The sequence below is a fragment of the Capra hircus genome, chromosome 14, assembly GCF_001704415.2.
Source record: "Capra hircus breed San Clemente chromosome 14, ASM170441v1, whole genome shotgun sequence".
NCBI lineage: Eukaryota > Metazoa > Chordata > Mammalia > Artiodactyla > Bovidae > Capra > Capra hircus.
In genome coordinates this window covers 49289949-49824399 of record NC_030821.1, presented here as the reverse complement: position 1 = coordinate 49824399, position 534451 = coordinate 49289949, and the positions used below count along the sequence as shown (strand labels likewise).

At 38.5% G+C, this 534451-nt stretch overlaps 1 protein-coding gene across 1 annotated transcript; it reads left to right on the top strand.

The window, feature by feature from the left end:
- C14H8orf34 (chromosome 14 C8orf34 homolog) lies at positions 99673-437778 on the top strand. The gene is made up of 14 exons (XM_005689042.3): positions 99673-100213; positions 163679-163826; positions 175677-175808; positions 190198-190326; positions 200660-200688; positions 219738-219910; positions 226078-226244; positions 311127-311262; positions 349784-349869; positions 358504-358580; positions 406980-407027; positions 416557-416650; positions 433278-433337; positions 436994-437778. The coding sequence occupies exons 1-14, from the start codon at positions 99887-99889 to the stop codon at positions 436999-437001; spliced, it is 1614 nt and encodes a 537-aa protein (XP_005689099.2). The 5' UTR covers positions 99673-99886; the 3' UTR covers positions 437002-437778.

Genomic DNA, 534451 nt, shown 5'->3' with positions numbered 1-534451 from the left:
GCAGGAAAGCTTCAAGGAAAGAGACTGTGTGTTCCTTGAATTAATGAGCCAGTCTGTCAAGGTTTATTCAATACCTGTTATGGATAAGCCCCTATCATGGTTACTGAGGGTGTTATAGATGCATATAATTCCCAGACTCTACAGTTAAATAACTTGGTAATATAAAGGATTATCACAGTGCACAAACTAAAATGGTAATTACCAACAAAAGGCAGTACACACTAATGAGAGATAGGACGATGAGAAATATGTACTATAGAAATATAAGGAATTTAGATTCAACCCAACATGTCTTTATTGGGCATCTAGAAATTTCTTAACAGGTTCCGAGCTAAGCTGGATAATTAGTCCTTAGAAACATATATGGCGATTGCTCATGTGGAGTTCACAACTCTAGAAGGGGAAGGCTAACCAGAAAACACAAAAACGATGAAAGTTGGCTAGGTCAGTGTTCAGAATGTGCAAGATTAAGCAACAGAAGAAGTGGACGCAACCTTGTAACAAGAACAGCTTGTACTGAGATGCAAATGTGCCAGATATTTTGGTGAGATGATGAGTAAATTAGTTTGGATAGAGGGTCAAGATTTGTGAATATGATAACTAATAATGCTGAACATTTTACCTGAGCTTTTGGCTGTTAATATAATGATTTGGGGGCCTTCCTGGTAGCTCAGATGGTAATGAATCTGCCTGCGATGCAAGGGACCTGGGTTCGATCCCTGGGTTGGGAAGATCCCCTGGAGAAGGAAAAGGCTACCCACTCCAGTATTTTGGCCTGGAGAATTCTGTGTCGCAAAGAGTCAGACATGACAGAGCAACTTTCACAAATAATGATTTGTATGAATTGTCTGCTTAGATGCCTGCACATTTTAATTGAGCTTGTTGCTTTTTATTATTAAATTATAAATTTATTTATATACCAAAAAAAAGAATATTTATGGATGTGATTAGAGAGAGATATAGATTGAAAAGAAGGTTGGATCTGGATGGTATAGGTGTCTCAGTGCCAGGCTAAGAAGTCTGGACATTTTACAGGGAAGAAAATTGAGACATCTAGTTAATAGCAATAATAAAAAATTACAAAATTCCAGTGAGAAGTTTGAAAAATTTGTATGCTGTTGACTATATAGACCACCTCAGAAAAGTGGAAGGAAATAATCATTGGAGGAAGCAAAAATCAATAACTACATTTTACCTTTTGGAGATTGCTGGTATACTGAGATCGCAAATTTAATACAGTAATAAGAAAAACTGACATGAACAAATAGAGGTTATTTGTTTTAGAGCAGCAGTCCAGACACTGGTGTTCCAGAGTCACTATTAGGTCGCTATTAGACACACATACAAAACGTATTTTGTGGTCAAAATTGATTTTAAGAAACACAGACTCAAACAGATTTTCTTTATCATAGGACTTCTCTGACCTTTTAATATGCTTATAAAAATCACAACTTTGGAAGAAAGAGGTGATGTGTTTCACAACTTACTAGAAGAGAGGACATGTTTCATAAAAGATTTGCTAATATTTTCTTGGAATACAAATATTCAGTGGAGCACAAAGTGGGAAAACTGTTCTAAAAACTTCATGATAACATAAAGGGGAAAAAAGGTGAACAAGAAATGGGGCAGCCATTTATTACGTTTGGTGGAGGGGGGTAGGTGGTAGGAAAGCTTTAAGGCTTAAAGGAAGAACTAATGACAATTTTTTTATATCTATTTTTGTTTTATTTCTTACTGAAATATAGTTAACTTGCAATGTTGGATCAATTTCTGGTGCAAAGACATTTACATAAATGAACAATAACAGTGGATTAGAATTAAAATCAGGCTGTGATATTGTCACCATTCATCCATGTTCATAACATTAGGGGCTTGGAAGAGCATATTCTATTCAAATGCAGACGTATCCTTTCTGATCATTTCAGCTTATAATGTGATGAGATGTTAGAATAGAGGATATTTTAGTGACTCAAATATTGATGGCACCAGTTTGCCATGTTTTCTGGACTAAATTTGTAATTCTGCATGGCCATGTCCAGGGTGCTTAAGTTAGATGACGTGAAGGTTAAAGACTAATTTTCTTTTCACAAAAAGTATTTTAAAATTTAGGTACATAAATCAAGGTAAATTGGAAGTGGTCAAATAGGAGACAGCAAGAGTGAACATCGACATTTTAGGAATCAGTGAACTAAAATGGACTGCAATGGGTGAATTTAATTCAGATGACCATTGTATCTAGTACTGTGGGCAAGAATCCCTTAGAAGAAATGGAGTAGCCCCCACAGTCAACACAAGATTCTGAAATGCAATGCTTGGATGCAGTCTCAAAAATGACAGAATGATTTCAGTTCAATTCCTAGGCAAACCATTCAATATCAGAGTAATCCAAGTCTATGCCCCATATACTAATACTGAAGAAGCTGAAGTTGAATGGTTCTATGAAGACCTACAAGAACTAAACCTTCTAGAACTAAAACCCAAAAAAGATATCCTTTTCGTCATAGGGGACTGGAATGCAAAAGTAGGAAGTCAAGAGATACCTGGAGTAACAGGCAAATTTGGCCTTGGAGTAAAAACAAAGCAGGTAAAAGGCTAACAGAATGCACTGTCATAGCAAACACCCTCTTCCAGCAGCACAAGAGAAGACTTTACACATGGACATCACCAGATGGTCAATACTGAGATCAGACTGATTATATTCTTTGCAGCCAAAGATGGAGAAGCGCTATACAGTCAGCAAAAATAAGACTGGGAGCTGACTGTGGCTCAGATAATGAACTCCTTACTGCCAAATTCAGACTTAAATTGAAGAAAGTAGGGAAAACCACTAGACCATTCAGGTATGACCTAAATCAAATCCCTTACTATTATACAGTGGAAGTGACAAACAGATTCAAAGGATTAGATCTGATAGACAGAGTGCCTGAAGAACTGTGGACGGAGGTTCATGACATTGTACAGGAGGCAGTGATTAAGACCATCCCCAAGAAAAAGAAATGCAAAAAGGCAAAATGGTTGTCTGAGGAGGCCTTACAAATTGCTGAGAAAAGAAGAGAAAGGAGAAAAGAAGAAAAGGAAAGATTTGAATGCAGCATTCCAAAGAATAGCAAGGAGAGATAAGAAGGCCTTCCTCAGTGATCAATGCAAAGAAATAGAAGAAAACAGTAGAATGGGAAAGATTAGGCATCACTTCAAGAAAATTAGAGACACCAAGGGAACATTTCATGCAAAGATGAGCACAATAAAGGACAGAAATGGTATGGACTTAACAGAAGCAGAAGATGTTAAGAATACACAGAAGACTATACCAAAAGCAGCTTCATGACCCAGATAACCATGATAGTGTGATCACTCACCTAGAGCCGGACATCCTGAAATGTGAAGTCAAGTGTGCCTTAGGAAGCATCACTACGAACAAAGCTAATGGAGGTGATGGAATTCCGGTTGAGCTATTTCAAATCCTAAAAGATGATGTTGTGAAAGTGCTACACACGATATGTCAGCAAATTTGGAAAACTCAGCAGTGGCCACAGGACTGGAAAAGGTCAGTTTTCATTCAGTCTTGACTAAGCAACTGAACTGACTTATTTTAAAATGTTAAGTGTGGGGTTTTCTAGACTGACATTGGTCTGCTATTTGAACATGATCTGAAGTGTTCCTGTTCAGTTGCTGAGTCACATCTGACTCTTTGTGACTTGTGACCCCATGAACTGCAGCACGTTAGGGTTCCTTGTCCTTCACTATCTCCCAGAGTTTGCTCAAATTCATGCTCACTGAATTGATGATGCCATCCAGCCATCTCATCCTCTGTCATCCCCTTCTCCCCCTGCCCTTAATCTTTCCCAGCATCAGGGTCTTTTCCAAAGAGTCTTCAGATCAGATGGCCAAAGTAACGGAGCTTCAGCATCAGCATCAGTCCTTCCAGTAAATATTCAATGTTGATTTCCTTTGCAGTAATACAAATATCTCTCAGATTTTTTGAAACTGTGTCTTGAAAATATGACTCCTTAGGTCATCTCCGATATTCCTTGGGATCAGGAATTTTTCACTGTTAATTCAAGTGCACACACAAGAAAAAATTCAGTATAAGACTGTCCAGAAATTCAGCAAGTCACAGAGTTCCTTGACTCTCTGCCCTTGACTCACTATCTTGCTTTTACATGGGAGAGACCTGTGAACTCCTTGTCAGAAAAGTGATGAGATATATTATTCCAGGGCTGTGTGCTGAGAGAAAAAGGCAGTGATCACCACATGATATAGTAGAGTATGCTGTTTAGGGCACGTTAGTGCAGAAGGATGAAGACAAGTGAGGATCTAAATGATGGTGCAAGAATGACTAAGGACATACAGGGACAGCTTGCCAGGAAATATTAGGTCTGTTAGAAACCTCTGCCACTCAAACTGCTCTCATGTTGACTCACAGTTAAAAATGTTTATCTCAGAGGTTAGAGGTTAGGATGTTACCCAGTTTTAGCAATGAGGGATCTGGAAGTTACTGGAGAAAATAGACTCAATGATGGTATGAAAAGTCTTATTTACAGTCTTAGAAAAACATATTTCAGTTTTCTCAACTATTGGTTGGAAGGATAAGCTTTCTTCCTACTTTTTTTTAATAAAAGAGTATTTTATTGAATTTGTTACAATATTGCTTCTGTTTTATGCTTTGGTGTTTCGGCTGCTAGGCCTGTGGGATCTTAGCTCCCCAACCAGGGATTGAACCTACACCCCCTGCACTGGAAGTCAAAGTCTTAACCACTGGACCACTAGGGGAGTCATCCCACTTTTTTCTAACTGAGGTGAAATTTACATAACATGAACTCAACCATTATAAAGTGTGAAATTCACTGGCTCTTAGTCCATCTGCCATGTTGTGTGTGCAAACATCACCTCTCTAGTTCCAAAGCATCCAACCACCCAAACAGGCTTTTATTAAGTTAAACTTTTGAGATAGGGCTTCCCAGGTGGCACTAGTGGTAAAGAACTCACCTGCCAATGCACAAGAGATGTGAGTTTGATCCCTAGGTCAGGAAGATCCCCTGGAGAAGGGCATGACAACCCACTCCAGTATTCTTGCCTAGAGAATCCCATGGAGAGATGAGCCTGGCCAGCTGTAGCTGATAGGATCACAAAGAGTCAGACATGACTGAAGCCACTTAGCATGCACACAAACTTTTGAGATAATTGTCTATTGATATTTTTGATAAAGTTTCAAAAGCAATTCAATGGAGAAAGGATAGTGTTTTCACCAAATGGTTCTAAGGCATTTGGACACCAATAGGTATAAAAATGATCTTTGAACTCAGTGTTATGCCTAATATGAAAATTAATTCAAAATGGATCATAGACATAAGTGTAAAACAGGCAATGACAAAACTTTTGGGAAAAAATATAAAACCTTTGAGATCTAGCGCTAGACAGAGTTCTTAAATTTGAGACAAGAAAGCATGATCTATAAAAAGAAAAATTGATAATTAAACCTTATCAAAATTTAAAACTTCTTCTATTTTAAAGCCTATGTGAAGACAGTAAAAAGACAAGTTGCAGACTGGGAGGAAATAGTTGCAAACTACATATTTGACAAATTACTAGTGTCTAAGAATATGTAAAGAACTCTGAAAAAAGCCAGTTGCAAAAGATTTCATACTGTATGATTCCATTTATATAGCTTTCTTGAAATGGCAAAATTAGAGAAATAGAGAACAGATTAGAATGAAGGAAGTATGTTGTGTGGCTATACAAGGGTGACAAGAATGATGCTTGTGGTGATGAGAAGGTCTCTATTTTGACAGTATTAATATTGACATTCTGGTTATGAAGCTCTACTATATTTATGCAAGACCACGACTTTTCAGGGAAACTGGGTAAAAGGCATACTAGCTCTTTCTGCATTATTTCTTACAACTGCATGTGAATTTACAACAATATTCATAAAAATTTCAATTGAAAATATACAATGAGTTTTAAACAGTTCTCACAATGGTAGTTTTAAAGGTAGTTGTATTGGTAAGGAACATATATTCCTGAAAATGAAATCACATTTTGAGATGTGGCTAAGAACATTATGCTTTCCTTCTCTATCTTTCCTCCTCCTAGAATTCATTCATTCAGTCATTCATTCAGTTTTTCATTCATTTATTCACTCATTGAGAAAGTCAACTGCACACACTGAGCACCCACTATCTGAAAACTTGGTATCGGAATTGAGTATCATGCCGCCCTCAGGGCCCCTTGAGAAGCTCATATTTTAGAGGTATGGTGAGCCTGTGTACTGAGCACATTACAGTACTCTTGATTCAAGGGCCGCTCCAGCAGTTAATAGCTGTGTGACCCTGGGCAAGTTACTTATTTGACTCTCAAAATTCTCTGAGCTGTAAAACTATAATAATAGTGCCCCTTACTTCACAGAACTGTAGCATGTATTGAATGAGATACTGTAGGTAAAAATTTAGCACTACACCTGGTACCTAGAAACACTCTATAGTGTTCGTTAGATAACAGAATATTAAATGTTACTATAAAATACAGCAAAGTTAGGGAGAAAGATCTACTCTCCAAATATTCAGACAGATGGCTTATTTGGGAAATAGGAAGATAGAATTGGAGGGGATAACTGTCATTTGAAAGCATGGTACGCCAAGTAAAGGAGTTCCCAGTTTATCTTGTGGGTGGTGGTGAACCTTTGGAAGTGTTGAAGCAGGGCAGCAAATGATCAAAATTGCTACATTCATAGCAGTGCAGTTAGAAGGCTGTTTTAATAAACAAAATTGAGTTTCTCAGAGTGGAATTCTCAGACCAAGTTTGTCAGAATTTCCTGAAGGATTATGATTTCAAATTGTGGTGCTAGAGAAGACTCTTGAGAGTCCCTTGGACAGCAAGATTAAACCAGTCAATCCTAAAGGAAATCAACCCTGCATATTCATCAGAAGGACTGAGGCTGAAGATGAAACTCCAATACTTTGGCCACCTGATTCAAAGAGCTGACTCATTGGAAAAGATCCTGATGCTGGGAAAGATTGAGGGCGGGAAGAGAACAGAGTGTCAGAGAATGAGATGTTTGAATGGCATCACCAACTCAATGGACATGAGCCTGAGAAAACTCCAGGAGACAGTGAAAGACAGGAAAGCCTGGCATGCTGCAATTTATGGGGTCACAAAGATTTGGACATTGCTTAGTGACTGAACAACCACAAAGCTTAGGGATTTCATTTTAGTAAGCTTTTCAGGCAATTCTCTTTGCACATTGGGGTTTGAGAATCACTGGTTTAAAGGAAAGTGATGGAATTCATAACAAAAGAGTATCACAGAGAGTAGAGAAGAAAAGATGTTTTGAGAAATATGTAGGAGGTATATATTAGCAACATGTGTTAATTCATAGTATGTGGGAAAGTAAATTAAAAGAAGGAATCAAGGACACCTCTAAAGGTTTTAACTTGGACAGTTGGCCCCCATAATAAGGGAAGGCAGGATGAGTTGCAGATTTGAAAGAAAATAAAATATAGTTGGCCCTCCAACTATATATCCACAGGTTTCAAATTCACAGATTCAATCAACTAGGGATCCAAATTACTCTTTAAAAATTCGAATAAGTTTTGAAAAGTGAAACTTGAATTTGCTGCATGTCAGCACCCCCTTTAACACATTTACATTACATTTACAACTATTTACATAACATTTGCATTTTATTAGGTATTATAAGTAGCCTAGAGATGATTTAAAGTATACAGAAGGATGTGTATAAATTATATGCAAATACCATGCTATTTTATTTGAGAGACTTGAGCATCCTGGATTTTGGTATGCGTAAGTCTTGGACCCAATCTCCCATCAATACTGAAGAACAATGGTATATGCATTTTGCAGCATGTTGAATTTGAGGACTTTCAGATGGAGATAGCTAGTTGTCCAAATAAAGCAATCTGTCTAGATTTTAAGTAAGAGATGAGGATTGGGAAATCTAGGATATATATGGGAAAAATAAGGCCACCCACAAGAACCCATGGAGTTAGAAGCTGAGGATAAAATTCTGGGACACTAAAATTTAAGCAAAAGAAAAGATGCTGTGAGTGCAATCCCAAGGAAATATTTTAAGTGACTGAGAGAAGATTCAAGAAATAGGCTGGTTTCCACATAACGTTGATCAGAGTTCCCTGTGCTATACAGTAGGTCCTCCTTCGTTATCCATTTTAAATATAGCAATGTATACATGTTGATCTCAAACTCTGCTTGATGTTATGTGGCAGCCTGGATGAGAGTGGAGTTTGGGGAAGAATGGATGCATGTATCTTAGTATGGCTGAGTTGTTCTGCTGTGCATCTGAAACTATCACAATATTGTTAATTGGCTATACTCAAATATAAAATGAAAAGTTTAACAAAAACAGAAATAGAGTGGTCATGGAGGTCAGAAACGTAGAGGGGATTACCAAATTCATAGTCGTAAGTAGATTAGGAAGACAAAAAGAACAATTAAAATCCTTAATTTTTAAAAAATTTTCTTTGTTTCTATATGCTTTTTGTAATACCAAAAAACATTTTTTCAAAAAGAATTATGACCGTTAATCTCACCAAAGTACCTATTACCAGCACTTTTGTGAATATATTATATAGATTATACAATACCGATATCCGTATTAGCCCAATTCTCTCAGTGTGAGTCAATTCAGTTCAGTGGCTCACTCGTGTCCAACTATTTTTGACTCTATGGAGCGCAGCACCCCAGTCTTCCCCGTCCATCAACAACTACTGGAGTTTACTCAAACTCATGTCCATTGAGTCAGTGATGCCATTTGAACCAACTCATGCTCTGTCGTCCCCTTCTCCACCTGCCCTAAATCTTTCCCAGCATCAGGGTCTTTACCAATAAGTCAGTTTTTCACATCATGTGGCCAAAGTATTGGAGTTTCATCTTCAACGTCAGTCCTTCCAATGAATATTCAGGACTGATTTCCTTTGGGATGAACTGATTGGATCTCCTTGCAGTCCAAGGGACTCTCAAGAGTCTTCAACACCACAGTTCAAAAGCATCAATTCTTCAGCACTCAGCTTTCTTTATAGTCCAACTCTCACATCCATACATGACTACTGGAAAAACCATCTAGCTTTGACTAGATGGACCTTTGTCAGCAAAGTAATGTCTCTGCTTTTTAATATGCTATCTAGGTTGGTCATAGCTTTCCTTCCAAGAAGTAAGTATCTTTTAATTTCATGGCTGCAATCATTATCCGCAGTGATTTTGGAGCTCCCAAAAATAAAGTCTTTTCAGTGTTTCCATTGTTCCCCCATAAATTTGCCATAAAGTGATGGGACCAGATGCCATGATCTTAGTTTTCTGACTTTTTCACTCTCCTCTTTCACTTTCATCAAGAGGCTCTTTAGTTCTTCTTCACGTTCTGGCAGAAGGGTGGTGTCATCTGCATATCTGAGGTCATTGATATTTCTCCCATCAACCTTGATTCCAGCTTGTGCTTCTTCCAGCCCAGCGTTTCTCATGATGTACTCTGCATACAAGTTAAATAAGCAGGGTGACAATATACAGCCTTGACGTACTCCTTTTCCTATTTGGAAACAGTCTGTTGTTCCATGTCCAGTTCTAACTGTTGCTTCCTGACCTGCATATAGGTTTCTCAAGAGGCAGGTCAAGTGATCTGGTATTCCCATCTCTTTCAGAATTTTCCACAGTTTATTGTGATCCATACAGTCAAAGGCTTTGGCATAGTCAACAAAGCAGAAATAGATGTTTTTCTGGAACTCTCTTGCTTTTTCCATGATCCAGTGAATGTTGGCAATTTGATCTCTGAGAGGTTCCTCTGCCTTTTCTAAAACCAGCTTGAACATCTGGTAGTTCACGGTTCACAAACTGCTGAAGCCTGACTTGGAGAATTTTAATCATCACTTTACTAGCAAGTGAGATGAGTGCAGTTGTGTGGTAGTTTGACCATTCTTTGGCATTGCCTTTCTTTGGGATTGAAATGAAAACTGACTTTTTCCAGTCCTGTGGCCACTACTGAGTCTTCCAAATCTGCTGGCATATTGAGTGCAGCACTTTCACAGCATCATCTTTCAGGATTTGAAATAGCTCAACTGGAATTCCATCACCTCCACTAACTTTGTTCATAGTGATGCTTCCTAAGGCCCACTTGACTTCACATTTCAGGATGTCTGGCTCTAGGTGAGTGATCACACCATTGTGATTATCTGGGTCATGAAGATCTTTTTTGTATAGTTTTTCTGTGTATTCTTGCCACCTCTTCTTAGTATCTTCTGCTTCTTTTAGGTCCATACCATTTCTATCCTTTATTGTGCCCATCTTTGCATGAAATGTTCCCTTGTTATCTCTAATTTTCTTGAAGAGATCTCTAGTCTTTCCCATTCTATTGTTTTCCTCTATTTCTTTGCATGGATCATTGAGGAAGGCTTTCTTATCTCTCCTTGCTATTCTTTGGAACTCTGCACTCAAATGGGTACATCTTTCCTTTTCTCCTTTGCCTTTCACTTCTCTTCTTTTCTCAGATATTTGTAAGGCCTCCTCAGACAACCATTTTGCCTTTTTGCATTTCTTTCCTTTGGGGATGGTCTTGATCACTGCCTCCAATGTCATGAACCTCCATCCATAGTTTCTCAGGCACTCTATCAGATCTAATCCCTTGAATCTATTTCTCACTTTGATTTAGGTCATACCTGAATGGTCTAGTGGTTTTCCCTACTTTCTTCAATTTAAGTCTGAATTTGGCAGTAAGGTTTTCATGACCTGAGCCGCAGTCAGCTCCCATTCTTGCTTTTGCTGACTCTGTTGAGCTTCTCCATCTTTGGCTGCAAAGTATATAATCAATCTGACTTCAGTATTGACCATCTGGTGATGTCCATGTGTAGTCTTCTCTTGTGTTATTGGAAGAGGGTGTTTGCTATGACAAGTGCGTTATCTTGGCAAAACTCTGTTAGCCTTTTACCAGCTTTGTTTTGTACTCTAAGGCCAAATTTTCCTGTTACTCCAGGTATCTCTTGACTTCCTCCTTTAAGTAATAGAAACCAAAGTTTGAGTGACTAAAGCAAAACATCAGAAGGATACAACGAAGCTGTTAAATGTTGTAGGCTAATCTCTAGGGAAGTTCCAGCCCTGGGATTAAAATGATGTCATCAGAAATTTCTCTTTGTTTCTTGACTTTGCTTTCCTTTGTTTCTGCTCCTTTCTCAGGTCAACTTTCCCTTGTGCTATGCTTCGTCACTCAGTTGTGTCTGACTCTCTGTGACCCTATAGAACGTAGCCCCGCCAGGCTCCTCTGTCCATGTAATTCTCCAGGCAAGAATACTGGAGTGGGTTGCTATTCCTTTACCCAAGGGAATCTTCCCAACCCAGGGATAGAACCCAGGTCTCCCACATTGCAGGCAGATTCTTTATTGTCTGAGCCACCAAGGAAGCCCCAGCTCTCCTTTAGTGATAAGAAATTGGCCACCAGCAACACTACGCTTATATTTCACACAGCTTACCACCTGCAGTTGAAGAGAACTCCCCAAAAGTTTCTGCAAAATACCTGCATTGTTTTTGATGGTGTAGGCTGAGTCATATGACTTCCCTTAAACCCGTCACTAGAGCCAAGCACATCGCTGCACTCTCACTGGCAAGACCAGAATCACACTGTCTATCTCAAAGAATAATGAAGGCTGTCAGGAGATTCCCTAAAGAATATTAGGGTGATGTTACCACAAGCAGAAATGGATGACCACAAACGGCTATGGGGATAGTACTAGAGTGGTCATGTGCCAGTCTTACTGTTGTTCATACACTACATTGTGTCTGACTCTTTGCGACACCACAGACTGCAGCACACCAGTCTCCTCTGTCCTCCTTTATCTCCCAAACTTTGCTCAAATTCATGTCCTTGTGTCAGTGATGCTCTCTAACCATCTCATCCTCTGGAGACCCGTTCTTCTTTTGCCCTCAGTCTTTCCCAGCTTTATAGTCTTTTTCCAGTGAGTCAGCTCTTTGCATCAGGTGGCCAAAGTATTGGAGCTTCAGCTTTGGCATCAGTCCTGCCAATGAATATTCAGGGTGATTTCCTTTAGGAATGACTGTGCCAATCTTGATTATATGCTTTATCTTGCAGTGACAGATCTATCCGTGTGTTTCCTCTGCTGTGAATTTCCTGATCTTTTAAAACTAGGACAGGAAAGTAGTTATCTTTACAAGAGATACTTGATCTAGAAGTCAGATTACGATAGGTTATATATTGAGCAGAAAAGGAAAACAAGGCAGCTATAGATCATTTTTCTTATCAAGTTTGTAGAAAGGGAAGGAGCTATAGTTTGACAAGGAAGGCGTATAAAGATTTTGGGTTTTGTTTTTGTTTTAGATTGTAGGCAGAGTATCAGTGAAGATTTATTTTTCTATTAAGAATGAAAATGCTAGATTTTTTTCATGTAGCTTTTCATGATAAGGAAATATAACTATCCATGTATTGGATTTGTTTTATTTGGCTTTGTTCTCTGGGTTCTGTTATTTAACTGTAAGTCTCTAATGTGATGTTAACCTTGGGAGAGACCATGTTTTGTGGAAAAATGGGTTTAGGAGTCCCAGTGCATATTTTGTAAGTTAGTGATCTAGACAGAGCTTCATATTTTATATCAGATCTCATCCAAGAATTGAAAAGTTATCAGTATGACTATCTAAAGAATTTAGTTGCATTCTGAAACACTAATATTTAAATTGCACACATTATTGTCCATAGAATGAAAGCATTCTTTAAAAAGTAAGCCAAATGATAATCTTTGGCACACAGTTTTGAATTTAGATCTAAACAATGGATGGAGTGTGATTCTGAACTTATTCCCTGACCATTCTTTCCTTACTTTGGGGATAAAATTGTCAGAAGTAAAAAAGCTAGATTGTTCCCAGGAGAGTGTTCACTGGATAAATTAATAATAAATATTTCTGGTCTTGAACTAGAACTTTAAAACTGAAATCCAGAAAGAAATATGTCTTGTGGCACTCTGAGTAAAAGATGATGAAGCGCCATCATACAATGTTTTCACATCTGACATTATAAATCATGAAGACATGTAAGAGGCATTGCCTTTAGCTTTGCTCGTTTCTGGGGTACATTTCAAGCATCTTTTGGAGTGATGTCCGAAAGTAAAGTCCACTGTCACTTTATTCCTCAACCAGAAGAGAAAAGGAAAAGGACTGTGATTAAGTTTCATTTTTCCTAGGACTGTTTCATCAAAGTCTATGACATTAGCTAAACAAAGTTCTCAGATGCCTGAGCCCTGGACGACAGACTGCAAGTGATGCCAAACTCATCTTTAGAGAATAGGCAGAGTGAAAAGTTATCTGAAATACCTTATATTAATATTCATATTGGCATTAGTTAAGGGAATGGCTGAGAAAAATCAGTTGTTTAGAAAACTTTAAAAGTGATTGCAACTTCTGCCAGTGCTGATGGCAGTAATCTCATTTGAAAAGTTAAAGGTGAATCACATCTCCATTTCCAATACAGAGACAGTAGAAAATGACATCCCAGAAAGGAGCAGTATGATATCAGTAAGGTGATGTATTTTCTACAAACAAGGCAGTGCTAATTCTATGACTGGCATAAAGAATGGGAGGCAGGAAGTGGGGGGTTGGGAGTGAGGCACAAGAAGGAGGAGATACATGTGTAGTTATGACTGATTCTTGATATTGTTCAACAGAAACCAGCACAACATTGTAAAGCAATTATCCTCCAATTGAAAAAAAAAAAAAAGCAATGTTTCTGATCTTAGCAGAGTGATGGGGGTTAGGGGATTGTATTGACCATGTCTTTCATTTTCTGCATTTTGATTTTTTTGTTGTTATTTTGGTGTTTTTTGTTTTTGTTTTGTTTTTTTTTTTAAATTTTTGGCCATGCTGGGTCTTCATTGTGGCATCAGGGCTTTCTGTAGTTGGAGCAAGTGGGCTTAGTTGCCCCACGGCCTGTGGGATCTTAGTGCCCCAATCAGGTATTGAACCTGTGTCCTCTGCATTGGACACCTAACCACTGGACCACCAGGGAAGTCCCCATTCTGATGTTTTGACAGCTGGAGCTTTACTGACCCTGGAGGGTCTGCTCCTCCCAGGATGACTCAACTCTTTGAGACAGTAAACAACTCACTAGCTCCAGTGGTTTACAAATGCAAAGCAACCCAGGCAGAGCCTATATTCCCACCATCTTATTTATCAGACTCCCCAACTTGAGCCACTCTCCCCTGCTCTAATCACTGCAGGGTCAGGAACCAGACCCTAGGGACACCCCTTACTCCAGAGCCTGCTGAGGTTAGCCCAAGCCTACTTTCCCTTCCTCACATGTTTCTTCTCAGAGAAACCACAGTAAAGGCTCTTATTCCCATGTTCCCTCCTCTTTCTTCTGCGTCCTGACCAACCCTGGTACCTCCCTCTATGGCACAAACGTCCCTCCTCTTGAGAACTGTAACAAACTATCTTTTCAAAAGCAGTCCTCTCCTGATCTGTTGGCCTCATCATCCCTGAATAATAATAAAACCTACTTTTAGGCTTCCCAGGTGGTTCAGTGGTAAAGAAACCGTCTGCCAATGTAGGAGATGCAGGAAATTCAGGCTCAATCCTTGGGTCGGGAAGATCCCCTGGAGGAGGAAATAGCAGCCCACTCCAGTATTCTTGCCTGAAAAACCCCACCAACAGAAGAGCCTGGTGTGCTACAGTCTATAGGGTCCCATAAGAGCTGGACACGACTGAGCGACTGAGCATGTATCTTTAAACAGGGATGGGGGTATGGGAGGTGACAGGAGTTAATGTCTTAGAATATGTGGAGAACAGACAGTAGAGCTCTATTGGATGGTTACATTGTCCCCAGTACCATTTGTGACAATCCTGGTGGAGTCTCTTACTTTTAATGGCTTGAAGGCATCTCCTTGGGGGACCCCAAAACTCACCAGCATCATGTACTGTACTTTTGTGCTGGTAGGCAGTTACTTTCAGTTAATTTGTTGGTTACTTTGTTAATGACATGTTCACAGCTTTGGGCATAGAACCGGATGACTTTTTTTTCTAAGAGAACCAAGGGCCATTTGTTTATTTAAATCATGTAGTGGGTTAATCTATATGTGGGAAATAGGAGTCCAGTGGTAGTTCCTAAGTCTACCTCACCATCAGAATCATTCACAAAACTGTAAGACAAACATGTACCTTTTCCTAGGCTTCCCACCCAGCTTCACTAAATAATTCTGGTGATACCCATCAGATGTGAAAACTCTAAGAGAGTATAGCTTAATCCAACGCTTTTTAAACTTTCATGTGTGTATACATCCCCTGGAAATCTTGTTAAAACACAGTTTCTGATTCAGTGGGTCTGAGTCAGGACTGAAATTGCATTTCTAGTGAGCACACATTTTGAGTAGCAAGGACCAGTGCTCAATGTACCCGGGGATCTTGTTTAAAAATAAAGATTCCTAGAACTTCCCTGGGAGGTCCGGAGGTTAACACTCCATGCTTACGATGCAAGGGGCGTGGATTCAATACTTGGTCATGGGAACTAAGATCTCACATGTCAAGCAGTGTGCTCCACCCCCGAAAAGGAAATACAAAGATTCCTGGGAAGTTGCCTGGAGATTCTGATTCAAGAGTGTGGGCTGCACCTAGGAATCATCTCTGATAATTTTATCATCCGATTATTGTATCATCTAGGATATAACCTGCTGAACAGAAAGTATCCGAGTGTCATGTAATAGAGATGACAGCCATAATAGAAAGACTTTATTTTTAATGGTATGTGTTAGCCCCTCTGTGTGCCAGCACTGTTCCAGGCTTTGAGGCTAGCATGATCAGTTAAAACAGGAATTCTTGCTTCCCATGTGGGGGATGGCAAACAAAAGAGCAAACTTCCCAGTAGCTACAATAATTCCACGGAGTGGTAAGGGCTTTGAACATTATGAAGCACTATGGTAAGGAGACCGCATCCTAGAGAATTGCTGCTGGCCACGAGAACAGCAAAAACAACAGTGACTGTGATGAAAAGGACGGTTAGCATCTGGGAAGCAGATAATACAAGTCAAGCAGTGCTGACGCATTTTCTATGTGTGATTCTGTTGTTTTCCTGTATCCAACGTAGGACAGACCGACTGTTGTCTTCATTTAACACCTGATGCAACTGAGGCTTACAGATATTTACTAACTGATCTTTCAAATTTTTTTCAATTGTGATAAAATATCCATAATATTAAATTTACCACCTCAACTACTTTTTATAGGTTTTCCTAAAGTTTATTACTCTGTTGTTGTTTGGGTTATTGCTCTCCATGGTTATTTATTTGCTTGTTTTTAACTGGAGTATAATTACTTTACAATGTTGTGTTAGTTTCTGCTGTACAACATGAATCAGCTATATGTACACATCTCAACTGTTTTTAAGTATAGAGTTCACAGACATTGTTGTGTGACCCATCTTTGTAATTCTTTTTCACCTTGTAAAACTGGAATTCTGTGTCCCTTCAACACTAACTCCCCTGTGCCCCCTCCCCTAGTCCTGGCAACCATCATTCTGTGGTCTGTCTCTATCAATTTACTATTCCAGGTACTTCATACAAGTGGAATCATACAGTATTTATCTTTGTGTAACTGGCTTATTTCACTTAGTACAATGTCCTCAAGCTGCAGCATGTGATGGAATTTCTTTTGTTTTTAAGGCTGAATAATATTCCTCTGTATGTATATGTGGCTGAACTACGACAACTCCCTTTTGCCAGCTCCATCTTGGACCCATAGCCCGTCCCCGCTTCCCTTTCAGCATGATTGAACATTCTCAGGTGGAGCTAGTGGTAAAGAACCCGCCTGCCAATGCAGGAAACATTAGAGATGCAGGTTCAATCCCTGGGTCAGAAACATCCCCTGAGGTAGGAAATGGTAACCCACTCCGTTCTTGCCTGGAGAATCCCATGGACAGAGGAACCTGGTGGGCTATAGTTCATGGGGTCACAAAGAGTCGGACATGACTGAGTGTCTAAGCAGGCAAAATTCATAGGTTGAAACATAATCCTCAGTGTGATGGTATTTGAAGATGGGGTCTTTGGGGGCTAATTAGATCACAAGGATGGAGCCTTCATGAATGGGATTATTGCCCTTATAAAGAGGCCCCAGAGGGCTCCTTCACCTCTTCTTGTGAGAACACAGCAAGAGGCTGGCCCTTGAGGAACCAGGAACTGGGCTTTCACCAGACATCGAATCTGTTGATTCCTTTATCTTGGACATCTCAGCCTCTAGAACTGTGAGAAATAAGTTTCTGTTGTTTGCAAGCTACCCAGTCTTGTAAGCATTTTGTGGTATTTTGTTATACCACCCAGAATGGACCAAGACACAGGTTTGCTTGGTTAGAAAGACACAGAGCAAAAGCCTTGCCCATCACTACAACAGTTGCCATATTGCCCCTATTTGTTGGTTCGCTCAGAAAATAGTCTATTTTCTCCAAGTTACTCCAGGAAATAGTCTTCATGCAGGCAGTGTGGAGTAGTGGGAAAAAAAAAAAAAAACGTAAATACACACGTGCATGCGTGCTAAGTCCCTTCAGTCCTGTCCAATTCTGTGCAACCCTATGGACTGTAGCCTGCTAGGCTCTTCTGTCCATGAGATTCTCCAGGCAAGAATACTGGAGTGAGTAGTGATGCGCTCCTCCAGAGGATCTTCCTGACTCAGGAATCAAACCCACATCTCCTACGTATCCTGCATTGGCAGGTGGTTCTTTACCACTAGCGCCACCTGGGAAACCCATGTATATATATACACACATACAACAAAAACTGTGTACAGACACTAGCTAATCAGTTACCTTGGCCAACTCAATCTCTTTAATTCAGTATGGATGTATAAATTAAATAAAAAGATGGAAAGTGCTGAAAATAACTCCTAGCACATAGTAGTATTTAAGACATGCTACTTTCCTCTGATAGATCCCTTTTCATTTTTCCATGGCAATTTCATTTCCCCGTCAACTTCTGGGAAAGTAACCCTTCTCCTTACTTATTTGTGTATCAGGAGTGTTTTTTAGGAAATCCAGATTTTAAGTCTTCATAATCAAACTTTCATCTGAAAGCAGCTAGTTACTAGCTTTCTGATTATGAGAAATGTCCAGACTGTCAACCATTCCCATCTTAGAACTTTGTTAATTCATCAGTAATAGATTTTTTCTCTATTCTCTCCACTGTATATTAGCAGAACAGGTAGCAGCAAAAGGAGGTTTCCACCAAACTAAAAATATTTATGGCTATTCATGCTGTTCCCAATCCAAAGGGCCATCCATCTCTCTGGATGCAGCAGATGGAGCAATCACTGCTGACTGATTTGAGGAGAAAGTCTGCTGAGTTGTTCCTGAACTTGGCTGGAACTTGAAAGGTGAATATGATTTTGCGAGATGGAGTTAATAAGGAAGAACATACCAGGTTTATGCTAAAATCTCTGGAAAGTATAAATAGCAAGGCTCCAGTAGGGCCATGCAGCATTGACTATCGTTGCTATGGTTTTTTTGCAAAGGGCTCTGAATCAATCTTTGCCAATAATGGCACATTGACAACAAAACATGTTAACAGGCTAAACCAAATAAAGAGCCAGCAGTGAGTGGGGTGGGAAATGGAAACTAGAAAAGTGCTGTGAGGGTCATGGAGAAAATATACTGCAGCAGAAATGCCTTTTCAACCTTTCCTAAATGCTTCTACCATAAAAGTTATAGCTCAGTTTAGAAAATGATTTCAGTTCTAGAGTGTAGTTTACAACTCATAAAAACTTCTCTTTGGAGATTAATATCACTGTGATGTCATCAGCTTGAAAGAGCTTTTTTTTAAAAAAAAATCTGGAATCAGAGTGAATATATTCAAATTGTATGAAAAGGAGAAATGCTTTACAAAGAATGTAATCATTCATACAAATGGATATCACAGTGAGCATTTCTGATACATGAATACCCTAATTTCTTGGAAAAATATACACTGAGCTTAAGTAATTCTTTCCAGAAAGTTGGACACCTTTTTTTAAAACTGTAAATATCCCTACTGTGATCATTTGTATTTAATAATATGTCCATCTGTCCATCAGATGAATTAGACCTCTCAGTTGATAATGATGAAGTTGGTCTTTGACCTTAAGAAGGAGGTATGGGCAGGGGCATAAACACAGGAGACTGACTTCTGGGCTCTGCTCCTCCACTGAGGAGTCACCTTGGGGAAGGCCCTATATACCTTTGGCACCACGTTTTCTTGTATGTTGATTTGGAGTGTTGGGTCAAATCAAATTTAAGGTCCCTTCCAGTTCTAAAAGTATAAAAAAGGAAGTGATGAAATGTTCAGGAGTCCCAAATGGGAAGATAAGATGAGGAAATGCTTCCTAGAGAAGGTGAAGTTGGAAATGGATATTGAAGGATTCAGAATGGAAATCAGGCATGTTAGGTTTGCATTCCTGGGATGCAATCCAATCTACTGTGTCTATAGGTATGAAAGTTAGGGAATGGGGAGCCTTAGAGGCAATAGCAAGGGCTCTCGTCTGTCTAGGACAGGAAGAAAATGTAAAGAACACGTTTGGACATGCAGATCAGGACCACATGGTTTATTTATTCAGCAATATTTATTAAGAACTTACTATGTGCCAGACATAGTAAGATATGATTGAAGGCTAAAGGAGAAAAGAGTGGCAGAGGATGAGATGGTTAGATAGCATCACTGACTCAATGAACATGAATTTGAGCAAACCTCGGGAGATAGTGAAAGACAGGGAAGCCTGGCAGGCTACAGTCCATGGGGTCACAAAGAGTTGGACGCATCTTAGAGACAGAACAGCAGCAACAACAACAGATGAGCCAGACAATATCCCAAGCATAAGATTCAACAGTGAGCAAGATGGGCAGGATTTCTTTAGGGAAATTAATGATCTGGGGAAGAGAGAGACTTACTTGCTATGTCAGGAAAGCTTACAGCAAGAACATCTTCAAGTCTGGAGCTGGACAGTCTTTAAAGATGTTACGCTTAAGCCAAAACCTAACCCACTCCAGTTTTCTTGCCTGGAGAATCCCATGGACAGAGGAACCTGGTGGGCAACAGTCCACGGGGTCCCAAAGAATCAGACACATCTGAATGACACACACTTTCACTTTGTCACTAAAGGTTGAATTGATATTAGCCATGCACTCTTTGGAAGAGTGTCCCAAACAGTGAAATACCTGCCTTTCCTGACCCTTTATGACTGAATCCTGTTAACCAAATTACAGGATTATTCACAGGATACATGTGTCCAATAGCCAATAAAAAAGTCACTGGCACTCCAAGCAATTGAGGTTGGCAAGCAAAAGAAGTGTACTTACCTTTCCTGGTCTAGGAGATACTATGCCAGTTATAGCATAGCACTTCCTCATTAAAAAAAATAATTTATTTATTCATATGGATGCACTGAGTCTTAGTTGTAGCACACAGGATCTTTGATCTTTGTTGTGGCATGTGAAATCTTTCCTCACTTTTAAATGCAAAAAACATACATACAGTTGAAAAAAACTCACAAATAGTATTTTTGAAAGTCAAGAAATAGAATGTCAAAGCAAATTGTTCATTCAAGCTTACCCATATTTTAATAAAAACTAGGTATAAGTAATTTTAAAAACTATTCTGTGAGCCTTGTGTATGGTAAAAGATTCAAGCCCTTTGACAAAATGTTCAAGGAATGTGGGTCATTGTATTGTAATTGGGGATAAAAAAGGAAATAAGTCAATTCCAGTAGCAGGGCGTTTGTAAGTGAGAGATGCAGTGATCAACCTAAAAATCCCAGGGGAGGAGGAAGAAGGAACTGTTGGGAAGGAAAGGTGGAGAGCAGGAAGGATACAGCCATCTGCTTCCTAGACAATGTTGTTGGGGGAGGAGAGATGCAATGAGGCAGAGACTTTGAAAATAAGCTGAATACATTTAAGATCTTGTGTGAGTATGGGACAGAGGGGTTGGGGGAGTAAGGTGGGCACAGTGGAAATAAATGGGCAGGGGTTCAGAAAAACAGAGGTGGGTTTGGGAAGCTAAGACCTGGGATGAGAATACAGAAATGGAAAGGGGACTGAAAAGGCTTGGATTTGACAATGATGAACAGTGGCAGATATAAGGATTTTGATGTTAAGCAACTGATTTTATTAGGTCTTGGATGTAAACCTGTATCCCTGTAGATGCAGGGAGGAGCACTTAGAGGCCAGATGACTATCTCTGTCCTGTGGCTGACTTAATTGTCCTAAAAGGTGAGCTGCCTTTTGTGGAAATGTAAGCATAGCCAGATAGGAGCTGTGGTGATCTGCCCAGAGTTTTTCTATGGACACAAACAGATTTGTAGAAAAGGGAGCAGCATCTTACTTAAAGGTTACACAAGATCAGGGGCTTCCCAGGTGGCTCTGTTGGTAAATAGAAACTGCCAATGGTAAATAGAACCTCCTGCCAGTGCAGGAGACTCAAGAGACACGGGTTCGATCTCTTGGTTGGGAAGATCCTGTGGAGGAGAGCATGGCAACCCACTCTGGTATTCTTGCCTGGAGAATCCCATGGACAGAGGAGCCTGGAAGGCTGCAGTCCATGAGGTTGCAGAGTCAGACACAACTGAAGCGACTTAGCACGCAAACATGCAGATAAGGTCAGTCTTGACATTAACTTGATTGGTTGGCATTAACAGGTTTACCTGGGTTGGAATTCAGGGTGGCTTGAAGTGAAAGCGAAAGTTGCTCAGTTGTGTCTGACTTTTTGTGACTCCATGGACTGTACAGGCCATGGAATTCTCCAGGCCAGAATACTGGAGTGGGTAGCCTTTCCCTTCTCCAGGGGATCTTCCTGACCCAGGAATCAAACTGGAGTCTGCTGCATTGCAGGTGGATTCTTTACCAACTGAGCTATCAGGGAAAGGGGGATTGGGGAGTATGAAAAGAGAAGATAAATCTACATCAGCTTCATGCTCACACAGCCCACTAGAACTCCTTCTGGCCACAGAAAGCCATGTACACTGGAGCTAGACCCTGTCACTTTTGCAAGAATTCCTCAAACATTTCCAAATCTAGCTCCCTGTGATTCCATAGCTGGATGTGATTAAGTCAGCAGGACGAGGAGGGCATGAGCCGCACAGTCATCAGTGTGAGCACATTGAGAACTGAAGCCACTTAGGTGCAAGTCCTTAATTTTTTATTTTTTTAAATTGTTGTTTTGGAGTATAGCTGCTTTACCGTGTTGCTAGCTAGAATCTGCTGGACAGCAAAATGAATCAGCTATATGTATACACATGTCCCCTCATTTTTGGATTTCCTTCCTATTTAGGTCACCACAGAGCACGGAATACAGTTCTCTGTGCTATACAGCAGGTTCACGTTGGTTATCTATTTTATACATAGTATCAATAATGTATTGGAGAAGGCAATGGCACCCCACTCCAGTACTCTTGCCTGGAATCAATAATGTATAGATGTCAAACCCAATCTCAGTTCATCCCACCATCCTCCCTTCCCCTCTCAGCATCCATGTGCTTGTTCTCCACATCTGTGTCTCTATTTCTGTTTTGAACACAAGATCACCTATACCATTTTTCTAGATTCCACATATATGTGCTAACATACAAATTTGTTTTTCTCCTTCTGACTTACTTCACTCTATATGACAGTCTCTAGGTCCATCAACGTCCCTACAAATGAGCCAATTTGGTTCCTTTTTAATGACTGCATAGTATTCCACTGTATAAATGTACCACATCTTCTTTAAAGATGAGCTACTGGACAGTATATGAAGGTCGGTGATAGGTTACAGTACTGACTAAAAGGGAATAAGTTCATTTCCTCCTCTGGAAGATGAAGCCCAAGGTGGACAAATTTTACCCCCTATCTGCTTTGAACAGCAGCCTGAAGAGGTTGGGGGTAAACAGCCAGAGATGTGAGCACTGTCCCGAACTGCATGAAGACACACATGTTAGGTTTTCAACATGTAAGTCAACAGGGTGGTCAAAATTTGTCTCCTGGAAGCATCCTTTGGACCTTAGGGTAGATTTCCACTCAGCACAAAATTGTTCCGAACACTGCAAACCAAAATGCGTTCCAGCTGAATTCAAGAAGAGAAGAGAGGAGGAAACCTTGAAAAACCTAAATCAAAATTGACCTTTAAGACCTCTTAAAAGGTGACTGTGTTATATAAAGGCTAAATAACAAAGATGCAAATAGGAACCACATGTTACTCTCTAGAGGACAATGGCTTCGTGACATTAATAATACACATATCAGACTGGGAACATAGGTCAAGTTTTCTTTGTGGGAAGTGATTATATTTTTTGGCTTTCATAATGCAAGAAGATGGGTTTGTAATTCTATTTCTCAATGGCAGCTTCTCTTTCTGACTCAGTTATTTAAGGCAATCTATTCAGGTACCAGTATTATTCATCCATATTTTAAGTAAAAGGTAGATGAAAAAAATGTGATTGTAAAGCTCCAATATTTGATTCAGAATAAGGTTAACTTTCCCTTTTGAGGGTACATCTGTAGCTTTTCATGTCAATTCAAATTCAGATTAGAGCTGTGTGAAGCATATTTTTTTTCAAACAAGAATTAAAGTATGTCGAGTACTTTATGTTCTCGTTTTTAAAGTGGGACTTGAAAGAGAACGAGCTCAAGGAAAGCCACTCAAGGCAGGTGGCATCATTTCCCTGTGCTCCTCTGTCTTGTAAGTTAGCTGACATCCAGTGCCCCAGCTCCCACCCCCTCACCACCTTTTGTGTGGAGCTCACAAAAACAAACCAGAAGATTTCAGTGAAATGAAATTTAGTGAATGGAATGAGGATCTGGCTCAAGAAGGGTCCTCAGCGACCAAATAGAATGGATAGCTACCTTCAAAATTTCAATTTTATCCAAAGGAAAAAAAAAACAAGGTAGACAAACATTGGACCTATTTAAAACATTTTCATGGAAATTATATATATATATATACATACATACATACACATGAATATACTTTAACTCATATGGAAACTGGTTGTATATTTAGTTCATATTCTTTTTTTCTCTTAATCATTGTAAACTAATCCTTCCTGCTACAATCAAATCCCATTTCCTCTGCTTTGGAAATTAATGAAAAGAATTAATGAAAAAATAAGGTGTTTTTTTTTTCAATTTGCCAATGTTTTCTTCCCAGGTTGTGCATCTTTTAGTTATCTGTTTTTTAATAACATGAATGAAAACCCAAGTGGGAAACTTAGCAAACATGGAATTTTATTGACGTCTATTCCATGGAATTATTCATTGGAGGTGTAAACCTTAGTTCATCTCTGATGGATTATTCAGTCTCCATTTTTATAATGTCAGTTAACTGAGGAACTTGGAAAAGGAAATGGCAACCCACTCCAGTACTCTTGCCTGGAAAATCCCATGGGTGGAGGAGCCTGGTGGGCTGCAGTCCCTGGGGTCGCTAACATTGGACACAACTGAGTGACTTCACTTTCACTTTTCACTTTCATGCATTGGAGAAGGAAATGGCAGCCCACTCCAGTGTTCTTGCCTGGAGAATCCCAGGACGGGGGAGCCTGGTGGGCTTCCGTCTATGGGGTCGCACAGAGTCGGACACGACTGAAGCAACTTAGCAGCAGCAGCAGCAACTGAGGAACTTAATAATGAAAATCAACTCCGCTTCCTATCAGCATTCAGCAAGGTTGATAGGGTAAGGTTCATGGAAGCTAGCATTTGGATTACACAAACTCAAATGTTGTTGATTCTTAACTGCCATTTTGATACCAGACATAAAATGTTATATATTATCCTTTTTCCTACTGCCTTTTACAGTAGTATATTTTGAAGTTTGGGGGGATCTCAGGCTGTGTTTTTCAGTCCCCCAAAGCTAAGAGATGTACTAGGATTGATGTGCTTTTTGGAGACAGTTCTTTTCTAAAGTATGGTTTTTATCCAAGAGTTATTTCCTCTGTGAAGCTATAATCATGAAATACTTTTTCCAATAAAAATCCTTTAGTAATATATCAGAAGCTTTTGCAACAGTTTATTACTACAGAAAGAGGTCATTTAAATCCAATAAAGCAGTATCCCCATTTAACCTTCTTTATGAAGAGGTGAGCTTAGCTATTATAAAACATCTTTCCAAGTTTGGGTTTCAAAATAATTATGCAGACAAAGATTTGACATTGGATAAGAACATGGGTTTTGCATTCAGAAGGTTTGAATCTTTGCTCTTATTTACTTAACTGTCTAATCTTGGGAAAATTAACTCCTACCTTCCCTCAATGAGAAATGGAGGAATATTGAGCCAGTAACAGTGCTAGTGAGAAATAAATGTCATAATGTAAATAAAACACCCAGTCTAACAGCACAGCAAGCATTCAACAGATGGTGACTGTTTGTATCAATTGAGCTATTTTAGTTTGCAATTATATTAGAAAATTGAGTTCTTTTATATCAGTTGAGTTATTATATTTTGCAGTTGCAACTTTTCCTTTTTCCTTTAGTTTCATTCTTAAAACTAAGTTTAGCAATGACAGTAGGATAGGAAAGGTTATCATTTGAATTTATGAAAAATTCAAAGGAATGGATATTTACAAAATTATTTTATTATACATTATGTGAATTATAAATAATTATATATTATACATACATATACATAAAATAGTATCAAATTAATAAAATTATATATTTTATTATATATTTATATATGTAAAAAATTTTTTTAATCACAGCAAAGTACTAGTGTTTCATTACTTTCCAAGTGATTTCTCATAAGTTAGTTAAAACTTCCTCCAATGCATAATACATGTTACATTTAAGATTTTTTTTGGACATAAAATGATTAAAATGAAGTAATAATTACCTGTGATGAAGTTGATACAAACTGCAGACGGATGTTCAATGCCATTAATGAAGTTTTGTAGAACAGTTGAAATTATTTGCATTTACAGGATGTTTATACTTATGGTAACCATGTGGATTCAAGAGGTCAGGCCACAGACTTCAGCTCCTATAAAGGCAGAACACCTGTGTAGCTCCTCGGATACCAATCTTTCTTGCTGAGATATGTGGAAGCTCTACTAGGGAATGCTAGGAGTGAAACCAGGGAGAGAAGAATCTGTAAGCAAACTCAAATGGTGAAGCACAAGCCAAAAGGCAAGATAAGGTCTTGTGAGAGTTAGAAACTCCGCACCAGGAATGTGGCAAACACTGGACCAAGGTCAGTTTGAATCTGGCAAGTTGTACTTAATGACGAGTAGGCTGAAAAGCATCTTGCTTTTTTATTTTTCATTTTCTTCTTTATGAAACACTTTACTGGACACTAATGTATGTTTGGTAGGTTCTCTGGTTTGCTTTACATACAGACACTAAAAAGTATGAATTTTATCCTATGACAGTTGGAATGCACACACAAATTAAGCACTGAGCAGGAAAATTTTGAATGAGAATTTCAGAAACATTCATCTGGCAGTAAGGCATCAGCTTAATTTAAGGTTAAGCTTTAACAGTTAAAACCATTAATTTCTAGAAAAAATAGGCAAAATATGTCTTGGGGAAATAAACACAGTAATGGAAAAGAAGAGAATATAAGGAAGTTTATCTCAGAAGTGGAATTGGCGTAGACTGGCAGCTGGCTAGGTATGAGGGATCTCTACTTAATTTTTTTCCCCTTAATTCTTAAAGACATAGTCAATAATTGTGGGATATACTGCAAGAAAGGACTTCCCGGGTGGCGCTAGTAGTAAAGAGCCTGCCTGCCAGTGCAGGAGACTTCAGAGGCACAGGTTTGATCCCTGGGTTGGGAAGATCCCCTGGAGGAGGGCATGGCACCCCACTCGAGTATTCTTGCCTGGAGAATCCCATGGACAGAGGAGCCTGGTGGGCTACAGCCCGTGGGGTTGCAAAGAGTCAGATGTGACTTAGCATGCATGCACAGGCATCACAAGAAATCTTTTGTCTTTTACATATTTTAACAAATGCTCTCCTTCCTCTTTTGAGTCTAGAGCCAAGATTCTAAATTTTATGATACACTAGGGAGTGTGGTGAGTACTACCCCAGGCACACCTATTAAATGACATGACTGTAGAAATCTAGAAAGAATAATCAACAAAATACACAATTTAATATTTGCTTAGCAAAGTGTATATAGTATTTCCTTTGTTTTTCCTTCCCTTGCCACCACATTTTGGGTTTTGTGATTTGCTGTAATATTATTTGGGGTATCTGCAGATTAGAAATCGTTTTCTGTTCAGCTTTTTCTACATGCCTATTTACTGTTCATATGATAATGAACTTTGATCCCCACAACGGAGACCCTCAGCGATGCAGTTTCTAACTGATTTCAGCAGGAGTACTTCAATACAGTAAGTCCCCTGCATACGAACAAAGTTCTGTTCCAAGAGCACGTTCATAAGTCTAACAAAGTTAGTTTAGGTACCCAACTAATACAGTAAGTTATATGGTACTGTACTGTAATAGGTTTATAATACTTTTCACATGAGTAATACATAAAACACAAACACAAAAAATAGAGAAAAAACATTTTTAATCTTACAGTAAAAGTACAGTAGTATCAGCTACATCAAGGCTACTTTTATGCTTGCTTCCTGACATCCTGGGCTTGAGATAAAGACACTGTACTACTGTACTCTATAAGTACTGTACAGTAAAGAGCACAAAGGCACAATCACGTGGAGAGGATGCACGAAGGTGACAGTGTACGCCAGACACATGAACTAGCTTATGTGATTGGACGTTTGCATCTTTGAAAGTTTAAAACTTGAAGGTTCATTTGTAGGGGACTTTAAGATACCAAGTGAAGTCTTTGCAATTTTCTGAGGTTGTGAGCAGAAGAGAATCTCAGTTGTACTTTCTCATCATTGCTGTCTTTCCCTCCCCTTTCTCCATGGCTTTTGTGCTGAGGGACAGAGTCATTTCTATTCCCTTTTTATAGATTCTGCCCTGTTTAAACCCTTAAAGACTTCTCTGCCTATAAGCTCCATTCCTTCTCTTTTTAACTGATATAATCTTTTCTCACACTTAGATGGAACCGTTTCACACTTCATTTATAATAGTTTGTGAAACCCCATTTGCCTTTGGACTTGAAGTGCTGACTGAAATCAATGAAAAACACTTCCTGCTTCATAAGAATGTGGGATCTAAGCTCCAACTTCCACAGAAGAATTGGTCTGGGGAGCTGGCTATCCCCCATAAAGGCAGAGATGTGGGAGACCAGAGGCAGCTGCCTGCAGTCCTGTTGACACTTCCATGGATGGTTATGTTGCTGGCAGATGGTGCCTTGATAGATATTCACTGTGGTGTTGAAAATGCTCTGGGCACTGAACCACTGGCAAGTTTCCATTCCCCTTGTTTCTGAAGCGACAAGAAAATATTTTCTGTGTCTCAGAACAATGCTACAGTTTCCCTGAGACTTGTTTGAGAGTGCAATTCTGGCCAATTTAGATTCCCACTCTTACCAAGTGTAACTACTTGATTCAAGAGACCACTCTATCCTTCTATCTATCTTCTATCTATATAATCTTTCTCCATTTATTTATTTGGGGAAGCCATTCCTTGTCCAATTTTCATTAGAACTTTTGAAACATTTTATGTTTCCTGTCCAAATGGAAAAAACTAGAACCAATAAATAAATACACAAATAAAGACTTCCTCAGTAGTCATCGGTTTGGATTGAACTGTGATTCATCTTCAGTTCAATGCAGTTCAGTTCAGTCGCTCAGTCGTGTCCGACTCTTTGTGACCCCATGAATCGCAGCACGCCAGGCCTCCCTGTCATCGCCAACTCCCGGAGTTCACTCAGACTCACGTCCATCGAGTCAGTGATGCCATCCAGCCATCTCATTCTCTGTCATCCCCTTCTCCTCCTGCCCCCAATCCCTCCCAGCATCAGAGTCTTTTCCAATGAGTCAGCTCTTCGCATGAGGTGGCCAGAGTATGGAGTTTCAGCTTTAGCATCATTCCTTCCAAAGAAATCCCAGGGCTGATCGCCTTCAGAATGGACTGGTTGGATCTCCTTGCAGTCCAAGGGACTCTCAAGAGTCTTCTCCAACACCACAGTTCAAAAGCATCAATTCTTCAGCACAGTCCAACTCTCACATCCATACATGACCACTGGAAAAACTACAGCCTTGACTAGACGGACCTTAGTTGGCAAACTAATGTCTCTGCTTTTCAACATGCTATCTAGGTTGGTCATAACTTTTCTTCCAAGGAGTAAGCGTCTTTTAATTTCATCTTGGACACCCAAATCTTCTCAAACAAGTCTCATCAAATTCTACTCTAGCAGAAACTAACTGCTGCTGCTGCTACTGCTGTTGCTAAGTCGCTTCAGTCTTATCCAACTCTGTGTGACCCCATAGGCGGCAGCCCACCAGGCTCCCCCGTCCCTGGGATTCTCCAGGCAAGAGCACTGGAGTGGGTTGCCATTTCCTTCTCCAATGTATGAAAGTGAAAGTGAAGTTGCTCAGTCGTGTCCGACTCTTAGCGACCCCATAAATGGCAGCCTGCCAGGCTCCTCTGCCCATGGGATTTTCCAGGCAAGAGTACTGGAGTGGGGTGCCATTGCCTTCTCCGAGAAACTAGCTGGCGAAGCCTAAACAGGCAAGCTACAGCTTAAAAATAGGCTTCACGTGGTTTCCTTTGTTCCTCCCCAAGGAGAGTGGTTTGAAGAAGGAGGGGTTGAGTGACAGAGCTTGTCATTTTCATTAAAAAAAAAAAACAACAACTTTGTGGATATTATTTTACATAACATTTCTATTTTTGAGGATTCTTTGAAACATTTTTGGCAGTAGTGCAGCTGGGCATTTTTGGTTTGTAGCTTTCAGAAGCCTCAGAGCAGAGGGATAAGAGGACTCGCAGACATGGTTCAGCCCCATTCTCTGCAACTGGGATAGTTTTATTGTTTGTTATTTGGGGATGTGAGGGCCAAGCTTTCCACAGATTTCCAGGAACTGTCTTCCCTCTCATTCTCATGTACAATATTCTGTTCCTGCACCTGTGTTCTGTTATTGAGTCCTACACAGGTCACCTATGTAAATTTTGCATCATGTTCTAGTTATCTGTTTATATAGAAAAGCCGAACTGCTGACTCACACAGTGTGGAATTTATAAATGAGCAAATTCTCCATCCTTAACTACAGTATGTAAGATAATGTTAGCAAAAAGAAATATTTTTCATGTTTCAAGACTAATAATAATTGGGGACTCTCCATTCAAATTTGACTATAGAAAGATGTTGTGTAATTCATTATCAAGATATATTTGGGAATGAAAAATTTCCTTCTATCCTAAGTTCTTCTGGCTGGTCTAAGAATTAAAAGTTTAATAACATATCTACATGAGAAAAAAAAAACCAAGACAATTAACTTGCTAAAATGATCTAAGCTGTCACCTGAAATACCATCTTCAGCTAATGACAAAAGGGTAGTGGTTTGGGACTTCAAATGGGAGGGAGGCAACTGACTTGGAGATGAAAAAAGCAAATGTTTGGTAAATGAATGTTTGGGGACCATGCAGTGTCAGTAAGACAGAAAAGGAACTCTAATCTCTAGGTCCTGCTGAGGTTCCTCCACCATACCTGGCCCATATTCTTTGTAGATATCTCTGGAACAGGCCCTTTATCTAAATTCTTTTAAGCAGTTGCATGCATGCTAAGTCGCTTCAGTCATGTCTGACTCTTTGTGACCCTGTGGACTGTAGCCCGCCAGGCTCCTCTGTCCATGGGATTTCCCAGGCAAGAACACTGGACTGCGTTGCCACTTCCTTCTCCAGGGGATCTTCCCAACCATGGGATGGAACCCATCTCTCTTATATGTCCTGCACTGGCAGGTATGTTCTTTCCCACTGCTGCCACCTGGGAAGCCCTTTCAGCAGTTAAAGGGGAGGAAACAAGAAAATCTTCCTGAGTCTTCTGTTGCTTAAAAATAATCAGCTTACATTAATCTTCATTCAAGAAACACATTTTGGGGTGGCAAATTTTGCTCCCCTACAACTTCAAGGGCATTTCTGTCCATTTTTTTCATATTTATTATTTAGGTGGCTCAGACGGTAAAGCGTCTGTCTGTAATGCAGGAGACCCGGGTTCGATTCCTGGGTCAGGAAGATCCTCTGGAGAAGGAAATGGCAATCCACTCCAGTACTATTGCCTGGAAAATCCCATGGACAGAGGAGCCTGGTAGGCTACAGTCCATGAGGTCGCAAAGAGTTGGACACAACTGAGCGACTTCACTTACTTAGTCTTAGTTGCTGCATGTGGGATCTAGTTCCCTGCTGCTAAGTCACTTTAGTCTTGTCCGACTCTGTGCAACCCCATAGGTGGCAGCCAACCAGGCTCCTCCGTCCCTGGGATTCTCCAGGCAAGAACACCAGAGTGGGTTGCCATTTCCCTTTCCAGTGCATGAAAGTGAAAAGTCAAAGTGAAGTCTCTCAGTCGTGTCCGACTCTTAGCGACCCCATTGGCTGCAGCCCACCAGGCTCCTCTGTCCATGGGATTTTCCAGGCAAAAGTACTGGAGTGGGGTGCCATTGCCTTCTCTGTCTAGTTCCCTACCAGGGATCAAACCCAAGGCTCCCTACATTGGCAGCATGGTGTCTTAGCCACTAGACCACCAGGAAAGTCCCCTGTTCATTTTGTAAAGAACAGCACACAATGGGAATTGATGTCTGACCCACAGTACAGAATGGAGACTTATCAACTGACCTGCCTCTTGAGAAACCTGTATGCAGGTCAGGAAGCAACAGTTAGAACTGGACATGGAACAACAGACTGGTTCCAAATAAGAAAAGGAGTACATCAAGGCTGTATGTTGTCACCCTGCTTATTTAACTTATTTGCAGAGTACATCATGAGAAACGCTGGGCTGGAAGAAGCACAAGCTGGAATCAAGTTTGGCGGGAGACATATCCATAACCTCAGATATGCAGATGACACCACCCTTATGGCAGAAAGTGAAGAGGAACTAAAAAGCCTCTTGATGAAAGTGAAAGAGGAAGGTGAAAAAATTGGCTTAAAGCTCAACATTCAGAAAACTAAGATCACTTCATGGGAAATAGATGGGGAAACAGTGGAAACAGTGTCACACTTAATTTTTGGGGACTCCAAAATCACTGCAGATGGTGATTGCAGCCGTGAAATGAAAAGACGCTTACTCCTTGGAAGGAAAGTTATGACCAACCTAGATAGCCTATTCAAAAGCTGAGACATTACTTTGCCAACAAAGGTCCGTCTAGTCAAGGCTATGGTTTTTCCAGTAGTCATGTATGGATGTGAGAGTTGGACTGTGAAGAAAGCGAGTGCCGAAGAATTGATGCTTTTGAACTGTGGTGTTGGAGAAGACTCTTGAGAGTCCCTTGGACTGCAAGGAGATCCAACCAGTCCATCCTAAAGGAGATCAGTCCTGGGTGTTCATTGGAAGGACTGATGCTGAGGCTGAAGCTCCATAGTTTGGCCACTTCATGCGAAGAGTTGACTCATTGGAAAAGACTCTGATGCTGGGAGAGATTGGGAGCAGGAGGAGAAGGGGACAACAGAGGATGAGATAGCTGGATGGCATCACCAACTCGATGGACGTGAGTCTGAGTGAACTCTGGGCGTTGGTGATGGACAAGGAGGCCTGGCGTGCTGCAATTCATGGGGTCGCAAAGATTCGGACACAACTGAGCAACTGAACTGAACTGAACTGAACTGAAAGGATCTGTACTGTAAACGGTGGTAATTTTACCTGATGAATACTAAAGACCTGAATCCAAATATCAATGCTTATATTTTGTAGCTTTGTAAATGTGGGTGAGTTTTTGAGTTTTTATTCTCCTGCCTTTAAAAGGAACCAGCAATAGTAACCAGCACATAAGATTAATATAGGGATCAAATGGAGATTTATATAAAGTGTTTGAAAACAAAGTTTTACACAAATACTTGTTAGAGTGGTTGAACAGGCATGGGTCTCTAACATCAGGCTTCACAAAAAGTATCTGGTTCTTCCATTTTCTGTGATATGCAAACAAAAATTGATCTTGCAGGAGACTACATTCCCCACTCCCCAAGATTTTTTTCTTTACTCAGAAAAATAAAGGACTCAGAAATACTTAGGAAGGGAATGTCAAATTTTATTTAAAATAGTTGGTAATGCTGTAATTCTATGGTTTGTGTGTTGTACCTGTAGTTCCCTTTTAAGTTTCACATCCAGTTAGGCATTTAGAAAACTGGAATCCTTGTTTGTTTGTCTGTTTTGGGTGTTTTGCTCTTTTAAATTGTTGAAAATCTGATTAACTGGTTCACAAAATGATTTTCTTTAAAAATAAGTGACTAATTACATTAGGCATAGAGTTCAAACACTGAATTCCAGTTTTAAATAACTGATAAAACTATTACCAAATTTAAAACCAGAAGAAATCATAACTAAAAATTTTTCTTTAGGCATTCTTTGCTAAAAACCAGCTTTGATCAGTATATATATATGTGTGTGTGTGTGTGTGTGTGTGTGTGTGTGTGTGTGTGCACATGTTAATATGAATTTAAGTATCATTGTTACACTGACACAGTATCCTTTATTCTAAAGTTGTCACCAAAAGAAATGCAATTTGGTTTTTCAGATAAAAATATTATCCAATGGAACTTAAATATTTTGACATTGTGTTTTATCATGAAATTGGTGTAGAGGGTATTCGCTTTGTTGGTTAAGCCTATTACTCACCGTCAGCCAGGTTGATTATGGTAACTTGCTGTCGTTTTCAGTGAGAAGGTGAAGAGCAACTACAGACTGCTGTCACTGAGTTTATAAAATGCTCTGAGTTGAGAATTATATTACAAAGAGCACCGTGACCTACAGGGAAGGTTGGGGCACAGGGGAGTAATGGCACTGAAACAAAATGAAGCCCCAACCTGAGATCCTAAGAGGGGGGTCCCATTCTATCATGGCAGAGTGGCTCCCCTCTTCCCAAGATTACCCCTACCATCTTGATCCCTCCCATCCACAGCCTGTCTCCATTATTCACAAGCTCTCTAGATAGGACACTGTGAAGCATCCTCTTTTTTGGAAATTACATTGTCAGTAATCTTGCCATGTATATGCCTTCACCTTATGCCTAAGAGAAAACTTCCAAATCAATCTACAAGGTCCTGAAAAACAACTTCAGGGGGATACAATACAGACAGAATCAGAAACGAGTGTTCTTAGTTCAGGACCGAGAAGTGGCCACAGTATGAATGGAAACAGCAACTCGACAGACTGCAGCAGACCAGGCTTCCCTGTCCTTCAGTATCTCTCGGAGTTTGTTCAAACTTGTCCATTGAGTCGGTGATGCCATTCAACCGTCTCATCCTTTGTCACCTGCTTCTCTTCCTGCCTTCAATCTTTCCCAGCTATCAGGGTCTTTTCCAATGAGTCGTCTCTTTGCATCAGGTGGCCAAAGTATTGGAGCTTCAGCATCAGTCCTTCCAATGAATATCCAGGGTTTATGTCCTTTAGGAATCCTAAAGGAAAGAGCTCTATAGATAGGCACAAATCAGAAAGATAGTCACTGGGTAAAAATGGCCACAATCAGAAGACAGTCTTATGTACAAATAGTGCTTTATCTGTCCATTTGACTTTGCTGTCAATAACCATTTTCAAACACAAAAGAAGCAACAGTCTTAAATGCACTGGAGTGAAGGAGTGTTTGTTTATATTTTTTATGGCTAAGAGCTTAGGTCAAGGTCAACTTTTGGTATTTAATCCAAGTTAAACTGTTGGTGGGTCAAGATATTCAGTCAGTGACACACAGAAAATATCTGACATACAGATACTATGTAATATGTCCTCTTGTGAAAGTCACTCAGTTGTGTCTGACTCTGTTAACCCCAGTGACTATATTCCAGTCCATCGAATTCTCCAGGCCAGAATACTGGAGTGGGTAGCCAGTTCCCTTCTCCAGGGGGTCTTCCCAACCCAGGGATTGAACCCAGGTTTCCCTCATTGCTGGCAGATTCTTTACCAGCTGAGCCACCAGGGAAGCCCTCTTAGTTATTCCCTCATGTAAAACACATGTGAAACTCAAAGAAGGGGCTTCTCTAATTGAATAGAATAATGGAAAGCTTTTAGAAAACATAATATTATTCCCTCCAACCAATACAAAAATCCATGTGACTGTAATAATTTAACTAATAAGTACAATGTGGATAAATTCTAGCAGCTTTTACGTACAAGCTATGAAATTTTTAATGTCTTTAACTGAAAGGTCTTAAGATACAGCTGGGACTGAAATGTTTTCTGACATACAATTCAATTATCTTTTATTGTTTATAAAATAAATGATGGGAAACTAAATGTAAACCCAGAAAATGTTTCTATCTCTCTGAAAGCATAAATTCTTTATTTTTAAGCAACCACACAATCTTTTTATGATTTTAATGATGTGACTGTTATAAAACAAGTTGAATAAGCTGCTCATTCTTTTGTGTTTTGGTTTTTTTTTTGTGAATCAGTTTCATCAAGGACAGTTGTTGCAGTGTATGAAGCTGTGATCAGAAATATTTCTCACTGAAATTGTAAAATGTCTGAACAGCATAGTGTTTGGGAGAATTGTTTTCTATATTATTTAGAAGTCTGAGTTTCCACCCTTGGATATTTAGCAAAATTATTTTCATTATGTCAGGGAGAAATTTCCTTTTCATGTTTTTGTGGCTTTCAATCAATAATAAAATTGATACAAGACAGATTAATAGGAGAAAAAGAAATTTAATTCAGATGTAACTAAGTGAAAGTCAGTCATTTCCAACTTTGCAGCCCCATGGACTGTACCCTGCCAGGCTCCTCTGTTCATGATATTCTCCAGGCAAGAATACTGGAGTGGGTAGCCATTCCCTTCACCAGGGGATCTTCCAAACCCAGGGATTGAACCCAGGTCTCCTGCATTACAGGCACATTATTTACCATCAAGCCACCAATTCATGTGTAAGGAGGTCTCATAGAAATGGATCCTAAGAAGTGGCCAGAGCAGGCAGCTTTTATACTTTTTAGACAAACAATAAATTTCAGAGGAATTGACAGGACAAAGAAACGTGGGTTGGCATCATTAATTACTAAGGTATTTAAGTAAACTTTGGACATGGGTAGTAAATAAAGAAAGAAGTAAGAAGGTTTCGTTGTTGTTTTTTTTTTTTGTACAGGCTTCTGGGCCCTAAATCCCCTATCTGGTGATAAGGATGTCTTTCTACCTTCCAGTTCCCAGAGGGTATCTTTCACATGGGAGATTTATTTCCTGCTTTCAAGGACATAGAGAGGAAGGTCAAAATATCCCTTTTATATTGGCTGTTTCTTAACTAACTTTAATTCAAATATGCCATTGATGCATATTTGGGGCAGCCTGCCCTGGACTCTGACATAGGTTTACTATTAGACTTGGGTTCTGAAAATTTATGAGCAGCAAAATTGACCTTCAAGGTTAAGTGGAAATCTCTTTTTTTTCCTAGCAAACTCTATCTCTCATTCCTCTTAGCTGTCTTTCTAGAACATTACCATTTTCTCAGGTTCTCTTTCTTACCCATTGCTTGTGTCAGTACTGTGGAGTATACTCTTAACCCATCTGGGTCTTTGTATTTAAAGTGTATATGTACATAGTTGGATCTTGTTTGTTTTTTAACCAATATAGTAATTTTTGGTTTTGAGTGTTTAATCTGTTTAGACTTAAATTGATAACTGATAAATTGATAACGGATACAATTTAAGTTTACAGTTAAATTGATACCTGATACAATTGATAACTGATACAGTTCTATCTTCTTGCTATTTGTTTTCTACAAGCCCCGTCTATTCTTTATTTGATGTTATTTCTTCTTTCCTAACTTACTTTGGATTACTCAAATATTTTTTACTGTCACATGTTTTTTCCTTCTCTTTTAATTTCTAATTCTAACTTTTTGTGCTTTTAGTAGTTGAATATACATTTCCAAGGGTTTCCTCAGTCGCTCAGCAGTAAAGAATCCACCTGCAATGTGGGAGACATGGGTTCAATTCCTGGACTGAGAAGATCCCCTGGAGTAGGAAATGGTAACCCACTTTAGTATTCTTACCTGGAAAATTTCATGGACAGAGAAGTCTGTCAAGCTGCAGTCCATGGGATCACAAAGAGTCAGACAGGACTGAGCACACGTGCAGTATACATTTCCAAATGCATCCTTAACATATTACATGTAAGTAAATACCTGCACTAGTTTCTGAATGATGCAAGAAACTTACACGAGTTTATCTCCATTGACTTCTTCCCACCAAACTGGAACATCTTTCAGTGTGAAAAAGTTATGCTAGTAACAATTATGTTGCCCTAATTTGCATGAACTAGGAATATGTTGGGGCAGTTCAGGACATGGGGAGACTCCATGGACCCTGAACAATCAAATGGAGTTGCTTATGTGAAAGGATCTAAAGTGGAACCTTTAGAGGTTGTTAAGGAAGCAGAACTTACATTATACCTGGAGGCAATGTAAACATCTGACTAGGCCAACCAATCAGCCCACCTGGAACTCATTTTCTTCACACTCTGGAAACTGTAGTTTAGCAACGAATCAGCTGCCCACAGCTAACTACCTGCCAGTACTAATGGTAATTCTGTAAAACAACCTTTGTAAATTCTCTGGAATGTCTTTGTTGTCTTTATAAGCCTCTGCCATTTTTACTTCCCTTGGAGCATGTTTGAGTTGCTTGCTACTCGAATCTGTGCTTCCTGAATTGTAGTTCCTAAGACCCCGGATAAACCCTTTTCTCATTTACAGTCCTGTGATCAGGCCACCCAAGATGGATGGCTGTACTCTTGCCCTCTGTCTATTCTCTGCTCACCCAGTACCTGCTTCATTTGCATCCTACTCACATGACTGACCTTCCCACATACTTGCCCCCAGAACCAGACTACTGATTATTCTAGTCTTTAGAACATCTCCACCAGAATAGCTTATCAAAACTGCAGTGAGGGACAGGGCCTCTCTACTGGTTTCCCTGGTAACTGACGAGGCACCTTGATGTCACTTCCTTTTCTAACAGCTCCCTCTCTCCCTGAGAGCATAGACAGCTACCATGTTTGGCCTAGCATCTACTTGAGTCTCCCGCCTTGACTGAGGTTCTAGTTTATTTTCTAGTTCCTGGCTTCTGTTCTTGGGGATTATTTCCTGTTTTGTCTTGGTGAGTAATTACTCCTGGCATAGTGGGAAGTTTGTGTTAAGGTAAGTCTACAGCAGCCTCCTTCTAGCACTCTGGCTGGTTTTATCTACCACAACTATGTTCCTTCACCCTGCAAGGATTTATCTCACTGGACTATGGTTCCCTGGGATGATTTACAGTTAAAATGGCTGAAATTAGTCTACCCTGGACAGTCAATTCCTTAATTAGTCTACCTGGGCAGTCAATTAGGAAAAGAATGTAAGACAAAGCAGTACAAATGGGAAAATTACTTCAGTTGGCATTTTGAGGCCTCAACGTGAGTTAGCAATTCCCAAATTGCTTCCCTCCAGGACACTAACTCCAAATTATCTAAGGCTAATTCTGAGTTGTCTCAGGGACTGACTAAATTCAAAGAAACTACTAAATGTTCCCCTAATATTCCTCTCTCTCTACTTTCTTCTCCTGATGGTGTTCACCTGCTGGGCTTCTTTCAGCCCCTCCCCCTCTCTACACAGCTCTTTTTATATCAATTTCCTTTATATAGTGCTGAGATCCCGCCTTCACAAAAGACCAACTATCATGCCTCCTGCTGTAATGCCAGTCCCCTTTGAAAACCAGGTGTAAAAGGTAATTGAACAGGGTGAATCAACTATGTTATCTCTTACAGATCTTTGAAAAGCTGGAAATGCAGCTTTAGAGACCATCAAATCCCACCCATTCCTTTTCATTGATCCCCAGACATCCCCCATTTCTTTTAAAAGACATGTGACCTCATGGGGACCTCTTATGCATGCCATCTCCAATTCCTAAGACTGAAAAATAAGGAAAAGAGACCATTTTAAACACAGACTGCAAAAAGAACTCTTTCCCAAACAGCTTCCTTAAAATTGCTTGTCAAGGGCAAATAAACATCTTAAAAGCCTTCTCTACATCTGAGTGAGTAGACTTATTCTAACAGGTTTTTATTATTATTATTATAAAGTAGTAGCTTGTGTATTTTACCTGATTCATGACTAAAATTTTAAAGTGAAAATATTTCTGTCTGTGTCTATCTGTGTATATGTATGAATGTCTATATATGTTCATTATAAATGTGGTGTTTTTCTACCTTCAGATGGTATTGTCAAAATTAATTTTAAAGGAAGTTTATTTAATTGGCTTAAATAATAAGCACTTATATAAAATTTCACAAAGTATCCCAGATATTTTTCAAGTTCCCAAGATCAAGGATTAATCCTTAGAAAGCTAGTTTAAGTTCGATTTAATTAATATGGGCAAGTCTTTAGAATTGTTAACGTTATAATACTTTCACTGTACCAAAGATAACTACAAAGTTTTTCAGCAAGAAAAATAACTTTGTAAGTCGAAATTTTCATAAGTAAGTTAAATGTAAATGAGAAGAATTTTTAGATGAACTTTTAAGAATAATTATGCTTTCTATTAGGTTGACTTAAAAATAGTTTCCCCTCATCTTTCTGGTAACTTGAGACTTCAGAGTTTTGCTAGGTTAAGTTAAATGATGGGAGTTCAAAGAATGTCTAGATTATTTCCAAATAAGATAGAATACTGAACCATTCATTGTTAAACAAGTCTAAGTTCACCTACTTTTGTCTTATTACAGAAAAACTAAAGATGTTTGGGTCTCTCAGAAACTTTGAGAAAACAATACTGATATAACAAACAGTTCGCAATTGCTTCTTAGTTTTCAGTAAGAACTAATAACATTTCTAAGGGTTCAGAATTCTACTTAATAAATTGTTGACTAAAAAAATGCACAGCATGAAAGATTTTTTTTTTCTTTTTAATTTTTCTTTTATTGAAAGATAATCGCTTTACAGAATTTTGTTGTTTTCTGTCAAACCTCAACATAGGTTCATGTTGAGGAATCAGCCATAGGTATACATATATCCCCTGCCTTTATTGAACTTCCATCCCATCTCCCTCCCCATTCCCCTCCTCTAGGTTGATACAGAGCCCCTGTTTGGATTTCCTGAGCCATACAGCAGATTCCTGTTGGCTATCTATTTTACATATGGTAATGTAAGTTTCCATGTTACTCTTTCCATACAACTCACCCTTTCCTCCCCTCTCCCCACATCCATAAGTCTATTCTCTATGTCTGTTTCTCCACTGCTGCCCTGTAAATAAGGTCTTCAGTACCATTCTTCTAGATTTTGTATATACGTGTTAGAATACAATATTTATCTTTCTCTTTCTGACTCATTTCACTCTGTATAATAGGTTCTAGGTTCATCCACCTCATCAGAACTGACTCAAATGTGTTCCTTTTTATAGCTGAGTGATATTCCACTGTGTATATGTACCACAGCTTCTTTATCCATTTATCTGTCAATGGATATCTAAGTTGCTTCCAAGTTCTAGCTATTGTAAATTGTGCTGCAGTGAACAATGGAATACGTGTGTCTTTTTCAATTTTGATTTCCTCAGGGTATATGCTTAGGAGTGGGATTGCTGGGTTATATGGTTGTTTTATTCCTAGTTTTTTAAGGAATCTCCATACCGTCTTCCATAGTGGCTGTATCAATTTATATTCCCACCAACAGTGCAAAAGCATTCCCTTTTCTCCACACCCTCTCCAGCATTTATTGTTTGTAGACATTTTGATGATGGCCATTCTGAACAGTGTGAGGTGATATCTCATGTAACTTTAATTTGCATTTCTCTAATAATGAGCGATGTTGAGCATCTTTTCATGTATTTATTAGCCATCTGCATGTCTTTGGAGAAATGTCTGTTTAGATCTGTTTCCCACTTTTTTTATTGGGCTGTTTGTTTTTCTGGCATTGAGTTGTATGAGCTGCTTGTATATTTTGGAAATTAATCCTTTGTCAATTGTTTCATTTGCTATTATTTTCTCCCATTCTGAGGGTTGTTTTTTCACATTGATTATAGTTTCCTTTGCTGTGCAAAAGCTTTTAAGTTTAATCAGGTCCCAATTGTTTACTTTTGTTTTTACTTCTGTAACTTTAGGAGTTGAGTCATAGAGGATCTTGCTTTAATTTATGTCATTGAGTGTTCTGCCTGTTTTCCTATAAGAATTCTATAGTTTCTGGTCTTACATTTAGGTCTTTAATCCATTTTGAGTTTATCTTTGTGTATGATGTTAGGAAGTGTTCTAATTTCATTCTTTTACATGTAGCTGTCCAGTTTTCCCAGCACCATTTATTGAAGAAGCTTTCTTTGCCCCATTGCATATTCTTGCCTCCTTTGTCAAAAATAAGGTACCCGTAGGTGCATGGGTTTACCTGTGGGCTTTCTATCTTGTTTCATTGTATATTGTATATTTGTATACAATGTATATTTTGTATATAATGTATATTTGTATACAATGTATACATTTTATATTTCTGTATTTGCACCATTTACCATACTGTCTTTATGATTGTAGCTTTGTAGTGTAACTGAAGTCAGGAAGGTTGATTCCTCCATTCTTCTTTCTCAAGACTGCTTTGGCTATTCAGGGTCTTTTATGTTTCCATATGAATTATGAAATTTTTTGTTTTAGTTCTATGAAAAATGCCATTGGTAATTTGATAGGGATCACATTGAATCTGTAGACTGCTTTTGGTAGTATAGTCATTTTCACAATATTGATTCTTTCTACCCAGGAACATGGAATATCTCTCCGTCTGTTTGTCGTCTTTGATTTCTTTCATTAGTGTCTTATAATTTTCTGTGTACAGTTCTTTTGTCTCCTTAGGTAGGTTTATCCCTAGATATTTAATTCTTTTTATTGCAATGGTGAATGGGATTGATTCCTCAATTTCTGTTTTTGATTTTTCATTGTTAGTATATAGAAATGCAAGTGATTTCTGTGCATTGATTTTGTATGCTGCAACTTTGCTAAATTCACTGATTAGCTCTAGTAATTTTCTTATACTATCTTTAGGGTTTTCTATGTATAGTATCCTGTCATCTGCAAACAGTGAGAGCTTTAGTTCTTCTTTTCCAATCTGGATTCCTTTTCTTTCTTTTTCTTCTCTGATTGCTCTAGCTAGGACACCATTGTCTTCTTCCTGATCTTAGGGGGAATGCTTTCAGTTTTTCACCATTGAGAATAATGTTTACTTTTGGCTTATCATATATGGCCTCTTACCGTATTGAGGTAGGTCCCTTCTATTCCCATTTTTTGAGGAGTTTTAATCCTAAATGGGTGCTGAATTTTGTCAAAGGCTTTTTCTGCATCTATTGAGACTATCATATGGTTTTTATCTTTCAGTTTTTTTTAATGGTGTATCACATTGGTTGATTATATCTATTGAAGAATCCTTGCATTCCAAGAATAAACCCAACTTAGTCATGGTGTATGAGCTTTTTAATGTGTTGCTGAATTCTGTTTGCTAAAATTTTGTTGAAAATTTTTGCATGTATGTTCATCAGTGATATTGCCTGTAGTTTTCTTTTTTGTGTGTTGTTTGGTTTTGGTGTCAGGGTGATGGTGGCCTCATAGAATGAATTTGAAAGGGTTCCTTCCTCTGCAGTTTTTTGAAAGCAGTTTAGAAGGATAGGCATTAGCTCTTTGCTAAATGTTTGATAGAATTCTCCTGTGAAGCCATCTGGTCCTGGGTTTTTGTTTTTAGGGGAGATTTTTTATCATGCTTCAATTTCAGTGCTTGTAATTGGTTTGTTCATAATTTCTGTTTCTTCCTGGTTCTGTTTCAGAAGATTGAGCTCTTCTAGGAATCTGTCCATTTCTTCCAGGTTATCCATTTTATTGCCATAAAGTTGTTCATAGTAGTCTCTTATAATCCTTTATATTTCTGCATTGTCTGCTATAACCTCTCCTTTTTCATTTCTAATTTTGTTGATTTGATTTCTCTTTTTTTCTTGATGAATCTGACTAAATTTTGTCAATTTTGTTTATCTTCTCAAAGAACCAGCTTTTAGTTTTATTAATCTTAACAATCTTTCATTTATTTTTCATTTATTTCTGCTTAGATCTTTATGATTTCTTTCCTTCTACTAATTTTGGTTTTGTTGTTGTTGTTATTCTTCTTTTTCCAATTGTTTTAGGTGTAAAGTTAGGTTGTCTATTGGATTTTTTTTCTTGTTTCTTGAGGTAGGATTGAATTGCTATAAACTTCCCTCTTAGAACTGCTTTTGCTGCATCCCATAGGTTTTGAGTTGTCATGTTTTCATTGTCATTTGTTTCTAGAAATTTTTTTATTTCCCTTTTGATTTCTTCAGTAACCTGTTGGTTATTTAAAAATGTGTTGTTTAATCTCCATGTGTTTTTGTTTCTTACAGTTTTTATCTTGTAATTGATATCTAGTCTCATAGCATTGTGTTTGAAGAAGATGCTTGATACAATTTCAATTTTCTTAAATTTACTGAGCTTTCATTTGTGACCCAAGGTGTGGACTATCCTGGAGAATGCTCCATGTGCACTCGAGAAGAAGGTGTATTCTTCTGCATTTGGATGAAATGTCCTGAAGATATCAGTGAGATCCATCTCATCTAATGTATCATTTAAGACTTGTGTTCCCTTAAAAATCTTCTGTTTTGATGATCTGTCCATTGGTGTAAGTGGGACGTTAAAGTCTCCTACTATTATTGTGTTACTGTCAGTTTCTTTTTATGTCTGTTAGTGTTTGTCTTATGTATTGAGATGCTCCTATGTTGGGTGCATAGATGTTTACAATTGTTATGTCTTCCTCTTAGATTGATCCCTTGATCATTATGTAGTGTCCTTTCTTATTTCTTGCAGTCTTCTTTATTTTAAGGTCTATTTTTTCTGATATGAGGATTGCTACTCCAGCTTTCTTTCGCTTCCCATTTGCACGGAATATATTTTTCCATCCTCTCACTTTCAGTCTATATGTGTCTTGAGGTCTGAAGTGGGTTTCTTGTAGACAGTATATATATATGGGTCTTGTTTTTGTATCTATTCAGCCAGTCTGTGTTTTTTGGTTGGAGCATTTAATCCATTTACATTTAAAGTAATTATTGAGATATATATATATATGTTCCTGTTGCCATTTTCTTAATTGTATGGGGTTGATTTTGGGAATCTTTTTTTGTTGTTGTTGTATTTCTTGACTTTATAAGTCTGTTTAACACTTGTTGTAAAGCTGGTTTGGTGGTATTGAATTCTCTTAACTTTTGCTTGTCTGAAAAGCCTTTTAGTTCTCCATCAATTTTGAATGAGATCCTTGCCAGGTACAGTAATCTTGGTTGTAGATTTTTCCCTTTCAGTACTTTAAATATAGCCTGCCATTCCCTTCTGGCCTGCAGAGTTTCTGCTGAAAGTTCAGCTGTTAAGCGTATGGAGTTTCCCTTGTATGTTACTTGTTGCTTCTCCCTTGCTGCTTTTAATATTCTTTCTTTGTGTTTAGTCTTTGTTAGTTTGATTAATATGGGTGTTCCTCCTTGTCTTTATCCTGTATGGGACTCTCTGTGCCTCTTGGACTTGATTGACTATTTCCTTTTCCATGTTGGGGAAATTTTTAACTATAATCGCTTCAAAAAATTTCTCATACCCTTTCCTTTTCTCTTCTTCTGGGACCCCTATAATTCAGGTGTTGGTGCATTTTATATTGTCCCAGAGGTCTCTGAGATTGTCCTCAGCTCTTTTCATTCTTTTTACTTTATTCTGCTCTTCAGGAGTTATTTTCACCATTTTATCTTCCAGCTCACTCATTTGTTCTTCTGCTTCAGGTATTCTGCTGTTGATTCCTTCTAGAGTATTTTTAATTTCAGTAATTGTGTTGTTTGTCTCTGTATGTTTATTCTTTAATTCCTCTAGGTGTTTTTTATTTGATTCTTACATTTTCTCCATTTTGTTTTCAAGGTTTTTGATCATCTTTACTATCATTATTCTGAATTCTTTTTCTTGTAGTTTGCCTATTTCCTCTTCATTTGTTTGGACGTCTGTGTTTCTAGTTTGTTCCTTCATTTGTGTAGTATTTCTCTGCATTTTCATTATTATTTTTTAACTTATTGTGTTTGAGGTCTCCTTTCCCCAGACTTCAAGGTTGAATTCTTTCTTCTTTTTGGTTTCTGCCCTCCTAAGGTTTGTCCAGTGGTTTGTGTAAGTTTCATATAGCATGACATTTGTGCTGAGTTTTTGTTTGTTTGATTTTTCTCTGATGGGCAAGGCTGAGTGAGGTGGTAATCCTGTCTGCTGATTATTTGGTTTGTATTTTTGCTTTGTTTCTTGTTTAGATGAGGTGTCCTGCACAGGGTGCTACTGGTGGTTGGGTGATGCCGGGGCTTGTATTCAAGTGGTTTCCTTTGGGTGAGTTCTCACTATCTGATACTCCCTAGGGTTAGTTCTCTGGTGGTCTAGGGTCTTGAAGTCAGGGCTCCCACTCCAAAGGCTCAGGGCTTGATCTCCTGGGAAGAAGGGACCTAGGAGGGATAGAGCTAGGAGGCTGTGGCTGAGCAGTGAGTTTTTATTCAGGTTCTAAGGGCAGTGCTATGTGTGAGGCCCTGGGATGAACAAAGGCCTCATAGAGCTGAGGACTGGGCAATAGTCCGTGAGAAGATCACAGTCCAAAATTAAGCATCTATTGCTCCTCTCAGCATCCCAGAAGTCTCTCTTCACTAGTTTCCCAGCTTGGATGTGGGGTTACCAGGATTTGAACTGCTGTCTCTTCTAACTCCAGCTCTTAGGCTCTGACAATGACTAGAAGAGCATAAAGTGGGGATTACCAAGGCTTCTGTTGTGGTTCTCACTCTATCGCCTTGAGAGGTTGGACCAGTACTCAACATCTCCAGCCTCTAGTTTCTTTGGATCTTTTCTTTTTTTCCTTTTCCTTTGCACTTCATCTAGTTTCACTTGCTTATAGGATGTGGCATGCAGTGACCTTCTACCCTATGCTCAGACCATGTTACAGATGTCAAGGGCCAGTCTGGACCACGCAGTTAGGGCATGTGCCAAAGCTGTGAGTTAAGTTTTATTTGGGGCAAAATCAAGAGTGCAGACTGGGAGACAGCACCTCAGATAGCTCTGAGAAACTGCTCCAAAGAAGCAGGGGGATGGTCAGTATACATGAGATTTTGGTGAAGAGGGGATACATGCAGTCAAGCACATATTTTTCCAGGTTTCTGCTATTCTTGTGAAGCTTTTGCTAGCCATGAGAAACAAATGTCACCATGAAGGATTTTAGTGCTTTTCTATATACGAAGAGATTTAAGAATTGGGCTCATAAAAATCAGCTCCTGAAAATATCTAACTATCTGAAGAGAAGACCTATCTTGCCAGTTCCTGCCCCCACCAGCACAGAGTACTTCATTTCTGCTTTCCACCCTGAACCCCTTTCAAGGTGTGTTGAAGGTCAGCCACTGCAACAGCACATGATTTGATCCTTGTAGATGGAAAGTGCCAATTTGTAGTTGACTGTATGTACTTAAATCTACTAAAATTAATAAGGAAACAATTTCATATACAAGGAGATTTTATTAAATGGTTTAAGGAGTGGCAGGCACATTTTGTTAAGAAAGCGATTTTGTCCTGAAACAGTAAAAGTTGAAGTGTTAGACTCTCAGTCAACTCTTTGTGACCCCTGCTGATTATTTCTAAATGGCATATTAAATAAACTGTACTGCCTTATTCTCATCATCTGTAAAACAGAGATTAAAATGTGATTCAATGCAGACAAACTCATATAGATGTTATGAGGGTTTTTAAAAATGCTTAGGACACAAGACACTGCCTGGCATATAGTACTTACTTAACAAAAGGTAGCACTATTTTTCCCCATAATTTTTTCATAAACACATCCTTGCCTTAGCTCACATTCATGCTTTGTATTTCTGATAATCTTCTGATGTTCAAGACTGGAATGTACAGTCCCATCAGCCTGGAGTACTGGCCCTCAGTCTGTTGCTGCTACTGATCTTTCTTAATGCACTTCAGACCTGTTACCCTTCTGCTGACAAAGCTTTATAGCTTGGCCACTACCCGAGACTGAAGTCCAAACTTAGCATGGCAAAGTATTTCCCTGAGTCCTCCCCTGCCACTCCCTCTATACAGCCCACATACTACCAAACTCAACTCTTGCTTCTCTCTGTTCAGTAAATCACTTTTTGGGGCCTTTGCTCCCCAACTCATCTTTATTGTGCAAGTCTCCCCTGCCTTTCACAACTAAGTTAAGTTTCCCATTTCTCTACTCCAGTATAACCTCGTATATGTAGGCGGCTCTGAAAACAAGAAAAATGAGTGTTTGAGAGTTAACCTAATTACTGAGGTCAACATGCCAAAGACACTTTTAGAGGTAATGTTTCGCCAACCAGAATCATAAAGAACTACAGCAGCGGTTCTCATCCCCAGAGGAGCATATAAAAGAACTTGTTGGATTTTTTTTGTCATAACACTGATTGAACTGTACAGTCACTTCTGCTATAATGCTTCTTTTGAAACCATAAATTCCGAGAAATATATTAGGAAATAATTTTAGCATAAGGTGAACTTAACATTTGCTTTTTTCTAAAATTTCATCAGAGTGAAAATTATGATAATGCAAGTAACTGCATCAAGATGAACCAGATGCATGGAAATACACAACACACACACACACTCAAACATCCTCTAGTACCTCAATTTACCATGTATGTTATTCTACACAAGTTATGTTTTGTTGTCCTTTTGCATTTGTGAATATTTCAACAGAAGGACTGATGTTGAAGCTGAAATGCCAATACTTTGGCCACCTGATGCAAAGAACTGACTCACTGAAAAAGACCCTGATGCTGGGCAAGATTGGAGACAGGAGGAGAAGGGTACAACAGAGGATGAGATGGTTGCACGGTATCACCGACTCAATGGACATGAGTTTGAGTAAACCCCGGGAGTTGGTGATGGACAGGGAGGCCTGGTATGCTGCAGTCCATGGGGGTCACAGAGAGTTGTACATGACTGAGCAACTGAACTGAACTGAACTGATACAACACAAATCAAACACTTTTTCAGCATCACAAATCTTTTTAAGCATCCTGGCTCAAAACTCCAAGGTGGCTCAGATGGTAAAGAATCTGCCTGCAAGGCAGGAGACCTGGGTTTGATTCTCCAAGAAAAGAATGACAGCCCACTCCAGTATTCTCACCTAGAGAAACCCATGGACAGAGGGGGTGGGCTACAGTCTATAGCGGCTCAGAGTCAGACACGACTGAGCAACTAACACTTTCACTTTCTTTTCAAAACTCCAAGTAGTACTTACAAAAAAAGGAAACACTTGAAGGTCCTCGTGGAAATTGTCAACTATCCTCTTGGTGCTAGTAGTGTCAGGTTTAGTGGTTTCCAGTAACACTATGATTTCCAGCATCTTCAGTTGCCAGGCGAAGCTATGGATGCAGATGAGAAAGTTGGAAAAGAATTTTAAGCAATAATTCCTAACTTAATTGAAGAAGAAGGTTATACATTGGATCAAAATTTCAATTTTGATGAAATAAACATGTTATAAACATGTGCCCTGAAGGGTCTGAATCTCAAATGTAAAAACATACTCTGGGATTAAAAGCTGAACGAGATCTCCAGAAGGTTAATGAGCCATATCTCTCTGCGTCTGATGCTACAGATCAGAAAACCTGCCTCCTAGTACCTCAGAATCACTTTCAAGTTTCATCCCTTCCCATTCCCACTTCCCCGGATAAACTCCAGGTCTTTTGCAAGATAAAGTGCCATATTTATTCAGATTTTATACACTTATTATCACTGGATATATAGAAAATTTGGCTTCCCTTGTGGCTCAGCTGGTAAATAATCCACCTGCAATGTGGGAGACCTGGGTTTGATCCCTGGGTTGGGAAGATACCCTGGAGAAGGGAAAGGCTACCCACTCCAGTATTCTGCCCTGGAGAATTCCATGGACTGTATAGTCCATGGGGTCTCAAAGAGTTGGACATGACTGAGCAAATTTCACTCATATAGAAAATTGTACTACCCTTTCTTATTATGTTTCTCTCTTGTTTTAAACATGTTGATGACAAAATTTAGCCCATTTTCCCCATAATAAGCTCTGTGGCTCTTAATTCATATTTTTAAAGGAGTGTGTATATCATGTTACAGCAGAGCTGACTGTACCATTGATATCTGGTGTGTGGATGCTAGGAAGGGTAGATGATGCCTCACGTGGGAAAACCCCCAAATTCTTGTGTTGGACATTAGTTCCTATGTCCCTAGTGGCATAAGCATGCATTTAAAAAACTATATATAATTACTGGAGTTGAGAGCCCAGTTCAATTTCACAGATAGACTGAAAAGGTTTTTGTGCTAAATGGCTCTAGTTGTGTCTGACTCTTTGTGACTCCATGGACTGTAGCCCACAAGTCTCCTCCATCTATTGGATTCTCCAGGCAAGAATACTGGAGTGGGTTGCCATTTCCTTCTCCAAAAGGTTTTCGAGTAGCTTATTGTTAAATATGTACTAAATTTTCAAGAAATGGCATTACCTCGTAAATTAAGAAGGAATTTTTTTTCCCCAAGATTTTTTTATCATCTGGGGACAGTGGTCTCTTGGTGGCAATGCCAGTTAGGATTGTTTAGTTGCCAAAAAAGAATACACACACAAATGTGATAAAGAAAAATCCCCGCTATCATCTGTCATTTCCTGTAAGTGTCATTTTTATAGGGATTCCACCTACTTCTGCAAAGACCTAATTACTTCATTATAACTTCTACTGTAGTCATTCTATGAAAATACATATTATAAATGAAATTTATAATATGTTAGAAATACATTTTGTAAATGAAATTCCTTTAATAGATTAAAGAGTATCATGTTATAGTAACTGCTTTTATTTTCTGTATTCTAGTGTTTTGAAATCTGCAGTCTTGCCAGTCCTTTTAGGACTGCCCTCCTCTTATTGTTGTTGATAATGTTTTGAATTCCCATTATATTTGCATAGCTATAGTCTGCTCTATTCAGTGGCAGATTCTTGAAGTGGGATTTTACTTTCTTTAGACTTAAATAAACATAATGTTGACAGAGAGATAAGCACAATGAAGGTGCTGAATGAGAAATTTATATAAAGCTATAAGGTTATCAATCATTAACATTTTTCATTGTTTGGGAAGCAGAATAAAGTACTGAATATGAACTTGAACTCCAAGCTTAGTTGGTTCTGAGATCAAGATCCCTGCTTTGCTGCTTGTAGGCTGTATGTTCTTGATGATGTTCTTTAATCCTTAGTTCAGTTCAGTTCAGTCACTCAGTCATGTCCGACTCTTTGTGACCCTATGGACTGTAGCACTCCAGGCCTCTCTGTCCATCACCAACTCCCGGAGTTTATTCAAACTCATGTCCATTGAGTTGGTGATGCCATCCAATCATCTCATCCTCTGTCGTCCCCTTCTCCTCCCACCTTCAACTGAATTAATTAAGGATTAAATACTAATCTGTATTAGTAAACTGAGAATAAACATAGTATTTACATTAGAAGGTCCATAATTATTTATACATAGTAAGTATTAATGAAAGACATGGTTCCCTAAGCCCTTGGTAAATTTAATTTCCATTACTATTATTATTTCTGTTTTGATTATTGTTTTTAATCTTTTTATTCCCATCTAATAAGCTGAATTAGAATTAATAAGCTGAATTGCTTGTGCCTGTCATGAAAGTTGTTTGATTCCCTTAACTTTGGTGTATGTATAATGCAGAAAGTAAGACTCTAATCTTTAAATCTTGAATTTAGCATGTCAGATATTTAAGAATAATTCCAGACTGTTTTACCTCTACCAGACTCTCTCAGTTCCCATCTTTGGGAAAAAAATGGCTTCTCTTCACATGAGAATGCGTTAATGGAAGAAATTTTGTCTACATCATCTTGATAGTTTTGACTGAAAGGGTTAACCATATGGATAATGAAGGACAATATCATGTTATGATTTTATATTATCCTAAATTGAAAAACATCAAGTACGACTTTCAGAGAAAAATTAATGAATGGAAGAGTCAAATGATTCTTGCAAAGGTAAATCATGTAGCTAACATTACTTATAAGTGCTTTCCTCCAGATTCTAGCCCTTTGGTTTTTTCGCTTATTTTCTCCTTTTGGTTCTGAGGTCTTAAACCACAGGAACAAATAAACTCCTTAAATTTCCAATGATAGGATTACTTATAATTTAGAGACCAGTGTAATAAGCAGGACGAAGCCTTACTAAAACTAACAAAAATTTACCCACCGAGAACATGACTCTGGAACTTGTAGTTTCATGTATTCACTGAAAGAACACCCATTAAACTCACTAATTTTGATTTCTTCCACTGTCCTCAATTTCAGTGCCAACTTCCCTCTATTATGTGCATTAAAGTTGAATGTAGGCTCCATAAAAAGTTTATAGAGTTTAATGCTAACATTTCATGGTGATGATGCAAATCAATTCCAAAAAAAAAATCATTATGTTGGGAACACAATAGTCAGCACAAGCACAATCCAGTAATTTGCAAGCAATGTTGGCTAGTTTCCAGAGAGGAGCACTGAGAGAGACTGGTGGGAATCTTCACAGCTAAGTAATCATTGGTCTTTCCAGTTATTGATTTTCAAATACTGCAATATATTGCAGAAGTATCCCCAGGTAAAGTAGAGGTGAAAAGGGCCTCAAAACAAGGAGAAAGATAGACTAGTCACCTCTATAACATTCAATAAAACATTTGTTCAATGAGAAGAATCATGGCCACGTGACTTTGAAAAAACCCACCACATTGTTAAGGCTTTTGGTGATTTTCTCATATCTGGGACGTTTGTGATTAAACCAACTAATCTAGTTATATGTTTCTTTTTCAACAGTCTTTTATTGCTTGTTTGTTTTTATTCTTAAGCAATCATGTGTGTATGATCTATTCTTTAATAAGAGGTAATAGATTAAATGGAACCATTTATGATGATTGCTTCTTTGACAAATGTAATTTAACCTTTTTGGTTCTTTGAGATTCCATTGCATTCAGTTACTTTAAAAATATTTTCACGTGTAACTATATATGTGACTTTATAATGCATTTCATTTGGAAAATGAGGCATCACCTAAAATAATACCTTCTTTTAAAATTTCCAGAATAGTACATGATATATGTTTAAGCATGCATTCATTTCAACTCAGTTCCAGAACCTTGCTACACACTCAGCCCTATACTAGGTGCTACAGGGAATACAGAAGAATTCCATTGTAGATGGTGTATGTTTACTATGCAATCAGAGCATGAACAGTTATGTTAGTTGCTAGTGAACAAAATCATGCACCATGGGACTAGATGTTAATTTTTAAAAATCGAATTTGGGATATTAATAAATGATAGATCAGCTATTCTTGCTTAAGGAATAAGAATGAACAGAATAAGCAAATTTTAAAAGACAAATGAACTGGGATACTATGAGGAAACTACATGAAACAAGAAATAATCAAGAATCCAATCTTCAACCTGAGTCTTCAGAAGAGGGCTCGTTAATGCTTCAGTAACAATTTATAAGATAGCTTTTTAAAAAATGATGTAACAAATAGTAGTGTCAAGAAAGTTGCTGAAAAGCAATGGCATCTGAAAATATTTGCTTAGCTAATATTTGACTGTAGCCATGAAATTAAAAGATGCTTACTCCTTGGAAGAAAAGTTATGACCAACCTAGATAGTATATTCAAAAGCAGAGACATTACTTTGCCAACTAAGGTCCGTCTAGTCAAGGCTATGGTTTTTCCTGTGGTCATGTATGGATGTAAGAGTTGGACTGTGAAGAAGGCTGAGCACTGAAGAATTGATGCTTTTGAAGTGTGGTGTTGGAGAAGACTCTTGAGAGTCCCTTGGACTGCAAGGAGATCCAACCAGTCCATTCTGAAGGAGATCAGCCCTGGGATTTCTTTGGAAGGACTGATGCTAAAGCTGAAGCTCCAGTACTTTGGCCACCTCATGCGAAGAGTTGACTCATTGGAAAAGACTCTGATACTGGGAGGGATTGGGGGCAGGAGGAGAAGGGGACGACAGAGGATGAGATGGCTGGATGGCATCACTGACTTGATGGACATGAGTCTGAGTGAACTCCAGGAGTTGGTGATGGATAGGGAGGCCTGGCGTGCTGCAATTCATGGGGTCACAAAGAGTCGAACATGACTGAGTGACTGAACTGAACTGAATATTTATTTTTAGAAAACTGAAAGGATTGAATTTGTAAATCTAAGAAAAAATGGGGATATTTAATCTTTATGTTAACCCCTAAAGATGAGTTTTGATTCATTTACAAGGAGCTAGTACAGGACTTGGAGAAGGCAATGGCAACCCACTCTAGTACTCTTGCCTGGAAAATCCCATGGATGGAGGAGCCTGGTAGGCTGCAGTCCATGGGGTCGCTAAGAGTCGGAAACGACTGAACGACTTCACTTTCACTTTTCACTTTCATGCATTGGAGAAGGAAATGGCAACCCACTCCAGTGTTCTTGCCTGGAGAATCCTGGGGATGGCGGAGCCTGGTGGGGTGCTGTCTATGGGGTCGCACAGAGTCGGGCATGACTGGAGCGACTTAGCAGCAGCAGCAGCAGTACAGAACTGGCCTGTCAGGGAGGTCCATAAGACCCTGGGTTTCTACAGATGTGCATGAAGTGGTGGTCTTGACGGGGGTGGGGGGTGGGGGAAGGGGAGTCAGTCATCTTCTGGGGCACCTGGCAGCAGACAGCAGGATTAATTTCTGGAAAGATCTAAGTAGAAAAAGTAGAAAGACCTTATTTCCCAGAAGACTAGAGTACCTCCCGAGCACCACAATATAGATTCATGTGCTCAGAGAACAGAAATTTAAGAGGAAAGTTGAGAATCAAATAGACATGTGTTCCAATCTAGACATGTGATTTGGAGATGTTACTATACCTATCTATAGTTATCTAGGCAGTCAAATATAGAAAAATACAATTCGTATTTTGTGTGATACTTTTGAGAATTTAATACAGGGCTTTGCATGCTGTGTGCTCAGTTGCTCAGTCGTGTCTGACTCTTTGTGGCCCCCTTGGCTTTAGCCCAACAGGCTCCTCTGTCCCTGGGATTTCCCAGGCAAGATTAATGGAGTGGGTTGCCATTTCCTCCTCCAGGGAATTTTCTGATCCAAGGATTGAACCCAGGTCTCCTGTATCTTCTGCATTGACAGGTGGATTCTTTACCACTGAGCCACCTGTGAAGCCCACAATACAGTGCTTGGCATATGATAGATGTTCCCCACTCCCCACACACACACCAAATGCAGTTTGTATACTAAAGGTGGCCTGCTATTGCACTGCTGCTGCTGCTGCTGCTGCTGCTAAGTCGCTTCAGTCGTGTCCAACTCTGTGCGACCCCATAGACGGCAGCCCACCAGGCTCCCCTGTCCCTGGGATTCTCCAGGCAAGAACACTGGAGTGGGTTGCCATTTCCTTCTCCAGTGCATGAAAGTGAAAAGTGAAAGTGAAGGCACTCAGTCGTGTCCGACTCCTCGCAACCCCATGGACTGCAGCCTACCAGGCTCCTCTGCCCATGGGATTTCCAGGCAAGAGTACTGGAATGGGTTGCCGTTGCCTTCTCTGATTGCACTGATAGAACTAAGCAAAACATCAAAGACAACTGTTAGGACAAAGGTAAATGTGGCAGGGGAGTGTTAAGGGCTCTAAAGAGGAAGAAGAAAGGGGAAGACCTGGTGAGCATAGCAGGTGACCACAGGAGCCACTAGGTTCTGGGTGAAAGAGATATAAGGGTTTCATGACTGCCTTCAAATCATTAAGAATTGTATTTGGATGAATATGTCTGCCTTTATTCCTCTCCTGGGGAGAGGAAATTGGCTTCTCAAAGGAATATGCAACTTAAATATAGAGGAAATGCTGGGAGAGCATTTCCTTTCTTCTTCATGGTCGAGCACTGTGGTGGAAGGCCAGCACATTGTCTTATTTTTATGGGGCTTCTTTCCTGACACAGCCAGCTCATTTTTGTAAAATGAACGTGGCCATGTTCATGGCTATTGAGTGTAAACTTGGGCTTCTTTACACAAGAAATGCAATCTGCTAAAGATGATGTGACTGAAATGAAGAGAAACTTTGGCATTTATGGAAGAAAGATCATCTGAGATTCAAAATCTGTGTTTCCATCTCATAGTAATGGTACTACTGAATCTTTTTTTTTTTTAATCAAATTTTAAATTGTTTGCTTTCATGAGTACATGCATTCTTGCCAGGCAAAACTACTTTAATTTGGTGAACTCAGGCCTGGAATGTATTTTGCTTCTAAATTTATTACTCTTCTCAGATTTATTGAGTTCAAGAGGTTGTAAAGGGGATGCCTCTTAGAAGGTGAAGATGTTATTTACTTGGACCAACTTCAAATGCTTTTGGAAGGAGCTGGGTGTCAATAAATAAAAGTATAGTTACACTGACTTCAATTTGATAGAAATTTGATTCTGATACTTCAACCTGCATTTTCCAGCTCATTACCTCACTCCTCAGCTGTAATTCTACAGAAATTTTCCATTAAGGGCAGAGCATGTTAATTTTATCTTTGGACTAATATATAAACTTTACTAAAGTATTTCAACATTCAAAAAACTAAGATCATAGCATGCAGATCCATCACTTCATGGAAAATAGTTGGAGAAACAATGGAAACAGTAACAGGCTTTCTTTTCTTGGGCTCTAAAATCATTGCAGATGACAGCTGCAGCCATGAAATTAAAAGACACTTGCCCCTTGGAAGAAAAGCTATGACAAACCTAGACAGCATATTAAAAAGCAGAGACATTATTTTGCCAACAAAGGTCCATTTAGTCAAAGCTATGGTTTTTCCAGTAGTCATATATGGATGTGAGAGTTGGACTATAAAAAAAGCTGAGCGCCAAAGAATTGATGGTTTTAACTGTAGTGTTGGAGAATACTCTTGAGAGTCCCTTGGACAGGAAGGAGATCAAACCAGTCCATCCTAAAGGAAATCAGTCCTGAATATTCACTGGAGGAACTGATGCTGAAGCTGAAACTCCAATACTTTGGCCACCTGATGTGAAGAACTGACTCACTGGAAAAGACCCTGATGCTGGGAAAGATTGAAGGCAGGAGAAGGGGATGACAGAGAATGAAATGGGTGGATGGCATTACCAACTGGATGGACATGAGTTTGAGCAATCTCCAGGAGTTTGTGATAGACAAGGAAGCCTGGCATGCTGTAGTCCATGGGGTCGCAAAGAGTCGGACATGACTGAGCACCTGAACTGAAAGTATTTCAAGGTTTTAAAAATTGTTACTGCTCTTTAGAATGTCAGATGTAAAAACACATGAAGTCAATTCAAATATGAAATAACTCAGATTGTTACTGCTAGTAATCATATTCTTTTTAGTGAGATAATTCAAGTTTTATTTCTCCCCAAATATGAGATCTCAACTGGCTAAAGCAACCAGGGGTAAAATCAAATCCAGTCATCTGGCTCAGGAGGAAATTTAGATATTTCTTAGTAACTATTTTACCTGAAATTCATACAAAATTACATTCAAATAGCTACTAATACTGTGAAAAGTTCACTGCCATCTATTAGAATGCATAGCACCCAAAGAAGATTCACTATCATGCATTTTCATTAAATTAGCACCTTTGACCCAAAGGTTCCAGTACAAGAATTAACAAGAATAAAAACATTTTTTGCATCAAACCAAAAAGTCCATGACATACATACCAGATCAATCTACATCCCTTCATGCATACTTGTAACATTGTTTCCTTTTCATTACAAAACTTTTTTAAAATTTTTTTGAAGATTGTTCACATACATTAATATTTAAAGGTTTCTGGTTAATAAAATTCTATTTATTCAAACTGGCAGGAACCTTAAATCTTTTTTAAAAATGTCTTTGCTTTATTGAGAAAAGGAGCATTGAAAAAAAGTTTTTAAAAAGGAACATTGATATCAAAAAAGGGTCACCACAAATCCAAATCAAGTCTCATATCTATAAAGTTATTCATGATGACTAATGTGATTACTGATGAGCCAGGCACAGTATAAGATCTGAAAGTCTTTTGAATCATCAAGAAATGATTAAATTATTGAGACACAGAGGATATACTATGAAATCAGAAGACCTGTTTAAGACTACTGACTGAACCACAAATTCTGTGTGCACTTTCCCTAGTCTCCACCTGTATTAAAATTTTACCCCCAAAATGGCACATTTTCATCACCAGAATATTGACCTGGAATTTATCCCCCTCTCAGTTTCACTTGTTCTCATTTATGGTGTGCTTCCCTTGTGGCTCAGCTTGTAAAGAGTCCGCCTGCAGTGCAGGGGACCTGGGTTTGAACCCTGGGTTGGGAAGATCCCCTGGAGAAGGGAAAGGCTACCCACTCCAGTATTCTGGCCTGGAGAATTCCATGGACAGTATAGTCCATGGGGTCGCAAAGAGTCGGACACGACTGAGCAACTTTCACTTCACTACATTTAGTTGTATACAATTTTACCACATGTGTAGGTTCATACACTGATTACCACAGTCAAGATAAAGAACGGTTCCACTGCTATGAGGAACTCTTCGTTGCCCTTTTATTAACAAACCTACCGTCCTCGGCCCCTCCCCCATCACTAAGCTCTTCTTCAAGCTCAAGTTTTGTCATTTCTTAAATGTTATACAAAATGGAGTCATACAGCTTGCAACATTTTTTCACTTAGCATAATTCCCTAGAGATTCACTCCAGTGACTTCTTGCATCAATATTTCATTCTCCTTTATTTCTGAGTAGTATTCCATGGAATGGACAGAATAGCACTTGCTAAACCGTTCATCTGCTGAAGAACATCTGGATTCATTTCACTTTTGCATTGTTATGAATAAAGCTGCTATGAACGTGTCCAGATTTTTATGCAAACATGTTTCATTCCTCTTGGATAAATACTCAGGAGTGCAGTTGCCACACCACATGGTAATTGCTAAACTTTTTCCAGAGTGACTGTACTACTTTGCATTCTAACTTGCAGTCTGTGAGTGATCCAGTTCTTCCACATTATTACCAGCATTTGATATTATCACTATTTTTAAATTGTATCCATTCTAACATCTATGTAATGATATCTTATTGTAGTTTTAGTTTGCGTTTCCTTGATGGCTAAAGATGTTCAACATCTTTTAATGTGGTTTTGTACCATATGCATATCTTTCTGGGGAAATTTGTCTCTTCATCTCGTTTGCCTCTTTCCCTATTTGAACTGTGTGTTTTTATTGTTGAGTTTTGGGAATACTTCCTAAACTCTTCACGTTAGTTCTGTGCTGTATATCTGGCTTACAAATAATTTCTTCCAGTCTGTAGTTTATCATTTCATCTACTTAACAGAGTCTTTTGCTGAGATGTTTTAAATTTAGAAAAAAGTCTAACTTGCTGTTTACCTTTTATCGATTGTGCTATTGGCATCATGCCTAACGCCTCTTTGTCTTGCTCTAGATCCTTAAGATTTTATCCTATATTTTTCCTAAGAATTTTATAATTTTATATCCTACATTTAAATTCACCCAGATAAACCAAATTTGAGTTAATTTTTGTATCAAGTGTAAGGAGTAAATCAGACTTCATTTTTTTTTTCTTGTGGGTGTCCAATTCCTGCAGCACTGTTTGTTGAGAACACAGTTCTTACTCCACTGAAATGCTTCTGCACTTTTATCAAAATTAAGTTACACATATTTGCATATTTTTATGTCACTGATTTATATATCCATTTCTCCAATACTGCACTGTCATGAATACTGCAGCTATAAGTAAGACTTTATATTGATGAGAGTAATTTTAATCACTTCATTCTTCTTTTTCAAGATTATCTTAGCTCTGGTAGAGTCTGTGAATTGCCATATAAATTTTAGAATAACTTGACGATGTCTACAATTATCCTGCTGGGATATTGATGGGGATTACATTAAATCTCCAGGCGATACTGAGGAGAATGGTCATCTTTACTCATTTAGCCTTCTAATTCATGAATATAACCTGAACATGGCAATTCTATTTATTTACATCTTCTTTTATTTATTTACATCTTCTTTTATTTACTTTATCAGGATTTTGTAATTTTCATTGTACACACCCCGCACATGTTTTAACTATACTCCCTAAGTATTTTGTTTCTGTTAGAATGATTATAAATGGCATTATCCTTTTGATTTCAGTTTCTGCATGTTTGTTTTTAGTGTTGTGTGTTGGTCTTTTATTCTGTGACATTACTGAATGTACTTATTAGTTTAAGAGTTTCTGTGTAAATTCCTTGGGATTTTCTATGTAGACAGTCATGTTATCTTTAAATAGAGATATTTTCATTTCTTCCCTTCTAGTTGGTTATGCTTTTTATTTCTTTTTCTTCCCTTACTGCACTGACTAGAACTTTTAGCACCATGTTGAATAGCAATGAGGGGAGGAAACATCCTTGTCTTGCTCTTGATCTTAGGGGGAAATCAATCCATCGTCACCAGTAAATCTAATGGGTATATTCAGCTGACATGTTCTTGAAGAAATCAAATTATCAAATTGTCTCCTGACTCATTTTCCCATCTGTAAAAATAGGGAGAATCATAGAAAATATGTCTCCGAAATCTGTTACCAAATAAGCTACTGATGATGTGAGAAATGTAAACTAGCAAATGAGGGAGTTAGTTTGGCAAAGACTCTCATGAGATTTTGAACAAGAGATTTCTTCAAGCTCACCAAATCAGTAAATACCTACTTAGAAGATCTTACCATGTAACTTTAGGCTTTAGACAACTCAGTCTTCTCCCTGTCAATTTCTTATTCTATAATTCAATCTTTTTTAAATGGATCTCCAAAGATTCTTCCAGTTTTCTTTAATTCTGTGTTTTGTGAGCTGTACGCTGACCATTGTGTCAGATACAAAGATTGAGACTGTTCTATACATGTTTGAAATGTAGTTACAGACATAAGATCTATACATGTAGAAATATAATTAAGACATATCATTAAAATCAAATTGTGGTCAAATATATGAATGAAAGCTTGCTAGCTTCATGAGAGTAAAAGTTGATTTTAATGCACCATTTATCCCTAGCCTCTAGAGCAGAGGCTCAGTGAATATTTGCTGAATTAATAATGGGGGCTTCCCTGATAGCTCAGTTGGTAAAGAATCCACCTGCAATGCAGGAGACCCCAGTTCAATTCCTGGGTTGGGAAGATCTGCTGGAGAAGGGATAGGCTACCCACTCCAGTATTCTTAGGCTTCCTTTGTGGCTCAGCTGGTAAAGAATCTGCCTGCAATTTGGGAGACCTGGGTTCAATCCCTGGTTTTGATCCCTGGGTTGGGAAGAGCCCCTGGAGAAGGGAAAGACTACCCACTCCAGTATTCTAACCTGGAGAACGCCATGGACCATATAGTCCATGGGGTCATAAAGAGTTGGACACAACTGAGTGACGTTCACTTTCAGTAGAAGAAGAATTATACAAGTTACAATTGACATGGTGCAATTTCCAGTGAACAAAAGTATAGCTAACTAATCAAGATGGATGTTGGCTGGTATGCTGCACCAGTGAACACTTGATATGATCCTTGGATGAAGATCCAGGAGAGGGAGAAATTGTTGGGTGGCTAAAAAGAGCTCCACTGGAGCTGGGCTTCAAAGATTTGTAGATTTCAAGTGAAGGAGGAGGGGGAGGGTTTTTAACTAGGGGAAACCGAGTAAAAGTGCCAAGGTGAGAAATTATGAAGAAAATAGAACAATATGGTTTTATTGGAGAAATAGGAAGAAAACTTTTTGAAAGTAGCTTAGAGTCTAGGAATTGGAGGGTCTGGTGCTTCAATTTTTTTTTCTCTTTTATTTAAATATACAATGTACTTTTCCTACTTCAAAACAGTAATGATAATAACAGTAAAACAAAAACTTCTGAATGTATTTTTAATCATCTTCCTTTTCATCGTTATTAGGATAATTAATTTAACCTATCTTTTAGAAGCTCAGTTTCTAAAACCAAATAAATCATTAACATTTTGTAAAAAAATTTAAAGTGAAATAATGGTTCGAAGAGGGCTTCCCAGGTGGCTGAGTGGTAAAGAACCCATCTGACAATGCAGGAGATGAGGGTTTCATCCCTGGCTGGGAAGATCCCCCAGAGGAGGAAATGGCTACCCACTTCAGTATTCTTGCCTGGGAAATCCCATGGACAGAGGAGCCTGGCAGGGCTACATTCTATGGGGTCACAGAAGAATTGGATATGACTTAGTGGCTAAACAACAACAGTGGTTCTAAACATAGAAATTATGTATTATAATAATACTTAAATGTTCTGTATAGTCAAATGAAGCTTATCACCAATCTTAAAAAACTTAAAAAACTAAAAACTAAAAAACTAAACAAAACATTGGCATATCTTGATGTTATTCTTAGAGCCTGTATCTTTGGTTAACTCCTTTCTATAGGAGGAAATGAAAACAACTAGTAGATTTTTTTATGTAGTATGAGTAATAAAGAGAGTGGGAGGGTTACTTTATATGTTTATAAATAAATCATGTTAAGATTCCTTCACATGTTTTACAGTCCTTCTTGACCCTGCTTTGATCTAGAACGCACTGAAGAGAAATGCAAGTGGGAGCCATTAATTTTGTTATGTAGAAGAAAGGGCTAATAAGTATTAAATCCACTGTTTGGCCTCTCTTCCCTTTTTATATTTTCCCTCTACTATTAACTGGGACACAGCGTGTCTTATATCAGAATCTGAAAAGGTGAGAGAGTTAATCACTGATTTTAATCAGAAAGAGAAAAACAAATGTTGTATATTAATACATATATGTGGAATCTAGAAAAAGGATACAGACGAACATATTTCCAATAGCAATAGAGACACAGACATAGAGGATAGACGTGTAACGGTGGAGGGTGAGACGAATTGGGAGATTAAGATTGATATATATACACTATCATCTGTAAGAAACAAAGAAAGAAAGTGTTAGTCACCTAGTTGTATCCAACTCTGCAACTCCTTGGGCTGTAGCCCCCCAGGCTCCTCTGTCCGTGAGATTCTGCAGGCAAGAGTACTGGAGTGGGTTGCCATTCCCTTCTCCAGGGGATCTTCCCAGCCCAGGGATTGAACCCAAGTCTCCCGCATTGTAGGCAGATTCTTTACCATCTGAGCCATCAGGAAGCATGTGTAAAATAGATATTAGTTGCTAGTGGTAACCTGCTATATCAGTTCAGTTCAGTTCAGTTGCTCAGTCGTGTCTGACTATTTGTGACCCCATGAATTGCAGCACGCCAGGCCTCCCTGTCCATCACCAACTCCCAGAGTTCACTCAGACTTACATCCATCAAGTCAGTGATGCCATTCAGCCATCTCATCCTCTGTCGTCCCCTTTTCCTCCTGCCCCCAATCCCTCCCAGTATCAGAGTCTTTTCCAATGAGTCAACTCTTCGCATGAGGTGGCCAAAGTACTGGAGTTTCAGCTTTAGCATCATTCCTTCCAAAGAAACCCCAGGGCTGATCTCCTTCAGAATGGACTGGTTGGATCTCCTTGCAGTCCAAGGTACTCTCCAACAGTCCAAGAGTCTTCTCCAGCACCACAGTTCAAAAGCATCAATTCTTTGGTGCTCAGCCTTCTTCACAGTCCAAATCTCACATCCATACGTGACTACTGGAAAAACCATAGCTTTGACTAGACGGACCTTAGCTGGCAAAGTAATGTCTCTGCTTTTCAATATGGTATCTAGATTGGTCATAACTTTCCTTCCAAGGAGTAAGCGTCTTTTAATTTCATGGCTGCAGTCACAAACTGCAGTGATTTTGGAGCCCCAAAAAATAAGGTCTGACACTGTTTCCACTGTTTCCCCATCTATTTCCCATGAAGTGATAGGACCGATGCCATGATCTTCATTTTCTGAATGTTGAGCTTTAAGCCAACGTTTTCACTCTCCTCTTTCACTTTCATCAAGAGGCTTTTTAGCTCCCCTTCACTTTCTGCCATAAGGGTGGTGTATAGCAACAGGGAACTCAGCTCCATGCTCTGTGATGACCTGGAGGGGAGGTCCATGAGAAAGGGGATATATGTATACATGTGACTGATTCACTTCGTTGTACAGCAGAAATGAACTCAGCACTGAAAAGCAACTATATCCAAATTTTTAAAAGCTGAATTAATACAGTGAATGAAAGTTTTAAAATCTGAAGGAGAAATTATTATAGAAACAGAAACAAACATACATTTTCTTATTTGATTTGAACCTGGAATCTCATTGTATACTTTATATATACTGACAAAGATTGCCTGTGATAATCGAGATACCAGAATGTTACTCTGGCTTAAGTAATATGCAGAAGGAGATCTCAAGACTGCACTATTGTGTTTTATTTTACCCAGTAGCAGAAATGTTTCTTTCTAGGAAAACAAGATTAAGGGTTATATCTAAATCTTGAAAATGCAAATATGGCATTCAGTGTTATATTATTGCAGCCTATATGGAACAACAGACTGGTTCCAAATAGGAAAAGGAGTGTGTCAAGGCTGTATATTGTCACCCTGCTTATTTAACTTATATGCAGAGTACATCATGAGAAACGCTGGGCTAGAGGAAGCACAAGCTGGACTCAATATTGCTTGGAGAAATATCAATAACCTCAGATGACATCACCCTTATGGCAGAAAGTGAAGCCTCTTGATAAAAGTGAAAGAGGAGAGTGAAAAAGTTGGCTTAAAGCTCAACATTCAGAAAACTAAGATCATGGCATCCAGTCCCATCACTTCATGGGAAATAGATGGGGAAACAGTGGAAACAGTATCAGACTTAATTTTGGGGAGCTCCAAAATCACTGCAGATGGTGATTGCAGCCATGGAATTAAAAGACGCTTACTCCTTGGAAGGAAAGTTATGACCAATCTAGATAGCATATTCAAAAGCAGAGACATTACTTTGCCAACAAAGGTCCATCTAGTCAAGGCAATGGTTTTTCCAGTGGTCATGTGTGAATGTGAGAGTTGGACTGTGAAGAAAGCTGAGCGCCAAAGAATTGATGCTTTTGAACTGTGGTACTGGAGAAGACTCTTGCGAGTACCTTGGACTGCAAGGAATCCAACCAGTCCATCCTAAAGGAGATCAGTCCTGGGTGTTCATTGGAAGGACTGATGCTGCGAAGAGCTGACTCACTGGAAAAGACCCTGATGCTGGGAGGGATTGGGGGCAGGAGGAGAAGGGGACAATGGAGGATGAGATGGCTGGATAGCATCACCGACTCGATGCACATGAGTTTGGGTGAACTCTGGGAGTTGGTGATGGACAGGGAGGCCTGGCGTGCTGCAATTCATGGGGTCGCAAAGAGTTGGACATGACTGAGTGACTGAACTGAACTGAAGTTCTTTTAAATTGGAAAGGTTTGAACCAATGTAATATAACGCATGCATCCTAGGAATTGGTTTTATACTTTTAAAATGTTAATTGATCTTCTCCTAACTATCCCAACTTTTCCCTTTGAAGGGCCTTTACAGTTATTGGACGAGCAGCACACAGAAGCATTTGACATCCCCACTTTCTTTAGTTTTAAAAGATGCTAATCTCAGTGGTAACCTTCATAGGCCAATTTGTTAGAAGGAAAATTGTTTTAATACCTGGGAAGTGGAATTTAATCAGTTCAGCACCAACATCATTGTGGTATTTGACTAGTTTCAATCATTTTCCCTTTTAAATCTTTTTATCTCCTATATTTTTCAAAGCCCTTCAGCATTCTATGATTTTTTCGTACCATCATTTCATTCTTTCATGTATCCTTATGTCTGTTACATGATAACTTATGCAGATCTTCATGTCATTGTTTTCTAACATGTTATATCATGTAAGAATTGATGCATCTATGTTGATCAGATAAGCATCTTGAGGGTGCATGGGATGAAGAGAGATGAGAGGAGGTAGATTCATGTTGGAACATGTAAAAAAAATAAAAAAAAAAAAAAAAAAAAAAAAAATAAAAGCATTTTTATTTAATAAATCCAAAATATTGTCATTTCAAAATGTAATTCACATACAAATGAATAATATATTTTATTGCCATAAAATAATAATAATAATATTGCTCTAAAATCTTCACACTTAACTTTTCAGGATTGGCATTTTTTTTTAACGTAGACCAATCTTCTCTGTTTCTCCAGTTAAGTCAAACCTTGTGATCCTCTTTCCTCATATATTTTTATTTGTCAGTGTATACCTTGAGCTGTTTTCACATTATTACCTTCATTTCTGTGAAGAAAGGAACAAAAAAGCTAGGGGCCATCAAGTTGTAAAAATGTTTGCTTTACCTAGCAGTTATACCACAGATAGACTGTACAGTTAAGTTGAGAAGAGTGAATTGATAACTTGTATTTGTTTTTAAAGTTAAGTTAATCCTAGATAAGAAAAAAAAAGGGTCTGGTGGTACTCTTGACTGGAAAATCCCATGGACAGAGGAGCCTGGAAGGCTGCAGTCCATGGGATCACTGAGTATCGGACACGACTGAGCGACTTCACTTTCACTTTTCACTTTCATGCATTGGAGAAGGAATTGGCAGCCCACTCCAGTGTTCTTGCCTGGAGAATCCCAGGGACCGGGGAGCCTGGTGGGCTGCCGTCTATGGGGTCGCACAGAGTCGGACACGACTGAAGTGACTTAGCATCAGGTGGCTCAGCTGGTAAAGAACCACCTCTCAATGAAGGAGATGCAAGAGAAGAGTTTGAGCCCTGGGTTGGGAAGATCCCCTGAAGAAGGGAATGGCAACCCATTCCAGAATTCTTGCCTGTAGAATCCCATGGACAGGGGGGCCTGGCAGACTGCTGTTCATGAGTTTGCAGAGATGCACATGACTGTGTGCATGCGCAAGCAAAGAAAACAAACAAAAAAATACGACAGTACAATTGTACCCACACCAATTGTTGAAAAAACTATCCTTTTTTCTATTGAATTGCCCTTGCACCATTGTCAAAGATCAATTGACTATTTTTTGTATGGCTATTTTGGGCTTCCCAGGTGGCACTAGTGGTAAAGTGGTTTGGATCCCTGGGTGGGTAAGATCCCCTGGAGGAGGACTTGACAACCCACTCCAGTATTCTTGCCTGGAGAATCCCATTGACAGAGGAGCTTGGCAGGCTATGGTTCATCAGACTGCAAAGAGTTGGACACAATTGAAGCTACTTAGCATGCACACATGCACTATTATTTTAATATTTAAATAAGCAAATTTGAATTAAAATCTAAGCCTAAATATTATCTGCAAACATGGTAATGATCCACATAGCACAATATTAACTCTAAGACTATGAACTGATCTGTATAGCTTATTGAATTATTTATCGCCATCTTAATTTTTTTTTCATAGATGTTCAGTTCAGTTTAGTTCAGTTGCTCAGTCGTGTCTGACTCTTTGCTATCTGGTAAACTGCACCACGCCAGACCTCCCTGTCCATCACCAACTCCAGGAGTCTACCATTGAGTCGGTGATGCCATCTAACCATCTCATCCTCTGTCATTCCCTTCTCCTCCTGCCCTCAATCTTTCCCAGCATTAGGGTCTTTTCAAATGAGTCAGCTCTTAAGGTCAGACTAATTTATTCCCTGAAGACAATGCTTCAGTTTAAGGAAATAACAGTCATTTATATTGGCATTTGGGGACCCTGGCTCCAAGCCAAAATTTTGCATGTGTTTTCAGGTCTAACCATAAGCATTTACCTAGCTGAGAGACCCCATGGAGGAAAACTGTGTTCCCTACACCAGACTGGGTGCAAAGCCAGTGCACACCAAGTAAAATGTTAGTTGCTCAGTTGTGTCCAACTCTTTGTGACCCCCATGGGCCTACCAGGCTCCTCTGTCCATGGAATTCTTCAGGCAAGAATTCTGGAGTGGGTTGCCATTTCCTCCTCCAGGAGATCTTCCCAACCCAGGAATTGAACCCAGGTCTCCTGCATTGCAGGCACACGCTTTACCATCTGAGCCACGACACAAGGTGGTGCACACCAAAGGGAGTTTCAGTTAAGGACGCCACCTCCATTCAACTCCACACCCTCCTGCCCTGCCTTCTGGTGGCCCATGCACTCACCATAGGTGCATTTGTTCAGCAAAGCAAAATTTTAACATGTTCTAGTTGCTTTGGTCACATTTCATCCTTTCTTCTTATTTCTTAAAGTCTCTAGATTCCATCTGGTAAAGGAAATATTCTCATGATTTTAGATTTCATTTTCTTCACCTTGGGGTGAGGAAATTTATAAGAATTCACAGGAAATTGGTGGCACACTTATAATCAGAGACACATTTCATTTGAGTGTAATAAAAATCACACTAGATTTGCTTAAAGTATAGATAGACTCCATTATAATTTCACTTTTATTTATTTTTAGGATTTCATGTCTAGTTCCTTATAGATATGAAGGATTGCATCTGTTTGAAATCCTCAAAAGAGTCTATAGAGTTTTAAGCTAAATTTACTTGGAGAATATTTTTTTCCTAATACTTCAATAGATTCACACAACAGCTGTTGATTCTCCTTCAAACAGTTTAGTACCATGAAGATCTGGAAAAAGTATTACTCAGGGCTCCTTCTATATACCAGGTCTGTAGTTTGTAACTTATAATTGAAACAAGCCTCCACAGATTATTTTATAAGTACTAATTCCATCTCTATCACTGTGTAAAATCTACTACTTAAAAAGCTAATATATATATTTATCCAGCTGACACCTGCCCACATGAATACCCAGTATTTCAAAATGGAAACACATTTGCAAATTCATTACAGAAACAATCTTCTTTCTCACATTAAATTCCGCAACAGAAATCATAGTGGGTAAAAGGGTAACAGACTCTATACTACCTATAATGCATGCATTCAAGCTTATTGAATGAGACTCTAAATTATAACTTGGAATTTTAAATACTTGGATATAAAATAGCTTCAGATAATACTTAAAATGTTTATGACACTTATATACACACACAATGTACACACATATATATATTCATTTTTTAGCTAAATGATAATTCCATAATAAAAGTATAAGGTCTCCCTTGGGTAACCTGAAAAGGAAAGTTGTTTAGCTGCATCAAATTCTTTGTGACTTCATGGACTGAATTCTCGAGGCCAGAATACTGGAGTGGTTAGCCGTTCCCCTCCTAGGGAATCTTCCCAACCCTAGGATCGAACCCAGGTCTCTTGCATTGAAGGTGGGTTCTTTACCAGCTGAGCCACAAGTGAAGCCCAAGAATACTGGAGTGGGTAACCTGTCCCTTGTCCAGCAGATCTTCCTGATCCAGGAATTGAACTGGGGTCTCCTGCATTACTGGCAAATTCTTTACAACCTGAGCTATCAAGAAAGCTGAGCACTGAAGAATTGATGCTTTTGAACTGTGGTGTTGGAGAAGACTCTTGAAATCCCTTAGACTGCAAGGAGATCAAACCAGTCCACCCTAAAGAAAATCAGTCTTGAATATTCATTGGAAGCACTGATGCTGAAGCTGAAACTCCAATACTTTGGCCACCTGATGTGAAGAACTGACTCATTGGTAAAGACCCTGATGCTGGGAAAGATTGAAGGCAGGAGGAAAAGGGGATGATAAAGGATGAGATGGTTGAAAGGCATCACTGACTTGATAGACACTAGTTTGAGCAAACTCCAGGAGCTGGTGATGAACAGGGAAGCTTGGCGTGTTGCATTCCATGGGGTTGCAAAGAGTCTGACCTGACTTACTGGACTGAAGTGAACTGAACTGAACTGGGGTAATCTGACTCTTATGACAAAGAGAGTATGGAATATGATTGGTGTGGATCTCTGTGGCTATTAATGGAGATGCTGTCAGTTGGTAAGATTGGTTTCAAAAAGTAATGTGAGTCCTTGCCTTTATGGAATTCACAAACCAGTAAGAAAGACATATGAACAAAGTTATTAGAAGAGAAAAAGTAAGTCTATCAATAGAGTTAAGTGCACTGTTTCAGTTAAATATAGAATGAATGAGTCAGAACAAGTCTGTCTGGAAAAGTCAGAGGCACTCACAGAAGAAATCACTATGCTGAATAATGAAGGAAAGTAGAAGCTCTGTAGCTAAATGTAGAAAGAAAGAAAGGGAATTTTAGGAAGAAAGTATATTCTGTGGAAAGTCACAAAACTGCAAAAGTATTTAAGCTCTGTTTGACAGAAGGTAAGGAGTTTGTTAGGGGCTTCCCAGATGGCGTTAGTGGTAAAGAACCCATCTGCCAATGGGGGAGACATAGAGACGTGGGTTCTATCCCTGGGTCAGGAAGATACCCTGGAGGAAGGCATGGAAACCCTCTCCAGTATTCTTGCCTGGAGAATCCCCTGGACAGAGGAGCCTGGTGAGGTACAGTCCATGGGGTCGCAAAGAGTCCAACACAACAGAAGCAACCTAGCATGCACGTATGCAAGGAGTTCGGTATAGTCATGACATAGAATTCATGGGAGAAAGAAGCCTTTCTTACAGACGATGAAGTAAAATTCCAATGAAAATAAAGGTAATGAGGATATCATACCATTCAGCAATTTAAAAGATTCACGATTTTGAGGAGTTTCTGCTTGTTTTGGGTGTTACTATTTGAACAGAAATATCTAATTTAGTCAATAGGGAAGTGTTCCTTGAGAAAAACCAAAGAGAGTATAAATAAAGTTTATGCAACATACCTGAAAAAGGAATTTAATTAATGATTTTTATCTATATGATTGACAACCATCTTAACTAATATATTTTCAGTATGAAATTGATTTCAGAGATTATCTGTCTATAACAGAGAAACTCCAAAGAGAACACCTGCACATCTGAGGGAGCTGCGTCAAAATAATGAGGAAATCTCGACAAGGTTGCCCTTAAGAGAGGATCCATTAATGTTCAGACCCTTTGAGGGGGGAAAAAAATGAAAAGAACCTCAATCATTTAACATTCTTGTAAAATTTTCAATATTTAATTATTAAAAAAAATAAAAACATTTAGAAAAGCTAAAAAAAAAGGTAAGAAAAATCTGCTGCTCAGTAAGCTACAGCCAGCAGGGCGGAGCTTTTAATCTGCCTGATATTGCATCAACCAAGGATGCACAACCAAGGATCAGCAGACATTCAGGAAAGGTCTTAACATGAAAGGTGCCCAAGCAAATAGGTAGGAGAAAATCTTCAGAGGAAACAGGATTCAGAGAGTAGTAGAAAACTTCAAAAATGAATTACTGAGAGTTCCACTTCCTGTGTGGTGTCCAAGTAATTTCCTAATTGACTGAACTTCCAGTAAATTAGAACCATAAACCCTGGATGAAATATGACAAACAACTATGTCAAAACACCTCAAGAAGAAAAGTAGATTCTAGAAGGGAGTTGACACTTGGAAGAAGACTCCCCTGTTCCCTCTTTTAAAATGGCTTTTAACCCCATGAACAGTATGAAAAGGCAAAATGATAGAATACTGAAAGAGGAAGTCCCCAGGTCGGTAAGTGCCCAATATGCTACTGGAGATCAGTGGAGAAATAACTCCAGAAAGAATGAAGGGATGGATGGAGCCAAAGCAAAAACAATATCCAGTTGTGGATGTGACTGGTGATAGAAGCAAGGTCTGATGCTGTAAAGAGCAATATTGCATAGGAACCTGGAATGTCAGGGCCATGAATCAAGGCAAATTCGAAGTGGTCAAATAGGAGATGGCAAGAGTGAATGTCGACATTCTAGAAATCAGAGAACTAAAATGGACTGGAATGGGTAAATTTAACTCAGATGACCATTATATCTACTATTTTGGACAGGAATCCCTTAGGAGAAATGGAGTAGCCATCATGGTCAACAAGAGTTTGAAATGCAGTACTTGGATGCCATCTCAAAAACAACAGAATGATCTCTGTTCATTTCCAAGGCAAACCATTCAATATCACAGTAATCCAAACCTATGCCCCAACAGTAACAATGAAGAAGCTGAAGCTGAATGGTTCTATGAAGACCTATAAGACCTTTTAGGACTAAATCCCAAAAAGATGTCCTTTTCATTATAGGGGACCGGAATACAAAAGTAGAAAGTCAAGAAACACCTGGAATAACAGGAAACTGTGGCCTTGGAGTACAGAATGAAGCAGGGCAAAGGCTAACAGAGTTTTGCCAAGAAAATGCACTGGTCATAGCAACACACCCTCTTCCAACAACACAGGAAAAGACTTTACACATGGACATCACCAGATGGTCAACACCGAAATCAGATTGATTATATTCTTTGCAGCCAAAGATGGAGAAGCTCTATACAGTCAGCAATAACAAGACCAGAAGCTGACGGTGGCTCAGATCATGAACTCCTTACTGCCAAATTCAGACTTAAATTGAAGAAAGTAGGGAAAACCGCTAGACCATTCAGGTATGACCTAAGTCAAATCCCTTATGATTATACAGTGGAAGTGAGAAATAGATTTAAGGGACTAGATCTGATAGACAGAGTGCCTGATGAACTATAGATGGAAGTTCATGACATTGTATAGGATACAGGGATAAAGACCATCCCCAAGAAAAAGAAATGCAAAAAAGCAAAATGGCTGTCTGAGGAGGCCTTACAAATAGCTGTGAAAGAAGAGAGGCAAAAAGCAAAGGAGAAAAGGAAAGATATAAGCATCTGAATGCAGAGTTCCAGAGAATAGCAAAGAGAGATAAGAAAGCCTTCTTCAGCGATCAATGCAAAGAAATAGAGGAAAACAATAGAATGGAAAAGACTAGAGATCTCTTCAAGAAATTAGAGATACCAAGGGAACACTTCATGCAAATTTGGGTTTGATACAGGACAGAAATGGTCTGGACCTAACAGAAGGAGAAGATATTAAGAAGAGATGGCAAGAATACACAGAAGAACTGTACAAAAAAGATCTTCATGACCCAGAATAATCACGATGTTGTGATCACTCACCTAGAGTCAGACATCCTGGAATGTGAAATCAAGTGGGCCTTAGGAAGCATCACTACAAACAAAGCTAGTGGAGGTGATGGCATTCCAGTTGAGCTATTTCAAATCCTAAAAGATGATGTTATGAAAGTGCTGCACTCAATATGCCAGCAAATTGGGAAAACTCAGCAGTGGCCACAGGACTGGAAAAGGTCAGTTTCATTCCAATCCCAAAGAAAGGCAATGCCAAAGAATGCTCAAACTACTGCACAATTGCACTCATCTCACACCCTAGTAAAATAATGCTCAAAATTCTCCACGCCAGGCGTCAGTAATACATGAACCGTGAACTTCCTGATGTTCAAGCTGGTTTTAGAAAAGGCAGAGGAACCAGAGATCAAATTACCAACATCAGCTGGATCATCAAAAAAGCAAGAGGGTTCCAGAAAAACATTTATTTCTGCTTTACTGACTATGCCAAAGCCTTTGACTGTGTGGATCACAATAAATTGTGGAAAATTCTGAAAGAGATGGGAATACCAGACCACCTGACCTGCCTCTTGAGAAACCTGTATGCAGATCAGGGAGCAACAGTTAGAACTGGACATGGAACAACAGACTGTTTCCAAATAGGAAAAGGAGTACATCTAGGCTGTATATTGTCACCCTGCTTATTTAATTTATATGTAGAGTACATCATGAGAAACACTGGGCTGGAGGAAGCACAAGCTGGAATCAAGATTGCCAGGAGAAATATCAATAACCTCAGATATGCAGATGACACCACCCTTATGGCAGAGAATGAAGAGGAACTAAAATGCCTCTTGATGAAAGTGAAAGAGGAGAGTGAAAAAGCTGGCTTAAAGCTCAACATTCAGAAAACGAAGATCATGGCATCTGGTCTCATCACTTCATGGCAAAATAGATGGGGAAACAGTGTCAGACTTTATTTTTGCGGGCTCCAAAATCACTGCAGATGGTGATTTCAGCCATGAAGTTAAAAGACGCTACTCCTTGGAAGGAAAGTTATGACCAACCTAGATAGCATATTTAAAAGCAGAGACATTACTTTGGCAACAAAAGTCAAGGCTATGGATTTTCCAGTGGTCATGTATGGATGTGAGAGTTGGACTGTGAAGAAAGCTGAGCACCGAAGAATTGATGCTTTTGAACTGTGTTGTTGGAGAAGACTCTTGAGAGTCGCTTGGACTGCAAGGAGATCAGTCCTGGGTGTTCATTGGAAGGACTGATGCTAAAGCTGAAACTCCAGAACTTTGACCACCTTATGTGAGGAGTTGACTCATTGGAAAAGACCCTGATGCTGGGAGGTATTGGGGGCAGGAGGAGAAGGGGACGACAGAGGATGAGATGGGTGGATGGCATGACCAACTCGATGGACATGAGTTTGAGTGAACTCCGGGAGTTGGTGATGGACAGGGAGGCCTGGCGTGCTGTGATTCATGGGGTTGCAAAGAGTTGGACACAACTGAGCAACTGAACTGAACTGAACTTAGGTTAACAGCAGCCTGAGGCTGATGCCACCCTGAGTGACTATTACCAAGCAAGGAAACATGTAGTCTTTCTGGCCAGAAGAAAGAAAGGACAGGGTCCAGAGCTATCAGAGACATTGGAGATTGAGGGGAAAATCCTAAAATGGTGAGAGCAAGAGCGTGTGATCTCCAAATGTTATGTTCATGCTTTGCAAAAGATACCTGGTTTATCCTTATGTATACATGTGAAATTCAATCCAAGAAGCAGAGTCCAATATGAGATCAACCAAGTAACTACCTACAAATCAAAATTTGACACTATTTGAAGGAATAAGACAGAACCTAGATTTTCAAAATCATAGAGTTCATAATATGATACAATATGAAATTCATCAGCAAAGAACAGGAAAATATGACCCAGTCTCAAAAGCAAATAGAGATTCAACCCATAAATGACCCAGATGTTGGTAATAGTATACAGGATTTTTAAATGAATTTTTATAACTGTGCTGAATAAAGAAAAGTGTACTCGAATGAAAAGATAAAATTCAATGAAAATTTTAGAATTTAAAGGGAAATGTTAGAAGTTTAAAGTTACTGAATAGATTTAGCCAAATAATATAGCAGAAGAAAAGATAAGTAATTTTGAAGATACAGCAGAAGAATTTGTCTAATATGAAGAAGTGGGAGGAAAAGAGAGGAGAAAAAGGATGGGCACCTTAGGGATCTGTAAGACATGAATGAAATGTCTAATAGGCATGTGTAACTGAGTCCCAGGAGAACAGACTGAGAGAAGAAAATGTCAAAAATGACTGTGACTTCTGCTTCTGGCTCATACAAATGGCCCAGCCTTTCCACTCCTAGTATTTACCCAAGAAAGATGAAAAGATTGTACATGAATTTTTAAAATTTATTTATGTTAATTGGAAAATAATTACAATATTGTGATTTTTTTTTTTTGCCATACATCAACATGAATCAGTCACAGGTATGCATAAGTCCCCCCCCTCCCATCCTAAACATGAATGTTACACCTTTGTTTGTAAGGGTCCCAAAGAGGAAACAATCTAAATGTTCATCAACAGGTGAATATATAAACATAATGCAGTACATCCATAAAGTAGAACACCATTCAGCACTGTAAAAGATTAGGCTATTAACATACACAATAACATGAATTTCAAAATAATTACCTTGACTGCAAGTGGCTAGACAAAAAGGTGGATACATTACAGAAATTCATTTGCATGAAATTCTAGGAAATGCAAGGCAACATATAGTGTTGGAAAGGAGATCAAAGAATTTGTGAATGAGATGAAAAATGGAAAACTACAAACAGAAGAAAACTTTCTAGGGTAATAAATATACTCATTATTTTGATTACGCGGTGTTTTCCTGAGTGTATATATATTAAAGTGTATATGTAAAGTATATGATTATTATAATAAATACATGCTGATAAGGGTATGCCAATTATACTTCACTAGGCTGCTTGAAAATAATAAGGGAACTCCAAATGTGAAAAAGTAAAATAAAACCAAACTTTGGTTCCTCACAGTAAAATTACTGAGTCCTGAAAATGAAGAGGAAAATCTTGAAAACATCTAGAGAAAAGTAACACATTCTAATAGATGAAGAAGGCCATGGAACAATGTATTTAGAGTTCTGATAGAATAGAAAAAAATTGAGAACCCAAATTTCTATATTCAGCAAAAATGACGAAGGCTAAATAAAGGCAACTTTAGATAAGGAAAAGAGAATTCATTGTCAACAGATATGCCCTTGGAGAAATGTTAATGGGAATTCTTCAGGCTGAAAGGAAATGATACCACATCAAAATTCAAACTTCAGGAAGGAGTTAAGTGCACTGAAAAGAAAGAGAGCCTTTTCATAAGACTAGAAGGATCAGTTCCTCGGAAGGACAATATTTATAAATCTTTTTCCCTCAGAACAGCTTCAAAATTCATAAAATAATAGTGATGGAATCAAAAGGAGCAATAAATGATTCTACAATCATAATTGAAGAATTTTTAACACTATTTTTCAGCAGTTGATAGAACTATATAATGAAAATCAGTGAAGACATAGATGGATATGAACAAGCTACCACCACCTTGACATAAATGTTATTTTTAGAACATTATTCTCAACATCTACAGAATACACATTCAAGAGCACATGATATGTTCACTGTGAAAGATCATACACCAGAATCTGCAACATGTCTTAATAAATTAAAAAAAATAAAAGCATACAAGATATGTTTTCTGAGTATAACGATTAAACTAGAAATCAAGAACAATACAACATCTGGGGAAAATCACGGAAAAAACAGAAAACTCCTCTACTGTCTTTAGCAAAGAAATCACCAGAGAAAATAGAAAATATTTTGAAACTGAACAATACTGCAGCAAAAATCATAAAGCTTTTGAAGAGAAATACAGGGTAGTATCATTGTGATTTGTGAGGAAGCAAAGTTCTAAAACTGGAATCAATAACCATAATAGAAAAAACGCATAAGTTAGACTTGTCAGAATCAAAAACTAACAAAAGGCAGCATTAATAAACTGAACAGGACTACCGCAGATCTGACAAAAATATATACTGCAAAACACATACCTGACAAGGGACTGGGATGCTGGGTATTTTAAAAACTCCTACAACTCCATGATAAAAGAGTAGCTCAACAAAATTGAACAAAGAATTGAACAGACACATTAACACACATGTGAAATGAGCACATAAAAATGCTCAACATCATTTTGTCAAATTACAACTACATGGATATACCACAATTCACATTAGAAGGAATAAAATTAGATTGTCAATACCAAATTTAGGTAAGTATGTGCACAGCTGGAAAACCTGTATTGTTGGTGGGAATGTAAAATACAGCAACTATTTTGACAAAAGATCCAGCACTTTTTTTTGTAAAACTACACATATACTAATCTATGATCCAGACCAAAAAATGTGTATACTATGCTATTTTATTTTTATGAGGTTCTAAAATAATAATCAGTAATGGAAAACAATTGAACAATGGTCTTCCTGAAATGAGGAAGGGACATAAAGGATCTTTCTGGGATGATAGTGATGTTGTCATAAAGGGCTTTGGATTAAACAAATATTTGCATATTTTAGAACTCAGCAGCACTTGTGCATTTGACGATATGTAAATTTTACATCAAGAGAGAAAAAAAACAAATATTGAACTCTAGGTCAAGAATACTCTAGGGCAAGAGCAGTACGTGAACCAAGAACTTCTAGATGTTCAAGCTGGATGTAGAAAAGGCATAGGAACCAGAGATCAAATTGTTAACATCCGCTGGACCAGAGAAAAAGGAAGAGAATTACAGAAAAAGACCTACTTCTGTTTCATTGAGTACACTAAAGCCTTTGACTGTGTGGATCACAATAAATTGTGGAATATTCTTCAAGCGATGGGAATACCAGTCCACCTTACATGCCTCCTGAGAAATCTGTATGCGGGTCAAGAAGCAAAAGTTAGAACCGGACAGACATGGAACAACAGACTGGTTCCAAATTGGGAAAAGAGAACGTCACAGCTGTATATTGTCACCCTGCTTAGTACATCATGTGAAATGCCACGCTGGATGAAGCACAAGCTGGAATCAAGGTTGACGGGAAAAATATCAATAACCTCAGATATGTCGAGGACACCACCCATATGGCAGAAAGCAAAGAGGAACTAAAGAGCCTCTTGATGAAAGTGAAAGAGGAGGGTGAAAAAGCTGGCTTAAAACTCAGCATTCAAAAAACTAAGATCATTGTATCCGGTCCCATCACTTCATGGTAAATAGATAGGGAAACAAAGGAAACAATGACAGACTTTATTTTCTTGGGGTCCCGAATCACTGCAGATGGTAAATGCAGCCATGAAATTAAAAGATGCTTGCTCCTTGGAAGAAAAGCCATGACAAACTTAGGGTATTTAAAAGCAGAGATATTACTTTGCCAACAAAAGTCCATATAGTTAAAGCTACGGTTTTTCCAGTAGTCATGTATGGATGTGAGAGTTGGGCCATAAAGCTGAGTACCAAAGAATTGATGCTTTTGAACTGTGGTGTTGGAGAAGACTCTTGAGATTCCCTTGGACTGCAAGGAGGTCCAACCAGTCCATCCTAAAGGAAATTAGTCCTGAATATTCATTGGAAGGACTGATGCTAAAGCTAAAACTCCAATACTTTGGCCACCTGATACAAAGACCTGACTCATCTGAAGAGACCCTGATGCTGGGAAAGACTGAGGGCAGGAGGAGAAGGGGACAACAGAGGACAAGATGGTTGGGTGGCATCACCAACTTGATGGATATGAGTTTGAGGAAGCCCTGGGAGATGGTGAAGGACAGGGAAGCCTGGCATGCTGCAGTCCATGGGGTCTCAGAGTCAGACATGACTGAGCAATTGAACAATAACAACAGGGCAAGAATGCTGAAGTACCTGGGGTACTTGAATTGTATACACTTGTTTGCAAATTACTGTAAAATGCATAAAAACATGATTTATCAAAGTAAGAATAAATATGTGAAAAAGCAAGGGTTAATGTTAATCCAAAAATCTCTGTGGTGGATATATTGGCGTTTTACTCTAAAACTCAGTTTTGCTATATATTTCACAAGTTTGATTAAATTTTTTTTCAAAATCTCAAGTGCTATAGTCAACATCTTTAGAGAAAAGAGAAAGCATAGCATTTGGGTACCCTGGACCTGCAGGAATGCCAGGGCCTGAGGAGCCTGTGCCGGTGGCTAAGACTATATTAGGGATCTTAGAAGCATTGCCAACATGTATGACATTCAAAAAGCCACTAACCAACTCCTGGATGTGAACTTTCATGAAAATCAGGGATCTATTCAAGCAACAGAAAGTGGTTTCAGAAGTGAGTGTGAGTCTCTCCTAGTCACTATTACAGCCAATAGCAAGGAGAGATAAGAAAGCCTTCCTCAGTGATCAGTGCAAACAAATAGAGGAAAACAATAGAATGGGGAAGACTAGAGATCTATTCAAGAAACTTAGAGATACAAATGGAAAATTTCATGCAATGATGGGCTCAATAAAGGAAAATATGGACCTAAAAGAAGCAGAAGATATTAAGAAGAGGTAGCAAGAATACACAGAAGAACTGTACAAAATAGATCTTCATGACCCAGATAATCACAATGGTGTGATCACTCATCTAGAGCCAGACATCCTGGAATGTGAAGTCAAGTGGGCCTTAGGAAGGAAGCATCACTACGAATAAAGCTAGTGGAGGTGATAGAATCCCAGCTGAGCTATTTCAAATCCTAAAAGATGATGTTATGAAAGTGCTGCACTCAATATGCCAGCAAATTTGAAAAACTCAGCAGTGGCCACAGGACTGGAAAAGATCAGTTTTCATTCCAATCCCCCAAAAAAGGAAATGCCAAAGAATGCTCAAACTACCAAACAATTGCACTCATCTCATACTCTGGTAAAGTAATGCTCAAAATTCTCCAAGCCACGCTTCAGCAATACCTGAACTGTGAACTTCCACATGGTCAACCTGGCTTTAGAAAAGGCAGAGGACCCAGAAATCAAATTGCCAACATCTGCTGGATCATGGAAAAAGCAAGAGAGTTCCAGAAAAACATCTATTTCTGCTTTATTGACTATGCCAAAGCCTTTGACTGTGTGGATCACAATAAACTGTGGAAAATTGTGAAAGAGGTGGGAATACCAGACCACCTGACCTGCCTCTTGAGAAACCTGTATGCAGGTCAGGAAGCAACAGTTAGAACTGGACATGGAACAACAGACTCTTTCCAAATAGGAAAAGGAGTACGTCAAGGCTGTATATTGTCACCCTGCTTATTTAACTAATATGTAGAGTACATCATGAGAAACACTGGGCTGAAGGAATCACAAGCTGGAATCAAGATTGCCGGGAGAAATATCAATAACCTCAGATATGCAGAGTACACCACCCTTATGGCAGAAAGTGAAGAAGAACTGAAGAGCCTTTAGATGAAAGTGGAAGAGGAGGCTGAAAAAGTTGGCATTAAGCTCAAGATCATGGCATCTGGTCCCATCACTTCATGGCAAATAGATGTGGAAACAGTAGAAATAGTGGCTGATTTAAATTTGTGGGCTCCAAAATCACTACAGATGGTGATCGCAGCCATGGAATTAAAAGATTCTTACTCCTTGGAAGGAAAGTTATGACCAACCTAGATAGCATATTCAAAAGCTGAGACTTTACTTTGCCAACCAAGATCTGTCTAGTCAAAGCTATGGTTTTTCCAGTGGTCATATATGGATGTGAGAGTTGGACTATAAAGAATGCTGAGCACCAATGAATTGACGCTTTTGAACTGTGGTGTTGGAGAAGACTCTTGAGAGTCCCTTGGACTGCAAGGAGGTCCAACCAGTCCATCCTAAAGGGGATTAGTCCTGGGTGTTCATTGGAAGGACTGATGTTGAAGCTGAAATTCCAATACTTTGGTCACCTCATGCGAAGAGCTGATTCATTGGAAAAGACCATGATGCTGGGAGGGATTGGGATTGGGGGCAGGAGGAGAAGGGGATGACAGAGGATGAGATGGTTGGATGGCATCACCGACTCAATGGACGTGAGTTTGAGTGAACTCTGGGAGTTAGTGATGGACAGGGAGGCCTGGCATGCTGCAGTTCATAGGGTTGCAAAGAGTCGGACATGACTGAGCGTCTGAACTGAACTGAAGTGTACTGACTGGGCAGTGTACTGAATGGGCAGATAAGGTGAGAGAGAAATTCAGGTCATCATGTGCCAGGAGCCAGCGTGAGGAATCCCACCCGTGACAAGGTCATGCAGCAGAGGCCTTGATGGGTAAGGCGAATCAGGCCTCAGGTTTTGCCCCTGGTATTTCCTGAGCATGTACCCCACAAAATAAGAATCTGCCTGCTTTTCCACTCTTCTGACATTATCTGGAAAAAGTTATCTCAGGGCTTTAGTCTTCTGCATTTGAAAGGGATATTTCAGTTCAAACCCCCTCTGATAACTCTCTAGCTTGCCTAACAGGTTTGCCTGGACCTCTTACAGCTTGTGAATTGCTTACAGCCCCCAACTGTGAGAGGCACAAAGCTTAAAGCATCTTAAAGACACAGAGCCTTTTGTAAAGAGCTAAAGATCATATTGGTGACGGATTTCACTGTTGACTCAATGATTGCTGCCAGGCCTCCATATTCTTTCTCTTTTAGGCACCTGGGAGGATGTTAATCAATGTAAACGGGATATGGTAAAAGATGTATAATAGTTTTGATGTTAGCAACACTAGACTTTTGAGTTAATTACTTTTCTTTTGTTATAAATCACTGTATTCCTTTCACTTGTTATAAATTGCTGTATCTTTGCTATGTAAGAATGTAACTTTATTTAGTGCTTTCTGAGAGTGGCACCAGACTTTGAGAAGAACAACACAAATAAGTCTTCTGTTTGACAAACCCTTATCAGAAAATGTTAATTGGCCCTTTTGGCCGGAAGATGATGTAAATTACCTAAGACAGGTATGCAGAGAGAAAAGCCTGGTTTTGATAAGAGTCTGGGCTGCTAACGCTGCATAACTTTGTATTACCCATTGATCTCTATGTACAATCTAAAAGGTATAAAAGGCCTTTCTAGACAATAGAGGCCGGGCAAGTCATTGGAAGGACTGGTTTCCCCCATGTCTCCTCTCTATTCTAATTTCATGCTGAATTCCCATCTGGGTCGTGGAGGCTCGCCATGTCTACTTACTTGCCCCGGCTTCTAAGATCCACTCGAGAGGGAGCCCAAGGTGGGGCACCCTCCGATATTCAAATGGACACCGGTGGCCTAACGTAGATGGTGCAAGCTCCTTGTCTGGAAATTTATTGGCTTTCCACGTAAACCAAGTTATTCAGCATCTTTTCTCCACTTAATTTTCCTACTACACTATTTCTTCCTAATCTAATCTTATATTTCTAATTAAATAAATGAATTTTCCTTGCCTATCCATCTCCCCTTCGAATCACCCTGGATCCACCGGGGCTGGACCCCAGCAATCATGCAAAATCAGCAAAGACCAGATAAGATGCATTTTGATATTTCAGTGGAAAGTCTGGCTCAGGTTCATTGTCTGAGATCAGTTTATAACTTGTGGTTGTTCAGGAGTTTAAAGATCCAGTTCAAATGTTTTAAAAAAATGAAATTCTAAAGCATTTGAAATATTGACTGGGAAATGCCTGCACTCAGAACTTTTGAAAGTAGGAAAAGTTGCCGCCTGTTTCAAGGGCAAAAAAAGTGAAAAAAGATAAATCAGAATTCAAGTAAAAGGAAGATCAATAATTGACAAGGAGACAAATAGTTATAGTTGAGAGAGATGTTAAAAAACAAGTAACAATGCCTTAGATTCATAGCTTAGACTAGTATGAAAACCCAGCCATCAAAGAGGAGATACCAGCAATAGTAGGTGATGATTTGGCACCTTGCCAATATGAGACTGCTGGAAGTTCAAAAGAAGAAATTGATTCTCAGTGGCTGAAATTTGGATTCCCATCCAACACGGTAGGAGGGAAATATAGCTTTTCCTCAATGCAACCACAAAAGAGTTTGTTCAAGATTATTTTAAGTTTGGGAAGGTCATGGGCACACTGCTATATTTAAAGTGGATAACCAACAAAATCCTATTGTATAGCACATTGAACTCTGCTTAGTGATATGTGCTAGCCTTGATGGGAGGGAGGTTTGGGGGGAGAACCTCTGTCATCCTCTGTCATCCCTTTCTCATCCCGCCCTCAATCTTTACCAGCATCAGGGGCTTTTTCAGTGAGTAGGCTGTTCGCATCAGGTGGCAAAAATAATTGGAGCTTCAGTATCAGTTCTTCCAGTGAATACTCAGTGTTGATTTCCTTTAGGATTGACTAGGGGAGAATGGATACATCTATATGTATGGCTGGTTCCCTTTACTGTTCACGTGAAACTATCACAACACTGTTAATTGGCTATACCCCAATACAAAATGTTTTTGGTTTTTAAAAATAAATTTTTTTAAAAGAAGAAAAAAAGATTATTTTAAGTGGAAGGCTGACATAATCGATTTTGCTGTGGAAGTTCTTTTGAATATTCATGATAATGAAATCACCATGAGTTTTGCATTGAGAGGAGTCTCCACCAAATATCACACATTTTGAATCTACAGCTCTCAGCTCTTCTCTTGCCAGTGGATGCTCAGGCTGTGTTCTCCATACCCTCCTGATATAATAGTTGATCCAATGTGTGGAAGAGGGGCAGAAACAAGAGAGAGGGCTAATGAATGATCTCAGTGTTATTATACTGTTCATAATAATAAACAGTAGTTCAATGGCTGTGATGAGAGCAGCATGTGAGTGAGTGAAAGTTGCTCAGTTGTGTCCGACTCTTTGTGACTCCACGGACTGTATAGTCCATGGAATTCTCCAGGCCAGAATACTGGAGTGAGTAGCCTTTCCCTTCTCCAGGGGATCTTCCCAACCCAGGGATGGAACCCAGGTCTCCATACATCTCATTTTGGGGATCAAGAGCCAAATTAAATAAGGCAGACTGAAAAAACAAAAATAGAAAGAAGAATGCAAACTACCCTGGGGCTTGCCCAATGATGCTGTTCAATGGGGTATTTGCAATCTTCCATTAACAACTGGCTCTGTTAATACATTGTAAAAATATGTCATTTTGAAAAAGGATGGGCTCCATTTGGAACCTTAATTCAGCTTGCCTAAACTACACAAATGAGTAGAAGGTACATCAGAAATAAATATATATAAGGCATTGATTGAAGCCAGGGAAGTAAAAAGTTATACAAGGAAATTTTTCCTTCATCGATGACTACATGGTTCATCTGTGATTATTACATGACAGTATTAATATCAAATTGAATTATTATTAACCAAAAATGACTAGGTGAATGGAGGAATGGGTACAGAAGAAGATGAAGTCCTCAAATCAAAAAGCAATAATATGCATTATAATTTAGGAATATAATAGTAAATATCTGAAGAAAGTGACTTGAACATCTTTTCTCTTGGAAATACAAGTTGGAGGTGAAGAAGAGATCAGAAGACAGCTTTTTAAACAATTTATTGTAAGTCATGTAAAGTTATTTGACTTTCTGATAAACAGATGAGAAAATAAAATTTAATTTGTAGTGATGTTATAGAATGCTATCACTCCAATGACTCTTTGCTGAGAAAATTCATCCCTGTAGCTCAAATTCTTATTATAAAATATAACAATCTTAATATTTCTCTCCCTGGGAACTGGCTATGGAAGCGTTCAACTTATTAACCAGAAATTTATGAGTATAAACTTTAGTGAGGCAATGAACATTTTCCAATGGATTTATGTATTTATTTTTTAGTGTATAGGAAAACTCAGTGATGTCTTCTAGAGCTCTCTGCACCCAAGAAATTTACCAAGAGTACTTGAAATATGAATAATACAAAAATAAGAGAAATTTTGGGGGAATATTGAATTTACCTAGAAGAAATGATTGTAAAACTTCCTTTATTGTGTTCTGTATAGAGCTAACAATATCTCATGGACATAAGCCATTACTGGATTGATTTCCATCAAACACAGCTTTGAGCAGGTCACCCAAGCTCAAAAACATCACTTCTGCCTTATCACCTACAAAATAAAGCCTGAATTTCTTACCTTGACATTTAATGTTTTCTGTGCTCTACCCATAAAACATATTTTCTAGGTAATTTACTGCTGTTCTCCTTTGTGTACCCTTCAGTAGAGTCAAAATGAGATTCCAATAGTTCTTCATATTTATTTATTGTCTCCATGTCTTTTTTTGGTTTGTTTTTTGTTTGCTGTTGACTGCTTAGCAACCTCTTACCTCATTTCTAAAATTTGATTTACTTTAAAATTATTTATATATTTAAATTTACATGGTTTAATTTAATGTAAATATATGTTTGCAAATATTTATCTTAAACATTCTTTTCTTAAGAATTAAAAATAATTTCTTCTACCTGAAAAATGAAGTCCTCGTTAACCTTAACATCTTTTTTTTTTCTAGCTATTATCTGATCTACATTCTATCTTTTACAGTTATGTTTCTTGAAAGGGCTTAAAGATGTATTTTAGGTTTAATTAGGTCTTTGACTACTTTGTTGCTGTTGTTTTGTCACTCAGTCATGTCTGAATCTCTTGCGACCCTCTGGACTGTAGCCCACCAGGCCGCTCTGTCCATGGGATTGCCTAGGCAAGAATATTGCAGTGGTTTGCCATTTCCTTCTACAAGGGATCTTTCTGACTCCAGGATCAAACCTGGGTCTCCTGAATGTCTCCTGTACTGCAGGTAGATTCTTTCATCACTGAGCAAATGGGGAAGCCCATCAAAGCAATGTCAGTAGAGTTCTGGAAAGTTACAAAGATCACTATAGATATATCTCATGGAGGTAAGTAAGAAATCAGAGGAAGCAAAGGGAGATCTTTGTAGGCTAGTTGTTAGCAAACTTTGTTTTTGAATTTATATATACTCCCTAATATACTAATATCTTATGAAAAAGAAGGAAATTCTGCTCTTTGCAACAACGTGAATGGACCTTAAGGGCATTATGCTAAGTGAAGTAAGCCAGGCACAGAAAGATAAATACCTCTTAAAGATAAATACTGCTTGATGTCACCTATATGTGGAATGTAAAAAAATAGTCAAGCTCATCGAAACAGAAGTATAAACAGTGGTTGCCAGAGTCAGGGGTGTGGGGCAATAGAAGTTGGTGAAAGATAAAGTCTGAGGATCTAATGTAAATTATGATAGTAGGCTTCGCTGGTACCTCAGTGGTAAAGAATCTTCCTGCCAATGCGGGAGATGCAGGTTCAGTCCCTGCGTTAGGAAGATCCTCTGGAGAAGGAAATGGCAACCCACTCAGTATTCTTGCCTGAGACTCTCATGGACAGAGGAACTTAGCTGGCTACAGTTCATGGGATCGCAAAGAGTTGGACATGACTGAGCACAGCAGAGTATGGTATGACTACTAAGTGTAATAAACATGCTGTGACTTGTGTATGGCCTGAAAAGCGTGGTCAGAGGATAAAGACCACACATGATGTAAGAGCAGAATAAAAGTATGTCATACAGACTTGGTCCTAATTTTCCATTCCTGTGCAGAGTCAGATCCTGAGACATTGTTTCTCATACCCTGAACATCTTCATACAGTAAAAGTGACTACTCTAGACAAAGAAAAAGCTTTTGGAAGTTTTTTGTTTTTGCTCAGAATGCCTCTTTAATCCTAAAAAAAGCTGAGGAGCCTATTTAATATCCTTGCTCCCAACCTGTATAACCACTTGGCTGGCCCACAATGGGCAACAATTATTTTGCTTGTATTCTGGAGCACAGAGAGGCTTCTAGGTAAAATCCGTTTATCATTAGTATCATTAAAGTTGAGAAGTAGTGCTATCATGCTGCCAACATTAGATTGTCCATGCTGGCAATTTTAGGGGAGATCATTTTTTAAAAATATCCAGAGGTAGTACGAAAATAAATGTCTAATATTTATTCCTCCATTTATCACACAATTACATAGCACATACTATACATCAGATACAGTTCCAAGTATTTTTATAAATAGTAAGTGATTGACTTTTTATACCAGTCATACAAGTCAGATCCTATGATTTACATCCTTGTTCTATAGATAAAGAAATTACAGTTCAGAAAGGTGAAATACATTGCCCAAAGTCACACAGCTAGTAAGAAACTAGTTGAGATTCAACCTCAGATAAGCTGCAGATTCCCATATGTGGCAGCATGGTGACTAATGACTACATGCGGGGAGAGTTTAATAGCTCATTGTAGTGGCTAATTTGATTGCACTTACTTCCTTTATGGTATCCAACATCTGGGGTGTGTTTAAAGATTGCTCAGGTGCTGAAAATGCTGTCAGGCATTTAAAGGTCTGGAAGTACAGATAACTTGAAAACCCTCCAGCTACAAACACCAAGGATTGTTCAATAAATTATAACTAACATCCTTATAAATGCATGGCTGAACTGCTAAGAAAGGGAAATTGCCTTGGGCCAGAAATGAAGAAGGAACTGAAAATCAGGACAGTGAACTGGCGAGCTGACACTGACTGCCTAGAGGTATTTATCACTCTTAATATAGGGGCTTGAATTTAATACCAATGTAGGGAGAGTTGGAACGGAGACCCACACCTTTTACAGGATTACCCCTGCAGTATGAGTGAGAATTCAGGGAAAGGGACTCTCAAAAGTTGTGGGAAGGACTATAAATTTATACAGCCACTTTGGAGAGTAATGTAACCATGTCCCATGAATTCAAATATGTGTATCCTTATGACCAAGCAATTTCTTTCCTAGGTTTATGCCCTGGAGAAATTTTAGGCTATGGAAAAAAATCAGACATGGACAAGAATTTTATTGTAACATTGTTTGCATCAGTAAAAACTTAGAATGGGAGAGTGGATAAATGAATTATGTTATATTCATACCATGGAATACACAGAGCAGTGAAAATCAATGTCCTGTAAACACGTATCATCAGGGATAATTCTCAATAGCTTCACTTTGGTGAAAAAGAAAGACAAGTTGCAGAGTATTGCAGCATTAAGACAAAGTGCTGAAAGGTAGAAAATCAGAATTTTAAAAATAGTAATTCTTTTTTTAAATATGTCATTTATTTGGCTGTGTTGGTCTTTGTTGCAGCATGTGAGATCTGTAGTTATGGCATGCAAACTCTTAGCTGTGGCTTGTGGGATCTAGTTCCCTGACCAGAGATAGAACCCAGGCCGCCTGAACTGGGAGCATGGAGTCTTAGCCACTAAACCACCAAGAAACTCCCTAAAAATTGTAATTCTTAACCTCCAGAAGGAAAGAAACCAAAAAGGACTTCTAATTATCTTTCTCCAATAGGAAAGCTCCATCAGCATTTCAGATGAGGTGGCAGCTACCCTCCAGACAGACTCTCAAAACAGGTCCTAGAGCCCAGTGAGAAAGAAATGGTTTTGCTGGATGTTTTCTGCTTAAATGAATATATGCATATTCTCATCTATTGATCAAAAAGCAAAGAAGCTCAATATAGCTGTAATTCTTCTTTCTCCCCACACTGCATCTTTGCCTCTCTCTGGCCTGGCCAAGTGTCTCCTCTTTCCTAAATCCACACAGATGCTTGTACTCTCAAACTTAATACAAAGTCATTTAATTCCCTTTGGTTTTTAAACCTGCAGTTTTAGCCCATCATGTGCTCACCAAATAAAGGATGGTTTTAAGGATCTGTTTATAACTGTGAGTGTGTGCTTTATAATCACCTTTTTTTTCCCATCACACACAATTAAACGAACAAAAACAAGAATCCAAGAAGACCCCAGGACATAATATAACAATTACTGTTAATTCTTTAAAAACATCTTTATTGAAAGAAATTCAATATTCAAATAAAACAATTCACCAATTTAAAGTGTATGACTGAACGTGTTTTAGAACATTCAACAGAGTGAGCAACCATCAGCACAATGAATTTTAGAACATTTTTATCATCCTTAAGAGAAATCCCATCAGCAGTCACTCATCATTCATCCACCCTGTTTCTGCTTGCGCCTTCCCCTCTCCAAGCTCTTTCCCCCATTACCTGCCACCTGCTTCCCACCAGCCCTAGGAGACCAATAACCTACTTTCTGTCCCTGTAGATTTGCTTAATCTGAATATTTCATATCTGTGGAAGCACACAATATGTGATGCTTTGTGACTGATTTCTTTCACAAGGTTCATCCATGCTGTAGCATGGATTAGTATTGCATTCCTTTGTATTAGCAAATCATAAGATAATATATGGACATATAAGATACGATATGAGCGTGTGTGTGCTCAGCCACTCAGTTGTGTCTGACTCTTGCAACCCCATGGTCTGTAGCCTGCCAGGCTGCTCCGTCCATGGGATCTCCCAGGCAAGAATACTGGAGTGGGTTGCCATTTCCTCCTTCAGAGGATCTTCCTGACCCAGGGATTGAGCCCAAATCTTCTGCGTCTCCTGCAGTGGCAGGCAGATTCTTTACCACTGAGCCACCAGGGAAGCCCATTGTATGCACATATCACATTTCATTTAATCTTTCATCTGGTAATGAACATTGAGTATTTGGATTATTTTCACTTTTTTTGCTTTCATGAATATTGCTGCTACAACATTCATGTATAAGTTCCTTTGATGTCATGTGTTGTCATACCTAAGTTTATACCTAGGAGTGGAATTGCTGGGTAATAGAACTTGATATTTAACCCTTTAAGGGCCTGCCAAACTATTTTTCAAATTGGCTGCACCATTTTACATACACAGCAGTAATGTGTGAGGGTTCCAAGTTTTACACAGCTTTGCCAACATTTCTTATTGTTTATCTTTGTAACTGTATCATGGCCATCCTTATCTTTTAAATGGTATCTCATTGTGGTTTTGATCTGCATTTTCTTAATGAATAAAGGCATTAGGCATGTCTTCATGTACTTATTGGCCATCTGTATATATTCTTGGGAGAAACGTCTGTGCAGCTCCTTTGTCCATTTTTAATTGGAATATTTGGTATTTTTATTACTGAATTGTAAGAGTTAATCATATATTCTAGGTATGTGTCATCAGATGTATGATTTAAAAATATTTTCTCCCATTCTTTGGGTTGTCTTAATTTTGCCGATCAAGGCTATGGTTTTTCCTGTGGTCATGTATGGATGTGAGAGTTGGACTGTGAAGAAGGCTGAGCGCCTAAGAATTGATGCTTTTGAAGTGTGGCGTTGGAGAAGACTCTTGAGAGTCCCTGGGACTGCAAGGAGATCCAACCAGTCCATTCTGAAGGAGATCAACCCTGGGATTTCTTTGGAAGGAATGATGCTAAAGCTGAAACTCCAGTACTTTGGCCACCTCATGCGAAGAGTTGACTCATTGGAAAAGACTCTGATGCTGGGAGGGATTGGGGGCAGGAGGAGAAGGGGATGACCGAGGATGAGATGGCTGGATGGCATCACTGACTCAATGGACGTGAGTCTGAGTGAACTCCGAGAGATGGTGATGGACAGGGAGGCCTGGCGTGCTGTGATTCATGGGGTTGCAAAGAGTGGACATGACTGAGCGACTGAACTGAACTGAACTGAACTTTCTTGATGGTAACCTTTGCATCAAAAAAGTGTTTATTTTTGATGACATACAATTTATCTGTGTGTGTGTGTGCTTTTGACAACATATCTAAGGAAGCTTTAATCCAGTATCCTCAAGACATATACCTTTGTTTTTTTCATAAAATTTTATAGTGTTAGATCTTAACTTTGAGATCCATTTTGAGTTAGGTTTTGAATGTAGTATGGTAGAAGTCCAACTTCATTCCTTTGCATGTGGATATTCAGTTACCTCAACACCATTTGATAGAAATATTGATGAAAATATTGATCAACACAATTTGATGAAAATTTTGAATTACTTTGACACTTCTGTCTAAAATCAAGTCAACATAAATGTGAGGCTTTATTTCTGGACTCTAGATTTGGTTCATTCATATGTATGTCTGTTCTTATGCCAGTACCACACTGTTTTGGCTATAACTTTTTACTAAGTTTTGAAATAAGGAAGTGTGAGTCTTCCCCTTCACTCTTTTTCAAGACCGTTTTGGTTATTCTGGATCTCTCACATTTCCATATGATTTTAAGATGAGCTTGCCAATTTTTTTAAGTAAGCCAGTTGGAGTTCTGATGGGAATTGTGTTGAATCTATAGATCAGATGGAGAGTATTGCCATCTTAACAATCTATGAATACAGGGTATTGTTCATTTTATTTAGATTTTCTTTTACTTGTTTTAACAATGTACTTCTAAGTACTGGCTAGTCTGAGGGAGTACCCTCTGTCCCCAGTCAGAAATGTTCTCAAGATGTTAAACATCAAAGACAAAAACTGTTTTATGTCAGTTACATGTGGAAGGTAAAAAATAATACAAATGAATGTAATGCAAAACAGAAACAAAGTCACATGTCTAGAGAACAGACTTGTAGTTACCAAAGGGGAGAGGAAGTGGAGAGGAACAAGTTAGGGCTATGGGATTAATAGATATAAACTACTATATATAAATAAATTAGCAATATACTGTATAGCACAGAGAATTTTACCCTTATCTTATAATAATTTATAATCCCATATAACCTGCAAAAATACTGAATCACTATGTTGTACACCTAAAACAAACATAATATTGTAAATCACCTATACTTCCAATAAAAAATAATGAAAAGATGTCAAACATCATAATATACAGAAAATTGTAAAATGTAAACAATACAAAGTCTAACTTTAGAGCCCATACTTCTAAACATTCTCCAATATTACCTCTTTTATTCTACAATTAGTGAGGAATTACCAAAAAATTATATTAAAACATTGCAAGAGGTATTACAAACACATACCTCTTCCTACTCTTGAAAAATATGAGATTGATCAGTTGCATTATAAGTGTATTCAATGGCATAATTGAATATTGTTCCAAAGAGAAGTAGCTATGAAAGTCAGAACATTACCAAAAAAAAAAAAAAAAAAAAAAGAGAGAGAAGCAATTGAAATGTTGGTAGGTAATCAAAGCAATTAGAACAGAAATTGTTCTTATGTAATGAAATGAAAGAACACATGCTTCCAAATAAGACAGACTTGAATTCGGATTTTGTTTTTCCCACCAACTAGTCGGGTATGTTACTACACTGCTCTGGGTTGTGGTTCTATCCTCTGTAAAATGCAGTGATAATAGTGGGTGAGGGATCTTCTGGCAGTCCGGTGGTTAGGATGCCACGCTTCCACTTCCAGGGGCATAGGTTGGATTCCTGGTCAGGAGCTAAGATCCAGCATGACTTGCCTGGCAGGGCAAACAGAAAAGAGTAATAGTGGCCACAAAACTGTAGCTGTGTGTACAGCTGACCGAAAATTCAATCTCAAGTTTGACACAAAAGCCAGGTTAACTACCTTTGAGAAAGTTACACTCTGAGGGAGATAGAAATGTCAGTGGACACTTAAGCTGTGGCAAGTGGCTAAAATACTGAACAAATACAGAGGCCATTTATTTTTGCTTAGAAGCAGATAAGACACATACTCAAAAAATTCAGTCTTGCATTTTTTCATTTCCTAAGGTGCTAGTCTGTGAGTGCCTAATTTTAGTTTTTCACTGGAGGGAGACTATTTTGAAATTAAATATTAGGAAATGTAAAAGGTTAACCATATTTCTTTGTTCTCAGCTTAAATTCCAAAATAGCCTTAGTGTCATTGCTTTTTTAAGGCAAGTTTTTACATAATGCCACTTTATTAAAGATAATGAAGTGAAAAGGAATAAATAAATGAGTTTTTTGGATAATATTTTTGGCAAAACAGATCATATGAGTCAGTATAAGCTGAGAGTAAGGAATGGCCATTCTAAAATAAATGAAATCTTGGGTTCAGTGTCAGAAATTTGATATTAAAATACGCCTAGGTATATGACTGTCAGGGGCAAGCCTTTACAGATAAAAGGATCTTAAAATACATGTTGGAAGACAGATGTTGCAGAAAACAATTGTCATCAATTCTAGTCAATTGGTTTTTACTGATCAACAATTCCGTACTTCTGTTTCAGGCTCAGGCTTCAAGATGAAAAACTCTCCTTTAAAAATGAAAAGAAGAAAAGTTAAAAGGCAAATTGAAGAACAGAGACTCAAGTAAAACACACAAAGGCAAGTTACTGCTGTCAACTTATTGGAATGCTATGTTTAAATACTTCATAAATATTTAGAAGAATTGTGTATTGAACAAAATCAATGAACTTTATTATGCATGAAAAGGAGGATTCAGACATAAATGACTGAGGACCTGATTATTAGATATGCAACATGGTTACCTGGGCTTCCTTTGTGATTTAGATGGTAAAGAATCTGCCTGCAATTAAGGAGACCTGGGTTCCATACCTGGATCGAGAATATCCCCTGGAGAAGGAAATGGCTATCCACTCCAGTATTCTTGCCTGGAGAATCCCATGGACAGAGGAGCCTGGCAGGCTACAGTCCATGGGGCTGCAAAGAGTTGGGCATTACGGAGTGACTAACACAGACACATACATGTGATTACCTAATAAATTATCAGCATTTAATTAATTCATTCTCTCCTTCCTCCGTTCTTCCATCTGTCCACCCATCCATGAATGCATTCATTTGTTCATTTAGCGTTCAGCTTTCTAATCCTCCCAGACAAAGTAAGTTTAGCTGCTATTCTTCATGACCTCATCAGAAACATTTCACAGTAGATATACAATAACTCAGTGTGAGTCTCTCACATATATGGAACTTAGCAAAAAAACTTAGACCTCACAAAAGAGACATCTCTGACTCTCGGGACTAAAACCACCAGAGGGCTGGAGGTGGGGTGGGTATTTTTCATAGGAAATGGACCAATATTTGCTTGGGAAGGAGAAAAGTTGCTGATGCTTTGGGTACCATGGCTTACAGAGTGTTTTTGCAGAGAGCTGCCATACTCTTTTAAATTTAAATTCCCCCTAGGCAATGGTGGGTCCACTAATTCTGCTAAAATGTACCTTTAGCCTTTAGTGCTGTGGTGGTTGTGATGTGCCACATTATGGCTGAAGATTAGTGGCATTTACAGGGATGTGTGCTTGAGAAATAGGTCCCGTGTTATTTATTCCTTGATAGCTAGATTGGAGCAATAGCACATCCAGTCCTAGGCAGAGTGCCTGGCTCCCCAGGGTGTACACCAAGTAGAACTGCTTTCCTTTCTAAGTCATCTTTTATTTGCTCAATCTGCTCTCATTCCTCCTCCATTTCAATAAATTCAGTATCATGGTACAGTATTCTGTAGCAGTTTTCATTGTTTAAGCTATGTTTCTTAACAAAGGCTCTCACTTACTACGATGAAAAAGCATTCGGAAATCATTTTGGAAATTATAAGCAAAAAGCACGTCAGGGTTAAAGTTTATTGAAAATGAGTATATCAAAGATATCTGCAGTTTGATATCTATAGATTTCCTTTCCATGATTCATGATGTAATACAAATATATAAAAAGTTATTGATACAAAGCATTTTAGATGGTGATTGCTTGTAAACATGCCACATATTAAAAGCTAAATGGGGAAATTAAAGAGATAGAAATGTTACCTGAGAATATTTAAATGTAGAAATTAAAGTGGTAGAGATGTTCCCTGAGAAGGCTGGATGGCAGGATTTCACAAGCTGCCAGTATCATTTGAGTTCTCAGTTTAGGAGGTCCAGTGAGTCAATATTATCAGTTCAATCAGTGTCAATGTGACTGATTAGTATTATGCGAATTCTCAAGAGACACATATAAGCCAGTTTGCCAAAGTTTTCATTTAGTATGGGACCAGAAATTACATGGATATCTGCCACCCTGGTTACCTCCTTCCTAATATAAACATAGCAGTGAGGTCAAAGCAGCCATCAAGATACCTGTGGTCCAAACAAATTCAGTACAAAGGAAATGACACAAGTGGTCAGAGGTTTGGGAGACAATATAGTGATGTTTAAGACACTACCTCAGTTCAGATATGGACTCTGCTACTAACTAGCTGGGACCCTGGACAAATTGCTTATCCTCTGTATGTCTCAGTTGCCTCATCTAAATAAAACGGGATAATAGTGGTAACTACTTCAGGATGTTGTTTTGAGGATGAAATGACCTAGTGCAGTGTAGAAAATGCTTATAACATTACCTGGTACATAAGCCATACTGTATATGTGCTCATCATTTGAATTCATTCTGAGAAGCATTTCAGGCAGAAATGAAGAAAACTAGCTAGCTCTCTATGACCATCCTCTCTTAATGACCCTCTCTTAATGTTTCATTTGTGCTGGGTCCTGTGGCTTTTTGTCCTGCTCGATAGGTGTGGATAATTACCAAAATGTTTCTCTTGGTTCTCCTTTTACCAGGCGTCATGTAGAAACCTTTCATCCCTTATAAGTAATTTCTTATGTAGAGTAATCCAATTGAGTAGATAATTTTATATTACACTCTATACTCACCTTTGTTGTTGTTTAGTTGCTAAGTTGTGTCTGATTCTTTGGATGGTAGCCCACCAGGCTTCTCTGTCCATGGGATTTCCCAGGCACGAATACTGGAGTGGGTATTCACCTTATAGCTCTCTTTATTTTTTTACAGCTCTCTTTTTGAATTTAGAAGTACTTTTCTTATTTTCTTTAGTTAAGAGACTTTCATATCCTGCCTTACGACTTTGATTTGCAAGACATTCTTTCTACTTAGGAATTCTTCAGATAAAACTGGTTTAATACAGCTTATGTGAATTTTGCAAGTCCATGTCTTAGGGATTTGATAATGCTAGTGGTGATAATGAAGATGACATGATGACAATAACAATATTAGCACTATCTTTTATTGAATCTTTGCTGTATATCTGGCTTCATATTAATGCTTCCTATATTAGTTCATGAAATACTAATCATAAACTCATGAACTAGGTACTGTTTATCTTCGGTTTATACATGAGGATGCTGTGAATAGAGAGGTTAAGTAACTTGTTCGACATCACACAGGTAATAAATGGCAAAACCTAGATTCTATCCTGAGCTAGAACTCCAAGGTCAGCGTTCTCAGTGATGATGCTGATAGATTCTCAAATAATGCTCCCCCCCTCACCCTCGCTTTCAGCTGCATTTAAACCACCAACTAAGAGCAAACAAGAAAACACTCTCTACATTTTTCTGAGGTGATATTAAAGAGAGAATCAAATTCAAGGGAGACCTAAATGATCCTTCACACATACTAACACAGATATGGGTCCTTAGGCTAATTAAAAACCTAGCATTATGTTGAAATCAGTCTTTATAACTGAAAGTATATGGAACTATGTGAAATGATAGTATTTTGATGCATTAGCATCAAAATATACCCATGCATCTTTGGAATTGTTCCCTGAAATGTGTATTTTGAAAGTTTCCATCTATGGCATATCCCATCATGTGGTTTAAGCCATAATTATCAGTCATTTTCTATACAAAGGATATTTGGAAAGTTCCTCATTCAGGACTATATTCATATCTCCAGGTCTCTGCTTTATCTCTTCCATTTCAGTCTCTGATGCTGTCTCTCCACTTAATTACTCAAAAATTAAAATCCTGCATGATACACTGAGGTCTTTGGAAAAATAGTTGTCTGAGTTTGTTTTAAAGTAGCAAGGTGAGCAAGATACAGGAAGGGGGCAAATATGCTTCAGGCCAGCCTAAATTCAATGTACTGGTATTGGTATAGAACTTCTCTGTCTTCTTATTTCAATATTTAATTAATTTCAGGGGATTACATTGTTTATAATTCCTAATTAGGCCTACTGGCCTTCACTATTGTTCTCTTGTCTCTAATCAGAAATCATTTGTTTCGGGAGCTATGCAGAGTGGAGTTAGACGAGGGCTTTTAGAACATTCCATAAATTGGATTCTGTATATTTGTAAATTATGCTGATAAGCACTTTTGTAGCACAATGAGGTCAAGACAGTCTCATCGAAAATGGCCTTTTCGTGCTGTACTCAAGCCAAAAAAAGGGAAAAGATCATAAAGGTACTATGTTATGTTTGCAAAAGAAATTCAATGCAGGACAGTGGTTACTTTTTGACAGTGGTTACTTTCAGCCAATCTTAAAGCGACTAAATGAAGTAAATTCTCAAAAGGTACAGAATTTAATTAAAGATATATTTATGAAAAACATATTGTACGAAAATATACAATGTTACATGCTATAAAGCACAGAGAAATATTAAGATACAGTTCATGATTTTAAAGAGTTTGTAATTTAAAAGAGAGACTAAAGATACGCAGCAATTAATTAAATAGAAGAAGACAGAATATAAATGCCCTTTGTCAGAGGCACAGTTTGGCCTAAAAGAACATAGCTGGATTGAATTTATCTACTAAAATTTAATTCATTCATTTAACTGCTATTTATTGAGTGCCTACTATGTGCCAGGTCTGGAGATATAGCCCTTGCTACCAAGGGATGCTGATTTTCGGAAATGAAATTCTTGACTAATTTTCAGGATACAGGGTAAAAAATGGAAGTAGCTTTAGCTTTGGAGTTTGAAAATACCGAATCAAAACCTGGCCCTATCAATTATTCATTGGGTGACTTAAGCAAATAATTTATAATCCTTTTAGCTTTATTGCAGAAATTAGAGGGTCATCTTTGATTCCCTCTTCTAATTTCATCCTAAATAAAGGTAATCAACAAATCAGTCTTTCACTGTTCCTTGAATGCTTTCTCTCCTCCCCATGTTTTTATCCCCAGTCCAAAGTCTCGCCCTCATGATTTGTTTGTGGATTCCATACCTTAAATTAGGTTTGGATTAGTTTTGTTTACAGATTCTAAATTAGTTTTGCTCTTCCCATATCATTTTTCTTCAATCTATCACGCATGTTGTAGCCAAAGCAATCTTTTTAAAACTTTTCCCCGAGTATAACAGTCCTCTCTTCAAAACTCTTCGCTCTTGTCTCATCACCCAGGAAATGCAAGTCTGTATTTCTTAGGAAGTAAGACCTTTAGTGAGCTGAACTCTGCTTACATTTTTAACCACACATGCCAATCTTCCTCCATATCCACCCTATGTTTCTCTAACCACCAGCATGCTTTATGCCTGTATACCTTTGCTCACGCTATTTTTTTTGTTTTTGTTTTTTTTTGGTTTGTTTTTGTTTTCTTGGCTGCACCACACATGGGATCTTAGTTCCCCAGGGATTGAACTGTTCCCCTGTCCCCTGCACTGGGAGTGTGGAGTCGCAACCAAAGCAATTTTTTTTTTTAATGCCAAAGTTTGAAATTTCATCCTCATTCTCACTTCACCAATCCTATCTAGAAAACTTTAAAATTTTATTGTTCCTTTGATCCTTTACTCAAATGCAATCTTCTTTACAGAGCATTCCTTGATGATATGGGCACAGGTAATTTTTTCATTCTTTAGTTACTCACACAGCATATTGTATGTATCTATGTTTTATGTGTTTTATGTATATAAATACATATTTTATGTATAATGCATATGTTGGCACAATACATTATAATGTCATTATCCTTGTATATACCAATTGTCTCAAAAAGACTGAATAACTGAGAAAAAGACGAGGCCCGTCACGTTTGAATTCTCACTTCTAATGTAACGTCTACCAAGACAGGTTGTGCAATGAATATTTATTTTAGTAATGAAGTTTGGGGAAAAGTGGAAAGAACCAAGTGCATTGTGGAAGAGATGGTATTTAAGGCCTTGAAAAACTTCTGAAATATTTAAAAAAATATTAAAAAAAATATAATTTGGGGATGTCTAGTGTTTTAATATATATATAGACACATAAATACTATATATATCTTCATCATCTTCCCTTTACTGCTTAAGTATTTTGCCAGAAAAACTGTCTTTTCCATTCAAGGCCCTGGATGGATGCAGTACTCTGAGCATGGTGAAGACTTATTAAGTAGGTTAATAGTCTGATTTAAAGAAGCATTTTCCACATGTCTCTTTAAAAAAGGTACCATTTTGATTCTCTGGTACTATGTGATATTTGAAAATGCCTGACTTTTTAGCTGAGTCATATTAGGTATACTATACAATACCTAATATCAAATAAAATGCTGATATTCACTCTATATATTTAATTTCTCCTGAACATGCTAAAAACTATGTAAGTAAGTAGGCCTTTGATTGTCAGTAGAATATATGTGATAACCCTGGGTACCTCACTGCTATTCAGTTTAGCTCTCCCTGGGCAGATAACCTGAGTCTGGCTGTGAAAGTATTAACTTGGGCATCTTTCCAATGCAAATCATGTCTATTTCAGGTTATCAATGATGGTTATGCTCTTAGGTATTCTGGCAGGTTTCTTATCTGAATTTTGAAATAGAATTAACAATACCTTCTGGGATATTCCATTCCTTACTAGTGCATGTTTCTACTTAAAGTACTACTTACATTCCTTTAAAATACAGATAAGGGACTTTCCTGGTGGTCTGGTGGTTAAGACTTCCCCTTCCAAAGCAGAGGGTGTGGGTTTGATCCCTGGTTGGGGAACTAAGACCACACATGCCTGGAATCCAAACAGCAAAAACATAAAACAGAAGCAATATTGTAACAGGTTCAATAAAGACTTTAAAAATGGTCCATATAGAAACAATCTTAAAAAATTAATTAATACAAAAAATTTAAAATGTACAGATGAAAAACCACTGACACCAAAAAAGATATTAATATCTTTATTCATATCATATGAATATCATATTCATATGAATATGAATATCTTTATTCAGAAACCCAGAACATAGTGGCTGGCAAAAGACAAGGAAATCTATACTCTTGCAGTCTACTTTAGGATAAATATTCCCTTCATTTTAAACCATGTTTTCTAAAATCTTATTATTTTGGTAGCACATCATGGTTAGGAGACAGAGAAGTCGGCTTTGGAGGCTTCATTGAGTTTTCTTTTTCCACAAGAAAGAGAACTTATGAAGGAACCTCTGCTGCCTGGAGATCTTCCCTTATAAACCCCTGCATAATAAAGTTATTGGCTAAATTCGAGGAGCTCAGCAAAGCAGCTCAGTATTCTTGCCTGAAAAGTCCCATGGACAGAGGAGCCTGGCCAACTACAGTCCAAAAGGTCGCAAAGAGTCAGACACCACTGAGCGACTGAGCACATAGGCACACACAGAGGAAGCGTCTAAAGGAAACATCGTTGAGTGCAATCCTGTAGTACTGGGGATGCAGCTATAGATATATAGCCATAATTATGTGTGTGTGGTAATCCACAAGAGGATTAGGAAGGCAAACCGGAAGGAGGGGCTAGCTTGCTTTCATCGCTCTCCTCCAGTCAAAACCTGAAGGTTTCCTCCCAACCTTTGGGTGTCTGTACTTTGGGAGTTTTCAGCGGGATTCTGAGCCCATCTACCCGCTCTAAGCTAAGCCAGACGGCCTGATGGACAGCTACCTCATGTTCGTGGTACACCCTCAGGCCCACGCTCCTTCTCACAACTCTGTCCACCTTGGACCCTGAGCTGGTGGAGGTGCGAGGAGAGGCTCAGTAGGAGCGGTGGGGACGACCCCTTTCCGAATGCCTTTGCAGCTGCCAAAGAGTAGCCAACAAGCGCCAGATTTACGTGCACTTTGAAAGAAGCATCTCCACCATTGGCTTTCCGAGCGGCGCTGTCGCTAGGGAGCGGCGGGCGGGCAGGGCAAGCCGAGACCCAGGAGCAGCCCGGCCGGGTGTTCCCTTCACTTGGGCGAGAGCGCCGCCGCGGGCGGGCGCGGACACGCACGCACACGCGCGCTCCCCGCGGGTTCGAGCCCCGCAGCCCCGGTCCGCCCGAGGGCGCCCCCGGGCGCGTGCTTTAAGCAGAGCCGCACCTCTCAGCTTGCCGCCCGCCCCCTGATTCCCGCCGCCGCCGCCCGGAGGAGAAAGGAAGCGGGAGCCTACGCTCCAGGTCCCCCGGCGCGGGCGCTGCGGAGAGCTGCGGGCTTGGGGAGGAGGAGGAGAACGCGGTGAATGAGTGCCCGCCTCGCTTCCGAGTTGTGTGAGTTGGCGGCGCCGCGCCCCAGCTTCCGGCTCTCGGAGCCCCACGCGCTCGCTGCTCCCGCAGCTGCAGCCCACGCCCGCGCCCGGAGCCCCAGCTCACCGCTCCGGGGGAGCCCAGGCTCCCGAGCTCCCGGCCCGGCCCCAGTCCAGCGGAAAGCAGGGGTGTCCCCCGGCAGAGGCGCACCGTCGCACCCTCTCCCGCTACCTCCGTGGCCCTTCGGTCTCTCCATGGCCTCGCATCAGCAGTCCCGGATCCAGGCTTACCTGGAGAAGAACAGGATCGGTCCGCTGTTTGAGGTGAGGCGCTGGGGTGCGGGCGGTCCCGTTTGTCTTAGGAAGAAGGGGTGCAGAACACCCCGGAGGGAAGTACGGGGAGAGAAGGGAGACACCGGAGGGGCGCCCCCGTGGCCCCGCTTCTCTGGCATTTGCTCTGCCCGGGCCAGGTGTCCTGGAACGCGGCCGCGCGGTCACCTTTTCGGTTACCTGGGCGCGGACAGGTGAACTCTGGGAGGGCCAGCCTGACCCAGGCAGGGATAGTTTGAGGTGTCTGACTGTCCTGTACCGCTCGCCACATGCACAGGGCCCCTGACAGGCTGAGACGGATGGATGCACACACTCAGTCTTACACACGCTCACTTTTTTCCTGGAATTCACACTGTCTTGCGCGTTGCTTTCTTTTTTTTCCTGTTCCAAATGTGGGCAGTAGTAGAACCCGAAAAAGGTGGAGGAGGTGCTTAGCAGTGGGATGCAATAAGGTTAACCGGGAGAAAACTGAATTGATAGGGAGTAGGTTTCAGCAGGTGCGGGCGTGTTGAATGAAATTGTCCAGCTGAGGCGCTGACATTGGTCTCTGGATGGAAAAAAAAAAAAAAAGCCCTTTGCATTGCAGCCCCTACCTGTGCTGGGGTGGGGGTAGGGGGAAGAAAAGGGGGCGGAGAAAGGTTTGGGAAAAGCACACGCATATTTATGGGAAGGAGACGTGGGACTCTGAGCTGTTTTTTTTCTCGCCATCAGAGGACTGATGACAAAATACTGTAGAGCGGGAGAACAGGAGAGAATGACTGAAAGCCAACAGGGGCAGAGCGTCCCGCCGGTGGCCAGGGCTCTGGGCAGCTGCAGAGACCGGCCGGGAGGGGGTCCCTACGGCCCCCGTGCTCTCTGGTTCAGCCGGCCAGTTGGACACCGACCTGCTGTGAGAGGATGTGGGGAGGGGGTCGAGATTCCCCACTCCCCACAATAAACCCCAAAACATCGTGGTCATTTTTGAATTTTACATGACCGCGGTGTTTTAAGACTGAAACGCGGCAAGAGGAAGAGCTAAGCGGAGGATGGAGCACCTTGGCTAGGGCAGATGAAAGGAGAATGACATCTGCAGGAAAAACGAGGGTGCAAATTAATGTCCCATCACAGAAAGGGAGCAGACAAGGGTGTGATCATAACCGGTTTCACATTACCAAGATTTTCAAGATCTCTTATTTTTCTGACCAACTTTTAAGTTAATGATGTACTGTCTTGAGATATGCAACCATTATTTCAACCCAAACTCATTGTTGTAGAGTATTCATAAAGTCCTACAGTATATATATTGATTCTTGTTTTTGCCAAAAGTGTGAACAAAGGAAGTCCACAAAAGCAGAGTATTAATAGAATATTAACAGAATTGCTGGAGCTACTTGAATTCCTTTCTTTGCCTTTAGTCTAAAGATTAGAGACTATATACAATTTTGTATATATATATTAAATTATGTATATACATATACTAAATATACCTACATATATTTAAAGGAGAAACATAATAACCCTCTGTGGCACAGTTGATTACATCAAAAGAAACATAAATATATTTGGAGTGTTCTCTAGAATATAAAGTATAGTTTTTAATAGATGCTGTTGGTGTTTGTTAACTTTTAAAATTCCCCAGATTCTCTCCAAGTGATAATAATAGAGTTTGAAATATAGGTAAATGTTCTACATAATTAGGAAATAGATCCAACTTGGTTTTTATTAAATGTTCACATTTTCAGGCACTGACTAGCTAATTCCACTGATAAATTGTAAGTGATGGTAAAGTTGTGTCATGAAGTGTTAGACCTCCTCACTAAAAAACAAACAAGGGCAGAATTATACACTTTGTATTTTATTGATTTGGGGGAGTAACATATTACATATATTACTCTATTAGCTTGGATTACAGTTTGAGTAGTTAATTTTTTAAGGTTGATGTGCACTCTAAGTGATTAAAGGGAGAAAATGGATAAGTTCTCTTCTATTTGAAGAAGAGTTCCTTTTTTTTTTTTTAATCATGAGAGAGCTTAGTTTTTGAGAGTAGAATTACATATACTTTACAAAATTGGAAAATCTCATACTAGAAAATTAGTGAAACTAGTGTAAAATGGACATATTGATCTATCATTCTTCTCAAAGCTCTCAGGACTTTAGTTAATGGTGCTCATAAAAACTGCTTCAGGAGATCAGAACAGGAGCTGAGGCATCTGAATGTAGTAGAAAGTAGACCAAAGGACTGTCACATATTTAATTCTTGGGCCACATTGTAAGAAACAATGATATAAGCTAAAATCTCCATTTACCAATCACAAATTGAAATTGTTAGGTGATGCCAGGTTTTATTATCTGTGCTTTGTTGTGATTTGTATGTGTGTGTGTGTGTTGAGACACTGGAGTTGGTGACATAGGCTTACTTTAGTTTTGAAAATATACAGAACCAGACAGTACCTTCCCTTTAAAGATCTTGTTAGGACTGTTTTAAGAAAACACATTGGAGTGAGACACTTTAAAGACAGCACATGAATGTTACTTAAAACAGTAGCAAGGGTAACATATACTGGTTGTGAGAACACTTGTATCTTTTTTTTAACCTGTACAGGTTATTTACTTAGTTAATTTCTTACTTAGTTTACTTATTTCTAACATTTTGTCACTGAAAATTATTGGTTGGGATGGTGCTCAGGGCAGTCATATATCTTGGATCAAGCATGGTCACACTCACAAAGTCACACTCTTGTGTGTGACTGACTCGCACAAGTGTGGGAAATCCTACACCATGTAAAATCACTTGTATGTGGAATCTAAAAAAGAAAAATGATACAAATGAACTTATTTACAAAACAGAAACAGATCCACAGATGTAGAAAACAAATGCATGGTTACCAAAGGGGGAGAGGGGGAGGGAGGGATTAATTAGGAGTTTGCAATCAGCAGATACACACCACTGTATATAAAAGAAATAACAAGCTATATGGCACAGAGAACTCTACTCAATATCTTGTAATGACCCATAATGGAAAAGAATTTGAAGAAGATTATATATTCATATATATATATATACACATAGTCATATGAATTACTTTGCTGTGTACCTGTGTACATTGTAATCAACTATACTTCAGTTTAAGAAAGCAGTGGTAACAAGGCCACCCCTGTAATAAAATCCATGCCAAGAGACATCATAATGAAATTTCTAGGGAAAAAAGGAGATTAAAATCTTAAAAGCAGCCAGAGAAATGCAACACTGTCCCTATAGAGGAAAAAACAATTAGAATGACACCAGATTTGTCATCATACCCATGGAGGTCAGGAGGCAATGGAACAGTATTTTTCAAGTGCTGAAAAAATATAAAAAGAATCTAGAATTCTATAGAGAAAACATCCTTCAGAAATAAAAGGGAAACCAAGAAAATGTCATCAGCAGTCCTTCTTGAAAAGTACGGCTAAAGGAATTTCTCTAAACAGAAAGGCAACGATAAAAGAAGAAGGAAGTTTACAACATCAGGAAAGAGAAAGAACATGGAGAGAGCAAAAATACAAATGAGTACAGATAATACAAAAATGAGTACAGGTAATACCTTTTCCTTCTCTCGAATTTACTAAATTTTGTATGATTAAAGTTCTAATTATGACAATGCCAGATGTGGTTCTAAATGTATATAGAAGAAATACTTAGAAAATTGTATTATTAATATAATCAGGGAAGAGAAAAGGGGTACAAAGGAGGTAAGGTTTCTGTTCTTTACTTGAGCTGGTAAAATGACAACACCTGTTGATTAATTCTGCATGTATAATATAATATGTAGTATGTACATGTGTACTCAGTTTCTTAGTTGTGTCTGACTCTTTGTGACCCCATGGACTATAGCCCACCAGACTCCTCTGTCCGTGGAGATTCTCCATGCAAGAATATGGGAGTGGGTTGCCAATTCCTCCTCCAGGGGATCTTCCCAACCCAGGAATTGAACCTTAGTCTCTTGCGTCTCCCATATTGACAGGCAGATTCTTTATGTAACACTGCACCACCTGGGAAGCCTCAGTTCAGTTCAGGTCAGTCACTCAGTTGTGTCTGACTCTTTGCAACCCCTTTAACTGCAGCACGCCAGGCCTCCTTGTCCATCACCAACTCCCAGAGCCTACCCAAACTCCGTTGAGTCGGTGATGCCATCCAACCATCTCATCCTCTGTCATCCCTTCTCCTCCTGCCCTCAATCTTTCCCAGCATCAGGGTCTTTTCAAATGAGTCAGCTCTTCGCATCAGGTGGCCAAAGTATTGGAGTTTCAGCTTCAAAATCAGTCCTTCCAATGAAAACCTAGGACTGATCTCCTTTAGGATGGACTGGTTGGATCTCCTTGCAGTCCAAGGGACTCTCAAGAGTCTTCTCCAACACCACAGTTTAAAGCATCAATTCTTTGGCACTCAGCTCTCTTCATAGTCCAACTCTCACATCCATACATGACTACTGGAAAAACCACAGCCTTGATTAGATGGAGCTTTGTTGCTTTGAATATACTGTCTAGGTTGGTCATAACTTTCCTTCCAAGGAGTAAGTGTCTTTTAATTCCATGGCTGCAGTCACCATCTGCAGTGATTTTGGAGCCCCCAAAAATAAAGTCAGCCACTGTTTCCACTGTTTCCCCATCTAATTGCCATGAAATGATGGGACCAGATGCCATGATCTTAGTTTTCTGAATGTTGAGCTTTAAGCCAGCTTTTTCACTCTCCTCTTTCACTTTCATCAAGAGGCTCTTAAGATCTTCACTTTGAGCCATAAGGGTGGTGTTCAACCTGCATATCTGAGGTTACTGGTATTTCTCCTGGCAATCTTGATTCCAGCCTGTGCTTTCTCCAGCCCAGCGTTTCTCATGATGTACTCTGCACAGAAGTTAAATAAGCAGGGTGACAATATACAGCCTTGACGTACTCCTTTTCCTATTTGGAAACAGTCTGTTGTTCCATGTCCAGTTCTAACTGTTGCCTCCTGACCTGCATACAGATTTCTCAAGAGGCAGGTCAGGTAGTCTAGTATTCCCATCTCTTACAGAATTTTCCACATTTTATTGTGATCCACACAGTCAAAGGCTTTGGCATAGTCAATAAAGCAGAAATAGATGTTTTTCTGGAACTCTCTTGCTTTTTCCATGATCCAGCAGATGTTGGCAATTTGATTTCTGGGTCCTCTGCCTTTTCTAAAGCCAGATTGAACATATGGAAGTTCATGGTTCACATATTGCTGAAGCCTGGCTTGGGGAATTTTGAACATTACTTTACCAGTGTGTGAGATGAGTGCAATTGTGCAGTAGTTTGAGCATTCTTTGGCATTGCGTTTCCTTGGGATTGGAATGAAAACTGACCTTTTCCAGTCCTGTGGCCACTGCTGAGTTTTCCAAATTTGCTGGCATATTGAGTGCAGCACTTTCACAGCATCATCTTTTAGGAGTTGAAATACTAGGGCAAGTAAAAAATCTATACAATAAGATGCCCTCAAAAAATATAGGTAAATAAAAAAGAAATTTTAAAAAATGTGAAAATAACTCACAGGAACAGGAAAATGGAGAAAAAGAAAGAACAAACAGAAAAAAAAAAAAAAACAGGGCAGGCTTTAGTCCTAATATGTCAATAATTAAATGCAAATGGTCTAAATATACCAGTTAAAAGATAGATTGTCAGAATGGATTAAAAACACGATCCAACTAAATGCTATCTCTAAGAAACTCATTTCAAATATAAAGATATAAGGAGGATACAAGTAAAAGGGTGGAAAAAATATGCAGACATCCAGAGAAAGCAGGCATGGCTATGTTAATGTCAGATAAAGTAGACTTTGGGGAATAGAAAATTACCAGAGACAGGAATTGTCATTGCATAATAATAGAAGGGTTAAGCCACCAAGAGAAAGAGCAATCCTGAGTGTGTATGTACTGAGCAGCAGAGTTACAAAATGTATGAAGCAGAAACTGATAGAACAAAAAAGAGAAATAAACAAATCTGTAATTATAGTTCAAGATTTCCAAACCCCTCTCTTGACAATTGAAAGAAAAACTTGACAGGAAATCAGAAACGCTACAGGAGAAAGCAGCAGCACATCAGACAACAGGATCTAGTTGACATTTTTAGACTGCCCTATGCAACATCAGCAGAAAACACATTCTTTTCAAGTTCCATGGAATACATAAAGAGACAGACCATTCCGTGAACCACAAAACAACCCTCAATTGAAGTCATACAAATGTTTTCTCCATCACAGTGGGATAAAACTAGAAGTTAGTAATAGACAGAAAAGAGGAAAATTTCCCCAACACTGGGAAGCTGTACATCACACCTCTACCTAATCTACTGGTCAAAGAAGAAATCACAAGGAAATAAAAATACATCAAACCATGAAATGGAAGATATGTTAAAATTTGTGAGATGCAGCTCAAGCAGGGTGGAGAGGGAATTTTGTAACACTAAAATGCATATGATAAAATAGTGGATGATGCGACTGACCTAAATAGGACTGCTCTTTCTATGCCATTCCTCTGTCCACTCCTCATAGTAGAGGACAGTCTATCCAATGAGAGAGAGGGCCCTTCTTCTGCAGTGAAGGATATGTGAACATCAGTAAGGTGATAACAGTAAGTATTTGTTCATATATCATGTCTTGTATCTAGAAGGAGATCTTAAGTTCTTGAAGGTGGGAAACAAGTGCCTCCTGCTTTATTGTGTATCTACTCTAGCGTCTAGTGGAGCCCATACTATAAATCAGCTGCTCAGCCGATGTTAAACAATATTTTGTTCAGTTTGTTTAATTGAATTAAACAAAACATTGAGTTGTGTATATTTTTCCTTTCTATGGAGAAAAAACATTGAAGATAGAACCAGCTAGCAAACACCATCTTGATGTATATTCCTTCAAGACCTAGAGCAAAATATCCCACATCCCATTAATTACCCTTATGTACAGTGAATAACATGTAATTATGTCCTTAATTACCTAATTCACTTTCAGCCATATTTTCTGCTTTTTAGTATCTGCTTCCTAGAGAGGGCCTGATAGATTAATTCACACCACTCTACAAGGCTTAGTGCATAACTCCGCCCTCTCTCAAGTGCATTTGTGTCTAACATGGAGGAAGATACGTGACAATGTTATGTTGTTGTTCAGTCTCTCAGTTGTATCTGACTCTTTGTGACCCCATGAATTGTAGCATGCCATGCTTTCCCTGTCCTTCACTATCTCCTGGAGTTCGCTCAAACTCATGTCCGTTGAGTCAGTGATGCTGCCTAACCATCTCATCCTGCGTTGCCCCCTTCTCTTGCCTTCAGTCTTTCGCAGCATCAGGGTCTTTCCCAATGAGTCAGCTCTTAGCATCAGGTGGCCAAAGTATTGGAGCTTTTGCTTCAGCATCAGTCCTTCGAATGAATTTTCAGGGTTGATTTCCTTTAGGATTGAGTAGTTTGATCTCCTTCCTGTCCAAGGGACTCTCTCAAGAGTTGTCTTCTCCAGTACCACAATTCAAAAGTATCAGTTCTTCGGCACTCAGCCTTCTTTACGGTCCAGCTCTCGCACCAGTACATGACTACTGGGAAAACCACAGCTTTGACTATATGGACCTTTGTCAGCAAAGAGATATCTCTGTTTTTAATATGCTGTATGGGTTTGTCATAACTTTTCTTCAAGGGAGCAAGTGTCCTTTAATTTTGTGGCTGCAGTCACTATCTACAGTGATTTTAGAGCCCAAGAAAATAAAATCTGTCACTGTTTCCACTTTTTCTTCCTGTATTTGCCGTGAAGTTATGCAACTGGATCCATGGTCTTGGTTTTTTGAATGCTGTTTTAAGCCAGCTTTTTCACTTTCCTCTCCCACCTTCATCAAGAGGCTCCTTAGTTCCTCTTTGCTTTCTGCCATTAGAGTGGTCACAACTGCATTTCTGAGGTTGTTGATAATTCTCATGGCAATCTTGTTTCTAGCTTGTGATTTATCTAGCCTGGCATTTTGCATGATGTACTCTGCATATAAGTTAAATAAGCAGGGTGACAATATACAGCAAGAATACTGGAGTGGTTTGCCATCCCATACTCCAGTGGATCATGTTTTGTCAGAACTCTCCACTATCACCCATCTGTCTTAAGTGGCCCTGCAAGACATGTCTCATAGCTTCATTGAGTTATGCAAGCCCCTTCACCACGACAGGGCTGTGATCCATGAAGGGGGTGCGTGGTAGGTATTCTACTAAATAGTTGTCAGTACATTTATGAATGAAGACAATCAGGACCAACCTGTCACATCTCAAAATTATGGTTTGTGTTTGAGTTATATTTTGTAGTAGGAATCTGAAAATGTTCTCAGCAGTTTATGGGAGATTTCACTGTCTTGAAAATTCATCACAAGTTTGTCTTTTCAACAGCTATTAAATTCTTCAGTGCATCATGTTTGGAACTTCATTTCCACTCATTTGGTACTTACTGGATGCTGTATTACATACTGAGAAGTATAAATTTATATAAAAGGTTTCCTGTCCTCAAAAACTCCTGTATATTTATTAATAGAAAAGACTGATACACTTGGGACACTCTGAACCATTCTGTTCTGATAATTTTGCAGAAGCACACCTTGATTTTCTTGGTGTTTGGTCCACTTCATGCTCATCAATATATTCCATCATTATACTATAAGAAGTAAAAAATTCATATTTAAAATTCATTTAGAGATTAGTTTTCACGAAATTAAGCCTTGAAATCAAGTACGTAAATCGAATAAGGTAAAGGGCAGATTTGTTAATAGAATAGCTTCTGTTATTATTTTTGTTCCTGAAAGTTCTTAGCAACAGAAAGACATCTAAACATGAATTAGTATTAGTATCAAATCATCTGATAGTTGGATAGTGCTCTATGTGAAATACATTGATAGTTTTAGGTTGTAAGTTGTTCCTTTAACATAAAAAGATCAGTTTCTTTTTGAATTGTAACCTGCAGCATACAGGAGTGTATTCCCTCACTGTTTGAACATATTGATCTAAATTCATAGTGATCAAGATGTATTGAATTGAGAATGCATTTGATTTGCCTATACATTGAAATGACTTTTCTATTTGTATGGAGTGAACTCCATTGTATAAGACATTGTAGGTGCATGTCTTTGGGACATTAATTCACTACTCTCGTACTCCTAAGAATTCTCTCCGTAGGATCTAGTGTTGTTTTGGTTATTTCACCTTTTCCCAATACATTTTTTATTTCCCAAATATAATAACCATGTTAACATTATATAAAATTATAATTTAAATAGCTACAATTAATTAAACAGAGTATTATTCTGACTGGAAATATTTCTGGAAACAAATATTTCTGGAAACATTCCCTAGTATCTTTCCTCTTAGTAATATAACAATGATATGAAAAACAACACTGTTAAAATACGCAGATGGAGATTTCTTCGGTGGTCCAGTGGCTAAGACTCCACACTTGCAATGCAAAAGGCCCGGGTTCTATCCCTGGGCAGGGAATTGAGTCCCATGTGCCACACCTGGGAGTTTACATGCTGCAACTAAAAAGTCCATATGCCACAGCTAAGACCCTGGACAGCCAGGTGAATAAATACTAAAATATAAGATGCATATGTATATATATATGTTGTTGTTCATCATATTTGTGAAGTCATATTTGCTTCTTTGTGATCCCATGGACTGCAGCGTGCCAGGCTTGCCTGTCCTTCACTGTCTCCCAGAGATTGCTCAAATTCATGTCCATTGAGTCAGTGATGCTATCTAACCATCTCATCGTCTGCTGCACAGGTGACAAATACTCTGCTTTTTGGAAGCTCACAGAAAGTCTTAGCTTTTGCAGAATTATTTTCATTCTAACCCTCACTTAACATAAAGTTAAGACTTTGAGGCCTGTGTACACTTGGCTACATCTCATTGCTACGGTCTAGAGATTGGTCAGGAATCCAAGAAAGAGATCAGAGTCACTCGGTTTGTGAATAGTTCAGTTTTGAGAAATAATATTTAGAGAAGAATTCCTGAAGTGCATTATGTTCTCAAGGTATTAAAAGTGTATTTTAGGATACATTTAGTTGATCAATGATTTGGATACCCAGTCTGCATAAAGTTGCCCCATGGAAGAATTACTTTTGCTGAGCTGAACTGTGGAGTGATTTCAGAAACTGCCACTGAGAGTCATTTTTCAAATTAGACTATGATAATGCATATTTTGTCTACTATGGGATGTATGGAGTGGCATGCTCATAACATTAGGCAGCATCTTTTGTAAGAACTACTGCATATTTTAATAATGTCAAAAATAGTATGTAAACATTCTGAATTGTGTACCTATAAGTATTTCCTCCCCCCCTTTTTTTTTGTCATAGGTTTCTGGAAAACTCACAGCCTGATGATAGTCGGAATGTAGGCCATCATCATGACGACTCATACACTCATTCCTTTTCCCATATTGTCTTCATTTGTTTTACTTTATCTTTTCCCTCCCACTTTATATTAATGCCATTTGATCATAATTTCTGCTTCTTTGGAGAGTGCCTTCAATTCTTTCTGAAATAAGGCTGAATACAAGTTTGATTTAAATCACAAAGTGACCCACCCATAATCTGAATAAATTAGGTGCATTACAGGATATATTTGAATGATGTTTCCTATTGATACACACTCTCACTGACTTTCTTTTTGGAAATACTTCTTTGGCTTCTTCCGGATTGTTTAGGGAGAATTTATTTGCAGGATGATGTCTCCTGGGATGAGTCTGTTGAGGAGCAGAGATGAAGCTTCCTAAAAGGCAAGATCTGAGACTCAGGGTCTTTGCTTGGTCTGTTTTCTCTGCTTGAAAGTTTTCCCCTCATCTCCTGTGCTGGCTTCTCTTCCATTCAGAAGTTTAAATATCTCATCAAAGAGGCTCTCACAGATAACTTTTTTTTTTTTTGGCCATACTGCTTGGCTGGTGGGATCTTAGTCCCTTGGCAATGGAAGTGCAGAGTCCTAGCCACTGGGCTACTAGGGATTTCCCACGGACCATTCAGTCTAACAGCTTCCCAGTTAGTCTCCATCATGCAACACTGTTTTATTTCCATACTCATCAATCTCTGGCATTTTTTCTTATTCATCTGTTCAATATTTGACTCTCCCTTATAAATATATCCTCCACGAGGAAAGGGACTTGGTCTCCCTTGTTCTGACTTATCCCAGTGATACACAGTAGCCCATTTCTTGCAGCTGGCTTTCATTCTTATTCCTCTTACCAAACATTTAAAAAAGAGTTAAATAAACCTCTCCCCAAGTAGGATATTTTAGAGCCATTAAAAATGTAAAAGAAATGAGTTCAAGATTACATTTGCAATATTTTTATAACTGTATTTGACATATAAAAAGAATGGAAATAATAATGGTTTATAGTTTTTATATAAGGTACCAAGTTGATAGGCACTTTTTGCTCCCACAAACCATCCAGTTTTTCAAGCTCTCTGAATTACTGCGCTGTTTCTTATTTCTTTAAGTATGAAGTTCTTTATTTAATATCCTTTCATCTTCTAGAGGCCCTTACTGAGGCCCATGTGAGTACTCTATTTGCATGTTGATGGTACTTTTCTTGCCAGTCAGATCCTTCATGGAGAGTTTTGGCATAGGTTGGGAGGAAAACACTAATAGAGTTGATGAAATTAGAAATGATGATGTTGAGAGGACAGGAGCAGGTAGAGTGAAAGTGAGGACCAGGTGAGTAGAAATGGTGCCAGGTGGGGAGGTGGAAAGGAGTGAGTCAAACATTTTCAGAAACAACCCTTGAATCATGCCATACTCACTCCCTTAGCTTCTCTTTTAAGCACTTTATTAACACAGAACTGTGGATTTTACCTGCTAACTGGCTTCACAAAACTCTTTATTTCATCCTGTGCACCAGATCCTTGTCAGAATACTCAGGAATCAATTGCCCTAAGCATGAAGAGGTTTTAAAACTGAGATAGCCTTAAGAAGGTGACCAAAAGCTTTGTAGAGGAAATACACTGCATTTCATTTGGACATGAAAGGCCAGACTGGTCTTCCCTGGTGGCTCAGATGGTAAAGAATCTGCCTGCAATGCAGGAGACCCGGGTCAGTTCCTGGATCAGGAAGACCCCCTGGAGAAGGGAATGGCAGCCCACTCCAGTATTCTTGCATGGGAAATCCCATGGACAGAAGAGCCTGGTATGCTACAGTCCACAGGGTCGCAAGCAGTTGGACATGACTGAGCGTCTGAAACTAACTTACTTATAAGGCCAGACTGAACTCTGCTGTCACATCAGTGGGTTGATACATGGCCCACCCTACAGATATTTTTGAGTGGGTACTGTTTGAAAGGCTTTTCTATGTAGAACATCTTTTAGGTGCCTTAAACTCGAAGTGACAAAAAAGGAGCCGGATCATCACAAGAAGCTCTGCTCTCCTTGCGTCTTTGTTTCAGTGGTGGTTTAAGAATTATTCCCAAGACCCAGGTATCTTTCTCTCCTCCCCTTCCTTCCACAAATATGTCCAGTGAATTATCAAATCCTTTCAGTTAGGTCTTGTGAAAAGACTCTCGTGTAAAACACTTTCCTTTCTCTTTGCATCATCACCAACATAATCCTGGCACCTGCACAAATCCATTGTATTGCCCTGTCCTGATCATTCTACATGTGGCTAACACTGACCATCCAAACAGTGCTATTTACCATGTATTTCTCTACTAAAAAATAAATGTATGGGCTCTCTGATGGTTCAGCAGTAAAGAATCTACAATAGAAGAGATGCAGGTTTGATCCATGAGTCAGGAAGGTATCCTGGAAAAGGAAATTGCAACCCACTCCAGTATTCTTGCCTGGAGAGTCCCATGGACAGAGAAGCCTGGTGGGCTGCAGTCCATGGGGGTCGCAAAGAGTCGGACGCAACTTAGTGACTAAACAGCAACAACAAAATACGCTGTTCTCCACTCACTATGGTCATGCCTCTTAAATAAGAGCATGCATGGATTATGACAGATGCCTATAACCATGAACAAAATGTAAGGTTCATGTGAATTTTCAAAGTATTCAAACTTTAGAGAATTTTCAGGCTTACATTGTGTCATGTTTGGTACTGCATCCAGATGATAAAATCACAGGGCTGGGCCTCTGAAGATGCAAAGATTTTGAAACACTGAATTATGGGATAAATTCCAAACCAGGTGGCATTCAAAGTCCTCCAACATCTACTTAATCATGGTTTTCATTGTCTCTTCAGTGGTAGCCAGGCTAGTTTGTCCAGTTGCCCCAATACATGTAATACCAAGTCTTTGCTTGACATTCTTTCTACATGGAATATTTTCCCTTTCTTCTATAATGTCATAGACTAGGTTCCTTGGGAAGCATACGCTGAAGTGGAGATTTGCAAGAGGAGGTTTAATTGTGGGATGCTTATGGGAGAAGCAGCTTGAAGGGAGTGAGGGGAGTGGGTTTGAGTAGAGGGGGAAGTAAGAGAAAAGTTGGGCTTTCTGGGTAGCTCAAATGGTAAAGAATCTGCCTGCAATGCAGGAGACCTGTGTTCAGTCCCTGGGTGGGAAGATCCCCTGGAGAAGGGCATGGCAACCCACTCCAGTATTCTTGCCTGGAAAATTCCATGGACAGAGGATCCTGGTGGGCTACAGTCCATTGGGTTGCAAAGGGCACACACAGAGGAAGAATATACTCCAAGGCAGTGACTACAGAGTCCTCAGCTGAGCACGTAGGGAGGATTACCTCAGGAGTCCTGGAACTGGAAGACACTTCAGGGTTGTTCCAATAAAAGCCTAAGGGTCAGCCCTTTGTATTCCAGTCATTAGAAGCAGGCTTCCAACCGAGAGAGAATGTGACCTTGGATGAGGCAGCTGCCTTCTGTGCAAGGACAGTTCTGGGCAACGCCTCAGGTGAGAGCCTTTCAGAGTCAACACTCCTGGCAGCTGGCAGAATGAGCTTTTGTTTTTGAATGAAGGATCTGGACACATACCCCAGTGTCTACTGCAGCAAGTCCCCTACATACGAATGAGCTCTGTTTTGCTTTAAGTCCAGCAAAGTTGGCCTAGGTACCCAACTAATGCAATTGAGTATATAGTACTTTACTGTAATACATTTATAATACTTTTAACACAAATGATACATAAAATAAACAAACACAAAAATAAAGCATTTTTAATCTTACAGTACATGCCAAGTTTTTCATTTGTGTCTGACTCTTTGAGACCCTGTGGACTGTAGCTTACCAGGCTCCTCTGTCCATGGGGATTTTCCAGAGAAGAATGCTGGAGTGGATTGCCATGCCAGACTCCAGGGGATCTTCCTGATCCAGAGGTCAAACCCATGTCTCTTAAGTCTCTTCCATTGGCTGGTGGGTTCTTTATCACTAGCACCACCTGGGAAGCTCCAATCTTACAGTACAGTACCTTGAAAAGTACAGTAGTACAGTATAACAGCTGGCACACAAGGCCTGGCATCTAGTAACCAGGCAAGAAGAGTTACTGACTGGAGAAGAGAGAGGAGGTGGAACTTGGTAGACCTGAAGGATCCAGCAGTAGGAGACGGAGGGCGGGCTGCAGTTTCACTCACACCTGACTTTGATGGAACACGTTTGCATCTTTGAAAGTTTGCGACTTGAAGGTCTGAGTGTAGGGAATTCACTGTACCTTCCCTTTTCAACATGTGCCGCTCACCAGGGTATAGTTAAGCTAAGCCTCTTTCATTAAATATGTTTGTACTCTCCTAAGTTCCCTAGATTTTCCATTTCTGTGGACTCCTTTTGCATTTGGGGGCCAAGCCACTCATTTTTGTGGTTAACCACGTTGTTACTTCACTACTTTCTGGGTTATGATTTGTCTTTCTAAACATATTGTTGGCTTTTTCCTCCATTTTTTTTTCCAGAGTATATAACTTGTAGTATAGGCATCATAGAAGTTAATTGAATGCTTGTTGAATGAATAAATGCGTAAAAGCTGCATAGTCTTCAGAAACAGAAAGTAGTCTTTATATACAAAGTAGGCAAAACCTTTCAACTCTTTCTAAGCTTCACAATGAAAAATATGCAAAGACCTCAAAGAAGGTTAAAAGAAGACCTATAGAGATAAAGGAATTAAAATCTGTGTAATCAGCTGTGTGAGTCAACTGATCCCCTCATTTATGTGTGTGACAGACTGATTTGGATTTTCTGTTGTTTATAAGGTTATCCTTGTAGGTACAAATATTGTAATTGGTGTAAAGTTAAAACATGTCTGTTTATATGACTCCATTCAATTTATGCGAGCACGAGGAAGATGAGGCAGAAATAAAGGGCATCATTTTTTGTTTGTTGAATTGATTGCCTTCTGTCTCTTCAAAGGGGCTTCCCTGGTGGCTCAGATGGTAAAGAATCCTCCTGCCAATGCAGGAGACTGGAGTTCTATCGCTGGGTTGGGACAATCCCCTAGAGAAGGGAATGGCTCCCCACCCCAGTATTCTTGCCTGGAGAATCCCATGGACAGAGAAGCCTGGCAGGCTACAGTCCACGGGGTCGCAAAGGGTCGGGCACGACTAAGTGACTAAGTACACTCCCAAAGGCTTTACATCTGAGTTTCTTAAATGGAGGGTGTTTTTTTCTTTTTTCTTTTTTTCTCACAATGTCTCATATCGACTAAATAATGAAGATTATTCATTAAAACCATAGCATATGTACTATGGTTTAATTCCCAACTTGAAGTTTTTTCTTCATTAACCCCGAGATTTTATCATTGAATATACAGTGGAGTCCACACTTGCTTTTCATTAATGTAGAACAAATGTATCAGTGAGCTACAGATAGATAAATTAATCATTCTTTATGCTGGACCAGTGAAGATGCTGGCAAAACTATATTGATTGGTTTGCTTTCTTCTGTATTTTAGTATATATTTGAAAGTGCAATTTGGGAAAACTGTTGAGCTTGGTGAAGTCCTGACACAAGAAGGTTTCAGGTCCAACCTGTTCTGTGAGAAAGAAGCAAAAGGAGGTGTTACCACTGCTAATTTTCTGAGATTGGACTAGAAAGTGGAATTCATTATGATGAAGAAAGGTTTTAATTTTTATTTTAAATGTGCATCTAGGAACATGCCGAATTCCCATGGACAAAGGAGCCTGGTAGACTGCAATCCATGGGATCGTGAAGAGTCAGACACGACTGAGCGACTTCACTTTCACTTTTCATTTTCACGCATTGTAGAAGGAAATGGCAACCCACTCCGTGTTCTTGCCTGGAGAATCCCAGAGATGGGGGAGCCTGGTGGGCTGCTGTCTATGGGGTCACACAGAGTCGGACACGACAGAAGTGACTTAGCAGTAGCCTGAAATTGTTTTGAATTTTCCTTTGTAGCCAACTGTATTGCTTGTGAAAATGATAATGTCATTTGTTTCTTTCTAGTCATTTTAAGTTTTCTCTTTTTCTCAGTCTTCATATGGTTGCTGTTATTAGTGAAAGAAAAGAAAAATGGCCATTTTTTTTCTTTTCAGTCTCAATAGTTTTGTTTTTTTTTTCCTTCTGTGTCTTATTCTCTTGACTAAGATCCCTAATACAGTGTTGAATAGAAGTGGTAATACTTTTTGTTTTTTGACTGTGTCCTGATTTAAGAAAAAAAAAAAGCTCTGGGAAAGACTAGAGATATCTTCAAGAAAACTTAGAGATACTAAGGGAACATTTCATGCAAAGATGGGCACAATAATGGACAGAAATGGTATGGCCCTAACAGAAGCAGAAAATATTAAGAAGAATACACAGAAGGACTATACAAAAAAGATCTTCATGATCCAGACAACCACATGATGGTGTGATCACCCACCTAGAGTCAGACATCCTGGAATGTGATGTCAAGTGGGCCTTAGGAAGCATCACTACGAAAAAGCTAGTAGAAGTGATGGAATTCCAGTTGAGCTATTTCAAATCCTAAAAGATGATACTGTGAAAGTGTTACACTCAAAATACCAGCAAATTTGGAAAACTCAGCAGTGGCCACAGGACTGGAAAAAGTCAGTTTTCATTCCAATCCCAAAGAAAGGGAAAGCCAAAGAATGCTCAACCTACCACACAATTGTACTCATCTCACACGCTAGCAAAGGAATGCTCAAAATTCTCCAAGCCACACTTTAACAGCACATGAACCCTGAATTTCCAGATGTTCAAGCTGGTTTTAGAAAAGGCAGAGGGACCAGAGATCAAATTGCCAACAACCACTTGATCTTTGAAAAAGCCAAGAGAGTTCCAGAGAAACACCTATTTTATTAGTTATGCCAAAGCCTTTGACTATGTGGATCACAACAAACTGTGGAAAATTCTTAAAGAGATGGGAATACCAGCCCACCTTACCTGCCTCCTGAGAAATCTGTATGCAGATCAAGAAGCAGGTTAGAACCAGACATGGAACAGAGGACTGGTTCCAAACTGGGAAAGGAGTACGTCAAGGCTGTATATTGTCACCCTGCCTATTTAACTTATATACAGAGTACATCATGCAAAATGCTGGGCTGGATGAAGCACAAGCTGGAATCAAGATTGCCAGAAATATCAATAACCTCAGATACACAGATGACACTACCCTATGGCAGAAAGCAAAGAATAACTGAAGAGCCTCTTGATGAAAGTGAAAGAGGAGAGTGAAAAAGTTAGTTAAAACTCAACATTAAAAAAAAAAAAAATCATGGCCTCTGGTCCCATCACTTCATGGCAAATAGATGGGGAAAAAAGTGGAAAATGGTGGGGAAAAAAGTGGAAACAGTGACAGACTTTATTTTCTTAGGCTCCAGAATCGCTGCAGATGGTGATGCAGCCATGAAATTAAAAGACACTTGCTCCTTGGAAGAAACGCTACAACCAACCTAGACAGCATATTAAAAAGCAGAGATTTCACTTTCCCAACAAAGGTCTGTCTAGTCAAAGCTATGGTTTTTCTAGTAGTCTTGTGTGGATGTGAGAGTTGGACTATAAAGAAAGCTGAGTGCTGAAGGACTGATGCTTTTGAACTGTGGTGTTGGAGGAGACTCTTGAGAGTCCCTTGGACAGGAAGGAGATCAAGCCAGTCAATCCTAAAAGAAATCAGTCCTGAATATTCATTGGAAGGACTGATGCTGAAGCTGAAACTCCAATACTTTGGTTTCCTGATGTGAAGAACTGACTCATTGGAAAAGACCCTGATGCTGGGAAAGATTGAAGGCAGGAGGAGAAGGGGATGACAGAGGATGAGATGGTTGGATGGCATCACCGACTTGATGGACGTAAGTCTGAGCAAGCTCCAGGAGTTGATGATGGGCAAGGAAGCCTGGCATGCTGTATTCCATGGGGTCACAAAGAGTCGGACATGACTGAACGACTGAACTGAACTGATTTAAGAAGAATGACCATTGCAACATTAGTAGATTTTTTTTTTTAACCTTTAATGATCTTAGGGAAGTTTTCCTTTTCTTAATAGATTGCTAGGATTTTTAGATTAAAACTTGAGTTTGGTTATATTTAAAAGTCTTTCTTTGTTTATATTGAGATTAGCATATGATTTTTCTTCTTTATTAATGGGGAGAATTGTATTACTAGATTTTATAATGTTAAGCCAACTTTGCATTTCTGGGAGAAAATGATTCTGATCAAAAGACATAATCTGTTTTTTGTGTTGCTGAATTTCAGTTGCTAATATGTTGCTTAACATTTTTTCCTTTCACTTTTAGAAGTTTTGAGCTCAATTTCTTTTCTTTGCTGTTATCTGAGAGATAATAGGATGCATGTTTATCTTAAAATTTGAAATTGAGCAGTATCATTACCTTCTTCCTGAATAATGCAAGAACATCCTGAATAATGCTTTGCCTCTGGCCACTACTTTCCTCACCTTGTATATTGTTGTTCATTATTTCAATTCTTCTTCTTTTTTAAAAATTTGCTTCAGATTCAAAAGATGTAGGTAACAAATACCTTAAGTTTTTGTACACATTCAAAGATGTTCTTTTACATACCTCTCCCTCGACATCTTTGAAACCAATATTTCAATTCTGTTCTGAGCCATGCTGTTATCCACTGTCCATAAATCAGTGGTGCCTGACTTCTGGCAATGGATCAGTTAAGCGGACAAGTAAATAGTATGAAAGTTTGGGAGTCCTTCTGCCTGCCTTTCTAGGATACTTCCGAGTGGACATATAATGCCTACTGATTTTATGCCACTGTATCATGCAGGACTAGGTCTAAATCAGTCTCAAGGATTTTTGCTTTGTTTAGTGAAGGGCTCTCCATGAAGACATATGTATAAATTGAGGGAAAGCAGGAATGTGGCCTGAGTGTGTGCTGGAAGAATCTGGGCCACCTGCACATGTAACTTTATGCCTTCTGGATTGCTGTTGTGCACATTCAGTCTTCTTGTCTGGGGACTTCCCTTGAGGGAGGTGCAGTGGTTAAGACTCTGCTTTTCAATGCAGGGAATGCAGGTTCAAATCCCTGGTTAGGAACCCAAGAATCCTATATACCTGTGTACAAAAAATCAGAACATAAACAACAGAAGCAATGCTGTGACAAATTCAATAAAGACTTAGAAGAAAATCCTGTGGTTTGACGAGTCAGAGAATACCCAGTTCATGATGGGCAGCTTAAATCTTATGGCCAATTCATGTCCCAGAGTCAGGTGTTCTTCCAGGATCCAGTAAAAAACCGGGAGGTATATCTCAAAAAGAAACTGGCTGCCTGGAGAAGCAGACAGGACTTTACTAAGAATGCCTAGGAATCTGCTGTGATTCTCCTGTGCAGGCTTGCCAGCCACTCAAAGCAGCATCTCACGAGGCATAGGCAAGTATTGTCGAGTCTACCAGAGTGTGAGGATTGGGTGCTGGAGCCGCTTGCACTGAAGCTGGAGCTGCAGGGTCTGATCTTGCTCCGGACTCCAGTCACAAGGGCATGTTGGGAGTTCCTTGCTGGTCCAGTGGTTAAAAAACATTTTGCTTTCCAATGCAAGGGATGCAGGTTCAGTCCCTAATCAGGGAGCTAAAATCGCACATGCCTGGCAGCCAAAAAACAAAAACATAAAACGGAAGCAATACTTGTAACAAATTCAATAAAGACTTTAAAAAGGGTCCACATCAAACATACCTTTAAAAAATGGAGGGGCATCTAATGGATTGCTCAGTGTACTGTGGTATACAATGCCTCCTTCCCAGGTGGCTCAGTGGTAAAGAATTTGCCTGCCAACGCAGGAGATGCAGGTTCGATCCCAGGGCTGAGATGATCCCCTGGAGAGGGAAATGGCAACCTGCTGTGGTATACTTGCCTGGGAAATCCTATGAACAGAGGAGTTTGGCAGGCTGTAGTCCATGGGGTCGCAAAGAATTGGAGACTACTGGGCTCACACGCACATACCAAAGTCCAAAGAGGGCATGACCGTCTGTCCTGTTAGCTGGCGCATCTTTGGAGAGAATATCCTGATGAAGGGTTCCTCAGAGACTTCCTGCTTTTGGTGTAACTTTAACAGGAAGCCAGCTGACAAAGGAAGTGAAATTTTCAGAGGCCCAGCTTCTATGTTATTGAACAGGATGTAGACATATGGATTTGTTAAGAAATAATAATTTCATAATTGGCATAAAGATATTGCCTCTTGGGTTGGTGTGGGGGGGTTTGATACTATGGAAGAAGGGAAAGAGAGGAGTTGAAACAACCCAGCACTCTGGATTCATAGGAATTCTCTTCAAAGAGTTTTTCTCCCTAGCTTGATCTCACGTTGGCCATTGTACTAACAGAAGTTGAATCAGTTTGACCCTTAACAAGTCCTAGACAGATGTAGGTATAGCTTCATATTGTATTAGTGTTCTCCAAATAAACAGAATACACACGTACATATGTGAGTGTCAAATCGCTTCAGTGGTGCCTGACTCTTTGTGACCCCATGGACTATAGCCTGCCAGGCTCCTCTGTCCATGGGATTTTCCAGGCAAGAGTACTGGAGTGGGGTGCCATGGTAGTGTTCTCCAAATAAACAGAATACACACATACATATGTGAGTGTTAAGTCGCTTCAGTGGTGCCTGACTCTGTGTGACCCCATGGACTGTAGCCCGCCAGGCTCCTCTGTCCACCGGATTCTCCAGGCAAGAGTACCAGAGTGGGTTGCCATTTCCTCCTCCAGAGGATTTTCCTCATATCTCTTATGGCTCCTGCATTGGCAGGTGAGTTCTTTACCACTAATGCCACCTGGGAAGCCTGTGTACATACATGCACACACAATTAGGATATTTATTAGAGGAATGGACTCACGTGACTATGGAGGCCACGAAGTCCCATGGTCTAGTATGCTGTGTGGAAGCTGGAGATGCAGGGCAGTCAAGGGTGTGAGTCATTCTGAGTCCAAAGACTTGAGGACCAGAGGAATGCCAGAATTCAAAGTTTGGTGAAGTTGGATGTCCCAGCTCTAGCAGAGAAACTTTTCCCTCATTCTGCCTTTTTTTTTCTGTTCAGACCTTCAAGGGGTTGGATGATGTCCATCCACCTTTTTACTCAGTCTACTAATTCAAGTACTGATCTCCTATGGAGACACCCTCACAGACACACTCTGAAACAATGTTATATACCAGCTATCTGGACACCCCTTAGCCCAGTCACGCTGACACATAAAAGTAGCCATCACAGTTTTCAGTAGGGCTTCCCAGGTTGTGCTGATGGTAAAGAACCAGCCTGCCAGTGCAGCAGATATAAAAGACTTGGGTTTGATTCCTGGGTCGGGAAGATCCCCTGGAGGAGGGCATGGCAACCCACTCCAGTATTCTTGCCTGGAGAATCCCATGGACAAAGGATCCTGGCAGGCTGTAGTCCATGGGGTCACAAAAGTCAGACACAACTGAAGCGACTTAGGACAGCACAGCAGAGCACAGTATTATAAGGTTTCCTTCTCATCCACTGTTCTCAGCTTTAATGTTTTAGCCAAAATTTCTGAGACAGATGGGACTGTCTGTTCTACATCCTATTACTCTGGTTAATTTAATAATGGATTTTATTTCCTTTTCTTAAGTCACAGGATATTTTATTTATAGTAGCACATGGGCAACATTTACAATGTATTTTCTCTATATATTTATTTTGCAGTAAATATATATTTTGGAGTTTATTATCTAATCAGTAATCTTGGTATATAGTTAAAATAAGTATGGCATTGTTATTATTAGCAAAGACATTGTTATTATTAGCAAATCCAAAATTATGTAATTCTTTCTTAAATAATGATTATACTTTAGATATAATTATACTTTTCAATGCTTATTTTAGAAATATATGTCTCTTCTGGTATGTTGTATATAAATTTATAGCAAATACTGAATAAGAACTCTTATTCCTTAATACTCAGCTTCTCTTCTCATGAAATCTAATTAAAAATAAAAGTTTTTCCCCATTTCTGACTCTGGCACAGTAGCTGTGAATCTATTTTATTATTCATATTAGACAGGATTTATTGTAGTTCGAAACTGACCAGATATAGATATTCTTTGAGCGTCCAGCTATTCACCAAACACAGATAAAAATATTTGAACTTCCTCGTAATTATTCGACTTGAGCTTTGAGATTGAGAGTGAAGCCTCAAGGACACCACGTAACTCCTAAAATATTAGCATATCTCTCTGTTCTTCAAAGAGCCCATATGTGAAACACACTAATTAAGTAAAGGTAGTTATCTTTATCATTCACTTAAAAAAAATGAATGATCTAGGATTAAATAATTTAAATAATTTTCCGAAGATCACATCTAAGCACTAAAACTGGAATTCTTCCTTAGGGGAAAAATACTTGGAATTTCATTAAAAATTGTTCCAATACCAATTCTCCTTTCACTAGGAGTGTGACATTGGGAAGTTACTTAACTCTCTTAACATCTATTGAATTAACCTGGCAAGGAATCTGGCTATAATGTGGGAGACCTGGGTTCTATCCCTGGATTAGGAGGATCCCTTGGAGAAAGGAACAGCTACCCACTCTAGTGTTCTGGTCTATAGAATTCCTTGGACTGTATAATCCATGGGTTTCAAAGAGTTGGACAGGACTAAGGGACTTTCAGTTCAGTCAGGGTAAATATTCTGTATCTTAATGGGTTGTTATAGAGATTAAAAAAGAATATATATTTTGACCTAGTGACTAGTGCAAAAGAAGACATCAATAAACAGTAGTTTTCTTTTTTCTCTTCATTTAGAAAAGCATGTTATAGAATCAACATCAGTAAGATCTTTGAGATGTTTTTCTGACTCTTTAGCAGAAGTTGTTCTGTGATGACTCATTTGTGTCCTCTTAATTGGACTTAATTTCATGTCCTCTAGGAGTGAGATTTTATTTATGTGAAGTAAGGTGACATAGGAGATTGAATTTTTGGCATAGACCTTGTCTCCATCACGTTCTAACTCAGTGGTTTCAGAATGTTTTGATTGTGCAACCCTGTTCATAAAATGGCTTCTTTATGCATCCATGATATTTATGTTCATGCATAAACTGCAGGCATGTACAATGGTATCAGTACATTTTATACATAATAAAACACATGTAAACTAGGACAGTTTCTAAAGTAATAAGTCAAAGTAGAAATTCTTATATTCTCTTTCCATTTCCTAATAGATGGTCATGTCCACCCTTTTAGGAAACTGCTGCTCCAACCGATAAGTGGGCATGTACAGCATTATTGTGATAGAAACTCATTATATAGTATGTTCATGTGTTTATTTCGTCTTCTGTTAGTTTTCTGGTGCCTTTCACAATTTGGTCAAGCCCCAGAAAAGAAATGGGATGACCCAAGATGAGGTGATCTTTTAGTCATGAAAAATGATTTATGAAGCATTTGCCCTAGAGTGGATCCCTGAGAATATTATTTTCTTTGGAAAAAAAAGCACACACTACTTAAAATACATGTTTTGCTGTATTGTAATCTAGGAATTGGGCTTCCCTGGTGGCTCAGTGGTAAAGAATCTGCCTGCCAAGCAGGAGACGTGGATTCAATCCGTGGGTCGGGCAGATCCCCTAAGGGAGGAAATGGTAGCCTGCTCCAATATTCTTGCCTGGAGAATTCCATGGACAGAGGAGCCTGGTGGGGTTCTACAGTCCATGAGACCTCAAAAGGGTTGGACACAACTTAGCGACTAAACAATAACAACAGTCTAGGAATTAGCATCTATTAGTGCCCACCACTGGGCTAGATTTTTACTGGTACAAGTGTGATTGTACTTGAAGACACTTCATATTTTAGATAATATGTGGATGCGTTTGGCCAGATTGCCAAGTAGTGAAGAGAGTGGGCTTTAAAAGTCAGACATGTCTAGTTTGAATCAAATTTTTTTAAGTTTATTTATTTGGCTGTACCAGGTCTTGGTTGCAGTACAGGATCATTTGTGGTGGTGTGATCAGAGACCTGATAGATTGGAATCATACTAATTTATTTCCTGGTTAATTCAGTTATTTGTTTAACAAATATTTGTTGAAATCCCTGTTTTCTGTGCTGGAGTGACAGTAGTCTTCAGAATAAATTCCTTCCTCTCTAACTCCCCCATGCCTTAATTTGTTGGCCAAGATGATATTTAATTTTCCTCTGTAACCATGGAGAGAGATCCTTTGAAGATGGAGTCCACGGTATGCACAGCAGAGTAGAAATGCCGAAATGACCAGGTCCTTGCATGGTCCTTGGTGATGTTGTTGAGCCTTCAGCCAACCAGTCTGAAGTCTGTCAAGGTCTTTCAAGCCAATGACTCCCCTTTATTCTTTCAACGAGTCAGGATTGGGTTTTCTGTCACAGGCAACTCCAGACATCTTAAACAATATGTATATATGATCGATAAGTTGGAGGATACATAATAGAGAGCTTGGGATGTCTGTATTTTGAGGAATATTGGAAGTTTAAAGTCTCAATCAACATATCAAGGCTGGCATTAAGAACATCCAGTTAAAATAGAAACCTGATGCTATACATTTGAAAAAGTGAAGAATTAGCTTTGAAATGAGGAGAGAAAATGAGACCACAGACATTTCTATAAATTCCCTGTATATTATGAAATGCCTTTTTAAAGTTGTTCCTTAGGATTTTCCAAGAAAGAAGACTTGCTGTGTGAACAAAATGATCTTAGATACATTTATGTTATTTATATTAATAAACCAAAACTTTTATATGAATCAGTTAATTAAATGGAATATTGTACTAATTTGGAAACAGCTTATAATTGATCATCATCCACAGAGGAAGAAGCCGATGGCCTAATCTAGCTGTTCATGGATATTAGAGAATCAGAGACTTTGCATCTCTCAAAAATTTCAGTGTTACTTTAACTGTCAGTCCCAAACCCAGTCCATTCCTAGGGGCTAGAATTCAAGTAGCTTCTGAACAAAACCCAGGAAGGAACTATTTCCTTTCCTACAAAAGAAGAATGTCTAATGTAGTTTTCACAATCCTACAGGCAAATTAACCAATCATGGAGTTTATCTCCATTCATCTATCTCTGCCTGCCCCCATTCATGGCAGCACTGATTTAGCATTTATTGATGCATCATTTAAACCATTGTGGCAACTCTAGCTTTTCATTTTCTGGCTTTGCTCCTCTCTTTCTATTGCTACAAATTCACCTCTTCTCTTTCCTTCCATCGCTTCCGTGGCTTGCACCTTCCCTTCATTTCTTCCTGAAGCGTTATCTGTTTCCTTCTACACATCACTGATTCCTGTTTAAACAGACACATCCTAAAAATCTAGATGAGATGAAGCCTTTCCAGCATAGGCCACTTTCTAGAAACAAAGAAAAGTCAAATTACTGTCTTAGATATGATGTGCCAGGCACCTTCTAACCCTCATGGGTGGATGTGTCTACACCTCTACCCTTTGTATGTTGTATATTAATTGGAGGCTTTATGGTTACATAAAATACCTTCAGAGTCAGATTCATAATATGGTCCAATATGTCTTTAAATTCACTTGACAAATTTTTTAAAAGTGGGAGCTGCATTTTCCTCTAGTGGGAACAAGATGTACTTGAAAGAGAAATGGAGTTCAGCTCAGAAAAACAAGTTTTAGAGAATGAAAGAAGCTTGAAGAGGAATCTAGTATTTAATTATGTTTAATTGTCACTGTGGAAATTTCTGTTTACATTATTGTCATTTAGAAAAAGATATTTCCAGAAGTGACATTTTGATTAGGATAATTTTCTGCCTCCAAGCTAGTGTGTTTTTATCTTTGTTTGGCTCTGTGGCTGTCAAGCTAGCAAAACTGTTGATAGATTTTTTAGATCGGATGAATGAGATCCCAGATGTCTTGCTTCTAACCTGGGCTGGTTGTATCCATTGCTATTTCATCGACATAAACCACACCCCCCCTCCCCCACTTTTCTGCTACACAAACTGAATTCAGTTGTATAATTTGATGGAGAGATATATTTAAGACATTGATGAGCTCAGCAAATATTGTGTGTATGCAGACAATTTGGAAAGAAACTCAGGATTGAAAGAGATCCATTCAAAGTAATCAATATTTACAACACATGTACTTGCTTCTGAAGATTTTAGGGGAAAAACTTTGACTCCTTTTTAAGTGTCAAGTGATGCCTTGAGGTTAAATTCCAACTGAGAGTCCCTGTTAATAAATTAGGTAATAAAGTGTAAGCAGAAAGATGACAGCTAGTGAGATTAGTTGTTCCAGGGAAAAGAAGGCTTTGAGGTGAGGGAATTACAATGAAGAATTCTAAAAGAAGTTCTCATAAACTAAAGCTTGAAGGATTTCAGTTACTTAGTACAAGAGTAGGTTAATGAAAGAGTTGTGTCCATTGTTGTTTAGTCGCTAAGTCATGTCTAACTCTTTGTGATCCCACAGACTGTAGCCCACCAGGCTCCTCCATCCATGGTATTCTCCAGGCAAGACTACTGGAGTAGGTTGCCATTTCCTTCTCCAGGGGATCTTCCCAACCCAGGGATCAAACCCAGGTCTCCCACGTTGCAGGTAGATGCTTTAACCTCTGAGCCACCAGGGATCCCATGGACTGTAGCCCACCAGGCTCCTCTGTCCATGGGAATTCTCCAGGCAAGAATACTGGAGTGGGTTGCCATTTCCTACTCCAGGGGATTTTCCTGACCCAGGGATCAAACCTGTGTTTCCTTGTCAAGCAGATTCTTTACCACTGAGCATCCTGGGAAGACCAATGAAAGAATACTTATGCATTTTTTTCTGAATAATAAGAAATGCAACAAAAAAGCTTGACTACTTTGTCTCATTATCCGAAGGAGGAAGATTAGGCTATTGATTTTTCTGAAGGGAAAATGATAAACTTTGTGAATCTGTAACTTATACTTTTAAAGTTTTCTAATTTAAAATTATTTTCAACTTTATTGAGGTATAATTGACATATATCATTATAACATTGTGTCAGCTTAAGGTATAAAAGTGTTGGTTTAGTGAAAGTTGTATATGTGTATGTATGTGTGTGTGAATCTGTATTCAAAAGCCCTGCTTTCAGAGAGGCTTTGTAGTTTAACTGACCACGCTCTGATTATCTACCAAATCAGTCATATGCAGTCAGTATGTATATGTTGCTTCATGCTTTTAATAGGCTGTTTTATCATGCATGTTTTGCATGTGAAGAATCTTAGTGCTGTAGAATTGACATAACTTTCTCAAAATATGCAAAGTATAAATTGGGGATATGACTGGGACCTGGCGTATGTCTGAGTCCAAAGCTTATACTTTAAAAAAAATTATTTATTTTTAATTGAATGATAGTTGCTTTACAATATTGTGTTGGTTTCTGCCATACATCAACATGAATCTGCCATAGGTGTACATATGACCCCTCCCTCTTGAACCTCCCTTCCACCTCCTGCACCACCCACAAAACTTATACTTTTAAAGTTTTCTAACTTAAAATTATTTTCAACTTTATTGAGGTATAATTGACATATATCATTATAACATTGTGTCAGCTTAAGGTATAAAAGTGTTGGTTTAGTGAAAGTTGTATATGTGTGTGTGTATGCACACACACACACATATAAGTTGAACAAGAACAACTTTCAAGTATATAATATAGTGTAATTGACTGTGATCATCATGCTGTACATTAGATCCAGATTTTGTTCACCATACATCAGATCCAGATCTTGCTTCATCTTATAACTGGAAGTTTATAACTCTGAACAACATCTCCCCAGTCCCCCACCCATCTTCTGGTAACCACCATTCTACTCTCTGTTTCTATGAGTTTGGCTTTTTCAGATTCCACGTATAAGTGATATCATACAGTATTTGTCTTTCTCTGGCTTATTTCACGTAGCATAATGCTTCCACAGTACATCCATGTTGTTGCAAATGGCAGGATTTCTTTCCTCATGGCTGAGTAATGTTCTGTTCTGTTGTGTGTGTGTGTGTGTGTGTGTGTGTGTGTGTGCGTGTGCATGTTTAGTGCATCTTCTTTATCCATTCATTCATTGACAGGTTGTTTCGATATTTTGGCTATTGTTAACGATGTTGCAGTGAACATGGGAGTACAGATAGTTCTTCAAGATCCCATTTTCTTTCTAAAAATACATAGCAAGAAGCAGGATCACTAGATCATTTGGTAGTTCTAGATCTAATTTTTTGAGGAATGTCCATACTATTTTCTCTACCAATTTACATTCCCACCAATAGTGTACAAGAGTTCTCTTTTCTTTACATCTTCACCATCACTTGTTATCTCTTGCCTCTTTGACGATCAAAGCTCATACTTTTATCTGCTAGTCTAGTTTGCTTTCTGTCTGCTTTGATTTTCCACACTGTCCAATCCTGCTTGTGGCTGTTTAGATTAAACTAAATTAAATAAAAAATCCAGTCCCCATTCTCACTGGCCACATGTTAAGAGCTCAGTAGTAACACGTGGCTGCTGAACTGAACACACAGACGTGGGTTATTGCCACCATTGCAGAACATGTAATTGGACAGCTTTGGCTCAACTTTAGAGATTCTCCTCTTCCCATTCTCCCTGGCTGTCCATCTGTTCCACACAGTGAGAAGCTATTTTCTCTGGGCTCCTATAACACCATCCTCTCCTAGTTTTCCTTCTGCCTCTTTAGACCGTTTCTTCTCTGTCTCCTTTGGGAACTCCTCCACTTCCACCTCCTGTTTAAATGTTAAGTATTCTCAGGGCTCAGTCCTAGAGATCGTCCACTTCTATGAATTCAAATTTCTGTTTGTTGACAATTTTTGAATTTTCTATTTTCACTTCATATCGTGTCTTCTGATATGTCTACATCCTTGCCACTTTTATTTATTTCCAGTTCCACCTTCCTGGGAAAGAGGGGGCTCATTAGACAAGAATTAAAAACTGAGAGGATGACTCTAGTAACTAGAAGAAGAGTATTATCTTCTCCTTTGGACTAGACATTGGGTCTGGATATCTATGAGACTGTTCAGTGCAGCAGAGGTTAAAGATGGCATTGGACCAAGAATCAGAAAAAAAAAAAAATTGCGAAAGACAGGCAAGATGTAACTGTCATCCTTGGTCTAGTGCACACTTGAAAGTAAAATGATCTGAGATCATTACCATGAATTTATGCTCTTACTTCATAGTCTTTAGTAAAAATGTTATTGAAGATGCTGACCCTGTATCAACAGTACTATATGGAGCCCATTAAGGAGAGAACCTTTTGACTAAATTTGGATAAGATTTAACCATGAAATTATGTCCTCCATCCCCCTATCCTTTCATCACCCGCTTCTTACCTATGTAATAGTGATCATGATGATTCATGAACTATTCCAAAGGTCTGTGTCATGCTTTTGTGGTTCAGACCTTTCCCCATCATGAAACTTTCCTTCCAGGGTTAAGATTAAAGTTTATAGTTTTATGTTACTAAAAATGCACATTCAAGCTGCCTACTGAGAGGAAATATGTTTGGGTCTGGTAGATTTCTTTAAGATTTTAGATCATATATATATATGTATATATATATATATATATATACACCTGCAAAGTGGGGTTTATGAAGAGGCTTCTGTATCATCACATTTAATTTTGTGCTTCAGGGTGTAGAGTGGGCAATGGAGAACCTTTAGGAAAGAGCTCCCTTACCTCTCCTTCTCTCTACCCCATTCCCTGAGCCTGTCCTGATTCTTTCTATGGCCACCAGTATCTCCGTAAATATTTGGCAACAGTGTGCCCAGGAGAATATTCTGGCAGTTGTGTGCACACGTGTTCAGTCACTTCAGTCATGTCCGATCATTTGCGACCTTATTGACTGTACCCCACGAGGCTCCTCTGTCTGTGGGGATTTTCCAGACCAGAATGCTGGAGTGGATTGCCATGCCAGACTCCAGGGGATCTTCCTGACTCAGGATTAGAACCTGGGTCTCTTGCATTGGCAGGTGAGTTATTTACCACTAGCGCCACCTGGAAAGCCCATTCTGGCAATTACTAGGTGCTGAAAGGATATTGAGTGAAAGCATCCAGGTTTGTATCATTGGGCTGTCTCAGTGAAGCTGAGTAGCTTTTTCAGTAGGGTGGGAGGACAATTTCTGTTTAACTAAAAGCAACATATAACACTTTGGGATACATATGGGTGTATTTCAAGTAGCCTGCCATTCAGATGTGTCTATTTATAGTGAAAGTGAAAGTATTAGTCATTCAGTCTTGTCGGACTCTTTGTGACCCCATATGGACTGTAGCCCGCCAGGCTACTGTGCCCATGGGATTCTCCCAGTGGGTGGAGTGGGTTGCCATTTACTTCTTCAGGGGATCTTCCAAACCCAGGGATCGAACCTGGGTCTCCTGCATTGCAGGCACGTTCTTTACCATCTGAGCCACCAGGGAAACACTGTTTATAAGGAGGTACTTAACCTCTCTGCCCTTTCTCAGCAGATAAAATAGGGAATGTTACCCTTTTTTATAATTTGAAGTAAAACTTGTTTTAGAAATTCAGCCTGTTCAAACTGTTTTCTGAAACTATTGATTTAAAATTTTGCTTGCATCTCAAGTCATTATCAATTTAGACTTCTTAACCCTTTTCTTTTAAGTTTTAATAGGTTCCTTAATTACAGAGGGAGCAAATATCATCAGCAAAAGCAGTGGATCAGAAGAACATGTATTCAATGACTTTTGCCAGTTTAGTATTCTACATACAAATGCATTGCTGTTAGCATTAATTCTAAGAGATTTGCTGAGTGGCCCCCAAATAATGTTTGGAGTGATTATGTAGTATATGGAACTGATCTCTTCTTCTAGCTCTAGGCTTTCATTGTCAGTATACCACTTTATTTGTTAAATGGAGGAAGACAATATTAATTGGTTAATATTAAACTTCTAAGATTTATGATTAAGTGTTGCATAATAAAAACATCGAGTACTTAGGAAGAATAATGATGCTCAATAGAAGCCAGTAGAGCTTACTGTGTACAATTTACCCTCTACTGTTGTTGGTCACTGTAAGATTAATAGGCTAAAATTGGTTGTTGAAATACAGAAAAATACATTGACAAGGAAATTAACTCAGTTATTATGTGTAGATATAACTTATTTCCACTCAGCCAAATGTATTGTTTTCTCTCTCTGCATACATTTTGGAAGATTGGAAATGTAGGTTCTAATAATATCATGATGGAACAAAGCTCATGGTGGGAGCAGATGGTGAGATTTTAGCAGATGACATGGAAAAAGTGGAATAATTCAACCTTTATTTCGTTGCTATATTTTCTGTCAAAAATGGTTGTCATTAAACACTACAAAATAGGATGTTCTTGACTGAGAGGAAGCTGAAGACCTAGAAATGAGAAAACATAATGCGCTATACTATTCATCAGTTAAAGGTCTCTTGGTCTGGAGCACTTACATCCTTGTGAATTTAAACAACTTGGATTGAGGTCATAGAATCATGGTGTTCCTTCTTTAATTAATAAGCTGACATCTAACCACAATTACTATGTGCCAGTCACTATTCTAAACACCGGGATATTGCTCAGTGGTAAAGAATTTGCCTGCCAATGCCGGAGACACAGGAGATGTGGGCTTGATTTCTGAGTCAGGAAGATCCCCTGGAGAAGGAAATGGCAACCCACTCCAGTATTCTTGCCTGAGAAATTTCATGGACAGAGGAGTCTAGAGGGCTACCGTCCATGGGGTTGCAAAAGATCGGACACGACTTAGTGACTGAGCATGCCTGCGTAACTTATTTGATTCTCACAATTCTATGTGGTGATTTTTTCAGCTCCATTTTAATGATAAGGATGTTTAAACAGAGAGAAGTGAACTTGCTTAACATCATAATCCATCAAGTAGAGGAGCTAGGATGCATACCCAGGTATTTTTATATCAATGTCCACCCATGCTCTAAATCCCCATCCCAGACCTATCAAGCTGGAACACAAAAGTGCTAAAATACGGGAGGGAGGAAAAAGACTTTTAATTTTCAAGATAGTAAATTAGGTATATTCAGAGGAAGACAAAATGATCTATATAGCAAAATTATAGAATTTATGATTAAATGTTGAATAATGAAAATGAGTGTACTTAGAGTGGCAAATATGCACCACTGAAGCCATTATGGGTTTATTGAAAACAAATCATTTCACACTAGCTTAGTCTTCCTTTCTGATATAAAATAACTAGACTCATTGATAAGATCCATTTACATTTAGGAGACATAGTTCATGTGAGTTTTTTTCCCCAGGTTATTAGAAAAGTCTTCCATATGCATATGATGGTTAAATATAAGGTGGAGAAATATGGACTGTGTGATGGTACAGTCACTGAGAGCTTGTTGCACTATCCTATCCAGGAGGATGTACTGATGACTGATGTGAGCCTGGAGGGTGATACTTGGTGACTTGCTGGTGATATTTTTACCAATGACTTAGATTACGAAAGAGCAAGCTATATTTTAAAAGTTTGTAGATGATACAATCAGAATTTTGAAAAACAGAGCCCGTACCTTAAAATGAACAATATAACCATTGGTAGGAATAAAGATGAAGTTGAACATTTAGTTGGAAATATTCTAAACACAGGGCTTCCCAAAAGGCTCAGTGGTAAAGAATCCTCCTGCCAGTGCAGGAGACACAGGAGATGTGGGTTCCATCTTTGGGTTGGGAAGATCTCCTGGAGGAGGAAATGGCAATCCACTCCAGTATCCTTGCCTGGGAAATCCCATGGAGAGAGGAGCCTGGCAGGCTGCATTCTATGTGTGCAAAGGGAGAAACACAACTGAGCATGCATGCGTATGCATTCCAAATGCAATGGTCACTACAACAATGGCTAGGGTAATGCGATATATTTGAAATATTTAGAAATATTAAATTTAAGAGAGAAGACTTGGAAATATGTCTTCAAATACAGGAAAGATTGTTATATGGAACATAATATTTTTATGTATATGTTCAGGAGACAAAACTGAAATCAATAGGTAAGAACAACATGACAACTTCCTGATGACACTAACTGTTTGGTTTATTTTTCCTTGTACAAGCTCCTCGATGTTTATGACACAAGAGATTGGTCTTAAGTAACTGTTAACTCTACTTGGATTTCTGTTATAATTTGAGAAGTGGTAAGGGATTCTCTGGACTTCCCTGGTGGCTCAACTAGTAAAGAATCTGCCTGCAGTGCTGGAGACCTGGGTTCAGTTCCTGAGTCAGGAAGATCCCTTGCAGAAGGGAGTGGCTACTCACTCCCGTCTTCTTGCCTGGAGACGTTCATGGACAGAGGAGACTGGCGGGCAACAGTCCATGGGGTTGCAAAGAAGCAGACACGGCTGAGCGACTGAGCAAGCATGCACGCACAAGGGAGTCCCTTCACCTTCCAAAACACCTTTTACCACTAGAACTTCCATAGACCTTTAAGCCTCCATCTTATTTATAGCATTAGTGCAAGGTTTCTCAGCCTGAGCAATGTTGACATTTTGGATCAGATAATTCTTTGTTGTGGGGGAATGTGTTGTAGGAAGTTTAGCAACTCTACCCACTAGATGCTAGTAATACTTACCCCAGTCATGACAACCAAAAATATCTCTTGACATTACCAAACATGCCCCAAAGGGCAAAATCACCACTGATTGATAACTACTGATGGAGGGAAAGGCATTAAAAGTCTTTTCAAAATGCGAATATTAGTAGAAGGTATATAAACCAATTCAGTCAAGAATACACAGTAAACCTAGGAATCAGAATTTATCAGGTACTTGGAAACTTATTTATCCAAGGGGTTATATATTAAAAATCTGAAAGTGAGACTGAATTAAGGAAATACAGTGATCTTTGATACATAGAAGAGATGATTTAACAATTTCTTTCCTTTTTTTATTTAAAGTCTTAGAGAACTTAATGTGGCTAGAGATATATTTACTTTTCACATAAGAAGAATATCTGGTTCAAGGACAGTTTCTTTAGATGGAAATTATTTTTGGCTTACATAATCCTAATGATGATCACTTTTCTTTGAATCTCTATTGTAAGGTGTTTATGTATTTGAGCATCTGAGTAAGCATTTTGGTGAGCTAGTTACTCTTGGACTTATCCCCATCATTATTAGTGAAAAGATGACTTCTCCATTACCCCAGATTTGAGCATCATTTCAAATTTGAGTGTGTTTTCCCTTTTCCTTTACTGTTGTATCTTTCCTTTTGTGTGATGTCGTTTGCCATGGAATGAAAGAGAAGGAGGAAGGATTCAAGGAGAATACACTTGATTGGAGATGAGGGTGGTGGGTTCTGACTCCTGGATCAGTTTCCTAAAGTATTAACATCTTGGGTTCTGTGTCTGTGTGTTGAGGATCCTGAACTGAGTTTCTTCTCTTTGGAAAAGATAAGTCTGAGGAGTAGCTCGATTTCACTGATTACATCTATGAAGTTTGTTGAACTAAAAGATAAAGGCTGTTTGTTACTTTCTAGATAAACCACAATGAGTCAAGAGGGAATAGCTAGCAATAAGATAATGTGTACAAAGCAAATGCTCGGTGTAAATTAGTACAAATAAGAAAAGATTATGAATGGAGGCTGTATCATGTAGAATTCTTTAAAAGTAGAACAAACTCTTTTCATCTCTGTCTTTTTTTTTCCTTCTTTGGCTATGGGAATTTTACCAAGTTTTAAAAATCCAGCTTGAGTATCTCCCTCAGGCCATGGACTTCGGAATCAGTGCATCTGAAACTGAATTAAACTCCACCACTTTTCAGCTCAGTTTTTTATCTTTAAGATAGAGATGCAGGTTACTCAGGAGTGTGGTTATAGTTCCTATCAGTCGGGGTGTTCCAGAGAAAACAGATCCAACAGAGATTTATTTTAAGAAATTGAGTCATACAATTGTAGAGGCTGGCAAGTCTGAAATCTGTAAGGGCAGGCTGGCAAGCTGGAAACTCAGGCAGGAGTTAATGTTGCAGTCAGGAGACAGATTTCTTCTTTAGGAAAGCTCAGGTTTTGTTCTTAAGGCTTTCAACTGATTAGATGAGTTTTGTGACACATAAAACTAACCATCACGCGATTGTCATGTTAATGATAGTTAATATGTGGTTACTGTTCGAGCTAACTGTTCACGTAGATTATTTCATTTAGTTTTGATAAAACCCACAGGAGGACCTATTATAATCTTAGGATAAAATGTGCCAGTGTCCCACAGCAACTTGTATAAACATGGGAGCCAGATCATGTGTGAGTCCACCAAAGTCCTGTCCCCCAAATCTAAATTGGCAAAGAGATTGTTTTTCTTTACCCTCTCAAAGCTAAAGGCTGAACTGGTGTGCTTCTGGCTGTGAAAGAGGCATGTTTAAAAGCGTGAGGTCAGCATGCTTAGAGAAGATGGTGAGGATCAGAGAAAAGTAACCATGAATGTTTCATTCCTCTTCTCCAACTTGACCTTGTTAACTAATTGCTGCTTTCCTTTCTTTAAGCAACTCTGAGTTGGGTTTCTGTTACTTGTTGTCTAAGAGTCCAGCCACCAGGCTTCCCTGGTGGCTCAGCGGCAATGAATCCGTCTGCCAATGCAGGAGATGCGAGTTCCATCCTTGGGTTGGGAAGAGCCCCTGGAGATGGAAATGGCAACCCACTCCAGTATTCTTGCCTGGGAAATCCCATGGGCAGAGGAGCCTGGACAATGATCCTGTCACATTGCTATCCAAGTGATGGGTAACAAAGAGCCATAAGATTTCAGGAGCTGAAATCACAAGTGTTGAATTCTCACTCATACTTAGTGTCTATCTTTAGTGAGTGCTAAGTTCTGGTCTCTACCATTTTCGCTTGAGAACCTCCACTTGCCATGACTGGCTGCCATGACAGGGCCAGGAATAGGGAAGCTCACGCACTAGCTGTTAACGCTTCTGCCCACTGTGACATAAATCACTTCTCATGGTTGAGTGTCCACAGCAGACCACACAGCCCACCAAGAACTGGGAAAGTGTAATCCTACCACATGTCTGCAAGGGAAAAACCAGAAAAAATGGAGGCTGTCACTGATAAATATCAAACAGTTCATATAATTTGTCCCTCATGTAAAACACATTGGTTTTATTGGTAAAGGGTAACTGATTTGAAGAGAATATAAATTCTGATTTCAAAATTGTTTATTTTTAAATTTTTGCCATAATTTTTGTTTCTTATCTAAATAAAATACTTTTCTTCTCTGAGGTTATGAAGATTTTTTTCTTATATTTTCTTCTACAATTTTGTTTCTGCCCATTTAAGTTTTAAATAAATCTAGAGTTTGTTTTTGCTTGGGGTTTGAATTAGGAATCCACTTTATATATATAGTGTGTGTGTATATATATATATATATAAAGAAAATTATCCCAATATCCTTTTTAAAATTGTTCCATTTTCCTCCTCTGATATATAAACCCATCACTAAAATATATTAAATTCCCACTTTACTTGGGTACATAGGGGATTTTGACTTTTTCTGCAATGTTCTACTTATTTTATAGCCAAAAAAAAAAAAAACAAACCCTGGAAACAAAAATAACTGATGTTACTTTCAAGTTTTGAGGACAGATATGTTTGAGACAGATATGCTGGATTAATCTTTGTAAGCTTTTGTATATTTTTCCCAAATATAAAAAGTCATATTCTGCCAAAACTATTATTTTGCTTGTTAAAGTTGAAAATATTACAGGTAAAATTCTGTTACAAATAATTTGCATACCAAATTATGTATTACTTTAAAAAGTAATACATGTATTGCAATTAAAATATAAACAATGGGTTTCTTTTCAGAGGCTTCTGAGAATCCATTTTAAATCCATTGAGGATGACCCTAGCTCATCCTCCATCTATTCTTTGTTTGAAGAATATATCTGAAGTCCTATTTTCTTTCATAGGCTATTATGATTCTGAAAAGTGATAACATCATCTTCTTGGCTTTAGGAAATAAAGACTAAGCTTTGGAAGAAGCCCAAGAATTGAGTCTTGACCTTGGAAATGTTTCCTAAGAGAATATATTAGAGAAACATACTACTTTTTAAATTTTGTTAATCCATTAGCCAAATTTAATTTTATTTGTAAAACAATGCTGTCGTTCTCTCTCATCCTTTAAACTATTTGGGGCTGGTGAAAGAAGGAATGCGGAAGACAAAAGTGATGTATATTTATGTACTTAGTGAATTTCCTACAACTGAATAGCCTTTTTGTGAGTAACAGGAGTTGAATTCAGGTATTAGTGATGACTGGTCAAGTCTAGTCCATCTGAAACCCAGGATTGTTCAGACTCATTCCGTACATGACAAGGAATGTTGGCTGTGTTAATGTGATTTGATTAAATATAAAAATGTAGAGAATGGACACATTCCTCTAGGCAGACTTGTTCATTGTAGCCTGAACTAACTGGAGGATATTCTGAAGCAAAATAAAATATAGTAATAATCTCACATTTTTGATAGAACAAGGCATGAAAATGTGAGCAGGCCAGTGAATTTTGCAATGAACCTTCTTACCTACCGTGATTCAACAGTACTTGCCTACAGTGGCAAATCAGAAGTTACATCACAGTCTGAAAGTCAGGTTTCACAGACTTCCCTGGTGGCCCAGTGGTTAAGAATCCTCCACCCAATGCAGAGGACACAAGTTTATCCCTGATGGGGGAACTGAGATCCTGCATGCTGTGGGGCAAGTAAACCCAAGTGCCTCAAGTATTGAGCCTGTGAGCCCTTGAGCCCATGTGCCACAACGAAGACTCAGTGCAGTAAAAAAAATTTTTAAATAAAAGTCATGTTTCAGCATGACTTTCTCCTCCTTTGGCTTCCTAAAAATGGCATAGGGAAAGAAAATGAACATTGTGGCAAAGAAATAGAGAAAGGACACCTTTAAAAGATTTACCAAAGGAAAGAATATCACTGTAGAGTTTGAGAAAACAGAAGTGGCAAGAGGGGAAATTAGAGAATTCAGGCAGAATCACTTCATGCCAGTTCCTATAACCATCTCTGGGCGTTTGGACTTGATTCTGAAGGTGATAGCAAGTCATCGAAAGGCTTTGAATAGGTGAGTGAAATTATCAGATGAGAGCATTGCAAATGTGCTCTTGCTTCAGTTTGAAAAAATGGATTGGAGAAGAACAAGGCTGAAGGTGGTGATACCTGTTAGGAGACCATTACAGTGACCTTGGGGAGAGAAGATGGTGGCCACGCTAGGGGATGGCATCTGGACTGGAGAGGACTGATGAGATTCGAGATCTGTTTAGGACATGCTGTCAGCTAGACTTAGTGTTTGACTTACCTGTGGGGGTGCACGTAAAGGAGGATTCAGGAATGATGCCATAGTGATGGAATCAAGTGGGTAGGAGTGCTGTTTCTGAGGGAAGAAACATACATCCGTGGCAATTATGGATGAATTTTAAGTGCCAAGTATTACAGTCCATGGGGTCCCAAAGAGTCAGACACAACTGAGCGACTAAGCACAGCAACCTTGTACAATGTAATTTTGTTTCTCAATTTGTAACATTTCCTACAACTGTAAAGATGATTTCCATCTTGTTTTGGACTCATGTACTTTACAGTGAACTCATAATTTCTCGTTTTAAGTAAAGGCGGTTATCTTATTTAATTGTAAAAATAATGACATTTCTGCTGTTGCCATCTAGTGGCCACTATTAGTTATGGTCCCTTTATTTTGTGCTCAAGATCTCAGTTCTTGAATGTTACTCAGAGCAAAGAGTAAATATATTAGAGAACCAGTGTCTTTGAAGATGCAGTAGAGATCCTTATATTTGAATGAATTATACCATGTAGAGTGTTAGTGACATGAGTGAAACTGAAACTGTTAGTCGCTCAGTCGTATCTGACTCTTTGCAACCCATGGACTGTAGCCCGCCAGGCTCCTCTGTCCATGGAATTCTCCAGGCAAGAATACTGGGGTGGGTAGCCATTCCCTTCTCCAGGAGATCTTGCTGACCCAGGGATTGAACCTGGGTCTCCTGCATTGGCAGTTGGATTCTTTACCAACTGCACCACCAGGGAAGCCCATAGGAAGATACTGTTAAATTTTTAGTTTAAGTTCTACAGGTTTTCAGAGTAGGACTTGAAACAACTTATTTTAGCAGCTTTAGGGAGAATTTAGCAAATATAAAGCAAGAATTTGAATTCTTCCATATCAAGTAAGAGGATGTACCTCAATGGCAAATATGTGGAAAAGGTACAAAGGAATTTTTATAACAATCAACATGCAGATACCTAATGAACAGCTTTAGTGTGCCCAGGGTTAACACCATCATACTGTGGGGGACACAAGCCAAGAGTAGAGCATGGGGGTTTTCCCTGGACATATAACTTTACTGGGGGAAGGTATAGTAAAATACACTATGTTTGTTTCACTCCTCTCTGAATCCAGTTACTACACTGCTTTCTCTCTCTTTCCAACCAATAATTCAAGGTTCGGAACATCTGGAAGGTACTTCCTGTTCCTACTAAAATTTGTTGGTCGACTACTAATTGTGAACTCCTTGATGTCAAACAATGTGTTCTCTTTCATACTTTATGCCTCACCATGTCAAACAAACGAACAAGACATTAAAATAAGAATGAACAATCCTGGGACTTCCCTGTGGGTCCAGTGGTTAAGACTTCAAGATTTCACTGCAGGGGGCATGAGTCCAATCCCTTGTTGGGGACCTAAGATCCGGCATGCCACACAGTACAGCAAGCAAAACAAATACACACACACACACACACACACACACACACACACACACACACATATTAACCATCCTGCTCAACTGGTACAAATCTCTGCTATGTACTATGAGAAATTTAGAAACTGATAGGAGTCCAGATCCTTAGGGTTTACGAATTTATGGTTTATTGAGTGAGAGACTGGGCCACTATTATATTAGAATTATGTTATTCAAACAGTTATATAATAGAGGAGTGTTAGTAGGGCCAAGTAGGAAACCAGTCAGCTTGAAGTATCTATGCTGGAGTTTGATGGTGTGGGATAGAAAACTAGCATCCGTATTTTGTTCAAAGCATTCAGTGCTATGGAAACCTATAGATTCTGAGGCAGAGAAATAGTGTGCTGGGTACTTTTCATGGTGCAGATATAAAATCACACACTTTTTTTTTCTATATCTGTTCCTAAGAAGGCAGTACATACCAAAGTGTAGCAACTTTTAAACAAAATGGCAACTTTGAGGGCACATTTTTGTCTCAACCTCTGCCCCCCACCCCCCACCAAACAGTAGGAAACATGTCCTGTTCATCCTAGTATCTCTCACGCTCTAACATGGAGTTTGGATGTGACTTATAGAAAGAGAGTCTCGATGTCTGTTTAGTGAATATGTCAGCATGTTTCTAAAAATATATTATTTCCTACAATTTTAATGATGAATTAATTATCAGTGATAATCATTGCAATAAATTAATGATAAATTCCCTCTGTACAGTATAAGGTGCAACTCTGAGTGACTTTGTAAGCTTAACATCTGAGACAGGCTGGGACCTGGGACTCGGTGCTGCAGTGCTTGCACCTGGACACACTGTTCTTCAAGCAACAAAATACAAAGAAACTCTGTGGGACTAAAGCTAACTGCATACATGGGGCAGTGGGACAAACTCTGGACAAGAGATACAAAGAGACCAAAGCCTTTGATCAATTTCTGTTGATTAAGGAGGCCAAGAACCCTAGTCGGTATCAAGCTCGTCCCTGTGGTCTTCTCTTCTGTCTTGTAAAGTGAGGAGGTTCTGCCATCATTCTGAAGATCCATCCTTCTTAGACTGTTCATCTCACCTGTGCCCCCTCATTGCTTTCACAGTGAGGCAGTCTCTTCTCTCCAGCCCCCACCCCAAATATTTCTCCATTTTCCTGTCAATTCCCCTATTTTCCTAAGTGTTATCCTATATTAGACTCCCAACTTCCAGTTTATTGGATTATTTTAAAAGCCATAAACTAACTCTTTAAGTGGGTTTTTCCATTTCGTAATTTAACTTGTAGAAAGATACATATGAGTACATATAAACTGCTTTATTTCTGTTTCATAATTGTAATATATTCCAAAGTATGATATATAGTAATGTCTTTAGTCAAAGTCTTATCCAAAGCTTTTAGGTTGTTTATTGTCTTTGTTGTTTTAAATAATGCTCAATAAATATTCATGTGTATTTGTTGGTTTTGAATTGCTAAATCAGGATGCACATTTTTATTTTTGAAATGTGTGGCTAAATCATGCTGCACTATTTAAGAGCCGTTCATTTTGTCCTGTGCATTGTCTCAGTATAGTTTTAATTGAATTTAGTCTCTTGTTTCTTTTATTCATGGCTTTTCTTCTAAAGAAAAAAGCAAAGTAAAGCGATTTACAACCCTGAAACATAGACTATAGAAATGAAGGTACTAAATTATAGCCTGTTATTTTTCTGTAGTCACTTTAACTATTAGAAGGCTGCAAGGCCTCTTAATTAATTTAGAAGCCTAATAGGTATGTTTAAACACAGCTAATTAAAATTCACTTGCAAATGAACCAGTGATTAGTATCTGTGAACAGTATCCTATTTATCTTAAATATATACTCATAGGCGGGTTTGCATAAGCCTGAAAGGACTATGTAATCAAACAGTTAACAGGAGCAAAACATAGTATTCTGAGATAATATTTTGAAAATCCAGTGGTGTTATCACAAAACAGAATTCTTGTTTTGACACAGAAGAATTTACTTACGTAATCTAACATCCCTATGAAAGAAAGGACTTTATAGCAATTTGAAAAAGTTTTAAGTACTCTTGAGATGTTCATGCTATATTTGAATGGTTTTGCTAAATATGCAGTTTTAGCATTGGAGAAATTTTCTGAAAAAGCAGTTTATAGCACAGCAGTGCCTGACTCAGCAACTCTTTATACTCCTGAAGCCAGGGCTAGCTTCATGGGCATGTGATGTGTGAAGTCACACAGGGCCCTATGTTTGGAGGTCCTCACTCTTGGTTTAATGATCTGCTTTCAATATCTTGAAATTTTAAATGATTTTTGAACAGAGGGCTCCACATTTTCATTTTGCACTAGACCCTCCAAATGTTACAGCCAGTCCTACCCTTAGTATATTTTTCAGGATGAAACTATGTTTATTAGCACGTATCCTTGAGTCAGTGTTAATCCTAATTACAGAGAAAAACTTTAGAATGAGATCTGTATGAAGATATCTGTTCTATTGGAAACCAGGGGCCAATGAATGCTGATTGCAGTTGGAATCCTTATCCCTGCAGGGGCTATGGAGCTAACCCCGGCCACTCTAATCCTATCTGTCTTCCTTTCCTGGTCACTGAGAAGCATCAGGCATTGGAAACTTCTTGATGTGATTTCCTGCTATTCCATGAGTTTCAAATCTATGCAGTTCACTGTTTCCAAGTGCCAGATTACTTTTTTTTTCTTAAAGTTTTAGTTTATATTGGAGTATAGGTGATTAACAGAGTTGCATTAGTTTCAGATTACTTGTTGAAGACCCTCACTCAACCAGGAACAGACATCAGTAAGGAGCTTTGTGATGTTATCTTTGTAGTAGCAGAGATGACACCTCCTCCATGAGGTACTTTTATGCCTCTGGAAGGCAGGAAGATCACAGGGAAGGATTCCCATGCCCAATACCTTGTTGACTTGTTCATTCTCACAATGACTGCTCTTTTTCTTAATTTGCTTTTCTCTCCCCTATCTTTACCCACTCCAGTATTCTTGGGCTTCCCTGGTGGCTAAGCTGGTAAAGAATCCCCCTGCAATGTGGGAGACCTGGGTTCGATCCCTAAGTTGGGAAGATCCCTTGGAGAAGGGAATGGCTACCCACTCCAGTATTCTGGCCTGGCGAATTCTATAGACTGTATAGTCCATGGGGACACATAGAGTAGGACATGACTGGGCGACATTCACATTCACTTCCCTATCTTTTAGAAGCCTCAGAATTACTACTTACTGAGTGAATCAGTTTGTCTTTTGACTCTGTATTCTTAAGATGATTCAAGGATCATTTGTCAATTAGAGTCTGACATCAAAGTTAGCTTGTTGTTGTTTAGTCACTAAGTCATGTCTGACTCTTTTGCAATCCCAGGGATTGTAACCGCCCTGGCTTCCCTGTCCATGAGATTTTTCAGGCAAGAAAACTAGAGTGGGTTTCCATTTCCTTCTCCAAAAGTTAGTGTCTTAGCCGCTCAGTTGTGTCCAACTCTTTGCTACCCCGTAGACTATAGCCCACCAGGCTCCTCTGTTCATGGAATTTTCCAGGCAAAAATACTAGAGTGGATTCCCATTCCATTCTCCAGCGGACTGTCCCAACCTAGGGATCGAACTGGAGTCTCCTGTATCACAGGCAGATTCTTTACCGTCTGACCCACATGAAAGTGAAAGTGAAAGTTGCTCAGTCGTGTCCGACTCTTTGCAACTCCACGGCCTATACAGTCCATGGAATTATCTAGGCCAGAATACTGGAGTGGGTAGCTGTTCCCTTCTCCAGGGGATCTTCCCAACCCAGGGATTGAACCCAGGTCTCCCGTATTGCGGGCAGATTCTTTACCAATTGAGCTATCAGGGAAGCCTGAGCCATGTAGATTGGGCTTATCTTTGCACAGGGATCCTATATGGGATATTCACAAAGAGCAAAGAAATACTGGACCTCTTAGGATAGTTGAATCTGGAGAGCTTGGGACTTCTTTCAGCCTAAGAATATGGTTTATTCTAGGATCACTGAGTTCACCCAGGTCCAAAAATAAAATATTGTATATCTGTTACCTAACCTTATCTCTCTAAGATAGTGTAAATTCAAAAGTGTGAGTCAGTCTGAATCATGACTTACTATTAGGATGGCTATCATAGATTTGCCATGAGAACTTGATGGTGGATTCAACTCTGGGCTGGGAGAGAACGTATAGGGGGCTGACAGGGTGTGTGACAGATTGCGGTTCATACATCATGTAAGGTTTTTTCCAAAGAGGGTCATTTACCTCTGACAGTATTTCAGTCTATAACCACCTGTGTCAGATACATAGAGGATTGGCAAAACAAGCATATAAGACAAAATCTGGTTATTTACCACTACTGAAACTAACTCAGAAGAAAATAAGCATTTGATTTTTGTTTCGGATTTCACTTCTTCCCATAATTCCATGAGAAACTAAAATACAGGCAAATCAACTACTTTTAAAATTCACAAAGCAGATAAACTCTCTCATCTTCCTGCTATAATAAAACTATTATAGAATTGGTGTACTGTTGGGTCTCAACTTTCAGATTTCCTGAACTTTTTTTTACTTCTTTGGCCATGAAAAATACCAAAAAGATTACAAAAATGTTTGCTATTAGAGGAAGGAATCAGAGGTATGGGGACATAAAACCCATGTTGCCAAGTAAAAGGTACAGAATAAGATGGCCCAAAAGTATTTTAATTTATGCAGTGGAGAATTGAATGTAAGGGGAAGGGAGTGTGGTCCTGAAACATAAAGCAAGGGTTGGTGCTGAGGACCCAACCATGGGCTAAACACCTGCATAGGTAGACACAGTAAGGAAATGAATGGGAGGAGTAACGTGATCGATTCGATCTGCTGGTCTGTTGGTTGCTTTGCTTTCAATAAATTTAAATATGGTTTCCACTCTTTTTGCTGTGTATTATCATAGAACTTGGAGGAAGGGTGTTTAATCATGGAGGGGGTAAATATAGGTTTTATTTGTGAATAGAAACAGTGGAAACAGTGTCAGACTTTATTTTTGGGGGCTCCAAAATCACTGCAGATGGTGATTTCAGCCATGAAATTAAAAGACGCTTACTCCTTGGAAGGAAAGTTATGACCAACCTAGATAGCATATTGAAAAGCAGGGATATTACTTTGCCAACAAAGGTCCCATCTAGTCAAGGCTGTGGTTTTTCCAGTGGTCATGTATGGATGTGAGAGTTGGACTGTGAAGAAAGCTGAGTGCTGAAGAATTGATGCTTTTGAACTGTGGTGTTGGATAAGACTCTTGAGAGTCCCTTGAACTGCAAGGAAATGCAACCAATCCATCCTAAAGGAGATCAGTCCTGGGTGTTCATTGGAAGGACTGATGCTGAAGCTGAAACTCCAATACTTTGGCCACCTCATGCGAAGTGTGGACTCATTGGAAAAGACCCTGATGCTGGGAGGGATTGGGGGCAGGAGGAGAAGGGGACGACTGAGGATGAGATGACTGGATGGCATCACCGACTCAATGGACTTGAGTTTGGGTGAACTCCGGGAGTTGGTGATGGACAGGGAGTCCTGGTGTGCTATGATTCATGGGGTCACAGGGAGTCGGACATGACTGAGCGACTGAACTGACTGACTGATACAGAAGAAAGATTGAAGGCAAAAGGAGAATAGGGCATCAGAGGGTGAGATGGTTGGGTAGCATCACCAGCTCAATGGACTGAACTTGGACAAACTGTGGGACATAGTGAGGGACAGGGAGGCCTGGCATGCTGTATCCCATGGTGTCACAAAGAATCGGACATGACTTAGCCACTGAACAACAAACAACAACATACAGAAGACTGTGGGTATGACCCTGAGTTGGGACGATCCCTTGAAATAGGAAATGGCAACCTGCTCTAGTATTCTTGCCTGGAAAAATCCCCTGGACAGAGGAGCCTGACAGGCTACAGTCCAGGGGGTTGCAAAGAGGCAGACATGACTGAGTGACTGAGCACAGAGTACACACACATGGGTATGACAGTCTGGGTGATCAACTAGGAGGCTTGTATTTCTGTTGACTCACTTGGGAGAGGTGAGATGTGATGGGTCCTCCTGAGAGCCCTGAGCGTGAAGGCAGGTCACCCACTTCACTGGAATCAGGAGCTTCTTGGACAGGACTGTTCTCCCTGCAGATCCCAGTGAAGATGTCTTGGAAGATTGCTTCCTTGGGTGGACTAGTGCAGGGGGCTGTGGGAGCATCTTCTTTCAGGTGGAGCTGTGGTGTGGGCGGCTCTGAGAGAAGAAGGCCAGCCTGCCCCAGACATACAACACTGTGGACGGTGAGCACGAGGTGGGGCCTGCTGCCTCTGCTGTGTGGCTGCCAAGCCATGTGGTGTGACCGTGCCCACAAAAATTGGAAAGTAATCACCTTTGACTAAAATATTATTACCTGAAGAGCTCCCTAAATGTCAAATTCTATAATAAAAAAAAAATTGGGGGGGGGGCATTTCACCATACTTCTGAGTACCTGGCTGCCTTTAACTTTTATATTCCTTTTATAGTTTTGCTTAGATCCCTTTTTTATCATTATAGAGCATCTCTATAACATTTTTTCCCCCATGAAGTAGGGGAAATAAACTCTCTGAATTTCATGTCAAAAATAGCGTTATTTTTCCCCACACACATTTGATTTATATCCTCTCTCGTTCATAGAATTCTAAGTTTGTATCCCCTACTCACCTTAGTTGAGCATCTTAAAGGTACTGCCCTTTTGTTTTTCAGCATTTGAGTTTTACTGATAAGAAGTTGATATCACTGAGGTTTTTATTTTATAGGCAGCATTGTACCCCACTGACATCTTTTATTGTTTTTCTTTTGTCTGTGAACTCGTAACATTTCATCAGGGTGTTTTTAGTTATGGGTCTTTTCATTGATTCTGAGCTCTTTCAGTCTGTTGCTTTGTGTATATTTCTTCAGCTTAGAGAATTACTATACTTTTCATTTGCTTATCTGCATTGTCAGCATATTCTTCTGAAATGTTTCTTTAAAGGATGGTGGGCCTTCCATATCTCAGTTTGATTCTCTTAATTTATATTTTCCCATTTTTATATTTTTATTTCATTTATCATTAGATTTATTCAACTTTATTTCTTGAATTTATATGTCACTATGAAACTCCAGTACTTTGGCCACCTCATGCGAAGAGTTGACTCATTGGAAAGACTCTGATGCTGGGAGGGATTGGGGGCAGGAGGAGAAGGGGATGACCGAGGATGAGATGGCTGGATGACATCACTGACTCGATGGACGTGAGTCTGAGTGAACTCCAGGAGTTGGTGGTGGACAGGGAGGCCTGGCGTCCTGCGATTCATGGGGTCGCAGAGAGTCGGACATGACTAAGCGACTGAACTGAACTGAACTGAACATTACCTTGAATTTATTTAGTCCTTCCATTTATATTTTGATTTAGGAATACTATTTTAATCCTCATTGACACTATTTTCCTTAGATTTCTTATTTTTCACAGCCACAAGGTCCTGTTTTATAAATGCAGCACTCTTTCTAGTGGTTTCCTGAAATAGCTTTATTTTTGTCCCAATTGTCTTACTTATATGCTTGCACAATTCTTCCTAAAATTTCTGCTGATTTCTGATTGTCAGTTCATATATGTGAATGAAAGATAAAATTGGTTATTATAGGTAGCTTGTATGTGTTTCTCTGTACTTGAGTAGATTCCTCCACTCAGCCTCTACCTTGAGTGAGTGGACCGGGTGAATAGACTTAGAGAGCTCAGCAGTCATATGTCTTTGTTCAGTGTGCAGGTGGAGATCCAATATCCCCAAGAAAGGAGGGCCCTCACCTTGGGGTAGAATGTTTTCCCAAAGTTAGCTCACCAGCCTCCGTCCTCACCTTCCATGAGATGTGAAGCCCAGGGCTACTTCAGGTTCTACTCTGCGGCTTCTTGTAGTCTACTGCTGTTACTGGGGACTTTCTTAGATGGCGTTGGAAAAGAGTTCTCTGATCTCACTCTGTGTGTTAAAGCCCCTGCTGCAAACAGCATCCCTTAGAAGAGGGACATGAGTCCCTACAAGCCTAGCTGATCAGAATATACTTCTTGACTGAATTATTGATTTGGCCAAAATGTTCACTCAGGTTTTTCCATAACATCTTATGTATGTAAATGAACATTTTGGCCGGCCGAGTCCACTGATGGCTTCTCTTTGGCTTGTGTTTGGTGTTAAACACAAGCTTTGTTTAGCTTGAATGTTCTCCCTGGCTCTCTTGGGAAGAAGAGAACTTCCTTCTGGTGTCTTGGGCTGTATTGTCTCACCTGTTCTAATATAACCACTCGTCTTAACCCATCTGCTTAATTCTTCATGCTTTAGAGTTTCTTAAAATTTCCAGTCCATCAATAGCACTCTCTCTTATTTTCCTGTGCTATTGTGCACATAACATCATTTCTTATTTTAGTATAACTTTGGGGAATGAGAGAAGGGCTAGTCATTGTGTAAACTTGTAAGGTCATTCCACTGTATTATACAAGAAACCAACTTGTATTTAACCTGTTAAAGGTTATAGGACCACACGGCTTTTGATAGTGTTTGTGGTCTGGAGTCAGTGTAGAGGGGAAATGTTTTTGGTCAGACAAAAATATATAAACATACATAGCATGTTTCTTGTGTAAAACAATCTTGAAAACAACTGGAAAGATTATTCATTGCTATAGCAGAAAATAGATTTTACTGAATGATTGTAAATCTCTCTAAATCATCATGTTGCTTATCAGCTGCCGTGAGCCTAGTCAAACTCAGTGAGGGTTTGTTGAAATGATTGCTATTTATTATTCATTAAGGAATGTAGTCTTAAGCACATGCTGTCTGTTTTTATCAAAACATATATAACTCTACAGAACCTACATAGAGTGTATTTATTTTAGCACATACCTTCTGTGAATGGGGGTATTAGGTATCTGAGATAGAAATTTATTACCAGCAATTACTAATGATGTCAATATACTTTTTTACTTTTCATAACCATAGATAATATTGATGTCAGCATGCTGCTAAATTAATTTATATATGAATTCCTGTCTAGGGACTTTCCTGGTGGTCCAGTGATTAGGAATTCTTCTTCCAATGCAGGGGGTGTGGATTTGATCCCTGTTCAGGGAACTAAGATCTCACATGCCACTCAGCATGGCCCAAAAAAAGTAAAAGAGAATTTCTGTCTATGCTAATACCATGACTTTAATGTTGGTTTAGAATTAAGTGCCTCATCAGTTGACTTCATTTTTTTGTACGTTGACTTGGTGTTCTGCGAGCATGTTAAATTTGTATGTTTATTTAATGTTTTATAGTTTTGGATTTTAATAATAAATAGTATGGAGTTTTTTCCTAACTGAAACATTTTTTGCTGATGAAATACTTCTAATAAAGAGGAAAAATTAAAGTTGTAGATTTAAGAAAAATTTAAAATAGACTCATTCCTTCCACTCTGTTTCATCAGATTACGTTGCCTACCACACCAGTTGTTACTTTTACAGACCCCTGGGTGGCTCCCCTATATTCCTCAATAGTTTTAACTCTCTAGACCTTTGGGTGATTTCCCTGTATTTCTCAATAGCTTTAATTCCTGAATATTGCCATTCTTTCTAATGGTATATTAGAAAGATTCATTCTTGAAATTTTCATGTATATGTGGATGACCTTTCCATCACACCTTTCCATTAGCCTCTTTGTTGAACTCCTTTCACCCAGGGATTTATTTCTTCTTATCTTAGCCACTCCTGGTGGTGTTACTAATGACTGTGGTTCTCTGGAGTCTCACTTTCAAGCATCCTTTTCTCCGACCATCTTCTCCTCTCCTTCTAGCTCACTGCCTCTAGTATCCCAACTCCAGCTTTTCTTTGACCGCCCCTGGATGTCCCACTCATTGATCCTACCACATTTTCATCTGCCCTTACCTCTTTGATGTCCTCACTCAGCTGAAATTCGGGGGCCAGTGGCCAGTCATTATAACTGCTCCTTCCACGTACTCTCAAATGTAGATACCTTGTCTCTCTCTCAGCTCCTCCTACTCAATTCACTAAACCGTAAACCTGCCTAAGTACAAACTTTTGCCTCTTTTGTGCCTCCACATGTGCAGCTGAACATGACTGTGAGAAAAACATGCTGCCACACAAAATTGTCGTACTTTAAATTTGCAACAACAAATCTCAAGTGGCCAAATAATCCTACAGTCCTGAGTCACTGTTTTTCATTTGTTTCCCTTTTCTCAAAACTCCCAGTGTTCATCTCCCATCCTCTATTCCTGCTGTTAACCTTGTTTCCTGCTTTACTGGGATAATCCAGACAATTATTAGACGAAGCCCACAGACCAAAACCAACAAGTGCAGGGTAAGGACACGTTTCTGTTTTGTTCACTAACCATCTGCAACACACAGTGCCTAGTTTCTAGTGCGCGTGTGAGTGCTAAGTCACTTCAGTCATGTCCGACTCTGTGTGACCCCATGGACTGTAGCCTACCTGGATTCTCCAGACAAGAATACTGGAGTGGGTTGCCATGCCCTCTTCCAGGGGATCTTCCCAACCCTAGGATCGAACCCACGTCTCTTATGTCTCCTGCATTGGCAGGCAGGTTCTTTACACTGAGCCATCAGGGAAGCCCAGTGAGTCCTCAATAAATATCTGTTGTGCAAATAAAGAGAATTATTGTCATTCTAAAGGAAGCATTGAAAAATATGAATTGAAGAATTGCTGTGAGCACTATCTCTTCTGTTTGGCTAGTTGACAGCTCCTTTCCTACACCCATGTTGGAATTCTTGGTCTTCTACCACTGACCCATCCCTTGTTCATTGGTCTGTTCTATAGTGAATGGCAGTGACATCAGCTCATCACCGTTCATTCAAACTCAATACCTGAGTGACTCGTTCTTCAGGCTGCTATGACCCTCTCCTCCCCCGGTCAGATCTGAGTAGGAACTGATGTGTAAAGTCAGGCCATTGCTTTGCACCCTCACTTAAAATACCACTATAGTCAGTAGTCTCGGAACAGTCTAAGCACATCTTTTAACAGGGCAAATCAATTTCATTTCCTTAATGAAAATTATCATTGGCTTTGCACTCCATTTAAAGTAATATTCAGTCTACATATCTTAACTGACAAAAATCTGCAAGTTCTTTCATCTGCCTCCCTCCTCAACTAGCATATTATTCCATCCTTGCTGACATTTGACAGCTCTTCTAAAAATTAACTTATATTTGAGTATGAAAAGTGAAAGTGAAGTCGCTCAGTCGTGTCCGACTCACCATGACCCCATGGACTGTAGCCTACCAGGCTCCTCCATCCATGGAATTTTCCAGGCAAGAGTACTGGAGTGGGTTGCCATATCCTTCTTCCAGGGGATCTTCCCGACTCAGGGATTGAACCTGGTTTTCCTGCATTGCAGGTGGGTTTTTTTTTTTTTGCCATCTGAGCCATCAGGGAAGCCCATATTTTACTTATTGTCTTTGTTATTTGTTTATTGACTAACTCTTCCAAAGAATAAGCTCCCTAATTCCTGGACCATGCCAGTCTTGTTTATTCTGAAAAAAGAGTCTACTTTAAATATGTAATATGGAAGTGAAGGATATATCAAGGGAACTTTTGCTGTCTGTGGAATGTAGAACATATTATCATAAGAGATGAAACTGCCAATTGGGGACCAGTTTTAGGTAGCTTTGAATGCTATGAAGGGAAGCATGTGGAGTTTGTTTGTTTTGGGGGCAGATATTTTTTGCAGATAATAATGCAGCTAAAGAAGGTTTTTTATAAAGTTATTTACTTAATTTATTCATTTATTCATTCTTTCCCTTAGCACATGTGCAAGGAACTGTTCTTTGATCTTGGGAAACAAAGATGTCTAAGACATGTTTCCTGACCTCAAGAACCCCGCAGAGAGCTGAACTGGTAAACGCATAATTTAGGACAGTGGCATGAGTGTTGTGCAGAATTATATTCATAATATTATTCAAACACTGACTATGCCTAATTAACTCTGGGCCTGATCAGAGTCTTTTTTTATTTTTTCAGAGCCATTAAAAAAAGAATTCCATGTGGTTCCTATTATGATGGTCACTTCTTTGAAGCTGTATTTAGTTGGCATCAGTGATATCATTTGACCGCAATTCCTTCTTCTTTTAATAAATGCTAATTCAAACATTCATATGACTATTAACAAGGCTATAATTTTCTTCCTGTTCTTACCACTCTAGTTACAGTCAGATAGCTCCAGTTGGACGTCTGATCACTATGTCTGCTCTGTGTCTTCTGGAAATATTTATACTCAGGACTCTCAGACTCAAATTTTGCTACTGTCTGTTGGTCTAAAATGTAGGAGATAAGTAGGTTGGCTGTGTATGTATGGTTGTGTAACACCAAAGTCCTGCATGATCAAGAATCAGGTTTCCCAGGATGTAGAGAAAACCATATGCAAATGACAAAGCATATGGTGGAGCTAAGAGATGGACAGAAACATGTGGTAGGCTTCAAATGCCTGCCTTTACTTGTCCCTGAAACCTAGCATCATCTTTATACTTCTTGTAGATTGATTATCCATGCTACTCTGAATCCATGAGCCAATAAATCCATGTTTTTGTCCAAACTAGATTTGACCGAACCATACTTTTTTTGGAATATTATTTTTTTCACTTTAACTGTGATGTAATTGACATACAGTACTTGATAAGTTTAAGGCGTATGGCATAATGCCTTGACATACGTGTATTGCAAAATGACTACCACAGTAAGTTTAATTAGCATCCATCATCTCATATAGTTGCAAAAAAATAGAAACTCTTTTTAAAATCCCTGGAAAAAGTTAGATTTGAAAAGAAGAAGAAATATAGTTGAATTCTTAAAAGAAACCATGGGGAAAAATGGAAAGTAATCCCAATATATAGATACAGTGAAATTATCTTCACATTTAAAAATCAAACAAAAAGACATTCTTATGCAAAGCAAAACATAACTTGTCAGCACTAAAATAAAGGTATTCCTTATTGTTGCTGAGAATAATCCCAGATGGATGATTGGATATGAATGAAGAGATAAGAGCAATAAAAATGGTAAATATATAGGTACATATAAATGCATGCTAATGGTATAAAATAAAAATTAAAAATACCCGTGGAGTCATATATATGTATATATTTCATATATCTTGTATATTATATATAGTTATAATACATAACAATAAACATATAAACCAGGCATGATAAGTAGTGTCAAAGTATTCTAACTTCCTTGCAAAAGCTGAGGGGAGGAAAAAATGCCAGTTAATACTTAATGTAGCTAAGTCAAGTATTAATTTTATAATCTCTAGGTAACAACTAAAAGAATCTTAAACATGTGTATAACTTTCAGACTAACAGAGAGAAAAGTAGGAAAATTTTCAATCAACACAAAGAAAAAAAGAGAAAAAATGAACATAATCTTGACAGAATAACTAAAAAGGTGATAGAAATAAAATAGGATGATTTTTTTTCACAATTATTGTATAGCTGTAGTCATTAAGACATTGCAGTGATGGTATAAGATTGACAAATGGATAAATGAAATAAAATATACTTCTAGAAATAGGCCCATATTTATCTGGCTCCTTTGATTTATGACTCTTTTAGGATTGAATCAAAGTAAGGCCTTCCTTACTAAGTAAGGAATGTCCAGTGAATCCATACCCAATTTGAAAATATCCTTGCCATGGAGACAAACGTCCTTTCCTTAGATCATCAGCTCCTAAAGGAAGTGCCAGGTGTACACTATGAAATTTCCTCATGACTCTATTATGCTGAGCATCCTGTCTTAGTTACACATTATTTATAAACGATAAAAGGCTAAAATAAAGTAATTCTTAACCAAAGGACGTCCTCCTTTTTATGGTGACTTCTACATACATCTGCTACTTCCACCATGGATTGATTTAATTATTTTCTTTGAGTCAGGAAGTGCTTAATTATTTCTGCTGAGTATCACCTGTATTGTACTCCTACGGAGATATTTTCAAGACTGGAAAGTCCTTCAGCTCAGTTCAGTCGCTCAGTCGTGTCCGACTCTTTGGGACCCCATGAACTGCAGCACACCAGGCCTCCCTGTCCATCACCAACTCCTGGAGTCCACCCAAGCCCATGTCCATTGTGTCGGTGATGCCATCCAGCCATCTCATTCTCTGTCATCTCCTTCTCCTCCTGCCTTCAATCTTTCCTAGCATCAGGGTCTTTTCAAATGAGTCAGCTCTCCGCATCAGGTGGCCAAAGTATTGGAGTTTCAGCTTCAACATCAGTCCTTCCAATGAACACCCAGGACTGATCTCCTTTGGGATGGACTGGTTGGATCTCCTTGCATTCCAAGGGACTCTCTAGAGTCTTCTCCAACACCACAGTTCAAAAGCATCAATTCTTCTGGACTCAGCTTTCTTTATAGTCCAACTCTCACATCCATACATGACCACTGGAAAAACCATAGCCTTGACTAGACGGACCTTGTTGGCAAAGTAATGTCTCTGCTTTTTAATATGCTGTCTAGGTTGGTCATAGCTTTCTTTCCAAGGAGCAAGTGTCTTTTAATTTCATGGCTGCAGTCAACATCCACAGTGATTTTGAGGCCCTACCTAACATCAAAATAGTTTCATTGATAGACTGCTATATGGAATAATATAAATTCCTTTACTAAAAGTAGATCCATATATGCTAATATTTCTCACTGGAGACCTTGATGTTGGCATGGAAATTTAACTACAAGCTTGTACATTTATGTGAAAACTTTCAAAGTAGATACTAAATATTCAAAAATTAAATATGAAATCTACTTTAGTATCTCTAATACAGAGATGTCTTCTAGGAGGGATTAATAGGTATTAGATAAAATACTCCATCACTTGTCATCTGCTGGTTAGGTTTATTTTTGCCTATATTATTGAGAGCAGAGAGAATTTAGTGTCTAAAATTCAGCTCTAGAGTTTAGAATAATTATTTTTTAATTGCGGTATTGTTCTTAATCTTCATTACAAAACCACTCTCTCTGTTTTTTTTTTTTTTAACTCTCCATACCTGGATTATATTCTGTAATATACAAGGTGATTTAGTTGCCTTTTATTTTGTATTATAAATGAGTATTATAAATCTAATTTTGTATTAAATTATATTTAAGAGGGACCAAAGAACATTTCAAAATAGGGATGAAAGTTTCTTAGGTCTGTATGGTTGTGTTTGGATGTGGGCTAAGATTGTTTGCATTGGTCGGTTGTTGGTGAGGGATGGGTTCCTGAAATGAGTAGAGAGTTAACATACACCTTAGTAAAAGTGCATATATCCTAGTTGGGTTGCGCATCTAGTATGAAGTCCCTTAATGTATTGTTGTTTAGTTGCTAAGTCGTGACTGACTCTTTTGCAACCCCATGGACAGAGGAGCCTGGCGAGCTACAGGTTCCTCTGTCCATGGGATTTCCCTGGCAAGAATACTGGAGTGGTTGCCGTTTCCTCCTCCAGAGGATCTTCCCCACCCAAGGACTGAACATGAGTCTTCTGCAGTGGCAGGCGGATTCTTTACTGCTGAGCCACCAGAGAAACCCCTGTTAATGTATAGTGAATGATTAAATCTATGTCAAATATTTGACATCTGTGCATATCAGACAGTAAATAACTGATACTTTTAAGCATTAATTTTCACGTTCTTCCTTTCCTGTTGAGCTCAGCCTTCCAGGGAAATCTCAGTTCTCATTGTGAATGAGAAGGTTTAGGGTAGGGCTGGGCATGGTCCTGAGGTGGAGGAAGGTTGATTAACCACAGGACAGTCTGAGTTCTGTGAGCAGAAGAGTCCGACTGGAAAACATCAAGTAGATATCTGTCTGTCTCACTTGTACATGGAGACCTAGTGCTGCATTGGAACTTATTTCTTGCCAAAGACAAAACCATAATAGAGTTTAGAGGTGTAATGAAGCAGAAAAAATATTCCTCCATTCTACTTCTGTTTAGAAAAATGGAATGAGAAACAAGGCAAGGATTCTGGTGGGGGTAGAAACCAGTTGGGATTCTATCAATTGGGAATCCTGACATCAATTTAAAATAAGGGTGTTTCATAAGGTATTTTGGAGACAGCTGATTTTCAAGTATTCTGTCATTCATTTGTTGACAATTCAGTGCCCATTAACTGCCTATTTATGAAAAACAGGTGGTGGTGGAGAGGGTGAGTGTCTGGAAGGTTGTGATCTCATGCTAATTTTTAATAAGACCTAATTAAAAAGAGAAAATTGAAACATATGCAGATTTAGAATAAATTAATTCAGTCATCAGATCTTAGTGCCAGTTTTGAACTAAAATATCCTGCAGATGGTACTGTGCCACATGCCAATTAATATTTAAGATAATTATGGGTGCTAAGTAAAAAATACATTTGATTGACATCATCTCCATTATTAGGCTTCGCGTGTGGTGCTGGTGGTAAAAAATCCACCTGCCAATACAGGAGACATAAGAAATGCAAGTTTGATCCCTGGGTCAGAAGATCCCCTGGAGGGGGAAATGGCAACCCACTCCAGTATTCTTGCCTGGAAAATTCCATGGACAGAGGAACCTGGAAGGTTATAGTCCATGGAGTTGCAGAGTTGGACATGACTAAGCATGCTTGCATGAACATCTCCATTATGACTAGAGTGTAATATCCTTTATGTTTATTGATTCAGCAAAAAGACTGTATAATGAGAAAGTCCTGAGATTTTGGAAATGGTTTTAATTTTGTTTTCTTATAACTTTCTGCTGAGGTTAGGACTTCTATCTCAGGAAATGAAGTAAGAAGTAACTAATTCCCAAGTAAGTCATTAAGTAAATAAGTAATGTTTTAGGCATAATGCCATGCTCTGCGTTTGTTGTGGGACCTGGAACAAAGACTCGTAACCTAGAATCATTGAAACCTTTGAGTGTCAGCCCTTAGGTGGGTAAACATCCAGGCACATTATGTAAAATTTGATGTTTGTGTGTATACACGTGCTCTTGGTTTTTTAACTAAGAGATTCCATAGTTTTCATCAAATGAAATGAATCTAGCATTAAAATTATTTATAATTGGTCATGATTACTTGTTGCCTTAACTGTTCACTTATTTAATAATAAATGGCTGTGATGAGCTACCAACTTTCTCATGGTTTTGCTTTTATCTGGTGGACATTCAAACTAAAATGCATTTTGAAACAGTCATTTCTGCTATTAATTGATAGTTAGCATTCATTCTCCAGTTTATTAATTATGACCATGTTCTATATAGTACAAGGTTCTATATAGTACAAGCCCTAACTTCCATGTATTTACATGACATATAATACAAATTTATGCTCAGTAGTTACTTAATGATTTATGTTCTCTAGATTGTTTTTAAACATTATAAAAATTATATTATCTTCCTATATATTTATATTTGAAAATGATATATTTTAATAGGTAACAGAATTATAATTAGCAAAAAAGGAAGCATATCAATTCAGAGGCTGCCTCAATATAGTATATTCAAGATTAAAGACTGCAGTTTATAATAAACTATATTAAGAGAACATTTATCAGTTTTAATAATCAGAAAAAATAAATCCAATAAAATGACACAATGTGTATATTGTATCAAAGCATATGCTGTGAAAACATATGATAAAATGGCAATGGCAATAGTAATAATAAATGTATACGTATATGGAATAATATATATATACATAAACGTAATAGTAAACTTGAAAATATTAGCTAACACCACTTTTGGACATATCAGTAAGGGGGTTTTGGTTAGGAAAATAGAAGCCAGTCTGTATCTGGGTCATATAGGCTTTAACACAGATGAATGGGTAAGGGAGATGTAGCACGTATATACAATGGAATATTGCTCAGTTATCAGAAGGAACAAAGTTCTGAGTTGTCGTTTTGTGAATGAACCTAGAGCCTGTCATACAGAGCGAAGTAAATCAGAAAGAGAAACACAAATATCATATATTAACGTATATATATGGAATCTAGAAAAATGGTACTGATGAACCTATGTGCAGGGCAGGAGTAGAGGCTCAAACATAGAGAATGAGCTTGTGGACACAGAAGTGCAGAGAAGGGTGGGGGACGAATTGAGAGTAGCGTTGGCATATATACACTACCCAGTGTAAAACAGATAGCTCGTGGGAAGCTGCTGTATAGCACAGTGAGCTCACCTCGGTGCTCTGTGATGACCTAGAGGGGTGGAATGGAGGAGGACGAGGGGAGGCTCGAGAGAGGGGATATATGGATGCATGTGGCTGATTAACATTGTTCTACAGCAGAAACTAACACAACATTGTACACTGATTATATTCCAAAGCATGTGGTGTACTCAGTCACTGAGTCATGTCCAGCTCTTTGTGACCCCATGGACTGTATCCTGCCAGGGTCTTTTGTCCATGGGATTTCCCAGCAAGAGTATTACTGGAGTGGGTTGCCATTTCCTTCTCCAGGAGATCTTCCCAGCCAGGGATTGAGCTTGTGTTTACTGCATTGGCAGGTGGGTTCTTTACTGCTGAACCACCAGAGAAGCCCTATATTCCAATAAAAATTATGTAAAAAATGAAGACAGTATAGGGACACTGTAATTTATTTTAAGAGGAAAAAAAACCCCAGAAACTTTCCATCTAACCTGAAAGTTAAAAAAAGGGGAAAAAAAAGCTTATAAGATCTTGTGCTTTTTTCTCTTTTTAACTCAAAAGTTATATGGAAAGTTTCTGAATTTAAGTTAAAGTCCTGTTATCTGACCTAATTTTGCTTTATCAGAGTAAAGCAAAGGCCTCTGTGACAAGGGTAGTCTAGTTGGTCTTTCTATTTATTTTTCTCTTTATTTTTTCATTGCCTTTATAATGTATGAAAGAAAGTGAAAGTGAAGTCGCTCAGTTGTGTCCCACTCTTTGTGACCCCATGGACAGTAGCCTGCACCAGGCTCCTCCGTCCATGGGATTTTCTAGGCAAGAGTACTGGAGTGGGTTGCCATTTCCTTCTCCAGGGAAATCTTCCCGACCCAGGGATCGAACCCAGGTCTCTCGTATTGTAGACAGACGCTTTACCGTCTGAGCCACCAGGGAAGTCCTTTTATAATGTATAACTGATTTAAATGGAATATAATATATTTTTTCTACAGAAGCAAAACCTAAAATGATTCAAATTATGTTCCACTGCTGAGTAATTGGGTTTTAATTGAATCCTGCATTGCTTTAACACATAGAGGAATGACCTAAGTTATAGTTGTAATAATTGCAATTTCAAATAACAGAAGTAAAGAAGACCTATGCCAACTGATTGTTTGCTTACCTACTTATTAGAATATAAAAACTTGTTATATTCATTTGTCTGACAAATATGTTGCTTCACAATGTGTTTGTGGTAGAAATCCTTTGCTCTTTTTACTTCCAACTTTATGTTCAGTCTGCACAGTTTTGAGATACCTTGTACTATTTTATCCATGTCTCTGAGATCAACTGGTAATCTTGTCATCTACAAAATCCATTTAGCCTCTGTGGCTCAGAGGTTAAAGCACCTGCCTCCGATGTGGGAGACCCGGGTTCGATCCCTGGGTTGGGAAGATCAGCTGGAGAAGGAAATGGAACCCACTCCAGTATTCTTGCCTGGAAAATCCCATGGACAGAGAAGCCTGGTAGGCTACAGTCCATGGGGTCGCAAAGAGTCGGACAGGACTGAGCGACTTCACTTTTACTTTCACTTTCAGACAAATCCATGTGTTCCTACACTGTCAAGAAATATCTCTGAGATATGACAGCAGTTTCTGGTGTAGCAGTTCAGAATAATGTATTTTACTGGGCTAAGAAATCTATGGATGCTTTAATCATTGTTTATTAGGACAATAAGGGACTTTAGTTCTAGTAGTTTAGTCACTCAGTCATGTCCAACTCTTTGTGACCCCATGGACTGCAGCATGCCAGGCTTCCCTGTCCATCATCAACTCCCAGAGCTTACTCAAATTCAGGTCCATTGAGTCGGTGATGCCATGCAACCATCTCATCCTCTGTCATCCCCTGGGTTTGATACACCAAATATTGATTCATTCTTTTAATACTAGCTATGAGCTCTGTAAAATCTAGGCCTTAAGGAAAGAGTAGCAATCAAATCAGTTGGTTCTTGTGTCTTGGTGCTGTAGCAGGGGAGGAAGAGAGACAGGCACAAACTGAATAGGAAATATGAAATGAGATGATTCTGGAGAGTGCTAAATGCTGTGATAAAAGATTATGAAGATTTGTTAGGGTAAACTTCTTAAGATATCATTAGAGACTGAATGATGACAATGCTCAAAATTCTCCAAGCCAGGCTTCAGCAATATGTGAACTGTGAACTCCCTGATGTTCAAGCTGGTTTCAGAAAAGGCAGAGGAACCAGAGATCAAATTGCCAACATCCACTGGATCATCGAAAAAGCAAGAGAGTTCCAGAAAAATATCTACTTCTGCTTTATTGACTATGCCAAAGCCTTTGACTGTGTGGATCACAATAAACTGTGGAAAATTCTTCAAGAGATGGGAATACCAGACCACCTGACCTGCCTCTTGAGAAACCTATATGCAGGTCAGGAAGCAACAGTTAGAACTGGACATGAAACAACAGACTGGTTCCAAATAGGAAAAGGAGTACGTCAAGGCTGTATATTGTCACCCTGCTTATTTAACTTCTATGCAGAGTACATCATGAGAAACGCTGGGCTGGAAGAAGCACAAGCTGGAACCAAGACTGCTGGGAGAAATATCAATAACCTCAGATATGCAGATGTCACCACCCTTATGGCAGAAAGTGAAGAGGAACTAAAAAGCCTCTTGATGAAAGTGAAAGAGGAGAGTGAAAAAGCTGGCTTAAAACTCAACATTCAGAAAACGAAGATCATTGCATCCGGTCCCATCACTTCATGGCAATATATGAGCAAACAGTGGAAACAGTTCAGTTCAGTCACTCAGTCATGTCCGACTCTTTGCGACCCCATGAACCACAGCACGCCAGGCCTCCCCGTCCATCACTAACTCCTGAAGTCCACCCAAACCCATGTCCATTGAGTCAGTGATGCCATCCAACTATCTCATCCTCTGTTGTCTCCTTCTCCTCCTGCCCTTAATCTTTCCCAGCATCAGGGTCTTTTCAAATCAGTCAGCTGTTCACATCAGGTAGCCAAAGTTTTGAAGTTTCAGCTTCAACATCAGTCCTTCCAATGAACACCCAGGCCTGATTCCTTTAGGATGGACTGGTTGGATCTCCTTGCAGTCCAAGGGACTGTCAAGAGTCTTCTCCATCACCGCAGTTCAAAAGCATCAATTCTCGGCGCTCAGCTTTCTTTATAGTCCAACTCTCACATCCATACATGACCACTGGAAAAACCATGGCCTTGACTAGAAAGACCTTTGCTGAGGAAATAATGTCTCTGCTTTTGAATATGCTATTTAGGTTGATCATAACTTTCCTTCCAAGGAGTAAGCATCTTTGAATTTCATGGCTGCAGTCACCATCTGCAGTGATTTTGGAGCCCCCCAAAATAAAGTCTGACACTGTTTCCACTGTTTCCCCAGCTATTTGCCATGAAGTGATGCCATGATCTTAGTTTTCTGAATGTTGAGCTTTAAGCCAACTTTTTCACTCTTCTCTTTCACTTTCATCAAAAGGCTCTTTAGTTCTTCTTCACTTTCTGCCATAAGGGTGGTGTCATCTGCATATCTGAGGTTATTGATATTTCTCCCAGCAATCTTGATTCCAGCTTGTGCTTATTCCATCCCAGTGTTTCTCATGATGTACTCTAGAAACAGTGGCTGACTGTATTTTTTTGGGCTCCAAAATCACTGCAGATGGTGATTGCAGCCATGAAATTAAAAGACACTTTAGTCCTTGAAAGGAAAGTTATGAGCAACCTAGGCAGCATGTTAAAAAACAGAAACATTACTTTGTCAACAAAAGTCCATCTAGTCAAGGCTATGGGTTTTCCAGTAGTCATGTATGAATGTGAGAGTTGGATTATAAAGAAAGCTGAGTGCTGAAGAATTGGTGCTTTTGAACTTTGGTGATGGAGAAGACTCTTGAGAGTCCCTTGGAATGCAAGGAGATCCAACGAGTCCATCCTAAAGGAGATCAGTCCTGGGTTTTCATTGGAAGGACTGATGTTGAAGCTCAAACTCCAAAACTTTGGCTACCTGATGTGAACAGCTGACTCATTTGGAAAGACCCTGATGCTGGGAAAGATTGAGGGCAGGAGGAGAAGGGGACAACAGAGGATGAGATGGCTGGATGGCATCACCAACTCAACGGACATGGGTTTGGGTGGACTCCGAGAGTTGGTGATGGACAGGGAGGCCTGGTGTGCTGCGGTTCATGGGGTCACAATGACTCGGACACAACTGAGCAACTGAACTGAACTGATAACAAGCCAGTGATCTGAGCATCCCAGAAAAGAACATTTAAGGCAGAGGAAATAGGCCACAAACAAAAAAAGACAATGGGATGGGAAATTTCCAGTATCCCTTCCATCAGCACTGCTAATACTTGATACACACTGTATCACTAGAGCCACTACTTCTCACAGAATCTGAACTTAAAAAATGACAATTGACAGATTAGAATTCTGAGCTAAACCCAACAAGATAAAATGTGACTAACAGGAATCTAAAGTGGTGCATGCAGGTTCATAAACCCAGTTACACAGCTCAAAATGATGTTCAGTTGGCTTGGCAGCTGTTGATAAAAGAACAGTCTGGGGATTCACAAATTGGAGCTTGCTCTTGCCATTTCTGACCGGTAAAAGCAATGTGTAGATATTGCCCTTAGGCAGACTTCTCCCTAGTTTAAAGCATCATTAGAGCTGTCCAAAAATGGAACTCTCCATTGCTTCACTCATTAAAAAAAAAAAAAAAAGAGCAAGAAAGAATTAATAACTTTCAGGCCTTTTGAAAAAAGAAACTTCCGTTAAAGAACCAGTTTAAAATATTTTTTGGTTTCTGTGAAGCTGTGGCTTGTTACTGGTTTCTTTCATTCCAACGTTTTCTTCATTTGGGGATATTTATGTATAGTTAAGAAAGAAAAATGACATTGGCATATAAGTCATATGATGAGGTCTATTGAAAATTTGATATATAATGGCATCTCCCAAAATAGTAATCTGAAACTTCTTTGACTGTAATTTTTCAAAGGAACTTAAACTTCTGGTATGTTTTGGACAAATAAAATATTAAAACTGCAAATATGTCTTGGCTTTGCTATGTATTAGCCGTGTAATGTGGGCAATTTACTTTCCTCAAAATGAGACCAATAACTTGTACCTGCCTGAAAAGTTTGTTAGGAGGATTAAATTAGTTGTTGTGTATAGAGCAGGTAAAGCAGTGCCTAGTAATAGTAAGTGATGTGTATGTGTTTGCTGTTATTATTAGATGTAAATGTGCGTTCTACTCTGCCTTCAGGAATTAATGACCAAGTTAATAACTGAGACACCTGACCAGCCAATCCCATTTCTCATTGACCATCTTCAGTCAAAACAAGGAAACCGTGGGCAACTTCAAAGAACCTTATCTGGATCTGCAGCTCTCTGGGCAGAAAGTGAAATATCAGGTAAATGAAGATGTATTTTACAGTTAATGTTAATATATTTAATGTAAAATTTATGAAAGTCTTTCTTTTTATAACAAGTAAATCTAGATAGTTACCTATGGTTTCATGTATTCATTGGTGTTCACCCATATGCTGCTGCTGCTGCTGCTGCTAAGTCGCTTCAGTCGTGTCCGACTCTGCGACCCCATAGACGGCAGCCCACCAGGCTCCTCCGCCCATGGGGTTTTCCAAGCAAGAGGACTGGAGTGGGTTGCCATTGCCTTCTCCAACCATATGCTAGAACTTGTCAAAAAGTATTCTCAAATTTGAATATATTGTTATTTATTAGGCTTCCAAACATGAGAATCTTTGTATTCAATTTGAATGGAAGTAAGATTCAGATTTGCATGGAAAGCTTTCATTTCATATGAATTCAAACTAATTATTTTAAACTTTAGTTATTCTCTTTTTATGAAGAATTTGAATTAAGCGCTTATAGCTCCTCTGGGCAAAAAGGTAAACAGTACATTTCTAGAGTTACCTTTTCTGTAGCCCAAATGGATAATTATTCTGTTTCCCTCAGTTCTAATTTTACCTTATGTTATAAGTTCAACCTGATTTATTTACTGTAAACATTGGGGAACCAACCTTACCTCTCCAGTAAGCACTAGTGAGATAATTGGGTAGACTTGTCTTTGATTTTTATTTATAAAATGTGTGTCTGATAGCTTATTTCTTTTACACACTGGTCTGTTAGTTTGGTGTTTACTTCTGAACCCAAATCCCACCCCCAAACCTTGGCTTGAGTAGCTAACTCCTCACTTGACTCCCATGATATCGGACTGACTGGATTTCAAATGCTTTCTAGGGGTAGCACCATTGCTTCTCTTCTCTTCATGCCCTCTTGGATCCCATGAAAGGATTTTGGTCCTCTTTGGCTGTGTTCTCACATTGGTGCTTAAAGTGGGTAAGGGATAGGGTATTCTCTGCAGAATGTAGACAACTCTGGTGTTAGTTATCAATATAGAAGTTCTCTGCTGCATACAGGAAGCCAGAATATGAGCTTTTGGTATAATAAGAGGGAACTCTTGGTTTTTCTTGGTCACTTTCTTAGGGTTAGATTCTTAGCAAGGTGAGTATTAGGCATAGGCTCTGGTTTGTAGGTGCAAAGAGGAATCCATTCTTGTGAGGGTGGACCAGATAAACATCCACGAGCCCATTAAAACTCATAGGAACCCATATTTGTAAGTTATCATGTCTGGAGAGACAATAATGTATTAAATTCTATAGTATTAATCAACACACATTTAATAGCTCCCATTTACCACAAGTCAAAAGTCTGTGGAGGGTTTAAGCAGATTGTCTGTTTCATTACACAAAGCTACAGATCAAGATGTTGCCCAGGTTGTATCTTCATCCAGAGGCTGGAATAAGAAAGAATCTGCTTCCAAATTCATTCAGGTTGTTGGCAGAATTAGTTTCCTTGCAATTATATGACTGAAGTCCCTGTTTTCTTGCTGGGTCTCAGCCAGCAGCTGCTCTAAACAAATAGGTACAACCCACAGTTCTTTGACGCACAGCTCTCGCATCACAGCAGCTTATTTCTTTTTGTTTCCTGAGAGAGAATGTGTTGCTGTTGTTGTTCAGTTGCTAAGCAAACTCAGTTTGCTAAGTTGCTAAGTTGTATCCAAGTCTTTGGGACCCCATGGACTGCAGCATGGCAGTCTTCCCTGTCCTTCACTATCTTCCAGAGTTTGCTCAGATTCATGTTCATTGAGTCGGTGATGCTGTCTAACTATCTCATTCTCTGTCATCCGCTCTTCCTTTTGCCTTTAATCTTTCCCAGCAACTGGATCTTTTCCAGTGAGTTGGCTTTTCACATCAGGTGGCCAAAGTATTGGTGCTTCAGCTTTGGCATCAGTCCTTCTGATGACTTCAAGGTTGACTTTCTTTTAGGATTGACTGGTTTGATCTCTTTGCTGTCCAAGGGACTCTCGAGTCTTCTCCAGCACCACGATTCAAAAGCATCAGTTCTTCAGCACTCAGCCTTCTTACATTTATTTATTTATTTTTGAACTTTTAATTTTGTATTGGAGTATAGCCAATTAGCCATGTTGTGATAATTTCAGGTGAACAGTGAAGGGACTTAGCCATACATATACATGGATCCATTCTCCCCTAAACCCCCATTCCCTCCCTCATTAATCTGCCACATAACGTTCAGGAGAGTTCTGTACGCTATACAGTAGGTCCTTGTTGGTTATCTATTTAATATAGCAGGCTTATTTCTGTAACAAGAAAGAGAATTTCTTTCAGTAAGATTTGCTAAGATGGAATCTTATAATACAAACTATATAGTGAAGATAGTGGGTGGAGATAGTGAAGGACGGAAGCCTGGTATGCTGCTGTTCATGGGGTCACAAAGAGTTGGACACGAAGTGACTGAACAACAACAAAATAAAGCAAGAGGGGAATACGGGACTAAAATTCATCCAGTTTCTTTGCATGAACTTGAATTTCTTGGGGCATCTTAGTAGGTAATTCCAACGGGCTGTTGGATATGAGTCTAAAACTGTGGCTGGGTTAAGGCAGAAGTTTCAGGAATAGCATTCAGGATTGTGCACATTAAAATTATGAGAACAGAAGAATGGAAGAAGTTGTGCTTAAATTTAGAGTAGGAGCTGGACTGGGATAAGGCAAGTGTGAGATGATATATTTCATCGATATTTTTCCAGTTTTTTAAGAAGTGAAGTTGTTTGCTGAGGACAAGAGTTTTGGGGAATAAATCATGGAAATTGAAGCGAATGATAATGGTTGTGAAGTCACCCTGGGGAATAAAAAGAGACTTGGCAAAGGAAAATAAAAAAGACTGAAGCAGTCCAGGGGCTTATCTGAAATTCAAGACATGAAGTAATAATCATGGAAATTATGGGCAGGATTGTGGTTTTTCCCCCGCAGTGCCCAGAAGTGCTAGGAGGAAGGGGAGAAAAGCAGTTTGAGAGACTGATGAGAACTGTGAATGTACAGCAGTGAGGATGAAGGGTGGACAGACAGTTTTATGAAGGCGTTGAGGATGTCTGTGGGTAAATTGTACAAGCAATCAAAGCATGTGGCCCGGTATTAGAGGGAGGGAACAAGGAAACAGTCTAGACATAAAAGGCAGATCAGAGAACTTAGAATCTTTAAGAGGCCAAATGTAAGGGAAGGCATGGTGAAAATATGAAAGATTGAGAAGGCCAGGGAAATTGTGATGTTTGGGACCAAGACTTTTGAGGGGAAATGATTCCAGATGATGAAAAAGTCCTGTGGGTGTCCTGAGTTTGTGGGCTCTGAAGTTCAGAGAAGTGAAGTTCTTTAGGGTTTGAGAGGACAGTGAATTGTGATACTCAATACATGGTTTGTTTAAGAAATTAAGAGGTCACCAGAGTTTCATTCTGTTTGTTGAAAGGTTAAGGGTGACTGGGCCAGTGTCTTGAGTAGGGCTGCAAGAGTAATCAGGAGCAGAAAGATGCAGTGATGGAGTGGTGAGCAGTATAGACACGCAGCACCTACCACAAGAGAGGAGGAACGTTCAGCTGAACATGGATGGACCACATTTGCTTTTCTCTTTCTGACTCACGTCACTCTGTATGACAGACTGTAGGTCTACCCACATCTCTACAAATGACCCAGTTTCACTCCTTTTTGTGGCTGAGTAATATTCCATCATGTATATGTACCACATCTTCTTTATCCATTCATCTGTCATTGGACATTTAGGTTGCTTCCTTGTCCTAGCTGCTATATATGTGGAATCTGGAAAAATGGTACAGATGAACCTATGTCCAGGGCAGGAATAGAGATGCAGGTATAGCTAATGGACTTGTGGACACAGTAAGGAAGGGGACGGTGGGACGAATTGGGAGATTAGGATTGACATATATACACTATGATGTATAGAATAGAGAGCTAGTGGAAAGCTGCTGTATAACACAGGGAACTCAGCTCGGTAGTCTGTGATGACTTGAGAGTGGGATGGGGGATGTAGGTGGGAGGTAGGGGGATATATGTATACACATAGCTGATTCACTTCATTGAACAGCAGAAAGTAACACAGCATTATAAAGCAATTACACTCGAAAACAAACAAACAAAACAAAACAAAAAAACACCGTGGATGTACCAGAAAACCCCAGCCTATGGCAGGTGACACGTGAGGAGGGGATGAACGCTTTCATTCCGAGCAACTGCAGAGGAGGAAGCACTCTTGTGGAAAGAATGATGTGGCTCTTCTCTTGAAGGAGAGAATATGAAGATGGAGGACTATTATTTATCATGGAATGTATGCCCCAGAAGGTGAAGAGAAATGATTTTAGAGGGGAGGATATGGCAGGAGAGAGAAGGAAAGCAGAGACTAATTCTTTGATACGAGTATTAGTAGAAGAGGTTATAATTCAGGTGACAGTAAATAGTGCCAGTTTAAACTTGAACTATAATTTTGAATTATTTCTTTTGGTGCTTGTTATAATTAGTTAGAAAGGGTCTCAATATTCAAACTATTTAGGTTAATACTTTTTGAAAATATCTGAAGGTGCCCCCTTTTTGCTTTTAAATTTATCTAGCATCTTGGGGACTTAACATGTTCTCAGAAGTTTGTCTTTTAATGTCTAGGAGAAAGTTGAAAGCAACCTTGTTTTTACTTATTTTTAGGTGCTCTAATATTAAACACTTATGGGATTTGTTTTTTTCTTTATTTCTGATATTCAAAAGTTTTACTGGGAACACATCTGCATGTTTGTCTCTTTTCTTATTTTTCATTTTATCCAGTGAATCCTTTCAATTAACAAACCCGCATCTTAATCCTAGAACAGTTGTCTTCTTGTGTACTCAATGCTTCTATTGTATTTGTTTTGATTTCTTCAGAAAAATCAGCTATGTGTAAATTGTTTTCTTTATCGATAACTTCTAGGGAGGTTTGTCAAGTGTATTCTCCCTGTCACTGATTCAATTTTCTACAGTATTACTTTTCTCTTTCTGGCTTTGTATACAAATTCAAATATTGTACATATTGCATTTTAATTTCCTGTCAGTATTCTTGATCTTCTTTCATTTATCTTAGCAATTATAGTTTTACAGTTTTATCTCTTTTCTCATTTCTTTTTGCTTCACAGAGTCTATTTTATTTGTATTAAAAAGATAAAATAGCCATATTGTAAAATTTAAAGGTTTTTTCATAGTAAATCTTCCCTCAAACTATGAATTTCTTCTATATCTTGAGTGATGTATTCTTGCTTTTTATATTGAATCTTCCTTGTTAAAATATTTATTTTGTTTATTTGAATTTAAATGAAGGATGTTCAAATTAGTTTTGTTTGTTTAGTTGCTAAGTCACGTCCTGTTCTTTTGTGACCCCCATGGACTGCAGCCCTCCAGGCTCCTCTGTCCATCGGATTTCCCAGGCAAGAATACTGGAGTGAATTGCCATTTCCTCCTCCAGGGGATCTTCCCAAGCCAGGGATCGAACCTGTGTCTTCTGCATTGGCAGGCAGGAGGATCTTTACTGCTGAGCCATGGAGAAGTCCATCTAGTTTTAAGTTTGTCAATAAATAGTGTAGGTATTCTATTATTTTTTGTCCCCTTACCATATAGCTTAGAACTATTTAGATAGTTTTTAAAAATTTGGGGGAGACAGATGAGATCATGGCTGCTACTATTGGTCTTTGAGAAACTGACAAGTGACTTTCTGTCTCACATCTCTTTTCAACACATTAAATAAGAACAGTATCATTGCTAAGATAGTCAAATTAATATGGATTTTTTTTTCTTTCCAATAGTGGAGAATTTAAAAAGCTGCAAAATCCAGTGTAGTATTCTTCTGTGGCTGCTGTTAGTTTTTCTTTGTACCATGAGATACTGTGTTTCATGTCCATGATTCTTAATTCTTTTAGCTGTGTTGTATTAGAAGAAACTATGGTCCTAGGCTGGATATAGAAAGACAGATTCTGATAGACTGTGAAACAATGTCAGGAGCTGAATCTGAGGTAGGGGCAAGCGTTGTGAATGTCTAGATATTTTTCAATCTATTACTGATAATGTCTATTTTTTTGTCTTAATTCTGTCTGTGGCAGAATGCAGACCAGTATTTCTGTTCATAGACCAATATTTCTGTTACTAGTATTTTAGAATATTTATACCTCTTTTGGTATTTAATGGGATGTTTGCAGTAGAAAAACTGGACAGCAGCTCATTAAGTACAAACTTAACTTGAGAATTTGAAGGCTGTCTATAGTGTTTCATGATGTCTACTTGGTGTTTATAAGTGAGTAGCCAGAGAAAGATTTATGAATCATGCATATGCTAGGATGATTTGAAAATACTGAAATTTAAACAAGAAGGTAGAAGGAAGCTAAGGAATGTCATGTAGATAAAAGATAAGGAAGCAATCAATAAGACAAAGAAGGAGAATCTAATGCCCTGAGAATAAAAGAAGAAAAAGCTCCACAATAGAGTCTGTCTAAAAATATGGGATGAAAAGATGTCAAGAGGGATAAACTCCTGGAAAGATCATTTCATATGAAAGTTGGTATGATACTGGCCACCTTTGAAGGGGAACTGTAGCTTTCAGTAAAGGTGATTGAACTACTCTTTCATGAACAGAACAGTGGAAAAAATCAGTAATACTGTTTTGCTGAAAGGATTTGTTAATAAGCCACTTGTTATATACAAATAAATAATAAAAATATTTATTAGAGAATTATCTAGCTTACTTTCATGTACTGACATTAAAAGAAGAGAAATAGAGCAGAAGATACATCACCAAATTGGACTTGCTGACATTCAGACTTAAACAATGTGGAGAAGTCCCATGTGACAGCAGTCTGGACTTCCAGTTGGGAAAAGGTCCTGGGCAGTGCATCAGCTCTGTGTATGAGACTTCAAAGATTACAGTTCAGGGTTCCCCCTTATAAACCCAGAATGGATGCAAACTGATATCATCATCAATGTGTAACCAATTGCAAGCCTCAGTTTAATTCAGTACAGTCACTCAGTTGTGTCCAACTCGTTCAGTTCAGTTCACTTGCTCAGTCGTGTCCGACTCTTTGCAACCCCATGAACTGCAGCACGCCAGGCCTCACTGTCCATCACCAACTCCCGGAGTCTGCCCAAACCCTTTGCGACCCCATAAACTGCAGCACGCCAGGCTTCCCTGTCCAACACCAACTCCTGGAACTTACTCAAACTCATGTCCATCAAGTCAGTGATGCCATCCAACCATCTCATCCTCTGTGGTCCCCTACTCCTCCTGTTTTCAATCTTTCCCAGCATCAGGGTCTTTTCCAATGAGTCAGCTCTTCGCATCAGGTGTCCAAAGTATTGAACTTTGAGCTTCAGCATCAGTCCTTCCAATGAATATTGAGGACTGATTTCCTTCAGAATTGATTGGTCTGATCTCCTTGCAGTCCAAGGGACTCCCAAGAATCTTCTCCAACACCACAGTTCAAAAGCATCATTTCTTCAGCGCTCAGCTTTCTTTATAGTCCAACTCTCACATTCATACCTGACTACTGGAAAAACCATAGCCTTGACTAGATGGACCTTTGTTGACAAAGTAATGTCTCTGCTTTTTAATATGCTGTCTAGGTTGGTCATAACTTTCTTCCAAGGAGCAAGGATCTTTTAATTTCATGGCTGCAGTCACCATCTGCAGTGATTTTGGAGCCCAAGAAAGTAAAGTCTCTCACTGTTTCCAGTGTTTCCCCTTCTGTTTGCCATGAATTGATGGTGAAAGGTTGTTGTTGAATTACGACATAGGAATTCTTGGCCCCTGGTGGAGAAGAATTCAATCCAGGGCCAGAGACAAGGCTTGATTGCTCAGAGCTTTTGTGTAATAAAGTTTTATTAAAGTATAAAGGAGATAGAGAAACCTTCTGACATAGGCATCAGAAGGGGGCAGAAAGAGTACCCCCCTGCTAGTCTTCAGCTGGATGTTATATAGTCACAAGCAGCCTGTTAATGAAAGAAAGGAATGTCTCAAAACTCAGAATGGCACCAGGCCCTTCACCCGTAAGATGTATTTTGGGATAATCTTGGCACCAAATGGTTTATCTTGGGCCATAAAATGATTAACTTGAATCTTGAAGAAGGGCAGATCACCATACAAATAGTTTCATATACATAGATTAGAGGAACAATATCAGAGTATAACATACTGGTTTATCAAGTAGGTTCTGAGCCAAAAGGCAACTTGAAGACAGAGTCTGGGGTAAATGCATAGTACATTAGCATAGCTTAAGATAAACATTTCCATAAGAAAAAGGCATTGGTTAACTTCAGGTGAAACCAGGTGTCACTATGGCAACACAGAATTTTAAGAAAAACCTCCTTTTAAATTTGTATAGAGAAGGAAAAAATATCTCTAGTTTGTTTCCTCCTGCCCCTTAAGAGAGATAAAAATGTCTGACACTTGCAGGCTATTTCCTCCATTTGGAGATCCCTGGCCTTCCTGCCTGTTACTCTTTCAATGGGACCAGATGCCATGATCTTTGTTTTTTGAATGTTGAGTTTTAAGCCAGTTTTTCACACTCCTCTTTCAACTTCATCAAGAGGTTCTTTAGTTCCTCTTCACTTTCTGCCTTAAACAGGGTGTTATCTGCATATCTGAAGTTATTGATATTTTCCCCCACAATCTTGATTCCAGCTTGTACTTCATCCAGTCTGGCATTTCGCACCATATTTCTGCATATATGTTAAATAAGCAGGGTGACAATATACAGCCTTGAAGTACTCCTTTCCCAATCTGGATCTAGTCCATTGTCCCATGTCCAGTTCTAACTGTCGCTTCTTGACCTGCATACAGATTTTTCAGGAAGCAAGTAAGGTCGTCTGGTATTCCCATCTCTTGAAGAGTTTTCCACAGTTTGTTGTGATCCACATAGTCAAAGACTTTGGCATAGTCAGTAAAAGAGAATTAGATATTTTTCTGGAACTCTCTTGCTTTTCCTGTGATCCAGCAGGTGTTGGCAATTTGATCTCTGGTTCCTCTGCCTTTTCGCAGTTCAGCTTGAACATCTGGAAGTTCACAACTCATGTACTGTTGAAGCCTAGTTTGGAGAATTCTGAGTATTACTTTGCTAGTGTTTGAGATGAGAACGGTTGTTCGGCAGTTTGAGCCTTCTTTGGTATTGCCTCTTTTTGGGATTGGAATGAAATCTGACCTTTTCCAGTTCTGTGTCCACTTCTGAGTTTTCCAAATTTGCTGGCATATTGAGTGTAGCACTTTCACAGCATCATCTTTTAGGATTTGAAACAGCTCAACTGGGATTCCATCACCTCCACTAGCTTTGTTCATAGTGATACTTCCTAAGGCCCCTTGACTTCACATTCCAGAATGTCTGGCTCTAGGTGAGTGATCACACCATCATGATTATCTGGGTCATGAAGATCTTTCTTGTACAGTTCTTCTATGTATTCTTGCCACCTCTTCTTAATATTTTCTGCTTCTGTTAGGTCCATACAATTTCTGTCCTTTATTGTGGCCATCTTTGCATGAAATGTTCCCTTGGTATCTCTGATTTTCTTGAAGAGATCTCTAGTCTTCCCCATTCTATTGTTTTCCTCTATTTCTTTGCATGGATCACTGAGGAAGGCTTTCTTATCTCTCTCTTGCTTTTCTTTGGAACTCTGCTTTCAAATGGGTATATCTTTTCTTTTCTCCTTGTCTTTAGCTTCTCTTCTTTTCTCAGCTATTTGTAAGGCCTCCTCAGACAACCATTTTGCCTTTTCCATTTCTTTTTCTTGGGGATGGTCTTGATCACTGCCTCTTGTACAATGTTTTGTCTTATCAAACTTGTAATGTAGTTTAAGCCTGGTGCCGGAGTCCAGCTCTAGCATCCAGGGATTCAACCTGAAGAGATGGACAGTGTCGGCGATGAGGCAGCCTCTCAGTTTTCTTGGACTGCCTATTTATTTCAAGTTTAAGATTTTCTTTTATACTTTACAAAAGCATTAGGTCAGAGGTTTGACATTTTCAGTTCCCCCTCACCCAGATTTATTATCTCCATAAATCATTGTTGCTCTTCAAACAGAGTTCCTGCTTCAGTGATTCTCTGGGAATCAGCCTTACCATCTATTATCTGCTTCCTCTAATGTGTTCTATAGTTAACTTGTGATTCCATTGTAACTCATGTTACATTCCTCAGTTTACTACTTACCTTCCTAAATCCTGTTTGCCCCTAACATCCTGAGCTCACTATCTCTTAAAAAGGCTTCTAGCTATAGTGTCTGTAAAAATTTCTAACTTCTATAAGCTATAGTAAAATATGCTAACTTTACAACATTCCTTAAATCTTTAACTTCTAACTATTTTAACTATTTCTAAGCCCTAAATTCAATAAACTCCTTTGCCATAAACATTTTCCTCACAAATAGGCTTCAGATAGCAATCCCTCCCATGGCCTCAAGCTGCGGCCCATGTGCTCGTCCTGGAACACTCTTTTGTAAAAGTCCTTAAACAAATGTCAATGATTAACTTTATGGATTATTCTCTGAGCATAGCTGCAGAAGGCTTTGTGCCTTCTCATGCTCTTCTCAAGAACAATAAGCACCTTAATATTCCTTTTCGGTCAACTCAGCCGAGGAGAGGAAAAAACAAGTTAGAATTACAAGGCCTAACTCCTTCATCCCGGGTCCGTGCCTGCGGAATGAGGAGAGGGGGCTGGGGTCGTGCCTCCATTTTGTTAGTAATGCCTAACGCGGCTGACGTGGCTCCCGACAGCCTAGGACTTGGCTGTTCAGGCCCTCTTCAAAATGAAGTCGCTCAGTCGTGTCCGACTCTTTGTGACCCCATGGACTGTAGCCCATCACGCTCCTCCCTCCATGGGATTCTCCAGGCAAGAGTACTGGAGTGGGTTGCCATTTCCTTCTCCAGGGGATCTTCCCAACCCAGGGATCGAACCCGGGTCTCCCGCATTCCAGGAAGACACTTTAACCTCTGAGCCACCAGAGGGGCTAAACAATTTCAACATTTCCCCCCTCCCCCGCCCCCCACCCACACACATCTTACCTATGGTGCTGCAAGTGCTGCACTCACAGCAGGCAGTCATTCGCAGTCACTCCCAGTCAGGGCTGTGTCCAGGAAGGTTAGAAGCAAGGTCAGGGGCCTGCTCTGTTTTGTCTCTGAAGAGTAAACAAGTCTATTTATTTAACTTCCCTAACAAATACTATAGTGGAAATGTATGTGTGCACCAGTGGTCTTATGGACTGCAGCCCATCAGGCTCCTCCGTCGGATGGAGGAGCCTGGTGGGCTGCAGTCCATGGGGTCGGTGAGGGTCCGACACAACTGACCAACTTCACTTTTGCTGTTCACTTTCATGCACTGGAGAAGGAAATGGCAACCCACTCCAGTGTTCTTGCCTGGAGAATCCCAGGGACGGGGGAGCCTGGTGGGCTGCCCTCTCTGGGGTCACACAGAGTCGGACACGACTGAAGTGACTTAGCAGCAGCAGCAGTGAATAACAGATAAGGTAACATCAGATGAGTAAAATTTACTTAAACATTTAGTTGTTTTTATTTACAGCAAAATACAGTGCTTTATTCTATGATACCCATTTATAGAATGTTATTTTAAGTAATTTGTGCCTTAAAAAGACTTTCAAATAATTTTATAGTTTAACATCATTTTAATCATATTAATATATAAACTAATTCATATCACATGCAAAACTCACATTTACAGGAAAAATAAAGCAAGTAATACTCTGGGATATTAGCATTATTTTGATACAAGGCAGCATAGCTTTTGCTAGGTATATCTAATTACTTCAAGGATTTAATTTTTGATCAATCATGAAATCACTTATTGTTTTTATTGTGTTTTTTCTTTTGTTTGACAGAACATAAAGGAACAAGAAGAGATTTCAGAAACTATGATAAACCCTGGCAGTTAAATGCAAAGAAGCCTAAAAAGTCAAAAAGTGACCTTGCTGTGTCTAATATTTATCCACCATCTCCAGAATCAAAATCATGTAAGGAAATTTGTCATTTAAATATTAACTTAATGTATGTTAAGTGTGTGTTAGTAAAGTGAAGAAAAGGTAAGAATTGAAGCCAAATTTTTTTCTGATATTTCTGCCTATTAATTCTAATGAATTTCACATTTTTTATAGCATTAACATATATTCTCAAGCATATGTGATTGATTTAGACTTTTGAGTATAATATTCTTTTAAGAATGTAAACTTCATGGAGCAGGTCCCTTGCCTCTCATGAACAGTTGCAGTATTTTATCATATTCAGAGCAATACCAACACTGCATTTAATAAAAGATATAAAAACAAATCTTTTAGAGGCAAGGCAAAGAGGATTTCTATTCAAAACATTTAATAAAATTAAAAAAAAAAATCCTTCATCCAGGGTCTCTCTGAAGTCCTACTCATTTATTACTCAAGGTTGTGTATTTGTTCTCTCCCACAATAATAAGTACCTCCTTGCCCCTCCTCCTTTCTCTCTGCCTTTCCAGCTGCTAAGTTTTCCCATTGCTCTGTTACCATCACATAGGCATAAACATGTCATATAGCTTAGGATCTTGTTGCAAGTCAGTTATTCTTTGAGGACAAAAGAGCCTGAAAGCTGTTCTTAAACATCAGTTTCCTGTGCTTGTTGCAGACTGAGATATGTGATTTTAATTTAAACAGAGAAAGGAATAGGTAGAAAATACTTACCTTTGTTTGAAAATTTTGAAAAATCATATGTGCTAACTGGATTCTGAATTTGGAACATTTGTGAAAATAACTGAAATTAACTCCTTGAGGTTTTTTTGTTTGTTTGTTTATACAGTGACACTTATAAAAAGAATTGTATCAGCCACAAAATTCTAGTGAGAATTATGTGAAGTATTATAAACTACAAATGTTCTTTTAAAATTATTATTGTAGCAAAATTATACTGCTTCACCAGGTTGGTTTATAATATTTGGTCCCAACATTTAAAAAAAGCATACAAGTTTAAAATTTAAATGTGTTGTTCACAACCATATTCCCAGTAATATCTAGCACAGTTCCTGGCTCAATGAATAGTGTTAAATGAAAAAAAAGAAGAAAAGAATAAATGAAATCAATCAGTTCTCAGTCTCACATTTCTCTTTCTATCCTTGGAAATGTCTGTCTGTCTTCATTCTTTCCCAATGATAAATATTAATACATATCCCTAGAGCTTGCTAATTTTAAAGAGCTAAGTCCTGGATCTCAGCACTTAGAGGACAGAATGCTGTAAGGTTCTTCATTTTGCAGAGACTTGGCTATTTATGGATGTTCTGTAGGCACAAAATGTTACTGGTGAGCTGGCATCTAATATCTTTTCTGTTCAGGTACCCTACTCTTAACCTCTGGCTTCACTGGACTATTAGCTTTTTAAAGGAAAATTAACACAGTCTCATGCATTTTTAATAATAAACGTGGTATTAAGATTATAGGATTCAGAGTTATTAATTAGAAATATATTGTTTAAACATAAATTGTTCCTGAAATAATAGAATATCTTTTGAACATAGACTGTAGTAAGTCACAGTTGTATGTTGTAATATATAAAGCACCACTAGAAAGAAGGACGAAAAAGAATAAATAAAATGTTAATAAGTTTATTAAAATAGGATGCCTCAATGTTTTGATTTATTCTCCCAAAACAAAAACAAGAAAAGACAAAACAGAGAAACAAATAGTAACCTCTTATTGAAATAAGTGCAATCTCTATCCAAGCTCTACAGGCCCTTGAAATTGACTGTATTATTTTAAATGGATTTGGAAAGGCAAAGGACCATGATTTTCTAAAGCAGTCTTGAAAAACATGAACTAGCTTGGAGAATTTACCCTGCCTGGCTTCAAGTCTTTTTATAAAACTGTAGTTATCAAGACCATGTGATTTTGGAGAAAGGATGGAAAAAAAGATCAATTGACCTTAATAAAAAGTTTAAAAAAAGAATGTACATATGCAGTCAAATGGTTTTTCACAAGGACATCTAAGCTAGTAAGAAAAGAAACAGTCCCTTCAACATTGGATGCTGCTGCTAAGTTGCTTCAGTCGTGTCCGACTCTGTGCGACCCCATAGACGGCAGCCCACCAGGCTCCCCCATCCCTGGGATTCTCCAGGCAAGAACACTGGGGTGGGTTGCCATTTCCTTCTCCAATGCATGAAAGTGAAAAGTCAAAGTGAACTCACTCAGTCGTGCCCGACTTTAGTGACCCCATGGACTGCAGCCTACCAGGCTCCTCCATCCATGGGATTATCTAGGCAAAAGTACTGGAGTGGGGTGCCATTGCCTTCTCCGCAACATTGGATATTCATATGGAAAAATACAGTCATTGATTCGTACCTTAATTCATGCTGAAAATCAATCTGAGATGGGTCATAGACCTACAGATGGAAACAAGAACAATGAAATGTCTAAAATAAAACATACAAATGTAACATTGTGACCTTGGAGAGCCAAAATAGTTTTAGAGACATTCTAGTTACCATGGCTTCATAACAAATCACTCAAAAATACATGTTTTTAGGTTAAAATAACAGAAATTAAGCATTTTAAATTGTGCAGTTCACATGGCATTTAGTACATTCAAATATTGTGCTACCATAACCTCTTTCTTACCAAAACATTTCACCTCTGAAAAGGAAACTGTAACAGTTACTCAATATTTCTACCTCCTCCCAGTCCCTGGAAACTTGCTTTCTCTATGAATTTGCCTGTTTTGATTGGCTCAGGCTGTAAAGAATCTGCCTGCAATGTGGGGACATCTGAGTTTGACCCCTGGGTCAGGAAGATCCCCTGGAGAAGGGAATGGCAACCCACTCCAGTATTTTTGCTTGGGAAATACCACGGACAGAGGAGCCTGGCACAAAGAATTGGACATGACTGAGCGAAAAGGGGATGACAGAGGATGAGATGGTTGGATGGCATCACTGACTCAATGGACTTGAGTCTGAGTAAACTCCGGGAATTGGTGGTGGACAGGAAGCCTGGCGTGCTGTAGTCCATGGGGTTGCAGAGTCAGACACGACTGAGCAACTGAACTGAACTGAACTGAGTGACTAACACGTTCATCTTAACAGAATCATATGATGTGTGATCTTCCTGTGATTGACTTATTTTGCCTAGTGTAATATTTTCAGGTTGATTCCCATTGCAGCAGGTAATAGAACTTCATTCCTTTTTGTGGTTGAATCATATTCCATTGTATAGATAGACTACTTTCTGTTTATTCATCCATTTATTTTAGATATTTTGGTTTTTCTACATTTTGCTATCTTGAATAGAAAGTAGTCTCTTTGCGTTATTTCATTCTTTTTTATGACTAAGAAATATCCCATTGTATATACATACTATACCTTCTTTATCCATTCCTCTGTGGATGGATATTTAGGTTAACTCCATGTCTTGGCTACTGTAGTGCTGCAGTGGACATTGGAGTGCATGTATCTTTTCAAATTATGATTTTCACTGGATATATTCCCAGGAGTGGGAATGCTATATTGCGTGGCAGCTCTATTTTGAGCTTTTAAAGGAATATCCATACTCTTCTCCATAGTGGTTTTACCAATTTACATTCCCACCAACAGTGTGAAAGGTTTCCCTTTTCTCAAAACCATCTCCCGCATATGTTGTTTGTAGACTTTTTGATGATGGCCATTGTGACCACTGTGAGGTGATACCTCATTGTAGTTTTAATTTGCATTTCTGTAATAATTAGCAATGTTGAGTATCTTTTCATATGCTTTTTTGGCCATCTGTATGTCTTCCTTAGATCTTCTGCCCATTTTTTAATTGAGTTATTTGTTTTTTGATATTGTCATGAGCTGTTTGTGTAGTTTAGAGATTAATCCCTTGTCAGTTGCTTCATTTGCATATATTTTCTCCCATTCTGTGGGTTCGTGTTTCATTCTTTTATGGTTTCCTTTTTTAATTTTTTTTTGTGTGTGTTTCTTTCTTTCTTTTTTACTTTATTTTGCTTTACAATACTGTATTAGTTTTGCCATACACTGACATGAATCAGCCACGGGTGTACATGAGTTCCCAATCCTGAACCCCCCTCCCACCTCCCACGCCATATCATCTCTCTGGATCATCCCCATGCACCAGCCCCAAGCATCCTGTATCCTGTATTGAACATAGACTGGTGATTTGTTTCTTACCTGATAGTATACATATTTCAATGCCATTCTCCCAAATCATCCCACCCTCGCCCTCTCCCACAGAGTCTAAAAGTCCGTTCTATATATCTGTGTCTCTTTTGCTGTCTCGCATAGAGGGTTATCATTACTATCTTTCTAAATTCCATGTATATGTGTTAGTATACTGTATTGGTGTTTTTCTTTCTGACTTACTTCACTCTGTATAATAGGCTCCAGTTTCATCCACCTCATTAGAACTGATTCAAATGTATTCTTTTTAATGGCTGAGTAATACTCCATTGTGTATATGTACCACAGCTTTCTTATCCATTCCTCTGCTGATGGACATCTAGGTGGCTTCCATGTCCTGGCTATTATAAACAGTGCTGTGATGAACATTGGGGTACACGTGTCTCTTTCAATTCTGGTTTCCTCAGTGTGTATGCCCAGCAGTGGGATTGCTGGGTCATAAGGCAGTTCTATTTGCAATTTTTTAAGGAATCTCCACACTGTTCTCCATAGTGGCTATACTAGTTTGCATTCCCACCAACAGTGTAAGAGGGTTCCCTTTTCTCCACACCCTCTCCAGCATTTATTGCTTGTAGACTTTTGGATTGCAGCCATTCTGACTGGTGTGAAATGGTACCTCATTGTGGTTTTGATTTGCATTTCTCTGATAATGAGTGATGTTGAGCATCTTTTCATGTGTTTGTTAGCCATCCATATGTCTTCTTTGGAGAAATGCCTATTTAGTTCTTTGGCCCATTTTTTGATTGGGTCGTTTATTTTTCTGGAATTGAGCTGCATAAGTTGCTTGTATATTTTTGAGATTAGTTGTTTGTCCATTGCTTCATTTGCTATTATTTTCTCCCATTCAGAAGGCTGTCTTTTCACCTTGCTTATAGTTTCCTTTGTTGTGCAGAAGCTTTTAATTTCAATTAGATCCCATTTGTTTATTTTTGCTTTTATTTCCAGAATTCTGGGAGGTGGATCATAGAGGATCCTGCTGTGATTTATGTCGGAGAGTGTTTTGCCTATGTTCTCCTCTAGGAGTTTTATAGTTTCTGGTCTTACATTTAGATCTTTAATCCATTTTGAGTTTATTTTTGTGTATGGTGTTAGAAAGTGATCTAGTTTCATTCTTTTACAAGTGGTTGACCAGTTTTCCCAGCAACACTTGTTAAAGAGATTGTCTTTAATCCATTGTATATTTTTGCCTCCTTTGTCGAAGATAAGGTGTCCATATGTGTGTGGATTTATCTCTGGGCTTTCTATTTTGTTCCATTGATCTATATGTCTGTCTTTGTGCCAGTACCATACTGTCTTGATGACTGTGGCTTTATAGTAGAGCCTGAAGTCAGGCAAGTTGATTCCTCCAGTTCCATTCTTCTTTCTCAAGATTGCTTTGGCTATTCGAGGTTTTTTGTATTTCCATACAAATTGTGAAATTATTTGTTCTAGCTCTGTGAAAAATACCACTGATAGCTTGATAGGGATTGCATTGAATCTGTAGATTGCTTTGGGTAGTATACTCATTTTCACTATATTGATTCTTCTGATCCATGAACATGGTATATTTCTCCATCTATTAGTGTCCTCTTTGATTTCTTTCATCAGTGTTTTATAGTTTTCTATATATAGGTCTTTAGTTTCTTTAGGTAGATATATTCCTAAGTATTTTATTCTTTTCATTGCAATGGTGAATGGAATCATTTCCTTAATTTCTTTTTCTACTTTCTCATTATTAGTGCATAGGAATGCAAGGGATTTCTGTGTATTGATTTTATATCCTGCAACTTTACTATATTCATTGATTAGCTCTAGTAATTTTCTGGTGGAGTCTTTAGGGTTTTCTATGTAGAGGATCATGTCATCTGCAAACAGTGAGAGTTTTACTTCTTCTTTTCCAATTTGGATTCCTTTTATTTCTTTTTCTGCTCTGATTGCTGTGGCCAAAACTTCTAGAACTATGTTGAATAGTAGCGGTGAAAGTGGACACCCTTGTCTTGTTCCTGACTTTAGGGGAAATGCTTTCAATTTTTCACCATTGAGGATAATGTTTGCTGTGGGTTTGTCTTTGCTGTGCAAAACCTTTTAAGTTGAATTAGGTCCCATTAAAAATTTTTTATTTTTATTTTCATTAGAATAGGAGATGCATCCAAAAAGATACTGCTGCAATTTATGTGAAAGAGTGTTCTGCCTGTTTTCCTCTAAGAGTTTTATAGTATCTGGCCTTATACTTGGGTATTTAATCCATTTTGAATTTGTTTTTGTGTTAGAGAATGTTCTAATTTCATTCTTTTACATGGAGCTCTCCAGTTTTTCCAGCACCACTAATTGAAGAGACTGTCTTTTCTCCATTGTATAATACAGTCTTATCTACCTTGTTGTAAATTAATTAACCGTAGGTGCACTTCTGGGCTTTCTATCGTGTTCCATTGATGTATATTTCTGTTTTTGTGCCAGTACCTTACTATTGATTACTGCAGCTTCAGTGTATAATCTGAAGTCCAGGGGCCTGATTCCTCCAGCTCCATTTTTCTTTCTCAGGATTGCTTTGACTATTTTGTATTTCCATAATCCTTTTATTATACTGCTGAATTTGATATGTTGCTATTTTGTTGAGCATTTATGGATCTATTTTCAGAAGAGATGCTGCTGTATTGTTTTAGTATTATGTTCTTGTCTTCTGTGTCAGGGAAATGCTGGCTTTATAGAATGAATTTAGATGCATTCCCTCCTTTTACATTTTTTTGGAAGTGTTTGAGAAGAATTGATGTCAGTTCTTTAAATGTTCGGTAGAATTCACCAATGAAGCCACCTTGTCTTGTGCTTGACTTTGTTGTGAGGTTTTTGATTACTGATCCCATGTCTTATTATAAATCTTTTGTTTATTCTTGAGTAGCTTTTGGCAGTTTGTTTCTAGCAATTTTTCCATTTCATGTGTAGTTTATTGGCATTAAATATTCATAACATTCTAATTCTTTTTAAAAACAGTTCTGTAAAGTCTGTAGTAATGTCTTGGTTACATTTCTGATTTTAGTAATTTGAATCTTCTCCCTTTTTTCTTAGTGAATCTAGCTAAAGGTTTATTAATTTTTAAGCTCCTTCTTGAGATTCAGCTTTTGGTTTTGTTGATTTATTTCTGTTACATTTGAATCTTCTACTTCACCTATCTCTGTTTTAATATTTATTATTTATGTCATTCTGCTAGGTTTAGTTTAGTTTTCTATTCTTTTCTACTTCTTTAAGGTATAAAGGTCAGTTATTGATATAAGGTGTTTCTTTCTTTTTATTGTGGGCTTTACAATTGCAAATTCGCATCTGAGAAACCACTTTTACTGTAGTCTATACATTTTGACTTATTATGACATATATGGTCTATACTAGAGATTGTTCCACATGCGCTTGGAAGAAAGATACATATGACTGTTAGTCTTTGTATTGTTCTCTATATGTCTATTAGGCCTAATTGATTTATAGTGTTGTTCAAGTGCTCTGTTTTCTTATTGATCTGTTTAGATTTTTTCTATGCATTATTGACACAGAAGTATTAGAGTTTCCAGCTATTATTGTAGAATTCTATACCATCAGTTATATCAGTGTTTGATTCATGTGTTTGAGGGATCTGCTGTTAAATGTGTATATGTTAAGTAACTGTTGAATCTTGACTGGTTGACCATTTTACCAATATGTAATATTCTTTGTCCTCTTCTTTAACAAGTTTTGTTTTAAAGTCTATTTTGTCTGATATTAGCATAGCCACCCCTACTCTTTTTCATTAATGTCTTCATGGAATATCTTTCAAGCATTATTTCTTCAAATGTTATTTCTTCTCCTTTTGGGACTACCATTATGTGTATGTTAGTACAATATACAAATTGATAAAGAAAAGTCAGATGACATCTCAAATAATATTTGAATGTATTTGATAAAATTTTACAATTCTTACCTTAAAACAAAACTGATAAAGAGACTTTCAAAATAAAAAGATATTTTCTTAGCTGAAGTATTATTTGACAGAAATATTTGTGTAATAAGTATAAAAAGTTTTCTAAATGACTGTTCTTAAAAGAACAAAGACAATAATAAAAGGAAAAAAGACTGTATTAACAGTTACTAACTTTCACATCATGGGCTTCCCTGGTGGCTCAGACGGTAAAGTGTCTGTCTGCAGTGCAGGAGACCCAGGTTCAATCGCTGGGTTGGGAAGATCCTCTGGAGAAGGAAATGGCAGCCCACTCCAGTATTCTTGCCTGGAAAATCCCATGGATGGCAAAGATTTCATATGAGATAAATATCATTAACATTCATTACAGAAGATCTTTATTGCTAAAACTGGGGTTCATGTTTGGGAACGCATGTAAGAATTAAAGATTTTAAAATTTAAAAAATAAAAAAATAAATAAAAATTAAAAAAAAAAGAAAAAAAAATAAAATATATACTGTATATTATTTAAGGCTAGTTTTATAAGGAACACAATAACCTGTTATCCTATGCAGTAGACTGTGAGCTTGAATAGAATGTCATCTCCATGAGTACTGGGAATTTTGTTATATTTATTCACACTGGTTTACTCCTAGAACCTAGGACAGTGTTTTGTGCTATACAAATGAAACAGTTTAGAAGCTGTGCATTTTCAGATAACAAAAAAAGAGCACGTTACACAATACAAGCTAGTATAGGTACAAAGATCTGCAAGATAATATTATGATTTTAATTTTCAATTGTGAATTGTCACGACTGAAGGAAAATATGACAAAGAGAGTTCACTGAAGTTTTTCCTTGTGCTTGAAGCATCTCTACTGTTAGTGGTGCTTTCTGATAGAATGGTTGAGGATGGTCAGTGGAGTCTTGGCAGAAGGGGCCAGAAGAACATTTATTTATCAATTCCCTATGCATGATAGTGTATACTGATTCTTTTATAGCCATTTCAAATTTGTGATCCAGATGAAAAAATTGAGGTAAGTACATTAACTTCAGTTAAAACCAAAAACTAGAACCAGTTCTCAGTATTTTTATTTATGCTATTGTATTTGTCAGAGATTTCTCATTTTTTCAGTGTTTCATTTAGCACAGCATACGCAAAGAGGAATAGCTGTGTATTTGTTAAAATTTTAGGAAAAAAATGAAAAGACTATACATCTGTGTGAGGTGAGGTGAAGTCGCTCAGTCGTGTCTGACTCTGCCACCCCGTGGACTGTAACCTACTAGGCTTCTCCGTCCATGGGGTTCTCCAGGCAAGAATACTGGAGTGGGTTGCCATTTCCTTCTCCAGGGGATCTTCCCAACCCAGGGATCGAACCTGGGTCTCCCACATTGGAGGCAGACGCTTTAACCTCTGAGCCACCAGGGAAGCATACATCTGTGTAGAAAACATAAATTGCATAGATACGAGAGAATTAATGTGGCAATGTAATGTCTAAAAAATCATAGTATGGAACTGCAGAAGGCAAGAGACAGGAAATAATAAATTCACTATAATCTACTTTAGGTACATCATAACTATAGTACTGGGAAATCTCCTGACATATTATAAGTGAAGGTAAAGTACTTGGGAGGAACTTTCAGGAAAGAATACTAGCATTTACTAAACTTTAAGAAAACAGAGTTAAAAGATCTAAATAATTGAAATTATTTTGATTCAAAAGAAATGGATAAATAATATATCAAGTCATTTGGAAGAAATAGTAAATTTATTATTTGACCCACAGATAGAAACTATTGGTGGAGATATCAGGGTTTAATTAATTCTGATTTGATTAATGTTGTTCAAAATAGGCCCTGCTCAGTATATAGTAGGCTGTTTGTGAAGTAGTAACCTCTTTATGAATGAATGGAGCATGACCATTTATATGGTGCTGTGGATGGGTTCCTGCTGTGCTCTGGGGATGTGTTTTATCTCAGGGATAATTATAGGCTGTCCCTAATTTCAGATTGTTTCACCTCATATAGATCATATTAATATTCGGTTGTTTATACCATTCTATTATTATCCATTTCTCCTGAGGACATTTTTTAGACAATATATTTAAACTGTAGCCCTGAGTTTTAGTACTAAGTATTACCTAAGCAAGGTTTTTAATTCATCAGAAACCTTAAGAGATTCTCACCTTGAGTCTGTAAACTGGGCTGATGACTCCCAAATCATCTTCCATTAGTTATTTCAAAACATCTTCTGAAATCATCTAGTGTAGTTGATTAGACAGTGATTATCATGTGGCCTTCCTTGTCCTAGATTTGGATCCCATGATAAACTGAATATCACAAATGTAGCACATTTGTCCCAAGCTACAGAAATACAGAAAGAAATTTGTCTTAGTTTCTCTTGAAAGTTCCTGAGGGAAAGAGCTTGGATGTCGTATCATTTCTCTACAGTGCTGCATATAACCTCCCCAAACTCCATGGCCTTAAACAACAAATTATAGTTTCTCAGGGTTCAGCAAATTGGCTGTGCAGTTCTGCTGGTCTCATCTCAGTTTGCCCATGAGGGCATTCAGGTGGTGTTCTGCAAAGTCTGCTGGGGTGGGCAGTGGGGCATGTCTCATGATTATCTGAGGAGGTTGATTGGGACTGATTTTTTTTTTTAAAAGACTATTTTCTTATTTTTTTATTTGAAGATATCTTGATAGGATATGGTAATTTTCAGAAAAGTTAGATAATATAATGATGCAGATTAGATAAATTACTTTTAAAAAGGCTAACAAAAGTACCAGTAAGTGTTTTGAAGGATCTGGTACAAGTCCAGTTTTCTCTGCCTCCTCTTCTGAGTTTCTCTTCCCCGTGCCTGAGCTTGTCCCCTGGGAACTCCTGGGGTATTGCCTGTGGAGTAATAGGTGTATGCTTGAAGGTGTTTTCTAGAACCATTGATCACAATCGCTGCTTCCCGTCTCCACTGCTTGAAAACTGGGGTGCTGATGTCAGCTGACATCTCCATCCCAGAGTCCCTTAAACAAAGAAACACAGGAGGCACATGCATGTTTTTAGTTTAAATGTATTTAAATTAAAGAAGTAATTACTTCTTTAATTTAAATAAATCTTTAAATATTGCTTATAATGACAATGAAAAAAATACAGACATGTAGAAAGATAGATCCTCTCCCATCAGCCATTTCCTATTCTACTCCCTTGGAAATAGTTTGTATCTTTTCACATCCTTTGAAGCGATTTACATTCTTTTACATCCTTTTCTTTGTATAAACTAACATAAAATATGTGGGAGTTGATTTGCTTTATGAAACTGGCTTTAAACTGTACACATTCCTAAGCAACTTGTTTTTATTGTTTTAAAATGTATTATGGACATGTCTCTATGCAATGAACTTAGATCTGTGTTATACATTTTCATAAGTATATACCTATACCATAGTGTAAATATACCATAATTTATTTCCCTGTGAAGTACATTTAGTTTTATAGATTATTTGCAGAGTTTTACAACCACTAACTCTTTGGTGAAATAAACAATTATCATGCACTTTATGATAAACCTTTGTACATATATATATAACTATGAGAGTTTTCATTTATGTATTATAATTTGTCAGAAATAATAAGATTGCTGAGTCAGAGGGTCAGTATATGTTCTATTGTAATAAATATTTCTGAATTACTTCTAAAAATGTGGCTGAAAAAATTTTTCAGTAGGTTGAGAGTATTTTTCCTATAGCCTTACCATGTAAATATTTTAAATTACTTTATTTTATTTTTATCAAACATAGACATATATGGTATAAAGAGCAAACTAATACCATAAAGCAAGTGTCCTTCTGTTCTTCCTGTTCTGCTTCCAATGTGGACCCATTTTTAACTCTTAGATGTTTCTTTTGGTAGGCAGATCTATATATCTAAACATAGAAGATACTTGCATAGTTCTCTTTTAGCTTTTAAATTTGAAACATCATCTCTTGATCTCTTCTAAGACATTGTGCTTTATTCCCAAGGCCCATCACATGCTCACAGTACAGGCAGGCAGATATTTCAAATGATGTAGACTCTGCACTGATATTTTTATTATTGTGTTAATTATCCTTTTTCATAGTAGAATCGTAGGAAAGCCAACTTTTATTTTGTTTCTAGAATCAATAATTGGGTTGTTTTCTGCTTGCTTTGCTTTCTCTGTACCCATCACTAGTGCTTCACCAAAACGTGCCTTAAAATATCAACACTCTCAATAACTAAAACACATCGTGTTCTTCTATCTTACTTTAATTTACATTTTATACTTTATTTCATTTAAAAAGTCTTAGAGACTTCTCTCCTGTGGTCCTTTGTTCTCTTGCTCCAGTCTTAACTCCTTAGTTTCCTTTTTCTCAGCTGTCTGCTGAGACCATCGTTTACTGTCATCCTGAGGCTTACGTTTTCATTCTTCTTATGGGGGATTACGTTTCCTGAATCTCGACTCTTTCCAGTTTGGGGTTTACTTGCTTATTTTGGTGGAGCACCTCACACTAGGAACTTTCTGAGAGTGCTTGCCAGGTACATTTTCTGAGTCCTTACAAGTATCTTGACTGATTCCTTGTGCTGTGCGCCAAGTCGCTTCAGTCGTGTCTGACTCTGCAGACTTATGGACTGTAGCCCTCTAGGCTCCTCTGTCCATGGGATTCTCCAGGCAAGAATACCAGAGTGGGTTGCCATGCCCTCCTCCAGGGGATTTCTTGACCCAGGGATCGAACTCTCGTCTTCTATGTCTCCTGCATTGCCAAGTGGGTTCTTTACCACTAGCACCACCTAGGAAACCCAAATGACCATTAAAGTGTAAAGTGAAGTCGCTCAGCTGTGTCTGACCCTTTGTGACCTCATGGACTGTAGCCTACCAGGCTTCTCCATCCCTGGGATTCTCCAAGCAAGAATACTGGAGTGGGTTGCTATTTCCTTCTCGAGGGGATCTTTCCAACTCATGGATCAAATCCAGGTTTCCCACATTGTGGGCAGGTGCTTTACCCTCTGAGCCACCAGGGAAGCCCATTTTAGTTGGGTATAAAATTCTAAGTTAAACAAATAAATAAAATTCTAAGTTAGAAGTAATCTTCAGTTAAAATTTTGAAGGAACTTCTCCTGTGTCTTTTGGGGCCAAGCATTGCTGCTGAGAAATCAGATGACAATTTGATTTGCTATTTTTGTCTCTGAAAGCTTTTAAAGATGTTTTCTTTATTACCACTGTGGTAAAATTTTGTGATAATGTGCCTTGAATTATGGGCTTCCCTGGTAGCTCAGCTGGTAAAGAATCCACCTACAATTCAGGAGACAATGGTTCAATTCCTGGGTTGGGAAGATCCCTGAAGAAGGGATAGGCTACCCACTCCACTATTCTTGGGCTTCCCTGGTGGCTCAGATGGTAAAGAATCTGCCTGCAAAGTGGGAGACCTCAGTTTTTTTCCCTGGGTTGGGACAATCCCTGGAGAAGGTAAAGGTTACCCACTTCAGTATTCTTGCCTAGAGAATTTCATGGCCTGGCGGGCTACAGTCCATGGGGTCACAAAGAGTTGGACATGACTAAGTGACTAAGCACAGCACAGCCTTGCATTATACTGAACATTTAATGGATCCTTCTAATCTGGAAGGCAGTTATGATTTTCTATTCTTATTATTTTGGCATTGGTCCTCCTTGATTGATACTTTAACGTTTAAATGGTATGAAATGTCCACTTTTTGACATCTCTATCTTCAAGGCCTAGGTTTCCGTTTTCTCTATCTTGTTAAATCCACTTATCACTCATCAGTTCATTTTGCATCTTCCTTAAAAAATGTATTGTCTTCTCTCTTTGTTTAACCAATTCTTTGGCAAAAGAAAAATACCATAGTATAATTTTAGTGAGAATTTGCGGGAAAGTGAAGGTAAATATAAGTATTCAGTCTTGTTTTATCAGAAGACAGCAAGAATGTCTTAAAATCATTTAACAAATTGCTCATGAAGAAGGTAGCAGTTATTTTTTAAGTTGCTGAAATATAATATAATATATATTTTGCTTGTGTTTTTCCCTAATTTATATGAATTACTAGTGTTAAATCAGTACCTGAATTTTCTTTTTTCTATAAACACTGTCACACTTTCTTTACTTGTTTAGTTAAAACATTTCTTAAAATCCAGCCTCATAACTTCCCTTCTGTTTGCTCACAAGAGAACTATTTCCAAAAACCATTTTTATTCTGTGCACTGATCTTGAGACAATCTTTCACATAATGATGAATAGTAAGTTTTTATCTTTCTGTAGCATGCTTATGAAGTAATCATTTTTTTTAAACATAGTGCCAAGGTCAGTAGATCATCCTAAGTGGAACTGGCGGACTAAACCAGAAAGCCGTGATTTTGATGAATTGAACCACATCCTTCAAGAGAGCAAGAAACTGGGAAAAGCCCTTGAGAATCTCTCTCGAAGTAAGTTCATTTACTTGATTGTAATTGGAATTCCTAACCAATATGAAAGTAGAAACGTTCATTACCATTACCAATAACCTGCTTCCAACATCCTCATTATAATTTCTTGAGAGCCTGCGGAGTTCTAGAGCATGAGATTGGATTTGAGGACCGATCATGTGTGTTACATGGATTCATGGGAAGACCGGTTATATAGAGTAGAAAGAGCTATAGACCCCTCCCCACAATGGCTGTTTGATTCCAATCTCCCTCCACGGCCTCTGTTCATTACCCAGGTCAACTGTAAACCTAATGGCATCGTATTCATTCTTCTCTTTTGAACCCTGTTGTTATGTGTCATCCCAGTTAATGCACAAACCTGTTGCTTCCATTAGTTTTTGATGTCTCTAAACTTCTTCATAGTGACTGGGCCAGATTCTTCTCAGAATTCTCTCAGAACCTAGCAATATACCTTTTTATAAAAGCAGTGATCTGTAATCCAAGGGCCTGAGTTAGAAGTTTTGCCTTCTATGAGGTTAATAACCTTAGATAAATCATTAACCTATCATTAAACCTGTATGAGCCTTGGTCCTCTCATCTCCAGATCAAGAAGACATGGTTCCATCTCCTTCTTCTGATGGGTGGGAATGTTTAAAATGATATATTTCAGATAGACAAATATTTGATTTGATCAATGCATTCTATATATATAGTATAGTATATACATAAAGTATATATTTGTATGTAAATATATATATATATGTATACACTTTGCAGTTTTTGTAGGAAGTTCAAAGTATTTCTGTCTTTCTCTGGTTCTTAAATATATTTCAATATTAAAAATTGGGCATCTCTGGAAACATATTAATGCTATAGTCTCACTAAAATTTTCTTTTGGTGTGATATCATGTTAAAGATTCATATTAAAATAGAATATTAGTAAATTCTAATAGATTATGTTTTAGGATCAGTCTGTTTTTTAAAATAGCAGTGTTACTAGTTTCTTGATATTTTTCCAAGTTCCCTTAGCATATTTTGGGAGAATTGTTTATATAAATATCTATATGTTTATATATTATGCTATACTGTAATTATGTATTTATATACTGTTTTATGTTTTTTTTAGAAAGATTTAGCTTTTTCATACTTCTTAATTTATAGTTAATTAGAGCCACTAGGTTTTTTATTTAACCTTTGTATAGTAAGCCTGTCTCAATGTTAACTTGGCTTCTGATAGATTCTCATAATTTTGCCATTAGTAGGAACTCTTTGGTTGAGATTCAAGAAAATCCTGTTTTTGGCTAGGTTTACTTTTGGACCAAATAATGATAAAATGAGTTTTCAGCTAATTATTATGTTCATGAAAAGAACCTTATCCATTAATATGTCAGAGGCTTTAGTGTGTGTGTATGTGTGTGTGTGTGTGTCTGTGTGTGTGTGTATGCGCTTTTGGTGTCACTTGATCATTATAAAGGGGCTCTGTTTTTTGTAGCAGTAATGGTGATGTTTATGTGGGGTAAGGGAGCAGTTGGTCATGCAGGGCGAGGTTGCTTATTTCTCTGGGTAAGTTTCTGAGTCTCTTTTGGAACAAAAGCCTACTTTATTGGATGACTTGAGTTTCTATGATTTTTGCTATCTGAGATTTAATATTAACTTCTTGTCTTAGGTCCAACATGTGTCTAACTATTCGGTTATCAGTTCACCTGAGATGATCATTGTAGATTAGTAGAAATATCCCCGGTGGCTCAGCGGTGAAGAGTATGCCTGCAGTGCAGACGATGAAGGAGTTGTGGGTTTGATCCCTGGGTCAGGAAGATCCCTTGGGGAAGGAAATGGCAACTCATTCCAGTATTCTTGCCTGGGAAAGTCCATGGACTGAGGAGCCTAGTAGGTTACAGTCTGAGGGGCTGCAGAGATTTGGACATGAGGGAGCACGCATGAGCACAATGTTTATTTAGTGATCTTGCTGCCCAGAATTGAACTATTTAATCTCAAACTGTTCATCCATCTTCCTGAAGCTAGATGTCAATTCATTCCTGTTTAATCTTGTTTGACTTTTATAATAGACTAACTTGATAACTCTTTCTCTAAAATAGTGGTGACTTTATTAACCATTGTTTTATTTAATAGGAAGACTTAGGGAATGGAATCTTTCCTCCAGTTATGGTCAAAAGGAATGTTCATTGTCTTATTATCGTGAACTGTTTTCCTGTACCACAGGAAAGATTGGAAGTTTTTAGTGAGTGCCTAATTTTCATACAGTCTCTGATAGAATTCTCTCTGGCAAGGCTGGTCTTTGCTTTATCTAAGTTTTACTTCCTAAATACTTCCTAGTATTTGTTATTAGTAGAGATTGACAGTAAAAAAATTGTTTATATCCCTCAAAATAGTAGAATTATCTCATCTCTACAGCTGTCAGCTTATACAGACTTAAATGCAACCCCCCTCCTTCCTTCTCTCTCTCTTGCTCTTTCAAATAATAACAGGAAAGATTTGAAATTCTCTCCAGTTTGCAAATGTACCATGCTCTTTTTCTGGCTTTCTGCAAACCTTTCAGCATAATGCTTTATCTTACAGTCAGACATGACCTGTGACCCTCTTCATGCTGTGTTCCTTACCTCAAGGTAGATATGTTAGAATAGTTTCAGTGGCCTGGAACGCTACCAATTATTAGCTTCATGACCTTGAGAATAAACCTTACTATGTTTCTGTCACCTTTACTGTAAAGTTGGAATAATCATGGTACTATTTCTGAAGGTTTATGAAAATCACATGAGATTTTGTGTCTTAAGTGTTTAATATTGTGCCTGGTATGAAATAACTGCCAATTACACATTAGATATAACTGCCAATTAAACATTATATAGGGGGCTTTCCTGGTAGGTAAGCTGGTAAAGAATTTGCCTACAATGCAGGAGACCCTGGTTTGATTCCTGGGTCAGGAAGATTCCCTTGGAGAAGGGATAGGCTATCTACTCCAGTATTCTTGGGCTTCCCTGCTGGCTCAGATGGTAAAGAATCTGCCTGCAATGTGGGAGACCTGGGTTCGATTCCTGGGTTGGGAAGATCCCATGGAGGAGAGCATGGCAACCCACTCCAGTATTCTTGCCTGGAGAATTCCATGGACAGAGGATCCTGGTGGGCTACGGTACATGGGGTTGCAAAGAGTTGAACATGACTGATTGATTAAGCACAGCATACACAGCACAAACATTAGATATAATATTCCATTTCTATTATGATATAACAAATGACCAGAAACTTAGTACCTTTAAAAAGTAAAAATTTATTATCTTACTATTTTTGTGTTTTGGGAGTTTGAGTGCAGGTTAATTGGGTCCTCTGCTCAGGGTCTGGGCAAGCTGAAATTAAGGTGCTGGTTGGGGCTGGGATTACTCCTGGGCTTGGGTCTTCTAAGCTTATACACACTATTGGTCCAATTCAGTGCTTGCTGTTGCAACACTGAGACCCCTTTTTTTCCTCATTGGCTGTTGGCCAGGAGTGTTCTCAGCTCATTCCCAGGTCCTTGCCTTGTGGTCTCCTCCTCTCACAACAACAACAATGAACTGTTTCTTCCTTGAGGCCACTGGGGAGCACCTCTCTGAAGCTGTGCTGTCTTTTAAAGGGCTCATCTGATTAGGTCAGGACCACCAGGATTTACTTCTGATTTACTCAGTCTGCTGTTTAGTAACCAAGCCAAGAGAGAGAGACCCTTCCATCTTCAGTGGTTCCACCATGCAGACTCAAAGGGAAAAGACCGCCCAGGGGTGTATCTTGGGAGCCATCCTAGATTTCTGCCTGCCACAGGTATTATTAGTGTTATTGCTATTTATCCCTGACAGCCAATAACATACTTCAGCTGAGCCTTGCCAAACAGATATGTAACATGAGCCACACATGGGATTTTATATGTTCAAAATAGGCGCATTACAAAAAAGCAAAAAAGAAACCTGTAAAATTAATTTTAATACAATATTAACCTGCTGCTGCTGCTAAGTCACTTCAGTCGTGTCTGACTCTGTGCGACCCCATAGACGGCAGCCCACCAGGCTCCTCTGTCCCTGGGATTCTCCAGGCAAGAACACTGGAGTGGGTTGCCATTTCCTTCTCCAATGCATGAAAGTGAAAAGTGAAAGTGAAGTCACTGAGTTGTGTCCAACTCTTCGCAACCCCATGGACTGCAGCCTACCAGGCTCCTCCATCCATGGGATTTTCCAGGCAAGAGTACTGGAGTGGGGTGCCATTGCCTTCTCCGCAATATTAACCTACTATATCTAAATTATCATTTAATGTATATTCCATCTAAAAATTATTATTGAGGTATTTTATATTGTTTTTCTTTCATGCTGACTCTTCAAAAGTCTGTTGTGAATTTTATTCTACAGCACCCCTCGGCATGGACGAGCCACATTTCAAACATTCATTAGCCATCTAATGAGTAGCTCCCATGATGAACACCACAGCTCTAACTGACGTTAAAACAAACACCTCCTCTCGAGGTTGAGTTCCCTCGGATAGCATCAGAATTCCTTCTTCCTCTTTCATCCAAGTTTTCAAAGAGAATAGTTAATGCGCATCTTCTCCGCCTGCTCAGATTCCTCTCACTCCTCAGTATAATTATTGGACCTGTCATTCTACTCAGAATTTTCTCACTATGGTCACCACCAATTGAATCCAAATTGTCAAACTCAGTGGACACTCTTTCTCATTTTCAAAAATTGCTTTGGTCATTTTAACACCACTGATGACTGTCTGTCTTCAAACCCTTGATGTTTTAGTTCCTGGGACCTGGCCCTCATTTGATGGTCTTTGGGTGCCCTACACGTCATTTCTTGTAGGTTTCATTCTAATACACCTCTTTCTTTCCTACTGCTATAGATGTTTTTCATCCTCTGCTTCTGTTCTTTCAAATGTTCTCTGTGTCTAGCCTTCTCCTCCCTCACAGATTTAACTATCACCCCTACACAGCTAACTCAAATGAGTGTATTTCCCATCCAGACTGTTTATGGTTTTTTTTTTTCCCACATTTACTTACTTTCAGTTATTTTTTTTCTTTTTATAATACCTTTATTTTTTATTTAAATTTATTTATTTTAATTGGAGGCTAATTACTTTACAATATTGTATTGATTTTGCCATATATCAACATGAATCCGCCACGGGTGTACACGTGTTCCCCATCCTGCATCCCCTCCCACCTCCCTCCCCGTACCATCCCTCTGATTTTATACAAGGTGGTGGTATCCCACTGCCATGTCAAACTCAGTTTATCTAAGTAGATCATACTTCCTTCTTTACCACTACTTTTCTTTACTTCCTTTATCTTAGCTGGTGACACCTACCTACTGGTTCATTCAAACCGGACTCATCTTTCTCCCTAACCTTTTTTTTTTTTTTTTTAAGATTTTTGTGATGTGAGCCATTTTTAAAGTCTTTGAGTTAGTTACAGTATTACTTCTATTTTGTGTTTTGTTTTTTGGCCATGAGGCATGTAAGGATCTTAACTCTTCGACCAGGGATCTAACCCGCACCCCATGCATTAGAAGGCAGAGTGTTTTTAAAATGTTTATTATTTATTTATTTTTGGCTGCACTGGGTCTTTGTCGCTATGCACGGGCTTTCTTGAGTTTCGGCAAGCGGGGGCCGCTCTTCATTGCCGCGAGTGGACTTCTCAGTGTTGCAGAGCACAGGCTGTAGGCACATGGGCTCAGTATTTGCTGCTCAGGGGCTTATTGCTCTGCGGCATGTGGGATCTTCCTGGACCAGGAATTGAATTCATGTCCCCTGCATTCTTGGGCAGATTCTTAACCACTGGACCACCAGGGAAGTTCCTCTCTCTAACTGTTTTAATCCCCAAGTCTTGAGATTTCCCCGCTCTCTTGGGGGGCATCTCAGGTGGCGCTAGTGGTAAAGAACCTGCCTGCCGTGCAGGTTCATAAGTGCAGGAGACATAAGAGACGTGGGTTCAGTTCCTGGGTCAGGAAGATGCCCTGGAGAAGGAAATGGCAACCTACTCCAGTATTCTTGCCTGGAAAATCCCATGGACAGAGGAGCCTGGCAGGCTACAGTCCACGGGGTCGCACATAGTTGGACGCAACTGAATTGACTTAGCAAGCACGCACTCTCTCTTGGGTGTGATTCTCTTCTCTGCCCCTATTAGTACCCTGTAATTCACACTCAACATCACTGACCAGACGGTTTATCTATTTACATGTTCCATTTTTATTTCATTTCATTCCTGCTCCATGACAGGAAAAAACCAAGAGTAGTCCTTACCTGAATTGAGCCTGTGGCTGAAGGGCTTGCCATAACTTTATGTTAGGGGAGTCTCATGGCCAACATCTCTGTGGCTTAATACCATGTAAGTCTTCAGTCATTGCACAGAGTGTGCCTGGTGCTGGAGAAGACTCTTGAAGAGTCCCTTGAAAAGCAAGGAGATCAAACCAGTCAATCCTAAAGGAAATCAACCCTAAATACTCTTTGGAAGGACTCACTCTGAAGCAGAAGCTGAAACTTCAATATTTTGGCCACCTGATGCAAACAGCTGACTTATTGGAAAAGACCCTGATGCTGGGAAGGGTTGAAAGCAGGAGGTGAAGGGGCCGACAGAGGATGAGATGGTTGGATGGCATCACAGATTCAATGGACATGAACTTGAGCAAACTCAGTGAGATGGTGAGGGACAGGGAAACCTGGCATGCTGCAGTCCATGGGGTTGCAAAGAGTTGGACATGACTTGCTACTGAACAACAACAGAGTGTGATGGGGATATGGACTATTCTATCCTGTTATTCTCCCATCTTTAGCACCTCATCCAAGGGGCCTGCATGCAGACAGAGACAATAGAGGATTACAGGGGTCGTTTCTAATGTTTTGAAGTGGAAGTGCATGAATAACATCACCTACATTCTACAACTGACTGCAAAGGAGGCTGGGGGATGTAGTCCAGTTTGTGAGCCCAGGAGAGTTGGAAAAGTCTGAGGCGTGAATAACCAGTCCTGTCCACACTCTTGTTTCTCAGTTCCTCCAAACAGCCCTTACTGCAGTCAGTGGGCTGGATCTACAGTGAAAACCTGATACCACTTGTTGCAGACATTCAGTGGCTCCTTAAAACCTCATAGGAACTTTCCTGGTGGTCCAGTGGTTAAGACTTCACCTTCTAATGCAGCGGATGCAAATTCAATCCCTGATCGGGGAGCTAAGATCTTACATGCCTCTTGGCCATAAAACCAAAACATGAAACAGAAGCAATGTTGTAACAAATTCAGTAAAAGCTTTAAATATGGTCCACATTAAAAAAAACTTTATGAAAAAATAAACTCATAGAAGGTTCTCTATGCGCTGACCCTTAGTCACGTGTCTGGTATCATCTCTCATGACTCATCATGAGGCCGCTTATGCACCGGTAACGGGAATTTTTCACACTCACTGATGTTCTTCCCTTTCTCATATTTGCTTATGCTGCGCCTGTGTCCTGACATCTCACTCCTACTCACCCCAGGCTAATTTCTACTCCTCTCTTCAGTCTCAGCTCAAATGCCCTTGATGATTTATTGCTGCTGTCTTTCTTGGGACTGGGTTTTGTCCCTCTCTTTCTGTTTCCATGCTTTTCTCTGTGCACACTTACATGCTGTGACCTACTTTCAGAGATTGCTGGACTCTGCACTGTGGGGAGGCAAGGGAACCCAGGACTTGGACTCCCCAGCATGTAGTACAGTAATTAGCATATAACTCAGTTATAAGAATTTATGCTTTCAAATTGTGGTGCTGGAAAAGACACTTGAGCGTCCCTTGGACTTCAAGGAGATCAAATCAGTCGATCCTAAAGGAAATCAACCCTGAATATTCACTGGAAGGACTGATGCTGAAGCTGAAGCTGAAGCTCCAATACTTTGGCCACCTGATGCAAAGAGCTGACCCATTGGAAAAGACCCTGATGCTGGGAACGATTGAGGGCAGGAGGAGAAGGCGGGGTGATAGAGGATGAGATGGTTGGATGGCATCACTGACTCAGTGGACATGAGTTTGAGCAGACTCTGGGAGATAGTGAAGGGCAGGGAAGCCTGGCATGCTGCGGTTCATGGGTTTGCAAAGAGTCAAACATGACTTCGCGACTAAATGAGACAGAAATCTATTAAAGGATTATGCCAATGACGAGTGGACCCAAAGCTTTTCTGAGTCTAATCTGTCTGAAGGGAGGCAGTGATAGGACGGGTATCTTTCGTCCATTTAGACATCAATCTGCAGTTTGCAGTTCAGGTGAAACACTGGCTGGAGCTTTTCCAGGGAAAAATGTCCAGCTGTTGGGAAGACAGAGGGCTGATATTTTATGCTCTGTGACTGATAACAGCTGTCCAGAATCAATTGAAACAACAACAACAACAACAACAAAGAACTTTTTTAGTGCATCAATCACGAACATCCCGCAAAAGTCTCTTCTGACGAAAGCCTGAGGAATTAGAGGATAACAGCCTCTGAGTGAAAATGAAAGCAGATAATGGGGCAGTTGTTTTGTTTATTTATCTAGTCTTCAGACATTTCTGTGGGAGTGTGAGGTGAACAGCCTTTGCATGATACAGATATGGGAATTATTAGTATATAGGGAAAAAGCCCACCCACTGGCACATACATCATCAACCTTTAAGATACAGGTAGAAAAGTGAGCTAGTTGAGAACACTGAAAAGGAGTTTTCAGAGAGATAAGATGAAAATCGAGATAGAAGTTTTAGAAAAATCAAGGATGGAAAGTATTTCAGAAAATCTATCTGTCTCAAGTGGCAGATAAGTTGGTAAAAAAAAAAAAACAAAAAGGATAGAAAACATATTCATTGTGTGTAGCCATGTCCAAGGTATGTTTCCATTGTTTACTGCCATGGGAGTTTTAATAGGAAAAGTTTGAAATTAAGTATCTTTTATTAGAGAAAGAAAAATAGATAAAGAAAGCATGACACATTCATACAATGGTATACTTTATTTTTTTAAACTCTTTAAAGGAATTTGTTTATTTTAATGGTCTACTTTATGCTATTTAAAAATGATATTGTAGAAGATATTTACTAATATAAAAATGTTTTATACACAAAACAGATAACAAAATAGTGTGTGTGCCTCCAATTTTGTTTTATACGTGCATAGAGCAGCATAGAGCATTTGTATGTATATTTATATATGCTGATAAAATTATTTGAAAGAATTCACAAGAAGCTTTTATCATTCTTTGTCTTTAACGTGTGTTCATAGCAACCTTTTTTCTTCATCTTCGTTTTCCACTGGTAAAATTTCTTGGCCCTGCAAAAGCTCCTGATAACTGCTAAATGGACAGTGGTCAGAGGCTGCAGGGACTAGCTCTTGAGTGAGGCTTAAGTGTGACATGCATTTTGATAATACAAGGCTGGTAAGGCCTTTTGACTTACTTGCCAGTTCTTGGCTACACTCTAGGTAGGTGAAGTATTACTGCTGTCTATATGAATAATGGATTCATAAGTCTGAGATGTGCAAAAAAATTTTTAAGATCAACTGGTAACTTTCTAAAAAATGAGTGAAGAAACTCTTTTTACAGGGCCAAGGCAAGGGGAAGAGTACTCTTGGTATTTCAGGAAAGGACTTACTACCCCCACCCCCACCCCCGCCCCCGCCCAAGGAGAAGATCTTTGTGAAGGAGACGAAGGAGAATAGAAAATGTAGGGCCGCATTTTAAGAGACTGGAGTTAACAGAGTCTGTTATCACAGAGAAATAAATTAAGGACTAAAACTTTTATGTTACTAACTTAGAACAATTTTGGAAGAATAATAGAGACAAAAAATTGGATTAAGGAGTGTGTGTATAGAAGGGGAGCTTGTGAGGAGGAATCTTGATCCATTGGCCCCAAGAAGCTGTTGATCTCAGGGAACATGGAACACAATAGTTTAAGTTCCCCTGTCTATGTCCTCATCTGGAAAATAAGGGAATTAAAATACATGATCTTCAACCATCTTTCTGCCTTAATTTTTTACTACTCTAGGAATCTGAATCAGTTCTTAAAAAAGAACACTGTTGTAACAAGCTGCACTTGATTGTCATTACCACATAAAGACAATTTCTCTACAGTCATCTTTGCAAGTCTGTTCTGCATTTAACAAGCAGTATAGTACTTGTTTTTTGTTGCATCATTTCCATTGTTTCCGCAGCTATTATAGTTGTCTAAACTCCTAATTTGTTTTCATCAGTAGAAAGAAAGTACCACATTATTTTGAAATACCCTTAACAAGAAAAAAATAGAATGGAAAATGTATTAGCTCTACAAATAGAACTTTTGTTTTTAAGACTGGGTTATTAAGGATTACTTCTAAAACTTTTTTGTCTCTTGATTCCCAGGTATTGCAATTTCAGATGAGCTCGATAAGGTACGTTGAACTATCCATCTAGTGAGAATAAAATATAGAACTTACATTTGAATCTAATGTCTAAATGAAAGAGTTTCTGAAACATAAACTGTTTAAATTTAATTTATTTGGGTACTAACATTTGAAAACTTTCAAAGTTTTATGCTTTTATGAAAGTTAATGCATGAAATGTATGATATCACCTATTCTTCTGAGTTGAGAGTTTTAGAATTTAGAGAAAACTGAATCACTGTAGTCACTGAATTACTATACTAATAATGAAAACTAATATTATATAAACTGGGTTCTGCCTGTGTCTATATGATGATGAGAAGACACTTACATTTGTAGAACTACCCTTTGGAAACCTTACTAAGATTTTTTTTTTTAAATAATTCCAAGATGCCAAGGGAATATACCCCTTGGACTGGGGTGATAGTTGTGAAGGTGGTGAAAAGTGATGTGACTAGGAATATATTTTAACAGTAGTGTTGATGGAACTTGGTAGTAGTTCAGTTTAGAAGAAATCAGGCAATGGTGAGTCCTAGGTTTGGGAGATGAGCAAGTAGGTAAATTTTGGTGCCATTTAGCAAAATTGGAAAACCTGGGGAAACAGCAAATTTTGCAGGTTGAGATAGCATCAAGATTTCTCTGTTGGATTGTTCAGTTTGTCTATGTAACATATTTGTATGAGTTGTTTCTCAAGAGGGAGGTTTAATTTGAAATTATGCATTTAGGCATCTGAAGGCAATGGCACCCCACTCCAGTACTCTTGCCTGGAAAATCCCATGGACGGAGGAGCCAGGTGGGCTACAGTCCATGGGGTCACTAAGAGTCGGACACGACTGAGCAACTTCACTTTCACTTTTCACTTTCATGCATTGGAGAAGGAAATGACAACCCACTCCAGTGTTCTTGCCTGGAGAATCCCAGGGATGGGGGAAACTGGTGGGCTGCCGTCTATGGGGTCGCAGAGTCAGACATGACTGAAGCGACTTAGCAGCAGCATTTAGGCATCATTGAAATAGAAGTTCTCATTTTTAAAATCGTAGAACCCCTTTCAGTTCAGTTCAGTTCAGTCACTCAGTCGTGTCTGACTCATTGCAACCCCATGAATCGCAGCACGCCAGGCCTCCCTGTCCATCACAAACTCCTGGAGTTTACTCAAACTCATGTCCATCAAGTTGGTCATGCCATCCACCCATCTCATCCTCTGTCGTTCCCTTTTCCTCCTGCCCCTAATCCCCCCCAGTGTCAGGGTCTTTTCCAATGAGTCGACTCTTTGCATGAGGTGGCCAAAGTATTGGAGTTTCAGCCTCAGCATCAGTCCTTCCAATGAACCCCCAGGACTGGTCTCCTTTAGGATGGACTGATTGGACCTCCTTGCAGTCCAAGGGACTCTCAAGAGTCTTCTCCAGTACCACGGTTCAAAGTGCCAATTCTTCAGCGCTCAGCTTTCTTCACAGTCCAACTCTCACAGCCATACATGACCACTGGAAAAACCATAGCCTTGACTAGACAGACCTTTGTTGTCAAAGTAATATCTCTGCTTTTTAATAGACTATCTAGGTTGGTCATAACTTTCCTTCCAAGAAGTAAACGTCTTTTAATTTCATGGCTGCATGATTTCACATCTGCAGTGATTTTGGAGCCCCCCAAAATAAAGTCTGACACTATTTCCACTGTTTCCCCATCTATTTCCCATGAAGTGATGGGACCAGATGCCATGATCTTCTTTTTCTGAATGTTGAGCTTTAAGCCAACTTTTTCGCTCTCCACTTTCACTTTCATCAAGAGGCTTTTTAGTTCCTCTTCACTTTCTGCCATAAGGGTGGTGACATCTGCATGTCTGAGGTTATTGATATTTCTCCCGGCAGTCGTGATTCCAGTTTGTGTTTCTTCCAGTCCAGTGTTTCTCATGATGTACTCTGCATGTAAGTTAAATAAGCAGGGTGACAATATACAGCCTTGACATACTCCGTTTCCTATTTGGAACCAGTCTGTTGTTCCATGTCCAGTTCTATCTGTTGCTTCCTGACCTGCATATAGGTTTCTCAAGAGGCAGGTCAGGTGGTCTGGTATTCCCATCTCTCTCAGAATTTTCCACAGTTTATTGTGATCCACACAGTCAAAGGCTTTGGCATAGTCAATAAAGCAGAAATAGATGTTTTTCTGGAACTCTCTTGCTTTTTTGATGATCCAGTAGATGTTTGCTATTTGATCTCTGGTTCCTCTGCCTTTTCTAAAACTAGCTTGAACATCTGGAAGTTCACAGTTCATGTATTGCTGAAGCCTGGCTTGGAGAATTTTGAACATTACTAGTGTGTGAGATGAGTTCAGTTGTGCGGTAGTTTGAGCATTCTTTGGCATTGCCTTTCTTTGGGATTGGACTGAAAACTGACCTTTTCCAGTCCTGTGGCCACTGCTGATTTTTCCAAATTTGTTGGCATATTGAGTGCAGCACTTTCACAGCATCATCTTTCAGGATTTGAAATAGCTGAACTGGGATTCCATCACCTCCACTAGCTTTGTTCATAGTGATGCTTTCTAAGGCCCATTTGACTTCACAATCCAGGATGTCTGGCTCTAGGTGATTGATCACACCATTGTGATTATCTTGGTTGTGAAGATCTTTTTTGTACAGTTCTTCTGTGTATTCTTGACACCTCTTCTTAGTATCTTCTGCTTCTGTTAGGTCCATACCATTTCTGTCCTTTATCGAGCCCATCTTTGCATGAAATATTCCCTTGGTATCTCTAATTTTCTTGAAGAGATCTCTAGTCTTTCCCATTCTGTTCTTTTCCTCTATTTCTTTGCATTAATCACTGAGGAAGGCTTTCTTATCTCTCCTTGCTATTCTTTGGAACTCTGCATTTAAATGGGAATTTTCCTTTTCTCCTTTGCTTTTTGCTTCTCTTCTTTTCACAGCTATTTGAAAGGCCTCCCCAGACAGCCATTTTGCTTTTTTGCTTTTCTTTTCCATAGGGATGGTCTTGATCCCTGTCTCCTGTACAATGTCATGAACCTCCGTCCATAGTTCATCAGACACTCTATTTATCAGATCTAGTCCCTTAAATCTATTTCTCACTTCCACTGTATAATCATAAGGGATTGATTTAGGTCATACCTGAATGGTTTAGTGGTTTTCCCTATTTTCTTCAATTTAAGTCTGAGTTTGGCAATGAGGAGTTCATGATCTGAGCCACAGTCAGCTCCCAGTCTTGTTTTTAATAACTGTATAGAGCTTCTCCATCTTTGGCTGCAAAGAATATAATCAGTCTGATTTCAGTGTTGACCATCTGGTGATGTCCATGTGTAGAGTCTTCTCTTGAGTTGTTGGAAGAGGGTGTTTGCTGTGACCAGTGCGTTCTCTTGGCAAAACTCTATTAGCCTTTGCCCCGCTTCATTTTGTACTCCGAGGCCAAATTTCCTTTTTACTCCAGGTATTTTTTGACTTGATACTTTTGCATTCCAGTTCCCTATAATGAAAAGGACATTTTTTGGGGGGGTGTTAGTTCAATAATAGACTATATGTTAATAATTATAATTTACAAATGCAATAAAGTTAGTATCCTTCTATTCTAAGTAAGACTGTGCTTTTTGAGTTTGATACCAAAAGCATATTTCTGATTCTCTAAATAAATGAATTTGTGAATGTACTTTTAAATATGGATTTACTTTGATAAATCATCATCATATTTTTAATTAATTTATTTTAATTGGAGGCTAATTACAATATTATAGTGGTTTTTGCCATACATTGATATGAATCAGCCATGGGTGTACATGTGTCCCCCATCGTGAAACCCGCTCCCACCTCCCTCCCCATTCCATCGCTCAGGGTTGTCCCAGTGCACTGTCCCTGAGCGACCTGTCTCATGCATCGAACCTGGACTGGTGATCTATTTCACATATGCTAAACCATCATAATATTTTAAAATCATTACAATTTCAATCTATACTAATTCTGTGCAAACTTGGTCTTGACTGTATGCCATTGTTGTCATTCAAGTTGCCAAGTCATGTCCGACTCCTTGCGACCCCATGGACTGCAGCACACCAGGCTTCCCTGCCCTTCACTGTCTCCCAGAGTTTGCTCATACTCATGTTCATTGAGTTGATGATGTCATCTAACCATTTTATCATCTCTCTACCCCTTCTCCTCCATCCCTCAATCTTTTGTAGCATCAGGGACCTCTTCAGTGAGTTGGCTCTTTGCATCAGGTGGCCAAAGTATTGAAGATTCAGCTTCACAGTCAGTCCTTCCAATGAATATTCAGGGCTGATTTCCTTGAGGATTGACTGGTTTGATCATCATAGCAGGTAGAATAAGTAACAGATGAGGTCTCCTGGCTTTGTCCTGCTTTTCTAGGCCTCCTCTGTCCATCACTGTTATTTGCCCCAGTGGGTCTCCATCTTATACAGTGATTTAGCTTATAATTTACAGAAATTTAATAATCTCTATCTTGTATTTATTTTTGTGTTCATTCTAAGTACAAAGACATAATTATCACTATTTCTGGGTTCATTTGCTCCCTCCAGTATGTTCTACAAAGCTGTAGCTGCCTGAACCCTAAATTAGCTTGAATGATTGCTTGGACTTTGTCCTTCCCTTTTTTCCCTGGGCTCTCTGACTTGCAGCCTGGTTGCTTTCTACATTAGCCTATCTTTGGTGAGCTAAAGAACATACTAATTATTCTTTGAACTGAAAATGGATTTCGGCCTCGCTGGATAAAATTGTGGAAACCTTCACACTTATTTAAATATTCTCCTCAGGATGCATCCTCCCCTCCTCTCATCTCTCTTCAAAGCACTAGCTCGGGAGAGTTTCCATTTAAATAAGTTGCATAACACTGCACATTTTTACTACTTACCTAATGTTCCTGTTAGTGAAGACTTCATGGAAATTTTATTATTTTTCATTTTTATTCTGGAAGATGCCAACAATTATCATAAATAAGCTTTTATTGAAAAAAATTATGTCAGTGCAAAAATATTGCTCTTTCACACCTGATATTTAGGAGTACGAGGTCACACAGAGGGCACACAGGCTTACAGGATCAAAGCCAGGATCCTTTGTTTGTCGAGGAAAAAACCTCTGGATAAGAGAGAGAGCGAGCCCTGGATGAGAGAGAGCACGAGAGAGAGTGAGCCTGTCTCATGGCGCCCTCTGCTGGCCATGAAGCTCACAGTCCTGCATTTTTCTCAATAAGAAAAAGTGAATCTCAGGCAGTATAAAACAGCAGTCAAAAAAAAGGCTCACCATGTGTTGAGCTAGCACCTATTTCTTTAATATAGAAGTAGAAATCAATACATATTCTTCCTTGCAATCTACCATTAAAATTTTGGGGGGTTCACTAAAGGTATATTTTCTTAACTTTTATAAAATACTGATCTTTTACTCTCATATTCTAACTCAATTATAATTTTATGAAATTATTTTTTCTGTGACTTTTAAACTTAGTTTATGAATCTGATGAAGGTAATAAGAGTTACTAATTTTACTTAAAATGGAAAAATGAAACAGAAGCTATTATTTGTAAGACCTTTAAAAAATAAAGGTCTTATTTATTAGTCTTTCCCTTCTCTTTTCTTAGTCACTGTATTGGTTTTCTATTGCTGTTGTAACAAATTGAAATAACACAAGTTTATTATCCTACAATTCTGTAGGTTAAAGGGTAAACATGAGGCTTCCTGGGCTAAAATCAGGTGTAACAGGGCTTTATTCTTTCCTGAAGTTCTAGGGAAAATCTGTTACCTTGCCTTTTCCAGCTTCTAAAGGCTGCTGCAGACCTGGTGCATGATCCCTTTTCTACATCTTTAAAACCAGCAATGCCTCATCTCTCTCTAACTGCATCCAGGAAAAGCTATTCACTTTTCTGGAATCCTGTGATTAGTCTGGGGCCATCCAGCTAATCTTAATAATTTCACCTTGATCTCACTTTTAACCTTAATCATGCAAAGCCCCTTTTGCCATGTAATGCACTGTGTTCGTAGTTTTGAGGATTAGCATGTGGGCATCTTTGGGAAGCCATTATTTTGCTTACCTGGCCACCATCCAAGTTCAGATTTCATGTGGTTGCTGTTCAGTCACTCAATCGTGTCTGACTCTTTGGGCCTCCATGGACTGCAGCACGCCAGGCTTCCCTGTCCTTCACTGTCTCCTGGAGTCTGCTTAAACTCATGTCCATTGAGTCGGTGATGCCATCCAACCATCTCGTTCTCTGTTGCCCCCTTCTCCTCTTGCCTTCAGTCTTTCCCAGCATCAGGGTCTTTTCCAGTAAGTCAGCTCTTCGTATCAGGTGGCCAAAGTATTGGAGCTTCAGCTTCAGCATCAGTCCTTCCAGTGAATATTCAGGATTGATTTCCTTTAGGATCGACTGATTTGATCTCCTTGCTGTCCAAGGCACTTTCAAGAGTCTTCTCCAGCACCACAGTTTGAAATCATCAGTTCTTCAGTACTCAGCCTTCTTTATCTATATGAAAGATACCTTTCATATCTTTATCTTATTCTTTAGGCTCCTACCATTCTAATTCGCCCTTCAAAATGCCATAGAATACATTGGCTGATGTCTTCTCAGTTACCCTTTAGTAGGGCAGTATGACCCATCCTTCAACTCCTGTGAGAGTTGGATGTTTGTGGACTCAGGCTCCTCCAGAGAATTGTTTCAACTCATTGGGGGCTGTCCTGCCCAGAGATGCTTGGATTGGTGTCACCAATGACTAACCAAAGTGAGGCTCTGAGTTTTCATTTACATTACAGAGCTTCCTGTGGGATCAGCCTGAGAGCAGACTTTAGCTGAATGAGCTGAATGCTTATCTTTGCTTAGCTTCTTCCCATCTTCTGCTTCTTTCACTGTCTTACAAGCTTCACTTAAGAGACCCCCATCAGTAAGTCTCTTGCTTATTATCTGCCTTTAGGGAACCCTACCTAGGGAATCCTGCTAAAAAAAATTTCAGTGACTCCCTGCTATTTAACAGGTTAAGTCCAACTTCCTAAGACTAGAATGAACAGACTATTTTGTCATTCAGATCTGTATCTTCTGCTTTATTTTCCTTTTTTTTTCCTCTACTCAGAGTCTGAGCTGTGCTGAAAAAGGAATACTGTGTGGCAGCCAGGCTCTAGTATTTTGAAATCATGTATTTTATGTATTTCTACATTTCTGCTGATTGTCATCCCCTCCCCTTTTTCCTGCTGTTTTCTATCCTTCAAGCTCAAGTTTTCAGTGTCTAAAACACTGTATATGCACAGTTCTTGTTTGAGCAAATGATCCTGCTTCTAGAAGTCTATTCCAAGGACACACGGGCAAAGCTATAGAAAGACCAATGTGTGTGACTATTCATTGCTGTGCTATTGTAATAGAAAAAGGGTTGAAATAACTAAATGTTCATTAAAAGAAGAGTAAGGGATAAATTATAGTACATCTACTATAGAGTACTGTACAGCTATAAAAATGAAAGAATATCTCTATAAATACATAGAACAATCCCCAGGATATACTGTTGAATAAAATAGGCAAGGATAAATGTGTTTATAGTGTGCTACCATTTATCTAAGTAAGTGTAATGGAACTGTGGATATGTATTTACTTAAATTAAAGCCAAAATAACAAAGGCAGAACCTGCCATATTGTAAAACACATACACACACACACACACAATTACTTTTTAAACGTTACCAATGGGAGAAGGGGAGGAAGAGAAAATGAGAGTGAAGCAGATAGAGAGTAGAAAGCAGGGATAGAATCTTGACTTCTTTGAACTTTGTGTATATGAGACTTTGGAACCATTTAAATATTCTATATATAATTTTTGGGAAGCACGGTTAACTCTTAAAACAGTGATTTCTGACAGATGAGCCCAAACAGTATGGCAAAACACACTCAGATGAATTACTCTGTCTTTGTAAACTAGTGATTTGATTTTTCTCTGGTGGAATATACCCAAAGGACAGAGGGAACAACATCAGCTCTTAACCTGTTTTTAGTGACTGTGTTGTTAATGGCAGTTTTGGTATTATTATAAAGAGGCTGTTGTGTATGCTTTGTGTGATATACAAAGAATTATGTTGATATTCTTAAGAACCAGAATATTTGGCATAGGGGGAAAAAATATAAATATAAGACCAATAAATTTAAGTGAAAATCCTATATCCTGCTTTGAATGAAAAATACCATTATGAACTCATTTTTTTTTTTAAATTTTTAAAACAAAAGTACAATCTCTACAGGCAGTGAACATAACTAGAGTGCAGGGATTCTTTCTTTTTTCTCAACTTTTCTGTAAGGCTGAATTATTTAGGTTTAAAACATAAACATTTCTTAGATCTGTCCACTATTACCAACACCAAAACAGGGAGTACCCCAAGTATGCAGATTCTAGTCTTAAAATATATTTTCAACTAAAAAGAATCAGAGTCTGTTGGAATAATGGTTGAGTCTAGGTCAAGAGCAGATGGTATTTACAAAATGAGCCTAAAATGCCTTATGCCAGAAGGCAAGAACTATGAAAGATCTCTAGGATTGTGTCAGAAGAGCTCAGGAGCCAACTTCAGTAGTCTTCTGCTGGAAAGAGTTGAGAAAACTTGAATAAAATAATAATTGCAGTGTAATGAATTATACCTAATACTTTAAGATACATATGTTTATCCAAAAATTATTCATGTTTAGTAAGTTAAACCAGCAAGCTTTAGTAGGTTAAACCTGCAGGAGACGTGGTTTGATCCCTGGGTTGGGGAGATCCCCTGGAGGAGGGCATGGCAACCCACTCCAGTATTCTTGCCTGGAGAATCCCATGGACAGAGGAGCCTGGTGGGCTACAGTTCAAAGGGTCGCAAAGAGTTGGATATAACTGAGCACTCAGGCATATGCCTAGGGAACCAAAGTTACTGTTTTTAAAAACTGGTAGAAGTCAAGGAAAAAAATCAGATTTTTCATCCTCCTTTGTATATAAATCGTACTTCAGAGTAACCTAATATTTGATGACAGGAAGTTTCTGTCTACAGAAGTATTCCAGCCAATAAGTGATTATGGAATTGTAAAATTAGACAGTCACCATTTGGCAATGCCTGTCGAATTAATGGATCTAAGCAGTAATTATCAATGCTGCCCAAATCATTAGAGAAGACAGTCTTATGTGCCTCCAGATAAAACTAACCATTCTCTCTGAAGAAGTATTGGCAAAAACAAAAACCACAGCAAAACAACTTTATCCCGAACTAACTACTAATTTACAGAAATTACAAAGGGCGCAGGAACATTTTAAACCGCATCACAGGGAGGCAAAGGGGAAAATCCAGACTGTGGAAAACTCAAGGACATACAACTCAGATTTTTGAACAGTAACAGCAATGACAAAATTTAAAGAGAGAAAATGAGACAGAGGAAGAGAATAGGGAGATTAAAAGAGATATAAAAGACCGTTGATCAGTCAGTCTTGCTTAGAGTCTGTGCAAACAAACAGATAATCAGGGAAATTTGATAGCTAAATAGATATTTGATATTAAAACATTCTCACTTTGTATTTAAGTATGATAATGGTATTTGTTTACAAAAAAAAGCACTCTTACCTTTTAGAGATTACTTACTCAACTATTTACAAACGATGTGATGTCTGGTGAATGGAATTTTCTTCTAAGTGATTTGAGCAAAAAAAGGGTGATGTGGAAGGCACGTGGGTAGAGATGAGGGTAAAGTGAGTTTCCTCGTGAGTTGATAATTGAGGAAAATGTGTGTGGATACAAAGGAGTTTGTTTTACTCTTCCTTCTCCTTTTGTATTAGTGTGAAAAATTCCATAATGAAGAGTAAAACTTTTAGATCATGGGTAGGAGGGTGCAGAAGATAGTGAAGGAAAGGAGGAGAGATTATATTCAGCGCCTGTTAGCATTAGCAGGTATGCTCGGGTTTTTGATATGTTATTAAATCTAGTTCTTGTATCAGTCTGACGAAGTGGTTATGCTTTTCTTGGCTTACAGATAAGGAAACCGAAGCTAGGATGATTAAGTGATTTGCTGAAAGTCTCAGAATTAGTACTGATTCTTCATCTGTCTGATTCCAAATCCATGCTTGTCCCTTGCACTATGTACTATGTACTCCACTTTAAGAGAAAAATCTGAAAGTGAGTTTCATTCATTGTTTGAACAACTTTATTGAGAGAAAATTCACATAAAATCTTCCCCTTTAACATGTATAAAGTGAAAGTGAAGTCACTCAGTCGTGTCTGACTCTTTGCGACCCCGGGGACTGTAGCCCACCAGGCTCCTCCGTCCATGGGATTCTCCAGGCAAGAATACTGGAGTGGGTTGCCATTTCCTTCTCCAGGGGATCTTCCCGATCCAGGGATCAAACCCAGGTCTCCCGCATTGCAGGCAGACGCTTTAACCTCTGAGCCACAAGTGAAAGTTTAGTGGGTTTTAGTATATTCAAAGAGTTGTGTAACCATTTTGTTAGTGTTTAGTCGGTAGGTCATGTCCAACTCTTTTGCAACCCCAGGGACTGTAGCACGCCAGGCTCCTCTGTCCATGCGATTTTTCAGGAAAGAATACTGGACTGGGTTGCCATTTCATACTCCAGGGGATCTTGCTGACCCAGGGATCCACCCTGTGTCTCTTGTATCTCCTGCATTGACAGACAGACCACTACTACAACTTAAATTTGGAACATTTTCACCATCCCAAGAAATCCCATGTCCACTCCCCATTCCTCCTAATCCCTTAGCCTAAGACGACCGACCGCTAATTAACTTTCTGTCTCTTTAGATTTGCCATACTAGGAATTTCATACAAATGCAATCATAAAATACGTGGTCTTTTTTCACTATCTTCTTTCATTTAGCATAATGTTTTCAAGCTTCATTAATGGTGTGGCATATATCAGTACTTCCCTTCTTTTTATTGCTGAAAAATATTTTGTGGTATAAATACACTGAGTGCTCAGTCACTCAGTCCTGTCCAACTCTTTGCGACCCTTTGGATTGTCACCTGCCAGGCTCCTCTGTCCATGGGATTTTTCAGGCAAGAACACTGGAGTGGGTTGCCATGCCTCCCCAAGGGGATCTTCCCAACCCAGGGACTGAACCTGAGTGTCTTGGGTCTCCTCTGGTGCAGATGGATTCTTTACCTCTGAGCCATGGGAGAAGCCTAATAGATATACCACATTTTGTTTATTCATTGATCAATTTGTGGACATTTGAGTTGTTTCTGCTTGTCAGCCATTAAGAAGGATGTTTGTAGGAACGTTCATGCACAAGTTTTGTGTGGATATGTTTTTAAAATTTCTCTTGTATATATAGGGAATGAAAATGCTAAGACATATCTCACTCTGTGTTTAATTTTTTGAGGAATTATCAAACTGTTTCACATAGTGGCAACACCATTTTACAATCCAGCCAGCAAGTATTAAGGTTCAAATTTCTCGATATTCTTGCAGACACTTGTTGTTTATCTTAAATTATAGCCATCCTCCTGATGTAAATATCAATATTATTTTACTGTGGCTTTGATTTATATTGTCCTAATGACTAATAAGGACTTCCCTGGTGGCTCAGTCGGTAAAGCGTCGGTCTACAATGCGGGAGACCTGGGTTCGATCCCTGGGTTGGGAAGATTCCCTGGAGAAGGAAAGGGCAACCCACTCCAGTACTTTTGCCTAGAAAATCCCATGGACGGAGGAGCCTGGTGTCCATGGGGTCGCAAAGAGTCAGACACGACTGAGCGACTTCACTTTCAAACTTTCTCTTTCAAACTTTCTCTTTCAATGACTAATAATATTGGTAATGCATTATTGAAACATTGAATCATACATTACCTTAATTTTGTCATTCTTTTATTCACTCTACAAATGTATATCAAATACTTTCTATTAATATATGCCAGACCTTGGAGAAGAAATGACAATTCACCTTTTGTAGGTGAAGGCATGAATGGTAGTAGCTGATGGGTTTGGTGATGAGGAAATGAACAAATCCTCTGCTGGTTGCTTTCATTTTCTCACTGAGATAAGCAACATGATCAGTTGAGAATCAGGAGAGAGAAGGAGACGTTGTAATTAAGGAATAAAAATGTATCTGAACTAAAAGGGAAAAACACAACTAATTGAACTTCAAGTAATCTTGCAATATGGCACATGCATTTTTTAAATGTGTTGTTGAAGGATAATTGCTTTACAGAATTTTGTTGGTTTCTGCCAAACATCAACATGAATCAGCCATAGGTATACATATGTCCCCTTCCTCTTGACTCTCCCTCCCATCTCCTTCCCCATTGCATACTTCTAGGTTGTCACAGAGCCCATGTTTGAGTTCCATGAGTTATATAGCAAATTCCCATTGTCCATCTATTCTACATATGGTAATGAAGTTTCCATGTTACTCTCTCCATACATCTCACCCTCTCTTTCCTGCCCCCCCATGTCTATAAGTCTGTTCTCTATGTCTCTCTCCCTTGCTGCCCTGCAAATAATTTCATCAGTACCATCTTTCTAGAGTCCTAATGCATGTATATGCATTAGTATATGATATTTATCTTTCTCTTTCTGACTTACTTTACTCTGTAAAATAGGTTCCAGGTTCATCCACCTCAGTAGAAGTGACTCAAATGCATTCCTTTTTATGGCTGAGTAATATTCCTTTGTATTTATGTACCACAGCTTCTTTATCCATTCATCTGTCTGTGGACATCTAGACTGCATCTATGTCCTAGCTATTGTAAGTTGTGCTGCAATGAACACTGAGGGACATGTGTCTTTTTCAGTTTTGGTTTCCTCAGGGTATATCCCTAGTAGTGGGATTTCTGGGTCGTGTGGTGGTTTTATTCCTAGTTTTTAAGGAGTCTCCATACTATTTTCTGTAGTGGCTGTATCAATTTACATTCCCACCAACAGTGGCACATGCATTTTTAACTTTATTAGTAATACAGAATTTATCTCAAAAGAGATTTATTAGTATATACTCTCAACAACAGTTTGTAATAATATATTTTGCTCCTGATCCTTGCCAACACTGGCTGTTGTCAAGTATTTTAATGAAATTTTTTTTTCTCATGGATTCAATTATTGCTTGTAATACTTAATTTTCAGTAAGATTGAATGCCTGCTTTTCTCTTTTGCTCATTTTTATTGCCCACTTATTTTTTTCTTTAGATTTGTGTGAGTTTATTATATATTTTTAACATCAACTCTTGTTGGTCTTGTGTGTCTCAAATACCTTCTTAAATTTTTAGGCTTGTCATCACTTTTTAAATAGTGCCTTCTATTAACAGACATTTTTAACATTAACATATCATGTTTTGTTTAAGAAATCTTTTCTACTTAACATCATAAAAGTATTACTTTTTATTTCCTATTAAGAATTCTGTTTTTTTATCTTTAATCTACTTGAGAACTTTTTTTAATATTGTAAGAAGTTGGAACATATTTTCCCCTATATGCATAATAAATTTCTTGTAACCATTTATTGAAAAGTTCATTTGTCCATAAATGTGCATGCTTCTGTCACTTACCTTGTTTCTGGACATTCAGTTTTCCTCTTTGGTCCATTTGCTTATATCTGTTACTCCATTGGGTTTGGAGTTGCTTTGTATTTTAGATTAGTATGAGAGAATTGACATCTTTGCATTTCTGAATCTTTGTACTCATGAACAAGGCATGTTTCCATTTAATTGAATATTGTAGTGTTTTATAAAAAAGTCATATTGAAAAAGAGCAGGCAGATTTTTGTTAAATTGGTTCCTAAGTACCTTGTGTTCTTGACTACTATTGTAAATGGTATCTGTTTTACAAGTTACATTTTAAAACTTGTTGGCATATAGAAATGAAAATTATTTTTCTAGTTTTAGTAAAATTCAGTAAACTTGCTAAGCTCATTAATTTGTAACTTTTTTCTGAATTCTCTTGATTTTTCTATATAAAAAATATATGTGAATGATAATAGTTTTGTTTCTTCTTTTCTATTAAGTGATGAGACTAATTTGGGATAACCACACTGAAAACTTTCTGTTAGAAAATAGAAATAATTAGAGGTTTATAGAAGTGACTGGTTCATCAGTCAGTTCAGTTCAGTCACTCAGTCATGTCTGACTCTTTGTGACCCCATGAATTGCAGCACACCAGGCCTCCCTGTCCATCACCAACTCCTGGAGTTTACTTAAACTCAGGTCCATCGAGTCAGTGATGCCATCCAGCCATCTCATCCTCTGTCGTCCCCTTCTCCTCCTGCCCCCCAATCCCTCCCAGCATCAGGGTCTTTTCCAATGAGTCAACTCTTCACGTGAGGTGGCCAAAGTACTGGAGTTTCAGCTTTAGCATCAGTCCTTCCAGTGAACACCCAGGACTGATTCCTTTAGGATGGACTGGTTGGACCTCCTTGCAGTCCAAGGGACTCTCAAGAGTCTTCTCCAACCCCACAGTTCAAAAGCATCAATTCTTAAGTGCACAGTGTTCTTTATAGTCCAACTCTCATATCCATACATGACCACTGAAAAAACCATAGCCTTGACTAGACGGACCTTTGTTGGCAAAGTAATGTCTCTGTTTTTTGAATATGCTATCTAGGTTGGTCATAACTTTCCTTCCAAGGAGTAAGCGTCTTTTAATTTCATGGCTGCAATCACCATCTGCAGTGATTCTGGAGCCCCAAAAAATAAAGTCTGACACTGTTTCCACTGTTTCCAGCAGCTCTCAAATCTTGCTGGACAGATGTCATCAGGTCTTCCTGTCCAAAGTGTTGGAAGGTGTTCCTTAGTTGGGCTCTAGTTCTATTTGCTGGGCTTCCCCATCCGTTGTTTTCCATATTTTGTGGCTTTACCATCTGAATGTTTCTTTCTTTCTTTTTTAACCTTTTGGCTACTTCTGAAGAAACCATTGGAAAGGATTCCTTTGAGTAACTTCTTCAACTTTCTGACTTTCTGTAGAAAAAATGGAGTTGTCAAAGGCTATTTATTATTTCTTGAATAGTCTCAGTCCTTTTTACTTCAGGCTAATGCCTTTGCCAACTACCTCAAATAATTTTTGTGTTTCTGGGGTATTTGATTCAGAGAGTAAGTTAACATTTCAAAGTTGCACAGGCCAAAACTGGTTCTGAAGCTGTAAATATGTTTATGGATTTTTTTTCCCTAAAAAATATATGTCTTTCCTTAATCCTCTTAGTGCAAATATAGGCTTAACATTTAATAGTATTACTGTTAATTTTCATTCTTATACTTCAAATGATATTAAACTGTGGCAGATAAATATGCCTTTTCAGTAATTGCAAGTCATTAATTTGACTGCATGATTTCATAGCTGAAAGCTTTGATTTCCTAGCTTTGGGAATATAAATACAGAAGGATATCAGATCAGTTGCTATCTTATGCAAACACTAAAAATTATTTGCTATATTTTCATGAAGGTTGGGGACTCAATATCAAGATATCTAACTATTTTCTGTCACTTATTATCACTTGGATAAATTTCACTAAATATATCTAAATCATAGTTCACATGTTTTTGGTATATTGGTATATTAATTAATACTACATTGTATATATTTTAATATTGTATTTGTATAATATTTGGGGAAATTGTAAAGATTCAGTTGATCAGATCTGAATTTTAAGGAATTATTCAAGACTCTTGTAATATTGCAAATTATAAGCTTGTTTCTCAGATTAAGATATTTTAAAATATATTTTTTCTTATTATAAGTACATATTTATAATAGAATATTGAAAAGACATGCAAATGCCAAAATAAGAATTAAGAATTACCTGTAGTCCCTCCATTCAGATAAAAACCATTAAATTTTGGTGTTACCATTGTGTTTTCCAGTAAATCAAGCAGTGTCTGGCACATGGTGAATCATAATAAATATAAAAGAATGGATAAATGAAGGAATTAATCTATGAATGATGAATTGATGGTTTATAGGAGAAACCCTGAGAGGTTTTGTTTGTCATTTTTTATTGAAAGTGCCTGACTTTAAGCTTTGATTGCCGAGGCATCTACCTCAAAGGCGGTGTCCATGGTTTCCCAGGCAAGAATACTGGGGTTGGCTGCCATTTCTTTCTCCAGGGGATCCTCTCAATCTAGGGATTAAAGCCAGGTCTCCTGAAATGCAGGCAGATTCTTTACTGATTGAGCTGCCAAGGATGCCTACTTCAAGGGTAGCTATCACTAATAAACATATTTCAGAGATCCAGGTCCCACCCCCACCTTGTAGTTCGTTTGTCTTAGAGGTGTTACTTGATTTTAATAACCTGATGATTCTTTTTTTTTTTTTTCACCTGGCCACTTAGTTTTTCTCTTCCCACTTTACATTTCTACTCTCTCTTTTAAATTTGCCAGTGAAGAATGAGCCCATAAAAACCCATAGCCCCCTCCTTTAACCCCAGTAAAAGCAGAAACCCAGGCCCATGCTTGCTCTCTTTCACTCCCCCTCTGTGTGGTACCAGGTGTACTGTGTAACTTGAGATTCTGTTAAGTCATCTGTTCAGTTCAGTCACTCAGTCGTGTCCAACTCTTTGTGATCCCATGGACTACAGCATGCCAGGCTTCTCTGTCCATCACAAACTCGCAGAACTTGCTCAAACTCATGTCTGTCGAGTTGGTGATGCCATCCAACCGTCTCATCCTGTCGTCCCCTTCTCCTCCTGCCTTCAATCTTTCCCAGCATTGGAGTCTTTTCCAATGAGTCAGTTCTTCGCATCAGCTGGCCAAAGTATTGGAGTTTCAACTTCAGCATCAGTCCTTCCAATGAATATTCAGGACTGATTTCCTTTAGGATGGACTGTTTGGATCTCCTTGCAGTCCAGAGGATTCTCAAGAGCCTTCTCCAACACTGCAGTTCAAAAGCATCAATTCTTCCGCACTCAGCTTTCTTTATGGTCCAACTCACATCCATACATGACCACTGGAAAAATCATAGCTTTGACTAGACAGATCTTTGTCGTTAAAGTAATGTCTCTGCTTTTTAATATGCTGTCTAGGTTGGTCATAGCTTTTCTTCCAAGGAGCAAGTGTCTTTTAATTTCATGGCTGCAGTCACCATCTGCAGGGATTTTGGAGCCCCCCAAAATAAAGTCTGTCACTGTTTCCATTGTTTCCCCATCTATTTGCCATGAAGTGATGGGACCAGATGATATGATCTTAGTGTTTTGAATGTTGAGTTTAAGCCACCTTTTTCACGCTCCTCTTTCACCTTCATCAAGAGGCTCTTTACTTCTTCACTTTCTGCCACAAGGGTGGTGTCCTCTGTGTATGTAAGGTTATTGATATTTCTCCCAGCAATCTTGATTCCAGCTTGTGCTTCATCCAGCCCGGCATTTCACATAATGTACTCTGCATATAAGTTTAATAAGCAGTGTGACAATGTACAGCCTAGTCATATTCCTTTCGCAGTTGGAACCAGTCTGTTGTTCCATGTCCTGTTGTAACTGTTGCTTCTTGACCTGCATACAGATTTCTCAGGAGGCAGATAAGATGATCTGGTATTCCATCTCTTGAAAAATTTCCTACAGTTTGTTGTGTTCTACACACTCAAAAGCTTTGGTGTAGTCAATAAAACACAAGTAGATGTTTTTTTATGGAACTCTCTTGCTTTTTCTATGATGCAATGGATGTTGGCAATTTGATCTCTGGTTCTTCTGCCTTTTCTAAATCCAGCTTGAACATCTGAAGTTCATGGTTCACGTACTGTTGAAGCCTGGCTTGGAGAATTTTGAGCATTCTTTTGCTAGCATGTGAGATGAGTGAAATCGTGTGGTAGTTTGAACATTCTTTGGCATTGCCCTTCTTTGGGATTGGAATGAAGACTGACCTTTTCTGGTCCTGTGGCCGCTGCTGGGTTTTCCAGATTTGCTGGCATATTGAGTGCAGCACTTTCACAGCATCATTTTTGTAGGATTTGGAAATGCTCAACTGGAATTCCATCACTTCCACTAGCTTTGTTTGTAGTGATGCTTCCTAAAGCCACACAAAGATGTTTCTGTAAGTCCTTCTGTAAGTTCTGTAATAAACCTTTATTTTTGCAAGTTGCCTGGTGATTATTGCTGAAGAGTGTCTTGCACTTATACTAAGAATCACAAGGGCTGGTTCAGTAACAGCATTAGTTATTGGTAGGCTGAAACTGGCACATGAAGATATACCCATATGAATTTTTTAAACAAAAATTAGATCTTACAATAGATATTGCCTTTTAATCTACTTTGTTTCCCTACTGAGGTATCCCTAGCAGTTGCATGTCTTTGGTATTCATTTTAAAGTATTAAATGATGTAAATATTTAAAATATCATTTTAAGGGTCACATCATATCCTAGTTTATGAAAAAAGATCATGTTAGCATTTTTTAAAATTAGCATAGCATGCCTATCATTGATACTGCTCTGCTTCCAACCTCTACTGGATTTCTCTAAGTGTTAGTTGCTCTGTCGTGGCTGACTCTGTGACCCTATGAACTGTAGCCCACCAGGCTTCTCTGTTCATGAGATTCTCCAGGGAATAATACTGGAGTGGGTTGCCATTTCCTTTTCCAAGGAATCTTCCCAACCCAGGGATTGAACCTGGGTCTCCTGCATTGCAGGCAGATTCTTTACCGTCTGAGCCACCAGGGAAGCCCTGGATTTCTAGAAGTCCAAAATGCTTTGCAGTTGGAGGCAATGTATCCTTCTAACCCTAACTCTCCTGGACTTTGACTCTACCTCAATTTCTTCCACATTTGAGAAATTATGCATCATTTTCTAACAACACCAGGCTCTTTCACTATGTGGGCCTTCCCATACAGTCCTCCTTGTGTTGCAAATGCTAATCCTCCCCCTCTTCCATCTTGAGAACAAACACACAGCCTAAGAAATCCAAATCAAAGATTTCATTCCTGGATCCTTTACCAAAACGGCCTTCATGAGTGGGCACCAATCCTATAGAGGAAGTCATCTGTAAAGATGGAAAGAACTGAACTTTTATGTCAATTCAGAAAGAAAGGAAAAAAAAGGAACATTTTGATTTGAGGAAGCAGTTTAAAATCTAGACAAGAATATTTCCCTATCACCCTTTTCATGGCAATATGTTATCTAAGGCACAGAAATTCTTTTCTTCTCTTCAGGAAACCATGGCATTTAGTTCTTCTCTTCTGAGACCTCGTGTGATTGGAGAGTGGATTGGTCGAGAAGAGAATGATGCTGACCCCCTGGCTGCTGAAATGCTACAGCCCCCATTTCCCAGAAGTAAAAATGAACAATGGGAAAATGAAGATAGTAGCTCTAGCCCTGCAGGAAGGTGAGATGAGATGTCTTCTAAGATTCTGAACACTTTCATCATTTCAGACAAAAGGGCAACCACATGCATGATTGTGATGAGATAACTCTTAGCAATTTTATATAGAATATTATATCACATATAAGATAATTAATTTCTTTTTTAAAATTAGAGTTTTCTCAGATTTGCTTTTAGATTTGGCTTTGATTTTTTGCTTTACATTTAGCAAGCTCATAATTTCTTTGCTACCAAAACCAAATAGAAAAATAATTACAAAGACATAAACTGTCGGTCAAGACCTACTGTAATATTGGACAAGACCGGCTTATTATTAGGGTGAGGGTTAAGATTGGAGAGGGAAGACTTCTGATTTACCAGAGAGATCTAGTTATTCAGCAAGAAGAAAACTATTAAATATATGTTAGACTATGGTGGTTCAGTTGCTAAGGCATGTCCAACTCTTGTTACCCCATGGACTATAGCCCACCAGGCTCTTCTGTCCATGGGATTTTCCAGGTAAGAATATTGGAGTGGGTCGCCATTTCCTTCTCCAGGGGATCTTCCTGACCCTGGGATTGAACCCAAGTATGAAAGACTATACAAGGTGGAATTAGATGGAATATATATAGAGAAATCTTGGTTTAGAACCATTTGAGTTTAGAGTTGATAACTTTGATTGAATATAATTATTTACATTCTCTACAGTTTAACTTTTGAAATGATTTTGAAACTATTATAATTTGTGGATTTGAAAGGCCCTGATTTATTTCACTCAATCCTATGATGCTCAAAATGGTTTCAGAAGATTTGCCCTAAGTTTCCATGTACTGGTGCGCATGCATGCTAAGTTGCTTCAATGTGTCTGACTCTTTGCAATGCTATGGACTATAGCCCACCAGGTTCCTCTGTCCATGGGATTCTCCAGGCAAGAATACTGGAGTGGGTTGCCATTTCTTTCTCCAGGGGATCTTTCTGACCCAGTCATCAATGTTGCGTCTCTTTATGTCTCCTACATTGGAAAGCAGTTCTTTACTACTGAGAAGCCCCCTCTATATATTAGTAGAAGTCAGATAATTTTGAAAAGTCTAGATAATATTTTTTAGAATAAGTTTTTCAGTATAACTGTTTCTTGTAGTACTAACTGCAGTGAGTAAAATTTGAAGTGAAAATGAAAACTTCTATGAGGAAGTTGGAATGAAAAAGCATTATCAAGGCATGGCTTACACAAGATTGAGGGAAAATACTCATGGACTGAAATGTGACAAGAACTTAAGCTTTCTGTGAGTGTTGCTAGCTGAGCGCCACAGAAGAGTTTTTCCTGTGCATAGCATAGCCACAGTAACTTTGTGTTTCCTACATTAAATTTAGCAGCAACCGATAACCATTCTTTCTCAAGGAGAAAATTGTATTTTCTACAATGTAATAGCTTTCAGGGGTTTTTTACTTTGACTTATCAGTTGGTTAGAGGGAAGGAAATTCAGAATACTCGTTTAATGTGCTTCAGGCATATAGAAAATTGATTCTGTTTCCATGAGAAATAACTTTTAAATTATTTAAATAGTTGAAGTGTACTGTATAAGGAGAAGAAAACCATTTCTAAAAATCCATTTACCTTCTTTCATGAAATGTCAGATCAATTTCACCTGTCAATGAGGGTAATTTTATTTTTAACACTAGACATATGAAACACACTAGACCTTTTTCTTTATTCATTGCTAGATCTTTAGTTCTTAAATATAAAATAGAGAAATGTCAATTTTCATTGTGCTTTCATTTAGTCATAATAATAAATAGGAGCTATTTATTGCAAATGTTAGTCCTTCTATTTTCTTCCTAGCTTCAGTGAGCTTTTATTTCCTCTTGAATAGCCAATAAAGGAGACTTTCTCTTGCAATCCTACTAATATCTACTACCCAGAAAACTCAGGTCATGGAGCTCTCGCTCAAATATTTGTTTTGAAAGCTTGTTTTCACTTTTATTTTTCTCTATCTTTAAATAATGAGTTGCTATATTACCTCTATCTTTAAATAATGAGTTGATATATTACCTTTGAAACGAAGGAAGTGGTGAAAATCCTACTCAGATGCCCCATTAGAGAAAAAAGAAGGCATGCTTTTTGAACTAAATTTAAAGAGTAGCAATAAAGTTATGGGTTAGAAACTATATTCCATCATGTAATATAAAACCAGGATTTCTGAATTTATGCCAGGAGCTTACACAGCACTAAATTTGACTTGAATGAATAAAAATAGATTGGGGAGCAATTTCCTAGTGACTCAAGAGTCTGTTACTAGAGTATTAGCTTTTGCCCTTGAATAGTAATGACCTTGTCTTAAAACTTATAACTTGTCTTAAAAATTGGCTTGTCTTAAAAATATAACTTGTCTTAAAAATTAGCAGACTAATTACATTCTAGACTCCTGAAAGAGAAGACTTAATTTTTAAGGATGACTTCTGTTTTTCTCTCCCCCACTGGACCTCCTACATTGCCATTGTCAGTAGACATCTGCTATGTGAGTGAAGGAGGCACAGAAGACTGTGAGTAGACATCTGATAAATAAAAGTTATTTATATGAAGGGTTGTTCATAGTCTATCTTAACATTTTATCTCTTTTCCTATTATAGATTCCCCTCCTGTTAATAGTTCAGGTCTTATTTGAATGGTTGTTATTACAACACCCAATCTTTAGTACATCACTAATTTCCCCTCTCATTCAGAACAATACAGATATAATAGGCTGGACTTTCATCATTAGATTAGACAGGATTAAATAAATTGTGCAGTAAACCATTGAGAGTCTTATGAATAGACTCTTACCCACCATATTTTCCTGGAACTTTTAGAAAATGATACACTTTGCCTGAACTTTTTCCTTAGGTCCTACAAATACAGCATTGTGTGAAGAGGGTAAAGAACTTTAGTATACATAGCTGTCATCTGAAAGGTTAAGTGCTGGTTAAAATGAAGGCAATTATGAGGGCAATATAGAGAAACTAATAAAATACGACAAGACAATGTAATTGTTAATTGTTAAGAGAGTTTAAGAAAGTAAAGCATCTGAACAAGAAAACAGAAGAGTCATAAGAGAGAGGTGAATGTGTTAGGGGACGATTGCATGCTTTCTGTGATTGTCATGTGCTACCATTTGACATTGGTTGCTGTGGCTTGTCTAGGTGTTTAGTGGGAAGCATATATATTCATTGCACATTTAGAGTTATTAAAAATAATCACACATTGATAATATAAATGTAAATAAAAATTGAGTTAATAAACCTATATACTTATATTTTGAGCCATCTTAATTAGAATTTTTAATAGCTGATAATAGACTTCCTAAAATTACTTGCTAAATTATAATTGAATTTTTAAATAGGCTTATCAAGCCTTGAAAGCCTAATGAAGCTTCTCTAAGATGAACCACTTAAAGTAAGAATAACATCAATAAATATTATAGATCTTATAAATTGACTTTATTCATTGCGTGCATTGTTATCAGATGTAAATATGCCATAAAATGAATAGAAAATTTTATAACCTGGAAATATATATTAAATATTGAAAGCTAAATTCACTTCCCACAAGCAGTGCTCCTTTTCATTAAAGCTCATAACTGCTTCTGATATATTTGTTAACAAACCCTAGGAATGTTCCCCTGTCTTAGAGCTTCCCTGTTGGCAGCTAGAAAGAAACAACAAACAAGCAAATATATTAATTTATGCCATAAATTCAAGTAGTGATAAGAGGTATGATGGAAAATAACCAGAACAAGAAAGAAGAAAATGGATGGAGGGCACTTTTTAAAAAAAGAAGTCAAGAATAAAGAAATAATCATAAAATTGTCTAATTTTGGCTGTTGTGGGCATGTTAGAAAATATATAACACATGTGGCAGAGACCACATCAAACTTGGTAATTTATTTGCTATTCTCGAATATTCTCACTTGCAGACTTTTAGCATAAAGAATAGTGATTAATCAAAAGTGATTTTTCCAAAGTAATTAAAAAACAGAAATCTTAAAAATATCTAAAACATACAAAAATTGCACTTAATAACTCACAAATTTCTCTTTAAAACCAAAAAAGTATATAACTCTCATATATTTCAGAATGTTGATGAGGTAATTTTAATATATTAAAAATTTGCTCTCATTTAAGAATGTATTCATTTATTTAGTTAGGAAATACTTACCCTGATTCAAATAGTCATTTTATGAAACATATTGCTGGTTGTCTTTGGACTCATAGACTGATGGACTCGTTATTAGACAGCTTTTTGGATTCAATCTGCGTCTCGTTCTGGTAGCATACCACCGTCTTCATGACCAAATCATGAGACCAAAGAAAACACTCGCTTCACCGTTCATGAAACGGTCTTGGGCATTGTCAGCTGATGAATGGCTGGTTACACATTTGTTAGCTGCTGCTTGTTTCTCATTATTCACATTCCAATCTATTCGTTCATTTTTCGTTTCACTACCTATCTTTCCATTTCCCTGGATTCTCACGTCTCTCAAGTTGGAGGACTCATATTACATCTACTTAAATTAATTCTTATTTTATTAGAAAATATGAGATTCAAAAAGAAAGTGTGAATTTGTTAAATATTTATTGAGTATTAATTAACACAAGGTACTGTGCTAGGTACTGGGCGAGACCAATATGGAAACAAAAATTGTAGACTCCAAGTATTGGGTTGTACAGGTTTTCCCATAAGATGTTATGGAAAAGCAATACTTGCTTTAAAGTGAGGAGAATGGTAAGGACATATGTCTTATTTCTGCAGCTCAGTGCACACAATACTTGGTACATAGCAAGCAGTTAATAAATGTCTTGGTAAATAAATTATAAAAATATTACATTTAGACATACAAAGAAAAAAAAGAGCTCTTTTGCATAGTTTGGGAACGCATGTAAGAATTAAAGATTTTAAAATTTAAAAAAAAATTTAAAAAAAATAAAAAATTAAAAAAATAAAATAAAATAAAAAAATAAGTTAAAAAAAATAAAAAAAAAATAAAAAATAAAAATAAACTTGAATCCAAAAATCTACAAAAAAAAAAAAATGCAGCAATTGAGGGTGAAACTTTTTGTGATCTCTTCAACAACTTGGTCCTTAATACAAAGAGATCCTTTTAATTTCTGATTAAGAGTCAAGACAAAGGGCACAGATTTTCTTTCTAAGCTTCAGTGGTGAACTAAACAAGCTTAGCAGATAGCTCAAGAGAGGAATCATCCAGTTTTCCTACAAAAGAGACCACGCAGGGCGAGAAAAGTCTGACACTTACCAACCTGTGTTCACAATCAGAATGTAAAATAAAAGGGAGCAAGGTTAAACCCCCTGAAAGAGTAGGGCCAGGAGGAAGAGAGCAGATATCAAAAGGCAGACCATCCAGTGGGAGGAGGTAGAGGGGATGGCCACTTTCAATTGTCCTTTTCCAGGTGATCCTTGTTTAGAACTTATGTGTTAGACCAAAGCAAAGTGGAGTCCTGGAGTATATTAATGGGCTTTCCCACATGGCTCAGTGGTAAAGCAGAAAAGGCAATGGCACCCCACTCCAGTACTCTTGCTTGGAAAATCCCATGGACGGAGGAGCCTGGTAGGCTGCAGTCCATGGGGTCGCTAAGAGTCGGACACGACTGAGAGACGTCACTTTCACTTTTCACTTTCATGCGTTGGAGAAGCAAATGGCAACCCACTCCAGTGTTCTTGCCTGGAGAATCCCAGGGGTGGGGGAGCGTGGTAGGCTTCCGTCTGTGGGGTTGCAGAGTCGGACACGACTGAAGCAACTTAGTAGCAGCAGCAGTAGTGGTAAAGAATCTGCCTGCAGGTTTGATCCCTGGGTCGGAAAGATGCCCTGGAGGAGGAAATGGCAATCCACTCCAGTATTCCTGCCTGGAAAATTCCATGGACAGGGTAGTCTGGTGGTCCACGAGGTCCATGAGGTTGCAAAAAATGGACATGACTTACTGACTAAACAACAACAATATATATAGTCATTATACATTTAGAGTTTTTATTTTATTAGAAAATCTACAAACAAATTTTCGCTAGATTATTTTGCTAATATATGCATAGGTTTGCAAAGCAAAATAATCTAGTGAAAATATGTTTGTAGATTTTCTTTAGTTACCACAGCTAACTGATAATGTCATCATCATTGAAAACTGACATGGAACTATTTCTTCAGCTTAAAGGTGGAGCTCAAGACTAAAGGACTAAAACAGCAGCAACAGCAACACAAGAAACTTCTGGCAGCCATGCTTTCTCAAGATTCTTTTGAGTCTGTCCATAGTCCTACCCCATCTGTAACAGAAGAAGATATTGATAATGAAGATGATGCAATGGAATTGCTGGGTAATTTTAAAAATTAATAATTTCTCTTTCTCTTCTCTGGCATTGTAAAAGTGTGTAGTGGTTTAGAAATTTTAAAGGTTTTGAGTGGTTTTGTCATAGGGGAAAGAAACCACTTAACACACTTTTCATTAGACTTTCATGGAGTTGCATGTGAGAATTAAGTTGAAATCTACTCAGCATGTAAAATATTTATCAGACTGTATTTTGTGCTTTGTATAGGCAGCACTTACCTTCTCCTTGCTTAACTTTATTCTCTGCGCAATTGTGATACAAATTCAGGTCCATCTGCTTTATTCTGATTATTACTGCCTTGATCACATCTTCTGTCTATACAATATATCCAGAGTACCTATTTCAGAGTTCATTCCAAGCTGTCTCCCTATTGTTTCAAAAAACAATAGAAAAAGCAAGTTAAAGGGGAAGATAGTAAATTAATGTTTGTATGTCTTCCATAAACGACAGGAAAGTTTGCAGAGATTTCAGTGTTTTTATAGTCTTATTACTTTTATGGAAACCTTATTGGTGTTGTATATATGAGAAGTCCTTTTGTATCTTTTAATGAAGTAGATGTCTATTTTTGTTTCATCAGAAATCTCTGCATAGTAGTTTGTTTTTTAATTGAAATCCCTTTTGTAAAACCATAATTTCAAAGAAAGAAATGAAATTTTATTACAGAGTGAATGATCAACATATAAAACAGGGTTTTCATTTCAGTGATGTTATCTATTATATTCTAAATAATTCGGACAATTTTCAAATATTTTGTAACATTATACTAGGAAATGAAAAAATGATAGAAATCATTTGAATTTTTCAAATGTTTTACATATAGAAAAAGGACCCCCAGAAATATACAGATTTTTAAAAAGATTTTTTTTCTAAACTAGCTTCCTGGGTATTAAGTGTTTAGGGGAGTAAAATATATTATCATAATAAATGATATAGGTCTCCAAGGATAGGCTTACAAGGTGTTATTTAGTTAGTGATGGCAGGTTCACTGATGTTGTCTGATGTTATAATAACTGCATTCATTCCAAAATTGAGAAGACTGTGTCATGGCATTTTCACTTCATGCTGTCCATCTTTTTTTTTTTTTTTTTAAAGAACTGTTAAGTTTCATTGTATTTTTTAAGGGATCTCATCTCCCACCAGATGTGCCAGATGCGGTGGCTATACCTTCATCCAGCTTCTGCTCAGCAAACGTTTACTGAATGCTAGGCACTGAGCTTAGTCCTGGGGATGTAAAAATAATTGTGGTTTCTGTGTATGTTCCAGTGTTCAAAATGAAAATACAAGTACATCACTCAGTTTTCACTACAGGTGCTAATTTGGTTAAGCACAGAGTCGTACATAGGAATAGCATCCATTGCGGAAGAAGGGGCCGGTGATCAAGGAGTGCTTTCTGGAGAGACTTGTTCCTCTGCTGAGTCCCGGAGGATAGGTGGGTGGAGTTTGGCAGGCAGAGTGTGGTCCTGACCCTTGCAGGTTTGCTGATGCAGGAATGGATTCTTGTGCTCCATGACACTGCCTTTATGTTGTTCTTTTGCCCTCATCAGTAGCAGTGAAGGGGGCAAGTCTGGAATAGTGACTGTTCATGGATGTGGCCTGTGTGACATCAGTGTTGATGTATTGGTATGTGGATAATCGGTTGTACAGATATCCTTCTGTCTCATCCCTTTCCTTTAAATGACAGCTCATGGTCAGTTGATAGCCATATGAAGGCAGTTTTACTCTATCTTGCAGAAAGTATCTTTTGAAGAAATCCAGGCATTCTCTAAATCGCTCTGAGATTCCTGAGAACCTTAGGAATGTCTTATCAGAGTGGTTGTTGTTCAGTTGCTCAGTCGTGTCTGACTCTTTGCAACCCCATGCCCTGAGGCCCACCAGGCTCCTCTGTACAGGGATTTCCCAGGCAAGAATACTGCAGTGGCTTAGGAACTCATCTTGCTTCAGTAACACCAAGGGATTCTTTAAGGAGACTCAGGCGTCCACTCAGTATTGGCATCCCTATATTTCAGTCTGCTGTTCTGAAGTTTCTAGTCTCCCAAGATGAAGACCAAAAGATTGGGTTTTGGAGACTTCCTAATGTGAGCAATTAATAGCTGGGTCTCCGGGGTTTTTTTTTTTTTTTTTTCATTTAGACACTTTAGCCTGTGGTCTGACAAATTTAAGAATGAGAGGTAGTTGGAGGTTTGGACTTTTCTCCTTCTGAAATCTGCATATGTCAGCACAGGCAGATGGTGGTTTACTAACACTTATCTCTAGGTTATGAGATTTCTCTGCGATAATATAGAATATTCCAGGCACACTTGAATGTCCCCTAAAATAATGCCATATACAACCCTGTTGCCTAGCTGTCTCAGTGAACAAAGGTCATAATACAGAAAACTCTATCAGCAAATTATTGTGCCCAGAGACTTCATCAATTAAGTAAAATGTTCTTTGAATATGAAATATATTTGTCTCTAAGGCCCTAATATTCCTACTCATTAATATTATTCTATTATTTAGAAATATTTATTTAAAATGTAGACTCAAAGTTTTTTTCCAAAGTAGTATATGTAGGTTCATGACTTATAATGTTAGTTATGCCTTTAACTAATGTAGTGAATGACTGATCTCTTACATGAAATCAAACAGATGTCCATGAATAATTTCAGTTAGTGAAGGAGCTGAGAATTTTTCAGCCATGATATAGTAGTAGATAAATATGTGAAGTACAGGTATGAAATAAAATGGTTATTAAATTACTCAATTTTAAGAACTGCATCTTCAGTAGGTTTGTGCATTCCACTGGATTTTAAATCCTACACCAATCAATTGATGCAACATTCCTAAATCAATTTAGAAACTCTATAGTATCTATCTTCCTAGTCCTTTTAATATTAGATTTGCATCTTGTTTATTATTAAAGAATTTTGAGATAATCATTTTGAAACTCTGATTCTAGAAAAACATAAGTGATGTGATTGTACATATTTGAGGAAAATATAAATACCAAGTTCTTGAACTTGTTGGAAATCGAATTTTAGCATGTGAAATCATTGTAAACTGCAACAGACATATCTGGTATTTAAAATATCTTTTTGAATCTGCAGCATTGTTTAGAATGAATTTACTATAGCCTATGTGTTTTAAGGGTTTAACTTGTGATTGTTAACTATACTGTAACTGGCTGAAAGTTTTATTTATTATGCATGGGAAGCAGTCTATACACTTTGTGCACTGATAAATAAGTAAAAAACATAGTTACTAGTCAACGTTAATATAAGAGAAGATTATTCCTAAGTAAAAACTTGTTGATTTGAAGGGAAAAAAACTTTTAATTGAATTAGTAGAACTTATTAAGAGTAAATTATCGGCCCTTGTTTTGTTTGTTAAGGAATCTATTATTATTAATATATGCTAATATTTAATTCTTCACAGTTGTGTATTTGTGAATTTCTTTTCTAAGTGTACTAGACAAGTGAAAATATAAAACAATATCTATAATTTTAAGTAGATTATTTTCTATAATTACTTAAAATGCTATTTAAAAACTCATGATATAAAAGTAGCTTTTAGTATGGAATTAAGATATAGAAGTGTGTGTGCTCAGCTGTGTCCGACTCTTTGCTACCCTATGCTCTGTAGCCCACTAGACTCCTCTGTCCTTGGGGTTTTCTCAGGCAAGAATACTGGAGTGGGTTGCCATTACCTCCTTTAAGAGATCTTTCTGACCCAGAGACCAAACCCATGTCTCTTGTGTTTCCTGCATTGGCAGGTGGACTCTTTACCACTATGCCACGTGGAAAGCCTGTGATTAATATATAGCAGAGAATAAAATATCTAAACTTGTGAAATTTTAAGATACAACAATTTTAAGCAACTCTGAAGTTGGTGCTGTAATTATAGAAAAGGTTGAATAAGATATCTGCCAATTCATCTCAAATTAAGTAGTTTTCAACTTCAAATATAAGATGTTGTCAAATATTTCAATAATTATGCTAGAATTGATCACAATGAATAGAATGAGGAAGAATATTCACATTACTTTTAGAGTTGTTAAAGTGAATAACTTTTCGAAAGTAGTGAAACAAATACCTGTATATTTTACTCCATTCATTTGCCTACAAGATTTAAGGAACCTCATTAGTTTAAAAGATATTTCAGCTTGTAAATGTGAGTCTATTTTCATTATATTACATGGAATTTTCATTTTATTTTTAATGGGACTTTCATTGCAGTTATGTGTTTGATTATTCTGTATATAATTTATCCTCATTTTAAATGTCATCAGAACTTTTTGAAAGCTACTTTTTTGCACATTTTAGTATGGTATTACTTTAAAAAGCTTTCTCTTAGATTTTTCTCTGAATTGATGATGAGACAAATATCTAAAAATCACTTTTCAGAGAGGCTAAAAAAGAAAAACAGCTTTAGTTATGCTTTATAGTTCCTGGTCTTAGCTTATATATAATCATATCAAAATTAAAACTGTTTTGCTGAAAACAAGGTGATTGCAAATATATTTTATTTATTTTAAATTTAATAATTAAAACCAAGTATAATTATTCTAGTATTCTTTGCAGAATACAGTAATTGAATTTCTAAAACTCATTTGGGAGTATCTTGCCAAATTATGTAAGATATAAACTTAATTTTCTGGAAGGACTTATTTGTCAAAAGTTTGACAAATTACTATTTTTTTAATTGGATGCTTCTTAAAACAGACCATTCATATTTGCAGAATAAAAACATGCATTTCAATTAATGAGAAATGGATACTATCACTCATTGATGTTAAAGAAAAAAATGGAGAGGGCCTTTAAATGTTTAAAAAAGGATATGTCTACCCATCTCTATACCTGTATTTTAATAATCTAAAGCATATGATATAGTCTAAATCACAGAGGGACATTCTTTAAAACTTCATTTCTTTTGCATATTGATTATTGGGAACATCAGGATGTCAGCAAACTTATAATTTTAAAATGATATTATTTGTAGAAATTTTTCTTTTAAAAAGTATCAGGACTTTCCAAAATTATATTTATGGATCCTTTAATACTATCTACAAGATTGCTTTAAATATGGTTTAGAAATTAATTCAGCATATACAAAAGTAACTTAATACAGAATTAGTACATATTTGAGATTAAAATATCCAAATTAGTGGATGTTAAGACAGCAATTTTGAGCACTTCTGAAGTTAGTACTCTAAATTTAGAACATACTGAATAAAATACCTTCCACACCTCTCAATTTAAGTAGCTCTCATTTAAAAATATTAGGTAGTCTCAAAAATGCCAGTAATTACACTGGCAATATTAACCAAACCTTATAGAAAATTGGCACATATCGTTTTAAATGTTCACTAAATTAATTAGTACAATTGAAGAGCTAAGATGCATGTACACAGATGTGTGAAAATCTTTTTCACATGCTGAATAATAAAGATTTCCTCCTGTTTAGCCATGGGATATATTGTAAAAGAAATTCCATGAAATACTTCTGCTATAGAGTTTGTCCTATATTTCTGAATTCTGACTTCATCTTGCTTTTGTACCATCATTGCCTGCACAAATGCCAAGTGAGCTTGGTTTAAAGTGTAACCTGAGTGGGGTTAATAGCACAGTCCTTGTCTTTCTGGATTATAGTGAAAACATTTGAGAAAATCCACTGAAACACATTCTTCCATTCAGCAACTATCACACATCTGGTATGTGAACAGTGCTAGCACATATTAATAAACAGCACTAAGAATATTGTGCCCTCTGTGGAAATGACAACCCATTCCGGTATTCTTGCCTGGAAAATTCCATGGAGAGAGGAAACTGACAGGCTGCGGTCCGTGGGGTTGCAGGGAGTCAGACACAACTGAGCAACTAACACTGACCTCTTTAGGCTGTGAAAGAAGAGTGAATCTAGTGAATATTGGCATCTACATAGAAATCAAATATCCTGTAGAACTTTGCTTTAGCTCTCAATGAGTCCATTAATTCATTCATAGGATTGTTAACATTTCCACTGACAGTGACTCTGCACATTCCTGGGAGTTCAAATTTGCACAAATGCAGATATGTTTCATAAACTTGACTCTTCAGGGATGATTCTTAAGACTTGTTTTGCTTAAAAATCATTTGGGAAGCTTATTAAATGCCAAGTCCTATGGGCTTTATCCCCAATTTTTGTTTCATTAGATTTGGATACAGCCCATGAATCAACGTTTTTCAACATAATTGCCCTTCCTGCCATCTTGCAAGAGATTCTGTTGCAGGTGTTGTTCAGAACATATAGTGAGGAACTCTAATCTTAGTGTGTGAAGTCAAAGTGTTAGTCACTCAGTCATGTCTGACATTTTGTGACACAATGGACTGTAGCCCACCAACCTTCTCTTCCATGAGATTTCCCCTGCAAAAATACTGGAGTGGGTTGCCATTTCCTTGTCCAGGGGATCTTCCAGACAAAGGGACTGAACCCCAGTCTTCTGCATTGTAGGTGGATTCTTTACTGTCTGAGCACCCAAGGAAGCCCATATGGTCAATGCATTCTTTTGTTTGATGTGATATATCCTGAGGCAAGAGGAATAAAATATTAGAAAGTCTAACTTTTACAACAGAAAGTACATGGAATAGAGGTATCTGAGTTAACCAAATTCTTTTGAACAGTTTCCTGGAGATAAGGAAAACTCTTGCTGAAAAGCTCTGGGTGATGCAGTTTATATTACCTTATTATCTCTTTCTTCCTGATATCTTATTTAGAGGAGCACTTAAAAAAATGAACTGCTTAATGTAGAAAAATTCAGTTCAGTTAGGTTCAGTTGCTCAGTCCTGTCCGACTCTTTGAAACCCCATGGACTGCAGCACGCCAGGCTTCCCTGTCTATCACCAACTCCTGGAGCTTTCTCAAACTCTTGTCCATTGAGTCGGTGAGGCCATCCAACCATCTCATCCTCTGTCGTCCCCTTCTCCTCCTGCCTTCAATCTTTCTCAGCATCAGGGTCTTTTCTAATGAGTTAGCTCCTTACATCAGGTAGTCAAAGTACTGGAGTTTCAGCTTCAGCATCAATCCTGCCAATGAATATTCAGGACTGATTTCCTTTAGGATTGATTAGTTTAATCTCCTTGCAGTCCAAGGGACTCTCCCGAGTCTTCTCCAACACCACAGTTCAAAAGCATCAATTCTTTGGTGCTCAGCTTTCTTTGTAGTCCAACTCTCACATCCATACATGACTGCTGAAAAAACCATGGCTTTGAATAGATGGGTCTTTGTCGGGAAAGTAATGTCTCTGTTTTTTAATATGCTGTCTAGATTGGTCATAGTTTTTCATCCAAGGAGCAAGTGTCTTTTAATTTTATGGCTTCAGTCACCATCTGCAGTGATTTTGAAGCCACCAAAAGTTACATGTTAGGAAATGATTCTAGCATGGACCTGAGAACATGGTTCTGATGAGTTTCTATCTTAACATTAACTCTTTAGGATTCTTACCTTGCTTTCATTAGATGTGACTCACAAGCCTCCTTCACTGCCTCCTAGAAGTACTTCTTTAATATTTGGAACTGTATTTGTATACTCTTCGCTCTTCATTTGTGTCTCTTTTCAAAAATATCAGAACATTTGCAGATGATAACTAAGGTTTATATATAGATTGCCTTCTACATAAGTACAAACTTGTCTATCACCAAAAATATATGTTATCCTATATGATTTACTTTTATAGTATTTAATGAAGAATATTGCTTTTTTCCTTTAAAAAATTTTCCAATGGGCAAAGTAGATCAGCATAACAGAATGAAGTCAGTAGTTTGAAAAGAAAATTTAAACCTATAAGCAAATTATTGATAATTGTCTTTTATCTTACTTGTACATCTGTGTGAAAATTCCTTTATTTGAGAGAGAGCTGCTCTTAGTATATGTATGGATTTGTTGTTGTTGTTCAGTTGATCAGTTGTGTCCAACTCTTTGCAACCCCATGGACTGCAGCACACCAGGCTTCCCTGTTCTCCCCGCCTCCTGGAGTTTGCATTGAGTGCATGATGCCATCCAACCATCTCATCCTCTGTCATCCGCTTCTCTTCTTGCCCTCAATCTTCCCTGAGCATCAGGGTCTTTTCCAATGAGTTGGCTCTTAGCATCTGGTGGCCAAAGTATTAGAGCTTCAGCTTCAGCATCAGTCCTTCCAATGAACATTTAGGATTGATTTCCTTTAGGATTGATTGGTTCGAGCTCCTTGTTATCCAAGGGACTCTCAAGAGTCTTCTCTAGCACCACAGTTCACAAGCATCAATTCCTTAGTGCTCAGCCTTCTTTGTGGTCCAGCTCTCACATTCATACATGACTACTGGTAAAACCATAATTTTTACTATATGGACCTTTGTCAGCAAAGTGATATCTCTGCTATTTAATACCCTGTCTAGATTTGTAATAGCTTTTCTTCCCAGGAGCAAATGTATCAATATTATGACTACAGTAACCATCTGCCATGATTTTGGAGTCCAAGTAAATAAACTCTGTCACTTTTTCCATCTTTTTCCCATCTATTTGCCATGAAGGGTTGGGACTAGATGCTGTGATCTTAGTTTTTAATGTTGAGCTTTAAGCCAGCTTTTTCACTCTCCTCTTTCACCTTCATCAAGAGGTTCTTTTAATATGTCTTTCTTGCTTCGAAATGTTATAAATTTTCAACATAAACATTATAAGCTAATGTGCTTTTCCATGTTTAGGTCATAGCTTTTCACTGATTATTTTGCAAAAGCATGAGTCATATTGTTAGATGGTGCATATAGTGGGCTAGAACTCTTAAGACTGGCTTCAGCTCTCATGCTGCCTCTTGTTAGTTTTGTCACCTGAACTACAAATAATTCATTGTAAAGTGCAGATAGCAATATTTCTGTCACATAGGCCTGCTTTGGGAATAAAAATGAAGTATTCACTGAAAGGTGCCATTACTTTATTTCTTTTTGTCATGCTTAACAAAAGTATTTGGAAGAAGACACTGGAATTTATATGTAAACCTTTCCTTCCAAATAAATTCATATCATTTTACATACATGTTGTCTAGTTATAAGCAAAGGAAAAAGAAAGTAACTTTCTTTACTATTGGGAAACTGCCTTTTGACAGTAAAAATTTCCCACAAAACAGTAAAACAAAGGCATGAAGAGAAAGAATGTAAAACCACAAATGTATTTGCAAGTCAGAGCATTTGCTGGATCACTACAAGATACTGCATCAATTTTTAACATGGATATTTAACCAAGGACAAACATTATCCAATTTGGTTAAGGCTACAGAGGAAATTATTCCACTCTTTAATTTTCTTCCATGTAAATGTTTTTTTAGGAGGAAAACAAAAATGTTTTGTACTTACACATAAATGCCCACCAGTAAATGTTGAGCTGAAAGAAGGACTAGGAGGAGGGAGAGACAAGGAGGAAATACAGAAGAACTAGAAATTTATGTTCTGTGTTTACGTACTTATGTGTAAGTAAAGTCATAAATGTGTTGAAAAATCTATGACCTTCAAAAACTCTTTAAATTATATTGAGAAGTATGAACATATTTGAAAGACCACAATTCCAATGGTTTTACATTAATTCGTTATATAAACAAATCACAACCAAATTGAAAATCAGTATTAAATAATTTTAGGGTTTTGTTGCTTTTGAAATAAACTTGCCTATTTCAGATACTTAATAAAATGGTGATGTTATACTTCAAGATAATTTGTTTAGCCGTGGTAATGGTTTTTATATAATTTGACTGAATTTGAATAAAATTTGTACTCTGTGTAAGAGCCATTTGAAGCTGATGCAAAATTCATGACTTTATTGTATTTTTTTTCTTGGTTGAAAATGTGCAAATAAGTGTGACTAATTCAGCAATTATTTGCATTTTAATGTAAAAAACAATAGATATTATAGAGGCATTAAAACTTTTTTCTGAATTGCTTGAAAGTGCTTATATAACTATAGTGATCTATTTAGATTTTCATGTTATAATACCACTGATATGTTTTTAAAATTATCTTTAAATAGAAACCTTAAAATTATTGAAGTTGAACATTGAATATGCATTAACAGAAGAGTACTCTTAAAATTTACCAATTTTCAATATCGGAAAACAGTCATTTTTTTTGAAATGAAATTTTATCCAAATGTTTTAAACTTTTATAAGCACATTTTTCAAAATTCAAAATGTTTACCCTGGTCCTGTATATGACTTTCTTTTGGAGTGGAAATATAATTTTCTTTTTCAATAGTCTTATCTTCAGTAATTCCAGACAGGAAATATTCTTAATCGTAATGAATGTATTTTTGTTTGAAAACTGTTCTAAAGCTTTAAATAAAAGAGCGCTAAAGTCCACAATGGGAAAAAATATGACAGTGTTGTAATGGAGGTAAATTAGATTTGATGACTTATATTTTACTTTTCAATTTTTCAGTTAGTTGCTGTTTGCAAAAGATGATTGAGTGCCTTATGTTGGTATAGAATGAATTTGCTTATGTTGGAATAGAAACTTAAAATTCCATATAAAATTATAATTTCTTTAAAACTTAGTTTTTCAAGAATTATCAGAAGGGGGTTTGTTAGGCCAACTATTTTCATCTCAAGTGCTGTCATACTTACTCATTAATCACTGACATTTGTTTGGATACTCTGTATTTCAAGACTTTAACACAGAATATTATTAATATCATAAAACAAGATTGAAATTAACCTTATGAAATTAATTTTATGGAAGATAATTGAACATGGTGTTAGAAATAACAAGAGCATGTACTAGCTTTGTTTTCAGGTAGTCGTATTTATAGGTTTCACTGTTGCTTTTTATTATTGATTTGAGAACAGTAACTTCCTTCTTCCAAATATCAGATTCATCGTCAGAAAAACGGGAATTATAACAATACTTATATCATAGGATTTTATGAAGATTAAGTAAAATAGTTTATGTAAATTGCTCAGTGTATCTGATAAAGGATTAGACCTAGGAAAAAAGGTTTGTTGCTGTAATTCATATCATTTTTATATCAGTTCCTTTCCTGTCTTCAAGGAACACATGAGGTTGAGTACATTTAAAAAGGATAATGAGACCATAAGATCTTGTCCTTAAGGATTTATTACCTTTTGTCATAAATATTTAATCTAGATGCACTCCACATTTTAGATATAATTTCAACAAGTATTCTCTACTTGATATTCAAGTCCTAATGTTTTCCTTTCTTTTAAAATTCACAAGCAACTAGGGAACCCAAAGCCGGTGCTCTGTGACAACCTAAAGAGGTGGGAAAGGGAGGTGGGTGGGAGGGAGGTTTAAGGAGGAGGGAACGTATATGTACCTATGGTTGATTCATGTTGATGTATGGCAGAAACTATCACAACATTGTAAAGTAATTATCCTTCAACTAAAAATAAAATAAAATTTTAAAAAATCACAAGCAGCTTTTTCAAAAGATTATGTTTCATGAACCTAAATTTTTACTAATTTTTATAATGTCTTAGAAGGAATCTTGGCCCTTTTTTCCTTTTTAAGACAGTACCCTCAGTTTAAGAGAACATTATAATGTTCGAATTCTTCTAATAACTTGACTAAAGAAATTATTTTGAGCAATTTGAAATATGAAAACTTTTAAAAGAAAAAGTATGAAAAGCTGAAAACTTATGTCTGATTTTCTCCTGTATTTATTTTTGTTACCAGGTTACTGCCTCCCTGATTAAAATCATGGACATTCTTAGGCCCTTCTGTAGCATAGAGAAGATGATACCTGGCTTGTAGAAACAACGACTTTATCAGCCCCCATGAATCCCAGTTTATAATGGGAATATGATATGATATAATGGGAATATGATTCCAAGACTAGGTCAAAGAAGTAAACACTTTTCAAAACTTATGCAGGCTATATGCATTTTCATATTATAATATGTTACTTTATTTTCTGACAGTTTAGATAATTCATATCTAATAATAAAAGCAAAAATATCAAGAGAGAAGGGGGGCAGGGTTCTTTCCTATTTTTCCCCAGGCTACAGTCTGATGTTCTTGTCTTCTTTATATGGACTTTGGACATTTATAATCTAAAACTTTCAAACTGTTGTTGTTTCATCACTAACTTATGTCTGATTCCTTTGTAACCCCATGAACTGTAGCCCACACAACTGAGCAACTTCACTTTCACTTTTTACTTCCATGCATTGGAGAAGGAAATGGCAACCCACTCCAGTGTTCTTGCCTGGAGAATCCCAGGGATGGGGGAGCCTGGTGGGCTTCCATCTGTGGGGTCGCACAGAGTTGGAGACGACTGAAGCGACTTAGCAGCAGCAGGCTCTTCTGTCCGTGTGATTTCCCAGACAAGAATACTGTAGTGGGTCGCCATTTCCTTCTCCAAGGGATCTTCCTGACCCAGGAAATGAACCCATGTCTCCTACACAGGCAGGCAGATTCTTTACCACTGAGCACCAGGGAAGCCCAGACTCTCAAATAGCATTGTTAATATTTAATCTCATTTGATTCCTAACATCTTGGTTTCTGAGTTAAGGACATCTTTTGTAGAAAGTAGTTTAAGATGGAAATGTATCTCTGTACATATATAAACACCAAAAGGACAAACAAGCTCCACGTAGCCCTGTTTATTAAAGAAAATTACAAATGTGAAAAAAGTTATCCTCCAATATAAAAGATTTTAACCAATAGAAAGAAAATCCTAAGATGATACATGAAAAAAAATCACAGAAGTAACATTCTTTTTACAATAAATTTTATTTATTCAATCATAAAGCTATTCCCTTTTCCACCAAGGGACAGTCATGGTTGTTTCTTTAGAAATCCCATCTTTGTTTAAAATACACTTTACAACCATAAAGTGCAATGCCATCATAATATACACATTTATATATTTATTTATTATATCATTGCTTTCCCTAATAATCAGGAGTTTAAATAATTCTCAGTTAAAAAAAAAAGCAAGAAAAGTCATATGTGCTCATTATTGGCCTTATAATAGCTTCAGAATCTTAGCATTTCTGTGTTACTGAATGTTCAGATATGCATACTGTCAAGATGATTATATTTTCATTATCTTCCTGATAAGTGGAGAATTTTAAAAATTTGAGCAAAGAATGATTCTTTGGGGGAAAATTATTGGCACCTATAAGTCAGTGGCTGCAGGGAGATGGTGATGGACAGGGAGGCCTGGCGTGCTGCAATTCATGGGGTTGCAAAGAGTCGGACACGACTGAGCGACTGAACTGAACTGAACTATAAGTCAATGAGGAAAATTTTAGGGACTTTCAATATCAAATTTTCTTGAAAAAAGTATTATTTGTTTATTAAAAGGTAGATATTCATTTAAAGGACATGGCATTACAGAGGTCAAAATAAATAAATAAATGTTACCCAGAAATAGTTACTTTTATATTCAGTGATGTACTTTCTAGGTATTTATATATATATATATATATATATGAAACATAATAATATTAACATTTAAGTGCATTACAGTATGCAGTGCACTGCACTGGGTACTTTGTGTGTGTTACTTAATCACAAAAATACCATGGAGTAGACAATAAAATTATTCTTGCTCAATAGAAAAGAACACAGATCCTTGCAAAGCAAAATTACTTAGATTACATGATTGGTGCACAAGAGTCAGATTCCTAAGCCTTAAGAAAGTGAAGTTGCCCAGTCCTGTCTGACTCTTTGCTACCCCGTGGACTGTAGCCCACCAGGCTCCTCTGTCCATGGGATTTCCCAGGCAAGAATACTGGAGTGGGTTGCCAAACACTAACTGTGGAATACATACAAATTAAAATATCCACTTATGTTAATATTATATAGGCTTACTTGCTTATACGGGCAGTTTTCACATAGTCAACAAAGTTTTAAAATTTAACATCAGAATGTTCTACTTCTATTCATAACAGAGTTTAAGGTTTAAAGATCAGGTAGGTGAAATTAAAAGGAATTTGACCTACCTGATCTTTAAGCTATAAATTTTTCAGTCAGCATATGAATCTTGCTTATTTATCCAGGCTGATGATGTCTTCCTTTTAATTAGTAAGTATAAATTACATTTATACTTAATGTAATTATTAATATGCTTAGTTTTAGATTGAATGTCACACTATTTGTTTTCTATTAATATTTGTCCCAGCTGCCTTGTATTCCATTGTTCCTCCTTAGCTGAATATTTTTTAGTATTTTGTAATGTTTTCTATTAATTTTTAAGCTAAAGCTCTTATTTATTTATTTATTTTTCATGCTTGCCTTTAGAAGTAAAGCAGTATCTCCCTAACTTATTACAGTCTACCTACAAATGGGCTTTCCTGGCAACTCAGATGGTAAAGAATCTGCCTGCAGTGCAGAAGCCCTGGGTTCGATACCTGGGTTGAGAAGATTCCCTAGAGAAGGAAATGACACCTCACTCCAGTATTCTTGCCTGGAGAATTCCATGGATAGAGGGGTCTGGTGGGCTACCATGAGGTCACAAAGAGTCGGACACAGCTGAGCGACTAACACTTTCTTTCATTTCTCAGGTGAAATTAAGAGGATGGGAAATACATTACATGCCAAAAGTAGGTACAAGAATGTTCCTACAGCACAATGATGAAAAGCACATTCATTAGAAAGACATAACAATTGTAAATATGTAGGCATTTTAAAATATTTGAAGTAAAAACTGACAAAATTTAAAAAATAGACAGCTGGCTAATCATAGTTGGATATTTAATACATTTCTGTCAATAATTGATAGAAAAAGTAGATGAAAATCAGTAGGGATATGGAAGGCTTGAACATTACTATCAACATTTATTGTAGGTTGCAGTTTTCAGTGTACTTCAACAATGCAGAGACATTTTCATGTGTTGATAGAATGTTCATCAACATAACCTGTATGCTGAGCCAACTTTCTGTACTTGGATCACAACAGGATTAAATTATATATCAATAAGACAAGTAGGAAAATTCCAAAATTTGGTAACTAGTTCTTAACACACAGATGAAAAATCAAAATGGAACTTAGAAAATAATTCAAACTAAAAGAACGAAGATACAACATACAAAATTTAGGGTAATGTAATCAAAATATTGCTTAAAGGAAACTTGAGTTTTAAACAAAAGAAATTTTAAAATTATTGATGTAAGTTTCTACCTCAAAAAGCTAGAAAATAAATACAAATTGAATTCAAATAGATTGAAAGAGGGCTTCCCTGGTGGCTCAGTGGTAAAGAATCCACCCGCCAATGCAGGAGACCCAGCTTTGATCGCTGGGTCATGAAAATTCCCTAGAGGAGAGCATGGCAACCCACTGAAGTATTTTTGCTAGGGAAATCCCACGGACAGAGGAGTCTGGTGGGCTACAGTCCATAGGGTCCACAGAGTCAGACATGACTGAAGTGACTTAGCACAGCAGCACAGGTTGAAAGAAGGAAATACAGATAAGGATGGTAATGAAATACCATTGATGAAATAGAAAAAAAAAGGCTAGCAGAATATTACAGTGCTGAAACTAATAAATTCTTAGTAATACTGACCAAAAAAATGGTATATAAATGCAGTTTACCAATATTATTAATACAGAGGAAAGACAGGATCAAACTTTACCATAGATCTTACAGACATAAAGGATAACAAAAGAACATTGCAAGTAAATTTAACTCAGATATAATGGGAAAAAATCCTGGCGAAACACATCATACCAGAGATAAAACAAGAAAAAATAATTATATATGTATATATATAAAAGAAACAATTCATAAACAAAATTCTTCCCCAGGAGAAAATTTCAGGTTCAAGGTTTCAGTGGTGAACTCTGTCAACAATGTAACACACCGTTTCAGAAAATAGAGAAAAGGGAAATTTTCTCAGATTGCTTTGAGATCAGCATGGTTCTGATATTGAAACCTGACAAAGACATTAAAAGAAAAAAATCACAGATGAATACCCCTCATGAACATAGATATATGTGTTCTTGACAAAATATTAAATTAGATCTGTATGATTCAGTACAATTGAATCAAATTCCTAATGGGATTTAGAAAAATAATTGATGAGCTGATTCTAAAATTTATATGGAAATCATGACCTTGAATGACCAAAATCATCTGAGAAAAGGACAGTGTCTGTGGAATTACAATCCCTCGTTTCAAAACTTACCATAAGGCTATAAGAAGACTGTGGTATTGACATAAAACTAGACCAACAAATCAATGGAATGGATTAAAGTCCAGAAATATATCTGGTGAGTTAGTTTGCAACAAAAGCTTCAAGGCACTTTGATATAGTAAGGAAAACATTTTCAAGGATTAGTGCTGAAACAATTGGATAAATATATAGAAAAAGAATGAACTTTGGTCATCTACTTCATACCATAACAAAATTTATTTTGAAATGAATTACAAGTGCAGACATAAAAGCAAAGATTCTGAAACTTGTAGGACATGTAGAATATATTCACAACCTTGGGGCAGGCAGAGATTTCCTAAAGATTAAAAAAAAAAAATCACGAAGGATATAAGAAAAATTTGAAAAATTAAACCTCATTAAAATTAGAAATTTCTCCATAGCAAATAAAAATAAAATAAGAGGAAAATAAACAAAATATAAAGGCACTCCACTGACTGGGTATATGCAGTATATCTAACAATGGACTTGGAACTAGAATGTATACAGTTGTTGTTTAGTACTAAGTCCTGTCCTACTCTTTTGTGACTCCTTGGACTGGTTATTTATCACTAAGCTACCTGGGAAGCTCATAGAATATATACAGAGCTCCAGCAAATCCATTTTTCAAATAGCCTAGTTAAGATAGACCAAAGATTTCAATGTATAATTCACAAAAGGAGGTAAACAGTAAATAAGCACGTGAAAAGCTGTTTAACATCATTAGCCATCAAAGAAATGCAAATGAAAACATTATTGAAATACCTCTTCCCACCAGTTAGAATGGCTGAAATGAATGTTGTCAAGATTGGAAAGTAGCTGAAATTCTCAAACATTGCTCATGGGCGTAAAATTTTATAGTCACTCTGGAGAAAATGGCAGTTTCTTGTGAAATTTAATATGTACCTATCCTGTGGTCTAGTAGTTCTTGGATATTTTCCCAAGGGAAATGAAACATATTCACAAATATTTGTATGTTGAAGTAGTTTTATTCAAAATAACTCAAACAGAAAACTATCAAAATTACTATCACTGCAAACAATCTGTATATTCACATAATGGAACACTATTCAATAAAAATGAAGTAAATACTGATACATTTAATAATATGAATCTCATTGCTATGGACTGAATCATTTCCTGCTCTCCCACCAAACTCATATGTTAATGCCATAACTCCTAATGTGATAGGGTATATTTGAGATAAGGCTTTTATGAAGTACTTAAGGCTACATGTCATAAGGCTGGGTTCCTAATTCAGTAGAATTGTGGCCTTCTAAGAATAGGAAGAGTTCTTTCTCTCCCCTCCTGTCTCCATTTCCTGCATGAACTGAGGAAAGGTGGTGTGAGAACAGAGGGAGAAGGTGGCCGTCTGCAACCCGAGGCAAGAGCTCTCCCTTGTAAGACCTGCTGGCATCTTGACCTTGGACTTTCCAGCCTCCATAACTGTGAGAAAATAAATTTCTGTTGTTTAAGTTACCCAGTCTAAGATATTTTGTTATGGCAGCTTCAGCTGAATAAGATACTCATAAACATGTTGAATGAAAGAAACCAGACAGAAATGATTACATGCCATACTAATTTAATCATAAGAAATTCAAGAACAGGCAAAACTAATTTATGGTGATAGAAATCAGAACATAGCAGGGATTGGCATGAGAAAACTTTCTAGGGTAATTGAAATATTTTATATCTTTACTGGGATGTTCATTTCATAGGTGTATACATTGATTGGAACTCATTTCCTTTGTCAAAACTTGTATTTACATTTCACTGTTAAATTTGAATTAAAAATAAACTAGCGATTTTAATATATATAAATCATGAGTGCCCCTTCAAATATATAAAAATCATAGCTATGTAATATTGCATCATAAAATATTTGAGGAGTCAAAATGAAAGTTGACATTTGTAAATGTTTCTGAAATGAAATGATTAAATGTTATGTAAAAGACTGAGGTATGAAAGTAATTCAAGACAATCATAGGGGCACTTGCTGTGGAAAAATGTCTCATAACCGTGACCTCTGATAAATTTTCCAGAAGTCTGTGCCTATTGTAGCATGATGTTTCAGTAATTCTGAGCAGAAACAGGACTTGTTATTTTAATTTTATAATAACACTTGGAAAAGCAGAATTTGATCTTTGATGATTAATATCCTAGTTTGAATACCCTTTGGATATGGTCATATTATCTTTTATTTGATATACTGAAATTTCCTTTCTTATCAATTTGTCTATGCTATAAGGAGTTTAAGATGTGGAAATGTGACCTGCAAATGTCCTTATTATCAACTGCAAATGTATGGTATTAAAACACAAATCTGCTCATATTCTTTTTTTAAACATCTTTCTTGATACGTACACATAACATAAAATACACTCCTTTAAAACATATAATTCAGTGGCTTTTACTATATTCACGGAGTTGTGCAACCATCCCACAATCTACTTCAGAACATTTTCAATACCCTAAGGAAACTAAATTAGCAATCACTTCTTGTCCCTGACATTACCCAGTCCCACACCTCTAGGTAATCAATAATTTATTATTCTGTCTTATGGGTTTGCCTGTTTTGAGCTTTTTAATATATGTGGTCTTTAATGAGGGACTTCTTTTGTGTAGCATAATGTTTACAAGATTTATCAATGTTGTAGCTTGCATTTGTTCCTTATTTCTGTTTCTTTCTTTTGAAAATTTTAGGTCTTACAACATTTTTAGATTCACAAGACAATTAAGCTGAAGCACAGAGATTTCCCACATTCCATCCTGTTTGGTTTGCACAACCTTTCCTGCTATCAGCATCCCATAGCAGAGCAAATGTTATAATAAACGAACATGCATCGACACATTATCACCCGAAGTTCATATTTGATATCAGTGCTCATTTTTGGTGTAGTTCATTCTTTTAGATATGAAAATTGATTAATAATATGGATGCCCCATTATAGTATCTTATGGAGTAGTTTCACTTCCCATAAATCCTCAGTGCTCTGTCTATTCATGCATCTGCTGCTGCTGCTGCTAAGTCGCTTCAGTTGTGTCCGACTCTGTGCGACCCCATAGACAGCAGCCCACCAGGCTCCCCCGTCCCTGGGATTCTCCAGGCAAGAACACTGGAGTGGGTTGCCATTTCCTTCTCCAGTGCATGAAAGTGAAAAGTGAAAGTGAAGTTTCTCAGTCGTGTCCGATTCTTAGCAACCTCATGGACTGCAGCCTACCAGGCTCCTCCATCCATGGGATTTTCCAGGCAAGAGTACTGGAGTGGGGTGCCATCTCCGATTCATGCATCTAGCAACCCCTAACAGTCCCTGATCCTTTTGAACTGTCTCCATGGTTCTTTCTTTTCCAGGGTATTGTAAAGTTGGGTCATACTGTGTGTAGCCTTTTGAGTTTGGCGTCTTTCACTTAGTAATATGCATTGAAGCTTCCTCCAGATCTTTTTATGGGTTGATAGCATTTCTTTTTAACACCAAATAGTATTTCATTTCTCAATGTACTACAGTTTTTTTTCCATTCTTCTACATGTTGGTTGCTTCCAAGTTTTGGCGGTCATGAATAATGCTGCTAAAAAACATCTGTGTGCAGGTTTTTCTGTGGTCTTAAACATTTTTCAGTTCATTGGGGTGAATACCAGAGAAAATGATTGCTGGGTTGTTTTGTGAGAATGTGTTTAGTTTTGTAAGAAACTGACAAACTCTCTTTCAAAGTGGCTGTACTAGTTTGCATTCCCACCAAAGAATGAGAGTTTCTCGCTCCACATCCTTTCCAGCATTTGGTATAACAAGGTTTTTTAATTTTACAGTTGCAGTAGGTATCCAGTGGTGTCTAATTGTTATCTGCAATTCCCTAATAACATGTGATGTTGAGCACATTTTCATGTGCTTATTTACCATCTATATATCTTCTTCGGTGAGGTAGGGTCTGTTCCTATCTTTGGCCCATTTTTTTTTAATTGGCTTGTTTTCTCTTCGTTAAACTTTAAGAGCTACTTTGTTTTCTTTTGACCATTTTTCCCATCTTGTATATCCTCTGTGTATTTTGGAGAAGAGACTTTCATCAGGTGTGTGTTTTGCAAATATTTTCTCCTCGTCTGTGGTTGTCTTCTCATTCTCTTGACATTGTTTCACAGCAAGTCTTTGAGGGGCTTAATATTTATTTTTATTTGTTTGGCTGTGCCAGGTCTTAGTTGCAATGTGTGAGATCTAGTTCCCTGTTCAGTTCAGTTCACTTCAGTGGTTCAGTCGTGTCCGACTCTTTGCGACCCCATGAATCACAGCACGCCAGGCCTCCCTGTCCTTCACCAACTCCCGGAGTTCACTCAGACTCATGTCCATCGAGGCAGTGATGCCATCAAGCCATCTCATCCTCTGTCGCCCCCTTCTCCTCCTACCCCCAATCCCTCCAAGCATCAAAGTCTTTTCCAATGAGTCAACTCTTTGTATGAGGTGGCCAAAGTATTGGAGTTTCAGCTTTAGCATCAGTCCTTCCAAAGAAATCCCAGGGCTGATCTCCTTCAGAATGGACTGGTTGGATCTCCTTGCAGTCCAAGGGACTCTCAAGAGTCTGCTCCAACACCACAGTTCAAACCCATCAATTCTTCGGCGCTCAGCCTTCTTCACAGTCCAACTCTCATAGCCATACATGCCACTGGAAATACCACAGCCTTGACTAGACGGACCTTAGTCGGCAAAGTAACGTCTCTGCTTTTGAATATGCTATCTAGGTTGGTCATAACTTTTCTTCCAAGCAGTAAGCGTCTTTTAATTTCATGGCTGCAGTCACCATCTGCAGTGATTTTGGAGCCCCCCAAAATAAAGTCTGACACTGTTTCCACTGTTTCCCCATCTATTTCCCATGAAGTGATGGGACCGGACGCCATGATCTTCTTTTTTTGAATGTTGAGCTTTAAGCCAACTTTTTCACTCTCCTCTTTCACTTTCATCAAGAGGCTTTTTAGTTCCTCTTCACTTTCTGCCATAAGGGTAGTGTCATCTGCATTTCTGAAGTTATTGATATTTCTCCTGGCAATCTTGATTCCAGCTTGTGTTTCTTCCAGTCCAGCGTTTCTCATGATGTACTCTGCATAGAAGTTAAATAGGCAGGGTGACAACATACAGCCTTGACATACTCCGTTTCCTATTTGGAACCAGTCTGTTGTTCCATGTCCGCTTCTAACTGCTGCTTCCTGACCTGCATACAGATTTCTCAAGGGCAGGGCAGGTGGTCTGGTATTCCCATCTCTCTCAGAATTTTCCACAGTTTCTTGTGATCCTCACAGTCAAAGGCTTTGGCATAGTCAATAAAGCAGAAATAGATGTTTTTCTGGAACTCTCTTGCTTTTTCCATGATCCAGCGGATGTTGGCAACTTGATCTCTGGTTCCTTTGCCTTTTCTAAAACCAGCTTGAACATCAGGAAGTTCACCGTTCACGTATTGCTGTAGCCTGGCTTGGAGAATTTTGAGCATTACTTTACTAGCATGTGAGATGAGTGCAATTGTGTGGTAGTTTGAGCATTCTTTGGCATTGCCTTTCTTTGGGATTGGAATGAAAACTGACCTTTTCCAGTCCTGTGGCCACTGCTGAGTTTTCCAAATTTGCTAGTTTCCTGTCCAGGGATCAAAACTGAGCTCCCTGCACTGGGAGCAGAGTCTTAGCACATGGACTACTAGGGAAGTCCCCAGAGCAAGTTTTTAATTTTAATGAAGTCCAGCTTGCCAATTATTTCTTCATGGATAGTTACTTTGTATCTTATTCAAGAGGGCACCGCCTTACCTAAGGTCATCTAGGTTTTCTCCTTTGTTATCTTCTCGGACTTTTATACTTTTGCAATTTATACTTTAAGTCTGTTACCCATTTTGAATTAATTTTTGTGAAAGGTATAACGTGTGTCTAGATTCATGTTTTTCTGCATATGGATATCGAATTATACCAGTACTGAACTATCTTATCTTCATTTTATTTCCTTTGATCACTTGTCAAAGATCAGTTAACTGTATTTGAAAGTGAAGGTCGCTCAGTCATGTCCGACTCTTTGCAACCCCAGGGATGATACAGTCCTTGGGATTCTCCAGGCCAGAATACTTGAGTGGGTAGTCTTTCCTTCTCTGGGGGATCTTCCCAAACCAGGGATCAAACCCAGGTCTCCAGCATTGCAGGCGGATTCTATTAACTATATTTATATGGGTCTATTTCTAGGCTTTCTATTCTGTTCATTTATCTGTTGTCTATTTTACCAGTGATACTGTCTTGATTACTTTAGATTTATGGTACATCTTGAAGTCAGGTTTGTTAGTCTCCATCTTGATTCTGCTTCAATATTGTGTGGGCTACTCTGAGATTTTTGCCTCTCAAAACACTTTAAAATTAGTTTGTTGATAGCCACCAAAAAACTTACTGTATTTTGATTGGGACTGTACTCAATCTATAGCTCAAGATGGGAAAGACTATATCTTGATAATTCCAAGTCTATTCATGAAATTGAATATCTATTCATTTAGTTCTTTAAAAACTATTTATTCATTTATTTATGGCTTTGCTGGGTCTTCTTTGCTGTACATGAGCTTTCTCTAGTTGCAGTGAGTTGGGGCTACTCTCTGGTTATGGGGTATGGGCTTCTCATTGCAGAGGCTTCTGTGCAGAGCATATGCTCTAGGCATGTGGACTCTGGGCACACGGGCTTCAGTAGTTGTGGCACATGGGCTGGGTGATTGCATCTCACAGGCTCTGGAGCTCAGGCTCAGCAGTTGTGGTACATCGGCTTAGTTATCCCATGGCATGTAGAATCTTCTATTTTCTTTCTGTTACTGATTTCTAGTTCAGTTCAGTCTTATGGTCTGAAAACAGATGTTTTATCATTTTTATTTGTTTAAATTTATTAAGTTGCATTTTATGATTCTGAATATTATATATCTCTTTGAAATATTATATATCTTGAAAAATGTTCCATGAGTTTTATAAGAATGTGTGTTCTGCTATTGTTGGATGGTGTAGTCAATAGATATCAATTATTTGTGTTGATGGATCATGCTGTTGAGTTCAACTATATCCTTACTGATTTTTTGCTTGCTGTATCTCTCCATTTCTGAAAGAGTGCTAGTAAAGTCTCCAACTCTAACAATTAATCTTCTCTTTCTTCTTGCAGTTCTTTCTTATTTGGCCTTATGTGTTTTTGAGGCATACATGTATATGCCTCAACATGTATATGTTCATTGAGCATTTACATATTAGGAATATTATAAGAGAATTGACCCTTTATCATGCTATAACGCTCCTTTTTTATCCCTGATAACTTTCCTCACTCTGAAGTCTATATGTCAGAAATTAATATAACTACTCCCACTTTTTTTGACTATCGTTATCCTGGTATATTTCTCCATCCATATACTGTTGATCTACATGTATATTTATATTTAAAGTGTGTTTCTTATAAATAAATATAGCTAAATCTTGTTTTTTTAATTCACTGTGATAGTATCTGTCTTCTAATTAGTGCGTTTAGACCATTGATGTTTGAACTGTAGTTGATACAATCAAATTAATATCTATCCTATTTGTTATTATTTTCTATTATTGTCTTGTTCTTTGTTCCTATATTTGTCTTCCACTCTTTTTCTGGCCTTTTTGGTTTTAATTGAGCATTTCATGTTATTCTATACTCTCTCCTTTTTTAGCATGGCAATTATATTTTTTAAAAAATTTATTGGTGGTTGCCATAGAATTTGCACAATACATTTATGACTCATCCAAGTCCACTTGCAAATAACAGTGTACCTTTTCATAGGTAATACATTATAGTAATGAGAGTCATATTTCCTCTGTCTCATCCCTTGTATCATGGCTGTCATTCATTTCACATTTATTATGGGCATGCATAAGCATGTGTAGAACACTGTGTTTATGTATCTACATAGTCAAGAGCACTGTTGCTATTATTTCTTTGAACAAACTGTTATCTATTACATAAAGTAAGACAAAAGAAAATTGAAAGTTTTATTTACTTTCACTTATTCCTTCTCTATGCTCTTCCTTTATTTATGCAGATCTGAGTGTTTTGCCTCCATGATTTTCTTTCTCTCTGAAAAGCTTATTTTAATCTTTCTTACAAAACAGACCTACTGATCATCAATTCCAATTTTTGTTTGTTCAAGAAAGCCTTTATTTCTACTTCATCTTTGAAGGATAACTTCACAGATTTCAGCCTTCTAGGTTGGCGAGATTTTTGCTCTCAACACTAAATATTTTACTTTGCGTTCTTACTTGTGTGGTTTCTGAGAAGTTGGAAGTAATTTATATCTTTGCTCTTCTATGGAGGTAAGGACTTTTTCCCTCTGACTTCATTCAAGACTTTAAAAATTTTTTGATTTTGTGTAGTTTGCATATAATGTGCTTAAGTGTAGGTGTTCTTTGTCATTTACCCTACTTGGTGTTCTCTGACCTTCCTTTGTCTGTGGTTTGGTGGTTGACATTCATTTGGGAGAAATTCTCTGTTACTATTTCTTCAAATGTTTCTTTTGTTTCTTTCTCTTTTCTCTTTCCAGTATGTATATATTATACTTTCGTGGTTGTTGCACAGTTATTGGATATTCTGTTCTAGATATTTTTTTCTCTTTGCTTCTCTGTTTTGGAAGTTTCTATTGACATATTCTCAAGCTCAGAGAGGTTTCCTCAGCCATGTCTAATCTACTAATGAGCCCATCAGCTCTTTGTTTTGTGAAGTTTTTGCTCTCTAGCATTTCTTTTTGATTCTTTCTTAGAATTTCATCTCTGCTTAAATTGCCCCTCTATTCTTGCTTGCTTTTTTTTTTAATCCATTAGAGCCCTTAGCACATTAATCGTGGTTGCATTAATTTTCTAGTGTGATAGTTCCAACATTCTAGCCATACCTGCGTCTTTATCTTATTTTGTCATACTTTATCTAGTATTTCTGTATTTGGAATGGCAGAGAGCCTTTTGTGACATTCAGTTGGTCATATTGGTGATTTAGCAGAAATATATAGGGAAATATATTAAAATATTAGCTTTTAAAAACAAGTAACATATATTATGTATGTCTTCTAGTTATTGAAAAAAATGTGGTCAAAACTATGAATTTTATGAGCTGTAAATATTTACTTCTCTTTTTATCACTATGTGTTAAACCAAACTACTGTCCGTGACTAGCTTAGGGGAGCAGAATTAAGGTGGGAGGAATCTTTCATTTTTTTCTTTATATATTTCCTTATTGTTTGATTTTGTACAAAGGCATTTTAAAGAAACAAAAAAATAGATGTTAAAACCACTAATTATTTTAAAGTGAAGTGTTCTGTGATTTCCCCAATTAGTATTTGGATAGTTACTAACAGTGAAAACCCTATATACCTAAAAGGCAGAATGGGAACTTGTTTCACAGACTGGAGTGTAATGGGTAAGTCTGAAGTATACTCCACCTCACAGCAGACCCCAGGATCTGTGTACTGGTTCAGGTGTTGGGAAATGACCAAGAGAGCAAGAGCGGATCCAGTCTTGGACACCTTCTGAAGTGGAGGACTGTGCGAATCCTACCACGATCTCAACCATGCACGGGAGATGTCAGTCATCAGCCTGTGTCCTTCCTGTTGTGTCAGCCTTATGGCATTTTGAGTTTGTATTAGAAGGTCACAAAGTTCTTGTGGATTTTAAAGCAGTTATAGTAATGTAGGTTATAGGCATGGTAGATACTATCCACAAATGGCATTTAAAGGTGAATTGAATTTCTCTGTCATAGCTCCCACTGACTTCAATTCTTCATATACCACCTTTCAAAATTTTTCATTCTTCTTCAGTCTTCCACAAGCCATATTTGATTCATTATAAGAAATAAGAATGCTTATAATAAAATTTCACAAGAAATTAAAACCCAAATTTTCTTAATTAGTTTTTGATCCGTCTTATAGATGGCAATGGCACCCCACTCCAGTACTCTTGCCTGGAAAATCCCATGGATCGAGGAGCCTGGTAGGCTGTGGTCCATGGGGTCACTAAGAGTCAGACACGACTGAGCGACTTCACTTTCACTTTTCACTTTCATGCATTGGAGAAAGAAATGGCATCCCACTCCAATGTTCTTGCCTGGAGAATCCCAGGGGCGGGGGAGCCTGGTGGGCTGACGTCTATGGGGTCACGCAGAGTCGGACACGATTGTGGTGACTTAGCAGCAGCATAGATCCTTTCTACGATATATACAGCCTGTTATTCATATAAACAAAGACAAAATATGTGTTTTGTTGAATTTCAGTACACTAATAGAACTAGGAAAAAAAAATATTGCTGTTTCAACATACTGATTGAATAGTATTTCAGACTATATTATGCCCCTGCAGGGTAAAATAAAGTTTGTTAACTTTTGTGTTTTGTAATTAACTCATTACACATTTACATTTGACATCTTACTCTACAGTTGGTTCTAGGCAAATAATTTTACACTGAAAAATCCGTTAACCTTCTCTGTGGGAGAATCATTTTCTCATAAATTAAATTGCCTAATTAGCTGATCCTTTGGAAACTGATTTTGAACTTGGTCCTCAGAAGCTTAACCAAAGTGTTTCTCCTCTTAAAATAAGCTACTTACACATTATTTCATAAGAATATCAGTTTTATATAACTCTTAGACCAACAGTGAAGCCACTTATCCTAGGAGTTAAGTAACTCATACAAACAAAACTATGATTATATTTAGCTTGTATTTGTTTGTGATATATCTACCTAGATCTTGCAAGTAAATAGAAAACCCCACAATTGCTTGTGGGCTATCAAAGTGTGATTTGGTTTCCTTACAAACTTCCTTGCCATAAAATATCATGTAACAAAAAATAGGTCTTTATTAAATCAGCTTTCTACATCAATAAGAAATAATATACTTCCAAACAGTGATGGAGAGGCATTGTTATTCAGGGAATATTGCGGCTTTCATTATGGTTTCTACTTAATATTCAATTTGTACTAACAGAGATATTTTCCTGTGTGCAGTTTTATTATAATAAATGTGAGTGATGGAACCTTTCCAAACAAGGTACTCGTAACATAACCATCAGAATAATGGGTAGCATGGATGCTGGCACTCAAAGATGAGAGGCTAAGAATTAGCGACAGATGTGAGTTAGTGATGAAATGTTTTAGAATGTTCTCTGCCTTGATTTTTGGTCACTTGAATGATATGCCCTTGTAACTGGAGAAAGAAAAAGGACATTTTCCGCTTAAACTATGAACAGATGCTAAAAAACCTGTGGTTCAGAAGGTCATTCTTTATGAATCTGGTTTTCATCGTCTGGTATTCATTTCTAAGTTCTGAAATTTTTATTGGTGGAAGTTAGAGTAGATGAAAATTATACATGATACCACTAAGCATTTTCATTCTGAATCAGCACAGACAAAACAAGCTGTCCATTGTTCAACAAATATAGTTTGTGCAGCCATCTAACTTAGGAGGAAAGTTAAAAAAGCTACATATCTGTCACTTCGTTTTGGGCTTTAAGCCTAACTTTGATAGCTAACGTGAAATACAAGATTTTTTTTTTTTTTTAACTTTGCCATTAAAAAAATTTAGAAAACAAATGTTTGTTGCTATTATGTTTTCTCTAATAAAATATACCTCTCTTGCAATAAATTAAACTATTTTCAACAAACAGAAAAGAAAGTTCCTGATCATGGAGTTTATTTTTTCCTCCTCAAAGAATGTAATAATATGGAAAATTTAATTGTTTGAAGACTTGATCTTTGCTATTTTTATACCCAGTAATTTAGCATACCATCTGAAACAATTGTTGGTATTCCCAATAGCTGTTTTTCTTGACACATTAATATTTCCTTAAGAAATTAAAATTTCCATTTATGTCTTAACCTTGATAGGTAAGAGTCCATAATTGCTGGAGTTGTATTCCAAAACTATGTATTGTAGCATATCACTGTAAATTTTAAAAAAATTCCGAAATGGCACAGTTCATGTTGGTTTTATGTTGCTAGACTAATGAAGTATGCCTTTCAAAGATGTGTGAAACTATTGTTGGGGGAGCTGTTAGTTTATACAACATGTCCAGTATTCATCTCAGTGAACCAGGATTGTTTGACCTATTTTAATACCATTAATTTGCAATACTGCTAATATTGCCTCATCCTCAATACTGCCACTAGTTAACAAGGCTTGTGAGAAATGAACTATAAGCTAGTTAGGTAGCCAGGGAAATGGTTATAAGACAAGAAACTTAATTACAATACTGATTTTCTATTCAAGGTGAAGAGGATATGTAAACACATATAAATAAAGTCCTAGGGCCATAGCTTCCTATATTTTGGAAAGCTCTTCTCTCAGATTTTGCACTTGCAGCCTGCATCTCTTAATATTCCCAGCTCTGTGAAGGGAGGAGTGGTTGAAAATGAGTCAGGAAAATAAAAGTATTTTGAAAATGCTATGTGTTTTGGAGCCACTAAAAGAAACAGTCATATCAGTGACTTTAACAAAAGTCGGTGGAAGTTTAAAATAAAGACACAACTTTTCATGGGTTCTAATAAAATGTTTTCTTTTTTTGTCAAATTGGGTGACCTGCAGATCCCCGTGCCACAAAGAGAGAAGGAGAGCTCAAAGGAAAGGCAGCTAGGAGATTTTAGAGGGCCAGTGTATAGTATAATCAGGTATTATTCAGGTTTGGTATTATCTGCTTGTGAGAGCTAAATTTTTTTTAGGAAGTACTGACTCCCATCAGTACTCACTGTGTGTGTCATGTTATATTTCATTGATACTTAAATAAATGAAATTTCTATCCTTAAAACTTTTTCAGACAAGTGAGGAAATGGACATGTAATTGAATGCTTTACCTTGCCTGGTGAGTGATGTAACAGAAGCATGTGCAAATTTCTAGGGGGAATTAAGAATGGAGCAAATTACACTGTCTAAAAAAATCTAACAGATATATAGAGGAAAAGAAATTACTGAAAGTGATTTATCTTCAGAAAACTGCTAGGAGCTATCATATAATACTTAGTGAAGACTAGATAAGATAAAAGGATATCTGAAAAATAAATGCCTGTACTTTATTTAAATTTCAAAATAAAACTTGCTATGATATATAACTTCAGAGTCTGCATTATCCTTAATTATATAAGTTTGCTGTTTACTTCTTAGTAGGAAACACCTTTATGCCCTACATTTTGTTAGTGTGATAAAAAATACCATGTATAAATTTGTCTTTCTGAAGTTTTTATTTTACAAATGAACAAAAACTCCAGTTTTATGTATTTTGCAAAATGAGACTTACAGACAGTATATTCCATCTAAAAAATGACTATGCTATTTTAAAAGAACAAACATGAAATAAAGTATAACTGACCATCATAATGTTAGTCTCTCAAAAAGATGATATTTTGACTATATATTTTGTCATCACTCTTTGGAATGCTACCTTTGAAATTAGAAGATATTCAAAAGGATATGTAAAACCTGCTGACTCAGGATTCACCCTGGGAAGTGTAACATGCTTACAGAGTAAAAAATTTCTGCTTTTACATATTTTGCAGATTAGTCTCAAGGGTCTAAATGAGTCTAGACTGAAGATAGAGTATTTGGACAAAGGAGACCTAAGCTGGAGCCACTGGGCTGGTTGACAGCTCTGTACTTGTCTTGGGTCCTCTTGACTTTGGACAAGCCATTGCCTTCGTGGTCTCTGGTTTCTTCCTCTTAAAGTGAGAGAATGAGAGTAAGAGTTCCTAAAGTTCTTACCTCATAGATGAAGGCATTGTTATCTTAGAAAAACTAGTATCAGGAAAAGATCTCTTAAAATAGATTCATTTAAAATGATGTGCATAATTTTAGAGTTAATACTGGAGAAAAGTATGACTAGAATGTTTCCTAAAAATAAACAAATTTTATTTTACTTATAAAATTTAGGTGGCTATTCTACTATGTACTCACTCTTGAAAAAAATAAATGGGTTGTGTGGACTTTGTTGGCATGGTCAGTGTAGGATGATAGTAGTCACTGCAGGCTAGTATCATAGCCTTCACCCACATTTGATTTTTTGGCAGTTTCATAGATATGCCCAGTTCTGCAAAATTATTTGAAGGCTTCAGTAATGCTTCCAAGGCTGTCTCTCAAGACCTTGATATGCAAATACTGCTCTTATGAAGCCTTTGTGATCTCATCATTGCTATGTCTGTTCTTTTTCAGTTATTCTTTATGGTTCAAGCTCAACCCAATCCTCATTTCTCAGTCTCTAAACTTAGGACTCCAAGTGTTCTCTGGCCAATTTCAGCACTTCTTGTTATCTTTCTGTCTGTTTCAATATTTTCAGTTTGCATTTTTTTTTTCACTTTATTGCCAGGTTCCAGCAAGAACGATTGTGGTTAGAATGCGGAAAAGGCTAAGAGGGATTTGTGAGTGAGGGTTGATTTGTATACATGGTTACTTCTTGACAAGTATTTTGTTGTTTTTGTTCAGTTGCTAAGTCATGTCCGACTCTTTGTGACCAGGCTCCTCTGTCCTCCATTATCTCTGGAGTTTACTCAGATTCATGTCAATTGAGTCGGTGATGCTTTCTGACCATTTCATCCTGTGCTGCCCCTTTCTCCTTTTATCTTCAATCTTTCCCAGCATCAGAGTTTTCCCCAATGAGTTTTTTGCCTCGGGTGGCCTTGGAGTTTCAGCTTCAGCATCAGTCCTTCCAAAGAATAGTCAGGGTTGGTTTCCTTTAGGATTGTAATTTTAATAACATGCTATCTGTTTCTCTCTTCAGCCCTGAAATGATGTAATGAAGATTGATGTAATGCAGAGTTAGTGCATCCTTCTCCCATGACCTTCTTTGATCCTGGTCTTTGTATAGCTGGATGCAGGAGCCTTATCTGGACCAGGCTTCTGCTTTTCAGAATATTTTTAAGATCAGGCCCAGAGTGGCAGCTCCTTCCAACCCTCTCACTTGCCCTACCCCCTGAAGTCTATATCTGTCATTGGTCTACACTGCTGGCCTGTGATCTGTGGACACCAGGACAGAAAGCAGAGAAGGTGAGAGAAAGCCAATATCAGAAAACAGGTGTGTAGATGGAAGTCAATTCCATGGCTGCTTCATATAATATCTAAGCCTTTTTATTTTGTTCTTGTTTTTCCCAGGTTGGTCTCGTTGCTTCTGTCCTTCGGGGGGTACCTTTAACAGTGTTTACAGAATTGGATCTTTGCTTTCTTGAAGAATGGCTTTTGTACATATAGATTTTTGTTCCTAGATATAACTTGGTTAACTTACTCTCCCTACATTTTAGGAAGCAGATTAATTCCCCAGAAGATAAAGCTGCTAGCCTAATTATTAGAGGTCAGGTGAAGCCAAAACAAAATAGCAGTGTGATTCCCCAACTAGCCTCTGAGCATCTCCTGCACAGCAGGACTTTCTTCAACTCTGTTTCCAAGGGAGAGAGGAGAGGAGAAAGCAAAGAGTGATGAAGGAAGAGAGGAGAGGGAATGAGCATTTAAAGGAATATACAGAAAAGCTAAAATAATACTCATAGCATAATGGGTCTATCTTTAGTATAACAAACTCAAGGGGGGTTCTCTAACCACTGAAGAACAGGGATGGATTGTACAAAATTTCTCATAACTCTGCTTAAGCTCTTACGTTATCTGGCAACATGGACTAAGATTTACTCAGGTTTTATATTACCTTTAAACAATGTTGAAAAGGATTTAGAGTGTTTATTATGAGATGATTTTTAAAATGAAATATAGCTATGAAGGAACTTTTTTATAAAATTGTTAGTGTATCCAAATAGGACAATCATGTAAGAAAGAGGAAGAAGTTCCAAATTATACAAGAACAGATAAGAAGTAGCTAACAAGACTTTTAGTCAAGATATTGTTATTAAACATTATAGCTTTGTTTTAAAATTATATTTAATTAAAAATCTGTATTAGATTATATTTTTATTTTACCTGTTAATCATTTCAAAGAAATATATAATTTCATATCTGTGGCTACTTATTTATAGTGTATTTTAAAATTTTGCATGTAATTATATCAAAATACTACTTATTTCTGTTTTAGTGAAGTATTAGTTTACTAAACTTTAGTTAGTAGTAAGAATCTACTGAATATTTAATATAAAGATTACTAGAGAGACTTTAAGATCAAGGGTTTGAATAGGATTTGGGTTTTAATATTGGTTCTGTCACTCTAGTTATGTGACACTAAGGAATTTATTAGGTTCTTTAAAGTTTTGATTGGGCTTCCCCTGTGGCTCAGTGGTAAAGAATCATCCTGCAATGCAGGAGACACAGGTTCAATCCCTGGGTGGGGAAGATCCCCTGAAGAAGGAAATGGCAACCCACTCTAGTATTCTTGCCTGGGGAAATCCCATGGACAGAGGAGTCTGCCAGGCTTCAGTCCATGGGGCCATAAAAGAGTCAGACACAACTGAGCGACTAAACAATGTTTCTGATTACTGTATGGAGCAGTTGATTTCAAAGTGTTTACAAAGTAGATGACTAATGTATGGTAATTTACACAATAACTAGATCAGTAGATTTTATAAAGGCCCAAATGTTTCATAATCCTTTGTTGAAAGATCTTTATATGAAAAATTCTAACAATATAAACCTGCATCAAATTGAACCTTATATTTTATTTTTTTCTCATGAATTGAAACTTATATTTTAATATTGAACCTGATAAAAAGGATTTTTTCTTTAAGGTTGAGAATAAGTATTAGAAAACTTTCTGTGAAGGGCCACATAACAAATATTTTAGGCTCTGTAGTCTTTTGAAGTCTCTCTCACACTATATAACTCTGCCATCTTATGGCAAAATCAGTCATAATAAATCAACAAATGTGCATGTCTGTGACCCAGCAAAACTTTATTTACAGAAACACAGTGGGTCAGATTTGGCCTCTGAACTTTCATTTGTCAACCCCTGTTATAGCCTGTTTTCTTTCCCTCCCCTCACCCATTTATCTTTCCCCTTAAAATAACCACTTGGTTTATTGGCTCTTAGAAATAAGGTAGTGGCTCTTCCCTGCTGGCTCAGTGGTCAATAATCCTCCTGCAATGCAGGAGACCTAGGTTTGATCCCTGGGTCACAAAAATCCCCTAGAGAAGGGCATGCCAACCCACTCTAGTATTCTTGCCTGGAGAATCTCATGGACAGAGGAGCCTGGCAGGCTACAGTCTATAGGGTGCAAAGAATGGGACACAACTGAAGCGACTGAGCATGCATGCACGGAAGTAAGGTAGAGGTTTCCATGCCAAGAATCTCAGTCTTCACATGCTGTCCTTTACTAAGCAAAGATAATTTGGAACTAACCCTGATTCGCTTAGAATGTGCTCAGAGAAACAATAATATTAAGATACAGAATAAGGGATTTACTGTAGGGCCTGATCACTCATGTAGTGAGAGTGGGTTACATATCTATGTGAAAATGTTGCTTCTGTGTCTGGCATTGGGCTGAAGTCAGCTGAGTAGGAAGTGAAGGAGGGAAGACAGACGTGATGTAGCAGAAGGCAAAAGCAAAGCAGAAACCACAAGGAACAGCTGGAGCCCACATCGGTCCCACCCACCCTTGGCCTCCAACTTCACTCATGGAGGTGACTCCCTGCAGAAACAGCATGTGCTTCTGGCCTGGAGGTCACAGACCCCCAAGGCAGCCATCTAGCAGAAGCAGGAGGCTGCAGCTCCCCACTGTGGCACCTAAGACCGCCTCGCCCAAGTCTACCCCACCTTCCTAGCCTCTACATGGCGACTGCTTCACTTCCTTTTTGCGGATTCCTGCAGAGTCCTTATCCCTGAGCTCTGCACAATGAACCCTGCAGCCAGATTGAGCATCATCTGCCAAGGAACTCGGAGGAGGTCAGTCAATGTCATTAAAGTTTAAACATGCTACCCTTGCCTCTGCTTTTAAAATTGCCTTGTGGGCAAATACTGCTGACTTTAGCATTTTAGAAGCTGCTTCCATAGAGTACCTACATTGGCTCCATGCTTAGAGGCTATCTAACAATAATTTAATAAACTTTGAGTCATCAGTTAAGTTGCCCGCACCAAAGCTTCTGTTCCAGATGCCCCTTAATTTCAGTCTTCCCTAAACTAAGTCTCTTCTCATTAAGCACCTGCTTCTGTTCTGTTCTCTTATATTTTCTATTATCCTCAAAATAATTGGCTGGAAGCCCACATTTTTCTGTATTGAAGACCATTCTGTCTCTTCAGAGTGTCAGAATCATTACCAAAAGGCAAACCTGAGCATGTCATCAGCATAGAGTCACTACCAAGCTAAATTTGACTTAAGAACATTTTAAAAAAATTGTGGATAGTCTTCACAGTTTTCCTTAGTTTAATTTTATTGTGTGTGTGTGTGTGTGTGTGTGTGTGTGCTGTGCTGTGCTGTGCTTAGTCATGTCCAACTCTTTGCGACTCCATGTACTGTAGCTGGTGAGGCTCCTCTTTCCTTGGAATTTTCCAGACAAGAATACTGGAGTAGGTTGCCATTTCCTACTCCAGGGGATCTTCTCGACCCGGGGATTGAAACCTCATCCCTTGCATCTCCTGCACTGGTGGGTGGATTCTTTGCCACTAGCGCCACATGAGAAGCATATCTATGTGTGTGTGTATGTATGTATACATATATATGTGTATGTTGCATTTACTGTTTCCTGCTCATCTTTAGAAAGCTTCCCATCAAATGCGTGTTTGCTAACTATGTTGTCATGGATCTAGTCAATGTCCAAACACACTTAATCATGGGAACAACAATAGGAGACTCATCTCCCACCTACACAGAACGATATAGAGAAGTCATTATTCAGCAGTGTAGCTTTAAGGTGTTCCTGTGGTGAGGAGGGCAATCCTTGTGCCAATGAAAACATGCAAACCAACCTCATTGTGAATGTTTGTGAAGCATCCAATATTGATTGCCGTTCCTCTACCTAACCTGGGGCTTCCCTGATAGCTCAGTTGGTAAAAAATCCTCCTGCAATGCAGGAGACCTGGGTTTGATTCCTGGGTCAGGAAGATCTGCTGGAGAAGGGATAGGCTACCACCCCATTATTCTTGGGCTTCCCTGATAGCTCAGTTGGTAAAAAATCCTCCTGCAGAGCGGGAGACCTGGGTTCGATCCCTCAGTTGGGAAGATCCCATGGAGAAGGGAAAGGCTACCCACTCCAGTATTCTGGCCTGGAGAATTCCACAGACTGTATAGTCTGTGGGGTCGCAAAGAGTTGGACATGACTGAGTGACTTTCAATTTCTACCTAACTTAACACAGCTTGAAATATCCTTTTGACTACTGTTATGGACACAGATTTTTTTCCCCCCTACTAAGTGTAAGCCCTGTGAAATCATTCACCCCTTGCTACCCAATGGTTGCTTCTGAACCAGCAGCATAGGCATCACCTGAAAGCTTGCAAACCTGTAGAATATTAGTCCCAAACCTAGAGCTGCTGGGTCATTGTCTGCATTTTAACAAGATCCCTTGTCATATACGTGCAACTTAACGGTGTGAGATGAGCCGACTGAACACTTGAAGTCTTCTCCTTCAATTAGAAGTCATAATATAATACTGGAGTCAGTTGCCTTGTACTCCTTCAGGGGATCTTCCCGACCCAGGGATCAAACCCACATCTCTTTTGTCTCCTATATTGGCAAGCAGGTTCTTTACCACTAGCGCCACCCAGGAAACCCATATAATATATAAGTGGTTAAAAGGATTCTATGAGATGGTTGATGCTGAGCGCATTCAGAAACCTGGGATAAAAGGAGTTTGCTCTACTCATGAGAATGGAATGGGCACTTTTGTTGGTCTCTGATCTTAAAAATTGATGGAAGAGGCTCTGGTGTAAGGGAATTATTGGGAATTGGCACTGTCCTCGTAGAAGAGTGAGGTCCTGCAGGAAGGAACTTGCCCACCTTTGGGAATTAAACACTGAGAGTATGTAAGTGGTCAACCTCAGTGATCTCAAGAAAGCCATTCCAGCGAGACCCCTCCTCCCTGCAGAGGGAGTGCTCTGAGCCTCAAGCTAAACCCAGATTCATTTAGTCGCAGGACCACATTAATTTGTCGGTATGTCTCCTTCCAATATAATGAGGCATTTATTGAAAATTTGCATACTTTTTCCATAAGTAAATTCCCAGAAGGGAATAAAGGGATGTTTGTAGTTAGGATAGACAGTAGTCAGTCTTCTAGCTTTAAACTTGAAGACAGCTGTGGCAGTGGATACACTGTCAGTCCATCAGAAACTATCATCTAAAAATAGGTGTGGAGCTCCAACAGCCCATAGATGCTTTATTTTATTTATCATTTTACCTTTTTATTTTGTATTGGGGCACAGCTGATTAACAATTTTGTGTTAGCTTCAGTGAATAGCAAAGGGACACAGCTACATGTATACATGTATCCATTCTCCCCCAAACTCCCCTCCCATCCAGGCTGCCAAAAAACATTGAGCAGAGTTCCGTGTGCTACACAGTAGGTCCTTGTTGGTTATCCATTTTAAATACAGCATTGCGTACAGGCAACTTTAAGTTCATTCTCTGTGTGAGTCTCTTTCTGTCTTGTAAGTAAAAATTGCTCTTAATCCTACTCCTCTTAATGTGCTAGTGGTTGAAGTTAATGTAGGCAGATGCCTGTGTGCCTGGAATAGTATAAAAAAAGAGATAAGAAAATACGCTCGCTGTGTGCAAGCTTGTCTGTTATGGCTGATAAAAAGCATTTATATCACAGTAGGGAAAAGCATAGGAAAATTGAAAACTAGCCTTCTTTTTGTTTTTTTAATGCCAAGAAGAGCTCAGTGTTCACTTACACTGTTCTCATGGATTTCAGTATATGAACACATTGGCTTAGTCTTCTATCTGCTAGGAAAAGTAAGCATGTAGATTTTTTAATACTAACAATAATGGTAAATATAAAATTATATATGTGTATTGGGTTGGCCAAAATGTTTGGATTTTTCGTAAGATGCATGTTATCTGTTAAACAATAGTTTTCAATGAGTTTGATCATTGGTCTTTCCATATGAGATTGTCTCCTTTAACGTTTTCCATTTAAAGCTGTCATTAAGACTGTATGCTAACTGTGTATCTTCCACTCTCCATTTACACTTTCTCACTATAAATACATAAAGATTTTTGGAGTGGTGTCGCTGTGTTATTGGAATCACAGTTCCAAGAATATGTGTATATATTTCCAGAATATATGTTTAATATAATTTATATATAACATCTAAGATATATATAGTATTAGTATATATGCATATATATGTGTGTGACTGTATATGTATATGCACTGTATATATATGTATGTATAAAACACTGATGATCCAGGAAAAAAAGAACTCTATTTCATTTAGCTGCATCTTTAATTGGTATATATGGGGTTTTGTTTCTTATCTGGTTATAGAATATTGCTCTGCTTGGAGCTATACTTAGGGAAACTCAATGTATTTTACTCCTATTTTCCCAGACTTGGTTATTACACTTTAGTGCACCATAAACAATATGTTTGGGTTTTATGGCTGCTGTCTGTTCCTGAAAGTGATAAGCTTAGCAGGATTGCACTGTGATGATCATTGCTTTGAATGTGACAGATTTTATGCGGTTCAAAACAACATGGATAATGATAATGAATGGCCTGTTTTCTTACATAGGGCTGGAATTTGCCTTTCTGTTATTTCTCTCTCCTGATGCAATCCTAAATAATTTGTTCATACTCAACTCTTAGCTGAGTAGAGTTGAGTCTACTCAGTAGAGTTGAGTCATGGGTAATGCAAGTCATCTTTTCTTCGGCTAAACATCTGATTTTCTTCAACTATCCCATAATATCCTGGCGTTGGGGGCTTTTTCTATCCCATATTGCTCTTCATGATCTACTCTAGTTAGAGGTTGTTGAGTGTTGCATTGACTTTTTTCTGTTCTCACATTGCAAACCTATTCTTGGGTCATTCTTGGTTACGGTAGATCCCTTTGTCTTTTACTCATTTTGTTGACCTTTTTGAGTATAATCTAAACATGTAATTTTATATTGATCCCTATTAAATTTCAGTTTTGTCATTTGGCCATTTGTATTAGACCATCAAAAGTGCATCTCATGAAATATTAGTGCTATGTGGTATTCCTTAAGAAAAAAGAATCTATGGTCAAATAAACTTGTAAAAATTGTTTATACTATATTCCTGTCTTGCAGATTTTCAATGACCATTAGATAATCAAAATTTCTGAGAAGTTCTACAGTTACATAACCAATTTAAACTTTATTTACCCAACATTTTATAAATTTATTTGACCACTGTATTATTTTTCAAATAATACTCATGTTATACTATAAAACCGGTGTTCTGCTTAATATAGTTCATGAATTATTAACTTTGTCTATTTGATCTGTTTAATTTTGATTTGTTTTCCCAATAATATGAGCTGCTATTTTCACATCTGTATAAAAAGTTAAGCTTTTGAGAGCTGTGGTATTTATCTTCATCCAAGATACTGAGAAAATGGTAAAAAGTTAGTGCTTGACAAGCTACTAAAGATTTTGTCTAAGTTGTCATCTGTCCCCTGATTGTGTGATATCCTTTAAACATCATTGTTCAAGAAGAAATTAATCATCTACTTGAGAGATAATCTATCCTGGATAGTAAAGATACAATCCAATATCTTACAATCCTGTTATTTCTCCAGTTTCAAAAAAATTCTAATGTATAGCAAAGATTATCTCTGCTGTACTTCATTATGCTTTAAACTTTTTCAAACTGTAGAAGAGATAATACTTTTTATAGATCATATTAGGATCAACAGGCAGGATCTAACCTAAAGCAGAGATCAGAGTAACAAAGAACTGGTTATATTTTTGTTTACGTGTTGTAATATACTGCACGCATTTGTCTTCCATTTCATATAAACTCAAAACACATGCATAAGGAGCTACTATTCTACATGATCTTATTTGAAATGCTACTAGTTTTATAGTTTATTTGTTAAAAATCTGACAGCAGTGGTGATTTCTTTAGAACTGAAAGATAGTCCAGATCTGTCTGATAGATTTTCTGTGCTTATTAGGGTTTCCTTAGTGAAATACTGAGTGACTTCACTTCCACTTTTCACTTTCATGCATTGGAGAAGGAAATAGCAACCCACTCCAGTGTTCTTGCCTGGAGAATCCCAGGGGCAGTGGAGCCTGGTGGGCCGCCGTCGATGGGGTTGCACAGAGTCAGACACGACTAAAGCGACTTAGCAGCTGCAGCAGCAGCAGTAGTGAAATATTTCCACTTCTTAAGAACAAAAAAGAAAGAGGGAGATCTGAATTCCTTATTTTCATATGTATAGAAACTTAAATAAATATTAACCCCATAGTTTGAAGCCCTTCTAAGTAAAAGAATATTTAAATAAAATTTAAACACTAAATGATATTTCTATATCAATTATACTGTGTCTGCAAAGAATGGAATATGAATACAAGCCACTGAAAGTTGGAAATGTCATTCGGCGAAATGCCACAAGTTTATCATGTTGATAATTTTTCACTTGTAAACATGCCTTGTACTTAGCTGTGATGCAGTCACATTCTTAGTGAATTATATTAAAATGCCAATAAAATGGCTATACATCTAAGTCAGTGTAAATTAAATGTATAAAGCTGAAAGTAATTTATAACAGCTACTTCCTAATCACTCTTCTTGTCAAGCTGTTTCTCTTTGGTTTATAGTGCTACTTTTACCACTAGAAACAGTGTTGTTTTCCAATCCTTCATCCTGTCACTTCCTGGAGTGCTTGTATTCTATTACTGCTTAACTGATACTTTCAATCCCATGTTATGGACTGCACTGGTAGTTCAGTTCAGTCACTCAGTCATGTCGACTCTTTGCGACCCCGTGGACTGCAGCATTCCAGGCTTCCCTGTCCATCACCAACTCCCAGAGCTTATGTCCGTCAAGTCAGTGATGCCATCCAAGCATCTCATCATCTATCATCCCCTACTCCTCCCTTCTTCAATCTTTCCCAGCATCAGGGTCTATTCCAGTGAGTCAATTCTTTGTATCAGGTGGCCAAAGTATTGGAGTTTCAGCTTCAACATCAGTCCTTCCAGTGAATATTCAGGACTGATTTCCTTTAGGATGGACTAGTTTGATGTCTTTGCAGCCCAAGGGACTCTCACGAGTCTTCTCCAACACCACAGTTCAAAAGCATCAATTCTTCGGTGCTCAGCTTTCTTTGTAGTCCAACTCTCACATCCATACATGACCACTGGAAAAACCATAGCCTTGACTAGACAGACCTTTGTTGACAGAGTGATATCTCTGCTTTTTAATACGCTCTCTAGGTTGGTCATAGCTTTTCTTCCAAGGAGCAACTGTCTTTTAATTTTATGGAAATTTCAAGCATCTTTTAATTTCATGGGAATACCAGACCACCTGACCTGCCTCCTGAGAAATCTATATGCAGGTCAAGAAGCAACAGTTAGAACTGGACATGGAACAACAGACTGGTTCCAAATAAGAAAAGGAGTACATCAGGCTGCATATTGTCACCCTGCTTATTTAACTTATATGCAGAGTACATCTGCATGTACATCTGCAGCCCAGAGTGAAATGCTGGGCTGGATGAAGCACGAGCTGGAATCAAGATTGCCAGGAGAAATATCAATAACTTCAGATACACAGATATCACCACCCTAATGGCAGAAAGTGAAGAAGAACTAAAGAGCCTCTTGATGAAAGTGAAAGAGGAGAGTGAAAAAGTTGGCTTAAAACTTAGGATTCAGAAAACTAAGATTGTGACATCTGGTCCCATAACTTCATGGCAAATAGATGGGGAAACAATGGAAACAGTGACAGACTTTATTTTGGGGGGCATTGGTACACTGGACAAAAATATGAACTGACGTTAGACCTAGATACTCCTTTTTCATCTTATGAAATAATTAAGAAAAAGATATTTTATCAGCATAGAGGCACATCATCCCCAGAGCTCATGCACAGTGAGGACATTCTAAATCTATCTTGAGGCGGAAGGGCCCAGCCCCTACTATGACAAGGACCACCCAACAATGGGTGCTCTTTTAATGGAACCCTATGTTCAGAGTGATCAGAGGCAATATCATGAATCTCCCATGTCCTAAAGGGCCTACACATATTAAAGAGCTATAGTTCCTAGTATCCAGGAGCATAACATTTTTATGGTGACTTAATCAAGTGAACTCCGGGAGTTGGTGATGGACAGGGAGGCCTGGCGTGCTGTGATTCACGGGGTTGCAAAGAGTTGGACACGACTGAGTGACTGAACTGAACTGAACTGAATCAAGTGCTGGGCTTCCCACACTTCCCAGGTGGTACTAATGGTAGAGAACCTGCCTGCCAGTGCAGAAGACACTAGAGACAAGGGTTTGATCCCCAGGTTGGGAAAATCCCCGGAAGGAGGGCACAGTGACCCCCTCCGGTATTCTTGCCTTGAGAATCCCATGGACAGAGAAGGCTGGCAGGCTACAGTCTATAGGGTGCACAGAGTTGGACACTACTGAAGTGACTTAGCTCACACATATGCAATCAAGTGTTACCATTGGCTGCTAGAGACAAGGTAAGTTATTTACCTATTTAAACTTTGATTTCCTAGTTTGGACAAATTGAATAATAATTCATGCTTACTTTTACACTTACATATGCTTTGAGTTTTTTTCCCCTTTTCTATTTATTTTTTAATAAAATTATATTATTTGGACATCAAAGTAACTGTCATTCCCAGAGTTTCCTAGAAACATGTACAATAACTTTGTTTTTATTCCTACCCCAAGATTCAAGGTATTAGGTCATCACCAATTTATTTATTTATCACCAATTAATGTTCCTTTATTACACCTGCACACACACACATCATTATGTTATCAATCTGCCTTTCTGGAAATAAAGATGATTAGAATAATATTATAAGCATATGGAAATATTTAAAAATAAATAATAACCTTTCACTGAGGATTTAAAGCTTTAAATAGTCTGTCCTGTTTTGTGCTCAGACTTTTAATCATGTCCGACTCTTTTGCGACCTCATGAACTGTAGCCTTCCAAGTTACTCTGTCCATCAGATTCTCCCAACAAGAATACTGGTGTGGGTTGCCATGCCCTACTCCAGGAGATCTTCCTGACACAGGGATCAAACTTGCATCTCTTGTCTCCTGCTTTGGCAGGTGGATTCTTTACCACTAGCACCACCTGGGAAGCCCTTAAATGCTCTGTGGTAAAGGACAAAGCATGAACAGTCAAGTGTTCAGCCCTCATTCAAGTAGTATTTTCCATCTTCTAAGTATGGCACTCAGTGCTGAATTAGAGATGTAAATTTATTGAAACAAAGAGTCTTTAAAATAGATGTTAACATAAGTGACAGGCAGTGTCCTTTAGCAGAAGGAGGCATAACTAATTGGTTACTTTTTCCAAGCCACAGTCTTTTCAATATAATTGTCTATAAAGTCATTAATGTTATAGGTGGAGGCTTTGTTTGATTATTGTATTTGATGGAATGATTTAATAATAGCTAAAATATAAAGAGTTCTTATTATGTGCCCAAAACTGCATTGTTACTTTATAATTTGGTGCTGATAAAAGTTCGAGGGTCAAATTCATTCTCAGTGATTTTTTTTTTTTAGCTCGAGCAAAGATTTTTGAAAATACCTGATAAATAAGAACATTTAAAAGTTTTTTTTTATATATATCTAAACAGACTTTTGCACATTTGCATATCAGAAGACATGAAAGAAAACCATGAATACCACTTGCAAATTTTCTGTAAACTTGTTAATATAAGGTAGTATATTAAAATGCACATGAATCAATTAGTTCATAGAAGTATTCCTCTTTTTAAAGTACACTTATCTCCCAAAGAATTGTATCTTTTTTTATTTAGCCAGCCATGTAAAATATTTATAAATATTTTAAATGCTTTATACAAAAAAATTAAATATTTTTTCTACCCGATTAGTACTCAAAGCGCTGCTTGGATCAGCAACATCAATATCTTCAGGAAGCTTATTAGAAATATAGACTCTTAGGTTCCACACAAACCTATTGAACAAAATGTGCGTTTCATCAAAACCTCAGCTGATTCATACACACATTTAACAAGTTATATCTACTTTCTGAAATGTGCTGTCATTATCATAAGGTAAAGAATGAAAATATCATATAGAATGTGTTCATGTAAATATGTAACAAAGTATTACACTTCTCTTTGAGTCAGTAATATGACTTTTTAATATTTTTGATTGATTTATGCTGGACATTTGCCCTTTGAAATGATCAGAATATATTTAAAATTATAATTTACAAGTAAGAGATTTTAATTTATTTCATGCATTGTTAAAAGCAAGATGAATGAGAGAAAAATTGAAGCAAGTTTGAAGACACCCACACTCCTTTGCACTTAAAATTTGTTATACCACAAGAGGGTGCTAATGCTTTTGATTTGCAGTTTCAAAAATTCACATGTACATGAAATGATTTTCATAAAGAAAAGAATGAATATATGTAATCTATAAGTAAACCTCACGCAGGATGAAAGGGTGTAGATTATTGTTATTATTATTATTAAAATGGAAGCCTGGGTTGTGAATTACATGCGCTATACAAGATTCTTCTATGTAAAATAATTTTTAAAACTTCCTTCATATTTCTACTATTTTGAACTTTCTGCAGTTTAAAGAAAAATATTTAACATAAAAACATTGACTAAAATTTGCTAAAAGGTGAATAGTGACTACTTCATGAGACAGGCATTATGGGAGATTGTTATCCTCTGTATTTTTGTGCATTTTCCATTTCATTTTCTACTATGGTCATGGGATATTACATTTATAACAATAAAAAAAAAAAGGAAGGAAAGAAGTTAGGAGGTTAAGAGGAAATAAAGAAAGAGAAAGATTAGCACTCCTTTAGACTAAAATTTTGCTTGAGACCTGCAAATTATTTAAACATATTTAGGACACAAGAAACAAACCAACTGAAGTCTTACTGATATAGTTACATATTTACATAATATGTTACATATTTACATAATAAGTTCAGGATAGGCCCTGAACTTTTCTTTTTTCCTGTGGTCCATGTGGAGGCTACAAGGAAAGTAACAGGATTTCATTTTTAGTTCCTGCTTCAATTAGTGCAACACTGTACATTCTTTCAGTGGAAACTTCTTATTGAATTACACTATGCTTAAACTAGTACTAAACATATTCCTCTGACCAAATATACTAATTATTTTATTTATTTTTGTATTTTTTTTTGGAGGATAATTGCTTTACAGTGTTGGTTTCTGCTGGAAAACAACATGAATCAGCTATATGTATACATATATCCAGGCTTCCCTGGTGACTCAGATAGTAAGGAATCTGCCTGCAATGTGGGAGACCTGGGTTCGGAGCCCTGAGTTGGGAAGATCCCCTGGAGAAGGGAACAGCAACACACTCTAGTGTTCTTGCCTAGAGAATTCCATGGACAGAGGATCCTGGTGAGCTACAGTCCATGGGGTCTCAAAGAGTTGGACGCGACTGAGTGACTAACACACGCACACACACGTACATATATCCTCTCTCTCTTGAACGTCCCGTTTACTCCTCTAGGTCATCACAGAGCACCCAGCTGAGCTCCCTGTGTTACACAGCAGGTTTCTACTATATATCTGTTTCACTTGTGATGGTGTGTGTGTGTCAAACCTAGTCTCCCAGTTCATCTCACCCTCCTTTTCACCTCCTGTCCCTCCACATGTCTGTGCTCTATGTCTGCATCTCCATTCCTGGCAGGATATACTAATTCTTTTAAGTCAGGAGAGTACCCTCGATGTGCTTCCTACTAAATTCAGAATAAACATGGTGTCCAAAAGACGCACATTTTTTAAGAGGCTTCATTAATATGCTGATAGAATGAGTAATTTAGTCCCAGGAGGAAAAATATTTAGTGAAAATATTTAGTGAAAGATACTTGTAGATATGCAAATATTTATATCTATTCTCCAATACTTATCTACAGTCTGAAGAATTTAACTAATTGGCAGGTTTTGCCTCGGTTTGCTGTCATTAGTACGGAAAGCACACTTGATTGTCACTAATACATTTCACGCTGTTGTACTTCTAATCAAAATTTGATCTATAGCTTTTCTAATTTTGGCAGAAGTTCTTGCTTAGAAGAAAAAGCTATATTGTTTAAAAGTTCAAAGCAAACACCTGATTAAAATGACTAAACTTGCTATTTTTACTTTCTTGTTTGGAGTATTTCCCAGTTATTTAAGGTGTAAAATAATGAAACGTATTTCCTTGTTAAGGGGTAGAGCTCTTTAGATGCTCATAAAGCATAATACTCCCTCTTTAAAAGAACACAGCACAAGTCTTCTAGAACACAAGTGCAGAAAACTTTTGTTTGTTTGTTGTTAATGTCCAAATGAGAATTAAGGAGTGGCACCCATTTAGATGGGTTATGTTCCAGACTCTGCCCCTCTGAGTTCTTGTCTCCTTAAGGCTCTGAGACTTCACTTTTTATACCCATGACTGTGACATTGTCCCTCTGCTCCCTGGGTATAGAGGCTACTTTGCCTTGGTTCATCTTGACGTGAGTGAGAGAATTCTTGAACTGCTGCTGCTAAGTTGCTTCAGTCGTGTCCAACTCTGTACAACCCCATAGACGGCAGCCCACCAGGCTCCCCCATCCTTAGGATTCTCCAGGCAAGAACACTGGAGTGGGTTGCCATTTCCTTCTCCAATGCATGAAAGTGAAAAGTGAAAGGGAAGTCACTTAGTCGTGTCTGACTCTTAGCGACCCCATGGACTGCAGCCTACCAGGCTCCTCCATCCATGGGATTTGCCAGGCAAGAGTACTGGAGTGGGATGCCATTGCCTTCTCCCAATTCTTGAACAAGTTTAATCAAATTCTGTGTGAATGCAAAACAAAAATAATTGATGAAAGTAGAATTTAAAATGTTTACTTTTCCAAAGCGTCTCTATTTTTGAATATGTAAATAGAAATACTGAACAGATATTAATTTCTTTTTCTTATCATAATATCAAGACACATTAGTTCCAAAAGACGTGTGTGTGTGTGTGTGTGTGTGTGTTAGTTGCTCAGTCATATCTGACTCTTTACAGCCCCATGGACTGTAGCCCACTTATGAGGCTCCTCTGTCCATGGCATTCTCCAGGCAAGAATACTGGGGTGGGATCCCTTCTCCAGGGGATCATTCCAATCCAGGGATCAAACCCAGGTATCCTGTGTTGTAGGCAGATTCTTTACCATCTAAGTCACCAGCCCTCCAGAGGACCTAACACTCCTTTAAATTCATTCTCCCTGGCTTAGTTCCTTCTCAGACATTACCTACTTCTCAGCCAGGTAAACTGACTTTTTTCTGTCTTGTTGTTTATTGCCTTCAAGAATTAGTCTGATGGTTTATGCCACTCTTGTAAACAGTGTCAAGTTAACTTCCTTTTTTTTATAAAATGAGACTTCATCTACCTTGCTCTTCCAAGTGTGTCTGTAGATCACCAGCATCAGTATCACCTAGCATGTTGTTAGAAATGCACACTGTATCCCCTAACCATTTGTAATCAGAAGGCTGTGCCTAGCAGAGAGCTTATCCTAAGAGCAAAGATGACTGAATAAACGAATTTTAGCTGCAGGGTTGCAAATAGATGGCACATATGCTATGGCCTTCCTCTGTACCAACCATTGGTAATAACAGCCATCAGTAAAAGAGCCTGCCAGTGTTTTCCCTTGAACCCAGACTTTGCCTAAGACAAAGTCTCAACCCAGAGCTCCAAGTGGCATCTAAGATAGATTTATATTAAATCTATTCGTTATATCTTATCTAAGGCTTCATTGTTCAGATTATCAACTTTATTCACTCTTAGATAAACCTAAGACATAGACATTACTTTATAAATGGCTTCTCATAAGAATATTATAAATTCGTAGTAAGTAGGGAATCTAGAAAAATTATGAGTGAGTAACAAGGGTTGACATAAACATAGTGAGAAAGGATTATTAATTTCAGACTGTAAAGAATATCCGGGACAAAAATCTCTGCAAACCATTAGCTTATTTTTTTCCTAAACAGAGAAAGAGAATACTAGAGCATTAAAGTATATGAGAAATCACCCAAGTCCTGCCTTTTAAATTTATAAAAAATAAAGAAAGAAGAGGAAGAGGAGATGAGAAAGGAGATCTAATGTGCTTTACTTGCTCATATATTCATTTATATTATTAAATGTAATGTTTAATATTTGACTTGGAATTCTTACTTACTTAGAAGTTTAAATACTCAGGCAATTCTATAGTAAATGCTATCAATACAATTATAATGTATTATACACCTCCAATCAGGTTGATTCAAGTTCAACATATTTTCTGCCTTTAACAATTAGATTGCAAAAGAAAACAGAGGTTATGAATAGAAAATTTGAGATACTAATTTATATCTACCAGCATAATCAGTTCCTAATGCTAATAAATCATGAGAAAACAGGCTTAATTACATCTCAGAAAACCAGAAATTAAAGAATATGTACCCCAGGCTTTCCTGGTGGCTCAGATGGTAAAGCATCACCTGCAATGTGGGAGACCTGGGTTTGATTCCTGGGTTGGGAAGATCCCCTGGAGGAGGAAATGGCAACCCACTCCAGACTCTTGCCTGGAAAATCCCATGGACAGAGGAGCCTGGTAGGTTACAGTCCATGGGGTCACAAAGAATCGGACATGACTGAGTGACTTCACTTTCTTTCTTTTCATTTCACCCCAGTCTTAGGTGGCTCAGTGGTAAAGAATCAGCCAGCAGTGCAGGAGACACAGGAGATGTGGGTTGGATCCTTGGGTCAGGAAGATCCCCTGGAGGAGAGAATGGTAACCCCCTCTAGTATTCTTGCCTGGAAAATCCTATGGACAGAGGAGCCTGGCGGGCTATAGCCCATAGGGTATCAAAGAGGAGGATGTGACTGAATGACAGCACGCACACACGCACCAAAGTCATTAATTTACTATAAAATATAAGTATGTATAAAATATATACATATACAAGGTAAGTAAGTATAAAAGTATAAAATTTAGTATAAAATAAAAGTATGTTTTCCAGCCATAACTTACCTTCTGAATAATGAAAAGATATTGATTTTTCTGATGATGGACTTGACTCCTCCATAGATTTTGACATTGTTGAGATGTCAAAGAAAGAAAGAAAATCTTCCACTTTACATTTCCAGTGTCTAGAACATGCTTAGAACCTAAACAGGTTCAGTGCAGAAAACCCTCTTGCTATTTCAAGTTATGAGTGATTTAATATGAGGATTAGGTGCTAACAAAATTATTGGGAAGGATAGAGAAGTAAAAAAGTCAGGGTTTTATGTTTTCAGATTTCCACTTCTATGATCTCTATGATCCAAAGTTCCTGAAGCAGCTGCTACCACCTGGAGATCAGGAAGCTTCATGACACTACTGCTGTGTCAAAACTGTGCTGCAGTCCCCAAGTGAATAACTAGCAGTGGAGGCCTCCCATTGCAAAAATTCACATTGCTAAAGCCCTTTGGCCAGACGTTTCTACTGCCAGAGGGAAAATGTTCTACATTCTCCCTCCTTCCTGATTTCTTGCTAGTGTATCTCATTGGTAGAATCAAATTGTATGCAGAATCTTAGCTGTAAGAGAATCTCAGAAAAGTAGTTTCCAGTCTTCCAACTGTGAAATGTGGAAAGCATATGAAAGGATATGAATGGGTGCTGAGCAGAAGTAGGCAATAGCCAAAGACATTTAGGAAAAAAGGAATATTTGCAGGAGGGAGAATAAGGGAAGGTTCCCTAGAGGAGGGGATGGCAACACACTCCAATATTCTTGCCTGGAGAACCCCATGGACAGAACATGGGCTCGCAAAGAGTCAGATATGACTGAGAGCGACTTAACACTTTTCACTTTCACTGGATGCCTGCCATGCATGAGGAACTGTAAGGGCTTCACTTAAATTGTTTAACTTAATATTTCCAACAAGTTTTAATTATCCCCACTTATACTGAAGCTTAGAGAACTTTAATAACCTGTCCAAATTCATATGACCAGTAAATGACAGAGCAAATATTTAGTATTTGAAACCAGTTTTCTCTGAATCAAAAATTTATTCCCTGTTTGCTATATAGTGATAACCTCAATGAATTCTTCAAATAAGTAATGATTAAGATATCTATTTAAGCTAATACCTATTTCCAATTCCCCACAGGGATATTTTTCAGTATATTAATCCAATTCTATTTATTTAGAAGTCAATAGGTCATATATATAAATGATTCTCAACAAAGGTATAAATATATATTATTGCCATCAACATCTGTGAAGAACTTTGTGATTGTAACTAATATTAATACTAGTTAAAGGACCTAAGGTTATAAATGATGCCTTTTTTCCTATTAGAACGAATTCAGTGTTTTTCTAAAACACCGTCATTATCTCACTTCCATTTCAGTTTGCATTATTGGGAGGTAAAGATGAGATAGACACCCTACTATGCAACACACTATTTTTAAACAAATTCAACATTCATTGTAAGTAGGATTTATTGATGGTAATGAATCTTAAAGTATTTTAGCTAATCACAGAAATTGTTTTAAAATTCTGTATTTTCTTATAAGAGTATGTCATCTGTGAATATGATATATCATGTAAAAGTCACATTTTTATCATGGAAGGAAATTTAGTTGAGAATTAATGATACAGAATATTGAGATAGACTTTTCTCTTGCCATGGATTCATAGGCAGTCACTTGGTGCATTATTGTTTTTATTATTCAACAAATATTTATTATGTGCCCAGTGTTTTTAATGCATTGCATAGGAAGAAAGAAAATCTGTCCCTAATTCTTAAATGGTGTGTTGAGGCAGATCAGATCTCTCCTTTTAGCCCCTAAACTCACTTGAGTGTTAGTTGCTCAATCATGTCTGACTCTTTGTGACCTCATGAACTGTAGCCTGTCAGGCTCTTCTGTTCATGGAATTCTCTAGGTAAGAATACTAGAGTGGGTTGCCATTTCCTTCTCCAGGGATCTTCCTGACCCAGGGATAGAACCCAGGTCTCCTGTGTTGCAGACAGATTCTTTACTATCTGAGCTATGAGGGAAGCCTCAAACTCACTTGAGATTGTAACAAAAAGCCCTCCATCTCCAGCAGAATTCTCCAGGAAAAAAAGAACTGAACCTGATCAAATAATGAATGCAAATATGATTAATAAAACATAGCATTTATATGGATATCCATTTTCCTCAGTAGGGGAACTATTCTGCCCCACCAACTGAGATGTATATATCTTTCTGTGGAAATCTACTTACATGCATATAAATATACATGTCCATATCTTCAGAGTCCAATCTCTCAGGCACCAAATGGACAGAAAGAGTGCATGTAACACAAAGAGAACAGCTGGGAATCATTAGGCATAAACATGGCCAGGATCAAGGTAAAAAAATCCCTGTGGGTGGAGAGACTTCCCTCTGACAAAACAGTCATCTTGAGAAACTTTGTTTAAAACATAGGTCTGAAAATAAATCACAACTGAAACTTCCTTCTTGTCTTGATTTGCTTTCTTTTTTAAAAAGAAATGGTTCTTATTGCTTAAAAATGGAATATTTGGCATCATAAAAATAATAAACATGCATTGAGTTATGATGGACTGAAAGGGTTTCAGAGGGTATAGAAGTAGGTAAAACCACTTTTCCTCTATTTCTGCAGTTTATTAACTGTCATACTAACATTTTTTGTTGTTTGTTTTTTAAGGTGGTACTGTGGAATTAAGACTAGTTGGAGAAATAGAATTCCTGAATCTAATGCAGACCTGGGCTTCCCAGTTGGCACTAGTGGTGAAGTACCTGCCTGCCAGTGCAAGAGGTATAAAAGACATGGGTTCGATCCATGAATTGGCAAGATGCACTGGAAAAGAAAATGGCAACCCACTCCAGCATTCTTGTCTGGGAATTCTCGTGAACAGAGGAGCCTAGCAGGCTGCAGTCTATAGGGTCCCAAAAGAGTCGAATATGACTTAGCTTCTAAAATATTGCAACAAGTCTTCTATCATCAGGAATAGTTCAGTGAAAAATATGCACTTAAAAAAAATCTGTACCTGTTGTCGGCTGTGATTTTTTACCACCAGTGTGTCTGACAGAGATCTTGAACTACATGAAGTAGAAAGTGCAGTGCGACCGTTTTCTTGTAAATTGTTCATATTTTCGTTATTAGTGTTATCATTAATTTGTAGTTTCTCTTCAGAAGCCTTTAAAACTATCTATTTTTGAAGGCTGATTAGTTAAAACTGGGTAGTCAAATATATTAACCAATTTCATGAGGCCAGATATGAATGGTAACACCTTTCAACTCACCAAGAGCAGATGAAACCTAGACTTCCCCCACCCCTCCCAATTTAATGAGTTGATCGTATAATACAGAAACTCACTGTTGGTTACATTGACGTTTGGTGGAATCACCTGTGAAACTGTCTTTGTTTTCACTTAGGTAGAGATTTTTTTTTTTAATATTATTTTAAAAATCTCTTAATGCTTATTATTCTAGTAAAAATATTTTTCTCTTGTTTCATTTTTAGAAGTGTTTCACTATGGTGTATGTTGTGTATAAAATCTCTGTTATTTTTATACTATCCTGTCTCCTGCTGCTGCTGCTGTTTAGTTGCTAAGTTGTGTCCAGCTCTTTGCAACCCATGGACTGCAGCCCACCAGACTCCTCTGTCCATGAGCTTTCCCAGGCAAGAATACTGGAGTGGGCTGCCATTGCCTTCTCCCGAGGATCTTCTTGACCCAAGGATCAAACCCGCTTGGCAGGTAGATCCTTTACCACTGAGCCACCTGGGAAGCCCACTGTCCTGTTTACCATTTGTATTTTGTTCATTTGCAACTCTTCTCTCCTTTTTTTCTTCTTCCAACTTTCCAGAGATTTCTCTCTCTTAATAGTCCTTTCAAAGAAGGACCTTTTAGTTTTATTGATCATCTTTTTGATGTTATTTGTTTTCTATTTTGTTGATTTCTGACCTTACCTTTATCATTGTATCCTTCTAGTGTCCTCAGGTTTTATCATCTTGTACTGTTAGGAGTTTCAGTTCTTTCTTATTTTCTAATAAACATACTCAACTCTGTAACATTTCTTAAGTGCAGACTTAGTTGTATCCCACAGATTTTGATATATAATGTCTTCATTTTAATTTAGATTTAACTGTTGTTTACTTTCCTCAAAACATTCTAGGCTAAGGGCTATTAATATTTAATAGTGATTCATTTGAATTATAAACACTAGAGAGTTTTTGGTTTCTGTAGGTATACTTTGGGGGACATAATTTCAATATTCATTCATTGGCATTTTTTGAATGTCTTGTGTCATGAAAGATTTTTTAGAATGTTTAAAATCTTTAAAAGCTTATTCTCTGCTTAAGAGTGTGATGTCCTCTGTATCTGTGTGTTGATGATAGTAAATATGCTATCAAATATTCTGCTTTTTGTCCTCTTGATCATTTTATGTATGCATTTGTCTATCTCTTCCTTCATTCTATCAGATGTTTCTTTACATCTTTAAAGATAATGTCAGACCCACATATGGAGATGTCGATTGTGTCTTCTTCATCTACCATTCCCTTAAATCTGATTTCCCTTTTCCTGTTAAGATTTTTTTGTACTAACTTATCTTTTATCTAAAGATATCAAAATGGGTACTCTAGAATCCGTTGTTTATATCTTCATGGTTCATTATTTTTATATCCATATGTTCTATCTTTCTACATTTTTTTTTTGTTTTAAATGTATAGTTCTGGGCCATTATAATTTTGGATCTTTTAAAAATTCCACCTGAGCATCTTAGACTTTTGATCAATGAACTTGACACATGTACCTTCTTGGAAATTATTCTCCTGTCAGGGAATAGTTCTGCCATCTTGTTTTAAATTTATTGTTCATCATTATTGTATTCTTTCATAACTTCAATAAGATAGATCAGCTTTACTCCCACTGCTCGTTCAGTACCTACAGGTGACATAATAAGGCCAGGTGACACCTGTGAGTTCTGTACAGGAGAATAACCCCATGGTTATATATAATAACTGAGGCAACTCTTGTTATTAATAATGGGCTGAGAGCAAACCTGCCTAACTTTTATCCTGGAGGAAGATGTCATCTCTAAACAATCCTTTATTCTGCATCTTAGTGATATACTCTCTGTGTTCCAAGACTGTGTGTATTCTTGAAGGGATAATCTGTAACAGAAGTCAGTGAAGGCATGCAGAAACATTATTGTTTCTGAACATAGGTGGGTAAACTATTTTAATAACCAATTCAAAGAATTTCTCAAATTATGTGTAGTAATGGATCCTCAATATACATATAGTTGCTATGAATCATTGAAGCCTTTAAAATACTTTATAGCTGAGTGCTGAAACCTGGCTTATTTATTTTTAATTAAAATAATATTTTAGAGTCATGTTTCTCCTTGAAAACATGCACGCTTTCAAAGCCACATTTCACATGGAGGTGGAAAGTTATGATTTTGCTAAGAATTCTTAACTAGACCGCCATCCTCCTCCAAAACAAACTGTATACATATAGACTAAAAATCTGAGAAAGTAAGTCATTGTTTTAAATGCCAAAGTGAGATCTGAATCATTTCGAAGAGGATTTTGCTTTTCAAAAAGTGTAAAAATGCAAATGAAACTCAGAGGGAAGCTCTCAAATGAGAATTCTGATCTCATAGTATCAGAGGTGTTAGAAGAGATTCCAGATAGAATTTTCAGTGAACCTACTCTCCTAAGCGTGCTCCTGGGATAGATACCCCATGGATCAAGGGGTGAAGGTTACACAAAGAGAAGCATTGTGTCAGCCCAGAGCCAGGTGCCCCGTGTCTCAAATGAGAGGGGAGTCACATGCACATTCTCCTGTGGCCTACAGATTGGCTTTCTGACTCTATTCCAGTGGCCGCATTTTTTATATGTATGGAATACGGCAGTGTTTATTTTTAAATGATTTTATAGGAAATGACTTTATCTTTTAAACAAAGGATCCATGTGTTTTGGAAGAATGGCTGAATTATAAGGGCATGAACTTTGCACTGAAAACTCATTCATCTATTTTACTAAGTACAAATCTTGGGAAATCAGGGGAACTTAAATAGATTCAACTTGCAGTTCAGAAGTTCAGATAATTCATATCTCAAGTTAGTGTGTGTGTATGTGTGTGTGTATACTGATGAAGGAAATTTAAATGGATTCTTTCCTCATTATTTTGGCATCCAAGGAAGAGCCCCAAAGGGACTCTCTTTGCTAGAAAATTGATACGGTAAGAGCAATTTTTCTCATGTTTCAGATAATACCTTTAAACCCACTTTAAGCCTTAAAGTAATATAACTACTAGGAAAGAGTAACTTTATTCCTGTTTCTTGTCACACTATGACAGCCAGTAGTGCATATGTCTTAGTTCTGACTTTGTTTATACTAATCAAAAAAATGAAGGTGGTGAATACCTTATTTTAAAACCAGAAAGTTTCTTTTCTTCCCACAACTAGTTTGATTAAAGCCCTTTTGAATTATGACCTACCCTCTTTTCCTTAGCTCCATTCAAGAAAATTAACAGTTTGACACAATTATGATAAGGTAATTTACAGATTCAAAATAATGTTAATCGTTGTTTCTACAAATTCAAAAGTAATGTTAAGTTAAGGTGATCACTTGAACAAATTTAAGCTACTCCCTCTTTTCTCACCCACTCCCATATCAATCAAAATAAATAATGCATTAGTACTGATGACCAGGGAAATATTTCCTAATCCTTGAAGCATTTCTGCTGGAAATAGTGTAGCAGAGTTTAGAACAGCTTCATTGTCCCTTACTAGACAGTAATACATGTCCCATTAAATCCCCCAAATACCAGTTGCAATTACTTTTGCTACAAGGTAGTTGAAAGCAGTGGGTACCGGTCATTCTTGGGGTCCAAGGTTTATCCCTGGTGTGGTGAAATTAACTCCTTAAACAGCCAAAAACACCAGGGGGATGGATCTATGGCATAGCTAACCATGCTGACGTGGGTATAGAAATCTGGAGCATGGCCTTAGGGTGTCCACAAACAAACAGAAACCAGAAACTAGATGAAGACATTACTCTATTATTATGATCTCCAAATTTTAAAATTTCTGATTCATTGACTACATTATAGAATGTTTTATCTGTAAGGTCTTCCTTTTCAGATATGGAAAGAAGATTCTAAATGTAATTAAGTGGAGAATGAAAAAATCCAATGAGAACCTATCAGTTCTCTTTCAGGGAAAATATCAGAGATGAATAAAAAGCCTTCATGAAATTAACTAAAATAAAAGTGAAAATGTTCTGGATCATAAGATAAATAGCAGAATCTAGTATACAGGGGAAAGGATTTTCTGTTGATAGGCTGACAATATTTGCTATACAAGAGATAGGTGAAATTCAGACATTTGCTTTTTACTCTCAACATTGAAAAAATATGAAGTTTATGAAAAGAGAATATTAAAAGGCAACGTAGTGAAATATAAGTGGAGCTGGAGGAGACAAAGGGAAACTAAAATGAAATGAGATTTGACCAATACACAAAGATCAATCTTATATCTATATACTAGCAGCAAAAGATGAAATAAAAATAACACACAAAAAACACTCCACATAAAAATGTCATTAAAGACATAAAATACTTCGAAGTAAGTTTTTTTTAAAAATTGTAAGAATATACACTAAATGCTAGACATACTTTTCTGGGAAATATTAAAGAGGGCCCAAACAAAGAGAAGTTACATTATGTTCATGGATAGGATGCATCAGTCTTGTTAAGATGTCATTATAGTTTTAATGAACTCCCAATGAAAATCCCAACAGGCCTTTTTTTTGTAGAAATTGACAAGCAGTTTGTAAAATTTGATTGAAAACATGAAAGTGCTAGATAGTAAAAAATAAAAAACTCATTAAAGAAGAACAAAGTGGAAACTCAAACTACCTGAATTTAGTGTTTATAAACTGCAGCAGTAAATACAGTAGAGTACTAGAATAAGAACAGAAAAATAGGTCGATGGAAAAGAATATATAGTCCAGAAATGGACTTTGGGAATATAGTCTGAAAGGAAATTCTTTTTTAAATGAAGTACTCAATGAAAATGAAGGTGGACTCCTCTTTCACATAATATACAAAAATGAATTCAAGTATTTTATAGCCCTAAAAGTAAAAGCTAAAACTATAAAAACTCTAGGTGAAAATATAGGATAATGTATTCATGGCTTGTGGGAAACAAACATTTCTTAGCGAGGACATGGAACATACCAGTCACTTAAAAAAAAGTGATAAACATCATCAAAATTTAAAAGTTCAAATTATCAAAGTCATCTTTAAGAAAATGAAAAAGACCAAGGGAAATATTTATACTTATCCATACACATATGTCAAAAGAATATCTAAGGAAAAACAAATATTGTTGATGGAGAAGATCATCTGACATATCCTGACCAGCTGTTAACAAAATCATAAATAAACAGAATATTTGTAGATTAAAGGTGGGCTTTTTGATTTGCTTTGTTCACATGTATGGATTCTTTATTGGGAGCAGTAACAGAATAAAGGATTTATTGTCTGTTATTGCATTAATAATAAGAAACTGACTGTACCTTAAGAACTCCAATGCCATTTTTTGAAGAATTCTAAATTGTAATTGTTGGTGTTTAGTTTGGATCTAGCGAGAATAATGTCATACAAAAAATCTATAACTAAGTCAGCGTAGGCAACCTGATATCCTGCCTCCAGTGGTCTTCCCTGGTGGCTAAGATAGTAAAGAATCCGCTTGGCAACGCAATAGACCTGGGTTTGATCCCTGGATCAGGAAGATCCCCTGGAGAAGGAAATGGCAACCCATTCCAGTATTCTTGCCTGGGAAATCCCACGGACAGAGGAGCCTGGTGGGTTACAGTCCATGGGGTTGCCAAGAGTCAGAGACGACTGAGTGACTAACACACAGTCTTTCTAACTGGAAAAAAGTTGTAATGATAAGGCAATGGGCATTGGATTTTTTGTAGGATAGCTGTGGGTGGTGGTGCAACAAGTGGGTGAAAAAGGGTATATATGATAAAGATCATGCATAATATCTATTAAGCTTAATTACTATTGTGAAGAAATAAAAATAAATGACAACAATTTTAATTAATTCCTGCTAGAAAGATTGAGTTTCTTTGGCTTTTACTTGTTTCATAGATATTTCAAAATTAAAATAAACTAGTGGAACTAAGATCTCCATGTGTCTACCCTCAAAGCACTTCTGGTCAGAAAGTAATACTTTAGTAATAGTAATAGAAAGCAATAGTAGCCATCTCTCAGGAAACATTCACCCACCTACTACAGATCTCCAGATGTTTATCATTTATGAGTACTGGAAAAAATAAAAACTATTGTACCATCTGTGTGTCTTACTTACAATTAGAGTGTATTACCAACAACTAAAGGTATTCCTAAGATTTTCTTGATCAAAAAGTACAAAGAAAATTAATTATTTTCTCCCTGCTTCATTGGTAGAAAAAATTCTGTTTCCCTGAAATGATGAATCCTTATTCAGTTCAATTCAGTTCAGTTGCTCAGTCATGCCCGACTCTTTGCGACCCCATGAACTGCAGCATGCCAGGCCTCCCTGTCCATCACCAAATCCCAGAGTTTACTCAGACTCATCTCCATTGAGTTGGAGGTGCCATCCAACCATCTCATTCTCTGTCGTCCCCTTCTCCTCTTGCTTTCAATCTTTTCCAGCATCAGAGTCTTTTCAGATGAGTCAGCTCTTTGCATCAGGTGGCCAAAGTACTGGAGTTTCAGCTTCATCATCAGTCCTTCCAATGAATACCCAGGACTGATCTCCTTTAGGATGGACTGGTTGGATCTCCTTGCAGTCCAAGGGACTCTCAAGAGTCTTCTCCAACACCACAGTTCAAAAGCATCAGTTCTTCGGTTCTCAGCTTTCTTTATAGTCCAACTCTCACATCCATACAGGACTACTGGAAAAACCATAGCCTTGACTAGACAGACCTTTGTTGACAAAGTGATGTCTCTGCTTTTTAATATGCTGTCTAGATTGGTCATAACTTTCCTTCCAAGGAGTAAGCATCTTTTAATTTAATGGCTGCAATCACCATCTGAAGTGATTTTGGAGCCTCCAAAAATAAAGTCTGACACTGTTTCCACTGTTTCCCCATCTATTTGCCATGAAGTGTAATAAGTGATTCCTTGTTACAGTCAGATATTTGAGGCTAACATTACCTACTGTATTAATTTTTTAGACTGCTGTAACAAAGCATAGACTGTGACTTAAACAGCAATTTTGGAGGCTAAAAATCCAAGGTTAAGATGCCTGCAAGGTTGATTTCTTCTGAGGCCTCTTGTTTTGGGTTTGCAGATGGCCATCTTCTTTCTGTGTTTTCACATCATCTTCCCTCTGCACATATCCATGTCCAGATTTTTTTTTTTTACAAAGACAATCCTAACGATCTCATTTTCACTTAGTTTACTCTTTAACGACCCTATCTCCAAAAAGTCATGTTTTGAGCTACTGGGAGTTAGGACATAAGAATTTTGGGGTGGGCTCACAGTTTCGAATGATACTTTTCTTATTTACCTTGAAGTCTAACAGTCCAGGCTTGTTGGAAAGTTAGAAATCATTCATGGTGTGGTCATATGATGGTGTATTCATGTAAATGAACCACAAGATGTGTTGAGTACCAAAATCTGGAGAATCTCTGTTCTAGTTACTTTTCATTTAAAGTTTTTGGCATTAAAAAGAGCCAGTGAGTAATGTCCTTACGAGGGTAGCACATATGGTTAGTCTTCATTGTGATTTGGCAAAGTTTATGGATGAGAGGTGTTCAAAAGAATATGGTTGAGATGTTTGACAAGATCTAATGAGTGTGAATTATGGAGCAACTTTGGAAGTCTGTGTGGTCAGAGAGGCCAATGAAGTTCCTAATGAGAAAGTTAATGGATTTTTCTAGTAAAAAAAAAAAAAAAGATGGTAGAAAGCAGTACCGTTATTTTTAAAATTACTTTAGTCATTCTTTCATTCATTCAACAAGCCTTTCTTTACTCTTGTGTATGCTGGACAGTGAAGTAAACCCTGAACACAGAAAGAACAATAAAACGTGGCCTTTCTCCTTTTTACTCTCTATGTGGGAGAGAAAGACATACTCAGCAGAAATTATAATACCATGTGGTATTGGGAGGAATAGAATAGGAACATAGAGAAAAGAAAGCCAAACTGCAGTAGAGCTCCGCGGGCAGGGTTGCAGCAAGTGAATTATGGATGGAATCCCTCTGGTGAAGAGGATGAACAGGACTAGGAGACAGGATTGCAATATGAACAAAGGTACAGGACTGAGAAACAATGTGACATATGAAGGGAAGTAGGAAGCAGTGATTCAGTGAAGCTCAGTCATAGTCAGAAGCGTTGAATGCACTGTTTGTGGCACTACATGTACCAAGAGTTGGTGTTGACACTTGTGTATAAACAGTGGTCATATTATTTATGTAGTGATTCTCTCTAATGAAGTGCTGCCTAGAAGTTCTCTGATTCACTCCTAGGGAATAATCAAATGCATGTTGGTATCGTAAATCTGTATCAAGGTCTCAGAAAGACGTATGGTATTATGGTCTAAAGTAATCTTATTTGGACTTAGATTATTACAAATAACCAGACATACTTTCATATATTCTTGCCTTCGTTCACGTGCTCCGGCAGCCCTGTTAAGTATCCACTAAGTTTGAGGAGGCAAGAAGCTACTAAGCCAGGGCTACAGGAGGATGCAGAAGACATTATTATTTCTTCCTCAATTTTTAAATTAGTTCAAGCCTACCTGAAAACTATAAGAAAAAAGTTTAAGTTTTAATAGATGAGGGCATAGTAATGCAATGTGTATTTTATTTATGTATTCCAATCATGAATAAATAGGAAGTGATGTGAAGGAATTGAATCAGTTGAAGTTTTATGGTTGTAGGGAGTAAAGATACTCCCATGTCTTTAAGAGAGTGACTAATACAGAGAGACACCAGGGAAATAGCCTGTGCTAAGGTGTGGAGATGGGAACAGACCAGCAATGGTTAGGAAAAGGTAAAGAAACAGATGAGCTTTATATAAGAAAGATAGAACTAGCTATGGTATTTGTTCTTGTTCTTAGTTGTCAATTCAGTTCATCTGTATTTCTTTTGGTAAAAAGAAAATCAAATAATTCCTCGGTCTAGCAAAAGAACCCTGAGATCTCAGCTGGGTCTCTTCTAGGATTGTTAGCTGAGATTGCAAGAAATGAATGCCTTTTTTAAGAAAGTATCTTTATTTTTTAAAAAAGTCTTTCTCGGTGCCCCTTATTTTAGTTTTACATTTATTATTTATTTATTTTGGCTGTGCTGGTCTCAGTTGCAGCATGCAGGATCTAGTTCCCTGACCAGGGATCAAACCCAGGTCCCTGCATTGGGAGCACAGAGTCTCAGCCACTGGACCACCAGGAAAGTCCCTGGACATTTTTAATTTTATAATGCAGCAGCTCTAGAAATAAGATTCTCCTCTCTCAAGAGGTTGCTTTTGCTGTTTATTTAGTTGTTGATCGTTTGCTTAGTGAGTGTCCTAAATAATTTGTCAAGTTTGTGTTCTTTGTCATGAATGAAGTTCTGTCGTTAGCTGAGTGGTCAGCTAGTGATTGGCCAGATCAAAGTTATGACCCTGAAATGAATATTTAAAGCCTCTAATTCCCCTATAAAGATGTAGTTTGTGTATTCCTTCAGGTTTTTTTCATGATCTCTTTTCCATTTCCTTATGTATAGTTTTATTTTTTTTTTACCTCTGCCAAAGGTTGAATATCTATTACTTCATTGAAAAGGTCACAATTATGTGTATGATGTTAAGAACTATATTATCAACCTGAAGCTTGGCAGGTTTCTATCAAGCTGGTGAGAGTTTAATGGACATGGTGGGGAAGAGTCAAAAAATGATCCACACCTACCTGTGTGTCTGGTTTCAATAAGAGATTAATGAGTCAATGAATGAGCAGACAAATATTGAAAATTAGATAATGATTCAAAGCAATATAGTATTGTTAAGTTTCAGATATCATGGGTAATGTGTCATTGTAGTTAAGTGGAAATAAGTAAGTACTGAGAGCTAGGGTGTTGAGAAAGTTTTCAGGGAGGAAGTAGCATTTGAGCTGAATTTATAAGGAGAGGTTGGATTTAATTTAACCATTTTTTAATTGTCTTATTGGAACATAGTTACTTTACAATGTTGTGTTACTTTCTGCTGTGCAACAAAGCGAGTCAGCCATATGTATACACAGATCCCCTTCCAAAGCGAGTCAGCCATATGTATACACAGATCCCCTTCCAAAGCGAGTCAGCCATATGTATACACAGATCCCCTTCCAAAGCGAGTCAGCCATATGTATACACAGATCCCCTTCCAAAGCGAGTCAGCCATATGTATACACAGATCCCCTTCCTTTTGCACCTACTTCCTACTCACCACTGCATCCCACCCCACAAGGTCATCGCAGAGTGCTGAGCAGAGCTCCGTGGGCTGTACAGCAGTTTCCCACTAGTTATCCGTTTTACACACAGTTTAGCATGTGCGTTAATGCTACTCTCTCAGTTCGTCTCATCTTCTCCTTCCCCCTCTGTGTCCACATGTCTGTCTTCTGTCTGTGAGGTTAGATTTTAATCAGCAGAGAAGTCATGAGAGGAGACACAGTAAACAAGGCATGTACGAAAAAATGATTGTCATGGACAATGGGAATATTTTTGCCACTGAACCAATTTCTTAAAAAATTAAAATTATGTTTTAATTTTAAATGATGCTTCCTTTCTGTCTTTGACATCAGTAAAGCTATTACTTCAGGGTAAAAGAGGGTGAAAGTGAAAGTGTTAGTTGCACAGTTGTGTCCAACTCTTTGTGACCCCATGGACTGTAGCCTGCCAGCCTCCTTTGTCCATGGAATTCTCCAGGCAAGAATATTGGAATGGGTGGCCATTCCCTTCTCCAGGGGATCTTCCCACCCAGGGATTGAGCCTAGGTCTCCTGTATTACAGGCAGATTCTTTACCAAGGAAAGCGAAGTACCACCTAAAAGAAAGGAGTAATTTACTTATCACCTTTATGTTTCAAAGCTAACTTCTTTGAGGTAAAGGAATACAGTTTAAAGCAAGATCTGTGAAGAAAGAAAGTTATTTTCTCAATTCTGAAAACTCCTTTGCATCTTCAGAGCAAAGCTCTTCAGAGGTTTAATCATGGATTGTATTCATTGTGGAAAATGAGATGTAGAGAAAGTCCCCGGCTGATCGAATGAAAGAGAAAAAAAATCCCACAGAGTCCTTGATAAAGGGAAAAATACAAAGAAAGACCAAGAGGTGAGAGATGAATGCCCTGGCTCACCCCTCAGGATGTGTAGGTTGCAGAAACATGCAGAAGGATTAGGGCCAGAGAAAAATGTGGCAGAATCTTTACACAGATCCGTAGACTAGTTAATGTAAAAATATGGGTGCCGTTGGACTAGATTTTTCATTTACATTCATACAGTACAGAGCTCCATGAAATAAAACAGCAAGACAGGCCTAGGTAAGGACTTCCGAGTCTCCCTGAGCCTAGGTTAGGTGGAGGAGACCTGGCAACCCAAACTTGTTTTGTGAAGGATACAAGGGAGGGAGGGTGAGTAGCTGACAGTAGAGAATACTGGGGCTGCCATAGTGAGGAGCAGTGGGACTCCACATCAGAGGATGTGATGTCCCAGGCTAGGCTGAGCCAAAGTAGGCTGAGGGCGGGACCCAGAGGATCCCAGAATAAAGGTGGAGCTAGATCGAGGTGGAGAGATGATCGCCAGACTCCAGACCATACTGAGAACAGGCGGTGCCCAAACACCAAGTGGGTGAGAGTAGTCTTCTCAGAGTCCAGTGAAGGAGACCGTAAGGATTTGCAGAAAAAGTAGCTGCCTGCCAGCCATTGTCCAGGGGATACATGGATTGGGTTGGCCAAAACGAACTTTTTGGCCAACTCAATCTGTAGGATGTAGGTTTTTCTGTAGGATGTTACACGGTAACACTTGAATGAACTTTGTGGCCAATCCAGTACTTCCTCTTATATGCCATGCTGCCTTATGTGGCCAGGGAGAGAAGTAAACTTCAAAGAAGAGAAAGAGTCTTTGTTGGGAATTTTGAACATAAATTTGAGTGTTTCTATGTTAAAAAGAGACTAAGATTATTGAAAGCAAAAGTTTAAGCTAGAAGAGATTGATACCTTTAAAAGGCAAATTTATGGTTATTATTCTTATTTTTAGTTTTAATTTGTTTTCCCTATGACTCAAAAGGATGGAGGTTCAGATCACTTAGAGAAAACAAAGATTCTCCATTTTTACTCATCTTAATTGTAGTTAGTTTTGGAGCCAGTCTGCATGTGTTTTGGAGGCTATGAATAAACCAAGCCTCCTAAAGTAGAGTGTTTGTGTTAGGAAATAGTGATCCATAGAGTTAGAAAAATATAAATATTTGTCTGGATGTGGGAACACCAATATATTGAAGTTGGATCTGAAAATATGTTCAGTATATTTTATATGAAAAAGTGCTCTAATTTCAAAAGTTCCAGATGAACCCCAGAAGAAATGTTGGATGAATTTTTATTTGGCTCTGGTTTTATCTAAGTCATGGCTATAGTCCATCTGGAATTCTGAGCTAGGACTGTGTGGATTATCATGGGTCATGTGTTGCTTTGGTTACTCCAGCAGTGTGTGTATGTAACTTTGCCCGTGCCTCTGTGTGTTTGTGTGTGTGTGTGTGTGCATAAGTGCATATTGCATGTCTATGAAAAGCTGCTATAGACTTTCTTCCATTTTTTGGTCAGAATGAATTCATAAAAACCACATACTGGATCTGAGACTCACAAAGTGGATCATATTTTTCCTACCCAAATGATGTTATAATTTTGGTTTGAATTTAAGGCATGGCCTCAAATAAATCATAGTTGTAATCAACACCACAACTGCAAAGGGAAAAATTCAGTCACTACAAATCTTTAAAATTATATCATAATGTTATAAACTGTGGATAAAATTACTATATAAAATGATTGTAAGTGGGACTCCAATATACAGTAAACTATATAATAACTCTACTGACAGCTTTGTTTTATCATATATTTGATCAACTGTAAAATTATGATATTTTAATTCATACTTTTACTTGACATTTTCAAACTAGGAAGAGGCTTTAAAGAATAATTTGAATGACCAGGTATTTTAAAATAAGGTAGTCTGAAATTTTAACTGTCTTTTATATATTTTGATAAATCTTAACTGATCTTCAATTTGAAGATCAATTTTATTTAATGTGAAGCCACCTACTAAAGTAATTCTTTAAGACTTCATTAAGAACTACATTCTAAGTAATTTAGAGAAAATTTAAAAATGGTTTGCATGTTGCATTTGTTGTCTATAACTTTCTAACAGGTTGCTATACACTTAACATATTAAAACAACATAGATCTATCACTTTAATTTCTTTGGATCAGGAACCTAGACACAGCTCAACTGTGTCTTATACCTCAGGGTTTCTCATGAGGCTCTAATCAAGGTATCAGTCAGGGTTCTGAGGTCTCCTCTGAAATTCAACTCGGGAAGGATCTCCCTCCAGGCTCACCCAATTGTTGACAGAAACCAGTTCCTCAAGAGTTGTTGGACTGAGGGCCTCAGTTCCTAACTTGCCATTGACCAGAAGCCATCCCGAGTTCTTGTTATATGGGCCTTCAAAAGACAGCAACTTGTTTCATCAAAATGTGCAAAAAAATGTGCAAAAAAGTAACAGAGAGAGCGTGCTACCAAGATGGAAGCCACAGTTTTTCATTACCTAACCACCGAAGTGATGTCCAATCAACTTAGCTGCATCTACTGGTTAGAAGCCGCAATGCCACGTTTCACTCATCTTCAATGGGAGAGGATGCTACAAGGGCATGAGCAAGAGACAGTAGGGATCATGGGTGTCTTGGAGTCATCTGGACACAGACGTGTTCCACATGTTGATCTTTATGTATCTGTTTCTCTTGCTCTCTTCCTCATTTACAGTGCTCTTGGAGGGAAAGAGCTCACAGTATGCTGAGTGGAAAAGGGATCAGAACACTGCTTTTTGCGTTGCTTATAGAGCTGAGTCGTAGGTTGATGATAGTATAGTTATAAGCTTGATGTCTTCATGTTACTGAGAGACATTGTTACCAATGGCCATAAGGGAGATGAATTTCAAGGCAGTATCTTTGCTTTACTAATCACAGTGTTGAGTGAGATGCAAACAGAAGTGTCATTTCAACTGTTATTTCAGAAGGACTGCAGATGAGACTCTGGTTAGAAAGGAGGGCAGATCAAAAAAGAAGATGGGTTATAAAATATGGAGCAGTCATTGAGACAAAACTTAATGAAATGTATGTCTAGGAAGTTCAAAGGTGTTTGGGGAAAAGTTTTGATGCACAAAGTTCAATTTAACTATCTCTCTTGTGTGTGTTAAGTTGTTTCAGTCATGTCTGACTCTTTGCAGTCCTGTGAAATGTAGCCTCTCAAGCTCCTCTGTCCATGGGATTCTCTAGGCAGGAATATTGGAGTGGATTGCCATGACCTCCTCCAGGGGATCTTTCCAACCCAGGGATCAAATCTGTGTCTCTTATGTCTCCTGCATTAGCAAGTGGGTTCTTTACCACTGGAGCCATTTGGGAAGCCCCATCTCTTCCATAGTCTCACAAAATTTCCAGTAAAAAATGTCTATTAGTTAGATATCATTTGAAGAGAGGGTGTGTGTGAGATTCTGAGATTAGTGTCAAGATAAAGCCTGAGCAGCCCTTGCTGACCAGTGTTGTATAACATAGACTTAACTGGAAGCATAGGGTGAACAGGGTATTGTGTCCTGATTGGGAAAACATGGCCTTTGTTCCAGTCCTGGCTGTGTGACTTGATCCAACTAAACTCGGACTCAAATGTCAGATCTCATCAGCTGAACATGGCTTACACTGTTTGGCCTATACTTTACATGCTTTCAAAAACTGCCCTATCTCCAGCCAGTACCCTACTTTCCGTACCTTTCTCTCTTATTCCTATATGGTACCTGCCTATAATGCAGGTAAACAGGGGATAAAACAAACCTTTGAGCAAGGATTCTCAGCCTTAGCACCACTGACATCTTGGGCTGGACAATTCTCTGTGGTGAGGAGCTGGGTTGTGCCAACTAAATTTCAGTGGTATCTAACACACACCCTCCTTTCAGTTATGATAATGAAAAATATATTCAGATATTGTCCTATGTCTTCCTGTAGTAGAAGAAGGGATAAATTACCCAGGGTTGAGAGCTACTACCTTAGAGGATTTTTGTGTGGAGCAGAATGACGTGTTAATCTCAAAGCACCTAAAAGAGTAATTAAAATGTAGTAGGGACTCAATAAATGATGGTTTTCCTCTAACATTTGGCTTTGGAGAGTAGTATCTCATATAACTTGACATAAGTTTTCTGAGACACAGAAGGCAAGGGGGTGTGTATGTGTGTGTTACTCACTCAGTTGTGTTGGGCTCCTTGTGACCCCATGGACTTTAGCCCACCAGGTACTTCTGTCCATAGGATATTCCAGGCAAGAATACTGGAGTGGGTTACCATACCCTTTTCCAGGGCATCTGCCTGACCCAGGGATGGAACCCAGATCTCCTGCACTGCAGGTGGATTCTTTACCATCTGAGCCACCAGGCAAGTCCAGAAGGCAAATAACCCTAAATGTAATAATTTATGTAGTCACTAATTTGAAAAAGTCGTTTGTTACAGATATTTGTGTGTGTACATAAAAGCTGACCCTCACCTGTGAAGTCAGACCAGTGGAGCTTCAGTTGCAGTCCGCTTCCATTAATGCTATGTGCTCTGGGGAAGCCCTTCATACTTGCTAAGCGGCTTTATTTGTAGCACACCTTATAAGTAAAATGGAGTAACAGTGACATGCATATCATGGTGTTGAATGAGTCAGTCATTCATTCATTCAATGTGTACCTACTGAGCATCCATTAATATGATGTTTCAGGTGTAGGAAATGTGAGAAATTTTCTGCCATGTTGAGAATTCATTAGTGTGGAATCAAATGATGAACAAATAAATGTAATAGGGACATTACAAATGTAAATGTACATTATAAATGTAAAGTGTAATAATTCCAGGATGTAACCATCATTCTGAAGATAAAGGAGAATATGGATAAAGAGTAATAGAAGGTGCTGTCTTAGATAGAGTAGTCAAAGAAATCCCCTCTTAGAAGGCAATCTTTGAGCAAAGACTTGAACGAAGGGAGAGAAGCACAATATGGTCGTATTAGGTGCAAGGGCACCCCAGGGAGAAGACATAGCAGGTACAGAGTCCTGAAGATATTTATAGTCTTGGTTAGTTCATGGCACAGGAAGAGGCTTGAGTTGCTATATAGGTGAGTATATTGCATAATCAGTTCATTACATTTTAGATGTTTATGTACACACACACACACACGTATATATATATATATATAATCACCAAATACTCTTTTGTAAGGGCTTCCCTGCTGGCTCAGTGGTAAAGCATTCACCTGCAAATGTAGGAGACTCGGATTCAATCCTTGGGTCTGGAAGATCCCCTGCATAAAGAAAAAGCAACCCCTTCCATTCTTGCTTGGGAACGCCCATGGAGAGAGGAGCCTGGCAGGCTACAGCCCATGGGGCCACAAAGAATCAGACACGACTTAGTGACTAAACAACAACTCTTCTTTTAAGACACTCAAAAATTTAAATAACGTAGGAAGTGAGATGAGGTTCTTAGGCAGTATCATGCGGCATGACGTTATTAAAGAACAGTTCCAGCTAGGAAATGGATAGAGGCAACTATCCAAGGAAATGGAACAAGTTGAAAATAATCTTGTAGAATTTAATGTGAGGTGGCAATGTCGTGTGACTTGAAGTGTAAGGGATGAGAGCAGCATGTGAATTCCAAGAAAGCAGTGCAGAACGGAAAGAGGATTTACAACGTGTCAGACAGGGTGGCAACATCCTGTGGCGTGTGGCTCGCATCTCAGTGATGGGAAAGGTATGTCCTGTGCCTGCCTCTAGCCTGCGGCACACCGCAGGGAGGACAAGTTGGCAGCCACAGCCGCAGCCCGTCAGCAGCAGTTTCAGCTTTACTTATTTTTCCAAAAATGTGATTCTTTTTTTCCTTATCCCAAAGGGCTATATGTAAGACAGAAATAAAGGAAGGTTGAAGGGGAGAGGATAGGAGGCAGTTATGAGACTTAACCTCTTTTCTAGACTAACTGTATTGGATTTTGGGCTTCCCTGATGGTAAAGAAACCGCCTGCAACGCGAGAGATGCAGGAGACTTAGGTTCGATTCCTGGGTTGGGAAGATCCCCTGGAGGAGTAAATGGCAACCCACTCTAATTTTCTTGCCTGGAGAATCAGTTGGCAGAGGAGCCTGGCAGGCTACAGTCCATGGGGTAACAAAAGTGTCGGACGCAATTGAGTGACTGAGCACATATTGGATTTAGGATCCCAACAAATATAAAAGCATAATAAAATACTTTTTTAATTTTTTTTTTTTTTTTTACTTTGCAACATTCATTTAGTTGGTTAAAATTTGCTTCACTGAGAATATTGCATGATGAGTTGAAAATCTCAGTATCAACAACACTAAGTTCAGCGGAGTGTAGCTAAGTGCAAGGGAAATAAAATGGAAGACCCTTGAAGCAAAAGAAGTCTACCGTGTGGAGGGTCTAGTGAAGGACATGTGTGAGTTGCACAGTTGTCTCTGACTCTTTGCAACCGCCTGGACTGTAGCCTTTCAGGCTCCTCTGTCCATGGAATTCTCCAGGCACGAGAAAAGGAAGTGAAGGAAGGGTACTATCGAAACTTGAGACTTAAGCAAACATAAAGATAGAAGCAAGAAAGAGGAAAGGAGGGGTGGTGATGGGAGACTTGTTAGATTTGAAATCCAAGAAAAAGGTAAACGAATTCTGAGTTGATTCACTAACCTCATATCAATTTAGTTTTTTATATTTGTGTCATGTGTATGAAGTCACCTGGCTTCAGGCAGAATTATCTTTACTAAAGACAAGTGTGTTGTTGTTTAGTTGCTGACTTGTGACCGACTCTTTTGCGGCCCCCTGGACTGTAGCCCTGCAGGCTCCTCTGTCCATGGGATTTCCCAGGCAGGATTACGGGTGTGGGTTGCTATTTCCTTCTCCAGAGGATCTTCCAGACCCTAAGATCAAACCTATATCTCCTGCACTGGCAGGGCAGATTCTTGATCAGTGAGCCACCAGCGAAACCAAAGACAAGCTTAGAGGCTGGATGAAGAAGCCGCTACAAGGACTTCCTTTGTAGTCCAGTGGTAAAGAGATTGCCTTCCAATGTAGGGGACATGGGTTCCATCCCTGGTCCAGGAACTACCATCCCACATGTTTTGGGGCAACTGGGCCCACACACCACAACGAGAGATCCTGAGGCTACAACTAGAGAGGGCTGTGTGCCACAACGAAGAACTAGTGCAGCAAAAAAAATTGTTTTTAATTTTTTTAAAACTTAAAAAACAGCATTAGGGCTATAAGCAATTAGTATGGGAATTTACCGCACTCTCTCTAAAGGGCTTATTTTGAGTTAAAAAAGTTATGTAATTAATGCAGGGACACTTATCAGAATGAACTCAATTAATATTTGTAGTCTAGATCAAGAATGAAAATATCATCTGGTATGGTACAGCATGTAATCATTAGGTTTATGGTCAAAGTTCATTAGCAAGCAACAAATTGATACAGTGCTCATAGGAACTTCTCAACATAGGACCTTATTTATTTAACATAGAGTCTGTTGGAACATAAAAATTGTATTAAATAGTGTTCATAATTAGTTTAGAAACAAAATAATAAGTCTAAGCCTGATGTATCACCTGCAGTGGCTGAAATCATGCTACTGTAACATAATGGTACCTAATAGGGTAAGTAGTCATTCCATAACTTAACTATTTTGATGAGAAATGCTTTCTCATTATTGAGAGAGATATCTTGTATGAATGCTTTAGGCAGAGGCACACCCCAGGGGAATTAAAATTAAATACACTTTTAAATGGTGGTTAAAATGATGAGCTCTGCAAGATTTTGTGTGATTTTCATATTTGAAAAAAATTACATATTTTACCCATCATCCTGCAAAAATTAATAATTTATCTAATCCCAGCCTTTTAGATTAACCAGCCTTCCTTGATTTGCCCATGTCTATACTGTTAACACTGTGCTTGAGTAGCTTCATTTCTTTTTTAGTCAATATTGCTGTTATTGTCATTTTTAATTTCCAGGCCTAATTTTTATTTTATTAAAAATTTATTTTTAATTTTTTGTCTGCACTGACCAGCATGCGGGATCTTAGTTCCCCAGGGATATAACCCTCACCCCCTGTAGTGGAAACAGAGTCCTAAGCACTGGACCACCAGGGAAGCCCCTGACTCATTTCTGTTTCCAGTTCTATTCCTGAACATCTCTAGTTAGCTCTGCTGATCTGTTAAAGGCCTCCCCCTGCATGCGTGAATGTGTGCGTGATCAGTCATGTCAGACTCTTTGCGGCTTCATGGACTATAACCTGCTAGGCTCCTCTGGCATGGGATTCTCCCGGCAAAAATACTGGAGTGGGTTGCCATTTCCTCCTCCAGAGGATCTTCCCAACACAGGAATCGAACCTACTTCTCTTGCATCTCCTGCATTGGCAGGCAGATTCTTTACCACTAGCACCACCCCTCACCCCCCCTCAAATCTGATTGTTGATGGTCCTCCTCAGACACTGTGTCTATATTTCTGTGTTGATCACAAGGTGTCCGTCCTTCTCTTAGGGCCGTCACCAAGCTTTCAAGCATACCAGACCAGTCCGCTTATCTAACCCTGCCTGACATTAGTCCACATGCCTGAAATTTCAGTCATTTTTAAAATAAAGAGACTTGTTTGCAACCTCTATCTGCCAGCCCTTAAAAGGTGACAAAAGTTTCAGGAAAAAGTCAGTTTTTTTTGTTTTTTGGGGTTTTTTTTGGTGAATATAATTAATGTCTTGAATTTGTGATAGGTACAAACCAAAGAAAATATAGATGTACTCTGATGCACAAATCAGACTTTGAGTAGCATTTGGGTTTAAATTTGTTAGAAACACTAGTATTTTCTTCCAGACTAGAAATAGAAAACCACTCCCAGATGTCTTAATTTTTTTGACTAACAGAGAAGCTTTCACAACTTATGTAATGATGGGTTCAATTAACACAAGTCTTGTGATTCATTTGCAATCTAAGTGAACAAGTTTCAGCCCATAAATTTTTACAAATGTTTGTGGTTATTGTGTATTTGGCTGTTGATGGTCAGAGAAATTAAACAGGAACTGGTAGCTAACAAAAAATATCTCAGGAAGTTTCTTGAACTTTTCAGTTAACAATAGAAGATAAAAAAGATATGTAATTTTAAGTGTACACAAACATTTTCCCTAACTTAACCCTGGCCAAATCACTTTGTTTATTGATCTCATATAATCAAGTAAAATAAACATTCTGTAACTTACTTTTTTATTAAAATGGGAAAATTCATCACAGCATTTAAATCCCATGGCATTTTTTTAATGGGATACTAACATCATTATTTTTAAAGTTGTGTGCATGCTCAGTCGCTCAGTCATGTCCAACTCTGCAATCCCATGGCATGTAGCCTGCCAGGCTCCTCTGTCCATGGAATTTCCCAGGCAAGAATACTGGAGTGGGTTGCCATTTCCTCCTCCAGGGGAATCTTCCCCACCCAGGGATCAAACCCACATCTCCTGCACTTAGCAGGCAGGTTCTTTACTGCTGAGCCACCTGGGAAGCCCACCCAGGTCTCCCGTATTGTAGACAGACGGTTTACCGTCTGAGCCACCAGGGAAGTCCCCTTTTAAACTTAGGTTATTCTAATAAAAGTTCCAGCATATAATTTCTTGTATCTGCCATTTTGTTCTTATTAATTGTGAATTTGGTTAAGCTGTACTGCTCTGATATCCTGAGAAAGAATACTGAACTCATACTGGAGCATGCATGTAGAAACACAGAACCAATAGAAGCATGGCCTCAACATCCTTCTTCCACTTTTCAACCAAAATTTGTCCCAGAAAAGTGAATTATGTTTTGCTCTTAATTCTTTCTTTCCTTTTAAGGAAATAGTGTAGCCGTCTATACTATAACAAAAAAAGTATTCGTAAATATTTCATTAAAACGTGTCTAATTTCTTATATGTTTTCTTAACATTTGTTTTATTTTTAATAATTCACTCAGAATATATAACATCTGTTTGAAATATTTGACCAAATCAACTCTATCGATGTAAATCAACATACCAGGGGAAACTGCCATATAATTCTTGTATATCCCATCACTGAATCACTGTGAAGAGACTTATGTTTGGAAAGTTTTTAATTTTTGTTCTAAAGTTCCTAGAAACAGATGTGAAAATTCACTCATATCCCACATTGTCTAGTTCAAGCAGCTGTAAATTATTTCATGGATTACACATGAATGAAATGAAAGTCCTAGGATTATTTCATCTAGGCAGCTGTTACTTCCTTAAATTAAATGAAAACAATTCTTTGCTTGATTAATTCTTGGTTATTTGGATTGCAAGAAGATAAAGTGTGCATGTCTTTAGTCATAAATTAGTTCGTTTTTCTCGATAGTCACCCTGTGATTCAAAAGATGCATGAAAAGTTATGTGTGTGCTAAGTCACTTCAGTCGTGTCCGACCCTTTTCTACTCTGTAAACTGTAGTGCTCCAGGGTCCTTTGTCCATGAGATTCTCAAAGCAAGAATACTGGAGTGGGTTGCCATGCCCTCTTGCAGGTAATCTTCCCCACCTAGGGATCTATCACCTGGGATCAAACCTGCATTGGCAGGCGGCTTCTTTACCACTAGCACCACCTGGCTATCTTTAAAAATAAATGACCGCTTTTGGGCTTTCTAATGTGAAAAATAATAAGTATGGTTGTTGTTCTGTTGCTAAGTCATATCAGACTCTGCAGTCCCATGGACTGCAGCACACCAGGCTCCCCTGTCCTCCACTGTCTCCCAGAATTTGCTCAAATTCATGTCCATTGAGTCGGTGATGTTATCTAACCATCTCATCTTCTGCCACCGCCTTCTTATTTTACATTCTTTTAAAATCTAACATTCATATCATGCACATATTTCACTTGTAAGGAAAGTTAAAGAAGTGATAAGTTAAAGTGAAAGTTAAAGCAGTGATAAGAAGTGTCACTGCTTGATTTCAACTGCTGTGTTGGTAATTCTATCAACTTTCTCAGCCATATGGTCTGTAGCTTCTTTCCACACTCCATAGCTCCAGACTTGCCCTTCTAACTGCCTACCAAATATCCATACAGATGTCTTGACGATAACTCCATCTCAGCAAGTGTGAAACCAAAGATACAATCTCTCCCTATATTCCCTAAAAGTGGTAATATGAAAAAACCTGCAAGGATTTCATGTGTAATCATTCACTGCTGCTGCTAAGTCGCTTCAGTCTTGTCCGACTCTGTGCGACCCCATAGACGGCAGCCCACCAGGCTCCACTGTCCCTGGGATTTTCCAGGCAAGAACACCGGAGTGGGCTGCCATTTCCTTCTCCAATGCATGAGAGTGAAAACTGAAAGTGAAGTCACTGAGTCGTGTCCAACTCTCAGCGACCCCATGGACTGCAGCCTACCAGGCTCCTCCGTCCATGGGATTTTCCAGGCAAGAGTATTGGAGTGGGGTGCCATTGCCTTCTACAATCTGTCAAATCTTTCTCTGAAATTACCTTCTGATACATTTCTCTCTCTTGCTACTTCTTTGCCCCGGGCCCTCAGCAGCTAATACACACACTATGAAGGATACAGGCTTCTTCCTTCCTCGTCTCCTTATTTCCAGTTTTCACTTTGCCACACGGCTGTGGGCAAGTGCAACAGATGTATTCCTTCAAAATCCAATTTTCCAAAAGCCAATTCCACATAAGGATCCATTTGTTAAATAGTCAATTAACCAAGTTTGTCGAATTATACAAAAATCTTCTCTCGAGACTGGTGCTTTGAGTGATGTCTCAGGGGTGCTCAGGACTGTCATTTGCAGAAAAAAATAAAAAAGTCTAGTAGTCAGTAAATATCAGTGAATGCCCACCCTGTACTAGACACACTTTTAAGAAAGTGAGATTATGATAGTAAAGAAGAAAGACTTAATTCCTATGTTGAGTTGTCAGGAAAGCAGTTTTATAAATTTAGGAAATTGTTTCAGTAAATACAGCCACAATTATCTCTATAAAACACAGATTTGATGACTCTGTCTCCTTTCATCATCTGAGACTGAACTCTTTCAGTATTGCCTGTCACTGTGCGTCTCAGGTTATGGTCATATAGCTGCATACCTTTCCCTAAAGCATGGTGTCCCTTCAACTTTCTGCTTTTTCATGTTCTTACACCCCTCTGAAGACTCCTTCACCACCTGGTCTGGCTTGTATATTTTTACTCAACTGTTACCTAATTATTCAACTTCCTAATAATTCCTTTATCTTTCAGCTTTCAGTTAGAAAGCTGAAGCTAATCTACATGATTAAAATGAAATCATGCCAAGTGCTGACAGATAATTACTGGCAGTTTTGTGGGTTTGTTTTTATCTTCAGTTAATTGATTTTTCATGTGTTTTCCATAAATATAAATATAAGACATTTATTTTTGTTTTTTTTTTTCTGAGATAGAGCTGATCACGTTACATTATTAGTTATCTAATTTCTTAACTAGACATTAACAGTCACTACATAGTTTGATTTCAGAGTATCAAACTAAAACAAGTATATTTTTAAAAATTATCATCAGGTTATTTTCATATAATCTTTCTTTATTACTGTTACCTTAAGAATTGTGAGATTCCTTGATGAAAAAAGTATTACTGGTTGCTTCAAAGAAATTTCTAGTTGGCTAAAGTCTCTCCTCCATATACTGACTTTGGGAACTCTAATATCTCTTCTTAAGGACAAACCTTTAGATATTTGAAGGTTGCCATTTGTGGAAACATGCATTTAGCTTGGGGAGCATATTTGGTTTTCTCTGCTTGGTTCTCAGTTGGGCAAGAAGCTATAATCTGGCCTCTATTAACCAAGTCCTGAATGTTTGAGGCCAACTGCTTCAGAGCTTGTGATTTGGCTTCACTGATTGTTTCCATCAGAGGTGGTGGGTCAGTGTTCTGATGTCGTATATGATCTTTCATTGTCTTTTTCTGTATTCAGCCTCTCAGTCCCTTCTTTTAGTCATTCTGTCCCTTGCAAGAAGTTGGCCAAAAGACAAGACTCAAGATCCAAGTCTTTACTGCTTCATGATGTTCACTTGTTTCCATAGTCAATCTTTTCAATGTTGTATTATCATGGTGAGCATCTGATGAGAGAGTGGCTGCATAAAAGCATCTCAGACTCTGGATAGAGTTCGGTGACAGAGATTGTCCATCTCTATTCTTGCCTCTTGCCAAGGAATTGAAACTGATCTATAATCCGTGTAGAGGGTGTGTATGTGTTAGCTGCCCAGTTGGATCTGACTCTTTGCAGTTCCATGGTCTGTAGCCCACCAGGTTTCTCTGTCCATGGGATTCTCCAGGCAAGAATACTGGAGTGGATTGCCATTCTCTTCTCCAGAGAATCTTCCTGACCCAGGAATCGAACCTAGGTCTCCCAAATTGCAGGCAGATTCTTTACTTACTGAGCTATTTATAATTTCTGCCTGAATTAAAATGATGTATGTCGTATAGCCTTTTGTTTGTGTGATCGCTGTTTTTGGAAGCACTGCTTTGATTATTTGGGTAAACAATGGATCAGTAATTCCCCCAGGTAAAGTGTCTGAATAATCAAGGGGAACTTTGTTTTGGAGCTCCCATCTGAATTATAATTTCCTGGTTTAATGATCAAATTTAGGATTACCTAAGCTCCTTGGAAGAAAAGTTATGACCAACCTAGATAGCATATTCAAAAGCAGAGACATTACTTTGCCAAGTAAGGTCCGTCTAGTCAAGAATATGGTTTTCCCTGTGGACATATATGGATGTGAGAGTTGGACCGCGAAGAAGGCTGAACACCGAAGAATTGATGCTTTTGAACTGTGGTGTTGGAGAAGACTCTTGAGAGTCCCTTGGACTGCAAGGAGATCCAACCAGTCCGTTCTATAGGAGATCAGCCCTGGGATTTCTTTGGAAGGAATGATGCTAAAGCTGAAACTCCAGTACTTTGGCCACCTCATGCGAAGACTTGACTCATTGGAAAAGACTCTGATGCTGGGAGGGATTAGGGGCAGGAGGAGAAGGGGACCACAGAGGATGAGATGGCTGAATGGCATCACTGACTCGATGGATGTGAGTCCGAGTGAACTCTGGGAGTTGGTGATGGACAGGGAGGCCTGGCGTGCTGCAATTCATGGAGTCGCAAAGAGTCGGACACGACTGAGTGACTGAACTGAACTGAAGCTCTAACTACTAGACTGAGATTATTTGTTCTCTTTCTATAAGAGAGCAACATAAACAGTCACAAGCTGATTTGTTTTGGGCCATTTATCCACATAGGTTCAAGTGAAATGCCATTGACTGTAATTCTCTTTTATCTCATTTGTTGATACTGGAATTATCCCTGGTTTGTATCACAGGGGTCTGGTGAGGAATAGCATATCCAGCAATCAGTAAGCTCAAAGGCTGCTGTTCAGGAAATCTGAGACTGGTATAAGAATGATTATGCTCTAACAATTTTAGTACGAAGGGAATAAAAGAAGGGCCATTAGGGGTGAGTGATGACCAGGAGTTTATAGAAATTACAAGAAGAATGATTTTAAGTAAGCAGATGGAAAACAAAATAGTAATTAAACAAAGGTTTTGATTCAATATCTTGTACAGAAGCTGTCCATAATCTGAGGTCATCAGGTCGTTCTGAGAGCTTTGGGTCATTCGACTATATACTTTGAAAATCAGCTGTTTCAGGAGAATCTCCGAGAATCTTCATTTTGAGGCCCCCTATTAAAGAAGGCTTCCAGTGTTATTGGTTCTAAATTGTTTCTTTGTGAGCCCAAGAATTTGCTTCAGGGAGCTTAACTTCTGTATTTGTTGTTAACAGTATTTGATAGAATCCCTTCCAGTGAGGTTCAAGAGCAACTTTTCTCTGATGTCTCTCTGACAGATGAAATCTTATAGTTGAATGTCATGAAGAGGTTGTTTAAAATGTTTAAATGCAACTTTAACCTTTCTGTGATAGAACTGGGCTTAGTACACGAGTCTCTTGTAACATTTTGCAATATCTCCATGCATCAGGGCAAAGTATCATCGGTAAGATACTGAAACCCTTGGGCCTTCCAGTTACCAGTTCACAGGGAAATAAACCATGTGTCCAGAGCGGGTGGGAGCTTCCCAGCTGGCCCTAGTGGTAAAGAATCCGCCTGCCAATGTAGGAGATGCAAGAGACTCGGATTCAATCCCTGGATCGGGGCAATCTCCTGGAGTAGGAAGTGGCAAGCCACTCCAGTATTATTGCCTGGAAAACCCCATGGACAGAGGAGCCTGGCAGGCTACAGTCCATGGGGTCAAAAAGAGTAGGGCATGACATGACTGAACACTCTAGGGAGTGAACCATATTGGCCTAAGGGAGGGTGGGAGTACCTTTAAGGGAGCTCAAGGGTTTCTGAAAGTTTGTTAATTATATTTCAAGATGTCATTGGTTCTTTTCATCATTCAGAAGTTTGTAGATGATAAGCGCAGTATGGTTTCTGAGTAAAGGTTAATACCTTATAGAGGTTTTTCTTTTTAAGTAATATTTATTGGGAAGTGTACACCTTGGTCACCTGGTTGTTGTTCTTCAGTCACGCAGTCATACCCGACTCTTTGCGACCTCATGGACTATAGCACGCTCTGCCTCTCTGTCCCTCACCATCTCCCAAAGTTTGCCCAGGTTCATGTGCATTGCATCAGCGATGCCATCCAGCCCTCTCATCCACTGATGCCCTCTTCTCCTTCTGCCATCAGTCTTTCCCAGCATTAGGGAATTTTTCAATGAGTCAGCTGTTCACATCAGATGACCAAAATACAGAGCTTCAACTTCAGCATCAGTCCTTCCAACAAGTATTCAGGGTTGATTTCCCTTAAGGTTGACTGGTTTGATCTCCTTGCTTTCTAAGGGACTTTAAGGAGTCTTATCCAGCACCATGGTTCTAATGCATCAGTTATTTGGCTCTCTGCCTTCTTTACAGTCCAGCTCTCACAAGCATCACTTGATATAAAAGTTTATATTCACAATATTAGAAATACAAAATAGACCAGCTCTTTAGCAACTATAAAGATTAAAGCTTTTTGGCAAAGAGATGTTTAAACTCATCCTGAAATTACATTATAATATAATTATAATATAACATTATGAGGTTTTTAAAGGGCTTTGAAGCTTTGGTCCATGACCATTTCCCACATTTACAGTTTTTCCCTAGAATTATGCTGTTAACAAATCCACATGACTTAAAAAATTACCTTAGCTGTCTTTTAAAAGTTTCCCCAGCCATGCTGATTTATGGTAGTAACCAGTTTGTCTATACCATGATGAGTAGTTTCATGGAGAAATTTAGCAAATGTCCACTTGAAACCATCTAGTGCCTCCAGCCATCTGCGTTGGGAGTACCAGAGATGATCTGAGTGAAGTTCAGAGGCTAAATATTGATATTTTATAATGATTACTTTGAATTTCTTTAAGGATTTACCCTTTAAGAGTTTTAATAGGATCCAAACCTTGGTGAAGGCTACTTGTTTGGGACTTCCTTGGTGGTCCAATGGCTAAGACTCTGCAGTCCCAATGCAGGGGACTCAGGTTCAATCTCTGATTCAGGTACCTAGAGTGCACATACTGCAGCTAAGAGTTCAGAAGCCACAAAAAAAAAAAAGGGGGGGGGGATCCCTCATGCCACAACTGAGACCCAGTGCAGCCAAATAAATAAATTAATAATTATTTTTAAGATGAGAAAAAGGAGAAAAGACTGCTTATTTAGCAAAATGATCTGCTGGAGTATTTCTTTTAGCTTCCATGTCATTTCTTTTTTCATAAGCCTCAACTTTCACACCAGTTACCTCAGTATGAACTAGAAGTACACCTAAAAGTATGTGAAGTATGTTGTCCATTTTTGATGGAGGTTCCAGCAGAATTGAGTCTTGGCTTCCAAAGCAACCCAAAGTAATAGTTTTTTGGTTTGTTTGTTTTTAAATCATGCCCAATCTGTATCTGTGTTAGTCACTCAGTCATGTCCAACTCTTTGCAACCTGCCAGGATCATTTGTCTGTGGAATTCTCCAGGCAAGAAAACTGGAGTGGGTAGCCATTCCCTTCTCCAAGGGATCTTCCCGACCTAGGGATTGAACCCGGATCTCTTGCATTGCAAGTGGATTCTTTACCATCTGAGTTACCACTGTGGTCTCTGACTAGTTGACAAGGTCAAGAAAGTGCTATGGTTTTGTCCTTGGGGCTGATTTTTCCCTCAGGTGGAGGACTGTATTATAAAGGCAAGCTTCAATGGGTGTTAGCATGTTCTGCTCCAGGTTCAAGTTTTGAGATATGATTTGTCAACAAATAATATTAGGTCAGAGTTTTAAAAACACTGAATGAGGTATAACAAGTTCCTAAGTGAGCTAAGAAAATGTTAAGTTTCCCTTCCCTTGGTAGGGACAAGAAGGTGGACAGGCAGAGTGTCTCAATGATGAATAGTAGCGTAATGGGGAAAAAACTAACAATCTCATCAGGGGCTGATCACCTAACTAAAAAAGGTTGTGTGTTCTTGGACAGTAGTAATATCTGTGCCACATGAGGAACCATGAGAACAGAGTGGCACTTATGACTGGTTTAGCAGAAGCACTGCGTTTTGAAGCAGTGGTTATTGCCCTACAAAGAGGGGACTGTGCCTTTATGACCAGGTCAAGGTGATGAGTTTTTTGATTCCCATGAAGTTATGTTGAAACTCTAAAGACATGCCTAGATTGCTTACGTTCAAGTAGACAAAATGTCCACTTGGGTTTGGAGGACATAAACCCAAGACTTCTGAACCAAAGGATATTAGTTGGAAGTGCCTATAGAGGGAATCTGTTGACTAACCCTCTTCAAATGACAGAAAGTCTGTTTATGACTTAGGTAGGTGGGTAGATTTAGACACTAAGTCGTGTCCAACTCTTGCAACCACATGGACCATGGCCCACCAGACTCCTCTGCACGTAGGATTTCCCAGGCAAGAATGATGGCGTGGGTTGCCATTTCCTTCTCCAGAGAATCTTCCTGACCCAGGGATTGAACTGGGGTCTCCTGCATTGCAGGCAGACTCTTTACTGACTGAGCCATTTGACACTTGTTTGCAATATTCGGTTGTTAATGAAAGACGTTTATGGACAGAAGGAAGTGGATACAGGAAGCTATACTAGCAAAAAGCAGATATGTTGTGGTGAAGGCAGTTTCCTTTAGGGGACAGCAGAGGTCTCTCAGACGTTAACTCACTGGTGCTGACCAGGTGATTCCTGACTGTTTCAGTTCAGTTCAGTTCAGTTGCTCAGTCATGTCCAGCTCTTTGTGACGCCATGAACTGCAGTATGCCAGGCCTCCCTGTCCATCACCGAATCCCAGAGTTTCTCAGACTCATCTCCATTGAGTTGGAGATGCCATCCAACCATCTCATCCTCTGTCGTCCCTTTCTCCTCTTGCCTTCAATCTTTTCCAGCATCAGGGTCTTTTCCCTGATGTGAAGAGTCAGCTCTTCACATCAGGTGGCCAAGGTACTGGAGTTTCAGCTTCAACATCAGTCCTTCCAATGAACATTCAGGACTGATTTCCTTTAGGATGGACTGGTTGGATCTCCTTGCAGTCCAACGGACTCTCAAGAGTCTTCTCCAACATCACAGTTCAAAAGCATCAATTCTTCAGTTCTCAGCTTTCTTTATAGTCCAACTCTCACATCCATACAGGACTGCTGGAAAAACCATAGCCTTGACTAGATGAACCTTTGTTGGCAAAGTAATGTCTCTGCTTTTTAATATGCTGTCTAGGTTGGTCATAACTTTCCTTCCAAGGAGTAAGAGTCTTTTAATTTCATGGCTGCAGTCACCATCTGCAATGATTTTGGAGCCCCCCAAAATAAAGTCTGCCACTGTTTCTCCATCTATTTGCCATGAAGTGATGAGACAAGATGCCATGATCTTTGTTTTCTGAATGTTTTACTTTATGCCAACTTTTTCACTCTCCTTTTTCACTTTCATCAAGAGGCTCTTTAGTTCTTCTTCACTTTCGGCCATAAGGGTGGTGTCATCTGAATATCTGAGGTGATTGGTATTTCTCCTGGCAGTCTTGATTCCAGCTTGTGCTTCATCCAGTCCAGCATTTCTCATGATGATTCTGCATATAAGTTAAATAAGCAGGGTGACAATATACAGGCCTTGATGTACTCTTTTTCCTATTTGGAATCAGTTTGTTCCATGTCCAGTTCTGACTGTTGCTTCCTGACCTGCATACAGATTTCTCAAGAGGCAGATCAGGTGATCTGGTATTCCCATCTCTTTCAGGATTTTCCACAGTTTATTGTGATCCACACAGTCAAAGGCTTTGGCATAGTCAATAAAGCAGAAATAGATGTTTTTCTGGAACTCTTTTTCAGTGATATAGCAGATGTTAGCAATTGGATCTCTGGTTCCTCTGCCTTTTCCAAAACCAGCTTCAACATCTGGGAATTCACTGTTCATATATTGTTGAAGCCTGGCTTAGAGAATTTTGAGCATTACTTTGCTAGTGTATGAGATGAGTGCAATTGTGCAGTAGTTTGAGCATTCTTTTGCATTGCCTTTCTTAAGGATTGGAATGAAAATTGACCTTTTCCAGTCCTGTAGCCACTGATGAGTTTTCCAAATTTGCCAGCATATTGAGTGCAGCACTTTCACAGTCATCTTTTAGGATCTGAAATAGCTCAACTGGAATGCCATCACCTCCACTTGCTTTGTTCATAGTGATGCTTCCTAAGGCCACTTGACTTCACATTCCAGGATGTCTGGCTCTAGGTGAGTGATTACACCATTGTGATTATCTGGGTTGTGAAGATCTTTTTTGTACAGTTCTTCCGTGTATTCTTACCATCTCTTCTTAATATCTTCTGCTTCTATTAGATCCATACCATTTCTGTCCTTTATTGAGCTCATCTTTGCATGAAATGTTCCCTTGATATCTCTAATTTTCTTGAGATCTCTAGTCTTTCCCATTCTGTTGTTTTCCTCTATTTCTTTGCATTGATCACTGAGGAAGGCTTTCTTATCTCTCCTTACTATTCTTTGAAACTCTGCATTCAAATGGGTATATCTTTCCTTTTCTCCTTTGCTTTTGGCTTCTCTTCTTTTCACAGCTATTTGTAAGGCCTCCTCAGACAGCCATTTTCCTTTTTGTATTTCTTTTTCTTGGGGATGGTCTTGCTCACTGTCTCCTGTACAATGTCACGAACCTCTGTCCATAGTTCATCAGGCACTCTGTCTATTAGATCTAGTCCCTTAAATCTATTTCTCACTTCTACTGTATAATCGTTAAGGATTTGATCTAGGTCATAACTGAATGGTCTAGTGGTTTTCCCACTTTCTTCAACTTAAGTCTGAATTTGGCAATAAGGAGTTCATGATCTGAGCCACAGTCAGCTCCCAGTCTTGTTTTTGCTGACTGTATAGAGCTTCTCCATCTTTGGCTGCAAAGAATGTAATCAATCTGATTTCGGTGTTGACCATCTGGTGAGATCCATGTGTAGAGTCTTGTATTGTTGGAAGAGGGTGTTTGCTATGTCCAGTGCATTCTCTTGGCAGAACTCCATTAGTCTTTGCCCTGCTTCATTCTGTACTGCAAGGCCAAATTTGCCTGTTACTCCAGGTGTTTCTTGACTTCCTACTTTTGCATTCCAGTCCCCTATAATGAAAGGACATCTTTTTTGGGTGTTAATTCTAGAAGGTCTTGTAGGTCTTCAGAGCACTGTTCAACTTCAGCTTCTTCAGCATTACTGGTTGGGGCATAGACTTGGATTACCGTGATACTGAATGGTTTGCCTTGGAAATGAACAAACTCTGACTGTTTAGGATTCCATTTTTGGAAGAGCTTAAACTGTAATTAAATTAAATCTCAGTTTGATAACACTGGACTTAGTATGAGCAACTTCATTATGGGTATGCTGTCATGTTTTTAACATAATTAACCTAGAAATTCTCTCAGTTGTTTTGTGAAAGTTCAGATGTTTGGATAGTCTACAGCCTTATGAAAAGAGTGATTTCTCTTCTTATATAACTTCAGTCATGGATTATGTTTTGGCAAAATTATGGCTTATCTTTTGAAACTTTATGCCCCTCTTTTTCTAAGGCTCAGAGCAAGTAAATCGAGTCCTTTTTACAAGATTCCTTATACTGTGAATAAAGTAGATCATGTACAAATTTGGCTAGAACTAAATTACAAGAGAAATGTAGACCTTTTAAATGTTGATTGAGGGCCTGGATGAAATGGAAGGTTTCAATGAACACCTGGGGTGTGACTATCCTGGTGTATTCTTGTCCTCCCCAGGTGAAGATAAAAAGGAAAGATTTAGGGTTAAAAAGAGAAGGCATCAGGTATTCTGATTGGAGTTTGTTGGATGGGGAAGCTCAAGACAGGCAAATTAGAAGTGAATGATCTGACGTAATTGGTTTGGGAGCATATTTGTCTTCCTCTGGATTGTTCTTGAGCTTCCCAGGTCGCGCAGTGCTAAAAGAATCCAATGCCAATGCGGGAGATGCAGAAGATTCTTGCCTGTAAAATCCCGTGAACAGAGAAGCCTGGTGGGCTACAGTACATGGGGCCAAAGAGTTTAACACAGCTGAGCGACTGAGCATGCGTATGCTTGTGGATTGTTCCTAGCTGAAAGTTGGCAGTCACTGACCAAGTCTTGACCGTTTGGGGCCAATTGCCGTAGAGATTATGGTTGACTTCTGTGGATGGTTACAGTGGAAGTTGTGGATCTATGTTCTATTGTTATGCCCAAGTTGTGAAATCTCCCAATGACCACCAGGGAGCCGATATCCGATGCAAAAGCAAGAGAGTTTTTATTACCAAGCTCGAGCTGGGGCTCCCACAGATACCGACGAAGCGGCTATAGGGAGGAGCCCCGAGCTCTGGGTTTCATTGCTTATATAGGGTATTCTCGCGAGAGAAATTTGAAAAACAGGAGTTTCCGGGTTGGGAGAGGTCTAACTGGTTACCTTCTGTGGAAGGGTTAGGTGTTGGTTTCTGATTGGTTTTCATTTCCCGGGCTGGCCACGAGTTCTGATTGGTTCCTATTACCTAGGTAGACCACGAGTTCCTGAACGTTAAGTCAGGAGATTTTGGTCTGGGGACCGGTTGGCTCGTGGGCAGTGGGGTGAGGTCAGGGGATTCCCAAAGGCTCTTTTCCCGGAACCTTACAAAATGGAGTAGCTTAGGTCCTTCACTATATGTGGTCTGCCCATTCATTATCCAAACAGATTGATCTCTCACCCTTTTCCCTTATAATTTTCTCCAGCTACATCTAGAAATGATTTGAAAGATAATGAAGTAAGATTTTGCAAAGTGGAAATATAACATTTTTTCTTAATCTACTGGCAGGTATCTGAAAACATGGACTTTTCATCTTAATTCCATTAGAGTTAATTTCTTATCTGCAATTGTTTATGTTGTTACAGAGGATCTTGATGATTTAAGAATGGAGGGAGTAACTACCCTGACACCTTCTGGGAGCAAATTTAACCAAGGTCGAGCTACTTACTCTGCTGAACCTCAGGCCAAAGTCACATTGAACATCTGTTCAAGGTGTGCCAGGTAAAACAGATTATAGGTGTATCTATGTATAAACATGATCTTGATTTTTTAAATCTAAGATTTTGATGCAAAGGGTGTACTTCTCTGTGTTAAGAGAATCTTTTCCTTCTGGTTATCTTTTGTGCTGGTTAACAAGTTAGTTGTACAGTTTATCCTCATGCCCAATGCCACTCAGACCAACAATGAGTCAAAGAGTTTAGATTGTCTTTACTTCACAGTTGGAGACTATTCCAAGACTTTCTGCCTCTGAATTTCATTTGCTGTCTGCCTTTCTGTTCCTTTTCAAAAGAAGATTCAAGGGACTCTAGAAGTTCAAAGACACTTCTAAGGCACTTGCATAAAGGAGAGTTTGCCCAGGTACAGTTTAAGATCAGACCTTATTGGCCTCTTAACCTGTTCCTCATCTTGTTCACCTCCTGGAAAGAATTTAATCAGCTTGATGCTTTTCAGTTTTGGCAGCTGGAAGCAATCTTTGCATATAGGGTATGTGGCCAAAGAAGTAGCTTAAGTTAACTGCCGAGTCAGCTCCCACTGCTGGTCCAGCAGAAGCTCACCAAATAGCTAGAATGCATTCTTTTGTAGGAACTAAATCTCATTTGCAAAGAGGCTTTTAAGCCTGTTTAAATGATAAAACAAGTCTTCTAACCCTTATGTAAATGGTGCAGATTAACAAGAACAATGCCCTGGCTGGCCAGTTTTATCTCCTTTGCTTTATGTCTAGCTGTTCTATTGTACAATTTGAGAGGGGATTAGTGGCTTGGAAATAGGGAGCAGGGGGAAGTGTAGGAAACTCAGATCAGATTTTTGTAGCTTTTCCTTGCCTTTACCCCTTGGGAAGTTTAATTGTAGTTGTCATGGGCTTAGAAAAATAAAAAGAGATAGAATAAAAATAAATAGAAAAATCAGAGTATATTATTTGACGTCATTAAGAGAAATGCCACAATAAAATGAAAACACCACTGGAAACATTGCTTCAAACAAGTAATATTTGGGTGGATCGATTTTTTTGATTAGGGGTATGAAGAAAACTACAAATATTTATGCAATGATATTTAGGTATCCTGAGTGTGGAAGAGTCATTTGGCAATTAAAAAGAATTTTATAGTATGTTTGTACATTGTACATTGACTGGGAGAGGTGCTTGGTTCTTGGTCTTTGGCCTTTCATATTATTTGTAGAAGATTGGGATATGAGGAGGTTTTTTTTTTTTTTGAAAGGAAATCCCATGAAAGCAACATGTTTTACTAAAGTACTGAATGTTTGAATTGGGAAAGGACCAAACCCATTACATAGCCCTAAATTATTCACATTCAGCTTCCCAGTGATAAGCTAGATTATAAATTATAAACTACCTGCATATAAGATGAACTCCTAATCTCTATGGGCTTCCCTGGTGGCTCACATGATAAAGAATCTGCCTGCAATACAGGAGACCTGATTGAGAGAGCTAGATAGGGTCATGTGTGCATAGACAGCCAACCAAGTGATCACAGTGCAGGATTCTCAAGGAATAATAAGTTTATCTTCTTTTTCTCCCGTGCGCTGGGATAATTCCCATGTAAATGCTTAAGCAGTTGAAAATGTTTTGAGTTTCCAGCCCCCACCCCCACCCCCCCACCTTTTAGAAAGGCCCATATTAAAGTACTCAGGCACTGAAGAAAGAAGAGCCCCATTTTCCTGACATGAAGGAATTTTCTGCCTTAGGCTTCTTACAGACTAGGGAGAAAACTATAGCTCATCATCCGGGACAATAAGACAGTGTAGGGTGGTTGTGTTTTGGTTTTTGTGTTTGTTTGTTGCTCAGAGGTTCATGGTCAAGAAATTTTTTTTTTTTTCAGGTAGAACTGGAAGGTTGAAAGCTTAAAGGATATGTTGTTTTCTTGAAATAGTGCTGTAGCCCCAAGACACCCAAGAGTCATTGAGATTCAAGGGATGGTCAGAGCTTCTGCAAAGAACCCATCAGTGAGCAAGTTAGTGTAAAGAGGTGGAGTGTACTCTTAAAATTGTCATTTTCCCCAATCTCTTTTTCAAAGACTGCACTGCTTTTGAGCTACGTATGGGGTCACAGTATCTAGAAGGAGGTTTGCATAAGATATGTCCAGAACATTATTACTCTTATCAAACTGAGGACATTCAGCCAAAGGCCACAGACCCCTTCTCATTCAGAACCTGATTAAAAGACATGATCTGTCCTGCAACTAATACATTGCTCTGCGAACAGTTGATGGATATAATATATATGTGACCATTGGTAGGACTTCTGATTTTCAAGAGATCAGAAAAAGAGGAATCCAGCCCACATTAAGTTGCTCTGTGAAGTTTTATGTGCAACAAAGTGGCTAAACTATCAAGAATGTAAAAAAATGTATTGATTAGCATGGTTACAAGAAATAAAATTATACCTTTTTCCATAAATATTTCATACATTGTTAGAAAAGTACAGATGGAAGAAAGCTTATGTTTTCAAGCTGGAAAATTATTCCAGGGTAATGTTATTACCTTAGCTCTTAGTGACCTTAATCTGCTGTGGACATTGCTGCAATTTGTATGGTTTAAACAAACAGATGCCATCAGTTGGCAAGTAGAAAAATGCATAGTTAATAGGTGTCTGATCACCAAGATATATTGAGATTCTAACCCCAAATGTTTCTCTTTTCCCCTCAGATCATAAGGGAAAGAAACCATTACAAAACAATTTTAAGTAAATAAAGAATTTTCTATGTATAATATAATATAGCAGTGTCCTTATAACTGCTGGTTTTTTTTTTTTTTTTTTGCATTGCAAGTTAGATTTTTTGATATATTCATTGAGTGTCTTGGTTTGACTTTTAGAAAATTCTACTCTTACAGCTACACAGCCTTGAATGGCATGGGCAAAACAAGTTTAATTTGTTGCCTTGGAGTCACACTAGTCATATCAACCAAAAAGTAAAATGTCAGTAGGTCAGTAATACACATTGTCAGTAATTTATCAGCAAAGCTTGTGTGGTTTTAAAAAACAGTGGTTTGGAGAATTGTGAGTTTTAAATGAAATTTCTTCATTAAATATCCTGAATTTTCTTTTTAAGGTAACAGTTAAGATATCAAGAACAAGCAAACAAATGCTGATACCAAGGCAGCAAATTACTATTTCAGTGAAGTTTATAAGCCATTTTTCTGGAAAGACCACCCATTAATTCTGTCTACCGACTGCCATTCCGAGGAGTTAAATCTTGTTTTTGTGGACTCCTGCCAGGGCATTCCGGGTGGTAGGGTGCTGTTTGTTTTTGATGGTGCAAGTGTTTGCATTCATTCATGCCTAACATCAATAGAGCACAAAAAAGGAACGGAAAGCCATTTAAAAAGAAATTGGATTATAGAGAACATACAGTGACACTGGCTCAGAAACTGCAGCCTGAGAATGTTAGGAGGAATTTGTTTCCAGATAGCCTGCTGATTTTTCACTGATTTGCTTCACGTCCTTGTGCCAAAAATTGTTCACCGTTTCTTCTGTACATCGTGACATAAAAATAATGAGTTTATTCATATATTGACTTGATAAAGCAAAAGCCAATGATTGCGGGTGATAGGATGCTGAAGAAAAGATAAATGTCAGCACTTATAAATATGAGCTAATTTCAAGCTAACTATATTAGGATTTACTAGTTAAGAAAGCTGACATCATTAGTGATATGTTATATTCTGTTTCACTTTGCTATGCATTTTTTTTTTTTTTCCTTTTTCCTCCCAACCTCTTTTATAAGGTTTATTTTCAGTAAGTTCCCACTGGGAAAAAAAGTGAGGAAAACTGACTTAAAGGAAAATGGATAAGGACAAAAAGGGACTACTATCATTGTTTACAGTTACAAAGTTTTCCATAAAATTGACTTCCTACACCTAGATTAAAAGGTTTGGTTTGAGTGATGAATATAGTACATGTTTTAAGTGACAGAAATGGTTCATTCGAACCAAAATGAATTTATGGAAGACTCACTCTGTGTCAAGTACTGGGATAAACTCTGGAAAGAAAAAAACACTGCTGATCACTAGGAACTTACATTCTGGCTGGAAACAGACTTGGAAAAAATAAGTACAACCCAAAATGTCAGACAGTGATAGTTCTCTAGAAAAAATAAAGCATCGTAAAATGGCTCGGTTATGCCAGACATGATTGATTTGGGGGCTGTTGGTGTGGGGAAAGTCCATACCCTTGGAAAGACTGAAATATGACTTCCATGGTTCATTCTGCATGAAGGAAGAAATGAGGCCAACACATATCAGCCAGAAACTGGAGACCACTTTATCTCAGTTTTAAACACTTAAACTTCATAGTTCTTTTGTTTGTAAATTGATACAATATCCTCTCCATCTCTACTTTTTTTAGTGGTTGTTTTGTGATTCATAAGAAAGGGAGGGCCTTGGGCTGTGTAAGTACACACTACTCTATTTAATTAATTAATTAACTTTTGGTTGCACTGGGTCTTTGTTGCTCTGTGTGGGCTTTCTCTTGTTGCAGCAAGCAAGGGCTAGGGCGGCTACTCTTTAGTTATGGTGTGAGGGCTTCTCCTTGTGGTGGCTTCTCTTGCTGTGGAGCACAGGCTCTAGGTAAACAGGCTTTAGCAGTTTTGGAGCACAGGTTTATGTGCTTCGTGGCATGTGGAATCTTCCCAGACCAGGGGTTGAACCGTGTCTTCTGCATTGGCAGGTGAACTCTTAACCACTGGACCCCCAGGGAAGTCCACACTAACTCTAAAAGACTACTTCTTATTATGTGAAAAAGAGCTGGGCTTTAGAGCAGTAGAGACTAAGGTTGGAATCTCAGCTTGCCCACTCCACTGGACAACTCTGAGAAATCACTTACCCTCTCTATAACCTCAATTTCCCACATATAACTTGGAAGTGGTCATTTCCCATTTCCAGTTATAGCAGACTGGAGTGGCTAGCTCAGTTTCAAACACTGAGTCTGCTCTGGGGAAAAAAAGTGTTACAAGATAAAAATATTTATATACATTTCAGAAGAAGTTAAATATGCTTTTGAAATGTAGGGAAGTCATGTTATATACTGAGAAAAACAAAACAAGCATCAAGGTCAAGATCTAGGGAAACATTATGAGGTTTTAGGAAATAGAATATTATGGGTAATTTTTGGTTGATTTTGAACAAAATGCATAAAAGTGTTTTAATTACAGAGACTTTTTCTCATTGTTTTCCTCATAGTTCCTGTCTCTGTGAAAGTACCAGTCTACATACTTATATTCTCTCTCTATCTATCCATCCCTCCTATAAACCCTTTCTAAGATTGTGATGTAAGAGACACTAGAAGGAAATGGATAGCAGGAGAGAGGCAGGGAAAGATGGTCTTTTAGTCATCTTTGCTAAGTAACAGCAGCCTTGAATGAGAGCCAAAAAGCTGTTTGCATATCCCACAGTCAGTACTAGTAGGCTGATTTTCCAGTTCATACCAGAATGCCTGAAATTATTTTTTTGGCATCTCCATAGAGTTTGTCAGGACTACTGTGATCTTCAATCAGAGTGACCTCTTTTTCTTTTATAGACTTTCTGGGTCTTACATATTATCTGTGATTTATAGAAGAGTCCTTTTGGGGAAATCCACCCACAGAATGGGCTTTCCAGGTGGCACAGTAGTAAAGAATCTGCCTGCCAATTCAGGAAATGCAAGAGACACAGGTTCAATCCCTGGGTTGGGAAGGTCCTCTGGAGTAGGAAATGGAAACTCCCGTATTCTTGCCTGGGAAATCCCAGGACAGAGGTACCTGACAGGTTACAGTCTATAGGGTTGCAATGAGTCGGATATGACTGAGCACACACATGACTGAGCGCAGAGAATAAGCATCTTAGCATTCAGTTCAGTTCAGTTCAGTCGCTCAGTCGTGTCTGACTCTTTGTGACCCCATGAATCGCAGCACGCCAGGCCTCCCTGACCATCACCAACTCCCGGAGTTCACTCAGACTCATGTCCATCGAGTCAATGATGCCATCCAGCCATCTCATCCTCTGTCGTCCCCTTCTCCTCCTGCCCCCAATCCCTCGCAGCATCATTAGGGAATGGAAATAGCATATTGTCTGAGAAAGTCAGTGTTGTCAATTTCAGGGTGGGAGAAGAGTCCTAAGTTTCCAGTGGGGTACCCGCTCAGGGGTACCCATGGACTGGCTTCCCCGCACTAATAGGCACAATAGGACAGCACATACAATAAGACGTAACTAAATCCCAAGGACGGGGGAGCCTGGTGGGCTGCAGTCCATGGGGTCGCTAAGAGTCTGACACGACTGAGCAACTTCACTTTCACTTTTCACTTAAATGCATTGGTGAAGGCAATGGCAACCCACTCCAGTGTTCTTACCTGGAGAATCCCAGGGATGGGGGCTGCCGTCTATGGGGTCGCACAGAGTCGGACACGACTGAATTGACTTAGCAGCAGCAGCAGCAGCAGCAGGACAAATTAGAAAATCTAGGAACAAATAAAGTATTTGTTGTTGCTGTTGGTCTACTATGCCTCCTTTACCCGATATATCCCTGGAAAGGATGCCTGAACCAGCTGAAGGAGACGGACTAGCACTTCATTCCTGTTCTTTTATCATTTGATGGGCATTTAGGTTGTTTCTGCTTTTTACACTGTTAAGAACTATGCTGCTAGGAATATCTCAGTGCAAGTTTTAGTGTGAACATGTTTTGTCATTTCTCTTGAGTGTATCTCTAGGAATACAATTATTGGGTCATATGTTAATTTTGTATTTACTTTTAAGGAACTACCAAACTGATTTCTGAAGTGGTTGTAACATTTCACAATCCCACCAGTAATGTATAAGAGTTCCAAATTTTCAACATCCTCATCAACCTTTGTTACTCTTTCTTTTCATTGTTTTGCTTTCAAGTATTAGTCATCCTATTGAGAATAAAGTATTAATCCATTGTGATTTTTAAAAAGGTTTTATTTATTTTATCTTTGGCTGCATTGGGTATTAGTTGCAACCCCTGGGATCTTAATTGCATCATGTGTGGTCTTCTGTTATGGTGTGTGGGTTTCTCTCTAGTTGTGGGACCTGAGCTCAGTAGTTGCAGCTCTCAGGCTTAGTTGCCCCACGGCATGTGGGATCTTAGTTCCCCAACCAGTGATCAAACCTGTGTCCCCCGCATTACAAGGCAGATTCTTAAGCACTGGACCACCAGGAAAGTTCTAAAATGCACTATTTGGTGAAATAAAAAAATAGGGAGAAGCTTGATGAGGAATCAGGGATATGTGCATGTTAAATTTAGGTTGCCTATTAGACATATGTAGTCAAAATCTCTCTCTCAGACACAGAACTAATAGTTAATAGAGTAAAACTTTGCATTCTCTTTCGGGCTTCCCTTGTGGCTTAGCTGCAATGTGGGAGACCTGGGTTCAATCCCTGGGTTGGGAAGATCCTCTGGAGAAGGGGAAGGCTACTAACTCCAGTATTCTGGCCTGAAGAATTCCACGAACTGTACAGTCCATGGGGTCGCAGAGAGTCAGACACGACTGAGCAACTTTCACTTCACTTCCATTCTCTTTTAGCAGCAGTATGAGAGAAGTGAAAGATTTGTCGTGTCTTTCCAGAAAAGGCTTTGTGACTGTCATCAGCATTGAGGTCAGTAGGCTACATTGTACATGTATCAGAAATGACCTCACACCTCATAACTCTTCACCTCTCCAGGCATGCTTGGCTCACCATCTATCATAATCTGCTTGACTTGAATTTCTTATATAAATTGTTTATCACTCTTTCATTCTCATTAAAATATTAACTGTATGGGAGCTGGAACCAAGGCTTTCTTGGATCATGGATATATCCTCAGTACATTAAATAACTTGTGACCCACGTGAAATAGCCACTGAATACTTGTGAATGAAAGATTGGAGAAGTATCAACCGGAATCTCTTTCTTCCTGTCTTTCTGTCTCCCTTTTTGTCCACTTGTGTCTCTCCATCACTGTCTCTAGACTCAACTTTCTTTCTCTCCATCAACATCTCTATTTTTACCTCCAGATTCAACTTTCTGTTGGACCACTCCATGTGGGTAAGAATGGCCCTGGCACCTGGGTGCTCCAGGATTATAAATATCCTTAAAGCTTGGGCCTTTTTCTCACCCAGAGTTCATATGATAATATTTAGAAAGACTCTGCTAGCATATCCCCAACTATGTGCTACAAGAGATCAGGCACAGAGTAGGTGTGATATCTGCTTTACCTTTGGTCATAAGCTCACTCCTATGTTAGGGGAAGAAACACCCCTTGATTGGAAATTCCGCCAGAATCATGAAAAGTTGAGGAGAAGCATTTATCAAGAGTAAGAGATTTAGTGAAGACAGAATGATAGCATGACCATCCCAACAAAATAAAATTAGTAAGATGTTTGATTCATAGAGACCTTAAAATTATATTAAGTACTCTAGCAAATATTAATTCATTTTAAAACCAGTCCTCCTAATTGTTACACCAACTGCACAGATGGTTGAAACTTGACCCAGAAAGTTTAAATAACTTCTACACACAGCCAAGAAATGTCTTTGGTGGACGTAAACCCAAGACTTATGAATCAAAATGCAATATTCTTCCAGCTATAGCACACGGCTCTGTAAGTCATTCTGATACTCAGTGCCATTGCCCACCTTCCATTTTCTAACTTGAGATTAAAAGCCCTGTATGATTTCCTTTCCACTAATGTTGTATCACTGGTAAGCTTAATGGCAGGTTCCAGTCTTGGATCCAACAAACACTTGAGTTGCCATCAACAGCTACCTTGGGGGCAATTTCCTTTTGCTTTGAATGCCCAGTCTGTCTTTCAGCCCGGTGCCTTTGCTTTCCTAGATCCAATTTCCATTTTAAGTAGTTTTCTTCTTTTACAATGTAAGAATTCATATAGTGTGACTCTAGATTCTTTTAGTAATAAATCAGCATGGCAAAAATCTTAGGAGTCCTGAAAAGTGCTATCTTCTTCTGACTTTTGCTGATAAGGGTAGAAGGTGGGTATGAGAGAAACAGCCTGAGGACATGCATATATGTTTGTTTTTACATATTTTTATTTCTCTTATTTAGTTTTTACATATTTTTATTTCTCTTATTTCCTAAGCCCCAACCAAACCAGGCTTGTCTCTTTTCCCCATTAAGATTCTGTGATTATCTCCCATCTTACCCACGTTCTCTCTTCCAAAGTGAGCCGACCTCAGGTGCATGGAAGAACTCGTTCCTTCCTTACAACCTACAGACACATTCAGATACACTTTCTTCTCCACACACAGCTCATGTTTCCTTCCTTCCCTCTAAAGTTCTCTTGTTGCTTCTAAACTGAAAGCAGTTAGGAAACAGCAACCCACTCCAGTTTTCTTGCCTGGGAAATCCCATGGTCAGAGGAACCTGGCAGGTCACAAAGAGTTGGACATGACTTAGTGACTAAAAAAACAAACCAAAATTGTCCCTCGAGATCCTGGGATGTGAAACCCAACAATATTGCTGGAGGGCCAACTGTCTAGGCCATTTTAAATAAAATACATAGACATCCCTAGATATCGGTATCTGAGGATGTTGTACATCTTTTGGCCTTCTGTTTCATTTTTTACGTCTTTCCCTATTCAGTTTCTCACTAATTGTTACATATTGACTTTCTCTCCTCTTCTAGAGGGAAAATGTTCATCTCTCAGTTGTGTCTAACTCTTTGTTGGACACATGGGTTGTAGCCTGCCAGGCTCCTCTGTCCATGGAATTTCCCAGGCAGGAATACTGGAGTGGGTAGCTATTCCCTTCTCCAGGGGATCTTCCTGATCCAGAGATGGAACCTGGGTTTCCCGCATTGCAGGTGTATTCTTCACCACCTGAGCCAGCAGGGAAGCCCCTTCTAGAGGAAAAGGCAGCAAAATATTGATTGTATTGATTGATATTGTATGGATGGATTCATTTTTAATCCAGTTCAGAGCTCCAACTGTCTACAGGGAATATGTTCCAAATCTGAGGCATCATTCCCACCAAATTGTCTGTTTGTTTAATAAAGGAGAGATGGTTGGCACCAAGATTAAAGGCAGAATTTTGTTTGTTTGTTTGTTTGAATTGGTCATGAAGTCTGAAAGTTGGCTACTTCTTGCCGGATGGCCTGAGGATTACATATTTCAATGGTCTTTATACAGTTTGTTGATTTTATTCACCTGTTACCTGCAGTTTTGTTCCTCGTGATCAGGCATGGCATGGTGACTGACCCTATCTTTCCCCTCCCACCCCATATCTCCCCTCCCACCCACATTCATTTTTTTACAAAACAACAGAATCAAAACCCTTTTCATTGGATCTCAGTAAGTTAGGAGATTTTACCATTGTAAAAAACCAAAAAAACCACTTAAAGATTTCCTTAAAATGTACTTATCTTCTTGCTGTGACGAGGGTACTCTGAATCTCTCCTCCAGTTACCATTCAGTATTGTGTCCGAACGTGAGGAGCAGAGGGCGTATTCTATGTCATCTTGGTATCAGTGCCTCAATGTCAAGGGATCCCTGGTGCAAGCGTCTGAAATCAGAGAATTAGGACTACTTTGTATAAAATGAATGTACTTTGGTTTCAGTAGCCTTATGAGTACCTTGCCCAGAGCAGGTACTTATAGTTTTAAATGAGTACCCAGACTGTTTAGGCTTTTTTACTCAACTGAAATAAGGTATCACATTATCATTTGTTAATAATCTGCCATTCATTTGTAACATAGTTAATCAGATGCCCCCTCCTTCTTGTGGCTTGAATGAGTGAGAGTGCCCTGGTCCATTTCTGAGAAAGCACCAGAGAATCCGCAGGATGGCATGTCCTGCTTCAGCCATGAGGGGGCGTGCTGGTGGCAGAGTGGCTGCAGCCTGGGGAAGTCATATTTCAAGATGGTTCACAATGGCCACTAGTCAGAAAAGTATGATATGATGGGGTCCAGTTCACATTTTAAATCATGCCGTTTTAGAATTAGAGAATTTCTGATATAGATCTTAGACTATCCCACATGTTTTTACAATAGAGAGAATACCTAAGGATTTATAAAAACATCATCCAATAAAATGACACCCAGGGAACAGCCTGTGTTGTAAAAGTTAATTCTTTGCTGCCAGAGATTCAGCCAAGAAAACGTGGGCTCAATTTAGGGATGTCATAAGGTTGGGAGAAAAGTCGTTGTCAAGATGAAATTCACATTTGTGTAATGAATAGTCCACTCGTTCAAGTGAGTTAATATAGAGATATTTATGGTATGTATTAATAGATCCATTGTGATGTAAAATACAGGTGGAAATTGTTAGGGACCAAACGACGGGCTCTAGGACCTGAGTCACATTTACCAGAAAGAGATAGGATATACGCTCATCCTGCCTGGCCAATCATATAAAGCCAGCTACTCCTGTAACTGAGACAAAGAACTGCCTGTATATAAGCCGCCACACTCCTTTGTTCGGGGCTCTTGTCGGATTCCCTTGTGCGGGATGAGACTTGGGCCCTAGCACGCTAGGAATACACAAACTCCCTTCTTGCCTTTGCATTACTGTGGTGGACTTGCTCTCTCGGTCGGTTCGGAGATACGGGCTCGGTGCATAACAGAAATAAGACTGGCAACTTTAAATTGTGTACATAGGCAATGTGCAGAGTGAGTGTGCTCACTTACTTTGAAATTTTAGGAAAGTGTCTATTTGTGGGGAGAGGGAAGATTGTCTTTTAGATCCAATCACCTCATGTTATTGCTTTTCCTAAAAGGAATTTTTGAGATGATTGTTTAACTCTCTACTCAGAGTTCTTTTGCTTTCACAGAAACAGGCAGGAAAGAGTAAAACATTCCTTTCTCCACAGCCACCCTGACTGAGAGAGCCACACACACCTTTTCTCCATCTGCCTCTTCCCTTCATTGTTGCGTACAGGCAGCTGGGTGATAACAGTTTCATCCGAGTCCTCCTTCCTACATTTACCAGAAGCACTGATTCCTTCTTAACTGTCCACAGGGTGCCAGTGCTTTCTGGCTTCTCACTCCACTTGCTTTTTTTTTTTTTTAAATTTGTTTCTGCTGGGTCTTCCTTTTGGCACACGAACTTCTCTGATTGCAGTGCGTGGACTAAGTAGTTGTGGTGTGCAGGCTTCTTAAGTTGCAGCATGCTGGCTCAGCTGCCCCACAGCATGTGGGATCTTAGTTCCCTGACCAGGGATTGAACCACACCCCGTGTATTGGAAGGCGAATTCTTAACCACTGGACCACCAGGGAAGTCCCTCTCCACTTGCACGGGACCAATGATAATGCTGGCCTTCTGGTTCTTTCTCTAACAGGTCAAGTAAGTGCTTTCCCATCTTGCTCTTCTTTGACACTTCCTATTTCCCCTGATCATTGACCTTTGCCTGGCTTCCTTCTTCATTTCAAATGTCACCTCATCACTGAAGCCTCTTCTTATCCTAACTTCATCTCTTTCTCTCCTTACCTGACTTTTTTCTCCAAAGTTTCCTTGTGCTCAGTCCCTGCAGTCCCGTCCAGCTCTTTGTACCCTATGGACTGTCGCCTGCCAGGCTCCTCTGTCCATAGGACTTTCCTGGCAAGAATGCTGGAGCGGGTTGCCATGCCTTCCTGCAAGGAACCTTCCTCACCCAGGGACTGAGCCTGTCTCTTGTGTCTCCTGCACTGCAGGTGGATTCTTTACAGCTGAGCCAACAGGAAGCCCCGAGGTTTCATTACTTGCTATTTATTTATTTTACTACTTGCTCCCTTTGTCTCCTCCTGTGTGAGGTCAGGAATCTGGTCTCTTTTGTTCACTGCTATAATTCCAACACCAAGAACAGTGCTTGGAACGCATAATTATTGAATAGTTGAATAAATTAATGGAAAGTGCATGAGGCACATTAGGTATTAAAATTAGGAATAATAGCTAGTTTTTATTGAGTGTATTCCATATCAGTTATTTTTCTAAGCACTTTATGTATATTAATTCATTTAATGCTGACAACATCAGAGAGTTTGGGCAGTTTACCAAATGTCATACAGCCAGTAAATAACAGAGCAAGGAGTTTAACTAGCAGGTCTTGCTCCAAAGAAGGCACTCTTTTATCCTCTGCTACCAACAATGATAATGGGAGGATGTAGGTGTGGACGGAGGCCAGGAAAAGGAGGGAATGATGTTGCTGTGTGGCAAGTGGTTATTTAAATTAGCTGGCGTTTTCATGATGAGTTATCTCATCACTACCTTGTTAGCATGATGAACAATCAATAAGAATTGCTGATGCTATTACGTCTGCCCTGGTCCTAGTCCCTGTGTGGTATACCATCTAAACAGTATTGCTGTTTAAAGTAGAATGTAAGGGTACACAGTATTATCAAAAAGTTTGAAATGCTTCGAACAAAGTAATTTCACTGTAATTCTCTAGAAAAGGATGTGTATCTATAAAAAAAACGTTTGGGTCATCAGATTCACTACACTAGGCATTGTGCTGGTAGTAGGGATTTATAAGTTATTAAGTCTGCCACTCATGAGTTAACCAAAATCGTAGCAAATAGACTTGAACTGCATTCAACTCATGTTGATTTGCAATAAGATTTGCTTGGACATATTCTTCTTGTGTAGGTGTACCCCAAATTGTATTTTGACTTACACGCAAAATATAAGCAAATTTAGAATAAAATAAATTGAGGTGTTTGTTTTGGCTTTAATATGATTATTGCCTTTTCAAAGTGACTTAAATCATGGTCAAGAAAATGACATTTTCATCCTTAATGTTGTTTTTATCATCTCACCATGATAAAAATAAAATAAGAGTCTAGCCAGGCTAAGAGAAAATGGGGAGTAGACACAAATTACTAATACTAGAAATGAAAGAAGGGACATCATTACAGATCTCATGGCTATTGAAAGAATAATAAAGGATTTCTGTGAATAATTTTATGCCAACAAATTGGATAATCTAGATGAAATGGACCAATTCCTTGAGAGATACATGTGTGTATGTAAGTAGCTCAGTTGTGTCTGACTCAGACCCCATGGATTGTAGCCTGCCAGACTCCTCTGTCCATGAGATTCTCCAGGCAAGAATGTTGGAGTGGGTTACCATTCCCTTCTACTTGGGATCTTCCTAATCCAATTTTTAAACTCATAAGAAGAAATGAACAATATGAATAGGCCTGTATTTATTAAAGATTGACTTAATAATTAATGGTACCAGACGCAGATAGGATGACTAATAAATTCAATTAAACATTTAAGGAAGAAACTATTCTAATTCTTTACAGTCTCTTTCAGAGAACAGAAGCAGAGGGAATACTTTTAAAAAGATTAAACAATTATAAACCATCTTCAGTACTAGCATTCTGTGACTGGGAAAGTCTGTAAATACTTTTTATAATTTCCAGACATGTGCTTTCTCATAGAAAATTTCTCAACATGGCATAGAAGATGTTTACTAATTGGCACAAGTACTTTTAGTTCCATAAAAGAAAACCCAAAGTGGATAAACTTGTGTTTAGCAATTAATGTTGCAATGTTTTATGTTATTTGGAAATGATTTGGATATTTAATAATTTAGCTAACTCATCACTTAACTGAACTCAGTAAAACTTTGATGTTCCAGGTTACCAAAAGATTTGGGAAAACTATTAGAAAAGTTCACCTAAAAGCTTTTTGTGCTACTTACATCTCTTCCATTTACTTAATGATTAGACTATCCACAAAAACTTCATGAGACATTAAGCAAAGTCAGCCATCATCCCAAGCTACCTTTTCTTGCTGACGAATGAAGATAACATGAACTCATATGATTAATAAAATTAATAAACCCAGATGAAATAAGAGTTACATGTCTGCATTATATTCATTGTTGAGAACTCTAAAGATATGCCTATTCTAATAAAATCAACACAAACTAGCTTTATTTCTGAATATTTTCCTAGAGCATATGAACCTGAAAACTGTTTAGGTTAAGTCTCTATTATATTTCTGAGAATTTTATGACTGCTTAATTCTTATAAGTGCCTGATTTTCTTTAAGCCAATTAAATGGAGCTCTTTTACAAATTAAGTAATATCATCCAGAGGTTATTTAACACATAAATAGATATACATATGGACACAGACACAGAGACTTTATAGTTTCATTTAAAAATTTCTACCTTGAATCAAGTACAATGATACAAAGCTCACTAGTTACAAAAGGACAGTTGGAAGAAGTTATCTGCTTTGATGGCTAAAGCTTTTTTTAATATATAAATATTTGTGAAGACACATGATTTTTTATTTGCCTCAATTCCAAATGACCCTTTCACCTTTTATTCCCCTTTTGATAAGAATTATCTCCATGAAGTTTATAGAATATCCACATCTCAAAGGCATAAAGAAGAATGCAAGTAACAGGCCTTTTAAGATAAATAGGGGAGGTTTTAGGGTTGGTAGAATTAGGGGAACTTTGACTTGCCTCTAGAACTGCATTTCTGGTTCTGCAAATATTTGTAAGATAGAGACACTTGCTTGTAATTCCTCTAAGAACTGAGTCGTAGCCTAGATGGTTAAGGACTGACACAACTCATCCACCTTTCCCTCTGGATACATTTAGAAGAAAGGAAAAGGCCTAAAAGAAAATTCTATCAGACCCTAAATATTAACTTCTAATTTGGCCAAATTTCTGATTATAGAGTTTTTCATCATCATTCAGTCACTCAGTTGTGTGTGACTCTTTGAGACCCCATGGACTGCAGCACACCAGGCTTCCCTGTCCTTCTCCATCTCCTGGAGTTTGCTCAAACTCATGTCCATTGAGTCAGTGATGCCATCCAACCATCTCATGCTCTATCATCCCCTTCTCCTCCTGCCCTCAATTTTTCCCAGCATCAGGGTCTTTTCCTTTCAAATATCTTGTCAATCTTTCAGCCTGAACAAAGAATAAATATTTCTGACAGTATTAAGTCCGTGGACTAAAAGGCATCCTCAAAGAGGTGCAAAAGTTACTGCCTTCCCCAAATCCAATGCGTGCGTGTATTCTCAGCTGCTCAGTCATTTTACAACCCCATGGACTGTAGTCCACCAGACTCCTCTGTCTACGGGACTTTTCAGGTAAGAATCCTGGAGTGAGTTGCCATGTCCTCCTCCAGACTCAGGGATCAATCTGTGTCTCCAAGGTCTCCTGCATTGGCAGGTGGATTCTTTACCACTGAGCCACCTGGGAAGCCTCTCCCAAAATCCAGAGTCATTCCCAAAGATAGCCAAAAGCAGGAAATACATGTTGCAGGCAGGCAGAAATCTAAGCCAAACTCTTAAGACACAAAAATGAGACAAATTAGAAGATAATACCCCTGGGAGGGTGTGCGCTTAGCTGTGTCTGACTCTTCAAGACCTCATGGACTGAAACCCTCCAGGCTCCTCTGTCCATGCAGTTCTTCCAGCAAGAATACTAGAGTGGATTGCCATTTCCTTCTGCAGGGGAGCTTCCTGACCTGAGGATTAAACTCAAGTCTCCTGCACTCCAGGCAGACTCTTTACCACTTTTGTCATTGGAGAAGCCATCCATAGGAGAGGAAAAATCAAAAACCAATGAGTCAGACTGGCAAAGGAAGGGACATGGTAAAATTTTATTTTCCTTTCTCAATTGGGTGCTTTGGAGAAATTTGGGAGACCTGATTCTGGCCAGAATTTTCACCTTATGTTGGCTACTGCCCATTACTTCGGATCCCATCAACAGGTTCTGAGTGGGGTTTATTTTTTGTTTTTTTTTTTAGATTGTGCCACATGGCACTTATGATCTTAGTTCCCTGACTAGGAATTGAATCTGTGCCCCCTGCATTGGAAGCACAACATCTTAACCGTTGGACCACTAGGGAAGTCCCTGAGTGGGGTTTAAAGTGCAGTGTGTAGCTCTGATTTTATTAGAATTAGAATTTGATATTATTAGTCTATTATTAGAATTTGGCTTTATTAATTATAATTTTAGTTTCCCCTTGGTTTTTTAAGGGAATAATGTAACAGATTAAGTCATCAACAAACAATTGTTGAATTAAATCAATTTGCACCAAAGTATACCCTGGTGACTCAGCCAGTAAAGAATCTGCCTGCAATGCAGGAGACTGAGGTTTGATCTCTGGGTTGGGAAGGTCCCACGGAGAAGGGAATAGCAACCCACTCCAGTATTCTTGCCCAGAGAATCCCATGGACAGAGGAGCCTGGCGGGCTGAAGTCCATGGGGTCACAAAGAATCGGATATGACTGAGTGACTAACACACATTGAAATTAATTTGGAAATTAAAAATTAAGCTCAGAGCATGGACATATTCACAGTATTTTATTAACTAAAGAACTTTTATAATAGCTCCATGAAATTCTTTTAAAAATGTCCTTTATTTTTTTCCGAATTAAGAAGCAAACCACTGAGCTTTCAAGAGGAAAAAAAAATTTTGTGCAGCTGTACTTAGAAAGCACTCCTAGCAATCCCACATCTTATAGACTCATTGTAGCCAAGTGCCAGCATTACAGATTGATTGCCAAACACAGACATTGAGATTTAACACTGATTTTGGACTGAAGGAATCTTTTCAGTACAGTCATATTGAACAGAAAGAAATGAGGTGATTTACAGTTGAATTTGACAGTGGTGAGAACAGCGAGAACTCTGGAGCCTCAGATCGTGGTCTACAGGTTCCTTTAGTTGATGGTTTTCAAATTCGGTTGTATACATCATATGGAATGTTGTTTTGGGAATTCAGATTTTACTTAACAGGCTATTGATAAGATTTAAACAAAATTATGGCTTGGAATTAATTTGTGAGTATCAATCCTGATCACTGTTGAAGCTTTAGAAATGGAACCTGGATTTTCAAACTGATGCTTGTGAAGAGGAAAAAAGACTCCATCATGACCTAGCTGGAAGTATTGATCTGTTTCCCTGCTAACTAACTTTTCCTCAAGTGCTTGGAGAAGGGACGATATAAAGGACTGTAGATCTGTTTTACTTTGCTCCTCTTGATTCCAGTAAGAAAGAGAAATAAATAAACAAGCCAAGAACTGTGCTATATACAGATTTAAAACATGAGTAGAAATCAAAAGGACAAATTTGATCAGTCTGGAAAGAAGCCTCAGTTTCAGAAAGAAAATTTACATCCCAATAGCTTTTAAATATTTATTGCAGCGAAAAACCAGAATCTAATTTTACATAGGCTTTCTAATAATCATAAGAAAAAAAAAGATAGATGGCAGTTAGGAAACAGTAAAAAAGATGTTGCATTCATTACTTTTAATACCTGACTTTGGGGAAACTTTTCACATTCAAATTACGAAAATAATCATAAGAGTTAGAAGCGGGCAGACCCAGTTGTATAAGTCAGCATCTGGCTGGCAGAATCTGCATTGACTGTAAACCCCAGATGGTAAGGGTAGACAGGAGTTGTACTGTATTTACCTTCGGAACTGTTTTAAAGACTGGCTAAAGTTTTTAAATTGACTTTTTAAAATAAAAAACCTATAAGAACAGTGAGCATTATATATAACATCTGAAGGAGAATAAGCTTGCTTATTTCTCTTTCTGTTTCTTTTCCTTTATTTAAGTCCTATGGGACCAGCTGAACCCTGTTTATTTAAAAGTGTTCACTGAGCTCATAAGAAATACAGAATATGATCGAGCTTTCTTCTGAGGATCAGTGTGTGTCACTGTTGGCCCAGGATATGTCATCTTCATGGCAAAAATAAAACACAGTATCACCATTCCAGAAGAGAAAGAGAATTAAAGAGGACCTAAATACTTTGCATAAAATAGCTCCACATCACAGAAAGAAAATCTTTAACAAAAATAAAGTATTAGGGTTTATTTGGGAGCTGATTTGGGTAGATATTGAGATTGCAAACAAGTTTGAGTCGTAAGAAATATTCATAAATTCTGTAGAGGAGTATATTGCTCTGGAAGAGAGGATTGTTAAGTCATTTAGATAATCGAGCAAGGACCACTCCTTTCTCCAAAGTCGTGAATTGTCATTACCTCTTTTTAAACTTGTCTGATTTTAGATTTGAACAGGTATAACTGATTTTAAGTGATTGTCTAACTTAGGTGTGATTTCTGAGAATGATTTAAAAATTAGCAAAATATTTAGGCTTTAATATTCAAAACCAAGAGTAATAAGAATTATGCTAATAAATGTGAAAATTAAGGTTTTTTTTAAATGCTCATCTAATGTTATGTAGCTTTCTAGAAGAATTTTAGAAAAAAATGTTACAGCTTGTTTGTAAAAAAAATTAAAAATTTTGTATGATAAAAATAAGTGTTAGTGTTGAATTTAGTAAAATAAATGATAAGAATTTAGAATAGTTTTAGTATGTAATATTCGGAGAAGGCAATGGCACCCCACTCCAGTACTCTTGCCTGGAAAATCCCATGGACAGAGGAGCCTGGAAGGCTGCAGTCTATGGGGTTGCTGAGGGTCGAACACGACTAAGCGACTTCACTTTCACTTTTCACTTTCATGCATTGGAGAAGGAAATGGCAACCCACTCCAATGTTCTTGCCTGGAGAATCCCAGGGACCGGGGAGCCTGGTGGGCTGCCGTCTATGGGGTCGCACAGAGTCGGACACAACTGAAGCAACTTAGCAGCAGCAGCAGTATGTAATATTACTTATTATTATATTAATTATATTATGTTAATATATAATAGATAAAATGAGAACATGATCATTTACATAAATAATTATGCAAATTTCAATGATCCTATTTTAGTAAATCTCAAAAAATCAGAAATTTGTACCGGTTGTTTTATCATCATGGTACTTTGAAACTAAGAAACTCTGTAAGCAATGTCGTAAACAATTGTGATAATGAAAGTGGTGAGAGAATCCATGAAAGAATATAATGTTCATTTAATGCATGAAATTCTTGTTATCCCAAACTTTCCTCTTTATGCCTTTTTTTTTTGTCAACCAGAGCTCCTCTTCATTATCTCTGCTATCAGTTAGCACACACAGTTCAGAAACATAATGAGTTCAGATTCAATTCTGTAGCTTGTTAAATTCTCACAGATAAATGGTCAGAAAAATGTTGGGGAGAGCAGAATAAAGGCTGTGTTGATTCAGAGCCAGAATTGATGTATATTGAACAATGAGGGCTCAAAAATCTAGTCTGTAAAGTGTTAAAACCAGTGATCAATTCAGTTAAAATTCCCAGTGAATGAGTTCAGCCAAATTGATCAATCCAATAGCCATATATGTACTATTGAAACACATGCCCCAAATACACTGAGGCATGGATTTGGGTATTGCTTTAAGAAGCACATGAACAACATTCCTTTCTCCACAGCATTTTGAAGTTATGCTTGTTAAGAAGTACCAGCTGGGTACCAAACATCAGATTAGGTATTTAGAGATATTTTCTCTAATCCTCACAAACAACTCTTCCAAGTGGATGCTTTTAAGATTCATTTTGCAAGCGACAAATGAAGTTCAAGGAGACCAAGTAAGCTGCTTAAGCACCAAAGACTCCTAAGCTGCACAGGTAGAATTTGAACCTTGCCCAATCTGACTTGAAAGCCCCAATCTTGCTACTCTACAATGCTGCCTCCCAGTTTTAAAACAAACTGTTGGTTCCATTGTGGAATTAGGCACATTTTTCAAATTCATTGTACTGCCTAGTCTGTTTTAGGATAAAAGGGCGATGGGATGGAGTAAGGAAAGATGTTTATATGAAATTGGAAAAAAAAAAAACAACTGTTAGGCAACAAAAGTTCAAATAAAGCAAGCAGATAAATTCTTACCTATATTATTGAGATAAAATAATTACCCTATTTTTAGGTTATAAGTGTTGTAATTTAGATACTACGCTAGAAATCTGAAACCAATAAAGTAATGAGTAACTTCAAAGTGAGACATTGATTATTTAAATATCCTTTTTCTAGCTGCATTTTAAGTAAAAATTTAGTTGCTATTTTGAAATGAAAACGCTATGACAAGCATTATGAATTTTATAGGTATCGTGATTCTAGCTATGACTGTGTTTCATATAAGGGAGAAAACTTGTTTCTAATTCTTATGGGTTTTATTTAAAATTCAAGTTCTACTTAGATTTCTTCTCATAAGCATTAACTTGTCAAAAGTATTTAGGTGCTACCATTGAAGGTTTTTGTCTCCCCGAAATTCGTATGTTGAATCCTAAACCTCAAGCTGATGATATTAGGAGGTGAGGGCATTTAGGAAGGGGTTAAATTGTGAAGATGAAGCTTATTTTCAGACTGAATTGTTCTGATTTGATAGTTGATCCAATAAGATGATGTTTCTGTCCCACCAGCTGAGCCCATGGAAACAAATGAAGTGTGATGTTTAAACCCTTAGATTTCAGCATCTAACAGTATCCCAGTTTCACTGAGAATCCTTGGGCAAGTTGTTTACTTTCCCAGTGACTGGCAAATAAAAGCACTGAACATTTTGCAGCTTCCATACAAATTGAGAAGGAGCCCCACAAGTAGAGGAATGTCCAGTGTATTTGCTGCTGTATTTTTGTAAGCCTTTTTTTTAAGCCTCTAATAAAATATTTTTATTAACTATTTTCTAAGGGCTTTCAGAGATTGAAGGATAATTGTCATATAAGCAAATTAATTATATACAAAAACCGACTGCCTTCAAAAATCTTAGGAAAACAAGAATCGTAGACCTTATATGCATTTGGCACTTTTTTTTTTCCTTTGGGGATATTAAAATAATGTGTTTGACAGAATGACAACAGTAAAAACATGTTTTTAAGTGATTTGGTTTAGAAAGGATATTTCCTTTATGTGCTACTTCTGTAGATAAAATACTTAGAGAAATTGCCATGACAGAAAATAATGAGTTCCTGTTTGGCTTCCTTGCTGGCTCAGATGGTAAAGAGTCTGCCTGCAATGGGAGGAGAACCGGGTTTCATCCCTGGGTCAGGAAGATCCCCTGGAGAAGGGAGTAGCTCCACTGTTCTTGCCTGGAGAGTCCCATGGACAGAGGAGCCTGGCAGGCTACAGTCCGCAGGCTTGCAAAGAGCTGGACACAACCACGATTTTCACTATATATCACTATATAAGTAGTATCAAGAATATCAATCATGATGTGACAATAATAATTTTTGAAAACATTCTAGTATTTATTCTTGCTTAAATACCCTGTCTGATAATGTAATAGCAATAAGATTTGTAGGACTTTATTTTGTTTTTATAATATGAGAAGTTTCACTTAAATGAGTCTTCTTTTTTACAATTTTAACTTCCATACTGGCATAAGATGAGGTATCTAATGTGAGATATGGGAAGAAATACTGAAAAAATTATATTTCTCATGTTTATCCACATGTGGAAGCTTCTTGTTTATTCACTTGCTTGGCATGCTGGACCTCCCAGGTACCCTTTGTAGTAAAATTAAAATTGTAATTATGTTCAATTACTTGTTATGGTAATTACCCGTATAATTGGATCACAGTTTCTAAATGGCCTACATAAACCAAATCAAACATACATTTAGTTTATCTCTATGTATGTCTTCTGTTATCTTCCTAATCACTGAACAGTTAATTTGTCTCACTGGCATAAAATAAATATTTTAGATCAAATCAGACTGTATATATTATTGCCATAAATCAAAGAATACTAACATTTCAGAATAAGAATCAAAATTCACAGAGTATGTATTTATTTCAGTTGCAAACATTAGTGCTTAAAACTGAATATGAACTACCTAAAACAGAAAAGCAAATAACTGTGTATCAATGCCATCGTGTATTATGTTTCAGTAAATCTGTGTTTTCAGGAAAGAGCATTTAAGTTTTAAAATTAACATTTTTTTTTCAGAATGTTAATATAATAGTCTATTTTCTTACTTAAAACCAGAAATTCTATAATATCTAAATGCTTTTTGTTCTTAGTCACTCTGTCGTCTCTGACTCTTTATGACCCCATGGACTGCAGCCTACCAGACTCCTCTGTCCATGGGTTGCCATGCCCTCCTCCAGGGGATCTTCCCAGCCCAGGGATCAAACCCAGGTCTCCCACATTGTAGGCAGACTTTTTACCATCTGAGCCCTCAGGGAAGCCCATAACATCTAAATCATGCCATATAAAAGTCAGAAAAAGAAATGAAATCTTGGAAAGAGTAACTTATGACTTGAAATATGGTAATTATATAACAATAACAATAAGTTAGATAAAGAAATAGTTAAGACCCCTTGAGAAGATCTACTTTACAAGCTAACTCTGGTTACCAGTGCAAACTGTTTTAGTTTGCAGAAGTCAGAGAGAAAGTAGTTTCACTATAAATAAATTCTGTGATCCTTTTAAGAGATCAATTGAGGTGTACATCAGAAAAAATAAATTCTAGACTAAGGTAGTTAAAATTTAACAAAGCAGTGTTTATATTCTGAGATAAGTCACCAAATGTATTTCTTCTTTTAGACTGTTAAGCCAAAAGATGAATCATCCTAAAATCTTTATGCCTTATTGCCTTTTCTACTGGTGCAGACATTTGTATTTGGTGTTGTCTTGAATTTTAAGAGCATAGTTACAAGAATGAAAGAAGGTCTTTATCTTGTCTATTAAAATCTCTGCAAGGACTCCATATACTTGACATTTTCTCAGCCAATCTTGTTTTCCAGGGCATCAAATTACTTATCAGCAACTTTCAGTGTAGGCTCTCCAAATCCTAATAAACAAAGCACTTTAACATTGACTCATTTGAAAACCATTTATTACTCGAGTTGTATTTATTACAGAAGGTTATGAGAAAAACAAACTTAAATTATGCTTCCTGCCTCAAAACGAACTTAAAACCTAGGAAGTATATCAAGCTTATGCATAGTGCTAACAGAAACTTTATTCAATTGGTAACTGTTTGTCACCTGTTAGGTAAAGGTAAAGGTGCGTGTTCAGTCATGTCTGACTCTTTGCGATTCCTGGACTGTAACCCCCTGGACTCCTCTGTCTGTGAAATTTTCCAGGCAAGAATACTGGAATGTGTTGCCATTTTCTACTTCAGGGGATCTTCCTGACCCAAGATCAAACCCACGTCTCTTGAGTCTCCTGTATTGGCAGCAGTTTCCTTACTGCTGAGCCACCAGAGAAGCCCTATCCACTTCAGTTCAGTTCAGTTGCTCAGTCGTGTCCGACTCTTTGCGACCCCATGAATCGCAGCATGCCAGGCCACCCTGTCCATCACCAACTCCCGGAATTCACTCAGACTCACGTCCATCCAGTCAGTGATGCCATCCAGCCATCTCATCCTCTGTCGTCCCCTTCTCCTCCTGCCCCCCAATCCCTCCCAGCATCAGAGTCTTTTCCAATGAGTCAACTCGTCACATCAGATGGCCACAGTACCAGAGTTTCAGCTTTAGCATCATTCCTTCCAAAGAACACCCAGGGCTGATCTTCAGAATGGACTGGTTGGATGTCCTTGCAGTCCAAGGGACTCTCAAGAGTCTTCTCCAACACCACAGTTCAAAAGCATCAATTCTTCGGCGCTCAGCCTTCTTCACAGTCCAACTCTCACATCCACACATGACCACAGGAATGGGTACATAAATAAAGCATGGCATAGAGGAGACCAGATTTTGTTGCTATACTCACACATCTTACATTCTACCGTGTTCTATTGAAATATGGAGAATGTTACTCTTATGGAGAAGAAGTAGGGTCATAAAATACCCGCTTTGGGAGCCTTTCTGTTTAATATGAATCAAGCTAGCTCACCTGGCTGAGACTTCGACCTCCGAACACAGTGGTTTCAGATTTCTAAGGGATCTTCTCAGGGATCCCTTCTAAGGGATCTTTTCCTATACTTTATCCCCCTGCTCTACCTCTGATCCCTCCTAAGTAGATGGAACTTGCTGGGTTTTGCTGGAACTTTCTTTATTTCCTCCTCAGAAAAATGTACAACTTTCTCAAGAAGAATTGCTTGGAGGCTGCCCATGATTCCTTCCCTCATGCTAATTCCACATCCAGTAACAATTTCGCAGATATTGTGATGTGTGCATCACTGGCAATATTCCCTCAGTTGCCATCTGTGGGTGTATAGAACCCTGCTAAACTCTTACCGCTCTTTGGTACAAAGTAATATTACTGGTAATTTGGGAATTTCAGTCTGCCTCATACTTCTGCTGCTTATCACAAATTACTTTCAATTACTTCCAATCTTATGGAATGGAAATCGCAAAGAAAGGCACATGAACCATCTGACTAAGGCAGCACAACATACTGTCACTTCCCGGGCTGTGGCATGGAAAAATCTGATCACATCAGAGAGGGAGAGAGATTGACTATATATAGAACTCAGGGATCTAACATGTTCCCAGGGCCACATCCAAAAGAGGGGGTGGTCTCCCATCAGATATGCATGTGAGGCAGGTTTCCATTTCAGGACCATGAGGGAACGGTCTCTGATTAAAGGGAGGAATGGCTGAGGAGGGAACAAAAGCTTTGGCAGTTTTTCAAAAGGGTGGTTTGGCTCCCCACACAATCCCATTTTTCAACCTGTTAGAAATCAGCACTTTAAGACTTCCCACAGCTGCTCTATGCTGGATGCTGCTTACTAGGCAGACTTGCTAAGCAGCGCTCTGACGGAGGCTACAGATGCAGCACCCCAAGCTCAAGTGCAATCTACTGTGAGATTTCTAACTTCGATCAGATGAAATGGTGCCTGTGTTACAGGAGACCTGGGTTCGATCTCTTGGTTGGGAAGATCCCTTGGAGAAGGAAAAAGCAAACCACTCCGGTATCCTTGCCTGGAAAATGCCATGGACAGAGGAGCCTGGTGGGCTCTGACTCTTTGCGACCTCATGAACTGCAGCATACCAGACTTCCACTATCTGTGGGAGTTTTCTGTAACTAATATCCATTAAATCATCTCATCCTCTGTCGCCCCCTTCTCCTCCTGCCCTCAATCTTTCCCAGCATAAGAGACTTTATAGTGAGTTGGCTCTTCGCATCAGGTGGCCAAAGTATTGAAGCTTCAGCTTTAGCATCAGTCCTTCCAATGAATATTCAGGGTTGATTTCCTTTAGGATGGACTGGTTTGATCTTGCAGTCCAAGGGACGCTCAAGAGTCTTCTCCAGAAACACAGTTTGAAAGCATCAATTCTTCAGTGCTCAGCCTTCTTTATGATACAGCTCTCAGGTCTGGATACTTGGGAGTAAAATTGACTATTCAGCTAAAAGTCGCTAGTTGGAGAAAGAAAAATACCAACATTCTCTGGTAGAGTCTTACCTATTTTTGGCATTCCAGACCGTCTAATACTACTACACAATGAGGATGAATGGGAGGTCCATCCCCTACCAGAGCTATTAATATACAGAGGAGGCACTTATGGGGCACTGTGTCCTACCTGACAGTATCAGTATCACCTGAGAACTTGGTAGAAAGACAATTCCTAGACCATCCTCCAGACCGGACTCAGGAATCTGTGGGTAAAACTCAGCAATCTATGTTTTAAGAAGTCCTCCAGGTCATCAGTCCTCAAACTTTTTGGCACCAGGGACCAGTTTTGTGGAAGATGATTTTTTCATAGCTAGGGGTTGGGGGACAGGAGATGGTTTCAGGATATTTCAAGTGTATTACATTTATTGTGCACTTTATTTCTAATCTAAGTCTGCCACTGATCTGACAGGAGGTACCTGTCAGCTCGGAGGAGGTCTGTGGCCTGGAGGCCTGGGACTCCTGCAGTCCAGGCGAGTCTGGTGCACCCTAGAAGCTGAGAACATTGCTCCACTCTGCCTGTCCAATAAGGACCTCCACTGCCTATTTCTATGTGGATAGATTTTTAAAGGGGTGCTCTCTAAGGATGACGGCAGGCTGAAAGCATACTCGCACTTTGCCAGATCATTTTCGAGACAGGGAATCCAGTTTAAAATGCGGACCAATGGTCATGTTGAAGGAAGCTTGTGGATTCCAATGCCCAGAGCTGCTTTTAGCTCAGACATTCTGTGTTGGCTGTTTTCTCTTGGAGTTTCCTTAGCCCCAGGGCAGTCTGGCAATTTGAATGTAATCCTTTTTCATGACTGCCTGGAATTTCAGGAAAGTTGGAATGTCTCCTGGGTCATCCATGGTGTGAGTAATAACCTGGCCAAGGTGTGTGTCAGTGGTCCACATTCTGGTCAATCTGCCTGGAAAATCCAGTTTAGTTGGTCCCAAGGGGTGGTAAGGATCAGTCCTGCTCCATGCGTCATCTTCTCTACCTAATTTTGTGTTGACATTTTTATATCTGAGTTGAGGTAAAGCAGAAGAGACTGGAAAAAAAAAAAATCTATTTTCCATGTGTGCCCTCCATAGATTTGGTTTTAAAATTCTTAAACTTGTGCCAGGAGTGTAATTAGCAACCTAGATAAGAAGAGGCCACCAACAGCAGCGTCACATCTGCAATCAGGCTTGTGTGAGAGAACTATAAATTTGATTAGAGAGTTACCGATAGTTTGCAGGCTCATATCTCACTTTCAGGAGATAGGAAGTTAAAAGGAAAATGTGAGAGGAAAGAGCATGTCACCATCCATCATTTTGTTTTAGAGGTTTATGTTCAGAGATTCTTGTGAACAAGGGAGAGAATTTAAAAAGCAGAATATAAAGAAAGCCCTCTGGTGAAGGGGAGTGTTATTCTATTCCATTCCAGGGTCAAGAGAAAGGCGCTTTGTCTTGATGCATTGTTACCTCACGTGATATAAACAGCAAGAGAAAAGAAATAGAGTGCCTACAGACGAATGCTAGAAGGAAGATTTTTAAGAGAATATACTAAAATAAGGAGAGTGAAAAAAAGCTGGCTTAAAATTCAGCATTTGAAAAACTAAGATCATGACTTCAAATAAAGGAGGATAGTGAAAAAGCTGACTTAAAACTCAACATTCGAAAAACGAAGATCATGGCATCTGGTCCCATTACTTCATGACAAATAGATGGGGAAAAAGTGGAAACAGTGAGAGACTTTATTTTCTTGGGCTCCAAAATCACTGTGGATGATGACTGCAGCCATGAAATTAAAAGATACTTGCTTCTAGGAAGAAAAACTATGACAAACCTAGGCAGCGTATTAAAAAGCAGAGACATCACTTTGCTGACAAAGGTCCATATAGTCAAAGCTATGGTTTTTCCAGTAGTCATGTATGGATGTGAGAGCTGAACCATAAAGAAGGCTGAGACTGTGGTGCTGAGGGAGACTCTTGAGAGTCCCTTGGATAGCAAGGAGATCAAACCAGTCCTCAAGGAAATCAAACCAGTCCTCAAGGAATCCTCAAGGGAATCAACCCTGAATATTCATTGGAAAGACTGATACTGAAGCTGAAGCTCCAATACTTTGGTCACCTGATGCGAAGAGCTGACTCACTGGAAAAGACTCTGATGCTTGGAAAGATTGAGGGCAGGAGGAGAAGGGGGTAACAGAGAATGAGATGGTTGGATGGCATCATTGAACCAGTGGACATGAGTTTGAGCAGCCTCCGGCAGACAGTGAAGGACAGGAAGACCTGGCATCCTGCAGTTCATAGGGTTGCGAAGAGTTGGACATGACTTAGTAACTAAACAACAAGGAACAGCAACTAAAATAAAGAGTGAAATCTAGGTACTGTTGGAAACTTCCTGTTGGCAAACCTGGAGTAGAACTGTTTATCAGAGGTGCTAGAAGATAGAGCTGTATCTGGCACACAGATAGTGCAGGTAGGGGGGCCTGAGAAATGGTGTCAGAGGGCCAGACCACCCACCAAAGGTCAAATGGAATGGCCAAGGGTAAGGGAGACCCAGAGATGGAGTCAGTGGGTTTGGAAAGCAGAGTGAGAGGAAGAACATCCAGGGAACTCCCTGAGGAACTGAGGCTTAGCTGGGACTTGGGTGGAGGGCAGCAACGTTTTACAGACAGCAGTGCCATTCTTCTAGAGTAGAGAACATACTCTTACAAGTCTTTAGTGATTTCAGATAAGATGCTGTTTACATCAGATAGTTACTCCGGGGTAGGAGGGGCACACAAATGTAAATTAGTATGCTAAGCCCCGATGGTGTGGAGGATATCAGACCTGGTATTTGAAGCCTCAGGAAGCTTGGCAAGTAACTGGAGAGATCCTGAAAATACACCCAGGTCTTACAGCAGATTGCAGTCTCATTACTCAGTGAAGGGCTTTGCCTCTGAAGATCCCTGATAAATTTTTAATGTTGATGACAATTTGCCTTTTTTAAGACTTTGAAATTGAGTAAGTGACAATAAATTGTTAGTGAGTGAATGAAAGTTGCTCAGTCATGCCCAGCTGCTTGTGACTCCATTGACTATACACTCCATGGAAGTGTAGGCCAGAATACTGGAGTAGGTAGCCTTTCCCTTCTCCAGGGGATCTTCCCAACCCAGGGATCAAACCCAGGTTTCCCACATTGCAGGCTGATTCTTTACCACCTGAGCCACAAGAGAAGCCCACCCCTAAACTGTTAGAATTTCCTTCAAAAAATAATCCTGGAGAAACATGCTGGAATCCTGAAATGGAAAATGAACATTTAGAAAGAGACTTAGAAATAACTCTATGACCAATGTTATGAAAGACACTTTGAGAATTAAAGAAAGACTTGGGAGGACAAGGATAAAGTAATCTTCTACCCCTTTGTAGAAAATGGTTCAAAATTTCTTAAAACCTGAACTGTTTATGGTTCCCTGGATCCAATTGGCATTTATGATATACTGTTGTTTTCTAGTGAAACAGAATATCATGTCCTTCAAAATAACTAAATTAAGTCATCATTTTTGTTCAGTTGCTAAATCGTGTCTGAAGTTCTCTGTAGAGATTTTGGAGCCCGGGGAGGGCAAGCCTGGTACACAACTCAGTCTGCTCAGCATCTCCCCTCTATCCAGCTGCCTCTCTGCACCTCCACTAGCACATCTAAAATGAAAGCTTCATGAGGATGGAAACTTGGTTCACTGTGTCCACAGCTCCCGCCCCACAACCCCCCAAACTGAAACAGTGCTTGGGCCACTGTAGGCACCTGCCTAGACCCTCCTCTTTATTCCGTGCTTTTGATCTTCTATTTCTAGTTTATTGTAAAAGCTTCCCAAATGGCCTTCCAAGAGGACCCGATGAATATTATATTCTTAGTGCAGCTTTTATTATATTAGGCAATAATTTAAAACTTTCGCAGTTTCCTGTTTCATTAAGTCTACATCTTTTTGTTTAATTTGCAAGATCCCATCTGAATACATTCTGTAATCTAGATGTGTTTGTTGCTTTCAATGCACTACTTTCACGGAAGCTGTTAATTTTTGTTATACTTGGTTTTCCCTTTCTCTCTCTCTCTCTCTCTCTTTTTTTCTCATCTTTCCCCCCCTCAAGGGAGACTTCTTTTTCCAAAGTAAGTGTGCTGTATTATTTCACTACTCTTTCCTTGAAACACCCTTCCTCTTTTTCTTCACCTAATCAAACTTCAGCATTTTCAAAGCCCAGTGCAAGTACCACCTACTCCATTAACATTTCCTGAATTAATCCAGATTCTATTCATCATCTCCTCTGAAGTAGATTAAGTTAGAAATGTTAACTTGGCATTTAATTTCATGCATGCCATAGTGCATTCAATTTAGTTAAAAAAAAAAAATTAAGCGTGGGTTAAGCGTCTGTGTGCAATGCGGGAGACCTGGGTTCGATCCCTGGGTTGAGAAGATTCCCTGGAGAAGGAAATGGCAACACACTCCAGTACTCTTGCCTGGAGAATCCCATGGATGGAGGAGCCTGGTAGGCTACAGTTCACAGTGTGGCAAAGAGTTGGACATGACTGAGCGACTTTATTTTCTTTCTTTCTTTATTCTTTAGTTAGATACTGCTTTCTTCCAGAAAGTATTAAGGGAAGATTGAAGTATAGAATACATAGCATGATGGCATAAAAACAGAAAGATGACTGAATGTCTTCCAGGACAAATGTGAAAAATTAAGAATTCACTTATTTGAGTCTTATCACATCACATGGTTCAACTGAACTGATGGTACCAGAGGGTTTTAAAAAAGAAAAATATTGAGTGTTTTGGATTAAAAAAAAAAAGTATAAAAAAGAAGTAGCACTCATCACTATCCTCCCACTGCTTACACTATTCAAACTTTGCCCCCAAAATGCATATGGCTGGTGGTGGTGTGTTTTAACCAACATTTTGGACTAGGACTAGACAGCTACTTGGCCCTGGATTTTTTTTTTCCTTGTTTCTTCTTACAAAGCAAGACATTGGAATCAGCTGGATCTCAAAACATTACCAAGCAAGCAAAATTTGAATCACTGCTACAGCCACCAGTCTCCTGAGTGAGCTTCCATATGTTTCCTCTTGACTGGTCCATCTTCCTTAAGTCTATCTGGTAAGACATAGGGACTTTTCAGCAACATTTACTTAACAATGTCTATTGATCACGTACATGTGCCTGGTACTATGATAGGCTGTGATATGCACTACAGTAGTCTCTGAGGATGCTATCTTTCATTGGCTTATTTACCATTAAGACTGAGTCAATGGAAGGTGACTGTTGACTCATAAACTTGGAGGTTTTTCCTAGCCAAGTCATATTGGTCAGTTCAGTTAAAATGAGATCTGATTCATTTGTTTGAAACGCAAACACATTTGCTATCTTTGTCACCTCTGCTTGTACCTCACTTAATATGCCCCAAATTTTATTAGCAACTGTTTTGACATATGCTTCTTCTAACTGTTGGAGCCAGCTTTGTGCATGTGCAACTTTAGCATCTCAGTTTCACTGGTATTTTTTACATCTCATTTCCTGCCCTGGGATGACGAATGAGAATCATTCTAAACTAATATATGCACAACTGAAAAGATCAGGGAGATCAATGATCAGGGACCACCCTTGACCAGGAGCCTATGGATAAATGCTCTATGCTTTCATTCTTCTAGTGGACATGTTTCGCAAGGATCTTTAGAATTCTTGTGGGATTGAGCAGCAACCACTGGTAAAGGGTGTGACTCAATAACACACCTTTCTCTTTTATGTGTCACTCTGTGCTCCTCACTCCTGCCCCCACCCCAGACCATAAATTGGATTGCACGTAAGCCTCTGGTTTACATTCTGTATTAGGGTGAACCAGGGTAAGAAATGCAGGATAATTCTTACCTCTTTTCAAGAGAATGTAAAAATACTCAGGTATTCTGTAGAAAACTCCTTATACATAGATTGGGTCCCCTTTTCCTTTCCTTTTCTCCAAGGTGAGCTCATCACTAAAAAATACCTTAAGAAATCTCTCTCAGAGTTTGCAATGTATCAAGCTCAATACGAACTAGGCTTTAGAGACATAAAAATATGAAAAATAAAACTCACCTTTAAGACACTTGGTGTGTGTTGATAGACATCAAAGCAAACAAAACATAGTAAAGTAAGAGCTGTGGTAAAGATTTGCATAGGTACTAAGACTTCTGGAAGAAAAACTTCTGAAAAAAAAGGAGAATCTGTAATTAAAACCTAGGATTAAGCCAAATAGTAAATGAGAGCAATGTAAATTCTGCCAGAGATAATTATAAGCCAGAGAGGCTTAATAAAATATCAGCACAAAAGTAAAAGCAGTTTGGAGTTTATGGAGTATAAAATCCACAGTGAAATATCCAAGAAGGTGAAGTTGCAGACACAGGTAGGGATCGTGCAATAGAGAGATTTGAATGATTTGGTAAGGAAACCATTACTCATTTTGCACAAGAGTCTCCAGTAAAAATGGTAGTTCTTAAAGTCTTTTGAGTCGAAGATTAGTTTTGAGCATCTGGTTGAGGTTACTGTCTCCCTGTCCAAAAAGGGCACATCCACCAAAAACTTTTTATTCCACTTATTGTGAATCACAGTGATTCCCCTGAAACCTGTTTATGGGTCCCTTAAGAATATTCGTGTTAAAATCCCATGCACCGAAATATTTAAAGCATGAAAATAATAAAGCATGAGGATTTGTGTGGAATTTTCTGGTAGCCATATGGAAAATGAATTTTTGAAGGACAGTTTCTGTGTATAAATAACATCAAAGAAACTATGTAATAATCCAAGCAAGTCAAGATGAGTAGCATGATTGTAGTACTAGAATAAAGAAGTGCTGGATTCAGGAAATTCCTTTAGGAAATGTAATCAATATGAATGAGATTGATTAGCCATGTGTCATACAAGGCAGAGAATGATGCAGAAAAGTTTTCTTTGGACAATTTGCTTTGAGATGTTTCTGGTTAGTTCAATTAAAATGTCCAATTAGTATTTGGTTATACCAATCTCAGGCTGAAAACTCAAGATAAATTTTTGAAAAACCACCTTACATGTAGTTAAACCATAAGAGTGGGTGAACTGATTCAGGGAGATGGTACAGACTGGGAAAAGAGTGTTCACACAAAGTAGAAATGAAAGTAAAAACAAGATCAGGAAGTTTTCCTCTGTGTGTGGCAAGTAGAAGATTGGGCAGTTGTAGTGTGTAGCCAATCGTCTCAGAATGGCAGCAGGACAAACCAAATTAAAATAGATTGAGGGGTGAATTAAAACTGTGGAAGTAGAGGCATTGGTGGAGAGTTAATATCTAAAATATGTGAAGAGCTTGTGCAACTCAAAATTTAAAAACTTAAAAAACTGGATTAAAAAATAGGCAGAGAACCTGAATAGAACTTTTTTTTTTTTTTTTTAAAGAAAACATGTAGATGGCCAACAGGCACATGGAAAGATGCTCAACATCACTCGTTATCAAGGAAATGGAAATCAAAACTGCAATGAGACAGTACCTCACAGTTGTCAGAATAGCTATTATCAAAAACACAAAAAATAACAGGTTCTGGAAAGGATACAGAGAAAAGGGAATCCTCATGCCCTGTTGGTAGGAATGTAAGTTGGTGTGACTGCTATACAAAACAGCACAGAGGTTCCTCAAAAAATTAAAAATAGAACTAACATGTGATCCAACAATTCCGGTTCTGAGTATTTCTCTGGAAATGCAACAAAAACACTAACTCAGGAAGATATTTGCACCCATATATTCATTGCAGCATTATTTGCAATTTATAATAGCCAAGATATGGGACAACTCACATGTTCATACGTAGAATCTAGAAAACAAAACAGGAACAAATAAAACAGAAACAGACTCATGGATGCAGAGATCACACTGTTGGTTGCTAGAGGGGAGGGAGGTTGAGGGGCAGCCAAAATAAGTGAAAGAGATTAAGAGATATCAACATCCAGTTATGAAAGAAGTAAGTCATGGGGATACAAAATAGAGCGTAAGGAATATGGTCAATAATATTGTAATAACTTTGCTTGGAGGCAGATGGTAACTATACTTCTCTTAGTGACCATTTCAGAATGTATATGTGTGTGTGTGTGTGTGTATATATATATATATATACATATTTCAGCTTTCTGTAAAGAAACTGAGTGCTGAAGAATCGATGCTTTTGAACTGTGGTATTGGAGAAGATTCTTGGGAGCCCCTTGGACTGCAAAGAGATCCAACCAGTCCATCCTAAAGGAAATCAGTCCTTACTGTTCATTGGAAGGACTCATGCTGAAGCTGAAACTCCAATACTTTGGCCACCTGATGCGAAGCAGTGACTCACTGGCAAAGACCCTGATGCTGGGAAATATTGAAGGTGGAAGGAGAAGGGGACGACAGAGGATGAGATGGTTGGATGTCATCACCAACTCAACAGACATGAGTTTGAGTAAACTCTGGGAGTTGGTGATGGACAGGGAGGCCTGGCATGCTGTAGTTCATGGGGTTGCAAAGAGTCAGACGTGACTGAACTGACTGACTGACTGATAAATATATTTATGTGTATATATGTATATAATTACTCGAAACTAGTAGGATGTCTTATGTTATACTTTGATTTTTTTAAAAAGGCATTAATGGAAGCATTTTTAAGGAGTTTGACTCAAAGAATAATGAGCTAGAAAAAGCAATAGGTAGATGTTTTAGATAATTATGGGAGGGATGTTGTTTTGTTTGTTTTTTTAAGGTTGAAAGAGAAGTGAGCTTATTTCTGTGCTGTGGGAAATGAGCCATAGAGATGAATAGAATGAGTGGTGGTGAGTAATATAAGTGAAGATCCAAGAGGCAGATGAGATGATGGGACCCAAATCACCAGCCTCATGGATGACCTAAGCCTTGGACAGGTAATAGGGTCTGTCACCCTTTGTGAATTCAGAAGGTGGTGAATACAGGTCAGGGTAAAGATACTTCTGCAGGTGCTGTGTGAGTGGGAGTAGAAGGTCTTTATTTTTGATTACATAATTTTTTGGACACAAAAGAGAGGTGATATTTTTGAAGACTTTGAAAGGAATGGAAGAAAAACTACCAACAAGCTGAAGTTTAAAGTTGAGAACTGTTGATTTGTTTGTACTCATCAGTCCTAGAGTGTCATAATACTTACCAGTAGTTTTCAGCTCCTATGTAAACGAAAATGACAGGTTAATACAGGATTAGGGTCTGGTTGGCAGTAATGACTAAAAGATGTGGGTGCATGGGGATTGAGGGGACAATAGGTCCCATCTGAGTAGGGCAGGAAGGAAATCAGGAGAGGAGCAAAACCCAGAGAGAACTGAGAGAAGATGAAGATATGTATTTGATTGAAGAGGAAGTTGAGGAACTTCCCTGGTGGCTCAGTGGTTAAGAATCTATCGTTCAACGTGGGGGACGCAGGTTCAATCCCTGGTCAGGAAACTAAGGTCCCACATGCTGTGGAGCAACTAAGCCTGTGAGCAGCAATTAGAGAAAGCCTACCCCCTGCAGCAAAGACCCAGTGCAGTCAAAACTAAATAAATAAGAAAGATGAGTCTATGAAATCACCTAAAGGAAGTGAGTTTGTTATCAGAGAACAGAACACTAGATTTTAAGATTTCTGACAAAGCAATTGAATTATCTGTCCTTGAGTTGGGGAAGGTGAAATGGAAAGAAAGACTCCAGATTTGAGATTGAGGGACTTTGAAATTAGTCAGTACATATGCATGAACATAAATTTCATTTAAGATAATAGTGACACTTGAGTTGAAGAAGAAAATTTTGAGCCTGATCAAAGTCTTCCCAGGCAGAGAGAAAACAGGTTAATCTTTATACTCCTCTGTTAGCTGAGGTTGAGGGGCTACACAGCCTCCTTTGAAGAGGAGGTACTATAATATTCTTAGAGGAAAAAGGGATGTCCTATTCTTAGATGAGAAAATGGCTTTCCTTATGACAGGAGGAGCAAGAAACATTGTGTTTAGAGGCTGAGAATATAGAAGAGTGCTTAATATGGAAGGAGAGTTTCAGAAAGCAAAGAGAAAATGTTTGAGGGTATGAGTACAACTCTTGTAATGTAAAAAAAAGTGATTTAACTTTTATTGCAACTGTATTTCCTGGACTTGCCCACACAACCCTTGTTTGCATAGCACCTATTAAGCTCTTACAGAAGTAGTGCTGTGTGGATTTCAGCTTGGGAAACATTGGCAGACCACTCAAGGATAGCGGGGCTCAGAGGCATTCTTCAATGGGTTGATGCCAAGTCACGGTGAATTCAACTCCAAAGGTGTCTGGAGGGCACAGTTTGGACAACGATGAGGCAACTTCAAGGCCACCCAATTTGTTGGTGATTATCCTGGCCATTTTTCTTTTCAACTCAGCTAAATTGAGAACTCCATGAAATCAAGGACAGTTCCTATTTCTTTACATTGCCAAAACATTTGGGTTATTATTGAGCATACTGATAAATACTAAACAAGTATTTGTTTTTATTGAAGCTTGCAATGAATAAAAAAAAATTGCAACTTAGGTTTGATTTCTTGTTTCATTCTACCTTTATTGGAGATTTATTTTCCATTTAGGTATACCATCTTAGTTTCCCAACCAGGGATTGAACCCATGTCCTCTGTGTTGGAAGTGTGCCTTCATAACCACTGGACTGAGAGGGGAGTCCTCATTTAGGTTTTTAACCTAATGGTAAATACCCAAAGGTGTTGGAACTGGTTGTCAATTTTTAATAGTAATCTTTATTTACACACTTCAATGTCTTGTATACCTACATACATTCTCTCTTTGATAATTTTGATGAAGAAAGAATATTTGATGTTGCCGATGAGTAAAATATTTACCCCAATTATTAGAAGTAAACAAAATAAAAAGAAAGAGCTGGGAAGATTTGAGAAGTATGTAGCTAAATCAGTCACTTAAATGATGCTTTTTATTTAGAGTAAAAATTAAAACTTAATTAGAAGTGTAAGATTTTTGACTGAAAAGTTTTATATGACTACCAGCAAATGACTCTTGAGAATTATTTAACTAGCTTATATAATATAGTAACTTTGTGTATAGAAGATAATATGTAAATATAAATGTATCATGCGGCTTTTCAGGTGGCTCAATGGTAAAGAATTCACCTGCCAATGCAGGAGACGTGGGTTCGGTCCCCATCCCTGGGTTGGGAAGATGCCCTGGAGAAGGGAATGGCAACCCACTCTAGTATTCTTGCCTAGAGAATTCCATGGACAGAGGAGCCTCAAGGGCTATAGTCTATGGGATCGCAAAAGAGTCAGACATGACTGAGCCACTAACCACCACCAACAGCAATAAATGTATAATACATACACAAATGTTTAAAATTTATTATTGTAACAATAAAAATATAATGTACAATATTTATACTTATTCAAAAGGAAAGAGAGTCATGCATATACATTATTGGATTCTAGTCTGATATATACAAATAAAGATATAAGAGTTGAAGATTTTAACTATGAAAAATTCTGATACAGTTATGGATTGTATTTGAGTTTCCATTTTTAAAAATATTAATAGTATATGTCATGTTTTCATTAATACTCTATGAGGGTACTCAGCATCAGGAAATGCAAGAAAAAAGTAAGGGCACTGGCAGAAACCTCCAACCTCTGGATTATTTGATACACTGTCCTCCAATGTTAGCAGAGCTTATTCTGCTTACTTAGGTCAGAGTTCCCACATTTATTGATGAGCCTTACCTCTTTTGATAGAGTGCTTTCACAGTATAACTAAGCCCAGACTAACCTCACTACAGAGGTGAGGATATAGAAGATCAGAAATCTATTGTCATGAAAGTCCCCATGCAATCTTCCTCTCCTGAAGACCCAGTGTCTTTGAGAACCCTGGGCCATCCACGTATTGAATCTTCATGCCCCCTGATGAAACAGATTTTGACCTGCAGGTCTTTAAGCTCAGATTTTATTGATTTGGAAAACTGTATTTGATGAACCTCTGTGTAACCATGGAAACCTTCTCAGGCCCCTGGACCCAGAAGTCAGGTGAGCACGCTATGTCGGATGCTTGCTTTTCTTCCGCTCACTTCCCCATTGCAGTGTCCATGAAAACATTTACTTATAAACCTTCCTCAGTCAGACTAAGAAGAAAAGCAGATTCTACCTAGACTAATCTTCCCATGGATACAGGAGAAAAGATGAAAGCCTTTTCCTTAAAGGTCAGAAAAGCAAAAACACTATATGACAAGGATTTCAGTAAAGCTTTTTTTCTACTTGGAAGAAGCATGCCTGGTTTTAGAATTTAGAAGTTCATAGTCATTTTCCCGATAACACATAGCTCACATTTCACAAGTCAGCATTACTGGAGATTTCAATAACTGTTTTTCATCATTTAGGCTTCAAGGAGACAACCTGGCAGAAGGGACAGAAGAGACTTCGCAAATACTTCAATCTCCAGATGAAATAGTCCCAGAGTCTTTGGGTGAGTTTTAAATCCAACAAGATATATTGTGATTTCAGTGTCACTTAAAGATGTCTTTAAAAAGAAAACTAAACCAAGCATCTTTTTTTCTTACACCAAATCACCATAGCTGTCAGTCCTCTGCCCACCACTCCTGCAGGTTTTGTGTGTCAGGAAGCTAAGGGCAAAGGAGAAAAAGAAGTGTGAGAAGCAGCCTCTTAATTCCTGTGCTTGTTTAAGGTACAGGGTGACTACATTTTCTACTCTCAGAGTTTGTCACTAATTCCAACTTGGTTTTGGAACTTACATCACCTACTACCATTCTCATTTTGAGGATCCTTTCAGTCTTCTGGGCAGAAATGTCAATGTCAGACTTGATTTACTTTCACCTCTCTCAGCCCTATATTAAATTGAACTCAGATCATGTCATTGTTACCAGGCCAGTCTCGCTTCCCCCAAGACTGCCTAGTCTATGCCTTTGCCCTTCTCCATCTAGTGTAAGAGCTCTATAAATAGACTTTCCTTGTACAGTCTCACCCCATTCGGTTCATTATATTTCTAAACATAAATTTTATTTATTTATTTAAATTAAAAATAAAATTTGTTTATTGTTTATTCTATTTTCTATAGAACAAAATTCAAGCTCCCTGGCTTAGCATATTAAGTTCATGCCAGGGCACTTCAAGATGTTTGCTGAATATATAAGTACATGTAATGCCACTACAGTGGCATCTAAGGTATATTACTGTTTCATCATTCCTTGTTCTAGCAGGAAGCAGTCCATGCATTCAATTGTAATAATTAGAAGAGAAACCATGGGAAAACATTTTCCTTACACCTGGCTAGAGAAGGACATCTTAAACAAGATGCAAAAATTCCTAAACATTAAAAAAGCTCAATTATAGAGTGTTAAGAATTCTTATTCATCAAAAAATGGCACGAAAAAAAGAGGTTGATATGCTACAAAATAGGAAACTATATTTGTCACTGATCAAAGATTAATATTCAAAAAATGTAAAGTATATCTATAATTTAATAAACAAAGAATCAGCAAACCAATAGAAAAAAAAGCCATAGATATTTCACAGAAGAGGAAACACAAATGGCCAATGAGCATATGAAAAGTGTTTTACTCTAGTAGCCAAGGAAAAGTAAGGCCCTTGAGAGATGCTGTTTTATGACTTTTTATGTGACACTGAGAAATCTGACAAAATCAAGTGCTGGTGAAGACAGAGACAAAAAGAAAATCATACAACAGCTGGGGCGTAAACAATTTTGGAAATAGTTTTCCATTATCCTAAAATCTGAGTGAAGCCCAGAGACTTCACTTCTGGATAAATATGTTAGAAAGCAAGTCTCATGTGCCATGAAATGTAAGCAAATTTGTTAGTATGATGGTGGACCGGAAAATGGATAAACTGTGGAATTGTTATACTGTGGGAAACTGAATGCATGTCAGCTGCACTCAGGATGGATGATATAAGTGGTATGCTGGTAAATGTTAACAACTGTCTGAAAATGAAAAGCCCTGGTTTGTAGAGATTGCTGGTTTCCATGATATAAATATAATATAAACACTGACTTTAAGCCACCCATTTGAAGTGGCATTTGGGCCTTCCAATCTTGTGTGAGTAGGTTGCAACTCACAACTGAATGAATCTTAAAAGCATCATATTTGTTTAAAAAAAGGACTTGTAAAAATACATATCTCAATAAAATAAAATTTGTCTATAAAAAAACATAATATTGATTGAACAAAAGCAGTCATAGAATGTCATTTTTCTAAGGCTGAAAACTAATAAATCTAAGTAGTATGCTCTTTAGGAAAACATACTTTAAGTGGTACAATTATACTGAAAGAAGGGAATGAAAAACTTGAAATGGTGACTATTCTCGGGGGTAGGGGAAGAAAAGAGATGGGATTAGGAAGGAATTCATAGGTATATGAAGGTTATTAGAAATGTTCTAATTCTTAAGTCAGGTGGTGGATTTGGGGTGTTTATTTTATCATTGTGCTTTGTAACATATATATTATTTTGCATGTATATTTTAAATATACTTTTTATATGTCACATATTAAAAACATATAAATCAATGTTAAAAAATAAGGTATCATAGGAACATAAACCAGGGCCAGTGTAGCACAATACTAAAAAGAAGGTAATAGTTTCTACACACTCAGCTCTTTCCTAGTGCTGATAAGATGAAACCGTCTCATGACAGACATTAATACTTGACAGTGAAAGGTGTGCACTGTGTCACTAGCAACTTAGGGGCCCCGAGTTGGCCATTAGCGGACACTCCATTAGTTTTTAGAGTCAACCTGGTTTCTCCTCTTTGCTCTTCTTACAAGTGTCCATTTACTTAAGCCATTCTTCTTTGACTCATAGAAATTTCTGTCTCTTTTCATCTGCCTATTCAGATTCTATGTGCTAAGATGATGTCAAGTCTCTCTGAAGTCCAGTCCACAAGCAATGTTTTCTTCTTTTTTCTTTTTTTAATAGTGTATATATGTCAATCCCATTCTCGTAATTCATCCCATCCCCCTTTCCCCCGGTTATCCATACCTTTGTTCTTTACATCTATGTCTCTATTTCTGCTTTGTAAATAAAATCATCTATACCAGTTTTTTCAGATTCCACATATATGCATTAATATATGTTTTTCTGACTTACTTCACTCTGTATGGCAGTCTCTATGTCCATCCATGTCTTAAGAAATGACCCAATTTTGTTCCTTTTATAACTGAGTAATAGTCTATTGTATATTATATATATATATATATATATATATATATATATATATTTCACGACTTTATCCATTCCTCTGTCGATGGACATTTAGGTTGCTTCCATATTGTGATTGTAGAAGACATACAGTTGACAAACAGACACATGAAAAGATGTTCAGCATCACTAATTATTAGAGAAATGCAAATCAAAATTACAGTGAGGTATCTTCTCATACCAGTCAGAATCGCCATCATCAAAAATCTAAAATAAATTGTACAAAAAAATCTACAAAAAATAAACAATAAATTCTGGAGAGAATGTGAAGAAAAGGGAATACTCTTGTACTGTTGGTGGGAATGCAAATTGATACAATCACTATGGAGAACAGAGTGGAGCTTCCTTATAAAACTAAAAATAGAAGCACCATATGACCCAGCAATCCCACTAGTGGGCATATACCCAGAGAAAATCATAATTCAAAAAGACACATGCACCCCAATGTTCATTGCAACACTATCTACAATAGCCAGGACACGACAACAGCAAAACTTAAATGTTTTCTTGTTTCCAGCCCCTAATTGTTCTTGAATTACTTCTTGTGTGTTTGTTCTCTCATCAATTGTATTATATGCTTCTTGAGAGTTTCTTGTGTTCTCTACCATGCTCAATATAAAACTAGATGCAAAACAGGTATTAACTACTGGCCCATTATATATATATACACACATGTATATATAGATATGGAGAAGGAAATGGCAACCCACTTCAATATTCTTGCCTGGAAAATTCCATGAACAGAGGAGCCTGGTGGGCCACAGTCCAAAGGTTGCAAAGAACTGGCTGACTGAGCGACTGAGCACACACACACACACACACACACTTTTGAATTCTATCAACACACACACACACACATACACACACACATACTTTTGAATTCTATCAAAACTACTCCAATCCGCTGATCTACAGATAATATATCCTTCAACAGTCACATTTACATTATAACTGAGTATTGTTGGGACTTAAATTTTTTTAGAAAATTAAGCAAGGAAATCAGTGATATGTTGATTATAGTTACTTGCATTCACTGGGGAAAAAAGGTATTCATTAAGCTTAAGCTCCTTCCTTGAACTTCTTATATCCTGCATTCTTCACATTCAGATGTTAGAGACCTAATCAACAAATTCCAAAATATGCCGTCTGGTTCAGTACATTCTTTTCTACTTAAGTTATTCAGCTCGCTAGATCCAAAGTGCTAATGTGATTTTTATGTCAACTATGCATCCACATTGAACTTGGCTCAATAAACAAATATTTCTATGAGCAGGTGTAAGTTTGTGCTTTAAAAAAACCTGTTGTGACACAAACAGCAAAAGTATAAATAATGACAGGAAGTCATTAAATGAAGTTAAACATCATTGACAAACCCTACAAATCTCTAGGTTCTTACCGGCAGTCCCCATCGACCACAGGGGCTAAGTTTCAAGTACAAGTGGTGCCAGAGACTGTTAGATTTTGACAAAATTACTTTATCTTTCTGTTCTTCAGTTTCTTCTCTCAAATGAGGAAATAAACTAACATTTGACAAATTTAGAGACTCATTTTGCTTTCCATGTGATTTCAAAAAAGCTCAAAAAATTCATAGCTTGTATTTTGAAAATCATTTATATTAATAGTTAGAAATAATGCTCTGGAATAGACATCATTTTTCTTTCCATGTGATTCAGGAAAGCTCAAACAATTCATAGCTTGTATTTTGAAAATCATTTAAATTAATACTTAGAAAAAATTGCTCTGGAATCGACAGAGCAACATAGTTACATGTATGTGCCCGCCAATAGTTGATAATAAGCAGTGTACTCAGAGCCCTTTAAAAATGAAGTGCTCCTCTCCAAGCATTAAACACTAAGGTGTTTTTTTTTTAAAATTAGAGTATAGTTGGTTTTTAATGTTGTGTTAGTTTCTGCTGTACAGCAGAATGAATCAGTTATATGTATCTATACATATTTCCCCTCTTTTTTTGGATTTCCTTCTCATTTAGATCACCACAGAACGTTGAGTAGAGTTCCCTGTTCTATACAGTAGGTTCTCATTAGTTATCTATTTTATACATAGTATCAATAGTGTATATATGTCAATACAATCTCCCAATTCATCCCGTGCCACCCTTAACATGCACAGGTGTCCATACATTTGTTCTCTACGTCTTTGTCTCTATTTCTGCTTCACAAATAAGATCAGCTAAAGTGTTTTTCTAGATCCTATGTGTATGTGTTAATATACAAAGTTTGTTTTTCTGTTTCTGACTTACTTCACTCTGTATGACAGTCTCTAGGTCCATCCTGTTTTCACAATATTTATTGTTCCAAGTAGCTTATTATGCTGCTCTTCTATCACTAAATCATGTCCAACTCTGTGCGACCCCATAGACAGCAGCCCACCAGGCTCCTCCATCCCTGGGATTCTCCAGGCAAGAACACTGAAGTAGGTTGCCATTTCCTTCTCCAGTGCATGAAAGTGAAAAGTCAAAGTGAAGTCATTCAGTTGTGTCTGACTCTTAGCGACTCTATGGACTGTAGCCCACCAGGCTCCTCCATCCATGGGATTTTCCAGGCAAGAGTACTGGAGTGGCGTGCTACTAGATTTGGGCTATTTAGAAGGATCCTTTCTACTTAGCAACTATAAATATGGTTGGATATGTAAATATGGTCAGATATATAAATATGATGGGTATGTAAATTTTCAAATATTCTGGCACACTTCACACCTCACCACACTGTAGATCTCACTAAATTGCACCAATAACCAGGAAGAACTGAACTAAAACAAGAACAGAACAAAATGGAAAACCATTGCCAAGCCTTTTACAAATGTTAATTGTTATTTTTTTAGAAATCCATATTGTGTGAAGGTGTTCAAGTAAACTCCAAGAGAGAGAGCCATAGGAGATTATCTTGCTCAAACTGTTTTTTTTTCTTTTCAAAATTTTATACTGATCGTTTTATTTCTTTTTGTATACAGTGAAACCTTATAAGCAATGGTGAATGAGAATGGTGGTGGCATACACCCTCTGTTGTTCCTAATCTATTTAGGTTTTACCTCTAAATAACAAAAATTTTTCCTTTACATTGTCTTCTGTTAACTTGATAATCTTATCTTCCACATTTATTTCTCTGATTCATTTTGAGTCTGTCATTGTATTTGAGGTTAAATAGAAATCATATTTTATTTTTCTTTGTAGAGTGAGTCATCACCATCTCTATATTGTCTGTTCTTTCAACATAAATTTGTGGTACTGTTTTATCAAAAACTAAGCTCTTATGGGTTTGGACCTAAAAATTCTGTTATGCCCATTGAACTATTTGTCCATTATTGAGTTGTTCCATGGTTTTTTTTGTTGTTGTTGTTTTAACAAATCTTCATATTCTTTTTTTAAAAATTAATTTATTTGTTTTAATTGGAGGCTAATTACTTTACAATATTGTAGTGGTTTTTGCCATACATGGACATGAATCAGCCATGGGTGTACATGTGTTCCCCATCCTGAACCCCCCTCCCACCTCCCTCCCCATCCCATCCCTCAGGGTCATCCCAATGCATCAGCCCTGAGCACGCTGTCTCATGCATCGAACCTGGACTGGTGATCTATTTCACATATGATAATATACATGTTTCAATGCTATTCTCTCAAATCATCCCACCCTCACCTTCTCCCACAGAGTCCAAAAGTCTCTTCTTTACATCTGTGTCTCTTTTGCTGTCTCGCATTTAGGATCATCTTTACCATCTTTCTAAATTCCATATATATGCATTAGTATACTGTATTGGTATTTTTCTTTCTGGCTTATTTCACTCTGTATAATAGGCTCCAGTTTCATCCACCTCATTAGAACTGATTCAAATGTATTCTTTTTAATGGCTGAGTAATACCCCATTATGTATATATACCACAGCTTTCTTATCCATTCATCTGCTGATGGACATCTAGGTTGCTTCCATGTCCTGGCTATTGTAAACAGTGCTGCGATGAACATTGGGGTACACGTGTCTCTTTCAGTTCTGGTTTCCTCAGTGTGTATGCCCAGCAGTGGGATTGCTGGGTACTATGGCAGTTCTCTTTCCAGTTTTTTAAGGAATCTCCACACTGTTCTCCATAGTGGCTGTACTAGTTTGCATTCCCACCAACAGTGTAAGAGGGTTCGCTTTTCTCCACACCCTCTCCAGCATGTTGTTTGTAGACTTTTTGATAGCAGCCATTCTGATTTGGCGTGAGATGGTATCTCATTGTGGTTTTGATTTGCATTTCTCTGATAATGAGTGATGTTGAGCATCTTTTCATGTGTTTGTTAGCCATCTGTATGTCTTCTTTGGAGAAATGTCTGTTTAGTTCTTTGGCCCATTTTTTTTTATTAGGTCGTTTATTTTTCTGGAATTGTTGCTCAACTTGTTTCAACAGCTCTTAGTAAAAAGCCTGGCATATAGTATTTCCAACTATAAAAATCCTAGCAAATCCACGAGAGTGAGTTTTCTTCTGTAAATGTAATAATTTGCTTTATGATGTAGGGTAGGACATTTTAATATTATTGTCAATATTCCACACAAATAACAATTTCAACATATAATAAAATGGAAAAAATACTGAGTGAATACTAAAATTACAGTAATATTTGATCACAGTTCAGCAGAATATAATTCAGTCTTGGGGGACTTAAATTATGCTAATTTATGCATTTTAAAGTAAAGAATCTATCTATTGTCACATTTATGACAGGGTTTTAATAGATAGGGAGCCAAGTTTCCTTCATTAATGGATTAATATTTTAAATGTGGTACAATTCTCAGCATTTATCCTGATTTTTTTGCTTGAATATAAAATTCTGAATTGGAGCTAGAGCTCCATGATTTAAAAATTGTGATTATAGATTTGTGCTAAGCTTTCCATTGTCTCTCTGGTCTTGACTGGCCATTAAGGACTCAGAGGATTTAAGACTCTGATTTTCTTCTCAGAGCACACATTTTATGAAACAAAAAAAATCTTTCTCCACTTGTGTGTGTGAATGTGAAGGAAGGCCTTCTTTAAGGATGTATATGGCTCTTTAAAATATTAATAATCAATCAATGTTTAAAGCTTCTGGTGATTTAAAATAGCCTCCTTATAACTGATTTTTTTATTTGAATGGAAGATATTAAAGCACAAGCTATTTCTAGATGCTCTATGTATCTATCTCTATTGAAGAATTCTCTAGAGCCTGTAGAAATCTTCGTTGTTATAATTAATTTAATTTAGCATACATATGGAAAAGTTTACCATCTTTTTATTCACATATTTGAAAGTCATTACATACCCACTCATCAATCTAGTCAAGCAAATAATATCAACTTGTTCCTTGATACATTAAAATGGAATACTAATCATCATTTAATAATAAGTACTCTTCTCCCAGGTAGTGATAGTGGTAAAGAACCTGCCTGCCAGTTCAGGTGATGAAAGAGACATGGGTTCAGACTCTGAGTTGGGAAGATCCCCTGGAGGTGCACATGGCAATCCACTCCAGTGTTCTTGCATGGAGAATCCCATGGACAGAGGAACCTGGCAGGCTACAGTCCATAGGGTTGCAAAAAATTGGACATGACTGAAGCAACTGAGCATGCAAGCTTGCAAATTAGAAATGCTAAAGGTTTGCATACATTGTACGCTAAATAAAAAGCACTCTACACACTATTTTAAATCTCAAATACTATGATTTTTCAACATCCTGTTCAGTTACTTTCATATCCTTTTCATGATTAGTTTATATATCTGAGAGTTTATGATTTATGTATAAAAATTATATATAAACGTAGATAAGTTCATATATTAAGCAATATGTGACTCCAACTTATTCTTTTTTTTCTAACTTGTTCATTCTTTTTATGAAAATAGATTCTTTACCTGGGACTGAAGAAGCACCAATGGAAGAGGGTGAAGAATTTGAGAAAGCATCTAAATTAACAGGACCTGTAAGTATTTTCATTGACTTAATTTTATCTCTAAAACTAATGTATAATCAATAAAGCAGAAGGTTTTTTTTTTAATTCTCTTGCTTTTTCTGTGATTCAACGGATATTGGCGATTTGATCTCTAGTTCTTCTGCTTTTTATAAATCCAGCTTGAACATCTGAAAGTTTATGGTTCATGTACTGTTCCAGCCTGGCTTGGAGAATTTTGAGCATTACTTTGCTAGCGTGTGAAATGAGGGCAACTGTGTGGTAGTTTTAGCATTCTTTTGAATTGCCTTTCTTTGGAATTGGAATGAAAACTGATCTTTTCCAGTCCTGTGGCCACTGTTGAGTTTTTCCAAATTTGCTGGCATATTGAGTGCAGCACTTTCACAGCATCATCTTTTAGAATTTGAAATAACTCAACTGGAATTTAATCACCTGCACTAGCTTTGTTTGTCGTGATGACTCCTAAGGCCCACTTGACTTCGCATTTGAGAATGTCTGGCTCTAGGTGAATGATCGCAACATCGTGGTTATCTCAGTCATGAAGATCTTTTTTGTAGTTCTTCTGTGTATTCTTTCCACCTCTTCTTACTATCTTCTGCTTCTGTTAGGTCCATACCATGTTCGTCCTTTACTGTGCTCATCTTTGCATGAAATGTTCCCTTGGTATCTCTAATTTTTTTGAAGAGATCTCTAGTCTTTCCCATTCTGTTGTTTTCCTCTATTTCTTTGCATTGATCACTGAGGAAGGCTTTCTTATCTCTCCTTGCTATTCTTTGGAACTCTGCATATAAATGGGTGTATCTTTCCTTTTCTCCTTTGCCTTAAGCTTCTTTTCTTTTCTCAGCTATTTGTAAAACCTCCTCAGACAACCATTTTGTCTTTATGCATTTCTTTTTCTTGGGGGTGGTGTTGATCACTGCCTCCTGTACAATGTCATGATCTTCTGTCCATAGTTCTTCATGCAGTCTGTCTATCAGATCTAATTCCTTGAATCTGTTGGTCACTTCTACTGTATAATCATAAGAGATTTGATTTAGGTCATACCTGAATGGTCTAGTGGTTTTTCCTACTTTCTTCAATTTATGTGTGAATTTGGCAATAAGGAGTTCGTGATCTGAGCCACAGTCAGCTCCTGGTCTTGTTTTTGCTGACTGTATAGAGCGTCTCCATCTTTGGCTGCAAAGAATATAATCAATCTAATTTCAGTATTGGCCATCCAGTGATGTCCATATCTTGTGTTGTTGGAAGAGGGTGTTTGCTGTGACCAGTGCGTTCTCTTGGCAAAACTCTGTTAGCGTTTACCCTGCTTCATTTTGTATTCCAAGGCCAAATTTGCCTGTCATTCCAGGTCTCAACTTCCTACTTTTGCATTACAGTCCCCTATGAAGAAAAGGACATCTTTTTTGGGTGTTAATTCTATAAGGTCTTGTAGGTCTTCATAGAACCATTCAACTTCAGCTTCTTCAGCATTACTGGTCAGGGCATAGACTTCGATTACTGTTATATTGTATGGTTTGCCTTGGAAATGAAAAGAGATCATTATGTCATTTTTGAGCAGTACCCAGGTGCTGCATTTTGGACTCTTTTGTTGACTATGAGGGCTACTCCATTTCTTCTAAGGGATTCTTGCCCACATTAGTAGATATAATGGTCATCTGAATTAAATTTGCCTACTCTAGTCCATTTTAGTTCACTGATTCCTAAAATGTCGATGTACACTCTTGCCATCTCTTGTTTAACCACTTCTAATTTACCTTGACTCATGGACCTAACATTTCAGATTCCTATGCAGTACTGCTCTTTACAGCATCAGAGTTTACTTCCATCACCAGTCATATCCACATCTGGGTGTTGTTTTTGCTGTGGCTCCGTCTCTTCATTTTTTCCTGGAGTTATTTCTCCACTTTTCTCCCATGGTTACTCTCAGGTAACCATTAGGTTCAAGATTTTCAGTGCAATTTAATGGTACAAGGTTTGTTGTTGTTGTTCGGTTACTAAGTCGAGTCTGACTGTTTGTGATCCCATGGACTGCAGCATACCCAGCCTCCCTGTCCTTTACTATCTCCTAAAGTTTTCTCACACTCATGTCCAGTGAGTTGATGATTCCATCCAACCATCTCATCCTCTATCACCTCCTTCTCTTCCTGCCCTGAATCTTCCCCAGCATCAGGGTCTTTTCCAATGAGTCGGCTCTTCACATCAGGTGGCCAAAGTATTGAAGCTTCAGCTTAAGCATCAGTCCTTTGAGTGAATATTCAGGGTTGATTTCCTTTAGGATTGACTGGTTTGATCTCCTTGCAGTCCAAGGGACTCTCAAGAGTCTTATCCAGCACCACAATTTGAAAGCATCAGTTCTTTGGTGCTCAGCCTTTTTATAGTCCAACTTTCTTATCTGTACATAACTACTGGAAAAACCATAGCTTTGACTATCTGAACTTTTGTTGGCAAAATGATGGCTCTGCTTTTTAAATGCTGTCTAGGTTTGTCATAGCCTTTCTTCCAAGGAAGAGGATCTTTACAAGGATAGACATAGAAAAACTGAGATCTACATATATAGTCTAAATATAAAGTTTTTAAAGAAGTCTGAGTTGCTGTAAAAATGGCTTTGCAATCTTGAATTATCCTAAACTTAGTATTTAGACTGGGTTAATATACTACAATGGCTTCCCTGGTGACTCATCTGGTATAGAACCTGCCTGCCAATGCAGGAGACAGAAGAAGATGCGTTTTTGATCCCTGGGTTGGGAAGATCCCCTGGAGAAGGAAATGGCAGCCTGCTCCAATATTCTTGCCTGGAGAATTCCACAGTATTCTCTGTGTTGGTTTGTTAGAGGTGCTGTAACAAAGCACCATAGACTGGGTAGCTTAACCAACAGAAATGTATTGTCTCACAATTCTGGAGGCGGAAGTCTGAGATCCAGGTGTGAGCAACGTTGGTTTCTTCTGAGGCCTCTCTCCTTAGCTTGCAGACAGTGCCTTCTCCCTATGTTTTCACATGGTCTTCCCTCTGTACATGGCTGTGTCTTAATCCCCTTTTCTCATAAATACACCAGTCATTTTGGGTCAGGACCCATTTCAGTGATCTCATCTGGCTTAATCACCTCACAAATAGAGTCACATTCTGAAGAAGTAAACCTTAGAACTTTAACGTTGAATTGTGGGAGGGACACAGTTCAGTCCATAACATTCTCTGATGAGATTACATTATTCGGAACATTATTTGGGTCACAAGACTTGGTTGAGGGTACCACATTTTTCAATGGATTTCATAATAAAATTATTGTAAAACTTTTGATGAAATTAATGTATCTTTTTTCATATGTTGGCTTTTCATGGAAGCTTCCCAGACCTTGTTCAAAATCTCTAATTTCTCTGTTATTGTATTTAGTACTTATCACCTTCTCTTACACTGTATGATTTACTTGTTTCATTTATTGTCTGCTGCCTCCCACATGGTTTACGGTCTATCTCGACAAAGCTTTTGGGCATTTTTCTCTTCTGTATTCTTAGAGGAGCGCCTATATATACTAGGCACTATTATACAACATAGTAGCTATGTGTTGATTAAATAAAATTATTAGGCAATAATTTCTTACCATGAGATGAAAAATATCATATCTTCACTTATTATGAAATAGTAGAACCTTAGAAAGCACCATGGTGGCCATCTAGTTCAAGATTTATGGCGCCCATCTAGTTCGAGAGTGTTAGTCGCTCAGTCATGTCTGACTCTTTGGAATCCCATGGACTGTAGCTTGCCAGGCTCCTCTGCCCATGGAATTCTCCAGGCGAGAATACTGAAGTGGGTTGCCATTCCCTTCTCCAGGGGATATTCCCGGCCCAGAAAACAAACCTAGATCTCCTGCATTGCAGTCAGGTGCTTTACCATCTGAGTCACCAGGGAAATCCCCAGTTCAAGATTTCCTCCCCCTTATCTCAGGATTCTGACCTGCTACACCACTTTTATCCAATACAAGAACATCCATTTCATAGGTAAGGAAACAGAAAGAGAAGTTTAGTAACTGGACCAAGATTTCAAAGCTGAAAGGAGCAGTGAGGTCAGGAGTTGAGCACTAGTCAGTTTCCCTTCTACTGCACATTCTTGGTATTTCTAGTGCCCTCCTGTTTCTTTTAGAAACAGATTATTTCTATTTGTTAGACATTTTCTTACATTTCTCACCATCACTTATAACCATTGGTCTTCATTCTACTCATGGAGTAACAGCCTGAGTCCAGTTCTTCTGCTGAACTCATCTCTAGATAGTAAAAGCTGTTGGCATGTCCCAACTGAGACTTTTTTCCCACCCCAAAACAATCTGTTCTTTTAACCGTTTCTTATATTGTGTAGTTTTCAGTTCTTCTGGGTGCTTTCTCTGAACACATTCTTGTTTGCCAAGTCCCCTATAAAGTGTGGGTCATGCCAGAACTAAACCAAAGGTTTCAAATAATGTTCCCACATCAGAGACTATAATGGAGTATATATTGATACAAATATTATACTTGGATTCTAATCCAGGTCTGTGTTAACTTTTTAAAAGGGACTTTCTGACATTTATAAACTTCAGCATGTTTTCATAATCTCATGATGATAAAAGCATGTCATCACTGAGTTTGGGATAGTCTGTCATTTATCACTTTTTGCAAAGATTTGTCTTCTCATCTGTGAATTCCAGCACCGCCTTTCTCATCTCTCAAAGGATACAGTTAGATTCTATTTCTAATAATTTTCTAATATCAAGATTTATCCTGTCCATAGTATTTGGCTTATTTAATAGTACCTAATACTCCAAAGAAGAAAAACTAATAGTTTTTTGGTTAAACTTATGAGTGATTTCACACTGAGATTCAGAAAGTTTTGGCTTCTTTTCACAGTGCTCACATAGTGTTTTTTAAATGCAGAAATGTGTTCTAAGTCAGTTTAACACATTCACTTGATTTTGAATTTTTTAAAAATTTGTAATTCCATTTAAAGTCAAATGTAAACTTAACCATCTAATTTGGGGGAGAAATGTGTGAAATATACACAATAAGTGAATAAATTAACAGTAGGACCTCGAATATATTTTCTAGATGGTAGTTGCTTTTATTATAAAAAACATGGATTAAAAAATTGTTACATTAAAGATGGAAATTCCCTAAATAATATTTCTTACAATTGTATTTTTGGTAAACAAGAAGAAAATTGTGGCTTTATCTAAATATTGATGGAGAATTGAAACAAAACAGAACTTTTTCCTCCTTTATTACTGTAAGAAATACAAAATACTTCAAAGAAAATTTTGAGTCATTTCCTGCAAAAATATAAACATGCCACAAATGTTGAAAACCATTTAGACTTGTTTCAACACATGCTGTCTCTATTTGCTAACTTTCCATGTTGGGTATTGGATATTAATAAGTGGGTAACAGACTCTTGGAAACTTTTTCCCCCAGTGGCTTAACCTGTGTTTAAAATATGTTGTGAATATTTGAGTGAGGTAAAAGCAACATTTAGATTTACATTTTTATCCTCCCCAAATAAGCAGATCATTCTTATGGAATTTCCCTCTCCCCCTCCTTCTGTGTTCTGGAATGTCTCCACATATCAACATCTTGTGAAGATTAAAGCTGGATTTGTCAAATAAATCTGTTCATTAAAATGGAAACAATGAAAAACGAAGCCTTAGGAAGAAAATACAAAGCAGCAGATACCTTTTTGTTGATCTTTTTGTTCATAAAATGGAGTACATAAATTTTTAAAATCAAGTGATCCATGAAGACTTATTATCAATGAGTTTTAAATTTCACAGTTCATATAGTTGCTTCCTCCCCCTTTTGAGGTTTCCTTGGAAACATTTACTTTATTCAAATCTTATCTTTTCAACCTCATCTTTGCAAGTTCACTCCTGCAATCTTTTTTTATAAACTTAATTTTTATTAGGGTATAGTTGCTTTACCATGTTTCATAGTTTCTGCTGTACAACAAAGTGATTCAGCTATGTGTTTACATATATCCCTTCTATAGTTCCTGTCATTTGTCTTCAAAATTCTATTTTGTTTTGAAAATATTAAACAAGCATGTGAGCATAATAGGAAGATGAAGAGATAATTAAGACAGACATTTGGCATTTAGTATTTTACTGATTGTTTTCCTTGTTCCTTTGTAAATGCCTTATTTATTGCATTAATTGGTCAACACTGACCAGCCCTTCATAAGCTTACTCTTTATTAGACTTTATATAACTAGTCATTCATCATTTCTTAAAGTAGAAGAATAATTAATAGAAAGGCTCCTGTAGAGAAAGGTTTCCTAAAATTCCTAGGAGTTACTGAAAGTTATATTTTTAGTATATTTTCCTACTGAAGAGTCTTATCTGTTTGAGGAGATAGGTAAAACTAAGTAGAATTTTGGTAGTAATAATAATATCACCTATTTGTATAGCACTTTCTTACTGTTAAGCATTTTCACGTATTTAATATCCTCTCTGAATTTTGCAAGTCCTGTGACTTATCACTTAGGTTTGACATCCCTACTGTGATACACTCAAATTTCCCAGTGCCCAGACTCTCACAGAACTTTTAGGGTCCATACAGTTTTTGAGGCACAGGAGCCACTATTAAACAGCACATGTAATGTAGAAAGAATAAAATTAGAACACTGAAAGTGTTAATTGCTCAGTGGTGTCCGACTCTTCGCAACTCCATGGACTGTAGCCCGCCAGGCTCCTCTGTCCGTGGGATTTCCCAGACAAGGATACTAAAGTGAGTAGCCATTTGCTTCTCCAGGGGATCTTCCCAACCCAAGGATTGAACCCAGATCTCCCGCATTGCAGGCAGATTCTTTACCATCTAAGCTACCAAGGAAGCCCCCACTATCAATAGCCAATATCAAAAATAGGATTATTCATTAGATTGAAGGTGAAAAAGTGATTTGAGGAACTAAATCTTAAGTAAATTTCTATGAGAGCAAAGGATCACTAAATTTGGAGCATAAAAGACTAATCTAATTTGGATCCTTGACCAGGTGAAGGAGTATGAGAAACCAGAGCAGCCTGACAAGAAGGGAATCTTAAAATTCAGAGAGTACTCAAAGGAAAACAAAGAGGAAAATAATACATGTAGGAGAAAATATTTCTTTGGCAAACTTGATGCAGAAGTTAGACTCAAGTGATTACAGAATCATCTTAATAAAGTAGATGTATACTTAGTTGGATTAGAGGTGAACTTTGATTACCTTTAGGTTTGACTTGACGATATTAAGTGTGCTTTCTGGATTAGTAAATGAACCATTTTTTAAATTGATGTTCTAGGGACAAATAATGACTCCCCCCCCCCCACTCTTCAATGACTCTATTTCCATTCTCAAGTAGCAAGGTGTGGACCTGATTGTCTGAAGTTGGAATTTTCCACACATATCTTATTTTCTCAAGATTCCATGAATATGAACTTAAAAAAAGAGTAAATTTGGGTTAGATACAATATTCTTTTGATAACAATTGTAATTGGAAAACATGAAGATAAAGAAGCATTTATGTGCATGTCTCCAGTAATGCATACAGCTGATGTGCAAATTCAGAAAAGAGCTTTGATAGGAAAGACATTGTTTCTAAGGGAATTTATTTTTATTGTACAGAAGGTGAGCTGATTTTGCTAATATTTAAAAGTTTTATTCAGCCAGTGAAGTAGATAGTTCAGCAAAGAGTTCCACTTGTATTTCTAGTCCCTGTCGGATTGTTAATAAGTACAGTTGAATCTTCTTATAACAAATCTTGGGTGCTCTTGGAATTGTGTTAAAAAAAAAAAAAAAGAAGAATTCCACTACACTCAGTGATCACTTACTGCTGAGACAAGGAAAAATTTGCAGTTCACTGAAATCATACTACTTAAAAAAACTCTATTTGTTTATTTGGCTGCATTGGGTCTTAGTTGTGGCATGTAGAATCTTCATTGCATCATGTGGGTTCTTTCATTGTGCACACGTACTCTTCAGTTATGGCACATGGCCTGGCACATGGGCTTCATTTCCCCACAGCATATGGGATCTGACTTCCCTGACCAGAGATTGAACCCATGTCCCCTGCATTGCGAGATGAGGCATCCACATATGACTTTTACAATATGTAGGTTGCGCAAATGCTTTGTATTTCTCTAGAAACCTGCATGAAGCCAAATAACATAGGTCCCCTTGGAGAGTCATTCCTTTTACACTGTTTCTTCTCTCCCAGATCGTTACCTCTTCTCTCATAAAGCATACCATAAAGAGATCTATACATTTTAAAGATATAAAATTACCTATGTATAAAATAAATAAGGTGTAGGATATATGGTACAGCACAGGGAACAGGGAATATAGTCAATATTTTATCATAACTTTAAATGGAATACAACTTATGAAATATTAAATCACTGTGTTGTACTCCTGAAACTAATATAATATTGTAAATCAACTAAACTCTAGTAAAAATAAGATATAAAATTACAAAATTATCACTTAGACTTGACAAGCATAAAAACAATTGTTCCCATAGCTTTCTAGTATAAGATATGGGTATAAATTTTTAGTGGACTACTAGACAGTTTCTTTTGGAGAAGACAATGGCAACCCACTCCAGTGTTCTTGCCTGGAGAATCCCAGGAACGGGGGAGCCTAGTGGGCTGCCGTCTGTGGGGTCGCTCAGAGTCGGACATGACTGAAGCGACTTAGCAGCAGCAGCAGCAGCAGCAGCAGCAGACAATTTCTTTAACTATGAATTTTGGTACTCCTACTTTCCACCTTTTTTCTTATTAATGGTGTTCCTCCCTACAAACAGCCCTTCCCTAATGAAAATTATGTCTGTTTCATCATCTTCACAACTTGACATTTCAAATGTTTTTAATAAGACATCTTCAAAATTCTTTTTCATACCCAAGTATAATTTTATGATGAGTAAATTGTTACACATATTTTAGAGAGTTTGTGATTTATGTAAATTGACTTAAATAGCTGACCAGTGAACAAAATGTTGAATGTATAGGTTAATGAACAAGCTCCAATTTTTTTTTGCACTGTATGGCTAGCGTGTGAAAAGTGGGAACACAGCATTTATAGAATTAAAATTAAATATATTTTAACTTGCACTCTTGCAAAGTAAAGAAGGAAAGATTAATATTCATGATCATATCACCAATAGAAATAATAAATTATGGTGGATTTTGTTTCTTGAAAAACAATATTTACAAACTGCTGGCAGGTAATTGGAGTAGTGAATTGTCTGCTAATGAATAGAAATTAGTATGCATTTTGTTCCACCCTAAAGGTTTTTACGGTTTCATTTTCCCTCTACCCTATAGAATTTTTCCATAGCTTTCGTCATTCACAGATTTAGGATGCCAATAAACTGCTTAAAACCAAGTACTATAGGAGACAAGTTATCTAACCAAATTTTGGCATCTACTGAGATTTTTCCTTTTGACATTTTTAGGTCTGTTGATTTCTAACACACTGAGGGTGGAAATATTTGCCCAAACCTATACAAATATTATTTTTAAAAACTTCTATGATTTTTTTAAAATGTAGCTTCTAAATGTCACATTTTTCCTGGAAAAAATGACCTTAGATGATACAGTATGATATAATGAGTGGTAAAACATTGATTATAGTTTTATAATTAATCACTTTCTCTACATAGTTTCACTATTTCTCCATTAGTAAAATTATGAAATTATTTCTTGGGGTCAGTTAAATTCTGCATTTTATTTTTAAGATAGTTGGGGAAAGAAGAATGACCTAATATGTACTCATGTAAAACAAGTACAATTAATTTCTAAGAAAACAATCCTCAGGAAGATGTATGACAACATGCTACTAAAGACTTGAGATCCAACTCACAATGACTCCATTAATTCTTTTTTAAAAAATTAATTTATTTATTTGGACAATCACTTTGGTGACCCCAGCCACACATTGACACAGTTCAGCCTCAGGCGCACATGTTTCCCCCTAATCCTGAAGCCCCCTCCCACCTCCCTCCCCACCCCATCCTTCTGGGTTGTTCCAGAGCACCAGCTGTTTATAATAACTAGGACATGGAAACAACCTAGATGTCCATCTGCAGACTAATGGATAAGGAGGTTATGGTACATTAATTCTTATAAATAGGATGGGCAAAAAGGAAAATATATTTTGACATTTTCAGTATTTTCAAGTGATTGCTAATTCTCTATTAAAATGATTTCCAGCCCCTGCAAATTTCATTTGGTCGGTATATAAATATACTGAAGCAGAGGAAAAGCAATATGGCAGTTTGTATAGTGAGGTAAAAACTTCATATTCCGATTATGAAATGTGCAGGGTGCATGTCGAAATGGTGTCTTTGTGTGTGAAGCACATGAAGTTAATATTCAGTCCCTTAGTGAGGATGGAAAAACATTAAGATCCTCATAAAAAGGTTTTTCCTTACATATTCGTCTTCTTCTTTGGCTATAAAAACTGCATCCATTACATAAAAATGACTGGATACAAAAGTGCTTTCCTAGAGGTGCTTAAATATTTGTGGGCTTCTTTGCCCTCTCAACCACATTAATTTAATCAAGATTTTTTTTTTTTTTACCTATTATAAGAAGTAGCCACATATAAAGTCAGAGTCTCAGGAGTTTGCTGACTCAAATGGAAAAAAAATATAATATATTCCTGCTATTACATTGAACTATAATGTATATTAGAAGAGCATTAGAGAAAGATTATTTTAAGAGCTATGCTTGAAAGGATGTTGACTGTTGGGTCATACTGAATATCATCCTTTAAGATATTGAACTCTTTTTTTCTCTTTTCCATGCATCACAGATTTTTAGAGAGATTTCCAGATGTTAATAAAAGATTAATATCTATATCAATATTAGATTTGCAAAATATTTCAAAACTGCAATTCAGTTTAACTTCCTATTACCTATGTTAAAGTTTTATTTCAAATTTGTTTGCTTTCAAATTATAAATATAATAGTATTTATTATAAAATTTTTGGGAAAATTCAGTAAAGAATGTAATTTAAAATTGGAAAAACTACAAGATAGATGAATTTTCACATTTTGTTTTGTTTTTCCAATATTTTTATGCATATGTGAAAGTGAAAGTGAAATCGCTCAGTCGTGTCCGACTCTTTGCAACCCCATGGACTGTAGTCTACCAGGCTCCTCCGTCCATGGGATTTTCCAGGCAAGAATACTGGAGTGGGTTGCCATTTCCTTCTCCAGGAGATCTCCCAACCCAGGGACTGAATCCCGGTCTCCTGCATTGTAGGCGGGTGCTTTACCGGCTGAGCATATGCATATGTATATATCTGTAAATATGTCATATCATAACTTAAACTTTGAAAAATAGCCCATTAGCATCTTTGATTCTATTCTTTACATATGATAATAATCTGACTAAAATTGTTTTAATGCCTTGTTCTAATACCCATATATTTTTGAAGCCTTATCTGTTTTAGTATCTATTAGATGAAATAGCCTCTTACATTTTTAAAGTTTAAGACTTTAATTTTAGTGTCAAACTGTATTTCAGAGTTTGTCCTAGGCTAATGGTTATGAATTGGATGGTCATGAATTGGGGACAGGTGTGTTGGTATCCAGGCATTCCAGCTTTCCCATTAAATCCTCTGAGTCATATTCCAGTGCAAATAGGCAATTCCATGTCCTGCTGTGTGTTGTACAAATGTTATTTTCTGTGTTTGTTTTTATGTGAAAAAATATGGGAAACATTGAGATTTGGGGCTTAGAAGTAATGTTTTGGAGATAACTGCACAAAATCATCATCAGTTTTCCTTAGACTGGATTCCTCAAAAGATCAAAGAGTATAAACTATTCTTAAGTCCTTGATACATTCCAGAAAAAGTTCATTTTTCCCTTTAACCAGGACTCTCCTAAACCTTTACTAGAATTAAATGTTCTCTTAAAATGTTTAAGTGAATAAACAAAAATTGTACAGAAAATCTATCTTACTGGTAAATGTAATGTGGATTATTTTTAGTCTTCAAGTTGGGTTTCTTTGTTTATTAGTAAATTTGATTACAAATGAATAAATTTTACATAAACTTATTAAACATGTATTTCTATTTTTATGAACTTTTTTCTTGCCATCAGTTATATTTATTTTGGGGTGTTTGTTTTTCTGTTGACTTATCAGTATTCATTATGCATAATGACTTGTTCGGTTTTATAGATGTAATTAGTCATTTTTGTTTTGCTTTATGTTGTTCATGATAGTTTTTTTTAATTACACTGAAGCTATGCTTTTCTCTTTCTGATTTCTTCCATTTTTTACACATATTCTCCCCTTCCCAATATGAGATATTTACCTAACAGTTGTCTACATCCTCTTAAATTCTGTAATCAGTTTTGAATTTATTTTGGTGGTTATTGCGAGGCAGGAATTTGAGAATGTATTCTCAAATAAAATGTGTAGTGTCATTTATTTTTGAGAACCCATCCTTTTCTTATTCTGAATTTTTCTTTTCATCTGAATAAGGTATAATAATGTCATAATTAATACTTATTTTTATACTTATAATAAAAATTATACTAATTTTTTGCCAGATAACTTATACACATTATTCCTTATTGTTTGCCGTTAGGTCTTAATTATTAGGCATGACCTAAGTCCAATCCCTTATGATTATACAGTAGAAGTGACAAACAGATTCAAAGGATTAGGTCTGACAGAGTGCCTCAAGAACTATGGCTGGAGGATCATAACATTGTGCAGGAGGCTGTGATCAAAACCATCCCCAAGAAGAAGAAACGCAAAAAAGGCAAAATGGTTGTCTGAAGAGAAGGGAAAGACAAAGGAGAAAAGAAAAGATATATCCATCTGAATTCAGGGTTTCAGTGAATAGCAAGAAGAGATAAGAAAGTCTTCCTCAGTGATCAGTGCAAAGAAATACAGGAAAACAATAAAATGGGAAAGACTAGAGATCTCTTCAAGAAAATTAGAGATAACAAGGGAACATTTCATGCAAAGATGGGCACAATAAAGGACAGAAATCGTATGGACCTAACAGAAACAGAAGATATTAAAGAGAGATGGCAAGAATATACAGACCTATACAAAAAAGATCATCATGACCTAGATAATCACCATGGTGTGATCACTCACCTAGATCCAGGCATCCTGGAATGGGAAGTCAACTGTGCCTTAGGAAGCATCACCACAAACAAAGCTAGTGGAGGTGATGGAATTCCAGCTGAGCTGTTTCAAATTTCTAAAAGATGATTCTGTGAAAGTGCTATACTGAATATGCCAGCAAACTTGGAAAACACAGCAGTGGCCACAGGATTAGAAACAGTCAGTTTTCATTCCAATCCCAAAGAAAGGCAATGCAAAAGAATGTTCAAACTTCCACACAATTGCACTCATCTCACACGCTAGCAAAGTAATGCTCAAAATTCTCCAAGCCAGGCTTCAACAGTATGTGAACTAAGAACTTCCAGATGTTTAAGCTGAATTTAGAAAAGTCAGAAGAACTAGAGATAAAATTGCCAACATCTGTTGAACCATCAAAAAGGCAAGAAAATTCCAGATAAACTACTTCTGCTTCTTTGACCACGCTAAAGCCTTTGACTGTGTGTATCACAACGAACTGTGGAAAATTCTTAAAGAGATGGGAATACCAGACCGCCTTACTTGCCTCCTGAGAAATCTGTATGCAGGTCAAGAAGCAACAGTTAGAACTGGACATGGATCAATGAACTGGTTCCAAATCGGGAAAGGAGTAAGTCAAGGTTCTATACTGTCACCTTGCTTATTTAACTTACATGCATAGTACATCATGAGAAATGCCAAACTGGATGAAGCACAAGATGGAATCAAGATTGCTGGGAGAAATATGAGTAACCTCAGATGCAGATGATACCACCCTTATGGCAGAAAGTGAAGGGGAAATAAAGAGACTCTTGATGAAAGTAAAAGAGGAGAGTGAAAAAACTGACTAGAAACTCAACATTCAAAAAGCTAAGATCATGGCATCCGGTCCCATCACTTCATGGCATGTAGACGTGGAAACAATGGAAACAGTGACAGACTTTATTTTCTTGGGCTCCCAAATCACTGCAGATGGTGACTGCAGCCATGAAATTAAAAGATGCTTGCTCCTTGGAAGAAAAGCTATGACCAATCTAGACAGCATATTAAAAAGCAGAGACATTCCTTTGCCGACAAAGGTCTGTCTAGTCAAAGCTTTTTTTCTAATAGTCATGTATGGATGTGAGAGTTGGACCATAAAGAAAGCTGAGTGCTGAAGAATTGATGCTTTTGACCTGTAATGTTGGAGGAGACTCTTGAGAGTCCCTTGGACTGAAAGGAGATTCAACCAGTCAGTCCGAAAGGAAGCCAGTCCTGAATATTCATTGGAAGGACTGATGCTGAAGCTGAAGCTCCAGTACTTTGGCCACCTGGATGCAAAGAACTGACTCATTGAAAAAGCCCCTAATGCTGGGAAAGATTGAAGGCAGGAGGAGAAGAGGTCAACAGAGGATGAGATGGTTAAATGGCATCACTAGCTCAATGAACATGAGTTTGAGCAAGCTCTTGGAGTTGGTGATGGACAGGGAAGCCTGGCATGCTACAGTCCATGGGGTTGCAAAGAGTTGGGCATGACTGAGTGACTGAAATGAAATGATTATCCAGCTTATAGATGGGGAAACTGAGAGTTAGGGAGATGTGATAACTTTCCATACTTCCATTTGTAAGCAAAGGACCCAAGAGTGCACCCGCCCTAGGTGGCCCAAGTCCAGGGTCTGCTCCCTTAACCACTGTATCATCTGTATTTGGAGTGTTAGCTTCTGTTGCCATGCCTACTCTTTTTGTTTTAGTTATTACATGCTTTATTAACAATATAGAGAAAGCCCTTTCTTTCACTCTTACTTTGCAAAATCAAGGAATGTAACCATCATACAGTACCTAGCTGGTCTTGATCACAGCATGTGACTTCTATGATTTTTTTTTTAAAATATAGGTTTAGCATTTGGTTTTTCAAAGGAAGCTTGGTATATCATTTACTAGAATACAGGAACCTACTCACCAGTCTCTGGAGATTATTTAGTTTGCTTATATAAAAAGCATTTCATCTAGTGATTTTTGCAGCATTTCTGAAACAAGGCTTAAACAATTTTCACATGAATGTTCTAAATTAGAGACATAATTGAAATCTTCACTTCCAGTTATTTTGTTCAGTACATTGGGACATTTGATTCAAAATAACATGAGCTTCTTGGGAAAAAGGAAGATGAGTAATTTATAAGTAACTCTTTATGATGTCCCAACTGTAAAAAAATTATTCGTGTTTCTTAAGAATTGTGAATCAGATGCCTGAACTTATTTTATTTAAGTAGGAATTTTGGAAACTCATCATTTCCTTTAAGTTTCACTGATTTTTTAAAACGTTTATTAAGAAAGCATTTGCATTCCAATAGTAAGAAAGCAGATGTGTCCTAAAAGGGAATTTCTAAAAGGATCACTCCATCAAAGAAGAATATTAATATTAATATAAACGTCTTGTTGCCTAAGGAGACAGACCTCAACTGAAGTCAAGAAAAATATAATTTGAAAAATGATAAAAAAAAAATTAGCAGACATTATTCTTGGAGACTGCAAAAGTTAAGAAATATTCATGTAGAATCTGTTCTTCAAGAAAGGAATTTTAGACTCAGATGTAGAGAAAGACTCGTGGACATGGGGTGGGGGAAGGAGATGGTGGGATGAATTGAGAGAGTAGCATTGACATATAGCTACCATGTATGAAAGAGCTAGCTAGTGGGAAGCTGCTGCATAGCACACGGAGCTCAGCTCAGCGCTCTGTGATGACCTGAATGGGGAGTGGAGATGGGAGGGAAGCTCAAAAGGGAGGGGATATATGTATACTTATAGCTGATTCATGTTGTGTAGTAGAAACTAACACAGCAGTGAAAAACAATTTTTGTTTTTGTTGTCTGGTCGCTAAGTCATGTCCAACTCTTTTGTGACCCCATGAATGGTAGGCTCCTCTGTCCATGGGATTTCCCAGACAAGAATACTGGAGTGGGTTGCCATTTCCTTCTTTAGGGGATATTTCCGACCATGGGATAGAACCCATGTCTCCTGCATTGGCAGATGGATTCTTTATTATTGAGCCACCAGGGAAGCCCCATGTGGATGATAGTGAACTATAAAATCTAGGGGCCAGGCTTTCCGGCTTGAGATGCACTGTGGTAGATATTGATAAATGTATGGAAAGGGAAACAAGCTGCTAAGTTGCTAAGTCGCTTCAGTCGTGTCCGACTCTGTGTGACCCCATAGATGGCAGCCCACCAGGCTCTGCCATCCCTGAGATTCTCCAGGCAAGAACACTGGAGTGGGTTGCCATTTCCTTCTCCAATGCATGAAAGTGAAAAGTCAAAGTGAAGTCACTCAGTCGTGTCCGACTCTTAGCGACCCCATGGACTGCAGCCTACCAGGCTGCTCCTTCCGTGGGATTTTCCAGGCAAGAGTACTGGAGTGTGGTGCCATTGCCTTCTCCAAAGGGAAACAAGACTGGATAACAACTCTTTTCTCTGAAACTGTATCTCCTTAAGAGTGGGTACCCTGGATGTAACCAGGTAACCAAAAAGGAAAATATGGGGCCTTCCAGGGACAGGCCCTCCCCGATATCCCTAAATTACTTAGATAATAGTATGTGATGCACACTTCCTGAGTTGTTTTCCAGATGTTAAACTGCCTGCCTTACCCCACCAAATGGAAGATGTTAACTACTTGATGACCATGAACACACAGCCCCAGGCCTTCTGGAGCCTAAGGACTGGTAGTGTTAACCTCTATGACAACACCCTGGTACCTCAGTTCAGTTCAGTTACTGAGTTGTGTCCAACTCCTTGTGACCCATAGACTGCAGCACACCAGGTCTTCCCTGACCATCACCAAACCCATGTCCATCGAGTTGGTGATGCCATCTAACCATCTCATCCTCTGTCGTCCCCTTCTCTTCCTGCCTTCAATCTTTCCTAGCATTAGGGGCTTTTCTAATGAGTTAGTTCTTGGCATCAGGTAGCGAAAGTATTGGAGCTTCAAATTCAGCATCAGTCCTTCCAATGAATATTCAGGACTGATTTCCTTTAGGAGTGACTGGTTGAATCTCCTTGTAGTCCAAGGGACTCTCCAGAGTCTTCTCCAACATCACAGTTCAAAAGCATCAATTCTTTGGTGCTCAGCTTTCTTCACAGTCCAAATTTCACATCCATACATGACTACTGGAAAAACCATAGCCTTGGCTAGACTTACCTTTGTTGGCAAAGAAATGTCTCTGCTTTTTAATATGCTGTCTAGATTGGTCATAGCTTTTCTTCCAAGGAGCAAGCATCTTTTAATTTCATGGCTGCATTCACCATCTGCAGTGATTTGGGAGCCCCCCAAAATAGAGTCTGTCACTGTTTCCACTGTTTCCCCATCTGTTTGCCATGAAGTGATGGGACCAGAAGCCAGAGTCTTCATTTTTCTGAAGTTGAGTTTTAAGCCAACTTTTTCACGCTCATCTTTCACTTTCATCAAGAGGCTCTTTAGTTCTTCTTCACTTTCTGCCATAATGGTGGTGTCATCTGCATATCTGAGGTTATTGGCATTTCTCCCAGCAGTCTTGATTCCAGCTTGTGCTTTATCCAGCCCAGCATTTCTTATGATGTACTCTGCATTTAATTTAAATAAGCAGGGTAACCATATACAGCCTTGATGTGCTCCTTTCCCGATTTGGAACTAGTCTGTTGTTCCAGCAGTACCAGGCTGTTGTATTTTGACCTGCATACAGATTTCTCAGGAGGCAGATAAGGTGGTCTGGCATTCCCATTTCTTTAAGAATTTTCCATAGTTTGTTATGATCCACGCAGTCAAAGTTTTGGCATAGTCAGTAAAGCAGAAGTAGATGTTTTTCTGGAACTCTCTTGCTTTTTTATTGATCCAACAGATATTGGCAATTTGATCTCTGGTTTTCTGGCTTTTCTAAATTCAGCTTGAACATCTGGAAGTTCACGGTTGATATATTATTGAAGCCTGGCTTGGAGAATTTTGAGCATTACTTGGCTAGCCTGTGAGATGAGAGCAACTGAGTGGTAGTTTGAACATTCTTTGACATTGCCTTTCTTTGGGATTGGAATGAATTTACCTGACTGTCAGAGAATTGTGCACAAGCTGATTGCATACCCTTTGACCCTCCCTCTCTCTCACCTGTCTTTTAAAAAATGCTTTGCTGAAACCCTTCAGGGAGCGAGGGCTTTTTAGAGCATGAGCCACCTGTCTCATTGCGTGGCCCGGCAGTAAACCATTCTCTGCTCCAAACTCAGATGTTTCAGTTTTTTGGCCTAACTGTGTGTCAGACACATGAACTTGTTAACAACCATGTGAAGTGTGCTTTAGCTTTACCTGACACTAACTTGGTTCAGATGGTAAAGAGTCTGCCTGCAATGCAGGAGACCCAAGTTCTATCCCTGGGTGGAGAATATCCCTTGGAGAAGGGAATGGCCACCCACTCCAGTATTCTTGCCCAGGGAATTCTATGGACAAGAGGACCCTGGTGGGCTATAGTCCATGAGGCCCAAAGAGGTGGACACAACTGAGCAAACTAACACTTTCACTTTCTTTGAGCTACTTTGTGACGTAAGTTTATCTTCATTTTTTTAAGTCTTACTAAAGATTGAGTTGAGTTGATTTGAGTGTTAGTCACTCAGTCATGTTTGACTCTTTGCCATCCCATGGACTGTAACCCATCAGGCTTCTCTGTCTATGGGATTCTCCAGACATGATTATTGGAGTAGATTGCCATTCCCTTTCCCAGAGTATCTTCCCAACCCAGGGATTGAACCCAGGTGTCCCGCCTTGTGGGCAGATTCTTTACCATCTAAGCCACTAGGGAAGCCCCATACTAAAGGTAAAAAAATGACAACCAACAGTGGAAATGTGATGGGAACCTGCTGTGGACTAAATGTTTGTGTCCCCTCAAAATTCATATGTTGAAACCTGTTCCTCTAACCCCCAATATGATGCTATTTTGAGATGGGGCCTTTGGGAGGTAATTAGGTCATGAGGATGGAGTTCTCTTGAATGGGATTAGTGCCTTTCTAAAAAAGACTCTGTAGGCACCTTGATCTTGGACTTACTTGCCTCCAAAGCTGTAAGAAATAAATTTCTGTTATGTAGAAGCCATCCAATCTGTGATATTTTGTTAAAGCAATTTGAACAACCTAAGACAGAAGACTCTGTGACACTACTAGAATTCATTTAGTCACTTTTCCACCTGTTTTTGGAGGCTGGAGAGCATGTACTATGCTGTAGGGAGACCCATTCTGGGCTCTGGTCCCCTTCAACTAGAGTGACTCCAGTGTTATCTCTCCCATACTTAAGATTTAGGTTTAAGATTTGTTTCAAAAATAATTGCCCTGCTATAAATGAGCTTTGAAAATTACTATTCGGATTATTCAGAAATTTGTATTGATATTCTTATAGAGCATTAACTTTAACATATAGCTCTCTGTCCCTTTTGCATCATGTAAATGTTTTGTCCTTTTTCTTAAACACTTTCAGAGCTCAAAGATTGAAAAAATTATAAAAGCTGTTTTTCTTACAAGGAAATTTATAAGAGATTTTGAGTGCCTTTAAGGTCCTGGGGGCTCAGACCATTATGAATCTGCCTGCAGTGAAGGAGACCCAGGTTTGATCCCTGGGTCTGAAAGATCCCCTGGAGAAGGGAATGACAACTCACTCTATTATTGTTGCCTGGAGAGTTCCATGGATAGACGAACCTGGCGGGCAACAGTCCATGGGGTCACAAAGAGTCGGACATGACTGAACAGTTAACACACACAAGGTCCTAAAGGGCTTCCTAGGTGGCAGTAGTGATAAAGAATCTGCCTGCCAGTTCAGGAGACACTAGAGATGCTGGTTCAATCTCTTGGTCAGGAAGATCCCCTGGAGTAGGAAACGGGACCCTGCTCCAGTAGAATCCCACAGGCAGAGGAGCCTGATGGGCTGCAGTCCAGGAGCCACAAAGAGCTGGACACGACTGAGCACAGGGTCTAGAAAATCATGTTTGATTTGCTCAAGTAACAAATACAACCACATTCAGTTATATTAAGCAAAAAGATATTACACTTTTTCAAGACTGATTAAATTAGATATGAGGCCACAGTTATAATTTCTCATTCTTTAAATCACTTACAAGAATATCAGTTTAGTCTTTCAGTCCATATAGATTTAATTAAATATTTGACTGCATCTTAGAATTACTCCTCAACTTGAGAGAGAGAAGAAATAAAATCCCATAAGTGCAATATGTCATTAATAAATAAAAATAGTTCAAAATTTCATGAGGACGTGTTTTATACTTGACGGAAGCATGCCAATCTTATCACTGTCACTTTTAAGAAAACATTAAATTTTAGCTTTATTACTCCTAATCCAAGTTTGTAAAATATCAAATTTCTACTAATCTCTCTTTTTGTGAGACTGCTTAATTATTGAAATTTTGTCCTGGAAGGCGGATTCTACAGAATGAAATTAGTTCATGAACTTCCATTCAACATCACCTCTTTAACATGTAGGGAAACCTCCTCATTCTTCTGTTGACTGGTTTTCTGCTAGACAAGTGAAGACTGATGTTTTTTATTTCTTAGGCGAGTGGTTTTTTTCATACAGCTGTTGACATAAAAGGAAAGCAAAGGAACTTAATAAATCATCTTTTGTATATTGGAAATTCAAGCATAACATACTCATTTTATCTGTGGTTTTTCAGTCTTTGCTCAGCTATGATGTGCAAATGTCAAATAAATAGTCAACTTTTGATGTGTTTTCACGCAGTCAGTAAAGGAGACTGTAACAAGGCAAACTTTGTCTTTACACATCTCTGTGGTTGGGTTTCAAATATCAATAACTAACATTCATATATGCATTTCAGCTTATAAAACACTCTTACATTATTCCAACAATCCTGGAAGTAAGTACTATTGTCACCTTCAGTTTAAAAATTTGAAAAGAAACCTAGAGAGGATAAGTTGCCCCAAATCACACAGAATTAGAATTTCTTTAGGCTTGTTCTGAATGTCCTTTAGAATTTTAGCATATAGGTGGCAGTATGGCTTGTAAAATCATCAACCAAATAATTTTAACTGTGTTTGATATGAGTTCAGAGATTTCCACAATATGAACTGTATGATTATCAACAAGATATTTTTTACCAATAATAAAATACTAGAAAATAGAATTTCTATCATTATCACCCGATAAGAAAGACATGTGTAAGGAAGTTGTGGAGTTTAGAATAAGTGGTATTAGTGCAAGAGCCATAAAAACCTACTGTGTTGTAGTGAATGATTTGTTATTGAGTTGTGGACATCATGGTTGAGGGTAATACAGGTCACTAGTCACTTCTGGGCATGCTCAGTTAATTTTGGAATATTTGAAGGAATAACCTGGTGGCTACTTGATAGGGTTAAATTTGAATGGAAAACAATTATAGAAATGGCAAGCAAGAGAAAAAAAAACATAAAAGGAAATGGCAAGGGCACCAATTAGGAGTCTTTGTAATCTTTGAGTAGGTTGATGAATTTATGACCCTAGAGTAGCAATGGATGACAAAGAGGAATAGCAAGCTCTTTAACTTGCCTTTTCCTCTATGTGATTGTTTTTAGTTTACTAAGATATAATTTATCTATCATAAAATCCACCTATTTCAAGTATATAATTCAATCATTTCTGGCAAATACAATAAGCTGTACTACCACTATCATAATCCAGTTTTAAGACATTATCATCACCCCAATAAGATTCTTCATGCCGTATTTACAGTTAATCTCTATTCCTTTTCCTAGTCCCAGGCAACCACCAATCTATTTTCTACCTCTATAGATTTGCCTGTTCTGGACTTTTAATATAAATGCAGTTATATAGCATGTGGTCTTTTATGTTTGGCCTTTTACACATAATATTTTTGAGGTTCATCGATGTTGTAATATGATGAGTAATCCACTCTTTTATTGATAGATAGTGATATTTCATTGCTGGATTTACCACATTTTACTAATTCATGAATGTATAGACATTTTAGTTGTTTCCAATATTGAACTAATATGAACAATGCTGCTATGAAGACTCACGTGCAGATCTTTCTGTAACTATATATTTTCATTTTTCAAAGGAGATTCCTAGGAATGGAATTGCTGGGTCATGTGGTACATTTATATTTAACTTTAAAAATTCCTCATTTTCAATTTTTTAGGGCATAAAATTAAAGCTGTGAAACGTATAATTACTATATGGCCCAACAATTCCACTTCTAAGTATATACCCCAAATAACTGAAAATGGATGCTCAGAGAAAAACTCATTATGACTGTTTGTGGTAACACTATTCACAATAGCCAAAAGGTAAAAATAACCCAGTGCCCATCGACTAATGAATGGACAAACAAAATGTAGTTATAGAATTTTGTACTGAATATTATTCAGCCATAAACAGTAAATTTCTGATACGTGCTATGTGGAAGAACACTGAAAATACTATGCTAAGTGGAAGAAGCCAGACACAAAAGGTCATGTAGGCAAATTCATAGAGACTGAAAGTAGATTAGGGATTGCCAAGGGCTGAAAGGAGGGGAGAAAGGGAAGTCATTGTCTAATAGTTTGGGGTTTCTTTTGGAGAGATGAAAGTTTTCTGTAATTACACAGTGTTGATGGTTGTGCAACATTGTGAATGTACTTAATTTCCTTGACTTATACACTTTAAAATGGTCAAGATCATAAATGTTACGTTTATTTTACCACGGTAAAAACCTGAAGTTTTGTATGATCCACAAACTGGAAATTCTGAAGTCTTTATGAATACAGTAGAGTGATTTGCTTTGGTCCACTGCACCCGGAGAGTCAGCATGTCCAGGGAAATCATCTCTTTTAGAATCAATTACTCGTCCTCATTATTCATCATGGCTCACTAATTCAGTGTCACTCCATTCTGACAGTGGTCTAAGGGCTCTCTATGTGCTTCCTTTGTGGCTCAGATGGTCAAGAATCTGCCTGCAGAGCTGGAGATCTCAGAGATGTTCCCTGAGTTGGAAAGATCCCCTGGAGAAGGGAATGGCAACCCACTCCAGTATTCTTGCCTAGACAGTCTCATGGACAGAGGAGCCTGATGGGCTACAGTCCATGGGGTCGCAAAGAGTTAGACATGACTCAGCTACTAACACAGGGGCTTTACAGACACTGTCTCTATTTTCATAGTATCTCAGCTAAGCAGGACTAATTATCCTCCATTTTCAAGATTAAAAAATAGAAACTCTAAAAGGTTCATTTATCCATAGTTGCATAGTTAGTACATGTTAGAACTGGATTCAAGAGACATTCTCTTTTATTCTAAAGCCTACGGATTCTATATTATATTTTGTTCTAAAATTGTTTGAGCATGTACTAGCTGGAAAGCACCATGCGTAAAAGATTAGGAAAACAAAGCATTATCATTGGAGAAGACAGAAGAATTTGGAAAGGAACTCTCATATTGGAAACCTCAATGTTTTAGGAAATTCACGTTGTGTTTAATGCTAGTGGACCCCAGGGTAAACTGGAACAATGACCATAATTTATACCATATTGTAACCTGACAGGTCCTAGCTCAATATATGCATGCTGTTAGCTGATTTCAAGTATTCTGGCTTAGTTCCAGGAAGAACACAGAGCTTGTAATTTCAATTACATGGCGTTTCAAGTAGAACCATGTCCTAATATTGGATGGAGGGATTAGAGTTGACTGCCAGGACAGCAACAAGGTTCAGAAAAGGATTATTATTTTTAGATCACTTTAAGAACCAAGTGGACCAGCTTACTGCTGTGCTTGAAAACATCACAAAGGCTAAAGGACTTAGTACTTGGTGAGCCTTAATAGAAAAAGGTAGGTTTTGTGAAGTGATTGTTTACAGAGTCTCAACAGAAAGTTAAAACTCTCGCACTTCACATTTGTTGAAGGGTTAGGAGATTGAATTACAAGTAGTCTCCTAAATGGTAGGTTAGGATTTGTTTGATATAAAGATTTAACAATAATTGTTAGAAAAAAAATGTGAAATTGAGAAATATTTGGCTATACTAAAGGAAAGAAACAACATCTCCAAGCTTGAGTAGATAGACTACAGGGGTTAGAAGGAATGTATGAGTTATTTTATTATGACATTGCTTCCTGAAAGTATTAGCAAAATTTACATTGGTTGAAAATTTTAAAATATAAAATATTTATTCTGTCATTTTAAAAAGGTAATCATATTGTAATTTCTGAAAAAAGTGTAAATTCAGATATATCCCACAATATCAAATCACAAGGTTCATTATGTTCAAGTTTAACTGCAGTTGCAGCATCACAGGCTCAAATTATATAGAGAACCTGAGCAGCAATTTCATTCTCAAAATCTACTTTGAGATCTTCCAGCTTTTCCTCAACTTCTCCAGGTTAAAGAAAACTGAGATCCCGAGATGAAGAACAAACTGTTCCTTGTTAGAGAGCTCTTCCTTAGAGTGATCAAAATTCAGTGCCTTTTGCTTCCCACAGATTGTGTTGATGTCTCATTAAATTCAGTTCCCTCCCTTTAGAATTCTATGAATGAACAGCTCATTGAAACCTTTTTAACAATTTCCCTGGCAAGACATCTATCGTCTAGGCTGTTGTCTTCTTTTGACCAGATTGTCAGATGTAACATTTTGCACACTGTGCTGGAGTTGGCTCCTAGGAGCTGGTGATGCCATCTTTCCCAAATCTGTATGGTGATATCACATTGCGTGCATGTGCGACCCCATGGACTGTACCCCGCCAGGCTCTTCTATCCATGCAATTTTCCAAGCAAGAATACTGGAGTGGGTTGCTATTTCCTTCTCCAGGGTATCTTCCCGACCCAGGGATCAAACCTGCATCTCCTGCATTGATAGGTGAATTCTTTATCACTGTACCGCCCGGGAATCCCAATATCACATTGATAGCTTGAAATCAGCCCAGTGGGAATATTTAAGTTACAGAAATCAACAAATGCTGCATAATATTAGAGCCTTAATTTTTCCCCTGGAGAACTGGTTGTTGAGCTTTTACCAGCATATCACTGATATTAAGATTCCAGTTAGAAATACAAAGAATGATGCTGTAGAGACTGATAGGTCGCTTCTTGGGGGTATCAATGGCAAGCCTTATTGTGGGTGCACAGCTGGCATTCCTGAGCCTGCATCCCAGAAACTTATATCTTCATAAAGAATCCACAGAGGTGTATATAATGTGTGATTGATCAGTATTCAGTCCTGTCTGATTCTTTGCAACTCCATAGATTGTAGCTCACCAGGCTCCTCTGTTCATGGGATTTTCCAGGCAAGAATATTGGAGTCGGTTGTCATTTCTTCCTCCAGGGGATCTTCCTCACTCAGAGATCGAACCTGCTTCTCCTGTGTCTCCTGCATTGGCAGGCAGATCAGTGAGATGTCATAGTCTATGGATGTGAGACTGACTGGTTAAAGGGGAAATGTTTCTTAATTTTAACATGCTGTGGTATGATTAGGACAGTATTTCTTTTTAGCTAGCTCCTGAATTGTGAGTGTTTTTAATATCAAGAAACTCTCCATAAATTTTTAGGCTTTTTTTTTTTTTTTTAGAATAGTATGGATCCAATTCCTTGCCAGTCCATCAAGAATGTTGATTTGTTGCTGTTGTTGTTAGAAAATGATAGATGATATCTTATAAAGTTCTGTACTGCTGCACATTATTTTGTTCTTCAAGGAATACCTAAAAGGAAATGACAGCATGTTTTAGGTCATAACACTGCTGCTGCTGCTAAGTCGCTTCAGTTGTGTCCAACTCTGTGCGACCCCAGAGACGGCAGCCCACCAGGCTCCCCCGTCCCTGGGATTCTCCAGGCAAGAACACTGGAGTGGGTTGCCATTTTCTTCTCCAATGCATGAAAGTGAAAGTGAAGTCGCTCAGTTGTGCCCGACTCAGTGACCCCGTGGACTGCAGCCTACCAGGCTCCTCCGTCCATGGGATTTTCCAGGCAAGAGTACTGAAGCGGGGTGCCATTGCCTTCTCCAGTCATAACACTAGAATACTGAAAACATGTTCTTTTAGATCAAATGATCACTATTTTACAGAAAATGTACACCCTTGGATCATATAGATGTACCTGTGAACACTGAATATATAATTTAGTGTACTATCAGAGCATATACCCTGTTTTGTTAATCAACTGATTTATTTATTAAATTATTAACATGTTCTCTTTCACCACACTCATTGCATAAAGTTTCATAGAAGAGAGGTGTGAAGTGAAATGTTTTTACCTCTTAGGACATTCTGGTCTCTTAGGAAGATTATCTGTACACCAAGATGAAAACTGTTAAGTAAATTTTATGATGCAGACAGTATACATAATGTCAGTTTAAAAATAGGAGCATCTTCCATAGGTTAAACAGATAATATATCAGGGGAGAATCGAACTTGATCTTTGTGCTACAGAAGTCATGTTTGATGATTTGTTTTACCAGTTGACATAGTATATCTTTCTATCTCTGCAAAATAAAAGCACAAAGAAGTTAGGAAGCTAGGAACCTCAGGTACATTTGATATGCTGCTGCTGCTAAGTCACTTCAGTCGTGTCCGACTCTGTGTGACCCCATAGACAGCAGCCCTCCAGGCCCCTCCGTCCCTGGGATTTTCCAGGCAAGAACACTGGAGTGGGTTGCCATTTCCTTCTCCAATGCATGAAAGTGAAAAGTCAAAGTGCAGCCTACCAGGCTCCTCCATCCATGGGATTTTCCAGGCAAGAATACTGGAGTGGGGTGCCATGGCCTTCTCCCACATTTGATATGACCTTCCTTTAAAATTTGACTAGTAACTTTGATCTGTCATGCGTGGCCCCTCCATGACATTTCTTGCTGTTCTATTCCCGGCAAGGAACAGAGTCACTGCCGGTGGTGCCAAGTTTTTCTGTGACTGCTGGAGGGGTCAAGCTGTGCTATAGTCAGGAGCAGGGAGCTCTGAGAATGAGCCTCCCACATTCTAAACAAGTTCTCATGTCTGTGGTTGATGTCTAGCATTTGGTTACCAAGTTCTTTCAAGCAATTCTGTGCATATGGTAACTTAAAAATATTACTTCCAAAAAAATACCAGGAGTAATTTGGTTAAAATTATGAAAAAATATAATGAACTACATGGAGCTTATTATGCTATGGGCAAAAACAAACTAATAAATCATTAAGTCGTGTCTGACTCTGTGACACTATGAACTGCAGCACGCCAAGCTTCCCCATACTTCATTATCTCCCGGGGTTTGCTCAAACTCATGTCCACTGAGTTGTTAATACCATCCAACCAACTCATCCTCTGATGTCCCTTTCTTCTCCTGCCCTCAATCTTTCCCAGCATCAGGGTCTTTTCAAATGAGTCAGTTCTTCCCATCAAGTGGCACAGTATTAGAGTTTCAGCTTCAGCATCAGTCCTTCCAGTAAGTATTTGGGGTTGAATTTCTTTAGGATTGACTGTTTTGATTTTCTTGGTGTCCAACAGACTCTCAAGAGTCTTCTCCAAGACCACAGTTCAAAAGCATCAGTTCTTCAACTCTCTAGCTTTCTTTATGGTCCAACTCTCACATCCATACATGACTACTGGAAAAATCATACTGTAAACTAATAACACATACTGTTGACCTTAGAAATGGAAAAGTATATCCTCAAAGTGTTGCTTTTACATTTTTTTTTTCTAAAGCTATGTTAAATTGCTACCTTAGTTCAAAGTGGGGAAAAGAAGCCAGAACCTGCTACCAGGAGGGAGTGAAGTTGACATGTCTGTTCTTTCACGATTACTTTGTATTAAGGCATAAAATTCCTTTTTGATGTAAACAGGGCTTTTAAGAATCTGGAGAGGAATGTTAAACAGCAGGTGAAAATTGGAACCTTCAGGCCAAAGAAGATGTTAAGTAAACTTAACCCACCCACCCAAATTACCTTGAAATTTGAATACATCTAGAGCTTGAGAGAGAATACCTAAGTCTTTCCTGGTCACAGTGAATTAATGTCTGAGTTAACTGAAACTGTACTAGTTGTATGGAGAACTTTTGGGATACAGAAATGCAAAGGCAACTCTGATAGGCTCAACCATTGAAATTCTTCTTTTGAAACTTTTAAAAAATAATTTCAACAGAAAATTTTTGAGCATCAACTATGTACAATGCATACTTTTGATCTTAAAGTACACCTCTAAAACAGATAATGTCCTTCTACCTTTTAATAAGTGCTTGCTATTTGTTAGGCATCATGCTGAGTTTTTCCGTATTCTAATTCTTAATCCTGAAGGTGAAACTACTGAAGCTCCAAGAGGTTAAGTAACTTACCCACAGTCGCCAAGAATATATACAATTCAAATCTCGGTGTTTCTCCAAAACCTGAGTACTGAACCACTGCACAGTTCCCTTGCACATTTCTAAGGAATCTCCCCACATTATCCAAAAGGGAGGGTTTTTTTTGTTTCGTTTTTTTTCTTAAATGCTTACTAAGTGTCAAGCGCCATTCTCTAATCCTCATAAAAATCTAAGCATGTGTATCTTAGAGAACAACCACATTATAAGTAAACAGAAGACCTTCTTTATATGATAACTTTACCTAAGGTCACAGAGATAATAAACAGAAAGTTTATTATCACAGAAAGTGTGCTGAGCACTATCCAAATTAAGGAGATATGAATGTCACAGTCTACCAGTCACAGAAGTAGTATATATTGTATAAAATGTCTCCTTTTACACAAAGCCAAGGTAAATCGGATTTCTCAGGGCAACTGTACTACATGTGTAATTTGGCTCACCATGGGATCGGCACAGTAAGATGCTTTTTAATGGTTACTGAAACTTTATTTAACAAATAGTACTTAATCTATTTTTGAGTGTTCAAAATCTCTTGGAAATATTTAAGCTTGTAGAAAATTCCTGAACTCTGAAAATGAAAATTGTGCAGCACAACTGGAATGTATTTTGTGTTGTTGATTCTGATGAAACAATGTGTGCTATGTCATTTAAAATACTCACATTATTTCGAATGTTCCTTTCAACTTCCAGTAAATATTTCTCAGCAGGCATGTGTAAGGGATATTTCTAGAAAATAACAGGATCAGTCAGAGTCACTGGCTTCAAAATAGAGCCTGAGTGCCACCCTGGAAGAAGTGTCATGATTTCGCTGTATCTCAGATGAGTGAGGTCTGCTGTTGAACCTTTCTGACATTGAAAATGTTAAATCTTCTGTAACTCCATATGGATTGTTGACAAAAGAATTGGCAGTGTCAGTAATAACAGTAATAGAATAATAAGCCAGTGGCATAATGAGCATTACCTTTACATATTAAAGAATATCATGGAAACAGCCCACTCCAGTATTTTTGCCTGAGAAATCCCATGGACAGAGGAGCCTGACGGGCTCTAGTCCATGGGGTCACCAAGAACTGGACACAACTTAGTGACTAAACCACAATAACAGCAATAAGTGCTCTATTCTTCACAGATAGTATTTTGTAAAATCATCATCATATGCAATAGGCATTGTTATGCCAGTGTCAACAGAAAAAAATGCACAACCTCAAAGTTGAGAATTAGGTTTCATTTTGTAGTCTTATTGAGGACTATAGCCTGAGATGGCAGCCTCTCACAGAGCTCTGAGGGACTAGCAGGATATGTAGGAGTTTTGCTGAAAATACAAAACAAGAAAACCCATGGACTCAAACATCAAAAGATTGCTCCTAATCACAAAAAATCAGCATCTCAGGATAATGAGGTTAGTGCTTTTCTATGTACCGGAAGATGCAGGAGTCTGGGCTTATTGAAAGCATTCCTTTGATATGCATCTTAACTATCTAAGGCCGGTATCCTGTGTTCTCCATCCTGAATTCCTCGCAGGGCACACCGTCAGGGACAGCTGCCGTGACTGATGGCTTTATGAAATCCTTCATTGACTGAAATGGCAGATGACATCCTTTGTCCACACTAGTTTCACAGCCGTAGAAACTGCTATCAGGAAACTCAGCTATCTTTTAAGATTATGAAGCTGCAGAGCAGTAGGGTGGCTTTGACACAGGTCCAGATGGCTCCATAGCCTACGCTCTTCATTCTAGTAGATGGCTGCCTTTCTCTGCATGTCCAACCACCCACCATCACCCAAGCCACCTGGGGACCCAAGTGGCAGTCATATCCTTGGTATTGTAAGAAGTCAGTCCACACACAAGTGCATCTGTGGCTTAAAACTAACAGTGACCATTCCCAGTGTAAACAGTACAGAGCTACCAGCAGCCCTATATTTTCCATCAGACCATCTGAAGTCTCAGCATCAAGTACAGTACGCTGACCAGAGCGTGTGTTTGACTGAAGGAAGGCAAGCTGGGAAACTTTATTTTCCCCACATTGTTGCCTGAAAGAGATATAAGTACTCAGATGCTGTAGACCACTTATTCAGAATTAATTCATTTAGGAACAACTTTTCTATTTTGAAAAGTGCAATTCTACTAAATTTCTGGCAGCTATTCATGATAAATGTAGAAAATATACTCTTTATTTTCTTTTTAAAAAATTAGAATTGACACTAATTCATTCAGTATCATTCATAAATCATGGATATATTCATATAAATATTTATAGCAATATTCCCCAAATATTTGATAAGCACTTCTTCTGGGCATTCTGCCAAGTGTTCAGTGCTGAGGTGAGGGATGCTGTGAGAGGACACTTTTGATTCTAAATTGAGTCTTGAAGGATAAAGAGAAGTTATCTCTGTTTAATGGGAAAGATTTTTTTGCTTTATATTGACGGTGCCATGTGGCATGTGGAGTCTTCGTTCCTTGACCAGGAATTGAACCCCCTCCACATGCAATGGAACCATGAGTCTTAACCACTGGATTGCCAGGAAAGTCCCAAGAATTTCTTAAATGTTGGAAAATGTAAATAGCATCTTAGCTAAGTGCCTTGTATTTGGAAGGTGTGTGTGTGTGTTAAGTTCACTGATACGTTAACTGGAAGGATATTAAGGAATATTCATCTAAACAGCACTAGTTCAGGAGTGAATCTGCATACCACAACACTCCAAACATTCTGTCTATAAATAAATGTCCTCATCCAAATCTTAAGTAACTCAAATGGTGTTGATGGATATGATTTTGAACAGATCTAGCTTGTTTCTCTGTGAAAATATGGAGTCTTTACATATGGCTATTTCTTCCATATACTGATGAAAGAGAATTCTTATTTAGGTAAACACAGTTGACAGAGGCTTAATAGATGATTTACACACATAGGGTGATCAGATGCATACCAAGTACACACTTCACAAATTGAAACAACTCCTCCACCATAACATAAAAAGTAGACCTCTTAGCAGTGCACTTCCATTTCACAGTCAAAATGTGATTTTTAAAGGGGAAGGGAACTTGATGCCATTTTTAGTCTTGCTGTGCAACAAGTAGCAACATTTTTCATTATTTATTATCTATTTTTGAAGTTTTCTTACAACCAAGGTCTTTTAAAACAACTTTATAAATGAAGATTAAGCCCTATATCATCAATAGGAAAGTTCTGTAACTTCTGTATCCCTCCACAATGTCTACTGTTGAGCTGTGGAGGCAGTAGGGTGGGCTGCTCCTTACCAACTCACCTTTACAAATTTGCTAGGTTAAAAATAAAAACGTTGCCCGCCTTGAATATTATGCTGAGTCTGTGCAGAGCTTTTCCAAAATTTAAATTTAAACCACACCAAATTTCAAATCTGTTCTGAAAAGTCAAGACAATGTACAGTGGATAGAACATGAACTCTGAAGTTCTCAAGACCCAAGGTCACAACTTGCGTTAGGGGTTTTAGCTCTGAGATATATGTGCTTAGTCACTCAGTCATGTCCAACTCTTTGTGACCCGATGGACTGTAGCCCGAGGTGTCTCTGTCCATGGGATTTTCCAGGCAAGAATACTGGAATGGGTTGCCATTTCTTCCTCTCCACCCAGGGATCGAACCCTTGTCTCCTGCACTGCAGATAGATTTTTTACAAATGAGGCACAAGGGAGGCCCCTCTAAGATATATACTGGGCAAGTAATACAGTCCCTCTGAACTTGATAGTTTTACTCATAGAACCAACTGTATACACCTATGCAGGCAGGATGAACTGAGGTCACTTATATATCAGGTGCTAAAGTGGGTAGTTACTGAACTTGTTCCCAATTGCTCCAGATTGTTCTGGGTTTTTGGGTTGAAGTAGTCAGTTCAGTCTGTCAGCAAATATCTGTTGTTCTGTCATCCAGTCGTGTCTGACTGTTTGTGACCCCATGGACTGCAGCATGCCAGGCCTCCCTGTTCCTCACCATCTCCTGGAGTTTGCCCAAGTTCATGTCCACTGAATAGGTGATGCTGTCCAGTCATCTCATCCTCTGTCACCCCCCTGTCTTCCTGCTCTCAATCTTTTCCAACATCCGAGTCTTTTTCCAATGAATTGGCTCTTCATGTAAGGTAGCCAAAGTATTGGAGCTTGAGCTTGAGCTTCGGCATCAGTCCTTCCAATGAATATTCAGTGTTGATTTCCTTTAGGACTGATTGGTTTGATCTCCTTGCTGTCCAGCAAATATTTACAGGGTGCCTGCTGGATGCTGAGCCCTCTGATAGCACTGGGGACATCTCTGATGAGGTTCAGCCCTCATCCTTCAAGGGCTTTTTGTCTGTTTGCAGGGATCACAAAATGATGAGCTTAGCACACTGTGATGGCAGTAAGGAAAGTCACAAAGACAAGCATTTCATGTAAACGACAAAACTGACTCCTTTTTCCGCCCCCTGTGTGGACTGGTTTGGTTTTCTCCTGTTGGCTTGGAGATTTCTGATAACCCTAACCTTTGTATTAGAGTAGCAGATTCCCAGGCTAGCCCAGAGTCAGGACAGTACCAAGAATGACTCTCTTATGAAGTTGAATTTAAACCACAACCCTTAGTCAGCAGTTGATGTCCCGGGACTGTCAGGTCGGAATATCCTCTCCTGAAACAAGTGATATATGAACGTATTTACATTAGTTCTGTGAATTCAGGGAGTGTAGCAGCATTGTTAAGAACTATTTATCTTTAATTGAGCTTTTCAAGTCTGCTAACTTTATGCCAAATTCAGGCAGGGAGAGTGATAAGGGATTGTGGCGGCTTGCTGTCTGCGTGGGAACCTGGAGGCCTTTCAGAACTGCGCTTGTTTTTACTCTAAGCAGAGACCACGCAGAACATGCAGACTCTTGTTGTTCAGCCACTAAGTCGTGTCCGACCCTGGGACCCCGTGGAGTGCAGCATGCCAGGCCTCCCTGTCCCTCACCATCTCCCGGAGTTTGCCCAAGTTCATGTCCTTTGAATCGGTGATACAGATTGTGCTTAGGCTATTTTCTTGTACTTTTCTTATAGTCTCATCTATTTAAGTACTAGATTATATTTGATAGGTAGGCTTCATTAACAAACGGCCATGACTTTGCTCAAAGGTGGAAAGTGGTTCTAAACTCAATAAAGCCTATAGAACTTCTACTTTTCCTGTGACTATTCTCAGTAAGACTGGCAGAGCAGTCACTTTGTTGTCATTCTGTATAGTAATGATAAAAATAAAACCCAATTATTTTAGCTTTAACTATTTGCATTTCCAAGATGAATGCCAGAGCTTTAGAATAAAGCATGATTTTTAAAATTCTGTATAGACATATACATATACAATATAACATACATATAAAATTTACAAACCCAGGTCTCCCGCATTGCAGGCAGATTCTTTACCAGCTAAGCCACAAGGGAAGCCCATATATATACAATATTTAGTGTAAATAATCTATTGGGCTGGCCCTGGACTAGCAAACCCAAGAAGTTGAAAATAATCAGCCTAACTTAATGGACAGAAAACTGAGTTAGGAGTCCAGGTGAGTGCTTACAGCAACATCTGTCACAGTTTAAGCATTTAATTTGATTAAAGCAATGGTTGATTTCACTTACTGTGTTCTAGAAAGAGCATAGGCTTCAAGAACATAGGATTTGAGGTTCAGCTCTATTTTTGAGTTTTCTCAATATGTTTCTTCATCTGTAAAATAGAGGTAATTGTTTCACGAGAATATTGTGAGGATTGAGTACAGAGATTCATATGCTTGGTCTGTGTGTGTCTCTCTGACTCTTTGTGACCTCATGGACTGTAGCCCTCCAGGCTCTTCTGTCCATGGCATTTTCCAGGCAAGAATACTGGAGTGGGTTGCCATTTCCTACTCCAGGGAATCTTCCCACCCCAGGGATCAAACCTGGGTCTCCTGCATTGCAGGCAGATTCTTTACCATTGAGCTACCAGGGAAGCCCCTTGTTTTAAGTCACTTGCTGTCAAAGCTCTCTCTTGTTTACAAAAGTGGCCAACATGTGCTTCCACTGGCCTCCTTGGCTGAGGCACAGTCTGCTTGGTTGTTCGTGGCAGTCAGCCCTGAGTCTAGTGTTCTGCCAGATGAGTGTTCAAAGAGTCCCCGAATATTCTAAGGCAAAACTGCATGGCAGGTGCCTGGATTAACTTGATTTGTGTCATCTCTGAGCTTCAAAGGGCATTCTACAAGAGTCAAGAGAACTGTAACCCAGAAGACTTGTGATCTTTAAAAATATAGAGGCTGCTTTTTCATGACTTGGCTTTACTATTAAATAAAGTAATATATTTAACTAACTGGCTGTGACTCTAAGATGAGTTACATTTAACTTCTCACCTGCAATATTGCCATGGTTTGGAGACAGGCATAAATATTTGGCTCTGAAGTTCATTGTCAAAGTGTATCCAGGATTTCAAGTGTTTATCTCAATGAACATTGAAAGTGTGTAAAATTAGGCTACACATGTTATAAGAATTATTTTTTCTCTTGACATTTCTGGCTTTTAGATTCCCAGACCTGGCAGGAAATCTTTTTGGCTCCTCTGCTTCTGATCTAGCTGTTTTCACAAAATGCAAACACATGCAAAAACATTGTAATAAACCTCAGTGTTCAGTCGTGTTCAGTAAGACTTCAAAAGATGTTTGCTTTGAACTTGGTTCTAAAGATGGGCATACCTTCACGAGAATGGAAGGTATCTTCTTACCCTCTATGATGTGGTTTGGCCATTTTCGAGGCCCCAGAGTTAGCTTTGTTCTGTAAGGCACATTAAATTCACTCTTTTGGACTAGGAATTAACAGAAATGTCTTCCTATAGAACATTTTGGAGTTCTCAGTCCCAAGGGGACAATGGTTTTATACCATAAAGGGAAAACTCTACTGCCTCAAAGAGACTTAGGATAGCATCATGAACTCCACACTCTGTGCCTGGTCTTAGATTTAATGAAGCATCTGTATTGCTGTTCTTAAGGTTGTTGAAGGTTTTTGGATGTTAGGTGATCCGTATAAACTCTCCCATCATTCTCTAGTTTACAAAAAAATGTGAAACTAGGCTGATGGGATTTGGTACATATTGTAGTAAGCAGAGTACGGTTGTGATACCTTCAGTAAACAGATTTCTCCACATCTTTTCCTACTTTATTTCTTCTCTAAGTTTTATCAAGATTTCTTGGTAGTAATCACACTACAAAACATTCTATCCATCCTAGAAAAACCCTTGTCTCTTCTCAGACCACTGTAGCTGATGGGACTGAGGTCTCTTCTTGATGGGCAATTTCATTGAATCTCACTCCTTTCTTGTTCTTCTTCTATCTTTAGTTTATTTTTGTCTGTCTCTGTTTTGAAGCCATTATCCAACTCAAAACAAATAGTCAATCTTTATTTATTTATTCATTAGTGGAATATAATTACTTTAGGGCTTCCCTGGTGGCTGAGTGGTAGAGAATCCGCCTGCCAATTCAGGAGATATGGGTGTGATCCCTGGGTCAGGAAGATCTCTTGGAGGAGGAAATGGCAACCCACTCCATTATCCTTGCCTGGAAAATCCCGTGGACAGAGGAACCTGGCAGGCTACAGCCCATGGGGTCGCAAATAGTCAGACACGACTTAGTGACTGAACAATAAAAAACAGCAATTGCTTTACAATGTTGTGTTTTTAAAATATCTTTCTCTAGCTCATATTTGGGCTGTATTTTCTGTGGATCTTAAATAAATCTAAATGTTAACCTTTCTCCCTATGTCTTGCTACAAGAAGCTCCAATTCTGTCATTTCTGAAATGTTTGAAACTTTTCCACAATGTCTTTGTCTTTCTGTGCTTCTAACCACATCTTCTACTACCTTTTGATTATTTAGCACCTTAAATTAAAAATCTGTGCTTCTTTAAAATAATGCTTATTCACACTATAAATATTTGGGAATAATTTTTAGATGCCAAGCCCTGCGCTAAAATGTTAGACAGTGAAGAGTTAGTGTGTTTACTGCCAGACAGCCTCAGTGCCCTCATTGACCAGCCAAGGCGGTGCCCTTCATGGGAAAGGCATGGGAAAAGCAGTTCGTTGGGTCAAAGAGACCTGTCCAGCTGGAGCCTGACCATATGCTAAGTACCAGGATCCTGGAATCTGCTGCCCAAATTATTCTAAACTCACTTCCTGGACCTTCATGGTCCCCTTTCCCCTAGTCCATCTTTCCCAAGAGTTCAGTTTTAAGAGTAGACAAGAGACAGACGTTTTGGCAGGGTGTCAACAAGCTTGGGATGCAAGCGGGGGTATCCACACAAGACTCATGAAGCCCCTTGTGGTTCAGCAGGGCAAGCAAGAGTGAAAAGGGGCAAAACGACATGAAGTTGGGGCCAGCACTGCCTTCCTGCTCTCCTTTTTATGCCAAGTTACAGTGCAGAACTGAAAGGGATACAAGAATAAGGCATGGGGGCATCTTGGATCTTAGTTCCCTGACTAGGGATCAAACTGGTGCTGCCGCATTGGAGGCACAGAGTCTTAACCACTGGACCGCCAGGAAAGATGACTCCAGGCCGAGGCAATCAGTATAGCTTACTCTCTAGTTGTAGATATCATGGGAACACATGGCATGTGGGCAGGGGCAACTCAACACATGGGTCAGGGAAGTCTTGCTGAAACAGTGGCACCGAACTTGGACTTATTCAGAGTAGGATCTTCTTAGGTGGCCTCCATGTATGGATGTGAGAGTTGGACTATAAAGAAAGCTGAGAGCCAAAGAATTGATGCTTTTGAACTGTGATGTTGGAAAAGAGTCTTGAGAGTCCCTTGGACTGCAAGGAGATCAAACCAGTCAATCCTAAGGGAAATCAGTCCTGAATATTCATTGGACAGACTGATGCTGAAGCTGAAGCTCCAATACTTTGGCCACCTGATGCAAAAAGCTGACTCACTGGAAAAGACCCTGATGCTGGGAAAGATTGAAGACAGGAGGAGAAGGGGACGACAGAGGATGAGATGGTTGGATGGCGTCACTGACTAGATGGACATGAGTTTGAGCAAGCTCCAAGAGTTGATGATGGATAGTGAAGCGTGGAATGTTGCAGTCCATGGGGTTGCAAAGAGTCGGACATGACTGGGCAACTGAACTGAAGTGGCATCAGGAATAGGTCATGAAAGAATGCACAGAGGGATGGCTGAGGAGGGAAGGCAGGACAGGAAGGAAGGAAGGAAATAGTGTGTAAAACAGAGAAACTGACTGGTGGGGGTGTGAGGAGATTTTTCAATATGCTGGCAGTTTGTGGAGGGTCTTGAGTTGAAGGACAGATGGTCAGGAGCAAAGTCCTGTTAAGGATACTGGCTCACTCCTTTTTCTCATCAATTCATTTCTCTTGACTTCTGTTACTTGCTTCTTTCTCCTTCTGATGTTACAGGCTTTTTAAAGTCCTTTTTTATCTCACCGTTGGGCTTCCCTGGTGGCTCAGATGGTAAAGAACTTGCCCGCAACACAGCTAAACCTGGGTTCAGTCCCTGGGTCAGGAAGATCCCCCAGAGAAGGGAATGGTAACCCACTCCAGTATTCTTGCCTGGAGAATCCTATGGACAGAGGAGCCTGGTGGGCTAGAGTCCATGGGGTTGCAAAAACGGGGACATGACTGATAGACTAACACTTTCACAGTTCATTTCACCATCAGTCAACCTTCATTTACCCTTGAATTTACTGCTGAAAATTTATTTATATTTGAAGTCATTCAAAAATTACCTGTCATTGAAAGTGCAAGATTCTTTTAAAGTGACTTTTAATGAGAATGAAAATAAAAATAGATGAGTTAAAAAAAATAGCATCTGATTTCCCCATAGTCAGATTCCTTTTCTGGCTATATTCTTTTTTATTAATATTTTTATTGGAGTGTAGTTGCTTTACAATATCATACTAGTTTTTACTGTACAGAAAAGTGCATCAGCTATACAAATACATGTATTCCCTCTTTTTAAATTTTTTTTGTATTCTCTTGCCATTTATGTCACCGCAGAGCATTGAGTAGATTTCCCTGTGCTATACAGTAGATTCTCAGTAGTTATCTATTTTATACATAGTATCAATAGTGTGTATATGTCGATCCCAGTCTCTGTCCATTCTACCACATACCCCCCAGCTATATTCTTGAAGAATTAAGCATATTCCTAGTTTTCCTACCTTACATAGTATATAGTTGGTTTTCTCTTTCTTTTACTGAAAACCTCCTAATGGTGGCACTAATACTTATTATCCTGATTAATAACGGTGACAGTCCATGGTGTTATCACCATTTACCGATGAGGAAACTGAGGCCCAGGGAAATTTTTATGTAACTTGTCCAATGCCCATAGGCATAAGCAGCACAACTGATGTCTAAACACATATTTGCTTGACTCCAAACACTGTACCCTTGCCTGTTTAGGAGGTTACCACCTTTAGCCTCTTTCTGACAATACATAGAATCTAGGCCAAGTCTTAGGGACTTCTCTGGTGGTTCAGTGGTTAAGACTTCGTGCTTCCAATGCAAGAGGCACAGGTTCCATTCCTAGCATCTGGGAACTAAGACCCCACATGCTGTGTGACTCAGCCAAAAACAAAACAAAACTGCCAAATCTTAGTCCAGTGACCAGCCTGCATTAAACCCATATTGTGTGCGTGTGCGTTAGTTGCTCAGTCGTATCCGACTCTTTGTGACCCTATGGACTGTAGCTCACCAGGCTCCTCTGTCCATGGAATTCTCCAGGCAAGAATACTGGAATGGGTTGCCATTTCCTTCTCCAGGGAATCTTCTCGACCCAGGGATCAAACTCGGAATGTTAAGCAAAAGAAACACTGTAGTACATTAAACACAAGTGGCGAGTTTGGACACACTTGTGAGAGTTGCCTTTTCAAATTATCCTAGAAACAATAGGTAAACTTTCAGAGGTAATACTGTGATACTTTGAGTCAGTTAAAGACCTCTTTTATCTTCCCCTCCAAGTCACTTCTCTGATTTATTTGGAAGTCATCTCTGTTTCTTGGACAGTTGATTCTGTTTCTACACATTTCCCCCAAGCGTGTCACAACTGTCCTAGCCACACTGCTGATGACATCAGTTGTCGAGTTTGTGACAGGCTAGATAATGTTAATTCATGCATTTGGTTTATTTGGTTTGGACCTTAATTCTGCCGATATGCTTTTTAGACTTTGTAAGGAATCAGTTCAAAAAAAAAAAAACCCCAAAACATTTAGCCGTTTTCAAATAAATGTGTTAAATTTCAAATGGAATTTTGCATTATACTACCTGCATTTATTTACAAGACATTTTTCCTACAATGAAGTTTTCATTTTTCTTACAATGTTTGTTATTCTGTAGCCCTTTAATGTGTATTAAAATATTCAAAGGTGTCTGAACTGTGTGACTGATCTTTTTTTTTATTGTTGAATGAAAAAAATCAGAGACATATGTTAAAAGAAACCAGCACAAGATTGTGTCCATGTAATTGTGTTCAAGATTGGGTCCATGCAAACATATTTCTCTTGGTTATAGAAATATGTTTCCCTCAGTGTGGAGAAATGCCGAGTATTATTACTTATCAAAAACACTGATCATTTTTTTAAATTAAGGAAACATGAACTGAGAACAAGAGAGACCTAAAGTCTTGGCATTTCATGAGCCTTGGATATCAGTTTTCCTACAGGCGCCCATCTGAGTCACAGTTCAGGAAGTTGGTCACCTTAGCCATTTAGGCATTTTGCAAAGACACAGGTTAATTTAATTTTAAAAGAACACATTGTATGTTTGGTTTAAATTATGAGACTGACATTCGTTTTTCACTGACCTCAGAGAATTTATACAGGTACTTTACAGATTCCCGAGTGACATCTATTGATTTTTTTAAAAGCTTAATGGAACAGAATTTAAAAGCTTAATTATTTCAAATGGTAAAAATCAAAATTGCCAACTGATTTTATGAGGTCACTGTTATAATTAGATTAGCTTAAGATTGAATCAGAATGATAAGAGTATCCTTTAACTGCTTTTCTAGATATATAACCAATAATTACCTTTTTACATAGAACAAAAGATTTAGCTTAAATGGGGAATTGGGTATGTCACCATGTAGGTAAAGCCAGCAATAAATAGAACTTTATAACATTTCGCTCTGATATTTTAAGAGTTTTGGCTGGACCTTACAGTTATGCCTGTAACAATATAGTTTAATATTAGAAATGGCTGTTTATTTTGAAATATCTTTTCATTACAAAATACAAATAAAGAAAATCACTCAAATATATGTCTTAATTACTTTTATAATGAGAATATTACTCAAATCAAGAAATGACGCTTTGCCGGACAACTAAGGTGTCCTTTCAGTATACCCTCTCCCAATCACAACTTCCACCTATCTCCACAAATAAAAACTATTTTAACTTTTATAATAATCAACTTGTGCTTTAAAAGTAGCTTTATCACCTAAATGTGCATCATGCTCTGTGCTCAGTTGTGTCCAGCTCTTTGTGACCCCAGGGACTGTAACCCGTCAGGCTCCTCTGTCCGTGGGATTTCCCAGGCAAGAATATTGGAGTGAGTTGCCGCTTCCTGCTCCAGGGGATCTTCCTGACCCCTGGTTCAAACCCATGTCTTTTACATCTCCTGCACTGACAGGTGGATTCGTTACCACTGCGCCATCTGGGAAGCCCTGAGCATGCATTCTTTGGCACTACTCGTAACTTTTTGTGTGCTTAGTCCCTCAGTCGTGTCTGACTCTTTGTGACCCACTGCACTGTAGCCCACCGGGCTCCTTTGTCCATGGGGATTCTCAGGCAAGAATACTGGGGTGGGTTGCCATGCCCACTTCCAGGGGATCTTCCCAACCCAGGAATCAAACTCAGGTCTCTCTCATTGCAGGCAAATTTTTTACCATCTGATACACTAGGGAAGCCCCTATTGTTAACCTCGCCAACTTTCAAAAGTCAGATATGTCTTTTGTCTCTCTCTTTTATTTAATTTATTGGAATATAGTTGCTTTACAGTTTTGTGTTATTTTCTGCTGTGTGGCCAAGTGAATAAGTCATACATAAACATATGTCTGCTTTTTTGGATTTCCTTCCCATTTAAGTCATCGCAGAGTGCTGAGTAGAGTTCTCTGTGCTCTACAGTAGGTTCTCATTAGTTATCTGTTTTCTACATGCTATGATATATACGTCAATCCCAATCTCCCAGTTCATCCCACCTTCCCTTTCCCTGCTTAAGTCTTTTTTAAACTTTATATTACTCTTCCATTTTTAACATTTTCTTACAATTTATCTGTAAAAGAACCCTGGCCACTGTCAGATTTTCTTCAGTCTGAATTTTGCTAACTTCATATTCTTGGTGCAATTCAATGGGCTCTTCAGTTCTCTATATTTTCCTGTATTTATCCAGAAACTGGATGAAGCTCCTCTTTGGCATGACAAGAGGAGACACATGATATCTAGTTGTTTTTTTTTTTTTTCTCATGTTATCATCTTAGTAGTCATAGATGCTTGATACCAATATCTGTTTATTCACTGATAGCTGAAAAGTGATGATACTTTAATTTCATCACTTCCTTTTGTATTTATTTGTTGGAATGCTTTTGCTAAGAGACCCTTTCTCTCAAGTTACTATGTAGTTGGCCAGGAATACGGTTCTTCTAAGAAAGGCAAGGATGCGTGCTTGATTTCTCTCCTTTACTTGCTAGTTTTCAAGATGATGAAGATAAATAATTCTTTCTTTAAGCTTCCTCGCATTTGCTTGTGGGTCATTCCATACTACCCCTGGTAGTCTCTGATAGCTGGCTTGCTGTCGGGTAGCACAAGGTATTCCAAGCTAATATTATATGTATCCTGCCCCAAATATGGGATCAACCTGTTTTTTTTTTTTTTTTTTTTGAAGTCCTAGTTTCTTGAAACTGATGTTTCAAGACCTCAGTCTGGATACCAGGGATACTCATTGCTCCTGAGTTATTATTTCCAGTGTCTTTTTAAAATTTTCATTTATTTATTTATTTTTGGCTGGGCTGAGTCTTCCTTGCTTCATGCAGGCTTTCTCTAGTTGCTGCAAGTAGGGGCTCCTCTCAGGTGTGGTACTCTGGCTTCTTATTGCAGCAGCTTCTCTTGTTGCAGAGCACAGGCTCTAGGGACTCAGGCTTCAGTAGTTGTGGCCTATGGGCTCAATAGTTGCAGCTCCCAGGCTCTAGAGCGTGGGCTCAGTAGTTGGGGTGCATAGGCTTAGTGGCTCCATAGCATGTGGGATTGTCTCAGACCAGGGAACAAACCCATGTCTCCTGTATTGGCAGGCAGATTCTTTACCACTGAGCCACCAGGGAAGCCCTGTTTCCAGTGCCTTTGAGTGGACGATTAGTTCACATTGACACTTTCAATTCAAAGTAGAGAGTGCTAAGACTTAAATTTAAACTTTCTGTATTATAGCTTTAGCTCCTTTTTTCCGTACCAACAATTCTCAACGATAAAGGTGATATTAGAATTTAAAATATTCCATAATAACTTATTTGTTTTATTCCATGTTATATATAGGAGTCTCAAGATAAAAATATCAGCCTATCTACCCATATAAAATGTACTGAAAAAAGTGCATTTACCTTTTCTATTCTCTCCCCAATTTTTTAATAGTTGTACAAAATCCACACTGTCAAGAAGATATAGCCAATGCATAATATATTCTCTGCTTTTTAGCTGTCTTGTGGTCTTAGGACAGGTAACTCTATAGTTAATGCTCACCATCTGTTTTTAGATATAGGCATTTTGGTTTTCTGAAGTTCACTCGCCATTGGATTACTGGGCTCACATTTTCTTTCCTTCAGTATCTTAAACATATTACTTCATTTTTCTACTGTTATAAATCACTGCTGTTAAAGTCTAATGATAATCTAAGTTTTTCCCTTGTAAATCATACAATATGTTTTTTTAGATGTCTAAAGGACTTTATTTTTCTTTAAAATACAATGAATTTCCTAGAGTATATCAGTCTGGCTCACTGTTGCCAGGTATGCAGTGTCATTTTCAGAGAAAGAGGGTCTGTACTGATGCTATATTTGTTCATGAGATTGTAAACAAAGTTTCAGAAAAGATATTTTTCAACAATATGAAAAGACATTGGGGTCAATTAGAAAGAACATCTGTTCATATATTTAAGTCTGAAAGCACAAGTTAGCTATTAATTTATTGACTACATCAGTGATATAAAAGACTTCAGAACTTGCCCAGAATTTTTGATTTTCTAAATTGTGGCACCCAATTTTTTACAAATTGGACCTAGATCACTGCCTATTTTCTTAGACATCAGTAGTAGTTGCCACCTGTCAAATTTGCTGAAGTTTGGAAAGTTGAACTTCAATATTTTTATCATCTATCACGAATTCAGTAACCCTGTGTAATGCACTTTCGAAAACCCAACAGGGAATTCCCTGGCAGTCCAGTGGTTAGAACTTGGTGTTTCCACTGCAGGGGGCCCAGGTTCCATCCCTTGTTGGCATGGCCAAAAGACAAACAAATTACACATACACATACACACACGCACACACACACACACACCATATAACCATTTTATTAGCAGCTATATTATAGCAAAGTATAGTATAGAATTAGGAAATGACATGATATTAATATCTGTCTATCTCAAAATGCAATATATATTTCAATGCATGGTGTATTGGTGATTTTCATTGTAATACTTGTGGCTTCAGGTATTTGCTGTGTTGGATCTAGGCCCTTGTACAGAATTTTCCTTCTGCTTGGTATGAGTCCTCTTCCTTATTCAGTTCCTTCATCTGGCTAATCGACTAAGTCTTTAGGACTAAGCTTAAAAATAACTTGCTCAGTTTTAATCTTTCTCCTTTGACTCCTTCATCCTATGTTATCAAGTGGTTATAAAAGTTCCCAGTACATAGACGTTCTCAAAACATGCTTGTTTAATAAATGAAAGACAAGATGCCTTTTCCTCCTATTTTTTTTCCTATAGCACCTTGGGCTTACCTGTGTCAAGTAACTTTTGCTCTATCTTCTAATAACTTGTAGATCTGTTTTCTCAAGGTAAACTTTCTATGGTAGGGATTAGTTCTTATTCACCTCTTTGTCCCCAAGCCTGGTAAATTGTGTGACACAGAATAGGTGCTTCATAAACACTTTTGAAACAAAAGAGTAAAGTGTCATGGGTCCCTTAGGTTCAGAAATGTCTTGGCCGTTTATATGGCGCTCCCATTCTTCTATGGGTTATAAGTACCCCAGGTACTTCTTAAGAGAGTCTCCTCTGTATCAAAATTATTTTTTAGTTTCATTTGAAAAAAAGGTGGGAAGAAAGAACATTCTGGTGGAAGTAGGGTTCTCTTGGAACTTTCTCTGAAGGAAATGAATACCAGAGGTATTATACATAAAATGTTTGAGAATAAATGTACCCTGTATGCAAGTGCAAGTCCGTACATATTTTGTTTAAAGATTAGTAAGAGAGGAACAGGAAATACTTACTGATAGAAAAAAGAGCAGCCTTGTATGCTGGAAAATGGTGATCGATTTGGGAGAGTGTGAGTCTAATCCTAGCTCTGGCTCTAGAATATTCCATCTCACTAAGAATGCTTCCTTAATTGGAAAAAAAGCTAGGAGAGTGACGAGAGCCTTCCATCTCTTAACAGCCGTGATCCCATGTCATAAGTTAAGCAATAATCATATCAGCCTCTTTTTTTCCTTTCGCTGAGTTTATATTTTGTAATTCACATTCAAAGCACTTTTATCTCAACTGTTGGTTATATTAAGATTCATGATAACTGAAGCCACATTTCAGGAAATACCTTTTCTTCCTTTTTTTTAAGGCACAGTTTCCATGTATTCTGCCCTTTCCTTCCTTCACACTCCCCGGTCTGCCTCCCTTCTATCCCCTTTCTTCTCTTTGTGTGTTCAAGGGAAATTGCATTTAGGTACTTTTGATTCATTTCCAGGTGATTAAAATCATATTATGTTCTTAGAATGACTTGATATCTAAAACGCCAATTATTTAAAACTGAGAAAAAGATGACCGAAGTTGAAAGCCTTGTGCTTTGAAAGTGGTTTTATTTCATTCGTACCACCAGTAGGGTAAGGAAGAAAGTCAGCATGGCAGCAGCGCTATGTTGGAAATGGGGAAGCGAGGACAGAGTTGTTGAATCAAACCTCCTAACCAGTGCCATCTCCTCTGACCCCAAGACTTAGATATTCTGATGTCTTGTTCTCTATTTGGTTCACTTGGCTCTGTGCCATGTTTATCATCCTCTCTCAAAAGACCCATTCCCTCTGTTTTCCTCCTAAAGTTTTTTACTTCATGCTCCTCATTCATCAGTGCTACCCATGTCAGTGATCTGAGAGGTGGTTACAGCCAGACTCCAATCTGTGTGGCCTTTGTAACAAATCGTGTTGTGTGGGTTGCTCCCTTTTCCCTGGTGTAGATATTCAAAAGGACCTGGCACTGTGGGAAAAAGAAAGCCTATCGAGAAGCCCTGGAGGATACAGGCTTTTGTTACATCTGGTCATCAAGAAAGCCCTCAGTCATCACCAGGTCTAGGCCAGATTCTGCAAGTTTCCAGACAATTGGGGAAAACAACCACGTTGCAGATCCAAGGAAAACAAATCGTTTTTCAGCGAGCACCTAGGGACTGCTCTCCAGCATCTCACTGTTAGGCCTTAGCTGTTGGCCCTTCCGAAAGGCAGGTCTTTATCTAATTCCAAACCATTTGCCATCTCATCCTCTCATCCCTGGGCTTCCCAGGTGGCTCTAGTGATAAAGAACCTGCCTCCCAAGGCAAGAGACAGAAAAGACGTGGGTTTGATCCCTGGGTCAGGAAGATCCCATGGAGGACGGCATGGCAACCCACTCCAGTGTTCTTGCTGGAGAATCCTCTGGGCAGAGGAACCTGGAGGGCTACAGCCCATAGGGTTGCAAAGAGCTGGACACGACTGAAGTGACTTAGCACACACGCATGCCTCCCACCCCAACAGCACAGGCAGAGAGGAAAGGAGTATTGGCAGAAATGCACTGGTTCTGTCGGGAAGAAGCCAAATGGGAAGAGCCCACAGCATTCTTTCTAGACCAGTTGTCCAAATGAGGGGAGATAGCATAGTTAATTCAGCTGTAAAAAGCAGTTTATCTGAAAGTAATTTTCCATCCCTGTCTGCCTGCTGTGATTAAATGTCTCACAGTTTGGGGGATTTATATGGATTTGGTTTTTCCTAACAGTTTATGCTTTAGTTTAAATAAATATAAGTATCCTATCTCTTTCATTATCTTATCCATTAAAAAATCCCACAAACTTGGAAGCATTTGAAAACATTTAAACTATAGCATATTAATTTTTTTTTGCTAGTGAAAACCATAATTTGTGAAAAAATATGACCCCATCTGTGATTTTTAAAGAATCCCAGAACTTTATTCCTAGATTAATTTTTGTTTTGAAAAAAAAAAAAAAATATATATATATATATATATATTTTAACCCTCTGAAAGTGCTTTGGGGTATGTGAAGTTGTGAAAGTGTTAGTTGCTCAGTCATGTCTGACTCTCTGCGATCCCACCCGCTGTATCTCGTTAGGCTTCTCTGTCAATGGGGATTCTCCAGACAAGAATACTGGAGTGGGTAGCGATTCCCTTCTCCAGGGGATCTTCCCAACCCAGGGGTTGAAGCTGGGTCTCATATCACCATTTAAAAAAAAAAAAAACTAAAAAGTGAATTTAATTTTTCATTTTAGAATTTTCATTTCAGCAAGGTATAAGAGTGTCAGGGTTGACTCCAGACCCAGCAATGGCTCCTGGCCTTTAAGCATTGCTTTCTGCAGCCCAGCCTTCTTTATAGATCAAATTGGCCTGAGGATGCCTTACCCTCAAGTTGTAGTAAAAAAATCAATCAAATAAGATCATGCATACGAGAGCCTTGAAAAGTTAAAAAGGAGGGTCTTTGAAAAGTTATAGAAACAAATGTAAGCTTTATTCATATTTATTTACTTATCTTTTAAACACACATGGTGTCCTAGAATTTATCATTTCATGGTATCTCAGAATTTATTTCCAAATGTTTCTGGCCATGAAGTATAGACGTATATCTTTTTCTAAACTGAATCACTTTGCTGTACATCTGAAATGAACACAATATTGTAAATCAACTATACTTCCATATAGTTGTGTATATATATGTGTGTGTATATATATATAACTTTTATATGACTTGTTACATATATATTTATATAATGTTAGGTCTTCACACAGATTTATTAAATACAGAATTAGTGACTTTTTTACTAGCCTAGTTTTAAGTACATATTTATAAAGTTAATAACAGAAATTTGGATGCCAGTCATTTAGCATTCAGTACTAAGGTGTCCTTCGTGGCTCAGATGGTAAGGAATCTGCCTGCAATGCAGGAGACCTGGGTTTGATCCCTGGGTCAGGAAGAGCTCCTGGAGAAGGGAATGACTACCCACTCCAGTATTCTTGCCTGGAGAATCCCATGGACAGAGGAGCCTGGTGGGCTGCAGTCCATGGGGTCAAAGAGTTGGACATGATTGAGCGACTAATGCCTAAGGAGTAGTTATTATAGCTCCACTAGATGGTATTTCTTTATATGACCTAAAATCCACCTGAAAGATATATTGTTGCCTTGAAAAAATGATTTCCTTCCGAGTAAGAGTTTGTCGAACAGTTGATCCCACAAGTATCAACTGAGGTGGGGCTTCCCTGGTGACTCAGTGGTAAAGAATCCGCCTGCCAATGCAGGAGATGTGGGTTTGATTCCTGGATTGGGAAGATTGCCTTGAGAAGGAAATGGCAACTACTCTTGTATTTTTGCCTGGGAAATCCCATTGACAGAGGAGTCTGGTGGGCTACAGTCCATGAAGTTGCAGAACAGTCAGACATGACTTAGCAACTAAACAACAACAATCAAAAGAAGTGGTGGGGGAATAGTATAGATTTAGTGTTGCTCCCAGATTCTACTACTTTTCATGACTCTTCTTTTGTTCCTTCTCTTTCTCCTGACTTTTTCAACCTCTCTTTCTGTCTGCCTCTAGGGAGAAGCGGTCAGTGGAGGACAGTCGTTGAAAAACTACATGGAAGAAGTGAGTTTTCAGGTGGTCTTGTACATGGTCTGAAGTCAGTCTATCATATGGGGGTGAAGCACCCATTTGGGCTTTCTCCATCTGCCTATAGGGTTTCCAGTCTATACCCATTCACCGGTCATGCCTACAAAAAAAAGACAGTATTTATAGTAGGTTATCAAAATGGTGTTATGTTCCTCTCTGGTGAGGAGATCCTATAATTAATTCATCTTGGATATGAATGTAAAATGGTGTAAACCTAAAGCTATTGTTTATTTTCATTCACAAGCATTTGTTGATATCCTAATAAATGAGAAACACATGTTTTATATTGGCTGTGCACAACAGAATAAGACACAATCATTGCTCTTACGGACAGAATAAGCTGTACCAAACTGGCATTCATTCATGTGATAAATGTTCATCAAGGATGTTATCCGTACAAGTCATTAAGCAAAGTGCTATCTTGACAATAAAAATGTCTGGCAGACTTTTGTTGCAAAAGCATTGAAACTCCTGGCTTTATTTTGGAGATAGCCAAGGATTCTCTGTGTCTCGGGATGTGCTTTTGCTGTCTGCAAACTGCATTTTCGAGCTCTCTGATAAGCCAGTAGACAGACTCCATAAAACTTGGTCTGAAGCCAAACCATAATGGTCACTAAATTAGCCATCTGAATCTTTCGCAGGTGAAGGAAACTGGGAAACAGTTTGGCAATGAAGTCATAGAAGTAGCAAATATTTGGTTTGAATATTGCTTTTCAGTGAGACAGAAACTGTTTCTCTAAATATTTTATTCTTGCATGCATGAATCCATTCAAAGACCATTTTGAATGGCCTGCTCAGTGTAGTAGGTACTTCACATATTTATTCAGAACAGTGTACCCATACTTAAAGTCACTTTTGCTTCCAGATATCATTTGAAGAGGACAATTCGAGTGCATAGCACCCCCTTTAAGTTTCTAACATCCCTGGTTTGCATGTTTGTGTGGAGGTGGTTGAAATTTTACCAAAGGCACATGGAGAAAGGATAGCAAAAGGAAAACAAAAAAATAACCAGGTAGATATTTTGAACTCAGGTTAGAAATCAAAATATATGGGGCAAAAAAAAAAAAAAAAATTAGAGGGTTGGTGCATCAATTTTAAACTTCAGTTTAATGTACTTGATGTTGAAATCTAGATAAATACATTAAAGCAATTAATGTTTCCCAAGAAGATAGAGATACTATTTTCAGTATGTACACTTAGAACCTCTCTTTAGGATTCCATGGTTGCTCAAGCCGTTGGTCAGCATTCCCTGCCAGGGACTAAGGGTAGTAGGTCACCTCCACAAAAACGTGCCTCATACCTTTTGTAATGTGTCCTGTATGGATCTAGTACTGTAGAGAAAGGGAACCATTGAGATGCCAGTACGGGAAAAGGGCTGCATATGTGATAGAACTTTTAAAAAGAGACAGTCTAATTTTATGATTCTTATCCAAGGAAAAGATCCTTATTTTCTCCATCATTATACATGTGCAATCTAAACATGCATGTTATATGCAATTGTGTAAATACTTTACGTGACAAGGGCTTCCCAAGTGGCTCAGTGATTAAAAAAAAAAAAAATCCACCTGCCAATGCAGGAAACACAGCGACTCAGGTTCAGTCCCTGGGTCGGGAAGATCCCCTGGAGAAGGGAATAGCAACCCACTCCAGTATTCTTGCCTAGAGAATTCCATGAACAGAGGAGCCTGGCAGGGTATAGTCCATGGGGTCACAGAGTCGAACACAGCTAAGCAACCAACACACATCGGAAGCACTAGCAGGGCATTTCTCCTCAGTGTGTTCCTCTGACCAGTGACACTGGATCCCCTGGGGGCTTGCAAGAAATGCCAAATCTCAGCACTCACACCAGATCCAGAGAGTCAAAATTTACGTTTCTACCAAGAATTCTGTGTGATTCATAAATACCCTACAGTTTGAGAAGTGCTGCCCTGACGTCTTCTTTCCGATGCTATTTCTAGAAAGTAACTGCATACATCATGGAAAATCCCCAATTTTGTATAACAGAGGTTAAGGAGAAATTCTTATTAATAAATTTATTTATTTACTTTTTTTTCATTCACTCTCAAGAATAGTATTTGTTGGTTGATTAGGGTATATAATCTCTCTAGCTTCTGAGATTCATAGCTCACTTTCAGTATGACTGTGTGTGAGCTACCCAAGGTAAGCCTTACCTTTCTAGAGGGTCAGTAACACATAGTATTTTTGATCTACTATTGGTTAATATTTAGGTTTTAGCTCTTTTTAAAACCAATAAACAATCATCCTTTACATAAAAACTAAGTATGACCTTAATTAATGAACTATTATAATTTATTGATAGTTTCTTTTTTTGCAGATGTTAATCATTCCATTTGGTCTGCAGAAAATATATATTTAAACTCTTCTTCCTTGCCGGTGCAAAAATGTTGAGAATGTGAGGAATAAAATGATAGTTTTTGTTTCTTCTCACTTACACTCTTATTTTGCTTTTGCCCTCCTTCTTGTTAGTAGAATCAGCAAACAGTGAGGAGCAGTATTTATAAATGTTAGAAGCATTGAAGTTAAAAGTGATCTAGCAAGCATTTGCTTTTATTTAGTATACACTAAAACTCAAATAAACCATAGAGTTTACATTTTTATTATATTTAACATTTCTTGCTAAAGTTTGAACAGCTCTTTGTACATCAAAGTCCCCCCCCCCTTTTTTTTTGTATTTTGTAAATTTAGTCTTATAATTAGATAGAATCATAACCACATGATGTTAGGTAATTTTGTTAAGACCTAAATCAAAACTAAGGAGACAATATGGTCTCCTCTAAACGTAAAGCTAAAATGAAATGTCTATATTTTCTATATTTTTAATGTATTATTTATTTTTTCAGATAGGATTTGTATTCTTGGCCAAATGAAAAGAGATATTTTATGATAGTTTACATCTCTTGATCCTCAAAATGGTTCTAACAGTTTAAAAAGAAATTATATGTTCTTTACATGAAAGGTACTTAATAACTCAGGGTAGGAATAAGATTTTCACATTGCAAAAATCATAGCTGTTAAAATTATAATGTTAAAATTCACTCATATATATATATATATAATTGAAAACAACTTAAAACCAAATACTTGCAAAGCTTGCCATACCTTTTGTAGAGAAACTAAACTATTTAAAATATCACATTTCCTAGAGGAGTAATTGGAAAGTGGCATACAATATGGGTTTCCCTGGTGGCTCAACGGTAAAGAATCCTCCTGCCAATGCAGGAGACCCGGATTCAGTCCCTGGGTCAGAAAGATCCCCTGGAGAAAGAAATGGCAACCTACTCCAGTACCATTGCCTGGAGAACTCCACGGACAAAGGAGCCTGGTGGGCTACAGGTCCATGGGGTTACAAAAGAGTTGGACATTACTTAGTGACTGAACAACACCAACAAGCATAGTATACTGCTAATTATTAGAGAAATGTATTCATTTGCATATGTATTCATCAGATAGATATTGTCAGTTTAAATGATTGAGTATCTGTAAAGAGCTCAAGACTGAAGTTAATGATTTTTTTAACTTGTTCAAGAGCAGCTTCCCTGATGGCTCCATGGGAATCCATCCACTTCCAATGCAGGAGCCACAGGAGACTTGGGTTCAATCCCTGGGTTAGAAAGACCCCCTAGAGGAGGAAATGGCAACCCACTCCACTATTCTTGCCTGGAAAATCCCATGGACAGAGATACTTGGTGACCTGTAGTTCATGGGGCCTCAGAGAGTTGGACAGGACTGAAGTGACTGAGCATGCACGCACATGAGAGCAGTTTAGAGTGGTTCCTCATAACTTCAGGAAGGTAGCTGAAGGCCGGAGACAACACACAGAGGAGGGTAAACTAACTCAAGGTGTCGAGGCAGCGTCACCGTCTCCGAGGGTGTCAGACAGGAAAAGAAGCACGTTGAGCAGACAGGTCTTTTGTTTTGTTTTGTTTGTTGTTATTGTTGCTGTTTTGTTTATTTTTTAATATAAATGTATTTATTTTAATTGGAGACTAATTACTTTACAATATTGTATTGGTTTTGCCATACATCAACATGAATCCGCCATGGGTGTACACATGTTCCCCATCCTGAACCCCCCTCCCACCTCCCTCCCCTTACCATCCCTCTGGGAAATAAAACTGCCTTATGACCCAGCAATCCCGCTGCTGGGCATACACACCAAGGAAACCAGAATTGAAAGAGATACGTGTACCCCAATGTTCATCGCAGCACTGTTTATAATAGCTAGTATATGGAAGCAACCTAAATGTCCATCAGCAGACGAATGGATAAAAAAGCTGTGGTACATATACACAATGGAGTATTACTCAGACAGGTCTTTTCAAATCTGTTGAGGTTGATTTTGTCAGCTGTACCATCTAAACTGGAAAGAGGATTGATTCTATGCAACCAAATAACTTAGAATTGCTTTTCATGCCGATTTTGGCATCTTTTCCTCATGTGGTATATTCTGTGATCATTACTGTAATGAAGTTCCAACTATACTTTTGAAGGAGTGTGCATGACATTATTCTCCTATAATAATAAGAGGTCTTTGCTTTTTATCATGCACAAGGATTTACTTTTTAAAATGGAAATAACTAGAATGCAGCATCATAATTTTATTTCTCATTTCTAGAAAAATAGAAAACAAAGCTTTTCTTCAGGGAAACCCTGTTTTGTCATTGATATTTATTAAGAATCATACATGTTGTTAAAGGATAGTAGTTTTTAAAAAGTTATGATAATGATGGCTTTCATATAGATATAAAATGAATATATCAAAATTTATTTAACTCACTAATGAATGAGGAAACCAGTAAGATGTTACAGCCAGTTCTAAGGAGAATTCAAATCCTCACATGTGTAGTCTAATAAAGAATGTTCAAATGAACTTATAACTACATGTAAAAAATGGCACAATTGATCAATATCTATAGGTTACTAATCAAGTGCATTGAAGTAGACACAGTTTGCTTTTATACAGACAAGAATTATTTGCACTAGTATACATTTCTATAAATTGCACAGTTATAACATAGCTCAGGGTCGATGAAAGAGCTCCTTCATAAAATCAGACAAATGAAAGGGCTTGCCAGAGAAATGACTTGTTTTTCATTGGCTCTACCCAATCATCTTTTGTTACTTTCAAAGTTTTTACAATGTCATCCTATAATTTTCTTGAATAGAAAAACCACAGAAAGAAATGAGTTAAGAAATAAGACGGAGGTGTCAGGAAAATAATCAGTAAATAATCAATAAGAAACATAGAAAAAAGTCCTCCGTTTTTGAGCCAAACGGAGGACTAGCTCAGAAGCCTACTTCCCAGATGACTCTGAGAAACTGTTCAGGAGATGCAGGATTTTCAGCACAGTTTTGTATCTTGTCAGAACAAAGAACATCAAACAAGTCAGGGCTACATTTCTTCAAGGTTTCAAAAAAAAGAACAGTCCAGCAAGTGCACAGCAAGTCAGTGTGGCCTTGGCACCTGGGAAGGGAGTCTTATTGAAGGAGGCCCAGCATTGGTGTCCGAGGAAGAGAGGCATTTAATCTTTATTTTTAACATGGACATTCTTTATTGTTTGGTTAATGTGTCCTTTTCTTTAATAATTAAAGCAGATGTGCAATGTATGTTTGATAGGCCACAAACAGGCTATTTTAGTTAGGATCAGACTCAAGTTAACTCATGCATAAGCAGAATACTTCCCTATAACTCAATATGTGAACATTTCTTTTATCAGAGAGCAATACCAATACATAGTGTAGTGTAGCAAATTTGTTGGATAAATTTTTTTTAGCAGTTTGTGTTTATTTTGTAATGTTTTTCATCATCTACCATATTGTTATAACTTTGTTATTGCCCCTTTTTTCTTTTCCCAGATCTTGTTCATTCAAACTTATATTTTCTCAAATGTATCACTTTCCTGTTCTTAATTATTTTTAATTTTAATTGAAATATAGTTGATTTGGATTCATGTCAATGTATGGCAAAACCAATACAGTATTGTAAAGTAAAATAAAGTAAAAATAAAAATTAAAAACAACAATAAAAAATTAAAACAAAAATAAAACAAATGTGAACATAAAAAAAAAAGAAATATAGTTGATTTACAATGTCGTGTTTATTTTAGTTTTAAAAAAATTGGCTGCACCCTGGGGCATGCAGTATCCTAGTTTGCCGATCAGTTATGGAACCTTCATCCTCTGCGTTGGAAGGCAGAGTCTTAACCACTGGACCACTGGGGAAATCTCCCTGTTCTTATGTTTTAATTGTCCTCTGATAATATGAAAAAGAAATAAGCTACAGAAGTATAATTTGCAAAATAATTAGAGTGTTCAGCCTGATAATACTAGCCATTTCATTAACAAATACAAAATTATTTCCAAACTATATTAAGTATATAAATTATATAGGGAGAATTTTATTTTAACAGAAGTATAGGTTTAATTCTCTATTAGTTTTGCAGTCTATTAAATGTATGTAAGTGGGATATAATATTATTCTGATTTATTTGAAACATGCTTCAGGAATACTTGCTTTTTAGAGTCTTAAAGAAGTAAAGATCTTTAGAGAAATAAAATAAAAGTGACAATCCCTTTTGCAAGGTTGAAGCTGATGTTTTGTGTATTATTTTCATTCTTAACCAAAAAGAAAGAAATATTTAGTTGCCTCAGAGTTAAATTATCCAATGGTGAGCGTTTGAGCAGAGGACCATTTTTTTTTTTCCTCTCTAAAAAACCAGAATAACCTATGGCCACACATGACATTAATCACTGATGGACTGCATTTAGAGAATCCAAAAATAAACCAGCCATGTGGAATAACAATACTGCTAAAGTTTATAAAGCACTTACTCTGTTAGCAGATAAAATGATATGTTGATACAGGGCTAGAGACTGTTTTCCATATGATACATGTCACTATTTCCCACCACTCCTGGTCCCTGGACATTACATACTTATGGTAAAAGTGTTTTAGAAAAAGGATGAATGGCATTTCTTCTAAAAGCAATCCAAAGAACTTGCTCTTGGGAATATGAAATAGTTTGTACTATGCTCAGAAGGAGTTAAGTATTCCTGTAGAAAAATTTTTGAATAAGTTGGCAAAAAAGGAACATGTCAACTCTTGTTTTTAAAAATGTTCACAAGTTTAGCTCCTTGACCCCATCAAAAAGAATTATAAGTAGTCTGATGGGCTGAACTTTGGCCATTCATAGTTTTGCCTGTTGGCATTGATGAAGCAAACAGGTGCATTATATTACTAACTGTATTCAAGGGAAAACCAAAGTAAAACATTTAAATGATCTATTAATAGAAATATTTATACTATCTCTACGATTCTGATTCCAACAGCTCAACATTTTAAAGTTCTTCCCAAACTACAAATTTTACCAAGCTAATGTTTCATTTGTGCTGTAAATAATCTGTAATAAACTAAGAATAGCTTATCTGTTCAGCAGTAAAACCATTAAGACCAGAAACCAATCAGTAGTATTACTGAATATTCTGAACTATTGTGGGAAAAATTAACAGTATTGGATTATTAGTCATATCTTTTCTTATGAAAACAGATTTTAGGATCTGGACAAAAAAGCTAAATAGCCAAAATGCTTTTTCAATTAAAAACATTTTTTTCATGATCACTTTAAACTTTTTTCTGTTTTAAACAAAGAGCTTTTGTCATTTGATTTTACCTTATAAGATAAAAAGATCATTTTTCATATTCTTTAAACCCAGAGACGCCATGTGAAAAACTACAGGGATGTGATATCCCTTTCTGTTACATGAAGATTTTTGAAAATTTACTTCTGTAGTTCTCTGTACTGTTATGAAATTCTAAAGTTAAGATTTTTCAGATTTGTGCTGCCCCTATACTTTACTCCTTCAAGACCAAATCCAGTATTGGAAAAAAATATTAAATCCTAAAAATAAATTAGGACTTTCCAGGTGGCTCAGTGGTAAAGAATCCGCCTGCCAATGCAGGAGACCTGGGTTTGATCCCTGGCTCAGGAAGATCCCCTGGAGAAAGAATTGGCACCCATTCCAGTATTCCTGCCTAGGAAATCCCATGGACAGAGGAGCCTGGCAGGCTACAGTCCATGGGGTCACAAAAGAGTCGGATACAACTGAAGCGAATTGGCAGGCATACATGCACATTGATCATTAGAGCACTTATCAAAACTCATACAACATCACAATGGAGATGACAACTGAGCCTTGGGAGGACTGTTAATGTTTGAGACAGATAAATAGAGTGCATCCTAAGCAGGAAGTATGACATATGAAAACATCTTAGTAAATTAGAGAGAATGAGAAAGTTGGGGAACTACCAGTTAATGATAGCTAGAGTGGAAGTGTCAGTCAAGGTGGAATGGAGGTGGAAGTGGTGGTAAATCAGAGGCTAGACCAGCACGAAGCATGAAGGGCCTTGAGCTGTGATTTTATGCTGGGGATAATGAGAAGACCACTTGAGGGTTATAAATGAGGTAATGATGGCATCACGTGCCATTGTTAAAATCTCACCATGGCGAGGAAATGGTGGAGATAATTAGGGAAGGTATGAATCTTAATCCTAGAAAACTTGTAGATGACTATAACTACAGTCAGGATGCGAGATGATGAGGGACTGCCTTAGGTCAGTGATGGAGGTGTGGAGCAGCAAGGAAGTACTTAAGAACTATATTAATGAAAATAGGAAGTAATAAGAGGAAGAAGGTAGTGAAGTAGTACTAAAGGGTAAAGTTGAGACTGTTCTCTGAATCCTACTAATCCTTAATCACATTTAAAAGAATTGGAACTTTGATGGCTAACAGACACATTTTATGCACTTATATGTTGAATATTTCATTATTATATTCCCCAGAATGAGTGCCAGGAATTCATAAAAACATTACCTCAGGAAGAAACATAGTCTAGTGTTGTATGTTAGTTGCTCAGTCGTGTCCAACTCTTTGCAACCCCATGGATTATAGCCTGCCAGGTTCCTCTGTTCATGAAATTCTCCAGGCAAGAATATTGGAGTGGGTTGCCATTCCCTTCTCCAGGGATCTTCCTGACCCAGGGATTGAACACAGGTCTCCTGAATTGCAGGCAGATTCGTTACCACCTGAGCCACCAAGGAGGTCCTGTTGCTGCTGCTGCTGCTAAGTCACTTCAGTCGTGTCCGACTCTATGCGACCCCACAGACGGCAGCCCACCAGGCTCCCCCGTCCCTGGGATTCTCCAGGCAAGAGTACTGGAGTGGGTTGCCATTGCCTTCTCTGGAGGAAGTCCTAGATATTTCTTATGAAGACATTAAATCTTATTAAAAGGAGAAAGTTAAAAATAATGAGTTCAGAGTTTGTGGCATATCCATGAAATGGAAATGAATTTAAGCTTAGAATTCTTTTCTGTTGTGAGGAAATTCTTGTTATGTTTTTTTGACATGTAATTCATAGGAACTGAAGTGTTCACCCATATTCACAATATCATTCTAGAATTTAATCCAAATAAGTTTCTTCTTTGGCAGGATGACTCTTTGAAGCAACTGCAGGTGGTTCATCAACCGTGGATCTTGCCAAGTGACACAGAAAGCGAAGGAGTAGAAGCAGAACAAGAGAAACGTGAGTAGACACTGCTGTTTATTGACAAATTGCTTTTAGCCAAAGGACATTCATGATGATGGTACATTATTTTCCTAACATCAAACAATATCTGCAAAAAATGCAGACTTGTTTGTGGAGCACATGTAAAGTGAAGCTACACTTTGCGGCTATAAATCTTGATTCAGTGATGTCTTAATTGTGGTGCAGAGACCTATAAGCTTAACTTTCTGAAAAGAGGTGTAGTATCTTAAAACAGGAATTATTCTTTCTGAAGACCAATATAAAATGTCTATTTGAATTGTGAGTCCTCTATTAATACTGTAGATTTATATCCGTATAACTTGTGGTTATTAAAATGTTTTGAAGTATATTAGGAACTGCTCAATATTTATTTGAAATTATCAGTATTTGTTAAATGAATAAATTGATATATGTAAAGCTGTTCACAAAAAGATTAGTGTTGTAATAGTACTTAAGACAGTTAGTATATCTAGCCCCTGATTTAAGTCATTGGATTATAACCATAACAAAGAATGAATGACTATAACTTGGGGGTAATTCAGTGCGTGCTCTCGAGGTATTACTGACATTCTCAGACAGATGGGTTCAGCATTGTAGATGAGAGGTTAGTGTCTGGATCGTTGAGGAAAAACGTTGATTTTTAAAACAATGAGATATCAGAATTTTACCTTTTTTTTTTTTTGTAGCCTGTAGAGAGAAATAAAAATTGTAAATAATAACCTAGCCCTCATGATAATTGGTGTGAAGTGATCAATTAACTGTTCCCTTGAGCTATAGTCATCAGAGATACCTGATATGTTACAAGGTAGCATGATTCTGTACCAGAGAGATTCAGGAAATCGCTCTTCCAGGTGAAAAGGCATTTGTAAATATCCTGATCCTGCTTCTTTAACTGTAGGCTTATGTGGCTAGAAAGAACACAGGCAGGAGAAGGACCTATATGGTAAGAGCTCAGGCGAGAGGAGGAGACAACTGCAGTGACATTCAGCTGGCACATCCGAAATGCAGTGAATAAAACACTGTCATTGTACAGACTCTGGTGGAGGGAAACACCGTCTTTAGAAACCAACTGATGAAGACTCAGAAAGCAGACTGTAGTTTAAGCAAGTATGAAAATAAAGAGCAATTTATCTTTTAATCTGTTTTTAATAGGAGAATGACCTAGAAGATCTTTAACACAAAGGATCCTAAGTAAAATAGTCTAGGAAAAGGGCAGCATAGGATAAAAAGAGAATCCCCCAAGTCTAAAAGAACAAGTGGCCCACAACTTTCACGAAAACAAAGGCAAGCATGTTTATACCTTTTAGTCCCCACACATTTAAAGATATGGAAACTCTCATTCTAGAGTTTGGATTTAATAATCTTCATCAATTTTTTTAGGTCTTTGTAAATTTTGCAGTAAACAAACCCTTCAAGGGAATGTGTGTGTGTGTTCATGTGTGTGGTGTATAAAGATAGTGTATATAATTGGGATAGTTTAACTCTTAGATTCAACACATATGTGCCCAACATGGGTATGACCGGGTAAACAACACCTTTATAAGATGCATAGTGTATTAATTCTATGTGTGTGCTATAATTTTTAATGAACTAAAACTAAAATCAAGAAAGTATTGATCAAAACTGTATTTAATCCAAGTCTAAATTCAGACTAAATTCCTTTCCCTCAAGTCCGTATGTCTCCAACCAGTATTAAGTCTATAAAATAGGTTAATAATGCAAAGGAAATTAAAAATTCCCAAAACTTTCTTCAACTCTTGTCATCTAATCATATTGTCTTTCTGCATATACTTTCACAAGGTTTTCATGATAAGTTGTGATCATCTTATCTTCTATTAGAATGCAGCTTCATAGAGGAAATGACTCTGTTCTTATCTTCTTATTTAGTTACATATTAAGACCTCAATAAATATCTGAAAATTTAATGAATTAATACATAGATTTATTTGGTACTAACTTATCAATAAATAAATAATTGTGCCTGAATAATTGTCATTAAAATATCTATAGTTTTATTAAAATTTTAATGTTGGGTTTAGAGTTTAGCTATAGATTTTGCCATATGGTCTATCAATTACTCTGAGGAAGGTCATTCTTCAACTCTCCTAACCATAGACCTAGAACCAAAAATATTTGATTTCAGCCATGTTGTACTTGGAGGTGACCCTTGACAATGGTAAATTGTTTGAAATAAAATCAGGATTTGAAAATAATTAAGTGGTAATAGGAGCCATCTGGAAATGGAATGCTAGTTGGCAATGTAGCCAAACTCATAGCACAGAGATGCAAGTGCTTTTCCAGAGCAGGATCCAACATTTAAGTACTGGGTCAAGTGTAAGATGGAGCCACTGAGGTTATGATGAAAGTGAAAGTGTTCGTCGTTTAGTCGTGTCTGACTCTTTGAGGCGCTATGGACTGTAGACTCCCTGGCTCCTCTGTCAATGGAATTCTCTAGGCAAGAATACTGCAGTGGGTAACCATTCCCTTCTCCAGGGGATCTTCCTGACCCAGGGATCGAACACGGGTCTCCTGTATTGCAGGCAGATTCTTTACTGTCTCAGTTTGTATTCAATGTATGAGGTTTGTGGAACAGCTGGCAAGATATGTACAGATCATTTACCTCTTTATTTTTCTCAGTGAAAGAAAATAAATGACATAAATCTATGTCATCCCAGCATCTGATTTAGCGTCTAGAGGCTCATATATTAGAAATGTATGAATAGGAAAAGGACAGGAGTCATCATTCCAGTGGTAACACCTGTTTCTTGACTCAACTTCCTATAAATTATATGTAGATAATTTTATGGAATTTTCAGATTTCTCCTGAGACAAAATTATCTTGGCGGAAAGTTTCAAAATAATGTCAGAATATTCGTAGTGGTGCATATTTCTTATTGCCTCATTTAAAACTAAGACTTATCACAAGTAAGTTTTATAAAAGAGCACCATTTAGGAAAATATGTCTTGAATAATTCAATGGGAAGCTTTAAAAACTTTTATTATAAACAAGAGAAGCAGACTCCTTAAGTAGACTTTTTCTTTCTACTCTGATTTTGGTATAAAAGTCTACATCAGAAATTTTAAAAACTCATGTCAGGACTATGCTTGTTTTTAATTGCTCAGATTATGATCTGAAGTCACTAAGTAACTGAAATGATAGGCACGTGCACCTACCGGGGTACTTGTTTGCTATTCATGTTACTGGACTCCACTTCAGACCTAGTCAATCAGAATCTCTGTGCATGGAACTCTGAATTCTGCATTTCTAATAAGCTCCTCCGTTGATCTTTGCTTATTCTAAAGACTGAGAACTATTGGAATGAAAAGTCCAATGAATCAGAGGGTTGTGTTTTCAGAATTTTCTCCATGGTGTTGTTAATCTCTGGACCTTATTTCTCTAGGCAGCATTTCTATCTGTAAGTTAAGTTTAGATATCAAATGTGAGGATGGAGAAGAAGAAAGGCTGAAATTCAAGGGAATAAATGTGGAGTAAGATTGAGAGTCAGGTCCCCTAGTCAGTAGGTTCAACATCTACAAAGGCACACATCATTAAACAGCCTCAGTCAAGCCAGCCAGCACCCTCTGACTACGTTTTAGCTTTTTAAAAATGAATTGTTGTTGTTTAGTCACCAAGTAGTGTCCAACTCTTGGCAACCCCATGGATGTAGCCTGCCAGGATCCTTTGTCCATGGGATTTCCCAGACAAGAATGCTGAAGTGGGTTGCCATTTCCTTCTCCAGGGGATCTTCCTGACATGAACAACCAAGTCGAAAATAAGCAAACAAATGAAAAGCCAAACCAAAGAAACAAATCAGCAGAGATGCCCAAAATAAAGAAATAAGAGCCAGATGAAGTGGGAACTAATATAGTAGTGACCCACTGAGACCTCAGATTTGGATTTAGGTCTGAGGCCCTGGGGTCTGAGGTCTCACTGTACATAAAAACAGCAGATTTGACCCTGGGTCTGCTTAAGGCCGGGAGGCTGGCAGGATGATGCTATATAAAGTCTGTTACCTGGAAAATCAGCCTCAGGTGTGGAAAGGGAAAAAAAAAGCTGGACTTTCCAGCTGTCGAAAGCAGCAAGGTAGTTTACTATTTGTTCTAGGGTTTAGATGAAAAATATAAATACATTCATCAGAAATCAGATTCTCAGATTTGTACCTTGACTGTTAGGTTCCAACTTAAACTCCCTATATTGTTAGGAACCCAAAATTATAATAAACATTGGGCATTCTCATTAAGTGTATTTTGAATTAACAGAAGTTAGTGGTAAAGGTTGCAGTTGGCAACCTCATTGAAAACATATCAAAACTAATTTTGATAGTAATATTATATAATTTAAAAGTATGTTATGTTTCAATATTCTTTCCTTCTGTGTATGTTTTTGTGTTAATGCTAATTAAAAAATTTCAACATGCATATTTATCTCTTACAAAAGCATGACCCAAAATCTACATTATATTTTTATTCTTAATTCTTTAGTTTAGAATAATTTAGAATTCCAGAAACATTGCCAAAATAATACAGAAAATTTATATATTACCTTTACAGTTTACCTTAGGTCAACATGTCATAAAATGTTGGTAAATTTACAAAACTAATAAACCAATACTACTATTCACTGACCACTAGACTTTATTTATTCATCATGTGTCCCTAACTGCTGCTGGTCTTTAACAGTTTCTCAGTATTTCCTTATTTTCCATGACCTTGAACCTTTTGAGGAATACAGGTCAAGAATTTTGTAGAATGCTGCTTAATTCGGATTTGTCTAATAGTTTTCTCATGATTAGACTGTGGTTATGTATTTTGGGAGAAAAGACCAAGAAGGTGAAACACCCTCATCATTTAATATTAGAGAGTATGTGCAATTGACATGATGATACCCTACATCACCAGGCCATGGTACTGTTTGCTGGCTTCTCCCTTGTAAAGTGACTTTTAATCCATCTTCTTATACAATTCTTTGGAAGCAAGCCACTAATTCTTGCTCCAGTTATATGTTTTTGGTATACTTGCTGGTGTCCTATAGAGTCTCTGAGTAACGGTTCATTTTTTTTGTGTGCATGTGTGTGTGTGTGTTCTTCAGACTGGATTTCAGTTGACCTATCCTTTTATAATTTGTATCTCTTTGATGCTAATCTCCACTGTGTAAGAGTTTATTCTCATATTTGAATTATTTGACATGATTTCCTTTAGAGCCTTGAATATATTTCTAGTAGTTGATTAAAAGTCCTTGTCTGGAAATTCCATCATCTCGGCTTCCTCAGGGAGTTTCTGTTGACTGCATTTTTTTCCCACTTATGGGCCATGCTTTCACATTTATTGTCGTATGTGATATTGTGACTTCTTGTTTGCTAACTTTCCTAAATTAATTTTGTAAAGTCTGTGTAGTTTGTTGTATACAGCCACTGAAATCTTCGCTCGGTAACTTAGTTGTCAGCTAGTGATTGGACTCCCCAGGTGACACAGTGGTAAAGAGTCTCCCTGCCCATGCACGAGATGCAAGAGACGCACACTCAATCCTTGGAAGATTCCCCTGAGGGGGAAATGGCAGCCCACTCCAGTATGCTTGCCTGGAGAGTCTCATGGACAGGGGAACCCGCAGGCTGCAGTCCATGGAGTCACAAAGATCTGGACACGACTGAGCACAGTGCTCATGTGATCTGCACAATGATTGGACAAAGTATTGATGTATGCCATGAACATTCCAGAAGTTTACAGCGTGGCTTAAATAGAGCCTCTAAGCCAACCAGAAGTGAGATCCTTATCAGACCTTTCCTGAATAGATGCATAGCACTGAACATCTGCGTGGCCTTCTAGAGCTACACAGCTCTGTCGAGTTTTTGAAAATTTCCTGTGGACATGTCATTTACTGTATTTTCTTTTTAATTTTTTGGTAAGTCTCTTGTTTGCCTCAGGCAGCTTCCATATAAAACTATTACCCCTGACTGTTTTTGACAAATGTTATACAGACAGAGTATCTCACTGAGTGATGTTAAAAAATAAATAAATACCAGTGAGGCATTTCCATATAGGTCAAATAGTGACAAATCTCTAGATATTTGGGAACTCTAAATCTGTTTTGTCCCCTCCAGTAGACCATAGGCTGCTTGTTTCATAGTTGCCATTGTTGTGAGGATACTGATTTGCAAGGCTCCCACAGAACCAGAGAGAAGGATATTAATATTGGGCAAGTTAAAACCCTGCATAGTTTTTATTCCTATTGAGATTCAACTGATTTTCTTTAATGAATGTTCTATGGATTATTGTAAGCCTTTCTCTAATTTCCAGAGTTTTAAAAACATTGATTTTAGTGATTTTTCCCTGTGTTACATTCTCATTGTATATTTAGACAAGTAGATTTTTTGAGCTGTCTATACTCTCATTTGAGGCTTTCCTGGTGGCTCAGACTGTAAAGAATCTACCTGCAATCTAGGAGACCTGGATTTGATCCCTGGGTTGGGAAGATCCCCTGGAGCAGAGCATGGCAACCCACTCCAGTATTCTTGCCCAGAGAATCCTATGGACAAAGAAGCCTGGCAGGAAATAGTCCATGGGGTCAAAAAGAGTCGGACATGATTGAACGACTAAGCACAGCACAGCACATACTCTCATTCTAGAAATATTTCTCCTCTCCTATTTTTCTTGATTTTACAGCCTGGTTTTCTCTTTGCCCCCAGAGTATGATATCTTCGTAATGGGTTATAGAATCAGACAGTATCTGCTTCTTTAAATCCAATCTCATGAAAAACTATTAAAAACAAGTGTTTGGTAAAATAAGTTTTGAGAAATTTTCAGTTCAGTTCAGTTGCTCAGTCATGTCCAATTCTTTGTGACCCCATGGGATGCAGCCCACCAGGCTTCCCTGTCCATCACCAACTCCCAGAGTTTGCTCAAACTCATGTCCATAGAGTCAGTGATGCCATCCAACCATCTCATCCTCTTTTGTCCTCTTCTCCTGCCTTCAATCTTTCCCAGCATCAGGGTCTTTTCAAATGAGTCAGCAGTTCACATCAGGTGGCCAAAGTACTGGAGCTTAAGCTTCAGCATCAGTCCTTCCAATGAATATTCAGGACTGATTTCCTTTAGGATGGACTGGTTGGATCTGCTTGCAGTCCAAGGGACTCTCAAGAGTGTTTTCCAACACCACAGTTCAAAAGCATCAATTTTTCAGTGCTCAGCTTTGTTTATGGTCTGACTCTCACATGACTACTGGAAAAACCATAGCCTTGATTATACGGACCTTTGTCAGCAAAGTAATGTCTCTGCTTTTTATTGAAAAGTTCTAGATATCATTATATTTGAGAGGCTCTCAATTGTAAGACATCCCTTTTCAAGAGGAGCAAGGCAGCTCTACAATTCTAAGTAAACAGATCAAGTGTAACCAGCATCCTGGCTTAAAATAGGGGGAAATGTTGTTCATTGTTGACTTGAAATACTACAGAGTCTCTTCTAAAATATTTAGTAAAGTCACCAGGTAGCCCCTGCTTGATTGTATTTATTCCAGTTTTTCTTTTTTTCATATTTACTGAAGTCCTTTTTACAGAATGCCCGTTAACTCCTATTTTCTAGAAAGCCTATAAATTGCAAAACGCCTATTAACTGCTCGAAGAACATGTATTCTGGGATTTTACGAAGTGCAAACCTAGTCTAATCCCCTCCACTTCAACTCTCTCAGCTTAGTGGAGAAGAAATTGATGCTCTAAGAGATTGTCATCTTGCCGCATCATCCAGTTAATAACAGAAGCAGGAGCAGAACCAAGCGCTCCTCTTTGGGTCCAGTGATATTTACCTCCTTTTCCTCATCTTTCACTAGTACCTCCCTTCTCTCCCTCTTACCAAGGGGGTGACACAGTTTATGCTGTGACTCTTGAGAGCCAGAGTTTACTTAGGGCAGTAAGGAAGGCAATGGGATTCTACTGTCCACCTAGGATGTGGCCCAACTTCTCACCTTAAAGAAAAACCTTTGTTCTTCTTAACCTAACTTCTAGTCATTTCTTTCCAGGTAGTCTCCCAAAATTCATATGTGCACAATGCTTGAGGCAGCAGAGTTAGGGTAGCATGGCTGATTATCTTAACCAGTCTCAAGATAAGGACTAACACTCTGCCAAGTGAAGGGTAGAAGGGGTGGGTTGGGGAGCAATGGACTGTAGATAACTGAAAGACTCAAATGAGTTAACAGACAATTATGTTAAAGTGTCAGGGGTACATGATACTTGAAGTTTTCAGGATTTTGATAGTATGAGGGACATGGCATCAGAAATGCAGACTAGAATGCAACTATACACACCTCAGGAGACAAATGAGACAAGGCTAACAAGACATTGTTCAGTCGCTATGTCATGTCTGACTCTTTGTGACCTCATGAACTGCAGCACACCAGGCTTCCTGGTCCTTCACTATCTCCCTGAGTTTGCTCAAACTCATGTCCATTGAGTCGGTAATGCCATCCAACCATCTTATCCTTTGTCACCCCCTTCTCCTCTTGCTTTCAATCTTTCTCAGCATTGGGGTCTTTTCTAATGAGCCAGCTCTTCACATCAGGTGGCCAAAGTATTGGAGCTTCAGCTTCAACATCAGTCCTTCCAATGAACACCCAGGACTGATCTCCTTTAGGATGAACTGGTTGTATCTCCTTGCTGTCCAAGGGGCTCTCAAGAGTCTTCTCCAACACCACAGTTCAAAAGCATCAATTGTTTGGCACTCAGCCTTCTTTATGGTCCAACCATAAAGGAAAACCCCAGCTTTGATTATACGGACATTTGTCAGCAAAGTGATGTGTCTGCTTTTTAATATACTGTCTCGGTTTGTCATAGCTATTCTTCCAAGGAGCAAGTTCTTTTAATTTTGTGGCTGTAGTCACCGTCTGCATTGAATTTGGAGCCTAAGAAAATTAAATCTGACACTGTTTCTGCATTTTCCCCATCTATTTGCCAAGAAGTGATGGGACTGGATACCATGATCTTTGTTTTTAAATGTTGAATTTTAAGCCAGCTTTTTCACTCTCCTCTTTCACCTTTTTCCAAAGGCTCTTTAGTTCCTCTTCACTTTCTGCCATTAAAATGGTATTATCTGCATATCTGAAGTTGTTGATATTTCTCCAGGCAATCTTGATTCCAGCTTGAGCTTCATCCAGCCTGGCATTTTGCATAATGTACTCTGCATATACTAGATACTCTGTTTTCCTTTAAAAGTCATGTATTTGTAGAGAAAAGGCATGCACACACTAGAAACAACCCAGAATGAAGCAATAATATTAATCCAATAGTAATAGCACAAGGATAATTAGGAAGACGAGATCTTAAATTTAAGAAAGACAAACACTTCTGGCAAACTATAGTAGGTTATTTTTGAAGACTAAAAAAATCTTGATAATTCTTTGTCTCACTTTTCATATTCAAATTCCTATGAGTGTACAGAAAATTCTAAAGCTTGTCCTAAAACATTTAGGGGATCTGAACTCATCCCAGGCAATAACTATTCTGAATTAAATATATCAACATTTGTATATTTGGTCTGTTATTATTACAGAAATATTTAGCACACCTACAAATATATCACCATATCTGTGCTTTGTATCTGTTATCATAAATATTTGAGAATTAATATTTAACCAATAAATATAAAAGTAAGTTAATAATTGCTGTTAATGATCTATTAGAGACAAAACATTCTCGTGTTAAAGTGAAATTTTCATTATAAACTGATTGTATATAATTATTTTGGTGATAAATAAGTTTTTGCAATTTCTAGAAACCAAGGCTCTGGATTATTCATGTGACATTCTTACTTGGAAATGTTTCCCACATCTGTGGTAAAATTCTGATTTTATGAATGGTTCAATTGATTCCTAAGCTCCTAGAAAAATTTTAAAGGGTAACTTTTAATAACATATAAAATTTAATCTCACCAAATAAACTATTATTAAGTATAAAGGAAAAATGTGTCAAGTTACTCAGCAATATATAAGGTTACATGCTTCAGACTACCTGCTTTGTTTATTAAAACTTCCTTGTCACATGCAATAGCTGTCAAAAATTTCATAACTGGTATCAGAAAAGGCTGTATTTAAACAAGACAGCTCAGAAACAATGATTTGAAAGGACCCTGGCTTAAGCCCACATTTTGACCTCAAAGGGTCTCCTGGAGAGGCAGGAGACAGGAGGCAACTGGGACCCCTCATCACCCGCCTCAAGGATATAGACACTGGCTGGAAGAAGCCATGTGGGGAGCTTGTTCTAACGCGAGGACACTGGTGCTGGCAAGCCCCAATCTGAAGTCGTCCCTCCAGCGTATTGGCACTGGGGGCTTACCTATCCACCAGCAGGCCAGCACTAGCCATGGGCCCCCTGGGCCAGGAGGTGCATTTACATTTAAGGTCCTTCTTTCCCTTGTGGTTCCCAGGCTCATAAGTTGCAGAGAAGGGATTCACACTCAGCTGCATCTACAGTTGTCCAATTCTCAGATTTTAACTCTCAGAGACACATTACATAGGGATAAAGGAGACTGCTATCCTTCAAGGTTCTCTGCCAAATACTTTTCGCCTTTTCCTTACTAACCAGAAATGATTTATCTTTCCACTTGTGAAGCTACAGCTTACTTTTCCGTTTTTCCTAATTATCATATGTCTTTTCAATTCAATATCTTGCCTTTAATATGCCTTAACACTCAGAGGAGAGAACAATTTTTGTCCTCTCCCTTGAGTGGGCTTATGGATGGTGCCTGCTGCTCAGTCACTTCAGTCGTGTCCAACTCTTTGCAACCTCAAGGACTTCCAGGCTCCTCTGTCCATGGGATTCTTCAGGCAAGAATACTAGAAAGGGTTGCCATGCCCTCCTCCAGGGGATCTGCCTGACCCAGGGATCGAACACACGTCTCTATGTCTAACCTGCATTGGAAAGTGGTTTCTTTACTACTAGCGCCACCTGGGAAGCCCCCTCATTGGTGGCACGATTGTCTTATGCAATGCTCTTACATATTATCACAGGCTGTGAGAGTTCATCTTGTATCTACTAGTTAGAATACCTGCCACCATGCAGGGTTTCATCTCAACCAACCTTATTATTTCATTCATCTTTTTCCTGCTACTTAAGACTCAAGCGCTTACTTCTGAAACTAAGTTTTCAAAAAAAAATCCAAGAATGAAGTATTCCCTCCAGAAGATGCTATATTTTCATTGTTTCGGTTAGACTAAAAGAGAATGGAATATTTGTTTTTAGGGTCTGGCAAGAAGTCGTAACCTGAAAATAGACACTGCAGCTTAAGAAGTTATTTGTAATAATAGACATAATATAGAAGGCATACAAATATAGACTAGGAGTACTAAGCGCAGAGTTTCAAAAATATGGCATAATAAGTGTTTTTCACTGAAACAATTAGCATATATTCTAATAGACACATAATTTAATAATAAACTGGGAAAATTGTCATATAGCCTAACAAAACTACAAAATCTATTTGGGGGATATATTAAGAATTATAGTATTCAGTTTTTCCTTAAAGTCTATTATGAGTCACTGACATTTTAAAGCTCATATAGAAACACATGTTTCTCTACAAAAGGAGAAAATGGAAAAAGACTGACATTTTTCACATTTTTGTTGTTATGTGCTATGTAGTATCTCCTTTAATTCTTTTTTTTTTTCTCCTTTAATTCTTGTGACAACTTGGTGTGTAAATGATATTACTGATTTTATAAACTCTGATTTGTTAAAAACCTGTTTCCAAGGATGTACAATTAGTAAGTACAATTTACATTCGAACTTAATCCAAAGCCATATGTTCTACTCTGAAATGTCATTTCATTTCTAAAAGCTTAAAAAAGGAGGGAGGGAGAAGGAATATGTGTGTAGATAATATCAAGAAAGGAATTATTTAGCTGAGCACTGAAAGAGTTTGTATCATAAAGAAAACACTATAAAACATGAAAATAAGGGAAAGTGACATATAAAGAAACAAGCAGTAATATATTTGAGTAGGAAATCTGCTTTTAATATAAACTTCAACTTGAGATAGTTATATTTACACTGTGCTCCAAATTATTATCTACAGGCAAAGTCATCCAGAAAATTAAGGGAGGCATATATGATAAACATAAAAATTAAAATTTTGACAGTATAAAATAAATAACATTTAGTAATTATATTAAGCACAGTTTCAGTTCCATAGTATGCTATTAAAAATAGAACAACTGTTCAAAGCATGCTGCCAAATTTCTTCAAAATGACTTGTTTTGAAATGTTGACTAAATATTCCAAAACTGTATATCAATTTAGTATATTTAAACATTCTTCAGACCAAAAACAACTTTTCTCTATATTCATAAGGATAAATGCCATGACTTTCCCCTTCATGTTAGGACATAAAGGTTTTTCCATTTGTTAACTTTTAAAATAATTTTCTGAGTTGCTTCAGTTGTGTCCGACTTTGCAACCCCAATCAGACTCCTCTGTCCATAGGGTTCTCCTCTAGGGGATCTTCCAGACCCAGGGATCAAAATCAGTCTTTTATGTCTCCTATATGGCAGGTGGGTTCCTTACCACTTAGTGCCACCTGGGAAGCCCCTAGTTATGTAAGGCTTTATAATTTATAAGTTGCATCCACATACTTAATTCCAAAAATAGACCTATTAGGGAAATTTTGGTCTTACCATTCTTATTTTATGCTGTAAGTGTTCAACACATATTTATTTAATAAATATACATTCAGTATTTACGTGAAGTCGCTCAGTCGTGTCCAACTCTTTGCGACCCCATGGACTGTAGCCTACCAGGCTCCTCTGCCCATGGGATTTTCCAGGCAATAGTCCTTGAGTGGATTTCCATTTCCTTCTGCAGGGGATCTTTCCAACCCAGGGATCAAAGCCAGGTCTCCCGCATTGTAGACAGATGCTTTACCATCTGAGCCACCAGGGAAGTCTATAAATGTTTACTGAATGAACTGAATGAATGAATGGATGGATGGCTGAATTTAGTTCAAATTGGTTAAGTGACTTGAAGACCACTTGAGCAGAAGCCAAGCCTCAGTCTCCTCTTCTGATTATTTAGCGGCCATAATGTCTAGAAACATAGACAGATGTGTATCGTGAGTGGTTTATTAGTATACATAGCAAAACACGATACATTCAGTGACGTTTCCTGTGTTCAGTGTGTTGTTCGTCTGTAGTAATGATGGTTCCATTAGAACTGCGATGAACATGGCGCATTCAAGCAGCATATCCAGCCATCTCTATACGTGCATTTGTGATGCATTGCCTCAGCTGATTGTGTGGCTGGTTTTCACTGAATAAACCACTCAAGAAGAAAGAATTAGAGGTTCTAATCTGTAAACAAACGTACTATCTTTATTAAGATACTCTTTATCTAGACTTTACAGCCACTCATGGCTTGTTCTTCCCCTCACCAAAGCTGCTTTGTTTCCTACGTCCCCACGAGTTTGGGGAATATTCTCCCCTGTACAGGCAGCCCTGATGCACAGAGCACAGCAGTATTCAGCTGGACGCTTTAAGTCAGTGGCCGTATGAGGATGTTATGCCGAAGTTCAGTTCAGAAACTTGAGATCAGCTACTTCTGCCTCTTAGTCCTGTTGTCCTTGGCCACTCTGCCTTGCCCCATGGCCCCTATCAAAATAAAATCTTCTCATGTGTTTGTATTCTTAACCACTGTTGACATATTTCCCAGATCTTTCCACTGTGGCTTATGGAACAGGAATTTGATTTGCAAACTGATCACTTTGGTGCTATTCAAAGAACACTCTCCATGCCTTTATTGTCTTATTCAAAATGGTTCCTAGAAGACACTGCTTCCCTTTTAGCCTTCACCAGGAAAAGCTACTCCTTTCATTTGCCATGTATTAAGCACCATGGCGTAGCATTAATATTCTGCCTGAATGTTTTTTAGGCTTATGCCATTTGTCTTGCTGTTCTGTGTCTTTCCTTGTCACTATCATCTCATCAGTCACTTCTGTTCTTTCATGACGGGTTGACATTTGGTTCATTGGTTTCCCTTCTACCACACTCTTATCATTAGAAAATTTAACTTTCATTTGAGTCCAAAGTCTTACCATTAAAATTCCTTGGCCCTCTCCAGTCTAATGCTCTTCTAAGGCAGTGTAATTTTTTTTTTCTTATCAAATGCAAAATAGTATCCTACTCTAAGATTTTAGATTACTATAGTCTACAGTCTGTCCCAAACCTTTTATCTTTGAGATTCTCTAGTTTCTGTTAAACCCACACTTCCATCTTACTTTAGTACCCAGACACATCATTACTCCTTTTTCTTCAAGTATGCCAGACCACAGTTGACTTCAACCTGAAGTCCATGCTACATAGTACAGCGATATTCAGTGTGTGGTCCACACACCAGCTGCATCAGCCTTTCATGGGAATTGTAAGAAATGCAATTTCCTTGGGCATCACCCAATGTCTGCTAAGTCAGAAACTAACTGTGGACTCCAGCAATATGTGTTTTAAAAGCCTTCCAGATAATTCTGATATACAGAATTTAAGATAACCACTAATACAGAGCATTAATTCAACTGCTCTCCTGCCAGGATCTCTAATATCTTTGAGTGATGAAGAATATTTAACTGTGAATGCATCATTATTCTAATTCAAAACCTCTCTATGTGTAAAATTTCAAAAAATTTATCAAGTTCTACAGCTTTATTCAGCATCTACGTATAAAGGTCGGGACTTTCAATCCAAATGTTTGTAGTTCTTCTTCATCTAAATTTGAATGTTCTAAAACTGTCAAATGCCCAATGCTTAATGATACTTCCAGAGGTGCTTCCTTTATAACCCTCCTCTGTGCTGGACTCTGAGCGATGCTAACTGACTCAAGTCAGATGTATTGGAAGGGGTAAAGTCAGAATTTGAGCTCAAATCTGAGTACAAAACTTATGCTTTCTCTTTGGTTACTGAGTTTTCTGTTTTGCATTGACATGCCTCTATTCTAGCTGAAGCAGTATTTACAACATATCTCTGTAGAATTTTAAAAAGTGAGTTATATGAAAATCTATTATCAGATAACTTTGATAAAATATCAGGTTTAAATTGTTCCCTTTATTATAGGACTTCGAAGAGCCTTTAATATGCTTGTGTGTATTTTGAGCCTCCAAAAAAGCAGATGGTATGTTATGTTGAAAAGTCTTTGATCAAAGAACCATTTGTGGATTATCTATATTAACACCTTGCAGGACTAGCATTCCAAAATCTGCTTTGGAAAACTTGGGTTTAATCTATTTCCTTTCTTTTCAAGAAATGTGAAGGCTTATCTCCCTTGCTGCCTTTATTTCATTTTCTTTGATCTTCTGTTTTTATTTCCCTGCTCTTTTAATTAAAATACTCATGTCCCCTTGTTCTACTAGGTTCTGCTCTTCTGCCTCAAGGATGCCTTCAGAGGAATCACGTTTAGCATATAATATTATGTGTGTAACATTATACCACTTTTTGGACAAAGGTCCATATAGTCAAAGCTATGATTTTTCTAGTAGTCATGTACAGATGTGAGAATTAGACCATAAAGACAGCTGTGCATGCATGCTAAGCCGCTTCACTTGTGTCCAACTCTTTGCAACTCCATGGACTGTAGCCTTGCCAGGCTTCTCTGTCCATGGGATTCTCCAGGCAAGAATACTGGAGTGGGTTGCCATGCCCTTCTCCAGGGGATTTTCCCAGCCCAGGGATCAAACTGATATCTCAAGACAACTGAGCACCAAAGAATTGCTGCTTTTGAATTGTGGTGCTGGAGAAGACTCTTGAGAGTCCCTTGGATTGCAAGGAGGATCAAATCAGTCAATCCTAAAGGAAGTCAACCCTGAATATTCATTGGAAAGACTGATGCTGTAACTGAAGTTCCAGTACTTTGACTACCTGATGCAAAGAGCCAACTCATTGGAAAAGATCTTGATGCTGGGAAAGATTAAAGGCAAAAGGAGAAGGAGACAGCTGAGGATGAGATGATAGCATCACTAACTCAAAGGACATGAATTTGAGCAGACTCAAGAAGACAGTAAAGGAGAGGGAAGCCTGGCATGCCGTAGTCCATGGGGTCTCAAGAGATGACTTAGTGACTGAACAGCAACAACAACAAATATTATGTGCCAGGCATTACAAGTATAGTATATACATGTAAATACATACCACTTTATGTAAATCTCATGATAATTTTGTGATGATTATATTAAATTAAAAATATTATAGCATCATAATATGTGACATGTATATATCCAGACCTGAACATGCTGTGTTAGGGTAGTAGTCTGTAAAGCATGCCTTTGCTGCCAAACCCATGCTGGATATAAGAATTACAACTATGATTAGACGGGATCTTCTTCTTGCAATCCACATATATATTCATAGCACTTATCTTGAGGGGCCTTTTGCCCTAGTTTTTATTTAAAATCAGAAAAAGTTTAAATTGAAATGGCTTATGAAATGAGAACCAACACACTTAAATAGTTAAATTATGTATGATTGCCATCACTATATACTCTAAGTGTCGTGTTGATATTGATTTCAGTTAATCCTCATAAGAAATTGATCAAACCACAGGGGAACTGTGTTTCATTGACTTTTTTTTCCCTGGTCCAGTACATTACCTCTTTTTTTTCCATTGTGCAGGTTCTGCTGATCTTCTTCTTTGTGTTCCTTGCTCTTCTTGTCCAGCTCTGGTCTACTCCGGTATGTTTGCTCAGGGCACTTAATGTCAATGTCTGGTAATGATGGGCACCACTTAAAATGGCTCAAATCTAGATTTTTAAAAAACGCATAGTCTTTTATCATGAGAAAAAGATTTTCCTCCTCCATGATGTTTTCTCTTTCTTTTTGTGACATTCTGTGGATCTCAGGCTCCTCGTTGAGTCTGTGTTCTCCTGTGTGGAGGAAGTGGGGTGAGGATGTTAAATCTCTTGTCCATGGCAGGAAGATCACTTCTAGATATATGTGAGATGCAAACATTTACCCTCTTTGTGCTAACCCTAACCCTAAGATACTATGAAATATATCTTAGAGACATAGAAATTGTCTCAAAACAATTTCATATCCTGGGACATGAGGTTACTCTATGAACTGGATGTATAGAGATGAAAAAGTCTCAATATCTCTCTCAGGGATGTTACCAGGAGGAGTAAAGCATTGAATATGTCCATAGCACTCATAAAATCATAAAATATCAAAATAAGAAAGAATCTGAGAATGATCTACTTCTCTTCCCGTTTCACACTCACCCCTTCTTTGAAATACCCCTACCAAATGGTTAACCAGCTTCTATGTAATGGTGGTATACCACCTTCTGTGCTCTGCTGTAGTTGCTCAGTGACCCAGTCATTTTGTATTAAAAAATCACCTAACGAAATAATTTCTGCAGTGTACCATTGTGTAGTTGTCAAAATATTATTATGTTCATTACACATGCTTTATGATAAAACATGGAAAACATAAAAAATGGAAACCGTCTAATGGCCAAGGACAGCAATCTGCATAATGGGCTACTGTGCATCTGTTATAAAGAATGAGATGTGTTAATACATACATAGATTTTTACTGATATTAACTGGTTCTGTCTAGTCATATCCATATATAATCTGATGTGCAAACATTTTTACAATATTGTTTTATAAAAAAGTGAGTCATAGGACTGTATACTAGATACAATTCAATTTTTGTTATGTATAATGCACAGAGACATACGCAATCATATACAGTTGGTCCTTGAACAGTGTGGGTGTTAGCGCATTGATTCTTCACATAGTTGAAAGTCCACAGATAACTTCACAGTCAGTCCTCCATATCCGTGGTTTCACATCTGTGGATTCAGTATCTTGGATTTTGTAATACTGTAGTACATATTTATCAGAAAAAATATTCATATAGGTAGACCTGCACAGTTCACACCTATCGTTTTCAAGGGTCAGCTATATTTACATCTACAAAATGTTGTCTGGATAGTTTAAAAAGGTCTTGAAAAGCTATCTGCACCCATATGTTCACTACAACATTATTTACAATAACCAAGATAGAGAAAAACCTAAATATTAATAGATGAATAGATTAATCAAATGTGATATATGTATTTATATGTCTATAGTTTTAGTTGCTCAGTCATGTCTGACTCTTTGTGACTCCATGGACTGTAACCCCCTAGGCTCCTCTGTCCATGGGATTCTCCAGGCAAGAATATTGGAGAGGGTTGCCATTTCCTTCTCCAGAGGATCTTCCCAACCCAGGAATCAAGCCCTTCCTGACCCTTGAAAAAGATAGGAATCTCCTGCATTGTGGGCAGATTTCTTTACCATCTGATCCACAGGGAAGCTACAGGGAAATGTACACACATATACACACAATGGAATATTATTCAGCCATAAAAAATAATGAAATCTTGCCATTCTCAACAACATGGACAGAACTTGAAGCCATTACGTTAAGTTAAATTATTCAGACAGAGAAAAACAAAAACCACATCGCCTCATCTATACGTGGAATCTAAACAAAATGAAACACCAAGCTCATAGACACAGAGAACAAATTGGTGGTTGCCAGAGGCAGAGAGTGGGTAAAATGGATGAAGGTGGTTGAAAAGTACAGACTTCCAATTATAAAATAAATCTTGGGGACATCATGTACAGCATGGTGACCACAAACAACAAACATGAATTTCATATGTTGTTAAAAATATTTAAAACCTACTTTAAAAGAAACCGCTCTCCTATTTTGTCCCAAAATCTGAATCCTTGTAGCTGCCTTCTTTCTGGTTTGGTCTTTTCATTTCACAATCAAAAACTGTTACCTTCCTTCTACGTAATAACTCTACCATTGCAGCGATGTGAAGAATATGTGATTTTCTTTCTTGGGCCTTAAAATGTTCTTTGCATGACATACAGGCATACTGCCCTTCAGTCTAAGAGATTTGAATGTGTAAACTCATTCATCTGATTTGTATTAAGCAAAGGCCTACGATGAATCAGGAACTATAACAAAGAAGGACACATCACTGTCACAGGTGATGTCACAGCTTGTGTGTGTTATTCTCTCAGTTGTGTCTGACTCTTTGCAACCCCATGAACTGTAGCCTGTCAGGTTCCTTTGTCCATGGAATTCTCCAGGCAAGAATACTGGAGTAGGTAGCCATTGCCTTCTCCAGGGGATCTTCTTGACCCAGGGATTGAAACCCTGTCTCCTGCATTGCAGGCAGATTCTTTATCATCTGAGGCACCAGAGAATCCCCAGTGTCACAGCTTACTTGATGATAAAGTCACACATTATATTATTATTCACATGCAATTCTGGTGATTACTGTTCTATAAGCATTAGGATTAGGTAAGTGCATGCAGCTGGAGAATGCTAGCTTGACTAGTGGTCAGGAGCCCTGAGGAAATGGTCTTTAAGGCCTGAAGGATGGGACTTCCCTGATGGTCCAGGGCCTTCCAGTGCGGGGGATGCTGGTTCAATCCCTGATTCAGGAGCTAAGATCCCGCATGCCTCATGGCCAGAAAACCGAAATATAGCAACAGAAGCAATATTGTAGCAAATTAAATAAGGACTTCAAAAATGGTCCTCATCAAAAAGAAAAAAGAAAGCCCTAAAGGAGAGAGTGAGATAAAGGAGTTGGCAAGGTTAGTTGGGATAGATAAAGGAGAAATATGCACACCGATAACCCGACTCCCTTCTTCCTTACCTCTCTTCCTCCCTTCCTCCTCTCTCTTCCATCAAACAACCACTTACTAATCAACCACCACACACAAAGGATTCTTTCCAGTCCTGGGAGTCATTCAGAGATTAATATTCTTCTTTCAAAGTGTTTATGATCTAGTCCATGAATATTAGATATAACTCAGGTAAAAAGCATTAAAAAATATATAAAATATTCTTGAAGCGTGGACATATTCCCTTGACATTCTAGTCATATTTTTCTGGGGAAAAAAGCAGTTCTTTCCATCAAAGTGTGGACAGATAGTTTCAGTGCCAAAGTGGAACAGACTGACTCACTTTATGCTGCTCTAGTTTTCTAAATTAAGTCTCAGAATTCCTTCAAGGAGAGTAATTGTGTACACACCTTGCACGTATTTCTTATTGGCACTATTAGGAGGGAAGTCCATCTATTTTACCAGTCCAAGTTATTTTTGCATATTTTATATGCAAAGATGTTGTATACAGGTACCAGAAATGGACTTAATGACAGTTAAATGTGGTTACTAGAGGTAGTCCTCTAAGGTCAGTGCCCCTGTAAAAGTTCAGATGGAGTAGAGGAAAGCATGAAAATCCCAATCTTTCTTTTTCACATGCTGTGCTATAGACATATCATTAAGTGCATCTTCTTTTGTTTTCTTTCTCTCCTACAGGTCTGTGAAGCAGGCAGAAGAAGTTACAAGTGGTCCTTAAAGAAATGGCAATTAATCAAATCCTTATGTATAGTTCTAATTTTATTTACTATGTGTAATCATTTAAAGAATGGTTATTTTTATAATATCAATAATAAACAAGTACTCTTGTAACCAGGGGGTGCCTAAGTGTGTAATCAACAAAACATTAACCCTGGCAAAGGATTCTGGGGTGGTCAGGCTGCCTGCTGCCTTTTGACATGGTTAGTGTCCTGGGTTTAGGTTACTTTATACCTAGTTATTAAGATTACTATTTGATACATTAAATATTGCCTGATTCAAATAACTTTGCTTAAAATTTTTCTGTATTTTAACTTGTCTAGGGTTTTCTACTTCTTATATTTTTATAATATTTTCTCATTTTTTAGATTAATAAACATACTTATCCACACGTGCCGAGATAAGCCATTTAGGTCTCTATGGGAGCTAGCTATCATGTCATCACCTGCCATATATATTTTTGTGCAGCAGCAAAAGGCATATTCTCCACCGCTGCCCCTTCCTCTGATTATCTTCCCTATTCCTACCAAAACAAATAATTGATATCTTGATTCCATAAGGTAAATCAACACGGAATGAAGTGCATGGCCCAAAGCATATTCAATGAAAATTGTTTGACCATTTATCCAATCATTGAACCCAATTAAGATTATCCATTTTAAATTTGATATATGCCCGCTTTTGGAATGTTTTATGCATTGATGCTACTAAGTGAATGGAACTAAGTACATTTTATTTAGCTTATCGTCTGTTTTATCTGACTTGTTGTAATCTAAGTTTACTTTCTGGACCTTTAAGGCATACAGTTAAATTATAAAACTGCGTGTACAACTGTCAAAGAAACAAACATTAAAGGCCAGAACATGACTAAAGAATAAACAAAGAAATTCTAATTGTATGAATGAAGTCAGAGTCCTAAATGAAATAATATAATAAACTTTCTTATATTAACATTTTTGTGTGCATAGAAACTCATGAGACTAATTTTCATAAAAGTTATTCCTTTTGGGGGGATGAGGGGTAGAAACAAATTAAAGGCTTAGAAACCAGTTTATTTTTGAACAGAAAAGAGAGAAGGCATGGGAGTAAGTTTATGGGACCACACCACTCCTTTATTTAAAAATCCTTACCATGAAGTATATCTTCAAAAAAGACCTGAGAATACAAATGTTCTCCCTGTTGAGAACTGACTTTCCTTAAAACACATCGCCCTAGTGCCTTCATCTGAGCCAGACTTCCCTCCAGCCATCACTTGGTCAGTTTTTGTCCACCTCTTGTCTTCTGATTTTTCCTAGAGACAGTCACCCTGCTAAGTGCCGTGTCAAACTCAGAAACGAGATCCACCAGGCCATCAGAATCTATATTCCTGAAAACGCTACCACTAGACATGAATTAAAGTGGCAAGGACAGATTTTATTCCATGATAAATTACTTCAATAGAGAAGAGGGTTCAGCATGAACTGAACTCAGCTTCGATTTGTATGAAGTGACTGGATGTTTTAAAGGGAGTGAGGGAGGAGGGAGGAGGGATGTCCAGGACTTGAGCTGGAGTCAGGGAAAGGGAAATCTATTAAAAGCGATAAGGGGAGTTGATCCATGTGAAACCATCTGGTCTTGCTCACTGGTGCTCATGGAAGTTTGACCTCCATCTTCCCTCAGAGACTGAGTGGCAGGCACTCTATTTTCAGGTCAGCTGGAACAAAGAGTGGATTCTTTTGTCAGCTTGGGCTTCCCCAGACAGGAACATATGGGGGATGTGGAATTATCCTATGATGCCTTGACTTAGAAACTCTGTTTGTATTGGTTCAAGCCTTTTAATGGGGGCTAGGATTAGGTGGGTAGAATCATACCTACTGAGAGTCTCCAGTTTTCATTGGCCAAGGTTGAGGCTGATCAAGAAGAGGGCTCAGGGACTTCCTTGGTAGTTCAGTGGTTAAGAATCTGCCTTCCAATGCAGGGGTCATAGGTTCAATCCCTGATCAAGGAACTAAGATTCCACATGCCACAGGGCAACTGAGCCTGCGTGCTGCAACTAGAGAAGAGCCCATGAGTTGCAATAAAGAACCCATGTGCGCACAGTGAGAAATCCTGTTTGCCACAAGGAAGACCTTATGTGTTGCAGCTGAGATGCAATGCAGCCAAATAAATAATAAAAAATGAAACTATAAATATTAAAAAAAAAAGAGGCAGGCTCAAAGGAGCCAGACTAAGGTATATGCTCACTTTTGAAAGGACAGAATCTTCATTAATGCCAACTGGTCAGGTCACATACTCACATACACACACACACCTCTGTCCTCTCTTCTTTGTCAACTCCAGTAATCATTTTCAGAGGCCAAGGCCAGTAAGCAACTAGAACCCCAAACAGGAAATTTCCCCAGATTGCTCTCCTATCTCCTCTTTCAACTGTCACACATGAAATCTGAATCTCTTGGCAGTCACCCTGGCTATCATTCCTTTCTTTGTCTCTTTTGTGTTTCTTAACATGACTCCAGAGTTACTGATGGGGTAGGCTTGAAAACCCTACACAAAAAAGGCTTCTAGAAATACGTTTAGAATGAAGGAAAGATACTGAGTTCAGTTGGGAACATGTAGAACTTAGACTGGGGGCATAACCAAGACTTGGAGAATCACCCACATAAAAACAACCCACCAGAGATAATGGCGGAGAAGGCAATGGCACCCACGCCAGTTCTCCTGCCTGGAAAATCCCATGGACAGAAGAGCCTGGTGGGCTGCAGTTCATGGGGTCACGAAGAGTCGGACACAAGTGAGTGACTTCACTTTCGCTTTTCACTTTCATGCATTGGAGAAGGAAATGGCAACCCACTCCAGTGTTCTTGCCTGGAGAATCCCAGGGACAGGGCGCCTGGTGGGCTGCCATCTATGGGGTCGCACAGAGTCGGACACGACTGAAGTGACTTAGCAGTAGCAGAGATAATGGAGGTCGGTACAGTAGACGGCATCACCCAGTGAGAACTTGTGCAGTGAGAGCAGGACAGATGCCTCAGGAACACACACACTCGCGCTCGGGGACTGACAAAGTGAATTCAGGAGTAAAGATTGTATGTCCACGCACCAGACAGAGTGGGTGGCCCACACCCAGTTTCGAAGAAGCAGAAAGTCAAAAGCAATGCACTTCAAGGTCCCTGGTTCCTCTAAGCACAGCTGGATTTCAGGGAAGAGACAGGCATGGGGTCATTTGTGGAATAGCCCTTAGTGGTCTTATGAGACTCTAGAAACTTCCTGTGCATAGCTGGAATAAAAAGCAGCTATATGGGAGTGGAAGGAGGAGAAGAAACATAGTTTCCCTAATTTAGGAAGAAAAACTAAGGCATTACCAATCTGACAAAAAGTCAGCGTATGGAAGCATCTATCTTGAAAATGCCTTCTTTGATTAACAGTGATGAAAAGACAACTAAAAGCCTTAGGAAAAGACTTAAGAATTTGTCTTGCGGCAACATTCTTAATTTCCTTTTTTTCTTCAAAGTAATCAAACGTAAGTTTTTAATTGATTATAAGGAAACTAACCACCAGCTGCTGAAGCCAGAGTCTTAGAAGGCACTTCTTGGGGGGTGGGGGTGGGGGAGAGGGCAGAGCCTCAATCATTTTCCCGGGTCCCAGGGACAGAGCTGTTCCCTGGCTATAAATGCTGGCTTGCCTATTTTCCAAATATTTGTTGGTTTCCTGCTTTTGGCTCTCTGACCACTATTTTTTGTTTGTTTTTAAAAAATGTCTATGATGGCTTCTTGTCTCTTTTGAGTATTTGATGTTTGTAGGATTGATCTCCACAAAGCCAACCTAAGCGAATTTGGATTTGGGCAGAAGCAATAATTTGACGACTCTTCTGACTATTTTAATTGTTAAAAATGTGTCTGAAGATCCTCAAGGGTTCCATGCAAAATGACAGTAGTAATACAGCCCAGTGTCTGGCAGATTCAGCCAATACATAGCAATTTTCTCTCCAAAACTGCCTCACCAAGGCAAGGGGAGTGAATGACTGCAACATTCCTGGCTTCTCCAGGGAAGTGACCAACTGATGGCTTAAAATGGAAGCTCTGGCAGAGCTTGCAGCTGTCCCAATGGACCTGCAGTTTCCCAGCACCGAGCATTGCAGCTGTGCTTGAGGGCTCTTCATAAACCACAGGCATTCGACTGCATGACTGGCCTAAAGTTTACCACCTGGGTCCTGAGTGAAAGAGGAACTACTGTGTGGAAATTTTATGATCCTATTTTGCAAAACTTTTTAGGCAAAGATCATGAGCATATACAGGACAAAATCCTTAGAGCACATGGTCAGGATCATATTAGGGGCTGAAATGGAGCTGTGGCAATGTAGGTTTCACTGTAGAAAACAAATATATGCATATCTGAAGTATTTTATGAGCCAGCTTTTAGCATCTTCTATAGTTACTGTTCAAACTTGCTGTGAAATGTCTTTCTTTGGATCTGTGATAGAAGTGAGTATTGCTCACCTCATCTGCTGCTCCACTCTTCTTCCTGGGCATGTGGAAAGATTTTGCCTTTCATTTAGGAAGGTTCATGTGACTAATTCTGACCAATGGACCGGCCCTGGAAGTGTTGTGTTGCATTTCCAGCCCAAGGCATTTAGTAGAGGTGTGAGTTCTCCACTCTCTCTCTCTCTCTTTTCTGCGTCAGTGATTCTGGATGTTATAAATTAAGACAGCAGAGTTTAAAGATGTTTGGGTTCATGACTGTGTGCAGAGCTCCTGCTGACCTGTGTGTGTGTGTGTGTGTGTGTGTACGCGCGCGTATGCTAAGTTGCTTCAGTGGTGTCTAACTCTTTGCACACCCATGCACTGTAGCCTGTCAGGCTCCTCTGTCAATGGGATTCTCCAAGCAAGAATACTGAAGTGCATTGCTATGCCCTCCTCCCGGGGATCTTCCCAACCCAGGGATTGAACCTGTGTCTCCTGCATTGCAGACAGATTTTTTACCATCTGAGCCACCAAGGAAGTCCCAATGTCACAGCTTTCTTTAGAGTCACACATTAGACATTATTCACATGCAGTGCTGGTGATTACTGTTATATAAGCATCAAGGTTAGATAAGTGCAGGCAGCTGGAGAATCCTAGCTTGGCTAGTGAATTTTCCTAAGCTTGGCTCTTCTTGGGGAAACAAACAACAAGAGTATCACCACCCTGGAAAGGAGGTCACCTCATGCATCCTCCCAAATTGAAATCTATCAGCGAGGCTCCATACATACCCAGACTGTTTATATTGGAAGGACTGATGACAAGAGCAGATGAAAGAATATTAATAATCATATTAATACCCTGGTTATTAGTTCAAAACCAACAGCGTTAAACCAAAGAGCCAGATTATCACAAGGGATATCACTATTTATCAATGAGGAGAGACCTTGAATGCCATAGCAAGAAGATAAGCCAGCAGTGATGCTGAGAAAACTGCTCCAGTGGTCTTAAGCAGATGAGTCCAGCCTGGCTCGCTGAACCCTGGGCTTCCACTGACTATAAACACTGTCGCCTGGAAGCATTTTGTTTTATAACATATGTTGGGAGAGGCTTAATATTTTTAATATGTTCAGTCGTAAGAATAGCTATTCATATTTAGTATTTACTGTGAGACAAAGTTTGGGTCAAGTGTCATGTGTGTGCTAAGCTGCTTCAGTCATGTCTGACACGTTGTGACTCTATAGACTGTAGCCCACCAGGCTTCTCTGTCCATAGGATTCTCCAGGCAAGAATACTGGAATGTGTTGCCATTTCCTTCTCCAGGGGATCTTCCCGACCCAGGGATTGAACCTGTGTCTCTTACATCTCCTGCATTGGCATTGGCAGGCAGGTTCTTTACTACTAGCGCCACTTGGGAAGCCCTCGAGCAAATCATCAGTTAGTATCTTCATCACTTGGTGGATGAGGTATTTGAGAGTTAACACTCTGAGTAGTCACTCAAGCCAAGGAATGGTGGAGCCAAGGATTTGAACCCCCGTTGTCTGATGTGTGAAACCAAGGATGTGGTTATTACATTGTCCCCTCTTCATGAGCACATGGAATGGCATCAGCTTGATTGCAGTGAGTAAGTGATTAGATGTATGGCAGACCACCGTGAGACCCCGGTTTTCCTGTCTCCACTGGGAAAGGCCTACTCTCCACTTTTTCCTCTGTTGGATAAGACTGGGCAGTATGGGATTCAAAGTAAATATTTACAATTGTTCTCTGATCTTTAGAGAGAAATTTCCTGGTCCTCTCCAGTTTAGTTTTGGACTTTTGGACAGACTTTGAATACATGTACCATTCCAGGCTGGCCGAGGTTGTATAGGTATTCAAAGGCAGGTCATGGATAGATGGTGTGGTCGGTGACCTCCTTAGCGGTCAGCAGACCAAACTCTTTGCCTCGCAGTGAAAGCAAAGCATTTCCCATGTGGAACCAGGGCCAGGCAGCTTTGAGCTTTGATCAGCCTAGAGAAAGAGATGATGGCTAATCCTGGCATACCTCCCAACTTGGTACCTCATTCCCTGACAGTCCTGCCTGCCTCTATTCAGTCACACCTCTTTTTTTTTTTTTTCTTGAAAATTGTGGTAAAATACTTAAGAGTTTTTGTTTCCCTGTAGATGTTAGTGCTGTATTAAGAGAGAGGGGGAGAGAGGGGATGACTTCCTGAGTGGATGCCCACCGTTCTGCTGGGTTGTCTGTACTCTACTCTGGAGTAAGCATCTTTGGCAAAAGGAGAAGGAGCTTGTAGGGTTGCTCTTTGATTATTTTCTGAAATTGCATCTCAACAGAACAGGTCATCTTTAGGCAGGGGAAAAAAAAAAAAAAGCCTTGGATGTTCTGATCACAGATACATGGGAAATACACCAAATTTGCTTTCACTCCAAGTTGAAGGTCTTCATCTGCCAAGTTGATTGGTTCCAAAGACAGGTTCACTGTTACCTACCAGGGTTCCTCATATGAGCTGGCAGAAGTCAAAACACATGTATGGCATCGGCTCTGCATCTCTCCGTTGAAATCTTGTCAAGCAGAGTGTGAGGGGGTGACAAGGAACAGGGTTGGAGGGAGGGGAGCCTGAGTTGGTCTGAAATACATGACCATACTTGCCATGAAAATCAAAGCAACCAGATCCTCTCTGAGGGTTGCTCATCAAATTCCCTTCCTGTTTTCCTTTTCATGTTCTTTGTTTTGTTTGCCTGATCCTTTGACTACATGGTTCTTATGGAATCGGAAGTCGAGCAACACCACAGAAGAAAGTGAACTGAGATTGTGGCATCCCTGACTGAGCCAAACCCCAGAAACAGTGGAAATATCCACTGCCAGCCCCAGTCTGAGATTTCCAGCCTGATAGCCAGACCAAAGAGGTTTGGAGTGACGTGTGGGCCTCCCTGGGCTGAGCCTTTGCAAGCTTTGTGTTTATTATTTCAGTCATCTGTCAGCAACATTGATTTGAAGAGCTAACCTTTCTTTTTTTCAGAGCCATTACATAAATACACCTCCAATAATCCAAAAGCTCTAACTTTGCAGGGTGTGAAATATTATACTAATTCTTCCTCCTCTAAGAGATATCAAAGTTCAATCATATCCCATCTACATTTGAGATTCTGCATTTGTTAAAGACCCTTAGGCTGCTGAAGGTCATAGTCAGTGGTGCAGAAGTTAATATTAATCAAGCTGTGTGTGCTGTGTTTGGTTGCTCAATCTTGTCTGATTCTTTGTGACCCCATGGACTGTAGCCCGCCAGGCTCCTCTGACTGTGGGATTCTCCAGGCAAAAATACTGGAATAAGTTGTCATTCCCTCCTCCAGGGGATCTTCCCAACCCAGGGATAAAACCCAGGTCTCCTGCATTGCAGTCACATTCTTTACCATCTAAGCCACCAGCGAAGCCCATTAATCAACCTAATCTCCTCTAATAAAAGGCTTCAATTTATAGTTTATGCCTATAATGTAGGATCCTCTCACTATGGCTGATTCCAAGCATCAGTGAGTCATCACTGAGCACACAATTGGGAAGAGATGCATTAATAGATCTCGCCGGGTGGCATGGGCTGCCTTCAGCTCACCTCTCAGGTTTTGTCTGGAGAGTGGATGTATGGAGATACTGGTTCCCTTGACCCTCCGGATAGGAACATCGGAAGTACTAGGGTTGGGAGGGGAGTCTGATGACTCTGTGCCATCCACATACAAATTGTGACATCCCTTACATTCTCTGTGCTTTCTGGGTTAACACTTGTAGCTGAAGGAAAATTAAAGAAAAATCAAGACATATGCTGCTTGTTCTCTCTTTGCACAACTCAGAAAAATGAAGAAAAGGTTTCCAATCTGGGACGGTGAAAGTTGACCATCTAAAGTTAAACTGGGACTGACTTTATATGTGCTCCCTCATCCTGAGAACTGGTGGGATGGTCTGTCTTAGATGAGCAGGTAACTCCTGGGGTCACAAATGTGCCATATGCCCCCAATTCAGACCAAACTATACCCTGAGAGGCATTTTTCTGTATTATGTTGTTCAGTCACTAAGTTGTGTCCACCTCTTTGTGACCCCATGGACTGCAGTATGCCAGGCCTCCCTGTCCCTCACTATCTCCCAAAGTTTGTCCAAGTTAACATCCATTGAATTGGTGATGCTATCCAACCATCTCATCCTCTGACACTCTCTTCTCCTTGTCTTCAATCAAGGTAGTGATCCCTGAAACGGGTCTATATTATATGAGATAACTTATTAAGTTCTGACCTAATATTTCATTCCTGGTAGCCATGAATCTGCAACATTTCTCGTTACCATCCAAGGTAGCTCTAAGTGGGAGAAAGAATTTCCCAACCTATCTCTCAGTAGCAGTCCTATATCACTGGCCTCCTAGGCTTTGCAATATTCTAGACTATTGATGGACGTTATCTCTCAGTCTCTTTCAATCATATAAGGCAAAGATTATCTGCATTTTATAAATGAACCCAAAGAAATTAAGTGGCCAAATTTTACACTAGTGACGCTAGTGGTAAAGAATTCGCCTGCCAATGAAGGAGACTTAAGAGACGCAGGTTCGGTCCCTGGGTGGGGAAGATCCCCTGGAAAAGGGTAAGACAACCCACTCCAGCATTCTTGCCTGGAGAATCTCATGGACAGAGGAGCTTGGTGGGAATAGTCCATGGGGTTGCAAAGAGTTGGACATGACTGAAGCAACTTAGCACCCAGGCTTGCACACCAGTCATTAGAGCTAGACTCAGATTCTGAGCCCGTTCTCTCTGAAGGCAAAGCCTTCAGTCTCTTTCCAAGAAAGTATCATCTCTTATGTATCTTGACTTACATAAGGTGCTGCTGCTGCTACTAAGTCACTTCAGTCGTGTCCAACTCTGTCTGCTACTTAAATTCTAGGCCATGAATAAAAATGCCATCCCAGGGGTGGGTCTGGCAGTTTTTTTCCTTCAAATGATCAAATCCAGTGGAGAAGAATTCAAAGGAGTGCAGAGGCAGTGGAGGCTGTTAACCAGGAGCTCTGGCCCACAGATGCCTTGAATGCCAGGGCCTCTTCCCTAAGGCTGGAAGGTGGCTCCTGCTAGTCATCCCTCCTGGGGCCCATCCTCACAGTGAGAGACACGAGGAGGATACTGCATATTCGATCTGGGGTCAGGTCCTGCATTTGAAAGTATAGTAATAGAGACCTCAGAGATGATGAGTGGTCATTTATGAGGAGGGGCGTTGCAGGCCTTGAGTCCTCAGCTCCAGGGGAAGCACAGGTTCTTGTTGTGCCTCTGAATCTCGATGAGCCTTTAAGGACTAACACTGCATCAACTGATGACTCAGTGTCATGATCTAAAGGCAAGTGATGATAACTCCAGCCACACCATGTGTTCAGCTGCCGTTTATTAGAGATAATCCACATGGGTGGCCGAAAGGGCATATTATTTATATTATTTTGGTTGTGCTATTTGAGGGACAGCTAAAGAAACTCTTGTTCTACAAAACATAAATTAGTAAGTGTGGCTGGAGAAAGATCAAAACAAAGATCAACTTTAGAGCCTAGACTTAGTGCTGTTGCTAACTTGTATTATTTTGGATAAGTTGCATAGCTTCTCTGAGTTTTCATTTCATCTTTAAAATGGGATTAGCATTACCTATCAAGGTAATCTAATGAGACTCAAATTCATTATTATATTAATACATGCAAATGCTTTAAAAATTATTGATAGTTATGAAACATGAAAATTGGCATACAGGTACTGAATACATTCTAGGTGCTTATAGCATATGAAGAGATACATCACAGTCTCTGACACCAAGAACCTTACAATTTAGTTACAAAGAAAGAGTACAAACACTTAAAAGATTAATCAGCAAAAGTGATAAATAATACACAAACTCAGCAACAGAAAGAGCATGCAGTAGTCTGTGATTAACCTCCAACTGAATGCCTCTCTCTGTTTTCATAGGCACTTAGAGGAGGAGAAAACAATTAATGAGTGATATGTAAAGTGTTTTAGAAGAGAAATAGTTTGCCAGAGAGGGGAAAGAGGGAGAGGGAAATTGATAAATCAAGGACAATGCAGAATGAGTATACAGGTGTATAGGGCTGATCACCCAAATTTGTAGGTTGAAGCCGTAACCCCATGTGTGACTAAGCTGGAGATTAAGGTCTTTACAAAGGTGATTGTGGTTAAGTGAGATCATAAAGGTGGGACCCTGATTCAATAAAACTGGTGTCATTATAGAGGAGGAAAAAATACCAGCGATTGCTTTCTCTATCACTCACTGTGTCTTTCCCTCTTAGGAGGACATGCTGAGCGATCTGCAGGTCAGGAAGAGAGCTCTCACAAAAACTTGAACCATGCCAGGAACTTAACCTTGGACTTTCTATTCTTTATCCAGAACTGCTGGAAAACAAATGTCTGTTGTTTAAGTCCTTCAGTCTGTGGGGGTGTTTTGTTACGGCAGCCTGAGCGAGCTAAGACAGCATGAACTGTGTAAATAAAAGAGAGGAAGAAGAGATACACAGTACTCCTTAAAAGTCTTCTTTTTTTAAATTAATATTTTGGCCAGTAAGTAGATAACCTTGGAGTTTAACGTTTGATGAGTTAAAAGACCGAAAAGAATATAGGATAAATTAGGTTCAGGTTGACAGTGACTTTGAATTTCACTAAGTTTACCTTTTATCCTGTAGCAAGCATGGGCACACCTTGAACTTTTGGAGCAGACAATATGCTCAGTAATAGAGCAGCACGTTAGTGAGAACAATCCTGTAGGAATAAGGCTGAATTTTCAAGAGCAGAGAGAAAAGGCAAGAGGTTGTTGTAATCGTTCTTCTGAGTTCAATGTTAAGTAAAAGATAACTTTTAATCTATATTAAAAGTGAGCTTGGTGGCTCATCACATTCCTATATTTCTGCTAAGAAACTCAGCAAACACGGCAATGAATTCCATCTTCTCATTTATTTGTTTCTCTTACTTTATTACATGGTTTATCTGTTTTTAAACAGTTTTCCTCTCTATCAGAAATAGAGCTTTCCTACGGAAATTTTAGCCAAAATAATATAAAGTGAATAAGCAGTTACCTTAGGACAAATCTTGCTAACGAATACACAGGATAAATCAAGATAGCGCGCAGATGCTCACAGACAGTAGTTTAAAGCTCTGGTGGCTTGATGCTGAGTGCAGTTCCTAGGGAAGTCGCTTGGCGGCGTTCCTCTCACTGTTTGGGGTAATGCCTCCATAAAGGCTCACTGCAAAATATTAATAAATGCCAGGCGCGATTTTCACTTTTCGCCTTTTATCATTAAAGCAAAAATTCTCTTCAGAATTCTCCTATTTAGCGAAAACAGACACTAATGTAGGTCTTTCATAAAAGTTAAGAGGCTAAAATGAAACTTCAAAAAGTACCTGTAGCTCTGTTTATTAATTCAACAAATATGTGTTAACATCTCTCAAATGTCAAGCTCTGTTCTAGGTGAATAAAGATTCCTTGCTCCTCTAAACACACCCTCTAAGAAAGAGAGACACACAATAAACATAATAAAAAAGGAAGTCAAACATTTATTAGAGTATTTAGTATATAACTTAATTATATACCTCGATATATTTTTATTATATATACAAAAGAGCTTTTCTGTAACCTCTGTTTAAGAAAGAGCAATTAGAACAAGATAAATTGAATTTAGATAGTTTCATGTGTGAATTTGTTGTTGTTCAGTCGCCAAGTGGTGTCCAGCTCTTTGTGACCCCATGAACTACAGCATGCCAGGCTTCCCTGTCCTTCACTTTCTCCTGGAGTTTGCTCAAACTCATGTCCATTGGATCAGTGATGGCTTCCAACCATCTCATTCTCTGTCACCCCCTTCTCCTTCTGCCTTCAGTCTTTCTCAGCAGCAAGGTCTTTTCAATGAGTCAGCTTTTTGTATCAGGTGGCCAAAGTACTGGAGCTTCAGGTTCAGCATCAGTCCTGCCAAACCAACCCATTCAGGGTTAATTTCCTTCAGGAGTGAATAGATGTCAATTTTAAATATGATGGTCAGGATAAGACTGACTGAAAAGTTAACCTCTAAGTAGTCTTGCAACCACATCTCACATTGTAAGTCAATATGATCATACTTGTTAAACAAGGAGGGTTTTAAATAATACACAAAAAGTAAATTTCAGTAGTCTAGCTTGCAATGATAAAGGCTTAGGCCAGTGTTTTAGTGATGGGGGAAAGAGATCAATGTAAGAGGAAGTGTTAAAAATAATTGAAAGCTAAGTGCCTACCTCACCCTTCTCTTGCTCTCCATATTTAGAAAGGTGAGGATTCAGACTTTAATGAATGGAAGAAGACTAACAGCTTCATTAACAGAGGCAGGGCTTTCAGCGAACGATAGTCATGCACTTGCAAAATCCATGATCCTTGCTGAAACCAAACCAAAAGAAAAAAAAAGGTAATTTTATTTGCAGTGAAAATGGAAAACAGCTACTTCCCTAAACCACAGTCTTTGAAGAATATCTGCCAAACATTCTGAAATGCAGATGAATTGAGGAAGGTTGCGGAAAGCCAAAACAAATGAATATCTTCACATCTTGAATGAGGTACAGAATTCTATAAAAGTAAATGTGGCTCCTAACGGAGTATGGGTGGGCTGCAGTAATAAACATCCCTGTGCGGTGTAGGTTTCTTTGAAATATGGGCTCCTACATGGCAGAAATCATCTGAATGTGAAGTGAAATTAATAAGACATAGAAAATACCAGCTCCTGATTAAAACCAATGGGACCTGAGTTAAATAATTGAAGGACCTGTCAGAAGATGAACTGGATGCTTAATTTTGAGCCGTGCAAACCTGTCTGGATGATCTGTTCACCTGAAAAGACATGTTCCCCCAAGACATAGGATGAGCAATATACACTGATGATGTGTGCAAAATAACACATGTCATTTCAAACTGCTGATGGCCCCAGATGACTTCTGCTGCTCTGGAAATTATTCTTCTATGAATAGTAGAGATAGAGCTACACTTCTATGAGCCGTGGGACTTCCACTTCATCTAATGTGGGTGGCAAGAACCGGATATACCCTTCCACCAAAATATATGACACATGGGTTTTGACTTGTTATATCAGGCAATGAAAGATAATGTTCATGGGAAAGTGAAAGTGTCATTGCTCAATGTCTGACTCTTTGAGACCCCATGGATTGTAGCCCGTCAGTTTCATCTGGCAGTGGGATTCTCCGGCAAGAATCCTGGAGTGAGTTGCCATTCCCTTCACCAGGGGATCTTCCTGACCCAAGAACTGAACCTGGGTCTCCCACATTTCAGGCAGATTCTTTGCCCTCTGATCTACCAGGGAAGCCCAGTGTTCACATAGAGTCAAGCAGCAAACAAGACCGGCCATGACTTCTGTGGATGTACTGGTATGTGGGGCTACCTCCCAGAGCAGGAGCCGCTTGGAAAGGTGTCTAGTGCTGGCAGAGGTCACCTGGCAGGGCAGGTGGGGCAGAGCAGGAGCTGCTTTAAAGGGTCGGGTGGGCCAGTCGATTAGACAGCGCAAATCCTGAATGGAACCCTGGAGAGGAGCACACAGGGTGAGCTGGGTGATGGAGAGCGATGGAAATATGCTTGCCTGTTCTAGGCCAGAGAGATTGGAGGAGCAGGGGCTGGGGGTGGGGGACTTGTACCTTCCTTCCCTAGAGAAAGATCTTCCAGACCTCTGCCCCTCCAGTATGTGCACTGAAGTTAGTCAATGTATCTCAGTTTCATAGGAGGCAGGTGATTTTCAAACTGCTGCCTCTGGGATGGGAATCAGAGTGAGTGGATCTGCACTCCAGACCTTCAAGAGCAGATGTCTCAGTCAAAAAAAGATGTTTGCTCCTTGGAAGGAAAGCTACAACAAACCTAGACAGTGTATTAAAAAGGCAGAGAAATCACTTTGCCCACAAAGGTCCATATAGTCAAAGCCGTGGTTTCTCTAGTAGTTATATATGGATGTGAGAGTTGAACTACAAAGAAGGCTGATCACCAAAGAATTGATGCTTTTGAATTGTGGTGCTGGAGAAGACTCTTCAGAGTCCCTTGGACAACAAGGAGATGAAACCAGTCAATCTTAAAGGAAATCAATCCTGAATAGTCATTGGAAGGACTGATGCTGAAGCTGAAGCTCCAATACTTTGGCCACCTGATGCAAAAAGCCGACTCATTGGAAAAGACCTTGATGCTGGGAAAGATTGATGCCAAAAGGAGAAGATGACAGCAGGGCATGAGATGGTTGGATGGCATCATCAACCCAATGCACATGAATTTGTGCAAACTCCAGGAGATAGGAAAGGATAGAGGAGCCTGGCATGCTAAGTTCAGGGGTTGGAAAGAGCCAGACATGACTTAGTGACTGAGCAGCAACAACATTAAGGACAAGTGGCAGTCTGAAAAATCTGATCAAACTTGGGAGAGAGAATATTAGCTACCTGCATCAGAGTAGCATAAAATGTATTTTTGAGAATATCTTCTTGCTTTTAGACAGTCTTTTGCCTTTCTGCTCTAAGGAAAGAGTTGACTTTAGTTATAACATTTCTCTCATTTTGTTTCTGTTGTCAAATCCATAAATGATTTGTACAGAAACTGGGAGCCTGGGGTGGGAGCATCCATACTCACTTTTGTGTTCCCAGTGTGCAGAATATACACAATAATACACACACAATTTCAGTAAGTCTCCTCTCGAAAGCCTGAGATCTTCCACCTGCTCCAGTGAGTTCACGTCGTGTGGCAGCTCCGGTTACGGGAGTGGCCCCTTCCGCATTTCAGCTCCGCGGTCCCTACCAGGCCCGCAGCACCAACTCCCACCTCTAACCACTTCCCACAGTAAGTTTTTGAGGTGTTAATATTTTCTAAGAAAATAAGAGCTTCTTATGGAGTTCATTTTCATACGGAGCCCCAGAAATAATGGTTTTCTCCTATGAGTCTCATCCAGTCACTATATACTTAAGACTTGAGCTGGAATCCATGCTAAGGCCCTTCTGTTATAATTAACTGAACACAGTGTCTGAGGTTTCAAACTTGCCTAACCTTCAATTCCCTTTACTGCTCTGGCCTCATTGTTTCTAGAACAACTATCTGTATGTATTCTCCCAGTGGGAGCGCTCTCACATCATTTAGCTCTCTCTTCCCAGAACTGCAAGTGCTGAAAACTGGAAATGATCTTGTCTGGGGCATGTGAATATATGTGCTCATGAGAAATCAAGAGATCTGGGAATAGCCACTCAGGCCATAACTTTAAATCCACAGTGTGCTAAGCAAAACAATGCTCCATGGTGGGGTGAAGGCTGCATATGCTAACAGAGCCCTTGTTTCCCCGAATTTCTGATTCTCATCCAGGCACACCCACTCCAATCTAATATATTATGTTGTCATAAGAAATGTGCAACATTACAGTCTGGTACATCTCTAAGTGTCTTTAGGGGATCCTTTGTTTCTCTGTCAATTTCTTGGCTTTTTCCTGGAAGTCAGATGGATATAAATACTTAAAACAGAACTCCTTGGGAAATCTCTCCATCACCAGACTTGTGGGAAAGTTCAGGACCAGGTGGTATTAAAGAAATTATGATAATTCCTCTCGGATGCCCTTTAAACAAACCAGCCTCCTGGAATACGAGAGGAATGGGATTTGTGTCCTAGTCCTCTTAAAGCCATGTCTGTAACTCTAGTTCTAGATAGTCAGAGTGTGTGTGTGTGTGTGTGTGTGTGTGTGTGTATTTCAGGTACCTCAGTAAACACAAGACCTCTCCTCTTAGGTCCTACCTGCTGTCCTTCAGTGAAACTTGACATATCTGTAGTTTTCCTGTGATTATATAGTTTATTCCCGAAAATGTTACTGAACTTGAGTCCACTCACCTGCCCCACACCAAAGTCAATTTACTGACACTGGGTTGTGATGAAGGAAAGGACAGCTTTTATGGAATAGCATCAAGCAAGGAGAGGAGCTTCCCCGGTGGCTCAGATAGCAAAGAATCTGCCTGCAATGAAGGAGACCCAGGTTCAATTCCTGGGTCAGGAAGCTCCCCTGGAGAAGGAAATGGCCACCCACTCCAGTAGTCTTGCCTGGAAAATTCCATGGACAGAGGAGCCGGGTAGGCTACAGTCCATGGAGTCACGAAGAGTTGGACACAACTGACTGACTAAATGCTTCCACTTTCAAGCAAGGAGAATGGGCAGCTCATGTTTAAAAACTCAAAGTCAGCAAGGGCTGTCATAGAAGCCTTTTAAAGGCAACACGGCAGTGGGAGTGGGGGGGGGGGCACAGCAGGGTGAAGGTTGAAGGGGACGTGGCTTTCTTCTGATTGGTTGGTGGTGAGGTAACAGGGTGATGTTTCAGGGATCTTAATCATCAACCTTCGGGTCCCAACCAGTCTGGGGTCTAGTTCTTTGCGGTCAGCATGTAGTCACCAAACTCCTCACTGGTGGTGGTGGTGGTGGTGGGATGGGGGTGGGTGTATAGTTCCTGCAAAACAACTCAAATCTATGTATCAGATTGTTCTGTGTATCCCTTTAGAAGAAATTAGAACTCTTGTTGCTGAACTATTGTCATTATTTTTCTGGTTTAACCACATTTCCTTTGTTTCTGCATACTTTTAAGTCCCTAATTATTAACTACTTGTACCAGGGCTCTTTGGAACTCAAAGACCTAGGAGACTAAAAGCATTCTTCTACAAACAGGAAATGGGGGCCGGGGGGTGGCATGAGCACCCTGTAGAGTCTTGCTAGTTTTTTTAAGGTCTTAAATCATAGTTCTAAAAAATCAATTATGTGACGATTTAGAAGAAGCTTGTATGTAACATCCATTTGCTACAATGCCAGATTAGAGATTTCTTTTTAGGCAGAAAATTTTAATATTGCTTGGCTTTTCACCCTCATAGTTACTCCTTTCACCACACCATTAATATTATAAGAAAGTTAATTTTATTTCAAGTAGGAAAATGAAAAGGGTTTTTTTGTTTGTTTGTTTGTTTTACAAAAACTTAATCATGGAGGACTTATTCATTCACCTCTGCACATGAATCAAACTTCTGATCACGCAAAGAAGTTCATCTCATCTCCCTTAGTGTCTTACAGGCCTATGTGAGTCCCAAGTTAAAAGAAAAGACAAATTCTGCTGCTGGCTTGGTCTGTTACAAATCTACCCAAACAAACTAGAAAAAAAGATCTATCAGTAATCCAAGAACCCTGGAATTTGGAAATTCTCAAATGACTGCAACTGTGAGCTTTCACCAACTCTTGTAGTTTAGCAGTCAACCCTGATTCCACGAGGGAAACATCTAAATATCTGACCCTTCTCTCTTGTACCCTGCAGCCAACCGGTCAGAAAATTCTAATTAACTCTTTACTGTAGCCTTTCCCCTTCCATCCAAGCTACCACCAACTTAGTCCTTGCTTTCCTTCTCCTCTCTGGGCTGTTTCTATGGTCTACCTTTATCAGTGCTGATCCAAGTCATGGAGTAGCCAGTAACTTTGCTTAGATAATAAATACAATGTTACTAAATGCAAGTTCCTATGTCAGACACACAGTGAGGCCAAATAAACTGAGACATTGGAGTTTGGAGTAGAGAAAGGTTTATTGGAGTGCAGAGGAGGAACTCCAAATAACCCCAGACTCCCAGAAGGGTTTCAGCAAAGCATTTTCAGAGGCTAGGTGGGAGGGTATTGTAGGGTGTGTGATCAGCTCATGTACAGTTCTCTGACTGGTTGATGTTGAGGTTACAGGGCATCATCATTCCTTCAGTTCAGTTCAGTCGCTCAGTCATGTCCGACTCTTTGTGACCCCATGAACTGCAGCACACCAGGCCTCCCTGTTTATCACCAACTCCCAGAGTCCACCCAAACCCATCCATTGAGTCAGTGATGCCATCCAACCATCTCATCCTCTGTCATCCCCTTCTCCTCCTGCCCTCAATCTTTCCCAGCATCAGGGTCTTTTCAAATGAGTCAGCTCTCCGCATCAGGTGGCCAAAGTATTGGAGTTTCAGCTTCAACATCAGTCCTTACAATGAATACCCACGACTGATCTCCTTTAGGATGGACTGGCTGGATCTCCTTGCAGTCCAAGGGACTCTCAAGAGTCTTCTCCAACACCACAGTTCAAAAGCATCATTTCTTCAGTGCTCAGCTTTCTTTATAGTCCAACCCTCACATCATTCCTTAGGTGCCAGTAGATCTGAGGGTTCAAGGAGTTACTTTCTTCCCTGTTGGGGGTGGTTTTAGCATCTGTAAAACAACTCAGAACAGGTACACCCGCAATATTATCTAGGTACTTCAGAGAGGGGCTACATCAGAAAATAAAGGGGAAGGGTCCATCTCAGGAGGACCTCATAGGGTCCTGCTCGGTTACAAAAAATAAAGACTGACTGGTGTTACCTCTCTAAGAAACCCTTAGCAATCTGTTGTCAGTGCCTGTCATGCATGTCAATTTGAGGAGCTTGTATATCTCCAGAGACAAAGCAGAGGCCCTTCGACTGTGTCTCAAAGCCTGGGACATCCTTGTGGAATGTCTGTTCAGCCAAAATTCAGAACTAACACAGGCCCACCTCTTGGGCATCAGGCATAGTAAATTTTCCTCAATAAACTGTAATTTCACATGTTATCAAATTAAAGTGAAAGTGTTAGTCACTCAGTCATGCCCGACTCTTTGTGACCCCATGGACTGTAGCCCACTGGGCTCCTCTGTCCATGGAAATTTCCAGGCAAGAATGTAATACTCCAGGGGATCTTTCTAACACAGGGACTGAACCCGCGTCTCTTGCATTTCTTGCGTTGGCAGGCAGATTCTTTACCACTGTGCCACCTAGGAAGCCCATGTACGATAACATTTAACATGTTAATAAACTGGGGTTTTCTCCTGTTCTTCTGTCTTATGTCAATTTGATTATTAGACAAGCCTAAGAAATTAAAAGAGAAGACGAAAAAAAATTTCCCCTCCAACACGATGTAGGTACTTTTAGTGATTTAATGTTATTTCCAAATCATTCAGGTCCTCCCCAGCAACCCCCGTTCTCCTGTTTAAAATGTCTTTAAATGCTGTGAATTGTGTGAGCTTTGTAAAGTGAGCCACGTTGGAACTCCACATTCTCGGTTTTATCGCTTCAGCTCAGAAAAACAGTTCAACAAAACAAAACAGCAGATTCTGTCTTGCTTTACAATCACTGGGTTATAAGTCATAGCAACAAACATTCTTTAGTTTATAGCAGAGAAGCTTTTAAATATTCCTATTCTGAACCAGTTCCTCCACAATTGCTTAAGACCAAAGGACAAACTAATTCAAGTCCGTGGATAAACATGATACAGGCAGAATATGGATGTCATAAAAAGCTACAGAGAACTACGGCTTTTGGAAAGAAATCAAATGCCCCAGTTAGAAAAGGAACTGGGGACATTTCCTTCTAAAGATGTTTCATTTCTGTAAGTAACAGGTTAGGGGTTGATGAAATAAAATTCATATTTTGAGGGAAGATAAGAAGCATTTAAATGAAAACTCATTCTCTGCTTGTTTGGCCCACCTCCCCCTGTCCTGGCGTGCATCCTGCATCTGCTTTATGTGTTAACCAGACCTCCCCAATTTCTGTCTCTCCCCGGCAGAAATACCGGCTCAACCATAAAGATCCAGTTTTCTTCTTCTAGCCCCAGTCGTGTAACTGCTCAGAAGATGACATTACTTACATGTGACCTTATTAATGTTCATAGCTGTATTACTTGTATTCTGCCCGTTTGATAAGATTATTTCTTGTGTGAGATAAAATCCATATTTCATGACAAGACAAGAAAAATATAAACATAAAAAAATTTCGCTGCCCTTTGGCACTCTCTCTTCCCCCTACTGTGCACTGTGTATCTGAATCAAGCATTGGCCAAACCTCCCCCGTGAACAGAAATATCTATTCAACCATAAAACACAACATTCTCCACATCAACAAGACAACTCCTTAAAAGATAACATTCCTTCTTGATCTTATATGGGGCCACGTGAGGCTTAGCTCTGGATTGTGTAAACTATATAATCCATAGTTTAATGTACAGCCCTCTGTCTCCAAAAGCTGATATAATTCTGCCTTGACTTATAAAGAATGGAACATTTCTTGGAGTTTTCTGAGATGCTCTTCCTGGGTTATACTCCTCAAATTTCCCTGAATAGAATTTTCCATTTCTTTCTTAGATCTCCTGATTCATTTGTGTTGACACTTGTCTTACCAAATGTGTGACTGAGCCTCTGATAAAAATAGTGATGACTTGGTGACTTGAATGGATTGACCAAGTATGTAGTCTTATAAGATCAATGACTGCATATGATAGTTTAGCTCTAGACATGGGAAGAAGCAACAAGAGGGACCCATTTCCAGGATGCAGGAGATGCAGGTTTGATCCATGGGAGGGGAAGATCCCCTCGTGAAGGAAATGACAACCCACTCCAGTATTCTTGCCTGGAAAATCTCATGGACAGAGGAGCCTGGCAGGCTACAGTCCATGGGGTTGCAAGGATCAGACACCACTTAGCAACTAAACAACAAACCAACTAATAAGGCAGGCAGTCCAGAGTCTTTTGGCTACTATTGGTAAAGCTTAGTCCAGTAAAAGCACATTTAGTGGCCAGTTGATGAAATCCTCCCCTGGCCTAGGAATGAGCATTTCTAGCACCATGGAACAAACTGGTCACAAATGCCTCTCAAATCTTGGAAGAAATTAAGACCAAAAGGGAGGAGATTATAAAATAATGTTGCCCATCACCATTTCTACCAGAATCAAGTCATTAACCATGGCAGTCACTGACCTACAGCACTGAAGGGATTCAGGATGAAGAGCAGGGTTAGACTTTCTGTGCTCTGGGAAAACCGGTAGAACTGGTTAGGTATTTTCAGGAAAAAAAAATTGTATGGACTGGTTTCTCCCATTTTCCCATACATAGAAAAGCCCTAAAACCATTAACTAATATCTATGCCTTGAGAGTAGTAATAACCTTCTACCAGATGTGTGCCTGGCTGCATGTGCCCCTTCACCAAAATCACATACGTGCTTGCCTCTCCCTCAGCCTCTTTGGAACACCTCTGAGCTTTCTGAAAACCTGCTTAAAATCCTCAGATTGTCCTGAATAAAATTTTCCATTTCTTTGTTAGACTTGACTATTGATTATTTATTTTTTATGAACAGGGTTCTATGCATATTGTTATGGGCACTTATATTATCTGTTGAAGAAGAAAGTAAAAGCCTAGTCTTTCAGCTGACTTACAAATACAGACTCTGTTCACAATTATTATTACCTCAACAAAATATTCTTATTTATAAAAATAAATACTTAACATCTTAGGGAAACATGCAACCAATATAACTGAATAGTTAACTCAAAACTTAGTTAATCATTGTCCTTATTTTCACAGAGAATGCTTGGATCTTTTGATATATAGTAGCATAGACAAGTTCCATTCCTTTTTTGTTGGAAAGGAATTATATATTGTTGACTTTATGTGTTACTTATGTGGTGTTCTTACTAGTTACTTCCTTTTACTAAAACAAAATGAGTAAATATATACTGAACTCCAGCCTAAGCATGGCACTGTGATGTCATTTTCTGTTCTTGAATTAACCTTCATGGTATCTGTGAAACTGACTAGCATCAGTTCGAGTGACTGTAAGAGCTCGGCTTGTGGAAAAATCATGCTCGAGAAACAACAGAGTTGTTAAGAGCATTGAAAGTGTTCATGTACTCACTGCTATTATAATTCTTTTTGGGAAAATCTATAGCTTTGGAGTTTATTAAATCATGTACATTAGTAAAGCCTATTTTCAATAGATACTGTTCATTCCTCTATGCCTTCTAATACCTGGTGAGCAGGTGAAAGGACCCTCCTTCCAAGATAGATTGCTAAGTGTTTATAATAATGGGGAAAAGTTAGTAGTTCTTCTATTCATGTGCATAAATAATTAGCCTATTAAAGTTCTATTTCTATCTCTTCCTCTCTCCCCAAAACTGATGAGTTCAAGCAAAATCAATGAGAGATTTTCCTCAGCCTTGGAAGAGGGTAAGGAAGAAGTTGCCTTTTTTTTTTCAGATGCCTAGGATAGCAAACAGAGAAGGCAATGGCAGCCCACTCCAGTACTCTTGCCTGGAAAATCCCATGGATGGAGGAGCCTGATAGGCTGCAGTCCATGGGGTCGTTCAGAGTCAGATACGTCTGAGCGACTTCACTTTCACTTTTCACTTTCATGCACTGGAGAAGGAAATGGCAACCCACTCCAGTGTTCTTGTCTAGAGAATCCCAGGGACGGGGGAGCCTGGTGGGCTTCTGTCTACGGGGTCGCACAGAGTCGGACACAACTGAAGCGACTTAGCAGCAGCAGCAGCAGCAGCAGGATAGCAGAGATATTCAGATAGACAACCAACTGATCCTCTAAGCATGGACCAGAGGTCACTTTTCAGTAAAAGGCCTCATGAAATAGATATTCTCATGGATGTTCATTCTTTGTTTTTGTTCTGCCCATACCCATCATTCCTTTTCTTCCTCTTCATTCACTTTTTTGGAAGTTCCCTTCCAGATTAGCTTCTTCTCTCAACACATAGGTAATTGTTGCTATAGTCACAGTGATATGTTCTTATTAAGTGAGTGACCAACGTGAACTATTTGTGGGATTTGGATAGTTAAGGATTTTATTGTCATTCTTATTCCTTATGTATTCTTAGATTTCTGATTGTTGGCTCTGTAATTTTGTTACATGGGGGCTCCAAGTATTTTATTATTAGCTCTTATCTCTGTTCCCTTTTATACTTATTCCCTTGGCAATTGCCTCCAACCTCATATTCTCAACTGATAGGTTATACTTAGCCACTTCTCAAAAAACTGCAGTGTTAATAGACTGAATTGCTTGCATGCTCAGTTGTGTCTGACTCTTTGCAACCTCGTGGACTATAGCCTGCCAGGCTCCACTGTCCACTGAACTCTCCATCCAATCTCACGTGTTGATTTCTCAGCTCCCATAACCTGAGAATATAACCACCTTGAGAGACAAGGTCTTTAAAAGGATGATTAGGTTAAAATAAGGTTATGAGCATAGGAGTCTAATCCAACAGGACTGGTCCTGATAGGAAGAGAAAGAAACACCAGAGTGTACAGTAAAGAAAAAAGGCCATGTGAGGACACAGAGAGAAGGCAGTGACCTGTAATTTTAAGAAAAAGCTCTCAGAAGAATCCAGTGCCATGCTATGGTCTGAATATGTCCCCTCCAAATTCCTGTGTGAAATCCTAATCCTGATGATGGTGATATTAGGAGATGGGGCATTTGGGAGGTAATTATGTCATGAGAACAGAACCTTCATGAATGGGATTGGTGCCCTTAAAAAATACACCCCAAGAACTTGCTGCCCCTTGCACCATGTGAGGACAGATGAAGAAGTCAACAGTCTGACACCAAAAGGACTCACCAGAATCCAACTGTGCCTGCACCCCGATCTTAGATTTCCAGCCTCCAGAATGGTGTAGTTACAGAGAAAGCAGCCTGAATGGACTAAGACATCTGCTGACGGCACTTCTCATCTTTAAAACTGTGAAAAAATTAATTAAAAAAATTTTTTTTTTTCCTTTGTTTAAGCGACACAGTCTGCGGCATTTTGTCATGGCAACTCTAGAAAACTACTACTAATGATAAACCATAACTTCAGTTCAGCTATGAACTGTAACTTCAGTTACAGTCACTCAGCCATGTCCTACTCTTTGCAGTCCCATGAACTGCAGCACGCCAGGCTTCCTTGTCCATCACCAACTCCCAGAGATTACTCAAACTCATGTCCATCGAGTTGGTGATGACATTCAACCATCTTATCCTCTGTCGTCCCCTTCTCCTCCCACCTTCAATCTTTCCCAGCATCAGGGTCTTTCCAATGAGTTGGTTCTTGCATTAGGTGGCCAAAGTATTGGAGTTTCAGCTTCAGCATCAGTCCTTCCAATGAATATTCAGGACTTATTTCCTTTAGAATAGACTGGTTGGATCTCCTTGCAGTCCAAGGGACTCTCAAGAGTCCTCTCCAACACCACAGTTCAAAAGCATCGATCTTCAGTGCTCAGCTTTCTTCACAGTCCAACTCTCACATCCACATGTGACTACTGGAAAAGCCATAGTTTTGACTAGACAGACCTTTGTTGGCAAAGTAATGTCTCTGCTTTTTAATATGCTGCCTAGGTTGGTCATAGCTTTTTTTCCAAGAAGCAATCATCTTTAATTTCATGGCTGCAGTCACCATCTACAGTGATTTTCAGTTCAGTTCAGTTCAGTTCAGTTCAGTCAGTCAGTTGTGTCTGACTCTTTGCGACCCCAGGAATCGCAGCACGCCAGGCCTCCCTGTCCATCACCAACTCCCGGAGTTCACTCAAACTCACGTCCATTGAGTTGGTGATGCCATCCAGCCATCTCATCCTCTGTCGTCCCCTTTTCCTCCTGCTCCCAATCCCTCCCAGCATCAGAGTCTTTTCCAATGAGTCAACTCTTCACATGAGGTGGCCAAAGTACTGGAGTTTCAGCTTTAGCATCAGTCCTTCCAAAGAACACCCAGAGCTGATCTCCTTTAGAATGAACTGGTCAGATCTCCTTGCAGTCCAAGGGACTCTCAAGAGTCTTCTCCAACACCACAGTTCAAACACATCAATTCTTTGACACTCAGCTTTCTTCACAGTCCAACTCTTGCATCCATACATGACCACTGGAAAAACCATAGCCTTGACTAGATCGACCTTTGTTGACAAAGTAATGTCTCTGCTTTTGAATATGCTATCTAGGTTGGTCATAACTTTTCTTCCAAGGAGTAAGCGTCTTTTAGTTTCATGGCTGCAATCACCATCTGCAGTGATTTTGGAGCCCCCCAAAATAAAATCTGACAGTGTTTCCACTGTTTCCCCATCTATTTCCCATGAAGTGATGGGACCAGATGCCATGATCTTCATTTTCTGAATGTTTAGAGCCCCCCAAAATAAAGTCTTTCACTGTTTCCATTGTTTCCCCATGCAGTGATGGGACCGGATGCCATGATCTTAGTTTTCTGAATGTTGAGTTTTAAGTCAAATTTTTCACTCTCCTCTTTCACTTTCATAAGAAGTTTTTTAGTTCCTCTTCATTTTCTGCCATAAAAGTGATGTCATCTGCATATCCAAGGTTATTGATATTTCTCCAGGCAATCATTATTCCAGTTTGTGCTTCATCCAGCCCGGCATTTTGCATGATGTACTCTGCATATAAGTTAAAGAAGCAGGGTGACGATATGCAGCCTTAATGTACTCCTTTCCTGATTTGGAACCAGTCTGATGTTCCATGTCTAGTTCTGACTGTTGCTTCTTGACATGCGTATAGATTTCTCAGGATGCAGGTAAGGTGGTCTGGTATTCCCATCTCTTTAAAAATTTTCCACAGTTTATATTTCTAGAAATCTTCTGAATATATTCAACACCTCCAAATTTCATTCCTAGTGATTTCTGCATTTTTGGTATGATCTTTGTCATTCTCTTCATTCCAATTAGGCTTGAAATTCCTGAGCACCTCTTCTGCCTGGTATCCTGAAATGCCATTCTGATACTGAGCACCTGGTTTAACCTGTGTCCAACTCCACAGACACGGTCCCCAACAGGACTATCCTCACTTCAAACACCAGCCCCACTTTAGGGTCTCCAGGTCACCCACAGTTCTGTCCAACTGGATACAATTCAGGGGTTCTTAGGATCACCCACCCAGTTTTAATAATTTGCTAGAATGACTCAGATAACTTGGGGAATTATTATGATTACAGTTTTATTATGAATGATACAAACCAGAGCTAGCCTATTGAAGAGGCACATTGGGTAAGGTCTAGAAGGGTTCCAAATACATACCTTCTGTGCCCTCTCTTTCTATGAATTAATACTCATCATATTTCCACAATGGCTTCGCTAGTCAGAAAGCCCCAGGGAGCTTCAGCATCCAGGATTTTTATTGGGATTTCACTCTACAGACATGATTGATTAAATCATTAGCCATATGATTGAACTCAATCTCTTATCTCAGTTTCCTATTCACGTGACTGTTCTTTCTGGTAATGAGCCCAAATCCTGAGTCACCTTGTCTCTTAGCGTAAATTCAGAGTGATCCCATAGGCTCCTGAATAGCAAGATACTATCACTTGGGAAATTCCAAAGATTCAGTCTCACTTCCAGGAGCCAGGGATAAATGCCAGTCAAATTCTTTATTTTACAACAGCAACCTTTGAGTTTATCCTTATTTTGTGAAATAATACTCAGTGAGTTTCTGTATTGAATGTGCTATGGCTGTGCTAAGTTGCTTCAGTCGTGTTGCATCTCAGCACTATGGACCATATCCTGCCAGGCTTCTCTGACCATGGGATTCTCCAGGCAAGAATACGGGAGAGGGTTGCCATTCCCTCCTCCAGGGGATCTTTCGACCCATGGATCGAACCCTTGTCTCCTGCCTCTCTGGCATACGCAGGTGGATTCCTTGTCACTAGCACCACCTGGGAAACCCTCTATATTGAACAGTTCTTAGATAATCTGATAATTCTTAGACAATGTTTCTTATTTCCAAGCTAGTTCAGATTTTATTATGCCTTGCTTAGACTGTTGCAATAACTTCCAAAATAATTATTTAACTTTCATTTGTCTCTGGCCCTATTCTAAATACCACAGTCAAATTAATATTCAAGGCAAAATTTTAATTGTTTTGCTACATTTCCAAAACCCCTCTGCTTTTTAAAAATAAGTCTTGCTTTTTCAATCAAAGCTCTTGCCCATTTGACCGTCCCACACAGCTCCAGGCTTAACTGGAAAATGAATTGCTACCTAATTTTTACAGACATACTACAGGAAACATTGAAGAGTGTTTACTATTGTGACTTTAGAATCAGATAGATATTGATTCAACAAGAAACACTGAACTTATTTACTGGCTATTTCACCTCACTCAAATGACTTAACCTCTCTGTGCCTTGGCTCTATTTTATTAAAGGATATAATGCTTACTTCACAGGACCACTTCAGAGATTAAATGATTTATTAAAATGTCTGGCACTTAGAAAAATGTAAACCACTGGCAGCTACTTTTATTTTTATTTTGTTCTTCTAGAATGCCTTTTCTCCATCCCCCATAGGGGAGTTCCTACCCATCTTGCCAGAGTCAGTTCAAAGATTTCCTCCTTTCTGAAGTTCTTCCTAATTTTCCCCCCACCCCCCAACCAGGCATGAGTTCTTTCTTTAAAATGACATAGCATTCTCAGTTCTTAGGTAATTTTTGGGATGCTTTGCTTATGATGTCAATGTTATAATGTCCTTATTCTGCCTTCTCACAATGTTGGGTTATATGACCATTGAAAACAAAGGTTTTTCAATGCATCTTAAATTTCCCATGGCACTCTGCACAATCCTCACACAGTCTTGTGTCTGACATTTTGCAGCTCCATGGATTGTAGCCTGCCAGGCTCCTCTGTCCATGGAATTCTGCAGGCAAGAATACTAGAGTGGGATGCCATTCCCTTCTCCAGGGGATCTTCCTGACCGAGGGATCAAACTGGGATCTCCTGCATTGCAGGCAGATTCTTTACCGGCTGAGCCACCAGTGAAACCCTGTGGATTGAGGTCTTTGTTGGATTGAGTCATCTGTAACTCAAAATTTGTGAAATACTTTTTTATATGAAATATATTAACTTAAATATTAGAATTAAAAATTGTAGGAGTAGCTTATTCTCTTATGGTAACAACTATGTTTTCTTTCCTTCCCCACCCCCTTAATAGTATTGTTAATGTCATAATTTTTCTATGAATCTTTTTCTTTCAATGCATACATACCCGTAAACAGAAAAGCTATTTCTTTTTTAATATCTACTACATATATGGCTTTACTTCTAATTTTCAGTTTTTTTAAATAGGGAGGATAGCATGCACCCTTACAGATGCAAAAATAAGATTTTGAAAAGTTAAGTAAACTTCCCTAGGTTGCTTAATAAGTGAGTCACAGAGCCAGATCTCAAATGCAGGTCCATCTGACCTTAAAACCCATCCCATTTCCAACATTCGTTATACTGCCTCTTGGCAAAATTCCTGCATACTTTTGTACAACACATGTAAAGGAAACAACCTCTAGGCTAAAGGCTGAGTTAAACCACTGAAAACAAACCAGTCAGGGGAGTGAGTGACAAAATAAAAACAGAAATGTGGTTATGCTTCCCAGGGCTCACAGTGATATTGTGTGGACATGAAGTGATTAAATACCTGCACCCTATAAGAAAGGCTGAATTCACTCCAGGAACACAGGGCTCATGTCTTGGGCATAGCCTTGGCTGAGAGCCAAGCTGCAGGAACGTTAACACAATGGAGATATTGATTGAAAATCATCTCTGAGCTGGAAGCACTACGTTTAGTTAGAACACGTAGGAAGGAGACTGACTTTCTTAGGATGGTAACTTGGTAAAGGCTTCCCAGGTGGCGCAACGGTAAAGAATCCGCCTGCCAAAGCAGGAGATGCAGGAGATGTGAGTTCGATCCCTGGATTGGGAAACTCCCTGGAATTGGAAATGGCAACCTACTCCAGTGTTCTTACCTGTTAAATGCAGGGACAGAGGAGCCCAGAGAGCTACAGTCCATTGGAGTCACAAGGATTCAGACATGACTGAGCAACTGAGCACAATTTGGTAGATGTGATTAATATTGATGACATTTTAAGCATGGTAGCTGAAGCTTGTGAATTGCTGGGCCATTTTTGGCAGCAATGTTTGTCTCTCTGGTTTTAGTATATTGAGTCTGTATTCCAGAACATTGAAAATACTGTTTGAGCAGTGTTAGAGATCCAATGGGATATGGCAGGTCTACTTCACAATCAAGTCAGTGGGAATCTTTATTTATGGTTATACATGCATGAATGAATGAGCAATGTTAAGTTAAGCAATGTTAAGATGCACTTGTGATCAGCACACTCAGACAGTGGAAGATAACCCTTGTCTATAAATGTTATGCACTCCAGGCAGGCTCAATTGCTTAAGTGTATATAAAAGTCCACCCCAGGAACTGCCCATTTGAGACTTCCTAAACAATTGAGGCTTCCCAGATGGTGAAGTGGTAAAGAATCTGCCTGCCATTGCAAGAGATGCAGAGACGTGGGTTCAATCCCTGGGTCAGGAAGATCCCCAGAGGAGGAAATGGCAACCCATTTCAGTATCTTGCCTGGAGAATCCCATGGACAGAAGAGCCTGGCAGGCTACATCAGTCCATAGGGTCCCAAAGAGTCAGACACAAGTGAGCACGCAGGCAAGCAACTGAAACTAAACTGAGAGAGCAACTGTCACCCCATAGACATTTAGGCTCTCCCTGACCCAGAAAATAAAACTCACATCCAATTCTGGTGGTCCTAATTCTAATCCAAGAAAACCCAATGGCATTTTCTCCTGGGGTCACATGAGATGTGAAGAGGTTCTCATGCAAAAGACAAACCCATTAGAAACTGCCTCTTTCACTTAACTCAAAATGAAAAGTTTGCATAGTTAGACAAGTAGTGCAGACTCCACCTCTTGACAAGATGTCAAGCTGTCCAGTGACTGTGTACTCAACTAATTCTTCCTAGTGAGCAAACAAAATGTGTTTATATAAGATGAAGCTAAAACATACCATTCTCATTTCACTTCACAAATATTATCTTTGTCTCACAACATTTTCTCGCAACATTATTATATACTAACACTTCTTTAAGGAGACAACATAAATTGATGTCTTAAAAGTACTCTGTAAGAACTGAGTCATTTTATACTACTCTTAGACCACTCAACTTATTCTTTTCTCTGTTGTACAGGCTTTTATTCTGTCTAAATTCCTTCTGAAAACCCTTGATTAACTCTTTACTGACTGTGGGAAAATCTCCTTCCCTTTTAAAGTGCATTTGTTTTGGTTGAGACATAAATTCTTATTGGATTTCCAGTTCTGACAATGCAATATAGAGATGGTTCTACATTGGACTGTCTCTGAAAGATTACTCCTAACACCAAAAAAAGTACACACACAACATAGGCAAAATTAAATACTTTTGTAGGGAGTTGGGGAAATAGCATAAATAAAACTAATTCCTTGCTCAAGAGACAAGCGTCAGTCCTTTGTTTTAAAAGCTGATAAATCCGGTAATTAAAGTGTCTTTTCAATATCATGAAGCTAACTACTATGAGAACCAAAAACTAATACAATCAACTATTACATGGTGGTGGCAAGAAGAAAGGAAAGGAAGGAAAACAGAAATGAAGCAGGAGAGGCTTATTTCTTATGGCCTCATAGTGGATAGTCAGTTGATATCTATCAAAATAAATAAAAAGTTAAATATGTTATATTAAATGATAGCTACGGAAATAACTGCTCAGTGTTACTTAGTGTTTTCGGTTCTGAATTCCCTTTATGGTACATAGTTCGTTAGCGACTACAGCAGCAAATATTAATAATTTAATCCTTGTAAAACCAAACAACAAGCAATATTCTTTGTCTTATATACATATACATACACAGAATGGGAAGACCTCTAAATATACAACTTAAAAAAACAGAAGGCACAATATCAATAAATTTGGTCTTAACAGAAAAAATAAGAACATGTGCAATCAGTGCAGAAAAAAATCTGCTACACATATAATAAAAATCACTTTTCATTTTATAAAAATGCTCCATAAATCCACATCTTATTTATTTCTCTATTTTTTTAGCCATGCTACACAGCTTACAGGATCTTAGTTCCCTGATCAGGGATTGAACACCCACCCTTGGCAGTGAAAGTGCCAATACTAACCCTGGACCACCAGGGAACTCCCATACAAATCCATATTTTAGAGGGAGAGGGTGGGATGATTTGGGAGAATGGCATTCTAACATGTATACTATCATGTAAGAATCGAATCGCCAGTCTATGTCTGACGCAGGATACAGCATGCTTGGGGCTGGTGCATGGGGATGACCCACAGAGATGTTATGGGGAGGGAGGTGGGAGGGGGGATCATGTTTGGGAACGCATGTAAGAATTAAAGATTTTAAAATTAAAAAAATAAAATAAATAAAATCTAACAACTGAATCAAGAAAAATAGTAAAGAACAAGAGAAGATAATGGGAGATGAGTTGACAAAATTTACTATATAGTAAATAGCAAATTATTGTGTAGAGTAAATGACATGGTATCATGAATATTATATAATTTATATTACTAGTTGAGAAGGGACCAGTGGGATAGTAGGCCAGAGAGAAAGAGAAGGAGCAGCCAGAGCTGAGCCTGGGAGTGGGTAACGGTGCCCACAGGTGCCTTACAGGGGCTTTGGGAATCACTTGTTTGAGGGGAGGAGGCTTAACCCTGTGGAAGGAATGATAGATTTTGATATCCAGCTCTGGCTGTGAAGTTTAAAAGTGATGATAGGGGATAGCAGAGATGGGGGAGGGGAAGGGAAGCAAAAAATAGGAGAAAACAAAAAAATACAAATGATTCTAAAAGTCAAATTAAGAGAAATACAAATTTAAGCAATAGTAATAGCAACAGTTAGAACTGGACATGGAACAACAGACTGGTTCCAAATAGGAAAAGGAGTATGTCAAGGCTGTATATTGTCACCCTGCTTATTTAACTTCTTTGCAGAGTACATCATGAGAAATGCTGGGCTGGAAGAAATACAAGCTGGAATCAAGATTGCCAGGAGGAATATCAATAACCTCAGATATGCAGATGATACCACCCTTATGGCAGAAAGTGAAGAGGAACTCAAAAGCCTCTTGATGAAAGTGAAAGAGGAGAGTGAAAAGTTGGCTTAAAGCTCAACATTCAGAAAATGAAGACCATGGCTTTCAGTCCCATCACTTCATGGGAAATAGATGGGGAAACAGTGGAAACAGTGTCAAACTTTATTTTTTTGGGCTCCAAAATCACTTCAGATGGTGACTGTAGTCATGAAATTAAAAGATGCTTACTCCTTGGGAGAAAAGTTATGACCAACTTAGATAGCATATTCAAAAGCAGAGATATTACTTTGCCGACTAAGGTCCGTCTAGTCAAGGCTATGGTTTTTCCTGTGGTCATGTATGGATGTGAGAATTGGACTGTGAAGAAAGCTGAGTGCTGAAGAATTGATGTGTTTGAACTGTGGTGTTGGAGAAGACTCTTGAGAGTCCCTTGGACTGCAAGGAGATCCAACCAGTTCATTCTGAAGGAGATCAGCCCTGGCATTTCTTTGGAAGGAATGATGCTGAAGCTGAAACTCCAGTACTTTGGCCACCTCATGTGAAGAGTTGACTCATTGGAAAAGACTCTGATGCTGGGAGGGATTGAGGGCAGGAGGAGAAGGGGACGACAGAGGATGAGATGGCTGGATGGCATCACCATCTCGATGGATGTGAGTTTGAGTGAACACCAGGAGTTGGTGATGGACAGGGAGGCCTGGCGTGCTGCGATTCATGGGGTCGCAAAGAGTCAGACACGACTGAGCGACTGAACTGAACTGAACTGAATAAACCATTGTGCTTCATCAGACTGGCAAAGATTAAAGAACAAAACAAACAAAAATGATGAACGACTATGGCCAAGGGGTAGAGAAACAGATACTCTATTATTTTTCTGTTGCAAGTTAAATTGGTTGATAGCAACTTACAAAATAAAAAATGCACCAATATTTTGATCTTACTATTCCATTTCTATCATATCCTATTGATTTAACAGGAGATTTCTTAATGGTGTGTATATATAGTTATACATGGGCTTCCCAGGTGGCACTAGTGGTAAAGAACCCACCTTTCAATGCAGGATATGCAGGATGCTTGAGTTCAATCCCTGGGTCTGGAAGATCCCTTGGAGGAGGACATGGCAACCCACTCCAGTTTTCTTGGTGGAGAATCCCCATGGACGGAGGAGCCTGGAGGGCTACAGTCCATCAGGTTGCAAAGAGTTGGACATGACTAAACTGACTTAACACACATGCATGCATAATAATATACACATGTACACAAACAAGGATATTAACTGTGTCAGAAAATGTTGGAGTTATTCAAAAAGTCTGTGAGTTATGAGATTGGTAAAGCAAGTTACAAAATTACATACAATGGAATATTTTATTTTAAGAAATTATAATTACTAATATATTTGAACTTCTTTTCACAAGTTTTGTTTTGTGTGTGTGTGTGTGTGTGTGTGTGTGTGTGCATCTTATTGCCACCTTTTTCCTTTGCTTCTCTTTATCCTCTTTTCCTTTGCTCTATTTAGTTAATTTAGTTTACTTTTATTGCTCTCCACCCCACCCCTCCATGAGCTTGGAAATTGTTCGTTCTATTTCTGTCCTTTAAGTGGCTTTCCTTAAAATCTCCATTAGTCCAAAATGGTCTCTAACTCTTCTCCAACTTGCAAGTGTTTAAGAACACATAACACTAATCATCACCTCTTTCCCTTCTTCCTTTTACTCTGTTGCACTTATAAACATACTTACAATATAAATCAGATTGTTCTTACCACCAGATTTTGGGGTGCTAATTCTCCTTTGCTCTCCATATGCAGATTTACATCTTGGTTTCTCCTATGGTTGTGGATGTAAGGTTGTGAACTTCTTCAGGGGCTTTTCATGTGCTCTGTTCGTGTTTATATCCTCAGAAGATAGTTCTGCTTTAGATTCTACCAGTATCTCTGGGTTTCACTCATCTCAGAGTGTTTGGCCTTAGGGTACTAGCTCCCCAAAAGGGCTAAATATGTATGAGCCCCTCTATCCCATATGGAACAGGCTGGTATTCAGTTTCAGTGAAGTGAAGTGAAGTAAAAGTCACTCAGTTGGGTCCGACCCCAGGCCAGAATACTGGAGTGGGTCCATTCTCCAGGGGACCTTCCCAACCCAGGGATCGAACCCAGGTCTCCTGCATTGCAAGCAGATTCTTTACCAGCTGAGCCACAAGGAAAGCCCAAGAATGCTGGAGTGGGTAGCCTATCCCTTCTCTAGCGGATCTTCCGAATCCAGGAATTGAACCCGGGAATCTCCTGCATTGCAGGTGGATTCTTTACCAGCTGAGCTATGAGGGACACCCAGTTTCAGGCTTGTCCCTTTTTCTTTTGTCACCAGTAGTTCCAGGTAAATGGCAATGCTCCCTGGCTGTTGTACTGGGATGATGGATTTTTTTCTAGTTCCTTTTGAAACAACAGCAAAGATATCTTTTGCTGCCGGGGTCCAGCCCCGGTGGATCCAGGGAATTCGAAGGATGGACGGCGTTGGCGTGGAAAGACTTGTTTATTGATTGATATAAGATTAGATTAAGAAACTATAGTGTAGTAGGAAGATTAAGTGGAGGAAGAGGGCTGAATAGCTTGGTTTACACGGAAGGCCAATAAAATTCCAGACAAGGAATTTGCACCATCTACGTTGGGCCACCGCGCCCGCTTGAATATCTAAGGGTGCCTCGCCTTAAGCTCCCTTTCGCGTGGGTCTTAACAGCCAGGGCAAGTAAGTAGACCTGGCGAGCCTCCACGCCCCAGGTGGAGATTCAGCCTGAAGTTAAAGTAAAGAGCAGAGAGAGGGAAAGGGAGAGAAGAAGAGAGACAGAGACACGGGGGGAGCCAGATTTCCAAGAAACCAGGCCGAGAGACTAGTCCGAGAAGCTGGTCTGAGAAACTGGTCCCATCCTTTATTGTTCAGAAGGCCTTTTATACTTTTGATAAAACATGGAGATCAATGGGTAACACAAAATTATGTAGCGTTCGCAGCCCAGACTCTTTCTGTATATCATTTTGTATACAAAAGGTCTCAGGTGATTTACATTATCTTCTGGCCAAGAGGCTTGTTAACACTTTTTGGCTCTCTTCCATAATGAATGTTAATTTTGTTTCCCCTGAAGTGTTTTTCTTTAATCTGCATCTCCTTAAAGCGCTAAAGTTACATCTCTATAGAACACAGGTGCGGTGGGTTATAACAAAGAAGGTACTTAACTCAAAGATCTAATGTTGCTAATACCAGGTCTACTACTTGCATTTCTATATACCAACTATATCTAAAAATAAAGGATATGAAAATTTGGCAGCAAGCATTGACTCAACAAATGAAACTTTTAATCAGTCCTATTCTAAAGATTTTGACTCCTCGGAAGCTCCTACATTCCTAGGATGTTTTAAGCTTCCTGTGCCTCCTGGGGTCAGGAGGCCTCAAACAATCACATGCGCAGCTGTATGAGTCCTGCAGGCAGGCTAGAAAGCCATCAGAGGGGTTTTTGGATTGAAACACTCTTTCAAATGCAGAAGACTAAAGCCCTGAATTGACTTTTTCCAGAAAATGTCAGAAGAGTGGAAAAGCAGAGCACAAAAACCGGCAGATTTTTGTTGGGGTACATGCTTAGGAATTTCCAGAGGGGCCCCTGAAGTCTGAGCACGCCTTGCGTATGTCAGCTTCCTTCCTCATGACCTTGTCACGGGCGGGATTCCTCACACTGGCTTCCGGCATTTTGCGGCCCTGTATGGACCTAACAGAAGCAGAAGATATTAAGAAGAGGTGGCAAAAATACACAGAAGAACTGTACAAAAGAGATCTTCGTAACCAAGATAATCACAATGGCGTGATCACTCACCTGGAGCCAGACATCCTGGAATGTGAAGTTAAGTGGGCCTTAGAAAGCATCACTATGAACAAAGCTAGTGGAGGTGATGGAATTCCAGTTGACCTATTTCAAATCCTGAAAGATGATGCTGTGAAAGTGCTGCACTCTATATGCCAGCAAATTTGGAAAACTCAGCAGTGGCCACAGGACTGGAAAAGGTCAGTTTTCATTCCAATCCCAAAGAAAGGCAATGTCAAAGAATGCTCAAACTACTGCACAATTGCACTCATCTCACACACTAGTAAAGTAATGCTCAAAATTCTGCAAGCCAGGCTTCAGCAATACGTGAACCGTGAACTTCCAGATGTTCAAGCTGGTTTTCAAAAAGGCAGAGGAACCAGAGATCAAATTGCCAACATCCGCTGGATCATGGAAAAAGGAAGAGAGACCAGAAAAACATCTATTTCTGCTTTATTGACTATGCCAAAGCCTTTGACTGTATGGATCACAATAAACTGTGGAAAATTCTTAAAGAGATGGGAATACCAGACCACCTGACCTGCCTCTTGAGAAACCTATATGCAGGTCAGGAAGCAGCAGTTAGAACAGGACATGGAACAACAGACTGGTTCCAAATAGGAAAAGGAGTACATCAAGGCTGTCTATTGTCACCTTGCTTATTTAACTTCTATGCAGAGTACATCATGAGAAATGCTGGGCTGGAAGGACAATCTGGAATCAAGATTTCTGGGAAAAATATCAATAACCTCGGATATGCGGATGACACCACCCTTATGGCAGAAAGCGAAGAGGAACTAAAAAGCCTCGATGAAAGTGAAAGAGGAGAGTGAAAAAGTTGGCTTAAAGCTCAACATTCAGAAAATGAAGACCATGGCTTTCAGTCCCATCACTTCATGGGAAATAGATGGGGAAACAGTGGAAACAGTGTCAAACTTTATTTTTTGGGGCTCCAAAATCACTGCAGATGGTGACTGCAGCCATGAAATTAAAAAACGCTTACTCCCTGGAAGGAAAGTTATGACCAACCTAGATAGCATATTCAAAAGCAGAGACATTACTTTGCCAACAAAGGTCCGTCTAGTCAAGGCTATGGTTTTTCCAGTAGTCATGTATGGATGTGAGAGTTGGACTGTGAAGAAGGCTGAGCGTCAAAGAATAGATGCTTTTGAACTGTGGTGTTGGAGAAGACTCTTGAGAGTCCCTTGGACTGCAAGGAGATCCAACCAGTCCATTCTGAAGGAGATCAGTCCTGGGTGTTCATTGAAAGGACTGATGCTAAAGCTGAAACTCCAGTACTTTGGCCACCTCATGCGAAGAGTTGACTCATTGGAAAAGACTCTGATGCTGGGAGGGATTGGGGGCAGGAGGAGAAGGGGACGACAGAGGATGAGATGGCTGGATGGCATCACTGCCTCGATGGACATGAGTCTGAGTGAACTCCGGGAGTTGGTGATGGACAGGGAGGCCTGGCGTGCTGCGATTCATGGGGTTGCAAAGAGTCAAACATGACTGAGCGACTGAGCTAAACTGAACTGAACTATATGCAAAATTCCCTGCATCCATTCTCTTCCAAGACTGGTCTCTGTCTTGATAAATCACAGACTCCAGGCTGTAATGGGTAACTCCTTCCTAAGTCACTCTAGACTCTATCAGAATCTCACAAGCACACACACATACACCCTGTAAAAGAACAGTAGTCCTTTGTCTTGGCTTCTTAGAAGCCTCAAGTGCTGACATTTTGTCAAAAGTTCCTTTTGCAGTTATAACATGCCGTGCCTTCCTCCAGGTTATCTTCCCAACCAAAAATCGAACTCACTCCTCTCACGTCTCCTGCATTGGGTTCTTTACCACTAGCGTCACTGGGGAAGCCAATATCGTGTCAACTGCTCCATTATTTTTCCCAACTTTGGGGCATATATTGTGTTTGTTTTGGCTCCAAAATCACTGCAGATGGTGACTGCAGCCATAAAATTAAAAGACGCTTACTCCTTGGAAGGAAAGTTATGACCAACCTAGATAGCATATTCAAAAGCAGACATTACTTTGCCAACAAAGGTCCGTCTAGTCAAGGCTATGGTTTTTCCAATAGTCACGTATGGCTGTGAGAGTTGGACTATAAACAAAGCTGAGTGCCAAAGAATTGATGCTTTTGAACTGTGGTGTTGGAGAAGACTCTTGAGAGTCCCCTGGACTGCAAGGAGATCCAGCCAGTCTATTCTAAAGGAGATCAGTCCTGGGTGTTCTTTGGAAGGACTGATGCTGAAGCTGAAACTCCAATACTTTGGCCACCTGATGAGAAGAGCTGACTCATTTGAAAAGACCCTGATGCTGGGAAAGATTGAGGGCAGGAGGAGAAGGGGACGACAGAGTATGAGATGGTTGGATGTCATCACTGACTTGATGAACATGAGTTTGGGTAAACTCCGGGAGTTCGTGATGGATAGGGAGGCCTGGCGTGCTGCAATCCATGGGGTCACATAGAGTTGGACATGACTGAGCGACTGAACTGACTGAACTGATTGTCTTTTTATGATGCTAGTACATTTCCTTTTATGAATAATCATTTATTTTAGATGCAAGCATATCTTTGGTGGAATTTACTTACATGGAACTGCCATGAATTCTGAGTTGTTGAAGTATTTCTACATATTTTTTGCATTCTTCCTGCACCCTAAGATCCACACCAGTTATCATGTTACTTCCTCCATGTGAATTTCCCAAACCACAGTATGGTACAAATTCACACCTCACTCTTGCATATGTTATTGACTAGGGTTTTTAATATCCCTCTGTGCCTCTCAGAAATCTCTGAAGATATCAAATTCCTTAGACAGTAGGTAGAATTTCCTAGTTCCAGTTTCATGGAAGGTGCATTCCTTCAAGCCTGCCAGGTTTATTCATGTCCCTCTGTGATTTATCCTGTCCCCTCTCCCACAACCCCCAGACCATCTCTCCTGGCTCAGCTTAGGTCCCAAAACCTCACTCCTCAAAACCTTTATTCAGATCCGTAGCTATAGCCTTAGTTTTGCCTTCACTCCTCACTTTTGTATTGAAGAGAATTTTTTCTTTCCTTTTCTTGAACTTGCTTATATAGTTTAAATTATTTTTTCTTATTCTGTTTTATTCAACATTTCTGAGTTTTCAAGGAGTGTCATCTGTGTGGTTTCTACCTTCCTCATGTGCATGTGCACGCTAAGTTGCTTCAGCCGTGTCCGACTCTTTTTGACGTCATAGCCTGCAGTTTGCCAGGCTCCTCTGTCCATGGAATTCTTCAGGCAAGAATACTGGAATGGGTTGCCATGCCCACCTTCAGGGGATCTTCCCCACCCGGGGACTGAACCCGAGTCTCTTACATCTAACCTGCTTTTATCACTAGTACCACCCAGTAAGCTGACCTTTCACAGTGCCTAGAAGTAAGTGAAAGAGATGAGGATCTTTCAAGATGAGAAAGTGATAATGCCCTGTCTTGAGACAGAAAATTTAGTATGTTTACCTGAAACCTCATTTTTGATCCAAAATAAAAAAAGAAGAAGAAACAAAGGGATAATAAACATCTTATAAATTTAGGCCACTTCAATGACCTCTTACCTAGATTATGGTGCAAAATAGAGTATGAAATTGTTTGTGAATATAGGTTGAGAAAAATATTTAGCACTTCCTATGTGCCAGGCTCTGTGTTAATCCCACTAGGCTCAATAATTAAGCAACTTAATATATATCATGCATTTAATTGTCTGTGCTGATATTCAACACTAGGCATGACTAAACTATCCTTTATCTATTTTAATGTTTATTCTCAAGCCTGGGAGTCCACAGACATATTCTGAGAATACAAAAACATATTAAGTTATAAATACAAGCTACAATAATAATTCACAATAGAAAGTCATTTTTGTGGAATATACCTTTTCTTCAGCCAAACTTTCTGTAACTGGGTGGGGCGCTTTGATAGTAGTGAGACAGAAAGGGGGCAGGGCACAACCTTTAAAAGAATGACAGCCATGGAGGACATAACATAAATTGATTAGAACCAACTAGGTCCAAAATGGCAGAAGAGTTGACTTCCAATAGACCTCAAATCTCAGTATACACTCATTGTAACAAGCAGCATGTGCTAAACGACACAGGTGCCATGACAGTTCCCAGGTCAACCATAAAAGGCCAAAGAGTGAGTGGTGGCCCAATTCCTGGAAATCCCTACCCTTTCCCCAAAATAGTTGGAATAATCCTTCCACTCACTCAGTTCAGTTCAGTTGTGTCCAGCTTTTTGTGACCCCATGGACTGCAGCATGCCAGGCTTCCCTGTCCATCACCAACTCCTGGAGCTTACTCAAACTCATACCCATTGAGTCAGTGATGCTCAATGAGTCCCACTCATTAATTAGCCTATGAATTATCCACCCCTATAAAAACTGACAGCCCTGCACCCTGGCACCTCTACCTTCCAAGCTGGCCCACCCTCTGGCTGTGGAGTATGTATCTTCTTGAATGAAAAGCTTTCATTTCATTATGACTCGCTCCTGAATTCTTTCCAGCTCAAAGCCAAGAACCCACACTTGGTGGCCCATCCTAGGGACTCCCCTGAGACCTGGGACTTGAGCATCCCCTCTGGCCCCACTTTCTTTCCTACAAGAGTAGGACAAAGTGTTCTAGTGCACTGAGGGACAGGAGGAAAATATTTTCCCTGAAATTGAGTCTGTACTTCGTTCAAGCTTTGGGAACACACCCACTGCCTCTCATACTTGTTCCATGATGAGGTCAGTGTGGCAAGCTGTTGTGGGCTTTTTGTTTTGTTTTCCCTGAGAATGTTTCTTAAGTTCCAGTCTTGTCAGTGCTGCAGTAGGTTGAAAATGGACTTTTCTCACATCTCTTTTTTGGGTAGGAAGGGAGATCAGCTCCCATAGCGGTTGACTGACTTGTTTACAGAATCTCTCAGGAGAAAGGTCTCCTGGGGGAGCCTCCACATCCGGGGGTGTGGGAACTAGGAGGGAGGGACGAGCAGCCCAGAACCTCTCCCCTCCTGAACTCAGCTGCTTCCTCACAGCTGAGGTTCTTGCCTCACAGGAAGTTCAACCCTTGCGCAGCCCTGCTTTTCTCTCTGCAATCCAGCATATAAATTTCTTGAGACCCATAGACAAGGCCAAGTTTGTCAATACTTCGGTATTTAATCTAATCTCATATCTAAATTAACATTTTCCTTTGTGGTCTTTTCTTCTGTGCCTGGTTTCCTTTTCATGTCATTGTCATTAAAGCCACAACCTGCCTCCCCACCTTCGCTTTCTTAACCATAACATTATCAATAAGATGGGGAGGAGATGCTTACAAGGAAATAACTCAGATAACTGAGGGTGTGGGCTTATTTATGTGGGAAAACTGAGACCAGGGGAGTCCTGTCCTTTAAGACCATTAAGACTCTCAAAGCCCCTCTCTAATTCTCCAGGGGGATTTAAGAAAATTTTAGAAGCATTTTATTGTTTTAGTTGTCATTGAGAATTTATGGATTTTTAGACAGAGATCAAATGTCCATAATTTTCACAATGCTTCCAAAATACATTTGCAGTTCTCTTGTTTCTTTATTAGTTCTTTCAGAAAAATGAGCTTTTCTGATCTATGGAAGAAATGGATGGTTTCGTGACATCTGAATGCTTACCTGTAGCAGTATATTTATGGTAATGAGCATCCATGTGGACTGCAGCCAAGAATGACGGACACACACAATTTAGTCTATGACCCTACTGAACTGCAACTTCTCCAACTAACTCTTTTGGAGAGAAGACAAAAAGCATGACCCTAAGCCCAGATCCCACTGGTCTATCCGAAAGGCAATCAGAATGTCTCTGCCATATAAGACTTACAGCTTAGAAAATGTCCAAATATGATGCCATTTAATTAACACACATTATGTCATGTAAAATCTCCTCTGTCATGTCGAAGCTCCTCCAGAAACAGGAAACTGAAACATCAAGACATATTTGCCCTCGGTCATCAACTAAGTATGTAACAAAAGTGAATCTCAGATCTTTTAAATCCAAATTCAACTTTGTATGGAGAAGAAAAATAAAAATGCTGCTTTTACTCTGATTGGAAATTCAGGCTGCTAAATTCAGTTGTACACCATGTGTGCTGCACCAAGGCTCCCAGTTGAGGAGAGGAGTCTGGTTGAAATTAGATTCTATGCTCTCCTGTCCAAGCCTGGTGCCAACTGGCACAGAGGACTCATCTACCAGAGGAAAGGGTGACTATTTCTTCTTAAAATGTGCCCTCTGCTCTCCCAGTCATGTTTCCAGAGGCTTCCTTTTCTTAAGGGGTTTGCATTTTTTCTCATCAAGAGAACTACATAGACTAGAATAAACCCTGGTTAGAGCTGTCTAGAAAAGTCTTATTTGAGTGGGAACTTTGGAAAAGGAGATGGCACCCCACTCCAGTATTCATGCCTGGAAAATCCCATGGACTGAGGAGCCTGGTAGGCTACAATCCATGGGGTTGCAAAGAGTTGGACACGACTGAGCGACTTCACTTTTTGGAGGCGGGGGTGGAGAACAGCTGATAAGTAGCATCAGCCAATTTAAGCTAAGATGTGATCACTCTACAGACTGAGCCAATGCAACAAATTCAATGCATTTGTTTTTTGTTTTCAGTACAAGGATTTTCTATCTCTTGAGGCTGAAGTTGCTTCTAGACAGAGATTCCCATATCAGAGCTTTGTTGCCACTCTGTTTTGCCCTTCTTTTTTTTTTTTTTTTTTTTTTTTTTTTTTTTTTTTTTTTTTTTTTTTTGCCCTTCTCTGTTCTTTCCCACCTTACAAGCCTCCATGGAGCTGCTTGACTATTTGAATTTTTTCCACAGGTTAAGAATACATAATTTGGACTTTTTACTTTTTATTTGCTTCTATATTACCCTGTATTATAGGATCTAGTTCTCCAACAAATAAATCCATATTAAAGGTCTGACATGTAATAATAAAGTAAGATGTTATCATTCCCATAATGGAATCATTTTGGAGAATGTCAATTTTGAAGTTCCAATTCTTAAATATTCAGTTCAGTTCAGTCGCTCAGTCATGTCTGACTCTTTGCGACGCCATGAATTGTAGCACGCCGGGCCTCCCTGTCCATCACCAACTCCTGGAGTTCATTCAAACTCACGTCCATCAAGTTGGTGATGCCATCCAGCCATCTCATCCTCTGTCGTCCCCTTCTCCTCTTGCCCCCAATCCCTCCCAGCATCAGAGTCTTTTCCAATGAGTCAACCCTTCGCATTAGGAGGCTTTGATGCTGGAAGTATAGGCATTGCCATATGTAGATGTGGTAAGCAGCCTTCTAACATGGCGCTGACATTTTTATCATCATATAATCTTTTCCCCTTGAGTGTGGACTGGACCTAGAGATTTCCTTCTAAGAAATAGAATGCAGCAAAAGTGAAGGGCTCTCACTTGCGAGTGAGCTTATAAGAGACTGTGGAATTTTCTCTCACCCTCAGCTTGTGTGCTTGCCCTGGTGGAAGGGACCAGTTGGCAAAGAATGAGGGTTGCCTCTGACCAATGGTCAGTGAGGAACTAAACCCCTCAGTTCAACATCCTAAAAGGAACTGAATCCAATCAACATTTAATGAGAGTGAAATTGAATGCTGATCCTTCCCCAGTCAAGCCTTGAGTACAGACCCATCCAGGACCTTGACTGCAGCCTGGTGAAGGATCCTCTAGCGGAAGACTCAGCTAAGCCTGGATTCCTATCTTAAGAAATCGTGGGATAATAAATAAGTTGCTGCTAAGCTTCAGGGTAATCTGCAATACAGCAATAGCAAATACAGTAGATAACTAGGGAATGGCAACCCACTCCAGTATTTTTGCCTGGAGAATCCCATGGACAGAGGAGCCTGGCAGGCTGTAGCCCATGGGTAGCAAAAAGTCAGACACCACTGAGCACCCAATGCTGACGCTAATAGAGAACTAATACAGCAGGTGTATAGCAAATGTTTAGGTAAGTGGAGTTTTTTCTGACATTCTATTATTTAGAAAAATGCCACCTGAGGTTGGGAGTGGGGGGCAAATTCTTGATTCAAATTAGAAAGTTTCAGATAGGCTTTATGAGGCATAGTATAAACTAAAATTTAAAACTAAGGCATATTCTCAGTGATTTTTATCAAGACTAGTTGAAATGACAGTTTAGAATGGCATGTGAAAGATCAGATTATCATTCACTGATAATAAACTGAAAAATAATAGTTTACTGAATAAACTAATAATTCACTGATAATAAACAAGATAAACTGTGTAGGAAAAAGACAAAGGACTAATTGGGTGATAGTGGAAAAGTTACTTAACATTTTATAAATTTCTTGTAATGCAGAATGAGGCAATCAGACTAGAAGATTTCTAAGGCCCCTCTGGGTTTAAATCCTATGGATGAAATTTAGCTGCTTCTAGAGTGTCCATCCTAAAGGAGACCAGTGCTTGGTGTTCATTGGAAGGATTGATGCTGAGGCTGAAACTCCAATACTTTGGCCACCTCATGCGAAGAGTTGACTCATTGGAAAAGACCCTGATGCTGGGAGGGATTGGGAGCAGGAGGAAAAGGGGACGACAGAGGATGAGATGGCTGGATGGCATCACTGACTCGATGCACATGAGTTTGGGTGAACTCTGGGAGTTGGTGATAGACAAGGAGGCCTGGCGTGCTGCGATTCATGGGGTCACAAAGAGTCTGACATGACTGAGCGACTGAACTGAATTGAGAGTCACCAAAAGAATAAATAAATAAATAGCTTTACACCAAAAACCTAACTTAATTTTCAACATTCCTCTATGGACCATTTATTACCCTTAGGCATTCTGAGGCTCTCCCAGAATTATCAGATACAAATATCAGAGTCCATAAGTTGAATAAATGAGATATTCGATAACCAAAACTAGACCACTCTTAAAAGGAGTTCACTTCTAACAAGACTTAGGAAAAAATAGACACACACAAGAGAAAATCCTTGTGCCCTTAGAGAGAGCCAAGAATGCATAGGTAGCATGAATGCTCAAGAAGCAGTATAAAAAAGCGTCAGTCATAAAACAAAATATTGGTACCAATACATATTTCTGATAAAAGACTGACAGCTGAAATATATGGAGAACTCTCACAGTTCAGTCATAAGACTAACAATCCAATGAAAACATGAGTAAAAGATTTCAATACTTCTCAAAGACATGCTAATGGCAAATAACCACATGAAAACATGAAAAGATGCTGAACAACACACTGTCACTGGGGAAAGACAGAGGTCTTTCTTTCTCTGTCAAGTGTCTTTATGTGTAACTATATTTCACAGGTCTTGTTCTCACACTCTACGCAAGTCGAGGTTATTTATTCTACCTTTGTTCACTGATTTACTTTCTTACATAAGAGCCTGATCGTCTACTCCTCAAGGACTTCAGGCGGTTCCAGATCTGTAAATAATTGTAGTCCTGGGCTTACTATTTTTGATGTTAACAATGAAAGGCATAATAAAGCCACTGGGAAACACAGGTGATTTTCAAAGTACTTATTATCTTTATATTGGAGACAAAGAAGATAAATAGCCAACATGTCATAAAGGGGAGGCTAAGAGAAGCAAGATATTAATATCATCTCAGAGGGGAAGTCTTTTGAAACTTCTCCAGAGGACTGGATTGATAAGTATGTAACACTCACCATTGGCCTCGGAGAGTCAGACTCTGGGAATCTGGAGATGGTCCAGACATAGACCGTGAGCTAAAAGAAGTCTTGTTTGCATCTTTATTACATGAGAAAACATCAACTGGCCTCCCAGGAATTCAACTTATACCAAGCTCCATAAGAACTGAACATTTTGAACAGACTCAGCCTTTAAACCTTAGTGTGTGGGGAGCACAGTGAATATTTTAGTACCAGTTTCTGCTTCATCATTTCACTGCCCTTCTTCCTTCTAACATGTCTGGCTTCTTCGGAAATCTGTCTGATTTAAAACCTAGTTCTATGTGAAGGGTATTTAGACAGGAATAGCCAATTTCAAAATAACAGCTTTAGTACAAATAGAGCAATAGGGACAGGTAATATTTTATCACTGCTTCTAGTTCGCACTCAGTTCATAAAACTCCTTGCTGTGAGAACCAGCCTCTTAAGTCATTCTGATTCAATAGTGCTACTCACTGGGAGATCTTGAAAGAGTAGGGTTGAATTAATTAGGCAATGGAAAACCTTGCTGGGAATAATGGGGTTCCTATGTGCAATTGGAAGCTTTGATAGGCAGCCCTTACTAGAGAACAGGAACTCCAATGTAAGCTCAGAGGGTCTGGGAATCCTGGCTCACAGAGTAAGCAGGATGGTTGCTTTTCTAACCTGAGAGTTTGTAACTTTTAATCAATCAGTCAATGGTTTAACGAGCTCTGAGTGTATTTTAACATTGAGTTAGATGCTGATGCAGATTACAAAAGAATTCTAAAATATAGTTCTTGCTATTAATGAGATCGTTATGTCTCTGGAATAAAATGCAAGAAACATAGTATAATCTAAAATATATTTTAAACCATACGTGTAAATGTAAGGACCTTCATAGGTGCCTCGTGAGTGCTATGAGTCTGTTGAAGTGTTCCGAGAGCTGAGTGAAGGCTGTAATTGTTTAGGTCTTCCTAGGCTAGGAATTCAATTAATCTGACTCTGCTAGAAGTTTGGGGGCAACTAAGAGGTATTTATGGAGAAGGAAATGGCAACCCACTCCAGTGTTCTTGCCTGGAGAATCCCAGGGACGGGGGAAACTGATGGGCTGCCGTCTCTGGGGTCGCACAGAGTCGGACACGACTTGAAGCGACTTAGCGGCAGCCAGCCAGCATTCACTGCTTTCTTCTAACTGTCTGGCTCTTCGGAAATCTGTCATTTAAACCTAGTTCTATGTGAGGTATTTAGACAGAATACCAATTTCAAAAAACACTTAGTACAAATAGAGAATAGACAGTATATTTATCACTGTTCTAGTTGACTCAGTTCATAAAATCTTGTGTGAGACAGCCTCTTAAGTCATTCTGATTCAATAGTGCTACTCACTGGGAGATCTTGAAAGTAGGGTTGAATTAATTAGGCAATGGAAAACTTGCTGGAATAATGGGTTCCTATGTGCAATTGGAAGCTTTGATAGCAGCCTTACTAGAGAACAGGAACTCCAATGTAAGCTCAGAGGGTCTGGGAATCCTGGCTCACAGAGTAAGCAGGATGGTTGCTTTCTAACCTGAGAGTTTGTAATTTTAATCAATCAGTCAATGGTTTAACGAGCTCTGAGTGTATTTTAACATTGAGTTAGATGCTGATGCAGATTACAAAAGAATTCTAAAATATAGTTCTTGCTATTAATGAGATCGTTATGTCTCTGGAATAAAATGCAAGAAACATAGTATAATCTAAAATATATTTTAAACCATACGTGTAAATGTAAGGACCTTCATAGGTGCCTCGTGAGTGCTATGAGTCTGTTGAAGTGTTCCGAGAGCTGAGTGAAGGCTGTAATTGTTTAGGTCTTCCTAGGCTAGGAATTCAATTAATCTGACTCTGCTAGAAGTTTGGGGGCAACTAAGAGGTATTTATGGAGAAGGAAATGGCAACCCACTCCAGTGTTCTTGCCTGGAGAATCCCAGGGACGGGGGAAACTGATGGGCTGCCGTCTCTGGGGTCGCACAGAGTCGGACACGACTGAAGCGACTTAGCGGCAGCAGCAGCAGCAGCAAGAGGTATTTAACTCACCCTCTTGCTTTATGACAAAAACGGGTCTGCCCAAAGTTTTCGTATATTTACCTCTAAGTCATAAATGTTCCCTGGCTAGTTATAAAAAGTGCTGTCAAAACTGATTGTCTATCCTACTAAAGAAAGTGAAATATAGAATACTTTGTGCCCACAGATGTAGCGTGAGTCTGATCTCTTGGAAAATGAAATAATGAATGGTTGTTGCATATGACAGAAGTGTTCGTGTCATTTGTGAATAATTTTGACTCATGATACTTGTGGAATTTGAAATTTTCAGGACTTTCACACTTGCATTTTCTTCAATATTCTTGTCATCATGTTATCTCTTGGTTTCATCTCAGAAAACCTGGATTTTGAAATGTGAGAAGTATTTTTTCCTTCAGAAACCCCAGGGGCATTTGTAGACCTCTTAGATGTTGCTTCTTGACCTTTTAGGTGGATTTCTCTGTTGCTGAGGTGGGAGGTTCAGTTCAGCTCAGTTCAGTCGCTGAGTTGCGTCCAACTCTTTGTGACCCCGTGAACTGCAGCACGCCAGGCCTCCCTGTCCATCACCAACTCCTGGTGTTCACTCAAACTCACATCCATTGAGATGATGATGCCATCCAGCCATCTCATCCTCTGTCATCGCCTTCTCTTCCTGCCCTCAGCCCCTCCCAGCATCGGAGTCTTTTCCAATGAGTCAACTCTTCGCATGAGGTGGCCAAAGTATTGGAGTTTCAGCTTTAGCATGATTCGTTCCAAAGAACACCCAGGCCTGATCTCCTTTAGAATGGACTGGTTGGATCTCCTTGCAGTCCAAGGGCCTCTCAAGAGTCTTCTCCAACACCACAGTTCAAAAGCATCAATTCTTCAGCGCTCAGCCTTCTTCACAGTCCAACTCTCACATCCATACATGACTACTGGAAAAACCATAGCCTTGACTAGATGGACCTTAGTCGGTAAAGTAATGTCTCTGCTTTTGAGTATGCTGTCTAAGCTGGTCATAACTTTTCTTCCAAGGAGTAAGCGTCTTTTGGTTTCATGGCTGCAGTCACCATCTGCAGTGATTTTGGAGCCCCCCAAAATAAAGTCTGACACTGTTTCCACTGTTTCCCCATCTATTTCCCATGAAGTGATGGGACCAGATGCCATGATCTTCATTTTCTGAATGTTGAGCTTTAAGACAACTTTTTCACTCTCTTTTTTCACTTTCATCAAGAGGCTTTTTAGTTCCTCTTCGCTTTCTGCCGTAAGGGTGGTGTCATCTGCATATCTGAGGTTATTGATATTTGTCCCGGCAATCTTGATTCCAGCTTGTGCTTCTTCCAGTCCAGCATTTCTCATGATGTACTATGCATAGAATTTAAACAAGCAAGGTGACAATGTACAGCTTTGACATACCCCTTTTCCTATTTGGAACCAGTCTGTTGTTCCATCTCCAGTTCTAACTGTTGCTTCCTGACCTGCATACAGATTTCTCAAGAGGCAGGTCAGGTGGTCTGGTATTCCCATCTCTCTCACAATTTTCCACAGTTTCTTCTGATCCACACAGTCAAAGGCTTTGGCATAGTCAATAAAGCAGAAATAGATGTTTTTCTGGAACTCTCTTGCTTTTTCTATGATCCAGCGGATGTTGGCAATTTGATCTCTGGTTCCTCTACCTTTTCTAAAACCAGCTTGAATATCTGGAAATTCACGGTTCACGTATTGCTGAAGCCTAGCTTGGAGAATTTTGAGCATTACTTTACTAGCATGTGAGATGAGTGCAACTGTGCGATAGTTTGAGCATTCTTTGGCATTGCCTTTCTTTGCGATTGGAATGAAAACTGACCTTTTCCAGTCCTGTGGCCACTGCTGAGTTTTCCACATTTGCTGGCATATTGAGTGTAGCATTGAGGTGGGAGGTAGCACATGGCAAAGATCTGAGAGTGGCCCCTAGAAGCTGATGGTGGTACCAGGCTGACAGCTAGCAAGACAATGGGTACTTCAGTCCTCCAATCACAATGAAATGGATTCTGCCAACAGCCAGTGATCTTGGAAGCATGTCCTTCCCCAGAGTTACAAGATAGAATACAGTCCAGCCAAGACACTGATCTCACTCTGTGAGGTCCTGAGCAGAGAACTTGACTACACCATGCCCAGACCTCTGACTTACAGGATCTGGTAAAGGGATCTTCTTTAAACCTATAAGCTTGTGGTGATTTGTTACATAGCAATGTAAGAGTAATACACATTCTGAGTTGGAATCTCTGTCATGTCATTTAAGTGTGACCTTAGGTGAGTTACTCTCTTTCTCTGATTCATAGTTCCTATTTTTGTATAACAGGTGTGATGCTACCTCAGTTCCCATAGGATTGTAATACAGACTCAGTGACTTCATTTATCTGTGTTTTGCATAGTATTTGACATGAAGTGAAAGTGCTTTGTGACCTCATAGACTGTAGCTCACCAGGCTATTCTGTCCATGGAATTCTCCAGGCAAGAACACTGGAGTGGCTAGCCATTCACTTCTTCAGGGGATCTTTCCAACCGAGGGATCAAAACCTGCTCTCCTGCTTGCAGGCAGATGCTTTACTGTTGAGCCACCAGGGATAGTGGTTGACATGGGAAACACTAAATATGAAACAGCAAATTTGTCCATGGTTCATAAGCAAATGAAGTTCATTCCTTCATATGGAGGGTATATTTATAATTATATATTGTACATTTATACTCGGTATGTATATAATGTTTCTATTACTAAGTATAAAATCTTTGTCTTCCTGAATTACCATTAGAACACTTATTCAGTGAGTACTCTGAAGCAAAGAATGTCACTTAATATTTATTTAAAGACCTTAAATTTTATAATTTGAGGTTATGGTGAATCTACCTTCAGAAATGGAATTACAGTGACCAAGTATCTCTTGTGATATTTCATACAGTCCAGTGTATTTCTTGTTTTGCCTGCTGTTATTTTGTGGGAAGAGAGGTTTTTTCCTTTCTTTCTTTCTTTGGTTGCACCTCATGTGGAACTTCCCCAAGCTGGGATCGAACTCACAGCCACTGCCGTGGAAGTACAGAGTCTTAAACGCTGGACAACCAGGGAAGCCCTGGGAATAGTCTTTTCAAGAGAATGGAACACCGGAAGTACCCAGGGCAAAAGACAGACTGTGGCAACTAGAGCTTTGGGAACCATAGAAAGGGCTGGAACTCTGGAGGCAATCACACAGCAGGGCCAACTTGCTATCAATATAACAGGATCTTGGGGCATCTGTTTTCTATGAAGATTTTTAGCAGGGTATAAGTTCCTCTGAATTGGTGTGTGATCTGGGATCTTGACACACATCCTGCATGTACCCTAGTGTGGCTAGCACGACCAATCAGTAATTTGCTCATACTCTCTAAATGTCTCATCATGGAGAGCGGTCATAGCACACTTTGAGAATAATATTCTCACAATGATGAGAGTTGTGCTTTGTTCATTAAACATTTGTTAAATGGAATGGGCCATCAATAGCAAAAGGAAATCCTCATGAGTCTGTCCCCCATGTTTTTCTTTTAAATGGTCCTCTAACTCAGGAGGTTTTCTACCTTTTATGCCATGGACCCCTTTGGCAGGCTAGTAAAAAAAACCGTCTGCCAGAGTAAGTTGCTAAATGCCCAAAATAAAATACCTAGGACTAGAAAAAAAAAATGCATTGAAATGTAGTTATCAAAGCATCGGGCTTCGAAGGTGATGCTAGTGGTAAAGAATCTGCCTGGCAATGCAGGAGACTCAAGAGACACGGTTTCAATCCCTGGGTGGGAAAGATCCATTGGAAAAGGGAATGGCAACCCACTCGAATATTCTTGCCTGGGAAATCCCAGTGACAGAGAAGCCTGGCAGGCTACAGTCCATGGAACTGCAAAGAGTCAGACATGACTGAATGAGCACAAGTCTATCAAAACATTAGAAAATTTGTGATATGGTAATCTATGGGCCTTTTATTAACATGTTAAATAAGAAGATAAGTCAAATAATTCTTACCTGTATTTCAAAAGATCTGCAACACTGTGTTAATAACAACAAAGACAATAATAACAAACCTTTGTTAATAGTATAGTGGTTTGTTGCCTACTGAAGCTCCAATACTTTGGCCACCTAATGCAAAGAGCCAGTGCATTAGAAAAGACCCTGATGCTGGGAAAGATTGAAGGCAGGAGAAGAAGGGCACGACAGAGGATGAGATGGCTGGATGGCATCACTGACTCAATGGACATAAATTTGAGCAAGCTCTGGGAGATGATGAAGGACAGGGAAGCCTGGCGTGCTACAGTCCATGGGGTGGCAAAGAGTCAGAAACAACTGAGCAACTGAACAACAACAATTGTTGCTTATATTCAAGTTCATGAACTATCTTAATCCTCTCTATGGACTTCCTATTCCCCGAGTTACAAATGCCTTGAACCCAGACTAAAGGGCACTATCCTAATCAGGGCTAAGACTGACCCTTCAAATCTGTGTCAGACTGTAATGAGCAAAGTTCAGAAATCAAAGAAGCACAGATCTGCCAAAAAGTTAATAGTCACATGGTGCTTGTGCCTACTGGGTCAACTTTATGAACTTAACCTACATTTTATTTTCCCCAAATGGAAAATATGTAAGTGACACGTTCTGTAAGGAACTCAGAAATCAGATTTGGAAGACTTAATAGCTTTGGTGAAAGTGAAAGTGAAATTGCTCAGTCGTGTCCCACTCTTTGTGACCTCATGGACTGTAGCCTACCAGGTTCCTCTGTCCATGGGGTTTTCCAGGCAAGAGTTCTGGAGTGGTTTGCTATTTCTCTCTCCAGAGGATCTTCCCATCCCAGGGACTGAACCCAGGTCTCCCATATTGTAAGCAGACACTTTACCGTCTGAGCCACCAGGGAAGATCATAGCTTTGGTAGCCTCTATGTATCTTATGCTCAAAAAGTGCTCATTTGAAATCAATGTGCTCTGTGTTTTGGACAATGATCACACTATCTGGAACTGAGTAACAGCCTGATAGATGCTTGTTGAATGTCAGAAAACTGATAATGGAACATATTATCCATTACTTAAGAAGAAAACTAGTAAACAAAATAGTCTTGTGAGAAAAAGGGTAAAATCTGACTTCATTTGATTCAATCCAGCCATCTCATTATTTAAGAGCTTGAAAATATATACTTGAAAAGAAATATAGATGACCACTAAACTACAAAAAAATCACTACTATTATAATCACAAGGATTTTTAAAGTAGTTCTTTAATGACAGTTAAATTTTTAAGATCCAAGAAATAAGACCCAAAACCCAAGAAACAAGCTAAAAGACATGTATGCTTGCACCTATAAGTTTTCATAAAAGAAGTTTTTCAAAGTTGTACTAAAAACTGGTTATTTTATTTCAAGTAACTGGACACTATCTAAAGAAACTTTGAGCTAATCTTTTAACTCATAAAATAATTTTTGAAATAGACCCATGTTAAGAAATTACTTAGCTGATGGGCAAACAGGTAAAGTACTTCTATAGTTACTTCTGTCTCAAAGGGGAAAAGGGGGATATTTCAAAGTTGAGATCTTTATTTTTATTGAAAGCTGAGGTTTACATACAATTGCTTAATTCCAAAATATTCTGCTATATAAAAATGCTTCTGATATTTTATCTTCTGAAATTAGACACTCATGAAATCCTGAAGTCATTTGTAATTGCTTCAAAGATAGATATTACAAACACATTTAATTTGTACATTAATGGGTCTAATGGGTATAAATAGCTGACTCATCAACAACCACTTCCCTTCTGGTAACAGGACACCAACACCATTCCCAAGTCTTTGAATCCAAACTCTTTCTTGTACAATACTTGCCTTTGATTTTAAAAAGAAATCATATCATATTTGCATTTATTCACTTATTAAAGAAATTTTTTCTTACCAACTCTAATAGAGCAATACCCATAGTTACAGCCACTTCTCTTCCTTATTTCCCCCATTAATCAAGACAATTAGACAAAATTTTCCTTCATGAGCATAGACCACATTGAGAAAAATAGATATGAATGAGATAAAGCAGTAGAGTGGTATTTTGTCATAAAACTTATTCTATATTAGTCACCAGTCAAGTGATAGGTTCAACAGTAGGAAAAGAAATGGACACATTTGTAGATGTAGGATAAGTTGTCATCTTTTAGTCTAAATAATAGATGTACAATTTAATAAGAGCTCCAGGTCTTAATAATACTCTTCTGTGAAGGGAGGTTTCATGTAAGCTTAACAGCCTAATGGGAAATCACCGTTTAGGAAACCAAACTACTTATTTCACTGTCACTAAGGTTAATGTGTTTTCTTTACAAAGCCTTCCAGACAGAGAGCTACGTGATCTATGCACAGTGCAGGAACGTCTCCCTTGGTTTTTGCTGCCTTGTTAGAGGCCATTTGTAGAGGATCCTTTAGATGGTTTCAGAACAGCATTGTACAATGCCCCTCAGTTCTAGTCTGTAAAACTTCCTCATGTTCTTCAGCACAACTTTAAACATTAAAACAGATTTGTCAATATCAAATTGTATTTCCTTCTGCAACTGTGTGAAGTATTATAAAGAAAAAGATACGTATGGCCTATGAATACAGTGGGAAGACATGTATGTATGATGAGCACTAACGAGTACAAACGGAAATCTATGTGTAGTGTGTTTTCAATTACTTTAATGACTGTAAAAAGTGTTAAATGTTTTCTTTTTTAGAATGCAAAGAGGGAAAACGTGATGGAATTTCAGTTTGTAGTCCGTCGACAAACATTATAAATCTTAACTGTTAGTGGCAGATATGCCTGTCTGTTTTACTTACAGTATTTGTTTTTCTTTGAAAACATGGTGCATGCAAAAGGATCTGGATTGGGTTTTGCAGAGTGGAAAAACAAATGGAACAAGAAAAAGAGCTGGTGGTGGTGAATGTTGCAGTGTGTAAATTAAATTCCTAATGACATAATTTGGTAAGTTTCTTCTTTTTCAAAAAGTAAGCTTGTAAGGAGTAAGCCTTATTTCCTTGGAAACTTGGCACATTCAGCAATCTGCTTGTTTTTATTTTGTCTTCCAATATCTGAGTAGATATGAGCTCTTGGACTTGGGTTTCCATTCTATGAATGTTTATTTCCAAGTAAAGTTGGCTAATGGCAACTGCTGATGAAACTTGGCTACAATATGGTAATTTTTTAATAGAAATATATACTCATTCAGAGTTCTTGATAAAAATTTCTCCTCTTTTGTACATAACTACATCTCTTGGGTTTTTTTTTTTTTTTTTAAATAAAGACATCCAACTCTCCTAATCTTCTTTTTTTGGATGATGTTCTAAATAACGACTCTGTGCATCAAGGATACAATGGAATAATCCAGGCTGCCATTTTTTGGGGGAAGATAATGGCATTCTCTACTGATTTATTGAAGAGAGAGTCATGTTTCCAGGAAATACAAATCACCAAAGGTTAAGATGACCTACTGAATGATTTTACTCATATATCTTCAATATGAACTCTTAAGGATTTTAAAGTATGAGGCTTCAACTGCTCTGTAACTAAGAAGGAAACCTCAAAATTCTAATTCTATAAAATCCAGGTTGAGGGATTTTATGAGAACTCTGTAAATGCCGATGAACTATGTTATTCATGCCTTTTCTACTTTATTTGGAGAAAATGAAAGTATCCAAAGCCCACACTTTCTAGAATGAAGTAAAACACTCTATTGTCAGACACTCAGAGGGGCCCCTTTCATAGGTTTCTTGAGATCAGTCAGAACACTGGATAGCAAATTCCATGTTCAAGTTTAATCACTCATAAACCTTTGCATTTGATTCATTCTGTTCTGTGGTCTCAAATTGTCCCATAACTCAGACACGTTTTTTAGCAGAATCTGCCTGTAATGCAGGAGCAGCAGGACACACAGGTTTGATCCCTGGGTTGGGAAGATCCCCTGGAGGAGGAAATGGCAATCTACTCCAGTATTCTTGGGAAATCCCATGGACAGAAGAGCCTGGTGGGCCACAGTCCATGGGATCACAAAGTCAGACTGACTGAGGGACTGAGCATGTCAGGAGACAGCTATGTCTCAGCTGAGTAATATCACCACTGAGCAGAAGAAATAAATGCAGTTGGTGTCTACTGATGGGTCAGTGAATAACTTTTGCTTCACTTATAAGGCTGATACAACCAGTATATATTTTGCTATAAAGATGTAATCTAACTTCAAATCAAGCTTGAACTAATGTATTAGAAATAAAAGCTTTGATGTTTAACAAACAACTTTGTTAATAGTTATTAATATTTTTTTCCAATTAAGCTATTGCATATAATACTAAAAGAATTGATTATGTGGTCATCCTTTTAGTCTTGGCATTTCTAAATATTTTCCATTACTTCTAGAAATAATATGCAAACTTGTTTTTCTCAGCCGGGGACTCTAGGCAAGATCCCAATTATCTCTTAATGGTCATTCTTATAAAAATATATATAAGATGTAATTTGACAGCTAACTTGAAGAAGATTATCTGCAGTCTCAAGTAGATTTGGAATATAAAAATACCATTAAATATTTCTGTTTCTACTTAGTCTACACTATATATCAATGTAGCTTAATAACAGTCACCCTTTCCTGGAGTACAGACTTTGTTCTTTGTAAGTATTAGGACTGAAGTGTTGGAAACACAAGCCAGCATTCTCACTGAGCTGCTTTTGCTCAATTGTGACATTATTCTAGGATCTGCCAAAGAAAAAAAGTGTAGTAATTATAAGAAAATTGAGAAAGTTCGTCTGGTTCCCAGCTATCTGGGGTAAATCTCAGGATGTCTGTGAGACTATATCTGTATCAAACATTTTTCTGCCTGGACACTCCTTAACTTCTGGCCAGACTGTGTTCCTGATAAGAAGAGACTCAGTTGTCCTGTATGTCCATATGGCTACATTTGGAGTTGGTTCCTGCCTCTTGGGCATTTGTCCATCCTATCAGAAAGTTTTGAGAAAGTTTAGTTTGGAAATTGGGGTACCTCCATCTCCACTGGACACCCTATGCTGGCATTGTTATCTTGTTATCACCAACACATCACAAAGTTTTCAATCTTTAGGCGTTTGGTGAACTGAGTGTTGCATAAATGGGGAAGGTTATCTTGAACAGAGGAGGAATCCAATCTTTCATTTAAAAGCATTTCTTGCATACTTTCTACAGGACAGGCTCTATACCAGGAACAGAGCATACAGTACGGGATAAAACAAATGTAATCATGTCCTTTGTGCTGCTTATAGTGTCCAACACTTAATGGCTTTCCTGAAATGACCCTGAAGAGTTTTGTTCAAAATTGAGTCCCCCTTTGATTTCCAAGGCCACCAAGAAACAGTCACTCTTACTCTCAATGTGGCTCCGGTTCCCCTCTGCCCATTGCTCTGACTGAAATATAATCCAGATATGGTTTGGAGCTGTGAACTTTGAAGGGAAAAGACATGTTAGTAGAGATTCCGGTAACATTAGTGCTGTACTACAGAATGCCCTGGAAGTTATTGCATCAAAATAAGACTGCTGAAAGACGCTGTTTAGATGTTGCCTCATCCTAGCTCCATCACCACGGGCAGGGCTTGACCATTTTCTCATGCTTTCAAACAAGGGTGCATGTAGCCAGTTTTTCAGACACTCCAGCTCTGGCCAATGTCTCCTCTGTGTTTATTATTGGGCTCTGACCTATTGACTTCAGAATATCCTGAACTCAGGCTTTATGTATCTTCATTCTTTGGAAATTATTTATGACCCCCAATTCCATTGTTCTATCTGGTTTGGGCTAAAAATTAAAAAGGTCAACAGAAATTTAAGATTTGTTGTTGGTGGTGGTTTTTCCCTACTGGAGATGCTGTTAATGCTGTTGGCATTTGATCAATTAGAAGAATGTCTATTCAGTTTCACACTCATTCCCACTCTCCAGCTTTCATTTGCTTTCTCTAACTGCTGCTTCACTCTGAGAACACACAATTTGGCTAGACATTATCAATTTCCCAACACCACTTTAATATAAGTGAATTCTGTGCTTACCTTAAACTATGTGAAAAATGTTTAGCTTAGACTACATTAAAAAATGCAAATCATAAGAGTAAATAAAATCCAGTGGCATTTTAAAATCTTCAAGATTATTACATTATTATAAAACCTGAAATCATAACAGTATGAAGTAAATATTTTCATGTGGAATTTTAAATTGCCAGAAGGAAAACCTTAAACTATATCTTAAAATTAAGAATTAAATAATTTAAATGTAAAGGAACTAAGATTATCTGGAAAAATTGTTTGAAAATATGAACAAAAATAGCCTCCAGGGAACATTATGTTTGAAATTGCTACAGGTGAAACAAAATGAAAATGATGTATATTTGAAGATTGCTGTAAGAATATAGTGAAGAAGATGGGATGAAATGGTAAATTGAGAACAAAAATCTTATTCCTGTTCCTTTTGAGAAAAAAAAAAAAACATGGGTCCTATGTTGGCATTATTAGAATACACAAATAGATCATATGAAAGTAATCCTTGTTGATGAGAAATTGCTCATAAGGGCTAGGACTCTGAGGCAATGGTCTCTAGCGTGGTGGGGGGCAAGCTACTTGGGACTCTCAATTTCCAAACTTCTTGTCTTTTCTTAGTCACAAGTACCTTTTTATCTCCCCAAAGTGGTTTCCAGGTTATTCTTTCCTGACCTATTGTTATATTTTCCAGCGATGGAAAATTGGGATTAAACACTCTGCTTGGCATACACACTGAGGAAACCAGAATTGAAAGAGACTCATGTACCCCAATGTTCATCGCAGCACTGTTTACAATAGCTAGGACATGGAAGCAACCTAGATGTCCATTGGCAGATGAGTGGATAAGAAAGCTGTGGTACATATACACAATGGAATATTACTCAGCTGTTAAAAAGAATGCATTTGAATCAGTTCTAATGAGGTGGATGAAACTGGAGGGTGTTATACAGACTGAAGTAAGTCAGAAAGAAAAACACCAATACAGTATATTAATGCACATATATGGAATTTAGAAAGATGGTAAAGATGATCTTATATGCGAGACAGCAAAGGAGACACAGATGTGAAAAACAGACTTTTGGACTCTGTGGGAGGAGGCAAGGGTGGGATGATTTGGGAGAATAGCATTGAAACATGTATATTATCATATATGAAATAGATCACCAGCCCAGGTTCAATGTATGAGACAGGGTGCTTAGGGCTGGTGCACTGGGATGACTCTGAGGGATGGACTGGAAGGGTGGTGGGAGGGGGGTTCAGGATGGGGAACACATGTACACCCATGGCTGATTCACATCAATGTATGGCAAAAACCACTACAATATTGTAAAGTAATTAGCCTCCAATTAAAATAAATAAATAAATAAAAATAAAACTTAAAAAAAAAAGAAAATTGGGATTAAACAAGGCAGATAGCTGAGAAAGAAAAAAAAAAGAGAGAAAATGGCTTCCCAAGAAAGAAAAATAAAATTGCTATGAACAGTGGTAAATAGTAATTTGAAAACTCCAACTATGCACCAATAATCAATTTACCATGTTTCTCTGCCTGTTCTACTCCCAATGATTTGAGAAAATTCTAATTGAAAGTGCTTAGGGTAGATATGTATGGTGACAGATGTTAACCAGAATTACTGTGGTGATCATCTCACAATATATACAAAATTTGAATCATTATATCATACAGCTGAAACATCTAAACTAAGAACTTTTCTCTTCAAAAGACATAATTAAGAAAAGGAAAAGTCAACACAAACACTTGGGTAAAATATGTATAAATTATATACTAATAAGGAACGTGCATCCAGCATGTAAAAGAACTCTTACAACTCAATGATAAAAAGAAAAACAATTTAAAATGGTCAAAATATTTTAATAACCATTTCACCAAATATGTGAAAGGCTAATTACCAACTGTGAAAATGCTTAATATCACTAGTCACTCAGCTCAGTTCAGTCACTCAGTCGTGTCTGACTCTTCGTGATCCCATGAATTGCAGCATGCCAGGCCTCCCTGCCCATCACCAACTCCCAGAGTTCACTCAAACTCATATCCATCAAGTTGGTGATGCCATCAAGCCATCTCATCCTCTGTCATCCCCTTCTCCTCCTGCCCCCAACCCCTCCCAGCATCAGAGTCTTTTCCAATGAGTCAGCCCTTCGCATGAGGTGGCCAAAGTACTGGAGTTTCAGCTATAGCATCATTCCTTCCAAAGAACACTCAGGACTGATCTTCTTTTGAATGGACTGGTTGGATCTCCTTGCAGTCCAAAGGACTCTCAAGAGTCTTCTCCAACACCACAGTTCAAAAGCATCAATTCTTCGGCACTCAGCTTTCTTCACAGTCCAACTCTCACATCCATACATAACTACTGGAAAAACCATAACGTTGACTAGATGGACCTTTGTTGGCAAAGTAATGTCTTTGCTTTTGAATATGCTATCTAGGTTGGTCATAACTTTCTTTCCAAGGAGTAAACGTCTTTTAATTTCATGGCTGCAATCACCATCTGAAGTGATTTTGGAGCCCCCAAAAATAAAGTCTGACACTGTTTTCCCATCTATTTCCCATGAAGTGATGGGACCAGATGCCATGATCTTTGTTTTCTGAATGTTGAGCTTTAGGCCAACTTTTTCGCTCTCCTCTTTCACTTTCATCAAGAGGCTTTCTAGTTCCTCTTCACTTTCTACCATAAGGGTGGTGTCATCTGCACATCTGAGGTTATTGATATTTCTCTTGGCAATCTTGATTCCAGCTTGTGCTTCTTCCAGCCCAGCGTTTCTCATGATGTACTCTGCAAAGAAGATAAATAAGCAGAGTGACAATATACAGCCTTGATGTACTCCTTTTCCTATTTGGAACCAGTCTGTCACTAGAGAAATGCAAATTAAAACCACAGTCAGATACCACTTTACTTTCACTGAAATTGCTGTATCTCAGGTGTTGGTGAGAATATGGAGAAATCAGAAGCTTCATATTTCCTTGGATTAGGAATGCAAAATGGTATAACCACCTTGGAAAATACTGACAGTTTCATAAAAGTTGAAGTATGTTATTACCATATACCCTAGCAACTCTTCTAGTTGCTTACCTGAGAAGAATGAGAACACAAGTCAATACAAAGGCATGTGTCTGGATATTCCTAACATCATTTATTTAAAACAGCTGAGACCTGATGCCTATCTATTAGTTTTGATGCCTATCCATTAGTTCATGAATGTACAAAATGTGATATATGCATATGATGAACTACTATTCATTAATAAAGAGGAATGAACTACTGATACCTGGAATAATGTGTGTGAACCTCAAGCCTTCTGCTGAGTGAAAAAAGCCAGGCAGAAAAGAAACTATATTCTATTCATGTGGCATGAAATTTCTATAAAAGGGAAATTCGTAAAGATGGAGCAGGTCAGCAATTGACTGGGGCTGATAGTGGGAGTAGGACTACAGATAGGCAGGAGTCACTCTGTGGAGTGGTAAGAATGTTCTAAAACTGTGTTATGATGGTGGTTACACATTTATATAAATTTAATAAAAATCATCAGCTATTATACATAGACTTTTATGGTGCATAAATTATACTTTTAAAAAATATTAAATTAAAATTATTTGGATGGCTAGTCTCTACTAACATAACATAACATAGTTATCATAACAAATAGTTATCTTATTTGTTAAGAATAAACAAACATTAAGCCTATTAGGGATTTAGTGTTTATAGAAAAAGGTGAGTGATTTACTGCTGCCTATAAAAATTATTTCAAAGTCAACGATTGTCACTGTTTCCTAACAGATGGCAAGTGAGCCTCCATGGATTATTTTCACATAAACTAAATCTAAGGAACACTGTTTTTACCTTGGTCTCTTGGTAAATTCACACAGTAAATCCAACAACTTACAAGATTGATGAGTTTTCTTTTTCTTCTTAGTATCCTGGACCAAGAATTATTTGTATCTGTCAAAAACTATATGAAAGTGTTCTTTGCAAATTACCTGTATATCAATTGCTGAAGAATCTTGAACGACAACTATAAAGGGCCAAACAACATAAATTCATCTTAGAAATGAAAGAAACTGAATATACATTTTTAAAAAAAATCTTAATAAAAATTAAGCACAGAGAGAAATAAGCGTTTTCTACTTAGTTTCACATTCACTTTTTGACTCATCCCAGTAGAGAAGCTATCAAAGCAGATGCGAAAAAGGGAAGGAGAGATGGGGGATGATAAGAGGAGGGGGAAGATTTTGAATAATAAGGAATGCAACTTATTTTAAGATCTTTTATTATTGATTTCTTGACATGTTGCTTTACTTAGTTGTCTTAATTCAGCAAAGCAAATCATATCCATTTTCAAATATCAGGCAATTGATTTGTCAAACCCATCATCAAATGATCCTCTCACTGTCTTTTATTTGATTTTAACTAGCCATGGTCTATTGAAATTCAGTTCAACTCAGTAGAGATTAAAAGAGCTTTTGAGAGAAGGCACCATATGTTATTCTATGTTTAATGTATAATATAGCCTTCTCTGGTTGAGGAAAAAAGTATCTAACACCAGCTTTTACCAGCACAGAATCCATAAAAAAAGAATGAAATAGCTTTCTTATGAAAATGTTTCAGTTTTGAGATACAACCTGATGGAAATGATAGGAATGGATTAAAGCCAGGGAACTTCAGTTCAAAGTCTATGGGTAAAGCTTCATAGGAGGGAACCTCCACCACTGAGAGCTATGTTCTAAATTAGAGGCACTATTCAGAGCAAAATTCAGGACTTTGACACAGATTCAGATCCTTGGAAGAAGCTAGGTATTGCTTCAGTGGGAATGTATATAAGCTGAGGTGGGAGGCTAAGATCCTGTGGGGTTCTTAATGTTACCAGCTTTAGTATTTTCATAATCATGCTTCAAACAGATGCAAGACTCCATTTGTAATATTTTTATTTCTCTAGAGACTATTGAAGAAAGTAATGAGTGCCTTTATGTAAGTCATTTTCCTTTTGATGATCATTTTCAAAGAAAGCTTTTGTTGGAATATGAACTTATTGTTGAATTTACTGTCATAATCATATTATTATCATGTAATTAGAAATGTACATCTTGGATAAAGTTATTGAGCAATTAAAGAGATGGGAATACCAGACCACCTGACCTGCCTCTTGAGAAATCTGTATGCAGGTCAGGAAGCAACAGTTAGAACTGGACATGGAACAAAGACTGCTTCCAAAAAGGAAAAGGAGTACATCAAGGCTGTATATTGTCACCCTACTTATTTAACTTCTATGCAGAGTACATCATGAGAAACGCTGGGCTGGAAGAAGCACAAGCTGGAATCAAGATTGCTGGGAGAAATACCAATAACCTCAGATATGCATATGACACTACCCTTATGGCAGAAAGCAAAGAACTAAAGAGCCTCATGATGAAAGTGAAAGAGGAGAGTGAAAAAGTTGGCTTAAAGCTCAACATTCAGAAAACAAAGATCATGGCATCTGGTCCCATCACTTCATGGGAAATAGAGGGGAAACAGTGGAAACAGTGATAAAGTGAAAAACTTTATTTTCTTAGCCTCCAAAATCACTGCCAATGGTGACTGCAACCATAAAATTAAAAGATGCTTGCTCCTTGGAAGAAAAGTTATGACCAACCTAGACAGCATATTGAAAAGCAGAGACATTACTTTGCCAACAAAGGTCCGTCTAGTCAAGGCTATGGTTTTTCCAGTAGTCATATAGGGATGTGAGAATTGGACTATAAAGAAAGCTGAGCACCAAAGAATTGATGCTTTTGAACTGTGGTGTTGGAGAAGACTCTTGAGAGTCCCTTGGACTGCAAGGAGATCCAACCAGTCCACCCTAAAGGAGTTCATTCCTGGATATTCATTGGAAGGACTGATGTTGAAGCTGAAACTCCAATACTTTGGCCACCTGATGTGAAGAACTGACTCATTTGAAAAGACCCTTATGCTGGGAACGATTGAAGGCAGGAGGAGAAGGGGAAAACAGAGGATGAGATGGTTGGATGGCATCACCAACTCAATGGACATGAATTTGAGTAAACTCTGGGAATTGGTGATGGACAGGGAGGCCTGATGTGCTGCAGTCCATGACATTGCAAAGAGTCGGACACAACTGAGCAACTGAACTGAACTGAAGTCCAGTCTCTGTTAATGATGAGTTGACCATTTAATTTCCATGTTTCTTCAGAACTTTCTGATTCTAAATTAAGATTCCTTAATGAGTTCCCTACATTATAATTTCTCATGTAGCCAAAAAACAGTGTGAACTTAAAGGTTCCTGAGTTTCAAAGATATATCTCCTCTCCGTTTTGTTTGTTTTGGGCTTTTTGTTTGTTTCTTTTACTCAACAGTAATCGATATGCTCGTAACAAAAATGAATTATATTAAGCATAAAATTTGAGAGAAACTTTTCTTGGTATTCATAATTTAAACTAACCTATTTTGAATGTTTTCCAATTACATCCTTTGATTTGGCTCTTCTAAATCAGCCTGAAAAAAGAACACACAACATATTTACTTGCACATTAAAAAATTCACAGTTACAATTGAGGCTGTCCATGTTTGCAAAAGCAATTTAAAATACATTTAAGAAACATTTTAATTAAGAAAATTTTTCGTTCTTGCCAAAACTGCTGCCAAATATTCATTATCAGACTCTAACATACCTTCCAGGCTTAGAAATCAGTATCTCCCAGTGATCAGGATTCATGGTAGCAGAAGGGAAGGGGAGACTCAAGGAAATATGAACACATCCTCAAGAAATTTATTTTTTAGGAAAATATTGTTGCTTTTATTAAAGAAAAAAAAACAGGATGCTGTGGCTTGTTGAGGATGCAATAATTATCATCAAAGTATATATTTCATATCCCTGGTGGCTCAGATGTAAAGAAACTACCTGTAGTGCAGGAGGCCTGGGTTCAATCCCTGGGTTGGGAAGAGCCTCTGGAGAAGGGAATAGCAACCCACTCCAGTATTCTTGCCTGGGAAATCCCATGGACAGAGGAGCCTGGTAGGCTATAGTCCATAAGTTCACAAAGAGTCAGACACGACTGACTGACTAACACTTTCAATATTTCGTACTAGAATTAATTATATTTCTTAACTGTGGTGTAGTTGCCTTACAATGTTGTGTTAATTTCTGCTGTACAATGAAGTGAATCAGCTACATGCATACAGATATCCTCTCCTTTCTGATCCTCCCTCCCTCCTCTCATCCCACCCCTCTATATCATCACAGAGCACCAAGCTGAGCTCCCTGAGCTGTATAGAAACTTCGCACTAGCTATCTGTTATACACATGGTAGTATATAGATGTCTATCCCAATTTCCTAATTCATCCCACCTCCTCTTTCCTGCCACCCCCACCACACACACACACACCCATATCCGCACATCTATTTTCTATGTGTGCATCTCTATTCTTGCCCTGGATAGGTTCCTCTGAACCATTTTCTAGATTCCACATGTATATGTTAATATATGATATTTGTTTTTCTCTTTCTGACTTACTTCACTCCGAATGACAGACTCCAGATCCATCCAAATCTCTACAAATGACCTAATTTCATTCCTTTATGGCTGAGAAATATTTCATTATGTATTTAGGTACAGTTCTGCTGGTAAAGAATCTGCCTGCAATGCAGGAGACCTGGGTTCCATCCTTTGGTTGGGAAGATCCCCTGGAGAACGGAAAGGTTGCTCTTCCCAACCTTTATTCCCACTCCAATATTCTGGCCTAGAAGATTCCCTGGACTGTATAATCCATGCGGTTGCAGAGTCAGACACCACTGAGTGATTTTCACTTCCACTATGAACAATAAATATTTTCTCATGTGAAACACAGGAAGGAAAATTCTGAAAATTTCAAAACTGAATTTTACTCCTCAGCAATTGGGAAGGCATTTGGTGAAAGGGCAAGGGAAACGGGCTTTCTAATCTTCCTCTTCAGTTTCTAAAACATTAACTGTTATAGATCTGACTGAGGCTGTGCTGGGTGTACTCCTTATTATGTTCTCTAAGCTGACAGCAAAATCCTTTGGCAGTTTATTCAATATTAGACCTTAATGGTCTTAAGCCTGAGGGAAGTTGGTGATTGCTTTGCTGATATCAAAGACAGAAATGCGATTTTTAAAATCCAGGTTTTATTTTTTTGTTTGTTTGTTATGTATTTTTCCCAGAAGTATACTTTTTAAGAATTATGGGAGTTGTATTTTATAATTTTTCTAGGAATATCTTTGTGAACGTGAAAGAGATAGGATGATAGGATATTGTTTGTATTTCAAGAGAATAAATGACAGTATATGGTGTCTGGTTTCTTCAGGGTTCCATGCTCCACCTCATGAAAAATTTTAAGATATATTTTGTAATCTATCATCTTCATTCTTCTAGAGAATAACATTAGAGTTGGCTATATCCCAGTGACATTTCAAACTCAGAAATTCACAAAGCATACTGTCTTCTTAGATACGAGTCAGGCAGATGTTATAAATGAAATTAGACATAGAATGAAAGGGTGGGAGAGGCAGATGTTCAAACTGAAAGGAGATAGGTATTGTATCTAGTCAGGATGGACTACATTATGCTTCAGGAGTTAAAAAATCACCTCCTAAATTTTAGCCCAACAGAAGATGGTTTCTCATACTCGGTATCCATCTTGTGGCCAGCAGAGTTCCACTCATCCTGGTCACTCAAAGACCTAGAATGACACAGGCTTCATCCTGACTTAACTCTACTGCTGTTATTCAAAGAGGAGTCTGGCTGCTTGCCCTTTGAAAATCAACTCCCCCTAATCCCCAACAATCCGTGGGCAAGAATTTTTGAACAGGAGTTTCAGAGGTGAAGTGAGGGGACTACATACAGTGAGCTCTGACAGTCACCTTGAAACTGATCGCTGGTGGTCTGATCAGTGCATGATTGTTTTAAGTACAGTTAATGTTTAATTCCAGAGTTGATTCATTCCCATTTCTTTGAGGCCAGTTCTCAGAACTGTGACAACTGATACCATGGCTGGAGTCTGGTCCTCATGTTATTATCTCTTTCCAGCTGGTGGGGATTTTAGTATCTATCTACAAGACAGTTCACAAGAAATGACTTAGAATATCATCCATAGCCCTCGAGGAATAACTAAATGTCCTTGACTTTGTTTATCGACTAAGCTATGTTTATTCTGTCCTGGGTGACTGTTTTCCTTTGTTTTTGCATCTTCTCACTTCCCTGATTAAACTGAGAACTCTGCTTTCAGTAGGATGTATCTGTCCCTTTCTCCTTTGCCTTTCACATCTCTTCTTTTCTCAGCTATTTGTTAAGCCTCCTCAGACAACCTTTTTGCCTTGTTGCATTTCTTTTACTTTGGGATGATTTTGCTTACCACCTCCTGTACAATGTTACAAACCTCTCTTCATCCATAGTTCTTTCAGGCACTCCATCTATCAGATCTAATCCCTTGAATCTATTCCTCACCTCCACTGTATAATCATAAGGGATTTGACTTAGATCATACCTAAATGGCCTAAAGGAAATCAGTCATGAATATTCATTGGAAGGACTGATGTTCAAGCTGAAGCTCCAATACTTTGGTCACCTGATGTGAGGAACTGACTCATTGGAAAAGACCCTGATGCTAGGAAAGATTGAGGCAGGAGGAGAAGGGGACGACAAGATGAGATGGTTGGATGGCATCACCAACTCGATGCACATGAGTTTGAGCACGATCCCAGAGTTGGTGATGGACAGGGAAGCCTGGTGTGCTGCAGTCCATGGGGTCACAAACAGTTGGACACCATTGAGCGACTAAACTGAATGGTCTAGTGGTTTTCCCTACTTCCTTCAATTTAAGCCTGAATTTTGCAACACCAGAGTTCATGATCTGAGCCACCATCAACTCCAGGTCTTATTTTTGCTGACTGTTTAGAGCTTCTCCATCTTCAGCTACAAAAAATATAATCGATCTGATTTTGATATTGACCATCTGGTGATGTCCATGTGTAGAGTCATCTCTTGTGTTGTTGGAAGAGAGTGTTTGCTAGGACCAATGTGTTCTTTTGGCAAAACTTTGTTAGCCTTTGTCCTTCATTTTGTAATCCAAGGCCAAACTTGCCTGTTACTCCAGGTATCTCTTGATTTCCTATAATTTTCTTACAAACAAAAGGCAAATTGAATTCATGGAAGGTTGAGGGGTGGGGTTCTGTCCTAGAAGGGCCCCATAGGGTCCTCTTCTGTTTTACTGTAGATGATGTTTTACTGAGGATGTGGCAAACCTCAACTAGGCTCTGAAATAAACATGCTGCTGCTGCTGCTAAGTCGCTTCAGTCGTATCCACCTCTGTGCGACCCCATACACGGCAGCCCACCAGGCTCCCTCATCCTTGGCATTCTCCAGGCAAGAACCCTGGAGTGGGTTGCCATTTCCTTCTCCAATGCATGAAAGTGAAAAGTGAAAGTAAAATCGCTCAGTTGTGTCCGACTCTTAGCAACCCCATGGACTGCAGCCAACCAGGCTCCTCCATCCATGGGATTTTCCAGGCAAGAATGCTGGAGTAGGGTGCCATTGCCTTCTCTGAAATAAACATATATATATATATTTTAAAGTAATTCCTAAAAATTGAAAAAAAGAATAGTGGGCTTGGATTTCATTGACTAAAGCAAGTTGCTTGGCCAAGTTCAACTTCACAGACCATAGGGAAGCACAGTTCTATCTGGTGCTCTGAAAGAGAGAGCCAGAAATATGTGATCATCAGCACTGATGACTTAAACAGTATATACATGATATTCAAGAAATGATTTGTTGGAGACCTAATTCATCACATCTTAGAGAGATGATCAGTTTTACTCCCAAAGACTTACTTCAGTTTCTTCAATTAGTCTTTTTATTGGAAAAAAGAAACAATATTATGAACTGCAAAGTGCTTGTGTGCATGCTCAGTCACTTCAGTTGTGTCCATCTCTTTGCGACCCCATGGACTGTAACCTGCCAGGCTCCTCTGTCCATGGGCTTTTCCAGGCAAAACTCTGTAGTGGATTGCTCTTTTCCTCTCTAGGGCATCTTTCTGAGCCAGGGATCAAACCTGCCTCTCTTGCATCTTCTACATTGGCAGGTGGATTCTTCACCACAGTGCCACCTGGGAAGTCACAAAGTACTCCGTGGTATTTACCATTTCCATTTAGTCTGGTCATCAGGAGCCATTTTGTTTTCTAACTGAAGAGAATAAAGTGACTGGCAAGGAGATGGTTCTTGCTCTGATATCTTCATAAATTTCTCTGAAGTAGACCTGAGACACATATTTCAGTAAGTGTAACAATGCTCTTAGATGTTTCTCCCTGAGCAGATAAATCTTATGGACTATAAATTATTCCTGTTTATGTTAGGAGAAGTGACCTGTGATCAGGTCTTGGTCCTAAAAACTAAATTTCAACTTGCGTAACAACTGCACACTGCTAGTCGTCTCTGTTCATTAAATATCACATCATTTCCTTATTATGGGCCAATGAACATTGCCTATAGGACTTTATTCCTCTACAGTTAGATATCCAAGCTGAGTATCTTATATATACTTAATATACCCAAGCTGTAAAATATGGTCAAAAGAGGTCAAGGTGGTAACAGTACAAATATGTTAACATCTAACTAAAGTAACCATATTTTTCACTCCAATTGTTAGAATACTTGGTTATAAAGAAAATTTTCTTTGTGCCACTTCTATGCATAAGACATAGCCTACAAAAAAAGAACTTGAATGGTAAGCTAAGAACGCAATAAGTCCTCAACAGAGATTTGGCAGTGAATGTAAGAAGAGCTGATTTTCTGAAATATTTTCTTTTTGAGACAATACAGTATTTGAAAGTATATGATGATCTCTGAGAGTACTGAATATTCGTTGGAAGGACTGATGCTGAAGTTTCAATACTTTGGCCACCTGAAGCAAGAAACTGACTCATTGGAAAAGACCCTGATGCTGGTAAAGATTGAAGGCAGGAGGAGAAGGAGACCAATAGAGGATGAGATGGTTGGATGGCATCACCGATCCAATGGACACGAGTTTGAGCAAGCTCCCAGAGTTGGTAATGGACAGGGAAGCCTGGCGTGCTGCAATCCATGAGGTCGCAAATAGTTGGACATGACTGAGTGGCTGAAATGAATGAATGAGAGTACACAACCAACACATGTTATGACACTAATCTGCAAGCTTTCTTCACAAAGTAAAATGTAATGAACATCTTTTCTTGCTAATAGATCAGTATTTTAAAATATCTAAAGCAAATTTTTCCATGCCCTTCCTCAGTACTACCATAGCATTGAGGTTGAAGAACATCCCAATTAACCACGGTTACTTTAATGTAGAAAGCACTCTTTAAAAACTTACAGAAACTGACTAAAAAGGAAGAAAACATGAAATAAGTTGTTTTTTTTTTAATCAGAGTTAAAAAAAAAAAATCCAGTCATGAATGAATAGAACGTCGTTTAGTGATGTGGGGTGGAAGGGTAATTCAATGTTTTTATAGTAGATTTTTAAAAAATCACAAAGCACCATATATTGAACTAGAAACTGAACAGGAAACACATTTTCTTTTGATTTGAGGTCAAAGGCGCTCTGAGGCTGAGATTTTAAACTCCCCCAAAGGTTTCTGGTTTTACAGTGGTTGGCAAAGTTATTTGCGTACACCCACTGAATTAATAGTGGGATGTTTTACTTGAAAAATAGAGAAAAATAAACATATTAGAAAGTACAACTCACTCATAGCCTTTGAAAATTTATGTAGACTCTGAAGTGAAAGTCCCTTTGTCTTCTTTAATCCTAGTATTAAAGTATGTAAACACAGGTATGAAGTATATATCTTTTAAAAAGAGAAAGGACATATACACATTTTAAAGTTTCTTTTTAAATGTAATATATCGTGTACACTTTTTTCAGTCCATACATCTAAAGTTACCTTATAACTTAGAACACATATCATTGTATGTGATGATCCCTAACTTACCTAGTTGTTCTCTTACTGATGGACGTTTTTGTGGTTTCTAATTTTATATGATGACAAATATGTCAAATATGACAAAGGGCCTAAATATGTGTCCTCAAACAAGTTTCAATGTGCACTTTCAAGTATCACATAGTTTGGGAATGGACATAACAGAGACAGATTCTGGTTAGGTAGATGATACTAACTGTGGACAGTCAGGGCTACTAGTTCTCAGTGTGAGATTTCTGTTTGGTTTTAAAGCCAATGAAGAAAAATGTCTTGTCCAAATGTTCCTTGGGAAAATGTAAACTTTAAATGTTAATGTCCAAAATGAAAGCCCATATGATATTGATTTACCATTTACTATTGATTGACCAAGGTTTATCTTGGAAAGACTCTGTCCATATATACAGCATGATTATTTTCCATGAGGGTTTCTTCCCCAGTAATTTGCAAAACAAAACAAGAGGCACAAAACTCAAAATGAAACTTTACTGCAGAATGGAGAGAACTCTTTATAATTTGAGATGAATTTCATGATCAAATCTGAAAAGGATTGGTTATTTTAAAAAATTATGTGTGAATTTAGGCTTTGCCAAAGTTCCCATTTCCTTCTAATTTGGTTCTGGAACATTTTAAATCTACCTCAAGCTCACCTAAGCTTATTCCTAGTGACAGTGATATGTATGATATCTCCAACTTTTTAACTGATTATTTAGTTTTACACATTTCTCTACCATTCATTTTATTGTTTAGATTAGATTTCGGGTAATTGTGATTTTTCCCAAAATACTTAGCAACTTTACATTAGGAAATTGACAGACTAGTTTATTTTTACTTTGCTTTAAAGGTCATAGTTGAATTCTTTGTATATTATGATCGTGTAGAAATCCTAAGGTATGAGAGAATTTATTAGTGTCTTTGCCATCAGCTTCGTAGACAAGGAATTCTACAAAAGGTGAACTTGAGAATACTTCATTTTAGTTCCTGGAAATAGATGCATTATATTAATCTTTTAATTTTTATACTTTAGGTTTTAATTTCGTGGTTAGAAAATGCCATTAAGCACATCCATAGCCTCTTTATAGACTTTCAATAGTTCTACATTCTAGTTATATTTTTGTTTCTTCTGGAGAGAATCCAAGTCCACAGGGCCCAATCTGATATAAGTTCTCCTAATTTAGGAACATAAACAAACAAATGCAACCGTCACAATAAATAATGTTGGCCAATATTGACAACCTTTCAATTTAATGGTGCAGACATGTTATTAAAAATTAAAAGTTCTAAGTTACCAGAAGTCATGTGATTGTACATACGATTATGCATTACAGACTTAAATTTGAAATTCTATCCACATTTCAAAGACTTGGCTTCCCTGGTGAATATTACATAGCCATCTTGTGCAAAATAATTGCAACTGTCTATCTTTAGATTGATTTTATGTGCTCCTGTTTGTCACTTTATTTTTTAACCTAGTCGATCTCATGTGCCTTCTTGCCTGTGTGGCCTTTGTGAGTCTCTGATTCACATCTTAAATAATTCTTTTTGATTTCTTATCATCCAAAGGAAAATGTCTACTAACTGGCCCAATGCTGTAGTATTTCCAGTCAGACCCACCTGTCCACAAGACTTTCTGACTGGCAAGTAGTCATGGTGGTCTGAGTCCTGAAACAGAAGCAGTGGTGTTAGGTGTGGGCTCCAATGGCTTCATTGGAATGACTGATGCTGAAACTGAGGCTCCAATACTTTGGCCACCTGATACAAAGAGCCAACTCATTAGATAAGACCCTGATGCTGGGAAAGATTGAATGCAAAAGGAGAAGGGGACGGTACAGGATAAGAGTTGGACGGCATCACCAACTCAATGAACATGAATCTGAGCAGGCTCTGGGAGATACTGAAAGACAGGGAAGGCTGGCATGCTGCATTCCATGGGGTTGCAAAGAGCTGGACAACTCAGCAACCAAACAACAACAACCAGGGGCCAGTGATGGTATTGGTGGGGCATTCTGCAGCACTTAATGCTCAGCAGTAACAATAGCAGTGGTTAGTTCTACAACATGATTTTTCAACCTTGTTCCTGAAGTGGGAGCTCTAATCAGCTCTCCAGCTCTCCTGATGAAGCTCTGAGCTACTCAGCAGCCATTAGTAAATTTCTTTTTTGTTTAAATCAGCTAGAAACTTGACTAACTGCTCTCAACTTTTATAAAACATGTGGCGTTACCTTTCTCTACTGCTTTCTCTACTCTGTAAAGAGCCAGATGGTAAATATTTTTGGCTTTGCAGGCCGTATGACCTCTGGAATAACTACTCAGCTCTACCATTGCAGTGAGAAAGCAGTTTACAATAATAAACAAATGAGCATAGTTGTGTTTGGATAAAACTTCATTAAGAAAAACAGGCAATGGACTGGGTTTGGTCTGCAGGTTGTGGTTTGTCTGTGCTGGCTCACTACTTAATGATGGAGCTTGTAGGGGCCTGGACTCAGTGAATCTGTTGGTTGAAACCATGCCATCCACTGCAGCCATCCTTGTCTTCTCCATATTCAGCACTGCTAATTTTAACAACTTTATAATTTCTAACATCTTTCCAAGACTGAATCTCACTTTGACGCTATTAACTGCACATAGTTTAGTTCAGTTGCTCAGTCATGTCCGACTCTTTGTGACCCCATGGAGTCTAGCACGCCAGGCTTCCCTGTCCATCACCAATTCCCATAACAGCATTGAACCTGCTTCTAACTCTCAAAATAAGTGTTTGGCTTATGAATTTTAAAAAATTAATTTCTTTTCTGTAATAGAAACACAATTAAAAAATCTCTATTTAAATGTAATTCATCTTTGTATAGTATGAATGCCATGTATTCTTATACAAAAAAGCTGTTTTGAATTTATTCAATAATGCAGTAATAATTAGGTGACAATTTTAATTTTATGTGGATAGTATCTCTATAGAGATGTTGGAAGCATTCTGTGTAAATAAGCATTATGGAAACCACTGAGGGCATGGTATATAAATTTGAGATGCAGAAATTGTCATACAATTTTAACAGAATCAATTCTGAAATATATGTTGCTGCTACTGCTGCTGCTAAGTCGCTTCAGTCATGTCCGACTCTGTGCGAAACCATAGATGGCAGCCCACCAGGCTCTCCTGTCCCTGGGATTCTCCAGGCAATAATACTGGAGTGGGTTGCCATTTCCTTCTCCAATGCATGAAAGTGAAGTCGCTCAGTCGTATCCGACTCTTAGCGACCCCATGGACTGCAGCCTACCGGGCTCCTCCGTCCATAGGATTTTCCAGGCAAGAGTACTGGAGTGGGGTGCCATTGCCTTCTCCAGAAATGTGTGTTATGCTTAATCAAATCATATGATTGTGGCAGCTTATAATATAAAATATTTATTAATGTGTCTGTGCTAACATTCTGTACTGTTAAACTGCAAAGTTATAATAATTGGCCAATACACGTGTTCAGTTCAGTTCAGTTCAGTTCAGTTGCTCAGTCATGTCCGACTCTTTGCGACCCCATGAATCACAGCACGCCAGGCCTCCCTGTCCATCACCAACTCCCGGAGTTCACTCAAACTCACGTCCATTGAGTCAGTGATGCCATCCAGCCATCTCATCCTCTGTCGTCCCTTTTCCTCCTGCCCCCAATCCCTCCCAGCATCAGAGTCTTTCCCAGTGAGTCAACTCTTTGCATGAGGTGGCCAAAGTACTGGAGTTCCAGCTTTAGCATCATTCCTTCCAAAGAACATCCAGGACTGATCTCCTTTAGAATGGACTGGTTGGATCTCCTTGCAGTCCAAGGGACTCTCAAGAGTCTTCTCCAACCCCACAATTCAAAAGCATCAATTCTTCGGTGCTCAGCTTTCTTCACAGTCCAACTCTCACATCCATACATGACCACTGGAGAAACCATAGCCTTGACTAGACGGAGCGTTGTTGGCAAAGTAATGTCTCTGCTCTTGAATATGCTATCTAGGTTGGTCATAACTTTCCTGTGTGTGTAGTGATTACTTATTAAGTCTGACATGTTACTAGTGTTTTCTCATATTCAGTAACTTAAATCACTTAGCAAGAGTGGGAACTGAGTCTTTCAGAAAACACTCCTATAAGATTTGTATTGCTTCAGATGATATTCTTTGTTTGGATAATGCAGACTCTGTTCTACTTTGGAAAGAAGGCAAATTACGAAAACACTGAAGGGAATTCTCTTCTGATATTCTTTCATATATGTCAGTATTCTTGTCCACTGATCTTAAGTAATAACTTTTAAATGAGTAACAACCAAATCAACAAGAGAAGTTATTTACTATTGTGGTTTATTGCAAGTCACAAACTGCCTTTTGTATCTGTCCCTAGTCTCATGTCTTCTTCCATCATCCAAGAAACCATGGCAGGCTACCTTGTTAGCTTGCAAGTAGAGTAAAAAAAAGAAAAAAAAAAGACAAATTCTACATCTCTATATTGAGATACAGATATATGGTATCTTATATAAACCAGAAGATGTCTAAATAGGTAATCTTCAATCTTTTCAGTTTCTGGAAGGGAAAACTTTCTGGAAATATTTTTGTGTGTGTATGACATGGTTTAGACATATTTGGCAATGAAAAAGAAGTACTGACTTTGTCTTGGATCCTGGGAGAAAACACACGATCTGGTCATATTGGGTTAGCAAAGAAAGAAGATACAACTAGAGTGCAGACAACCAAATTCACACTTGAGAAAAGTTGACTTCCTTTGAGTCAAAATAATAGTGAAGTCACTTCATGTATCCAATGGAACCACTTCATGTATCCATTCAAAACTTGAATTATTCTCTTTCAATCTACTTCTAAAATTCTATTCTAGTGAATATTCTTTAATACTAAAATGTAAAAACTACCTTTTTAGCTTTGCATTCAGAATAGAATAATCTTGAGAGGGTCAGGTCACTCAGTCGAGAAGGACTAAGCAAATGAAAATAGATGCAGAGATGAGGGAGAAGAAATATTTGGGGAAAGTTAGTCAAGCTCAGAGACAGACCAAAGGATCTAAGGAGTGTCTCGAAATGCCTTAGCAAGGTCTGCCTATATCCAGAGCTCTGCCAAGACACTTCTTAAGACCCAGGGGAAAGCCACCCCCATTTAGACTGAGTTTTGGGTGCTATCCTTTTAGAAACCCCATGAAAGTTCCCTGATGAACACATAAATGTCTTACTTGTGAAATCTCTTTTTATCAAAATTTATCCATCTATTTTTCTGCTGGCTTTGCCTTATACTTTTACATTTTGTTAATATACCATTTACTGATTTTTGGTCTGAATTTTGTTAAAATTCAATTACTTTTGTTCTGTTTTATTTTTTTTTCAGTCTCTCCATATCCCTTCCATGTTTGTCTGTAATATCTGTTCGTCGGCAGTCATCTAAGATTAGACCTCCATTGAGGTATTTCTGGCAAGCATTTTTCAAAGACAGCTCTACATAAAAAAGCAGTAGACGAGTAAAATTATTGTTGGCTCTTTGCCTGAGAAAAATATACAGAGTTGTCCACAAATACCAACTCAGATCTTGTAATATTTCTGTCAAATGAGGTGTGAAGTAGTCACAGATATATATCAACTAACAGAGAGAGACTTCGGGTATTTTATTTTACCAGAAGCATTAGAATACTTATGGTCTGAATCGCGAAACACCAAAATGTCTGAATCTATGTATTAATGATGTCCTTTTTACAAACTGCAGGAGAAGCTTCAAGGTTAAAAATGGATCTGTGTTAATAATCAAGTATTAATGACATAGTAACATTTTTACAATTGAATATCATGTTTATAGTTTTAAGTGTTTTAGAAGATGCGAACTGAAAATCATCTCAACTCAATCATCCTATTCAAGAAAAGTAGGCTATTTTTGAATATATATACCAAAACATCTTCTATAAAATCCACATAAGGCAACATTTTTCTTTTTTTCTTTTTTCTCCAGCTTTATTGCAATATGAGGAAAAGGCAATGGCACCCCACTCCACTACTCTTGCCTGGAAAATCCCATGGATAGAGGAGCCTGGTAGGCTGTAGTCCATGGGGTCGCTAAGAGTTGGACACTACTGAGCGACACCTTCCCTTTCACTTTTCACTTTCATGCATTGGAGAAGGAAATGGCAACCCACTCCAGTGTTCTTGCCTGGAGAATCCCAGGGATGGGGAAGCCTGGTGGGCTTCTGTCTATGGGGTCACGCAGAGTCGGACACGACTGAAGTGACTTAGCAGCAGCAGCAGCAGCATTGCCATATGATACACAACATTATGATTTGATATATCTGTGCATATATCAGGGCTTCCTTGGTAGCTCAGCTGATAAAGAATCCACCTGCAATGCGGGAGACCCTGGTTCAATTCCTGGGTTGGGAAGATTTTCTGGAGAAGGGATAGGCTACCACTGACATGAAACAACAGACTGGTTCCAAATTGGGAAAGCAGTAAGTCAAGGCTGTATATTGTCACCATGCTTATTTAACTTATATGCAGAGTACATCATGCAAAATGCCAGGCTGGATGAAGCACAAGCTGGAATCAAGATTGCCAGGAGAAATATCAATAACCTCAGATACGCAGCTGATACCACCCTTATGGCAGAAAGTGAAGAGGAACTAAAGAGCCTCTTGGTGAAAGTGAAAGAGGAGAGTGAAAAGGCTGGCTTAAAACTCAACATTCAGAAAACTAAGATCATGGCATCCGGTCCCATCTCTTTATGGCAAATAGATGGGGAAACAGTGGAAACAGTGACAGACTTTAACTTTAGGGTTCCAAAATCACTGCCGGTGACTGCACCCAGGAAATTAAAAGACACTTGCTCCTTGGAAGAAAAGCTGTGACCAACTTAGACAGCATATTAAAAAGCAGAGCCATTACTTTGCCAACAAAGGTCCATCTAGTCAAAGATATGGTTTTTTCCAGTAGTCGTGTATGTATGTGAGAGTTGGACCATAACGAAAGCTGAGCACTGAAGAATCGATGCTTTTGAATTGTGGTGTTGGAGAAGACTCTTGAAAGTCCCTTGGACTGCAAGGAGATCAAACCAGTCCACCCTAAAGGAAATCATTGCTGAATATTCATTGGAAGGACTGAGCTGAAGCTGAAACACCAATACTTTGGCTACCTGATGCAAAGAACTGACTCATTTGAAAAGACACTGATGCTGGGAAAGATTGAAGACAGGAGAACAGGATAACAGAGGATGAGATGGTTGGATGGCATCACCAACTCGATGGACATGAGTTTGAGTAAGCTCAGGGAGTTGATGATGGACTTGGAAACCTGGCATGCTGCAGTCCATGAGATCATAAAGAGTTGGACATGACTGAGTGGCTGAATTGAACTGAACTGAACTGAACCGAACCCACTCCAGTATTCATGGACTTCCCTGGTGACTCAGATGGTATAGAGTTCACTTGCAATGTGGGAGATCTGGATTCGATCCCTGCATTGGAAAGATCTCCTGGAGGAGGGCATGGCAACCCACTTCAGTACTGTTGCCTAGAGAATCCCCCTGGACAGAGAAGCCTGGCAGGTTACAGTCTATGGGTCACAAAGAGTTGGATACAGCTGAGCGAATAAGCACAGTGCATATATCAAATGGGAAATGATAACCACGATTTTTCTATCTCTTCTCATATGTACCTTGTGTGTGTATGTGTGTATGTGTGTGTGACGAGAATACTTAAGATCTACTCTCTTAGCAAATTTCAAATATACTATGTGGTGTTATTGTGGCTCAGATGGTAAAGAATCTGCCTGCAATGCAGGTGACCTGGGTTCGATCCTTGAGTCAGGAAGATCCCCTGGAGAAGGGAATGGCAACCCACTCCAGTATTCTTGCCTGGAAAATCCCATGGACAGATGAGCCTGGTGGGTCACAGTCCATGGGGTCACAAAGAGTTGGACATGACTGAGTGACTGAGCACAACACATCATTATTAACTGTAGTCACCATGTTGCACAGGAGGTCCTCAGAACTTATTCACCTTAGAACTAAAAGTTTTTACCTTCTGACCAGCATCTCCCCATTTTCCCTACTCCCCAGTTCAGTTTAGTTCAGTCACTCAGTAGTGTCCGACTCTTTGCGACCCCACGAATTGCAGCATGCCAGGCCTCCCTGTCCATCACCAACTCCCATAGTTCACTCAGACTCACGTCCATAGAGTCGGTGATGCCATCCAGCCATCTTATCCTCTGTCGTCCCCTTCTCCTCCTGCCCCCAATCCCTCCCAGCATCAGAGTCTTTTCCAATGAGTCAATTCTTCGCATGAGGTGGCCAAAGTACTCCCTATTCCCCAGCCCCTAGTAAATACCATTCTATTCTGTTTCTATGAGTTTGACTATAAGAAAAATTTCTTTTTTAGATTCCCAAAAAAAGACAGATCATACACTATTCGGAGAAGGTGATGGCACTCCACTCCAGTACTCTTGCCTGGAAAATCCTATGGATGGAGGAGCCTGGTAGGCTGTAGTCCATGGGGTCGCACAGAGTCAGACATGACTGAAGCGACTTAGCAGCAGTAGCAGCAGCATACACTATTTGTCTTTTTCTCACTTATTTCACTGAGCATAATGTCCTCTAGCTCCATCCATGTTGTCACAAAGGCCAGGATAATATTGTATACCTAGCATATCTTCATTATTCATTCAACTGTTGATGGTCACTCAGGTTTTTTCCATCTATTAGCTATTGTAAAGTACTCTATTTTTAATTGGAAAATTTTAAAGAACTTCAGAAGTATGTCATTGAACTTTTTTAAGATTGCTGTTGTACTCATTTTTTATTCCCTAATGTCACTTTCATGCATTGGAGAAGGAAATGGCAACCCAGTGTTCTTGCCTGGAGAATCCCAGGGACGGGGAAGCCTGGTGGGCTGCCGTCCATGGGGTCCCACAGAGTTGGACACGACTGAAGTGACATAGCAGAATGTCTCTGTATTTGTCTATAGAAGATTTATTATTATCATCATCTTCATCATTATCATTACCATTATTGATTGGTATTTGTGTTTCAATGCTTTTCTTTCTTTTTTTTTTTTGGTTGTGAGGCATGCAAAATCTTATTCCCTTCCTAGGGACTGACCCCTTGCCCCCTGTAGTAGAAGCACAGAGTTTTAACCACAGGGCTGCCAGGGAAGGCCCTGTTTTTGTTTTTGTTTTTGTTTTTCTTTGACTGGAGAGTCTTCCAAAATAAAATTTTAGTTTATCCTGGCCCTGGATCATTGATATAATTTATTTTAATTATTATAGAAACACAATACCTTGACATATAACACCTTAAAATTGTTTATTTTTATCAGCTGATGACTGTGATTTTTAATTTTACTCTGGGGTGTCAATGCTGAATGCCCTGGATTTTTCTCTTGTGTTTGTTTAAGAAAGAAGTGAGTTTGAGAATTCTTAGAGGACTCCTAGTGACTGGGACAGCTCTGTAAATGAGTCATTCTGGGTTGCTGAAAGGTTTTTTTTTTTTTTTTTTTTTTTTAGCAGTTTCTAACTAAAGTTCAGTTAGTAGGATGTAGCTCACCATCTCTGCACAGTCACTGTGATTCTCTCAGTTCTTGCAGAGGTCCTAAGACCAAGTCAATGGAATGGGGACTTTCCAGCCCCTGAAGGTTGGTCCTGAGGGCTCATAGTGATTGCTGGATGGTTGAAAACTCAGTCTCAGTGGTTGGCTTCAAACGTCCCATAGGCAGTTTGTATCTCAACTGTCTCCCTCTTCTTTCCAGACTTCTACTTTGATACCATTTTAAAGTCCATATCAAATGTACTTTTCCTGGAAAAGAAAAATTATTTACTAACATTGTCAAGGTTTTCTTTAATTTATACTTTAAGTTCACCAAAGTTTCAGAATATTATTTTACCTAGTTTTCTAATGACATCATAATAGACAGGAGAGATCTATTTGAAATATTTAAATAGGTGTGATGAACATAAATTTCCTGTGTAACATCTGGTCCTACTTGATGTATTTCCTAATATCTGTCATATTTTCCTTATTTATATTTATTGAATGAGTGAAATGTTGACTGCTTGCCTGAATTATATAGCGTACAAGTTATTCAGATGTGATAAGAGGCAAAATTTTATTTTTAAAAATGTATTTATGTTATATGTTGGCAGATGAAATTTTAAGGAGTATTATTTAGGATTTCATCATTTCTGACAAGTCACTGAATCAGCTGTGAGAATGACAATGCCTGCCTCAATACTAAGGAAAATGATATAAATTTTAAAATATCCCATTTTGATTTAGGTGCTGCTTTTTCCCAAAGGCAACAAAGACTGAAATACTGAGAAATCACATCTAACGTGTCATATCTTTTTACAATTCAAAATTCCCCCAAACAATAATTTTAATTATTATTTTTTGCTGTCTTGTTTTTAATAATCAATAACAGAGTTTATTTGGTCGAAAGAAAACTGACCGCGAAAGAGCAATTCCAAATAACGTGAATAGTATGATCAACTCCATAAACACTGACAGAACGGTGAATAACTTTAGATTCTTTTTTTATTTTTAAAATTTAAAAAATTCTTTAAAATTTATTTATTTATTTATTTTTGGCTGTGTTGGGTCTTCATTGCTGTGTGGACTTTTTCTCTAGTTGTGGCAAACTGGGGCTACTCTCTCGTTGAGGCACATGGGCCTCACGTTGTGGTGGCTTCTCTGGTTGATGAGCATGGACTCTAGGGCATGAGGACTTCAGTAGCTGAAGCACGTGCTCGCAGGAACTGTGGCAGCTAAAGCATGTGCTCTCAGGAACTGTGGCTCCTAGGCTCTAGAGCATGGGCTCATAAGCTGTGACTCATGGGTTTTGTTGCCCCACAGCGGGTGGGATCTTCCCAGAGCAGGGATTGAACCCATGTCACCTGCATTGGCAAGTGGATTCTTTACCACTGAGCCACCAGGGAATTCTAACTTAGGATTGTTGTAAGTGCCACAGATTGACAGCTATTTTAGTGTCAACATCCAACAAAAGTGCTATTCCTATACTTCTGTTATGTTCTGAAAGGAGAAATGAAAGGAGTACAAATATCCAAATACAGAACTGACAGGGTGTCTGATTGCTAGACTTAGAGTTCAGGCTATTGGCATTTGAGTAAAGATATATCAAAATTTCACAAAGAGACTTGAAGTCTTTGTGGATCTGAAACAAATGACCTAAACATTTGCACATGGACTAATTTAAGCAAAGGTTTGTTTACTTTGTGTTTAGAGACAGAAATCTGAGAAGAAAGGAAGTTTTAGGTTAAATGGAAGGAACACTTGAGATTTTCAGAACTCCAGGATATTGACAAATATACAGAGCTTTTCAGAGGGGTCCTGTTGGGCTCAGGAAGTAGAAGTTAGCATTGACATGATGGTGATAACAGCCGTACAAATGCACAAAGCAATCTGCTTAAATTTTTGAACCTGAGATGGTTGGAGAGGAAGAAATGCAATCTAACATTGAAATCTAAACTGTAGCCCATGGACTGTGTTGTTGGATTACATGTAAAGGTGCTTGAAGAAGGATAAGATTTTTCTAGAATGAATTAAATTTGTGTAATTAATTTCAATTTTGAGAGAAACCGCCTAGTATCACTTTAGCCCATTGAATATGTTGTCGAATTACATGTAAAGGTGCTTGAAGAATGATAAGCTTTTCTAGAATGAATCAAATTTTTGCACTTAATTTCAATTTTGAGAGAAACCACCTAGTATAACGCTAGAGAAAAAATTTATTAAGCTAATTATAATGAAGATAAACACAATTTACAGTATCATGCATACGTGTGTGCTGAAGGAAACCGGGATATATCCTGAGAGATAGATGGTGGGACTCATATGCATTTGATCTGAAACAACAAAGTCTTGAGAAATCCCTAAAATGACAGCTCTGAGTTTTCCACCTCCCTATGATAACAAGATTACCCCCTCAGCTATAAGACAAGGTGAGCTGTGTCTTGAGTGTCTATACTTGTACCTTTTCAGTATCTTCTGAAGAACACAAATGCAGACTCTGTTGCTGGGACTTGGACTAGAAGGAAAATAATTTATTCTTTCCAATGGAATCTTTGGGTTTCTTTCTGTTCTTCCCAGGTGGTGCCAGTGGTAAAAAACTCAGGAGATGCAAGAGATGTGGGGTTTGACCCCTAAGTTGGGAAGATCCCTGGGGAAGGAAATGGCAACCCACTCCAGTGTTCTTGCCTGGAAAATCGCTTGGACAGAAGGGTCTGGTGGGCTGCAATCCACAGGGTCACAAAGAGTCAAATATGACTGAGCATGCATGCATGCATTCTGTATCCATCCTTATCCTGTTCTTCCAACCAACTCATTTAAAGCTAAGAAAGTTTTTCTTAATTTTTTAAATACATGTTATGCAATGGAGGATAAAATTCTTAGATTATATAAAAAGAACCAAGATTCTGTCTTAAGCCTCAATTTTAACGGGGAACAAAATACCTTCATTGCTTCTGATTGTTCTGAGTTTTCTTAAAACCATGAACAAGAGGCTGTTCACATGAACCACACTGAAGGAATAATGTTTTTACAATGTCACAGGGATTGTGGAAACAATACATATGATTCTCTAAGTTGATTTGGATTCACTAGAACAAATTATTGGAATAAAGTGCTTTATCTGTGGTAAAAATTATGTTTTAAAATGACAAGTCCTTGACTGCTGTCAGATGCTATACTTCATTCTGAAAGTGAACTCCTATAAAGAGCTGAAATCTGAGAGAACAGAATCAACTTCAGAGTGTTTGTGTTTTATCTATTATTCTTATCTTTGCATGTTTCCCTATAATCTTTCAGCGTCTAGACATATTTATTTCAGTAAATTCAAGTATAAATTGACTTCTATTTGCGAAACATAAAATGATGTGAACTGGATGAAAAACATATTATCAATTAAAATTTCATTCATGAAATTCTATACATGCTCATGATATAAATAACTGCTTGTTATAATTTTCTCAAATTAACCTAACTTAAAATGAATCCCAATGAAACTGAAGCTATAAAATATTTTATCATGTATTTTAAGTTGATAGTGGATTCATTAAAATATGAATAGAATAGCACACCTGGTTCTGACTAAATATTGTCAGGCAGCATCTGCTACACAGATATTTATAGAGATTGGGCATCAATTTTGTGTACAGTATAATTTCAGAGGAAGTTCTTTGATGCTTTCAATGTTGATTCTTGCCATCTCAGTTATCCTTTCCTGTCTTTGTTTATTTCCAGTTAACAGAGTTCTCACTCCTCTTTTTCTTTCAATTTACTTGCTGTACTTACCGTAACATTCAGAATGCATTCAGAAATTCAAAGTCAGCCTTTTCAGATATCCTATGTCATTTGTTTTGCAATTGATTTCAGTAAAAACATGTTTACTTTGAAGAAGTAAATATTGGGTTAAGAATGAGTGATTATTTGGCACAAATCAACAGAGATACAGACTCAGTTTCCAGACTGAAAGTGCCAGTTTCATGAGAACAGGTGATGTTTGCCTTTGAGCTAATATCACATTTTAAGCTTCATGAGGTAGGTCTTTGATGAGGGCATTTACAGCGAATGGCGAAGATGATTTCTGAATATGAACACATCTTGAAGGTCCAAGTGAGTCAACTATTATATATCAGATACATATATCACTATGGAGTGATAGGCAGTGGGCCTATCTCTTTTGGAAATGGCCCTTCATTATAACCAAATGAATAACATTGAGAGTCACCTACTCTTCCTACAAATGAGGTCACATTTTACTGAAACCCAATTCTTTGACCACTGAGCTGAATTAGCTAGAACACAGTAAGGAACAAAGCAAGAGAAAGATGTAACACCATTTTAGCAGAGGTTGCTCCATTTGTTGCATAATGTGAAATTGTTCTTCCTGGTCATGAGTAGAGTATTTCTGAACTATTTTTCATTACTTATTTATATACTTTTTAAATGATCCAGGTTTGATACAGGATACAGGATGCTTGGGGCTGGTGCTCTGGGATGAACCAGAGGGATGGTACGGGGAGGCAGATGGGAGGGGGGGTCAGGATGGGGAATACGTGTACACCCATGGCGGATTCATGTTGATGCATGGCAAAACCAATACAATATTGTAAAGTAATTAGCCTCCAATTAAAATAAATAAATTTAAATAAAAAATAAATAAATGGTCTATGTTGCAATGACTATGATTAGAATTGACTGTTTTTTACTTGTGGCTGGTATTAAAATACAGTTCTGGGAAGCTACCTGGAGAAAGAGCATCTCTGAGACCTGATTGGTTGAATTCAAACGCCTTCCTCCAGATGATAATTAATGATGCATATGCATAAGAATATACATTGTGGTCACTGCTATTACAATAAAGTATTTTGTATGTGAATTGCTCTATTTTACAGTACCTAGGACTTCCCTAGTGACTCAGGTGGTAAAGAATCTGTCTGCAGTGCAAGAGACCTGGGTTCGAGCCCTGGATCAGGAAGATCCCCTGAAGAAGATAACGGCTACCCACTCCAGTATTCTTGCCTGGAGAATTCCATGGACAGAGGAGCCTGGCAGGCTACAAATGTGTGTTTGTTTTAAGTGATGAATTGAGATTTGAAGTTCAAAAGATTCTGCAGATATCTTCCAAAATTGCATTTCCCATGAAGCACAAATGATGTTGAAGAAGAAATATATTAATGGGCAGTAATTATCTGTATCTTATTTTCCCATGGAGTTAGAGAGGATTTTTACGGTCATTAACAAGTCTCCTGCATGAATGAGAAGCAGTTTATGCCCCCAAAGTGGTACATGGATTATTGCTCTTCTGAACCAGGTGATGTTGGGATGTTTGATTTCATTCAAGAGCAGTGGAACAGTGGCTCTCCAAGTGTCACCCCTAACCAGCAGCAATAGCATCAGCTGGTAGCAAGTGAGAAGTACAGGTTCCCTTTGCTGTGTAAAAGCTTTTGAGTTTAATTAGGTTGCATTTGTTTATTTTTGTTTTCATCACCCTAGGAGATGGGTCAAAAAAGATATTGCTATGATTTATGTCAAAGAATGTCTGCCTATGTTTTCCTCTATGAGTTTTGTACTATCCAGTCTTACATTCAGGCCTTAATCCATTTTTAGTTTATTTTTGTGTATGGTGTTAAAGAATGTTCTAATTTCATTTTTTTTTACATGTAGTTGTCCAGTTTCCCAGCACCATTTGTTGAAGAGACTATATTTTCTCCAGCGTATAGTCTTGCCTCTGTTGTAGAGTGATTGACCTATGCGCCTATGCGCCTATGTGCGTGGGTTTATTTCTGGGCTTTCTATTCTGTTCCATTGATCTACATATATGTTTTCGTGCCAGTACCATACTGTAGAGAGTGAACTTAAGATTACCAGAGGGGCAGGATAGTGGAGAGGGATAAGTTGGGAGTTTGGGATTGACTTGTACACATGGCTATACTTAAAACAACCAACAAGGACCTACTGTATAGCATAGGGAAGGTTGCTCAATACTCTGTAGTAATCTAAATGGGAAAAGAATTTGAAAAAGTATAGATACATGTATATGTATAACTTTGCTCTATACCTGAAACTAACACATTGTTAATCAACTATACTCCAACATAAAATAACAATTGTTTTAATTTAAAAGTTAAAAAAACAAATACAGATTCTTTGGGCCCCTTCCCAGACCCTAAATCAAAGCCTCTAGGGCTAAGAACCTGCCTTCTGTGGTCTAACAAGGCCTCCATGTGATTCTAATACACATCAAAGTTTGAGAATGACTGCCCTAGGGCACCTCTCTACATCAAGAAAGGATAAGGGGCTGGCAGACAGTGTATGTGTTAGGTATGGAGGTGATCAGGTAGCATTGACCTAATGCAGTTTTAGAAAGATATCTTGAAAGACATCTTATCTTTGACGGCTCACACCTGACATTCCTTCATTCTCTATGGTTGTCTCATAAGTTGAGAATTTACTATAGGTTAGGTTTTACTATGACCCCAAAGAGTCCAAGCCTTGATCTGACCCCCAGTTCCTACCATTTTGTCTGCCTCTGATATTTGTTTGCAGACATTCTTGCCTTGTACCAACTCTGCTAAAAACCCAGTAAGCTAAACTTTAGAGTCAATCCTTTTGTAATTTCTCCCTGGTCTATTACCACAAATGCACTATTATCTCCTGATAATGGTAACTAAGCAACACCTGGCTGGAGGCTCTCCTAAGGCAGGAACTATATCAATTTTACTCATCCTTCTATGCAGTGATACCCTAGTGAATGTTTAATAATGGATTGGAAAATGAAGCCCTGATTTGTAGGATTGCTGACAGCTGTGCTATCAATACTCCCACCACAGTCAACTTCAAAATACCAACGTGATGACACCAAACCCAGAGTTGGGAGGGGATGAGCACACAGGGATCTCCCAAGACTGTAGGACCTGGTCCCAGGATACTGCAGCCCCTACCTCCTGTTCCCTCCCAGACACCTGCTAAACAGTATGTGCTCAATGTTGTTGTTCATTGTTTTGTTGCTAAGTCATGCCCGACTCTTTTGTGACCCTATGGACTGTAGCCCATCAGGCTTCTCGGTCCATAGGATTTTCCAGACAAAAATACTAGAGTGTGTTGAAATTTTCTTTTCCAGGGACTATTCCAGACCCATGGATGGAATCCATGTCTTCTGCACTGGCAGGTGGATTCTTTACCACTGAGCCATCAAGGAAGCCCAGATGTGCAATAAACAAGTATTTAACAAATGAATGAAAATGGAGAGATCAGTGTGAAGCCCTCACACCACTGGACAAGAAAGTCAATATTCATGTGCCATTGATGAAGCATGGCATCTATAGAAGTGGGTAGCACATTTGGGATTTTCCCTCATTCTTATCCAGCCTTGAAGAATACATAGATGACATCAAGTTGCATAAACATCTGTCACATAATAAAAAACAGAAATATTCCTGTAAATAGGTATAACAGCAACTCTAACTCATCCCCAAATAATCAACGCATTTGAATTAATAGGAGTATATAATTTCAAAGCAGAAATAGTCTATATTTTAACATCTTTAAGTGAACTTGTCATTGAAGTGGGCTAACCAAACTAATGAATTAACATTTGTAGATGTGACTCTTTTTTTCCTTTTTAGCCTTATTAAGGATATGTTAAGATTATATGAAATACTATTTAATAAAGCCCTCAGTTACTTTACTGAGCATTAGTAAATACTATGTGCAAAGAAGTCCTATTTAACATTTTAGTAATATCTCAGGATAAGGATTTTCCCCTAAACTATTTACTAAAGCAAATAGAATTTGCTGAATGCTTTCAGAATAAATGTCTATTCGCCAGTACAATTTTATAACCCTATTTGGAAAGAAAAGCTATGCCCTCCACCTTTTCTTTCTGCAGGGCCAAAGCTGATTTCTGTGACTTCAAAACATGTATTTTGACTACAAAGCTTTTGTTAAGGTCTCTGCAATTAGATAATAGAAACCAACGCGGTTCCTCCTTTCCCCGGTCCGTTCTTCACTTTTTAAATGCTCCCTGTGGGTGTTCATGTTCACGGTATTCTCTTTCAACAATTCCTGTAAGTTAGCCTTTCTTTGTGGGTAAGTAAGAGTTTGCAAAACTTTACACCCTTATTCTTCAATTAAATACCGACATGGAGCGACAGTGTGGGGCATGCAAATCAGCGGGACCTCCCTGTGGGAATCGGGGCTGGAAGACTGGTTCACATTGAAAGCAGACAGCGCTGTTGACACTGGCTGTCAAAAAGGCCTCACGTCTTTGAAAGAAAATCTTAATCTTCTTTATTCATGTGTGAACAGGTCCAGGCCCCCATCCCGGGACTCAGATGCATTGGCTGCTTAAACTCCAGGTTGCTAGGTTTTGGGGCAGAGTCTGTTTGCTGTGTCTAGTTCCCCCGAATGGATGAGGACTGAAAATTAAAATCTGTCTGACACAGACCATGGCTTTTCTGTCTCTGTTTGAAGAGACATGGCAACCTGGGGCGAAATGAAAAGGAATTTTATTGAGCGCAAAACCACTCAATGTTGAAATGCTGGATGGGGTATGGAATGGTGATTTGGGGCAACCGGTAGATTGTTTATAGACAGTGGGATAGCTGTCAATCAAGGCACAATGGCAAAATTTGTATCAGGGTAAAAAAAAAAAAAAAAAAGCTTTTTTAGTGTCTGAACTCCCGTTTCCTGTTGAAATGCTCGACTCTACGAATAAAAAGCCTTTTTTCCCCCCTTGAAGTTTCCAAGTGCAAAAATTTCCAAATAACAGAGATGCTGTTACTGTTAAACATCGTTTGATCTGGGTGGCATGGTACTTATTAACAGTTTAAAGCTAAGCTATACCCCAAAGATCTTCTGTACAGTGTGTCTGTTGCATTTGAAATTTCTTTCTCTTGGTTTTATCTGTTCTTTCCACATTTTTACTAATAGAAAACAGAAGAAACAAAGATGTAACCCCCAACTGGAGATCATCTAAGATATTTGGGAACAAGATGTACCAGAAGATTTAACAAACTTAATACAAAAAGATTTTGATCATAGGATTGATTTTATTTTGAAAATAAGTTTTCTTGAGTGCTCTTTTCAATCATTAATAAGACATTTCAATTGCTGGTAGTATTTGAAAGGATGTATCTATACATTTAGTAGGAAAAAAAGCTAATAATTAGCAACACAAAATAGATTTTCAAAATAATTTTTGACTCTGTGTCCCCAGAGAAATCTTAGGGCATGCAAGTAATATTAATGACATTAACCTACCTAGTTTGTTAGTCAAATGAGTTTTTTATTTAAAAAGTAGAGGTTTGACTATGACTGATTCATGTTGATATATGGCAGAAACCAACACATATTGTAAAGCAATTATCCCTCAATTAAAAATAAATAAATTTTTAAAAAGTAAAGGTTTGAGATCTTATTAGATAATAATAGACTCCAATAGAGCCTCTAAATTTCTGAGTATTTCTTAGACTTCTTTGAGTCGATAGTAAGCTTTGTCTGCATTTATGGAGACAGTAGCACTGAATCGTCTGTAAAAGACGCTCATGCCTGGGTCCTGTTCTAGGAAGGTACATTTGCTCTGTTGGGTCTGTGACAATTCCTCCCAAGTCACTTTTGGATTCATGTCATGTCTTTGTAAGATGACTAACCAAGGATAGGGGTTTGGTCCTTAAGAAGGGAAAGAAGCAGACCGAAAGCAAAGAAGGCCAACATAAACATTCTATTATCATTTTTGGTTTGGAAGCATGCTAATTAATCATCTTTCTTATTCCCAACCAGTTCTGAACAGTTTGAGAAATAGCTGTAGGATTACTTCTGAGATTAAAAATTTGCAAAACCACGGAACTTGCCTGGAAGTCCAGTGGTTAAGACTTCTCATTTCCAATGCAGGGGATGCTGGTTCAATCCCTGGTGGGGGGTACTAAGATCCCACATGCCACAAGGCACCGTCAAAAGATTTTTTTAAATTGCAAAACCAAATTGGAAGATGTGGTTTATTTTCCATGTTTTCACCAATTTCCTTGAAAAAAGGTTTATCCCCTAGCACTACCCTAAATAGATTAAAATGTTGGTGAAATGTACTTTATAACCCTGAGTAGGCATATCAGGTAAGTAAAGCAAGAGTTCCGTAATACCTAGAGAAATTTTATGAGACAAATCTGGGCTTGGGGAGCAGGAGGGGATAGCACATTCTAGGGATATTTTGATTGTCTTGAGCAGTCATCAAAATCACTGGACAATTAAGTGGATATTTATCCAATCAGTCATTTTCACCAATCATAAAAATAACAGTAGGAGAGCTGGAACTATGTGCCCAAAACATCACAGTCCCCCTTAGGGATGACTACAACTCTGAGTCCTGTCTGCCACCCTTCCCACCACGTCAAGCATTTCAGTCTGCTATCCAATAGAAAGGGTAAGAACATGCCCTGTCCCACCATAAAACAGAGAGGTTGGATCCACTATTCTGGCAGTTCACTAAGTCTCTGGAAGTGAAGGTAAATTTCTATGTGCTCAGATGCTCAGTCATGCCTGACTCTTTGCAACCCCAAGGACTGTAGCCCAACAGGCTCCTCTGTCCATAGGATTCTTTCAAGAATCCTGGAATGGGTTGCCATTTCCTCCCCTTGAGGATCTTCCCAACCCAGGGATCAAACCCCCGTCTCCTGCATTGCCGGCGGATTCTTTACCATTAGTGCCACCTGAGAAGCCCAGATTTCTATACATGGTCTTAATGCTGATAAGAACTGCAAGAAGGGGCCGACAGATATGCTAGAATAAGAACCATAAAGGACTGAAGCATCCTTGCAACTTTCCATAGCCCCTCTAACTCCAAGAGTGAAGAAAATGTTAATATGCTTACATTTCCCCACAAGAACTAGGAACAGCCAGGTTGCTATGTCTTCATGTTGGCATTTTGGATTATTAGCTTTTGCTAATATTTTAAATTAATTTTTATTGGCATATAGTTGCTTAACAATTTTTTGTTAGTTTCTACTATACAGCAAAGTGAATCAACTATACATATACAGATACCCCCTCTTTTTTCAATTTTCTTCCCATTTAGGTCACCACAGAGCACTGAGTTCCCTGTGCTATACAGTAGGTTCTCATTAGTAATCTATTTTGTATGTAGTGTGAGCTAAGTTGCTTCAGTCGTCTGACTGTTTGTGACCGTATGAACAGTAGCCCACCAGGCTCCTTTGTGTTCCAGGCAGGAATATTGGAGTGGGTTGCTATGCTCTCCTCCAAGGGATCTTCCCAACCCAGGGATTGAACCTGAGTCTCTTATGTCACCTGCATTGGCAGGCAGGTTCTTTACCGCTAGCACCTTATGTATGGGAAGTCATACATAATCAATTCTGTTTTGATGTCAATACCAATCTCCCAGTTCATCCCACATTCCTGTTTCCACTTAGATGTCCATTCCTTTGTTCTCTATCTCCAATTTAAAGTTATTAAATCACTTTGAGCTTCAAAAAGGGGAAAAAAACTTCATGAATATAAATCATGCTAATACAGTAGTAATAATGTAGATACTCTGGGGATGAGGAGGACACATTTGAAATTCCACAAAGCAAAATGGTTTTGAAACATGTATTTCTCTTTAGGGTGAGGGGCAGGGAGGGGGTGTGGTTTGATCCTCCTGTTTTGGGGCCAATTTCCTATCACTACATCCTTCAGCTGCTTAACTGCTACCACTCATTGCTCCCCTGAAATTTTAATTCACTGGGCTTCCCTGGTGGCTCAGATGGTAAAAAATCTGCCTGCAATGCAGGAGACCCAGGTTCGATCCCTGGGTTGGGAAGATTCCCTGGAGAAGGGAATGACAATCCACTCCAGTATTCTTACCTGGAGAATTCTATGAACAGAGGAGCCTGGTGGGCTTCAGTTCATGGTGTGGCAAAGAGTCAGCCATGACTGAGTAACTAACACTAAGTGTTATTACAAAGGATAAGAAGACATTTATTTAAAATCTTAGGAAAAATACTTATCCTTTCTTTAGAACTATTAAATGTGCCATTTCTCAGTCCCCGTTCTCTTCCTTCACCCTCAAGGAAATGGAAAAATTTTGAGTGATGTGCTGACCCTAAATTCCTGGGTTCTCTAGATTTCAGCCTTTCATTATAAATCAACCTTAAAAAAATTAACCCAGCACTTGAAATTGTCTATGGCATTACTATTGATTCCATTCCATTTTACAAAGGTTACTTTTCCCTTATTCTAGACATTCCAAAGAACTTCTGAATAGCCATAACAAGGACTGAAATGAAAATCAAAATAAACTACCCAAATGGCAAATGCTAAAAGAGAAAAAATTGCATTAAGTTTTCCATGTTTCAAATCAAATGTAATATTTGTCTTAAAAATAAAACTAGACATAAACTTCTGAATATTTCAAAACTATAAAACATGAGTCAAATGATTTTTTTTTTTAACCAAAATGATAATATCACTGAACTAAACACGTGTCTGGGGAAATAACCCTGACCTTCTTGGGCATTTTGTCTTTGACCAACCATCACATTTATTTATTTCATTGGTTACTTAATTATCATTGACCCTTGGTATCTGTTTCTTATCATGATCTCTGTCAATACTTTCCCCAGTGCCCTAAGGCTGCTTTTGGCTTCCATTGTCTCTGTTCTCACCAGGGAATTTCTTTAAGGTTTTACTAGCACTCTCATTTGACATAGCCAAACAAGTCCTAGTATGGTCAGGTTTTGCTTGCTTTGGTGAGAAAACACCACCAAGTCTCAGCTTCTGCAGATGTCTAGTTCATTCTTTAGAAAGTCCTGTTGAACACTGGGATGAAGACAGACTTTCTTCCTTGGTGTTTTATGGAAAATGACTAAGTAACTCTGGTCAAAGGTCTAACATCCTAGTGGTCACATTCTCCCATAGATGAAATTTCAGAGAGATCCTGGCTTCCTTTCAGTCACAGTTCAGTTCAGTTCAGTCACTCAGTCATGTCTGACTCTTTGTGACCCCATGAATCGCAGCATGCCAGGCCTCCCTGTCCATCACCAACTCCCAGAGTTCACTCAAACTCATGTCCATCGAGTCAGTGATGCCATCCAGCCATCTCATCCTCTGTCGTCCCCGTCTCCTCCTGCCCCCAATCCCTCCCAGCATCAGAGTCTTTTCCAATGAGTCAACTCTTCGCATGAGGTGTCCAAAGTATTGGAGTTTCAGCTTTAGCATGATTCCTTCCAAAGAACATCCAGGACTGATCTCCTTTAGAATGGACTGGTTGGATCTCCTTGCAGTCCAAGGGACTCTCAAGAGTCTTCTCCAACATCACAGTTCAAAAACATCAATTCTTTGGTGCTCAGCTTTCTTCACAGTCCAACTCTCACATCCACACATGACTACTGGAAAAACCATAGCCTTGACTAGATGGACCTTTGTTGGCAAAGTAATGTCTCTGCTTATGAATATGCTATCTAGGTTGGTCATAACTTTCCTTCCAAGGAGTAAGTGTCTTTTAATTTCATGGCTGCAATCACCATCTGCAGTAATTTTGGAGCCCAAAAAAATAAAGTCTGCCACTGTTTCCACTGTTTCCCCATCTATTTCCCATGAAGTGATGGGACTGGATGCCATGATCTTTGTTTTCTGAATGTTGAGATTTAGGCCAACTTTTTCATTCTCCTCTTTCACTTTCATCAAGGGGCTCTTTAGTTCTTTTTCACTTTCTGCCATAAGGGTGGTGTCATCTGCATAGAGCAGTCTAATTTCAGGGAGTAGGAAGTTTCATTGTACTATTAACATTTCCATCTTTATCTAAAGAAAATCTCTTTCTTTCCCCCAGCTTGGGGTCATTGTAGGCTGAGGTGAGGGAAGGGTGTTGTCAGTAGTCAGTGCTGGACATCCTCTCTCTTCCTGGCTTTGTCCTCTCTATGACCTGCAGTTATTCTTGGTTTGCAGTTGATGTACACATGTAAGTAGGAGGTTAGTTGAAATTCAGGGTGCTGAGTCTTCCCTCCTGGGCCTCTCTGCTGCATTCACTGGCCATTCATGTGGGAAACTGACTACACTGCCCTCATCTCAGAAGTGCCTCCTCAGACCAGTTCCCTACTCTGTCAACATCTAGACTCCTAGACACTCATACCCACTCAGATGCAAGGGTTCACAGTCTCCAAGGGAGGTGGAGCGTGGGGGTGGTCTGAGCTCTGCAATGTCTTATAAGCTCCTATGTGTTTCTAATCTGTAGTCATACTTGCAATCTATGAATTTATACCCAGGAAACATATCCACACCCTCAACACCCTACCCCTGCACCCAGAGAGCAAAATCTTACTCAATGAAATGGTTTCCTTTCAACCACATACAATAATTTTTATTACCAAAGAGAACAGTGAACTGCTCATGTTAAAACATCTGCATTTAGGTTAATAGCTATCCCATCTCCTTCCAGAATAGGGACTTTCTTGGTGGCTCAGTAGTAAAGAATCCCCTTGCCAATGTAAGTGGTGCAGGTTCAATCCCTGGGTCAGGCAGATCCCTCGGAGAAAGAAATGGGAGCCCACTCCAGTATTCTTGCCTGAAGAATTTCATGGAGACTGCTGGGCAACAGTCCACAGGGTCACAAAAGAGATGGACACAACTTAGTAACTGAGCACACACGCTCTTTCCAGAATGCTGCATGCTAAGTCACTTCAGCACCTTCCAGAATAGAAGTGCTTTAAAAAATTGATTAATTAAATATTTACCATACTGGTTTGGGTAACTTCTTCAAGACGAGTGGGAAAGGAACTTGGTGGAAAATTTTAATTCCTTTTCCAGTTTCAATTATTCTAATCCTGGTTGATAAAGTTTTAAAAAATTATGAGACCTGACCCTTGTGAGGGCACTCCCAAACTAAACAACTTATGTCTGGGCGTTGCAAAAACACCATGTCTCACCTGTCAATGAAGGAAAGATGAAACTGCATCAGTTTCGGCTTCTATACAGCAAACAGGCAAAAGGAAAATCATCAGTTTAATCATAAGTCACAGACACTCCATGTTCTATCAAGAAGCAATAGCTACATCATTTGCCTAATAAAAATGCACATCAGATGAGCTATGATTCACTTAAACCAGATATTCTTTTAGCTGGTCTCCTTAATTGGTAAAGGTAATTAAGATTAATTGACTGGGGATGCCAAAAGTACCTCACAAGCTGAAATGTCAGATGAGCATAAACGTTGTTATATTTAATAGAGTGTTCTTTAAGAGATACTTTTACTGTGAGAGTAAGTACTGTGTCAAAGACAGCATCAATACTGTTTATTTTCCCAAATGTGGATTTGCACTGAGCATTTAAAGTACCTCAAACAAAGGCAAAAGATAAAATATTCCCTTATATACACAAAGCTCTTTCCATATGGTCCTAGGCTAAACATGATTTTAAAAGCATATGAATTGCTAGCAGGCTTTATAGTAGATTGATCATAACTTTGTAGGCAGCTGAATTGAACTGTTCAAATGCTCTCTCTTTGGTCAAAACTTCAAATGAGAATTCATGATTTGTCAAATTAGGGTAATCCTGGAAAAAGAAAGTACAATAAGAGATCCACCGAGTTAAAACACAAAATGGAAACTGTGGTTCCTGGCGGAGACAACTCCGGCCGGATACATTTTATAAAACAAATCAAGATCTGGCTTCTGGTTAGGATGACATCAACATACAAAGAATAACTCCAGGTCATGGGATGTCTGGGCAAGGAGATGTCAAAGGAATGCAGGCCACGGAACCCTGGCTATTTGCTGCGTTAAAAGCAGCTAAGTAATATTTCATCTTCTTCCTAAGCTTTCCTTCCTCTTCTGTCTTCTCATAACACTGCCATCTTCACCCATAAACATCTGCTTCACTGCAAGAATAAAAGTTGGCTTTTTTTCAGAGGTGATTGAATTGAAGCTGAAAGCCATCCCAAGACTGACCCAGGATGCACTTCCTTAGCCAGAAGAGATGCTTTCGACCCACTAATACACAAAGAAGCCAAACCTTAAATGCTTCATAACATTTTTAAAAATGCTATACTCAACCTGGTGCTTTTACAGCAATAAGGACTTAAACAATGGACTGATCCCTTTGAAACCATAAACTATGGAACCAGCTTAATCCACAATGGCAACCTGTACCTTTCAGACAAAGCTTGATTGTTCTTCCTTTGTGATGGTTTTACATCTTGCCATCTGATATGGCGATATTATTTGACAGCTATCTGTTTTATTTCTCTAACTGCCTACACTGAGCTGCTTACTTCTGAAAATGAGGAGCATTAAAGTGTCTCGGATGTCCAGCCCCAGTTTGAAGAATGAAGAAGAACTGGGTGAATTCCTCTGTACAGGGCTCAAGATGAATATGTCTTCCTGGTTCTCCTTTTCAGGCTGTTTTGTTGAGCCTAATTTTTAGCGGCTTTTCACAAATGCAGCGTTCAGTTCTTCTAGGAACACATAAAACATTGATGAGTGAGAAATCAACCCCCTCCCCCACTTCTAAGTGGACAGAAGAAAAACTAAGGAAATCAGAAATTGTTTTTTAATTGAGAAAATGTAGCTGAAGCTGAAGCTCCAATATTTTGGCTACCTGATATAAAGAGCTGACTCCTTGGAAAAGATTCTGATGCTGGGAAAGATTGAGGGCAAGAGGAGAAGGTGGCAACAGAGAACGAGATGGTTGGATGGCATCACTGACTCAATGGTCATGAATATGAGCAAACTCTGGGAGATAGTGAGGGACAAGGAAGCCTGGTGTGCTGCAGTCCATGGGGTTGCAGAGTTGGACATGACTGGGTGACTGAACAACAACAGATATTAAATAGAGAATAATGCCATGCATTGGCACTTACTGTGACCCAGTGCCAGGCACAATATTTTAGGTGTTCAATAGCTTCATTTCTTTTAGTGAAAAAACAACCAATGAGATAGATACTTACTTTCCACATTTTATAGCTGGGAGAGATGAGGGCTAAGAGAGATAACTTGTCCAAGGTTATATGTTATGGAGGAACAGAGCTGTGAGTTGATTCCAGACTCAAAACTCTTAAAAATAATGCCGATACATAAATATTAATTATGGGATCACTAATGCAGAGAGTTCTACAGGTACAAGCTTTAGATTATACATAGAATTTGAGGTGGGGGAAATAGAAATGTCACATAGGTTTGTTTTGATAATAA

Bases quoted from the DNA above. Each gene is read 5' to 3' on its own strand.
- C14H8orf34 (XM_005689042.3), top strand. From the start codon at position 99,887: ATGAGTGCCCGCCTCGCTTCCGAGTTGTGTGAGTTGGCGGCGCCGCGC. The intron at 100,214-163,678 runs GTGAGGCGCTGG...CTCTGCCTTCAG, and splicing joins GGATCGGTCCGCTGTTTGAG to GAATTAATGACCAAGTTAAT. The intron at 311,263-349,783 runs GTAAAACAGATT...TTCATCATTTAG, and splicing joins ATCTGTTCAAGGTGTGCCAG to GCTTCAAGGAGACAACCTGG.